This window comes from Penicillium digitatum, chromosome 5 (genome assembly GCF_016767815.1).
Source record: "Penicillium digitatum chromosome 5, complete sequence".
Lineage (NCBI taxonomy): Eukaryota > Fungi > Ascomycota > Eurotiomycetes > Eurotiales > Aspergillaceae > Penicillium > Penicillium digitatum.
The window spans coordinates 28,023-566,758 of record NC_089388.1 but is presented as its reverse complement, the minus strand read 5'-3'; the positions used below and the strand labels follow the sequence as shown (position 1 = coordinate 566,758).

Here is a 538,736-nt window from a genome sequence, read left to right as displayed (position 1 = left end):
GTTCCTGTCTTCGCTTTCGTGTTCTTGTCTCGTATTTCCTCCGTCCTTTGCCGCTCTCGCTCTCGTTCTCGCTCTCGACCCCAGACTTGGCCATCGATTTCTGCATCTAAAAGCCCGAGAAGTCAATGCACTTCTCCACAACGCAAAGCTATGACATTACACTCTCCTCTGGGCAAAATCAACCTAGGCACAGCTTTCTAGCTGTCCCAGCTAGATCCACAGTGGTCCCTGCAGATGATATCTGGTGGAGCCTGAGTCTTTTTCTCAACCTTGTCTGAGTTATTATTGACATCCATCCGAGTCTTATATCAACCTTTATCTTTCGATCTGGAATCCCTACTCCGGAGATTTCAGCTATATTAGATAACAATCCTACAAAACGCAGAAAATAATAACTGGTTTCTATTTGTCTAGGCAATTGCAAGACCCGAGTTCAAAACAAGGACCCTTGTATCGGATTTCCAAATTGCCGGTGAAGCTGTTGTAAAAGACTTGTTCCTCTCCTTGGAAAGTAGATTAATTTTTCCATCATTCAGAGCAAGAATCCCGATCTAAGAGATCACCAAAGCTCTTTCATTCAACATCATGAAGGTCACCAATCTTGCCCTCGCCGGTGTTGAGCCCCGGCGCTCAAGGGTAGGTCGCTCTCGTTGAAATCCCGAAACAATGAAAACTTCTCGACACTTCCTTGGCAGCTGCCGGCAGCATTTTCACCACAGAAGCTGGACACGGCGCCTACCTACGCGCCGCGCTCGGTGAAGTCCGCTTCACCCAGGCCTTCACAAACCCCCTCGAGTTAATCGAGATGAACACCGTCGCCTCTCCCTTCATTACACCATGTCCCTCCAACAACGGCGCGCTGCCAATTAAGGCACCGCCCTCCCTGTTGACGAGCTCAGTGGACGCTGTCAGGACAGGCTCGCATGTGCAGCTGATTCCTGGCAACGGCTTCAATACAAGCAACAGCGACATCAACGCCGCCTGTACTACCGTCAACGGTCCGGTCTAAGCTCCTCTCAAGTTCTTGGATGACGGACAGTTCACCGTCACAGTTCCCCAGAGTGTTGCTGGATCAAGCTAATTTGTCCTGACTCAGGGCAACAAGCAAGTGACGGATAAGAGTATTCTTGCCAGACCTGCTATAGCTGAGGTGAATCGGATTACTTTTGCTTTTGAGGTTTTTGTTCCGTGCTTCCTCGCCCCCTTTTTCGCAAGGTTGATGTTGCTTGTGTTTATAGATTGGAAAGATGACTGCTAAGCATTGTTGGTGTAGTTGTTGTTGGTCTATTTACTGCGGCTCTGATTGGAGATGGGTTGACTTGTTGGATTTCTGGTCAAATTTCCGGGGTGGGGATGTCGATACTGATTAAGGGTTTCCTTTTAATCACAATATTGGCCTTGGCAATGACATCTGATCTTTTAGGTGGATTACTTCTACCGTGAACATACACAGTCTACACCACAATGCTATGGCAACCTCTCGCTAATATAAACAAGAACGCCCTCAACACCATATAAGGCAACTGGACGCACACCCAGGTATACTTCCAAAATTGTTCTAGACCCGAGTCACATGATACGGAGGGACATGTCAATGTCTCAGATAATTTCTTCCTCGCAGTTATTCGCAGCCATCTTCATGATTGGTCTCCGCGGCATGTCAATTAACTTTGAACATGCCCCCCCTCCGCGCGCATAAAAAATCCCGCAACGGGTGCGATCAATGCAGAAGCAGGCGGGTCAAATGTGACGAGCAGGGTCCACCATGCTCGAACTGCACGACCCGCGAGTTAAAATGCACATATTTGAAAGTCGCCGCTGCCCGTCGCGCTACAGCACATCTTACCCCACCCAGCTCAGCATCCGATGTATCGCGTTCTCTAGATGGCCACGGCTCGCCCGTAGCAGCGACACCCGGTCTAGCCGTTGCCACAACAGTCCCAGTCTCGGCACCAGCCCAAGCAAACTCCTTCGGCATCGACAACCTAGAATTAATGCACAAGTTCTCAACAGACACGTACAAAAGTCTCTGTATCAGCGACTCAGAAATAATCATCTGGCAAATCACTGTCCCAACACTCGCCTTCAAACATGATTACCTGATGAGCGGGATCTTGGCGCTAGCCTCAATGCACGTCGCAACAACGTGCGAGCCATCAGAAGCAGCTCCCATGTACTACGAAACAGGACTACAGTACTACAACCGGAGCCTGACGCCATTCCGAAACGCGATTGACAGTATCTCGCCGCAGAACTGCGATGCGGTATTCGCGCACTCGATCGTCATGATCGCGATCAGTATCGCGTCACCCCGACTAACCGCCACAAAAGACGAGTGCTCCAGTATCACAGAGAATATTGTGATCCTGTTCGAGCTGCTGCAGGGCGTGAAGAAGATCCTGCAAGTCAGCAAGTCGTGGATTAAGCTGGAGTTATTCTCGCAGGGCGAGTTTTGGAAGAACACACCCACCGAACTTGACCCTGATACGGAGGCTGCGTTGACGCATCTGGCGGCGTTGAATGATCAGGTCATGATTGGGATCTACTTGGAGCAGCACCGCATTAATAAAATTGTCATTGCGCATTTGAGGCATTGTTATGCTAAGTTTGTGCGCTCGGCGGATCCGGCACCGGTTCTTGCTTGGCTTGCAGCTGTTGACAAGGATTTTGTTGATAGTCTCCGGTGCCGGCAGCCATTTTCGTTGCTGATTCTTATGTATTGGGGGGTGTTGTTGACGGAGCTTGATGGGCATCGGTGGTGGGCGCGGGGCTCGGGGAGAGCGCTGGTTTCAGAGTTATTTGAAGCTTTGAAGTCTGGGGATCCGAGGTGGGAGATTGCTCTTGCCTGGGCGCAGCGGAAGATGGGGCTCTGAGCATAGATATGGCTGGGACCAGTCGGGTCACTTGGAACTTATAGATTGTACATATAGCATTTTTGAAGCGATTTACACAAATACACCATTCCATTTTGTTGAGACTCAGAATTGCCGCCAAAAAACGTGGACATCCTTGTCAGGGGCCAATCTCGTCTAGGTGGCCAGTATGGTCTCACGGCAACAGGATCTCCACGCCGACTACACGACTAGACCGCAGGCCAATACATTCTCACCCGCATCTACGACCATATACGGGCTATCCGATCGCGGAACCAAGTACAACAAGAACCAACGAGAGTCACTATCAGGTGGATCCCCGCACACGTTGGGGTGAGCGGCAATGAATATGCCGACACTGAAGCAAAAGGTGCAGCGCTTCTTGGCGCATGGATAGGAACTACGATCGGGAGCGGCGATCCGGGAAAACCGACAATCCGCCTCGCCGCAGCAGCCAAGAGAGCAGTACGCCAACGAGTTAGAGAGCGGTGGGAGCGGGAGACAACTTCCGCGCCGACAAAGCGCTTAGTGCAAGCGCTGAACAAGAAGACACTTCGACTATACGAAGGGCTGTCGAAGCCGCAATGTGCCATTCTGATTCAGATGCGTACAATGCGGATCGGGCTCCGACATTTCTTGTTCAAAATCAAGGCCGCTGAGACAGACCGGTGTCTATGCGACGAGGGCTCGCAGACGCCAAAACATATCCTGATGCAGTGTCCCCGGTATACCATTCCGCGTACAAAGCTATGGAAGCAATTGCGGGATATTGGGATCAACGAGATGGATTACGACAAGATAGTTTCGAACCCGCAGGCCACCCGCTACGTGGTCAACTTTATGCACCAAACAGGTCTTCTCCAGCAATTCCGACACGCTAGAATCGAGGACGACGACGAACCGGTAGGCCTCACGGCAATGGATCTAGGTGTGGAAGACGATGGGTATTAGACAATGACGAGAATGAAGCTGAGACGCGAGAAACTCAGCTATGGATGCGAAATATGCCAAAGAATTGGCCACCAAGAACGTCACCATCAACCGAAACTGAGGCAGGGGAGGAAGCAGAGAGAAGCGAGGCATGGAGGTGAGAAGGGAGTGAGAGATTGAAGTAGAGGGTGCACTTTACGGCGTTCATCAAACGATTTCTTTTGTATGGGTTTGGGCATGGTTTTGCGGGTATGGGTTGAACGGGTTACGGGAATGGGCTGATTCTGCACTCCTCACTTCGGCATCATCTGTATACTCTGGGAGCGATCCCGCTCGGCGTTGGGTCTCGAGTTCTTGCTTCGGTTGGAGAAGCGCCTGCATAGTCATACGCAACTAGTTAGACTGCAACAGGTTAATTGAACTTTGATTGATTGATTGATTGATTGACGACTAGACCGCACGGTTGATGCACTGCAAGCAGACGGGTCCAGACTGCAGATGATCCCGCTCAACCAGTTAGACAACAGATGACACGGCACCATCGAAGATTCCACAACCTTCTTAGCTGGAATGTTACTTGATGGATGGCATTTACTGACGGTGCGTTCTACTTTGACACAACCAACAGCGTATTTCTGAGGAGCCGAAGGATCTACCTGGCAGGACGATCTGCAGGGCCGCCGGCCACGCGGCGGCTGCTAATCCAACACGACATGCAGGATGAACCGAAAAAGTCTCTTACGGGTAATGGCATGCGGCTAAAAGGACCTCTCAAGTTTAACCAACATGTATTCCCTCAGCTGCCATGTATTCTGCAGCGAAGATTCTTCTCTTGTTTAAGTAGCTATCGAATATTAAGACAATTTACGGCTCTTCTCCGCAATTATCTCTCCAACTTCTGCATCTGAGCCTCACTAGGTTTCACTAGATAGACGCCTTGTATTCTCTTTTTGTCTATTCTAGCGTATTCGAGTTCATCTTGGTGTTTATCAGTATGTTTAGACTCCGTTGCTATAAAAGCCAACCCCCGCAGCTGGAGTTTCCGCGGTTGATAGGGACATACGTATGTATGTAAACATTACCCCTCTCATGTTATTCAACTCTTCCATCCCATCCCTTCAGTCCATAACTTCCAATTTAGACAATAGAAGAAACCATATAATGGCTGAAAATCCAACCTGCGAAATCGAGGAGTTCATCCGCATCACATTCGACTATGTTATTTGCGGCGGCGGAACTGCAGGACTCGCGCTCGCAGCACGCCTCTCCGAAAATCCCGCTGTAACCGTTGGCGTCATTGAAGCCGGTAAGTATCGCATTGGAGATCCTCTGGTTGATACCCCTGCGGCGTTTCCACAGATGTTCGAGAATCCCGAGTATGATTGGTGTTTGTATACGGTGCCTCAGGTAGGTTTATTCTGCATGGCATCCATCTGCTTCCGATTCACTAACTTTATCTCCCGGGGTTACAGGAAGGCAATCGTGGCTTGCGTCAGCACATCCCGCGGGGAAAGCTCCTCGGAGGATCCAGCGGCATCAATTATATGATTTATGTGCGAGGATCGACGCTGGATTACGATGACTGGGCAGAATTGGTAGAGGACGATGGATGGTCTGGGGAGAGTATGCAGCAGTATATGCGAAAGCATCAAGTACGATCTCACGATCAAAAAATCCCCAATCCGGTTGCTCCCGGTCGACAACTGACAAAATGAACAGACCCTTGAGCCCATTGATCCAGCCATCACCGACCTCTCTACAATGCCATTGGTAGGCGAGTTTCATGGCGTAAATGGACCCATCCACACCGGGTTCAATGATTCAATCGTACAAGTGGAGAACGATATCATCAAAGCCTGCGAGGAGGTGACCGGCATTACAAACAAACCCAAAGACCCATGGAGCGGCGACCACATCGGCTTCTACCACACCCTCGGCGCAGTTCATCGAACCGGCCCAGATAAGGGCAAGCGTAGCTACGCCGCACGAGGATATTATGAAACGATCCGTGCTAATCGCCCAAACCTCAAAGTCATCTGTGAAGCCCTCGTTAACCGCGTCGTGTTGGACTGCAACAAAGCCACTGGCGTCAGTTTCACGCATGCTGGAGTCGAGTACCAAGTCTCCGCACAGCGTGAAGTAATTGTCAGCGGCGGGACAATCCAAAGCCCCCAGATTCTCGAGCTATCTGGAATCGGCGACCCGGAGGTCCTTCAAGCCGCCGGAGTCGAATGCAAGGTCGCCAATAGAGGCGTCGGTGCAAACGTCCAAGACCATACCCTCACCTTGACCGTAATGGAGGTCCAGCCAGGTGTCATCACACAAGACACCCTGAACCAAGTACCCGAGGCAATGCAAGCTGCCACCAAGCAATATGCCGAAGACAGCGGCGGGCCACTCAGCTCCATCAGTAGCCTGCAGGGGTTCTTCCCGGCAAGGAAAATTCTCTCTGAACCAGAGCTGGCGGAAATTATCCAGAGCATTCGCGATGTCAAACCAAACAGCACGTTCCACGCGAAGCAGCTCGCACAGACGATCGCAAACCTCGAGAGTGACCACTCTGCAAATATGCAGCTTGTTACCGTACCAGGCTCAATGAACCCCCATGGCATCTATCATCAGCGTAGAATCATTCAACCGCGCAAGCGTGGTGAGCCGGCTGGGTTGACCTTGGCGGCTTGTATTCAGTATCCCGTGTCTAGAGGGACCATCCATATTGAGAGTGCGGGTAAGCTTAGAACCAAACATCAATCCCTTCTATTTCCAATCTACATCCAAATGCTAATGTGTCCAGATCCAACCAAACCCCCTATCATCAGCCCCAACTACGGCGGCCACTCAGCAGACATCTCCCTTTTGGCAGCGTTCCTCCGCTGGACAGATAAAGTCACGAAATCAAAGCACGTGAAGTCTTCGTTCCTGCGGCGCGCATACCCGGAGCCCAAGATCAACTTGCAGAACATGGATGAAGCCCGAGAAGCAGTGCACGACCTCGTTGCGGGTGAGTACCATATCAGCGGGTCCGTTGCTATGGGCGATGCGTTGGACAGCAGATTAAGGGTGAAGGGTGTTGAGGCACTGCGTGTTGTGGATGCATCAATTTTCCCGAATAATGTTTCGGGCAATATTGTCAGTAGTGTTTACGCTGTTGCGGAGAAGGCCGCGGATATGATTCGTGAGGATTGGGATCTTAGGGCTCCGCAGACTATGATGTAAGCTTTTGGGGGTTCATTGAATGCACTTTTAATATGTAATACTTGAATGAGATTGGTTTTGTCGATCCTCGACCACAAGCAGAGTGACCCAATTTGAAGCACTACTACCGGTATGCCACACATTTTGCTCCATCCATAGCCACAGCTCCATGTGAGGACCAAGTGAACCCTGCACTTTCAGATCCTTCAATGTTCCCCTTCGTCGGCAAATCCGCAAGCGCACACCCCTCGAACAGAGTTACCGCCTCCTCGAAGCTCTCCTCCCGCGCCAAAGCAAGATCCCTTCGTTCAACGCCAACCCCGTTCTCAAGCAACAGCTTCAAATCCTCAAAAATGTCCAGCCTTCACCCCAATCCCTATGTCCCTTGTACTGTGGACAATCACAACTCACCAGAACAACGTCATACGTTAAATTCAGATTTACCCCTTTCTCTATCAATTCAGCCCTAAGCAACATCTCTATAATATCCGTCTGGTCTATCTAAATCGCGCACTCTAGAAAGCTGGGTCGCAATCGCATGCTTGGCCCAGACTTGTCAGAATAGTAGATAGGTGAGGGTTCCTATGTGTGGGTCGCTGGCTGCGAGGACGATGGCATTGCTACCAGTTCATTGGAGTCGTGGCATGGGGGCTTGGGGGATGCTGATTCTAGCGCCTGTGTCGTGCATGTTTTAGGTTAGGACTAGGTGGCACCCAGAGACGGGCGCTATCGCTATAGGTGGGTTTTGTCTAAGTAGGGTCGAAGAACTGTGCACGTTCTTTTTATGGTTTCGAGAAAGCCTTGGATCCTTGTTTTGTTTTGTTGTTTTTTTTGGTTTAAGAGTGATCCGATGATTGAGAGGAGAAGTTAGATTTGTACTGCGCTTGATTGGGACATGTTGCACCTGTGTCCAAGTTTTTTTAATGGGAGATTGACGGTTGATGCCCTTCGGGCTGAGCGCTGTTGGAGCTAGTGGCTTAGGTGTGGTTGATCATGCAATGGAGTTTGGAGATTTGGTGTATTTGAGACATCTGGGGTGGAACCATTTGAGAGATCTTGTAGAACGGGTTGGAAGGAGCCAATATCAGTCGTGAGTTGGAACTGATCACTCTCAATTATTTACCCTATGTTGTATCCTAGGACTACAATTTGACTACGGAGTACAAAGCACTGTGAAGATTAATGTAGATCTTTCATCTTTTAAGGGACTCTCCTCGGAAATTTCGTCCGGTTGCTCATTTCGGATAATGCTTATTGCTTCTTGTCTCACAGATATTGTAACTGCGATGTAGTCGGATAGTCTATTTACCACTTTATATCTCCGAATTCCACCTCGCAACTTACTGTCTGCGGTACTCTGTGAGGTTTCAGTACCAAGGAATAACCCCCGGATCATGAAGACCTCTAGAGGTTTTGTACGGTTATAAGGTCCATTGGTCTTGTAAAAAACCCACCATGCAGATTCACACAACTGCTCCGAATTTGTATATTACATATGAGCAGCGTAAATCCACCAATCCGTTTCTCAGAGGCCGTGACAGCTTCGATGCGCGTTCAAACTAAAAGTGGGCCTAGTACGGAGTTTTCTAGACCTTGAAACCGCGGGGGTCTAGTGGAAATCGGACGGGAATTCTTCGAGTTTAACCTTTCCGATCCGTTTTTCCGTCGCCCCGGGAAAGATATAAGACAGAAGCTTCTGGGGAGCGATGTTATGTTGATTTAGATGCTGTGTATTTTCTATGTCAAGTTTATTTCAATCGGAGGATCGTCGGATGATATTCAGATGAACTGACAACACTTGGTCTGTTAATAGTGATAGGTCGAAAGCTTGAAAAGCTGTGCCCCATTTTCCGGCGCATTGACCTTTGCCGTACAGAAGTGAGACATACGAGAGGCGAAATAATAAAAGTTCATCTCGAGGGTTTCTTTAGGAAAAATTTTTTTTTTTTTTGTTCAGGGTCCTCGGGCTTTTTTTCGGAGTCCGACGTTGTATGCACGTATCAATGAAGAGGATGATCCGTCATTCTTTCATTTTGGATCATTTCAGATGAAAGTACTCCGTAGGCTCCAAGGCGAACACTTCCGATCAAAATCTCCTAGGACCCGTGGACCAGGTACTTAGTCACCTGATCCTCTCATCAAATCGTGGGAGCACGTGCAACAGAGCTGTTTCCCGCTAGTCCCAGGACGGAAGACATTGGGGGGGGGGAGATCTTGACTCTTGAAGCCTTTCGCTTCTTTCAGTTGCTTTTCTCTTCGCCAGTCTCCGTAAATTGAGTTCGGATTTTTCTTCGGGTCCTTGTCTATTGCGATCTCTTCCAACAACCTTACCTCTTCACATTCAACAATGTCTAGCCAACCTCTTCTCCAAACCGCTCCTGGTAAGTGACACCACTCTCAGCAGCTCAATAGCTCAGCACGCGAGGCAATTCTACCTAGACATCTTCCCATCACCGTGGCGTTGATTGGTGCGCGATGATGCTAGCTTCCCTTGGGCTGTGGACACCGACTAGCATCGCGATCACCTCCACAACCCAAGAGAAGCAGATCGATCGCGCTCCTTCTCCCAACCTACGCCCATCGCACCAATCCTCCAATCCTCCAGTCTTTCCACCCCGAATTCAGCTAACATCCATCAGGCAAGCGAATCGCCCTCCCAACCCGAGTCGAGCCCAAAGTCTTCTTCGCAAACGAGCGCACCTTCCTCTCATGGCTGAATTTCACCGTCATCCTCGGCGGCTTAGCCGTCGGGCTCCTGAATTTCGGCGATCGCATCGGTCGCATCTCCGCAGCCCTCTTCACCGTCATCGCCATGGGCGCAATGATCTACGCTCTAGTGACATTCCACTGGCGAGCGCAGAGTATCCGCCGGCGCGGGCAGAGCGGCATCGATGATCGATTCGGTCCTACCATCCTCGCCATTGCCCTGCTCGCCGCCGTCGTTGTTAACTTTATCTTGCGGATCCGGGATGGCCAGATGAACTAGGATGAGCCTGGATAGTGGATACGATTGATTTTATTTTTTTTAAATGGCGATTTCGGATTGGAGATTCGATTTCTCCCGTTGGGCCCGTTGGGTCACCTGATGCTATACCATTGATTACGTGGGCCTGTTCTCGTTCGTTCTTTGTTGATATCTACAGCTGTGTCTGTTTTTGTGTATTTACTTGGCGTATGTTGGTCTGCTTTATGCTTACGAGGCCTGCCTTTCACGTTCACATGCTCGAGTCGAGCGTCTGTCTTGTCTTTTAATATTGCAACCGGCGTTTTTGTGGATTGTGCTTATCGAAGCAAAAAAAAAAGATTGAACGATTGAACACGAGTTGAATTGAATCGCGTCATCTGTCTATACACACTCCTTTGATCTCATGGGCAATGATCCTTAACAAGCTTCCCGTCAACATCTCCCTGGATGAACTCAACAAAGTTTCAAAACTCCCGCTAAACAGTTTACCAGCAAGGGCGGCATCGCTAGAGAGATGTGCTGTCCGGAACAGGATCTCTTGAGCGACTTGCTACCGAATCCTCTTGGGGCGCAAGCTCATTCGATATTATTACTAATCTCCTAGGGTCAATAGCTCGAAAAATCGGAGCCCTCCTATGCATCCCCCCTCGGCCCCCCTCGCATCGGCACAAATAATCGGGCATTCGTACTCTGAACTCCCGGGCTCAAACCCCCAATTACCTGGCCGAGTCGAAGTTGGTTTTTTATTTAGAAAGTTTTGGCTAGTATATCATGGCTTTATAAGTGCGTTAGTAAACATATTATTTCTAGGTTGGTTGATTAGGAATTTACAAGGCTGATGGTATCTGTCAAACCTCAAATACGGCCTCCCTAGGCCATAAACAGGAACCTTGGTTTTTGTTATGGTCCAGTGGAAAAGTACGCTGTATTTCGTTCAACAGTATCTTTTATCTGGTGGTGCGTAAGGCGCTAAGGAGTTGGCGTGGTAGTGACCTCTAGGAAGATAGTGCGCATTGAGCACTTTTCAGTCTTTGAGAGGAGAGATACTTAATGACAAGCGATTTGTTGCGGGGTCAGCAGATGCAGAGGATGCTCCTATGTTTTTCGGTACACCAATCCAGTTTCTCATCAAGTTTAAAGCTTGGATTTTGTATTCCCAAATGATCTCCACCAACTCCACTGAGCCTTACAGCTCATGAGACGACTCACCAACAGTCAGCGAGCCTTTCTTGATCATGATAGTGTGAGAACTTCATGTAATATAGCAGCAGCAGCCCTGTCGAATCGTCAGTATTTGTCTTGTATCTCATCCACTTTTAAAGAATCTTACATCGTCGACAACTCCACATGGGGATCATTAGCAGGTGCAACCTCAACGATATCCGCATCCATGAAGTTCAGCCCATCAAGGCCATGGATGATCGCCCGCAACTCGCGCGTGGACCAGCCACCAGTCTCTGGTGTGCCCGTAGCCGGCGTCTCAAGCCCGCAATACCCATCGTTGTCATAATCGGAAGAACCGGACAACTTTGTCCGAATACCAGCATGGATATTTGCATCATTCTTCAACAAGCCCTCCATAGCCGCATGGTAACAGTGTGTGCCGTGGTTGTTAGCAGGAACCTGACTAGGTGAACCACCAAAAGACCTTCGGCTTCCACGTGTCCCTATCAAATCAGTCCTGTCAAATGAGCGCTGAAGTAAATGAATTTCCTCACAAATGACCCTCGAAATGAATAACTGTCACAGGCCCACAAGCCTCAATTACACTCCGCAGTAGGGGCAGTGGGATAGTATGGTCACCACCTAGGGTAGTGACACGAGGAAGGGTCTTTCCAGCGCGCGAAAGACCCAATTTATCAGCGTCAGTGTATGGCCTACGCATCGGGACACTACTGTGTCCTTCTTCGATTTGTTCAATTTGGTGCGGGCCAGCGAGTTGAGACTGGCCATGATTTCCATGGTCTCTAACCAACCCAGAAAGGACTAGCAAGCCCGCAACGGAGGGGATTATTGTGATACTAGGCAGAAAGTTGAAAAGCTTTGGAGTGAATGTTATTTGTTGGATTAGAGCAATTCTAGGGGATATGTTCCAAGATCTAAGTGTGTCATTCATTCCAGTATACTCTCAACATTTTAATGTCATTTGGCATAACCAGTCAGCTTCCCATGCGATAGCGTCTGTTCCCTGAATTGCCCAGAAATAGAAACAAAGGATAATTTGGCAATCGCTTCTATCTGCGCCCACCATTTAAACAGCCGAGTCAATCTTGAGGGGGAAAAAAGGACAAGAAACTTGTAACACTTAGCGGCGTTTTCCCCTCTCTCTCCCAGTAACTTCCCTTTAAGGAACCGATGGCAGGATACTTCGAGTGAGGAACGTGATGTCGAGGCTTGACCACGGCACACACACATTATGCAAGTCAGAATCATTGCCAGGGTCTCAAAAAGGAAGGCCGGGGGAGGGGGATGTGAGACAAATGTTAAAGTTGGAGAAGGTACACATGTAGGATATCAATTTAGGGCTAATTTATGTATGTCGCTCCTTATCGGTCGCTCGCCATTGGGTTTTGTCGATCTACAAAATTTGTGTTGAGTGGTTTCCTTTCCGACAACGGAGAAATATAGGAATTTCGGTATAGTTCTCTCTTCCTGTTATTTTGTCCTGATGTATTGAACCGTTTTGATAATGATGGACCTACTGGAGAACGTGTCCGAGAATTGTTGGCCAGGTGGGTAGGTCTACTTGAATTGTAACGAGGGAGAGTGTGTAGAACAGGGCTAGAAAATCATAACTTACGACTATGAAATCCTTGTTCAATCTTTAAAGAGCGCCTTGCTAACTATTTGCATACACAGCACAAACTATGTACATATCCTAGCTAGAGTAGGCCCTTGCTCAAAGGAGATTCATATTCACGTCAACTCCACATCTCGATGAACTATGATGCTCTACTCTTAACAGAATAAATAAGTGGTAACCCTCAGGAATCGGTAGAAGTTTTATCATGTCATTAGAATAGAAAATTGTTGGATGCCTCAGGCATCACATGTAGGATAGACCAACTAGATAGTCTTCCTTCCACTCTCACCTTCTCTCTCTCCCCGTCCATCCAATTGAAAACTGTTTTACCTGCATACATACTATCATTGTATTTGCATCAAAAATCTAGAGAGATGATAATCTACTCTTCTTCCGCCCCGTCCTCCAAATCCTCATGTACATCCATACGTTGAAAGGCCTTGCGCACCTCAGTATCCCATTGACTGCGCGCAACGATGATCCACTCAAGCGCTCCGACTAAATATAACGCAGTGCACTGGCCAACCCACAATCCCTTAAGCCCCCTGCCATGGAATGCAAGCCAGATACCCAACGGCAACGCACCACAATAGTAACTCACCAAATTAACAAAAGCACCCACATGCTGCCGTCCCATTCCTCGTAGACTCCCTCCACAACTCCCATTAAGCCCATCGGCAATCTGAAAAAGTGCCACATAGGGCAACACCTCAGCCGTAAGATTCACAACACTAGCATCGTCATTAAAGATCTTCGCAAATTGTTCTCGCGTCCCCATGAGAACCGCCAGCACAACTCCACCGAAAACCACGCTGAGCAGGGCAGAGGTGTGTGCCGCCCGTGCAGCGCCAGTTTTATCCCTCTTCCCGAGACGATTGCCGACACGGCCGCATGTCGCGACCCCAATTCCGAAAGGAATCGTGTTGAGAACTTGGTCGGCAGTCATTACAACACTCTGAGCAGCCAACGGAACAGTGCCTAGGCGTCCAGCGGCTAAAGCGACAATCTCAAAAGCCCACCATTCCGTTCCAACGTGAACAACCCCCATAAGAGCGAGACGGGCGAATGTGCGTAGGTTTTGAAACGCCTCGCGGGACCATCCGCCCCAGCACTCTGAGCCGCGGATGAAGCGCGCGTAGAGAACAAGCAGGGCAAAGGAGAGCCAGTAACAGAGACCTGTTGCTAGAGGGGCACCTAGGAGACCGATTTCGAATGTGTAGCAGAATACATAGTTAAGAGCGGCGTTCAAGGGCGATGTAATCAACAGCACGTATGTTCCGGCCCGCATAATGCCTTTATCTCGGTAAGTCTCCATAGATCTGGAAAGACCTCCCACAGAAACTTACCTTGAGCCTGTAAGTACTTCTTCATAACCTCAAAATAAATATATCCCAAGCCCCCCGGAATCAAACAAGTCAAGAATCTCGCACTATCTTTTGAAAGTTGCTGATCCTGGCCAAGGAACAAGAAAACCGGCTCTGAACATGCCCATAAAATAGCGACGGGTATATAAAACCCACCCAGAATAAGGAAGCCTCGCTGTAGCAGAATCCCCAGATTCTGTTTGTTGGAGCTGCCTGTGAACGAGGAGGAGGCGAGCGTATCCATCGCCGTTGTACCTCCCAGTGCAATCATCCACGCAGTAACCATTGCGAACATCTGCGAGAATGCACTCGCTGCAAGGTTCTCTGGTGACGACCGACCGACTATGATCACAGATACGGTCTGCAGGCTATTTTGCAGGATGTAGGCAAGAATTACGGGGACCGAGTGTTTCAGCAAGAGCCAGAATTCGGCACAAATGAGACTCCGTGAGAATAGGCATTCCCCTTTGCTTTCGGGGTCGCTCCATGGTTCATTGTCGATGGGTTTGGAGAGGAGGGAGGTATGCTCGGTTGGTTGGTGGGTTGAACTTCCATGGCTGGGGCCTTCATGCATAGCGATTTATCTGAGACGAGATATAACAATCTCTTTTCGAGTCTATTTCCGGCTTCAACGTGTCGGTTTTGGAACTGAACTGCCCAACGTGATGTGGTCAGATTGCGGAAGCGGGGGCACAATTCGGTGTCAACTTGAGCAAGTTAGAAAAAGTAAAAAATGCTTCACACCCGAATCGTGCCTTTAATTTGGAAATCATGATTGAAGTGTATTATGACCGACCTGGAGTCTCCAAGGTCATATGGTCTTATCTTGAATCCTTGGTACTTGGTGACAGTAATTCCTCTGACTGCACACTCAACAACAAACATATATTCAATTCATTTGAGGTAATTGCAGCCTCCAAATCTTAAAATTCCTCAATTTAAAAGTCCACCGCTATGCCTATTAGTCGTGTATTTCAAACACAAGTCCGATCTCGGACGCACAGATACAGTGGCGGGTTAGCACGGCAGATATCAACTGAGAATGCTGGAGCCACGTTGCGGTGGCTTCGGTTTGGCTAGTGTGACTGTAAATAGATCCATCTAGCCTTGATCCCCAACTGATGTCTGGATATCTATGTCATGGATCTTATCCGTGATAGCGGGGAGATCAGCCCTGGCGTCCTCGCATCTCCCATTATGGAAATTGACTAGAGAGGCTTCTAATTATTATAGCGTGACCAATGTCAAATCGACTCCTTTATCTTTAACATTATCATGCCCTCTCACCGGTTGATTGATGTATTCAGACGGTCTCTTTTATACCCCTGTCACTCAAATGGCGGGAGGCCTTTTGCGGCAATGATGGTCCCAGCGCCGATGAAATGGGCATTATCAATGGTACATTCTCGTAGCAGATGGATTAAAAGTAAAGCATCTACAATCTACTTCATTGGTAAATTATATACATCGATCTGAGGATAGCATGACTTGTTAATTTATCAAAATCCGTGTCATGTGATGGATGTAATGGTACCTTAAATGAGTACATTGATGGTTGATAGCTTGAAGGGATGATGTGGAATGCACTCTTGAGAATCCCTACAAACCTATGCTCTTCAACTGGGACTTTGGACACGGCAGCATGGCCAATGGGCTACAATTGCTCACTTACACCACCTGCTACTGTTTACTTGCCTTTTCAGATCAACATTCCAGCATAGTTTTAAATCCCATGTTGATGAACTGAACAGAGCGTTTATTACAATCAAGATGATAGTCTAGCGCCAACATCGGTCTAGATTGAACACGCTGTTACAACTGAAAATTCTACACAATGGGGAATTCATCAAAAAAGCTTGATCGAATACGAGAGATGGTGGAACATGACACCAAAAATGAGCAAGGCACCCAAGTTCTGTACAGTGCAGCAGTCAACAAAAACGGGATCAGAACCCACCCACAGCCAACTACAGACTCTTTAGATCCATTGAACCGGCCAGCATTTCAAAATCAGGTCATACAATCCATTGCTATATTCAAGTAGGTACCATATCCACCTGCTTGTTCGCCAGATGGGTTTGCAGCTCGCATTCAGATCGGCAACACGGTAACTAGCAGCTACATCGTTGACTGCTATCCTCTGCAAATGACCAGCGTGATTACATTCTACGCCGTGTTTCTGAACTTGAGCACTTTCATCAATCCCGAATGTTCCCCGATTAATGGATCTACCTCAGGGGTGGCTAAACGGACTTCTGCTTGGGAAATAGTTCTTCCTTGCATCGTGGCAAGCATCTTCTGGTTGGACCTGGACGTTCACTGTCCAGGGACTTATTATACTTGCTGGCGAGTGTTTTGTCTTTGGCATCTGACATGAATTTGGGGCTTGAATGCGCGCCCAAGCGCCGCAGCCGTCATGGGTCAATTCGGAGTTTGACATAGAATTCGAGCTTCAAAATTGTTGAACTGAACAGTTTCGCAAGGGTTATCTTTGCCGCAAATCGACCTTCGAAGATCGATGCACCTTGCGAAATTGGAGGTGAGAAGGGGCCGTCCAAAGTGCCGTGGGCACGTACTCCTTCAGGCAAGGTTCAACGCCTCCGATTAGGTGATCAAACGCCTGATTCATCTGCGAGGCTGACTAACATGCCACGTGATTTGAACGGAGCAGACTGAAAGGTACTGAGTGACTCGGAGCGCCCTCATCAAAGCGGCAGCTCCGATCCAATGCATAGGCTGGAATTTGCATTCCTGTAATGCAGGGTGCAGGTGTGAGCGTACGAGATCCAAGTATTCCTAGTGCATCCAAGGTGGGTATATTTTGTACTCTTTGCTGAGGTTCTCTCGGCACTGTGGGGAGAGGGATGTGGTTGTTCGCGCTGTTGCCTGCATTAGGAATCCGGATCAATCTACGGAGCCATCTATCTAGGTATCAAACTACAACGTCATCCGCTTATGCAGACTCTCTATAATTTCGCGGTTGACGTTTCTTTTGTTACTCGGTCCCTTGGATTACGCGTAAAAGTATCCCCGCAGTAGTCAGGATAGCAATGATAGTCAGGGATGAGGGGAGTCAGTGTTCAGCGGTAACCGAAGCGAAAGGACCTATGAGTGAATCGAGATGGAAAAGATCCAGAGATGGTACAAAGTACTCAGGATTGCTGTGAGTCGGGTTCGACGTTGCCAAAAAGAAGGGTTGGCCCATCATTATCCTGGTGGGAAGTATGACCATGAGAAACAAGACCATTGCATACTGTAAAGAGCTACAACATAGAGGACGGCTATTAATAGGGGCACTCTACAGAGTGGCTACCGTTCCCGACGAACCTGGGGTAGAATTCCTCTCGGTTCGACCATGTTCCACAACTTTCCAATTTTCTTAGCCACGTCTCTTGGACTTGTTAACTTGTACTTTTGCGTTGTCCAACATGCAATTGAGGCGCAGTCGGAACCTGATTATACCCGGTTTGCCCCGCAGAATTTATAGAGAGAGAAACTTGATTTGTTGGGGGATCGGGGAGATCGTAGATACAACTGGCGTTAGGCAGAAACAGGGTAAGGCCCAGACTATTGTAGGCTTGGCACTAGAATCGGTCAGAGTTGGGTATCTTGGGTCTCAGTCATCTACCTCTGGGGATGAGTGAATATCCCTTGAAGAGTCCGTGAAGAGGGAAATCGAACTTGAATCGATAGGGAAATACAATACCTCGTATAATAGATTAATCTTCATTCTAGATCTACTCCAGGGACTCCGTAAATCGATCGAAAATCAAATTGATCAAAAAGGTAAATAATGTATGACGTGTCGTAGACAGTGACGGATCCAAAATAATCCAATTATCAGATGGTACCTACTCTGACCATATCATTTGTATGGCAACAACAAGTATCTTAGAACTCCACTCATTCTCTCTTAATTCTGTTCTTTCTCAATCCCCCTTTCTTCCCCTTTCCCTTTCTTTTTCCTAATCTTTTTTTTTCTTCTCTTCTCCTTCCCCCCCCCCCCCCCCCCCCCCCCCCCTCCTGTTATTATTTACGCCCAGTTTCCACCCTTTTCTCTTTTTTGTACTCTCTTCCCTCTTATTAATAGATTTTTTTTTTTTTTTTGCCTTCCGTAATCAACTTCCGGTCGCGCAGTCGACGTCCATTCCTTTTCCGTAATAAACTTGGAACGCATGGACCATCTGCCACCTAATCCAAAACCATCTCTATGCACTCACATGGCATGTTTCGCCTGCTTCCCTGGCCCTCTACTATAGGAGGGAATAAGGTGATGGAGGATGTCAAAATGCTGGCACCAAACTGCACAGGTATCAATACTCTGTCGTTGCCCCAGCTCAAGCGTAAACGTTCAGACTCCGACTCCGACGCGACCGATGCGCCCGCCCCGACGAAAGTCTGCGCGGATTCCATTTCTAAGCGCCCAACTCCGACCGTGATCACGGATTCGATCGCTCCCACCCCTTCGACTCCAAATACTTCATCAAAATCCCCGGTCGCGTCCGCGCGCTCGCCGGCGCAGGACGCCGTCGCCAGGCCAGGTGTGACCCGACTTCGGGAAACTATCACCGCCCAGCTGAGCTTGGAGGTGTTACTCAAGCATAATGAACTTCGTCTCATCGACCAGGAGATCGCCAAGTGTCAAGTAGCTCTGGAACAACTGCGACGCTGTGGTGAAATTCCTTATCCCGGATCTCGTGTCGCGGGTGTCTCGCCGGATGTGAGCTCGGGAACGGGCGCGTCAGTGCGGGCACCTGGAAATGGTCCGGCGCCGATGTCGCCTGCTCCATGGGGAGTAACAGAAGGCCCGTACGCCCGCCACTACGCCCGATGGTTGCTGCCCGACCCTCATTTTGACGGTGGGGAGGTTGAGTCTGGGATGCTGGCCCATTGCCTGGTTGAGGGTCGATCCACGCGTGGGAATCCCGGTGAGATGGGTATGCTGGCGGGCAAGTCTCGTCCCCAGCGAGGTGCAACTGCCACTAAGCATACCGCGCTGTCGACTGGCTACCCTGTGGTCAAGGAGAAGCCCGGGCCGATGCTCATTCGGCGCAAGTCGGATGGTGTCCTGGTCAAGCTGGTCTGTCTGGACTGCCGGCGCGATAACTTCTCCAGCACTCAGGGATTTATCAACCACTGTCGCATCGCACACAACCGCAACTTTGCCAGCCATGATGCCGCTGCCATGGCGTGCGGTCAATCCGTTCAGGTGGACGACGCCGGGATTGTGGTCGGTGGCTCTGCTGAGCCCACTACTAACCCAACAACCCCAGGTTATGTGCATCCTCTGATCCGCTCTGCCCATGTTGCCACGACCCCTTGGAAATCTCTTCACCCCCCCGCTAAGGATTTTGTCACCCCTCGTAAACCGACTGCGGGTATCACCCCGGCGGTTGCCACTCCTCCCTTGACAGCCGAACCTACCTACCGCCGATGCTCCGAGCCCGTCCGTCAGCCTCCAAACCCACAGTTCTTGGCTTCTCCTGCAACTCCTCACTTGTCCGCTCTCATGAAATCACGTGGTGCCGGTCTAGACATGGAGAAGTTGGTGGAAGAATCCCGGAAGCCTGTCGATCTCAGTGGTCTTTTCGGCGATGACTCGGAAACCGATGAGTCTCGAGGTCCGTCTGCGGGAGCCAGCCACACCTCGATTGGTGCTCGCCCGGGCCGTCAACCGATGCGTATGCCTGTCGGTCAAACTCCGGGGGAGTCTGAGAACCGGAAGGCTACCGACCGCGCACAGACTCCGCCCACTGAGCAAGCCACCCCATCGCGCCCACAGTCTTTTTTGGACTTTTCACTCGCCGGTCAATCCCAAACACTGCAGTCCCGAGAACCAGACAGCCTAGATCACCAAACACTCAGTCCTCACGCCATCGAATCCAACCAAGCCCCCAGCTTGGTCAGTGATGATGAAGACGATTACGAGGCAGCATCTGACTCAGATAGTCCTCCGTCGTCTGAAGCAGATGAGCAGGAGCAGGAGTTCCGCCACATCCATGTTGAGGACGACGAGCGCGCTGCCGCCCCGTCAGCTGGCGCCGAAGCTAAGCCGGGACCTTCTCTCGCCAGTCCTGCGCCGCAATCCGGGCCGCCTCTGTCCCAGCCAATGAAGCGTAGTCGCTCTAAAAAAATTTCGTCTATAGTTCCATTCGGTGACAACGACGACCAGCACGTGGGATACTCCTATTCCGCTTCCGCAGAAAATACCGCCAAGGCAAAGCGTGCTGCCGAGCGCAAGCCCAATCCGTCCAAGCGGTAATCGCTAAGCACTATCCATTTTATGACAAAACTCTTTTTTTCCAAAAAAACCCCCCGGCGTACAACACCCGGCTATCAATTTACGCGCCTTGATCCGATCTGTACTGCGATTGTTTTCTCAGTGCCATTTCCGTTCAGACCTTTCTCATCTCTTCCCGTTCTTCAATGGTAGACAATGCGTATTCTTCCGCCTCCTCCCTATCTCTCCACCATTCGTCATTACTCCTACTTCTCCACACCCCTCCCCGTCATGTCGAAACCCAATCTACTGCAAAAACAGGCCCTCTTGACGATGGCCAGTGATGCATGGATTGCATGATCCGACGATTTTTATTCCTGTGATGCATGCGTCTCTCTTGTATCTGATATCTGCTTTTAATCAAGACTTGATGGCCGTGAATTGCACATAGCGACAAGTTTGAAAGAAAAATGCGACTGGTTTGGCATAGAGGTGGTTCTAAAATCGTAGTCTTGAATGTACCTCGTAGTCAACATCATATTGAGCATAGCAAGAGGCATATCTCAGGTCATCTACAACGGTGTGTAGCTTTGATACTCAGTACAGGTACGTCTCTAAGTCGTCATGCTTGTGGATTGCATCTACAGTGTATTATTTGCATGTGGTGGCTCTCGCCTTGCCTGCTTCGGCTTCTGCTTCTCCTCATCCAACACGAATTGACGAAACAACTGCTTCTCCCTGCTACCTATTTCTCCGCCCCACTGAATATGAACGATGTCAATCCCCTCATCGATGCTCACAGACCATCACAACAGATCCTTTCATCTACCATAGGAGTGGGTATCTCACTCAACGTCTACTATCGCCTTTACTTTCCTGGTTATACTATTGGTATGCGGGTTCGAGGTCGAAAAACAAGAAACCTCCGTAGCCATAATGAATAGGCTTATCACCGATATACGTAGCTAATTGGTCAAGGATAAAATGACAAGCTTGAAGTCTACTAGAGCAACTCACGAGGGGAGGTCAAGCGTCAAGTAAGCTAATTTGTGTCTAGTGCAATGTGAGTTGAGGTTGTTGGAAAAGAAGACTGAACTAGGGAATCCGATGTTGTGGAAACTTGCAAAGCTTTTGAGATGGGAAAGATAATCAGAAGCAAAAGCAGCACGGTGGGGCAGGTAGCCTGGACAGTAACTGACACCGTGGAGAATATCAAAGCAACTGCATTTCCCTATTTCATGTTTCAACTTCCTGTCCACTTGTCGAGTTGCTCTTCCCTTCAGAAACATCCCTAGGTGATATGCCCAGAAAAGGTGAAGATTTGGTTTAAAGCGCACTCGAAAAAGAGGGGACTTGGGAACAATTCTTAACAATGAAAAGCTATCATCACATAGCTTCTTGCTTTATCCTCTTACTACGCCTTGTGCCAAGCTCATCAACTGCTTTCTTTGATTCCTTTGGAAGCTGGTTATCCACCACATCCTTCACAGTGTTTAAACGAGCCTCCGGTTCTTGACTGGCATAGTATTCCGAGACAGCGATATTGCGGAGCACATAAGCAGCCCTCTCAATATCAATAAATGACACAGGTCCATCCCTATAACTCTCTCCAACGCCATCGTTCAGCCGTGCCCGCAGCGCCTGTGCGGCATTCCAGAGGTCTCGATACTCGTTCAAATTGTACTTAGCAATCAACTCCCCATTGGGCTTCTTGTATTTAGAAGGCTTCTGCTTTTTGTAATCCGGACCTTCTGGAAAATCAGTCAAACATAGCCAAAGGTACACATCGTCGCTGTAAAAAGGAACTTGTTTCTTGGCATCACCGAAGACCGTGGCGATGGATAAAATCAAGGATGCAGTAGCCGGGCCAACGCCACGGATAGGGGCTGTAAGGGAGTCCAGACTAGCTCTGGGGAATGCATGATTTGGTGCAACTACAGGGTCCACATCCGGGAGGGCGGCGAAAGCTGTAGATGTAGACTTGGTGATTGTCGCGACTTGGTTAGTCTTCACCATTCCCATAAGCATGGGACGGGAGACTCCATGTTTTCTGAAATCAAGTTAGACAGAAGTTGAATCTGTGAGCATTGATATAGCAAATCGACACTCACGTCTTCCATTCCACGATGTCCACTAACTCCTCCTTGAGCAAATGCACTCCCTTCGGCGCAACTGCTTTCTGACCAACCCCATTCGCCCGCTCCGCGATAATCTTCGGCAGAACCTCGTACCGCCACCGGTCAAGCTGAAGAAACTTATCCGTCTCTTCGAGAATTTGTTTCTCGTCGGACGGGTCGAACTCTGCCTTCGTATCCGCCTTGCGCTTTGATCCCTTCCCTGCCTTCGACTGCAGCTTCAGTATCAGCTTGTCCCGGTGCACTCGCTCTACCGTTGAAGGGTAGTGGGATAGCAGCTTGTGGAAGGTCTCGAGTGTGATGTGGTGCGGGTGAAATGATGCATGATTGTTGTCATCCTCTCCATGATTTGAGCTGGCTTGACTTTTCTCAGGTTGGAGATGCGTTGCCCTTGTATTAGTTTCCCTCGCCATAGCGGGGGTTACTGAAACAAGCTAATTTGTTCTGGGGAGAGTTGGAAGGATGTTGAAGCTTGCATGGAGACAGTCCGTGTAAGCTGTTATCGAGGGCCGATAAGCAATAGTGAGGAGAGTGCTGTGTTTTGTAATTTTCAAAATGATAAATTACAGATTTACCAAAACTAGGTCTGGTCGACCTTTAGTTGCCTGTGGTTCTGCGTTAAGATTGTTTAGTTCTATTAAGACAAAAAAGATTCAACAGTGAGGCTTCACTGTTGGTCACCCATCCAACTACCAAGTCACCGGCGTGTGGCTTAAAACGCAGCCGCTAGTCGGGTGGGTGTCGCCCAGGTGAGAAATGGGTGAGCGCCGCTTTCACGGTCGCGCGACCGGGGGTGACGGGGGTGAATGCGTTGTAGATAGGGTCAAAATCAGGGTGATTCTCACCCAAGTTGTGCGGGCCCTTCCTTGACTCCTTAGCTGAACGACAGCAGAATACCATTGGATCGTACTGTTTCCCCCTGAAACGCTCGGCATCTTGGCATTTACACGCATCTACGGAGTACAACTAGAAGCGTTATGTACCCAGGCAATAAGAAAATTGACCGTGCAGTTCCAATTGGTTGATCTGCGTAGGAAGCCTTCTCAAGATCGATCGAGCACGTCTCCTCCGTCATCGTGCGGGATGTATTATGGCTTCCTACAACATACATTGATGCCTCAACCACCACGTTCTTTAATCACCATGGCTCACCAAATTATTCAATTTCCCAAATTTCCCTAACGTGAATATACCGGAATTAGATGAACTCAGGCTCAAGGAAGAATCTACACGGACTACCATTGTTGGGATAGGAAGTGATAATATGTTACAGCTACTATAGTGACTAGGCTGTTAGCCTGTTTTTTGGCTTCCTACCTGGTTACGTGCTTTTGACTGGGAACGATGTGAATCGAGATCGAAATTATGGGGAGATGTCTAGTGGAATCTATTCAGAACATTATGTCAATTTCGTTGTGAATATTCGCAATCTAAATTTGTATGTACCAATGTAATGTTCCGCACAGAAAGCACATATGAGCAACTTACGATCGGTCCTTTTGGTCCACTAATAACGAAAAAAAAAGCACGCTCCAAAGAAGTTAGTTTTGAGGTATCGGGTTATGCCGTCAGTTAAATTAAAGGAACGGTTGAGGCAGCTTGATTGCTGAACCATTTTTGAGCGATTGTATAGTTCATCTAACAGAATTTTATATGTTGTGATCGATCTAATATCTTCTAGCAAGGTAATGAATTGCCTCTTGACCTGTTTCCTAACTTCGAGTCTCCCATGCTAACCAAGATGTCTCATCAGAGCTCCCTGAGCGACGCGTAGTAATGATGCGGTAGAGAGCGGCATAAAAACTTAATGGCCCAGCAATATAAGCCTAGGATTCACGACCATTGCGCGGATTGTAGACGCAGTCGCATTTATCGGAAATGTATCTTGCGTAGGCTATCGTACCGAAGCACTATACCCTGCCACGACAGCCCGGCCGAGAAGGGACACTAATGTGTATGCACACACTTGCTTTTGCTTGCTAGTAATACCAGTACTAGAAGCTACCAGTCACCAATCACTAGTTTGCAGCTCAGAGCTTCTTCTGTAATAAATCAGTTGTATGACTTTGAAACTATACCATACACATTACATGTGGCGTGCATGCATTAGCGTCCCTTCTCGGCCGGGCTGTCGTAGCAGGGTACTGGGTGTGTTAGCAGCCCCGCTGTGTTTCGTGATGAGACTTCTGGCGTTGGTCCGCTTTTTTCTGGCATTCTGTGTAGGCAAGAGAAATGTTGTATCGCTGCTTGATTGACAAGCCCGACTCAGGAGGTTGGAAATTGGATGCCCTGCCCGTAGGCAGGAGCTTGCGCAGAGTCCTGTTCTTCGGCATTGAGATGATAGATCGTAAATGCGGCTTCGCCAAATTCCAAGGGAAAGAAAAATTCACCCACAACATTGTACAACATACGGGAGAGAAATGCCCAGTAAGACTATCAAGGATTCTAGAATCTCAGGGGCACTTTTCAGGGTTTAGCTTTAAATTTCTCTCCATTCCCGCAGTTCTTTGTTTGCTACACATGGAAAAAACCCAACAAGATGACTCAGTTTCGGGTTCCAAGCCGATATCTAACTGGAAGAGTGTGCTGCCGCCCCCTTCAAAATTGGCTGGATTTGAGGGATTTGGCTGCTTTGTTTAGATACCAATCATATTCATACACGCTTAGAGAGAGACCCATGAACATAGAGTTACACAGGGACATGTGTTATATTGAAAGTAAATCTATACTATCGACACTTGAACAAGTAAAAAGACAAAGGAGAATGATAGACTTACTAGCTAAAGTAAAGTAATTAAAGCACTCTTGCATGTTTTTTCTAAAACTAATTACTATCCTTCTAGGCATAGGTCTTGTATAGGTCTTTGTAGTTCTTGTTGATACTAGTCTGTAGTAATAGGAGGTATTTCTAACTCTATAAAGTGAAGAACTAAGGCTTACCTTAATCTAGGGTATATACACTCAGTAGAATTTAAGATATCTTTTACTCTACTATATCAATTAACTTTCTAATAACTATTAAAGATATTTTGTAAAACGTAAGCGCCTTAAAATTCTAGCTAAGTAAAAGTTAGTAGTTGCAACGGATAAAGAGTCCTTACATGTACACAGGGATCGACTGATCAATGACGCATTAGATTGACGACGGGATCGAACCGAGCGGGGCTCGTCACATGATCGGATAACCGAGAGTGCCGATCATTTTTCTTATAGTTTAGGATCCCCCTAGAGCTCTTGATGCAGACAAGAATTTCGGCATAGTCTTGGCACACATAAGACTATACATCTTCTCCTCTCTCGTTACCCGGTTGAAATGCTTTATTCCTGAAACCTGTATACTCTTACATATGTCCCCATGCCTATTCAGCACGTTCAGTGCCCTGCACGTATTCTGCCTCAAACCCTTCTAATAGGTCTGCGTCTTACATTATTTAAAATGCGCTCCGCTCTAAGCCTCAATGGACAAATAGCAAGGTATTATAGTAGCGCACATAGTTATCCGTGACAATTCTCCTGGGTTTACTAAGAGCACGTGTATAATTAATCATTAAAGATGGATGTTTTTAATAGAAAAATTCTAGGCTTATAACTGATAGATAAGTAGATAAAACCCTCTTAATCCTCTAACTAACTAAACTGATTAAATCCGCTCCTTTTCTAATCTAAATGGTTAAAGCTAACTAAACACAAGATGGAATTTGAATAGGCTACGCTATCATGGCGGTTCGTGGATTTTTCTAGGTATTCCACCTCACTTTGACTAGGCCTTGATAAGTGCTGTCTTGGCGCCAAGTGAGTGCCAAGCCGCCAATTTCAGTGCTGCCTCGGCATAACGACGCGAAGAAACTTCCTATCTAGGTTAAAATCTAGCCTACATAGGTATGGTTGCAGCACCACAGCACCGGAATTTATTCAGTGCTGCGGGGCCGGGACCAAAAACCGGCTGGCGCTGCAGGACTGCTCAAGCTCTACTTTCAACCATGTCTTGCACCCTTGGTTTCAACATAACATCCCCTTGTTTGGAATTAGGTAACTCTGCTCCGCTAGCATCACTCTGGTTTACCGGAGTTTACAGCTTCCGTACCAAAGGAAATGCCGGAACCACAAGGAAGATGGAGACCCACTGTGTGTTTTACACTTAGCACAAATTAGAGACAAAGTAAAAATCTCTCCTGCAAAGGTGGGTATTGGTGGGCTACACCTACCCACTTTTATACATCGGCATTTAGTTATTTCCGCCGATTTCTTCTTGTATCGTTACCCTTGAATTACAGGGGTAGAAAACCGAGGACTTGGTAAACTTACTTCCGTACTCCGTGGTTAGTAGTACCATCGTGCCAAGACCTTCAACTACCAGGTGTTAGTGGGCCCAGGGGATAACAATTTCTCATCGGATCACACGAGTGCAAAACTAACGTGCCATAAATTCGTCACTGCAAGTCTCTGAACCCTTGGACTAGATAGGAAATACATTGAACGGTGTATAGAGACAGATTGAAGCCTAAAATCACTTTGTATCGATCTGAGTAAGAATTTCTAAGTGTGTTTGGAACCATTTGAATAATGGTGCTTCTTTAAGATGTTCTTCACGCCTCCACGTGAAGATGTTTTTCGAACTAATTTCAGTAGTACGGAGTAGATCGATCAAAACTGATCCATCTAAGATCAGTCTCTATTTAATTTGGCCAAGCTCGTCTGAGACGTACAGTTCCAACTACCCTGCGAGCGGGTACTTTGTGTATGGAACCACCATATTAAAGATATTTAATGTTGCAGTGTATTATCCGGTGCTATCCGCTGGGGCCCACCGACCCCTGGGACCCAGTTGGTGGTGGGCTTGGCACGATTGCCCGAAGGAAATGTGACGTCGCCCATGTGAAATGCCGGATCCAATACGGAGCACGGGTGTTTGAATACAGTCACTACGCAAAAGGGTCAATATTCCAAATTCTGCCGGCCGAATATCTACCAATAAAAAGCTAAGGGAGAAAGGACGGTCTGTTAATTTAAAAGAGGCGGTATGATAAACCAGAGAGACGGTAGCAGAAGGGGTTAGACCTTTTGCGGAGTCACTGTATCTACTGACCGCTTTCAAAGTGGGTGGTTGAATCCCACCCACGTTGTACTCCATCCACACCTTGGAAGATGGGAAAAAAAAAAGTGGATTTAGGGGGTATGTGTAGTAACTCTCTTGTATTTAAAGTCCATGCTCCCACCCCCGGGATAAACCATAAAAAGTTCCTATCTCTCCATTGCAAGTCCAGCTTGCGAAGCAAAGCACGATGTATCTCTCAGCCTCATGTCTGAGCCTTCTCTTCTGCTTTTACGCCACCGCACGCTCAGCGGAAGTCTCTGCCTCTGAACTGTTGAATACAACTACCCCTAGCGCTGTAAGTCGTTGATGAGGCTCATCATGCCCTGGCAAGCAACCTTGGAACCCGACTACTAACCAACTGAGAAATACAGCTGCCTGTTTTCTATGATGCATCCGACATCGATCTAGTGGAAGCCAACCATGCCACGGACTCGTACTGGGTAGCTAACTACATCCGGACGACCAGCAACGAAAGCTTCTACGTCAGTGCACACATTATGGTCCGGAACGGCAGCGCGACGCAGCGCGCTGGGATTATGTCCTTGGACAAGCCCCTTGGATACTACAAGCAGAACTACCAGAACATTGGGCCCGTCAGAGAGAGCAATGGTACCCTCGAACCGTTCAACATTACTATGCCAGGTGGAAAATTTGGAATGGAGGCCATTCCACACAAAAATGCCGCGCGGGAAACTTTCTTGCCAATGAGGATTCACAGTCACCTCCCGGAAGTCACATTCGATATTGACCTGGACATGAAAGGCCCCGTGGTGTTGAATGCCGGCCTCGGCTCGTGGCTCTGGGCTGGTGGCCTTCAAAACCAAATCAGCTTGCCAGTCACCCGCCCCCGTGGTTCCCTTGTTGTGGATAATCGCAAGCTCACGATTGACTCTAAAAAGTCCTTCTCCTGGTATGACCGCCAGTGGGGGCCCACGTCCCCGGAGCGCTTCACTTGGCTCGGACTATACTTGAATGCGCCCAACAAAACGGAATCTTACCTCTCGATCTGGAATTGGGAAGACAGCGTGAACGGCAACAAGTCCTTTGCCACCCTCCAGAGCCGTGCCGGCACGAACACTGTTCTCTCCCTGACCCGCTTTGAAGCCTCAGACAAGCATGTCTTGAACTCCACGGTTACCGGCAACAAGTACTCACTGGAGTACAAAATCAAGCTGGCGGATGGAACTCAGCTTCGCGTCAAGAGTGCTCGGCCTAATCAGGAGTTCGTGATGGAGAACTCCACGGTCGGGTTCTACTCGGGTTATGTTGAGGTCTCGGGCGATTACACAGGCTATGGAGCTATGGACATCATGCCTCCCATCAAACTTTGATGATTCCCTGTTAGGTTGCCAATCAGGAATCAGGAAGAAGGTCTTGGCCATGTTCTTTGAATAGTCATTGTCCAGTCCTGTGTTTCTCGTTTGGCCTCGTTGAGTGATGTTCACTTCTGTTGTCTCCCAAGGGAGTTGAAGACCCATGTCATCTATTATGTGGAACAATGTCCCTTTTCCTGTACTTCGTGCCATATCGACTGCTTCTAGTCTTCGTTTCAAAATGCCTCTCTCTCTAGTATGCCGTAACCTTTGTTAAACAAACTTTCTGTCGCCAATAGCTTCATGTCCCATGGTAAGGAAGTTCAGTGCCTTGTCGATCAGTGTCTACGTGCCTAATTTCCTCAAACTCACCTCTTGCGCAATGAGAGGCCTTTTGTGCAATGGTAGACAGCTACTGGAAGCAGTTTTTTTTATTACTAGGAGCGTTTTGGGTGGATTCCCAGTATACATACGGGCGACTAAATGTGCCCCCAGGGGCATCACTCTCTCATTGAATACTGTCAAAACCAACAGTATAATAAATCCATGGTTGAGAATAGGATAGAATCCACAGAAAAATCAATGGATCGCTTCAATAGCACGGCCGATATAAATTGTCTCTTGTGATTTGTTGGCTTTGCGAAGGGGCAGAGCGGCCAAAGGTCAAATGCCTGATTTTTCAGGGTTGATTCCTGAAAACGTTTTGAATGCCTGAATTCTGCCTTAGTTTGTTAAGCCAAAAGATCATAAGGACAAACAGAACATCCTAGCGGTTAGCTGGTCTTAGTTAACTATGTAACCCATCAGGAGTAGCGGCCTGATTTGTGTTCGGGATTACAGGAGCAAACATGGAAGTTATGTGACTTTCAACATGTTTGAATCTACTTGCCATAGACCGTAGAATAAAAGAACACTTGTGGATATCCTTCATGATTTTCGGCCAGGTGAAAAGCTACTTGGGTAAACTGCTCAACCAGTCAACTTCCTTGTCCGCTCAACACCAACCGATACCATCATACCATCAACAACATAGCGCGTAACAAGACCAACAACAACAGGGGTTTAATTGTACTGCACCAGCCAGAAAAGCCTTCTGAAATCCAGAGTTCCTGGCCCTCTTTCCCATTTTGTATCCAACAAAACAACTCTCCAGCGAACCTTCACCTACCTCGCTATCGTGACCATCTGACGTACAGTATGGAGCCTAACACTTCGGAGAATGAGGACAAAACATCAAAGCTCGACGAAGGTCAGATTTGGGTCAAACCCTGTCACGCTGCTACTAGGAAGCTTATCGCTCTCCTCCTCTCTCGCAGCAACCAGAGAAAATTGCACATCACCATTGCTGAACTCGATTTATCCTCTAGTGAAACTCCAGAATATGGCCCACGCTTTGTGGAGCCATTTCCCCGTGATCAACTGAGAGAATATATAGTCCGGGAACGACCATGGGATGGATTTGATATCTGTGGTCCGAATATCGACGATACCCCGAAGCTACGTAGATACCGACGGTGGGTTAACGCGTCACAGATGAAAACGCTTTACATTCTTCACTGGACAATTTTTTGGGTATCGATACGCCGCATCATTTCCTTGATGAAGAGTAAGTTGCCGAGTTAGTTACTTTTACTCTCTACAATAGCTTTATTTCTAACCATTCTTACTGTGTAGCAACGAACTTGGTTCCGTATATGCGCCTCAATGGCAATGGAAGCTTATAAGCTGGACGACCACCAAGGATAAGGCGCAGCCCCATATCAACGCCTTCGTAGTTGATTCGCAGCCTCACCGTGTTGGTCGCCTCAACTCCGGGGAAGTATCTCTTGCCTATGGCTTGATCGCTAAACGCCGAATCGAAGATGAATCTAATGATCACCGATATATCCCTATCACCGTCATTTCTGCGTCAGATTTCCCAACTCCGTATCCTTCAGATCTGGCACGATAAGCAGAACCCCGATGCCCTCCAAATTCGCTTGTCACCGATCATGGAGGTTAAGGATGGATTGGAAAATAACTTGGACGACTGGGTCACCATTCTCTGTTGGGTAGTAGGAAAGCCAATCGGAGATAAAAAAAAAAGGAACTGAAGTCGTTCCAGTCATTGAGCATGATGCATAGTGCGTCGTGGGCACGGAACAGGGACATGGGCCACTGGCAACAAAACGGTTTGTTTTTTTTTTTTTGTTTTTTTTTTTCAACGATTACGCGTTTCGGGGCAAGTGTTTTCTTCTTTTCGTTTTAGTTTTTCCCGGTTCTTGCGTTGCTTGATCGAAAACAATGAAGTACATTATGTGTAGAGATGAAATGGTATGATGTTATTTTCCTGTGACGATCTTAATAAGGTATATAGATACTTGGAGTGTTATTAAAAAAAGATGAACCTTAACCCAACATCAGATTTGAAAAACAATCCCTACTACAAGTCCCAGAAACTCCAACCAACCTCCCATCCTCAAACCCGAAGCAGTCCCCTCTTCTAGACGGGGAATCAAATTGGCTTCCAACCCACTATATGACTTTGTCGGATGTCCCTCGAAATCAGAATCTACCTCGGAGTCGGGGATATAATTCCCGTCGTCAATATCAGCGGTGCCTGTAGCTGCTGCCCTAGTAGAGCTAACAGCAGATGTAGATGCCGGTAAGGATGCAGGTGCTTTGGCCTTAGCGCAGATTTGTTGGCGAGTGGACTCGGCGTCTTTTCTCGATGTGTCGTCGGGACAGTTGATGTAACACCTAGGTAGAATGAGTAACACTTTTTTGGATATATGGAGTATGGGGTAATTTTGGAATTAATCGAATGTCAGATGAGACTTACTCCACCAAATTCGTGCTACTAGTGCACTGACAGTTCCAGTCGTCAGGTGCGCAGCTCGCCAAGTTAGACTGCACTCGTTGGGTGCATTGCTGTAGGATGCTGTTGGGTTAAATAATTAAGATTTTGGCTTAGCTTGAAGTGAACATACACAAGGGGCCACGGATGTGTACACTTGGATAGGCTTGACTTACTTTTCTGAGTCACATATAGTATTCACCGGATTGTCTGCTAATGTTGTTGATGTTGTGTCTGCTGAGACGAGAGTAGCGGCTGCTAGGATAATTGTGATGGTGGACTTCAAGTACTGCATCCCGACGAAAGTTGTTGTGCTTGGGTTAGCAGAATCGAAGCGAGCAGGCTCCCACAGGATGGATGGATACACAGCTATAAACAAAATCTAGACCAACGCTACATTTCCATCAAAGACAATACATTCCGTTCCCTACAATCTTCGTCTTTCGGTGAAATTCTATCCGAATTCACACGAGGAGACTTCATGTGGCAATGGAATTCCCAGACCGGCTGTATCGATATAGAAAACCTTCCAAATTATATCCATCTACACCATAGTGCTATAATTGAAACAGGGAAGATCAATCCCATCACTGCAAGAGCAGGTTGGTCAATGCGTTGCTGTCTAGGGATGTGGCAGGGGCCCTTGGCACTTCAGACTTGCCTGACACCAACAAGGAGCTGGTAGGGGAAATAGAAAAACCTGCACGGAAAAAGTCAGGGCATGGTTTTACTACATTCTTGACTGCGGCTGGCGGTTCAACACCATCCCTACGAGTCTGGTGCAATCTTCGGCTGAGGGCTTGGGTCTAGGTAGACGCGCCAATAGGGAAGATTCGAGAATGTGGAGGATCGGCGGGTGCATATAGATTCATTTGCTTCTTTGGAGTAGTAGGGGAGGGAGGGGGTCTAGACGTCTAGACGGTGTATTGTTAGTAGGAGAGAAAAAGGAAAAGTGAACGGCAAGTTTGTTTTACAATGCAGATATTGCATCAGCCTATAAAGTGATGTACGTGATGTGTTAAAATCCTCCTGAACGAGGCAGCTTCTATAAATTGCAAAAATCTATGTCTGTAACTGATAGTTCATTGCAGGATTTTGGCCCCACAAAATCAACAGGTTTACTCTGCGTAAGTCTAAGTGATCCTATTTATATCGACGCTACCTGACCACCGCCTTTACAGACCCTTGGCCTGCTTGGCTTCAGCCAGAGCCTCCTTGAGCGCCGCCAGGGCTTTGTCAACATCGCCACGCTTGGGATCAGTAACACTGATACCCATGTGGCCGAAACGGATGTACCTAGTAGCAATCTCCTTGTGCAGACCAGCTGCAAAGATGACACCACGCTTAAGCAGACCAGGCAGGATATCGGCCGGGACCAGACCCTCAGGCAAGTACATGGCTGTCATACCGTGAGCTTGACATTCAGGGCGAGAAGCGAGCTGCTTGAGACCAAGTTCGGCAGCGGCAGCCTTAACCTTCTCTGAGACTTCAGTGTGGATAGCGAAGCGGCCGGGGACATCGGTGGTAATCTGGGTGAGGGTGGTGTGCAGAGCATGGACAAGCTGGGTGGGAGGGGTAGCGAAGTAAGAGGGCTTGTTGTTCTCGTAGTTCTGCATGATGGGAAGCCAGTTGGCGATAGAGGCGTAGTAAGCGCCGGGAGGGGTCTTGCGCGACTGAGCGGCGTGGATGGCGCGACCGGATGTCATCACGATGCTGAGACCGGGCGGGCAGCCAATAGCCTTCTGAGAAGCTGTGAGGACCGCATCGAGGTCCCACTCATCAAAGGCGATCTCCTCCGAGCCGACACTACACACGCCGTCCACGACCACGAGAGTGTCTGGGCTGACGCGGCGCACCAATTGTGCCACACCCTTGACGTCAGAGAGCACGCCGGTCGATGTGTCGACGTGTGTGAGGGTGATCAGTTTGTATGACTTCTCCTTTAGGGCTGCCTCCACTTCCTCGAGCGGAGTGCGATCGCCGATGGGAGCCTTGAGGTGTGTGACGTTGGCGCCGTACGTCTCGAGACATTGGCCGAAAGAGTCACCGAAGTAGCCGGTGTTGAGAACTAGGGCGTTCTCGCCGCGTTCGATCAGGTTGGCGGAGACAAGATCCCAGCCCAGTGTACCGCTCCCAGAGATGATGAAGGGCTGCGCGGTGGGGTTGGTGGATTGGAAGAGCTTGCGGACGAGAGTCAGGGTCTCGCCGAAGACCTTGACGAAGCCGGGAGCGACGTGGCTCTCGCTAGGGGAGTCAGCTAACCGTTTATCGTCGCATGATGTTTTGTGACCTGGACAACTTACGCAAAGTGGGACATAGACTGAAGGACGGCATCGTCGAATTCGATGGGTCCTGGGATCAGGAGAGTATTGTGAGGGGTTTGAGTAGACATAGTGGGAGTTGGTTCGGGGGGAGGGGTAGGCGGAATGGAGCGATCAATGGGTTTATATTCGACGTCGTCAGAGAAAAGTGAAGCTCTCTCGGTCGAGAACGGAGTGTTGAGTTCAGGTAGCGGAAGGCGCTGGTCCAGATGTCTGGAAATCAGGCTCAGGCGCTCCGTGGTCTTTTTAGACGCCAGTTTTCCGATTGCGGCGTACCGCGGGGTATTTCGCGTGAAAGGGGATTGGAGGAGTTCCCGAGGGTAACTGGTGACTTCGGGGATCGCCGCCAAGTGGATTGGCCGAGATACCGATTAGGATTCAATGATTTGTTGACTCGGATGATAGAACCGAGAAGCAATGTGAGACTGAGATTTAGAGGGTGATTTCGGATTTGAGTCACGCTCTTGTCTCCGATGGTGGCTTGTTTTCCTTGGGGGTTTGACGTCGGAGCAAAGGCCGGGCGGATCCTACCGATTGAGCCCAACAATTCACGTTCTCTGCTGTACTTCCTGATGAAGGATCTTGGTGGATATTAATATCTGGGGTAGTCTGCAGTTTTGGGGGGGGGGGGGGGGTCATTTTAAATCAATTCATTAGCAATTACCACATAAACAGGATAATACATGTAAGTTGCATTGTGTACAATACAGAGATGGTAGATAAGGGCATTCGAATGCTTTGTCGATCTGCTCATCAAGTTGAAAATGCGTGTAATAAATCCGTAACTCTTGTTTTTTTTTTTAATTTGTCTGTCAATCTCATTGCCGATGTGAGCCCGGCAATTGCTACTCCATTCGATCCTCAACCCCAATGTAGTTTGTCCCAGATTTCCTCATGATCATCTTCGCGAAGAGTTAGGGGACCTTGGAAGAAGCATGGGTTAGTAGATATACATTTGCCATCTCAAGCTGAAAAGGATTTGGACGAGAAGTTCGGCCTGATGAGCCAATGCGAAACAAACCAAAGATCGGGATGGCCCCTTGGAACAAAGAACGCTAGCTTTATTTAGACATTAAATAGGGCTTAGGGCACTGCTCAGTTGCTCTTCCCCGGAAGCTCCATCAGACCGAAGACAACAGGCATTGTTTCTGTCCGGCTTGCTCCAATTCTGAATCATCGTGGATGGACTATTTGATCTCTATTTGCCCCACACGCACCCTCCAGGATGACCGCCCGTTTGGTCTTGGTCATTGGTGACCTGTTCATCCCTGACCGAGCTCCTGTAAGCTGTCCTCAGCTCAGCTTCGCTATCTCCGCTAACACATCATCTAGGATCTTCCGGCCAAGGTCCGTCTGTCTTCTACGTCACGGCTCATTCTACCCTGCTGACGATGCTTGTCGATTTTAGTTCCGCAAACTCCTGACCCCCGGCAAGATCGGCCAGACCCTTTGTCTGGGTAACCTGACTGACCGCGAGACCTATGATTTCCTCCGCGAGGTAGCGCCGGACCTGCAGATGGTCAAGGGGGACTACGATGTCGACTCTCCCAATCTCCCTCTCTCCAAGATCGTGAACCATGGCAGCCTACGAATTGGGTTTACCCATGGCCACACCATCGTGCCACCTGCCGACGCTGACGCACTGCTTATCGCGGCTCGACAGATGGATGTCGATGTCCTGCTGTGGGGTGGTACCCACCGCTTCGAGGCATTTGAGATGGAGGGTCGGTTCTTTATCAACCCGGGAAGCGCTACGGGTGCTATGAGTTCGGGCTTCTGGCCAGATGGCGAGGAGCCTATACCGAGTTTCTGCCTGATGGACGTGAGTTGCCATGATGGCTTTGGATGATGGTATATCTGCTGACTATGGAATAGATCCAAGGTGATGTGCTTGTGCTGTATGTTTATCAGCTGAAGACCGACGCCAATGGAGTGGAAAATGTGGCTGTTGAGAAAGTCTCCTTCCGTAAAAACCACCCCCCGGCTTCGTGAGCCTCCTTCCTTCCTTATCCGTTTACTTAATTACCTTGGTGCTTACCTGATCATATGTTCTTCCCCTTTTAATCCGCTTTGGTGCAGATCCCATGTTTTTTTTCAATTTGATCCATGATACCTTGAATCGAGTCATTTCCTACAACATGATCTACGATATTGCTACTTATCACTACGGGCTGAAACGTCGGGACTCTTACTGTAGAAATGAATTTATCCCATTCATCTTGTGATCATCTTCTAATCATCTTGCGCCTTGCTTGTGCCTCTGTCCCAGTGCGTGGAGTTCATGGTCTATCTAGGAAATTTTCAACCCAAAAAAAAAGCATTTATGGGAGCCCGAAGTAACTCGTGTTGATTTCGCTCCAACATAGTTTGCAGCATTCCCTATGATAAATGGCTCCTATATGTATGGGACCTACATAATACGATAATAGGTCTACATCTGTAATAGGTGCTGAATGTTTCAATCAGTTTCATTTTCTGCATGCTTGAACAGCTTCAAAGTTGAGTTGGAAACATTTGATCCACCAAGGTTAATCCACAACATCCAATTGAGAGGAATGAGGATATCAACACAATACTTATGCAAATAATAATAGTCTATGACTATTGCTATGACTATTGCTTTGACTATTGTTATGCTTGGTTATTATTCAGGTTTAACATCCCAAATGAAAGGGTTCTCGTCCAACTACAGTGTGCATACTTGTAGTTTCCCCACCTATGTCGAGAGTAAAGACCCTTCAGTGTAGTTAAGCATCAGTACAATGTACTTCGATGTAGGTGTCCCATACCAAAGATACTCAAGATCTAGACTGACTGTTTCCAACTGCTTCGTGACACCAGTGACACCCGTGTGAACGCGGGTGAGGCTGGAAACATCCGGTACATACACCGCCCGGCAGTATACTGCCAATTCATCGCAGCCGGAAAAGGCGCTATTCCCAGAATAGAAAGCCTTTGGTTGCCAAATCCCAGAACTTCAATTCTCTGCCGCCTCGAGGTCTTGAACAGAGGGATCTATTGACTCGTATAAACCAGCTGAATATTTCCCAATTTCAAGCAACTGGAGATCGTCATTTTGCTTTCCCAAATCTGGCGCAAGACGATTGAACCAACCCTCGGAGAGCTCTGACTTGCTCCCCTCATCGGTACCCCCGACGCTTTCACCGACCCTTCGAATACCCCGAACCCCAATACCTTCCTTTTTCTGTCAACAAGATGGCTGCTGAAGGTCAGGCTATTCCAGAGGAGATCAAGGGGGAGCAGATTCCACACCAGGAAGATGGTGCAGATGATGAGGTAGGCGTGATCGGGGTCGTTCCGCCGCACTGAAAGCAATTCACTCTTTGTTCGAGATCCTGGAGTCATTTCTTTCATACCCACGTCGCATAATTTCCCTCATATAAAAGACCTACCCAGCTGACATGGTTGATCCACACAGGAAGAGATTGAGGCCATGAAGCGACGAGTGGCCGAGATGGAATCCGAGGCTGCGAAGCTGCGCGAGATGCAAGCCGACCTCGACCAACAGAGCGAGAGTCTTCAAGAGAACAAGGAAGATATTGATGCGCGTAGTATCTTCGTCGGCAATGTCGACTACGGTGCTTCGCCGGAGGAGATCCAGGCTCATTTCCAGAGCTGTGGTTCTATCAACCGAGTTACCATCTTGCTGGACAAGTTCTCTGGCCAGCCCAAAGGGTGAGACCTGAATAGGTGGAAGGAAAATAATAAGGATCCGTGCTGACAACGCGCTGCAGATATGCCTACGTTGAATTTGCGGAACCCAGCCTGGTCGCTCAGGCTCTGGTGTTGAACGAGAGTGTCTTCCGCGGGCGCAACTTGAAGGTCGGTCTACGATTGCCGGTACTATTCTCTCTACAACTGCTGATATCGAAATAACAGGTTGTTCCCAAGCGTACCAACCTGCCTGGCATGCACCGTGGTCGTGGCCGGGGTGGCTTCCGCGGTCGTGGTCGTGGCTTCCCTCGTGGTGGAGGATATCGTGGTGGTGCCCCCTACCGGGGCCGGGGACGTGGTTTTACACCCTACTAAGTGTGTTGTTTGCGGGTACTTCTCGAAATCCCGGGTCTGGTGTCTAAATTCAAGACCTGATCCGCTCCTTATTTTCTCTAGGTGTGGGTTTGGAGTTGTGGGAACTGTGCTGTACAATAATTTCCGGGCAAAGAATTAGCAAAAAAAAAAAAAAAAAAAATTCTGTGATAAGATTTGGTTATTGGCTTTGGGGTGTATTGTATAGTGGTTTGCTGATATATGGAAGAATGCGTATATTTGGTACAGGGAACATACTATGGGACTTGATGGTATACAAAAGAGCATCGAATTGAGATATGAATCTGGTTGCCTAAACAAAAGGTTAAAGGGTCAAAAGGTCACATTGGAACAACTGGAACAACGGGGATAGCTGGGATCTTTCCCATACCATCTCCTATTCATATCAAATTGCCACTTTGTACCCCGCCCACACCCGCTGAATGTACTCTATTACGTATGCTGAAGAAGGATACTTGGAGAAAAAAAAAAGATCTTCAAGGGCTATCTAGTTTAGTATAGTTAACGTAGTAAAATTAGTGCGAAATGATAATCTAACGTTATAATTCTCCTGTGCTCAGCCCCAGGAAGTCCTGACCGGGTATCCCGTACATAGTTAATACGTAGTCCAAGTACCTGCACCATACAAACCCGGGCGCACCTAACGCCTAACCCTTCCCTTTCTCTTCCTTCTCCTCTCTCAACACTTACCATCACCAAACCTGCGAATCTCCAACCTATCCACGCTTTCCAGGCTTTTACCCTGGGCGAACTCGGTTTGGTCCTTCTCCCCCTCGTGAATGTGCGCGCCCGCGCTGTTCTTTGGGCGTGATTGATCGGCGCTTGTAAAGCATTATGGCGTCAAATCTCCCAGCGTAAGTTGCACTCCTCTTTGGCACTCTTCCGATCGAGACTCGATTCTCAGATCATCCGCTAACATTAATTGTAGCCAGCCAAATCTCCGGGTCACGAGTAAGACTGTCATTCCGTCGAATCATCTTGGGACGCTGCGGGGTTCCGCATCCGTACACGACTAACAACTCTGGCTATGTAGTTATCGCGGCTGACGGCTTGTACAAACGCGATGTCTTCCGTATGTTGTCTCCTTCAGATCGGTTGATCGAGTGCTGCGGGGTTGAACTGACCACTTCTTTCTAGGATTCCCCGATCCATTCGCTGTGGCTACTGTTGGAGGAGAGCAAACACATACAACTTCTGTGATCAAGAAGACCCTCAATCCCTATTGGAATGAGCCGTTTGACTTGTACATGATACCCCGCCGCTGTCAGGGAAAAGGGTCAAACTTGCTAATCATGGATCTTTACAGGAGAGTCAATGAGGACAGCATTCTTGCAATCCAGATCTTCGACCAGAAGAAATTCAAGAAGAAGGACCAGGGCTTCCTAGGAGTCATCAATGTTCGCATCGGCGATGTCATTGACTTGTCCATGGGTGGTGATGGTACGTCTGAAAAACGCCGATCGCGAGTAGAAAACGTGGACTGAGCTGACGGCCATGTGACCCCCCACAGAAATGCTAACTCGAGATCTGAAAAAATCGAACGATAACCTCGTGGTCCACGGAAAATTGATCATCAACCTATCCTCAAATCTTACCACCCCGCATCCGAATCAGAATGGACTCCAACGTCAACAGGCCCAGACATCGACTTCCAGCGGCCTTGTGCCCCAGGTTGCAGCGCCAACACCCCAATCACAGGCTGCCCCCAGCACTATTGATACATCCCCTGCCGCAGTATCAAGTTCATCATTGGCCCAGCGCACTTCGACCACTGGTCCACCTGCCGGCGCTCCTCCCGCGTTGAATGGCGCCCCGAGCAACCCCCCTGGACCCGGCGCCCCCTCTCGTGCCAATCTCAGTTCTTTTGAGGACAGCCAGGGTCGACTTCCTGCCGGATATGAACGCCGCGAAGACAATCTAGGAAGGACATATTATGTGGACCACAACACGCGCACCACCACATGGTCACGACCAGCGGCCAACTACAATGAGCATACCCAGCGTTCGCAGCGCGAAGCCAATATGCAGCTTGAACGTCGTGCCCATCAGAGCCGAATGCTTCCCGAAGATCGAACCGGCGCCAATTCACCCAACCTGCCAGATGCCCAGCAGATACCTACACCACCTCCCGGGCCTACTGCAGGAACCTCACTCGCGACTGGAGCCCCAGCCGGGTCCAATGCCGCCGCAATCTCCATGATGGCGACGGGAGCCACCACTGCAGGCACAGGGGAGCTTCCACCAGGCTGGGAACGACGGGTGACACCCGAGGGACGGCCCTACTTTGTGGACCACAACACGCGCACGACGACGTGGGTCGATCCTCGTCGGCAGCAGTATATTCGCATGTATGGACAGGGACAGACCACCGGTGGAGCGAACAATACTACCATTCAACAGCAGCCTGTATCCCAATTGGGTCCTCTTCCCAGCGGCTGGGAGATGCGTCTTACCAACACTGCTCGAGTTTATTTCGTTGACCACAACACTAAGACGACTACTTGGGATGATCCGCGACTCCCCTCCTCTTTGGATCAGGGCGTACCCCAGTATAAGCGTGACTTCCGCCGCAAGCTGATTTACTTCCGGTCCCAACCCGCTTTGCGCATCATGTCTGGACAGTGCCACGTCAAAGTCCGTCGCAATAACATCTTTGAGGATTCGTATGCCGAGATCATGCGCCAGAGTGCATCCGATCTTAAGAAGCGCCTAATGATCAAGTTCGATGGAGAAGATGGCCTCGACTATGGTGGTCTTTCACGGTATGTTCCCGTTCTCCTACTATCTAGTCTTGATGAAAACCTGCTAAACCTCTCTCAGTGAATTCTTCTTCCTCCTTTCCCATGAAATGTTCAATCCTTTCTACTGTCTCTTCGAATACTCTGCCCACGATAATTATACCTTGCAGATTAATCCCCACTCGGGCGTCAACCCCGAGCATCTCAATTACTTCAAGTTCATCGGCCGAGTGGTTGGTCTGGCTATCTTCCACCGTCGTTTCTTGGATTCCTTCTTCATTGGAGCTTTCTATAAGATGATGTTGCGGAAGAAAGTCAGTCTTCAAGATATGGAAGGTGTGGATGAGGATCTGCACCGCAATTTGGCATGGACACTGTAAGTTCGATATGTTGTTTAATTTCGAGAAATAATCACACTAACTTCATGGCAGGGATAATGATATTGACGGAATTGTGGAACTCACATTTTCGGTCGACGATGAGAAGTTTGGCGAGCGTCGCACTATTGATTTGATACCCGGTGGCCGGGATATTCCCGTCACCAACGAGAACAAGCCACAGTACATTGAGTGAGTAGACCCAGCTCAGCCTCCAGCCTGATGAAACTCCACTAACCACATCGCAGGTTGGTAACGGAATGGAAGATCATGAAGCGAGTCGAGGAGCAGTTCGACGCCTTCATGTCCGGCTTCAACGAGCTTATTCCCCCTGATCTTGTCAACGTCTTTGATGAGCGCGAACTTGAGTTGCTCATTGGTGGTATTGCCGACATTGATGTCGAAGACTGGAAGAAGCACACCGACTACCGCGGCTACCAGGAGCAGGACGAGGTTATCCAGAACTTCTGGAAGATCGTCCGCACCTGGGATGCCGAGCAGAAGTCCCGTCTTCTTCAGTTCACCACTGGTACCTCGCGTATCCCTGTCAACGGCTTTAAGGATCTACAGGGATCGGATGGTCCCAGACGGTTTACCATTGAGAAGTCTGGCGATCCCTCTGCGCTGCCGAAGTCGCACACTTGGTATGTATCCAACGCTGGCTCTTGTATCTGGTGTATCAGCGCTGACGTTTTTCCCCAACACAGCTTCAACCGTCTTGATCTCCCTCCTTACAAGACGCACGAAGCCCTCGAGCACAAAATGTCTATCGCGGTGGAGGAAACGCTTGGCTTTGGACAGGAATAGAGAGTCTGTTGCTGTTACCTTTACTCTGCCTCTACTGTACCTGGATTTCTCTCCCTCTTTCCCTCTTGCAGCAGCGTGAAATGCAGGATTTATTCCCTCTCCTGTTCTGGATTTCTGGTGTTTGTTAAATGTAAACCCACTACCCACGACGCTCTCGTTTTTTTTAACAAGCCAACCAACCAACTTTCAATTTCCGATTCTCCGGATCACTCGATTAGGATAGTATATAGGACTTGAAGGTTAGGAATATGAAGTCCATTCTATACCCCTCGTCCTTTTTCTTGCTTTCCTTGACTTCCTTTTTTGGTGCACTGCGAAACTATCGCAACTCCTTTAATAGAGCTGCTCTTTTCGGTCATATGATGTGTGGCCTTGCCTTACTCCTATTTCGGTTGCTTTGTTGTGTGTTGTGTGTTGCCGATTTTGCGATTGATCTGCTAGTGATGTGTGGACCTGGGTTGTGAGGTTACTTGGTACTAGATGCAAAGAGCGAAAAACAACTCTTTTTGCCCAGATTCAATTTTTGTTCTATCTCGCCAACCAAGGGCCTACAGGCTCTCAAAATTAGTTCAAATTCTTTCTAACTTCCGGCTCTATCTTTTGATCCTATTTTATAGGAATTGAAGGATGGCTGTCGCCGGTGGTGGAAGAAAACCAAATTCGCCCCCTGAAACAGAGTTTTCAAAGGCACCCCCCAAGAAACCACGGAACCACTTTAGTACCATGGAGGAGCTCGCTCAGAGTGCTAGAGAGGTGCTGAACACAATGGAAAATGACGGAAGAGGTGAGATATATATTATCAACTTTGTGAAATCCGTCGAGCAATACGCACTGAACTCCCTGAAGGGGGACAAACCGCAGGTTCAGGTCATGGAAAAGGTGCAACAGGCACTCAACCGACTCGACCAGCGTATGGATAGCATCGAAAAAGCTACGACGGCGATCAAAGCAACAGCAACGACACCGTCCACACAAACAAGCAATTCGAACGACTCGGCAGCCTTCTGGGCACGGCTCCAGAAATGGGGACAAGGGACCGGCTCCGGCCCCCCCCCATCTCTCCCGACAAGCAATGGATCATCCTCGATCGGAGTTTCGCCAGCTGAGCTCCGCGAAGATCGAGAGATTATCGTCAAGATTCGTGACAGCGACACCCGCGAAACCCTCCGCCGGCGGACACCAAGGGAGATCGTCGAGCAGGCTGAGAGGACACGGGAGCAAGCCGCCCGGAGGAAAGCCAGTGCCCCCCTTGGTGGTGGCTGCCACTTCTTAGCGGCGAAGGTTCTCCCCTCTGGGGATGTGAAGATGACGGCGAATAGCGCTTCCGGTGCGGAGTTGCTACGAAAGCATGCTGACGGCTGGTTGAAATCATTCGGCCCAGCAGCACATGTTAGGAAGCCGACATGGGGGGTAGTAGCGCGCGGTATCGATACGAAGACGATGCTGTTGACACAGGAGTCGATGGCGGGGATGGCGAAGGAGCTGGTACGCCAAAACAGCCACTCATGGGGTGATACCCAGGTTGAAATCCTCCACCTTGGCTGGCTAGTAAAACCTGGCAAGCGTCGTGAAGGCTCTATCATCATTGAATTCACCGACCCGGTGGTTGCAAACCAGGCGATCACGCAGGGTACGCTCTGGCAGCACCAAGTGCACCAGACTACCCGCTTCTGCCGAGAAGGCCGTTCGAAATTATGCCTGAAATGTCAGAAACCAGGACATGTACACTCACAGTGTCTAAACGAATACCAGTGCGGCCACTGTGCGAAGCAACACCCGACCTGGGAGTGTGCTAAGCAAGGGGACGTCGAAGTGAAATGCGCCAATTGTGGCGGAGGCCATAGGCCAACGAGCGACGCATGCGAAGTAAGAACAGCAGCGAAAGAAGGGGCAAGACTAGCACTGGCTAACAGCCCTCTATTCCATCGTGTGCCACTCCACTTCCGGCAAAGGGAGACTACGAAGGGTAGTACCACTACCTCCCAGTCCCAACAGGGACTCGATACCCCAATCCACGCGCCGCAGCAAACTGCACAGCGCACGACGATATATCGGGCAGCACCTACATCGAATCGGACGGTGATCGCATCGCATCCGACAGAGAACGCACCTCATCCGACAGAGAACGCATCGCATCCGACAAAAGAAATTCGGAGGATGTATACAAAGGTTGGGGTGGAGAAGCCCCAACGAAGAAAGGAGCCCAGCCATGTGATGCGAACTAGATCGAGAACGTCGGAGGATGACGATCTACCTATCATACCAGAGGAGCTCGCTGAAACTGCCTCAGCAGTAAGCCAGTCGGCTCGCTCTTTGAGGTCACAGAACCAAGAGACTATGCAGTTCATGACAGATCCGGAGAAACAGCTCCAGACGTCATATAAGAAGAGGAGGATGACAGCACCAGCTGATGATATGGCGGAGGACTACGTTATGGATGAACAACCCCGAACGACTCGGCGATACCAACTGGTACGACACAAAGTTGCTGAAATCGACGAAGATGCGGAAGAGGAGTTCCATGATGCGTCGGAGCACAGTGATGATCCAGGAACAGACACCAACAACACCACCACATCTCAATGAATTACTTCCAAATAATTCAATACAATGCACACAACGCCCATCCAGTCATGGCCTCATTTCTGTCAGACAAAGCAGTCCAGAAAGCGGATGTGATTGCGGTTCAGGAACCCTGGATCAACTCTCAATCAACAACAACCCACTACCCAAACAAGGCCACCCACCAACTAGTCTTCCCGAAGGAGTTGGAAGGTGAACGAGCCAGGGTCTGTCTGTTCGTGTCGAAACGGATCGATCCAGGTTCCTGGTCATGCAAGACGGTGTCGAAAGGATACCAGCTGCTGAAACTGCGGAGGAACCATCTAGATGGGTGGACAGACCTCTTTATGCATAACATATATAACAACGACGATGGTGAAACGGTGGAAAAGCTCAATAGAGAGCTTGCCCAGAGACCATACGCAGAACATATCCTGATCGGGGACATGAACCTACACCACCCAACGTGGAGTGGAATAGGTTCCAAAGCGAAAGCGACCGCAGCAGCAGAGAGACTTTTAGATATCGCGGGGATTCATAATCTGTCACTGACGACAGAGACTGGATCACCGACATGGCGAAGAAACGAGCAGGCATCGGTCCTAGATCTCACCTTTGTCAGTAACACACTAGCAGAGAGGGTGGTTGAATGCCAGGTCGGTACCGATCATGGGTCGGATCACTACCCAGTAGTGACAACAATCGACATCGGTACCCCGCCATACGAACCACCAAAGAGGAGAAACTGGAAGGCCACAGACGACAAGAAGCTGATAGAATTCATCGAGCGACAACTCACCAACACCACCACCAACACGAATAATACCACCACCACCAATACCACCACCAACCCCCAAAACCTCACAACAGCCGACGATGTGGAGGCTGAGTGCCAAGCATTCATCCAAATCATCAACGACGCAGTCGATATCTCTACACCATGGGCGATCCCTTCGCAGTGGGCAAATCCCAGCTTCACACCAGAGTGTCAGGAAGCAGTCAAAGAAGTTCGACAGCTCCGCCGTCGACACGAACGGACAGGGGACCCTTACGACAAAGAGCTATACAAAGCAGCACGAAACCGGAAGACCCGGCTGATCAAGATCGCGCTCCGTCGATACCACCGCCGTAAGGTACAGGAGGTTATCGAGGAGGGTCCTGGCGGTATGTGGAGGATGAGCAAATGGGCAAGAAATCGGCAGGGGGCATATGACCAGGGGGTCACGCCGTCAATCAAGATACCAGGGGGACTAGCCGAGACAGTCGAAGAGAAAGCAGCTGCTTTCCAGCAAGCTTTCTTCCCAGTACCGCCACCGGCAGATCTCTCTGACATCGATTCGAAGGTGATCAACCATGATCCGACGGAGATCAATCGAGGGCCAATCCGCTTCCCAGAGATCACACACCAAGAGATCAAACAGGCAGTCAAAGCATCGCCACCAGACAAAGCGCCAGGAGAGGACGGCCTTCCGAACTCCCTATGGCATAAGCTTATTGAGATACCGACAGTACTCGACACCATCTCTCGAATTTACAACGCGTGCATACGGCTTGGTACCAACCCAACACACTTCCAGAAATCGATTACAGTGGTACTACGTAAGGCTGGTAAGCGTGACTACCAGCTTGCGAAGTCATACCGGCCAGTTGCGCTTCTTAATACACTCGGCAAGTTCCTCGAGGCAGTGGTTGCCCGACGAATTAGCTACGCAGTGGAAACATACAAATTGCTTCCGGATACCCATTTCGGCGGGAGGAAGGGAATCTCAGTCGACCATGCTATCCAGTCGATCATCGGCCGGATACGAAGAGCTTGGGGGAAAGGCAAGATAGCAAGCATGCTACTACTTGATGTATCCGGAGCGTACGATAACGTTTCTCACGAAAGGTTACTCTACAACCTCCGCAAAAGGGGACTCGGTCAGCTCGCACCTTGGGTGAAAGCATTCCTTACATCCCGAAGTACTAGAATCCGTATACCAGAAGGGGTGTCAGAGAGTATCCCAACACCAACTGGTATCCCACAGGGGTCACCTCTCTCTCCAATCCTTTACCTAATCTACAATGCAGATCTGGTAGAGGGCTGTGAGGGTGTGAAGACAAGTGGATGGGTAGACGACGTTGCCTTCATTGTCATCGGGAAGGATGAGCATGAAACCATCTCAAAGCTGCAAAAGGCATGCCAATATGCCGACGCCTGGGCAGCTAGGCATGCCTCGGTGTTCGATCCTAAGAAGTATGCCCTTATCCACTTCGTTAACCCGGAATCTGGGGGGGAAGAGCACACACCACTAGTACTGCAGGGCACCACAGTACAGGCCACCACAACAGCGGAGCGGTACCTCGGGGTCTGGCTAGACCCAGGGTTAACTTTCCAGCACCACCGGCAGCAAATGCTTGCTAAGGCCGGCGTCAGTTTACAAGCACTAAGAGGACTGACTGGCTCCACATGGGGAGCATCTCTCTCCGCTATGCGTGCTATCTACCAAGCAGTGATGATCCCACAGATGCTCTTCGGAGCAGCTGCCTGGCACTCACCGCTGACCAGCACACTAAGAGAACGAAGCTACGTGAAACAATTTGCAAACATCCAGTCAAGGGCAGCCTGTTTAATGAGCGGTGCCTTCAAAACAACTGCTAGGGAGGCACTGGATATTGAACTGCATTTGCTACCTATGCAGCAGCAGCTTGACCGGCTAGTCCAGTTGGCTGCTATTCGTATACGTACAGGCCCGGCATACGCAGTGCCGAAAACAATGCTAGTGGAGAGAGGACACATGCAAAAGCAAAGGGGGGGGTATACACCGATGGAGGCCCAAACCTGGAAGAAGGGTGGCTGCCTCACTACACCCTTGGGGCCATTGGCGAGTACTTGGGAGAGCAGGAAGGCATACATCCAGGCACCATGGACCAAGCCACCAAGGGTATACATTGAGGAGAGAGAGCGAGCAATAAACACACACAAGCGAACCACCGAACAACTCTATGCACCAGCAAGGCTCTATACCGATGGGAGCGGGTATCAAGGCGGCATTGGGGCCGCAGTGTACCCGGCATACCCATACAGGCGGAATGAAGCCAGGCTGTGTAATATGGGGACCGACGACGACGCCACTGTGTACGCTGCCGAGCTACGTGCTATCGAGATGGCATTGGAAGTCATCAAAGAAAGGTTCAATGATGACAACGAATGGCGGGACTGTCTGGCTAAGAGTGGAGTGGTCATCTTTACAGATAACCAGGCGACGCTCAGAGCCATCCAAAACCCACGAATGCCATCTGGCCAGGTATATCTTGAAGGATGTCTCCGGCTGTTGGAATGGTGCAATGATAAAATCCAGGTGGAACTACGCTGGGTCCCCGCACATGAAGGCATTCCGGGGAATGAGGCTGCAGACATGTATGCAAAAGAAGCAGCTACCACCACCGAGACCAACATTCATGATACCAATGCCAATGCCAACACCAATGCCAACACCAATGACAACACCAATGTCAACACCAATGTCAACCACAACCGATCTATCCGGCTTGCCGCCGCAGCGAGCAAGAGTGTGAAGCGAGAATCGACGATCGCGTGGGAGAAGGCATGGACAAAGGGAGGATCAAAGAGGACAGCGAGGAGGACGAGGAGGATGATCGAGGTGCCAAGCAAGTCAAATTTGACTTATTGGAAGGGCCTGCGGAAAGCGACAACATCAGTTTTGATCCAACTCCGCACAGGTATCATCGGACTTGCTGAATATCTGTCCAAAATCAAGCGAAGCGACTCACCGCGCTGTCAATGTGACCTGGGAAACCAGAGTGTGAAGCATGTCTTGCTGGAGTGCCCGCTTCTGAAGGAACTGCGGTCGGAGATGGTGGAGGAATTGTTTATGGAGGGGGTGTCGACAACGCTTGGAGAACAAGCAATGTTGACAGAAGTGAAGGCAGCGCCGATCGTGGCGAAGTTCATGATCGCATCGGGACTCTTGGGACAGTTTCAGTCAGTGGACTCGGTCGCCATGGGTAAGGAGCAGGGGGAGGAGGATTCAAAACCGAAACCAACCCAAGACACTGCGAATGTTGGAGAAACAGGGAACACATCACAGTGGCCGGGCGCCAGGTCCGCCGAGGTCACCTCACACCAACGCACATGGAGAACAACGCACGCTGCCGATGAAGACGAAGAAGCATGGCGCCATGACCCGAACCTATTCGTGTTCGACCTGCCGGAGTGATGCAGCAAGTAGACCTGGCAGTCCTGGGGATACAGGGACTCGGTGACTCGGGGAGCTGGATGAAGAAGTGGAGGTAGAGAAGTGAAGAAGTGGAAGGTGCATTGCAGAGAAAGAAGGGGACACTCTGCGCCCGCGGGGACTACGGGAAACCATCTACACCGGGCAGATGGATTGACTTTCTTTACATTTCTTTTGTCTTGTTTGCATTACGCCGGCCGGTTTGTGGCCTTACTTTTCAGGTGGCAGGACCTCGAGAAATCGAGTCCTGCTCACAGGGTGGATCTGCATACTGGGAATGCACCACCATTTATCGTCGGGAGCGGGCTCTGGGACGCAACCCCCGCATAGCAGCATGTATGTAAAGCGAGCTAAATCGGGTCAATGAATTCATCATCATCATCATCATCATAGATGCAAAGAGCCCGACATCGTGGCCACGATGGATGTAGTTATTGGAAGAACATTGAGCAAATTTCTCCCACAAATCTCAAGTGTCAATCCCAGTGGTTTATATGCCAGGTGACCAAATTCACCCTTTATGGCCGGTAAGTGTACTTTGGTACTTTTCCAATTCTGATCTTTTCAGTGTCTATCGGTTTCAAAAACTTGGAAATTTCTGGCCTGGCTAGGTCATATGGCTATATCGAACATGTATAGGCATGCACCGGAATGTGCATTAGTTGTATTAAACCAGTTAGGCTATAGAGGCAAACCCCCTAGTTAAGTGGTTGCTGCAGAGCAGATACGAAATTGGAGAAACTACCATGAAAGTAGCTTATGATGTCCTTGCAAAAGATTCAGTATATGAATCACCATTAGAAGAAAATCCTTCATGCAATGTTGGACGGGATGGGTCCTAGCGGTAGACTGCTATACAGTAGCATGCCGTTAGTGTAGAACACTCCCTGCAAGTAGTTGATAGAACTCAGGTACTATGCTAACCAGAACTCTTTAGCTACCTGTACTTAGTCTCGTCCTTAAACACATTCAGGGATCAAGCGATACTCATAGCTTTGGGGTAGAGTGAAGTTCTAATTAGCCTTTATAGGCAATTCAAATGCAGAACTTCCTACTGAAATCAGACAAGTTTCTCAAATTCGAATGGAGAACAACAAGAAAGTACGGAGCGAGATCATTTTGGTTTGAGACCCTTGTCTTGAGATAGCGACATTTACCCGCACACACACTCACACACACACACACCTAAATAGAGACAGCCTCACATCTCCTAGATTTTTGACAATCAAATATTCAGACCAGCAGCGACAAGTGACAATCCAACAAGCAGTGAAATTTGCACTCCAGTTGATCCGGCGCCACTTGTGTCATCTCCAGAACTTGTAGAGGCACTCGCGGAGGCACTTGTTGAAGCACTCGTAGAAGCACTGACGGAGGCGCTAGCCGTCTCGGCTGGTCCATCGCAGTGCCAGTGGTCACCATGCGGCTCGCAGCCAATGGACTCGGTAGGACTGGGCGCTGTAGGAGAAGCATCCGCAGTGGAGCTCACTTCGACCTCACTTGTCGTGGATGCACCTGAGACATCTGTTGATGCTGGACCATCACAGTGCCAGTGGTCGCCGTGCGGCTCACAACCAATAGACTCGGTAGGACTGGGAACTGCGGGAGAAGCATCTGCAGAGGTGGTGCTCACTTCAACCTCGCTTGTTGTTGATATAACTGAGGTGACCACTGCTGAGGCCGGGCCGTCACAGTGCCTGTATGAAAATTGTTACTAACCACCTTCGAGCAATAGACACATGATATGACGGGATGGAACAAACCAATGGTCTCCGTGTGGCTCGCAGCCGATTGAAGCGGTAGGAGATGGACCTGGGTCCTCAGTTGTGGCCGCGGATGAGACCGAAGTCAAGAGTGCAATGAAAAGTATGGATAGCCTCATTTTGGCGAGGTGATTTGACAGCTGGGCACAGTATAATCGCGATGGCATGTATTCCGAAATCAGAGATTTGCTGTACAGGGACCGGACCCTTTATACATGCCACTCCGCTGAGATAGTAGGGTTTGCAACGCCAAGAAAGAGGAAGTCTTGGTGCCCCAAAGGTTCTCACTGAGCCTTGGCGCCAGCGGGGGTTGTCTCGTTGTATCAAGACAATAATTGGCCTTCGGCTGGATGGTCGTATGGTGGACAAGAATGTTGTAATTAGCGAGCGCTGTGCGTTTCTTGGACATACCTTGGCTATCTTGGATTGGACCATGTGTAGGTTAGACCAGACAGTACCTGCTAATCCCAACTTGCCAATTGTCCGAGGGGCTAGACAAAACCCTGTTCATGCGAAGTCCGAGCCGAGATGGAAAAAATGAATTTCTTATCCATTGATTTTACTACAAACACTTAGCATGGTTAGCTGTCTTTGTCATGCGTCGATAATGTTGAGATACAGTCCCCGGAATCAGCGGAAAGTTGTGCCCGAGACGCTGATTGCGCTAGCTGATTAATGCAAGCTAGGGTAAAAGGGGCATCATTACATTGGCTGTGGGAAGAGAATTTCATCTTAGTGGCTACCTTAGGTGGGTATCATGCGACATATTATGTTGCTTCAGCAAAGACGCGTAGCCCTATCCCGTTTCATTTCCCAGTTCTTGAATCACCAAGCTGAATTCAGATGATTTTTTTAGCTATACACAGTCACTTTGCTGGAACTTCCAAGAGAAGGCAAAGTATCAAATAGATTTATTTCGCTTTCTAGCGCTTCACAGCCTCCCAATACTGCGCCTGATAAGCATTCTTATTTAACCCACGCCCATTTCGGCCATATGCCACCTCCAACCCTCGCACTGGCACGTTAGGCAGGGTGACATTTCCAATTGTGGCATCCGTCTCCTGGAACTCAAACCCCATGCTCTCGCTTAACGTCACAATCTCGTCCAGTGATAACTGCACAAATGGAGCAGTGCCATACAACAAAGGACCGAGGTTGACCCAACGACCACCAGGACGAAGTAGTCTGTGGATAGTCTCAAGGTATGTGACTAGGTTCCGCGCGGTATCGATAAAAAACAAGGTTACGATTATATCGTACTGGCCTGTGTGTTCTGCAAACACCGTGGTGAAGTCTCCCTCTACGAGCAAGACAGATGATGGTTCGATAACTTGGTTTGGAAACGTAACTGAGCGCTGGAGGTCATCGGTTTTGGCCTGGTGGGACCACCAGTCGATGTACGGGTGAAAGTGTACACTGTCGGGAACGGACACACTGGATACATAACGGTATGCCAGGTTCATGTATGTTGACCATTCATTCATAGTGACCTCAAAGCCTAGTATCTGATTAACCATTGAAAGATTCCTGGATAGGAAATTCGGTACTCACCTCCAAGCTTGTCAGCCTCATGTGCTAATCTTCCCAATCCAGACCCAGGTAACAGCACTCGCAAGGGTCTATCTTTCGTCCGTGGCATCTGAGCGAGCGATTTCAATATACACCCAAAGGATTGTTGGCGTTCTTCATTACCCTCATCTGCCCAGTCACGCACAAAATGCTTCATTCCCTGAGAGACGCTAGTCTTATCAGCGGACCGCTGCTGAGCCTCACTTTCTTTGATAAATTCGTCCAGCTCAGACTGACTGATATTATAGAACGAAAGACCATAGTCAACAATGGATCTGGCGAGCTCATTGTTTGTGTCGAGCAGGTGTTCCATTGTGTTGAGCTTACGCGTGTAGTGAATGGTTGATTCGAGCAACTATTCCAGTCAGCCAAACCTGCTCAACACCCGCCAAAAGAAAAGAAGAAAAATCCTACCGTTCGCTGCCGCTTGGGGACGTTTTTATAGAGATTCCTCCATCGATCCACCTCCGCTATGTTTTTGTCTTTGTAGCTGTCATAGCCATACAAGGCAGTTAACAGTCGATGTCGAGGGTGGGTAGAGTCCCATTTCCCACTAGATCGCTCAAGACTCTGCAATAGACGCGTGTGCTCTTCATTGTGTGTGGTAAATGGCACTGGGTATTGAGATGCAGTAGTAGTGTAAGCTTCAACTTTGTGGGAGATCTCCTACTGGATGTTAGTCCTGAGTATTTGGTATCAGTTTCAGGACAATAATCTGACCTTAATCCACGGCGAGAGATGAATGGCAAATCCCGCCCATGCCACGCATATGCAGATGAAGAATGCCTCACGCAGCATATTCTGAGAAATGGAGAATTGAAAAAGAACGATTGAAAGGAAAATATAGCGCCGCAGTAAACCCATATGTGAGTGACTGCCAAGCCTTGCCCAGGCCACCCTCTCAAGGTCCTCGGTGCCAAGAAGCCCGGAAATCTTGGCCGTGGGCGGATTTGCGGAACAGAAGACATGCAGGAGTTTGGATGGATAGTACGATGGGTTCTCGGGTGATAGAATAAGGCACCATCTGCTAGCCGGTTTCTTTTTGGATTCCTTGCGGTGGCAACAACATCGAATTGTGATATTGAAAGCCTTCTCGGTCATTTTAACCAGTGATTGGAAATTTCGAAAAATTTGACTACTGTACCGAGGTCCAATCGTACATCGTCGTGGTTAATGCGATACTTCGACGTTTCGTTCATATTGAAACGAAATGCAAAATGATCATGCCAAGCCCACCAACACCACCAGGATCAAGTATCTTTTGTATGGCAACCCAATATTGAAGGCAAATGAATACAACGCAGCTATACCCTCAATTTTCGCAGCCCTTGAATTAGTTAAAGGAGAATGTAGAAAGACAGATACGAAATCAATAGTGTAAAGAAAGGACTTAATTGCTTACTTTCAACCTTGGCAACAATTATCAAGTATGCTTGAAACAAGAGAATGGATAAATTCTGATACACAATATTGACACCTGCGCAAGCAGCTAGCCAACCCTCGTGTCTAGCCTCGTGCGAACAACAGCCGGGCACTTACAAGGAGCACCTATACGAAGTCTACTACTTACTATCACTGACCTTGAGTCACGTGTATCAATAGGAGCTGAGCGAGCAGGAAATAGCCAACTTGATCTCCTCTTCCTCAGCCAGGCAGTGACGGTGGAAATATATCACGCCAGTGTTGTTTACGAGTACATTGTTGCGGGCGCGCAGCTACTTGATTTTGCACGAGGGGCCTTTCCCACCAACTCAAGCAGTAACTAGTCCGTCTGCACAGATGTTTACTACTTGCATCTCTCATACAAACATGCAAACTGAAGAATTAGAAGTTGGATGTATCGATGAGTGACGTTATACAGAAACGAACTGAAAGGGCACTCTTCACTCAGATAGGATGCTTTCCATTTTTTTTCGTATTGATACAGGCCCATGTATGTACAGCAGTTGAACGTCCAAGAAACAAATATGGAACAGAACTACCAATTTGATAAATCACAAGCCAAAATAAGCAGCTCTCCCTGCACCAAGTTTTCTAGGCCGTTGTTGATAGTGCTGTTCATTCGGCGGTTCAGAGCATCCTCACCTCGCTTGGCTGTTCTGGCGCTTAACGGGGGGCTTGGGCTCTGGGAGATATTTTGTTGTAACCGATAAACCCGAGGCAAGTATGAACATGAGTATCCAGATGGCATGACCCCCAGCCAGCTGTGTCCTCGCTCCAAGGGCAAAAAGGCTGGTGAACAGAGCCGGGGTGAAGGCTCTCAGCGCGCCAATGCCAGTCATGGCTAGCGCATTCAGCGTGCCCAGTACCCTCGGCGAGGGCGCGACGTCGTTCAGGATGAGCTGAATAGCCGTGAAGCTCATGCTAACTCCACAGCCCATCACCAGCGTGATTGGCAGAATAATCCAAAAGGCCTTGACGGATTTGTCTGTGCCCATCCGCAAAAGGACATTGCCAAGAGGGCAGGATAAAAAGAAGAACGGATAAACAGAAGCGCACAGACGTATCACTCCATTCGATCCTATCCTCCTCTGCAATGGGGGAAACACCAGGAGGAGCCATGTGGCTTGTGCGGCACCATTCAGACCCATCATTAAAGAGATTTGCCGAGGGGTAAAGTCATACCCTCCGAGGCTCACGTGCGTGAACCAAAAGACGGGAATGATGGCGGTGTAAGCGAAGGCGAGAACCATGAGATGCCCGTACGTGTAAAGGACCATACCAACCCCTGGCGACTTGAGAAGCTGCCACGTGGATAGATCACCACTCTGGGTCGGCGCATTGGATGCCGCCTCCTCTCCATCATTGTCCACCACCGCCGGCTCCTTCTCCAACGTCTCTTCAACAAAGCAGGCGCTAGAAACGGCAGCGGTGGCTCCGATAAACGCGACCACCAAACTCGAGAGCGCGTAGGGAAATTTCTCGAAGAAGCCGACAGTGCCGAAAACACCAGGGTACTGTTTCCCTGGGTCAGCAAGTGCTCCACCCAATAAAGGGCCCAGGAAAAGACCCAAGTTCCCGCTGAAAGCAAACCAGCTGAACGCCCGGGCCTGGGTATTGGATGTGCTGTGCTCGGCCACCATAGTACGGATGGTGACGATTGTCCCAGAAAAGATGCCAGCAATACACCTGAATAAGATCATTTGTGGTATGGTCTTTGCCAGGCCAAAGAGGCCGGTCGCCACGGCCACGCCGAACAAGGAGGAAACCAGGACGGGCTTGCGGCCGAGGCGGTCGGCTGCTCGGCCCCAGAATATCATGACAACGGCCTGCGTTAGCGAGAACATTGACTCGATGAGTCCGCTGTAGAAGCCGATGTCCGAGTCTGCCACGCCCCCATTGTCCTGTACCATCTGGCTGACATAGGGGAAAATGGAGAAGAAGGCCAAGGGTTCGACGGCGCGTGCATAGCAGAGCAGCAGGATTTGGAACTTGGGTAAGGGTTTATTCTCCTCGTCGATGTCATCCGACCCTGACGAACTGTCCAGAGCGTCTTGTGCGGACACATCGGCATACCTGATCTTGCTGGACCCTAGGAGAGCTGTATTCTCATCTACAGGGTCGATTTCCACATGTGCAGTATCAGGCTGTCTGTCCCTCCCTGTGATTGCGACCATATCTAGACGTTGGAGCCGTGCAAAGAGGTGAGTTCGGAGTTGAAATGGCGAATCCATTCGGATCCACACCGCTTTCGCGCCACGTTTGACGGGGGAAAGTTGCAGATTGGATCTCGATGACCGACGTTGAGAGAAGTCATTCTGGTCTCATTCATCTTCTACAGTGTACATGTTCTTTTTTTAAAGGCGCATACAGCCCCTAGGCCCAAGTCATCATTACACGGTCCAGACCAAAACACCCTATCACTTACACAACAATGCCTCGGCACATGGAATTCGAACGTCCAATCAATCACTCGCAATTTCTCCTCTACTGTGATTACAACTCAACAGCCACAATTCCCCAATATGACTGTTCGGTATGGCTTTCCCGAGTCGGAAGGATTTAGATGACTCACTCTCAACCTTTGAGCTCTTTAAACAGTTCAATGTCGCATCAATACCACTATAGCTTGGCAGACAGAGATCAATCAAGATGAGTCAAGGCCATGTTGTCATCGTCGGGTAAGAAACAAGCCTACCCTCTTTTCTTGTTTTTCTCGTCAATTATAACAGTACTTCAACCAGAGCCGGTGTCATCGGTCTCAGTATCGCAGTCAAACTGTCCAGATACTTGAAAGTCACTGTCATTGCGAGAGAGTTGCCGGGAGACGTTGGCATTGACTACGCCTCTCCATGGGCAGGGGCACATTTCCGCCCCACCCCCGCAAAAACAGAAGACGAACGAAGAGAACAGGGCTGGATGCGAGAAACCTACCAAGAATTCGAGGAGATCGCGAAACATCACCCGGAAGCCGGCGTGGATTTTATTCCCGCGGTCGAATATTTCGACATGGCCGACGCAACCTCGTTCCTAGCAGAAGCAAATGGCTACACCGCATGGCCGGACTTTCGGATTCTTCACCCTACAGAATACCCCCCTCAACATCCGTCTATCCAGCTAGCCGTAACCTACCGCAGTTGGGTCCTGAACTCGCCCGTTTATTTGAAGTGGTTACAGACGCGTGCAGAGGCGCAAGGGGCTCGGTTCATTCGAGCTCATTTGACGGGCCTAGAGCAGGGGTTATCTGTCTATCGGGAGAACCAATCCCAGGATGAGAGCGGTCTTGTTTCGGCTGTCATCGATGCAAGTGGGAGGGGGTTTGGAGATCCCGCGTCGTTCCCCTCGCGGGGTCAATTCATCATCGTCTCGAATCACTGTGACAAAACTATCAGTCACCATTGGAGTGATGGTTCCTCTACGGTCATTATACCTCGACCTCTGGGTGGTGGGACTGTTATAGGTGGGACGAAGGAGCCTCATAACTGGTACGTTTTGAATTCATTTATTCCCCCCCTAGGGTGGAGTGATTCTAACGCTCATCAGGTCTGAGGACATTGATGATGCTTCAACTGACGCTGTTCTAAAGAGGGTGAGAGATCTATGCCCAGAAATGATTGACGAGCAGGTGGATGAACTGGCTTCGACGAATGGGTTTGATATAAAGCAAGTCTACGTTGCTCGGCGCCCAATGAGACGTGGTGGACTGCATTTTGTCACGGGGCAGTTAGTGGACCATACTAGGAACCCTCTTCCCCTGATCTCTTGTTACGGTGCGGGAGCAAATGGGTACAAAATCAGTTGGGGATTGGCAAGGGAAGCCGACGAGTTCTTTTCTGGTACTGAGTAGCATAGATGATGCGCATTTCTTATTCAATTGAAAAACGGTTGTTACGTTTGAAAATCAAAATTCAGCCTGTGGCGCGTACAAGCAAATCGATCTGCATTTAAGGCTAAGATTTCTAGTTCTGCGTAAATGGACGTGACCCCAGAAGCCCTAGCGATCTGAATGCTCCGAGAGTTAGTTCGCCCTTGGCCAATTTTGTGGGCTAAACTACAAAGGTGGCGAATATCGTAGATGTAGCAGAAGCCAAGGTCCTGCACAGAACAGAAACATTCAACAACCAAAGGTCGATGCCCTAGTTGGCTCCGTTCGCTGTCATGCTATTATCCTCAACACTCCCAATAATTTCATTTCTGTGGCTTCAGTGGTTGCAACGGAACGAATTGGGGATATAGGAACTGCTTATTGTACTAAAGGAATCTATCCATCTAGGTTTCATTTCTTAGGCACCGCAAAGGAAGAATCAACAATCAAATTCAATGAATTGCAGCTACCAGCCAGCTCTGGTAGAACCATTTGAGCAGAATTGCATAGTTGGGGACTACGAACCTCAAGGTCAAATTCACTGCATTTTCTGCGATGGTGATCTCACGTTGACTCTTCTTGCGAAGCTCCATTTCCGTCTGCAATCGTCTACTCAAATCTGTGGGACCGGACCGACAAAAAATTGGATTCATACCAGAGAGTTCATTTGGGATTCCTGGAGAGCAGAAAAATTCTCAGAGCTTTCTAGGTCTTTCACCTGCTGCCTTCTTCTATCCTCGGCTGTGCCATTGTCCATTTTCATCATTGGTTAGCCGGACTCCGAGATGCTTTATTTAAATTTGCGAATTGAGAGCTTACAAGTCTATCAGATCGACGGGACGTGAGACTATCTCCGTGTTTGGCTGGACTTGACCCTCTTCGTCAATCCTACACAAAACCCTCAACTGTATACTTCAACCTGAAGAGTTGGACAGCATCCTTTTTTGATATAGTATGCACAAACATTGTTGACCCCCTCAAAACTCTGCCAAGCCTATATTGTATAACGCGGGTAAAGATGGGACAAGCTATTCGACAGATAGGGAACTTGGGACCTCTTGGTTTTTAGATTCGATGATTTGTGTATGGACAGGGTAACCATATGGGATAATGTAATACTTCAAATCTTGTGATTTCTTCCTATAGTTCTTGTGTTAGGTAAATGATTAACACCCCTAATTCCCTACTCAGGGTCTAATCTGGTTCTTCACATTCAGCCCTGATGTTCGCTCTTAAAAGCCCTAAGATCTTTCTTCCAATGACCGCATTTGGTTCACACCTGTGGGACTGGGGCAGCGAGGTGGGGCCCAGGGGTCTCTGACGTCAGGGGTGGGAGAGTTCTCTTTTGAGACAGGGCTGTGTTTCATCTCTCGGGGTTTCGCAGGTCCAGACCATACTTCGTGTATGACCCCTGTCTCATTTCACTCTATGATCATGGTGGGATTCAGATGGTAAGTCAATGTGAACCCTCCTGGAAGACAGAGGCAAACCAGCTGCGATCGGGGGAATAAACACTTGCAGCTTGAAGTGAGCTAGGGGCGAGCGCTTAGAAAACACAACTACTCCTTACCGATTTGCTACTTTCTTCGCCGGCGCAGGCAGTCCTTGAGCTCTCATAATGCGACGACCATAGAGAACATCACCCGTTTTCCAAAACAATGATCCGCTCAGCGGCTGAGACACAAGGCACAAGACACATCTGCCACTGATGGCCATTCGGCCTCATATCAACACCAAGAGCGACCTCTTCGTCTCACAGCTTTCGTTCAATTTTGTTTTCTTTTTCTCTCGCAAAAAGCCCCAAGTTGAGGTGATCGGGCCTTACCAGCTATCTTCGAGGCAAGGGGAACTGTGTGACTCCACGGTTTTACACGCTCACAACATCCCCAGAAAGCGAATCATGACCAATCCCTTAATTCATGGGACTTGTTGCCCTACCCACTTCTATTGACAACACTGAATCATTTACCATAAATCAAACCCTAGATATCAGTCCAGAAAAAAGAAACATCCACAAATAGATGACACCCAAGTATTGAGGAGAAGGAGAAAGACCACCACTATGTTGCTCGATGAGCCTCTTCTCCGATAACCCATATCGATCTTGGCCGTATGTCGCATTGAGATGAACATCGCCTGAAATTAACCCATTTTCCATCCGAATCCAAGTCCGCACATCATCCCCAAGCGACCGCTGATCTAACAAAATCTGTCTTCCACCACGCGCCCATTCGCCGTACCCTCCATATCCCGTGTGCCGGCCGTAGCACATGTTCATCCCATTTCCCGTGACATTGAGACCAGGAAGTTTACTATCCCACTTGAAGCACCTATCAAAAAGAAAGGAGATTAGTCAACCACCATCTTTTGTGTTGTGACTTTGAGCCAAGGAGAGGATGTCTAGCGTAAAGGAATCCATACCAGTCATTATCGTGATCATGGCCACTGAAAGTCGCAGCCAGCCCCGTGGTATTCAGCAGAGCGCTTATTAGTGGGAAGTCTTGAGACTGATAGCCGGCATCGGCATCATAGCCTTGCTCCTGGACTCGTTCCCCATTGATTCCTGGTTCTCGGGTTGGGCTGACGCCAGATTCCTGAAATGCGCGCATTGGATGAACTGGGATATGGACGAAGGCGAGAGATGGGATAGTCTGCCCGTAGGTGAATGACAGGTTTGAATTGGCTTCTAGAAACCACTCAACAACCTGTCATAAGTCAGTCTATGAAAACCCAACTTAAAATCTCTGATCAAGTCCGAGAAGATGTCGGAGCCCTAGAGTTCCATCCAGGCTGTGATACCTACCGCATCATCTACCCAGTTCTGTCTCGGGACTGACTTGCGCTCTTCGTTCTCTGTCAAGGCAAAATGACCACCTTGGCTGTCGAAAAACCACAATATAAATACTGGAGTACTGTCTTCCGAGGCTTCATGTGAAAAGATTGGCAGGTAATAGTTCGTGATGCCGGCAGTAGACCCCCAAACCCTTCTCTGGGTTAAACTGTTCTGATATTTTGTCTCTTGACGAAATATCTCCTCGGGATCCAGATTAATCTCGCTGTCATGGTTCCCATAAGTCGATGCCCATGGTAAACCACGATCGACTAGTGGTGCAACAATCCGATCAACGTAGAGACTAGGGTTGGTGGAGCCTTGCGTTGCCTCACCCGAGATTAAATCCCCATTGAGTACCACGAGTTGCACTTCCTCTGACGAAAGAACGCTGTTCATGACCCGTGTGGAATTTTTATCCGCCTCATCATCTTTGAATATAGTTAGCGTCCCGAAACAGTAGTTCGAGTCTATCATCGTACCTTCAGCAAAATGTAAATCGCCAAAAACTGATATTTGGAAAGTGCCCTTCTCAGTAAATCGTAATTTTTCATGTCGGGCACGACGTTGATGCGCGGACGGCCTGCGGATTGACATTGTCGTTGTATACTCAATTCTAGACTATGCACGGTAGCGAAAGATCAATTGGAGAAATTGAAGACCTACGGCTCTCAAGATGTGTTGCCAGATTCCATACGATTTTCTAGCAGCTTGTCCAAAACGTAGCGGAATGTACCATAGAGATTGCTCGTCGTGGGGAGCATGACGTAACCTTACAGAAACGGCGCTGCTGCGGCCAGAGCAAGAGAGGAGAGCCGGGAAATCCTGTGCAGTCCATGGTACGCATACCAAGAACATACTCAGGAAAAAAACAGTTTGCTGATTGGCCCTTGGAACTATCATTAGGGCGAATGCAAAACCATTTGTGCCAAGAATGACAAAGGCAAAGGATGAATTATTTATCTCCGGCTCCTCCGTCGACAATGGTAATACCCGCGAATACTGGCACCTTAAGCGCCAAGCAGTCTCACTCTAATTGTCGGGGTTAATGGAACTATCATCACATTTTAGCACCTGGGCATCATGCAGGCTACTTACTGGACGTCATGGCCAAGAGGATACTTTTACCATCGAAGTGGGTCGACTTTGAACTTTTGTTGGCAACTCACTGGCTGACCAATCACATTTACACTTTGGGACCCACTCGGCTAGCACCCCGGACAAAGCATAAATTGAGACCTTAAATCCGAACGTAAGCAAGGAGACCCTGGATGGTATACCTGAGTGATAAAGGATTTGTTGCATCTGATGTGGTTGAAGATAGCCCTTGTAGATATCTACCCTTTTAAATTATCAATCTTTAAGAAAGGGAAATGTCCTATCAACCGCAGGCAGAAGCCAAGACAAAAGCCAAGAAAGAGGCCAAGAAAGAGGCCAAGAAAGAGGCCAAGAAAGAGGCCAAGAAAGAGGCCAAGAAAGAGGCCAAGAAAGAGGCCAAGAAAGAGGCCAAGAAAGAGGCCAAGAAAGAGGCCAAGAAAGAGGCCAAGAAAGAGGCCAAGACTTCAAAAACAGCCTGCCATGCTTGGACTTTAGCTCGGTGCCCAACGACGCTTCCTGCAACAGGAGCACGCATGGTGTAGATCCAGCAAGACAAAGGCAGAAACTTTTGAGCCATCTAGATCTTTAAAAAAAAAGATTCAGCACATGCAATAACAAGGTTCCACTTTCCAAATTAATCCAGGAATAAAATCAAAGACAATTTCCACCCCCAAAGATCTTTCTCTAGATATTATACTCACCCCTTGACATCCTGGAAGAGAAATTGGAATTTTTTTTTTGCGGTTGCTTATGGCTTTGTACCTAGGACCACAACCTGCTATCTTAATGCAGGCTGTAGTGTTAGTAGTGGTAAAATCGGGGCTCTATCTCGCTGCAACAGCAGTCTAGCCAAAGGTTGTATTACCAAGCACCTGGTCGGTACATGACCACCTGGGCACCTGGGCACAATGCAGCCAAGCGTATATTGTTAATCACCCTGTACTGTTGTAGTTACATCCATAAACACGCGGTTTTCAAGTAATCCTACTCATTCCGCTTCACAGCTTTACAAAAAGAACCCCGGCATGTCTGCTCTTTCTTACATGATGATGATTCCCCGGCACTTTTATGTTTCCCGGCGGTGCCCCACACCCTTCACAGATGGCTAATCCTTTAGGATGGGAAATTGACCTTTCAATCCCATCAGGTCCCAGCTCAGCCTATCTGGGACCGCCACTTCGATGATGCCGAAGACACAGATGGGATCACGGAACTATCCCTAGATATCTATACAGTCGTTGCAACCAATGCAGTCTATACGATTGATCTCAAAGGCCACGAAACTACACCTGAGTTAATTTTGATCGCGAAACCCCCCGCTGGCGATTTGAATGACATTGCTGCTCTAGATGACGGAAACGCAGTCGTCATAACTGACTCCCAACTCGGCCTTCTATGGCGTCTTGATATCCGCACCGGCAATTACAGTGTGATCCACCACGACGAGACAATGGCCGCGAATCATGACATGGGTTTGTTGCTCGGGGTCAACGGGTGGGAGATTATAGACGATTATTGGTACTACACCAACAGCCCGAAGCGGATTTTTGTCGGGTTTGAATTGATTTACACACCGGTCGTGCTTTGGGGCCTTGTGAAATTATCAGCGATGATACACGGGGCGATGACTTGCCTGCATGGAGTTGCATTTTTGGCGGATCTCGTTGATAGTATGGTTACTAGGGTCTTTCCAAATGGGTCTCATGAAATCATTGCGGGTTCAACGAACTCTGCGGATTTAATGACCGCTACGTTGGCGGCATTTGGGAGGACGAAGAAGGATCGCAATGTTCTTTACATCACCACTGGAGGGGAGACCAGACTTCCTGTTAACAACACGAGCACTAGAGGGGGAAAGGTTATGGCGCTTTCTGTAGAGTTGTAAGTCCTTATCTTATTATGTGCTGTGCTAGATTCATCAAGAGAAGTCAAGGTCATATGTACGGATTTCATTCCCTTGCTAGTAACCAGTCGAGACACTGAATGTGATTATGAATAGCTGTGCTTGCGTAATCGTGTCAACCTCCAATTCCATCCATTGCTCTGTGATATCTCTTTTTTTTTTCTTTTCATGTTGGAAGGTTGGACGTCACTTCTACAACACAACCGACATGCGCATTCATGAACACAAATGTGGATAACGATCATGACTCGATTTCACCGCGGCGAAGTGCCAAAAATGCCCGGACATCCGTGACATATTGTAGAGCTTCGAGCATAGGAATCAAGTGGAGCAGACCGTTGTCCGTGGGGTCGTTGATCCAGCCTTCGATGGGAATCGCATTATCTGGCAAAAGAAATTAGTTCGAGCGCACTAAGATGGACAAATGTGAATATTACCTTCGTGGAAGATGTAACTCATTGGGCTGTTGTCCAGAATCATCACCTTGCTCAGGTCTGGTTCCACAGAACTCAGGTCCTTGATGTATGCCCCGTTACGGAATGTGCAGTGCTGTCGGTATAAGCGTCCTTGAAAGTATTTCCGTTCCTGCTCGAGCCAGTCGATTACAGGGTCGGCATACTCTTGAACACTGGCCGTAAAGATGACGAGCTTGTACCACTTGCTGATTTTGCGCAGGAATTCATCGCAGTGTGGTCGCTTATGGACATAGTATAGAATGGGATGCTGAGGGCCCAGGGTCGTTTGCGGTCCGCCAGGGGAAAATGAAGTAGTCGTAGGTATCGAGAGCTTAACCTCGACCATGTGACCACTGGACATCCGGCCACCCTTGGCGAGCGAGTGGATTAGGGTCTCATCGAGATCCAGCACCAAGGTCTTCTGCGGGGGTCTAGCATTGCGGGGAGCTGCAGTATATGAAGGTACTCGTGACGGGAGGAGCGGACGCGGTGGGGTTGGAGAGTGTGGGTACTTCGTTATGCGGTGGATGTTTGGAGAGGTTGGGGATTTTAAGCTGTCTAGATGGACAGCCCCCTGGACTCGAGAGACACCCCCAGGCATCGGATGTCCTAAATTTGCACCCTGGGATTCTCCTAGTCTCTGCCGCTTGAGATATTCTTCATTATGGAGCTTGATTCGTATAGACCGACGAGGCGGGTGCTCAGGCTCTTCCCCTTCTGGGATTGGATCTGGATCGTGGCCTTTTGTCTTGGTGGGTCGGTGTCTACCGCTTGATAGATTTTTGTTTTTCCGTCGGTCTGTTTCGGACTCTGGCGTTGTTGACACAATAGATTCATGAGAGCCTTGAGGTCGGAGCTTCCGGGGGGAGCCACTGCGACGCCGACCTTCTACCCGGGTCGTCCCTTTAGCCGACCGGGTCGTTGGGTCTGCAGAGGAGCGCCGTAATTTATGAACAGGTGCAAGAAGCGAGTAGCGTCCATCATCAGCCTGAAAGCATTGAGCCAAATACACACCGGGTGCAGCAAACGTGGACAGAATGAACTTGATGGTTTCCGTGATCGCATCGAAAAACCGTTGAGTTATTAGTCGCCAAGTACTTCGAGCAGTGAGCGTGCCATTCTTGTGAGCTTCATGCAGTAACTGTGTCTTCTCATCTAAGTCATATGCGGTATCCTCCTCCCCATCTTCGTCCACGAGCGGTCCATCGTCGTAGCTCTTCTCGGTGGGGTCGAGGGACCGAAAGTTATCCTCACTATAAGACCGGAGTTTCGAGAGGTCTGACGGTAGAGGTACACGTTTGCTATCGCCTTGGGACTGCGATCTGTGGCGTGAAGAGCTAGAAGACTGGCCAATGACTCGCGAGGACAGGATGTTCAACGAGTTCATCTTCCCTCAAGGCGTCACGGGAGACAGGGGCGCAGCGATCTATTGACAAATGGATCGTGAGCAAATCACCAAAGCCACTTGAATCGGTCCATGAGACAAGTATGTAGGGATTTGATGGTAGTCAGAGGGAAAGAGGGGGATCGCAAGGAGGTGTGAGCTGTTCTAACCTCAATGCGCCAGTCACCCGTGCCTCGGAAGTTCTTCCGCAAGTCCAATCTGATTTATACCACAAGCTTTTCAAGGCCGATACAAAGCAATCTAAAACGAGAAAAGAAATACTAGAAATGCGAAAACTGGAAGAACACCAATAAGAAAGCCGAAGCCGAGACAATAGAGCGAGGATCAATGAATGTGGGGAAGCGGACAAGATCAAACGGCAGAAAATCATTCTTTGTCTCTCCCACTCTCGGGCTCTTCGTGCGAGAATCCGAGAATATCTTGATCACCTTTCGACTTACAACCTGCTCTGTGTGGCTCGGCTCTGAAATTTGGTATGTCAAATACTCAAAATTGCACACCACCATCCCTCAAACCCCCGCTGACAACGCGCAGATTTCCTCCCAACATCCCACCTCCTATGCCGTCTTCCTCGTTGGCCCTGACACCGGGCCTGGGGTCATTCCTCAAGTGCCTCAAGACAAACCCGATCGATACCTCTATTGAGACTCTGATTTCGTGCGTATCTCGAGGCTTCTAATCATGACGGCTACTCCCCACCGACGATCTTACTTGCTAACATTGCATGTTTCAACCAGACTGCTCAAGCGCCGTCAAATCCGCCATTCGCGATCATGTGCCACAGCTACCGCCTACTTGCTACGGAGCGTAATCTCAGCATGCCGCACAACAGATCCAGCAAAGCTTATTGAGCGGGTGCAGAGTGTAGGCAGGCGACTAATGGCTGCGCAACCGCGCGAGATGGTTGTGGGCAATATCGTGCGCCGTGTCCTAGGTCTTATTCGCGACGAAGCGGAAGATGATCGCGACGCTGAGTTCGCTCTTAGCGACATTGGGTCCGAGAGTCAGCCACAAACACCCCGGGCATATGACGGTGAGTGCCAAGTTCTGGTACCAAATCTACGCAGTGACTCATAGATTCATAGATCCATCTGTGCCCTTGGATCGCGACTCACCCTCCTTTCGGTCCGAGGAAAGGTCCTCTCGCCCTGTTCTGACCTCTATGTTCAGCCTTCTCTCCCATCCCGAACCCGAGAACTCACTTCCCAGCACCCCGGGCTCCTCCTCTCCAAGCGGACGCCTCCCTGCCCACGGTCCAAGCAAAGACGTACGAGCTGAAGTGCTTGAGGGTATTGGCGAGATCATTGATGAGCTCGGTCAGGTGGATGATCAGATCGCTGCCTACGCATTGGACCATATTCACTCCAACGAAATCATCCTTACCCACACATCCTCGACCACCGTCCAAAAATTCCTGCTCAAGGCCGCCGCAAAGCGAAAGTTTACCGTCATTCACGCAGAGTCGTATCCCAATAACCACGAAGCTACGCACGCCACCATCAGTGGTAGCGCTGTTGGCGACGATGACAATCTAGGCTTGGAAGCATTCCAGAAGCCGCTGATCGAGCACGGCATCACCGTGATCCTCATCCCAGACTCTGCCGTCTTTGCTCTCATGTCACGAGTCAACAAGGTCATCCTCGGCACACACTCCGTCCTCGCCAACGGTGGCCTCGTCGCCGCAGCTGGCACCCGTGTCATCGCCCGTGCCGCCAAGGTCCACCAGACCCCCGTCGTCGTCGTGAGCGGTGTTTATAAACTCAGCCCTGTCTATCCATTCGACTTCGACTCGCTCATTGAATACGGTGACCCGAGCAAGGTCCTCCCATACGAAGAAGGTGATCTCGTCGACCTGATCGATGTCCAAAACCCCATCTACGACTACGTTCCCGCAGAGCTCGTCGATCTTTACATCACTAACCTGTAAGTTTTAAGCACCCACCCCACTCATTGGTCTCATTTCTTCATAAAACTAACTTTGCTTCTTCTACTCCAGCGGCGGCCATGCCCCGTCATACCTTTACCGCATTGTGTCAGACCACTACCGCAAAGAAGATATCAGCTTCTAAGCTAGCTGTTGGCTTAGGTAATTGTGTCCAACAACATGAAAATCAACAAAAATATCTCTTGAGGGACATTTGCCCGAACGATACCCGAGGGATTACTTTGACGACTGATATGCAGAAGTAATGAATAAAAACAACTAAGCTTTGTCACTTCCGCCAATGCTTAGGAATAACCACTGCATTAGACTCTATATAATTAAGCTTCGCCTGGCATATAGATCACTAGTAGCATTATAGAACACCTCATCTACCAATCCTATTGTTGAACTGGATACAGAATCTTTGTGTGCCTTGAAAGGAACGAACGGTATATATATGTATATTGATGGACCTGCAGCAATACAAGTAACAACTATTTATCGTTATTCTGGGGGGGGGGGGGGGTTTCTTTCTACATGTCTCTCTCATCCCTTTAAACTTCTTAAACCCCTCTCTGCCAGGGAGACTCAAGGAGACAATACAACATAGACCTTCACATGTCGATCTGCTGGCACGTCTGTTGATATAGACTAACTGATTCGTGATAGAACAGGCACAACGTTTTGTAGCTTATTCAAGGTTAGTACCAAGGAAATCCTAGTGGCTGCAGCAAACCGTGTATGTGAGATACATACATGTATTCACGAGCAGCCTTGCAAAATTGGCATACATACACATACTGGCCACTGCAATGACTAGACGACTCCACATGTCCACGGGTAGATGACGTTTGGTAAAGGGGCATTGGACTTGAAGGCCCAGAGCAAGAAACATCTCTGTACGGCCAGAAGCCCCAGGCATACGCGACTCCGCATTAACAGAAAAGACCGGATAAAAGTACCCAAAAAAACTTGGGATATTCAGGTCACATGTCCGTGCATGCGGCACACGCACCAACATCATACCCTACGATTTACTTTGCGTCCACACCAGACGACTCTAGCAAGGATCAAGAAACCAAGTAGCAGCATACGGCAAGGTCAATAACCCGGGAAAACAGATAGAAAGTCATGGCGCCATAATCTTTTGGAGGTTGTATCAATCGTGTTTAATTCGCAAATAAGCGGATCCACCACATTCCGGACGAAAGCCCGCCGGGGAATCCCCAAAAAGAAAATATCTCATGAAATCAAGGCGCTGATGAGGCGGGCTTTCTGTCCGGCACCGTTCCCACACTCCAAGGCTCCCGGTCGCTGCATTTTTGATTTCGAACAGAACGAGTCGAGTTGTTTAAGAGCGGGGCTTCTCCTTCTTCTCCTTCCACAGAGCGGCGAGACCGACACCGGAGACCTTGACGACCTTGAAACGGACACCGGGAATATCACCCTTGGCCTTACCCTTGCGACCGAAACCGGCGAGCAGGACCTCGTCGTTCTCATCGATGAAGTTCAAGCAACCGTCATTGGGGACTGTAAGAGCATGCTAGTTAGCAGGTATTTGTGAAAGTTGTGTTGGCGGTTTCCATCTTGTCGCGACTCCAACCCGTATAGACCTTTCCAACACATCCTGAGTAATTTAAGGAGCTAGGTTACCCACCGAAAGCAGCGACCTTCTTGCCGTTCTTGATGAGCTGAACCTTGACACACTTGCGGATAGCGGAGTTGGGCTGCTTGGCCTCAACACCGACCTTCTCGAGAACGATACCCTTGGCGTGGGAAGCACCTCCGAAGGGGGAGGACTTGTAGGCGGTTCCAAGAAGACGCTTCTTGAAGTGGTCGTCAGCCCAGCGCTGATCCTTGCGGTGCGCCTGGAGCTTGCGGGCGGCGTTCAAACCACGGGGTTGTCCTTTACCCATGTTGGCGGATTATGTGTTCGACGGTCAACTGATCGAGAAAAAAAAAGTTAGCCTCGTGTCGAGTGCAACGGTGGTTTTGCTGGTTGTAGATATTTTCGAGGCGTGTTCGATGTTTGGAGAAGGACGATTTTTTGTGCGTGACGGATGCGATCGTTGACGAATCTCGCAGTGACACGAACGAAATATTTCCGAAAAGCACAAACAATGCAGGAGAAATAGTAGGATATCGAATACGTACCGACTGGGAGGGGTGTTGTCGGCCAAAGGGGCTGAGGGTCGATTGTCGAAAAGTCGAAGAGTTCCGGATTTCCCTTACCACACGCTTTGGATGCACCTCAGGTGACTTTGTGCGCTTAGCCCTAAGCGAGTCACGGGACAGTCGTAGCCCCCACCTCTGCTTATGTCATATGCTGATAACGATAAGATCATCAGCTGCATCACCAGCTCCATTCGATAGCTGCTGTTCACTTGAACAATTGTTTGAAGATGGCTTTGTCAAGAAACCCCACCAATCCAAATTCTCAGCGCCTGCCTCCCCCAGCTCTTTTCCAAGGTCCACCATCACACAATGGCTCTAATATCTCGTTACCCGTACCGCCCGCAGCCTCAACGTTGGCAACTGCTCCCGGCAGCCAACTTCCACCCCTGCATCGGAACCGGTCACCTCGTGGAGCCGAGGGCGAAAGTCTCGAGAAGGCGAGCTTTTTATCACCCTTTGAATCACGTCGTACGTCCAAAAATGATGTAGATGGGTCCGATGCCATCTGGCAGGAGATGCAGAGCGCCCTATCAGAAGTGGAACTTAGCGCTGTGACAAGCGAGAATGTCTTCGGCGCAAAACACTCTGAAGCATTGGAAGATCTACGCTTGAAACAGTTGAAGCTCGCACAAGCCTGGGCTCGTAGTGAGGCAGATGATGAAGTTGTGAACCCTGGCCACAGCGGTGCCGATGAAGCCAGCGGAAAAGCCAGCTCGGCGCGGCAAGGTGTTGAAGAATCGAAGACTCAATATGACACAGCAACGGAAACTAGCGCAGGTCGCGGCTCGGCATCGCATCGCACGTTGGATGACGAGACCGAAAAAGACATTCATCTTGCGCGAAAGCGCCGCGAGGCTAATGACCGGTACTTTGATCGGGTCAACCAGGGCGTTTTGGATGTCGTTGCTAAACTGGAGGAAGTGGCTCAGGCTATGCGCGCTGTCGAGCGGGAAAGTAAGGATATTTGGAGTGATTCAGAGAGTGTCACGACAACTGCGCCGTCATCGTCAACTCACACGACTTGAACTCCTGAGTCTTCCAGTTGATTTAGCCGCAGCCCCACCTTTGCTTCATTTCCCTCATTTTGTTTGTTTTTCAGCCGGCCAGTGCGAAAGTCTCAGGGTTGATCGGGTTATCACCGAGTCTTGCCGCACCGCATTGATATCTCTATCCCATTTGGGACTGCGCTGGGCGCATTTACATCATCCCTCGGGAAAATAATAATGAGGCATGTAAATTATGACTTAACCAAACCAAGGGTATCCAAACTCCAGTGCTCAAAACCAAACCCAACCAAGCAGACTTTACAATGCATCGAAGTATTCCTTCAAGCCAAGGCCTTTGCTCTAGTCCCAGAGATAATCCTTCATTCCCGTTTCACTAATCGTGCAGCAGCCTTCCAGCTATCCGCAGCAGCATCTCTCACGTCCTCCCATGTCGTCTCATGGGCCTTTCTCGTCAAGACCTCCACTTCCTTGTTCCACTTGTGCTTGAGTGTCTCCTTCATTGTCGGCTCGGGTTGATTATGCGCTTCCAATTCTTCACGTCGCCACCTTGGCACTTCTTCTGGTAGGAAGCGCCGATCATAGGCGCCAGCGGATGAGGTCAACCAGTCTATTTGCTCGACTTGCGCGTGGATGGCTTTGCGCTGTGATACGCGTGTTGAGCGATGAACTTGGACGGTAATGTAGAGAACGGATGAGGTGAAGGCAAAGCCGCTGAACTGTTCGATTGCGAACCGGAGTTAGTCATGTTTTCCTGGTAAAATTTTGAGAGTTAATCGTACAAAGCCCGTGAAGAAGCCCATATTTGATGTGGTGTTTGGTGTCGCCGAATTGCCTATTTGTTTGTGGGTGTTTGATGGGAATGGCAACAGATCGCAGGAATTTTTCGTGGTTATAGAGATTTTCTTTCCCCAAAATTAAAAAGCTGAGCTGAAATGTATTCGAAAAGCTCGGTGTTCTCGAACAAGCAGAGTGAACGCGGAAAACTGAAGTCGGACAGGCGGTGGAAGCCCTCCGATTGGCCGGGACAATTCTTCTGGGCCGAACATCCTCTCTCTCTCATCTTCATTTACTGTAACACCTTGGTTTGGCCATTATCCTCGCGATTCCCACTCTACTTTAAATAACTCGCTCAATTTTTACCTCTTCTACCCTCGCTTAATCACCCTCATCATGGCTGGCGGTGGAAGCAGATACCGCCACTTGAGCCGCGACTCCGCGCATCGACAAGCCCTGCTCCGAAACCTGGTGACCTCCCTCTTCAAGCACGAGTCAATCACCACTACATGGCCTAAAGCCAAAGAGGCTCAGCGCCTGGCTGAGAAGTTGATTACTCTGGGCAAGAAAAACACCGAAGCAAGCCGGCGACGGGCATTGGAGATTTTCTACGTATGTTCAATCCCGGGGAACAAGCCCAACCCAATTCAAATCAGCATGGGAGTCAGTTTAGTCACGAGAAACAATGGTTCTCAATTCCGTGATTAATCTCTGCAATTTCAAATCTATCATCCTTCAAAGAAAAAAAAAACCAACAACCCAATAACAACACTAACATTCCTCCAGACACCGCACGAAATGCTCCCCAAACTCTTCGGTCCCCTCCGCGAGCGCTACGCAGACCGCCCAGGTGGCTATACACGAGTCCTGCGCATAGAACCCCGCGAAAAGAACGAGTACTTCTCCGCCAAGAAGGGCGACAAGAACGCAATTCGAGAGCCCAAACCCCAGGCTAAGGCTCCCACTGCTATCCTCGAGCTGGTCGATGGGCCGAAGGACATTCGTTTCGCCATGACGGCACGCACAGTGGCGCGTGAGCGCGAGCAGGGCCGGGACCTCGTGCACTCGCTCACGAGATTGAATGTCAAGAAGGTTACACAGTTCCGGAAGGACGGTGTTGAGGTCTTGGAACGGGCGATTTCCAAGCTCAGCCTTGCTAAGAAGCAGAATGATAAGCTCGCTAAGAAGGAGACTGAGTCGAGGGATTAGATGTGGGAAGTGATAGCTCTCTTTTGTGGGGGTTCTGTTTCGGAATCCTCGGCCTGGGGGGATCTAAGGGGTCTGCCCGGGAGATGTTTCTCTTGGGCTTTGATAGGTGTGCTTGATGCTGGCACGGTCCCGCTTGATCTCCAGAGCTCACTTCGTTGTTCTTTACTTTTTTCTTACCAGGAGTTCTGTCTTCTTCCTGTTTATTATGGCATATCCGTCTTCGTTTGCACTCGCGCATGTGACATAGCCTCTGTATAAAAGATTTGATACCTCTTCGTTCTGACTTCATTGGCTAATAAGCTTCATGTAAAGGCATGTGTCGAACCATGATGCGGTAGGGACACCGTACTAGCATTTAATCCTGGGTCTATACATCATTCAAGAGCAACCACTCCCAAAAGACATCACCACCAAGGGTGTCATCAATGACGATCATACATAGCAGACAGACATTTAGAACCCGGCATCTTGCCAATTGTGGTGCCTGACGATCCCGGCCTCACAACATCAATCTTAGATCTTCACAAAAATGCAAGGACCTGCAATGTAAATCTAATAGAAGGCTTACCGCAAGAAATAACGGCCTTCATTGCATCGACTTTGACATTAGGGAGAACTATGGAGTTTGGTTGTTATGTTGCTAACACCAGTGGGAAATCAACGAACTATATATCAAAGACCACATAACCTTGTCATTCATAATTAAACCGACCTTCAGCGGTTGGACTTCAAATTGCCACATTCTGAGACTATCCATTATCGGACCTTTCCAGAAAGAGATGAAGTCTCTCTGTGGCCTCTCAAAGCCCATTTTCTGGGTCGGTTAATGAGATTTGATCTATCAGATGCCGCCTCGACGTAAGAGACTAGTGCCGTCCGCACACGGCAATTACAATCAAGGGACAACAATATTTAGTGCAGAACTATCAATAGATGAATTTTCCAGCATATGATTCAAGCGTATGATGTTATCATAGGCTAAGCCTATCTACCCAAGGGGGTCATTTACTAATCTAGCAAACTCCCGGGAGACAACCAAAACCTCAATTTCCCTCTTTTATAATATCCCAGTGCTCGACAGACCCTGTCCCCCGATCAGAAAACATATAGTGCTTGATTCTCTACTGTCTAGCATTAGATACCGATTTCTACTACACCGCAACCTTCTTGTATGCAGTGTACAACACCCGACATGCCCAACTACACTCTCCAGGCTTCAATGTTTGCTAATCTCCCACCAGAACAGAAAAAGCATAGTCAGAACAGTTACTCAAAATGGAAAATATGTCACTCGAAACACACAACCCGCTCCGGCAAAATGCTCCAACCCCCCCACGCGCCGACAGATATAAAGAAGTCTCAGTGCCATACCCAGGTCCCGCCATTGAATACAGCGCGAAGGAAGATTGCAGCCTGCAAGTCAATGACCAGGACTGCACACTGGAGTTCAGTGACCGAGACTGCAATCTGGAACTTAATCAATACGCCGATGAAAAACACACAGACAAGCAGGCTGAGGCCGGAGTCGAGGCCGCAGACGAAAACCAGACAGAGACTAGCAGACAACGGTCCGCAGCAGATGGGAAACTAGACCCGGAGTCACAGTCTGTGATAGGGTCGGTTTGGCGTCATAGGGCTCGTCGGCGAGAGTGGGTTATCGTTGGTTTGGTTCTTGGGGCTGTTGTTCTTCTTGTTCTTATTATTGTTCCCTCTGCGATCTTCGGAACTCGTCAGTCTCGGTCCCAGCATAAAGCCCTTCCAAATCCATATATTTTATGAAACGGTGAAGGCAAGGGGGTGATATCTGAGAAGACTAAGATGTCTAGATTGAGGGCTGGAGAATTTAATGTGAAATATAGAGGGTCCAAGTGCTATCTCTTTGTTTGACATCTTGTAGTTAGATCAAGATTGACCGCTCGGCGGCCTCGTCATTTCCTTTTAGTTTTCTTTTTCCAGATTCGTTCTATCCCTCCAGGCTTACAGTCAGACCACAGGAAGGTCTTTAAGTGCAGACTGCTCAATACATGTTGAGACGGTGTTTCTACCTTGAACGGATAGGACCTCGCTCCCCACCGTGTTTGATGTTCCAGTCTCAACCACCAGTTTTCTTTCCCTGCCATATATGTAATCTTGGGCTTGTCCATATGAGAAGTCAACGCCATATTGGGTATGCTTCCCTCGAGCAAGTGAGGTGCGATAATTACAAGTCACATGATGTTGGTAAACCCTACCAGCATGGTTATAGCGCTCCTAGTATCTTGGCTTTGTAAGACCTTTGCTGCACTACTTTGACATTTTCCATGGGCCCCTGAGTAAAAGCTTCCAAGCGCAGAAGTTTCCATCTCCAACATGCTGTATTCTCGACTCAGCGGCTCGTGTAAAACCAATCTCCCCTCTGACCCCAATCAATGTACCGAAGATCGAGAAAACAGCAACCACGGGGTCCTTAACAATCCCATAGATGCCAAAGGGTTCCTTCTCAGCTTTTACATTAAACATCACAATCTGGACAATGGTGGTCAGTCCTAATACTCTGATAGTTTTGCCCACCGTTGGGACCAACAACTGAGAACTCGTGAAGTTGATCATGGATTGCTTCTCCATCGCTGTAATCTTGTCTGCTGTGTCCGTAAATCTTTGCATATCCTGAAAAGCAAAACCAGATTAAAAGAGGAGCAAGCTGGATTCCAAAGCCTGTGAGATTTTTCACTGCCCTTGAGATAGTCTCTTTGAAGTCTGGGGTCATCATATGGTTTGGCTTAGGCTACCTGTGCCAGTATCGCTGACAGGCCTTCCGATTCTCCGCATTTTGAGGGTCAAAGATCTACATAAAAGTCTCCAAGCCACTCAAGATCAAACTCAAACTCAAAGATGCGCCATAGCCTTAAATTCTTATACAGAAATTCATACCAATGCACGAAGTACTTCCAACTTGTTTAATTAAGCCCCTCAAACAGTTACAAGTATGCATCATCAACCCACCACTCCAGCAGGCAAGAAAGAATGTTTGAATAACAATTGAAAACTGATGGAAAAAAAAACCAACCAAACCTAAAGAAATCCAGCCCCTGATAATAGGGCACCGCCAACAGGACAGCCGGAGAAGACCAACACCGACTTCCACCACTTACAACCGACACCTACAAAGAGGTCACAGCAATGCGACCAAACCTAATCGCGCGACAACGGCGACTGCGCAAGGTCAATGGCCGGGATTGCACTCTCAAATTTAAAAGACGGGTCGAGTGAACGAATAAGGAAGACATCTGTCACAACCAAGCAGAAGCAGATGAGAGCGCAAGTCCTGAGCTTATCCCGTGCAGCGCGAACGGGGACCTCATCTAAAACGGTTTTTTTGCGGTGATGTTAGTCTTTTGGTTCTTTTGATTGTCAGCACGATGCCCACGGTGATTGCTATGAAGCATTGAGTCGATGGGCTGGCTTCCTTGTTCGGACACCGTGATGGGGTTGGGCTGGTTGAACTAGGTATTGGAGACCTGATGTCTTGACTACGAGGGCCTGGGGTGATCAAGAGGAGGTTGTTTTACCACTAGAACTCATATAGAGCGGTTGCGATCATGTTTGAGACGCTGCTTTTTGTTTTTGACTAGCACTTTTAGCCGAAGTGTCCGTTTGAATTGTTCATTTTGGATTATAAGATCTACGATAGGCAAGCGAGGAAAAACACAAGTCAAACAGGTTCGCGACTAGCTAAGAGCGACTTGGCACATGCACAAGAACCAGGATCGCCAAATATTGTGCTGCTGCAGATGCAAACCTTGGGACACCGCTGCTGGTGAACAGATGAATATATCCCACATCCCATGGGACAATGGTTCATATCTCCACAACTTCCAAAGGACCAAGGATCACATCACAAACAGATACAACACAAATAGTGGCAGAAATGCGACTCAGACCATTAAGAGTTAGCTGGGTTTGGAGACAGTTGTACCTCCCGAAACCACGAGTGGCCCATTGCTGCTGTACGTTGGTGCTGGGGCTGAGGCCGGAACGGGTCGGTTTTTTAGGTCAAAGTCGGAGGGGACTTCGGATGGCGGGGGTTTGGGAGGAAGATGAGCTGGCGTGCCCCATTTTGCGATTGAGTCTCGAGGACCGGTGGGAACTCGGTTTGGAATCATAGCCGGGGTTGATTCCATGGACCGGTTAGGAACGGATTCTGGATACCCGTTCCATTGTTGTTGGACACCAGATTGCATGTTACCATAAGACTGCATTGTGTGTTGGCCTTTGTTAGGGTGACGCCCCGGAGGAGCACCGCCAGGGATGAATGAGCGTATCTGAGGGTTGAAGTGTGACCTGGCATATCCTGCTTGCATTGCTGCGTGGGGTCCAGCAGAATTTTGGAGAGCAGGATTCAGGTGTTGTCCAGAGTATTGAGCATAAGGAAATGGGCCCATATTGGATGGCATATTGGAGCTCATGTTAGGACCCATGTTAGAGCTCATGTTTGCGTTCATGTTAGGCGGCATGTTGGAACCCATGCTGGGTGGCATATTGGAGGCCATTGGCTGCGGAGGATAGTTGGGCCAGTGGACAGGTGGTCCATTTCGCTGATGCGGGGACAGCTGGAAATTCGCAGGGAAAGGAGGCGAGTTCCAGTTGGGCGTTTGTTGATACGGCGTCACGTTGGGCACGGCATAGTTGTTCATTGCCGGCGAGGATGCGTTTGAGGATGGCTGATTCATCATCCCATGCTGGTTCATCGAAGCATACCCAGAATATGGGGAGTGCTGCGGCATGTTTCCTCCTTGCCACGAGCCGTTGGAGGCCATCTGAGGCGACACTGCCACTGGGTACTGGGAGACACCATTCAAGTTCATGTTCTGCTGCCCAGGGTAAATGACACCATTCTGACCAGATGGCATGTAACCGCCAGAGGGTGGCGGCACCCCAGGTCCGAGCAAGTAAGGCACTTGGTTTGGGTACGAGCTATCATTTACAGGAGCATTGTACTGAGCAGCGCCATTTCCATATTGCATCCCTGGGTAGTAGGCATTGAACTGTGAGCGAACTTCGAAGCTGTCATCATGAGGAGTTCGTTGCCTCTGGTTCTTCTTGCGACCGTTCGCTGAGCTGGAACGTGACATGTTGAGATTCGAGTCACCGCTGGCCGGATCCGATTTGGCGATGTCTGGGAAATCACGGAAGATTCGTTCACGTACTTCATGATATTTTGCCTCCCGTTCCTCCCTCGTCAAAGCCATTCGATCTTTGGCGGGAGTAGCGCCGGATGAAGATCCGTGGCGATCTCCATCTGGTCCACTATCGCCATCCTCTGAGTTGGCCTTTGAAGGGTTTGAAGAACCTCCAACACTTCCTTCGAATTGCCCTCCATCGTTTCGGCGCATGATTTTCATTGCCGGGACAGCTGGAGGTGGAGTGCTATTGCAAGCAGCATGCACAGCAGATAGAGGAGTGGGTAGGCGGCAAAATGGTGTTCGATGAAGTCTAACCGATGTCACATTATTGTCGACAAAATGTGTCAAGTGATAGTAGTCCCCAAGCTTGTGTGCAAGAAGTCGCCCAAACGCGTTCGAGGGGGGTAACTCCAGGGATTGGTCATTGCAGTCCTTGATAAAGCATCGAATCTTTTCCTCCAGTTGCAGGATCAGGAGCCGATCTTTTGGCGATTTCATTGCCTCTAGGAGCTTTTCATCCGGCTCCAAGGGAAACCCATGTAAGATTTGGCCATCTTCAACACTACCGGAGGTGGCCGGAATCACAAAGTTATTCGCAAGCGAATCTAGAGGGATTGTACCATTCCCCGGCTGGGTGCCGTCAAACAGAGGAGACACGGGCAAAATTCCGCGTGGGCGTGTGGGAATGCCATCTCGATACTGATCCCGAAACGCTCGACTGCCAGCTTCGGAGCCTGCCACCGAGTTTGGAGCCCCAGTGGCAAGTCCGGAAAGCGACTCCTCTTCATCAATGGCTTGGACACTAGCACTGTCATCTGGACGTACTGAGTCCTTTTCATCCATCGCAAATGTAGTCACCGAGGCAAGACTTTTGGAATCGAAATTGGTCATTTTTGTGGACGAAGTAGAAAGGTGAGTGCGATCATCCTCAAAAGAGTTCTCCCGCTTGAGCAAGCCATTGTTTTGGCCACCAATGAAAGAGGCTGGGCCATCACTGTGCTTCTTCAAGGCGAGGCCAATATCTTGCACACCTCTGCCTAGATCATCAACAGCTAGATCAATGGAACTAGCCTCTGGCGTTTTGTCGGGATTATGCTGGCAGGGTAAGGCTGCGCCAGGGCCATTTGTATCTGAGCAAGGTGATTGTTTTGCTTGCTGGCATGTTTCGTTTTCGTCAGATACTGTGGAAGAATGTGGCTTGAGGGGCGCGGGCATGGCGGCAATCTTGTCACGGAATTAACGATAAGCACGAGGTAGTGGAGTAAACTCTTGGCTTACCTTTGCAAAGGAGAGAGGGCCGTCTCCACCTGGGGGACTTTTTGATGCCATGACAACACTCCGCGGGATGGTTGTTGAAACAGTTTAAATTTCACAAAAAAATTAAATCCGAGATCACGTCGAGCAGCAGCTGCACTCAGCACACCTCGGATTTGCAAATTCGAAGAAGGTTGAAGCTTGTTTGATTGAAAGTAATGTCGCTGCGTAATTTCGTTTCACACAAGCCCAAAACGAAAGACATATCTCTGGGGTAGGGCAATCGCCATGAAGAAAGCTGTGGGAAATGCGCATTAGCACCATGTAAGGTAGAAAATAAGGAGATCCAGAGCCTTAGTGAGAAGGAAGATCCAATTCAATGAAGCAAGGAAATCTGGGCAGATCAGGTAATAGTGCCTCACATGATATCAAAGCTGGCTCATAGTCAGAGGGATGAAGATCTCGTACTGAGTTTTGAAGGGATTCCAGATCCGTTGGGTATTTTTAAGAGCCTATCAGCTCTAGATCATCCGTTCGAGATGGATGACGTGAAGGTTGACAATGAACTCCGATATCAAGAAGGAGCGTTAGGAATCCGAATTCTGATTTCTTGATTGCCTGAAGATTCGTGGGCATTATGCCGCGCCCGACCGCCCTTGGCGCGCGCCTACAATTTCCCTTGAGCTTCAAATGTTATCAGCCGCTAATTTGCGCCGATCAGCCTTACATTTGATTTTGCCTGTGTTTCCCATCGTGGGCGTGTCAAAACCCCTATTTCAGACTGAAGGTACCTGCCAGTCTAAGATTTCACCCGAACTCACAATATCACGAGCTCCAATGAATCGATATCGAAATGCCCCGAAGCTTGGAGGCTCCAACTCCAACAGAGCCACCGCTACCACACTGTGCCAAAAATGCCTCGGACGAGATATGTAAACTCTTTCACTAGTTCTTCAGACGTTTGATTAACTCCGTTCTACGTCACTATAGCTTTGATTGCAAGGCATCCGCGCAAGAACGCCCATACATCCCGCGACCTTCAAGAACTCAGCAGCTACTGAACCCGGACTTGATGCCCAAACTTTCAAGCGAGAATCCAAATGAGTTGTTGCGGAAGTAGGTTCGCGTGAATTATTGTTATTTCCGCACATACTTCTCTGAGAATACTCGCTAACTTGTGTGAAGAGAGGGTGTAGCGGATGAACTACTTGCTACTCGGGGGAAAGAGCGTGGCCGGAAGAGAGACCTTGATGATATGACAGATCTTAACGCTCAATCTCCGAAGCGGGCTAGGTCTCTCTCAGTGGAAACGATATCCACGAATCGATCATACTCCTCATCTCCCCGCCATGACAAAATTGGCACAGCCGACAGGGGTCGCCGAGATGATTCATCGGCATCACCCGCAAAGTCTCGAAAGAGACGCTACAGTGGTTCTACAGAGGGTTCTTCCGGGTCATTCCACTCAGGACCAAAGAACCGCTCACCCTCCAGGGAGCGAACCGACGACCGAAACACCCGACGAAGGAGGCGAGAATCTAGCCCTGACGAACGAGGTCGTCACCGTGGAGCAGGGAGGCACAGCGAGCGAAGAGACCGCCGAAACAAGAGTGTGGATAAGGATCGAGTGAAAGAATCACGTGCCACAACCCAGGATGCTCCCCAAGACCGTTCATACCGTGATCGAGCAAGCCCACCACTCCAGTCTCAACCTGGACGGTCTAGGCCTGAACCAACAAGTCAGAAGAACCAGCCTCTTCGGGAACGAAGCTTGAGTCCTTTCAGTAAGCGCCTTGCTTTGACTCAAGCCATGAATGCTGAACGGTAAATTGAATTGAACAACTGCTCTGCAACATTAGAGCTTCTTACGGCGCAAAATATTCATGGGGGACACGGCGCAGAGTCGTGCTCCATCAGCATATGACCAAGTGTATTATTAGCATCTCTATTGCGGAGTTTGAAAGTATCTGTCAGTCGACAGCGGAACGCCCCAAAAAAATCCAATAATAATTTGTGAACGATACTTAGATAGACTTGCTTATTGTCAATCTTAAGTTGCAAACCTCACATCGCCTCATTTGTGTGCGCAGTATGCCCGTAGCATCAATAGGACGCATCGACCAAGACATCAGAAAAAAAGGAACAAGTTAAATGGACAAATTATAGACAATTACAGGTGGAGACAGACGACCTAGACAACGCTCACATTCCTGCAAAAAAGGGTATCACGTTCAAATCGTTTCTTCATCGCTCTTCTCTTCTTCTCGTTCGCGCATATGGATGCCCTCAATAAGCGTCTCGCCCTCCATGCCCACTTCCTCTCCCTGCTCATCTCCGTCAGATTTGACCCCACATGCTTTCGCAGCACGCTGCGCCTCCTCTATCCGCTGTCGCAAGAGACGGGCAATTGCATTGTCCGTCCGTACATCGAGAGTCTTGAGTTTTTCGTTCAGATCGCGCTTCAAGTCCCAGTTGGGTTTCTTAGGTTGTAGTTTGAACAGATCAATCGATTCATCGGCACCCGCATCCTTCTTGGCTTGTTCCGCTGTGGCCCTTGCAATTTCAGCTGCCTGTGCTTCAACTGTCACCTGGCCTTCTTGCGGGCCTTGCTCGAAGCCCAGTTTAGGCCCACGGGTCTCGGCGTCATAGTTACGGCCGGAGAGATATTTCTTTGTCACATCTGGCGCAGCATCGGCGTCAGGCAGCTTCTGGTCTTCTGCACCGGCCTCGTGTGTCTCTGGTTCAGGTTGCTTGCGCTTCAAAGCTGCGAGCTTGGCGAGCCGGGCTTTGCGGTCTGTGGATGCCGCATCAAGATTTGCATGGTTTGACGACATCTTTGCGAGTGATTGTTGACGTGATAACGGATAGGATTCCTTAACTTGAGGACTAGGAAGGAAAGTAATTGAAGTGACCGGAAGAAAATCCAAAGTTCCTCCACTGCTTGCAAGTTGAAGACGATAGAGCGATAAAAGTAGACATGGTGCGCCACGCACCAGCCACGGCAAAATCGGGCGGAATCCAACTTTCTGTCCGCCCTGATTCCGCGCGCCATACCCGACTTATTTTCTTTGTCTCGGTCTTACCCCCCAATGTCTGTGGATACAAGCTCCTGAATGTCATCGTGTCCGCAACAGCTCGTTCGGTCCCGTCTCAACGGGTTGCTGTCACCACAATGTCGGAGCCCAGGCCGATGGTATCGGCATTCGAGAACGATGAATGTCAGTCATAGAGTGCGCCTCTCCACATACAATACTCTAGCGATCTTAGAACCTGGCATGACACATGATTCTCCTGACCCTACATCATATCAAAGCAACCGCGATTCGACCGACAGTTTGTTTCCTCCAACATGTGAACAATCAGAGCAGGTCCCAATAAATCGGTATGGCCATGGGCAATCAAAACCCACGTCACAATTACGAAGGCTATCGCACACACCGATTATTACGAATGATAAAATGAAGAAGGTTGCCTATGTGCGAAAAGCTGATCCCAGATTTGTGGCCAAGGCAGCTGAGAGAGTCAACCGCGAAATCTTGAAGAAAGGTAAACACTTGACAGATCGAGGGTTGTATCTGGCGCTCGCAATGCGAATGAATTCGCTTTACTCGCGTGATCTGGGACTCCGTCAGTGGAAGGAGTCTTATGGAGCAATTCACAAGGCCAAGGCACATGGCCGTGAGGTCCTGCACAAATCTGCGTTGCCAGCGCTGAGGGAAGATGGCGAGCAACTGCTGGCCTTGCTTCTTGATGACTGTCAAGGCAAGTTTCAAGAGGCCTGGCTGGCAATGAGCCGTTCTACCAGGGCTTGGGCCTGGCAACGCCTGGCCCTTTGGCTGTTGCAAAATAACCCGGCAGTGGCCTTGGAGTTTTTGCTCGTCACAACTGAGCCACGAGAGAAACCAGACCTTACTATGGTTGTCGATTGCTTGGCCTACTTGGAAAGATTTCATTATGAAGAACTCCGGGATTGGACGAAGGGTGCCCACACATTCGAATCGGTTGTTGCAACTTCCCTGGATCCGAAGGACTGGCCAATTGTTTCCCCGCCGCAAAGGGGTATACGGTTCTATATTCGGCGGGCAAGCTTCTTGGGTGTCTACGAGAGCTTCCGTTTAATGAACGAACGAGGCACCACGATGGAAGCGCAAACAGCACTTTGCTATATGTACCGATTTACCGAACTGAAAGATGTGGAATATGCCCTCAGAGCCCTCGAATTCATTCCCAAAATCCAAGATCCTGAATTTTCTATGGACTCCGAAGGAGTCCTGCGGCACTGTTGCAAGCTCCTGACCCTGGACACTGTTGAGGATAATGCCGGAGGGCGCAATTTCCGAATCCTTCCACGGCTTCTCAAAATGGGTGTCCAGCCAGACCGAGACATGATGAATCTAGTGCTCGCCAACGCTTACAAGACTGGGGATCCTCAATTGGGGTCGGACATGCTTCAGTTCATGAAGAATCACCACCATGAATTCGATTCTTATACATACTTGACTCTCCTAACTGATGCGGTGTCTCGAGGTGACCGGGGTCGTGTGGACGAGTTGGTGCGGGAGGTTGAGATGCAAGAGGAACTACGAAACAACCCCTACATTTTCAGCAAAATCTTCCATGCCCATTTCACTTTTACTGCCAAGCAAATTGACCCCGATAGCGATCCCTCAGGAGTTTTCTACTCTATGCTCGATATGTACAACAAAATCCACGATATCACACCGCTCAAAGAACTCCTTTTACTTCCTCCCCAATATACACCTCCGCCAACTCAAGGACTTGAAGTCAAAACCCCACCTTCTCCGGTATCATTGTTCCTCATGATTGCAACATTCTTCCGTTGTAGGAATCGGATATCACAAGTTCATCACATGTACGACAGATTCCGCGAGCTCGTGCAGCAGGGCCACCCATCCATCGCTCCTCTGGTCGAAACTGACCATGTCTACAATGAATTTCTCATCGCCTTCCGCAAGAGCAGCCGTGGACTACGTTCAAGCATACGTCTCGTCGAAGATATGCTTGACGCATCTGCCATGCCGAAAGAGACTACGGCTGCCAAGCCTCTCAATCACATTATGCCCACCCCTCGCACTTGGACCATCCTCCTTAGTGCCTTTAACTACAGTCGCCAGCCTGACGCAGCCGAAAAAGTCAAGGAGATGATGGCCAAGCACGACGTGGAGTACAACCAAGTGACATGGAACACCATCATCAACGGATTCGCAAATGCACAGGACATCCCCGAGACTGCTAGTGCAATCAAGAAAATGGAAAAAGAAGGCTTTGCTATTGACCATTACACAATGAAGAGTTTGCGTTATCTCCGCGACCCCGAACGCCTCTGGGTGGCGATCGAGGAGATGGATGAGAGCCTTGATTCGGATGGGACCCATAGGCTTCTCACTCTCGAGCCCGCATATGATGAGTGCAGTGATCAGGAACACGATGAGCTCGTTGACAATGCCTTGGAGAAGTTGGAGTCAAAGATGAAGCCTAAAATGTAAGATGGGATACCCTTTTGTCTTTTAATGTCGCTTTCTCTCAACCTGGAAACATTTTGGACGTATTGATGTTGAAGAAGTAGCTTTCAACTTAATTTTGTAAATTAGACTATTATGTACCATACATTGCATCATCATGAACTTGTTGTTCGTCTGAATATCTCATTGCATCTGGAGACTGTCACATGGAGTGGGAATAGTAATCTCATTATCCTCACCCTAAGCTTACTTGAGGTTTGATTGTCACGAAGTTGGGGACTACCACAGCCCATTGATACTTCCATGGAAACTACCATTCAAGCACTTCAGTCACCCATTGAGATTTGATCAAGCTTAGCCTCCGAAAAAGATTGAGACCTGCATGTGACATTAGTATCTCTCTTCACACATTGGAACTTGTGGAAGAGGGAACTTACTGCCATCACGACACAACATATGCTGACATACGGGCTGAGTCTCTCTCCAACTCGAGCACACTTCCAAAAGATCCCAAAGATTCTACATCAAACAACCGTCAGTCTCCCCACTATCTTTTTGCATCTCTTGACCCGTGTCAATTGAGCACTTACCCGTTCTGGTTTCGGTCCATGATCCCCGGCATGATCGAGTGCGCATAACTGCTTGTGCAAATTATCAGGAGAATCACAAGAAGCAACGACTGAAAGTTAAAAAGAGCAGACTAGAGGAGTGCGACAGTTAGTACATTGTGATCATATTGCCATTGTGGTTCCGACGCAAACGCGGCGTCGCATTTGCTCCCCACCACAAAGCAGTCACTCTCATCTACCCTGCCATGTGCATGAGCTCACCATTTTGTGCAGCTGTGATATCTTCGCCCGTCACTTGGGCAAAGAAACAGAATTGCGACAGTAAGTTGCCAGATAGCTTGTATGTGTCAAGGTTGCTAACCAATCCCCAGTCTAGCATATTCTGCCCGCCATGTCCGCCAAACGCACGGACCATCCGCCCAAGCGGGTATCGTTTTCGCTGCCGGGCCAGAGCCCATGGGCAATTGCGCTACCTTCCACACCAACTCCACAACGTGTCTTGCCAGATTCATACACTGGATTGCATACACCAAACACATCAACTCCAACCCTAAACGCTCGCTTTCAGACTCCAACCACCGTCTCATCAACTCGAAACAGTCACCTACAAACTCCGAACACATCCTCTCCGACTCGAAACGCTCGTCTCCAGACTCCACACACATCAACTCCAACTTCAAACACTGCCTCACCAACTGCAAAACGTTACTTGCAATCCCCGAAGAGCTCCTCATCGACTCCAAAGACTGACCTGCCTAATTCGACTCGCAATCCGACGCGCCAGCCTACCTCCAAAAATCTCGTTTCCAAGCTTTCGCCAAATTGGTATTTCAACGAGCAAGACACAGCGCTAATCCGTGCCGGATACGAACCTCAGTGGACTCCCAATCCACCTGATACGACACCCATTCCCACTGGAAAGGGCAGGAAAGAGCCCGCAACCAAGCCCTCCATGGCTGAACCACGTGCACGTATGGCCCGACACAAGGGCCAAATGAATTTCCAGAATGAGCGTGAGTTCCCAGAGCACACGTGCATTCATAAATGAAAGCTCCCGAGACAAGCTCGATACTAAACATCTTCGCAGTCCGTCTACTCCTTCTCGCCTACGGCGATCCCAGCCCGCACCCAAGTTTCCCAAACGAACCACTTCCCGAGACAGTACGTGTATTAGATGAAATTGTCACCGACTTTGTGCTTGAACTCAGCCACGGTGCCGCGCAAGTCGCACACCATGCCCGCCGCCAGAAGATCAAAGTCGAGGACTTCCGCTTCGCATTGCGTCGTGACCCGAACAAGCTCGGCCGTGTCCAGGAGCTGCTGCGCATGGAACGTGAATTGAAAGAAGCCCGTAAGGCATTTGACCAGAATGATGATCAGGTTGCTAAGGAAGCTGGAAAGAAAGGTGCTGCCGCTGCGGCGGCGGCTGCTGGTGAGGATCCTGTGGCAGCTGAAGCTGCTGCTGCTACTGTTACCAAGAAGAACAAAGGCAAGGGGAAGAGAGGTGCTACGACCCGTCGTGGATCTGATGCTACTGAGGAGTCGGTTTCGAAGAAGCGCAAGACGATCGGCTGAAAATCTACTTAATAACCCCACCCACTCCTGTCCAGGTGTTATTGTGAGTGGGTCATGACGAACATGACTTAATACCCAACGTGAGGTTTCTTTTCTATCAAATGTACAATTTCTTTCTAGCCGACGGGAAATAACCAGAAAATGCAATTAGAATGGATGCTTGAATTGCAATCCTTACTTTATTTCCTACAAGAAACGTAGGACCAAGTCCAGTACTCGCACTTGCGGCCGTCCCACACGTTCGATTTTAGGCCCCCACTCGTCTAGTGTACATCGTTTCACCTTGAGCCTTTTCAAAGATATCATCGCAATCAAGCACTGGGACATCCAACACCTTGACGACGGCAATGTGAGCAAATACCAGACCAGATGACGCTTAAAACTGCGCTCATTCTATAGTGTAATTCATTAAAGCATGTTGCTCTAGAATCCATAGGCACCTAGCATGATGCCAACGGCCTGAATTGTCTCTACATTGTTCTTGTTCATAGTAAAAATAAAGTATTTAAGGTTCGGGCTCACCAGCCTCCTTCCCCACCTAGACACTGGCCTTAGAACCTTGGAACCTTGAAACCTTCCTTACGAAAAATGTCCACGTACCTACAATTATTGAAGCTGACTTGCATACCTGCCTTTCACTTCATTTCTCCTCTCCGTCCACTTATTCCTTAAATTCCCCATTCACTACTTCGACTACCCAAGCAGCGCATGATCCTAAAACTGATCTGGACCATCCTTCTTCTTGAGTCCATCGGGCATGGAGGCTTCTGACCACCAAGTTCTGAATCGCGACTGGGAATTTTCATGATACCCAACGGGTCATGATTATCCACTAAGAACCGGCATATCGAAGTAACAGGTATCAGGATTGCAACGTATGGCCCAGAGAGGATAGACAGGGAAACAGTTGCACTAGTTGGTTGAGTTTGAGATTCATGACCATGGTAGGAGAATGTAATACAATGCTCCCCGTCAAGTGCCAACACCAGAGCAGTACCAAGAATGTCAGAGCTACTTCGGTGAGCTTCCTCTTGATTCACCAAGTGGACTATTCTGGGGAATCTTTCTTAATGACTACATTATTGGAGGCACAGCTCCCAAAAGGGTTCTATGTCGTGTGCAGGAACCAAAGCCGTGACATGGTGCGCCAACTAGCACTTTCCTACGTACATTGCATGTACTCGGAAACATTCATGTGGGATTCTTGATAAACAGACACTTAGCCAACCAACACACATGGCTTTGGAATTTTTTTTTTTATTTTCATTGCCGACTTGAAGGCATCCTGTCGACCCCTGTGCCAGCTCACCACGCCAGCTCCCCAAACAGCGAAAGAGAGATTTGTCGGCGGAGGAACGGGGGAACCAGAACATCAAGACTCAAAATTTTAGTCACGAAGCCCGTGCAGTGTTTTCCAGGGACGATGGTCATCTATTATCGTTGCTTGAGTCTCAAGTGTCACAGGTACAGCATGTAGTTCGGCATTGACTCTAAAGGCTTGAGCCAGCCATCCTGAGCCAAAGGGCTATGCTAATTCTTGATTGGCGTTTGGTGAAATTATCCAAATGAACTTAGGCTGTATTGATATAAAACCCCAACACCAGAACCGGATGATGTTTTTGTGTAATTTAAATTCCATTTGCTTGGCTTTGAAATCGACCCACATGGGAGCAGAATAGGCTGATAGTTCGCTGGCGTTTTTTGCTGCCTCGGAGTTGAGGAGTCAATGGACCAACGTTTTCGGAGAAAAAAATGCATCACTCGAGATCCTTACGTTCTGGAATCTCCGTCAGCTACTTTGAGCACTGATGATCCACGCTCCCACCTTATCTTCGCTGCCACCCCCTGTCGCACTTCTTGATTTCCTCATAGCATCTCGGCTAAGGATCAAGAGAAATCCACATAATATGCTACTCCAGATTGTCAAAGCTGTAGCCGAGAGAGAGAGATAGGGATAGGACGGACAGACCTTCGGTGTCTGAGCAAACCAGGTCTATAAGGTCCCAAACAATAAACGAGGTCTGATCTCGAACTAAGAGGCTCGGGCACTTTAACACGGGGAATTAGTGCCCATGCTAGCAGAGTCATCTGTAATTTCAGTCACACCTACGCACCCGTTAGTTGGAAAGGGACCGATGATCAAATCTGTCATGTATGCTTCAACCGTATAGCTGCTCACTATATCAATGTGAATTTGGTCAAGTTGGGGGGTTCCACAGTGAGCCTGAATCAATTGGTTCGTGTTGGGATCAGAGTTGTGGCCTCCTTGCCTTGTTTACCAGGACTCCGATTGTATCAAAGGCAAAGGCGAATTTGTGCCGACTACCCAGGAGGTATGGCTGACCACCAGCCTCGCACCAATTACAGGCTTCGATCATAGACCACTGGATCAGTTGAGTAAGTATAACTGGTAATCATAGGGCCGGTCTACGTAGTGTGTGTATCTTGATGACCATGGCCGGAGTAGAAAATGATGGGATACACAATACGAAGAAGCTCTAGAACTTTTATGTCCATTTCATCGTAACTGAAAACGCCGCGCCTAGTAAGATGCGACCTCGTGAACCGGAGAGATCGGCTCTCAGCAGACCCATCTCTCATCTTCAACAGTCTAGACTCGTCCCCAAATTTTCTCTATCGTCAAACGGTAACGACATCGTCACCCCCATCGACCACCACACGTTATACCAGTCGTATTGATATTAAATCGGTCTCAATGCCACAAAACCACGCGCTGCAGACCGTTTTTCGACGTCGAGACAGACCAGGTCTGGAAGCTGTTGATGGGACGTGACCAGGTCGCAGTCCGTGAGCTCCGGAGAGAACATGCAAGCCTCGCGAGGTAAAAAAAAAGAGGAAGCCGGAAAAAGGAAAAAAAAGGAAGAAGCCGGTAGAGAGATAGTAAACAAAGAAGCGAAAGACCCAAAAGGAATAACGTCAGGGAGGGGTGAGATAGAAAGGGAAGAGAACGTTAGAGACATCGACGTTCACTTGAAGGGATATGTTCCTCTCGCAATTGGTCACATTATGCATCAGCGTTTGTTGCTGTCGGAAACTTCTCATGCGCGGGCTTCTTCATTGCGGTCCTGGCGGGGGCGGCCGCCTTGGTTGTTGCCCTTGCCGCCACGCTGGTTGCGCTGCTCGCCAGTAGCGGGGCCTTCACCACCACCGCCGCCGAGGGTGAGCTGGGCAGTTGCTAGCCGAGTGGAAAGCTCCATCTGTGTGCGTACGGTGTTGGCGAGGTAAGAAACGACCAGGACGTCCTGGATGTGGTTGTTGCTGTGGAAAGTTAGTGATAAGAGATACCGGAGAAAGGAATGCAGGCTCAACATACAAGTCACGCTCAATGTCGGCAGGCTCGACCTTGGGAGCGAGGGCGAGGGCGTTGAGCAGGAACTGGCCCATTGCAGTCGAAGCAGGGGTCTCCTCGTCGATCACGGACTCGACATAACGCGAGACGCGGTCAACCATGGACAGAACCTCCTCAATGGCGCGCTCCAGAGACTCAATGTCGGAAGTGACGGAAGTAGAACGATCCTCGGCATCCTTGGCGTTGGCGATGGACTCAAGGCCGCTCTTGTCGGCCTCGCCGTATCGGAGCTCGTAGGGAACGGGGATGAAAGCAGCGCTGTCGGCAGCACGCTCAGCGGTGACACCAACGGGGGCGGAAATGTAGGCGCGGGTCTCGAGATCCTTTCCAGCCTCAGTAGAGACAGTCAGGTGGACAGCGGGGTGAGGCCAGGTACCATCACCCTGGCCGCTGTAAAAGTTCTGGATCAAAGCGGAGAAAGTGTTGAGTTCGGAAGCAGTGGCGTACCAGCCAACCAAGACTTCGCGGGGGTTGGCCTTCAGGTGCAAAGCGAGCATCTGCTTGTGGTATTCCATATCGACTTCGACCTGGTCCTCAGCCTCGGAGTGGCCGACAGCGAAGGCGGATCGGACCTCGACCTCACTTCCATCCTCAGATCGTGTTCCAAGGAGTGTGCCAATGACTCGCTCCTGGTCGGCATTGCGACGAAGAGAGTGGTCGAGAATTGAGAAGATTGCCTTGGAAGAAATGAGCTTTACCCCTCAGATCATAGCACACATCGCAACATACCTGGGGTTGAATGACCACGTTCAGAGGGGCAGTGGTAGGAGCGGTCCCCACGCTAACGGGGCCGAGGGGGCGAGCGAGATGAAGGAAAGAATCTTCAGCCATGATTAATTTGGAGTTGGATGGAATGTCAAGTTTCAAGATCCAAACTTCCTTCGTTTCTCGGAGGTTCAATTTTTCCTTGGAAGTGGAGTGAGCCGCTCTGATTGTTCCGATTCTGTTGTGTGTGGGAAATTTCGCGCTAAGATAAGATAAGCCCCCAAAATTCTCATTTCGGCCAGAACAGCTTGATTGCACCTTTATACTTATACACACAACATGCCTGCTCCTCGTGGTGGCTCTTTTAGAGGAGCTCGAGGCCGTGGTGGCCGTGGTGGTCGTGGTCGTGGCCGCGGTGGTCGTGGTGGTCGTGGTGGTCGCAACTCCTTTGCAACTTCGCGATTGAACGAGTCCGAGTAAGTTCTCATTCTGAAAGTCTCTAATGACAGTCTCTAACTTGCACTAGATCGGGTGATTCTTCTGGTGGAGAAGATGATGCTAGCGAGCAATCCCAAGAGGAATTGGCTGATGACACCCTTATGGACGAGGGCGCTTCCAGCAGCGATGAAGAAGATGAGAATACCGAACGCCCCTACAACGAACTCCTTCAGCTACTTCAACCTAATGAGTCCAACGGACCGGCTCGGAAGAAGCGCAAGATCGCCGCCGACTCAAATACTGAGATTCAAATAGCCGAACCCGCAGAGGAACCAGAGCAGGGCGATGATGACTTGGAAGCCCAAGCGCCATCCGATGACGAAGAGGAGGAAGCAGATGAGGATGAGGACCCAACTGCCGCTTTTGAGAAGCACTTCGATCTCCGCGATAGTGCAGATTTGGTCAAGCAGATAGAGCCTATTCAATCGAACAAATGGGCCACCGTCAAGAAAGAGGTGGATGGGCTACGGCTGGTACACACTGTTCCTGACACGGGAGCAAACAGCGTATCGATCCTTCCACCACTGAAGAGCACAACCAATATTAAGGTATGCAGAGCATATATGCATTTTATGCTGGTTCCGATACTAACATGCAGTCGCGCAGCTCAAACAAAAATTGAAGTCTCGTGCGGCCGAGATCCTTCCCAAAATCACTGGTCAAGCCCAAATCATCGCACCATATGTGTTCGACTACCAAGATGTTCTATACGGTGCTCGTACCGCTTCCAATGCAAATGAGATGCGCGAGATTATGGCTTTGCACGCCGTCAACCACCTGTTGAAGACCCGAGACCAAGTGCTTAAAAACAACGCCCGTCTGTCCAAGGACCCGGACACCGACATCGAGTGCCGTGACCAGGGATTTACCCGACCTAAGGTGCTTTACATTCTGCCCACTCGACAGGCATGTGTTAAGGTTCTCGATGCGATCACTCGAATCTATCAACCCGAGCAGCAAGAAAACAAAAAGCGCTTCACCGACTCGTTCTCGGCGCCAAATGATGATTCCTGGGAGCACAAGACCGAAGATTTCCGGGAGCTTTTCGGTGGCAATGACGACGACATGTTCCGACTGGGTCTCAAATTCACACGCAAGACAGTTAAATATTTCGCGCAATTCTACAGTTCCGACATCATCCTAGCCAGTCCACTGGGTCTGCGTACGATCATGGACCAATCCGACGTTAAGAAGCGCGACCACGACTTCCTCTCCTCAATCGAGCTGGTGGTGGTTGACCATGCCGATGCTCTTCTCATGCAAAACTGGGACCACGTCGACTACATCTTCCAGCACCTGAACCTGCAACCAAAACAAGCGCACGGCTGCGACTTCGGCCGTGTCCGTAACTGGTACTTGGAGAACCAAGCCCGCCACGTCCGACAAACCATAGTGGTCTCATCCTGCATCACCCCCGAGATCAACGCCCTCTTCTCATCCCAGATGCAAAACGCCTCGGGTCGCCTCAAGGTGACCCCCACATACGCCGGCGCCATCACCGAGCTCCCGCTCGCAGTCCCCGTCAAGCAAACCTTCTCACGCATCGACAGCACGTCGCCCATTAAAGATCCCGACGCGCGCTTCAAGCACTTCACAACAACCATCCTGTCAACCCTGGTGAAGAACATCACGCATGGCCGCGGCAAGGGCGGCGCCGGGACCCTCATCTTCATCCCCTCCTACCTCGACTTCGTCCGCGTGCGTAACCACTTTGCTACCTCCACGCAGACAACTAATGTCTCCTTCGGTGCTATCTCTGAGTACACCGAGTCGAAGGAGGCTAATCGTGCTCGCAGTCATTTCGTGTCCGGCCGTCACTCTGTGCTCCTGTATACCGAGCGCGCACACCACTTCCGCCGCTACCAGGTCCGTGGTGTCAAGCGTGTAGTCATGTATGGGCTCCCGGGTAATGCGCTGTTCTACAGCGAGATTGTTGGGTTCTTGGGTCTTGATCCTGCGGCATTGATTGAGGCTGCTGAGGGTGGTGTGCGTGCGCTCTTCTCGAAGTGGGATGCGCTCAAGTTGGAGCGTGTTGTTGGCACGTCTAGGACAGGAAACATGTTGCGGGAGAAGGGTGGTGATACGTTTTCTTTTGTATGAATAGAGCTTGTATATGCTTTCCAAGTTAGATATCATCTCAGCTGTATTGCTTGTTTCTTACAGAACAATGTTCTTGCTGTTAGTTGTATTCAGCTGTCAGGAAAGTCCAAGTCTGGCAGTGCATGGACATCTGATTGTGATCAAGACTATGTACCTGTGTTTATGCGCAGAGTTATCAACATAGTCTGTTCACCCACAGGCTTGTTTATAACGTACATGGTATGAATGATGTCAAATGAGCAATCTCCCCTATTCCTGCAATCTTGAGAAAACCAAGAAAGCGACATTTGTTAACTTGCAGATACGTTCTCTCTTGATCCATTCACCCTGAACTCGAACCATCTGTTTGCTCTCCTCTTCCTCTTCTACTGAAACCCTACATATCAACTACTCCTCAACTTCTTGTTCCCCCTTTCCATTCATGCAGTCATCACAACAGAAACCAATATCGCTACGAGGAAGATCACCGAGAATTTATGGTTCAACCATGACATCCATGTGGCCAAAGGCACCAAGCTAATCTAAGTAATCTGGGTCATTATTCCAGGAGTGGAAACTATAGAAATGATAGTCAATGTAACTTCAAGCAAATCGGCCCCAGATTGCCAAACCATCTGCATATGGTGCGAAATTAACCAAGTGATCATGGATACGTCGTGAAGCGGGATGTTGAGATGCATGTGCGCTGCATGATGAGTCATTATGTCTTGCATATTCTTCGTTTTGGATACGAATACTCCGCAGGGCTGAATCCATTCCAAATACTTGATCTCAGCTCAAAGAACTACCGGCAGACACGAGATGTAAATTGATATCAAAGCTTTTCTCCCCATAGCAGCAAAGTCGGAGAATTTAGTGGTGTCATCATGGATGGATTGCTGTTTCAATACCCAATTCACATTCCGAACATCAGCGAACCTGTCGTGTTTGATTTAAATCACAAGTCGGTTTGTGTTCAGATCGATGTGGCTAGGAAAGATTGTTCTGTGCTATCAACCAGTTGCCATAGAATCACTGCCAATTCCTGAAGCGGTAGGCGGTACAATACTGCCAAAATGTGAGGTGAAAATGAACTATAGGAGTACACCTTTCGCCCTTCGGGGCATACGGTCAACTGAAAATATACAGAGAAGATTAGCATGGCCCCTGCACTAAGGATGACACGCTTAATCAAAGAGAAGCACACATTTTTGTTTCCTTCGACGTCCAATGTTGAGGATATATGGTGTGGGGCTTTTTGACAATACATGATTGACTATACCGGATTTAGAGATGTACACCGTCGACCAATAACATCGTGAGTTCGAGACCCGCGTTGCACAAGCGGGTCCTCCGTAACTGACCAACCACGGTTGAGTATTTTCCACTACCAAGCCTACATACATTATTTCTCAGCCAAAAAGTGAGGTGATAACCAGTTTGAGGAATAAGTGTTTTGCCCTTCCGGACGAATGCTCAACTGAAAATATACAGAGAAGATTAGCATGGCACTTGCACTAAGGGAGACGTATAATCATCAAAGGGAAGCACTCATTTTTTTTTTTTCCTTCGACGTTCCGAATCGACGACTTGAGGGGCATGCCTAAGTGGGTCTACCACACCTACTGTCTCGCTTTAGGTTAGACTGACATATTTTCGGACGAGTGGGTTGTAAGTTCGAAGTGACCTGGGTACGATTTTCTATTTCTTCTCTCTTGATTGGCTCGACCATAGGAGGTCCATGTGACATTCTTCCTGAAGAAGTTCTGCTTCTTCCTCGATCTTGAATTCACCATCGATGAGGCCCAAGCCATGATGTTGAATACTACGCTGTACATAATATATGTATTCGATGGTGATTTGACCTGTCACTCTCTAACAGAAGGGGTATTGTAACATGAAGCTCGGATTCTTTCTCTCTTCTCTGCCCCCTACAAAGATGGCAAAGCCACGATCATTATGGACCATAAGCCTGGCAAGGGACTCCACGGAGCATAGGACACAGATTTTCCAATCCAGACCACAGGTTTCATAGCTATGAACTTCCTCTCGTCCATGGTGTCTCTCTATTCGTCGAAATATCTCGCCGATGGTTACAACTGCCCTATAGCTGTTCTCGGTTGGGATTCTGATCTTCAGAACCCTATAAATGTATTCAGGTGCTTTTGATCTTGAATGATGCTTCGTTGGCCTGACTGCAAAATCCTACAATCATAGTCAGATGAGGGAGGATATACTCCGTAGTTGTGATTCATTCTTAAATTGCATCTAGATGCACTGCACGGACCACATGTTTTCGGCTCTGAGACATCACGGACCCGGGTGTTCTATGATATAGATAGCCCATCTTCGATCTCGCTTGATCTACCATGGAAGCATGATTAATGAGTTTATCAGCAATAGAACTACATTTGAGGTTCATTTCTGAGCAGCTCGACTTAAAACGGCTATTGGTACGCAATAATACCCCAGCTCTCTAGGGCTAAGGTCGAAATTGGGATTATTTCGAAGCGAAACATGACAGGAAGTACAGGAATGCGGATATTTATCCGCATTAGATGCATGTTTGGATGTAGCTAGTAGCTCGTAACGGTGGCCAGTACCTCAACACACCGCCGTATATGGTGCATAGGTGCGCCCTACGGAGTGGTCGATCCCCAATTTTCACCAGATACCTATTCTAATAAGGTGGCATCTTTTGTATGACTTGCCCATCTCAAGGATCCTCTGGTACCATGGGAATTTTTCTTAACCTCCAGACTATCTCGAGCAAGTGAAACGGTACAGATAGGTATTGTAGGTCTAGCTTAGTTGATTTGGTGCTAGCATTATTTCTCCATATCTAATGTCGAAGGAAACCATTTTTTTGTAAAAAAAAAAAGCTACTCTGTGTTGTAGAAACGTGCTAGTTGCTTTCTTTCCTTAAGTTCACCTTTTGCTCTTTGCTGTTTTTTTTTTTTGTCATGGAACAGACTTCCTTTAGGCTATATCTCTCTTCTTTTATCCGTACCTAGTCCGAGGTCTAAGGAAAAGACTTGTGGTGTCTGCGAGGTGCTCAAGGATCCGTTATATGGAAAAGTCATACACAAGATACCTCATACTTGGAGTGGATACCTGATGATGATGAAAATTGAGGATCGACTGGGGCGCACTACAACAGACACAGCGGTGTATTCCTGGCACGAAGTAGGTCTTATACCGCTAGTGCTTGCCTCCAATACAGCCAGGAGTTGGTCCACAGGTAATATGGCCAAATTCAATTGGAATCTGAGAGTCAAGTCAAATCGAAAAAAGTAGGAAATTCGTGACAGAGTCAAAAAAAAAAAAGAAACAAAAAGGCTGCGGTGGTCAACGGGGCTCCACTCCCGCCGTCATGCGCATTTTGAGCTGAAATCTCTTTAACCAGATCGGCAGCCCAGTGGAGATATAAGAATCCTTCCCCTTCGCTTGATTAGATCGGTTATCTGCACTTCTTATTCTCTTGGGGAGAAGTACACTCGGATTTGATAAAAGAGAAATTCGATCCCAAAAGAGAAAAGGCATCGCCCAGATACCTCCATCTCCATCCCCCACAAAAAATCCCCGCACCAACTACCCTCCCAACCAACGACCTCAGGATCATAAATCCCAGCATGGTTACCCCGAATATGGATTCGGCCTCAGAAGCTGGTCAATACCAGGATCATCCAGACGCACCCCTGCCGATCCGGGCGGACCAGTCAGGATCGGAGCAGAGATCACTTTCAACGCAAACAAAAACTCAAGCCGAGGATGAACATGACTACAACTGTGAAAGCGACAGTGAAGCCGACTTCCCACCAGTACTGGCTCAATCCGAGCCTCGTCCGATCGAGGACGATGACGACGACGCCTTTATTGCTGCAGCCGCGCGACCCCGCCATGCATGGCAGATATGGTGGTTGCGCAATAAGGGTATGGGGCTTGTCCTGCTGGCGCAGGCTTTCGCTGCCTCAATGAATGTTATGACTCAGGTTTTGGAGATCCACAGTTCTATGCATCCTTTCCAGGTAAGAGACCCGAAAATCGGAAGATGCGGTTGATACCATCTCAGTCCATCACATCCATCCAATCTTTCCTAAATTTGTCCCACCCCATTCTATCAAACCCCAACTAACATCCACCAGATTCTCTTCGCCCGAATGTCCGTAACAGCAATTGCAAGCTACCTATACATGTACTTCGCCTCGACACCCTCCCCACTCGGCACACGTCCAGTCCGCGGTCTTCTCCTCCTCCGTGCCCTCTTCGGCTTCATGGGCGTCTACGGCCTCTACTACTCTGTCCAATACCTCCCCCTCTCCGAGGCCACCGTGATCACATTCCTCTCCCCCATTATCTCCTGCTACGCCTGCTCGCAGCTCATCCCCGGCGAGACCTTTTCCCGGAAACAGCTCTGCGCCGGCCTGATTTCTCTCGGCGGTGTCGTACTCATCGCCCGTCCCTTCAGCAAACGTGACCCGAGCATCGCAATCGCAACCCCAACTGCCGCCGCCGCTTGGGCATTGGGTATTTCCGCTTCGACCGCTGAAAAACCTCCCTCCGAGACAGACTCCTACCACCACATCATGGCAACCATCGTCGCCTTGTTCGGTGTCCTCGGCGCTTCGGGCGCTTATACTTCTATCCGTATGATTGGTCGTCGTGCCCACCCTCTTGTCTCGGTGACGTATTTCTCGTCCGTTACTACGGTAATCTCGTTCGTTGCGATGGCCATCTTGCCGTCCGTACCGTTCCGCGTGCCTACTACGGCTGTAGAGTGGACGCTTCTGACGGGCTTGGGTGTCTGCGGGTTTCTGTTGCAGTTTTTGTTGACAGCGGGTTTGTCATATGTTCCGCCTGCGTCTGTGTCGGATGGAAAGCCGGTGGCACAGGGGGCGCGTGCTACGTCGATGCTCTATATGCAGATGCTCTTTGCGGTGTTTTATGATAAGGTCGTTTGGGGAAGTACGCTTAGTCCGATTAGCTGGGTTGGGTCTGCGATCATTTTGCTCTGTGCGATTTATGTGGCTTTCTCGCAGGAGAGTCCTGTTCAACGGAGTGGAAGTGGAGTGGAGGAGTATCGTGATGTGGAGGGATACAAAGACGTCACGGACGAGGAGAGAGTGGAAGGGTCAGTGCAAGGGAATTGAGCGGTTGGCTTGCGTTTTCGGGCTGTGTGTACATCGTTCTAGAGCTAGAGTACGAATGCCGTGACCTTTGTGCATACTCAAATTGGATTGGCCACTGGAGTAATCTGCTCCGGCCACTCAATTGGCATTGTGTTCTCTACGTACTTTTCGATGCAAGTGATGTTTTCAGCTATCTCTGGGGATCCTCAGTTATGACGAGTGTTGCATGTGTACCTAGAAAAGAACACGCGCATGAAAAAAAACACCTCTTCATCAATGACAGGAGCCACAAATGTTGGGTTCGGCACGCCTTTAACTAAACAGTTGCGAATGCTGTTGCTACCCGGATGTTCTCACGGCAGCAACCTGATCAAGTCTCGAGTATGAACGTCTTCTGTCTCATCTTTCTCATCTTTGGAAATTAAAAGAGCCATTATGCAGATTCTTCTAGCCTCCCAGATTTCCTCCATCGACCACTTCAAGATGGGTTGTTTTCTTGAATAGTCGCTGGAAGTACGTCGAGGCTCAGGACATAGAAAGGGAGTGGGTGCTCCACAGCGGTCTTATGGGTACGCTATCCCTAAACGGGGATGCTAAACCTAAACAAATACACTAAGCCTAAAATGGACACGCTAGTCCCAAATTGGCCCTAAATGAAAATCACGAAATCCGAAAATGTCCAACTCGACGTCATGGGGCTACGAGATTCCAATTCTACTTGATGCAGTCTATACCTTCACTGCAGTGGATTCTCCATAAAAGCCCCCTTGCTCCATTTCCCATTTCCCCAGATTTCTCTCCACTTTCTAATAGACACAAAAGAAAAAAAAAAAAGATCTCCCCATGCGCCACTTCGACACCTGGATCCTTCGTGATCCCTACTCCATCTGGCACTACTATCCAACCGGCCATCGCTGGCGTGATACCGTCCGCGATTTAATCCACTCGCGCGAAATCTGCTCTCCCAAGAACACTAGTCATCCACCTATAGATTGGAGGCATCCACCACCAACCCAATCCCAACCTCAACTATCCCCTCTCCTTCGCCTTCCCCCCGAACTCCGCCAGATGATCTGGTCCTACGTCCTCACCAACTTCCCAACCCCAAATCCCCAAATCCCTCAAACCATCCACTTAGTTCAACTCAAAAGCAAAATCCGTCATGTCCGCTGTCCAGTCCCAATCCATACCCCTCACCAACACTCCCATCAAAGTGTGTCCCATAAGAACCAATCAAATCACACAATTGAACCAAACCCCTCCTTAACTCAAAACCGCCACTGCTGCCCCACAACCCCCGCCCGCTGGCGCATCTACGACGGTCGAGTCCCAGGCCATAGCGACAGACTCCTCTATCCACACACTCACTCCCATCTCCCGTCAACTCTAAGTAATAGCAACGCCGCTCTGCTACGCGTTTGTCGGACGATTTACTTCGAAGCAGAGACCATCCTGTATAAAGGGTCGCACTTTGATGTCGACGATCTATACACGTTCATCACATTCGCGGCATCGCTGTCGCCTGCTGCCCGGAATGCTCTTTCACGATTGACCGTCCAGTGGATGCCGATCTGGGTGCCTATGGCTGGGTTGGATCATGAGGGGTCGATCTATGCGCATACGCATAGTGATGAGTTGTGGGTGCGGTTTTGGGACGTTGTAGCTTCGTTGGAGGGATTACGGGTGTTGGGGTTGAGTTTGGATCTGGGGAGGTTTACGAGTGTTGTTGGGATTACTGGGGAGGCGGTTGTTTCGGGTCAGAGGATTCCCTTTGGAATTGAGGAGAGGTGGGTGAGGCCTATTCTTAAGGTGAGGGGGTTGGATGGCTTTGATTTGGCGGTTACGGCTAGATGTGATCTGCTTGCTAAGGGGGTGGTTGAGGGGGAGCTGGTTAGGGATGTCGGGCTTTTGAGGGAGGAGTTGAGGGGGATCTTGTGTGGGCCGAGGGGGAGGAGTGGGCGTGGGGGAATGGTGACGGGGATGGATGTGGAGGAGAGGACGAGGAGGGGGATCAGGTTGGCTATTACTGCTACTTGATGCGTCTGGTTCCCTTTTTCTTATGTTGATACCCTCTTCTATCCACTCTTTTTGTTCGACTTGGATCGGGCCTTGGATCGAGGCCTAGCATCACCCTCGGCATTCACAAATAGCGCCTTGAAGAGAGCTGATGCCGACTAACGGTCCGTCTACATTTCCCTGCAATCAACGTACGACCTTGGCATACAGATCTCAATTGATATGAGAGGTAAGTGCTTTTCAAAAGGAACGATATTTACGGTCCTCGAAGCCTACGATGGACAAGAATCTCTAAAAGGTGCACTGGTTAATCATATCACATGTGCCCCTTTTTTATACTTGCTCCACAGATGGCTGTACCATCCACATGTGACAATTCCATTTGACCACAGATCGTCTTTTACCATACCGCCGATGGTTTGTTTATTTTTGCTCCTCCAATTTGTTTCCTTTGGCAGACTTCATGTGATCTTTTGTTGGGTAGAAAACACCCATCACATTCCCCTCATTCACCTGGCGATTATCAGCCCAAGTTGTCCTCTTGAATTCCACTACCCCGAGCCCTCAAAGATGGAGAGTTGATCTGGAATAAGCCCTCATCATCCAAGTCACAGTCCAGCTAACCTATTTTCTTGGTACGCCTAGTGAGACTGTTGATCAAACTGGATTCCGAGTTGATTTCCGGTATCATGGTTGTCCGCTGTGGCTCATATCGCCTATATTATAGCCACCATGGAGACGAGCACATGTCTCCATAGATCAGGGGCCTGATCACATGCAACTGTGGCCCCTAACGGATGTCAGGGCCTAGTAGATATTCCACTGCAATGACAAACAGACGTTCTGTTGGTCCTGATGATTTTTTTGGCCTAGCGGCTAAATGGTCTTGTGTAATCCATCAGGAGTAGCAGCCTGGTTTGTCTGCGGGATTACACAACTGCCGACACTTGGTCACAGGATCCAACACCATGTCGCTGTATTTCTCAACTCCAGCCCCTCACAAGCCCCTTTGTCTGCTTCCTTGCTGCTCTCTGAACAAGGCTACGATTTAACCTTCTTCTCACAATCCCAAGCTTGATTCTGCAGGATCGTCTTTCCTCTGATGATCATGAGCGTTGATCTGTGAGACACATGCCCAAAGAATCCAATCATACCTCCCCCGTGAGGGACAACGATGACCGGGTAAGTTCCTCAGCGTCGGCAGGAGGCAATCAACGATGTATGGAGAGACCGACTGCAACTTCTGAGGAAAGGTCAAACCGGGAAATCCCTTCGTTTTGACGTCGGTTGGGTCCAAGATCGTGCAAAGCCACGCTTAGCTTCGATTTCCTTGTCGAATTCGATCGGGTCGGAGACGATATGATCTTCGTTTTGGGATATTGCTCCTTTCAGAAGGTGTGATGCGTTGCAACGCGCTGCATATATGTTGCTGATATTTATCGCTAGTATAGAGTGTTATAGCATGACGGGAATGGGAAATGGTAGGCGATGACCCCGGATGGGGAGAGAGCGTTGACAGGTTGGACATCCCATGAGAAGGGGGTTGGCTTTCATTTTTATATCTGCTGGGTTGGAGGAAGGCCTGAGGCAAATGCAAATAAGCCAGCATTGCATCGCGGCTGAACCCTTTTATTGTGCCACCATTTGTACAGGTGATTGTAATCAGAACGAATACAAGTCAAGAGAAAGCGAGTTGAGCGAAAGTAACTTCAACCGTCTTTGAAGGCCACAGAGAAGCGGAGCTGAAGATAAATCCAAAGGCAGCAATGTGTTCTTTGTGAGGAGTTATCCACATTTCCCCCTCCACATGCTCTTTTTGACGTTGCGATGACTTCCAGGGTATCTAGCAATGATGTGACAAACTCCTTTTTGACACCGTCTATACATCTACCAAGCCAGGTGTATAATCAAAGGTCTTCTGGGGGAAGTAGCAACCTGTTTCGAGGGCTTGGGCAGAGACAACATCTCCGCTCCAAGTGGCATAGTCTCGGATTGAGCGACGCCAGAGAGTAGGGCTACCAACCTCACAGGTTTAGTCAGTTGCACCGGTATACTTGCTGAGTACTTTCTATAAAGATTTCATCTATAAAATCCAGCAATCGGCAGCTTCAATTGACCACGCAATTGGAAATCGAAACATCAAAACTCAATCTCTATGTGCAGTCGAGATCCGGAACACGATCAAGGCCAAGGTTGTGGACTTCGTCCGATCGGCTGTTCATGAATGCCAGCTTCGAAGAACCCCAAAAAAAGAAACAAAAGGGGAAGAGGGAATGGCCTTGGATAGACCAAGATCAAAGACCAAGATCGGATGAAAGGAGTTGGGTTGGATCAACCAATACCAATCAGCATCAAACCAAGGCCATATACAAAGAAACACAGGAAACACGTTCATTGAAGGAGTATTAAGGGGAAAGAGAAGCGTTGAAATCGCCAAATCACGACCAAGCAAAAAATCGAAACGAGGAAAGGATTCAAACGACCAAAGGCTTGTATCGAAGCCGAACCAGCCAAGTCCAGCATACAGCTCATTCAAAGAAGGGACAGGAAAAGACACCAAGCGCCCGAAATAAGAGAAACCGCCAGTTACGGGACAATTTGTAAAGTATAAGACATGAACCGAATGCCAAATGAAAACATGGGCACATATGCAAAGGAAGAGGGGGCAAGGGGTGATGGGGGAAGGGTACATTTCGGCTACAGCAAGAATGACAGGCCTATCTACCACCCTATTCGTAGCTTTGTTGGGACAATATCATCAAACGCAATAACCAAGTCATCTACTTCGTAGGGGCGTGACCAGCACGGCCACGCACCTCCTCCTCGTAGCCGTTGTTGTGTTCAGACTCGAGTTCTTCGTCGGTCGGACTGTGCATGCCGCTGGGGGGTTCCTGGAGTGATTGGCGACTGCGGGCCATCTGGGTGAAATATATAAGTACGAGGTACACTAGATAAGGCTGCGCTGCATATCTAGCGATTGTGGGATACGACTTACCCAGGCACGCACACCTCCGATCAATCCAAGACTGTAACCAGTAGCAAAATCCTCATTGCGGCGCGAGCCCATGGGACTATCTGCACGGTTCTGTTCCGCACCTATACGCGATAGGTGCGACTTGTTGCCACCTGTCGGGCTGGTGAGAGGCCCGCGCGTTCCCCAGTCCATGCTGTTGCGGGCACTGGGCGCGGGGCTGTTAGGGCGGCTGTTCTGCCAGATCTGGCGCAACTCACGGCCGAGCTCTTGGCCGGTCATGGTCCAGTTGTTGCGGATGTTGTTCCGAAGCTCGGCGACATGACGCTTGATCTCAAGCTCATTCTTCTTCAGCCAGGATACGTTTAGTTCTTGGCGGGAGGCGCCACGCTTGAATTGACGGGATATATATTGATCGTAGTCGCGGACAACCCTTAAAATCGATACGTTAGCTCAGGTCTGTTGGATTCAGTGTTGTGGAAAGTGAAACATACCGTGTGATGATACCAGTGGTGCTGACACCTTCGGTGCGCTGCGTTACCAGGAACTTGCCCTGCTCCTTGATAGGACCGTAGATGTCATCACCCTCAGCGGCCTCGTAGGGCAGATCGTCGTGAGCAACGTAGTCTATCTCGTGCTCAGACAGGAACTCCGGTGTCACAATCCACGGACAGCACGGAATAACCTCGTCGACCCACTTGCAGTGGCGGATAGTCTCCGCGCGCTCGGCGCCGCTGAGCACTGTCAGACCCTTGCGAAGGTGAGTCTCCTCGTCACCAGTAACACCAACAATCAGATAGGTATCGGGAAAAGCCTTCTTGGCCTGCTCTAGCTGTCTCATATGGCTACAAAGTGATAATCAGCAACCATTACCCAATTGAGCAAGCAGGAAGCCCGAAGAAAATTGGGAGCCGAAACTAGAGGCTCGATCCGTCCGTGTAATCACTTACCCAAGATGGAATAAGTCAAAGACACCGTCCGCGTACACACGTACTGGGCGGCCCGTTGGGGGAGGGTTGGTGTGATAACCAACGGGATCCTGCAAGCGGCCAAAGACCGGGAGCGCCATTTGATCCTCTGTAACAGGCTCATCATCTTTAGGTAGATCGATATGTAAACCGGGGCGTGTCCGAGGTCCCCCCTCAATATCACTACTGGCCACAGTTGTCTCGGATGGCTCGCCGGGGTCTTCCTTGTTGATGGCCGGCTTGACCGCGTTCACCTCGATATGGCTTGCGGCATCGGCGGCGGCAGCCTTACGGGCACGTTTTGAAGGGTGGCGGGTACCGTTGGCACTGTGTGAGGTGGCATTGGCGGGCCCTGTTGAGTCGTCACCGCCTTCTTCGCCGGACGCGTCGCGCGAGGATGGCTGGAGGTCAGCTGTGACGTTCTTGGGGACGGGCGTGGGAAGATGGGAGGCGCTGCGCTTGCGCTTGCCAGCGGGGGAGTTAGCTGGCGACATGATCTCGGGCCTGGAGAACAAGTGAAAGTTTTCTTCCGGAAGAAATGACGGAAAAGTTGGGGATGGAGGAGAATCAGGGAGAGAATCTATGCTGAACCCTGAATGACGGCAACCCGGTTTTAGGAACTGGTATTTTTCTGTTTGGGGAAAGAGTGGGGACACAACTCCGCTGTTCTAAGCCACAGTCCCATACGGGGCTGAATCTTACAATACTGAAAACTGCAAATACAAAATAATGATTGCAAATTTTAAGACTTGGCAATGGGTTACACTGACCACGTGTGGATTAGGCATGTACATATAGGGCACATAGTTAGTTGACATCGTGGACATCGTGGGCATCACTCTGTTGTCAACATTGGAATTGCATAGATTCCCAATGTTCACCTGGGCACCTGGATTTCTCTACGTCAGCAGACATGACTTTCTCCCAGAACTCCATTGATTAAAATAAAACCATGAAACGACACCTCTACCAAGGTACAAAGAAAACGCTCAATGCATCGATGTACGCCAAGGGGTATGTGAATGACCACTGCCATTGCCCATTGCTCACCCTGACGACATCTCAATCAATACCCAGCTCTACCAGCTTGCGCCCCTAGCAAGTACTCATTCTCGTTAGACCAGACCACAGATCAATGGCCGTCGGTAGTGAATAGACCGGGGATTAGGAGAAGAAAATAATCCAAAGGAGAAAAAAAAAGGGAAAGGAAGTGTAGGTAAATGGCTCGTCAATAGCGGGCATTTTCTGCGGTATTTCTGCGGTATCTCGTTGTGGTGATGGCATAAAGTAAGAAACGTGTTCATGAGGCCCGTTTGGCGCCCGGTGAAGGGCTCTCTTTCAACATCACCCCTCCATGAAAATCTCAAAGCTCTTGTCTTTCATCTCATTCAATTCCGTCTGGGTCTCTTTGCCGCATGTCCCATCTCTGACAAATATCCATTTCAAGTCGAAGGGGTTTAAAAAAAAAGTGTAAACAGGCTCGGTACCAGAGCCCGACGATAACTAATCGCAAAACAAAGAAAAGGGGGAGGGAAAACAGGGCATAGACTGTGGAATCAAGCGGAGGGGTCGTTGGCAGTGGGCAAGGAAAACAACACCAGATGGAAACCAAAACAGGGAACCAATCGATAGACTGTTCAAAAGTTCATAGTCTACGATGAGGACTTCTCTTTCTCGGCGTCAGTGGAGGCGGGGGATTCGGATATTTGCGCAGAAGTTCCGCCAACATTCTCCTGTTTCCCCTGAGGGCCCGGAGTGGCCTGGCGGTCGTTCCGAGTGCCGGATTCGTGCTGCACCTGGTTGGTAAGGTCCTCGTCCTCCTCAGTCTGGTCAAAAAGCTCCTCGTCATTCTGATCCGTGGTGACCTCAGTGCCATCACCCAGGAGGATGATGCGGCCTGAACGGACACTGAAACCACGGGAACGCTCCATCTCCAGGTCATATTCATCCGGAGTATCCTCGAACTGGTTCCGGATCCCGGGGCCGCGGAACTCGGCTGCACGAACTGGCCGTCAGCACGAAGAAGTGGGGATGCTTTCGGGTTCCTCGGGAGACTTGCCGTACTCGGGCGGAGCACAAGGTCCATCCCCGTTCGCAACCCGCTCTGCAATCTGGTTGTACCACTCCTCCTTAGTTTTGCCTTGTAGGAGTCCAATGACGGTCATAGTCATGTTGTCACATCCAACACCTCCCGTTTCACTGTTGGAAGCAAGGCAGTTGTCCATCATATTCTCGGAGATCTGGGCGAGGGGCTGCTTGGCAGCAATGCCTCTGCGGACAAACTCAACCACAGCCTGGGAAGACTGGCAATCCCAGATACCTGTAGATTGGTTAGCATCTAGGCTGGTAGAAGGGAGCAATAATAGGAGACATACCATCGCAGGCAATCACCAGGAACTCATCATCTTCCGTCAGCTCGTGCACAGTAACATCGGGGTATGCGGTGACGATCTGCTGTTCGGGAGAGAGCTCAGGGCTCTTCTTGAATTCAAAGTCACCGATAGCACGGGACAGGGCAAGATTGCCATTGACACGACCGAAGTCGACGAAGCCACCAGCGGCGGTGATGCGGGCCTTCTCGCCTGTTGTTACCACATGTCAGACCTGATCAGATGTTCGGGGAGGGACCTGTATGATTTTATGCACTTACCCTCGTTCTGGGGTTTGTGGTCGAATGAAAGGGGCTTGGCACGTCCCTTGACACCCAAGACGGATCGTGAATCTCCAGCGTTGGCCTATGACCCGTCAGTTTGAATTTCTCCAATCCGCTGTGGATTTTTTTTTCAAGGTCACAACGTACGACCCAGATCTTCTTCTGTGAGATGATGGCCGTGGAAGCAGTACAGCCAGACACCTCCTCCTCGTAACGGGGGTCTGGAGTTAAGTCAGCGATCCAGCATTAGGTACCTCGGTTACAACAACATCACACAAACCTTCCAAAATAGCCCTATCGGTCGCGAGGAATCCATCCTTCATGGCCTGTTCAATATCGCCCTTGGCGAAAGCCTCCTGTCGGGAAACGATCTTGTGCAGGTTCTCGCCGGTGAACAATGCCACCTTGTCTCCACCATGGCCATCGTACACACCAAAGAAGGCAAGGCGGTGTTCCGGATCTGTCGGTTTTTCATTGGTGCCGGTATACTTTGCCTGGAGGTCAAGAATTGTAGCGTGGGCGTCCTCCATGCTGATTCGCCAGCCCTGCATGGCCGACACACCATACACACAGCAGTCATCCCCGCCCTCGGACGATGTCTGTAAGCGAAAAGCAACATATTAGTTCAACTCGATACTTTTCCATACCATATACAAGGCGGCCAGGTAGGATTGCGATGCCAGTTCGTTGCTGGTCGAACCGCCCCCACTACCCAGCTGGACTACCAAGACCCCGCATGTCAACCCGAGGAAGATTCCTCCAAGCGACAGTGCGGACTATGTGTTCAACTGGAAGACTTGAGGAAGACTCAGTCCTTAACCCCCTTCCCCCTATTCTGGGGTATGATAAGAGCCAAGAAAGAGGGGTATGTTTAGAAGCCAAAGACATTGGAGGGTCACAATGGGCCAGTGTGGGGTGTGAATCGAAAAAGCGAAATATCGACTTACCTTTTCGACCACCGGTTCCGATAGGGTTTGACCCATATTGGCAAATATTGAAGAATTCGAGGGAGAAAGTGAGATCGAGGTTTCCGGATCAAAGTGTGGAAAATGCTGGAGGTGCTAGAGGTGCTGTAGGGAAAGGGTCAGATGAGGGCGCAGGGCTTTCAGCGCGTCTGGGTCCCGCGATAAGTGGGGAACGACGGATGACGATGGATTTCTTGCCTCTGTACTTGGTTTTAGAAAAAAAGGACTTTGTGAAGAGATGAAGGTTGAAAAGACAATTTCAAGGAAGCTAAAGAGAGAGAGTCCGAGTCCTGAGAAGACCTCGCAGAGATTTCCTGGCATTGCGTTTACCGCTTTTGTTACGCTGTGCTCTATAGAGTCACGTGAGGGGGTTCAGACTGGTTTCCGGGGAGTTTCAGAAGAAGTCTGGGATTTGAGAGAGTGTTTCTTGTAAAGAAATCGGCATTACACAGTGTATTGACTCTCCATATGTAGTACCTTGTGCCTTAGATCTCGTTGAGGCTGAAGGGAAAGCAAAGAGGGCATGCAGGCACAGCAATCCCATGTACAGTCACGCCATAATTCAAGATGTCTGACTTGCAAGCTTGAAGAATCTTCGTAATTCTAATTGTAGGAACTTGAACAACTTCCTTTCTCTGTCATCCTCTGGCCCGCGGGCTATAGTGGAAAAAACAACAGTGAAGGTGGAGATCCAAGACAAGAATTTTGAAAGACCCAGTGGTCGCTATGCAGACATGCTCTACGATACACCGAAGCAATCCAGATCTAGAGATATTATTATTTGCTCCAGAACTAGATCAACTGGTTTAAAAAGTATGCACCCATATACCAACCAATGAACCATAGAAAAGCCAATGGATATCATGCTCGCAATGCCCGAGTACTCCAGAAAGACACAATAGACAGAAAAGTAACAAAAGAAGGAACCTATAGATCTAGATATAAGGTGACGATAAAATGGCGAAGAAGGCAACAATCAAACAAATGCCAGCTCCCCGCTACTGGCTACAGGAAGACTCCGGCTATCGGCATTCTTCAGCGGCCGCGAGGTTTCAAGAGGCGACGACAGCCACCACTGATGATTGGCGCTCTTATTAGGGCTGACCTTGCGTGACAGATGCTCATCCAAATCCGAGACCATAGACGAGCTGTGCGGCATGGCGTTTTCATCATTCACTTTCTGAAGCTGAGAAATGCCCTGGCCCTCCAACTGACGAGCACTGCCCATACTGTTCTCGCTCCAAAACCGTGGCAGCGGGGAGATAGCACCCCGATATTCTTGTGCAAGACTCAACTGGCTCTGGCCATATACGCTGCCCTCAGCAAGGGGAAAAAGACCGGCCTGGTTCTGATATTGGGAAAAGCGATTGGTGTTGTTGTCGTCGCCATATTCCGAGGCCGAAATCGCAACTGACAACGGCCGTTCTTGAATTGATTGGCGGAATTCGTCGGTGAAGGTTGACACGGAGACGGTATCGGCGCGGCTGCGCATGCTGCGGTTTCGGCCGAGCGCACGCTTGCCTGACGAGGTGCGTCGGCTAATTTGAGCGGAGAAGAGAGGGTTGGAGGAGTTGCGGTGCTTGGCTCGGCTGTGGACAAAGGCTTCCAGGGAATCAGCTTCGGAGAGGATGGAGTCGTCAGGCTCGACAGTGCGTAGAGTCATGCGCTTGTAATTTTCCGGGATACTGGATGCCATGCTGTGGCGCATGCGTCCGGCTCCTGGTGGACGTGAGAACAAAGGTACCATATGTGTTAGGCTGGTCTCATCGCTCATCACTGAGGCTCGTGCGTTTTGCCATGATGTGTGCACCACCCCGTGGCCGGGAGGTCCAAAGCCGCCGGCGCCATGGCCGGCTCCGCTAAATCGTACGGGCAGTCCAGATGCAATAGAGGAGATACCACTCGAGCGCTTTGAGTATCTCCGTGATTTGGATGATTGAATGGATTCCCGCTTCATGGCGCGTGCCTGGATAGGCTTCAATGGTTCTCGTCGAGATCGGTTGGTGGTCCTACGACGCAAGGGGCTGTTCGTGTATGAGAGGCGATAATTTTGCTTCTTGGAAGGTGACACAGTTTCGACGGGGGTTTCCTCTTGGATGACGGGGTCACGCATTGGAACAAAGCCTCGGCGAGTGGGGGAGCTGCGAGCAGGAGAGCGAGGGGGAACGATGGGTTCAGGCATAGTGAAGTTGACTGGGTGCTCTCTTTTATCAAATGATGATACGTTCCACTCAGGCCCAAGTTCCAGTTTGGGAATCGACGACGGTGAGATAGGGCTCATCCAATCTTCGGATTTTTCATCGCGGGAAGGCCTTTCCGTCATTGATGGCTGGCAATTAGGGACATCTGGTCTGACGGGGCGTGGCGGAGTAAGCTTGCTGTCTGACAGGCCTTCCTCGACTGTGAGTGAGCTTTTTCGGCTACGCCAGCAGCAGAAGACAATCAGCAGACTCAGAATTACCACCGACGGGACTACGACTGAGATGGCGATGATGCCAGCCTTCTTATGGCCGGGGCTATCAGAGGCAGTGAACGGATCCGTGGGGTTTGAATGGGTGTCTGAGGCTTTGAGGACATCGAGAACGAAGTCCATTGTGTCTTCGGTCGAGCCTTGATGTGCAGTCAGAGGGATGGTGAACTTCTTGGGATCCATGTCATCCGGAACGTGTCCGTAGAGAGTCTTGTTGTCCGAAAAGTAGGTAAGCCACGTCAGGTCGCTGTCCAGATCGACCTCCAATCGTACAGAGTCGTCCGTGACGATAGACTGGTTAAACACGAACTTGAAGTCTTGGCCAATAGCTGCCTCACAGCCATCCACGGTATCGAGGAATAGTTTCAAAAACTCCAGGCGAACCATCAAGTGCGCTTGATCCTGGAAAGAATCTGTGACGGAAATAGTGATGTTTTGGTTAACTGCATTTTTGGGTGGCGTCCCGCTCAGCGACAAATTTTCCTCATCCAGCTTCAACCAGCTCGGCAATTTGGCATCGACTTTTGCTAGCTCCTTGGCAGAAGTTGGCGAGCCATCCATAGAAAGAAGACTAGTGAATTTGGGACTGTTGAACTCTTCTCCTCTCGTAAGGTTGAAGTCTTGGACGGTCTCGTTGAATGTCAGAATGTGGGGGCCGATGGCGAGTTCAAAAGTCACGTTTGCCGCACTGTACCCGGCTACATCAGATGCAATCAGCTGGAAAGTAAATGTTTGAGGCCCCGCGCCTGGAAAAGCAGGGCTATTTCCAGCAAATTTTAGGGCTGCCGGGTCGAAGTTGATCCAGGAAGGCAGTGGAGCGTTGTTCGGCGATGTTCCGTAGTAGATCGTTGAAGGATGCGTGTTGTCGAAGGTATGCTGGTCGAACTCGATCGAAAATGGACGGCCTGGGTGCATAAACAGCGTGGCAGGGTATGAGACCGGTCCCGATTTCTGTAGTTGAGGTACCAGCGGTTTGTTCACCGTCGGTCCCTGATCCGCTGTCACTATCAAAGTGACGTCCATGCTGTCTTTTTCCGATCCATTTGATGCCACAAGCTTGAAGACGATGGCGCCACTATCGCCTTCCTTTGGCGTCCCGGACAGGGTGAGACTGCTGCTTTCCACTTCGAGCCATGATGGTGCATTTGATAGCGAATATTTGGTGTCCGCGTCACTGTTAGAGAAAGTACTTTGGGCAAATTCAAATCGGAAAGGCTGTGAAACTCGCGCAACAGGTGGCAACTGCGCGTTGATGGGATAATTGGCAGACAAGGATGCTCCACTGGCGACTGACAGGAAAGCCAGCAGGATGGTGAGAAAGAACGCCATGGTCGATTGAGAGAACGCGAGCACACTGGAACTGTTTATAGCTGGAAGAGACACAGCTAGCTCACCGATCACCAATGATGATTCCAATCTCACGGCAAAAGATAGAGAAAGTAGTCAAGACTGAAAGAGAGAGATTCAAGACGAAGATGGAAGAGTATCACACATGATCTTCCAGAAAAGGGTTGTGGTCCCTCTCGAGCCAAAGGGACCAGGGAGACATTCAGGGCGTGCCCTTTCAAAAAAGCCATACCTGGATATGTTAGTTCCCACAGAAGTATGTAGCAGAATGACAGCGGAGAATGGACGCAGGCCCGATCGCCATAATCTCACGTTTCGAAGGTGCCCGTGTCCATGCAAGGGGCAGCCATAAGTGGCTCCTACGGCATCCAAGGAGCATAGACGCGCCTAAATACCATGACTTATTGCCCCTCGGATCTATTCAAAAGGGACCGATAAGGCAAGGAACATTTTTAGTGGGAGGAAAAAAAGGTCCGAAGGGTGCCATTGACGGCAGTGGCTCAACCATCACGCTTCTAAGTCTAGGACCATTTTGATGCCTGTTCGTCCAGGGGCATAGTAATCAGGGATAACCTCACGCTCCTCGAATCCAATGCGCAGATACAAGGCGCGTGCAGGCTCCCTGGCCTGGTCCACCCAGAGTTGAATATACTGGCAACCCTCCTTTCGTAGGCGCTGTTGAATGTAGGACAACAACTCCTGACCAACACCTTGACGGCGGTTAGGCTCTGTCACACAGACTTTGTGCAAGAGTGCAACGCCCTTCTGTCGGACATAGACCGCATAGGCAATCAGATCAGACTGCGATCCCTTGGCTCGAATCGCGTACAGAACTCGCGTGTTGGGCTTTTTTCGCCATAGGTCTTCGCCGAATGGGAACGCCTCATTGGTGGGGAAGGTTTTTTTCTCGACGCGTGAAATCTGTGCAAGAATTTCCAGTGCCTCGTTTCTCTTCAAGGAATGAATGTCCAAGATGATGAGGCCGGGCATTCCTCTCATTTCGCATTGAGACGCCATTGCAGATCACGGCTGAATTCTTTTTTTTAACACACGCCTAGTCCAGTCACTTGACACTGAAACTGTGTCAGTTAATGCCGTGTAAAAGTACAAAGTTCCTTCAATGTAGTGAAAACTTGAAGTGTTCTGGTCCCCACCGGGTGGGTTTTGGCCAATGAGAGTTGCCTTGATCTATAAACATGAAGTTGTTTACGTCTCAATCCATCTACGCTCCTATGCACGTGAATCTTGACACCGAATTTCTCATTTTCTGGTAAATCACATGTCGAGTCACGTTTAATTCTCGCAAAGCACCCAGGTACATCAATGACTCCTCAGTTCAAATCATATAACAACCGTGATCGGTGGGCGCTCAGGATCCCACAACCCCCCGTTAGTGCATGCATTCACAAGCACGGTCCTGGCTTTGGCATCGCGGCAAAAAAAGGACCTCGCAAACCCTTTGACTACGTTAAGAAGGTTGAAGAAACCCCCACCCGCAGCCTCAATGCGCTCCATAGCGCTCTGAAGAGCATCATAGTACAGAAGTTCAGTTCCATGATGCTCACGAGAGCACCCGAAAATATGCAGTCGAGGAGGACATCTCCATATCTGATTTAACAAATGCAAGCAGCCTCGGCACGAGTCAAGATGCGTGTATGGTGGGGTGTGAGTGATGAGAATATCGAGATTGGTGGGGATTCCAGTCCAGAAATTATCAGAGCGAAGGTATTGAAAGCCCGCAGCAGGAGTAGTCTTTGGTGAGTATGGACTTCCACAGACCTGTAGTTGGCGTCCACTTGGAGCTTTTACGATGATCTGCTGGTGCTCCAGATAGATGATGTCCCCCCAGTTCGCTCTCTGACGATGTCCATGTCTCCAGCGACGACTTCCCTTCTTCATCTTGTCAAGATATTTATCCCCTCGACCCGCCACCACAATTTTAGTGTGGTGAGGCTGGGCTTTGAGCCAGTCCAGTGTGTCTTGGAGGTCGACAAATGACCCCTCAGCAGCCAAATCGCCGGCATGGATCAGTATGTCGCCTGGCGGTATCTTTGGACGCTCATGGTAGGTGTTTGAGATGCAAACTACGGTTATTGGGTTCTCAGGCAGTTGGGGGATGTTGGCTGGTCGCCAGGCATCGAGCTTGCGGGCGAGGAAGAGACACGGTTCATCTCGGAACTTTTGCCAGGCCGATGGCTCTCTCGGTCGTATGAGGATAAATTTCGTGTCTTTGCTCAGCTTCCTTGGTTTCCAAGACATGATGAATGAAAATCAACCCAGTAGGGCGGTAGACATTGGTGGTGCTCGCAGGAAACGCGAGTAGAGTTGAAGTACGGTGTTTACAGCTTGCATTTATCTTTAAACACAGTTCTTCTTTCCTCTGATCACCTTTTGCCGTAATAATATAGGACCAATCACTGCTCACCTCGCGCAGATGTTGCCTTTTACTTATTCTATTTTTTTTTGGATCATTCTTCTCTAGGTGCAAGCCAGAGCTATACAGAATCGTTCTGATATCTGTATTTACTAGTGTTCCACCTTCTTTTTGGTACGAATTTATCAACTAAAGCTTGTTTTCTTCTCTTGTATACAACCCATCATACAACGGTCGTAGTGGTATATAGTAGCCTGAGGCCTCGTCCCCCTTTGTCAACTGCGCAGGTGCTTCCTCCCCATGTCCTAAGCTTGTAATCTCCTTGGATATATAAGCATAATTTCCGGTAATACCAGGGTCTTTTCAGGAGACGATGCCTTTTGAAGATTATCAGGGAATTAGCGGATAATCGACTCAATCGTTATGATAGCCATAGCAGAAGGAGCCCGGATCAGACAAAGGTCTTTCACGGAGGCATAAAAGTATGTAAATTTATTCATCAACTTCCAAACACTGAAATACAACGACCTGGATTCAAGTAGACTTTCTGGGGTAACCAAGATGGCCGTTTAGGGGTTAAAATTTGACTATCTCCTAGATCTTAGAATTCGTTAGAAATGATAGTTGTTGTATAATCTGGATCAAGAAACACAGAAGAAACATAGTTGTACGGACATAAAATTTAGAATCCGCCGCCCCTGTGGACTCTTCATTTAACACAGGCTACATTCCCTGTGAAAGCCTTCATAAACCAACTCGTTTACACATTCTCACAATTCGCTCAAATCTCAGTCAATGTTCCTTTTTTTTTTTTATATATAAATTCGTTCCTAAGATTATCATAGACAAGCACTGTACCTTAGACAATCCACCAGTAACAAGAGCAGTTATTCAAGTAGGAGATTCCTTTACTAGTAAAAAGGAAACAGAGAAAAATGTCCAAAGATCAAAAGATCATGTCGATGTACGGAGGATCACAAGAGAATGTAGATGCTTGCCTGGATCCGCCGAAAAGTTCCCCGACCCAACTCCAACCACTTCACCACTCCACCCCTCAATATCAAAATCAACAATGCCCCCCAAATCTCAAGACCAGGCTGATGATAAGCGCCAAGCTGCCAGAGAAGTTATTGATATTCTTCAGGAGATTTCCGACCTGCTGGTGCGTGCTCACCCCTCAGAACTAGACAGGATTCAGGAATTCAGTAATCCTGCAGGACTCCTAGTCCATGTTGTCATTCTCTCTTTGTTTACAGGAAAATCAAGCCATAACGCCAGGATAGCTGACCCATCGAATAGAATACCAACCTAGACCGGACAGAGCTGTCGCTCTGTGTCTCTCTCATTGAAAATGGGGTCAACCCCGATGCTTTGGCGGTACGCGTTTCCTCGAGATTGGGATCAATTCTCTACAATATTGCACCCCCTCCATGGATCACTGGGTGAGAATAGAACAGAGTAGCTGATTTAAATTTTGCTTTACAGACTGTCATCAAGGATCTGCGCAAGGAGACTGGTTCTTCAAAGCGCGTGGGTAATGCCCCCACCGTCGAGTAATCGCGTTGGGGAGTCAGCGTGGGTTTAGAGGAACGTTGAGTAACCTGTGGGTCACTTGTTGCCTATCGGTACATTGAACAAGGTCTGTTGGTCTGTTCTGGTTTTGGCGTTGAGGCCGTGTATTCGTTACTGTACAGGCCGGTCGGAGAGATACCCTTTTGTTTTGTTGCTTGTGTCCGATACAAATACAGATTCAATTTGGCTTTGTTTATGGAGACATTAGAAAGCTTGGATAACGTCTTGGGACACCTCTACTAGGTATCGTAAACTCGGGGTGGCTGGCGCGTAACAGGGTGAGTTGGCAAAGTAGAACGACACGGGGGGAAATAGATGTGATGGGGCTTGTGGAAAGGGAGCAAAGGAAGAAAAGGCACCAAGTGATTTGCACAGATGACAGTAGGGATACGGGGAGATTACAATTTCCATCACTCGCAATTATTTGGACTCGTCGGGCTTACTCACGCCCTTGGTCTCCTGGTTCTTAGAGGAGCCCACTGCGTCGGACACTGACTCGACAGTAGCGTGCTTGAGTTGATCGCCTTGCGAGCCAGTGGTTTGATCGTTAGTCTTAGTCTCCTTAATTTCCTTCTCATCATCGCTATCGCCCAGGCTGAAGGGGTCGTTCTCCGCGACGGGCGAAGGCTCGACAGCGGACAATGGCTGCCATTTGCTCGCCTTGCTGCCCGTTGAGCCGAGACGCTTGGATGGAGTGGAGGCATCGTAAATACTGTCTATCTCGGTAGGTGGTCCATCCTGGAAAGACACCTTGCGCCTGTCTGGCGAAGGAGACATGGAGGGTTTAAAGCTGGATTGGCCCGGACGAGGGCGAGCCGGAGGAGCTGTACACAGTTAGCAAAACCCATAGATGTTAAACGTGAGATCGTTGTTTACCATCACCATCCCTCAACTCGAGAGCAGAGAAATCATCGGTGAAAACTAGCGGATCTGCGTCGTAGCGCTCACGATCTCCACTGCGACGGCCCATTTCACCACTACGTCGGGGCCGGGCATGAGCGGAAGTCTCTCTATGATTCAGGGTGGGTTCCTCGTCCAAATCATCTCCATCAATCCTCTTCTTCAGGTTCGTTACCCACGAGTTAACCTTACTCTGTGTCTCCAGGAAGCCCTTACGGAGGTTTTCACGGATCAAGGGTAGATCGTCTATTAACACCCAATTAGTACGAACTCATTCGGCAAGCCAGCATAGCCCATACCATCAAAGAAGCTGTATTCTCTCTCTCTCTCATCAGAATCCTCGCTTCCTCTAGGTCGCTGGTATCGGGGGTCACTCTCCCAGCCCGGGGGCGGTGCGCGACGGCTTGTCGCATTGTAGTGCTCGGATAATTGACGTGCATACATTTCATCGGCTTCCAGTTGTCGCTGTGAAGCAGTGCTCTGTTGGGTTGGGCGCGGCGGCTTTGGCGGTGGTGTCATTTCTTCTTGAGCCTTGGGGTCAGTCATACCTGCAAGCAGAGGTCGGGTCAGCTCATTCTCCTTTCATTAATAGTAGATTCCTCACGAACCTAAGAGGGCATTGAATGCCCGCTCGACATTCCAATTGCTTGCGGTCAAGACCGCTTTGATTACACCAGGCTCGATGCTTGGGAATGCCTCCCTAAGGGTGGTTTCCGACTGTTCTCTTGGGTTCAGGGGTCGGGGCGGCTTTGGCGGGGCCACCTCGGCGGCAGCTGGCTGGGTAGCGACAGGGGAGGATGTTATAATTCCGCTCTCCTGGGGCTCGTCGTCAAAGTCCATCGGGCGCGCGGTAGTCGGCGACTCGGGTCGGGGGCTGTTAGGGGGATTAAAGGCAGCCAAGGGCTTGCTAGAAGTATTCTGTGCATGAACATGAGCCTCATGCGATGACAAGTCATATCCGGTCAGAAAGGAAACGTACCATCGTATAATCCTCTGACATCTTAAAGAATCTTCAAGGCCTAGCAGAGGATGGAACGTGACTGAAGGGAAATTCACAACAACAGTGTTGCCTGAGCATGCTCGAAGGCGTAACACATCGGGGAAGCTCCAAGTGACGTGGGGCGCACGTGATAGCGGGCGAGCTTTATACAGATCGCCCTGGATGTTTTTGCGACAACTCCAACTCCAACGACCTTCAAGGTGCCAATCTGCAAAGCGCTTAGATTTAAAGAATGGCCCAGATCCAATTTGGTTTCTTTTAACAACCGGACTCAAATTGAACAGAGTTCGTTCTCCGCTAAAATTTGGTTTAAAATGGCTTCAGAACAGGAGCTCTCAACCTCTTTCATCCCAGCATTGTACAAACCGGCTGCTTTGCTGCCTATCGCACGTCATAAGAAGAATCTGCTCTATCTGGTTGAAAAATATCCCGTCACTATTGTGGTGGGTCAAACAGGTAGTGGGAAAACAACTCAGCTTCCGCAGTATCTAGACCAGGGAGGATGGTGCGAGGGTGGGAAGACCATTGCTGTTACACAGGTGAGCAATGATCTCATTTTACTTCAACTTCAAATTGAGTAGTGACTAACCCTATTCCAGCCTCGACGGGTGGCTGCAACAACGGTTGCAACGCGAGTAGCCGAAGAGATGCGATGCAAAGTGGGTGAAGAAGTGGGCTATTCCATCCGATTCGAAGATTTGACATCTCCAGCAACAAGAATCAAATTCCTGACAGATGGAATGCTGCTCAGAGAAGCCCTGGTTGATCCTCTGCTTTCGCGGTATTCCGTGATCATGGTTGATGAGGCACATGAAAGGTCTCTCAGTACCGATGTGCTCCTTGGGACTTTGAAGAAGATCCGCAAGAAGCGCTCTGAACTTCGCATTATTGTTAGTAGTGCAACCCTCCAAGCAGAGGACTTTCTTCGTTTCTTCGCCGGTGAGGAGTACCAGCCTGAGGCAGAGCCGGCGGATTTGGGTGGAAGTGTTGGTCGGATCATCAGTCTGGAAGGTCGAATGTATCCAGTCGATATGCTGTTCCTGGAGTCTCCTGCAGAAGATTACATAGAGCGAGCAGTCAAGACCGTATTTGATATCCATAACCAAGAACCAGAAGGCGACGTACTTCTCTTCTTGACTGGCCGGGAAGAGATCGACTCTGCGATCCAGTTGATATCCGAAAGAGCAGCAACTCTCCATCCAAAGGCGCCCTCTCTGCTTCCGCTGCCACTTTACGCTGGACTCACCACGGAACAGCAAATGTATGTCTTCGAGCCGACTCCAGAAAACGCCCGAAAAGTTATTGTCTCGACCAACATTGCCGAGGCTTCGGTCACCATTGACGGGATTGTATATGTGATTGATTCTGGCTTCGCCAAGCTTAGAGCATACAACCCCAATACTGGCATCGATACATTGACTGCAGTGCCAATATCAAAGGCATCCGCCACCCAGCGAGCTGGCCGTGCTGGAAGAACAAAGCCAGGTAAATGTTTCCGGCTGTACACGCAACAAGCATTCGAGCAGATGCCGGAAGCAACCGTACCTGAAATCCAGCGTTCAAATCTCGCACCGGTAATTATGCAGCTTAAAGCACTGGGAATCGACAACATTGTCCGATTCGACTTCTTAACACCTCCGCCGGCAGAACTTGTTATTCGCGCACTTGAGCTCCTGTCATCTCTCGGTGCGGTGGATAACTATGCCAAACTCACAAAACCGCTTGGAGTGCGGATGGCGGAAATTGCTCTGGATCCTATGATGGCCAAAGTTCTTCTCGCCGCACCATCTTTCAATTGTTTGAGTGAAATTCTCACAATTGCAGCCATGTTAAACCTCCAAGGGACAGTGTGGGTTCAGCATGCCGGGGACAAAAGATCTGCCGAGAGCCACCGGCGAAAGTTCGCCGTTGAAGAGGGAGATCATTTAACGTACCTGAACGTGTATCAAGCTTTTGTCACCAAGGGGAAGAAAGACCCAAAATGGTGCCGCGATAATCTCTTGAATTACCGGGCACTGGTACGAGCAGTGAGCATCCGAGGTCAGTTAAAACGGTACCTAGAACGCTTTGGCATTCAAGTCGAGGAGACACTTTCATCCCGTCATGGTGCAGCCGATTTAAGCAACCAGCCGGAGCAGATTCGGCGGTGTCTCACAACGGGCTATTTTGCTCACGCGGCGAAGATGCAGCCGGATGGAACTTTCAAGACAGTCAGTGGTGGTCTGACTCTTCATGCTCACCCCACCTCGTTGATGTTTGTAAGTGCTCATGGATCATGCTTAGGAAAGTGCACGTTTGATGACTTGAATATAGAATCGAAAAGCCGACTGGGTCATCTTCCATGAGATCATGCAAACGGGCGAAAAAACATATGTCCGAGATGTCACCAAGATCGAGAAGAGCTATCTGCTGGAGTATGCTCCGGATTATTACCGAATCAGGCAATAACAATACCCGTTGTTCTGCTAGAGAGGATGAAAATATCCAACAATACCCAGGCGTTTAAGGAGGCTGTGGAATTGAGATATGGTGTGTTGCATTTTATAGATCAAGGGAAACTAAAGGCCATAAAAGCGACCAATTGAGAAACCTGAGCCACTGCACAGTGATACATTCAGATATATGTAGTGCCTACATACATTGTAATGTTGTATTATAACAAACGAATAAATCCATCATGATGCTGTAGGGCTACTAACTTCTTCGCATCACCTCAATTCTCCGGAGCAAAACGACGTCACTAGAGTGGAGAGCTTTCCCAAACACCTCTCGACTTCAAGCGTTTGACTCTCTAACCCCATCTTCATCTTAATATCCACATCTTGTGCAACTTTCCAATTTCCATCCATATCCTGAAATGTCAGGGCACCATCATGATCACGATGGCCACTGCCATGGCGAAGATCACGACCATACCAACGACATCACTCCAGCCATCCAATCCCTCCTCTACTCCCAGATCAATTTCGATCGGATCACAACTCTGAATGGTATGCATGCGCTTCCGTGACTACTAGGCTACTACCTCTGACAAGCCCTGATCTTCGACAGAGACAATTCCAAACTCTGGCGCATCCATCGTCCAAAAGGCCTGGGCCGAGCGACTAAACGACAAGCCCGAGGTCGAGAGCGATGCTGACGAACAGCTGCTTATGACCATCCCGTAAGTCTCATTTATTCTACCCATCTATCCTACAATTTCAAGTGGCTGTGAAACCCTGTCGCAACATGCCACCAAAAATCCCAAACAAACCCCCACCAATCTTACCCCTCACCGTCATCGCCATCCCCCAAACTGATCCGAACTTCTACACAGCTTCAACGGGCAAGTCAACGTCCACTGCCTCCTCCTGTACACAGCTCCCACAAACTCCGCTCCAAAAACAGTAAAGCTGTTCAAGAATCGCGATGATTTGGATTTCTCAACCGCGTCGGAGTTGCACCCGACTCAAATTATCGAGGTCCCGCAGCCTGTACCCGGCGCCGATGTCTTTGAATTGCCACTGAACCGTGCCCATTGGAACGCGACTACCTCCGTTACACTTTTCTTTGAGGATAACTGGAGTGATGGTGAGGAGGATGTTACGAAGGTTGGGTATGTAGGCTTCAAGGGGCAGTTTATGAAGTTGACCCGGGAACCGATTAATTTCCTCTACGAGGCTGCGGCAAACCCTCAGGATCATGTCTCTATTCCCGGTGTAAGTGGTGTGGGTGGCACGATTATGCCTGGCAAGTAGTTAGGGTTCTTGGCAGTTTTCTTTTGAGATTGACAGGTCAGTCACGATTAACGACAATACCATTCTAATACTATGCATGTCTACATGGATCTTATTGATCTGTTGTGTGGTTTCCATTCCTTTCAAGTGAGCTCTTATACAAAGTATCATTTGTAAAACTCGGACTGAGAATGTCATAATCTATAGACCATGGATTTACCACAAGCAAGAGAATCAACCACCAACGCCATGGAAATGAGTTCTACCAACAATGTAGGCAATGAAAACAAATAGGCCACAACGCCACAGAATGCTCTGGATCAATCGAATGCAATGCTTGGTGCTTTGCAACGAGGACCCAACAGATCTCCCCTACTGAGCAGGCAAAGCCGTCCGAGTCTCAGCCTTAGCCTTGGTTCCTTGAGTCAACTCCGGCACCGACTCTTCAACCGGCATTTCAGCAGTAGGCGGGCTTGGAAATACGACATCATCAGGCAGGATTTCAGGACCAGCAAGTTCACGCTGCAAAGCCTCCAGCTCATCCTCAACCTCATCCTCGTCTTGATTCGTCAAATGACCAGCCAGCATCTGACTCACCTCCTATTATAACTGTCAGCAAACCCGAATCCTGTATCGCACAACAACATGAGACAAAAACGAGGGACATACCTCTTGATAAGCTCTTGCCTCTTCGGTCTCCCCCATCAATCTCTCAACACCCTCAATACCCCCCATCTCCTTATTGATGGTCTGCAGCACCTTTGTGCCCTGCTGTAATCCAAACAGCACGTCCTTCTGCACAAGCGCAAACTCCACCTGCCCAGTCAACTGCTCCAGCTGCGCAAGTTGTCCATCTGTCTTCTCAAGGAGTGACTGTTGATATTTCTTGCGTCGGAGGGCAAGTAGTGCTCGCCGCCGATCATTGCGCGCGAGACATTCCTTGGCGATTTCCGTTTCGCGGTCTGTTAGGACGGTTATTCGTCGCTGGTATTGGTGCAGTCTATCGCGTTGGTTTTTGAGATCAAGAATTGCCCTTCAGATACCACGGATTGTTTGTTTTAGCTGGAATTCTACTACTGCATTCCTTGAATGGGTGTGCTGGGTGGGGATGAGGGGGTCCTCGTGAGGAGAACAATAGGATGCTCTGGCAGGCGAGATTGAGGATAGGTTGTGAACGTTATGTGTATTCAATATAAATCAGTCTGCACTCACCGATCCTGGGCAGAGATCTTCTGCGAACTATTCGAGTTTCCCATGTTGTTGAAGAGAAAATAGAAGCCTCCATGTAGATGGCCTAGACGTGAATGACGTTGTGTAACGGGCCCGTAATTACGTGTAATTTTCAGCCGATCTTTCATGTGTTCCCATCTCCGAAATTTCGGGCCCGCGGCCCTTTTTTTGCACAATCAAATCAAATTATGGCTGCTAGGAAGGGAGGCAGGCCGACCCTCAGTCAGGGTCTGGACCGTGAGGTGTGCATTCCAAGATCGAGTCTTGTTGGCTTCTGACTGACTCCCCAAAACAGGTCTACCAGATCGTGCGCAAGATTATTGATGACCAGCCCGAGACTGGGCGCATCCGACTATCGGTCCCTGCGATTTATGACACAATTAAGAAATCCAACTCGAGCTTGAACCGGAAACCGAAGAGACTTATCGAGGACAGCCTTGAGCGGGTGTTGGAGGTTGTCAAAGCTGATATGGGTGAAGATGATGAGGATTCCATGGAGGGGGACTTTGAAGGACTTGAGGAACCTGCCGTTGCGGTACGTTATGCACTGCGCATTTTCTGCTCGAAATGGGACGAAGGTCTAATTGGAATTGCGATATCAGGAACCCAATGGAATGAACCAGAGCGTCGTCGGCTCGTGGGCAACAACGAAGGCTAAAAAGATCGCCGAATCCACCGCTAGCACCCCGGCACCCACATCCTCCAAGAGAAGGACACATGGCGGAGAATCTGTGTCTAAGCGACGCAAGGCTGAGCCCGCGGATCGCTCACCACCAACACATGTCAGTCTCGCTGATTTGGGTGGACTGGACGATGTTGTTCAGGAACTTGGGGACTTGGTCATTCTACCCATGACCCGGCCGCAGGTCTATCTATCCTCGAACGTGCAGCCGCCGCGCGGAGTTTTGCTGCATGGCCCACCAGGCTGCGGCAAGACGTTGATTGCAAATGCTTTCGCAGCGGAGCTGGGTGTACCTTTCATCTCAATCTCTGCGCCTTCAGTTGTGTCAGGAATGTCGGGTGAATCCGAGAAAGCCCTGCGCGAGTACTTCGAAGAGGCCAAGCGTCTTGCACCCTGTCTCATCTTCATTGACGAGATCGATGCGATTACACCCAAGCGCGAGAGCGCGCAGAGGGAGATGGAAAAGCGAATTGTCGCCCAGCTTCTGACCTGCATGGACGAGATTGCCCTCGAAAAGACCGACGGCAAACCCGTTATCGTACTCGCGGCAACCAACCGCCCAGACAGTCTCGATGCTGCTCTGCGCCGTGGTGGTCGTTTCGATAAGGAAATTAACATGACCGTGCCCTCTGAGCCAGTCAGAGAACAGATCCTACGCGCACTCACCCGCAAAATGCGCCTGGCAGACGATATCGACCTCAAGACGCTAGCTAAACGAACCCCCGGCTTCGTGGGCGCCGATCTTAACGACCTTGTCTCAACCGCCGGCTCAGCCGCCATCAAGCGGTACCTCGCGATCCTCAAGTCGAACAGCGGCGAAGAAATGGAGATGGAAATCGAAGGCGAAGACGATAGCATCAGTCCGCGAGTTCGCGAACTCCGCCGTCTCATCAGCCACGCCAAGGAATCACCTATCGGCGATGAAACAGAAGTCGTCCTTGTCTCAAACGCAGACTTCTTCACAGCACTCCCCAAAATTCAACCTTCCTCCAAACGCGAGGGCTTCGCCACAATCCCCGACACAACCTGGGCCGACATTGGTGCCCTCGGCGGCATCCGCGACGAGCTCGTCACCGCCATCGTCGAACCAATCAAGAACCCCGATATCTACGCCAACGTTGGTATCACCGCGCCGACTGGTGTCCTCCTCTGGGGTCCGCCCGGTTGTGGTAAAACCCTCCTCGCAAAGGCCGTCGCCAATGAGTCCCGTGCAAACTTCATCAGCGTCAAGGGCCCAGAGCTGCTCAACAAGTTTGTCGGTGAGTCTGAGCGCGCTGTTCGCCAGGTCTTTGTCCGTGCTCGCTCCTCTGTGCCCTGTGTTATCTTCTTCGATGAGCTTGATGCCCTTGTTCCCCGCCGTGATGATACACTCTCCGAGGCCTCCGCCCGTGTTGTCAACACACTTCTCACGGAACTTGATGGTCTTGGCAGTAGTCGCCAAGGTATCTATGTCATCGCCGCTACTAACCGGCCTGATATTATTGATCCTGCTATGCTGCGTCCTGGTCGTCTTGAGACCCTTCTCTTTGTGAACTTGCCCACGCCGCTTGAGCGTGTCGAGATCTTGCAGACTCTGCTCCGAAACTTGGCTGTTGAGTTTAGTGAGGATTTGCGCAAACTCGCTGAAGAGTGTGAGGGCTTCAGTGGAGCTGATTTGGGCAGCTTATTGCGTCGTGCTGGTTACTCTGCTATCAAGCGTCGTGACAGCATCAAGTTCATTGATTTTGTTGCTGCTAAGTCGTTTATTCGGCCTAGTGTTACGGACCTAAGGAAGTATGAGAAGCTCAGGAGGGACTGGAGTGGTGGTGTGGTCTGAGTTTGAGGCTGGTTTGTATATGTACTTCTCCTGAGACACACGTCTATGCACATTTTAGATCTAGAGGTTTCTTTTATCTCCCTATTTTTCTTGCGTGGGATTGTGGATACAGATACCTTGAACATTTGCTATTTGATCGAGCATTAGATCGTCCATTCTACATCCCTTCGAGTGCGACTAAGCCACAATGATCCCAAGATCTATGATATGATACGGAGAGGAAAATTTTTTTTTTAAAAAAAACAACTTTTTTGTAAGTTAACTATACAAAAGGAAGATTATGCACAAAAAACAATAGAGGAAAACGCCCAGAAAAATGTCAGTCATCATGCAACGGCATCTCAAGATTACATCCACAAGCGACAAGTTCCATCGGCACCAGCACTGACAGCCCACGCCTCGCGCGGGTGCCAGTCGATATCCAAGACACCCAGCTCGCCAGTAATCTTGTGGCCCTTGAGAACCTTGAGCGGCACAATGGTAGCATTGCTGAGCATATCTCCAGTAACACTGCCGTGGAAGATCTGCAGGGATCCATCGTCGGAGGCATCTGCGAAGAGCGGGTAGCGACCGCCGGGGTGGAACTTGACGGCGCGAATAGCCTTGCGGTGGTAACGGAGGGTCTTATAGGGACGCTGGGAGAGGTCGAGATCGTGCCAGAGCAGACGACGATCGTACGAGCCAATGATGATGTTATCGCCGCCGGACGCGCTCGAAGAGGTCGGGTGGATGTCGAACGACGAGATCCAGCGTGCACCAGGCTGCAGGATCTTGACGAGGAGCTGGCGCGAGAGATCGTATGCGCGGATCGAGCGCTGGTTGGCGACGAACAGGATGGGTTTCGACGGGTGGAAGTGGGCGGTCTGGGGGGGACCACCGCCCTTGAGGCGGCGTCGGAAGGGGAATTGCGTCAGGTGCTTGCTGACTGTGTGGATGGAGATTGCGACGGAGGCGGGTGTCGAGGCGCCCGGGCACACTGTGACGAAGTAATCGCCGCGGCGGTGCCAGGAGATAGTCTTGGGCACGTAGCGGAGGGGAATGACGACGCACACACCGGCATCTACAAGGGCGGACGAGGGACGGATCCAAGTTGTGGGTGCGTTCTTCTTGCCTTCCTCTGAGACACTGGGGGCCGGTCGAGAGGCGGCGAAACCCCAGCCTGCGTCGAGGAGATCCAGACTGGCCTTCTCGGTTTCAGGGTCGACGATGGGAGGAACGGAGAGGAAAATATCGTCTCCTGCGGTGGCAGCGAGGATAACAGCATCCTTGCCGGGACGCCATCGGACAGTATTAACCGCCTCGTCATCGCTGAGCTTCACGCTCCACAGTTGACGACCTGTCAGGAGTTCCCAGACACGGACGGTACCGTCGTCACCACCAGTGGCCAGCCAGATTCCAGTCGGGTCCACGTTGACAGAGCGCACACGGCCCTTGTGTCCACGGAACACTGTGGCACAGGCAGTGGGGAAAGGCTTGAGCTCCTCAGGGCTGGGAAGCTTAGGCAAGAGGCTCTCGGGGTCGATGTTCAGCTTGCTACGACGCACACGCGGAGCAAGGTAGAGATCCAAGCAACGCTCGAACTTCTCCTGGACGAAGTTTTCGTATCCAGGAACTTTGCGCAAGGAGCCGAAGTCATTGGGCAGGTAATCCTTCTCACGGTCCTCGGGATCTGTCTGCTCCCATTCCTTGCGTTCCCTTTTATCGGGCAGGTACTCAGCAGGCGGGTGGTAACTCTCCTCGTAACCAGGGGGTGGGAGTTTGGGCGCCGGGATGTGCATGATGTGGTCAGGGCGCTCAACTTCGTCCGCCCACAGGTCATAGTTGATGAGTTCCTCCTCCTTGTCTTCCCTGTCCTCTGGAGCCTTGTAAGGAAGAATACGGCCCTCGCGGATGGCCTTCACAAGCTTCATCACACGCTTTTGCTCGTGCTTGGATGGCACGAAACGGCGCTTGGGCTCGGGTGCAGCACTCAATGGCATGATCTCCTTTTGACTGCTGAACCATTCCACCAAAGGCTCATATGGGTCATAACCTTCGGAGGGGACCTCGTTCATTTGTACCTTGCGAAGCAACTCTAATTCTTCCTGGCTGAGCTCCAGAGGCTTACCGGTCTTGGGGTCAGTCAGACCAGTCCAGCCCTTGGGGATTTCAATGCTGTCCAACAACGCATCCAGGGCCTCGCCCTTGGCGGGACGCATAATTTTCTTTCCATTGATATCGTAACCAATATGGGGATATTCGTCGTAGAACTTCAGCGGAATATCGCCAATAGTGTTGGCGTTTTCATCCACATCGGAGAGTTCAGAGTTGTCGTCTGGGTTAATTTCATCCCAGAGGTAGCGATCGTTTCCGTTGGCGTCCTTGACAATGCGGAAGTTGGGTTCACCAGCAGCTGGCTTAATTTCCTCCGTGTCAGAGGGAATCTCGTCGCTGTCCAATTCCTCTTCTTCATCTTCTGAGTCGCTGAAGTCGTCGACTAGCTCGACTTCCGAGTCGCTATCGTCGTCTTCACTGTCCGAAAGATCCTTGGAGTTGTCCGACAAGGCTCCATCGAGGTTGCCTTTGCTCAATTCGTCACCGGAAAAGACACCAGCTTCCTCCTCGACATCACGAGTGACAGCCTTGCGCTTTTTTGAAGCCGCCTTGGGGTTCATGATGCCGTTCAGCGGGTGTTGTCTTGTTGCGGTAGATCCATAGTTTTTTTTAGGATAATTTCTCGCGGCCCTCACCGCCCACATGACCGCCACCATCTTATCGGGCCTATCTATGACTTGCCAGGGTTCCAAGAAGTGCATTCTATTGAAGGGCTCTTTTGATCGAGTATCGATTTTCTGGATCATTCTAAAGCAATGACACTCCCACCTCAGTATGTGGGAGGGCTTCCTTTGCCTGTTACCAATGATCTGTCAGAGCCAAAAAGACATGCAGCATGCGACGAGTGTAGTAAGTCTCGCGGGCCGATGTAACGCAACCCTCACTCTGACTAGTCTACTATTTGACAGGAAAGCGAAAGCTCAAATGCTCCGGGGAACAAGCAGGTTGCTTGCGATGTACCAAACAGTCACTTTCTTGCAACTATTCCATACAAAAACAGATGGGCCGGCCGCCCAAGAAAAGGACGCGGACAGATGATGAGGGGGTCGACTTTCCAGCGCTATCTGGAGCTGAAATGTGGTCCATTCCAGAAGACTCGCAAAAATATTCGCTAGGGATGAGCCCATACACATTCAGTTTCCCAGATGTCGATCATCTTTGTCCACAAGTATTCTGGCGGCCTGGCACTGGCACGAACACGAATTCGCCACAGTCTCAACCCTCAGATCTATCGTCAGGTCCTGAAGAACACAACCAGACCCGGAGGCCAAACCGTGTGAAACAGCCAAATCTTCCTGTTCCAGCATCATCTTCCCCTTGGCCTGACTTCTCCGCTATCTCCAAAGCCACAGCCATGCCAATGCCATTCCCTAACCCTCCCACTTTCCCTTCCATGCACTCCCTCCCGCTTTCTCCTGCCACCTCCATTTCATCCGATTACACAGCGTCTGGGTGTCCGTGTTTATCTTACCTTTACTTATCCCTCAGCCACATGACATCAATCTCCTCCTTCCCCGTCAATTCCCACACGCTATGCTCGCTATATATCGCTGCGCGAACAGCACGAGACGTGATCCGCTGCCAAGTTTGTCCCAAAAATTTTCAAACCGGCCTTCAAAATATCATGTTCATAGGGACTTTATTAACCGTCGTCGCGGACTCGTGGCTGCGCGTCTCGCAAGCCGACGCTGTCGAACTGGGGATGCAGTCCGCGCCTCCACACTATGTGTCTGAAGTACTCCAAAGCCCTGACCCGGCAGAAGTTTGGAAATTATGGCTTCATCAGATTGTTCGTCGTGCTGTGATCGGTGGCTCCGCAGGGCCAGGTTGTACAATTCCTTGTTCTGAAAAGCCAGATTTGCTGTCCATGATCATTGAAATCGAGAATCGGCAACGCCGCTGGCACGAGCCCGGGCAATATCCATTTGGGAATTCAATGTCCATGTCGAACTCTGCTCACCACCAAGATCAGGATAAAGCCGGTGAAAAGGAGTTTTTGTGCCTCCGTGTGGTTGGAAGCGCCAGAGATGTGATCAAAATATTCAACTTTGATCCTTCAGAATATCCCGAGGGTGTTGAACCGGTCACTTCGACGAACATAACGCACACGTGAGCATCCGAGGCACAGAAATTTTGGTTACGTTGATGCTTGGGCTCGGTTGTCTGGTTTCTTGTGTCTGCACCTTGAATATGCTTGTGACTATGTGGTGTTACTGTTATTTACCATTCGGCATCAGATACGACATATATCAACATTGCCTCGCTGGTACGAAGCTAGATTGATGTCATTGACCATCTCATTAATTTTTGTTGTACAAGCATCAAGTCAGTGAAATGAGCCCATTGTCCCTTGAATGCCTGTCCATGTAGTTGACGCCGGACCGTGTGGATATGTAACAAGAAAACTGCATTGAAAGCGCGAAAAGAAAAGCAACCTGCGAGAGAAGTGAAACGCTACAGGTTCACTCGTCATCCTCGTCGTCTACCACGTAGCGGTTCTTCTTTCGGGCAGGAGGTGTACCAGCCCTGGCTTGAGGCTCTGGCTTGCCACGGGCAGCTTTCGCAGGTGCAGCCTCCACATCATCTTCACCTTCAGCGTCCATGTCTTCATCCTCCAGCTCCTCTTCTTCGTCCTCGGCTTCTTCCTCGAGCTCCTCATCGCTGCCAACCAAGAAGCCATCGTCCTCGTCGTACTCGTCTTCTCTGTTCCGAGCACCACGGGAGTAATCCTCTTCGTCGTCGGTGTAGATCTCGCCGCGGCGGTTTTGTCGGCGAGGCTTGGCACGAGGGCGAGTCGTAGTCAAACCACCATCTTCAAGACCACCAACACTAAGACCGGTAGGGCCAGTACGAGTAGCGCCATGGCGGCGACCGCGATCAGCCTCGCGATCAGCAAGCTGCTGGCGACGACGCTCGGCCTTGATGGCTTCCTTCTCCATCATTTCGGCACGTCTGCCAGCCAATTCGGGATCCTCTGTTATTTCATAGCGTGGCGCAGTGCCAGCTGCAGTCTGCTTGCTACCACGAGCAGCGGCAGCCAATTGTTCTTGCAATCGCTGAACGGCATCATCCGTCTCCAAGGTAGTCGGGAGAATAGTCAGACCCTGGGTGATATGTGAGGTCAACCGGAAAACTTGAGCTGTCTCCAGTCCAGCAGCGAGATAGACGTGAGAGTCCAGCTTGTGGTCATAGTCGCCGGACTTGGTGAGAGGTGCGAGGGGTTTGGATGCGATACGATATTGCTCAAGAGGAGCAGAGGCGAGCTGAAGAGTAATGGAGCCATCTTCCCATTTGATTATGCGGGCATTGGACTGCAAAAGAGAATCATCCGCAGGATCTTTGCGCCAGCATAGGGAGGTAGCGGCGGTCTGGTAAGGCGGTGGGACGTAAGTTTCGGGATTGAATTCTTCTCCTTCGATTGAGAGGAAATCAGGCACACGCATTGTGTAAACCTGTTGACGGAAGTTAGATCAAAACCAAAGACTTCAAGGTGGAAACTTCTCATACCTCTCCATCGTTGGTCAATGGCACTGGCGCCCGAGCAAGGTCTTGGTCAGCAACATTTACTTCCTGCTGCTCCTCGGCCACATCTTCCATTCGATCTTGACGCCGATCATAACGGTTCTCATCGTCACCTGAATCAAGTTGTTCATCATCTAGGTTGCGGTGGGGTCTGGCAATATATCAGCATCTAGCTCTTGTCGCTTTGGTGTGGTTTGCATACTCAATGTCATCGAGTCCGCCCTCTCCGTCCGAGCCGAAGAGATCATCACCTTCATCCATCTGGTCGGCACCATAATCATTGGCACTGCTGTGCGCAGGGCTCTCATTACCATTGCTGGGGCGTCGTACGCCCTCCTCATCGGAGGACATGGTGCATGGAATGTATTGTTGTTGCAAGGGCGTAGATGTGTGGAGGTGCGGGCGACAACAGAGAAAGGATTTAAGGTGTCCTTGATATAATACTAGGAGCAAGTGATCCGATGTTAGCGTCAACAATGTGTTGACAATTGTTCTGTCGGCCATTCACGACGGAGCCCCCATAATTCGATTGACGCGCGGGGCTATCAATCTTCCGGTCCCGGTCCAAAACAGGACTAGTGTCTCGATGGCCCAGACCAAAAGGGGATCCTCAACGTGTGGGCATCTCACCGTCTCGTCCTTCATCCCTGTTATTTTCTTGATTTGAAGCATTGCAGACCAATTTCAAGATGGCAACCTTCTTCCAGAGCGTGTAAGTGATGTTGCGCCATTGTGGACTTGTTGCATTTGGCAGTTCAATCTCCCTTCTACTTTTACCCCCTCATACTGCACGGCGCCACAAATGTAAAGGAGCATTCTATTCTTTGAAAGTCTAATATCCTCCCTGGCGCCTTTTGTCGTTGACATCTACTCTTACTTCTTCAACATATTCCCACGTCATTCTCAAACAACTATAACTCGCCACCATCGCCTGCTAACTCTATCTTTGAATACAGCCGCCAAGGATTTGGCCGGGGAGGAAACAACAAGAGCAACCCCCCCCCCAAAAGCCCATCACAGGCCTCTGCTCCCCAGCATCAAGCGACCATGTCGAATTCGCCCTCTATTTCCAGCAGCATGTCAGTGGAGACTCAAGCGAACGACCCCGAGGGACCCAAATACTTCTTCCAGGAGAAGTATGCCCCGCTGAATGTGAGGGGCAACTTCTTGACCCTCTGTGCTTGCCCGAAGAACGTGGAGCTTGGCGAGTGGCTGGCACACCAGAGTAAGCAATTTGGAAGCTTATCCTGAGAGCGCGGGGGGGGGGCTAACATGTTTCTGCTTTAGTTGTTGAACAATATCGTCTACTCCACGGAATGCTTCAAGTCATCCAGGAGGTGAACAGTGTGACCGGCCTACCTATTTGCAATGAGAACACTTGTCCAACAATGTCCGCTGGACGGTATGTGGAGTACGACGGGGTCGATTATGAACTGAACTAACGATTTCACAGGCTGACCTATACCTGGCTTGTTGACGGCCGCGCCGCCAAAATCTCAGCCCCGAAGTTCATCAACCGTGTCGAGAAATGGATCGTCAGCAAGATTCACGATCCAGTTATGTTTCCTACTGAAAAAGTCAACGGCATCCCCGAGACGTCTTCCATCAAAGAGGCCAATGGCGCATCAACAACCCCCTCTGACCCCGCTAACCCAGATGACTGGATCGGCAAGTCCAGTGGCTTCCCGCCTACCTTCTACAAGGATTGCCAGGGTATTATGAAGCAAATGTTCCGCTGCTACGCCCATCTGTATCACGCTCACTGGCTCAACCCCTTTTGGCACCTTAACAAGCATGATGTCCTCAACATGTGCTTCGTCCACTTCGTGACCGTTTCAAAGTACTACGGGCTTGTGACCGAAAAGGAGATGGAGCCCATGCAGCCCTTGATTGAGTTGTTCATTAAGCAGCAGCGGGTTCCCCCAGAGGCGCTCAACGGCGGCCACTGGGCTCAGCAGGCGGCCACTTAAGCTCCACCGGTCTGGAGTTGCACCCTTTTGTTTTTACATTGACGACCATGACATGTCCGCTAACCTGGCGTTGGGCCGCGCTGTCTTACTTTGTTAGTATTCTGCTTTCTCCGTCTGCCATTTCCAAACCATTTTTGGGGAATTTGCGATGATATTACACAGAGCCGGGGCTTCGATTGAGCATTTAGCATGCGCTGTGAAATATTCTACTTGATGATCTTGCATATCTTCATCCAGCATCTGCTGGTCATTCCATTGTTTTTTTTTTTAATTTAATTTACTCGTTGCAATACACTCATCTGATCATAATTCCATAAAGAGACTTGAGGCTGTTAATGATCTACTACACACTTTCCATTTTGTATAGACCGAGTGATTCGAGGAGTACCTAGAGCTGCAGAAGACATGAGCAGCCCCAATGCTTGGGGGCAGTCATTCATTGGGATGACAGTATCTTGGCCGCTGTAATCTAGGCTTGTGCATTGCACCGTGAAGCATGCATGCTGTGAAACATAGCCAATTGACAAATGTCGATCTTCGACCCACACGCAAATGCAGTAAAGCGCCCGTAAATAACGGTTGATCACGAGCCGCTGACGCACTGGTGAGGATGCTTTTGAAAATTTGAGCAGTCCAAGCGACCTTAGAGAAGCCGGCTGCGCGAAGACAAGCCACCGAATGGGTCACAGATAAACCCCATCCTCATCCTCCCCATTGTTAGACTCTTGCCTTGCAGTGGCCTCAGCCTCAGCCTCAGCTCCAGTCCCAGTCCCAGTTTCAGTCTGATTTCCATTCGTCACCAGCACATCTGCCAAAGCATTCTGTGCCTTGTCGACCTTAAGCTCATCAAGCTCAATCCATGGCTGTCCACGATTCTCCACCTCGGACTTTAGTAACAAAATCCGCTCGTTCATAGACACTGCCACACCCTCATTTTCAGCCATATACCCCTCCAGCTCCTTCCTGTCTTCTTCTGACTCATTGCTTTCTGTTAAGAATGCGCGGAGCTCGGCATTCGAGCGGTGCAGATGTGCGATGGAGTTTGTGAGCTCAGAGACTTTGCTGTAGAGAACTGCGATGGGGAGCTCTTTGATTGCTTCAGCAAAGGCTCCTGGGGTTATGGGGAGGGACTCGGTTGACATTTTAATCTTTGTTTGTGAGGGGTAGATGGTTAAGTTGTAATCAATGCGGGCGGATCTCCAAAACTGGTTGGGTTGTCGTTATCGCGTTATCATCACGTGGGGCTTTATAGATCAGATGGCGGAGATGTGGGAGATGTTGAAGGTTGGTATTGAGTGGTGATGAATTCGAGGTTGATAGCAATTTTGACACTGTTGTTATTGCTAAAGACAATTTTAAAGAACACAGTGTCATCAAATAGACTCCTATCACTTTTTCTCCATTTTCTTGTTTTGTATTCATAATCGCGGCGTCGGAACAACTCTGCCGCCGTGCGATTTATCAATGCCACCAAAAAAGATCCCCGAACAATCCACCACCCTACATTCCGTGGTCCTCTATGAGCCCTCGCTCTCCAGTCATAGGATATGAGCAATGCGGTCTGGGCCGCATGGCGGGCTCCATGCCCAGGGCTCTGCACCTCTGTGCTGCCAGTAACATTCCGGCCTGTTAGTCGCGATCTCCGCATTACACCATGGCGCATGTACAGCACATCGCGTCAACCCATGTTGCCAATTCCGAGCCTTCTATCCCAACCATCCTCTCGCCCATATCGACCAACTCCAACCCCGATATCCCCACAAAAATTCAACCCGGTCTCTACCCCCCGCCGCTTCAAACGTACATCCGCCACGTCTCCAACGCCAAAGCCTAAATCGGATCCCTCGGAGGTCTCCCCTCGCCAAAAGCCCTTCTCTGATGCCAATATCAAAGCCATCTTTGGCCCCGCCAAGTTCAACGCAAAACTAGGAAACCGTATCCTGGCCGTCCTGCACGGTCACCGTCTGAGCGGCACGCTCGATGCAGACTTGCCAATTGACATTGCCCGCGTTACCACCAAGCAGCACATTGACAATGCTTTGGAATGGCTCCGCGATGAGTACCCCATCGATGAGGATGCCGCTATCTTCGCCCGGATTGAGCGTGAGGAGCGCGCCGCGGAAGAGATGCTCGTGCGCCGCGCGGAGAAGCTAGGCTTGTATAAGCCGCAGAGCGGTTCTTATGATGCTGAGCTCGGTGAGGAGGGGTCTCCTTATGGCAAGAGTGTTTTGAAAGAGGCCCGCGAGAGGAATGAGAAGCGCTTGTTGGCTGAACAAGAACGGAAACGGCAGGAGTGGCTCGATGGTGAGAAAGAAGAACACGAACGGTTAAAGCGGGAATTTGGGAAGAACACTTCCCTGCAGCAGTACCAGGAGGCTGCGCTCACGGAGGGTATGTATATTAGGATTTGACATTGGGTGATTGGTATTGGTGCTGACATTTTTAGCTCGTCCCCGTGCGGATCCTATCGAGAGGCCGTATCTCGCTTGGGTCCAGAAGCATCATATTGCCGCTACCAATGAGAGTCCTGAGTCGATGAATATCACCAATGTAAGGATATTTCACTCTATGGAATTGTTTGGTTGTTAACCACATTTGAACTGGCAGTCTCAGCGTCTGCTCGCTCCGCTTCTGTTCTCGATCGTGGTTCTCGCCCTTTGCTATACTTTGGCTCAGAAATATGAGCTCCCAGCACGAAAGGACCGCATCATGCCGGATGTGCCCCCTGCTGTGGCTACTGTGGGCGTTATTGTGGCAGCTAACGTTGCAGTCACATTGCTATGGAAATACATCCCCCCCGCGTGGAAACTGCTCAACCGTTACTTCGTGATTGTGCCCTTCTATCCCAGCTCACTGGGTATGATTGGAAGCACATTCAGTCATCAGACATGGAGACATCTTGGGACTAATATGATGGTCCTGGGACTTATGGGAACCAGAGGTATGCATTGTAGCTAGTAGAAGCACCGGTGGTTTCTAATCTTTTTCTACTCTACAGTCCACGATGAAATTGGCCGTGGAAACTTTTTGGCCATCTACTTCGCGTCCGGTGTCATGGGATCTGTCTTCTCATTGACACGTAGTGTCATCTTCGGCCGCCTGGGCATGACCTCCCTTGGAGCCAGTGCTGCAACTAGTGGTATCGTCGCCGCATGGTGCATGTCTCACTTCAAGTTTGTCTCCCATCACATGCATAGCTGCTGTTCTATGTGGTACCTTTACTGACCGTCCCTAGTGACAAACTCACCTTGTGGATCCTTCCCCAGGGGCTCCAAGAGCAGATTTGGACATACGGCTGGGTCTTCCTTGCCTGCCTAGTTGGCACTGAGGTCTTCAGCTTGCTAGCTCCCGCGTTCTTATTCCGAGCTTGGCCCCTCTCTCGGCTGACCAAGATGGACCACGCTGCGCATCTAGGGGGGTATGTGACTGGTGCCGGATGTGGATACACCCTCCTACAGAAAAAGAAGGAGCGTGAGAGAAAGGCAAGACAGTCAAGGTGGATCTAAATTCTCATCAATGAAGAGTCGATCACCTATCTATCATTTCCAACTGTATCATACCGGCGTTACTGTGTCAAATTCTAGCCTTTCATCCTACTTATTCACCTGAGTTACCATGTTTTCAGACTCATTGTTCCATTCAAAACATGTGACAAATCAATCCTCCAAGCCCTCCGAGGGGAAGCAAAAAACAAAATCCCCCCCGCCATTTCCCTAAATCCCACCTCACTCCAATCCCCACGATCTACCGTAGCACAGTAACGGCAGACCACGGATTGAGAGTTGTGTACTCAGGCTTATCCCAATGCAAAGGCACATCCAACAACTGATCCTCGGGATCCGAGGGCGGCTGACGGGCCCGGAAAAGCATGTGCTTGTCAATGGAAGCAGTCTCCGCACGAATCAAACTTACCCACCACAGTGCAGCGCACTCAACCTGAAGCATTAAGTGTTTCAAGTCTTGCTCGGGTGTTTTCAACTTGATCGGAAACGAGACACAGTACCTTCCCCAGCCGTGCATCGCAGTATCACTCCAAGTAACCAAGCCCGCTGCGATGGTATCGCATAGATGCAATATGATCTCCTTATCACTGGTTCCAATGCCCATGGTATCAGGAAGAGTCACATTACCCCAGCGCCAACCTGGTTGACTGTTGTGGGGGTCCTTGAAGTGGAATCTGTGGCCGTGCTCGAGCTGGCTAGACTGGAACACACTCGCTTGGAAAAAGGGCATTGTGGCGGTTGAATGAACGGGGGCCTCGTTTGATAGTAGTACGGTGTGCTTTGGGGTAGTCTACTTTTTATATGTTAGCAAATGCTGTACGAGTTGATGGTGTTGAGATAGAGGCGAGGCGAGAACAGCAAAGATCTATATACTGAGTGGTCAGCCGTCGATTGTGGCATTGGATGAGAACAATGAGGGGTTCAAGTCCTTTCATTGCTATCTGGCTTTCCATGTTCTTTGAGAAAGGATGCCATTCTCTCTATACTCTTTGTTTCGCCCGATGTTCTATGTTGATCTGCTTCAAATCTTCTCTTTTTAGTCTTATTCCCTCTTCAAGTGTTGAATTTTCTCCCATTACAACAAGCTTTGCCCTTCTATCAATGACTTACAGTATGAATGGCTTTCGGTTAGAATAGGATTCTGAAAAAGACTCACACCAGCATCAGACTGAATGCAGTCAAAAGCTACCCTTGTATTGCCGGAATCCTGTGTTTGTAATCAACAGCCCTCTAATGAAATGAATTTCCTCGGACCTGGAATCTCTAGCTTCTATACCAATCTATCTATCTTGCAGGTCATGCATTTCAATGTCATTTCTTTCTTCCTGGTAGCTATGACGCGACTGAACTATCATACCACCTCTACTCTTACAAAGACCTTTTTGAAACCCCGGATATCGAAAGGAGATTGAACCGGTGCATTGATTTCTCTGGCATTTGAATAAACCTGAAATGTTTACATCCTTCGGAATCGACCTCGACACAATCTAAATACGCCAGGGATCCATCAGCGCAACTCCTACATCCAACATATCTTCCAATTTAACCACCTTATGACGAGTCTCCCCAAAAATCATCCGTTGATCTAGAGTAACCTTCCTGAACGCAATCTGATCCTTCCAATACCCCGCAAGATTTTCAGCGAGAAGAAGATCGGGATGTGTAGGATCAGGCATAAATGACATCGGCAGAGGGGTCTCCGGATCGCGCTTGATAGGGATCGAGAGACACTTTTTTCCGAAACCATGCATTGCCTGATTGTCTACAGTGAAATGGCCCTTTGTAATCATATTCCTGACATATAGCATGATCGCTGAATCTGGAATGCCACGGTGGTCGATATCCGGGGGAAAATGTACGGTGATCCAGTAGTAGTCATCTCGGTTGCCAGCAGGTTCAGCGAAATGTTTCCCGTCCGTGCTCTTATACACGCTTGGCTGAAACTTGCTTGGTATGTCGCTGGTAAGCGGATGTGAACTTGACTGGTGGGAACTTCTTGCTTTTGTAGGATGTTGCATCGTGGTTGTTGAGAACAGAAAGGTGCTTTTCTGGGTGAAGCCGGTGACATACAACTCGAAGCGAGTAGCACTGAGTTTTAAACTGTTGAAATGCAACCTGGACTATTGCATGGGAAGGACCAAAGATCTTTCATTTCTACAATGGCCTTGTTTCTTCTCCCAATGGCTTTAGGTCTTGATGGAAATGGTTACAGTCTTTGTACCAAGTATAGCTGTAGCCACGTTCTGCTTATAAGCCCCTGTCTCGACAAACATTCATCTTTTGAACCAACCCCCCCCCAATTTGAGCTAGACAGAAATCACTTCTTTTCATAGTCAACCTCTTCTCAAAGGCACCGAGAATTCCTTCAAGCTTTCACAAAAGATGGATGGTAGCATGCACACTCCTAATGTTCCTCTGCCCTTGTCGGAGCAATAAGGACGAAGCCTAGCCTTGCAGAAGTGTTGATAATATTCGTCAGAATGGATAAATTGACTTAGATGGTTACTTCTACGCTTTCTTCTCTCTTTTTTCGCCTTTTGTCCTTTTTCTCTTCTCCATGCTATCTTTGTCGGTCCTTGCTTGTGAGAATTCGAAAGTTGTATATACCAGCTAACATGGATGCTGAGGTAGCTAAGGGATTATTGGTGTTCATCTGTGAAAGTCGAAAGTCAATGGTTGTTAAATTGTTGTTTTAGTGATAACAACTATACTTGTTATACGGATCACAACGATGAGAATAAACATAAGAGGCACGACTCTTGACTGAGATGCCCTCAACTACTTCTCACAGGATAATAGACACGGAGAGCTATCCGCGGAAAGGAAAGCAAGTTGGCCGAAAACGCCCTGGAGTGCGATCTCGGTCGGAAGAACAAAGGGTGGATCAGAGAATATATTCATCTAGCAGGTAATCAATGAAAGCCGTAGAGAGATCTGGAAAACATAGGAATGGACGGCTATTAAATCAATACTAGTGTGCGGTAGGATCCGAACGAAGGACTAGGATTGCCGAGGTAGCGTGTACATGGGGAAGAGAGGGATTGCTACGATGACAGTGGGTTAAGACAATGGAGGAACTGTGCCAGCCCCAAAAGGAAGGCATATACTGGTAGCTGGTAATTGGGGTATTGTAGGGATCTTTAGATACATTGACATTGGCAATTTGGAAAATATAGACATGTTTGAACATGATCAGTACTTGGGATATATATGTTCACTGAGGTCACTGGCTACTACGATAAAAATTACAATCACATCGAACTCTTCGACTGAAACGAATTGATATTCTTACCTTGATTTGATTCTCAGATTCCATCTGACCATCTTCCTTTTCTCTAAGGCGCTACAACTAGACGGCCCACGGGTTACCGACGCCCAAAAACCACATCCCGGTCAAGGCTAACCATCCCATTACAAATGTGCTCAAGCCACTTGTTCCCATCGGCCTCGGCACGAGTTAAGATGTCAGCCATGTTAGAAGTGCTGAGTGGGACCGGAATGGAAATACAACTCACCCCCCTATTATGCAGTGCCACTTCGCCGATGATGGCTCGCCTGGTTCGGATGCGGTGAAGCGCATACCTCAGAATATCTTCGTCGCTATGGGTGTGTTCCATTTCTTCAGGAATTATCACGGTGATCCAGTCAGCATCCTCGTTGTCCGGATCCTCCGAGAACTGAGAGCCTATATTAACCCAGACTTCATCGTCAACCCCCTCCACATAATTGGAGTGGAGGACGAATACACTATCCTGTCCCATGGTTATTGAGATAGAATAGTGAATGGAATGGGACACGGCGTCTTGCATTTTGAACCTCCAGGTATACAAAGATCTGATCTTAAGTGCAATCAAAGACTACAGAATAGCCTTGTTCTATCTTTCAAGTTGCACGGTCCCAAGTCTATTTCGACATGAAACCCTTGATTCCTCGACAAAAGAGTCAAAGCCTGTCTCTGATTCTTTGTTACGATACAAAATCTGATGCAACCAGCGGGTGGAGCATTGATCTGACTGGGTTTGGAGACTCTTTGTTACTGAATCACTATGCTGGGATTGGAATTGAGTCTTTATAGACTTGACTCCTGTGTTTCATCGGAAGGCAACCCCTACAGCTCCTTTTTCTTCCTTTGATCCTCGGCCATAAACCAACAAGGACAATGCGGGTGAAATGCCGAGTCTAAGGAAATCGAATTCGTTACAACTACTCTTCACACAACAACTTTTGTTGGCGAATAGCCTTTGTTCTTTGCATCTTTTGTTGTGACGTCTCGATTTCTTTCGAGGCCTCCAGACCAACACCTTGAGAAGATCTTTGTGTTGTCAATCTCCTTCTTTTAAGAGGCCATGATTACTTGTGAGCCTTTTCTTCAAGGTACAAAAGGAAACCTCCGCTCCACGACTTGGGATAGAATTCCATACAACCGTTCCTTACAGCAATCTTAACACAGACCGGCAGACACAAGCACAAGCACAATTCAATTCGGCCATTTGAACCCACGCACAGCTTGGTTCATCAATACGTTGCACGTAAGCATCGTTCTATTTTGTAAGCTACTTCGTCTCTTGTATGGTCCAGGTGGTTCAGGCAGCCGTCGCTTTCGACCTATTTGAAATCCTTTGTTGCTTCACCTCCGAAGAGCTGCCCTTCGCCGAACTCTTCACCCATATCCTCTCCAGACGTCTAGAGCTTAAGAGCTTTATCCTACTCCTGTGCTTACTCTCTACCATTGATCATTACATCAAGGAGATTGCCTTCATCCTCCGTGAAAAGTGTCTCGCTCCTAACGCTACCACCATCTTAGACTGTCTCAACGATTGCGAGTCGTGCATCCAATTCTTCATCAACTCCTACGACCGAAGAGCAGACATCGCTCACGGAACCAGGCACTATCAAGACTTGCCTTTTTAACCGTCATGCAGTTCTCCCAGATCTCTGAGATGACCAGTGCTAATACCGGTAAATGGACGAAGCCTTCTAAATCTACTAACCATAACTCCTCCCAGGATCTCAGCCCCACAGATTCCCAATTTGCACCCAAGGAGTTATCGTTCGCTTCTCATGCGAATCGCCAAATGCGCCATCCCTGGGGCGTGCTTGACTACCACATGTACCTCTCACACATTGAAAGCGGCCGCGACAAGCTCCATCGCGAGAAAGAGTGCCACCTGATAGGGACCACCGGCTTCAGACAAGTCACCCTACACGATGAGCCAGTCCTTGACAACATCCCGTCCGGCAGAAACCCAACAGTCGTCTTCGTCGGCCTCCCCGTCCCTGACATGCAGAACGAATCTAGCAACGCTAGGTTGGTACTCGGCTTTGACTTGAAGTCCGACCGCTTGCAAGGGTATTTCCTCGATTCCAAATCTCCGATTAAGAATTACGAGGACCTTTGGGAGATCTGGAGCCATGGTGAGGCCGAGCTCGTAATTGACATCCCCCTCGAGCGTTTCCTGGCAGTCATTCGCCATACTATGCAGTATCAGATTGAGATCCTGGAGATCGGCGTCCTGCACCACTATGGTCTGACTACGCGCGGGTTCCAAGCTGGCTTGGACTTGGTTATTTCTGTACAGTTCTTGCAGTTCGTGGAGGATTTCGCCGACCTCCTATCCCGGGAGTCTGATGAGCTTCGTGACATTTCTATGCCTTTACAGGATGAACTCCGAAATTTGCTTGGGATTGGCTCCCGGGATTCTTGGTTTGGTGCTCGTGAGGGACTCAATCTCGAGCAGTATCGTCAGAAACAGTTGAAGAAGGTTATTGCTTCCGGCTTGTTCCATAAACAGAAGATGCTCGTACTCCGAGACGGGGCTAATGAAGCTATGCAACAGAATAAGACGTCTCGTCCCGTTGTATTTGTTCCAGGCCACTCAGGTCGGTGGTGGTCAAAGCTGCAGATTCAGTTCTTGGTGAGTGCTATGATTATTCTTAGTTTTTGTTCTGTCTTCCAGCGTGAGCGGGTCCTATGTGTGGGGATGTTTTGATCGATCGCATGCATCAGTAACATTTCAAATTTTTAAAATGAATCATTTTCGAGAGAATTGCTCCAATTTGCCATGCAGCACATGGGGTTTCCCCATGTAGACCATTCAATAACCAATATGCAAGGTTGTGATAGGCCACTCGTTGAGTGGGGTCAGAGAAATAGAAATTTAAAAGCCGCACCATTCCGTAGCCCATACGCTAAGTCGATGAGATGGACATGCATAAATGCCCAAAACATGAAAATCCACCCCGAAGCTAAAACAAAATGCACCGCCACCCGATCTGGCCCAATTCAGAATAGCCAGAAGCGAGTCATGTGGCGCTTGGCTAGACCGGTTAGTGGCTCCCGTCAGCTTCGCTCCCATTGGTTAGGTCATTATCGGAATGTCTTGGCAGCGTCAGAGCTGTGTGTTGGAGAGCTGTTACCTCCTTTATTGCCAAGGCAGCGGGCCCAAACGTACAGATCTGCTCCCAATCTCGCTTGTTTTCTGGGTTTTTTATTTCTGTCAGCCCTGTAGCCCTATCATATTTGAGTCTGCCTAATTCTGTGCTTTCGTCCCTGCCCCATTCTCGCTCTATTGTGTTCTAACAACCCGTGCGACTCGAGTCCACGGCACTTGCGTTTCTTCTTCAAACCTTGGTGATATCCCTGGATTGTGTCCTTATAATGGCCGAGGACAGTGCGCAGCCCGTTCACGGTAAGTCGAGGGACCCCGACCCTTGATCGGAGAAGTCGCGCAAACTAACAGAGCATGTTTGCAACTACAGGGATGCCTCAAAATGGAGAAACGGGACAGCAGATCACGCGCAGCTCGAACGATCGCTTTGAGCTCATTTCCGGTCCTCTGATCAACCTCAAGAATATGCACTACGAAGCTACAACCACCTGGCACGGCAGTGTTTTGATTGTCACAAAGCCAACCCAGGAGCAGCCCCAGCTGCGCCTGCGCCAGGTCGGCGCCGTGGATAGCGGAGCCCAGGACGGTGAGGGCAGGGTCCCCACAAGCCAAATAATCGAGGGTCTCAAGCTCTACGAGGATCCCCTGAAATCTTTCTGGCGATTCTCGCTCGCTGTGCCAGTGGCGGCATTCGAGGCGCGCTGGGCGTACGACATCCCTGGTCTGTACAACGAGTCCGGGGCCCACCTGGCACCGGGGGAATTTGTCGTTCCTGCAGAAGAGCAGTCTATGCGCATCATGTTCCACTCGTGTAATGGGTTTTCTGTCGGCACGGACATGAACGCCTGGGTGGGACCGAATCTGTGGAACGACGTGATGCGCATGCATGACAAGAGGCCATTCCATGTCATGGTAGGCGGCGGTGACCAGATCTACAACGATGGTATTCGTGTAGATGGCCCACTCAAGCCTTGGACGGCGATTTCGAACCCGCACAAGAGGCGCAACCATGACTTCAATAATAAGATGCGCGCTGATTGCGATGACTACTACTACGCCAACTATGTCCGCTGGTACAATACTGACCCATTCCGCACGGCCAATGGCCGCATCCCACAGGTCAATATCTGGGATGATCATGATATCATTGATGGGTTCGGCTCGTACACGGATCACTTCATGAAGTGTGCTGTCTTCCGCGGTATCGGCGGTGTTGCTTTCAAGTATTACTGCCTCTTCCAGCACCACATTGCTCCGCCCAAGTCGACTTTCACCACCGATTCCCCGCAGACGATGCACGCCGTCAATGGAACTTCCGGTGTTGATCCGCGTCAAGTGGAGAACACCTACGTGCTCGAGAACCAAGTCGAGGACGACAGCTGGATCATCGGTAAACGGCCCGGTCCGTACGTGGAAGAGCGTAGCCGGAGTATCTACATGCGTTTCGGCAAGCGCATTGCCTTTGTGGGTCTGGATGCTCGTACCGAGCGTACTCGCCACCAGGTCAACTATGAGGACACCTACGATCTGATCTTCGATCGATTGCAGCGCGAGATCGTCGATGCCAACGGCGACATCAAGCATCTGGTGGTATTACTGGGTGTGCCAATCGCATACCCACGTCTCGCATGGCTCGAGAACATCCTCACATCACCCGTAATTGCGCCGGTCCGGCTATTGAACAAACGCTTCGGCGTGGCAGGCGGCCTCTTCAACGAATTCGACGGCCAAGTCGATCTTCTGGACGACCTAGACGACCATTACACCGCGCGTCAGCACAAGCGCGAGCGCAAGATGCTAGTGCACCGCTTGCAAGAGTTCGCCCGCAGTCACAGCGTGCGCGTAACCATCCTCGGCGGCGACGTCCACCTCGCTGCCATCGGCCGCTTCTACTCGAACCCGAAACTCAATCTCGCAGGTGAAAACGACCATCGCTTTATCGTCAACGTCGTCAGCAGCGCGATCACCAATAAGCCCCCGCCCCAGGCCGTCGCCAACCTTCTAGCCCGCAGAAACAAAATCCACCACCTCGACCACGATTGCGACGAGACCCTCATGCCTTTCTTTGACAAGCAGCCCGGTGGCCAGGAGAAGAGCGCAGCCTGGAATAAGGTCACCATGCCTTCCCGCAACTACGCCATTCTCACCGAGGTCGTTTCCCCCAGCCCCAATAACCCCGGTGTGCTCGAAGCCAGTTCCGCGAAATTGGAGCGTCTTCCCAAGGACGGCCATGCACCACTGCACAAGGGTGAAGTCGATGCTGGAACGACGCACAGCGCCGCGGATGGGTTCACCTGTGAAAGCGGCATGTATGGCGGACTGGACGTTGCCATCCGTGTCGAGGTCGATCCCCAGAATCGTAGCGCTACTACTGAGGGGTATGGATTTAGTATCCCGCCCCTGTTTGCTACCGAGGGACCCCCTTCCGCCGGTCACCGGCTTAGTCTGCACTCGCGCAGGTCCCAGGGTCGGCCCTCGACGGCGCAGTGATTGTTTTTTTTTTTTTCTTCTTCTTCTTTTCTATTTTTAGGGGGGCTTCCTGCATATACCTAGGTACTCTATGCTACCGCTTGTAATGTTTGATGTTAATCGAGACTTCAGGGGTTCTCTCTTCACTTTTTGCAGATTTCTATGTGATACCTCATTGTACTTATTTTCTCACCTCAGAACCCCTATCTCTATATCTCTATATCTCTATATCTCTATATCTCTATATCTCTATATCTCTATCTGATCCAGCTATATCTCATCCGATCTATCAGAAAATCTCTCTCGATCCAAAGCGGAGCACTTTTCCCTTCGCATGGACTTGATTGCTTTTTAAGGGTTAGGCCTGGCGTCAACGTTTCACTTCTCTGTCGTTTCTGTTCGGACTGTTTCCATTCCTCTTGTCGAGATATCTTTGTGGCCTCATAGGTTATTGATCTTCCTCTGCCTTTTAGCCCTATGGACCACCTTTTGATCCTCGGATCTCCACTCCACCCCGGTTGATTTTTTACCCCATCCTTGCAGGATGCAAGACTTTTCCCCTTTCGAACTGCAGGGTTGACATATATATTTTGGTGGAGTCATATTCGATATGGAACCTATACTATTCGCTGCACCTCCATATACTAGTGGGTTAGGCATTAAACTGTGCTTTATAATTGGAGAGATCCTCCCTCTTTCCCATCCTCCCTCCCCGGTAGTGTAGAGAACCAACTCTTCATCTATCCAGTTGCAGACAACGTCTGCTTACACGATCCTTTACAAGTGAGCTACTACTGTCACCATGGGTCTTGAGAAGGAAATCACCTCTGTACCCCCTTCCCCTCCAGATTACAAGAAGGGCACAATCGAGAACCTCGAGCTAGACTGTCTAGGATACAAGCAAGAACTTCGCCGCAACCGTTCAGTCCTCACTCTCCTCTTTCAAACCCTCGCCATAGCGGCAATTCCCTACGGTGAAGGCTCAGCCCTCCTCTCCGCCATCTACGGTGGCGGTCCCCTCTCAATCTTCATAGGTTGGATATTCGTTTGTCTCCTCGACCAATGCATCGCCCTCTCCCTCGCTGAGCTCGCCTCGCGCTATCCAACCTCCGCAGGCCCCTACTACTGGACCTTTCAAATCTCCCACAGCAACAAAACAACTCTCTCCTTCGTCAACGCTTGGATCTGGCTTATCGGAAACTGGACCATTACGCTCTCTGTAAACTTTGGCTTCGCCTCCATGCTCGCGGCAACCATCTCAATCTACCATCCAACCTGGTCAGCATCCAACTGGCAACTCCTCCTAATCTTCTACGCAGTCTGCCTCACCTCGCTGGTAATCTGCATCTTCGCAAATGACCACCTCCCACTAGTCGACACCCTCTGCGCGTCATGGACCCTCCTCACTATACTAATCATCTTAATCGCTCTCTCCGTCACAGCAGACGCGGGCCGCCATTCACCATCATACACTTTATCCCACTACGACAAATCCTTCGCAGGCTGGGGAAACTTCACCTTCTTCATCGGCCTCCTCCCAGCGGCATACACCTTCTCCGGAATAGGAATGATCACCTCGATGGCGGAAGAATGTGCAGACCCAGAAGTGAAAGTGCCCCGTGCAATAGCCCTCTCCGTACCGGTAGGCGGGATGGCAGGTCTGTTCTTCATCATCCCAATCTGCGCAACCCTGCCCCCACTACAAGACATCATAACCGCCCCAGCAGGCCAAGCCCTCCCGTACATTCTGGCTCGCGTAATGGGCTCCCCTGCCGGCGGTCTCGGGCTCATCTCCCTCGTCCTGGTTATTACAGTCTTCTGCTCAATTAGCATCACGGTTGCTGCCTCGCGCGCTACATGGGCCGTGGCCCGCGACGACGCCGTTCCGCTGGCAAGACTGTGGGCGCGCATCGATGAGCGCTGGGGGGTACCCATCTGGGCATTAGGGTTGTTGACGGGGATTCAGATGTTGCTCGGTTTAATTAACCTCGGGAGTTCGAGTGCGTTCACCGCGTTTGTTTCGGTGGGTGTTATTGCGCTCGCGGCGGCTTATGCTATTCCCATATTTTTGAGTCTGTGGCATGGTCGTCAGGAGGTTACTAAGGCGCCGTGGAATTGTGGTGGGGTTGTGGGGAAGTTGGTGAACGTTGTGGCGTTGGCTTGGATTGCGTTCAAGTTGGTGCTGTTTAGTATGCCGACTGCTTTGCCGGTTACGGCTGTGTCGATGAATTATGCTTCGGTTGTTTTTCTTGGATTTCTGGGCATTTCGGCGGTTTGGTATGTGGTTTATGCGAAAAGATGTAAGACGTTTGGACCGGGCTGCTATGGAAAATGTTTATGCTGACATTTCATAGATTATAAAGGTCCGCCTGAGTCGGATGCTTTCGATTGAAGATAGACTTGGAGAATATATGATCTCTGTCATCCCTTGACAATCCGACATGTTGAGATCTAGCCCTTAATAACGCTTGGATATGCCCACTAACTACGGAGGGTTGTTTCAATGGCCCTGGTTCCCTTCTTTTGGTCGAGAAACAGCGATCATTGGCCCTGAAGCCCCTGAGAGTGCGGTTATGCATGAGTTCGGCCACAGCGAAAGCACCTTGTCACGCTATTCGAAACTCTTGACTTCTTTACAAAGATAAGCTGATCGATTTCGAGAGATTTTGGGAGATCGAGTCCCTCGAGTTATACGCTATTTGTCTTTACTCTTCTCCTGTCGAGCCCTGGCAGGCTGCTAATTGAAAGAATAGGCCCTCCCTCGAATGATCAAATGGTACTGGGAAGAACAGTAGCGATCCGCTCATTTGTATCTAGTAGTGGCATCATTGTTACATATGAAAGTGCCAGGTTCTCCCATTTGAGCAGCACTATTTGGCTTGCTCTTGCCATCCAACAGGGTCGTGCTACAAATGCGCATCTCCATCATTTCTATCCTGGTAGAACTGAAGATGACTGTTCCCGGAAATCAATTTACCCTTCAGACCTACCTAGGTGATCAGATCTCAAGCAGCGGTGCTGGTGGTGCCTCGTTATTCGGGACAGGGTCATTGCCCTGGGCATGCGATGACTGCTGCAGATACTCCCAACTCACTTAGACCCGGCATCACTAGATTCATTGGCGAGTCGATGACTTGTATAAAGAGATCTACTACTCGGACTCTGCGACCCCACGACCAAAATGATGCTCTACAAAATCGTGACTAGTCAATGTCAGCTTGTACTTGCCTTGACCGATCTAATCATAATACTTAGATCCACCAAAGCGAGTTGGATCGAAAAGATCGAATCTCCTATATAGCTTACGATAAATCTAGATGGCAATCTTGCACTCAATAACACACACTTCAAGAGGATGGTGTTACGAATGGCCACCGACTCATTCCAATTGGCCCGGTCGCAGTTGATACGCTATTGAGTGGCCTAGTTTTTTTTTTTTTTAGGAGAGCAGATTGCGAAGCTCAACTCCAGACGCTGATTCTTTCCTTCAGATATTCTCCTGTGGCTCGCTTCTTTGTTTTCCCATCTTGAAAGTTATCGTGGACGGCCCATAGATTGTTCCCTATACCGAGAAAAGTACCCTTGACAGGGAATTACAGTCCTACTATCGCACAACTATAGTCATGATCAGCACATGTCGTCACACACAACTTTACCGCTCCCTGCCGAAACATCTTGCGGGGTTTTTGCGGGGCTTTGCGGGGGGTCCCAGATCCCCACAGCCACAAAATTAAGCTTAAACGTTGTCCTATTGCCTGCGCCTTGTAGAAATATTCATGGATTTACTAAATCATCGTAGATGAGTTGAACGGCATCTGAATGGGAGACCCTCCAATCTTACAAGCCAGTCTAGGTTGGAATTACAGCATGTCCAACCGAGAGAAATGTCGCGAACAGGGATGAGAGGAGTTGGTGGTTTTCCTGCAAAAAGTCCGGCATCTATTCTTCCTCGACTTTTCTTATCCATAGGCATGATCTCCCAGCCGGTTGTTGGAAAAGAGACCGGAAACTTAGGAGACCTTCTGAAGAGGCTCTTCGGTCATTCCGACATAGATATCACGATCTGCCACTAGAGATAGGGTTAAAAAAAAAAAAGGAACGGCATGAGCAGGTCCTCTTACACCAAGATTCTCAACAAAGAAAGACACAGCCTAAAACCTCCAAGAGTTAGGGCTTTGATGACTAAGAATCCGACAGGACCCCCGAGGTATACTGGAAGGTAAGCAAAGCGCAACGCTCTGAGCAACTCCTCACCCTCCACCCCGGAAAAGAAATTAAGCTTTCTTCTATCAGGTACTCCCCTCCCTCGGCCCAACATCAGGAACCCATACGCCCCAAGACGGCTTTTCATCGGAACCTCTGTCGGTTCTTTTTAACCCTTCCCCCTTTCTGTATATAGATTGCATACATGTTTCACGGGAGTTCAACGGTTCCCCTCTTCAACTCTTATGCAACGCATTTGAAAGACTGGTGTCTAAAAATCCCCCAGTCCATGTCTGACTCTCAGAACTATCATATCAACTTTTCCGCCTTCTTTTCTTTTGCTTCTGTTTTTGGACTTTCGCTAATTAGAAAGGCTGGTCAAGGCATTGATCCATCTAAAATTATCTGCCACAACGTCATTGCAATGGCATTGTAACATGTTGCTGCCCTACCCGGGTCACAAAGTTGTGTCTCTATATTTGACCATGGATTCTCAGATTGACCGGGTGAATCATTTTATGAACTCGAGCGTTAGAGAGATTACTTTAGGGCATCTCAGCACTGATTTAAATCCCCTGGAGCTCATTTTTTATGTATGTAGATCTAAGCGTTGCGTTGTGTACGGATGATACAGCATCATTGGATTCTACTATTTTCGATATAAGGAGATCTTCGGCTAAAACAGAGATACCATACAAGTAACACTACCCTGAATTGGGGCAGTTTATTCCTAGACCGCATGTCGAATATCACCAACTCTCCTGTGTTGTCGCCTCTGCTTGCGGCCTGTACTAAAAGCAGACTGTACTACGATGGAAGTCGATTGAACATTTGTCACTAGGGGCCAGCAAGTGTTTAATCCGGAGGTAGCGCACAACACTCATAGGCTATAACGTAAACGAACTAGGAGAGGGTTGGTTTACTGCTGTCAACCAGTTTTTGGCCCCAGGCGGGGGGAGCAGAACAGGTCCCAAACATGGCCTCCTCTCTTTCTATCCCAAGGATTATGTCTCAAGGGATGTGTACAAAGGACTTTCGTATGCCACTTAATACTTATGAACTGTTTGTAGAGCCTTGGACCACTCGTAAGGGCTGAACTAACGTAAGCTGACCTTTACTTCGATTCGGTGTCTCGCGCAGATTCTAACCTGAGCACTAGGGCATGGAATAAGCCCATCCACCAATCTAGGCTCAACTCTGAAAAACAACAGGCTCATTCCAACCTTCAAATTTACTGCTGCTTCTGCCCAGAAAAGGAGGTGCCGTGTTTTTGGGACCGGGAAAGGCACGAGATGGTTTGAAGACAAGGAAGAGTAAGTTTTCTTAGAAGCGATGGTATGGAGGCTATTGATATTTCGATCCTTCGCAGTTTCAGCTATACTCGGAAACAGGTATCTAGATAAGTTAGATGTCGGGATAGACTAGACCAAAACCCCCGCGGATATGAGAATCTCCGGCAACAGTCCCTTTAAACTATCTTCTAAAAAGATATCAGAGTCTGTTGGTCCAAGATCTTACTCTAACAAGGGCCTATCATCATCGACGGGTTATTGACAGCCCCAAAAGCCTTTTGACAATGGCGACTCCACCGCTTGACAGCTCACAGCTGGAGATCCGAGAGATAGAGGCTTTCGAAGATATCAATGGTGGTTTCAGTTTGGCTGGCAAGTGACTCGTGTCTTGTGCATCGAATGAGCGTTCAATTGTATCAAGGAATGCTGAAAGCTGGTAATTCTCCTTCCACAATTGTCAATCGAATGGACCTTGTAGATATCATCCAAGCACTGTCCTCGGTCTCCAGTCCTTTAGATGCAATAGACTTGCGAGCATATGACCAATCCCCAAAAGACGCCTGGGAAATGACCCCGATTGAGCAGGTATGACCGGACTTCCAAAAGCCCTCAACTAGACGCAATTGCAGAATCGATCGTTGCTGAAGTCACAGGGTGCAACCGGTTGTTGCACCCCTCACATCCCAGTCTAGTCATTTGCCCCGGTTACCCGGTCTCCGTTGACAGAATTATAGATCTTTGCGTTGCAAGATACTCGCACACGTTGATGAAAAGAAGTGAATTCCGGTGCAGTTGATCCAGAGATAGGCGAAAAGCACACGGGTAATACGAAAATACTAGAGCAGGTTTGTAGCTGGTGTTGAGAGTGGTATTTGACAGTTTAGTCTTTGGGGTTGTTTCATAACGATATCAATTCTAGCAACATCCTGTTCGATAGTTCTGAGCTCGTAGTGGTTGATGTTGGCTCTGGTCGGCCTATTGGAGAGAGGATGGAGGGGTCTGAGGGGACAGACGATCTGACCAGTGTCGGTCGAGTCAAAAGGTCGGGCTCAATTGACACACGAACATTTGATTGGGACAGTTTCCCAGTCAAAACATCTACCAAGGACACCATCCATTGATCAGATGGAAATGTTCAAACAGGATGCGTTAGTGATGGCAACTCAGCATCACTCCCGGTCAGCCAGAATCCCCTCCTCATTCTCACTCCTGCCCCTTCTGCGTCTAGGAACACCCTCATTCATCGCATTGACCTGCTTCGGCACAGACACTGGAACCAAGGTATCACTCGGTCGACGCCGTCTAACAAGCTGATACCCCCTATCAAGCTCAATCTCAACCGCCTCCCGAACCTTCAGCGCACTGATCGCCGGCCAAACTCCTCTCTCCCCCTTAAGTGCCCACTCAGAGATGCGATCTGTCGTCGGACTCTGGAATAATTGCCTCAGATCCCAGGCACACAAGTCCGGCACAAGAGTTAGGTTCGGCCCAGGGATGGTCTCTTCGATGAGGAGTCTGCTCAGTGGGGCGGGCAGCACGCCTAGATAGTCAAGTTGGCGGAGCCGGTGGTGTAATTCAACGATGATGAGTCGCATGGCGGAGCGGGTGAGGTTGTTCCAGCCTGTTTGATATCGGTCTAGGAGGTTCAATTCGGACCGCAGGAATGGGACTAGGTATGGTCGAGCTTGGGAGACGATGAAGTGGTTTACATTGAAGAGCTCCGAGATTCGTGAGAGGGGGGATTCGCCTTCGTTGTATTGGACGTGTCGCCAGGGTCGGAAGACTGCATCTTGTGTGTGTGGCCATGGGATGATTGTGCCTGTTTCATCTTTGCAGTAAATGGTCACGGGTGAGTAGAGGCCTGAGGAAGAGGCGTTGGATGCTACAGCTGCGGACCAGATAAGCTAGAAATGGCGTGAGACGTCACCGGTACTGGCAAGGAGAAGGGAAGAAGTACATACCACATTCGGTGCAGTCAGGTAATTCAACAGATTTGGCGTCCCATTCTTCCCCGTCGTCGCAACGGTGATATTCAAGATGCGCTTTGACCTTGCATACGCCTCTTCAAATGTAAGATCCCCAACATTAGCCCGAATGCATTCCTCCAAAACACCAACATCGAACAAATACCCCTTCCTCAGCAACCTCCTCATCCTTCGATAAAACGTCCCAACCCAACTCGAATCAGAGTTGCCCCCATTCCCACCTTTAACCATCTTCTGCCTCTCAAAGGCCGAAAGATCGATCCCCTCCCCATCGAGCAACGGTAACAGCTCATCCTCAGAATGAATCCCGACAAGCGCAGCAATCAGTGCCCCAGTCGCAGTGCCTGTAATAATCCGCGGCAACAGACCCTGCAGATGCAGCGCCTTCACAACACCAAGATGACACAGCCCAAACGCAGAGCCGCCCTGTAGCAATAGCGTCGTCCGCCCAAATGCCTGCCGCGTATCGTGCAGTAGCTCCAACTTCGCTTGCGAGCTAAACCCGCTCGGGTGCCTCGGCGCTCCTGGCACGGATGTCACATACTGGATTGATAGCGCTACTTGCGTGATGTAGTCATCGATTAGAAGCTTGGTTCCTGCGTACGCGTGCGTGAATAGCTTCGTGCTAGTTATGTTGCCCAGGTTTCGTACTAGCCCGGACCGGAGCAGGTTTACTAGTGTCAGGATGTCTTCTGACTCACGCGCGCTCATCAGTGCTTCGAGTCGGCCGAGGATTAGTCGGTAGTCATAGTGTCGGCTGACAGGGTTTTGGCGCCTGCGTAGGCGGTTAGATGGTGGTCTGGTACACTGGGGTTTGAGTTGGATTCGGTTGGTTTGGTTTCATTTCATACCACAAATCTTTACTTAATAGCTCGTCGAGCTCAAATGCGGCTTCTTCCCACTCCTCATAGCTCTGCGCGTTGGCTAGCGTATGGAAGAGCCGATCTCGAGGGGATTTTGAACTCCACCAAGAGAACAGTTTCTAGGGGATGTTCATTAGTTCAAGATTAGACCGAAAACTATATCCAGAAATGTGTCTTTTCCGTCTTTTGTTTTTGCCATCTCTGGCTCCGAGCTCTCCCCGCAAGCACGACACCGAGGCTGGGATTGGGGCACAAAACTCACATCTCTCCAGAACTGAGCAACATCAAGCACCATATTCCAGATCGCACCAACGATCTTCCATAATCCGAGCCACCAGGACCTCATTTTTTACTCTCAAGGGATATGTCTGCGTCGCGGCTGGTGGAGGGAGAGGTGCACATGCGGGCCCGGGTTTTCGCTTTCACATGCTACAACGTCACGCACGTTACACCAACGAATTGGGAATTGAGATCGAAAGTGATGTTGAAAAAAAAACAGAGGATTGAGCGATCGAGAGCGATATGTATTCGAGAGTACCTGTGTTATGGAGAGGGATTGGACTCAATAACGAGGAAGAAATTGTGGAGTTTCAACCGATGGCGGTTGAAGAGTTGAAGCTACCAGATCGATCCAGATTCCCCCGGATCTTCTTCTTCCACTACAGCGGCCCCACGAGAAGAGTATGGATATCTCTCTACTCAGTACTTAATATACTTGATAGTATGAAAGTAATGAAGTAATGGAATTGCCGTGGGCGCACATTTCTACATGCCACATACAAAGACGTTATTCGCGTAAGGGAATCAGTGAATTTCAAAAGGGTCGTTTTGTTTTTGACATTTCGCTTTGCTTCCCTCTATGCAAGTCGGCGAAATTAAAGAAACCTCTCCCGGACACCCCATACATTCCCAAGCGGTACATTTACTCTTCGATGATGTTGCCCTTCTCCGACACGTAAAGACCGTCCAAGAACTGGGGATTGTTAGAATAGATTCAAAGATCCGGGTCCCTCCCAGTGCAAGGAATTTGGGTAGTATAACTAACCTTACGGATATCCTTGTTTCGGACACGGCAGATCTGCTGGATGTCGGCGGCGGACTGGGACACACCCTCGAGGGAGTTACCGGTGAGGATGAGCTCATCCTTGACGTTGGCGGAGGGAGCGATGTCGACATCGGGCTGGGCAGTGATGCGGCGGACGTACTTCTCACCGAGGAAGTTGCTAATGCCAGAACGTTAGCGCTGGTTCCGTCACACATGTTTTTCACGATGCAGTTTTGAATTTCATCTCGAAATAACCATAGGTTCCAGGGTTCCATACCGGATCTCCACAACAGAGCGGCCAGTCTCGGGGTTGGGCTCAATGTTGACGTTGATGGGGAAGTGAGCGTAGACGTAACGCATCTTGTACTTGAAGCCACGGGTAACACCGATCATCAGGTTGTTAATGATGGTACGGACGGTACGGAGGGTAGCAACACCCTTGCGGGCACCGTGGTGCAGCTCGATGGAGATGACGTTCTGCTCGGGGCGGCCGAAGGTGACGGCAATGTGGGAAAGATCCTTGACGAGCTTGCCGCGGGGACCCTCGACAGTCACGATACGGGAGCGAATCTGGACCTTCACTGTAGCACGAAAAAAAAAAGATTTAGGTTAGTTGATGGCATTTCTTTTGGTGTAATTCAATATTTCGAAAGATCAAAATCAAGAATTGTCCGGTACGAGTGCGAGTCGCCGATCCCACACAATATTCCCTTCTGCTTCCGCTGCATTGGTGCTGGATATTGATCGTGTGTCGTGCTAGGCTGGGTTGAATTTCGCGCCCTCAAAGTAGAAGTTGTATTGTGTGCGATCGGCCTCCTCCATCCTCAATAAAAAAAAACTGGAAATTCGCTCACCATTGTCCAGAATGGGCAGCCGTTCCTCGGAGTGAATGTACCGCATCTTGACGTGACTTTTGGTGGTTGCCGGGGGTGTAGATTGTCGATGTCGGGGAGGTTCAAAATTCGAATGGACTTGGTGGTGGAGCGAAATTGGATGTCACGGGGTTGTGCGTCGCTTAGAGCCATTTTGGGTCTAGCGCAGTTAGGGTTCCTTATCAGCTTATCGTCTTATCGCAGCTTGTACCAGTACTTGCTCCACCGGCGTTAGTTTAGTGATTTCTGAGTAGAGAGACATCTGGTTAATATTAAGCTGGAGCCTGGAGTTCCGGAGCAAGTTCACTGCTATGTACAGTGCAATGAGCTCCAACAACCATGTACCCCCCTAATCATATTTTCCAGGGCTCTGAGCTATGGCTATCAAAATTTTGAATCTTGTTTTACAAAACTAACCTCACAGTGATTTCTCATCTTCCCGGTGCGAGACATCCACGATCCATTTCCCGCCCATTTGTCGCAGCGTCGAAGCTAGCTCGTCACTCTGATCCAATGCCGCAATATCGTCCCCGCCACCTATGCTCTTCCCGCTCACGAGCACATTGGGCACAGTGCGACGCCCCGTACTCTGTGCGAGCAGGGCCTGTAGATACGGCCCAAGCGAATGCTTGTCCAATTCGACCACGAACGGTTTCGGCTCGATCGAGTAGTGTTCTAGCAAGATCAACTTGGCTTTCTTGCTGTAGGGGCAATAGGATTTGGAGAAAACAATGACTGGATGCGATTAGTCTTGGTGACGGGCAAGAGATGGAAAACGGAGGAAAGAAACATACCTGGAGCCCGCTTAAGGATCGCATTAAGCTCCGTTGTCGCCTCGGCCTCTTTCCTCTCTTTCTCCTCGAGCTCTCTCTGTGTTTTTTCCTCACGCTCCTTCTCCTCCTTGCTCTTAATTTCCGACTGAACCTCGGACGGCGTATCCTGATTTCCCTTCTTAGGAACAGTCATCTTTGTCCGTCCCGCAATTGGGATCTCCTCCGTATCTTCATTCTCCGTAGTAGGAGGAGCACCGGCCTTTTCAATCTCGGCGATGGGCACCTTGTCACCAGCAACCGCACTGGCTGCGCCAATCTGTCCGGGCGCATGCACAGGTTTCTGGATCTTCTCTTGGGTCTTAGCCTGCTTGGCCTGCTCTTTCGCTTTCATTGCGTCGAGGGTTGAGCGATAAAACTTCTGATTCTGGATTTTCGTTGCATCGCCCTGTGGATTTGATTGCATGTCAGATATCTGGAGAAACGGTGCGAGAAGGGGAAATCTGGTCACGTACAGTGTAGTAAAAGACCAAGAAAAGAATCGCGATGACCGCAACGACAATCAGTCGAAGCCGCCGTTGGGAAGAAGGCATGAAGAGTTACACTTATAGCCGTGTGGCTTGTAACTTGTATCAATTTAAAAAGCTGAATCCAAAATTCCAAGTCGTGAGGTTCGAGGTGGAACGTGACGTGTTCCAGAAGCCAAGAAATCTTCCGTTCCCGGCAAAGCTAACAGTTCAGGGTGTTGGGAGCATTTGAAATTTGACACTTGCGCATTTGAGCCCTGAATCTTCTAAAATTAAGAATCAAAAGATCAACATCTCCAGACAGGTCAGGAGAAGTGGGGTCAAGGGGCCAAAGGCATGCCATCCCTGATTTGCGGGTTTGCCCCGTCTGAGCGCTGATGCTTGGCGGGGCTATGATGTAGATACCATATGCTTGTTTTGTACATTTTCTTGCTTTCAGGTTTACTTTGCAAGTCAAGCTGAATTATCAATATTGATTAAAATATGGCATGACTGGGGTATTGTGCTAAATCAGACGGGTTCTTTGGTTCAAAGGCAAAACCCCATGTCGACAGTAAATCATAGAGAGGGCATAAACCTCGCACCAGTAGGTGTTTGTAGATGGGTAAGAAATGGTTAAGGACAAATGATAGGATATACAAGTTCCGGGGTGTAGGTCAGAAGCAGTAGGAACCGCAGACCAGCTGCGGCCTCGTCTGTGAAAACGAGAGCGATGATAATTAGGGAAAGACGAGCCACTAGGGCTGATAGTGTAGTGCATGTCAAAAAAAAAGTGAAGGGGAAAAGGCGGCAGATTGGGTAGATCAAGTTTGGATCGACAGCCCAGGCCGTGTAGCATGGTTTGCAGTGGCTCGGCGTTTGCCTTGGACAAGGATGGTCCAGTCCTCCCACTCCTTGGCAATCTCGGTCAAGACATTGCCCATGACACGAGCAGATGCCATGAGACCGTGGCCTTCACCTTCGAGGATCCGGACCTCACAGCGGTGCATCGTTTTTCCAAGCCACTGGACATTCTCAGCTGGAACGCGAGGGTCTTTGCTACCATGATGGATTACCACGGATCGTGTGATGTCCACATAGCGAAACCCAATTGTTTGGCGTCGCTCGAGGCAGATCAGCAAATCAACCGCCGGGTTGGCGTTGGTAGTGGCCAGCTCCCAGATCTTGTAGGTGAGACGAGTGTCATAGTCACGCTGCCGTTCGGCCTCGTCTTCTGGAGACTTTGCGCGAGACACGAGAGTCGTGTCGCTCTTTCTGCACGAAGTAGTGGTCGAAGCGGACTGTTTTATTTTTGGTATAATGTCCTCTCGCTGGGTCTGCGGGTCGTTTTCAACGGAACGTATAGGCGGGATCGGAGGGATGGCATTTGCATTGGCAGCAGTCTTGCGCTTGGTCCGTCGCGGGGACTTGGGTAGATTAGCAGTGAAGCTGGCACTAGTAGCATTCATAAAGCTCGAATTGGCCACTTTGAGAAGCGATGTGGGAAGAGCACGAAGAATTTTTTGAGAATAGGGGACGGCGTTGGTGGGCGCGGGATCCTTCTTAGAGCCGATGGTCAACAACTGAGATGGGGGGATCCATGGAGCTAAGAGATGAATGCGGCCACGAATATGCTGCGGAATTCGGAGAGCCGTCGCAAGAGCGTAAATTGCGCCGGCAGAATGGGCAAGGATGGAAAATTTGGTCACGTGGAGGTGGTTGCAAACGATTGCAACATCATCTATTGTTGATTAGCACAGGATCAAAATATCTCGGGGCAGTCTTGCTTACCGGGCCAGCTGAGAGGGGTGTTCGGCTCGTCTCCCCGGTGTGGACCGCTCTCACCAACGCCAGGGCGATCCAATGTGACCAGCCGTAGATTGAGCGTCCGAGCCAACTCATCATAAAATGCCATCAGATACCGAGTGAGACCCATGCCGACACAGCAAAGCACAACATGGCCCTTGGGATCACCGACTTCGGAGAAGGCGATGGAGCGGTGGCTGGTGGGGTGGGTTATTCTCTGGGTCAGCTTCGGCGAATAGATGTAGTCGTCAACAGCAAGGTCAATTGAATCTGCACTGGATGGTCGTTCAGTGCTGTAGGAGGGTCGCTCATTCGACACATGGGACAGATGACCGGATGGGGTGCTTGGCAGTATTGGCTCAAGGGACTGTCTGTATCTAGCTCTATCGGGATCCAGGTTTTCCGCGGATGGCTTGGGCAACTGGAGTGGTAGGTGGGTAGACTTTGATGCGAGTGGTGCTCCTAGTCGCATCCCAGTGCGACTTTTCCCTGTCATCACGTTTGGAGAAGGAGCACTCTCATCGAAAGGTGGCTGATTGAGGACTAGTCCGTTCCGCATAACCTCATTGACATCATAACCTAGAATGCGCGATGCCTTTGATATCTTGGCCTGCTTCACCGGGCTCGTCTCAGTCGAGTGTTCAGGGCTGTTTCCCAACTCCAACTCGTTCTTGATCTTCTGTTGCTGGTCTTTCAACTCTTGGATCCGGCGGGTCACCTGTTCTGCGTCATTATTCGTTCCCGGTGAACCATCGTCTGTGTTGAACTCTTTGCTGGTCGTGGAAGGGTATCGACTATGACGAGCAGACCGGTGCTTTGTGGAGCTCGACGACTGGCTATGCCGGTGTCGAAGAGAGGAGCCGCGAGTAGGAATGATTCTACCGCTCCCAATTCCGCCGGGATTGCAAGTATCTGGGGTACTGTATAACAATTGGGTATCTTTGAATGGTGGAGTGCTTGGGAGTTTCTCTTCGAATGACTCTTCCTTGACGTCCGCAGGACGAGCCTCCTCTGTAACTTCCGGCATAGAATGCAATGAGCGCAAACTTGCTCGGCTGCGCGGGATGTTGTGTCGTAGACTGTCGTTATAGCTGGTAGTCTTTCGCAGGCGCTCGACTTGAGGATCTTTTTCACCCATGAATTCTCGTGATGACATCTTCAATAGACTCAACTGTCCCTTTAGGCTTTTTGTCCTCCCTGCCGAACCATTCGAAGCAATGCTTGGGGTTGACAAACGAGGGCCAGGCTCTGTGCTGATCGTTCCAATTGAGGAAGTTTCTGGGGCGGCTATCACAGATGTATAGGATTCCCTCGAGGCTGGGCGAGTGGACGATGAGTCGGTCGTTCTGAAGGGCTTAGATCTCGGCGATCGCGGTGACTTTGGTGACGGGGCCCTGGCCATGCGAACGACGGGCGAAGAGGCAGCATCGTCGGGGTGCAGAAACGGTAGCGTGGGTGGCTCGACCGCTAGCTTGTAGGCACCGTAACTCATTCCAAACCCATATTGCTCGGACGGAGGAGGGGAGCGAATTGGTGCTGTGGGCGGTACTTCTGTTAATTCTGGAACTGATTCGGTATCGAACTTCGAGAAGGCATCGAAATGCGAATTAAGAGGCACGGAGATGGTAGAAAGGGACGAAATGAGGGATGAAATGACTTCAGGCGAGGTTGGATCAGTTCCATTGCGCGATTTACGACGGCGACGATTGAGCAGAGCTGACTCTGCTTGCACGGGGTTTTCGTTCGACATAGCTCAATGATCTAAGGGTATAACCCTTAGAATAGACAAACTTCAATGATTGGGTGCAAGATGAAATGGGTACACGCATGATCTACTGCACCCGAAAGATGTTTGATAAGGGTTTCTGGTTTCCTTGTAAACAACCCCCCTTTACGGTATTTGAAATATAGGACAATAGTGAAAAATTCTGGGAATGAGCGTAAGAAGATTAAAAAAAATTTGGGAATGAGTGTAATAAAATTTGAAAAAAAAAAAAAAGGTTCCTGGTCATACCGAGTATGAAAAGAAAGAAATGAGAAGATATAAAAGCGCAAATGTAGTTTTAAGGGAAACAAAAGGGAGCTCTCTTTCTCTTTTTTGAGATCTCCTTAGCGCTGACACCTTTTTCTCCACAAGGGGATCTTAATTTGCCGATAAAACCGGGTGTATAAAGTAGGGGATGGAGAAGGGAAGACACTACGGAGTATATAGACTAGGTCAATATCTGTAGATACTATAGAAAACTAAATTAGATCCCTAGCTATAAACCTGAGTATTTGAGATTTCACGTGGATTCCAAACTGCTCCTTCTGACCCCTTAATAGGCGCTCCATGGGCTTGATAGGGCCATACGGGGACGACACTAATAAACGCATATTACAGAATACAACAGAGTAAATAGGTATTCAGCTCGTGTAAATTAAACGCATATTCTCCAGGTCCAATGTATTTGAATCGAAAATGAGATCATATGAAGTAGCAAAGTAGTATCCCATACAGAGCTAACAGATTTAGATGGTGTATCTAGTTTTATATATCCCGTCATACTATTGCCATCACCTTGACACCAATGAAAAGTCTGAAACGGAGGATTTACCACACTATCTAATTTATATACATGTCAAATCCATTTTTACGCATCATTTCACAGATCTAACTGGGTCAGGATAACATCCACGGATGGTCTGATGGTCAACTTTCACTCCGGAGCTGATCTCAACATAGTTGACCGCCCGGCAATATGACAGTATCCTCCAGCCATTGCCTGTCTTATCCCAAAACATCATTGAAACTCCGAAGCAAATTTGGGCTTCGCTCTCATTTACAGCCTGAATATTCATATCTTGCCCCTTCAATCCCCAGGTCTTCGCCATCCTCTAGACATGTGGTGACCGCGCTGCGAAACAGCCATTGCCCGCAATGGACGCCTACCCCGAAGACTACGTCAATCACAACCTGCCTTTAGTCCTGCTCTCAGGACTCGAGGTAGATCCCGAAAATGGCTCTGAAACCTCTTCGAGCTACCCTCTGCTATCAGAGAAGGGGTCCCATATCTTCTCAGACTTCCCACCTCTGAGCGGGGCTGTTGCGGAGGAGCTCCGGAGTCTGCTTTTGAAAGAAGATAGCTCTCAGATGCCATGGAAGCCTAGAGTTACTGTATTTGGGAATAATACGACTGCAAACATTGGCTACCGCGTCAAAAGTTCTGGTCGCGTAAGTTGATGCTCTATGATTCCAATCCCGTTGGCTTCGCAACGTCGTACTGCGGGCTGGCTACTTACACCAACACAGTCATGCAGACTCCCTCCACGAAAAGCTGACCCCCCTATACCCTCACCACCAACCACTCCCAGCGATGACCAGGATAATGAACACTCGGAACATAGCGCACACTATGTCCTCCACTCGCCGATATCGCCTCTGTCACCTGGCTCCCCAACTTTCCCAGATGGCTTGCTCACGCCTCTATGGGTAACTAAGCACCAAGAACTTGTTCCAGCAGCAGTGATAAATTTCTTCCCATTCTCGCTGGACCCGAATATGAACTCGTTACGAGACAATCAGCTCAAGATTGAGATCAACAGCCTGAAAAAAGAATGGCAATCCTCCGGGTACAAAACACGATTTGTGGTTGTTTTGATATCAGAAGACGGAGAAGAAGGCGGCTACGAGGGCGAGATTGATGACCGAATTGCGGGCATTCGGCGGGCAACAAACCTTGACCCCAGGTCGATATTTGTAATTCCACCAGACGCAATCTTGTCAGAACTGCAAGACTTTGTGAAATCACTCTTTTCTCTACTGCAATCTTCGGTGGTTGAATACTATCGGGAATTGTCCAAGCATGCCAGGCGCAAACGAAATAGGGGCAGTATTCCTCCTCCGACTGCACCCCCAACCACTGGGACTTCCCAGACCCTATCATCTCAAGGCTGGAACGTCCGTTATGAATTCAAGCTCGGAATTTTTGCCGAGTTTCGCCAAGAAATGGATGCAGCTTGTCGGAACTATGAGAGTGCGTACGACACCCTATTTGGGCATGAAGTTTTCGAAAACATTGCGGGCTGGAATCCTCGATTTAACGATGCGCGCCTCTTGGCTGACGCCCTTGCCATTCGGATTATACGTTGCCTGTTATGGACAGGTCAAACCACCGCCGCAGCTCGGCTTTGGGTTGATCACAGAATCCGTGTAAAGGATATTGTCAACCGCAGAGGAAAGGGCAGTAAACACTACGGATGGGAGGCTTGGGAGGCGCGTTGGTCGATGGTGATGGCGCAGCTTATCCGCCGAGCGGAAATTCCGTCTCTCTCCAGCGATATATCTTCTGATCAACCTGGAGAGCTCTATAGTTTACCGGAGAAAATGATTCCAATTGGGGAAAGAGTCAGACCCTGGGAAAATCTCCACCACGAGGGTTATTGGCTCCACCGTTCAGCGAAACATACAATGATCCGACGTGCGCTTGCCCATAAAATTCCCATGGAAGATCGCATGTCCCCTGGTCAATCGCCTGCCTCACAATTGGCAAACAAATCCTACTTGTACGACACATATCTTGTTCCGGAAACTCATGCCGAAGCACCCCAAGAAGGACGAACTGGCTTCGACCACTCTGGTCTAATACTGAACACGCTTAAATCTGCTATCGAGGAATTCGCAAAGCGTCACCAAACAAGGAAAGTCGAGAGCTTGAGTCTCGAGGCGGCCGAGGAGTATATGCGCATTGGCTCATGGTCTGAAGCGCATAGCCTTCTTCAACCGCTGTGGTCTACTCTTAGCTGGCGCCGCTCAGGGTGGTGGCATCTGATGGTCAATTTCGGATGGGCACTCAGAGAATGCGCCCTCAGGGTGCAAGACAGCGAGACAGTGTTGCGAGTGGACTGGGAGCTTCTAAACAAGGGTGAGCTAATATCAATCATCTTCTGCGTATTGTCTTTTAGTATTAATATTCATTTCGGTAGCTTTCAAACCAAGACCTGCGTGGCATTATGACATCCACAGGAGTCTTGAGAATCTGCCTTCAGAAAAGCCCAAACCCTCTCTTGTCCTTCGCGCAGAGGATGTCATAACTAGTCGTAAGTTGGCAAGCCCGAGATAGAAAGATTGCACTGACCCCTGTTTTCAAAGTGGCCGCGTCATTAGTGTTCGAGAGATCCGATGGCAACGTTGGGGAACCTCTACAGGCCCAACTTTCCATCACCTCCTGTGCTCACAAATCCTCGGCTTCTATCCGACTTTCAGAGGTTAAATTGGTTTTCGAAGGATGTCTTCGCCCAGTAAAGATTCAATCTGACCAGAATCAGGATGCTGACACCACAACCCCATGCTGCGTCGCAACTCTTCCACTCCGCGAGCCGAGCAACTCTGATACCGCGATCCAATCTCCAACCGGTGGACTAACCGCACTGGTCGGTATAGCAGATCTTACTTTGGGGCCCTCCCAGACCAAGGTCTTCAACCTTACTTGCATTCCTCGCGAAGCTGGTGGAGCCAGGGTTGCTTCAATCACAATGCTGATCGAAGAAGAAAAGTTCGACTTGGGTTATGCGATTACTGAGCCAAATCAGCGTGAATCGTTCTGGTGGCAGCAGACGCAAAAGGGTGTGACCCGCAGAAGAGTGGGTAAGAACCGGGACACTAGTAGGTGCAAGGTTCTGCCTAAGCCTCCCAAGATTCGCCTCACAACTCCGAACCTGAAGGAGACTTATTATACCAACGAACGGGTGATGCTTCAGATTGGTATACACAATGAAGAAGACGAAGCTGCCGATGTATCTACTGAAATCAGAATCTTCGGCACTGAGTCCACAGCTCAAATACAGTGGCTCGACACCGATAGCGACCTTGATCTCCTCGAATCACGCGCGAGCACCCCGATTGAGGGGCCGTCTCATTACTTGAAACGAGCTGTGGGTGTTCTGGAGCGCTTTTCCAACAAAACTCTTACAATTGTGCTGGACGATACCCAGGAGACCACGGATTTTACGTTGGAAGTCTCGGCTGTGTATCATTTGGTGTCTGATATTCAGACCCCGATTATGAAGAATATCACCGTGGATCTATCGTTCATTCGGCCGTTTGAAGCAAACTATGAATTCTTGCCGGCAATTCACCCACAGCCATGGCCTAATTTCTTCGCAGTTGGTGATACCTTACCCGAGAACAGCTCCGCGCCGAGTCCTATAGGCCTGTTCCAGAGGTGGTACCTCAATTCCAAAGTGGTCTCATTTGCAGTGGAGCCGCTGGTAATTGACAAGATGTCCCTGATTCTCCTCGAAGCCAACGGGGGAGCCATTTGCGAGGTTCACTCGGAAGAGCTTGTCAGTCCAGAAACGCCTCATCTCGCACCAGAAGAACTGCGAGAATCCAACTTCTGCCTCGATGTCCAGAAGCTTGTTCTTGGAGACCGTCGACCAACTGCACTCACTTGCGCGTTGGAGGTCAATTGGCGTCGGCAGTCATCTGGATCTGCAGCTTATTCCGATGCAGATAACTCCATTACAACCACCGTCCTCGATATTCCCCGATTTGTCGTCCCCATGGGCGAGCCTCGAGTCCTTGCATCGGCTACCTCATCTAGCAACATGCCGGGGTTGATTCACATGGATTATGTACTGGAGAACTCCTCTACCCACTTCCTCACCTTCAACCTGGTCATGGAAGCGAGCGAGCACTTTGCCTTTAGTGGGCCGAAGACCACCGTTGTGCAGCTTGTTCCACTGAGTCGCCATACAGTGAATTTCAATCTGTTTGCGGCGAAGCGCGGCTTGTGGATCCAGCCACAGCTGGTGGTCATTGACACCTACTTCAACAAAACGCTCCGCGTCCTTCCAACGGGGGATGTGAAATCGGACAAGAAGGGGATTTTGGTGTGGGTTGATGCCGACGATTGAATGATATGACTAGGATCTAAGGTTCATACTGTAAATGAACTGGATTATCTCATAATAAGCAATTATTGTATAAAAAAAAATCATCACCAACTCCATGCACAGCATACAATGAGGGTATATCACGTGTTCAACCCTTATCACATAACCTGGATTTCCTAATCTGGCTAGCGGCGATCGGTCTTCCGCATGTCTTGCCGTCAATAGAGCTTCATCACAGTCACCCAAAGACATTACAGCTCACTTTTTTTGATTCTTGCAAAATATAAATATCAAATTGAGGTATCAGCATAAAAACACCCAGCCTCTCACTCTTCCTCTCATCGGGAACCCTCCCACGCCCCCCATTTAACCAAGGACCCCTCTCTAACGCGCAAACCGAAATATCTAACCTGATAATCTTGTTGTCGAGACCGTAACTATGACGGCGCAAGCGGCGTTGATCGCCGATACCATCATTGGAATGAAGCGGGCCTTGCGCAGAGAGCGTGAAGGTAAGTTATCGACCAAGCAGTCTGTCTTTCCAAGCATCATTATTCTCTGACATCTTTCTTCACCAGAAAATGGCCCAGACGACCCAATCATGGCACCGACAAATAGGGGAAACAAAATGCATGCTAACGCTAAGTATGTGAGCGAGGGCGCACTGGGTTACATCAACGCCGAGGATTACTATAAGCAGGTGTGTGATTTGCCGATCTTGGGACATGGACGCTATGGTGATAAAGATGAGACTAGGATTTTTTGGAAACTGACTTTTGAACGGTGATAAGAGAGTCGATCATGCTGGGTATACGCGCTATATTCTTCAGCCGAACCCGGTTCGCTACGATTCCGAGGGAGACGAGCTTGATGAGGATGATGAAGATTCCGAGGCTGATGCTGCAGCTGCTGAAGAGAACCCGTTCTCCGGTATTGCGCTTGAGAGTATGTTTCCCCCCTCCTTTTTCAGTTCTGTTTGTGGCTTCATGGCTAATGGTTTTTTCTTTTCAGCTCTTCTTTGTCCCTTGAAGCATCCTTCCGAACTCCCCACCCATCCTTCCATGTCCCAAGCATACACGTCGCAAGCCCTAGAGAAGATGACATTGACCGTCGAACACAAGCTCCGCCAGGAACGGGCTTTGCTCTGGCGCGCAAGGAACTTGCATAGGCAATTCCTCGGTGATAGCGGTTGGATGCCATGCGGTGCACTCGAGACGCCTAGTGATCACTTGATCTTCGACCCCAGGCTTGCCAGTAATGACCCGAGCGTATATGCCGGTCAGGGTGCAAGTGGAACTGGTACTCCGTCCATCACTAAGGATCTCAATGGCCAGCAGGATGTGGCACAAAACGTCCCTGCATCAATAGCTACCCAGGACCCCTCATCGGCAAAGAATGGGACAAAGCCCCAGCCTAGTTCAATGCAGAATGACGTGGAAATGGCCGAGGTTCCAGCAGAGGGTGAACTTGCCAAGAATGGCCTGCAGCTTAAATCAGAAGAGACCGATGCCACTGTCAAAGACCTCCCACCTCACCCTAACGCCTCGACTCTCGCTCAAGAGAGAAACAACAGCGATGCAGCTGGGGTGAGCACAAATCCACCATCCAACGGGAAACAAGACATGGAAATGTCGAAAGATGCCGATCCCGTCGACACAACCGAACTCAACGACGACACGGAACAAGACCTCGAAATGCACGATGGCTCCTCACCAGAACCGCCACGGAGAATGACAACGCGTGCGCAAGCCCACGCAGTCCCAAACGAAACTGAAAATAGCTCCCCACTCTCCTCCGACACAGCATTCCCACTCCCAACCCCGCACCCTCTATTCCTTGTCCCGGACAACATCCGCCCTGACCCGAACTTCGGCCTCCCTGCTGCCGAGGCCGAGGAAACCCGCCGACTACTTTGGTCGTATATCCAGAAGCAGGAAGAGACGGTGCGCGGGGTCGAGCACATGCTCGATTCGCTGAAAAGATCTTGCCGCATGAAAGCTGATGTTCTGGATTGGTGTAAGGCTGAGGGACATGTTGGGGAGATGAGTGATGGCGAGGACTGGTATGACCGTGAGAAGTGGGGCCTTGCTGAGGGCGAGGACTTGAAGAAGGGGACCGATGAGGATGAGGTTGAGACAGTTGATGAGAGTCGGACGCAGGTGAAGAGAGGGAGGGGACGGCGGCAGTGAGAGATGGGCTATTGCCAGTGCTACTTTTCTTTGTTTTTTTTTTTTTTTTTTGATACTGGGCCTTCTGGCATTTTTCATGTCTAGCACTCTTCCTGGCGATTATAAACTCTGCGTAATACCCCGTATCTGTCTCCTTGGGCTCTTTGATTCATGTGGCGTCGGAATATACCCTCATTTCTATAAACAAGCAAGACTTTTTGTTATTCGGCTGGGTTTAACAACAAACGCTTCATTCACAAAAGAATAACAACTGGAATGTCCATGGGCCATCCCAGTAGGGCACGCAAGTCCACTTGGTGAGCAGACCAAACGTGCATGGTGAGACCGTCGCCATGCTACTATTTTGCCTTTGCTCTCCTTCGCCTCATTGATGATATCGTTCTCGTCCTCGCCCTCGATCTCGGCACCATCCTTGGTTTTCTCCTTGGTCTGAGCCTCCTCCTGCGTGCATGTCAATCTTGAGGTCATAACCACCACGCCTCTACAGCTGCGGCTAATTTGGTATTTAAGCAACGACATGGGATTTTTACCTACTGTCACCATTCGGTATCTGCACTTCTTCCCCTGGCATAGCTGAACAATGTCCTCTACGGGAGGGCACGGGGTTTGGTTCAAGTTCAAGCTGTCGGATTGACGGTGAGATCGACGGTCAATTTCTGATTCTTTGTTTTTCGGCAACTCTGTTTTTCATATTCCAGGACTTCCATCTCAAGTCTTGGTGCGCAAGTTGTCACTGCCATGTCTGGGGATGGCAAGTCATGATTACCACAGTCTCATCCGATGGGGGTCTGTTTGTTCCAGTCTTGGGCTTCGATCTGCCTTCCATAGCCAGTGACTCACCGGTTCCTGGTGATATCAACGCGGTATTTGTCCAGGTCAAGTCTTCTCAGCATACCTAGGTATACGGTAACACCATGGACCTGGCGAATGTGTTTCAATTCGAGTTTCTTGAATTCGTCTGCTAGGGGAAATGGACCTTGAACATGCTGAATGGTCTGTAGTCAAGTCTTGGATGAGTTTCTGTTGTAGATATCTTCATCTCCCCGGTCATAGTTTCACTCTGCTCTGCTTCAGGTGGGGTTGTCCGATTTCAGCTTCCTCTCTTGTTCTGCCTCCTCAATCTGCCCTTTTTTCTTCCTTTGTTAGGGAACGTAGTAACACGAAACACCTCAGCCCAGTTGGATTGAGCCAGGGCACACATCTTTCGAAGGATCACCATGGACCTTGGAATTGGGTGTGCGGTGCTCGGTGCTCCCTGATTGCTTGTTGCTAACAACGCTGCCACTGAACTCCGATCCATTAAGCATGTTCTTCTGGCTTTGCAAGGTAAGTTCATCATGATTCTCACCAGTGATTCCCAACCTGGTTCATCCTAGCCAATGGCCAGAATATCGGCTAATGACTGAACCCAACACTGGTTCCAACCTACTGGCTTGGTTTTGATTCCTGGTTCACCAAGCCGATGTCATTGTGGTGTCATCATAGAAGAATGCACGGCGCATGGGAAACTCACCCCATTTGATTCTCGTAGTGCAGTTGTTACTTGCACCTGCTGGAAAGAAAAGGGTGGTGATAACTTCCAGCTGGGAAACCCCGGGAGTCTTTTCAATCGGACGAGGTCCCCTGGATTGAGGGAGTGTAGCGAACGTCGTGCTGGACCCATTAAGGGCGAATCAAACAAAAAGCAAACCACACAGCATGATCCTCGCCGTAAAGACCTTCCTCTCACCTGCGTAAAAAACAAGCGAGGAATGTCAACCATTCGAGCTTTATCACCTGGGTCTTTGTCTCTTGCTCTGGTTCATCCCAGTAGGCTGAAGAAGGTCAGGCATGCTTAGCGAATTTGACGTATTGAATCGCTTTTGACTTTCATTGATTCTCATTTGATCTTCACTTAAATCGTCACCCGAGAGTAATTGCCCATAGAAGTGAGCCAGCTATGCATTGGATGGTACATATGCAGTGGGGGTAAGCGCGCCGGAATAATGTTGGCGAAGAACCGGCAGTTGAAGTTGTACTGGCTCTTTACTTGGGCTTTATTCCGTCAGAGAGACTGGAATGATCTTGGTCGTCTATTAGCTGGGCCATTGTGTAGTCCGAGAGAATGAGTGTGAAATCAGGCGAGGAGACTTGGCTGTAGTATAACGCTCTGATAACTATGCTCATCACTAGGTCCTCTCAACAACGGGAAATTCCCTGGTGATTGATTGTGCTGACATCTGTAAAGCTCTTTGGCTCGGCCTAATACTTTGGTCTTAACAAGAGAGCATAGAGGAGAGAAAGGATTGATGCTGTACAGACAAAAGCTAGCTAAAGACTAGGTGGCAGCTAAACAAACCAGGCATCGAGACAGCTGGTCTATCTCAACAGACCGTCGCGAACATACTGGATCTTTCTCAATTGCTTGGGATGGTTGTTTGCATGGAAATAGGCCCAGAGAACAGAATTGGAGAATGTGGCATGTGGCATGTGCTAAATTTAAAGCCTTTTGTCTTGTCTGGAGCATTCGTTTTGTCTGCGGTAGATATCTCTCTCCCCTGGCCCCCAAACAGACAAACACTTCAAAGGCCCCTTGTACATCCTCAATCACAAGTAAGCAGATAAGGTCTACTGATTCACAGTTGTACTGCAGTTTTGGCGCGATGGGTTGATTGCATTAAAAGGTTTGTAGTCGCGTAAGGGAAATCACAGTAGGGCCTTGTCCTGTTCTACTCATCCTCAGTATCAAGGACAAGGTAAAGATCTATTGTCTACAGGTCCAGCGTCGTTGAAGATTCGGATGCATCCAAGTGCTGGAACGTTGTCATGGGCAAATCCCTGACTTTAGGGTGTCAAGTTGTCTGAACAACCTGGCCTCTCTTTTGGGGCGCGGATTGTGGATGTTGAATGTCCCGGCCAATCCTGGTATACATTAACAGCGCTTACTGCTTCTTGCCACCCTGCTTCTTGGCACGCTCACGCTCACGCTTGGCATAGATCTCAGCAGTGAAGGGGCTAGAGATGGTTAGTTTAGTTCTAGGAATGCTGCAAAAACAACTACTTACTCTTCCCAGCCAAGAGCGAACCAGTACAGGACAAAGACCTGGGCAGTCAAAAGAAGGCCAGCAACCTTGCCGTGGTACAGTGCAACGCCAAGGAAGTTCAAGGTGCTACCCCAGTACATCGGCGAGCCGGTCACGTTGAAAGGGAACCCGGTCACGGGAGCGTCCATGAGAATACCGAAGTAGTCGCCAAGGTAGGTACCGGTCACACCAAGAGCCCACATGCTGGAGAGAACCAAGACCGAACCGATGGTAAACAAGGCACCTCCAATGATCGGTTGGTGGACAGGAGCGTAGAAGGGTTGGTCAGCTAGAGCAAGTTGGTAGACATGGTCACGGAAAATTCCGAGGGAGAAAATGGTGATTGCAAGGAAGTAGCAACCATTGTAAGCGCCTCCAAAGAGGCGGGTCAAGAAGTGGTTGCGATACTCTGTTCACCGGTTAGCTTGGGCTGAATGCAACAGTCCTCGGGTGGAGTCAGCCAACCTGCGCGGGCAACAATGCTAGAAAGTTCAGGTTAGCTATTGCTCAAGGACAGAGTCATGGCTGGTATAGTTCTCTCAAACAATATGGACACTTACTTCCAGAAAATTGGGTTAAAAGCAATAGTCGCGGCGGACCCTGTTGGGGTTAGTCACATGCAAATTGTTGAGATCCTGTAAAGAGACCAACTCACATAGTAAAGGCTTAGAGGAAAAGTCGACGAAATCCGTAATAGAAGCCATGGCGCAGAAACCGTTCAACCAGTATGAGTAAAGAGAAGAGAGTGAGAATTAGAAAAGGAAGAAGAAGAGGGGAAAGACCAAGTTGAACGTTGGGTGCCGGGCCCCGGATTATCAGCTTAAGTAAACAAAATGACGTCCGGCGGGATCCTCCCGCACGGTCACGGGATCGTGTCTTTCTCGACTCGCTGCTTGGCTGTTCTTTTTGATATTGCCTTTATAGGTGAGATCCACGTCCTTACCTCTTCTTGCTCTTAGATATTTTGAATTACCAGATATCCGGCTTCATTCTTGGACGCCCAATACAAACGAGAGTTTCACCGCCTATCCGGCCCAGTTGACCGTGACCATAATACCATGCCGAGCTGTTCGCTCCCAAGTTCCCGGGAGTAATCGTTATGAGCCGTGGAGCTCTAACAATCGTGTGGGGAGAATGGCCCTTAGTCGTCGCGACCTAGTTCTGACGGGCGTCGGCGTATTCATCGCTTGGGGTCTTGTGGCTCGTTGGCTCCCGATCCTCCGGTATCTAGGATATGCTGTGACGCTGGGCGCCATCCTGGTTTCTGTGGGTCTTTTAGGACTTGTCACATTGACAATCCGGCACCGAAATGAAATAGTCAATAAGAAAGTTTCAGTGGCTTTCACAAAACCAAACCAATGGCGAAAGGAAGTGCTGAATGTCCACCGGAGCACGCGATACCGGCCTCGACCACTCTATCCTCAGTCCTTTGTCGTATCGGAAGGGATCGACGAAATTTTGTCTTTCATCACCCGAGATTTTATTTCCTCGTGGTACGGCGGCATCAGCCCGAACCCCATATTTGCCAATGAGATTGATCGAACGATTCGTGTCGCCCTTGAAAACCTCCGGGATAGGTTGATTACAGAGGAAATGGTCTCGCTGATCGTATCGCGCATCTTCCCAATCGTGACATCGCACCTCAAAGAATTTGACATTGCCGAGCGTTCTGTTCGGGGACGCAATCTCAATCGAAATGTGACCGAGTCTGGAGAGCTCGATTTGGCCATTGCAAAAAAATTCCGCGAAGGCCGCTTACATCCTGCGGTTGCAATCTCTGCGTCCGATCAAAAGTCTGTTCAACAGGAGTACCTGCGCAAGTTAGCGGTTGGCCTTTTACCCCAGCTATTCCCAGAGAGCGTACTAAATAGTCGAATTGTGTCGGTTCTGATTCGCGAAATCATCTCATGCGCTGTGCTTATTCCAATAGTTACTTCTTTGTCAGATCCAGACACATGGAACCAACTAATAGAAGCATATGGCCGCACAGCTTTGCAGGACCGGAAGACTGTGCGCAAACTGCGCGCCGCTTTGGACCAGCACGCCTCACCAAACCCCAAATCTAAGCGCGGGCAACCATTCCCAAGAATTTCTGCAACCGACTCAGAGCGAGCCTTTGAGCGCTTTGTGAGGGCAATCAGGAAATGTAATAACCTCTCCGATGCCCGTCGGTTCCGTGCCCTCGTTTCCAGTCAATTGAAACAAGAGAGTATGGTCGAGGGCCAGGATCAGGTCTATCTGAAACGGTTGGAAACAGGCAAACGTGTTCTCGATCAGAAAGTGGCGAATCTTGCGAAAACTGGCGAGAACCCCCATGTACCCCCCGCAATAGACGTTCGACCAGAGATTCCATCTAGAATGCATGGATCATCTCTGGTTGACGTGATGCACAGCGCATCTGGGCTTTCTTATTTTATGGAGTTTATGGACCGCCAAAAGTTGATGTCGCTTGTTCAATTCTGGGTTGTTGTAGATGGATTCCGCAACCCACTTGAAGATGACTTTGGAGACGAGGCAGCGCCCAATTCAATGGCATGGAAACCAGCTGACAGAAACGATCTAGCTCTCATCAGTGAAACCTACCTCTCAAAACCAGAACTGAAGGTCTCTGAAGAGTCTCGCCGAGCAGTTAAGACATTCCTCAGTGCAGGAAAGCGTGCCACTTCGGAACAATACCGAAAAGCGCGAATGGTTGTTTTGACAACCCAATCTGCCATTCTCGAGCATCTCCAGGATACTTATTATCCGAAGTTCAAGGAGTCCGATCTATATTGGAAGTATCTTGCGTCTGATGAAGCATCTCTTGCCCAGGCACCAGTTCGTCAATCCTCCCCCATAGCAGTCACTTTTGAAACTCTTGAGAGGCGACCTCTGCCCCCTCTACTGTCACGAACCACCTCACAGCCGGGATTGAGACCATCGAAAGACCTTCGACGAGCCGCTGTCTCTTCCAGTGATGTGCGGGGCATGGGGAAATTGTTTGATGGTGACGATTCATCACGACAATCAATAGATTCAGAGCGATCTAGTCATCTTTTTGATGACGACTACGACACAGACAACCTCGCCACGTCCACTCATAGTTTGGGCAAGGATTCCCAGAATGGCGAGAATGATGCTGGTCAGAGCCAAAGCCAAGTCCTTGAGACGATGGAGGCAGCACTTAATGACATCATCACCAACGAGCCGAAAAATGGAAGAATTGAAGACCTCAAAGGAGATGCCGCCGGTCTGTTCGGGCCGGAGCGTCCTGTTCTTTCGTCGCGCAGCTCGTCCGAAATTCCCCAGGTTGACACCCGGAATGAAAGAACCAAGAAAAGCATCGCATCGCTTGGTCTTGTGGATCATGCGTCGCGACTTGGTGTATTTGAAGACGACCTATTTCCAGATCAACAGAAATTCATCGAAGATGAATACGAAGAACCAGACGGCGTGGATGGGAAAGACTCAGCAGATGAAGTGCACGAAGCTGCACCGGGTGATTTGGGTCTTACGGAAGCGATTGAGGCGCTCTCGGTGGACATTGACAAGCTTGCGGCCCAGGACGCCGTGGTCCAAGCATTGACACGCAAAGCAGAACTGACAAACAACACCGCGGAGCTGAGAATTCTGCGCAAGTCCAAGGCCAGCATCCAGCGCGAAATGCACCGCAAGGAAATGCAGCGGCAACAGTACATTCTCCAGGAAAGGGATAACAGCTTGTTCGGGCGATCGACCGTTAGTCTCAAGTCTACCGTCGTGGGCAAAGAGGAGGACGATGGCCGTGAATTCGCAATGTGTAAGATAACCTCCTAACGTACCGTGTGTGTGTGTGTTTGTTCACGCTAACTGGTTATTTTAGACGTCGTGGAAGTTCGAAGAAATGCTGGCGAGCAAATGCCTGCTGCATCGTGGGTTGTTGCACGGCGATACAGCGAGTTCCACGATCTGCATCAAAAGCTACGCCAACGCTACCCCTCCGTCCGGCACTTGGAGTTCCCCCGGCGACGCGTCGTTATGAAGCTGCAGAAAGAGTTTCTTCATAAACGGCGACTAGCCCTCGAAGCCTATCTACAGAAGCTCCTCCTCCTGCCAGAGGTCTGTCGCAGCCACGATCTACGTGCATTCCTCTCTGAACGTGCCATCCTTCCCCGTAAGGAAAACGCTCGCGACAACGAAGGTGAGACCAAAGACCTTGTCACACGTATTTACAACTCTGTCGCGGACGGCATGGATGACTTCCTCGGCAACTTTGGTGTTCTGGACCAACTATCTACCGCAGGCCAGAATCTCATCTCAGCCGCCACTCAACAGGCCATCAGCACAACGGTTCCAGACGCCAGCCTCGCAACCCAAGACGCCGTCATAGCCGCCGAAGCCGAAGCGGAACTCAACGCCTTCGAAGACCGTGAACTCGAACCATTCATCAAGCCCATCTGCGATCTCTTCCTCGAAGCCTTCGAGCTGAACCGCGGTAACAACTGGCTGCGCGGCCGTGCCGTCGTTGTTGTGCTGCACCAACTCCTCGGCGGAACAATAGAGCGCAAGGTTCGCGACGGAGCGCGTGGCCTGGTCCAGGATGATTCGCTAATCAAATACCTTGTTCTCGCTCGCGATACCCTCTGGCCCGGCGGTGTACTCCGCAAATCCCCTTTTCGTTCGGCCGCAGACCGTCTCAATAGTCGTGCCGAGGCTACTGTAGTCTTGGCTACGCTCATCCCAGATCTGGCGGGCAATGTCGTCGGCAGAGCTAATGCGCAGGCTGCTGCCCGTCGCATCTTTGCTACGCTGAATAATCAGCATCTTAATACCCATCTTGTTTTTACGATTCTTGACGAGATCTTCTTGGTTCTCTTTGGGAGTTCGGGTCGTTCTAGATGAGAAGTGTATCATTATTCGTCCTCATTGCAACTGTGTATACTCAATTCTCAATTACATCCATCTCTACATTATTTCAATCATAGTCCATCTACCACATCCAAAATTCCAAATAGTCCCGGGAAAGTGAAATGACCATCACATGTAGAAGTGATGAGGCTCAATTGTACCCAACCTGGCACCATAGAGTCAGCCCCTAAAGCCCTCCCAGGCTGAGTTTCAATAGCTCATCTTCTTTTCTCTAGCCCTAATGGCCCCTCTCCTCTCACAGCCCAACCCCACGCCCTCTCCATCCTCGCAAAATAGGGTCTTATTCTCCTCAACTTGGACACTCACACCTGGTCCCTTTTCATCAACTTCTCCCCGCCCATCCAATGGGTCCTATTCTTCCGATCCCTCAACCATGCTGTGATTAAATCAAAGACTTAGAGCCTACTGCTAGCAGAAACGTCCCCGTCAATGTTTCACCAGCTCAGGTCTAGCAATGGAAGATGTACCACTTGTCAGAATGATGCCGATGCTGACACAACAAATCGACCCCCCCCCCCCCCCCCCCATCCTCTCCAAGCTCACATTCACCACTTTTGACATGAAGCCGAATTACTCGGAGGCTTTTTCGAGAGGGCGGAAGTCCTTGGGATTGACAAATTTTCATATCCTTCTATCGTCCCAATGAATCGATAGTTTACCCCATGTACACAATCAAGTTGTGGACGCCAGCCTGGTATAGCGTGGCTTGGGATGTCCACTTGGATTTCAATTGTCTCCTCGGATCGACGTTCTACATAATATCCCCCATACAACACCTATCGCTGAAAAAGACAGCCGGGAACTACTTGATTCGATCTCCACTAGGCGTCAGAAGGAGTGAACGGCATATACCGGTCCACCCTAGGTAGATACATAAAAGCCGGGCCAGGCAGAAACAACTGATAGTAATAAGATAGATAGAATCAAAGGACGGAATCTCCCTTGCGCCGTCCAATTTCTTGTTTCTACATTGGAAACGCAGTGAGCACAGAGTAGCCGAGCAAGACTATGAAAAAGCAGAAGATAAGAAAAAAGTCAAATCACATATTGCAGATTGCGGGGAGTCAATAGTCCCCGGCAAGAGCATCCATAATCTTGACTGGTAAGGGAAGGAAGAAAGGTTAGAAGAGATTGGAGAAGGCATCCGGGTACACTTGTCTGTGTTCGTGGTCATGTCACGAAATACCCGCGGTGGAGGGGCTCTTGCCAATCTATGCCTCGTCCTTGGACTTCTTCTTGGTCTTTTTGCTTGGCTGTGGTGCACCCTCCTTCTTTTGGTGCACGATCAACCGGGTCCAGCACTCTTCCTTGTCCCACTCGAAGCCAGCGAGATAGGGTTTGTCGAGTTCATCATCCGCCTAGCGGGGCCACGTCAGTCATAGAGTCTCTGTGGTCTGGAATTGTATACCCGCTAACTTTCTTCTTGAACTGCTTGTGGATGGCATCTAATGCGTCCTTGATTGTGACGCCCTTGGAGTTTCGAGCGGTGACCTCTAGGCCAAGGGGGAAGTGTAGGTCAATCTTCTTGACCGGGGGCGTGACGAGGAGCATTTTGAGGATCTCTTTGTCCTCGATGGTTGAAGGGGAGGTGTTGAGTTTCCTGAACAGAAGTCAGGAAGAATGATTGATGTGAACGGAACGGAGGTGAGATACTGACCATCCAGTCTTCTGTGTTTCGATTGGTAGGGTAATTTCTAGCTTTTGCTTTTCTAAATTGATATCAGTAATCAGTATAGCTGTCTCCATTGAGATTGAGGAGTGTACTACTTACCAAGATCCTTGATGTTCCAGATCCCTTCTACCGTTGAGGAGTGTCGCTTGTGGGTCTTGCCCTTGACCTCCTTCTCAATGGTCTCAGGTTTCTCATCGGATATAGACAAGCCAGCGATGGCCGAATCGACTTTGGTTAATGGAACAGACATTGTAGAATGATGAAGATGAAAATGGGAGGTGAAGAGAGGGATATAGATGAATTGGAAGATGAAAGATCAGGAGATGGAAGGAGAGGGGAAGGTTTAAGGCAGGTGACCAAGGTTGTGTGAGAGGTGTCATGGGATGTCTTGTGGTTTTACACGTTTGTCCATTCACCTCGGGGTCTCGATTTTGGCATTCGATTCCTCTCTCTCTCTCTCTCTCTCTCTCTCTCTCTCTCTCTCTCTCTGATGATCTAATATCGAAGATCTATTAGCGACGGTCCATTTGCCTACGATCGATGAACTATCACCTATACTACAGCATCCTCATATCACTGTAGATATTATACCAACCGGCCTCCCCCGGATCCAACTGACATCAACAGTGTCCATCTGAGCCAATCTTAGCGCTGCACCCCGCATTTGGGCTCCACTTTATGTAGCAGATCCTCCTTATTACGCTAACTAGAGGAGCTATCATGGGCTAGTTATTGATGTAGTTACATTACGTTATAGTACTTTATATTCCTCCATCGTATGACTGTCACCTGATCGTACTTCCAATCATACCACTCCTCGTTTCCCTTGGACGTCTCGATCTCATTCTCTACAGTCTAGGGAACGGACCACGGCCATTATTATCGCGAGACCAATCTCAATATTTCCGGTTCCTCGAAAGGTTCTTGCTCGGATTTCGTTTTTGGGAGCGTAACCATTATCTCATCACGATACCCATGCGAGGGGGGAATCTCTTATAAACTATACTTGCAACCGAATCAAAAGATCCAATTGGATGGTTAAATATGTATCTGTTCCAAAAAGAAAAGCAACAGACATTTTTACCACTAAGCCACATCATAAATCATCTTTCATGATGGCCTAGAGGGGGCTGTTTTTTGGACTGACACAGTACATATACTCGTCATCCAAGCGCAACAATATCTTTGGATAGAAAGGTTGAAACCCCTACTTAAACACTGGTGATGAACTTTATACTAAATTCATAGCCATAACTACTTGACTAGAGAGTCCCTCTAGAAAATAAGAGACCATCAAGATGTTGGGCCAACGGCCCACTTGTCACTTGGTACAAGGTTGTTGTAGACAAGTCGTATAGACTGGCATCGGATGCTCAGAAAGCGAAGGTCAAATGAAGTCTAATTTTTTGAGTCAAATCTCTCTGGACGCTTCAATCTGACCATTGAGTGAAACGTCCATGAAAATTATTCCTAAACGGATAACTGAAGTCCGACAATGCTGCCTTGGTCGTCGTGACTCATGGCATCGATAGAAAGCTAGGCTGGACTACTTCTCTGTCAACAAAAGAAACATAAAGATAGAGATCAAGGTATCCAGATTGAAACTAAAAATGCAAAGATTGAATGATACTCAGGCAGAGAGACTTGAAGTATAAAGTCCACAGGCATAAAGGCGGTGAGAATTATTTTCTGCCGGCATCGCGCATCGCTTTCTGTCGAGCTACAATTATCCTCGATTTCTCCATCTCGTCCTTTCTCCTTTGAGCTTGACTTTCTCTCTCCTTCGCATGACTCCTCGGTTGTGAATTCAGCTTTGCCTTTGTTTTCTGTTCATAACCTTTCATCTCCTCCCCCTCGATACCCTGTACCACATCACACCTCTCGCGCCCTTTCAAATGTCACTTTTCGGCGCCGGCGCGTCGTCGGCCTCGGCGGGCCAGACAAACACCACCGGCGACATTTCCAAGGACGTTGCTCTCAATACTCCTCCCGAGGATGGTATCTCGGATCTCTGCTTCTCGCCTACCAGCGAACACCTAGCCGTCGCCTCGTGGGATAAGAAAGTTCGCATCTACGAAATCAACGACCAGGGACAAAGTGAAGGAAAGGCTCTCTTCGAACATGAAGCACCAGTTCTGAACTGCTGTTGGTCTCCAGTACGCTTAGATCCTTTCTCACCACATCTCCATACTCGCCCCTCAACGACCCAAGTCTAGAAACTAACGTCATCTTTTTTTTCTCTCTCTCTCACAGGATGGAACCAAGGTCGTCGGTGCTGGTGCCGACAAGGCAGCCCGCATGATCGATCTCGGCTCAGGCACAACAACCCAAGTTGCCGCCCATGACGCCCCCATTCGAAGCTGCCATATGATCCCCAATCCATCCGTGGGCGGAACCCCACTCCTGATCACCGGCTCGTGGGACAAGACAGTTAAATACTGGGATTTGCGCCAGTCGACCGCAATTGCGTCCGTCGAGTGTCAGGAGCGTGTCTACACCATGGATGTCAAGAATAAACTGCTTGTCATCGGTACCGCAGACCGCTACATCAATATCATCAACCTCGACCAGCCAACAAAGTTCTACAAGACCATGCAATCACCCCTCAAGTGGCAGACGCGGGTAGTCAGCTGCTTTTCAGATGCTTCGGGCTTCGCTGTCGGCTCTGTCGAGGGCCGTTGTGCTATTCAGTACGTAGAGGAGAAGGATTCCGCCTCGAACTTCTCCTTCAAGTGCCACCGTGAAACCCCGCCTGCAAACCGCGATGTTTGCAATATCTACTCCGTTAACGCTATCTCCTTCCATCCCATTCATGGTACATTTAGTACTGCAGGTGCCGACGGCACTTTCCACTTCTGGGATAAGGATGCGAAGCACCGTCTCAAGGGTTACCCCGCTGTCGGGGGCCCTATCACTACCACCGCTTTCAACCGCACTGGAAACATCTTCGCTTACTCTGTCAGCTACGACTGGAGCAAGGGCTACTCCGTCAATACCCAACAGACTACCAACAAGGTCATGCTGCACCCTATCGGACCTGATGAGACAAAGCCCAGACCGAGCACGCGCAAGCGTTGATTTGAACCGGGGCTTTTTTTCTTCTTCTTTTTTGCGTGGGATGGAGGGATTTTTATTTTCGCCAATCGCTTTCGTGTCCCATCGCTACAACGAGCATGTAATGAAATTTTTACCACGTCGGCGTGTTTTGATCAAGTGCAAATGGGAAATTTTTTGCTAGCCTGGCTAAATTTTTTTAATGTCTTGGAAAGGTCTGCTAGGACCTTGGAGATGTAATTCTGGAATCCCGACCGTTCACTATAACTACAGATCATAGAGCTAAGCAGGGACAAGTAAACAGGACATCCAAAATCAAGATATCAAAGTCAAAACACCTTCACTGCATCCATGCGTATGATACCTATTAAAAGGAAGAATTCCCCAAGCCAGTTCAATATGCCCAGAAGATGATCACCGTCCATCACCCATGCACAACATCTCGCAAAGAGAATCATAAAAAAGAAAACCCCCACAACGCGCCTTGCATGTATTTTCTCATCTAGATCACCCCGTTAAAGACCTGACAATCTACGAGGTAGGCAGAGTAACCTGCGCCACCCCATCAGCAATCTTCTCAACAGCCTCATCGTTTGTGCCCTCGGTAGTAACAGAGATCTTCTCCGCACCACCCTTAGCAGACCCCTCCACACCTCCAGGAGCACCAGCACGGCCCTTCTCCTTCTTCTCCTTCTTCTTAGCCTTAGCAGCAGCCTTCTTCGCAGCCTGCTTGGCAGCCTCCTCCTCCTTCTTCTTCCGGTCGGCCTGCGACCCACCAAACATCTCACGCCATTCATCGGCCTTCTTGGGATCAATACGGGTGAACAGATAGGCGGCCTTGCCGATCTTGTGGCCCGCCTTCAACGAAGTAGGCTTCCAGCCGGACTGGAGCTCTTCCACACTGGGAATGTACTGGAAGGAGGCGTTCAGCTGTTCCAGAATCGACTTCGAGGTTGCAGGCATGTACGGCAAGAACACGCTGGACAGCAGGTGGATCAGGTTGAGCACTGTGCCGACGACGGCGGCGGCACGCTCGGGCTCGTTCGCAATCAGCGCATTGTCGAGTCGGTTCGCTTGGATCAGTCCGTTACCCGCCTCGGCGATGCGCATGGCTGTCTGCACACCGGCACGCAGATGCGCACCTTCCAGATCTTCATGGTACTGGCGCAAGTGTTCGGTGACTTCCGCTAGGAATGGGTTGAAGGTCTCCGGCACGGTGAATTCCGGAATGATGGAGCCGTAAGAGGCGGTGACAAGCTTGATGACGCGGTTGACGAGGTTGCCTAGCTTGGCGAGGAGCTCGCCGTTGTTGCTGTCCACGAAGGGACCCCACTCGAACTGAGTATCGCCAGTCTCTGGGCGGTTCTTCAGCAGGAAGTAACGCCACACGTCGGCGGACACACCGGTTTCACGGGCGTTCGTGCCAAACACACCCACGCCACGCGACTTGCTGAACTTGCCACCTTCGTAGTTGAGGTACTCGGTCGTGCTCAGATGGTGAAGCATGGTCCACTTATCCTTCGTGCCGATTTGTGTGCCAGGGAAGATCACACTGTGGAAGGGAACGTTGTCCTTGCCCAGGAACTGCCACAACTGCACATCCTCCGGGTTGCGCCACCACTTCTCCCAGTCGTCTGTGTAGTTGGCTGTGATCGAAGGGTAGCCGATGCAAGCCTCAAACCACACATAGAGAACCTTATTCTCGTATCCCTCTAGCGGGACGGGAACACCCCATTTCAAGTCTCGGGTGATGCCACGGCCCTTCAATCCCTCCTTCAACCAGGACTCGGTGATGATGCGGGAGTTCCTAGGCCAGTTACCCTTCTCAATAGCAGGGTGGACCCATTTCTCGATCTCCGGTTGGAGCTTGTCGAGCAGGATGTGGATGTGTTTCGTCTCGCGGCGGACCGGGGCAGCGCCATCGATCTTGCAGCGCGGGTTGATCAGATCAAAGGGATCGAGAAGATGACCACACTTGTCGCACTGGTCTCCGCGGGCGTCGTCGTAGTGGCAGCGGGGGCATTCACCCTCCACGAAGCGATCAGCCAGGAACGAGCCGTGCTGCTCGCAGAAGGGCTGTTCGGCGGTGCGCTCGGCGAGGAAGCCGTTCTCGTGCAGGCGCTTGAAGATCGACTGCGAGATCTCGGTGTGCTTCTGTGTGGGTGTCCGACCAAAGTGGTCGAAGCCGATATTGAACCATTCGTACACGTCTTGGTGGATCTTGTTATATTTGGCGCACAGATCCTGCGGCGACATCTTCTCCTCCAGCGCCTTGGTCTCGGTTGCCGTTCCATATTCATCTGTACCACAGATGTACAATGTGCGTCGGCCACAGGCCTTGTGGTATCTATTGGGAAGCTGTCAGCTTCATGGCGCAATGACATATTCTATACAGTGTTGACTCATACCTCGCAAATACATCGGCACTCAGCACAGAGCCCACAACGTTACCCAGATGGGGAACATTGTTCACGTAGGGCAGGGCGCTGGTCACGAGGATGTTGCGCTCGCCGGCCTTGGGCAATATGGGATCCGTCGTCATCTTGTAGTGTTGAAGGGAAGAGCGTCTTTGTTGGGGGGAGGCGAAGACGGGAAAATCAGAAAGTGGGCATCTCGTCACATGCCCCGCGCATATCAGAAAAAAAAAACGTTATCGATTGGATTCTTCAACTTTTGACTCATACCTATCTTTGTATCCACAATGGAGCACAATATTCTGGACAGTCTCCTCGATCTGGAGGAGCAATTTTACAATGAGGGATATGAACTGGGCACTGCGGATGGAGCCGCTACCGGATATACCGAAGGCAGCGTTTTTGCCGTTGAGAAAGGCTTCGAGAAGTTTGTCGAGATGGGACGCTTGTATGGCAAGGCATTAGTTTGGGCACAGAGACTAGATTTCAAAACTTCCGAAGGCGCCGCATTGCAGGCGGATGGCACAACGGATACTCTTTCTCTTGATCCATCTATCTGCAAAGACATGCTCAGTCTCCCACCACACAGCACTCGACTGGCCAGGAATCTTCAGACACTTCTTGAACTCGTCGATCCTGCGACGTTGGATATGAGTAATACGGAGGAAGCTGTCAACGACGTGGATGAGCGCCTCAAAGGCGCCGCAACGAAGGCGAAGCTCATCCAACGCGCACTGGGCGAGCGCGAGGATTCGGCCACTCAGGCTGAACCCAAGGATATGACGATTTCTGGAGATGGAAGTGGAAGCATTGAAGATATCAGTTCATTGAACATCCGTCACTAAGGGCTTGGTCATGCTTCACCAAATCGGTAGGCACAACAGACTCTCGACTCCCGGACTCTACCGATGCTCAGGATTAGAGCGCAAAGACTCACTCCTTCGTTAGTAACAGAGCACTCGCATCAGCCAGCACGTTGAAAAACGCTCCAACATTTGAAGCGCCATTCCACAAAGCCTGAGAAAAGTCATTCTGTCAGACTTGGTCCTAGACCCTCCAAATACCCAGGCTTCTCGCTCATTTGCCATGAGAAACAACACTTGGGCTCAAAAGGCAGTCCAATTTTCACGAACCAGATATATCAAGACTCGTCTACTATGTCTTGGACACTAAAGTAGAGAAGCCCTAAAGTCACCCCGGGCGTCCTACAGACGACAGAGATTTGTGGTGTGCGGTGATTTCATGCAAGACGAAATTGAATATTTATAATCATGTCTGAAGACCCAGAGTTGCAAAGGAAGAAAGGTCATGTCAAAAATAAATCTTGGATTTTCTTTGGATGTCATAATCTAGAAACATTTCATCAAAAAATGCAATTTCTTTCGGTCTTGAATTATCATCAAACCACCAAAACCCTATAACTCAAGGCTGCGCTCAGCCATGGCCATAGCACCCTCTCTCGTCTTGTGGCCACCGATGAATCCGCTGGCATGAACAAAGACCGCACCCTCGGGGATCTTGCTCTGGCTATTCTTCTCAGCCTCCGCAGCCATAACCCCATCAAGGTCCTGGTCACGGACACCGCGCCATGCCTCAGGCAGAGGCTTGCGAGACTCAAAGCTGCTCTCGGAGACGGAAACGCACTGCACGCGCCACTTGGCTCCTTCAGTAGCGTTTTCGGGGTACAGAACATAATACACCTGGAAGGCGGGGTCAACCTCCTTGGTTCCCGAAGCCTCGGCCTCGAAGTTGTAAAGGTGCTCCTTCCAGGGCACACCGCTCTGGGGGAGGACGATGATGCGGCCGGATGGGTGGGTATCCTTGCGCGAGGCGTAGGCGGAGCCGACAGTCGTGCGGGCAGGCATCCAGGATGTGCAGGCGTGGTGCATTTTGCGCGCAAACGCGTTACCGATAAGCGTGCTGGCACGTCCGAAGAGGCTGTCCTCGTCCTGGGGCTCGCCGGGAGGGCTGGTGGGATCTGGGTTGTTCATGTCGCCAACCATTGAGGCGAGCGTGATACCACCGTTCTTGAAACGCTTCTCGACTCCAGCGGCAGCAAGTGCAGCCTGATCGTAGGCAGAGATACCGTTGTCGTTGGCGTCAATCGCTTCGATAAAGTCCGTGTACAGCTTCTCGTACAGCAAGTCTACGTCGGCATGCTCCACTGGCAGGGAGAGTTTCTGGGCAAGGATCGCCTTTCCGAAGTGCATGTACACCAGGCCGGCGGAGGAGAGCTTGGTGGCGTGCTGCGGGAAGGTCGTTGAGAAGGTCCGCTGGTGGTGATCATACCGGTGGATGGCGGGGTCGTATACGCCGCCCACGTCGACAACGGTGTGGCATTTCTCCAACTCGGCGGGGTCACGCGTGCGAACTAGAGGGGAGGAGGCATATATAGGGAGCAGGCGGAGGAGGTAGACGGCCAGGGCCTCGTCGGCGTGGAAGTGGCCGCTGTTTTAGTCAGGATCCAAAGAGATTGAGCTAGATGCGTAGCAATTGTAGGAAGATTGCACTTACTTGTGTGTCCCGATCAAGGGGGGCGAGGTCTTGAGCTTTTTTGCTGCGTTTTCGGCCATTTTAAAGTAGTTATTGAATCTGAGCATTCAAAATGAAGGGGAATAGTCTCAAGGTCTTCGTATGTTAAATGCTGCGCTCTTATCTGCACTACCATATCAGGTTATTAGGGCCCTGGAATAGGGCTGAACACTGGCATGTGACCATGAGCTCTTGATGTGTGAGAAATCACCTACAACAACAAGATTCTCTTGGAGAGAACAACAACTAAGCGAGACAGAAAGCTTTGCATTTGATTGAACGAGTCAGAAAATATCCTTAAGATTCTTTGGGCCAACATAATCAGGTTTTAGATTACGTTGTCAAGAGCAGAGGCGGCACCGAGCTCATGTGACTATTTTTGTGTCCAACAAAGATCAATGGACTGAAACTGGAACACCTTTGACAAAGCAACCCTTGAGGAAACGGTGATGTGCCACCTGGCTACCAAAAGCTTTGGTAGACATGGAAGGTCGAAGGAAACAGCGGTTTTCCATAAGCCTACAACTGTCCTGCTCTACAACACTCAAATCAATTCTAGAAAAGGAAATCTTAGATCTAATAAACCCCCACCCCAGCGCCTGGCAAGAAGTACAAGAGAAGAAAGAACTAGGTATCCTATGTACAAGCAATGGCTTCATATCAAACCATTTGGACTGTGTGTGCGTGCGGGTGTGTGTAGACGGAGCAAGAGTCGGCTGAGGGAAGCGAAAAAGAACCAGAAAGCTGTGGATAGGAACATTGAGCGTAGACAGCAGAGGGTATAAGTGCCGAACTGGATGAACAGTGAAGATTCAGGGTGGATATGGAAGACAAAGAGGGAAAATAGGAGAAAAAGAAACAGGTTTTATCTGGTATCGTCGAATCGTGAAAAGGAGTGCAAGATATTGAACAGAGTGATGTTTGCCTTGAGACATCAGACAACCAAATACACCCATCTAGCAACCGAGAAGAGCATGCTTGGTGAGGAAGCAAGGAAGGACAGAGGCGGAGGCACGTGAAGCAAAGTCCAATCAAAAGGGAGTCCAGTGATGCATGGCGTCAGGGAGATGGAAACAACTCCGACGGACTCGCTCTACCATAACTGTAGCAAAGGTGGAAGGTCATTGGCGAAATTCCCAGACCAATCGTCGCCGAGTGGCGTTCTCAGATAAGCCAGTTGGTAGGCCTGTGACTGGTTTCATGCAGCAACGGCCTACAGCGAAGGAAGCAAGAAGGCCGATTCGATGGGACTTCGGATTCCTGCGACGCTGTTGCTGCAGCACTTATAAGAAGGAAAGCGTAGGCATTTTGGATTTAGCAGTCATTGATTCTGTCAAGTCGTCATTCAGTCGGTTTTCCAGTGGCCTGCCACTCCATTGTCGAGGTCGTTGGTTTCCCCAAGCCATAGCTCGACCGCATATAGGGATATAGTGCAAGCAAGATTAATCCATCGCCATGGGTTGCCACCACCATTGCCATGGCTGCTCCACCATTCACCGCTGCCACCCATGGCTTGTGATGTTGATGCGAAGTGCTGCATGAGAAGACTGGTGTAAACGGCAATGAGAATGCTCGGGGCGAAGTAGCTCAGGAATCCCAACACTTGGCCGGCTGCGTCGGTATCGTCAATGGAAGCCTCCTGGGAAAGGGCACGGGCGCCAGACTCGCGGACAGCTGGGATAATGCGCGTTGATGCATACAACACGAGCAGGCGATAGGCGAGCGAGATGAGGACGGAGGGTGTGACGGCGCTGAAAACGGTGGTGATAACGTTGAAGGCTGCATGAATAATGGACGGCAAAAGTGACACCGCGTGCATCAGGGTTGTGTAAGATGCCATAATAATGGGAGGCAGCGGAGGAAAGTCTCCAACCTGTGAGGGCGAGGGTATTTGTTCCACGGGGTGCGATGGCTGATAGTCCGTGAAGATCTGGTAGATGCAGAGCACGATGTAGGCGAAGAGAAGAGAGCTTTCGACTGGATTACCGCGACCACTGCCAATGCCCCAGGCACATAGAATGACGGCGCATGTGACAGAGACTCCGATCAAGGCGGCATCGACGTTGGAGATTTCAGGAAATTGCAGAACACGCCAGAGGAAGTACACTGAGCTGGAGATAATGGTAGCCGACAAAACCAAGAGGCCGATCTAGGACAAGGGTTAGTTTTGATCGCGATCTCCATGAGAGATTAAGAAAACATACCATCCAGCTATCACTGCGCCCACCTCGATTGACGAGCCAGCGGGTAATTTGGCCAGCGGCCTGGATCACAAGTAAACTGCAGAAGCCCTCTGTCAGTTGGAAGACCGGGGTAGACCATCTCAAAAGTCTATCCCAGTTGCCGAGGGTCACAGTTTCCACCAGGCCGTCGCGCCCAAAAAGCCATTCCTGAATGGAGGAATCCTGCGCCCTCTTGCCACTGAAAGTGCGCTCCATCCACCCCGTACCTGTGCTGTCGGCATCAACCGAGAATCGATTCAGCGACCAAATCAGAAGGACCAAGATGACGACCCATTGTGTAAAGTGGAGAACGACGATGATGGAGGAACGGAACCACGATCGATCAGGGGTGGTGACCTTCAACAGCGAGACCAGGAAATAAAAGGCCGCCAATGACAGTGAAAAGGCCAGGCCACATGTCTTGCCGCCCACATCGAAAGCTAGTGGGATAGACGAGACGATGATGGCGAGGAACAAGGCCGACGAAAAGACTCGAAAGAGCCACATCGGACTGCCGTGAGAAGTACGCGGTACGGGAGGGAATCCAGTAGATAGGGAAAGGATCTGAGGCAACTGTCGTGTTCAGAGCTGATTCGGAGCTGGGGTTGAGAGAGCAAGTAGGTCAAGGAGGGGGAGATACACACTGTTTTCTTTTTCTTTTTCTTTTTTTTTTTTTTTTCCTTTTGAGCTTATCACTTTTTCAAAACACTTCACGTGGGTCAAAGATCTAGAGAGAGAGATAGAAACCCCTTTCAAAAACAAAACAAAACAACTAAAAAAACAAAGATAAATCAGGCAGATCAGGTAGATCAGGTTGACCAGGTAAGTCAAATCGATCAAATAGAGAATAACAAAATGGATAGGAATTTCTTATCAAAAAAGATGTGGAAGTCTCTTTTTAATAAGAGCACAGCTAAAATTGGCGGTCGGAGCACCATTTTCTACCTAGGCTGTCCTAAACTGATTTAGGGCCTGGTAACCTTTGACACATTACTCCGTAGAAAAGAGGCTAAATAGCTACAACATAAAGAGACTATTACAATACATTTTTAGAGTCTAGTTCACTATGACTTGTGATTGTGTTCCTTTTAAGTGTTCATTAATATGTCCTTTAGATATGCTTCATATAGGTTCGTTGGTAGTTGAGATGTTGAATGTTGTTGTTGTTCAACGAAGAATGTGCACGGAGATACACTCAATTTATAGATGTAGCATGTTACAATAACCGCGCTGATATAGTCTCTACCCCTTAACAATATGACCGAATCAGCTCTGACTAGAAAAAATTTACAAGTTCACTCGTACGATTGCGGTCACGCCTACATAGTATTGGGGACATAGTCATCTGAAGGACGGACAACCCACTACCGGGGAGGAGAAATGGAGAGAGCAACCAACGACTTTGATGGAGTCAAGAGGCGATTGAAATGGTAAACCGACTTCTTCATGTGTGCAGATAACATGGATGGCCGAATAGGAATACAAACACAACGTAGACCAACTATCGTTCGCGAGAATAGAAACCGTAAGGGACACTAAAGGATCATAAACAAGGCCTTGTCGTATGAATTAGGTACGAGCCAGGAGAACAGAGGTCAAGAAACGAAGGAAAAACCGAATGCCACAGATTGCTGATAACTCGATGGTAAATGGTGGTAACTGGAGAAAAATAAAAAAAAAAGCCAAGACACTGAAGAGCGACGTAGTGCTCGATTGACTGGGCAGCGAATGTCCTCAAGAACAAAACATCTGCCATTTCAATGACACACAGTCCAAACACCAACCTCTGCTCCTACTCTGTCCCGCAGTGCATCTCCCTACTCTGCCCCTCCATTCACCAAAGTCGATTGAAGAAAAAAAAAAGAAAGAAAGAAACAAGAAGAAATTCCCATAGCGCCAGGCTTTTGAAAGTGAAATCACAGACCCCCTTCAAAAGATATGCATGCAACAATCGCCCTCCTCAGAACAGCCACAGCCACCCAGTGTAGTGCAAGACTGTATCATGGCCTACCGACGGATAGGAACACCCTCTCTCGCAGCGGGGGGACTGACACTAAGCTCCTTCTCACCAGAGGCCAGACCAGAGCTTGCCTCACCCTCACTGATACTGGTACCGCGGTGTAGGTAGCTACCTCCCTCCTTGATCGGGCTGCGGCTTTGAAACCCGATCGAACCAGGGTGCCCGCTGATGCTGCCGGGAACTTGCTGCCCACCTTGAGAGCTGATACTGCCATTGTTGGCAGAGTTGTTAGCACCTGGCGAGGTTGAGGTTAGGTGCGGGATGTTCTCCGGCACTGGGTGGCGTGAGCCGATGTTGGTGACGCCCAAGTCGGAGGCTTTGCCGGCTTTGCTGAGGGCGTAGTCACCCGAATCGAAGTATTTGCGTTCCTGTGGGAGACATGATGTTAGGGTGATGTGTAAGTGGGGGCTGGCTTGGTGTTAGGCTTGCCTTGAGCTTGTTCTGGAGGACGTCCTTCTTGGTGGGCATCTTGCCGTAGAGGCGCAGCAGACGTTGCTCCTCTGGGCTCAGGGACTAGGGAATTGTCAGTAATGGTAAGATAGGATAGTAGAAATACTTGCGTTGATGTCCACTTTATTCTGCTGGTGAGGATTCATGATGGATGGTTGAAGAAAGTTGATGTTGGAGGGGGAATTGACGCGGGAAAGATAAGGTGGGGAGAAGTTGAAGTGTGACCGGGAGGGTGAGAGGGGAGTTGGGATAGCAACTAATAGGAGAATAGAGGAATCGAGAGATAAAGAAATAGAGAAACAGATACAGGAAATAATAAATAATAGATAGAGGAACCGTAACCGTCTTTAAATAAATTCGAATCGAAGATGGCCACTATTGGCTGTGTACGAGGGAGATGACGTTCGGGGGATTCTAGGGATTCTAGGGATTCTACGTGGAGAACTGAGTGATCTGGTGTTTTAACAGATATATTTAGTCTGGTTGTATATTATTCTATATTATTCTATGATGCAAATCTACTCTCATTTTGGTCGATTCTTCTTAAAGTGTATATAGTATCTAATTACCGGACATATACACACCCCCCCCCCATGGAAAATCGCATATATCTCCCCCATAATATTTTTAAACAACCTTCTACAGCCATCCCAAGGCTCACCTCGTTATAATATAATTGGTACAACTGATCAATGATAACTTTGTCACCTGCCCACAGTGGAACCGAAACTTGAACTTCTTCGTTTCTTCAATTTTCCCGCTTCTGTGACGTCTCTTACACCCACCATGACTCGACCAACCTTCGTAGTCGAACATTTGGATCCCGAGTTGGGCCCATGGTCCACACTCGAATATGCCTGCATTGCGCGTGAATCCCACGACCGCGGGGCAAGATTTCTGCTCAGCTCTGTGCCCGCCGAGCTGCAGATGCCCGCCGAGCTGGCCGCCACCGAGGGCCTCGAGGTCGAGCTGCGTAGTGTCGAGGAGATCTTCGCCGACCGCAAGGATAAGGTCTGCTTGTTGGACCCTTCCGCTAAGACCGAGTTGAGTCCCGAGGATGGTGACAACTTTGAGGTCTTCTTGTTCGGTGGCATCCTCGGTACGGAATTTTTTTTTTTACCCCGCAACATGTACGGATTGAGTTCGAGCTGACCCTTTTATTGTTCACTGCGTATGCAGGCGACGACCCGCCTAGAGGTATGTACTTGTTTTTCTCTATGCCCTTCAGCGAAAGACTGACGAGTTTGTAGACCGCACCTCGGAATTGAGGAAAAAGGGATATGTCGGCCGCCGATTGGGGCCCAAGCAGATGACTACCGACACTGCTGTGCGAGTTACTCGCTTGGTTGTCCACGAAAAGAGTGAGCGTGAAAGGGTTTAGATGATACATGTGCTGTACGCTGATTCTACCCAGTTCCCCTCGAGGAGATTCAATATGTCGACTACCCAGAATTGCTCATCAATGAGCACGAGCGCACCGAGATGCCTTTCCGCTATGTCAAGAATGCCAATGGGCAGCCTATCATGCCCGATGTAAGACTCTTACAATCTAAATTGCCAGAAAGAAAACAAGAAGCTAACAGTCTAGGGGATGGTGGATCTTATTAAGAAGGATGCCGACAAGTCTATTGATTTCTTCTAAGTGATTGCAACAGTTCACTAGCTGAAGATCTCTAACATGAACCGATTATAAGGTCGGCAAGGTGGCTGAAGAAGGGCCTGGGGGTGTTTCGGTGATTTTGCTTTGGTAGGATTGGGGAAGTTCACCTTTTGATTCATCGCCAGGTGGATATCGAAATCATTGGGGTTCTCAATCAGAATATATTTGAATCAGTCTGCATAGTGCTTGTGTAGTAAAGCAATATACAAAAGAAGACACTTAAATACACCTGAATACAAATAAATACATGAAATACCTCTGTCAAGCCAGTAAGTGGCGGTGCATTTCATAAGGTCCACTTGTAAATTACCTGTAATCAAACTCAATACTCCACAGGCCTCCTTTGAACTCCGTCATCCTACTTGCATCTCCTTTCTTTGGGTCTTGCTGTGTCTTGTCACTTCAACTATCTCTCTCCTATTCTGAACATCCTTCCACTCGTGCCGTCCAAACTGCCCAATTTCTCTAACTCCGATGATCTGTTAATTTTCACCTACGAGTCCCTCCCGGGACATCTACTCGACTATTTACCTCAACCCTTATTTTGATGATACCCACACTAGGCTCCTGAAATGCTCTCAATACCATTCCTCCTTTCGTCCATAAAGGGAAGCCCCGCAGCGATGTTATTATCTGCAGTATTGCTGCTGAGTCCGCTGGTGTCGGCCAGTTCGGCTGCTGATTATTATGTGCACTCGTTACCCGGGGTGCCGGAAGGCCCTTTCTTAAAGATGCATGCTGGGTAAGTCCCGAGGATGTTGCATGTCTTCGAGTGCACGAGCCCTTTTTAACGCAACCACTCTAGACATATCGAGGTCGATCCCGACATCAATGGCAACCTGTTCTTCTGGCATTTCCAGAATCGTCATATCGCGAACCGACAACGCACTGTGATTTGGCTGAATGGTGGTCCAGGTTGTAGCTCCATGGATGGTGCATTGATGGAAATTGGGCCCTATAGACTCCAGGACGACCATACGTTGAAGTACAACGAGGGCAGGTGGGATGAGTTTGCCAACCTGCTCTTCGTCGATAATCCCATCGGCACCGGTTTTAGCTATGCGAACACCAATAGCTATCTTCATGAGCTGAATGAGATGGCCGCTCACTTCATCACCTTCTTGGAAAAGTTCTTTGAACTGTTTCCCGAGTATGCGAACGATGACGTATGTTTTCCCGGTCCTCTACTACATTGATTATGTCTCTGACTGCGTTGCAGCTATATCTCGCTGGTGAATCATACGCCGGCCAGCACATCCCATATATTGCAAAGGCCATTCAAGATCGTAACACGGGCGTTGCGGAGAATGGAGGCACACAGTGGCCTGTCAAGGGTTTGCTGATTGGTAACGGTTGGATCTCTCCTACAGACCAGTACCCTTCGTACCTCAAGTTCCTCGAGAGGGAAGGCCTCGCCAAACCAGGTACAGCTCTTCATGACAACTTAAACGCACTCAATGATGTCTGTCTCTCGAAGCTGGAGACCGCCGGCGCAAAGAACAAGCTGGATATAGGCGAGTGCGAGCTAATTTTACAACAATTCCTCGATCTCACCACCGAAAATCACCAGTGTTACAACATGTACGATGTCCGTCTCAAGGACGAGGCCAAATCATGTGGCATGAATTGGCCCCCCGACCTGAAAAACATTGAGCCATACCTCCAGCGACCGGACGTCGTCAAAGCCCTGAACATTAACCCTGCAAAGAAATCCGGCTGGACCGAATGCGCAGGTATGGTCCACCAGGCCTTCACCGCAAAGAACTCCATCCCCTCTGTCCACCTGCTCCCAGGCCTGATCGAATCGGGCATCAACGTTTTGCTCTTCAGCGGCGACAAAGACCTCATCTGCAACCACATCGGAACAGAGACTCTGATCCACAACATGAAATGGAAAGGTGGCACCGGCTTCGAAACCTCCCCCGGCGTCTGGGCCCCGCGGCATGACTGGACCTTCGAAAATGAACCCACTGGTATCTACCAATCCGCCCGCAACCTCACCTACGCGCTCTTCTACAACTCCAGCCACATGGTTCCATTTGACAACCCTCGCCAGAGCCGTGACATGCTCGACCGCTTCATGAAGGTCGATATCGCCAGCATCGGCGGCCAGCCTTCGGATTCACGTATCGACGGCGAGAAATTGCCTCAGACTGCTGTCGGCGGACAGTCTAACAGCACTGCTGCCGAACAGATTGAGAAGGAGAGGCTGAAGCAGACGGAGATGCACGCGTATGCCAAGTCCGGCGAGGTTGTCCTCGTGGTTGTTATTATCGGTGTTGTCGCCTGGAGCTTTTTCATCTGGCACAGTCGTCGTGATCACCGAGGCTACAAGGGCGTCTCGAATGATGATTTATCGGATAGTACAACCATTCTCAACAGATTCCAGAGCAAGCGTTCAGGTCCTGACGTCGAAGCTGGTGATTTCGATGAGTCCGAGCTTGACCAGCTTCATTCTCCTGGTGTTGAGCGAGGGGATTACGCTATGGGTGAAGCTAGTGATGGTGACCATGTCTCGCGTCCGGAAACTCGTGGAATCCGCCAGACTTCATAACAAGTGATTTTTGAAAGGGTTTCTAGGGGGGTTTTGAAGTTTTTGAAATCTTTTGGCATCTATATAAATTAGACGGTGTTATCTTGATCTCATTCCAAGAAAGATTCTCATTCTGATATCTCTTATAGTGTTGTAGTGTTCCCTGTCAGGTGGATGACGGATTACCGACGAAATTCAAGTCCCAACTCTCTACTCTACTCTCGACACTTGACTCTTTACTTCATGTTGCCAAATGCAAGTCAAACGTATGTACAAGGTCGTAAGCCCTGGTACAAGAATTTACGCAAACTTGCCCACTACAAATAACTCGAAATTCCAAATCAACTCCCTCATCTGAAGCCCCATGAGGCAACCCAGCAGGCCATCGTCTGGGATTAAACCCAGTCTACAGCTATCGACTTTAACCATTGCTCTCGCCATAATCCGGCTTGGTGGAGGGGTCTGAGGCTATTATAGTCTCTAGGTAGCTTGTGCCTATAGGCTTTTGTGTATTTCTGATCGTCGCAGTAGCTCTATCCTTTCTACTTGTCCAGGTGACATTGATTATATATTTTTCCTTTTGTCTAGCCTCCAAATACACCAAGCCGTTTGCCCATGAACCATTCAGATCCAACATATGTCAATCCCAAAGCATCACCTCGTCACAGTCCAAACCTTGACACTCCCATCATCAGCCGTTGAAACAAGTACCTCCTCCCCCCCAGACCCCCGATCCGCCCTCTTTGCCCAAGCAATATGATTAATCTCGTAAATCCCATGCGCTCCATCCTGAATGGCAACAAGCACCCAATCCGTCCGCAGCACACTACCAGGAGTGGCATTTGATGCATCGGAATCAGCCGGCTGATCCTGCTCCGATGTAACAAACCGCTCCTCATAAATTGCAATCCGTCCATCTGCACCAGTCGAAGCAACAAGCCCGGTCCGCTTACTCCATGCAACAGCATAAACCGGCAGTTCATGCGCATGCGGGAGCACAGCATCTTCCTCCCAAAACTCATCCGTCCCAGTAGGCCGGATGATGCTCGGGATACCCGTCGCCGCAGAAGACAGCGCTCCCATCTGCTGCGATTCCTTCGGCTGGCGCCGCCACACGCGCACTGTGCGGTCGTCCGAGCAGGAAAGGAGGCGCGGGCCGGAGAGGGCTCTCTGGGAACGCCACTGAGCTTGTAAAGGGCCCAGCTCAGACTCGGAAACGGATTCGAAAATTGGCCCGTTCCACTTCTCCTCTGTGTCTTCCCCCTCCCAATCCAAATACCAAACTGTCCCCCCATGCCCCTTGATACATGCCACCTGGCCCCAGTCATCCAGATCCTCCCGCCATAGCCGGATGGTATCGTCATAGCTCCCGCTAGCAAGACATTCCTCTGAAGGATGCCACGAAACACACTTCACATCGCCCCCGTGCTCCTGCATCACAGCAACAGTCTCGAAGTTGTTATCACCATCATCGAGATCCTCCCAGATCCAAATTGACTTGTCGCGTGAGCATGTTGCCAGCAGCATCCCCGAAGCAGACCATGATACCGACTTGACTTCGCTGTCGTGGCCGTCGAGCAGGACTGCAAACCGCCATTCTTCTTCGTCTTCTTCGCGGTCTGCGGTGTCGGCACCGTTGGGAGCTTCCGTCGAAGTATCGATTGGAGTCTGTTTATCGTCACTGCTCATCCCAAGCCCGACACCCTCTTCCTGACCGTAACTATCCCATCGCCGCCAGATGCCCACTGTTGCATCGAAACTGCCCGTCGCGAGGACGGACTCCCCGGCCATATGTGGCTTCCATGCTGCTGTACGGACGGAGCGCTTGTGGCCACCGGTGATAGTGGAAAGGAGAGTAAAATTTGTGAGGGAATAGACTCGGATGGTTTTATCTGAACTGCAGGTTGCGACTATGGGGAGAGTTGGGTGCGGAGCTGTGAGCCAGGTTCGTTCTTGGGAGGGGGGTAATAGGTCGGATAGGTGTACTATTGTGACCTTTGGAGACATTTTTTGTGTTTCTCGTTGGAGAGTGGAAGTGTTGAGGGTAAGATGGAGGGATAGGGAGGAAGATGGTGGTGAGGTTGGAAATTTGATGGTGTACAACAGTCTACCCTATAAAGATTCACCACCTCCACAGTGGCGTACTAGCGTATAAATTAGCATAGTATTTAATATGGTATTTTACAAATTGATACTACATTATTCTTTTAAAAAACAGAGTTCTCAACCTTTCAACTCTCCATTTCTCTCACACACAACATACAACAATTTCTCATATACAATGCCACTACTACATACAACACTTAGTACTTAGTAGCACCCCCCTGAGCATCAATAACCGCCTGGCACCGAGCAGGCATACTCTCAATCAGCCCATTCAAGAAATCCTCCGGTACAGCATCCCAAGCATCACGAACAACCCCTCGGAGTATAGTAGGCGTCATATACTGATCTCCATACTTCTCCTCTATCCAATCCTTCATCCAATTCCATACAGATTCAATAGGATTCAAATCCGGTGAAAATACAGGCCACGCCATTATACAAACACCAAGCTCCTCAAAGTATTCAATTGTTTCTTTGGCAGAATACCCAGGCGCATTATCTTGCATAACAATTGGGTTTCGATCCTTTCGAAGGCGAAAAAACCCCTCCATTAAAGGAGCAATATACGAGATATAGCCTTCGGTATCAATCCAGCCCCATTCCAAGCCCTAAAAGAGGGACGGGCCTTTTTCAAGGCCTAAAAACGAAGCCCAAAACATCCATCCTCCACATTTCCGGCGTCGAGGTCGAAGGCAGTCAGGGTGCCTTTCTTCATCAGCTCGCCGAGTCACTCGTACCTTTCGGTGGTATCCAGGGGTTACCCAGGTCTCATCAGTCCAGATTATTCGACACCAATCATCACGAGTCCAGTTAACGTGAGCTCGTGCCCAAGGGAGGCATCAAGGAGATTCTTCTCCTTTATATCAGGTCGACCAAGCGCAACACGGCGGTTATATCCCCTACTAGCCAAGGTTCGTCGAAGTGTATCAACAGAGATATTAAGAGATAGAATATTGATTAACTTCTCGTACGAAAGCCGGCGATTGATCTCATTTGTAGTGATAAAAGTAATAATATCATCCACTTCACTCCTTATCAATTTCGGGACTCGACCCGGGGGCTTACGAGGCGTAGGAGTACCTCGTGCAATCGCCCAGCGTACTTAGTTCCGGGTGATACCAAGATAATCCGCAATTCTTTATTTCGACCAGTCAATACTATCCAAAGTAAGCACTTGGATAGCAGTATCTCGCTCTAGCCAGTTCCAACGTTGTAATTTCCGGTCAAGATTACCCATCGGAAAGGGCTCACAAGGCATAGCAGAAGTAGCGGAATTGGTGGTGTCGGCGGTAAAGGACTCGATATCGGAATCCGGTGGTTGGGTTGGGGGGGGGGGGGGGGGGGGGCTTGGGGTACGAGGGACCTCTTCAATAGGGGCTCAGGGCATTCCATAGTGAATTGAATTGAATTGTATGGTAGAGAGGGTAGTTGAAGAAGGAAGAATTCAAGAGCAAAGCAATACATGGTGAATACAGAGTGCTAAATTTCATTAGGACTAAATTATGCAGGTCTCTACACCGCCACTGTGGAGGTGGTGAATCTTTATAGGGTAGACTGTTGTAGAGGTTGCTGATTAGATAGGGAGGATAGTGGTGAAATGTCCGGTCCGTGACTACAGCTCGGTTCATCGATGAACTCAGAGCTCAGGCCACCGAATGACTAAGAATATCATATGACTCTAGGGCTTAGCTCATGTGCTCCCGAGAGGATTGCAGGGTTGCATACTCTCGGCGCCTGAGGCCGCTACTCAGCGGCGCTCGGACCAAGCAATTGGTCACAGGAAAAAGGGGTTTCATGTTGGATAAGCGAGGGCTTGGCATGTTATGTAAGAACTCTACATTATAACTGGTGTTTAGCACTATCCAATAGAAACCATGCGATCCTTACAGAATCTCACTCACCGGCTACTATAACGTATTTCACTACCGAGCTGGCCAAACCCCCGAGCTGGCAACCTTAACCAACTTCTTAATTTAAAATGTATTTATCTCAACCAAACCACTATTATATTAAATACACTATAATGATCTATTCTTTGGACATACATTTCTTTTATGACCCTAATTTTTACATAGCCCGCATGTTGGTAATACTCTCGTTCGGGGCTATAAAGGTGGCGAAGGCCTTCTAGACTTCCGCAAAGCTTTGCGGAAGTCTAAGGCCTTCTCTGCCAGCGGGGGGGAGGGCGCTTTAACCGATTTAACCGGCTCAGTAATCAATTGAGAAGCTTCAAGAACTAAGAGGCCTTCTTTAGTAGGTATCTACCTCTAGGATCTAGTACGCTTTTGCTTCTACTTCTCGTTAGCGGCGCGTAAATCGCTTACTTCTTTCTCGAGAAATACGGCGGATTGTATACTAAGCTAGTATACCTTTATATACCTTTAAAACCTAGTTTATAGCGGAATTAAGAGGACTCGGAGGGCTCCTTGTGTTACGCACTGCCTAACTGGTCACAGTTATGTTAGAAGCTTCCCTGATTATACTTGCCTGTGCTGATCCTCCAACGTCAACGATCTGCCTCTCAACCGAGCTGTTGCTGCGCACAGTCTTATTCCAGCCTAAGTCCTTTTGAGGGTATCGAGGAACGATGCCAGGTAGAGCGCCGAGTAGATCTATACCGCAGTATTGGTCTGCTCGTAGGTGTTGTCAAGTGATAATATAGTAAGTGAGTCAACAAGGTCGTAAGGTAAACACAAGTAACAATGTATGATTGAAGACGAAGAACTAAACTAAGTACATGAGAGAGTGTCCTTATATATCCTTCGCTTCCTGGGGTCGCCAGTGCTCCTGGGGTATATCCTACACCCCGGGGTAGATCGACCCCTCTGAGTATATCCTACCCCGTGCAGGGATATACTCCTCCTGTGATCACGTGATTGCTTGATTGGCTCTCGGTGGCCCATCTGTGTACCCGGTGGGTCACCACTGATTGGTGACGGGTAGGTCCGTAACACCAAGGTCCGGGCTCGAAACCCGACCCGCAACGAGCTGGGGGTCGAACTTTTCAAGCTCGACCCGGACCCCGGCTCCCCCCCCCCCCCCTGGGGCTCGAAATTGCATAAAACATGGTCTTGGCGTTCATAAAATGGCTGAATCACCCAAATAAATGACCGTCTTTTATGTCACGGTGCGAACCGTGATGCTTAGTTAGAGGAAGATCACGGCACGTGATCTCCGAATTGTTTATCTGAACTTCAGTTCTAGATCCTGTTGTAGCTCTTCGAGCTACGTCTTGTATAATGGCCTGTCCCTGCCTGTACCTGTCAATGGGAATCTGATCTGTTATGACCTGTTCCTACCAGTCATCTCCTATCGTACCGTCCTGCCAGCCCGCACCCTGACATTTTTACCCATGTTTTGGTTTATACATGGAATTCTGCTCGATCATCATAACAAAGAAGGGGAAATATTTGGAAATTCTAGTGAATAGCTACATGTCTTTGATACATTAGCATTATAACTAACCTTTATGACTGTACATATCAGTTTGTTTGGAATGTTCTACGCTTATGAGGTATTACCTATAGAGATATATATTCTGTACTAAGACTATGTGTATCTTTATGGTCGAGTACTAATCAGTTAAAACATTTTGAGGAAAATCAAGTTCCAACGAGCTGGGAATGGGCCGGGTATTGTCACGGTGTGAACCGTAATGCTTAGTAAAAGGAAGATCACGGCACGTGATCTCCGACCTGTTTATCTTGAACTTCAGTTCTAGATCCTGTTGTAGCTCTTCGAGCTACGTCTTGTATATTAGCCTGCCCCTGCCTGTGCCTGTACCTGTCAATGAGAATCTGATCTGTTACGACCTGTCCCTGCCAGTCATCTCCTATCATACCGTCCTGCCAGCCCGCACCCTGACACTACGTAGCTCCTACCCCTAGGAGTTGACTGTCTGAAAATGTCTGAACCGCCCCGAAAGCCCCCGAACTGAACTCTGGTAGACCCGGTCCTGAGCAGACCGCTACCACCGAAGAACCGCCTGCTACCGCTGAAGAACCGCCTGCTACCACTGAAGAACCGCCTGCTACCACTGAAGAACCGCCTGCTACCGCTGAAGAACCGCCTGCTACCGCTGAAGAACCGCCTGCTACCACTGAAGAACCGCCTGCTACCTGTAAAGTCCCGTCCGAGGAACCTGCCTGCACGACCAACTGGTCTCGAGAAACGAGACATTGCAGCCGTATCGCTAGCTGCGTGTGCTGCGTATGCAAGAAAGAAATACAGCATGTTCGCAATTACAACCGCGGACATCGAGACTGCACTGAACCCCAAGACCGACACTGAACCTGACCCCGTGTCTGCACTGCCTGAAGAGTTTAGAGACTTCGCCGAAGTGTTCTCACCCAAGGAAGCCGAGCGCTTGCCACCCCACCGATCATACGACCACAAGATGGTCTTACAAGAGGACAAACCCTTACCTTTTGGGCCCCTCTATCCCATGTCCCGAAATGAGCTCGAGGTCCTGAAAGACTGGATCGAAGATAACCTGAGGAAAGGGTTCATTCGGCCCAGCTCCTCGCCCGCTGCCTCGCCTGTTCTGTTCGTGAAGAAACCCGGCGGAGGTCTCCGCTTCTGCGTGGATTACCGTGCACTGAACGCAATCACTGTTAAGGACCGTTACCCGTTGCCGCTGACCAAGGAAACCCTGAATAACCTGAAAGGGATGAAGTTCTTTACGAAGATTGATATCATCTCCGCCTTCAACAATCTGCGAATTGCGAAGGGACAAGAATACCTGACTGCCTTCCGTACGAGATTAGGACTGTTCGAATCATTGGTGATGCCATTTGGTTTAACTGGAGCCCCCGCATCCTTCCAACGATTTATCAACGACACGTTACGAGAGTACCTGGACTGTTTCTGTACTGCTTACCTGGACGATATCCTGATTTACAGCCGCACGCGTGCGGAACACATAGAACATGTACGAAAAGTCCTCCAGCGCCTCCGAGAGGCAGGCCTGTTCGCAAAACTATCGAAATGCGAATTCTGTGTGTCCGAGACGAAGTTCCTTGGTATTATCATCGGTGAAGATGGTATCCGTATGGACCCCGACAAGATCGAAACGATCGTGAACTGGAAAACACCGACCTGTCTGACTGATGTGCAAGCCTTTATTGGTTTCGGCAACTTCTACCGCCGCTTTATCAGAGACTTCTCGAAAGTCATCGCCCCGCTCGTGAGACTCACGAAGAAAGACGTCCGTTTCGAATGGACACCTGTCTGCCAGCTGAGCTTCGAAGCCTTGAAGAAGGCGTTTACATCTGCCCCGGTTCTGAAAGCGTTTGACTGGTCCAAGGAGATAGTCCTGGAAACAGACGCGTCTGATTTTGTCTCTGCCGGTGTACTGTCTCAGTACGATGACGCTGGAATACTGCACCCTATCGCATTTTTCTCGAAAAAACACTCCGCCGCCGAGTGTAACTATGAGATATACGATAAAGAACTGCTAGCCATAATCCGCTGCTTCGAAGAGTGGCGTCCCGAACTGGAGGGCACACCCTCGCCCGTGAAGGTCATAACTGACCACCGCAATCTGGAATATTTCACGACAACGAAACTCCTGAACCGCCGCCAAGCCCGATGGTCTGAATTCCTGTCCCGGTTTAACTTCAAGATCACGTACCGTCCCGGAAAACAAGGTGCAAAGCCCGACGCCCTGACCAGGAGGTCAGAGGATATCCCTAAAGAGGGGGATGAGCGCTTAGCGCATCAGAGCCAGACTGTTCTGAAGAAAGAAAACCTACAGATAAACGTCACAACACGACAGAGAAACGGAGTCACTACAACCACTCCACCTGAACTGCCAGACCTGCCCGAACCACCATCTACGATCAAGGATTTACTGCTGGAAGCCTACAACCAAGATAAAGTAGTACAATCTATCCTGGAAGCGTTAGACAAGAACGCTAGCCGTCACCCTGAGATTACACTTGCCGACTGCGAACGAAGAGGCAACTACCTCTACTACCGGAACCGCTTGTACGTCCCTGACAACGATGAACTGAAAGCTGAAATACTGCGCCTGTGTCATGACAAGCCCACCGTGGGACACCCTGGCCGGTCGAAGACCTATGAACTGCTGTCCCGAGAATACTACTGGCCTAGAGTATACCAGTACGTGAGCGACTGGACCAAGAACTGCCACACCTGCCGCCGTATCACCCCCGCCCGAGAAGTCCGTCAAGGGATCCTGAGACAACTGCCCGTACCTGAGAGAGCCTGGCAAGATATCAGCATGGACTTCATCACGCACCTGCCCCTGAGCTACGGTTACGACGCCATCCTAGTCGTGGTAGACCGTCTGACCAAGATGAAGCACTTCATACACTGCAAGGGAACCTGCAACGCTGAAGAAGTCGCCCGCCTGTACACCCGTCATGTCTGGAAACTGCACGGCCTGCCGAATACCGTTGTATCTGACCGAGGACCCCAGTTCGTGGCCCAATTCTGGAAACACCTGACAAAGCGCCTGCGAATCACCAACCTGCTGTCAACCGCTTATCACCCGGAAACTGATGGCCAGACTGAACGCGCGAACGCCGTACTGGAACAATACCTCCGAGCGTATGTGTCCTACTTACAGGACGACTGGTCTGAATGGCTCCTGCTGGCCGAATTCACTGCAAACTCTCATTACTCCGAGAGCACCCGAGTTTCTCCGTTCTACGCGAACTATGGGTTCCACCCCCGCATCGGGTTCGAACCATCCCAGCCTGCCAGTCACCCTGCGACCCGAGACGCGGAAAAGTTTGCTACACGAATGCAAGAACTGACTGAGTACGTCCGCGCCGAGATACTGTCCGCACAAGCCCGATACGAAGAACAAACGAACCGTCACCGTGCCCCTGCCCGCCGATACCGTCCTGGACAACTGGTCTGGCTGAACGCCAGGAATATCCGAACCCTCCGCCCGCAGAAGAAACTGGACTGGAAGAACCTAGGCCCCTTTAAGGTCCTAGAAGCTATAAGCGCACACGCTTACAAGCTCGAACTGCCTGCTAGTATGAAGATCCACCCTGTGTTTAACGTCAGCCTGCTACAGCCTGCCGCCACGAACCCGGTAAATGGACAAGTTACTGAACCCGCACCGCCTGTCGAAGTCGAAGGACTGGAAGAATGGGAAGTTGAAGACATCTTAGATTCCCGCTGGGAACGACGAGGCCGAGGAGGCCCGCGTCTGAAGTACACCGTCAAATGGATTGGTTACGACGAACCCACTGAAGAGCCTGTTGAATACCTGGACCACGCCCGCGAAATCATACGGAACTTCCACCGAAGATACCCGCACAAGCCTCGCCTCGACGGAGCTCGGCTCTAAGGGAGGGGGTACTGTCACGGTGTGAACCGTAATGCTTAGTAAAAGGAAGATCACGGCACGTGATCTCCGACCTGTTTATCTTGAACTTCAGTTCTAGATCCTGTTGTAGCTCTTCGAGCTACGTCTTGTATATTAGCCTGCCCCTGCCTGTGCCTGTACCTGTCAATGAGAATCTGATCTGTTACGACCTGTCCCTGCCAGTCATCTCCTATCATACCGTCCTGCCAGCCCGCACCCTGACAGGTATGGGCTATTCATGGCTTTTTACGGGCTATTAATGGGGGTTTCAAGCTTTCGTCGAGCTTTGTGGGGTTTTTTTCGAGCTTCAGGGGCTTTTTTCGAGCCGGCCCCACTTATTATATACAATTCAACTAATCATATACTACTATCATCGCCCTCTATTTTGATATATCGATTATCGATATAACTAGTTGAGTAACACTTCTAGGTGGTAGAGCTTCTTGTAATGTATCGACCCTCCTTTATGCATTCTCAAAAGCCCTTTCTGTTATAGGTTTTATTAACTCTACAATGTCCCAAAGTCAGCAGTCTGAGTTTGCATCATCACAATTCGGTGGTGACTACGACAACTTATCCTACCTTATACCCTCCAATTACCCAGCTACGCCATCGACAAGCCAACAGACTTTTGATGTATCTGTACCGGCTTTTCTTCGACCGGACGACCCTCCCTTACTCCCCCATCTTGAACGATTTGAACGTGTCGGACCCGATCGGAAAAGGTTATACTTCTTGTATGACAGAATGAATCACCAAGAGTGGGTAGAGTGGTGGTTACAACCCGATTATGGATCAAAGGGCAAGGTCGCATGGCACTCAAATCATCTTTCACATGTCTGGGACCACTTTACCCAGGTAGCCCATAGCAGCGATGGCAGCCCAAAGGTCATGTGTAAGCACTGCTCTGCGATCCTTGAGCATCCTTATGCTGCCAAAAAAGATGCGAACGGGAAGGATGCGCGTCATGGTACAACTACTATGACTAGGCATCTCAGGACGTCTGCCTGCAACAGGGCTGTAAGTGGTGGTCAGCAACGAGGGGGACTCGATAGGTTTATTCAGTCAACAGTATGGATATCCCTTTAGTACAATTCGTACCACTCATATTATTGAAATAGGATAATACTATCCGAGAGCCATTCTCCGAGGCAGCTTGGGAGGATAATCTATTACAGTTTATCACGATCAATCGACTTCCCTTTCACCTTATCGAACATCCAACGTTTCGACGGATAATATCACAAGCACACTCGGCCCCAAGCCTCCCATCTATCCCCTCTGCTGATACCGTTCGACGTCGACTATCTGCTCGTGTTAAAGAACGCCAACATTCTACACTCAAACTGCTTCCAGCAGATGCCAAAATCTCAATTGCATTGGATTGCTGGACTTCACCATTCGGACAGGCATTTATGACAATCACTGGCTATTTTATTGACATTGATTGGCCCTACCGGGAGGTGCTTCTTGGGTTTAAACCCCTTGAAGGTACTCACACTGGTGCTAATCTAAGTGGTGTTCTCTTAGAGATACTTGCTGATCATTACATCCAGGATCGTGTGTTTGGGATAACTACGGATAATGCATCGAACAATAAGACCCTTGTTGACTCGCTACAACAGGCCTTGTCGAGCGATATTCATGTTATCCGAATACCCTGTCTTGCACATGTTATCCAATTGAGTCTGAACCAACTTCTTGATCGCTTGAAAGCAGTCCCTCAGAATGATACAACTGAGACCAAATGGTCTGATCGCCAATCAATACTCGCGAAAGCAAATGCCCAAAGCGAAAACCGCAGTATATCTCATAACTTGAACAAGGTACGGTATCTTGCTGTTTATATCTGGGCTAGTCCCCAACGTCGCGAAGCATTCGTTAGTCTTCAGCCCTCAGAGCAGGCACTTATGCCACTTCAGGATGTGAAGACTAGGTGGAACTCAACGTTTCTTATGCTTCGCCGGGCAAAGAGACTCCGTGATTTCCTTGGTACATTCTGTACAGACTACAACTGCGAGGAGATGGCACTTAACAACGATGAATGGCGCCAGATCGATTACCTTCTTTGTCTCACAAAGCCATTCTATGAAGATACTCTTGCGCTTTCAAAGATTCGAGATGTGACTGCACATCTAGTATTCCAGATCTACAATATGTTGTTTGAGCACCTTGAGAAGTCTATCAAGCAGCTTCAACGAAAGCATGTCCCATGGAAACAACAGATGCTTTCATCCCTTGAGGCTGGTCGATTGAAGCTTGATGAGTACTATTCGCAGACAGATCATGATCGTAACATATTTACGCAACTAGTACTATGCTGGCGCCAGATAACAGGTTCCAATTCTTTCTCACCGATGACTGGACAAAGGAATGGCGTGATAAATATCGAGCCTCATTCCAAGATACTCTCTTACCTTACCAAGAGCGTCAAGCTATGACCATTAATGATCGGCCTGGCATATGTAGATCTGAGAAATCAGTACAAAATGATTGATTGGGGAGAATCCCAAATGACCATGGTTTGGTTTTGTTGACAGCAGCTATAGCTTCAGTGTTTTTGACGTTGGCTTCCAGGTATAATAGCTGTAATATCAGCGCGAATCCTTCGCCTACGTCCGGATTGATTAATATCAGACAATATTAATCTATCACGTTCATAAAAATATTGCTAAGATAACATTAAAGTTCGCTAATTTTACAGCGCGCTAATGTATGGAAGTGGTAACGGTCTACCCTTTGGTGCTGGGGTGCGGTGCTGGAGTGCAGGTATCTGGACTTCGGTGAAGCACAGGTGGCATTTGGACCTATATATTCTATGGGCTGGCCTATCAACTCGCAGCTGTTCTGCTTGCTACATCGCTTCGGTGGTATCTTTACCAGGCGTTAGGTTCCAACTTTCTTTGGCTGCTGTTTTTAGCATATTGCTCCTTATCTGGCTTTACAGATTAATAGAGGGAAAGATCGAGGCAGCCTGAGCACACGGTGACTAGCTGGCAAATCATGGACAAGATAGATTTAAATCAATTCAGGTGCTTCTTGACGCCGGAGACGGCAGCCGGAGGGGATTGAGTAGGCGAGTCGGAGCGGCTCTGTTCCACCAAGTCATCGCGATCCTGGCTGAAGCTGCCGGGATGGCGGAAGAAGCGATTCTGACCGAGAGGTGGATGAGTGGCCGCCACGGAAGCTGTGGGCGTCAGTCGACCGTCAACTACCAAGATATCACAAAATGAGTTGTCTGCAGATGGTCAAATAAATTGCTATGAACTATGCCGCCGAGGAAATGAGCAGCCAGAAATCCTCTCTCGTTTAGTGGCATCAACTCCCCAGATTCCATTATTCGCATTGACGCGGCATATATTAGAAGTCCCCGTAGGGCCCCAGCCGGCCTAGTCGGGCCCATTAATTATGATTTTCTGCCATCCGACATTCTAGATTTGGTTTTTAAGATGTCCATATCTGTTGATGCGTTCTTCACACCAGCATTCGGGACATTGATATGAGGATGACCTTTTGTCACTCCACGAGTCGACCACATATTCATAGCCTGCAAGGATTCCACAAAATAAGTCCTCTTCGTAGAGTTTCTCCACAAGTGTCCAATAGCCTCTCCTTTTCGGTCGGTACCGATAACAGACGCAGCAAGGAGCCCAACTTTTCTTGGGGTGTCCGCGAGCCCCTCGTGGCTGCAAGGCGCGTAGAAGTGCAAGCATTGCAGAGCAGTTGAGGGAATAAGCCCGATGCATAGGCGCACTAGGTATCGTGATGGTTGCCATGGCGGAAAGAGCAAGCATCCTCTTGCATGTAAGTGCTAGGGACAGTTGGTCGACTGAGTGGGCATTCGCGATGATTTGTAGTAGGAGTTCATTGGGCAGAGCCACAAGTCCTGATGACTGGGTGACTAGCGGCGTTTCGAGGAGCTGCAGATTTGGCTATCAGCAAAAGAGTAAGCAGAGCAAACAGGTCCAGCCTACAGTTTGTGGAATTTTAAAGGCACCCCATTGGGCAGGGGCATGGTCTCTTTGGCAGTCCTCGAGGTGATACAGCCATTGCGCGTACATAACAAATGGAGACCAGCGTGTCTGTGGGCCTTGCGGAACAACAAACCGCACATGCGCGTCGCGTCTATAGAAACTGTTAGAAGTCACATGACTTCTTTGTTTGTATTAGTAGTCACATGACTTCTTTGTTTGCTCCTAGTACTTAGTCTAGCCAAACCTGTAGATAGCTTCTCTCTTCTACAACGCATCCAGAGATCTCCAGTTTCATCTACAGCTTCATTTGTAGACTGAATATCATCTCTCTCAGAAACGCTATGTACAACAGTCTACCCTACAACATACAGTGAGTGACTAGACGGCCCCACCTAGTTCACAGCCAATACCGCCTTCCTAAAATGCGTAGTATCTATAGATGGAACCATCCTAAAATAGTACGCGAAGCTGCTTTTTCGCGAGCGAAAGGCTGCATTCTTCTCTCCTAGACCTCCAAAAATAATGCTTATATATAAGAGTGGTGTGACAGAGAGGTGCTAAGCGGGCTCGGATCTAGAGAAAGCTCAGAATGCTCTAATGGATTTAACATAATTAACCATTAACTTCAATCCCCGAAAGCAATGTGCAAACTAGACTGCGACAACGCCCACCAAAGTGGAGATACTTTTAGCGTCGCCAAGACATATGCGGGAACTCTTGGCAAAGGGGGTACTGCCAAGAACTAGTTATGTACATAAAATGGCCTAATAGGGTAATTTTTGCATTAATTTTGCATAACGGTGGGCGATGGGCGTAAATTTTCAAAAGGCCCACGGGCCGTGGACACTTCCTAGTGCCCATGGACGGGCGATGTCGCAGTCTAGTGCAAACTACAATACTGTACCACAATTATATATTTGCGTACATACAAGGTAGACTGTAATAGCTCCAGAACAAACTTAGAGACTTGTGGAGGCCTGCCTAGTTGCCCCTGTTACTATTAGACTGCCTCGTGGCGTGCAGTTTCAAAATCCAGCCCGCCTTCTACGTACGTTTTGACTCTTGAGACATTGGTGAATAGTGAAAGTATGATTGAATCCAGAGAGTTAATTGATGATCAGTCATTTGCTTCGTAGGAGATCTTACCGATCCGCCCATCATCGACAATATGAATGTCGGCCTGTTAAGAGTCTCGGTGCCAGTCAGCTGACTGAAACGCAAGATAAAAGCCACGTGATCTGTCATAACAGCATCCTACGGCGGTTACTCCAGCAACGGCCAATCCGTTAGGGGTTCCCAAAAACTCATCTTGTCCAAATATTGACCTACCGCGCGTCCTCCGACGAGAGAAATTAAAAATAATAAACTTTGGGGCATACCATGTTGCGTCAAATCCACCCTGATGTGTGATGGGAAAAACGTCGCGATATTGTCCTGGATGGAGGAAGTTGCGAGGAGCGTGCCCAAAACTCCGCCCAACACTGATCTGTTGGAGAAACTGGTGAGCAACCTAACGACGCCTCCTTCAACCCCAGTGATCCAGCATACACGCAGAAGGTCGTTATCTGGAGCCGAAAATTCGATGCCGCAGCCAGATCCTTCGAAGAGACCCTATCGAACTGGTTCCGAAACAGCATCCACCATTTCCGTCCGCCTACCTGACGACATCACCTCTCTGGCCCCATCAAGTTCCGCGGCTAGTCGAGGTGGGAGATCACGTTCGTCTAGTCCATCACGCGTGAAAGCAGAACTAGCTGCCGCCACCCCCCAGGTCGTCTACGTACATGAATCTACCGACCCGAAAAGCGTCGCTGCGAGTCAACTACTGGCAACTCTAACGCAGGGTTCTGAGTTCGACATAGATGAAGGTGTTGCTCGGAAGATCTCAAATGCGTCGTGTCAGTGTGCTACTGAACTGCGCAGTGAAGGTTCCTGGTTGAATAAGGTCGCACTGCCGCTGTTGGATGGGGCCATTGCGGAACTGCCGTTAGAGTGTTGGAGCATGTATGTCCTGTCCTATCCACGAAGACCCCGTGTGCCCTACTGCTCTGTTGCTAATATCTTGTAGTCAAACAGAGTCCGTTGACCCTCAGTACCAACCTCGCTACACAGCCCGCGATACATACAACCGCAAAGTGGACCTGGTCGTCGGTCTGCCTGTGGAGTCTTGGAAAGTAGACTATGAACAGGCGGGGCTCAATACACCAGGTAAATGTTTCAGCCATATGACCCATCCGCACACCGGGAAACGTATTATTGGCCCTGGTGTTGATATTAAAGCTGCGGACGGAAACTTAGTAGAAGCTCAAGTCCAGCTTGGGGTATGGATGACAGGACTACTGATGTGGGCTTTCGCACAACGCAAGAGTGTGAAAGACTTGCCTCCGCTTATTGGCTGTACTGCTGTTGGGGAGGATTGGAAATTCTATATTGCAATCGGGGTCGAAGGGCCTGGCGTTCTGGAACAAGTAGTAAGTTGGTACGCTTCAGTGACTGCTAACAATGGCTAAACCTTATTACTTCAGCGTATCTGGGGTCCTTTATCTGACTTGGACGGCCGCACCACGAGTGTTAAACATACCACGTCTCTTTTGAGAACACTTCGCCGAGTTATGGAGTACACAATCGGGCAGTACAGAGAAGAAATCTTCCGAGCGATTACTTCTGGAGCTTAAAGATGGCCCCCAGTCACGTAGAATTTCTTCATTTTGGCCTAGCCAGCCAGGGATAGAACTTGATGTACTCTGTCAAGCCATTAGGTTGCACAACCCAATCTTAGGTGGTCGTGACTCATTTACTACTGTAATTGAATATTGCCAGGAACACAAGTTAACCTAGAGTAATCAAAATACAACAACGGCATTTTCTGGCAGATTAATTCCAAAACCTTCATAGAGCACAAGTGGTGAATAGAGGAGTAGTCAACTGATAATGGGACCTGAAAATAATGGGTAAAATAGGGTTGAATCAGGAGGCTGAATGTTAAAATTTCTTGTCTGTTCAACAGCATGACGCTGAAAACGCGAAGAGATGTTGCTACCCAATACTGATGGGAGGAGATCAAACACTAGGATGTTCAAAATGAGGACAGTCAAGAGGAATATGTAACTTGACTTACGTTCACTTATTCTTCCATATTTACATGCTTAATACCGTCTTTCTAATCTAATACAGTCCTTGGTATGGGTAACCTGGAGATTTCTTACCGTTATGTAGAAAGGTTCACGCAATGAAGGATGAAGAATAATGATGACCCGCTGGCCAAAGGCGTTTGAACATCGATTTGACGCAGAGGAGGACTCATGGAGCTCAAGTAGTTGGACATCAAGTTTAGTTCTCACAAGTACCAGCCCGCTTGGCCTATACTATTGGCACATGCTTCAACGTATCGCTTCTCGCTGCTTAATGCATAGCTAGCTGCTAGCTTATAGACTCGAGCTAAAGAAAGTTATAGCTGGCGTTGTTCATTCGCTGACCTGCAACATATGAGGGGTAGATTGGCTTACAAGAAAAAGATGGCGGCTAAAAATTATCTTTCGCCTATATAGATTAATCACATAGAGCGCACCCTCCGGCTCATGAAGCCCCGTAAAACACCATGGAAGAGATTTCCGACATCGTTCGAGAGACCGGCCGGCAGCAGACCGAAAATTCATACTACCGTACCTGCTACAAACTTCTCAAGCAGCTACAAGACTTAGTGGCCCAGGCATCTGATGATCTGCTTTGTCTTCCGCAATACAAAACCCTATGTCGAGTAGGGGGGTCGTCAGGTTGTCAGGTTGTCAGGTGGTATTTTACTAGTCGCTCCTAGTAGTATTAGGGTTACTTCTAGTAGAAGGTAGATAGTACTAGTGGGAAGTAGTAAAAGTAAATTAGTTACACCCAAAACGGCTGTCAGGTTGTTAGGTGAGCCCTACTAGTAAGACTAAATCATTTACTAGCAAGCTGGTAGCGACTAGTAAAAATCACCTAACAACGCCTTACTCGTAATTTATCGCTCACCTAATGTCACGGTGCGAACCGTGACACTAAGGGCTCTTTACATATAGAGGAATAGTACGAAAATATTTAAACCCCTGAATTTCGTATTAAGCCTACACCTAATGGCTGGATCGAAGATAAAACAGCTTTTGAATAGCTTTATTCCTTTTATAAAGCTACGAAACCCCTAATTTAAAAGGGTCGGCCAAGGCTTCTTTTAATGGATAATCATAGATCCTACACAACTATCAATTTTAATAAATTTTATAACCAGCATTATACAGGTATAGGGCGGATTACGTAGGCGTAGTAGCTAAAAGGATGTATATTACTATAGCTAATAAAGTAAATATGAATTAAAAAAACTTAAAAGGACCGAAGTCTAGAGATTGACTATATGCACACCCCTTAGCGCCATTTTTTACTATCTGCACACCTTTAGTCCTTTTTAGGTATAGCCTTTCTTGGCCAACCATTTGTCATCATTTGTGTAATTTAATATGGTATCCGCATAGTAAATGACACCCTCATCACCTGACTCTTAGCCACATATAACCCTATACCAAAATGCTTATCGGAGATCATGTGCCTGCTCCACAATTCATATCGCACAGTAACAATTCCACCATACCATAATTAATTTTTGAAGCTATTCACAGATCTCATTATGGATCCTTACTATAATACTGCTCCCCTGCCTACCGAAGCATATGAACCATGGGAATACGTTGATAACTAACGTATTCGGTAAGCGAGCTGGCCACCCTAACCAACTTCTTAATTTAAAATGCATTTATCTCAACCAAAACGCCATTAAATTCAATATACAAAAATCATCTATCTAGCTAGGCATCTATTAATCTTATGTCCTATTTCTCCACAACCACTACACTTTGGGGGGGGGCGTATACGTGGTTGTAAAGCCGGCGAAAAGCTTCTTCGTGGAGGGAGAGGAGGTACTTCAATTGCTTCCACCGGCTCAGTAATCAATTGAGAAGCTTCTTGAACCGAGAGGCCTTCGTCAGCAGGTATCTACCTCCGGGATCTAGTACGCTTTTGCTTCTGCTTCTCGTTGGCGGCGCGTAAATCCTTGTTTTCTTTGGCGAGTAAGATAGCACCTTGCATTGTAAGACGGAAGCCTTTTACAAGCTGGTTTAATGCACAATCTGACGGGTTAGGTGGGCTTCGAGATCTTGTGCGAAGTAAAGCTTTGATTGATGAAGCTTGACGACGTAGTTCTTTCTCCGTAAAGGGGGTTTTTGGGGTAAAATTCCGGCTTGATTCACTCCCCCGGCTGGCTGGGGGGGGGGGGGGGGGTTCGAAGCCGAATATCAAGCTTTGAAATCACTCGGTCGGGTGCAAATGGTACTAAACTAGCTGCTCCGAAGCGCCAATCCTCTAGGAGGCTATTAAACCATGAATTAATAAAGACTTTGCCTTTGAAAATTATACACGGAGGAAGCACCTACCTAGAAGCATTCGTACATTCAACCACCGTCACCCATTCACGATTTCCAGGTTGTAAAACCGGCCTCCGACCGTATTATTCACTCCTCGTAATAACCTTCACGGTTGTAGTCAATCCCATTGCAAAACCGGTCTCATCAAAGTTATAGATATCATCAGGGTTAGACTTCCGCACGACCCAGTTTGGGTCGAAGGTCTCGACCCAGAACCCAACCCAGACCCAGTGACTGGGGCCCCAGAAAACCCAGTATAGCCCCAGTTCGACCCAGTTTCTGCATAAATTATGGCATAAATATTTAAATAACATACTGTCATTTTCCCCTGTTATGGTTTCTTCATCGAAATGCTACACTCTCTACCAACAAGGCAAAGGAAATTTTAAGAAATAACCTCGTTCTCCAAAGTAATATATCTGGTTCAAGATTAATTACTTCTTCAAATGCTTTATTTCATATGGAAAGGTGGTATGTGTTGGCTGCTGGTTTTCTCAGGCGTAGGATTGCATTCCATTTAAAATACAAAGTATACCCCAAGTTGCAGATATATATATTCAACACACATCAACATAATATATATTTTCATCTACAGAGTAAAATAATTTTTGAATTCATTTATTTCTCTTCTTCTGTTTAATTCTAGAGCTTATATAACTATGGATAGATATCTAGTAAACTTTTATATTCAAAACTACTTACTACCTCTTAATCTACTTGGTATATGCGACTTGAAGGGAGGGTAGGAAGAAATATTTTGAGAAGGATTAATGGAACTGGGGTGGGAATTGGGGTTTGACTGGGGTTTTACTGGGTTTACTGGGTTCTTACTGGGTTAAATGGGTTCTTACTGGGTTCTTACTGGGTTAAATGGGTTATGACTGGGTCTTGACTGGGTCTTGACTGGGTTATCTCAGGGGTATTTCTTTAGACCCATATAATTTTAGTATAATAGACCAATCAACAAGAGTAGGATGATTTACTATATTTGATATATCAATATTCCTAGACACTTCTACAACTTTAGTGCATTTCTACCTTTGTACGTTAAAGAATTTCTCCCCTTACATCCATTTGTATATATTATATGTCATTCTCATGTTATGTCTCAAAGCCAACTTTCCGACTTTGCATCGTCGCTCTATGGTGGTGATCTTGACGATCTCTCATATATTTCAACTGGACAAGTCACACCATCCGCAAGTCAACACACAATCGACTCAAACTTCCGAAGACCAGATGATCCCCTCCCAATCCCCCCTTTATTGAAACGCGTTGGACCCGACCGTAGGAAAGGGTTTATTCTATACGATACAATGTCACATAACGATTTTGTGGACTGGTGGTTAGAGACTGACTACGGGAGGAAAAGCAAGCTTAAATGGGATTCGAACCGCCATACAGAGATCTGGAATAGCTACCATCAGGTAGCTCAGGGTATTGATGGCGCACCAAAGGTTATGTGCAAGCGCTGTGGGAAGATCCTAGAGCATCCTTATACACTAAGCCCGAACAGCACAGGCAAAGCGCAGTATCATGGCACATCAACCATCCAGAAACATCGGAAAACGGCTGGTTGTTTACGGTCGGAAAAGGGGAAGAAAGCGGAGATTACAAACTTCCTACAACGAGAGGTATATTTTCTATCATAAAATCAAGTAACTATACTAATTTATTATTATTCTAGGGAGAAGTTTCAGCAAGCATACCCTTCTTACAAGAAGATTGGGAGGAGGATCTCCTCCAATTTCTTACTCTCAACCGGCTCCCATTCCATCTGATCGAGCATCCATCATTCAAACGCATCATCAATAAAGCTCGTTCCGCCCCATCCCCTCCAGTGATTCCATCTGCCGATACCATCCGTCGCCGATTGGGCAGTCTAGTCAAAGACCGGCAGCAGCGTATCCTTCGTACGCTGCCTTCTGGCTCAAAGATATCCATTGCGCTTGACTGCTGGACATCTCCATTCTCGCAGGCATTTATGGCTATTACTGGCTATTTCATTGACAGTGATTGGGTATATCGTGAGGTACTACTTGGGTTTAAGCCGCTTCATGGTACACATACCGGCTCTTACCTGAGTAGTGTTCTTATAGAAACCCTAGTGGAGCACAACATTGAAGATAAAGTATTCGGGTTGACAACAGATAATGCATCAAACAACAAGACATTAGCTACTGCTCTCCAACAGGCTTTGTCAGATGATACTATTATCACCCGAATACCATGTCTTGCCCACGTTATCCAGCTCAGCCTCAATCAGCTTCTTGCTCGGATCAAGGCAGTTCCATTAAATGAATCAGCCGAGACAAGGTGGACAGAGAAGCAGTCAAGGCTAGCCCAAGAAAATGCGAAGCAAAGTCAGATCTCCTCCACACTGAACAAAGTCCGTTATCTTGCGATTTACGTCAATGCAAGTCCCCAGCGCAGAGAGACCTTTTACAATCTTCAGACAACTAATATCAAGATCGTTCCAATCCAAGATGTAAAGACACGATGGAATTCTACGTTCCTCATGCTTCGCCGGGCAAAGAGGCTACGTGCTATCTTCTCTTTATTCTGTACAGAGTATGATTGTGAGGAGATGCTACTCAGCGAGCAAGAGTGGCGTCAGATCGACTATCTTCTTTGTATCACCGAGCCCTTCTTTGATTATACAACACAGCTATCAAAGACTCGAGATGTCACTGCCCACTATGTGTTTAAGATCTACAACAAACTGTTTGATCATCTTGAGCGATCACAGGCACAGCTACGCCGAAAGCGTGTCCCATGGAAAAAACAGATGCTAGAGGCCCTTGAAGCTGGTCGGTCTAAGCTTGATGAGTATTACTCCCAAGCTGATGATCTTCGAGGGAATATCTATGCAATCAGTACAATGCTTGCACCGGTGAACAAATTCAAATTCTTCCTCTCCAGTGATTGGGATCAGAAATGGCGAGATACCTATCGACTTGCTTTTGAACAAGCCCTTGTTCCATATCAAGCACAAGTTAGAATAAGCAGTCGTGATCTACAAAGCTCTCTAACGATAGCCCATCCAAGCTCAAGGCTAGAGGAGATGCTTGATGGAAGGGATATACAACCACGAGCCATTACTGATGAAATCAGTCAATATCTTGACAGCGGTAAGTAAATACAAAGAGTATGTGTGATAATAATACTAATATATATATAGATACTGTTTCTGTTAGGCCGCTTACTTTCTGGAAAGAGCACCAGGCTCGCTTTCCGGCCATTGCTGCCCTTGCGCGAGATACACTCTCATTTCCAGCAACTGGCGCAGGAGTTGAACGCCTCTTTAATACCGCTCGAGATATTTGTCACTATCGTCGTGGTAGAATGAAGAGTGAGACTGTCGAGGCATTAATGATGTTTCTTTGTACAACGAAATTTGATATGGAGGAGCAGGAAGCAACACTTCTTGAGAAAATTTTCTCCCAGGATGAGCTTGAGGCGGCAAAAGAGGAGAGGGAAGAGAAGCTCAGTGAGATTGAGGTTGATCCAATTAGTGATACAGAGGAGCAGGAGGATGAACTGGAAGATAAACCAGGGGATGCAATTGAGGTTGTAATTGAGGATAGACCAGAGGATATACCGGAGGAGAGGCCCTTACCTACAAGTGAATATGGTCGTCCTTGCTCGCCATCATTACCACCAACCTGTACACAGACACGAGCATCAGGGAGAAAACGTAAAAGCAGGGAAGATGATTTATTTGAATACCATTAGCTTGCTTGACAAAGAATCCTCAATTATACGCATCTCTTTTACCCTTTTTACAAATAAAATTAGATATAATCAAGTAAAGCAAATACTCAAAATTACCGCGAATAAATGCATAAGTTATACATTTAGAATCCTTAGCATGTTTGTTTAGTTTGTAACCCAGTTTGGGGCCCCAGACCCAGTACTGGGTCTGGGTCGGAGGGTTCGACCCAAAACCCAACCCAGACTGGGTTGGGTCTGGGTTGGGTCTGGGTTTTACTGGGTCGTGCGGAAGACTAATATTGAGTATGAGAAAGCCATTGACATTGACCCAGAGTGTTACCAGCCAGTTCTTTAAACAAAAGAGTGCATTTCAACGAGAATACTAAGTACAGAGAAAGAAGAAGAAAGAAAGAAGGAAAGAAACCTGCGAGACAGGAACCTTTTATGGGATCCTGTCACGATCCAACAATCAAACAATGCAAACCTCATCAAGACGGAAACTTCCGGCAGAAATCCTCCTAGATCGTCACACAGAGGAGGTCTCGGTCTTGGCTAGACCGGTGTTGTTGGGCATTGAGGCCGGAGTTTTTCCTCACGTAGGTAAGAACTCGTGGTCTCTCCGATTCGAAGGAGGTAGGGTCAGAGCTATCCCATTCGTCGGTCGGGGCGTAGCAGTCGTATGCCGGGTGTCCCGTTTTCTTTGTTGGAGCAGAGACGTAGGGCTCCTGGATGCAGACCACATCGCATGCGGATTCGTAAGCAAGTTGGAGGGCGGTTGTGTGACACGCCGTCTGTCTTCGGACGTTGGCCCAGAAGACTAGGACCTCCCGTGGGACCGAGGGTCGTACGCGCCGCGCGCGTCTGAGTCTATTAGGGTGTACTATCATTTAGACGAGGCGGATGTGCTGTTGTCGACGTCCATTTCTTGTGTCGGGATAGAGACTTGGGAGCTAGGTGGGGACTCGTTGTTTCCCCTAAGCGACGTCCACGCGAAGTCGCCTTTAAAGGCAGCTTTCCTGGACGGCCTAGTGACAGTTTGGAAACCGTCCTCCCCGACCCGGGGGACTTTCTTCTTGCTGGTGGGTGCCGTAGGGGAGGTGTCCTCGTTTTGTGGTGGAGTAGATGTAGAGTGGGCATCTCTATACCATCTGTCGCCGTATCGTCGGAATTTATCAACCTCAGCTCGGGAGGGGAAGCTAAGTGTTCCCTTCGCAGTGCGAGAAGGGCGGACTGGGCAGTCAGTGTGCCCTGAAGGTCGTGGGTGTCAGGGTGCGGGCTGGCAGGACGGTATGATAGGAGATGACTGGTAGGAACAGGTCATAACAGATCAGATTCCACTTGACAGGTACAGGCAGGGGCAGGCTATTATACAAGACGTAGCTCGAAGAGCTACAACAGGATCTAGAACTGAAGTTCAGATAAACAGGTCAGAGATCACGTGCCGTGATCTTCCTCTAACTAAGCATCACGGTTCGCACCGTGACAATTCCTATGGTTCATATGCTTCGGCAGGTAGGGGAGGAGTATTATAGTAAGGATCCATAATGTCACGGTGTGAACCGTAATGCTTAGTAAAAGGAAGATCACGACACGTGATCTCCGACCTGTTTATCTTGAACTTCAGTTCTAGATCCTGTTGTAGCTCTTCGAGCTACGTCTTGTATATTAGCCTGCCCCTGCCTGTACCTGCCTGTCAATGTGAATCTGATCTGTTACGACCTGTCCCTGCCAGTCATCTCCTATCATACCGTCCTGCCAGCCCGCACCCTGACACTACGTAGCTCCTACCCCTAGGAGTTGACTGTCTGAAGATGTCTGAACCAGCCCCGCAACCTCCGTTCCTGCCCAGCGACCTAGAACAATTCGCCGAACACGCGAGAGACCATCCTGACCAATGGTTCGAATACTGCCGCCGCGCGTACGACTACATTGAGAGCACCCAGTCCGAGGCGACCAACGCTCGCGAACGAGTGGACCAAGCCGAACTGCAGCTACAAGCCGCGAGGATCAAGATCACCCGCCTGTCAAGCGAACTGACCGCAGCTGAGCGTGATCACCTCCGAGATGTCGCGGTCCTGGAATACCAGAAGAAGCTTTATGACGAAGCGCAACAGAACATTGCCCGTATCGAGGCTGCACGAATGTGTGCAGCCGAACTCGCCATCCCGACGGGGAATACCGTACCTCCCCCTGTCCCTGAACCTGCCGCTGAGCCTGGTGTAGCTGCTGCTATGGGAACGCCTCCGTCGCTTACTCCCGAATCTTCCGGCTCCCACGTACGATCTGAACGCCTTCCCGACCCTGACAAGTTTGAAGGGGACCGGAAGGATCTCCGCCGATTCTCCTCCCAGATTAAGGAGAAGCTGAACATCAACCGCGACCGTTTTCCGACCCCGCAATCCCGAATGACCTATGTCACCAACCGTCTGAAGGGCATACCCTATGCCCAGATTCTGCCTTACATCCGCGATGGCATCTGCCAACTGAACGACTTCACCGATATCCTGGACATCCTGGAACGAGCCTTTGGAGACCCAAACCGTGCCCGAAATGCCCGAAACGAACTGTACCGCCTCCGACAAGGAAACAAGGAGTTCAGCCTGTTCTTTGCAGAATTCCAGCGTCTTGCCATGGAGGGCGAGATGCATAATGAAGCCCTACCCACGATGCTCGAACAAGCAATCAACCGAGAAATGAAAGGGATGTTACTGCATCATGAACCGCCTAAGGGAGACTACCTCGACCTAGCGAGGTTCCTCCAGAACCTGGAAAACCGCCGAGTCCAATACGACAGCGGTCCGTCGACCGCCCCACGGACCTACTCTGCTACCACTGAAGAACCGCCTGCTACCGCTGAAGAACCGCCTGCTACCACTGAAGAACCGCCTGCTACCGCTGAAGAACCGCCTGCTACCACTGAAGAACCGCCTGCTACCACTGAAGAACCGCCTGCTACCACCGAAGAACCGCCTGCTACCGCTGAAGAACCGCCTGCTACCACTGAAGATCCGCCTGCTACCACCGAAGAACCGCCTGCTACCGCTGAAGAACCGCCTGCTACCACTGAAGAACCGCCTGCTACCGCTGAAGAACCGCCTGCTACCTGTAAAGTCCCGTCTGAGGAACCTGCCTGCACGACCAACTGGTCTCGAGAAACGAGACATTGCAGCCGTATCGCTAGCTGCGTGTGCTGCGTATGCAAGAAAGAAATACAGCATGTTCGCAATTACAACCGCGGACATCGAGACTGCACTGAACCCCAAGACCGACACTGAACCTGACCCCGTGTCTGCACTGCCTGAAGAGTTTAGAGACTTCGCCGAAGTGTTCTCACCCAAGGAAGCCGAGCGCTTGCCACCCCACCGATCATACGACCACAAGATGGTCTTACAAGAGGACAAACCCTTACCTTTTGGGCCCCTCTATCCCATGTCCCGAAATGAGCTCGAGGTCCTGAAAGACTGGATCGAAGATAACCTGAGGAAAGGGTTCATTCGGCCCAGCTCCTCGCCCGCTGCCTCGCCTGTTCTGTTCGTGAAGAAACCCGGCGGAGGTCTCCGCTTCTGCGTGGATTACCGTGCACTGAACGCAATCACTGTTAAGGACCGTTACCCGTTGCCGCTGACCAAGGAAACCCTGAATAACCTGAAAGGGATGAAGTTCTTTACGAAGATTGATATCATCTCCGCCTTCAACAATCTGCGAATTGCGAAGGGACAAGAATACCTGACTGCCTTCCGTACGAGATTAGGACTGTTCGAATCATTGGTGATGCCATTTGGTTTAACTGGAGCCCCCGCATCCTTCCAACGATTTATCAACGACACGTTACGAGAGTACCTGGACTGTTTCTGTACTGCTTACCTGGACGATATCCTGATTTACAGCCGCACGCGTGCGGAACACATAGAACATGTACGAAAAGTCCTCCAGCGCCTCCGAGAGGCAGGCCTGTTCGCAAAACTATCGAAATGCGAATTCTGTGTGTCCGAGACGAAGTTCCTTGGTATTATCATCGGTGAAGATGGTATCCGTATGGACCCCGACAAGATCGAAACGATCGTGAACTGGAAAACACCGACCTGTCTGACTGATGTGCAAGCCTTTATTGGTTTCGGCAACTTCTACCGCCGCTTTATCAGAGACTTCTCGAAAGTCATCGCCCCGCTCGTGAGACTCACGAAGAAAGACGTCCGTTTCGAATGGACACCTGTCTGCCAGCTGAGCTTCGAAGCCTTGAAGAAGGCGTTTACATCTGCCCCGGTTCTGAAAGCGTTTGACTGGTCCAAGGAGATAGTCCTGGAAACAGACGCGTCTGATTTTGTCTCTGCCGGTGTACTGTCTCAGTACGATGACGCTGGAATACTGCACCCTATCGCATTTTTCTCGAAAAAACACTCCGCCGCCGAGTGTAACTATGAGATATACGATAAAGAACTGCTAGCCATAATCCGCTGCTTCGAAGAGTGGCGTCCCGAACTGGAGGGCACACCCTCGCCCGTGAAGGTCATAACTGACCACCGCAATCTGGAATATTTCACGACAACGAAACTCCTGAACCGCCGCCAAGCCCGATGGTCTGAATTCCTGTCCCGGTTTAACTTCAAGATCACGTACCGTCCCGGAAAACAAGGTGCAAAGCCCGACGCCCTGACCAGGAGGTCAGAGGATATCCCTAAAGAGGGGGATGAGCGCTTAGCGCATCAGAGCCAGACTGTTCTGAAGAAAGAAAACCTACAGATAAACGTCACAACACGACAGAGAAACGGAGTCACTACAACCACTCCACCTGAACTGCCAGACCTGCCAGAAGAACCGCCTATTATCACCGTTCCGCCCGACATTGCCGATCCGCCCATCACCGCTGCTCCTGAAAGAAGAGTCCGATACATCGAGAACAACCTGCCCGAACCACCATCTACGATCAAGGATTTACTGCTGGAAGCCTACAACCAAGATAAAGTAGTACAATCTATCCTGGAAGCGTTAGACAAGAACGCTAGCCGTCACCCTGAGATTACACTTGCCGACTGCGAACGAAGAGGCAACTACCTCTACTACCGGAACCGCTTGTACGTCCCTGACAACGATGAACTGAAAGCTGAAATACTGCGCCTGTGTCATGACAAGCCCACCGTGGGACACCCTGGCCGGTCGAAGACCTATGAACTGCTGTCCCGAGAATACTACTGGCCTAGAGTATACCAGTACGTGAGCGACTGGACCAAGAACTGCCATACCTGCCGCCGTATCACCCCCGCCCGAGAAGTCCGTCAAGGGATCCTGAGACAACTGCCCGTACCTGAGAGAGCCTGGCAAGATATCAGCATGGACTTCATCACGCACCTGCCCCTGAGCTACGGTTACGACGCCATCCTAGTCGTGGTAGACCGTCTGACCAAGATGAAGCACTTCATACACTGCAAGGGAACCTGCAACGCTGAAGAAGTCGCCCGCCTGTACACCCGTCATGTCTGGAAACTGCACGGCCTGCCGAATACCGTTGTATCTGACCGAGGACCCCAGTTCGTGGCCCAATTCTGGAAACACCTGACAAAGCGCCTGCGAATCACCAACCTGCTGTCAACCGCTTATCACCCGGAAACTGATGGCCAGACTGAACGCGCGAACGCCGTACTGGAACAATACCTCCGAGCGTATGTGTCCTACTTACAGGATGACTGGTCTGAATGGCTCCCGCTGGCCGAATTCACTGCAAACTCTCATTACTCCGAGAGCACCCGAGTTTCTCCGTTCTACGCGAACTATGGGTTCCACCCCCGCATCGGGTTCGAACCATCCCAGCCTGCCAGTCACCCTGCGACCCGAGACGCGGAAAAGTTCGCTACACGAATGCAAGAACTGACTGAGTACATCCGCGCCGAGATACTGTCCGCACAAGCCCGATACGAAGAACAAACGAACCGTCACCGCGCCCCTGCCCGCCGATACCGTCCTGGACAACTGGTCTGGCTGAACGCCAGGAATATCCGAACCCTCCGCCCGCAGAAGAAACTGGACTGGAAGAACCTAGGCCCCTTTAAGGTCCTAGAAGCTATAAGTGCACACGCTTACAAGCTCGAACTGCCTGCTAGTATGAAGATCCACCCTGTGTTTAACGTCAGCCTGCTACAGCCTGCCGCCACGAACCCGGTAAATGGACAAGTTACTGAACCCGCACCGCCTGTCGAAGTCGAAGGACTGGAAGAATGGGAAGTTGAAGACATCTTAGATTCCCGCTGGGAACGACGAGGCCGAGGAGGCCCGCGTCTGAAGTACACCGTCAAATGGATTGGTTACGACGAACCCACTGAAGAGCCTGTTGAATACCTGGACCACGCCCGCGAAACCATACGGAACTTCCACCGAAGATACCCGCACAAGCCTCGCCTCGACGGAGCTCGGCTCTAAGGGAGGGGGTACTGTCACGGTGTGAACCGTAATGTTTAGTAAAAGGAAGATCACGACACGTGATCTCCGACCTGTTTATCTTGAACTTCAGTTCTAGATCCTGTTGTAGCTCTTCGAGCTACGTCTTGTATATTAGCCTGCCCCTGCCTGTACCTGCCTGTCAATGTGAATCTGATCTGTTACGACCTGTCCCTGCCAGTCATCTCCTATCATACCGTCCTGCCAGCCCGCACCCTGACACATAATGAGATCTGTGAGTAGCTTCAAAAATTGAGCCTTCGAAGATGGAGCCTTCAAAGATGGGGACAAGATCTGGGAATAGCTTCAAAAAATTAATTATGGTATAGTGGAATTGTTACTGTGCGATATGAATTGTGGAGCAGGCACATGATCTCGGCTAAGTATTTTGGTGTAGGGTTATATGTGGCCAAGAGTCAGGTGATGAGGGTGTCATTTACTATGCGGATACCATATTAAATTACACAAATGATGACAAACGGTTATCCAAGAAAGGCTATACCTAAAAAGGACTAAAAATGTGCAGATAGCAAAAAATGACGCTAAGGGGTGTGCAAATAGTCAAACTCCTATAGGCACTAGCTAGATTGAAGTACTGGGAGCAAACGGGAAGTCACATGACTCACAACAAATTGCAACGTATAATTTGACAAATAACCAAAATTTGATAGTTATAGGAGCTAGTGAACCGACCTACGTTCTGAAAACAACAAATGGCCTTCACCGATCTCGATCTAATCTTATTTCTCAGAACGGGACATCCGGCAGACTCGGAGTGGCAAAGTGCGGGACCTGAAAGGTTTAGTTAACCAATCAGAGTAGCTGATATTCACCTTATTCACCCATGGACCTTATCTTCGGCCTCCCCAATTCCCTTCAATTTCACCTCTGCAATTTCCAAGGTTGATCCTTGTCTTTATCCCTCTCGCTCTCTTTTTTCAACATGTCTTTTTCAAATCTGGTGTCCGACATTGCCTTCCGTGATGCTCGTCTAGATGATGGCAGCTCCCAAATATCCCGCGCCCGATCTCACCTGTCTCACGCGACCGCTCGGTCTTATGCCAGCACCGCAGCCACAAGCGTCAGCATTTCTGGCGAAGTTTCCAGCCAGTTACATTCTGGATACAGCCATCCCCTGACTAGGGCATGGCAGGCCGACAGGCAATTGACAAAGGTCCGCTTTCAATGGTGTTGGGAGACTCAAAATTCTACTGGCAACTCATCGCTAATACATTGTCTCTCTAGGATATGCTCATCTATCCGTTATTCATCACAGACAATCCCGACGAGGAGACATTAATTCCTTCCTTGCCCAATCAATACCGTCGTGGAATCAATCGTCTGGTTCCCTTTGTTGCTCCTCTTGTTCGGAAGGGACTGCGATCGGTCATGTTGTTTGGTGTTCCGCTTCAGCCATCCGCCAAGGATGCATTGGGGACCGCCGCAGATGACCCCGATGGTCCTGTCATTCAGGCTATTCGTCTTCTCCGATCTCGTTTCCCTCAACTTTATATTACAACCGATGTTTGCCTCTGCGAGTACACATCGCACGGTCACTGTGGTATCTTACGAGAAGATGGAACTCTCGACAACGCGCAGTCCGTTGATCGGATTTCCGATGTAGCTATTGCCTACGCCGTGGCTGGAGCTCACTGCGTGGCCCCATCAGACATGAACGACGGAAGAATCCGGGCTATCAAGCTCAAGTTGATTGAAGCTGGTGTGGCACACCGTGTACTTTTGATGTCTTACAGTGCTAAATTCAGCGGCTGCTTATATGGACCGTTCCGTGATGCGGCCGGCTCCTGCCCCTCATTCGGGGATCGTCGGTGCTACCAGCTTCCTCCAGGCGGCCGCGGTCTTGCCCGACGGGCGATACAGAGGGACATGGCCGAAGGTGCAGACATTATCATGGTGAAGCCAGCCAGCAGCTACCTTGATATCATCCGGGATGCCAAGGATTTGGCACCGGATCTTCCGGTAGCCGCCTACCAGGTCAGTGGTGAATTTGCAATGATTCATGCTGCTGCTAAGGCCGGTGTCTTCAATCTCAAGGATATGGCCCTGGAAAGCACTGAAGGCATATTGAGAGCAGGTGCTGGGATTGTGATCAGTTACTTTGTCCCGGAATTTCTCGACTGGCTTTAGTTGTTCATTCAACTCGCCACTTTCTCCTTTACTACACTTTCTCCACTCCAAAAGTGCGATTTTCGGGCCTCTCATTTCTCGTGTGATCACTGATTGTATTTTACATCTGACTTCTACGTTGGGTCTGATGTGTTGAACGTAAAAAATGCGACTTGAAAACTGGATAGATTTCCCTTTATGTGACATGATGTTTTCCCTTTTATTTTACGATTACCCTCTTATTACAATTTTATTCATTTCTTCATCTCTTCTTCTGTCCAACTGACAGTGTAGCAGGTATTTGTTGGCAGGTTCAGATGGAAAAAAAACTTTGTAGCAGAATTGAGGTAAAAACGAGGTAAATAATGCAGAGGCAATGTGTATAGGCTGCATGATGACATCCGGTTCGCCGCATGGAACGCTAATAACATACAAGAGTGAAGATAACCATTCATCAGCGACGGTGGATATCGAAATCAAAATCAAGATCAGTAAAAAAAAAGTTCAAAGTCAAATGAAAAGAGAGGAACAAATCCACGAGTTATTATTTCGCTCGCTCATCTACAGGCGTTGTTGGTAGACCAGTAACGTAGCGGATGATTATTCGGCACATATACGACATCAATACACGTCACTTCGTTCACATAGCAAAGCTGGGTTTTGACCCCTGAAACATGTAACCTGCAATGTTGGTGTTGACAATCTCCCCTGGGGCTACATAAACGCCACGAGCAAGACGAACCCCTGGGTAGATGATGCAACCCGCGCCCACATAACAGTCTTCTTCGATAATGACTTGCCGACCTTGATATCGACTTTGCGAGCCTTTGCGCTCTTGCATGTTGGGATGAGCAGTTGAACTAATGATTTTGACGTTGGGGCCTATCCATGTGTGAGCACCGATGCGGATAACACAGTCATCCACAAACAGGCAATTCTCCGAAATCATGACGTCTTCCCCAATGTGGAGGTTGTAACCATAATGACAACTAAAAGGAGCCTCAACAACCGCCCCTTGGCCGATGGATCCGGCAGAGCGAGGCACGCCAGTTCCAGCTGGGGAGTTGACAACGGAAGATGCCGGAGGTACGATGATCTCCTTCAGAAGGCGGTTTTGCTCTTTCGAACTGATGCCGTTGAGAGGATTGCAGGCGTTATTAAATTTCCATAGTGCACCTCGGCAACGATCTCTTTCCTCCACGAGGTGAACGTCAAATGGTCGGTAGAGTTTGCCTCTGATCATCTTTTCCTTCTCTGTCTCGTCACTCGATAGGGTACGGCCAGAGAGCTGATGCTCGATACTAAGTGCCATCCGAGCCTGCGCCTGGGGACTATGGGTGTCCACAGCTGCTGCGGGCAGTGTCCGTGGCTCGGGCCCATTTTGGAATAAGGGCATGTTGGATTTAGGATGAGATGGATGACTGAGGTCCCGAAGTGAAGAGATGACCGGATAGTCAGGTTTGGGACGCCCTTCCCGCGATAGCTCATGGATAGGTGGAACTTCCCGATAATCGACAACTTTCGCCATGGGTTCGGAGGGATAAGGGGGATGACTAGTATTGGACCCAGTCCCCGGGCCAGCACCTGGCCAAGCTTGTTTTGACCACGCATGGTTGGATGGCGCAACTGTTGGGCTGGTATTGTATTGTTGAACGGGGCGGTCATTTTCCTCCACCACCATGGGCCTGATTTTCGTGGATTCGACATGCTCCACTAGGTTAGGTTGTCGGTCTTGGTGTCGATTTGTTTCTTGCACATACGGGCCATTGATGTCTGAATAGCCTTCTTTGGATTGCAAAGGGATCGGGGTTTTTGTACTAGACGGCTTCTGCCAGGTGCTTCGGGATGAATACCCTTCACACAGAAAGCCCCCACGAAGACAGTTGTTGCCTACAGTGCATCATTAATGTCGTTCCTTTAGTGAAATTTGAACAGGGAATAATTTTAGAAAAGAGAGAAAGAAACGGGGAAGCTAGAGCCATAAGGAGTGAACTTACACGCTGGATGTTGCTCGTCACATTTCTTTTTTCTGCGGCGGCAGGTCATACAGCCTGTCTTCGTTCGGTTACTAAATACCCGCTTCCTCTTTGGAGCCACCTGCGCGGCCCCATGTCGATCTGGCGCATAACTAGGAGAGGACGGCTGTTGCGTGCCGGGGGTTGACCGATTTGTCATGGACCTTTCTTGGCCTGTCTCGCGCTGAAGAGCGTCTGCTAGGTGGACATCCGATGCATCAATTTGCTGGGCCCGCTGTGCCTGGGTGATCAGCTGAGAATCATATTCTGACCAAGGACTATTGGCGGAGGTATGGCCCGCATCATTCCCCTCGGACCGGTGAGATGATGTTGCAGAATGATTGCCACGCTCTATCTCCGAGGCCGAACCTGGCAAGCCGTTTGGATTGGGTTGGTTGCTCTCGGGACGGTTTACCGGGCTCCTGGAGGCGTTCACAGAATCTTGTTCTCGAGACTCTGATCTTTTTCTCTTATTCCTGTTGTGAGAGCCGCTGGGCGAGGATGTTTGTGACCACTTCTCTTGATCTTTGGCAGTATCATCCCGATCATCCCGATCATCCCGACTGGGATCTAAATTGGTCTTTTCTTGGGCGGGTACACGTTCTCCATTGGGGACAGAACTGGGTGTTAGCCCATGACCATTCCCATTGCCATTTGCAGAGATCACGGGTTCTCTGCCATTAACTGCGGTAAATCGGGATGGGCTGTGTTCCGTCCCCGTTTCGGCCCCAGAGTCGTGACTACCATTCATGATAGGTGCAGCAGCAAGAGCCGTCATCATAGAAGCCAAGGAGCCAAATAAAAAGAAAAGAAAAGAAAAAGAAAAAAAAGAAAAGGAAAGGAAATCAGAGACCACAAATTATAGGGCTGGAGTTACACCGAGAGGTGTAAGAGACAATTCAAGTAGATGGGTATAGGCCAAAGTTTCCACTCAATTGCCAAGAAATAGCCCCCAAATGTGAGAGATAGTCTCCAAGAGAAGAGAATAGAAGCTTTGAAAGGGTTGGAAATACTTTCAATATCTTAGTCAACAGCTCTTTGTTGGCGTGGAATTGCAAGTTAAGTCACCTGGGTGGGGCAAGGAGATCGGGAGATTATCTCAGATAGTATACAAGATGTGTCGAAAGCAGAGCATCCAACAAAGTGGTGCGTCTTTTTAAACCCCCCAAAAAAGGGAGAAAACTGATAAAAATGCAAAAGAAGTCGCAAAAGGCTCAAATTTAAAGAAGATAGAAGGAGAAAGAGAGAGAGAGAGAGAGGGAGAAAGCCAAAGGAGGAAGGAAGAGACGGAAAATGGGGGAGAAGAGGGAGGGGGGGATGAGACTAATAAAAGAGAAGGGGGAAAACACCGAGCTAGGACCCTCCCTCTCTTTCTCTCTCTCTTTTTCAAGAAAAGTACATAATAAAATATAAATAAATAAAAAAGAGAGTAATCTCCAATAACTAGAAAGAAAAAAAAAAATTAGGGAAAGGGGAAGTTGGCGCGCGATCGGCAAAGACGGCGCCACAGGCAGCACCAATCGGAGAAGCGATCAGCCGTATCCTAGTGAGGCGCGGGTCTGAGACACGACCTATCCGCTTTGGACTTGTTTTCTGCGCGCGTTCCCAGTTCTTTCCCCCTCTTCTAATTTCCTTTTTGCCTACATTCGCCGTTGGCGCCCGTGTACGCGGTGTCCCGCGCATAATGGCGGTTATGCGCTTAAAGAGGACTCGACTTTTGTTGTTGTTTTGTGGTACATTTTTGAATAAAAAAACTTCAATCTAGTTCTTCTTTTCAAAATTGTTTTATCGTTTTCCATCCATTTCTTTTAAAAGCCTGAGTTTTCATGGATCTGGCGCTCATCTCGGGAGTTATTGATGACTGCAGCGTACCGCGGCGCTAGGGCCAAGGAACTAAAATCACTAGAGGAGTCGGCTGAGCACGGATGCCTCATGGGCGCTTTCAGTGAGTTTATACGATTTTTCTTTGTTTTACTCACGGAATACGGAATACTCCGTACTTCTTTCTGCATTATATCTATTCTTACGGAACAATCTATGCGTACGCCATGCTTGGTTATTGTATACAGAAATGTGTAGTATAGACTACTAAGTGTTGGCACCTGATTCAGCCCAACTCTCAGAATTCTATCACTATCACCATCACTATCACTTTTCTCCTACTATCATAGAAAATGAAAATACACCTGAGTTGATAACAATATAATACCTACAAAGTAGGTGTATCCATGAATATATGTATAGTTCTGTTGGTTGTACGGAGTACTGGATCCAAGGTTAGAAAGCCGGTGCTGACTAAGACCTCAACGAGACCCGGGAGAAGATCAAGTTCAAACATCCAACGCGCTCTCACCGCCAGAGTCTGCGATAGCTTCCTTTTTTTGACCCCAATCTCGTGTTGTTATTTTTTGCCTTCAGAGTCTGGTAAGCCTTGACCTGGACTGATCGCCTCCCCTGATTTCTCCATCCAATCATTTCTCGTCCTGACATCGTGCTGACCCCAACCCCTCTTAAGGATCTCTCTACCCCACCGGTCACACTTGCTTCTTGTTCCCCTCTATTATTTGATACTGCCCTGCAGCCGCCGTGGCACCCCCATAACTTATCAAGGCGGTTCTCATCAACGTCCACTCTTGACTCTCGTGTCTCAAACCTTATTCCTTCATCAGAGGCGAAATCGCCAGCCTGCGCCAGGATGTCGATTTCGGTACAAGAGCTGGACAACACGGTCCGAGCTCTGTTTGAAGGCAAAGGTGCCGTGGTAAGTCAAACCTATCTGTTCTACACTGCTTGTATTGTAGAATCCATGGATTTTCTCTCTTTCTCACTAAAGCTCTGGGGGCAATAACACTGATTTTAAAACCGCTTCCAGCAAAACCAAGCACAACAGACTTTGACAGAAGTAAGCGCGCAACTCTTCCCCAATCTCACATGAGCTGAAGGCTGATTGTTATGTACTCTGCAGTTCAAGCAAAACCCCGATGCCTGGGTTACCGTGGGCAATATCCTCCAAGAGGCCTCGTACCTTCAAACCAAATGTGTGTTTTGAGTCTTTGGAAATCTCCCTTATGCCTCCAAATGCTGGGGAAGTCTTGCTGACCTGAAATAGACATTGCTCTCCAAGTCTTGGACAATGTGATTATGACACGGTGGAAGGTCCTACCAAGAGAACAATGCCAGGGTAAGAACTGCACCTGGTTTTGTCTCCCGCCCCATACTAAGATTGCTCTTCATAGGTATCCGCAATTTCATTGTGAGATTCATTCTCGAGAACTCCGAATCTGAAGAGAAGATCCAAGCGGAGCGCCCTCTACTGAACAAGCTCAATCTCGTCCTCGTCTCCATTCTGAAGCAAGAATGGCCGCACAACTGGCCCACTTTTATCAACGAGATCATTTCTTCTTGCCATGCCAGCCTTTCGATCTGTGAAAACAACATGACAATTCTCCGTCTATTGTCGGAGGAAGTCTTTGATTTTTCGCAAGATCAAATGACCTCGGCGAAGGCACGGAACTTAAAGACCTCCATGACCTCGGAATTTGCCTCGATCTTCCAACTGTGCTCCGAGGTTCTCAACACTGCAAACCAGCCCAGTTTGGTGAAAGCGACCCTTGAAACTCTCCTTCGATTTTTGAACTGGATCCCGTTGGGCTACATTTTCGAAACGCCGATCATCAACACTCTCCTCACCCGATTCCTCGGAGAGCCCGAGTTCCGAAATGTGACTCTGAAGTGTCTGACTGAGATCGGTGGCTTGCAAATTGGCACCCCTTACAACTATGACGAACGATTGGTGCACATGTTCACCGAGACCCTCACTACCGTTTCCAATGTCATTCCTCTGTCCCTCGACCTAAAGCAGACATATGCCATGAGCAATGGAAGAGACCAAGAGTTTGTATCAAACTTGGCCTTGTTCCTTTCGAGCTTTTTCAGTGCCCACCTAGATGTATGCTCCTCCTTTTCTCCAACGCCTGGTTTGGGGGGGTTTTTGGGTTAACTTTTTACTGACTTCCTACTTTCTTTTCCAGCTCATCGAAAAGTTGCCTAACCAAGATTACCTCACGCACGCACATTTCTATCTGATTCGGGTCAGCCAGATCGATGATCGGGAGGTATTCAAGATTTGTTTGGACTACTGGACAAGGCTCGTGCAAGAACTTTACGAAGAGATGCAACAGCTCCCAATCACCGACATCAACCCGCTTGTATCCATGAGCGTTAGTGGGCTGGCGAATGGCGGTGCTCCTAATCCCACTACCCTTGCGAACTATCCTTTGCGCAAGCACAAGTATGAAACTGTGTTAACAAACCTTCGCACCGTGATGATCGAGAAGATGGTCCGTCCAGAAGAGGTCTTGGTTGTTGAAAACGACGAGGGCGAAATTGTGCGCGAGTTTGTCAAGGAAAGCGATACGATCCAACTTTACAAGACGATACGCGAGTGCTTGGTCTATTTGACCCATCTTGATGTGGTTGATACGGAAACCATCATGATTGATAAACTGGCTAAGCAAGTTGATGGAACTGAATGGTCGTGGGTGAACTGCAACACGTTGTGCTGGGCTATCGGTTCTATCTCTGGAGCCATGAATGAGGAGACCGAGAAACGCTTCCTGGTAACCGTGATCAAGGATCTGCTTGGTCTCACAGAGCAGAAGCGTGGAAAGGACAACAAGGCTGTGGTGGCGAGTAACATCATGTACATCGTGGGACAATATCCCCGGTTCTTGAAGGCTCACTGGAAGTTCCTGAAGACGGTAGTCAACAAGCTTTTCGAGTTCATGCACGAGACACACGAAGGTGTCCAGGACATGGCTTGCGATACGTTTATCAAGATTGCCAACAAGTGCAGACGCCATTTTGTGGCTCTCCAACCTGGTGAAAGTGAACCTTTTATCGAAGAAATTGTCCGAAACATGAGGAAGATCACCATGGACCTTTCTCCGCAACAGATTCATACTTTCTACGAAGCCTGTGGCTACATGATTTCGGCTCAAGGTCAAAAGGGTCTGCAGGACCGCTTGACCGAGAACTTGATGGCGCTTCCCAACACTGCCTGGGATCAGATTATCGCGGAGGCAAACCAAAATCCGGCGATTCTCCAAGATGCTAACACCATCAAGATTGTCGGAAACATCATGAAGACTAACGTTGCAGCTTGCTCCTCGATTGGTACCTACTTTTATTCTCAGATTGGCCGGATCTATCATGACATGTTGAATATGTACCGTGCTGCCAGTCAGCTAATTAATGATGCTGTTGCAAGTGATGGTATCTCTTCCAATCCGCTGTGTGGTGAACACTAGAACTTTTTGACTGACCCAAAAACAGGAGCCATCGCCCCGAAAACCCCCAAGGTCCGAGGACTTCGGACGATCAAGAAAGAAATCTTGAAGCTCATCGATACCTACGTGGATAAGTCTGATGACCTCGAGATGGTCAATTCTAGTATGGTACCGCCGCTCATGGAGGCTGTACTGATCGATTATGCCCGGAACGTCCCCGATGCACGCGAGGCTGAGGTCTTGAATGCCATGACTACGATTATCCACAAGCTTCACGTATGTTCATCCTCTCTGCTTGTGTCGCTTGATGGCCTGGCACCTCCTGTACTTGTACCTTGCTAACGAGTTAATTAGAATCTGATGGAGGATAAGATTCCCGCCATCATGGATAGTGTCTTCAACTGCACTCTTGAGATGATCAACAAGGACTTCCACGAATACCCTGAGCACCGGGTCGAGTTCTTCAAATTGCTACAAGCTGTCAATCTGTACTGCTTCCAAGCACTTCTGAAGCTCGATGCTGCGCAGTTCAAGTTTGTTATCGATTCATGCATGTGGGCATCAAAGCATGATAACCGCGAGGTGGAAAACACTGGTCTTACAATGTGTTTGGAGCTGATGAACAACATGGCCGAAACTGATCAGCAAACCTCGAGCATTTTCTTCCGCGAGTTCTACGTTGCTATTCTACAAGACGTCTTCTTTGTCCTCACGGATAGTGACCATAAGGCTGGTAAGTAAAGCCATCTCTCCTTGATATGAAGCAAGAAGCTCAAAACAAAATCTTTTAGGATTTAAATCCCAGGCCATGCTTTTGTCGCGCATGTTTTACTTTGTGGAATCTGGCAAAATCCAGGAGCCCATCTATTCCCCTGACCAAGCCCCAGCTGGAACTTCAAACAAGGACTTCTTGCAGGAGCACATCGCAAATCTGCTCAAGAATGCATTCAGTAATCTTCAGGAGTAAGCCAACCCCCCTCCCTCCCCTGACAATTAAAACCATGCAAGACCGTGCTGACTTTTCCCCACTAGAGCACAAATAAAACAGTTCGTTCTTGGACTGTTTGCGTACACTGATGACCTGAACAAATTCAAGACTCACCTTCGTGATTTCCTGATTTCCCTGAAAGAGTTCTCTGATGACAACGCGGAGCTGTATGCGGAAGAACGGGAACAGGCGGTGCGTGATGCCCAGGTCGCCGAGCGCGACCGAGCTATGAAGGTCGGTGGCCTGTTGAAGCCATCGGAGATGGATCAGGAAGATGAGCTATGACTGGACCAAGAACTGCGCACTGAGTTTGTTGCTGCCTCTACTGGTTCCCCTGGATTTGAGCAAGAATCAAGGTTGACCTCCCAGAATGACGGCCTTGACGGCTGGTCCTTTTACGAGCTTTAGATCACAGGTAGCCATGTATTGCTGCAACATAAGGAGGCTTTACTCTGGAAAAATTTTGTGTGAATTTATCCTTTTCATCTTTTCTTTTTTTCATCACCCCCCTTGGTTGGCTGAGAGGGTTCTTTGAGGTTGGCGCATCACAACTCTCTACAACGGATGTACCAATTTATCCTATGTGCACTTTGCCTATCGAAGGCGTGAGCTTGTTTGATAGCTTATAACGTCAAATGATCCAAAAAAAAAAAAAACTCCAATTCAAAGGCACTTAGGAAGTGAACAATCCGTAAAATTTTGTTCATCAACTTTTGCATCTCTTCAGCCATTCTCACTGCCTATATTGCTACAAAACCAGGAGGAAACATATAAAAATTAAACACCAAAACATAGATCTGAGAATTTGACCAGAAAGTCTTTAAAAAGGCGTCGCTTATATGGTCGACTATTGTGTATGTGGAGGGATTGGAAGGCGGTGAACCCTTATCAGTTGCATCACTAGACCCTCCCGCCTTCAGACTGATTCTTTGATTATTGACCTCACCTCACTCTGTTCCGTCCCAGTCGCAATGTCTCGAACACACCCAATGGCCTCAAGTTCATTCCAAACCACAACAGAGTCTTCCCAGGATATATCAACCCCACACATTCCAACCCTAAGATTACGAGCCGAGGAAGCACCAACTGACACCAGTGAAGCAACATCGTCTTCTCGGCGAATCAGATGGAGTGAAGATGTTGTTGACAACGAGGGCATGGGAAAAAAAAGCTCAAAGGGTACGGATCCAACTTATCCATTCTACCCGCAACCAGCAACATTCTAACCGCCACCAGTATGCTGCATCTACCACAAAGCCCGGCCAGTGGGAGAAAGTAGCTCAGAAGAGTCCTCATCTAGCTCCTCGGAGAGCGACAGCGAAAGTGAAGACGACCGTTGCACTTCCAGAGTCAACCGCGCTCGCCACACAAACTCACACAATGGAGGGCGGGAACCCCACGGCGAGCACGAGCACGAGCACGAACATGCGTCCCACGATGACGAAGGGTGTTGCTCCGAAGATCACAATCCTAAACCGAAGCGTTATCGCAGGAAGCCGAGTCCGAATGCATATGAGAAGATGCCCAAGTCATTGAAGAATCAGCATCAAAGTCATGCGAGGGGTACTTGATCTTGTTTTTTGGTGGTTTTGAGTGGCAGGATGATGAAACGAAACTGGGCAAAGCGTAATACTTACGATTTGGGGAGGTCTGATGCACGGCGAATCATCCCGGCTGGATCGCATATTCACGAAACTATTTCTATGCGCAGTGTGTATGACATTTGCACAACTCCGGGACAGACACCCCCCACCCGTGGGTGGCATGATCAAGGAGTCACGGGAAGGGCACATCAACCCTTTTTACGGTGCGCTGCGCTGCAAGCAATCCGGCGGTTAAATGGCCATGTTAAGAGCTACTTGCCCTAATTGAAACATGTAGAGAAAAGATAATGAAATTTGGATTGAGAAAATCGGGATCGCAGTGAGGGGTATATGAAACATAACTGCAGCCCGGTTGGGTCTATAATAATTGTACATTCTGCAAGCGCTAAAGCGGAATTCATACCATCATGCTCTTTCTCCTTGCAGCAACGCGCTGACCACGTCTGACACCACGATTTAAAGAACCGTTTGGCCCCGGTCCAAATGAATCTTCATCTTCTGGAGAGTCGCCGATTGGGGATTGAGGCTCACCCTGGTCCATGTCGTATTGTGCCATGTTCGCTGCTGTACTTTTGGGGTTTGACGAGTGACGCCGAGTCTGACGCGTCAAATTCGATGGCTTTTGGGATACTTGGGCGGAGATATCTGCAAGATTGTCCTCAATCTCTTTCTTGAGACCAGAGCTTGGAGTTCCCTCATCACTGTCGTCCTTCGGCGTCGATAAAACCTTGCGTTTCCTCTGGGAGACCATTGCTAGCAGCTGCTCCGAGGATCCATCTACGAATGACAGATCTGAGCTCTGCGCCGCAAGAGTGAAATCAGCAGGAAGAGTGCCACGAGGCTGAATGCCCCCTCCCCCGCTGTCCAAACTTTCCCGACCTACCTGGAAACTGGAGGACCTTCGCGATCCAAATGCAACAGCATCAATCATCTCCTTGGTAGGGCGGCGCATCTTGTCCCGTAGGTTAGGCTCTGCGTAGCTAACCACAGCACCACGACGTCGGGAAGGCCGACCTGCAGACTCTTCCTCCATGTTCAATGCATTCGGATGTGGTGACAGTGCTGGCAGGCATAAGGCTAACTCTTCCAGCTGGGGAGGGGCAGGGCGACCGGCGCGCTTTTCTTTGTTTGAAGGGGCAATTTTGGACACTCGTGGCTTTGGATTGGCAGTCTTGCCACCGACCTTCTCAACATCCTTGACTTTCTGTGGCGAGAAGTTATTCTCGTCACCTTTGGTGGACCTCTGCACAAGCGTAGAGTCCTGGTAGGAAGACGTGCGGGCCTTTTTGGGAGAGCCTAGATTGGAGTTTGCACTCTCTGTTCGGCTTTTTAGCTACACTCTTTGTGTGGTAGGGGCAGAATCAAAAGACAGCAGCACATACTTGGTTCAAGAACCTTCCGCATAGATAGGACAGGGGTTTGGGGTCCTCTTGTTCCTTCAACATGGCTTTTGGTAGGTAACTGGTCTCGCTGTTTATCTTCGCATGGGCTCGTTTGCTTTTTTGGGCTATGGCTGGGCCGGGTGAATTGGAATTCATCCTCGTCAACATCAAGGTTGGACGTGAATCTGTCATCGTCTTCGGGTATGTACTTGCGCTTCGTCGAAACCGATGTTGCTTGCTGCGTTGTATCAATGAGTAGACTTGGTTGCTGGTCTGTTGGCGTGGGGCTAACTTCAGGCGCAATAATCGAACTCGACTTCTTCTTATTCTTCTTGCGTGTCTCGAGAGTTGGAGGAAGTAATGGCTCGGGTTCCTCGGGTATATCATTGTTGATTTGGCTTATGAATGTTGTTTCAGGTGATGATGGACTGGAATGTCCAATGGGTGCATGTTCTTCCTCCAGCATAAAGCTGAACTGCGGCGGAGAATCTAGAATACTGTTATCGTCGTCAACTAGGCTGTCGAGCTCCTGGGGCCTAAAGAAGGTATTAGCAACTTGGAATGGCCCAGAAATCCCCAAATATCCTCACTCTAGAGTCCGCCGAGGGTAAAATTTGTCCTCGATAATGGCAGGAAGTCTTCCATCTTCTCCTTCCATCATTTCTTCTGTCCTAGGTCTCGACTCTGCCGTCTGCTTTGGCCTATCAAACTGTTCGTCGCAAAGCTTGCCCACCTTGCGGGGCAATGAGCCTAAGTCTGCCGCCAAACTGCTCAACTCGGCTAGTTTGGCATCCAGCTTAGATTTGATGTCGTATATTCCATTGTGCAGCATTTTCCCTGCTTCCAGTCTTTCGGCTTCTTGTGTAAGATTGATGACCTGTTTTCGAAGAGAAACATTTTCTGAAAGTAGATGCGATACTTCTGACTCTAGGCTGCGAATACGGAGAGATTGCAAGGAATTCACCCTCGCGATTTCACGGTTTTGTCGCACAAATCGTCGCTTCACTGAATGGAAACAAAGGAGGCCCCACGTCAACTGCTAGTTCAAATATAATGATGTAGTGGTATATTGCGCGAACTTACAGGCATCAATGGATTCGGCAGGAGCTGCATAGTCATTCAACCGAGCCATAATGTAGGCTGGAGGGCAGCGACCACTGCGTAATCAGATATAAAGACAATCCCAGTTTGCAGGTGGAATAAACTTGAATTGAATATCGAGTCCACGGATCACATACCACGAAGTGACTGTGTATGGTGGGGGTGGTTGCGTCTGGAGTATAGGGTACAAAGAGAGAGAGAGAAAGACAGAAGGTAAACAGCGTCGAATGCCAAGCCCTTGTTGATGTTTGTCCGCTTTTAGCTTAGCGTGCCCGTTCCGTGTTTGGATGACTCAGCGCCCCTCCCAGCTCTGGAGCTCCGAAGCCTGGGCAGCTTGGAGTCCAACAAGGCACCCGAGGACTTTGGGAGAGATCGCGTTCTTTGTACCTACTTTGTCGTCTCGCTACGGCTTTCCCACCATGGCATACTCCTCACGACCCACGTCAATGCTTCCAGGCGCTCCTGGTGGCTCGTCCATGCGCCAGCCCAATGGTTCGCAATCGCAGCAATCTTCGGCGCTGTCGGCCCGCATTGCAGCCAAAAAGGCGGAGCTAGAGAACTTGCGGCAACTACGCGATCTGAGTGGAACATTGGCGATTCAGATGCAAGTTTTGGACAATAAGATTTCCACGCTGAAAGATGGCACTGAAGGTTGGCCTACCAGTCCATTGATTTCGGCTGGTCGCTAACTGTACCTCAATTAGCTGTTGCATATGTGCTTTCCAACTGGGATAATGTTATTAGGGCCATCACCCTCGCCTCGAGTAAGCGCTACTTTCCAGCCTTGGGTATTCAGACTGATTTTTATCCTGTGATAGGCAAGGCAGGCGGACTCTACGAACCTACTGAGTCGGATGGTAAGAATGTGGAGAAGCCGCGCAACGACCCTCGCCTGCCATCAATGCTGGTTCGCATTCCAGCCGAGCCATGTGATAAGACTGGAGAGTGAATCAGTGCCATCTCTCTCCCCCTCCGACTCCAGCCCAGCTGAAACATACTAGATGATCTCATCTTTTGCGGCACACCTGAATCGTTCGTGGAAGTTTTGTAGGCACCCCATGCACTTGACCTTTCTCCCCGGGTTATCTCGCCCGTATGTCTATCGGGCTACAGAATTGGCGATTGCATTTGGAGAATGCACTCGGACCTATTTGGCCTATCTTAGTAAACCCAATAAGTGGCCCCCCAAAAAAGACGATCAAAAGAAGAGAAGAGTTCTTCAAGACCAAATCATAGGGCTTCCAGTCCTCTTTCGCAGAAAGCCCGATTCTACTTGAGCATCAACGAGACCAGCTGATTCCAATGCAGAGTGGTGCATGCAATACAGATGGCTATCTTGAAATGGCCGACATATCAGAACACAGGGATTGAGATCGTTTTTCTTTAATTTTTTTTCTGCCCTCTCAGTTTTAGTTCCCTTTAGAACTTGTGCACTACTGCACAGATAATCGTCGGTACAGGAATAGCTGCAGAGGAGGAATATGACTGGATGGCTCGGTGATATGATTGGTGCTTGATAAGGTGTATTGGCTCAATGTGTAGGTACTTGCATGTGTTAATAGTTACAGGTTAACAGACGAGTATGTTTAAAGAAATCATGCGATAGGAAGAACTGAATGGAGGAAAATTTCGATTTTCCAGTTCGAGGTGCCTGCATCCTTTTTTGTTTTTTTTTTAAGCAAAAACAAAGAACCGACTCTGCCTCTTTAGATGTCTGTGTATATATAAGTATGTTCAGATGGATGGATGTGGGGAGTTGACGACATCGTTACGTTCACATAAGATGATCTTTTACAGAAGCGCTGTTACTTCCCTATCAACTGTGCTATACATATACGCAGTTTACATATATATAAATTTTAATCTGACACCCTACAAGTAATTATAAGTACGTACAAGTGCCTTGATACTTCATCTTATCTCTTTTTTTTTTTTTAAGCGCCCCAAGCACAACAATTCCCCCTCTTTTTCTTCACAACGTGGACTTCGACATGCGCAATTATATTTCCCCGCAATAGCCGTGTAGATTCTTGTAATTTTTTGCTAATTGCTTTTTTTTTCGATCTCGAATTCTTCTAAAAGAGGACCCCGTTGCCCATTCCATTGCGTGGTATGGCATGATCGCTGTGTGACACTTCAATGTCAGTCCTATGAGGTGATCTTTAGGCTTCTTTCTTGACTTCACTTGGCTTTTGAGCTTGGATCTTTATCTTCTCTCTCGTCTCTCTCGTCTCTCTCGTCTCTCTCGTCTCTCTCGTCTCTTATACAATCCTCACTATCCTCATCGCTAAATCGCTAAATCTTACAATTGCAACCTGACAACCTTACCTGCCTCAATCTCATTGTTATCATCACCCTTGACCTGAGGCCACTGTTACTTTAATATACTATGTCAACTGAATGGTCTTTGGACTTCTGCCTAGTCTGTGACCGTCAGACCCTGGGCGCTCCATACTGCTCCCAAACGTGCCGTCTAGCGGAGCTGGATGAGATGTCCGATGGGATGTCACGAAGATCGAGTGCAGCGTCTACACATTGGTCTGAGATCAACCAGGCCCATGCTCAAGCCGAGGCCAATACCCCAGACACCCATCACCCCTCTCAAATTCTCACTGTCTGCTCATCTCAAACCTCACTCTCTTCACTAAAGAGCGACACATCCAATTCGTCCAATGTGGCCGACCGGCTGCAGGATGAATTGCGCGATTATGCATCTTGCTTCGACCAAGTCCGCGACCTGAAACGACGCATGACTACCACCTAATTTCCGTTCGAACTCCAAAGCGAAAACCTGTGCTTCTCGAGCTCGTCATCCCACATCTGGATGATGTCGAGGGTACCCAAATGCATGCAGCCCTCAAACTGCTTTTTGATAATTTGCATATACTGGATATAAGGCGTCATTGTCGGGAAAGATATACCATTTCCTTGCAGGCGGGTGGAGGGTTTTCTTTTCTTTCTGTTTTTCTTGTGGATCAACCCTGCCCTAGATGATCTTTTCTTACGAACCTATACCCCCCTCAATTGTTTATATCTATCATGACCATCGGAAGGAGTTGAATCCAGGCCAAGGTGCCTCACTTAATTAGTTATCTACTAGACTGCCTACAATCAGAATTGGAATTTTAGGTGATAGTTTTGAGAAAACCCCCCCAAAAAATAACGAACGAAAAAGAAAAGGAAACATCTTGATGTTCTCAGTAGATGATGAGCAACGCCCAAGCCTGAATTGGGTACGTTGAGTGTGCCATGTCAGTCTCCCACGTCAGTCAAGGGTGGGTTATCCGGAACATGTTCGCCGTTAGCCGTCCAATTAGGGACGCTGGATAAACTAGAACCACGACTCTCCGACTCATTGACGACATCAAAGCTGTATGGAGCCAGCAATCTGAGATTCAAGCGCATGCAGAAGCTCTAGCCCACGACCGCCATGTAACCATCGGCCATCCCTCGACCGGATTTGGCTCTGTGCCGAAGTGTCTTCCCGCCCAACTCGATGCTAAGGACCAAGTGGGCACCATTTACTGGACAAGAACCTGCGACAGAGCCTTTTCGTTCTTCGGTACAAATCGGACCTGATATTTTCGAGGAATGGCTACCAAACTTGTCGGATCTGAGTTTCCCCGGAGAGGGTGGTAGTCTGTTTTGTCATGAGGTTCGAGGCGGAAGCTGTTGAGGGTGCGGATGAAGACGAGATAGAGCTCACAGTTGGCTAGCAGCGAGCCGGCGCACATCCGATAGCCCATACCGTACGTAAAGAGAGGCGCATCGGGCTGCTTGAGCCAGCGCTCGGGACGGAACTCATCCGGGTCAGCCCACACGTCGGGATCTATGAACGGTTAGATGTATTTTGTGGATTTGTTACCCAGAATGTCAAGATTGATTCACCCATTTTGCATGCCCAGGCATTCAAAAAGAATATGGTACCCTTGGAAATGATGATTCCATCATAAGTGATGTCCTCGATCGAGGTACGAGGAAGTGCCAATCGAAGCACAGTGAAGAATCTAAAAGTATTGTAGTTAGCTCAACGTCCATTGAACGCTCGTGGAAGCGATGAGACTAAAACATACCGAAGACATTCCTTGACCAGAGCTGCAATGTACGCACACTTCCGATCATCATCCGAAGAGCACATGGGCTCATCTTCACCATACATTTCCCGAACCGCCACGGCCGCCCGATCCTGGATATCGGGACGCTGAGACAGCAAGCCCAAACTCCAGGCAACCAAAGTGGTGACCGTATCAAGTCCACCAGAAGGCATGGTCAACCTAATCGACGTCAACTCCTCACTATTCAGCTTAGCCTCCTTCTCCATAATAACGTTGGCCTGGATACAAGGCTTGTGTATCCCCTTTGCCATGCGATCATCCAAGTCACTATAAAGTGCCCCGAGATACTTATCGCGACGGGTTCTCATCTCCACAGCTCTCTTCAAGTTGGCGCTAAACGGATTTAACCGCAGAAGAGGGAGATAATCCTGCAGATTTCCGGTGGTGCTTCGGAACCGACTGATCTCTTCTTCCACCTCGGTGATCTCATCGAACAACTCCTTTTCCTGCGAGGCAATACGCACTCCCCAGTTCAGAGTCAATGCCAAACTCAAGCTCAGACGCTGGATCATGGGCATGGGGTTGATGGGTGTCTTCCCGTGGTTTCCATATCTGTACAGTTCTTCCACATAGGCTTTTGTCTCAACGTCCAGGTGTGACACGTACATATCAACGGAGGGGAGGTTGAGAGCCGATGCAGCGCCCTTTCTGCGTCTCTTTAAGGACTCACCGTAGGGCGAGGTGCCGATTGTCGTTCTGGCAGTATTCGAAACAATCTAGGTGTGTCGGTCATCAGTTCCAATCACAGAAAGCCAAAGCCAGCACGTGTCACAACTTCGATAAACGACCTTGTGGAAAGTATCAGTCTCCGGCCTGGAACTCAAGGCCTGCGCATTATGACCAAAAAGCACCTTTGCCGATGTAGCAGATCTAACCACGATGACGGGGATATTCCTGAGCTGGATCTGATAAACGGCGCTATGCTTTTTTGACCACAGGCGATACTGCTCGGCGGCGTCTGTGCGAATTTGCGCCAGGTTTCCAATCAACGGCAATCCCCACGGACCTGTCATCCCCTTGACACGGGTCGAATTACGAATGCACTCATTTAGAATGACATAGAGGATGGGGACGAGAAGGGAGGCGACTCGTAAGTGGTAGAGACACTCCATCACGCTGCCTTGTAACGATGTCAGGACAGCGGCAATTGCCATGGTGCTAGATCTTTATGGGAGTCTATCCAAAGATCCTCATGAACATTACACGAATCGAAACCTATCAGCTGGGGGTTATATAGGTATCGTAGGACCCTCATAAGCCTAGGCAGCATTTTGAATAGAACATTTCCGTACTGTCAAGGTGGTTCAAGCCAGGATCTTCTCTTGGTGTCTCTTACCCCACACTACCTTTGATCTTGCCGGGTCTTGCTGGGCCTTTGTAGGCATCTAGCGACGTGCTCAGCCGAGGTCGCTCGGCACTGCGGAAATCTTCCGCTCGACGGGTCTGGAGAGAGATGGACAATATATGGTTCTAGGTCTCAGTAGATGTTAGACCGAGGTTTTTGGTTGTCCTCACATCGGGAGCAGACGAGCATTTTGTGGTTTCAGATTATGCTTATCCCGAGTTCTTCTTTCATGTTAGATCTTGGAGCCCTTCAGATTTGGGTGGATTTTGATCTAACTGTCTTGGGAGATTGTGGTGTAAATGGCCCCCTTTCTGTTGTGTGGACTTGGTGGGATCTGGGATGCCCAGACCAATAACCAAGGTATGTTGTATTCATTTGGCCAAATGGGTTTCAAGGGGCATTTATCCCTGGAGGATTTCCCAGACACCCTTTCTCACGTTAGGTTTTGAATTGTACTTTATCTCGTTGTTTATGATATGATAGTTGACACCACGCTATTTGGTGAATAAGGGGACTAGTGAAGATCAGATCCACTCGTGCAAGGACTCCTCCCTCTCTTTTTCAAGACCTTTCTAGAAGAGCGTCCGTTGACAAATTATCCAGTCCAAAGGTTACAGTCAGATGAAGAGTTCATGGCCTTGTGGGTACTACAACACCTATGTCGAGAGAACCGATGACATCCTGTTCACCCAAATCAGAACCCAACCTCGAGGGATTGGCAAGGTGGGGCCTAATCAGCAGGAAAAGCAAAATAAGCAAGATACATGTACTCCGTACTCCGTACCCAGGGGGAATTGAACAATTCCAACCAGTGGAGTAGAGATCCAAACAAAGTGTTCATAACGGGCCCCCTGGGCTCCGTGGCCCGGATGGGGCTGTGACTGGCCAATGTTCATGGAGCTCTCAGTCAGGTGGCCACGAAGAGATTGATCGAGTCCAGACCCTTGGAGGTAGATCTGCGGCCCCGGAGATAAAAACGCGGGCCCTGGAACACGGAATTTCCCGACGTCAATACATTTCTACTCCTTGAAGCCCTGAATACGGACACATCCCCTAGAAGCCGAGAGTTGGGGAACTGGAGTGGAAAAAAGGGGATGTTTCTTCGCGTCATGTGTCGGAGTAGAGACCCGGGAGCATTAGCCAATTGAGAAGAATAAGAGGCGCATAGCCATCTCCACTGCCCAGCTGTTCCAATGAGCTTGCTCTCATGACGCAGACTCGTGACACCCCTGTGTTCGTAGTGGAAGGTGTAGCGATCAGGTATCTGGTTCGGAGTACTCTGTACCTTGAAGATTGTCGCAAATCTTGCCTTTCGTAGAGTGTTGTTGCGTTGATAAAGGGAATGAAGATATTCCCATCGGGGTTCCCGCCTTCCTCGTAACTCCTTCTCTTAACTTCTCTTCTCCCCTCCCCCATTTTCTCCAATTCTCCTTTCTCCTTATTTTGGCACCTATTCCTATGAAGGACGAAACCCGGCATATTTGATCAATTTTTATTTGAGTGTTGGGAAAACCCCCCCCCCCCCCCCCCCCCCCCCCAAAACAAACAAACACCATCACATCACATCACATCACCGTACATTCGGAACACCGCAGATAATGGCCGCTCGGCATTCGCGCAAGCTCTTAAGACCGCTCCTCTACACATCCGCCGCCGCCGCTGCCGGAGCAGGTGTTCTTTACATTTCTTACCGTCCACGAAATATTCCGGGTCTCGAAGCCCCTGCCGTTCCTCCGCCAGGTTACCGTGAAGGCAAATTGGTCCCGCCCAGTTTCCCTTCAATCAAGTCTCGCCTTGAGCAAATTCAGGATCTCAAGCGTAGTAACGACGAGGAGGAATATGATCTGCTCATCATTGGTGGCGGAGCCACCGGAGCTGGTATCGCACTAGATGCCGCCACCCGAGGCCTGAAGGTCGCGGTAGTGGAGAGAGATGATTTCAGTTCGGGTACCAGTAGTAAGAGTACTAAACTGGTACACGGTGGTGTCCGGTACCTTGAAAAGGCCGTGTGGGAGTTGGACTACAACCAGTGAGTGTCTTTCTCGTTCTTTTCTCTTTGACGCTATGTGGGGGGGGGGGGGGGGGGGGGGGGGGGGGGGGGAGGTCAAAAGAACCGCATACCAGAGCATCACTGCTAATAATCGTATAGATATGCGCTAGTCAAGGAGGCTCTCAGAGAGCGGAAGTATTTCTTGAACACAGCTCCCCATCTGTCATCTTGGCTGCCAATCATGGTGCCTGTTCAGAAATGGTGGCAGGCTCCCTATTTCTGGGTCGGCACCAAGGCCTATGACTTCTTGGCTGGTTCCGAGGGCATTGAGACTTCGTACTTCCTAACCAAGAGTAAGGCCATTGATGCATTTCCCATGTTGAAGCGTGACAGCATCGTTGGAGCAATGGTGTACTATGGTGAGTCGCGAACTTGGACTCTGCGAAGATGTGTTTTGGGCTAATTTCCGACAAGATGGTGCACACAACGACTCCCGCATGAACGTCTCGCTCGCCATGACTGCTGCGCTCTACGGTACCACAGTGGTCAACCACTTGGAGGTCACCGGACTGAACAAGGATGCATCCGGCAAGTTGTGCGGTGCGCGCGCCAAGGACATCGTCACAGAAAAGGATGGCCAGGTCGCCAAGGAGTTCAACATTCGTGCCAAGGGTATCATCAACGCCACTGGTCCCTTCTCTGATTCCATTCGCAAGATGGATGAGCCCAATGTCAAGGAGATTGTGGCCCCCAGTGCTGGTGTCCATATCATCCTGCCTGGTTACTTCAGCCCCTCAAACATGGGTCTGATTGACCCTTCCACCTCGGATGGACGTGTCATCTTCTTCCTGCCGTGGCAGGGTAACACCATCGCTGGTACTACTGACCAGCCCTGTGAGATTGAGGCCCAGCCCCAGCCCACTGAGAAGGACATCAACTGGATTCTTTCGGAGATTCGTGGCTACATCGCCTCAGATATCACCGTGGACCGAAGCGACGTCCTTGCTGCTTGGTCTGGTATTCGTCCCTTGGTGCGCGATCCTAAGGTGAAGAACTCGGAGGCTCTCGTCCGCAACCACCTGGTGACCGTCTCGCAGTCTGGACTATTGACTTGCGCCGGTGGTAAGTGGACTACTTACCGCCAGATGGCTGAGGAGGCTGTAGATGAGGCGGTCAAGGTATTCAAGCTTAAGCCCCGTCAGCTTACCACACTTCCCGACATCAGTGGTGTCGGCGGAAGTGGACTGGTTGCTGACGGTGCCGTTCTCGACGGTAGCTGCCAGACGCATCAGGTGCGCCTCATCGGTGCCCACGGTTTCTCCAAGACCCTCTTCATCAACCTTATTCAGCACTTCGGTCTTGAGACCGACGTGGCCAAGCACCTTACCGAGTCATACGGTGACCGCTCATGGCAGGTTGCTGCCTTGTCTTCCCCTACTAGCGAACGTTTCCCCGTGCGCGGCTGCCGGATCTCCCCAATGTACCCCTTCATTGATGGCGAGGTCCGCTACGCCGTCCGTCATGAGTATGCCCAGACCGCGGTCGATGTGATTGCCCGTCGCACCCGTCTGGCTTTCCTGAACGCCGAAGCCGCCCTTGAATCCCTCCCCACTGTGATTGATATGATGGCAGAGGAATTGAAATGGACCACCGCTCGCAAAGATCTCGAGTGGAAGGATTCCTTGACTTACCTTTCGTCCATGGGTCTGCCCAAGAGCTTCATGGGCCTTTCGCGTCATGATGTTCAGAACGGCCGTGTTACGCAGGTTGACGACGCCGAGCGTGCGACTTTCTCTCGTGATGGTATGTTTTAATTTTCAACCCAATTCAAAGAACCACGGTGCTGACCATCCCCAGAACCTCCTGCAGACATGATTGAGAGTGACGTGCGTGCTACCATTGCAGCTCCTGCAGCAACACCTTCGCTCAATTAGATGACTTGTGGTAAATGTAGACCGGGCTTGTATAAATAGAAGCGTTCTTTTTTTGGGTTCCAAATTTGATTGCTTGTCCTTGGCGCCCTTTAAAAGAGACGTTGGGAAAAGACCCCAAGACCCTGAAATGACGCTTTCCAAAGGACACCCATTCACATTCGGAAAGTGCCACACCCGAACTTGCTAGTAGTTTCAGCTTCTTCAACTTCTTCAACCTCCTTAGTCTCCTCAACCTCTTCAATTTCAGTGCATTGTATCAACATTCGCACATAATGAAGCCCAATCAGTCTGATGTTGACCTCCAATCGCTGAGCTTTGTGAAGCCCAAGTTGCATTTGGACAAAGAGTCTGTCTTACCAAAGCCAGAGTTGGCGGAACAGGATCCCTTTGGCGATGAAAGCCAAGCTGGCGTGAAGTACAAGACCATGGTCTGGTGGTGAGTGTTTCCTTTTTCGATAGACAGGGCAAAGCTCATCCTTTCAACAGGCAAGCCGGCATGAGTGAGTCTATGTCTTGCATACTGCTCAGCTTTCTCTAACGTACCTGGTCAGTTATGATCGCAGAAACTATCTCGCTTGGTATTCTCGCGCTGCCCAAAGCGCTTGCAGTACTAGGTCTTATTCCGTACATTCTCCTCCCCCGTTGACTGCAAAGGCTGAGCTAACCTGTTTGTTCAGCGGTGTCCTAGCCATCCTTGGGGCTGGGATAATCTCGACATATACTGCATATACCATTGGGCAATTCAAATGTCGCCATGTCCAAGTGCACAGCATGGCCGATGCTGGTGAACTTCTGATGGGAAGGACCGGACGGACTACATTGGATGTGGCCCAGCTCATCTTTTTCGTGTTGGTGATGGGGAGCCATGTCCTCACTTTTTCGATCATGATGAATGTCCTCACTGAACATTCCACTTGCACCATCATCTTTTCGGTTGTCGGTTTACTCGCATCGTTCTTGCTGACCCTTCCACGGCGACTTGAGAGACTTTCTCACATCTCCTCCTTGAGCTTTGTGAGTATCGTGGGAGCAGTACTCACTGGTATGATTGGGGTCACCCTTGTCAAACAAGGACCAGTGCATGTCCCGGCCTTTTCGCCTTCGCCCAAATTACATGATGCGTGCCTTGCTATTGCAAATATCATTTTTGCGTACGCAGGACATGTTGCATTTTTTACCCTTTTCTCTGAGCTCAAGGAGCTCCATGACTTTCCCAAAGCCCTGGCGCTTCTGCAGATGAGTGAAATGATCTTGTATACTGTGTCTGCCATTGTGATATATGCCTATGTTGGGCCGACTGTCAGCTCACCTGCTCTCAATTCTGCAGGACACCTGTTTCGTAAGATCTCTTACGCAATCGCAATACCAACGGTGCGTACCTTTTCCTCGTGGACCTCTTCAAATATGAGCTAATCACTGGATAGATTGTGATCGGGGGTGTGGTGAACGCCCACGTTGCCGTCAAATTCATTTACGTTCGTGTCTTCCGGGGAACCAATTCGATGCATAGCCAGTCATTCATGGCACGGTTGGCGTGGGCTGCAATAAGTGCGGCGCTTTGGATCTCATCTTGGATCATCACCGAGGGAATACCGGTTTTCAATGATGTACTAGGGCTTGCGGTGTGTACTACCTATCTGACTCTGGCCCTGACCCAACCTCGGAACGAGCACTGATTATTCATACTAGAGCTCCTTATTTGCCAGTTGGTTTTCATTTGGTCTACCTGGGCTATTTTGGCTCTATTTGAACCGGAATTGTTGGTTTTTGACCTGGCGTCAGAGGGTGTTATTTGGCTTCAATATCTTTCTGGTGTTTCTTGGATTTCTCATTGTGAGTTACATTCCTTTGTGATTGCCCAGATCGAGTTAACTTACGCCACCAGTGCATTGTCGGGTTGTATTCGTCCATTCGGTCGATCTTTCACAACCTTCGCGAAAGTGTTGGGGGAGGCAGCTTCTCATGTGCTGACAACTCCCTCTACTGAGGGAAACTCAGAGCCACCGAAGTTTTGATTTGGGGGGGGATGGTTACTTACCCTTGGGTGACAGCATTAGCACGGTTGCAGGTACGAGGAACATGAGACGCAGAGAACTATCCAGCTGCATTGTATGTGAATCAATTGAGTTCTCTTGCACAGTCTTCACGGATGTAGGCGACCACGTAAGTAGCCGAGACTCTGCAGCTGCTGTTCAAGGGCCGAGTGGACATGTGCCGGACATCACAAGGGATCCTTGTCCTGGAGCAAAGTGTACTTTCAGGAATTGCAGGGAAGACAAATTACACCTTTCTGAACAAGGTTGATTGGCGTGGAGAAATAATAGGATGAGACTTCCGCCTCATGCAATTGTCCTATTAGGAGGATCAGGTCATGCCCTGAAGTTAGGCGAGATAGTTGTGACCACGTCGGGTTCCTGTGTTACCTCGGGCAGTTGGCATCACGTGATTGAGTTTACATCATCTGGGTTCATGTTCCAACACTGAACTATATATATAAACTATAAATATAAAATACATGTATCTATGTATATGTACATACACATATGCGTATATACGGCGATTCTATCGACCGACACAAGTCCTCGTGGCCAGGTTAGATCGAGGCCATTTAAAGCTTTTTTTTATAGCAAAAAGCGAGCGTTGACGACTAAGATAGGGGAGGGGGAATAGTAAAGAAAGCCCAAAATTGCCAGACATTATTATGTATGTGGATAATGCTACATAATAAGACACTAACAGTACGTGGCTCATACCGGCGCACTAATGAATGACTCGCAGCCGGGTAAACCCCCTGGGCACTAGTGGCCTCGGGGAATTGGCTACAACTACTCCGTGTGCTCCGTATGAAGGTCATATACCCGTTAATAGCACCATATCGGACTAAATGAATATGCTAATATGGTATCTAGACTGGATGAATATCGAGAAGTGAAATACAAGAAAAAGAGAAGAAAAGAAAGAACGAAATCGAAACAGACACAGAAATAGACACAATAATTTAATCCCAAAAAAAGTCAAAGAAGCGGGGATATAAAGCAAACCCCGTGGTCCAAGTCCATCATGATAGCTACATATGTACTAGGAGCGATAAGTGAATTATAGCACCAATTCTGTGAATTCTCAAATTATATTGGGTTCCCCTCTTTTTTTGCGTAGAAGCCCGACGCATGTATTGTGTCCCAATCAAGACAGGGATCAAGGCCAGCCAACTCTTCTTCCCTGTACACCAAAAGCAAAAGGGTGTAGAGGAAAAGTGGAAATAACAGCAAGACATGCCGTCATCACACCGCTTTCTCTAGAACTGGAGAGAAGGGTGTGTAACCAGGAAAACCCAGTACTTGGATTTGTTGGATTTGCTGTGTATTCAAGCCACTTGGATTCCCAATCCCAATGACCTCCCCAAGGCAAATTCGGACCCCATCACTTTTTGCCTTGCACGGGACTGTAGAACAGCCGTGTTGATCTTTGCGCGGATTTCACATGGGAAGGAAATGGAGGATTTCCGGGTGGGATCTGACTCTAGTTTTGGCTCTGGTCTCTGATCGGTTCGAAGCTGGAGCGGTGTCATAGGATACTAGTATCAGCACCAAAACCAGCACCAGCATCAGAACTATGTGCAGGTAGAATAATATGGGAGGATATCAATGGGCCTCTTGATACTGGACACTGGGCACATTCGAATCTCCACCCGGTCCCTGGACCGCAAAAGTTCCAAAGACATCATGCGGGATCCCACCAGAAAAGAGAATGGAAGACCCTCTCGACTAGTGCAAACGTTGTGTACCGATAAGCAGACAATTCCAGCGTAGCTAGTTGGCTACACCATCGCAATTCGTGGTTCCTTGGTAATTGTTCCAGAAACGGGCCACGGCTCTCTGGGCCACGGGCGAGCCGCGGTAGCGCGTAGTGAGGAAGTAATTGAACAGAGCGAACTCGTCTGGCGTGAGCACATAGCTATCTGGTTGGGCCTGGATGCGATTCCAGAGTTCGGTAATAGCCGCCTCCAGGACGGCGGCGGATTGGGTATTCATGGGGCCATATTCGCATTCCCGAGCGTGTTCTAGGGCCTGTCGAATCTCCGGCCAGCTTCTAGATAGAGGAAGGTTGGGCATCTCGTTGAAGAGGGAGGATGCTTAGGTGTTCAGCTGTGATGGGTTGTGTTTGAGAGTTGTAAGAGAGTTTTCAAGATCGATCGTTTTTTTTTGGGAGGGGGGAGGAGGAGGGGGGGGGGAAACTTGGGGGAGAAAAGGGACGATGTGCGTCGCGAGGGCTCGACACAAGCGAAATGCGTTTCAGGCCAAGTAGAATGCGGAAGATGAGACTGCACAAGACCAAACTAGAAAATGCGAATCTTTTTTTTCTCAAAAAATTAAATGGGAACAGGTGTGGAGCAACGGGAGAGGGGGAGGGGGAAAAACCGGGCCAGTAGTTCCGAAATGCGATGTTCATAAGTGTGACATGCGATAGAAAGGCAAATGCAGAAGGAATTAGTTGACCTCAAGGCTGTGGGACGAGGTTCAGAAACACATCGGACTTCATTCCGAAATTGGAGTCAACAAATGAGTAGTCCCAAGGAAGTACTCCCGTATATCTCCCCTTTCTCCAAAAGAGACTTCAAATGGGACCATCGGCGAGACACCTGGAAAGACACATAATCCACAAGGCCACACAAGAGTGGGTATAGTTTGCATGGGCTCGGGATTGCGCCGCTCCCTTGGCGTAACGGTTTTCTCGGGCAATTTTAATGACATGCTCCAGCATCGACCCAAGCTAGGACCCAAATGAGACGGTGGAGACGGTGGAAACCGTTGCGAACGGTAAGATGATTCGTCAATGATTTATAGGGTTCAAGGGTCAGGGTCGCCTAAAGCCGTCGATTGTGAGGACCAATTGCGGTTGGTGGAAAAGGAGGACATTAGTGGCCCCAGAGCAATATCCGGTGCATCAGTGAAGTGGAACCCGGCCCTTGCGGTCCTTTTTGAGGCTCGTGGGACTTGGATCCGAATCTTTCCAATCATTGCCGATTTGGATATAAACACTGCGTTAGCGTGTTCCTTTCTAGCCGGATTTCCCACTTCTCAAATTAATCCAATTGGTGAGATGGTTTCGGCCGGTGATCTTGCTCTTCGGCCATATTTGGAGTGATGGATCGTGCCGAGACATCACCCAATCCTTCGCTTTCGGTCAGAAGAGTAACCTGATCCCCGTTGTTCGCCCGAAAAACGCTTGTCTCGCGAATCCCAAGATTGCCGTGTATCCTCTCCGATGCAGTTCCGTCACATTAATCACATCCTGTAGGGACCCCGAGGTCACATTCGATTCACTTTTAATTGCTTTTTTTTTGGGTGGGCGCAATTGTCTACCCCCTTTTCGACAGAGGCAACGTGGCGACATGAAATGATATATCTGGTGTATTCTGGCGCGTGAATGAGGCCCAATCCGATCCCATTTCCCCCGAATCTATCGAGTTTGCTGAAATCACGTAAGTAAGGAGATGGCTTAAGAAGGAATCTAGATGGGAAATGGATTGTTCAAAAGCCAATATTTGAGAGGATGCATTTCGAGTGTCCACTCTAGAATCCTTTTGCCAGGGGGAGAGAGAGAGAGAGAGAGAGAGAGAGAGAGAGAGAGAGAGGTGCAGAAGAGAAAGAGAAAAAAAATAAAAGGAAAAGCGGGATGTGCCCGCACAAAGCCCAACTTTTAAATGATGTCGTTTTTATCTCTCAACTTGATCAGTTTCCTTTCCTTTTCTCTTTGTTCTTAGATTGTCCCTACTAACTCGCAACTCTAGTGGCTCTAGCTCTTCTAGTGGTAATTTATGCGGCTTCTTATCAAAAGAACGACGAGATCTACCAAGGAGGGATGATATTTTCCCGACCTCGGCCGTATGCAAGTCTTATAAGGCTATCGTCTACAATACAAGTTGAAGTTGTTTTAGGGGGTAATCCTTTGACTATACTCAAAGTCCCGTTGGTCCCCGATCTGCGAGATTTAATGCGACCTTGGGTTAATTACGAAGAACCTCGCTACACACAACTATACATGTGCCACACACGATATCAAAACGTAGGCTGGAATTCTCTGTGAAGATTTCAAAGGGGTTAAACCTATCTATGATGGAAGAAGCCTCTCAAATTGTGGATACCCCATCGTCCGAGCTACCTTAGCCTGTACAATATAAGTACTCGGTGAAGATCTAGCAGAAACTTCTGTTAGCGATCACTGGGGAAATGATCGGGTCAGAGCAGCATCCCCCAACCTACCCGGGACGGAGAAAGATCTTCCGACCTCTGATATCATCGCCTTACCATCCTGACTATCTTGACCCTTTGAGTCTCTTCCGATATCAGCGTCTTTTCCTAGAATAGCTTTTGTTGAGGGAATGATGCTGATCTGATACGGAATGAGATTACTGATCAATTGTGCCAATTGCTTGTCGAATGGTAGCATTCACGATAGAAGTCAATATGGCAGTATCAGCTCAACGTCCGTCTTGGCTTTTGATTGTTATTGTCTGACTCTACAGATGAACAGCCCCCAGGCTACTTCTAACGTACTAAGCTCTGGATTCTTAAATCAAATATGAAAGCCTCGCTCGTTTTGATCGTTTTGCTCGTTGTGCTTCGTCTGTTCAGCCTACGGTTCTATTATCAAGTTGCGAAGTAGAAACGGAAGTGTAGGTTTTGCCTATCGAAGCCAGGTGAAGATTGTGAATTCAAGTCTTTTGGACTACACTAAAGCCGAGGCTTGTTTCAGAAGATCTGTAGGATTTCCGAAGAAAATTTGTAGAGTGTACTCAGTTTCTTGCTCTTGCTTTTGATACAACCTGTGACTACACCGGTAGTGCCCGGATGCAAGCTCTTTCTGATTGAAATTGGCACAAAAATCTCAGCTTAGGCGATTGGACCTAAAACTAGGAAGCAGAAAGTCCCACGTTTATTTTTTTGACATATCGAGGACGAAGAGGACGAGGTTCGAGACTATCTAGTGCTGACTAAGCCACAGATCGGGCCTGTGATGAAGACTCCCCAGCGCCATTTCAACTTCTGACCGGTGCCGAAATTGTTCGAACGCAATTTACCCGAACAAGGTCATTTGAAAGAAGACAGGTTAGGTATTACTACCATGGTTTTCTATTTCACATCGACTGTCGTCGACCCTTCCGCCTTTATCTATGTGGGCAAGGATAAATACGAGAGTATGCCACCCGACTTGGTCAATCTAGGGAAACAATCTCCTAACAATGGTGTCAGACGAGGATCTCATAAAATATGGATTGGACAATGATGTCTGGTATGTCTCCCGGTATATATTTGTAGATCATAGGGACTGATATTCTTGCGCAACAGGGTTGGTCTTTCCCCCTCTGACTTGCGACAGCGCCAAATGCCTTAATACCTCTATACACCCGCAGTTCCACGTCGACAATTTGTCAAGCGCACACGTTTACGTACGCCTTAGAGAAGGCGAGACGTGGGACAACATTGCCCAGCCGCTTTTAGAGGATTGCGCCCAGCTTACAAAAGCGAACTCCATTGAAGGTCGGTCCTCGACGAGGAATCCAAGCGTTTGGTACCGATGTGAAGATTAATATCTGGATAGGAAACAAAAAAGATAACATCACTGTTATCTACACACCATGGTCAAACCTAAAGAAAGACGGGTCAATGGCGGCCGGTCAAGTCACATTCCATAATCACAAGCTGGTCCGCAAGGTTTATGTTAAGCAGCGTGAGAACCCAATCGTCAACCGTTTGAATAAGACCCGAGTCGAGAAATATCCGGATCTCCGAGCTGAGAAGGAAGAGGACACAAAGAAGAAGCAGCGCGGTGACCGCAAGGCCCGAGATGAACAGCGTGCGAAGGAGAAAAAGAAACAGCAAGAGTACGAACAGCTCAAGTGGCAGAAAGATCATGCGTATGATGATATGTTCACGGACGAGAATTTGGAGGCTAGCAACAACCAGGACCGTGATGAGAATTTCCTCGACGACTTCATGTGATAGGGATTGGCGTCTTTTCTAATGGAAGATGATCCTTTACTGTGTGTTACTTTGAACAGCCAGCGAAGGAAAAACTATACCCTTTACATACTACTATATACCACATAACACTCACTACGGAGGACAATTGACGTGAGCATGACCAAAGAGTCCTGCTCTTCTCCTGAAACCTCTTTCAATCTACTTGGATCATACACGATGAGGTATGAGGAGATAGACAAAAGGGCTTCACCAACCCCCGACACCTTACATACTGTCAGAAAATTCGCAGGATTCTTCATTCAGGAACATGCACCAAAGGCGAAATGGATTCCCTGAGCATACTATGGGAACTACAGGCTCGCAGCGTACCCTATACATACATAACTACAGAATATTGAAAAGATCCAAGCATGGCAAGATACATACAGACTAAATAAACAAACCTAATTAAAAACAAAAATGGAATTAAAAGGACATCCCTGCGAATGGAGGTTTATATATTGATCATCCTGGCATAGGGCGGAAAGGGCGCTAGCCACGGGGCTGTGTTGACAGCTTACCCGGTAATCTTGAGAATTCACCATTTTCCTCCCTCTAAGGTCTTTTTAAACACCACACAGCATGAGTGAAGGAATTCCACCGTCTGCTAATCCAAGTAAGGACAACCCTTGTATGAATTGGAACCCACTGACCTCGCAAAGGCGCGAAGTCCAAGAAGAACAAGAAGAAGGCCGCAAAAGCAAAAGCCGACTCCAAGACCGACGAGCATCCAGAGGATGCGCAAGTCAATCACAATGTCCCTGATGTATGTAGTGAGCTCCTCCCTGATTGTCATTGCACCTTTGCTGAGACCTCACAAGGACGAGCCTCATGATTCCAACCAGGACCCCATGCAAGTGTCGGAATCCAACGGCGCCAACATCGACACGATAGAAGGCCGTCTACCAGATCGGTCTCTCAATAACCAGGAGCCCGTAGCTGCGAGCGATGCCCCCATAGGAACCGATATCCAGTCTGATCCCGCTTCCGATGGCACCGAGCCAAAGGACCGATTCGATGCACTTGTTCGAGATCGCGACTCGTTACGCGCGGAAGTAGCCGACATGCGAAAATCATTGGAGGAGATTCAGTCCAAGCACACCGCGGACATGGAAGCTCTGCAGGAGAAATTGAACGATGCGGAGAGCAAAAAGGAGCAGGCTGAAACGCAGTTCCAGATGCTCCTGGAACGAGTTAACACCATCAAATCGCAACTAGGGGAGCGGCTCAAGGAGGATGCTGTGCGTGCATCAAAATCTATTGCTCGGCTATTTGGCTAATCTTGCCCTACAGGAGGAATTATCCCTAGCGCGCTCACAAATCGAAGACCTCGAAGACGAGAACAATAACTTGAAACATGAGCTCGATTCAAAGTCCATCCAACTGTTAGAACTATCGGGCGACTCAGCAGAAAAAGAGAAGGAGTTGTCCATTCTTCGGGACCGGACAAACTTATCCCAACAAAATTGGTTGAAGGAGAAGGAAGAGTTGCTCGAGCAAGAGGCCTACCTCCAGTCAGAGTTTGAACAAGCGAAGGAGGCTATGCATAACTGGGAAATTCTTGCCATGGAGGAGAGATCTATCAGGGAGAACCTGAATGAGAAGGTCGGGGATCTGGAGGAGCAGCTCAGCAACCTAAGAGATGGTTATGAACGAGCCACCCATGAACGTGATACCCAACAGTCAACAGTTGACGGCCTCCAGCGGGCTTTACAGGAAATTCAAGTGGCGCGAAAGCAAGAGCTGCGGGAGCTTGTCGAGAGCTCTGATTCTCAACTCGAGGACCTCCGGCGCTCTCTGCGGGAAGCACAGAAGCAGGCCACTGACGCCGATGAGGGTCTCCAGAATGCCCAAGAAGAGATTGAGCGAGTCCGGCCGTTTGAGAAAGAGGTCAAAGAGAAGAACCTTCTCATTGGCAAGCTACGGCATGAGGCAGTTACGTTGAATGACCACCTGACGAAAGCCCTACGTTTCCTCAAGAAAGGGAAGCCGGAGGATAATGTTGATAGGTACGGTCTTCTTACCCCAAGCTACCTCAATTGTATGCTGACTTCATATAGACATATTGTCACCAACCATTTGTTGCACTTCCTTGCTTTGGACCGATCTGATCCGAAGAAATTCCAAATATTGCAACTAATTGCCGCACTCTTAGGCTGGAACGATGGTAAGTCCTGCAACTTGCAAACTGCAAACGCAGAGCTCGTCGAGCCTATCTGATTGTTGAAAATAGAGCAACGTGAACAGGCAGGTCTTGCCCGCCCAGGGACCTCGAGTATGCCCGGGAAGCTCCGAGTCCCTGGCACTCCCCTCCGCACCCCGAGCACACCAAACCTGGTGACGGAGTTCATGGACAATGGTACCTCCAGTAAAGAGTCGTTAGCTGAACTATGGTCTAATTTCCTGGAGCAAGAAGCCGAGGTGGGTAATATGAATCCATCGCGACGCGGAAGTCATCAAGGGCCTCCCAAATGATAGAATACAGAAACATATGTATAAAGCAGGAAAGTCATAGAACTTGGATATTGATACTTTGGTCTTTTTTGTACAATGTATTCATCGAGGTAACTATAGTTAACCATAGATGTATAGATAGATGTACCACATAAATAGCCTAAGGTGCCAAGACATTCGACGATTCCTTCCGCCCTATTAAGAGGCTAAGCTGGATTGGGACGGGACAAAGCCGTCTTCAGCTAAATAATTGCTTTCACATTTATTTCAATCCTTATATGCCTCTCTTGTCCTTTCGTACCTTCCTAGCGCTCTACAGACCATTCGTCCGTGCGACTCATTCTGCATCTACAATGGCCTCCACTGGTAAGTGAAGATGCAGCATGACAGAACATCACCCCACGGTGCGACGCAGACAAACTGACAAGACCTCTTTTACAAAAGCTTACCGCCCTATTGTGATTTCGGGCCCATCGGGGACCGGAAAGTCGACTCTGCTCAAGCGATTGTTCGCCGAGTATCCTGATGCCTTTGGTTTTTCTATCTCAGGTCAGTTCCAACAGCGACAAGGGAAGGGAACGAATTCGCGAACAGCTTTGCTCACACCCATCCTGGAACAGAAACCACTCGATCCCCGAGACCCGGCGAGCAAGATGGCCGTGAATATAATTTCGTTACAAAAGACGCATTCCTCGACCTAGTGGCCAAGAACGGGTTTATTGAACATGGTGGGTTACTCTGCTAGCTATAAGAAGAAGATGGGACCTCAATTAACCGGCCAAGCAGCTCAATTCGGCGGAAACTACTATGGGACGTCAGTCCAGGCCGTCAAGAATATCGCCGAGAAAAAGCGTATTTGTATATTGGACATTGAGATGGAAGGAGTCAAACAAGTGAAGCGGACGGATCTCAATGCGGTAGAGTGTCCTAGGATACCCGACTTTGGGACTTTGCTAATGATTACTAGCGTTTCTTGTTCCTTGCACCACCTTCTCTCGAGGTGCTGGAGCAGCGTCTTCGTGGCCGTGGCACTGAAACCGAAGAGTCTCTACAGAAAAGACTCACCCAAGCCCAGAACGAGCTTGAATATGCAAAGCAACCTGCGGCTCATGACAAGATCGTCGTTAATGATGATTTGGAAAAAGCATACTCTGAGCTGCGGGATTGGGTTGTTGACGGTGGTAAGTTCGGTGCTGCGCAATAGTACACACTACTTTACATTATAGTCGACCCCATGGCCAGCAAGGCGACGGCCCCGTTCAGTGTCTTTTTCCATCCAAGAATAGAAGTTTCTCTCGTCAAGTTAATTAAGAAAACTAAGTACATGGAAAGCACCAGAGATGGCACAAGCACTGGAGTGCCAATTCTCTTTTCCCCCGGCAATGGAAGCTCGATGGTTCTTCCCAGAAGACACAAGATGGGATGTAGGATACAAACGAAAACAAACGCAAAAGAAAGGAACAATGGGATATCTGCAAGGGCCTGCTGGCGTCAAAAGAGGACAGTAAGTTTTCGGAGAGGGCCGTCGTGCAACGGTCACAGCGCTCGCATCAGACATGAGAAAAGATCACAGAATTTAGTATCCGTTCATGGCTGCGCGCTGCGAGTTGCGGCTCAGCTCCCGGTCCGCGGAGGGGCTGATAGGTCGGCTGCCACCGGTGTGGCCACCGACAGCGCTGCTTTCCTTCAGGGCAAGCAGCTGCTTGGAACGGAAGGTCTCGTAGTGGATCTGGCTGGTAGTCTCGACCAGATCCTGAAGGTGGGTGCGGGTCAGGAAGTTGCGCAGGTAGATGAATTCACAGTGGTTCTCGTCCTCGACGTTGATGACACCCCAGCGGTTCTGGCGGCCGCGAACCTGCTTGCCATTGACAACAATGGTCTTCTCACTGCCGACAACCGAGAAAGGAATGATGTCCTAAAACCAGAGGTTAATATGAAGTTATAACAGCCCTGCCGGGGTCGAGCATACCTTGATCTGAGCGTTGATAGCACGCTCCTCATCATCGAGCTCATCATTATCGTAAGGGTACATCTTCAGGTTGTGGAAGGAAAATTCCTCCTTAATGCGCTCCTTGAACGCCTGACGCTCTTCGAGGGTGAGAGAGTCGGACTTGGCAATAACGGGAACAACGTTGACGACATCGGACAGTTTCTTCAGAACAACGATATCGATGGGCTTGAGACTATGCGGGGTCAATGCGTCAGTCCAAAAGGAGCTATAAGGAAGCCGAAGAATGGACGAAGCAAACTCACGCATGACCGGAGGGTTGGATGAAGAACAAGCAGCAGTGAACACGAGTATCTTGGATGTAACGCTCACGCTGAGCGGTAAGTTCCTTGCGGAGGTATGCCGAGTGCTGATCCTTGATATACTTGACAATGGGGTCCCAGCTGATTCTGATTAGCTTAGACCTAGTGATTCCAGCGTGGTGGGACTCAAATTACCATCGGTCATTGTTAACCTGGTCACCGTAACCAGGTGTGTCGACAATATTCAAGCGGAGACGGACGCCGTTCTCCTCAATAACTAGACACTCGTCAGCTACTCCACATCGAGAACATTTCCCCCATGATATACGTACTGTGCGACTCTGTCTTGATTTCGGTGGTGGATCGAACGGGCTCGGAGGGAGTCAGACGGCCCTTCGAGTCAATCAGGTGGGATGCGAAGATAGTATTGACCAAAGTCGATTTTCCGAGACCAGTTTGACCTATCGCGTAAGAGATTAGCCAAAGCTTTTTTAGCGAAGGTATTGCCCAACACATACCGACACACATGACATTGAACTGGAAACCACGCTTCAACAGCTTGCGCTCGATTTGCGAGGTAATGCTGTCAAAACCGACATGGCTATGGGGAAAAACAGTGGGCTGTTGAGCTGACGCTGCGGTAGTAGCGGCCATTATGAACTGAGAAAGAAATTAAATCTGGGAAACAGAATAAGAAGCCCGCAATTCCCAAAGAGACCCGAAGAGAAAGAGAAGTATGGAGTATGTAGATGAAGCAAGAGCACCCCTTATTATCGTCCTTCCGAACTCAGGGGTGGTCTATTCCTCATTGGGACTAGCGTATCTCCACGAGAAAACTACCAACTTTCGCTTTTGCTTCATTTGTGATCTGATGATAGCCCCTCTCACATACCAGCCGAGATTTAAGTCCACTATTTTTTTTCCCTTTCTTTTCGTACCTGAACCCCATTATTACAATGGCACTACGCCTCCTCCCTTTTGCTCCGGCAACCATGTCGCGCTCACTTCTTTCTGAGTCTCTCCAATTCCCCGGACTCGTTCGCTTCTTCCCGATCACACCCATCGCGACTAGCGGATTCCTACAACCGGTTTCGATCGCTCTCAATATCCCATCTCTCCTCTCAGATCTTTGGGATTCCGTCCTGCGCGCTGTTCCTAAGAAGAAGACCTCCCACATGAAGAAGCGTCATAGACAAATGGCCGGTAAGGCTCTCAAGGATGTGAAGAGTCTGAATAAATGCCCGGGTTGTGGCCAGATTAAGCGTGCCCACCTTCTATGCCCAACCTGTGTCAAAGGTAGGAATGGTGCCCAAATCTGGAGGCACGTATGTTAAGCCGTTACAGAAATGCTGACCATTCAACAGACATCAAGGAATCGTGGAGGACCCTGGATATGGCATGAGAGAGCACTATAGGAGATTAGGGCTTGCCTTGGAAGAATCAGGATCAACACTCTCGAGATCCCAATCTCAAGCCCTCCCAAAAAAGGAGATTGTATTTCTAGAATTGGTTGTGGATACATGCTGCATGGCAACTGGCGTCTGGTTTTTTTGCGGGGGAAATGTTTCGATATGAATTTTTTTTTTTTTACAAATTTGGATCTAGTAGGTCAAATTTGAACGCTGTCATCTTTCATTTAAAATCCGGAAGCCAAACTGCATTTGTAGATGTTTTGGCTTCGCCGATCCGGTTGGAAATTATCGGACATGTTCATGTAATTGCGACTTTAGTGCTCTGTAGATGAAAAAATGACCACCTCTACTTGCTTCACTGTTAGATTTGTAGCTTTGTAGCCATGTACATGTGTAGTCAAGACAGCAGTACCCTTGGAGGTCCTATGTTGTAGATGGTTGATAGTGCCAAGTACAGAGTGGCACTATATCAACCTCGATCAACTTTAGCGGTTTAGTTATTTCCCTTGCATTTCAATTGTATACAGACACCTAGGTCATTGGAGTAGATGTAGCATAGTACATGCATACATCTTTCAATGGTTCAATGTGGTCAACGTCCCCAGAAACGGAGAGAAAAACAGAGTCGTCAATAAAGGCGGAACGGGCCTTCGGGCCCCAACGTCATTGCTCCTCCGCAAGTCAAGTCTCGACACAGCTGTGAGAGAGCACGGCATCATCAGCATGGTAAGATTATTCCCCCCCCCCCCCCCCCAAAATGTATTTTCAATGCTTAGTGACATTTTTAGTCGAAACAATACCTCTCAAGAGGTTCTGTGGACAATGGTAGGCTCTCCGATGCTCATATATCCTGGGTGACAAGCGGGATTTGGCTAATAGTTGTTTTGCAGCGCACATTGTTGATATCTTCTCCCTGGCTATAACAGAAAAGCAAATTCTGTCTACTTCGGGTGCCTCATCTATCAAAGTCCATTCCACCACGGACGCTGACTTCCCCTTGGTGCAGTCCATTGATGGTGCCCACACCATTGGCTGCCATCACATCGTGACCAATGGGAATGGCTCCCGTGCAATCACCGCTGGGTTTGATGGCGAAATCAAGGCCTGGTCTTGTCAGGACGGCCATTGGGCTGCAGACACAAAACTGACTGGTACGCACTGCCCCTCCTTGAAAGCTCACAAGGTGTAACGGGGCTAACCACAGCACAGCCGACCTCACAGGTGCCGATGCCTGGGCCATAGCTCTCTCCGAAGACGGCCAGTATCTTGCTGGTGTCACGCAGGAGGGGCGTATTAATGTATGGGACTTGGCTGCCGATGGCACTCGGATCAGAGACCACGAAACCAAAGGCAGCTTTGGTACTTGTATCGACCTGGTGAGATCTCAAACCCTGCAGCCAGATAGTGGCCTCTGCTAACTTGGGCGTTTAGTCCCCCGATGGTCGGTTGATTGCTTCAGGCCATGAAGACGGCGCAGTCTACATCTTCACCACTGAAACGGGCCGCATGCCGTTCTCTGTGTCAGGTAAGTAAAGTTCGCTGAGCTGGGCAGAAACGCAATTTTTAATTTAGCCTAGGCTTGGTCAATCCCGTACGAGCTGTGGCTTTTTCGCCCAAAAGTAAGATTCTTGCAGCTGCTGGCGACTCTAAAGTCATTGTGCTGTACGATACTTCCTCTGGCGAACAAATTGCCAATCTCTCAGGACACTCTGCCTGGGTCTTGTCCCTTTCCTGGAGCGACACCGGCGAGTACCTTCTGAGCAGGTCAGTCCATATTCCCTGCAATTTTTTGATGAGAAGCTGACATTTCCAAGTTCGTTTGACGGTAAGGTCAAGGTTTGGTCCATGGAGACCAAGACCTGTGTCGCTACACACTCAGAAACAGACAAAGCCATTTGGAACGCAAAGTGGCTTCCCAAGATTGGCAAAACAGAGGGGTTTGCCACCGCTGGCGCAAACCGTAGCATTGCATTCTACCGCGAGGCTACTGGGTAACAGGAGTATCTGAAGATGGGGTATTACAGAAATATCCTTGCAACTGCGTTATGACGATTTCAATGGAACCGAGGAAACTTTACTGAACGATGCAAAAAAAAAAAACTATCTTGAAATTCGGATTGAAACAAAGATAATAAGCCAACTGCCTTGCAATTTTTTTTTAGTTCATCGCCTCAATAAACAACTTGCGCATCCGCTTCAAGAACGCCCCAAAGTCACGGTCATCATTGACGAGATCTACCACATGCTCCAAACCATTCCGGTCAACCTTGGGGCGCGTATGGAAAACCTCATAGTCGCGACTGACAGTGCCCAATTCAAACCAAGCCTCCGCCTCCCAGTCTTTCTCCAATAGATGGCTGTAGACAAATTTTAATCGGTCCTCACGACCGGCGCCTTCAATTCGAATACAAAGGTAATCCTGCCAAAACTCCAACTCTGGGAAATTGAGACGAGATTGCGCATCTAAATGTCGTGCGTGAGACTTTTGTGCCTCGACTTTTTGATTGATAGCCTTCTGAGTCTCGGCGATTTGCTGCTTTAGGCGGTCGCGTTTGGCGAGCCGGGAATCGCGTTCCAAAGTGATAGATGAGATAGCTGCGTGCATTTCAGCAGCCTCAGCAGCTTCCTTTTGGAGAGTTTGTTCGTGAGTTTGTGATTTGAGATTGAGAATTTCGATATCACGCTGTCGCATGCGCTCATCCTCTAGTAGGTTGTATTAAGCACAGTCGTGGGGTATGGTGGGGATATTGGGAGAGGGGGGGGGGGTTCAATAAATCAAGCCTTACCTTCATATTCAGCCAGATTAATGTGGAACTGGTTTCGTTCCTCCAAGACTCGTTTGCGACCGCGTTCAATAAATGCGTCGAACCTCACTGTGAATTGTGCCATGGTATTGCGCAGGTCCTCGAATCCAAAGTTGATATTGGGCAGTGAGTCTGCCATTGACGGCGCATCCGCCGAGGCGAGCGGTGGGCGCATGCCACTTGTCGAGAGCGACGGTTCGAATGAAGAAGTCATAGTATCCGAGATGTGAATCGTGAGTGGTAAGTGGTGAAGTTGAGGTCGATGCGGGGACAATGCCAGAGTTGTTTTGGGTTGCGGCGCAACAATTCCGAGTCTTATCGATAAGGACCAAAAAACTTCCCATGCAAGTCTCCAGGGCTCTCTTGCTTCATCCCCACATTCTGCGCATATGTCTGTGACTGAGTGGACTCTTAATGTTGCGCCAGTATCGACATGCTTTCGCTAAGTCCTGAACTGATCGCAAGAAGCAAAGAAAGATCCGATGGATGAACATCATCCAAGCAGTGCTCTCCACTATGGGCACGTCGGACGAGCTATCTACCTTCCTGATGAGCAAGACTGGATATTTACTCGCTCTTTTGCTAGGCGTAAGTAACTGAATCATCTCTTTACGAACCAGCTAACGTCTTTTCAAGCCCCATCTATCCAGTATACGGGAGTCACCAAGACAACAATCCCATCGCCTTTTCGCCCACCCAAGGCTCGACCTATACCCAGAGTGCCCGAGAAAAACCCCAGGAAAGTGATCACAAACGCGCATCCCGATTTGGCGGCATCATGGTCCTCTATTCGCGCCGAACCTTTGTCGAAAGCTGTTACGACTATCACCGAGAAATACGACCCGGAGATCTCTGAGCTGTTCGATATCGGTTATGCGGTGGACCAAAGGCGTCATGACAAAAGGCTGCGCTCAGTTCCAATTGCGGTCGCCGTTACCGGGGAATCTCGTAATGTAGTCTCCTTCCGCACACTGGAAGAAGAAATTTTGGAGTTGAGTTCTCCACAGAAGCTAGCATTTCGTGCTCCATCAATCAGTCACATCGAAATGTCTGAATGGTCCAATTGTGGGGCACCGGTACGTCAAGTACACTTTGCACGTCCCTTGGAGGAGAAGCCTTTGTTCATGGCCGCTCGTCTCGCCACGATGACCACAATATTCCGACCTCTTTACCACTGGGACCCTGTACCTATGCATTTCCCGGAAGATACTATGCTGGGATCTACCGCCCCTTTAAAAAACTCTCGACTAGATGCAAATCCCATCGCGCAGGTATTGGTGTCGCGAACAGGTGGCTTCTCACATGCCGATGTGACCTTCAACCCCTGGTACCAGAGACAATTCGCCATTGTGGATACCAGAGGCAAGTGGAGTGTCTGGGAAATCACCGGTAGGCAGCGGCTCCAGCAGTCTACCTGGGCCGTTGAGCTCGTCAAATCAGGCTCTTTGCCCTTGCGGGATTATAAAGGCAAACAAGGTTGCCCCCGGGTTGATGGCTGGGCATCTATCGAGTGGATCCATAATGTTGGATCGGTAGTTGTCTCCAATCGTCGCAGTGCCATAATCTATGCCTTCACAGACAACCAGATTCCGCCACGTACGGTTGAGCTTGGAATGGCAAAGCAGTCCGAGTGGGTTCTAGACGTTCAAAGAAACCCACGCAAGCCATCACAGTTCTGCGTCCTGACGACAACTCGAATATCGTGGTTTGACGTCGGAGCCCTACCAAGCGAAGATGATACAAGTCTTTCTTTATACCCTCAAGTGTCCTGGAGGCACTTTCGAGACCCCGAAGACACAACTTTGCGACTTAGTGACATAGTCGTATATCAAGGTATGTGCCGGTGCGACCGAACCCGGAATTCCAATGCTAAATCATTATCCAGATTTGTATCTCGTTCTATATTCGCAGATCACCCCGCTGGTGCAATTATTTCCAAGTCCCTTTATATCCAACGAATATACCGAATGTGTGTCTGTACCCGATCCCCTAGTGTTCGATGTATCCCTATTGGATGAGAGACTGCCAACTAAACCTGAGTCTGTTGTGCGATTCTCGAGATTCGTATTTAGAGAGATTGCCCACTCTGTTTCACCACTGGGCCGGAATTTCTACAACACCCACTTGCCATTGATCAAGCTTTTCTGGATGGATTCGGCTTTTGCTGTTCATGAATCCACTTTCAAGGGTCCACGAGGAGATCCAGACGAGCCGGACTTGTTTCGTGAAAATAGTGTCTTGCGATTAAGAAGGCGTTATGCTCCGACATCGTACATCAGACCCACTGATGATTTTCTGGTGAATGATTGGGACGAATCAGCCACAAAGAAAACGATTGTTCGTCGCTGCAAGCCTAAAATGAGCCGCTTTGATCCAAGGTCGGACTTGCAGTGGACATTAGATTTTTCTGGCGTCTACAGAATAGCGACGGGGAAGCTGGAAGTTCGTCGAAAAAGGCAAAAGAAGAGACTGAGGCCCAGACCAAGGACACTTGGTGGATTGATGGCACTTCTACAAAGCGAAATGGAGAATGGATCAAAGCGGCCTCCAGGCAGGACGATTGTTGAAATGACCGGCAAGAGGCTTTTGGCTGAGGGTCTTGATGAAAGTGCAGATGATGTGAAACGGCTCATTGCAGCGCTCGTGCCCGAGCACGCGGACCCCGACGCTCACTGCCGGTATATGCTTCTACCAGTCCCATCCTCAAATGGGAGTTATGGCATGCCGGCCAGACTGTCAGGCGAAGCAGACAGGGATCTTCTCAATACCTATGATCGAATGATCGATGATTGGATGTCCACCCTGCCTTGTACCATCTCCGTGCAGACACGACTTATGAAAGAGAAACTCATTCGGAGAGTTGCTGCCGATCTCATCCTTTCACGCTTAATCAAAATCTCTACCTCATTAGATAGCGTCATACTATCCAAGCCTGCAGATCCGGTCGAGGAACGAGCAATTCAGAAGGCAAATGAGAAGGCCGCGGCACAGAATAAATACCAATCGAGCTACTTCGCATTATTGTCATCACAGACTGCAAGCCAGGCCAAAAGCCGAACGTTTGGATCTAGACGGGACACTATGCCCGTCCAGCAATCCAAGTACACTGCTGTCCCAGTCCTGGGTGGTCTCTCAGCATTCATCACATTCAAGACCCCACGTCCAACACCACGGAAGGTGGCAAACCTCCTCTCCCATTGGCCGGTGGGAACTAACCCCCAAAATCATACATGGGACAGGATCGATGACGAGGAGAAGCGGAATTTGAAGCGCACATCCAAGAATGGACGGAAGAAGCGCTCACAGACTCGCGACCCAACCCTCCCTTCGACTCCGACAGTCCCCATGGTCCGAGCATGGGGCAGTCAGCCAGTTGCACCTCCCCGAGTGAATATCAATAGTAGTCAACTCGATGGTATGCCGATGACCCAGATGGAGCGGGGGGTTTTTGGAACTCGTACAGTCAAGAAGCCGAAAAAGAAGAAGAAGAGACAAGCTGGATTTTAGAAGTGACTTGTACATATCAATTATAACACATACTCCACTATAAATCACCTGGGTATAACGTTGGTCAACCAATGGCGAATATGGCTCACCAAGGGATGAAGTCTGACAAATACAGAATCCCGAGGAGAACTAGTAGAAAAGTACATAGTAAATAGAAAATAGTTCATATATAATCTTCCTTCTCTCCCTCCATCTCACTTTCAATTACTTCTCCGTTTTTTTGTCATTTGCCTGAAGTTCAAAAGTCCACTGTGATCCGCCAACCATCTTCTTCTCAACATCCCCGCACCAACCCAAATCAAATTCCCACCATGCCTGAACACCAGTACAAGTTCAATGTGACTATGACCTGCAGCGGATGCTCCGGTGCCGTAGAGCGTGTCCTCAAAAAGCTGGAGGGTAAGCGATATGCCTGTTTCCATCGCTTTTTGATCCTAACACGCTGGTCTTTAGGTGTCAAGACCTTCGATGTCAGTCTCGAGACCCAGACAGTTAATGTCACCACCGAGCCTACTCTTTCCTACGACAACGTGTTGGAGAAGATTAAGAAGACCGGCAAGACTGTGAATAGCGGAGAGGCGGATGGGGAGAGCAAGGAGGTTTAAATCTTTTCTATGCCCATGGTGTTTCCGGTCTTGTCAACCCTTTTGTTTGCGTGAGACCTGGAAGTCACTCCCAACGAGCTTGCCTAAGCTCGTAGAACTCAGGCCCAAGACTAGACTGGACTGCTAGGCAGTGCTAGGCAGTGCTAGGCAGAATATATCAACAGCGTGCGTTCCAACCTCTGGAAGGGTTCAAAGTTGCTCTGGAATTTCCCTGACTAAATGACCCTGATGAGAAGTGAAATAAATTCAGAATAGGGGAATTATAATTCCCGACTCAAATTGGTATTGAGACCCATGATGAAAGAGGTTCTAAGAATATGCACAAGGGTATCATGAACAACAATGCAATGTAGTGCGAATACAAAAACAAATCTCGCAACGAAAGGGGGATGTGATACAGAGTAGAATTAATTAATCAACAATGACAAAATGCCTTCCATTAAGGAGGGAATAGTAGGGTGAGTGTGGTTCAACTCTTTGAACGTAGACTGGGCGATCTTGCTCCATGGTCTGGGATGAGGGAGGGTTATTGTAGGATGGCCTATATCTACGTTAGTAGAGAATTCAAACGTTCGCACGGCAAAAGGGAAGTCATGTTGTTGAACTGATTGGTTTCCCCAATGAAGGCTTACCGCAAGGAGTTAAACCCGCCACTGGCTGGTCTTTCACGAGGGACATGAGGGGAAGACACGTGAGGCTGGATCTTTCCTATGACAGAGTCTGAAAAGGTGCGAAGTTGGTCATGGGAAGGAGCCATTCGCGGTCCTAGGGGCAATGGGCCACGTTGATCTGACGAAACCTGGGTCCGAGACAGATTCTTTGCGCCAAGGCAACCAAGGTTTCTAGTCCCACTGGACGGACAAGGGTCTCCAACAGGCTTGGCTTCGGATTCCGCACGCTTGGAGGCATATTCCAATACAGGGGGCTCGCGGTGATCAACATACCGGACAAAGTCCTCAGCATACAGGTTCCTGTCTGGGTAGACACTCTCCGGTAATGGGCGGCCACCGTCAATGCGGGTGTGGCGAATAGCCCGTGGGTTTTGCGGAACACGGTCCGAACGGAGACTACGATCACCACGGTAAGGATGCCACGGTCCAAAATTGGAAACGGCTGGAGCTGCTTTCAAGGTGCGATCTCCTTCTGAGGCACTGATACTGGTACTGGAAAGCCCAGCCTGAGGCTGAGGCTCGTATGGTCCGCTCATATGCTGTCGACCCAAGACTGACCTTGTTTCTAGGCCATGTTGTACGTTGACGTAAGAAATCGAGTTCAGGTTCCTTTCCCGCTGATGTCCTACAACAGGAGGTTTTTCCACTGGCAGATGATCCCGACGGAGTTGAAGCTGGTCCGAGGGTCGGTGGTCCGGGACAAGCTCAACGCGATCGTAAGAATGAGACCCGAGACCTTCGAACACAGGAAGTCTCATAGGCCTTGCACTCCACAGGTCTGGGCGGGAAACCCGAGAATCTTCAAGACATGCCAGGCGTCTTCTTTTGCTCGCTTGTTCGCTATCAGCTTCCATCTCGACAGCATCGGACTGATGCATCACCTCTCCTTGACGACGCCCTGGCGTGACCGACCGAAGGGATATTTTGTTGGTCACATGTACCAAAGGATACGCACCGTCAGTCTGCCGATTTTCTGGTGGCCGGAAGTTTTCAATAGAGGGCAAGACAGAATCCTGTGCGTTTGAACCTGGTCTGAAAAGTGGGGAACCGACGGAGTCAAGACGGCGTCCCACTGAGGTCAGTTTCTGACGATTATTTTTTGGTCCGCTCACGAAAAAAGGTGCGTTGGTCCTGTCCGACCGAGGAGGCAATTTTTCTTGTCGAACTCTGGGCTCCATCCTAGAGGGAGGATCATCGTGCAAGTGGGTCATGATCACATTTCTAGGTACAGAGAGTTCTTCTATGATTTGCAGCTCGGGTGATTCCTGGTCAGTTAGTCCAGTTGGCCTGGCGTTCATTTCATGGGCTGAGTATTTTTGTTGGGCGTCCGAGTGAAGGTAGTTCTCCTGGACATCTACACGTCTCTTGGTCAACTGTCGGTTCATTAGTGGGATAGCGAGCACCCGATGTGCTTGGTAATCATTGCTTGCTGAGCCTGGAGCGACTCGCCGATGAACCTCGGCGCACCGAGGAATTGTATCCTGGCGCCTAGCAGCAGATATTTCCTGAGCAGCAATGCGCCGCTCGGCATACCGTGGGCTCTGCTTTTCAGCTGAGTGTCCAGAAAACCTAGGTTGTTCAGTGCCCCGTATACCCTCTCTATACTCCTTGACAGCACGGGTCCATGCTTTGTACCTGTTAAATCCTCGACGGTTGATGGTGTCTGTGGCTGGTGCTCTTGTGACAAATCGGAATCCAGGTGGCGCTTCCTCGGATAGCTCTCGTAGAAGATCCCGACCAAGAGGTTTCGCGTTGTTGATAGGCTGACACTGGATCTCGTGGGCCCGGGTATCGCTTGGAAGAATTTCCACACTGGTGTTCTGGTGACCTGCTGAAGCAGCGGTATCTTCGTCTGATTCACTGTCTTCGTCGTCCGAGATTACTATAACCTCGCGGAAAACATCTTCCAGAACTGTCTGGCCATTCTCATCGTCCCCTCGCCACTCGATAACTTTGGCTAGAGTTGTGTGTTCGACAACCCCTCTTGCTTCGTGGAATGAAGTAGTTTTCAGGAGGCGATCGTAATCAGTGTAGACATGCCTAATGTGAGCAACCACAGCGAGTTGAGCTCTACGAGCCAAAGGCAATTCTGTGGCCGTCCCAACTTTTTTCTGACCCTTATTTTGGATATCAGGTTTTCTACATCCTCATTTCCCAGGTCAAGATTGGGGACATACGTACCTTTTGAAAAGCGGTCTTGATAATTTGATTCAAGTCTTTGTCTGGTATATTCGGAAAGAGATCCTTCAAGGCATCCCGTGCTTCTGTGTCGAGTGTTTTTTGAGAAATTTCAGAATCAGTCTGCCTGGGATTCTCGATCCTGTTTGCGGGAAATGTACTAAGCACTGTTTTACCAGTGCTTGTCAGGTAGAAGCCCAATTCTGAGCAAACGGCTGCCACCACAGTGCTAGGGAAATGATATCCTATCCGATGAACGTGCTGTGACAGGTTGTGATGGCGATGGTGCGGGGTAGTCTAGAAAAAAATTGAGCAGTGTTGGTCATTGGCGATCAGATAGGGTTCTCACCGATACTGCGTGGATTTGGAGACCTTCGTCTCGACACCGCTCCTTGCACGTTGTAGTGAGTTGCGGATTTCCTGCAGGAATGAAGGTGTAACCACTTGGTGCTTGCGCTTCAAAACAGATCTGCGTGTTGTTAATCATTTGGCCAAGCTGAAGTAGACAATGTACATACGACACTCCGAAGCTTTTTCTTTTCTTGGGTTACTGATTCCATTATGACTTTGTGTGTCCTCGCTCTTCTTTGGACAGCCTGGCCGGGGCCATGCCTGAACGAGGCTGAGGCAGCCCTTCTTATGATACGGGCCATACCTCTGGTTCAGCTTATCGCAGAACCTCACGAAGATAAAGATTTTAGCACATCATTCACAAAGTATCACACGTGTGATATGAAATTTCAGATGATACGTGTCTTCTTGTATGGATTAAAGCGAAGGACGTGTAGTCCAGTCAAGACAAAGACACGTCTAATGCACAACAGCAATGCAAAGAACACCAGGCAAGGCACCCCGCGGTTGCCCAGAACAGAAATGAGGCACTTGGTGTGAGCTCTTTGAGTCAACCTTGAGCAAGATGAAAGAGCAAGTAGCAAGGTGCAAATGGAAGAGAAAGAACGATAATACCAGCAGGAGAAAAGGTGGAGAGGGAAAACAGAGAGAGAGAGAGAGAGAGAGACAGAGAGAGAGAGAAAGAGAGAGATAGAGTGGGAGGGAGGATTGATAAGATTGCTATTGCGGCCCAAGTCACCTCTCCCGATCGGGCTAGTCCTGCCTGAGGCTTTAACCTTTCCCCAACTTTGACCGTCTTGCACTCTTCCTTTCCTCCAATGCTAAACCCACAACGCCCAGATCTCCGTTGATTCCGCCTAATTCTGTCTGATTGTACATCTGCTGCAAGTTTAGTGGCTCGGACTTGTCCAATAGATCGGACATGAACGCTTCAATCCGGGCCATGAAGGTGGATCAACGAGCTGTGGTTCACGCATACCGTCATCTCTATCGACAGGGGCTGAAAGCGATTCAGTATTCGACGCCGAGTCGCCATATACTTCTAAAATCCTTGCGACAATCCTATCGTTCTTCTCCTTCCGAAGATTTTGATCTTGTCAAAATCAACAACACCCTCCGTTTTCTCGAACGAGCTACCGAGGTTGCGGGCATGGAACACAAGATCCTGAAAAATCTTCTGCTAGCTAGATATTGGGAACAAGGTCACCTTGTGAGAGACTCTCGCGTGTGAGTGGCCACCAACAGAAGTGGAGAAGGAAATCCGCTGACTTGGCCTCAGTCCACGGTCCCTGGGCCTCGGTCATGTAGAGAATCAATTGCGGACGAGCGTCTTTGACCATTACAATTTGACACTTGACCGTTTGAATGAGAGTTTAGGCACATGTCTCAGATGATTCAAACTCAGCAGTTCTCAACTTTTCCCTCGGTGCTGATCTGAGCCGCTGCGCCAGATCGTGTGTCCGTTAGGCCTAAGCGCTTCCTTTGGGCATGAATCCACATCGACACTGAGGCAGCTCGCTCAAAAGGGGGTTTGTATCTACCGGGTATTGCCGTGATCAGAACACCGGTACATATCTCAATCGCATCAGGATTCCGTAAGACACGATGGATGGCCCGGTCTGCCGCCGGCTCAGCACCGTGCGTTGTATTTCCGGACAATCTCATGGCATGGAACACATTGTGTCAATGGCACTCTACATGCCTTGGCATTCAAATACAAAATAGTAGAGCCAATCCTTATCTGCAGACTTGAGACTCATTGGTAGACAGCATTGGCCGCTGAGCGTAATGGCTCTGCATGGAAGACAACATTGACGAGAGACTACATGGTAGAATTCTCTAAGTAAATTCTAAACCAAAAATGACAGTCTGTCCATTCTCTTTGCCAGCATTCGCTGATTTTCGAGTCCAACTTGGTCCAACTAAAATCGTGCAAATCAGCTCAGGCTCCAGCTCCAGACCATGTGACGATGATTCAGCACCGGAGGCGGTGCCCGTGGACGTCACATGTTACGATGTCTGCTGTTTCAGCTCCAAGCTTTGGGGTTTGATCTTGCTTGGTTTCAAGCATCTAAAGTGATTTTATGGGATGCCGGTTTACAGCACTTCATGAGTGGTTTCATTTCCTCGTTTCTGATCCAAATTGGAATAAGACCCCCCTTACCACCCCAGTCAAGCAGCCAGCCAAATGACGATCAACCTAAATTCCATCTGAACGAATCAACAAACCCCTCGAGTGATAGTGAAGAGCAAAACCTTGTCTCTCAGCAGAGCCAAGATCACGAACAGAAATCGAACTGCGGAGATGCGGGTGCGGGGTCCCTGCAGAGCCCTCCTTTATTCACAACCCTACCTAAAGAGATGGATGGCCGAAACTTGCAACCGGAGGACACTCAACCAGTGACCCACAACACACCCGCATCTATTCAAAACATAGCTGCGACCATAGACGGCTCATTTGATCCCACCCATGAAATCGACATCATCGTGCAGCCGGACAACTCATCGAATTTACAAGCTTCAAACCCCAGCGAGGCGCTGAACTCAAGTAATGAGCCACAATATATAACTTCAGCTATGTTCATCAGCGAGCCTCGGCGATCTTTGGATAATGCCTTTGATCCGGAGGAACTGACTCATTCTTCGCTTCCGGCGGATGATGGGATGGGAGTTCTAAGAAGCAAGATCATTGCAATCAGGGAATTGCGGCTCACCAATGCTGAAAAGGCGCGAATGGTTCATGGTCTAATGACCGAAGGTTACAATTCGGCTCGTGAGCTTCCAAGCACCACTGGCGTGGTGGTATTCTCAACTCCATCGAGCCTACCGAGCTTAGGGCTGCCAACAAACCCACAGACTCTCAGGGCCTCAGAGATCAATACTTCTAGACCGAGCTCACCATACTCCGAATCAGTTCCTCTATATGAAAGGACCTTGACTCTCACACCTGAAGATTTGCAGCCCACTTTCGTGCCCAAGGCAGAAACAGAATCACCAGAACTTGAAACTGGGGACGAAGACCGTGACATAGAAGAACAAGAAGAGACTACTCTAGGATGTGCGCATTATCAGCGCAATGTGAAACTCGAGTGCTACAGTTGCAAAAAATGGTATACCTGCCGCTTTTGCCATGACGCAGTGGAAAGCCACCCTCTCGTTCGTCGAGACACCGAACACATGCTTTGTATGCTATGTGGGCATGCACAGCCTGCAGCGCAGAACTGCAGACAGTGCAACGAGCAAACTGCACAGTATTATTGCGAGATTTGCAAGCTCTGGGATAACGACAGCAAAAAGAGCATCTATCATTGCAACGATTGTGGTATCTGTCGAATTGGGCAGGGACTAGGAAAGGATTTTTTCCATTGCCAGGTAATGGCTCCGACATGGGTTAGACGATGCTGATACTGACAGCAATATAGACATGCTCTGTTTGTCTTCCTATCAGTATTGAGAACACCCATCGCTGCATTGAACGCTCCACCCAGTGTGACTGTCCCATATGTGGCGACTACATGTTCACTTCTCCAGACACTGTCGTCGTCATGCGATGTGGCCACAGCATACACCACAAATGTCTCTCAGAGTACTCCAAAAGTTCCTACCGTTGTCCACTTTGCAGCAAGACCATCACCAACATGGAATCGACTTTCCGAAACCTGGATCGTACCATCAACAGCCAGCCTATGCCCGACGAGTTTAAGGACACCAAAGGCCTTATTTACTGCAATGATTGCGGTTCAAAATCAGTTGTCAAATATCATTGGCTCGGCTTAAGATGTGATTTGTAGGTACTTTTGAAGAGAAAAAAATGATCAACACCCACTGATGGAATGTAGATGTGAGTCGTACAATACAGCCCAACTTCGCATTTTGCATGGAGACATGTCTTCTCGGCCCGAGGAAGACGCCGAGGAAGGAGGTCTTCCTTGGCCTCGGTCATCTTCACTCATTGAAAACGATGACTCGGTGTCATCTTCCGTGGCAGCATTAAATGTCAATAACACATCGGTTCCTCATTCACGGCTCAGTGTCCCTATGCCCCCCGAACCCGTTAGACAATTCTCATCCTATAACATTACAAGAGGCCGTGCTGTCTCGCCCGTCGTCAGCAACTACTTTGGACTGCCAGCTGAGCGTGAATCAGAAAAATCTTCATCTATCCCCTTCTTTGGAGGTCCATCTCGTGGCGACAATGAGGACTATGGGGCATTGAATTTCTTGAGCAAGAAGCTTACAGACCGATATGGACTGTTTGGTGGTGAAGCTAAGTCAACTAAAAACGTATTGGAAGCTGAGACTGAAGAAGAAGACGTTGAGTCTTCTGACTCGGCTGAATCGGATGGTTCTCATGGCACAGATGACGAAGAGGAAGAGGAAGATCAAGATCACATTCAAATATTCGGCCATCAATGAGACCGATGCAGAATTTTACGCATAAACCCAGGTGGCTGATGGTATATTGATTTATCGTCCTGGAATTTTGACCCAAGATCTATCTTTGCCCTCGTCAATTAGCCCCGGTCAAACCATACACTGAGCAATGAACACTGCTCAGCCCTTGGTCACAATCCCACCCATCCTGGTCCATGGGGTTCGATCTCAAAAACGCCTAAGCCGGTGCCTATCCCTGACTGGGTTGCACCAGGTGACAGTACTTCTTACACATGTGGTAACTCCAAAGGTGCCTTTGTTTCGCACTCAACCAAGCAAAGGCCAACTCAACGCATCTCAGGGGTGTTGATTTTGCATGCATCAAGCAGCTGGCTTCGCTGCAGCATAGCGTTCACCTCTTTTTTCTCTGGTTTCAAAGCACACTGTTATCATGACAATGATAGCAATTTTAATAAAACTTTCTATCTTACCTGGCTTCCACTAAATTTCTTCGTCGGCCATCTATAGTCTCAATGCCCAGTTTAATCTACCAACCCGATTGAATCAAACAGACGATCTTTCCGGTCCCTGAGAAGAGCGGTTTTGAGCAGCACGCTCCCACATGAGCAACTGGGATCTTTTCTCCTTTGTTCATGATGGTCATCGCTTCGCGTTCTCAGAAGTTCCTTCAGATTCCGCAGCAGTTACGTTATCCGGACCCTTCAAGATCTTGTCCATTTGCTCTAAACTGATGCCTTTGATTTCGGGGAGATTGAAGTAAACAGATGCGTGAATGGTCGTTGGTCAGTGTTTAAAAGAGTTTGTATAGGACTGCTCTTGGACCTACCCCAGCAGCTACATTCAAACCAAACAGCAGCCAACAACTGTTACCCTCAACCATTTTTTTGAAGGATGGCCAAGGTAGCGTGAGTATAATAAGCCAGCACTTCTATTCAAGTATCGACAGACTAAAGCCCTTAATGAATGCTATCAGCGGTTTCTTCCATGGGTGATTAATTTCGCCCCAACCCGCCTTATCTCTAACATGCTGAGAGAAGATCTCTGTCGTTACCGTCAGAGCAATAGGGCCATTTGACCGGCAGTGCGTTGATCCAACAATGAATAGCATTGCAACCTCCACGATAGCAGCTGCCTTGTTCCCGATTGCCGGGTAAGCAGTTGCAAGACAAGACATGATCAATAGTGCCAGCGACTGAATTACAAACCCAGCAAGTAGCAGGCCCTGTCTACCAAGCCTGTCAACTGTGAAATCTGTTACGTTTATACAAGGTCACAGGAGGGATGGAAAGACGGCAATACTATGATGTTCAATCAGAAGCAAGAGGCGAGAATGAGCATACGTTGCCTGTGCACGTTCTTGCCACCAGGAGTTGTTGGTAAACTACAACAGCTTTATTTCATTCATTCATTTCTGTGGTGAGGGTACTTACCAAGGTTCTAGGTACCGGCCCATATGCCAATTGCCAAAAAAACAACCAAGGAATACTCCAAGGTACAAATCTTCTCACGGCGGTCGCGGGCTTGGTTCGAATATCCCAGCCCGACAGCAAAGTGGGAACAACTCTCTTGCCCGTAGTCAACCAGTGCTGAGCAAAAATGTCAGAGAAAAGGATCTATATCACAGGTGGCACTAGATTTAACAGTGGGAAGGCTTTGGTATCGACTACTTCCTGTCTCAGGAAACTGATGAAGGGGACTACTATGTAAAGACCTGTGCCAGAACTAGTGATGCTGACCGAACAGCAACTATAAGAAGATTTCTGATTCTTTTCGCATGTCTCCAAATGTTATGGCCACTTACACAATGCCTTTAAGTTTGAGCGTAATGGCAATTATGCTAATATCACGGAGCTTTGTCTTTACAATGCCGTGTTGACAAGCATCTGGATGGCAAGCAGTTCACGTATTTGAATCAACCAGCCTCCTCGGACAAGGATCTCTCCCAGTACCATGAGTGAGTTTAAAGTGCTTTCTGTTAGCCCGATGTCACACGTACGTTGGGCTTTCTCCGTGGAGATGTCTGAGGTTGCAGCGCAAACGAGAAAAAGGCCGTCAATTTGCATCTACACACTACGACCACTTTGCGTTTGCAAGTCTCAGAATCGATGATTGAAAGCACTCAAAGGATAGACTGGCCATGGAACGGGGAAATCGATTTCACCATCCATACCGAAGGACCTCTTGTTTTGCGACTAAGGATTCCCAGGTGGGCCGAGTCATAGCAGCTGACTCTGAGTCCCAAGGAGATAAGTCGCGAAAGATATCTCAACAACATAAGTGCTGAGTGGCCGCAACGAAATAGGTTTCAATTTTCGTGCCCTATGCAACCACCTGTGGCTAAGCCGCATCCCTATCAAGATGCAGCCTGTGGCACACGTCACGCGCGGACTAGTTGTGCATTGTGCTTCGTGCCATACCATACAATAAGCGGGCAAATCGAGATCAAGGGTAGATCAGAGTGATACACCGTGTTAAATAGAGGTAAATCTTGTATGCAGATGAACATCAGCGAAAAAAAAAAAACACATACCAAGTCCTCAACGTTGAAGCTATCAATACCGAAGATCGGGTTTGTCGCGCTTACCTCAGCTTCTGCTTGCAGCCACGAAATTCCATTTCGGATCCACGTTGGATTAGTTTCACCATGTCATGCTTTTGAAATTAGTGGTTTAGCTATTAAGCTATTGAGCTATTGAGCTGATTTGTCTGATCCAACTGATCCAACGGATCCATCCGATCTCCTTTTTTCTACGGAATTTTTCCCATTCTGAAACGAGTCAATCCCTCAACACCCCCCCAGCCGAGTGATGTGCATGTCTTTGACTCCTTGGTTTCAACCCATCTCGATTGATCCTTTTTCCTTAAATACTTGAACTCACTCGACTGGGATCCCAGAATCTGTTCATGTGAAGATCCCTGCGAACAACGGCCTATTCCAATCTCTTATCAGTACTGCCCCGCCGATTCTCCCCTTCGCTCTATCAGCTCCGCGTCGCACCCGCGTCACCGCCCCCATACTATGATCCGTCGCAACTCCGATATCGAGATCCAGCCGGACACTGGTTCAACACCTCTTTCACCCGAATCTGTGAGCGATCTCGACGTTGATATGCTCTCTGAGGAGCTGGCACTTCCCTTGAGTCTCCCACCACACATCGCAGCCCGTTTCTACCGGAAAAGCAGCAAAGCCCGCCGTTCCTCTGCCTCATCTCGACGAAGCTCAGTGTCCTCCTTGAACTCCCACACTTCGAACGGGCCCTCAAATGGCTCACCCAGTGTGGACCATATTGCTCAACATCTCCGTCGCACGTCCATTTTGGAAAGCCGAAAGGCACGACTCGCTGATCGTGCATTGCATGCGGAGAAAGTGAGGCTGCGAGCCGCTCTGGCTAAAGCAGTTACTAGGAATCTACAATACGAAGAGAGGGCGTTGGCTGCCCAGCAGGCCCGGGAGCGTCTACTCGCCGATATAACTGCCAAGTGCGAGGATCAGGTCAAACGGGCCAAGAAGAAGGCCGAGGATCAACGGGAGAAGAAAGCGGCCGAACAAGCTCGCTTACGTCTGGAAATAGCGGAGAAGTTTGCAGAGGCAGAGAAACGGCGCACACTATATCGACAAACTCACCGCCGCCAGCGTACTAGCAGCTTGCCAGCCACTGAGGAAAAGAAGATGGCACTAAAGGTCACTAAGTCGGTCACGCAGGATGTGGCTGCACGGAAGATCCAGCGCGTATGGAGAACTCATAAAGCGAAGATGGTTATGCAGCAGTTCCAGTCGTTGAACCTGTCGGTGGACCGAGTTCGTGACATGACCTTTGAAGAAGTTGGTGCTCTCCTTTCTAACGGCAAGTTGCTCGATGCGATGACGAACGTCCTCCGACTCTGTGGTCTGCAGGATATGGAAGGCGGAGCGCTGGGTGAGAGGGGTGCTGTACGCACATTCCTTAGCAGCTATCTCATTGTCACTCACCCAAAGGAAGTTCTGAGCAGCAACGGAGACCAGGAGCAAGATCTAATTGCCAAGGCTCGGGAGCTACTGGTAGCCTTTCACCAGGTCATGGCGCTGCTATCGTCAGGCTGTTGCTCTCCATCTGTGATCACGGCCGATCTCCAGACCTTGTGTGAATCACACAATGTTTTTTTCTCTGCTTTCCATGCTTGGAAGTCCCACGACTCCAGTGTACTGATTGAGATCATGGTTGCACAGTTTGTCGAATTGGAGTTGATTTGGCAGACGGTCAAGAATGACAAAGCTGGCGGTGCTGCGGAGGACTACAGACTGGGTATCCGACAGAACCAAGTCCTTTTGCTCGCCCGTCTGAAGAGACTTGCGGGGCCCGACCGACATATGGAACTGATCCGAGATTCACTGAAGAAGGCCAAGCGGGAGAAGAAGAGGGCTGCCCCCAAACAAGCTATTCCCCGGTCTGCTGAGACTGCTCCTCCAACAACGGACATTACGCAGAGTGTTACATCGCCTCTTACCGAGTCATTCAACAACATCGATACCGCTGTGTTCCAACAGCTGGACATGCAGCGGACATCTCCCCACGAGAGATTCACCAAAATCCTAACCCCTCTTCCTGAAAATCGGGAGCTGGTGCATGAACTTCTTATCAACAAAGAGTTCAAAATTGAGGAAGCACCGTACACTGAACCACGCAGACAGATCATGAAGCAGATGTGCGACACAATGAGAAAAGGGGTGGAAGCCGGAAACGGCACCAACTGGACTGTCGCCATGGCCACAGTGATCCAAGATCGCTTGCTGCGCTCACTTCGACGAGGCAATTCCCTTTACGTGGTAATTAGTGAAGTCTTGGACCCCAAACTGGTTCAGGGACAGTGTGAAGCTGGCACATTCTCCTATGATAACTTCTTTGAGTTCATGAACAACATCTTACCACGCCTATGCGCCCCTTACCGAGATCCTATGGTCAAGGCATACATTGATGATAAATCAGGGGATGCCATCGACCGGCTAGCTCGATTGATGAGCATCATTGATCTGCTATCACTTGACCAGACAAATTTTTTGATTCAGCTTGCTGCACCCCAGCTCATCGAAGAAGCCCCGGGTTATGAGCAGCGGGCATTCGACCGAGATGTCACAGACGGGACAATTAGCCTGGGCAAGACCCGAAGATTTTGGCGCACTCATCGCAAGATCATCGTTGATGAAATGAAGAAGCGAGACCCGGAAGGCGTCCAAGGAGAACCACACCCACCATCAACGCGAGTCTACGCCCAAGGCCTTGCCGACATCGTTCTAAGCAATGGGGTCGTGTCCGAGGATCTAGTTCCAGATACTCTGAGCCTCGATCGCCAACGACTTGAACGGTTGCATGCCAGGGCATTCCAAATTGTAGCGACTGCCTCCATCCTGTTGACAGCAAAGAACTTGCTCAAGCGAGACGCAAGGTCTCAATGGAAACCCGAAGCAGACCGGATCCTGTCTCTAGACTTCAACGAAATCGGCCCAGAGCGAGTACAGTCTATCCTGGAGTCGACGCACCCGATGCCACCCGCTGCGAGCGCTCAGCTCGCGGCTACGATCAGACGAGTCCTCGGACCCGTCGCCACGGCATGTCTCACCGCCGCATCTCATCTTGCAGTGGTGACTTCAGAAACCCCTGCCTCAGATGCATCCGTCTTCTCGACAGACTCGAATGGAAGCATAACTTCCGCGCCTAGCTTCTCGGACCCGGTGGCGAAACTCATCCTCTCCCGTCTTCGCAGCCATGTCCTGTCGCGTCTTAGTGCATCGAGTGCCTCTGAACGGGTACGGGCCACCACCACAGCCAGTCAAAATCTAGCTGGAGCGGGCATGCCAGAGTTTGTTAATGAGGTTGGGAAGTTGGTGGAGGAATTAGAGAAGGTCCGGGAAGTGGATTGGCTTTGCCATAGGGCAATTTACGAGGGTTTATATGAAGAAGGCGTTCAAGCACAGTGAGGGCGTTTTAGAGGGGCGTAAATGACGCTGTCGTTTCGTTTCGTTTTGTTTTGTTTTGGGAACTTTGTCGTGTTGATATTTCATTTTTGGAGGTTGGAGATGGGACTTTGAACTGGGCAGATTGGCAGGGTATACAACTAGTTTCTAGGGCTTTGCATGGAGTAATGACACCTTTTTAACTGCTATCCTTTGTCTACGTTATGTCCATACCATGTCCTAAACCTATAGAAAATCTGAAACCTCCAATAACCGTGCCAAGCGCCCAACTACCCAGGATGGGTAGTTGGGCGCTTGGCACGGTTACAAGGCAGGTGACTACAGCTCAGTTCACTTAACATCACATGACTTGAGCTGTCACGTGATGTTTACGAACTGAGCTTGAGATTCTGCAAGGATCGCATGGTTTCTATTGGATAGTGCTAATCACTAGCTATTTATATAGGGTTAGTTAACGTATTCGGTAAGCGAGCTGGCCACCCCAACCAAAACGCGTCCATGAATTAGATCTTAGTTAGTTCAAACACCCACCATGCCACCAATTCGTACTCAATCCTCTCGAAATTCAATAGAGCAGGAGGGTAGAATCTTACTAGCTATCTAAGCTTTTAAGAATCAAGAAACCTCTTCAATTCGTGAAGTGGTGCGCCGTTTTAACGTCCCAAGATCCACCCTCTCTACCCGCCTGAATGGTATACAACAGCGCGCGATTTCTCGCGCCAACTCTCATAAATTGACCGATACTGAAGAGGAATCTCTTCAGAAATGGATCCTCTCTATGGATTCTCGTGGATCAGCCCCCCGGTCCTCTATAGTACAAGAAATGGCAGATCTTCTTCTTTAAAAGCGTGGAACTACCCCGGTTCTTTCGGTCGGCGAGAAATGGGTATATAACTTCGTGAAACGGCATCCTCTCCTATCCTCCCGATTCTCGAAACGATACAACTACGAGCGTGCGAAATGCGAAGATCCTAAAATCATTGGGAAGTGGTTTGATTTGGTTCAAAAGACAATCCTTCAATTTGGAATCGACCCTGATTAGTCTTCCGCACGACCCAGTAAAACCCAGACCCAACCCAGACCCAACCCAGTCTGGGTTGGGTTTTGGGTCGAACCCTCCGACCCAGACCCAGTACTGGGTCTGGGGCCCCAAACTGGGTTACAAACTAAACAAACATGCTAAGGATTCTAAATGTATAACTTATGCATTTATTCGCGGTAATTTTGAGTATTTGCTTTACTTGATTATATCTAATTTTATTTGTAAAAAGGGTAAAAGAGATGCGTATAATTGAGGATTCTTTGTCAAGCAAGCTAATGGTATTCAAATAAATCATCTTCCCTGCTTTTACGTTTTCTCCCTGATGCTCGTGTCTGTGTACAGGTTGGTGGTAATGATGGCGAGCAAGGACGACCATATTCACTTGTAGGTAAGGGCCTCTCCTCCGGTATATCCTCTGGTCTATCCTCAATTACAACCTCAATTGCATCCCCTGGTTTATCTTCCAGTTCATCCTCCTGCTCCTCTGTATCACTAATTGGATCAACCTCAATCTCACTGAGCTTCTCTTCCCTCTCCTCTTTTGCCGCCTCAAGCTCATCCTGGGAGAAAATTTTCTCAAGAAGTGTTGCTTCCTGCTCCTCCATATCAAATTTCGTTGTACAAAGAAACATCATTAATGCCTCGACAGTCTCACTCTTCATTCTACCACGACGATAGTGACAAATATCTCGAGCGGTATTAAAGAGGCGTTCAACTCCTGCGCCAGTTGCTGGAAATGAGAGTGTATCTCGCGCAAGGGCAGCAATGGCCGGAAAGCGAGCCTGGTGCTCTTTCCAGAAAGTAAGCGGCCTAACAGAAACAGTATCTATATATATATTAGTATTATTATCACACATACTCTTTGTATTTACTTACCGCTGTCAAGATATTGACTGATTTCATCAGTAATGGCTCGTGGTTGTATATCCCTTCCATCAAGCATCTCCTCTAGCCTTGAGCTTGGATGGGCTATCGTTAGAGAGCTTTGTAGATCACGACTGCTTATTCTAACTTGTGCTTGATATGGAACAAGGGCTTGTTCAAAAGCAAGTCGATAGGTATCTCGCCATTTCTGATCCCAATCACTGGAGAGGAAGAATTTGAATTTGTTCACCGGTGCAAGCATTGTACTGATTGCATAGATATTCCCTCGAAGATCATCAGCTTGGGAGTAATACTCATCAAGCTTAGACCGACCAGCTTCAAGGGCCTCTAGCATCTGTTTTTTCCATGGGACACGCTTTCGGCGTAGCTGTGCCTGTGATCGCTCAAGATGATCAAACAGTTTGTTGTAGATCTTAAAACACATAGTGGGCAGTGACATCTCGAGTCTTTGATAGCTGTGTTGTATAATCAAAGAAGGGCTCGGTGATACAAAGAAGATAGTCGATCTGACGCCACTCTTGCTCGCTGAGTAGCATCTCCTCACAATCATACTCTGTACAGAATAAAGAGAAGATAGCACGTAGCCTCTTTGCCCGGCGAAGCATGAGGAACGTAGAATTCCATCGTGTCTTTACATCTTGGATTGGAACGATCTTGATATTAGTTGTCTGAAGATTGTAAAAGGTCTCTCTGCGCTGGGGACTTGCATTGACGTAAATCGCAAGATAACGGACTTTGTTCAGTGTGGAGGAGATCTGACTTTGCTTCGCATTTTCTTGGGCTAGCCTTGACTGCTTCTCTGTCCACCTTGTCTCGGCTGATTCATTTAATGGAACTGCCTTGATCCGAGCAAGAAGCTGATTGAGGCTGAGCTGGATAACGTGGGCAAGACATGGTATTCGGGTGATAATAGTATCATCTGACAAAGCCTGTTGGAGAGCAGTAGCTAATGTCTTGTTGTTTGATGCATTATCTGTTGTCAACCCGAATACTTTATCTTCAATGTTGTGCTCCACTAGGGTTTCTATAAGAACACTACTCAGGTAAGAGCCGGTATGTGTACCATGAAGCGGCTTAAACCCAAGTAGTACCTCACGATATACCCAATCACTGTCAATGAAATAGCCAGTAATAGCCATAAATGCCTGCGAGAATGGAGATGTCCAGCAGTCAAGCGCAATGGATATCTTTGAGCCAGAAGGCAGCGTACGAAGGATACGCTGCTGCCGGTCTTTGACTAGACTGCCCAATCGGCGACGGATGGTATCGGCAGATGGAATCACTGGAGGGGATGGGGCGGAACGAGCTTTATTGATGATGCGTTTGAATGATGGATGCTCGATCAGATGGAATGGGAGCCGGTTGAGAGTAAGAAATTGGAGGAGATCCTCCTCCCAATCTTCTTGTAAGAAGGGTATGCTTGCTGAAACTTCTCCCTAGAATAATAATAAATTAGTATAGTTACTTGATTTTATGATAGAAAATATACCTCTCGTTGTAGGAAGTTTGTAATCTCCGCTTTCTTCCCCTTTTCCGACCGTAAACAACCAGCCGTTTTCCGATGTTTCTGGATGGTTGATGTGCCATGATACTGCGCTTTGCCTGTGCTGTTCGGGCTTAGTGTATAAGGATGCTCTAGGATCTTCCCACAGCGCTTGCACATAACCTTTGGTGCGCCATCAATACCCTGAGCTACCTGATGGTAGCTATTCCAGATCTCTGTATGGCGGTTCGAATCCCATTTAAGCTTGCTTTTCCTCCCGTAGTCAGTCTCTAACCACCAGTCCACAAAATCGTTATGTGACATTGTATCGTATAGAATAAACCCTTTCCTACGGTCGGGTCCAACGCGTTTCAATAAAGGGGGGATTGGGAGGGGATCATCTGGTCTTCGGAAGTTTGAGTCGATTGTGTGTTGACTTGCGGATGGTGTGACTTGTCCAGTTGAAATATATGAGAGATCGTCAAGATCACCACCATAGAGCGACGATGCAAAGTCGGAAAGTTGGCTTTGAGACATAACATGAGAATGACATATAATATATACAAATGGATGTAAGGGGAGAAATTCTTTAACGTACAAAGGTAGAAATGCACTAAAGTTGTAGAAGTGTCTAGGAATATTGATATATCAAATATAGTAAATCATCCTACTCTTGTTGATTGGTCTATTATACTAAAATTATATGGGTCTAAAGAAATACCCCTGAGATAACCCAGTCAAGACCCAGTCAAGACCCAGTCATAACCCATTTAACCCAGTAAGAACCCAGTAAGAACCCATTTAACCCAGTAAGAACCCAGTAAACCCAGTAAAACCCCAGTCAAACCCCAATTCCCACCCCAGTTCCATTAATCCTTCTCAAAATATTTCTTCCTACCCTCCCTTCAAGTCGCATATACCAAGTAGATTAAGGGGTAGTAAGTAGTTTTGAATATAAAAGTTTACTAGATATCTATCCATAGTTATATAAGCTCTAGAATTAAACAGAAGAAGAGAAATAAATGAATTCAAAAATTATTTTACTCTGTAGATGAAAATATATATTATGTTGATGTGTGTTGAATATATATATCTGCAACTTGGGGTATACTTTGTATTTTAAATGGAATGCAATCCTACGCCTGAGAAAACCAGCAGCCAACACATACCACCTTTCCATATGAAATAAAGCATTTGAAGAAGTAATTAATCTTGAACCAGATATATTACTTTGGAGAACGAGGTTATTTCTTAAAATTTCCTTTGCATTGTTGGTAGAGAGTGTAGCATTTCGATGAAGAAACCATAACAGGGGAAAATGACAGTATGTTATTTAAATATTTATGCCATAATTTATGCAGAAACTGGGTCGAACTGGGGCTATACTGGGTTTTCTGGGGCCCCAGTCACTGGGTCTGGGTTGGGTTCTGGGTCGAGACCTTCGACCCAAACTGGGTCGTGCGGAAGTCTATTCTCGACACAGGACATAGCTTGTTCCCAACTGTTAGGTTCAAAGCCTATGTCTTTAGGCGTCAGTTTGGATACAGCGTACTGCTCATTCGAGGTAGCATTTGCGAAAAGACTGATTAGGATCTCTGGCTGTTCAGTGAGCAACCGAAGAACATTGGAATCAAAGAATGACTTGCTAGCCAGGCTTTCAATGTAAGCTCTGCTAGGTTTCTTGATCCTTGTTGATCGTCGTAACTGGCCAGTTTTTGGATGAATGGGCTGAATGGGTTGAACATAGCTTTGATCTCGACTCCTGACATCCGGTACCGGATCTAGGCGAGAGAAATCATGTTCAAAAGTTACTTGATCATGCTGTAATGGTGATTGATCATGATACTCGTCATCGTGCAGAGGATCTTCCTGAGATAGATCAATGGTTGTTTCCAGGGGAATGTCCATATTAACAACCTGTCGGGAAACAGGCTGTGGTTCGACGAGAACCCCTCGCCCACCTGCTTCAAAGTGGGCACCAGTATCCACCCTTTGTTCCACCACACACCTGCCAAAACTACCCGCCATTTCATCATTTGACCACGCAAGATCTTCTTCAAAGAGCGCGGGATTCGACGGGTCGAGAGCATTCGGAGCCCTCGTTTGATCCTCGGGATCATCTTCGACCGTAGGAGAGGGTGGGGAGGTAGGTCGTATGTTAAACGGATTCTCGAGGTGAGGCCGTAGGAAATCGATTGGTATATGACGATCCTGCGAATCATGTTCATGTTCTTGGTTCATGCCTGTAATATTAAGATCATAGACAGAGTCAGGCAGACTTGCCGGAGAAGGATTCTCATTGAATATGACGTTCCGTGAACGTTCAATCTTCTTGCTACGGACGTTGTAGACCACATAGTTGTCTCCTTCGTCGTAAGCGAGCAGCCTTGCCTCCTCCATGTGAGGATCTAGCTTTGTATTTCGCTTCTCTTTTGGGATGAGAAACCAGCATTGACAACCGAGAGCACGAAGGTTTGAGAGATTTGGCTTCTTGCCGAACAAGGCTTCGTAAGGAGACATGCCAATCTTCGACGCTTAGAGTCGATTCATGGTGTAATTGATTCCACCAAGACGAAGTCCCCAAAGATATTTTGGAAGCTGATACTCGGCCATAACAGCGACTAACGGCTCAACAAGATGGCGATTTTTGATCTCGGCGACACCATTCAGTTGCTTGGTGTAGGGAGGAGTTGGATCCCATACCGTTCCCTTACTATCAAGGTAAGCAGCAAGTGGTTTATGCTCTGGAGCATCATCGCCGTGGACCTTCTTGATGACGTAGTTAAACTGAGTCTTCAAATAGGTCTCCAATTGTATGTAGACCTCGGTGACTTGAGATCGCGATTTTAGTAGAAACAGCCATGTAAATCGGGTCGCATCATCCGTAAATGTCACGAAATAATGCTCACCTCCGTGAGACGCGATAGAGATCGGTCCCCAGACGTCTAGATGAATGAACTCGCCAGGCTTTGATCTAATAGATCGTTCTTTGCCAAAAGGTAATGCGTGGCCCTTACCCTTAATGCAAGGAGCACAAGGAAAGGTGACGCCGGCGCCTTTCTTTAGCTTGACGCCGTCAGCAAATATCTCCATCTTTCGTACACGCTCCTCGCCGGCGTGACAAGCTCGACGATGTGCCAGATCGATGGAGATAGGTATGATCTCTCTCTATGTAGCAAAGACAGAGTTTGGAGAGCCAGTAACAAGATTACAGTCAATCATATGATCAACCTTGTCAATGCCAGCGCAGTTCAACCAGTTATGTTCTCCTTCACAGGTAGCAAAACCAATGGTAGACTCTGGGCCATAGAAATCTTGATGTTTGAATGTCATCATGCCATTCTTTGTCCATGCGCCAATGTCTGCCTTGTCGAGAGCAGACATGGAGATCAAGCTGGAGCGAAGATCTGGCGCAAGCCACACTTTCTGGAGAGTGAGAGGGGCCATTTGTCCTGATGAATCTTGATCTAGCAGGTGTAGGATTGTATCTCCATATCCCTCAGTGTAGAAGACATCCCCAGTTGCTGTCGAAACAGGCAATACACACCGTCTAAAGTTGACAAAGACAGATCTGTGAGGAGTCATATGTGTGCTAGTACCGGAATCGATCATCCAGCGGGTAACATCATTGTTGTCGTTAGCCAATAGGCCTTCCTTCGACACAATATGGGAACCATGAACTGCATTTGCCTGGATACCGGCAAAAGAGCGCATTCGTAAAGAGATTGTTATACCGCGCTAGGGGATCCCCCGATGGAGGGCCTTTTTGCGGTACGGTGGGGTACGATGCTGGCACAAAGATTGCATTCGCTCCCTGGCGAGGCTGTTGTTGCGGCAGAGAAAGGATCCGAACTTGGTTGTCAACCTGGCCTATGATTTGGCCTGGTTGAGGGACTGTAACCCGTTGAAAAGGAGGTTGCTGCTGAGGTTGTTGAATGGTAGTGGCGTTTGCCGAATTCTTCAGCAAGAGACACTTGTTGGAGTAATGATTTCCAAGAGTCCCATGATGTCTGCAAAGGATGACGTTCTCTTCTCTGACGAAGTCGGTCTTCTTCTTCGAGGGTTTGTCCTTGTTGTTATTATTATTCGATGAGTTGTTCGAATTGGATTGCTTGTCATTGCCTCCTTTCTTCGTGTCTTTCTTCTTGTCATTGTGCGACGACGACGAGGTTTGAACAGTCGTCGAGTTTGCATTGTAGGAAGGGTTCATAGACCGGTTATGGATGTCTACCTCGAGGAATTCGGCGTAGACTTGATCCATGAGATTGACATCCTTCTCATCAACCCTAAGGTTCTGGAGAAAGGCATAACACTTGGGGTTTTCATTGATGGCTTTCTTGAACTTTGCGTACAAAATCGCTTGCTGAACCATTTTTGAAGCGGAGATCAATCCACCTGGTGTAGCGAGCAAATGAATGTTGATGAGATTTAACAGCGTACATCGAGTAAAGCTTTTTGAATGTTTCTCGGACATCTGTGTACTGAGATACGTGAGAAAAAGGCTCTGGACCGAGAGTTCCCTTAAGTAGTATGATAGCCCTCGAATTGCACGATTCCCAGTTCGTGCACTTCATATTGTGGGCTTTTCGGAGTGCATTATTGGATTCGACAACTTCCTTGATACGAGCACGAAGTTGAGCAGGTGTAATGACAATTGTCGTGGTATCGTCACCAGAAAATTGTTGTGCTTCTTCAATAAGTAATTGTCGAACTACTTCAGGATCGGTATCTTGAAAATCCGGTGATTCAGGCTTAGACTTCCGAAAAGATCGAAACCCGACCCTTTTGAGAGTCGAGTCGGGTCGGGTTTCGAGCTTTTCGAGCTTTTCGAGCTTTGCGGAAGTCTATTGAATCAGGCTGTGGAATACCCTTAGCAATCATATGCGAATAATACCGGTTGTTGGCAGTGAGGGCAAGGTAAAGAGCAGTTTGCCAGTCACTGAAGTTTGATTGTCCCTTCAGTTTTGGGACAGAGGCCGAGATATCAATCTCGTTTGGACTGAGAACAAAGTCCTCGATCTCGTAGGTTTGTTCCATCGGCATCGTGACGACAGCGAGGGAGAGATCGGCGACGTGAGGTTGGTTCGGCGACAACAAGGTTGGACCCACCGTTCGATAGATGGTATCCTGGGGTTTCGTCGACGTAACTGGACAGCGACGACAATGTTGGACCCACCGTTCGATAGATGGTATCCAGGAAGGTTAGACAAGGTGTTGATCTTGTCTAAAAAGGGTTGGCGAGGTGTTAGTCTCGTCAAATGGGATTTGGTGAAAATTCAGATTTGTGGGGTCAAAAATCTCCACCGTGGTGCGACGCAGGCACCAAAAAAAGGGTTAACCAGGGTTTCGAGGGTTGCATTACACAATAGCCTCGAAGGCAACGGCTCTCATAACCTGAGAGAGATGATATTCAGTCTCCAAACGAAGCTGTAGATGAAACTGGAGATCTCTGGATGCGTTGTGAGAGAGAGAAACTATCTACATGCTAAGACTGAGACTAAGTACTGGGAGCAAACAGTGGTGGTCACGTGACCTTCCAACACCTCTATAGTGTCTATCCTCCTTTCTAGCGTTGAGTTTTACTCCTTTCTCGGAGCATTGTTTTTGGTGTTATATAGGCTAGGCCTATACGTATTCGAATAGTAGTTAGCTAGGCTAGCCGGTTAAGCTACTACTAGATAGGCAGTAGATAAAGTTCAATATCTAATGCCTCCCTAGCAGTTATTTTAAAAGCACCGCTCATTAGATATACTGCTCTCGCCTATATGCTTATAAACTGTTTCACATAGCTTCTCTCTCTTAGTGTTATAGTCAATGGTGAATGCCAAGCCGCCGCTCCGAATAGTATCTACGGGATTATCACCGCCTAATAGATCGTACGTATTAAAGAGAGAGATACTCCCTACATAGAGCCAGTTAGACCCCGCAGCGCTTATAAGCTAATACCGGCCTTAGCAAGCATTTACTACCTATAGTGCCGGAACGTTAAACCGGGATCTAGCTAAACCCTAAGATACCGCTCCGCTGTGGTGGTAGCCTATATAGTAAGTAGTACTCGGTAGCACCAATAGTGTATACTCCTCCTCCCTAGATCCCGGGTTCACGAAGTGTATAAGTGCGTACTTCTTAGGATCGAACACCGAGGCGTGCCTAGCTACCTAGGCATCGGTATACTGGTATACTTTTTGTAGCTTCGAGAAATTTTTATACTTGTCCTTCCCGATGATAATAAAGGTAACGTCGTCCACCCACCCACTTATCTTCACCCCCTCGTAGCCCTCTACTAGATCTATATTATAAATTAGGTATAGGATTAGAGAGAGAGGTGATCCCTATAGGATACTAGTTGGTATTAGGATACTCGCCGATACCCCCTCTAGTGTATAATCGTGCCGAGAATGACTATTTGCACACCCCTTAGCGTCATTTTTTACTATCTGCACACCTTTAGTCCTTTTTAGGTATAGCCTTGCTAACCGTTTGTCATCATTTGTGTAATTTAATACGGTATCCGCATAGTAAATGACACCATCATCACCTGACTCTTGGCCACATATAACTGTCAGGGTGCGGGCTGGCAGGACGGTATGATAGGAGATGACTGGTAGGAACCGGTCGTAACAGATCAGATTCCCATTGACAGGTACAGGCAGGGGCAGGCTATTATACAAGACGTAGCTCCCAGAGCTACAACAGGATCTAGAACTGAAGTTCAGATAAACAGGTCGGAGATCACGTGCCGTGATCTTCCTCTTACTAAGCATCACGGTTCGCACCGTGACACCGGTGCTCTATCTTAGCGGCCTTAAGTTTAAATAAGGAATATCGTAGCCCGATCTACATTATATATATCTAATTTAGAATAGCATATTACGGCTTCGATAGCCCTTCGTATAGTCGAAGTGTCTTCTTATTTAGCGCTTACACTAAGCGCTTTATCGGCGCGGAAGTCGTTTCCCGCTCCTACTACCGCTCCTACCGCTCTCTAACTTATTAGCGTACTACTATCTTAGTAGCTACAGCGAGGCGGATTATCGGTTTCCCCGGATCGCCGCTCCTAGTTATAGCTCCTATCCCCACACTAAGAAGCGCTATACCTTTCGCTTTAGTTTCGGTATATTTATTACCGCTTACCCCAATATGAGAATGACTATATGCACACCTTTAGTCCTTGTTAGGAATGGCCTTTCTTGGCTAACCGCTTGTCATCATTTGTGTAATTTAATATGGTATCCGCATAGTAAATGACACCCTCATCACCTGACTCTTGGCCACATATAACCCTACACCAAAATACTTAGCCGAGATCATGTGCCTTCTCCACAATTCATATCGCACAGTAACAATTCCACTATACCATAATTAATTTTTTGAAGCTATTCCCAGATCTCATTATGGATCCTTACTATAATACTCCTCCCCTACCTGCCGAAGCATATGAACCATAGGAATCGCCTCCCCCGATCGACCGATTTGCCACCCCAGAAGAGGCCTTACCGAGCTCAACAAGTGGGCAGCTACCCTGGGGTTCTCGGGGGGGGGGGGGGTGTTCTCGGGGAGCGAGGCAGTCAAACCAGGCCAGGAACATGTAAATTAAGTGATCAATAGGAGTATACAAAATGAGATCTGTGAATAGCTTCAAAAATTAATTATGGTATAGTGGAATTGTTACTGTGCGATATGAATTGTGGAGCAGGCACATGATCTCGGCTAAGTATTTTGGTGTAGGGTTATATGTGGCCAAGAGTCAGGTGATGAGGGTGTCATTTACTATGCGGATACCATATTAAATTACACAAATGATGACAAGCGGTTAGCCAAGAAAGGCCATTCCTAAAAAGGACTAAAGGTGTGAAGATTGTGACGATCTGGGAGGATTTCTGCCGGAAGTTTCCGTCTTGACGAGGTTTGCATTGTTTGATTGTTGGATCGAGACAGGTCCCCACAAAGGATCCTGTCTCGCAGGTTTTTTTCTCTCTCTTCTTCTTTCTCTCCTTATACTTAGTATTCTCGTTGAAATGCACTCTTTTGTTTAAAGAACTGGCTGGTAACATAATACTAAGTACCACTTTCATTTCCAACAAAGTAGTACGACTGTACAGACCATCATTGTGATTGGTCTCGGTCTAGCTTTACCCCACTTTCGTTCCTTGGCATCGTACAAGCCAAGACCCGAACCCGAACCCGAACCCGAACTTGACATCTGACCAATCAAAATGGTCGGATCGAAGCGAAACCCACCTGCTAGCCGCGGTAAGTAGCCTGTTGTTTTATGCCTGAAGAAGAAGATAGTAATGAGCAAGAGATAGTTGCTTAGGACCCGAACACCCCGACCCCCGAACCGCAGAGACTAGTTGATACTGGTGAACATGATGAAGAAGATCACGCTGGAGAAGGTTCCTCTATGCATGCACGATTGCAGAAGAATCCGACTCGTAAACGGTTTCACGAGCTCGCCCGCGAGTACCAGAACTTGAAGAAAGTCCAGGAATTAGAGGACGAAGTGACAGTCCTATATTCCGATAAGATTGAAACCGAGATTGTTATCGAGTCGCTCACACAGGAGCGAGATAAGGCGATTGCTTATCGAGACCTTGCAGTTCGTGAGAGGGGTGGGTGATCTTGTATTCCGTCTCGTGAATTTATAGAACCAAGCTAGCGCACCAATTGTGGAGGCCACCGCGACCCGAAAGACTGCAAAGATACCGGACGCTCCGATGTTTAGCGACGGTAAAGAAGTCCGATTTGAAACCTAGGAGACTGTGATACGATAGAAGCTCGAAGCAAATGCTGATCACTACCCGTTGCCTATATATCGTATGCTCTATGTGTAGAGTCGTTGCGAAGGTAAGGCTTAGTTAACTAAGTATATTGTACCCCGAATAAGTTCTAAGTCGAGAAACCCCTATATAGATACTAAGGATATGATTGTCTACCTAGACTATCTTCGCGAATCCGAATCGACGTGCCGAAGCCTACACCGTGTACTTTAAATTGATAATAAAGCCGAAGGATAGCTTCACTGACTTTCTCTCGCTGAGTTTATGTAGCTTGCTGAAGAGGCTGACGTGATTCAAGAAAACCGTAAGCGTGATCTATACTCGAAGCTACTATACCTACTCTAGAGCTAGGTAGACCTTCCGCAAAGCCCAACTTTGGGCCCAAGGTCCCCCCCCCCCCCCCCCCCCCCCCCCCCCCTGGGCTCGAAATTGGATAAAACATGGTCTTGGCGTTCATAAAATGGCTGAATCACCCAAATAAATGACCGTCTTTTACCCATGTTTTGGTTTATACATGTAATTCTACTCGATTATCCTAACAAGTAAGGGGAAATATTTGGAAATTCTAGTGAATAGATACATGTCTTTGATACATTAGCATTATAACTAAGCTTTATGACTGTACATATCAGTTTGTTTGGAATGTTCTACGCTTATGAGGTATTACCTATAGAGATATATATTCTGTACTAGGAACTATGTGTATCTTTATGGTGGAGTATCAATATCAGACCAATATCAATTACAAGTGGCTTAACTTGTTCGAATTTCGTATTAAAAGAAAGTCTACACATTTATCATTTCCAAGAGCCTTTTATATTACTAGTCCTAATAGTTTTGGATGAGCTACCTATATTTAAAACTTTCTCATGGCTAATCAGTTGAAACATTTTGAGGAAAATCAAGTTCCAACGAGCTGGGAATGGGCCGGGAATGGGCTATTCATGGGCTATTAATGGGTTTTACGAGCTTTGGTCGAGCTCTATGGGTTTTTTTTTCGAGCTCCAGGGGCTTTTTTCGAGCCGGCCCCACGTACTATAAACAATTCAACTAATCATATACTACTATCATCACACTCTATCTTGATCTTTTGATTATTGATATAACTAGTTAAGTAACACTTCTAGGTGGTAGAGCTTCTTGTAATGTATCGACCCTCCTTTATGCATTCTCAAAAGCCCTTTCTGTTGTAGGTTTTATTAACTCTACAATGTCCCAAAGTCAGCAGTCTGAGTTTACATCATCACAATTCGGTGGTGACTACGATAACTTATCCTACCTTATACCCTCCAATTACCCAGCTACGCCATCGACAAGCCAACAGACTTTTGATGTATCTGTACCGGCTTTTCTTCGACCGGACGACCCTCCCTTACTCCCCCATCTTGAACGATTTGAACGTGTCGGACCCGATCGGAAAAGGTTATACTTCTTGTATGACAGAATGAATCACCAAGAGTGGGTAGAGTGGTGGTTACAACCCGATCATGGATCAAAGGGCAAGGTCGCATGGCACTCAAATCATCTTTCACATGTCTGGGACCACTTTACCCAGGTAGCCCATAGCAGCGATGGAAGCCCAAAGGTCATGTGTAAGCACTGCTCTGCGATCCTTGAGCATCCTTATGCTGCCAAAAAAGATGCGAACGGGGAAGGATGCGCGTCATGGTACAACTACTATGACTAGGCATCTCAGGACGTCTGCCTGCAACAGGGCTGTAAGTGGTGGTCAGCAACGAGGGGGGCTCGATAGGTTTATTCAGTCAACAGTATGGATATCCCTTTAGTACAATTCGTACCACTCATATTATTGAAATAGGATAATACTCTCCGAGAGCCATTCTCCGAGGCAGCTTGGGAGGATAATCTATTACAGTTTATCACGATCAATCGACTTCCCTTTCACCTTATCGAACATCCAACGTTTCGACGGATAATATCACAAGCACACTCGGCCCCAAGCCTCCCATCTATCCCCTCTGCTGATACCGTTCGACGTCGACTATCTGCTCGTGTTAAAGAACGCCAACATTCTACACTCAAACTGCTTCTAGCAGATGCCAAAATCTCAATTGCATTGGATTGCTGGACTTCACCATTCGGACAGGCATTTATGGCAATCACTGGCTATTTTATTGACATTGATTGGCCCTACCGGGAGGTGCTTCTTGGGTTTAAACCCCTTGAAGGTACTCACACTGGTGCTAATCTAAGTGGTGTTCTCTTAGAGATACTTGCTGATCATAACATCCAGGATCGTGTGTTTGGGATAACTACGGATGATGCATCGAACAATAAGACCCTTGTTGACTCGCTACAACAGGCCTTGTCGAGCGATATTCATGTTATCCGAATACCCTGTCTTGCACATGTTATCCAATTGAGTCTGAACCAACTTCTTGATCGCTTGAAAGCAGTCCCTCAGAATGATACAACTGAGACCAAATGGTCTGATCGCCAATCAATACTCGCGAAAGCAAATGCCCAAAGCGAAAACCGCAGTATATCTCATACCTTGAACAAGGTACGGTATCTTGCTGTTTATATCCGGGCTAGTCCCCAACGCCGCGAGGCATTCGTTAGTCTTCAGCCCTCAGAGCAGGCACTTATGCCACTTCAGGATGTGAAGACTAGGTGGAACTCAACGTTTCTTATGCTTCGCCGGGCAAAGAGACTCCGTGATTTCCTTGGTACATTCTGTACAGACTACAACTGCGAGGAGATGGCACTTGACAACGATGAATGGCGCCAGATCAATTACCTTCTTTGTCTCACAAAGCCATTCTATGAATATACTCTTGCGCTTTCAAAGACTCGAGATGTGACTGCACATCTAGTATTCCAGATCTACAATATGTTGTTTGAGCACCCTGAGAAGTCTATCAAGCAGCTTCAACGAAAGCATGTCCCATGGAAACAACAGATGCTTTCATCCCTTGAGGCTGGTCGATTGAAGCTTGACGAGTACCATTCGCAGACAGATCATGATCGTGATCATATTTACGCAATTAGTACTATGCTGGCGCCAGATAACAGGTTCCAATTCTTTTTCACCGATGACTGGACAAAGGAATGGCGTGATAAATATCGAGCCTCATTCCAAGATACTCTTTTACCTTACCAAGAGCGTCAAGCTACTAGTCAAGGCCTAACAGTCTCTTCTCCCGGATCAAGGGCAAGCACAGCTCTTCATAATCTACTTTGCCCAAAGAAACCCAAAGCGAAGCCGGTTGGCGAATAGATGTCGTTGATTCCGAGCCGCTACCCTTTTGGCGAGAGAACATAGCCGTTTTCCTGCGATTGCTTCGCTTGCGCAGGATATTCTTACAGTTCCAGCAACTGGTGCAGGTGTGGAACGATTGTTTAACACTGCTCGCGATATTTGCCATTATCGCCGCGGTCGTATGAAGGCTGAGACTATTGAAGAGTTAATGCTATTCCTTTGTACATCAAGATGTGACCTTGAATTACATGAGGCAAAGGAGCTTGAACGATTCTTCTCTGAATGAGATCGAATCACTGAGAGAGGAAAAGGACGATAAGCTTGATGATGTTGAATTTGAACAGATCAGTGATACAGAAGAACAGCCTGAGATTTCTAGGGGTTTGATTGATGTTGATGATGATAATACTGGTGATAATGATGCTGGCGATCCTCCATTGCCAACTTATAGTACTCAGCCACGTATGTCAGGGAGGAAAAGGAAGCATGTAGAGGATGATATGTATCAGTCTCATTAGTTTACACTGAAATTAATCACAATACTTTAATATATGCTTGAACAAATCAATAATTTATTGAATTTGAAGTGAACGATGTAATCGAAATACTCAAAATTACTGGGAATTCCTGCATTATTTGTGCAGTCACGAGAAATTGGCATGTTCGCATTGTTTAGTCGAAGGGGGGGGCTCGGGGGCCCCCCCCCTCCGAGCTGTGGCCCAAACCAAAAGCCCGAAGCCCGCTGCGAGCTTTGGGGATAGGCCCGAAACCCGACCCTTTTGAGGGTCGAGTCGGGTCGGGTTTCGGGCTTTTCGAGCTTTGCGGAAGTCTAGAGCTAGGTAATATGGGCGGTTAACCAGGACATCGTGACGTTCGACTCTTTCTCTAAGACCTACCGGAGTACATCTCACGAGATAACCTCTAGTAAGAGGCGAAGACTACTTCCCGTATACGATCCACTGCTACTCCTAGCGGTAGTACGGGAGTAGGAATAGCTATAAAGTCAATATTTATTTCCCGTGTGAAACGTGAAGAAAGCTCTGACCCCGCAAGACTCTTAAACTCCGAGCGTGATACTCTGATAAAAGAAGGTCGATGCTTTAACTGTAAAGAGCAAGGATATATAACTCGTGACTATCCGAAGAAGAGACCAGCTAGCACCGTTGCTATAGCCCACCCTTCTCCCCGTATCATTGCACTCGACAATAAAGAAGACAACGATTAGGAAAAAGTCGATGCCTAGGTTAAGTCTCCTACCTAGGTGGATAGAAGGTATCACGATACTCGCTGGATCTATATAAGTTGATTAGAGGTCCTAGGGATAGTTTAGTTTTTAATACTAGACTGATATACTATAGACGCTCTTTTTCTATCTTAGCGCTTGGTGATACTAGAGTAGATAGATACGTGTTTTTGAACCGACAATTAAGTGTGCTTCTCGGTAAGCGATTTGGATTGAAAATAGAAAGCATAGGATGGGAATTTCCTATTCGAGGATTTGATAGAAAGCTTAGTAAACCGATAATATTTATCGGTAAACACTGTTGGCACAGCCCGAATCACTACTGGCACAGTCAGCTGTTTTAGGTAAATGCTGCCTTGGCACTCATTTTCGGTCTAAGTGTCATTTACTATGGTATCGCCACAGTAAAAAAAAACACTGGCCCCTAACCACCCAGCCACATAGTACTTCTCTGCTCGGCCCCATATTAATTATTAATGCCTTCACAATTATGCTTCAACTTGATGCCTCCATTAAACTCACATGACCTGCATAGGGTCCCACACAGTGAAAACTCTGAATATCAATTATCGTCAATTAATTTTGATCTCCTATGGCAAAAGCTTAATTTTTGTATGTCATTTTAATTCAATTTCAAAGCGGGGACGGGGACGGGGACGGGGACACTGAGATCTGTATTAATTTCTGGTTTACATGGTAAAAAATGCATGTTGAATTTGACGTTTTCGTTGGACTAAAATTGGCAAGTAAAAATGGCATAATTAATATGGGTGCAGAGCAGATCAATGTGGCTAATGTGGTTGGGGGCAGTGTTTTTTACTGTGGCGATACCATATAAAATTGCACTCGTATTGAAAATGGACTGCCAAGGGGGTTGAAAACTACTACGGTTAGAGGACTGTGCCAGTTGTGATAAGGGCTGTGCCAACAGTGTTTACCTATATCACTTTCCTTATAGTATATGTGAATAGGAGAATGTAGTAGTAAGTTCCGATGTTGATCGCTGATCTCGGAAAATACGATATGATTCTCGGAAGAAAATGGTTTGTAGAAAATGATATCCTACTAGACTATCGTCGATACCGAATGATCTAGCTAGACGAAAAGACACTTTTTGACGAAGTGTTAAGTAAATTGGTAGTACCGATACCTACTGCTATTCTTAACAAACCGAAGCCGAATCCTGATTATTAAGCTGATGCTAACCTACGAGAGTGTCTTTTTGCTAAGGAGGAATCAAAGACAAAGAATCGGCATAAGCATACACGTGAATAGCAGTACGGACATTGGGAAGTCGAGGAATAGCGAAAGATAACCCGCAATTTTAATAACGAAACGAGGATAATAACTCCGAAGATCAAGAATCGAAACGAGGAGACCTTGTCAATGGATACTAGTGCTATCAGAGGCGTTAGCTTCAACAATAGACTCCACGAGAAAGGAAGGGTGAACAAGGAGGTTGAAACCTTTACAACTTTACTCTATGAGATCGACCATATTATCGATAGAAAGAGTATGTAAATTTAGGACCTAGAGATTAACGAGATCCTAATGACTCTTCCGAAGGAGTATCACGACCTAGTACAAGTCTTTTTAAAGAAGAAATCCGACGAGCTACCCCCCTATAGACCTGGTGTGGATCATGATATCATTCTCGAAGCAGAAGCATAACCTAGATACTGCCCTCTCTACAAGCTATCACTCGAAGAATTGAAAGTAGTAAAGTAATATATTCTTCACAATCTTGAAAAAGGATTTATTGTTCTAAGTTCAGCTCTATACGTATCCCCGACTCTAAAAGTGAAAAAACCCAATAGAGGACTTCGATTATATGTTAACTTCCGGAGACTGAACGTAATCACAAAGAAAGACTGTTACCCCCTGCCGTTGATTAACAAGGTATTACAACGAATAAGCAAGCCGAAGATCTATACAAAGCTTGATATCCAGTAAGGCTTCCACCGGATTCGTTTGACACTAGGAGCAGAGGATCTTGCTACATTTTGCATAAGATACAGATCTTTTAAGTACAAGGTAACACACCATTTGGTTTAACGAACGGACCGGCGACTTTCTAGAGATTTATGAATGATGTTCTTCGAGAATACTTAGACGAGTAAAAAGTCGCCTTCGTGGATGATATCTTAATCTACAGTGAGAACGTCGAAGATCACCAGCGATAGGTTAGAGAAGTACTCCGTCGTCTATAGAAAGCAGGGTGATAAGTGGCCCTATCAAAAGCCGAATTTTCAGTGAAGAAGACTAGGTTCCTTGGATTTATTGTGAGCACCGATAGTATAGCCGTGGATCTAGAGAAGATTCGTGTGGTCCAATCATGGACGATACCGACCACAGTGAAAGGAGTATAGTTATTCTTGGGATTCTATAACTTCTACCGACGATTTATTTAGGGATACAGGGCTATTTCGAAACCATTACATCGACTAGTAAGATAAGATATTCCGTTCAAGTGGTTAGAGAATTGTGAGAAGGTATTCCAAACTCTAAAGAAGAAGCTAGTTAGTGCACCGATCCTCCGGCACTACGATCTAGTTCGACGAACCCGAGTTAAGATAGATAGACACATCTAATGGAGTTCTAGGAGCGGTGCTCTCCTAGTACTATTACTATAATAATAAGGAAGATTTCTAGCACCCGGTGGCCTTCTACTCGAAAACAATACAATCAGCTGAGCTAAATTATGAAGTTCGCGACAAAGAGCTTCTTACAATTATGGTAAACACTGTTGGCACAGCCCGAATCACTACTGGCATAGTCTTCTAACTGTATTAGGTTTAAACCCCCTTGGTAGTCCATTTTAAATACGAGTGCAATTTTATATGGTATCGCCACAGTAAAAAACACTGCCCCCAACCACATTAGCCACATTGATCTGCTCTGCACCCATATTAATTATGCCATTTTTACTTGCCAATTTTAATCCAACGAAAACGTCAAATTCAACATGCATTTTTTACCATGTAAACCAGAAATTAATACAGATCTCAGTGTCCCCGTCCCCGTCCCCGTCCCCGCTTTGAAATTGAATTAAAATGACATACAAAAATTAAGCTTTTGCCATAGGAGATCAAAATTAATTGACGATAATTGGTATTCAGAGTTTTCACTGTGTGGGACCCTATGCAGGTCATGTGAGTTTAATGAAGGCATGAAATTGAAGCATAATTATAGATACATTAATCATCAATATGGGTACAGAGCAGATTTATGTTGCTAATATGGTTAGGGGCAGTGATTTTTATTGTGGCGATACCATATAAAATTGCACTCGTATTGAAAATGGACTACCAAGGGGGTTTAAACCTAATACAGTTAGAAGACTATGCCAGTAGTGATTCGGGCTGTGCCAACAGTGTTTACCCTAATTTTTTGAAGCTATTCCTAGATCTTGTCCCCATCTTTGAAGGCTCAATTTTTGAAGCTATTCATAGATCTCATTATGGATCCTTACTATAGTACTCCTCCCCTGCCTACCGAAGCATATGAACCATGGGAATCGCCTCCCCCGATCGACCGATTTGCCACCCCAGAAGAGGCCCTTACCGAGCTCAACAAGTGGGCAGCTACCCTGGGGTTCTCGGGGGGGGTTATCGGGGAGCGAGGCAGTCAAACCAGGCCAGGAACATGTAAATTAAGTGATCAATAGCAGGATACAAAATGAGATCTGTGAATAGCTTCAAAAATTAATTATGGAATGGTGGAATTGTTACTGTGCGATATGAATTGTGGAGTAGGCACATGATCTCCGATAAGCATTTTGGTATAGGGTAATATGTGGCCAAGTCAGGTGATGAGGGTGTCGTTTACTATGCGGATACCATATTAAATTACGCAAATGATGACAAACGGTTAGCCAAGAAAGGCTATACCTAAAAGGACTAAAGGTGTGCAGATAGCAAAAAATGGCGCTAAGGGGTGTGCATCGATAATAGTCATTCTCATTATATTATTCGAATCATAGGAGTTCTAGAGATAATTGTCTCCGATCGTGGAGGTCAGTTTTATCTCCGAATTCTATAGGATCCTTAGAATCAAATAGACTTCCGCAAAGTTCGAAAAGCCCGAAACCCGACCCTTTTGAGAGTCGAGTCGGGTCGGGTTTCGGGCTTTTGGAGCTTTTCGAACTTTTCGAGCTTTGCGGAAGTCTAGAATCAAAAGGAAATTATTAACTATACATCACCCTTAGATAGATAGATAGAGTGAGATCGTAAATCAGTATAAAGCCTAGAGGTTACGGCTGTATATCGAATAGAATCAGGATAATTAGTTAGAAATCCTATCAATGGTTGATTTCGCGGCCTCGATTCTTCCCTAGGACATAACAAAGAAATCACGTTCGTAGAAAGGGGATATAAACCTTCAAAGATATTCGATTGAAAGGACCGAGGGATAGTTACTCCCAACGAGCAAGACGCGGTATAAATGCTCTCGGAGTCACAAGATATCTAGACTTAAACTAACGAAGTCACAATAGCTATAGACTCGACAAGCAAACAAGAACCAACGGGAAGAGGATTTTAGGGTTAGTGACTTAGTGTTCGTTACAACAAAGGACTAGCTTTAGGATCGGCTAAGCAGAAAGCTTTTACACCTAGCCAGTGGACCATACAGGATCATCGAAAAAGTAGGCAATTCATATAAGATTGATCTACCGGAAGCGATTCGAGTACACCCTATCTTTTATCCAAGTAAGTTGCGAAAGGCAGCTATAACGGAGCCCTTAGAAGGACAGTATGTGGATCCGCCTCCACCGGTATAGGTTAGAGAGACAGACGAACAGGAGGTCGAGAAGATTTTAGATAATAGGACACATGACCGGAAGCTACAGTACTGAGTGCAGTGGTTAGGACATGACCTCGATCTGAAGTGGTATCCTGCCTATGATATGAAACATACACCGAGAAAAGTACAGGAGTTCTATACGCAGTATCCTACAAAGCCCGGTCCCCCTATGCGTTTATAGGAATGATTAGATGCGGATAAAGAAGATCGAGTTCTCGAGGACTATGTTGATAATGACAAGCCAGCATTCAGGGACTAAATGCAGTTTTAGTCGGGGGTTGTGTGACGATCTAGACTAGACTGTCTTCTTTCTGCCAGAGGTCTCCGCCTTGTTTAAAATTTGCACTGTTTGTCTGACGTGGCAGAACCCAACAAAGGTTCCTATCTCTGGTTTCTTTCCTTTCTTTTTCTTTCCCCCTTTGTACCTAGTGTTTTCGTTGAAATGCACTCTTTTGTTTAAAGAACTGGCTGGTAACATATTTGCTTCGTCCGGTCGGTAAGGGACATCAAAGCCACTAATCTTATCGAACATTCTATTGATCTAGTACCTAGAGCGAAACCTATTAAAGCGAAAATAAATCGATACTTACAACAGGAAAGAGAGTTCGCTACTAAAGCCTTTCCGGATATAGAAGAAGCAGGAATACTATAACCGTGCCAAGCGCCCAACCACCCATCCTGGGTAGTTGGTGCGCCCCACCAAACGCAAAACTTCCAATTTATTATCACTTTTGAACCTATTTTACACCACACCACGACGTCAGACCGAACAAAAATAATGGAAATCCAAATCTAGCTTGCAGTCAAAGCCTTCCTAGGCTAACAAGCCTAACATCGCCCAACTAGCGTGGGAATTTGACGTACCATACCATCGGCTTAGGGCTAGGATTCATGGCCGTCAGTCCCTATACCGACCGTGCCACAATAACCAGATCCCTAAATTCAATTCAAGAAAAGGCGCTCACTAGCTGGGTTCAATCCCTAGATAGTGCGTACACATTACCTACCGCAGAGATTGTTGAAGGTGCTGCAAATGCCATTCTAAAGAAGGCTCGTGAAGATCGGGTTGACGGCCACAATTGGGCCTATCGCTTTATCACAAGATTACCCCCTGGATTCAACTATATATATCACCCAACATCCAAAGGAGAAATCGAGGGTTGATAGTGAGGATTACGGTGCCTTGCTTCATTGGTTTAATAACCTTACCCAGGTTATGAAGCATCACCAATTTCTTCCACACGAGATCTTCAATTGGGATGAAACCGGCTACCGAATTGGCGAAGGTAAAGCACGTAAGGTTATTACCTCGCGTACAACCAGTTATATTGCTACCGGAGGCCAGTCGGAATCATTTACTGGTATTGAATGTATCTCTGCCGATGGCTGGTTGATGCTACCATGGTTTTTACCTAAGGGTAATACCTATATGGAGGAGTGGTATGAGAATATCACTACTACCGATTTTCGAATTAAGCCTACTACTAATGGCTGGATTGACGATGAAACCGCCCTTCAATGGCTATTCTCCTTTCATGAAGCTACTATTAAGTTAGTAAAGAAGGGTAGTCCAAGGCTTCTTTTAATGGATAACCATGGCTCCCATCTTACATTCGAATTTATCGACTTTTGCACACAAAAAACCATCATCCCACATTTCTTTCTACCCCATACAACACATCTCTGTCAACCGCTTGATGGCCCAGCATTCCAAAGCCTAAAACATCATTTTCGTACGATGAATAATGAGATTGTTATGTGAGGTGGAAGTGCAAGCAAAAAACGGGATTTTTTCCGGATCATTCAATCGGCTAGAGATGAAGCTTTTACCCAAAGAACAATAAGATCATCTTTTAAATCTAGGGGTATCTGGCCCCTAGATCCAGAGGTTATTCTTAAACCTCTACGCCAAAGAGATCTTGAAGCTGAAGGGCCCCCCTTAGGATTCTTACGCCATCCCCCCCCCGATTTTACAAGCTCAGCCACCAATTCACCACCAGATACAATTGAGCGGGTTAAAAAGCTTAATCCTAAGCTTCTCAATGATCTAAAGAAGACTGAGCATCTATCTCAAAGCGTTCAGAGGCATATTTGACGGAGTGCAGATGCAAATACGCTTTTGTCCCAAGAGGTTGAATTGTGAAAGGCCTCTTTGAAGAAGGCTCAGTTCCACAAATCAACTGCAAATACACCCAAAAAATGGGAAATGGCCTCTCAGGACAAAAGGCAGTGTTCTATCACCTATGTGTGCAAATAGGATGATGGTAAAAAGACAGGATGCCGATGCTAAGAAGCTAAAGCAGCTACAGGCAAAACAGGCCAAAGAATTGGAAGCCCAACAACGGGCCCAGGAAGCAAGGGATTTATTAGAAGCTGAGCATGAAGCTTCAATGGTGGCAAGAGATAGTCACAGTGGAAATTGGTATTTAGATAGTCATGGTGGTTACATGTAAATAGTATTTTTATTGAATGAGAAATTGGAAATTCCGCGTTTGGTGGGAATTTTGCGTTTGGTGGGGCGCACCAACTACCCAGGATGGGTGGTTGGGCGCTTGGCACGGTTATAGGATAGCGTCGCAGTGGGGTATATAAACGAAATTCGTCCTAAAAAAGAATCTAGGGGATCTCCGAATTGTGTATAATTTAATCCTAATCAATAAATGGTCGATCGGGTATTCGTGTCCAGTTTATAGTCTAGATAAAGTAGTTAATATAGTTTCAAGGGATATATTGTTAGTACAGCAGTTTTTCTACTGGCACAGCAGTCTAACCTAATTAGGTGAAGACTACCTTAGCACCAATTTTTCAGTCTAAGTGTCATTTATTATGGTATCGCCACTGTTACCAGCCAGTTCTTTAAACAGAAGAGTGCATTTCTGCCTCGATCCCCAATAACCCCCCCCCCCCCCCCCCCCCCCCCCCCCTCCCCGAGAACCCCAGGGTAGCTGCCCACTTATTGAGCTCGGTAAAGGCCTCTTCTAGGGTGGCAAATCGGTCGATCGGGGGAGGCGATTCTGGTTTATATGCTTCGGTAGGTAGGGGAGGAGTATTATAGTAAGGATCCATAATCAGATCTGAATAGCTGCAAAATTGAGCCTTCAAAGATGGGGACAAGATCTAGGAATAGCTTCAAAAAATTAGGGTAAACACTGTTGGCACAGCCCGAATCACTACTGGCACAGTCCTCTAGCTGTTTTAGGTAAAGGCTGCCTTGGCACTCATTTTCGGCCTAAGTGTCATTTACTATGGTATCGCCACAGTAAAAAAACACTGGCCCCTAACCATCCCAGCCATATGGTACTTCTCTGCTCGGCCCTATATTAATTATCAATGCCACCATAATTATGCTTCAATTCATGCCTCCATTAAAATCACATGACCTGCATAGGGTCCTTGAAAACTCTGAATACCAATTATCGTCAATTAATTTTGATCTCCTATGGCAAAAGCTTCATTTTTGTGTGCCATTTTTACATGCCAATTTTAATCCAATGAAAACATCAAATTCAACTCGCATTTTTTACCATGTAAACCAGAAATTAATACATGTCTCAGTGTCCCCGTCCCCGTCCTCGTCCCCGCTTTAAAATTGAATTAAAATGACATACAAAAATGAAGCTTTTGCCATAGGAGATCAAAATTAATTGACGATAATTGGTATTCAGAGTTTTCAAGGACCCTATGCAGGTCATGTGATTTTAATGGAGGCATGAATTGAAGCATAATTATGGTGGCATTGATAATTAATATAGGGCCGAGCAGAGAAGTACCATATGGCTGGGATGGTTAGGGGCCAGTGTTTTTTTACTGTGGCGATACCATAGTAAATGACACTTAGGCCGAAAATGAGTGCCAAGGCAGCCTTTACCTAAAACAGCTAGAGGACTGTGCCAGTAGTGATTCGGGCTGTGCCAACAGTGTTTACCTAGACAATTATTATCCACCGAGTTATCCTTTGTGAAGTCGAACGGATCTTTTATAAATAAACCCATAGGTGATTAAATCCTAACTATCCTTTTCCTAGACTAGTGTATCTTCCGTCCTATAGACTCTAAGGAAGATTATAAAATGTGAATAGTAGGATCCTCTAAGTTCGGTTCTCCGATCTGATTAACTAGATGTTCCGGCAAACTTTCCTCACTAACCGATAATAAACGGGTTCCGCGAACCTTTCTTTTACGTCGTCCAGTAGTCTAATGGCCTAGTGGGTCTTCTTTAATCGAACGACGTGATCCTATTGGTTATAGTTCTAAATCAGATCCTTTTATTGTCTCTTTCGTCGCTATCCGATCTTATCCTATCGTAAGTTATAGTGGTCGCGGGTTCTATACTAGGTAGGCTCTATATCTAATATCGATGCCATCCTCGCCTTCGTTCTAGTCCTCCGCCGAAGTACATTAATTGGATAGAACCCAGTCGATATTGTGTGATCTAGTTTTCTTTTTTTGTTTTCCTTTTTTCGGTTGGTAACCGTGAAGTGGATAAGATTACTAAGATTATCGTTAGTATTAAGGCTGCTATTAATAACAATGAAAGTATTAGAATAATTAAAAAATAAGAAGGGAGGTCGATATAGCTGAAACTAGAGAATATAAGAGAGGAAAAAAAATTAGAGGAATGAGAAAGAGGAAGTGAAAACAATGAGGGTAAGAGGGGGTATTTATCTTCTATGTACACCTCACTCTCGTATCTACACGTCTTTGTTACGCACTGCCTAACTGGTCACAGTTATGTTGGAGCTTCCCTGATTATACTTGCCTGTGCTGATCCTCCAACGTCAACGATCTGCCTCTCAACCGAGCTGTTGCTGCGCACAGTCTTATTCCAGCCTAAGTCCTTTTGAGGGTATCGAGGAACGATGCCAGGTAGAGCGCCGAGTAGATCTATACCGCAGTATTGGTCTGCTCGTAGGTGTTGTCAAGTGATAATATAGTTAATGAGTCAACGTGGTTCCAAAGGTAAACACAAGTAACAATGTATGATTGAAGACAAGGAACTAAACTAAGTACATGGAAGGGTGTCCTTATATATCTGTCGAGATGTGTGGTGCCACCATGAGATAGGTACAATGCCTCAATGGTGCCACCTCTGAAACACCAAACGTTTCAGAGTTCTTCGCTTCCTACTCCCTGGGTGACTCTACTCCCTGGGTGACTCCCCTGGAGTCACTGCTGGGGCCACGGTCACGTGATGTCCTTGTTGTCCCAAAGGGTGTTGCTGATGTATCGAGGTACATACACACCAGACTTTAGTCCAACTCAGGGTGGATCATGCTCTTGCTCAGTGAGCATGATCGGGACTTCCTTTTCCTTCGATACCTGTGAACGCCAGTGTATACAGTGTTGCACGTGATCTGCTGACAGATAGATCTATTGGCTCTTGGTGGCCCATCTGTGTACCCGGTGGGGCACCACTGATTGGTGACGGGTAGGTCCGTAACAGTCTTCCTAATTAGGGAATGACTTGTAGATTTCTTTGTCTGCTGGTTTCTTTACCCCTTTCTCGCTAACGATCCCTTCCTTTTCTCCCCCCTTTTTTTTTAATTTGTCCTATAATTCGCATCTTGTTATCTATAGCACTAGACTTTTGCCTACCCATTCGCTGACTAGGACTATCTTCTTATTCTCTCTTTTTTTTCTTTTAGCGAACCTATACCCTTCACCCCCTTTAGGAATAATATTTTAGGCCTAACGGAGGTTGAACGACCGTTTTCCTACGAGTAGCGCCATCGATATCGCTATCCTCTCCACTCGGAACGGTGGTATTACCTTCGGTGGTAAGTCTAGTGGATAATTAAAGTGGATATTCTTATTTTCTCGGCGATTATAAAGACGAAGATTATCTAGATAGTACATAGTAGTCTTATCGCTATATAGCCGACCCACCATAGCAGTGAGTCGACCGGGATTGATCTTGACTAGTTTTCTCGGTCTAAACCACTTAGGCTTTATCTTGTCTTTGCTAACCTTATCACTTCTTAGATCCCGGACAATGACCAGATTACCTTCTTAGAAGGCTTCCCTCCGTGAACTTGACTTTCTTCGCTCTTTTTTTTCTACTAAAGCATTCGTTAATACAATTACTTCTATACCCTCCTACCTTCGTTCTCCGCGATGTATATCGAATAGTTAGATAAGATAATAAGGGACTAGATACGTTATTTACTAGTGTTCTAAGGTTACGAGGTAAGCCATTCCTAGATTATCCTATTTCGATATTAGATTAAACCTAAGAAGGAGCTCTGCCGGCGTGTATCTATAAACTCGAACTAGTCGGGTATTAATTAATATAATTCCCTCTCGTAGAAATTTACTCTATTGTTTTAACCTATCCCAATTACATATTATATCCTTTCTTTAGGATTGATATAACTAGCTAAACTAATCTCTCAGCTATCCCAACTAAGCTCGGATAGTACACCGGTGACATATAACAATATACCCCGTATCGCGATTATATCCCTAGGATATTATCAGCAATAAAGTGAGGCCTATTATCACTAAGAACATTGATAAACTAACTAAATATAGGTAAGAACACTCGTTCGAAGAAGTATTCCATATTCCACTTCATTCCCCCCAGCACCCTTAGTCGCCTATCCCTATATAAATCGGGAGAGATAATCAACCACCACTAGAATATATCTCGCCCCTAGCTTATATTATAGTTTTATTAGTCCGAGAAAGTCTATCCCGATCATATTAAGGGGTTCTAACTCTTAGATCCGATAGGTAGGTCCTACCGTCGGTTTACAGGCGAAGAATTAATAAGCGTCACATATTCGGATCTAGTTTACGATATCTATAGCTCGGTTTAGCTAATATACTTATCCAATCATTCTATCCACTATAAGCGCTATAGATTAATATCCTTAGTTATTATAAAAGGCTCGGAGAAGTATCTCGAATCTCTAGTTCTAGAAGACAAGGAGTCTACATTCCGTTTTTCTCCCGAGTTTGACTATTTGCACACCCCTTAGCGTCATTTTTTGCCATCTGCACAACTTTAGTCCTTTTAGGTATAGCCTTTCTTGGCTAACCGTTTGTCATCATTTGCGTAATTTAATATGGTATCCGCATAGTAAATGACACCCTCATCACCTGACTTGGCCACATATTACCCTATACCAAAATGCTTATCGGAGATCATGTGCCTACTCCACAATTCATATCGCACAGTAACAATTCCACCATACCATAATTAATTTTTGAAGCTATTCACAGATCTCATTACGGATCCTTACTATAATACTCCTCCCCTGCCTACCGAAGCATATGAACCATGGGAATCGCCTCCCCCGATCGACCGATTTGCCACCCCAGAAGAGGCCCTTACCGAGCTCAACAAGTGGGCAGCTACCCTAGGGTTCTCGCGGGGGGGGGGGTTATCGGGGAGCGAGGCAGTCAAACCACGCCAGGAATGTGTAAATTAAGTGATCAATAGCAGTATACAAAACGAGATCTGTGAATAGCTTCAAAAATTAATTATGGAATGGTGGAATTGTTACTGTGCGATATGAATTGTGGAGTAGGCACATGATCTCCGATAAGCATTTTGGTATAGGGTAATATGTGGCCAAGTCAGGTGATGAGGGTGTCATTTACTATGCGGATACCATATTAAATTACGCAAATGATGACAAACGGTTAGCCAAGAAAGGCTATACCTAAAAGGACTAAAGGTGTGCAGATGGCAAAAAATGACGCTAAGGGGTGTGCATACAGTCATTCTCATCCAAAGAAGAGACTAGCTAGCACCGTTGCTATAGCCCACCCTTCTCCTCGTATCAAAAAACTCGACAATAAAGAAGACAACGATCAGGGAAAAGCCGATGCCTAGGTCAAGTCTCCTACCTAGGTGGATAGAAAGTATCACTGTGCTCGCTGGATTTATATAAGTTGATTAGAGGTCCTAGGGATAGTTTAGTTTTTAACACTAGACTAATGCACCATGGACGCTCTTTTTCTATCTCAGCGCTTGGTGATACTGGAGCAGATGGATACGTGTTTTTGAACCGAGAATTAAGTGTACTTCTCGGTAAACGATTTGGATTGAAAGCAGAGAGCATAGGACAGGAATGTCCTGTTCGAGGATTTGACGGGAAGCCTAGTAAGGCGATAACACATGTCACCTTTCTTACAATGTGTGTGGACGGAAGGATACAGCAGCAAGTTCCGATGTTGATTGCCGATCTCGGAAAATACGATATGATTCTCGGAAGAAAATGGTTTGCAGAAAATGATGTCCTATTGGACTGCCGTCGATACCGAATGATCCAGCCGGACGAGAAGACACTTTTCGACGATGTAGTAAGCGAAATAGTAGTGCTAACACATACTGCTATTCTCTAGAAACCGAAGCCGAATCCTAACCCTTAAGCCGATGCTAATCGACGAGACCGTCTTCTTAATCGAGAGGTATCGAACATACATAGGGACGACATAAGACAATGATCCCGAAGATTCAACGACAAGAGACATTTCCGTCAATCGATATTAGTGCAATTGGAGGCGTTAGCTTCAATAGACTCCACGAGAAAGGAAGGGTGAAGAAGGAGATTGAAACCTTTGCAACTTCACTTTATGAGATCGACCATATCATCGATATAAAGAGCATAGACTCAGGATCCTAAAATTAACGAGATCTTAAGGACTCTCCCGAAAGATTACCACGATCTAGCGGAAGTCTTTTCGAAAAAGAAATCCGACGAACTACCACCCCATAGACCTAGTGTAGATCATGACATCATTCTTAAAGTAGAAGCAAAACCTGGATATTGGCCTCTCTATAAGCTATCACTTAAAGAACTGAAAGCAGTAAAGAAATGTATTCTTAACAACCTTGAAAAAGGAGATTCATTGTTCCAAGTTCAGCTCCATACGCATCCCCGATTCTGATAGCGAAAAAACCTAATGGAGGACTTCGATTCTATGTTGACTTCCGGAGACTGAACGCAATCACCAATAAAGACTATTACCCCCTACCGTTGATTGACGAGGTATTACAACGAACAAGCAAGGCGAAGATCTACCCGAAGCTTGATATCCAGCAAGGCTTCCGCCGGATTCATTTAACACCAGGAGCGGAGGACCTTACTACATTTCGTACGAGATAAGGATCCTTTAAGTACAAGACACTATTTGGTTTAACGAACGGACCGGCGACCTTCCAGAGATTCTTCGAGAATGTTTAGACGAGTATGCAGTCGCCTTCGTGGATGATATCTTGATCTATAGTGAAAACGTCGAAGATCACCAGCGATAGGTCAAAGAAGTACTCCGTCGTCTACAGAAAGCAGGGTTATAAGTGGCCTTATTAAAATCCGAATTTTCAGTGAAGAAGACTAGGTTCCTTAGATTGAGCACCGATGGTATAGCCGTGGATCTAGAGAAAATTCGTGTGGTCCAATCATAGACGATACCGACTATAGTGAAAGGAATGCAGTCATTCTTAGGATTCTGCAACTTCTACCGACGATTTATTTAGAGATCGAGTGGTCAGAGAATTGTGAAAAGGCATTCTAAACTCTAAAGAAGAAGCTAGTTAGTGCACTGATCCTCCGGCACTACGATCTAGTTCGATAAACCCGAGTTAAGATAGACAGACACATCTAATAGAGTTCTAGGAGCGGTGCTCTCCCAGTACAATAGGAAGATTTCTAGCACCCGGTGGCCTTCTATTCGAAAACAATGCAATTTGCGGAGCTAAATTATGAAGTTCGCGATAAAGAGCTTCTTGCAATTGTTCGTGCTTTACAGGAGTAGAGACCTAAACTTAATGGTCTATCCCAGAAGGATCGTTTCGAGATCCTCACTGACCATCAGTCACTTGAGCACTTTATGATAACCCGATAAATGAACCAACGATAGGCGAGATAGAATGAGTTCCTATCTTAGTTTCGTTTCGTGATTAAATACTGTCCCGGGAAGAAGAATATTATTACCGATGTCCTATCACGAAAAGAATCTCCTTGTGTAGACAATGGACGATAGTTTGTGATGCTTCCGAAAGACTATCTTGAAGAGGGAGTCTACCTAACTTATCTAGCTCCTATTCACTTAGAAGAAACAGAGACGATTGGGATCGTTCAACGGATAAAGGAAGCCAACCGCTAGAGCTTAGAGTTAGACGAGTTCCGTTAGATAGTGCGAGATGGAAGTAGTTCCCGATGGACATTGTTAGATGGGCTGCTCCTTTACGAAGGACGACTTGAGGTTCCTAATGAAGGAGATCTTCGTGTCCGTCTACTTGATGAAGTACACCGTTAACCGTTAACTATATATCCTAGTGTCGAGAATCTAAAGAAACTGGTATCTACAAGATATCACTAGTATGGATGGGTAACTAACGTGAAGCGATACGTTGATCTGTAAACGTACGAAGACCTAGAGAGATCGAATACCTAGACTGTTACAGCTCGAGAAGATAGGGAACTCCTACAAGATAGATCTCCCGGAAGCGATTCGGGTACACTCACACCCTATCTTCCATCCAAGCAAGCTACGAAAGGCAGCGACGACAGAGCCCCTAGAAGGACAACACATAGACCTATCTCCACCAAAACAGGTCGGAGAGACAGACGAATGGGAAGTCGAGAAGATTCTGGACGTCAGATTGCACTACAGGAAGTTACAGTACAGAGTACAATGGGTGGGACATGACCTCGATTTACAATGGTATCCCGCCGGTGACATGAAACATGCACCAAGGAAAATACAGGAGTTCCATGCGCAGTATCCTGAAAAGCCCGGTGGTCCCCCTATGCGTTTACAGGAATGGTTAGATGCGGATGAAGAAGATCGAGTTCTCGAGGACCATCTTGATGATGACAAGCCAGCATTCAGGGACTGAATGTCAGGGTGCGGGCTGGCAGGACGGTATGATAGGAGATGGCTAGTAGGGACAGGTCATAACAGATCAGATTCCAATTGACAGGTACAGGTAGACTGCGGCACGATCCGCAATATCCGCAAAGTGCGGATTTGGATATTTTTTGATATCCAATATCCGCAGCCTTGAGGATTTGGATATGGACCTCATATCCATTGGATATCTGCGGATATCCAATGGATATCAAACAATACAAACATGCCTAGACTCGTGACCTCAAGGGGTATGCATTATTATTATACATTCCTATGTATTTTTCGTGTAATACTTGGTACTCGAGGTTGTTGAATATCACCAGGTAAGTATAATTTCTGACCTCGGTCAGAAATTATGGGTGGAAGGTCAAGCACTGCTCTACTTATAGTAGTATACAATTGGAAATTCTGACCGAGGTCAGAAATTATGGGTAGACGGTTAAGCACTGCTCTACTTATAGTAGTATACAATTGGAATCTCTGACCACGGTCGCAAATCTAGTCTTTGACCACGGTCAGAAATTCAGTCTATGCTTTTTTGGGGGGTTTTATGAATTTGAATCTTCTAGGACCTATTTGCTATTTACAGATCTAACTGGAAGCCATCTGGTAACCTTGGCTGTTTTCGAATCCGCCCTGAACCACTTGGAATACTCCCATCGACCAGCATCTCTGGAAGCTCATCATCCTCTTCAACAGCCTCGCATGGTCGTTTTTGAGGTTGTTTTCCTTTTGCCCGTCTACATCGCTCAGCCCTATCATCATCCGAGTCATTATCACCGCTCTCAGTGTGCTGGGTAGCCTCGAGTCCAGTCTCTTGATCCTCCTCCTCGTTATCACTGATAGGCTCTAAGACCTCAAGCTGTGGTAATGATCTCCGAGTTTGATCTAGCAAAGCAGCTTCACTTTGAGATAGATGCTCTTTGATAATCTCCAGCTCCTCTTGCCGAAGATCAAAGTTGGTAGCAAACTGATGCAGCATCAGGCCACGGATTGTACTCGGCTTCAATTGACCACGACGGTAATGACAGATATCACGAGCACAATTGAATAGTCGTTCAACACCAGCACCACTAGCAGGGATAGATAGAATGTCCCTTGCTATCCTAGCTAGGGTCGGGAAGCTCTTCTCATATTCCTTCCAGAAAAGTCGAGGTTTCTGTCGCTCAATTCCACGAGCAAGATATCGTGCAATCTCGTCGTCATCTGGTTTTGTAAGCTCTTCCAATGGCTGGTTCTGGGATGCACAAGCAGCATCAAGATCACAGTCATCATTCTCATCGATGGCTACTCCAGAAGTCTCCAGTACCGCTGGGTCATTAGTATCATGCGTAAGCATCTTCCTATATCGATCGAACTCTCGGCTCAGGACCTCTTGATAACGATTCGCATAATCAATATCGCCCTGCCAATCAGTCGAGGAAAAGTACCGGAGCTTCTTTGATGGAGAGAAGATTGTTGCTAGAGCGTAGATGTCACCATAAGGCTCGTATTCGGTGGCAGTGTAGTACTTGGAGAGCTTTTTCTTTGCTGTTTGGAGTGCCCATAACATCCGTTTCTTCCAGATCACACCTTTATTCTTAAGCTTCGCCTCGGCTGCATCGAGATGAGAGAAAAGCTTATTGTAGATACTGTAGATATTGTGTGCGGTAATATCCTTTGTCTTTGATAGCATCATTGTGAAATCAAAGAAGGGCTTTGTCAGAAGAAGAAGATACTCGACTTGACGCCACTCTTCTTGATCGAGCTTGAAATAAAGATATTGATGATCAGTACAATACTGATCATAGAATGGCTGGAGCTTCTTGGCACGGTTGAGCATCAGAAATGTTGAATTCCATCGTGTCCGAACATCTTGGATTGGAATCAATGCAGGCTCCGGCTGAAGGGCTATAAATGCCTCCCGACGTTGTGGGCTTGCATTAATAAAGACTGCTAGTCCTCGGATCTTCCATACTTTTATTAGTCTAGCCATTATAAGGATCTAGGGGTAGAAGATATACCTTTTTCAATGTATATGTGATCTGGATACTGCCGGAGGTATTGCGCTTATTCTGGAAAGAGTGGGTTTTTTCCTCGGACCACTCTAACTCGATCTCCTTATTGCTTGGCACTGCCTTAAGCTTCCCAAGAAGCTCATTCAGACTCAGCTGGATCACATGCGCGATGCATGGAACGCGGAAGATTGAGAGATCTGATGAATGCTGAGACTGAAGGTGGTCCTGGACACTCTGCATCAAAGTATTGTTGTTGGTTGCGTTGTCTGTAGTCACTGATAGGACACGATCCGAGATACCATGCTCTGTTAGGATCTGGGTCACGGTTTTACTGAGATTTTCACCAGTATGGGAGCCATGAAGAGGCTCAAAGCCTAGAAGAATCTCACAATAATCCCAGTTATGATCGATAAAGTAACCAGTGATAGCCATAAAGGCCTGCTGGAAAGGAGAAGTCCAGCAATCCAAGGCTATTGATAGCCGACACCCCTCTGGAAGCCTCTGTAGAATCCCCTTCTGGCTATTCTGGATTGTTATATCGAGATGACGTCGAATGGTTCGTGCTGATGGAATTGTAAGTTTAGTGGATGATTGTTGAGCAACCTCTAACATGCGGTGGAATTGGGGGTGTTCGATCACTCGAAAGGGTAGATTTGCAGTCGAAATGAATCTCAGAATAGCATCGGAGAGACGGTCTTGGGTAAATGATATACTAGTGGTACCTGGCTAGATTAAAGCACTCAATGTTAGCTGCTAAATTGTAAAGAACTTAACCACTGTAGTAACGCCAGTTAAGTACCCTGGTTGACATACCATTCTTTTGATAAGCTGGTCGATTCTTAGGCCACTTTTTTTTGAACATGCGCCAGTTTTGAGGTGCGCTGTCATAGGCGAAGAACCAGCACGCCGGAATCTTGGATGGCCAATTGTACAGAGACATGCCTTGCACATAACCTTCGGCTTTCCATTTTTGTCATTCGCAACCTGGTAGAAGCTGTCCCAGATATCCGATTTACTTTTTGATTCCCATCGAATTGTATTCTTAATATCAGACTGAGATCCATACTCAGTTGTAAGCCACCAACTAACGAATTTATTGCGTACGTCCTCCATGTCATCACATATAGAATCAGATGGATATAAAACCCAGTGCTTTTGAAGGGGAGGTCCAACACGAGTAAGGGATAAGGGCGCAAAAGTTGAACGAGTTAAACGAGTCGGCGATATCGATGGGACCGGTGTTTGGATACCCAAAAAATCAGAGAAGTTGTCAGGATAAATCTGATCAGAAGCTAAATCCACATCCGAATTGGTGAATGAGAACTGTGATTGAGACATTGAGAAGTTAACAATTATAATATATAGTGTAGTAGGGTGCTTAAAAGAACAGAGAAGCTTACATCTAAACTAGTAGAGGTTTTCAGGGCCCCTGAATCAGGGGTAAAGTAAACGTACTAGGATATTCTGACTTAGACTTACTTTCGATATGGTTTACCTAAATGATTGGCTGTATTATATTAGTGCGGATAATTGGAGGATATCCTGCGGATCTTAAGGATATCTTGCGGATATCTTGTGGATATCTTGTGGATATTTTGTGGATATCGATATCCGCAAGACATCGAAACTCGCAAAGTCCGCATTTTGAGAACTTTTATCTCGGGTTTCTCAAGTTCTAGTAGTCAAAACGGATTAAGAAAATAATCATAGACAGCTGGGACTCTTAGCTTTTATTTGAGCCTAAAATCGAACGAACTTATCCAATAATAAAGGTTTTGATTTTCCATGTTCTATCTCCTACGAAGTTTATCATAGTTAACAGTAGTTAAATATATATTTCTACATGTAATTTACCACAAAATCGTTAATCTACGGCCACCTTTACATGAAAACGTTGGACTAAGAAAACTACGACACCACCTACAAATACTGTATAAGGAGACCTTCGATACATGTCTATTTCCTAAAATTTCAAAGGGCCGACTGTCGATTGAAGGGGTTGGTTCTGTCAGGACCAAACATGCGTTTATTTCAGTGGTAAGGAAATATTGGTAAGCTGCATTAAGATCATGTGACAGGCTATAAGGGGGAAAGTAAGCGAGAGTTATGCTAGTGCGGATATCCAAGGATATCCGCAGTGCGGATGTGGATATCAACTCATATCCAATATCCGCAAATTGCGGATATAAGGATCGATCTGATATCCATTGGAGCGGATATGCCGCAGTCTAGGTACAGGCAGGAGCAGGCTATTATACAAGACGTAGCTCGAAGAGCTACAACAGGATCTAGAGCTGAAGTTCAGATAAACAGGTCGGAGATCACGTGCCGCAATCTTCCTCTTACTAAGCATCACGGTTCGCACCGTGACACTGAATGCAGTTTTAGTCGGGGTTATGTGACGATCTGGGAGGATTTCTGCCGGAAGTTTCCGTCTTGTAAAAGTTTGCACTGTTTGTCTGACGTGGCAGGACCTCACAAAGGTTCCTGTCTCGCAGGTTTCTTCCTTTCTTTCTTTCTTCTTCTTTCTCTGTACTTAGTATTCTCGTTGAAATGCACTCTTTTGTTTAAATAACTGGCTGGTGACAGTTATTGCATAAAGAATTAGCTACGCGGTGGAAACCTATGAATTACTCCCTAATACATTATATATCTTAATAGAAGAAAAGTGATCTTAGTTAATTATACTATTTAGCAAATTATCGGCTAGGTGCGGAGAGTATATGGTAATAGTAAGATAGCCAGTATACTACTACTTAATGTCTCCGGAGCGTACAACAACGTCTCTCACGAAAGGTTAACTTATAACCTTTGAGTTTGACTATTTGCACACCCCTTAGCGTCATTTTTTGCTATCTGCACACCTTTAGTCCTTTTTAGGTATAGCCTTTCGTGGCCAACCATCTGTCATCATTTGTGTAATTTAATATGGTATCCGCATAGTAAATGACACCCTCATCACCTGACTCTTGGCCACATATAACCCTACACCAAAATACTTAGCCGAGATCATGTGCCTGCTCCACAATTCATATCGCACAGTAACAATTCCACCATACCATAATTAATTTTTGAAGTTATTCACAGATCTCATTTTGTATACTGCTATTGTTCACATAATTTACATGTTCCTGGCCTGGTTTGACTGCCTCGCTCCCCGAGAACCCCCCCCCCCCCCCCCGGAGAACCCCAGGGTAGCTGCCCACTTGTTGAGCTCGGTAAGGCCTCTTCTGGGGTGGCAAATCGGTCGATCGGGGGAGGCGATTCCTATGGTTCATATGCTTCGGCAGGTAGGGGAGGAGTATTATAGTAAGGATCCATAATGAGATCTGTGAGTAGCTTCAAAAATTGAGCCTTCGAAGATGGAGCCTTCAAAGATGGGGACAAGATCTGGGAATAGCTTCAAAAAATTAATTATGGTATAGTGGAATTGTTACTGTGCGATATGAATTGTGGAGCAGGCACATGATCTCGGCTAAGTATTTTGGTGTAGGGTTATATGTGGCCAAGAGTCAGGTGATGAGGGTGTCATTTACTATGTGGATACCATATTAAATTACACAAATGATGACAAGCGGTTAGCCAAGAAAGGCCATTCCTAACAAGGACTAAAGGTGTGCATATAGTCATTCTCATATTGGGGTAAGCGGTAATAAATATACCGAAACTAAAGCGAAAGGTATAGCGCTTCTTAGTGTGGGGATAGGAGCTATAACTAGGAGCGGCGATCCGGGGAAACCGATAATCCGCCTCGCTGTAGCTACTAAGATAGTAGTACGCTAATAAGTTAGAGAGCGGTAGGAGCGGTAGTAGGAGCGGGAAACGACTTCCGCGCCGATAAAGCGCTTAGTGTAAGCGCTAAATAAGAAGACACTTCGACTATACGAAGGGCTATCGAAGCCGTAATATGCTATTCTAAATTAGATATATATAATGTAGATCGGGCTACGATATTCCTTATTTAAACTTAAGGCCGCTAAGATAGAGCACCGGTGTCACGGTGCGAACCGTGATGCTTAGTAAGAGGAAGATCACGGCACGTGATCTCCGACCTGTTTATCTGAACTTCAGTTCTAGATCCTGTTGTAGCTCTGGGAGCTACGTCTTGTATAATAGCCTGCCCCTGCCTGTACCTGTCAATGGGAATCTGATCTGTTACGACCGGTTCCTACCAGTCATCTCCTATCATACCGTCCTGCCAGCCCGCACCCTGACAACCGGTGTCTATACGACAAGGGCTCGTAGACGCTTAAATATATCCTAATATAGTGTCCCCGGCATAATATTCCGCTTATAAAGCTTTAGAAGTAATTATAGGATATTGGGATCAACGAGATAGATTACGATAAGATCGTCTCGAACCCGTAGGCCACCCGCTACGTGGTTAACTTTATAAACTGAATAGGTCTTCTCTAGTAATTCCGACACGTTAGAATCGAGGACGACGACGAACCGATAGGCCTTACGGCAATAGACCTAGGTATAACGTATTCGGTAAGCGAGCTGGCCACCCCAACCAAAACGCGTCCATGAATTAGATCTTAGTTAGTTCAACCACCCACCATGCCACCAATTCGTACTCAATCCTCTTGAAATTCAATAGAGCAGGAGGGTAGAATCTTAATAGCTACCCAGGCTTTTAAGAATCAAGAAACCTCTTCAATTCGTGAAGTGGCGCGCCTTTTTAACGTCCCAAGATCCACCCTTTCTACCTGCCTGAATGACATACAACACCGCGCGATTTCTCGCGCCAACTCTTATAAATTGACCGATACTGAAGAGTAATCTCTTCAGAAATGGATCCTCTCTATGGATTTTCGTGGATTAGCCCCCCGGCCCTCTATGGTACGAGAAATGGCAGATCTTCTTCTTCAAAAGCGTGGAACTACCCCGGTTCTTTCGGTCGGCGAGAAATGGGTATATAACTTCGTGAAACGGCATCCTCTCCTATCTTCCCGATTCTCGAAACGATATAAGTACAAGCGTGCGAAATGCGAAGATCCTAAAATCATTGGGGAGTGGTTTGATTTGGTTCAAAAGACAATCCTTCAATTTGGAATCGACCCTGATGATATCTATAACCTTGATGAGACTGGTTTTGTAATAGGATTGACTACAACTGCGAAGGTTATTACAAGGAGTGAATACTACGGTCGGAGGCCGGTTTTATTACCTGGAAATCGTGAATGGGTGACGGTGGTTGAATGTACGAATGCTTCTAGGTAGGTGCTCCCTCCGTGTACAATTTTTAAAGGCAAAGTCTTTATTAATTCATGGTTTAACAGCCTCCTAGAGGATTGGCGCTTCGGAGCAGCTAGTTTAGTACCATTTGCACCCGACCGAGTGATTTCAAAGCTTGATATTCGGCTTCGAACCCCCCCCCCCCCCCCCCCCCCCCCCCCCCCCAGCCAGCCGGGGGAGTGAATCAAGCCGGAATTTTACCCCAAAAACCCCCTTTACGGAGAAAGAACTACGTCGTCAAGCTTCATCAATCAAAGCTTTACTTCGTACAAGATCTCGAAGCCCGCCTAGCCCGTCAGATCGTGCATTAAACCAGCTTGTAAAAGGCTTCCGTCTTACAATGCAAGGTGCCATCTTACTCGCCAAAGAAAACAAGGATTTACGCGCCGCCAACGAGAAGCAGAAGCAAAAGCGTACTAGATCCCGGAGGCAGATACCTGCTGAAGAAGGCCTCTCAGTTCAAGAAGCTTCTCAATTGATTACTGAGCCGGTGGAAGCAATTGAAGTACCTCCTCTTCCTCCACGAAGAAGCCCTTCGCCGGCTTTACAACCACGTATACGGGCCCCCCCCCCCCCCCCCCCAAAGTGTAGTGGTTGTGGAGAAATAGGGCATATGATTAATAGATGCCTAGCTAGATAGATGATTTTAGTATATTTAATTTAATGGCGTTTTGGTTGACATATTTATATTTAAAATTGGTAGGTTGGGTTGGGTGGCCCACTGGCTTACATGGCCCACTCGCTTACCGAATACGTTAGAAGACGATAGGTATTAGCTAATAACGAAAATGAAGCTACAACGCGAGAAACTTAGCTAGGGATGTTAAATATACTAAAGAACTAGCCACTAAGAACGTCACTATTAACTAAAACTAAGGTAGGGGGAGGAAGCAGAGAGAAGCGAGGTATAGAAGTAAGAGGGGAGTGAGAGATAGAAGTGGAGGGTGCACTCCATTACGTTCATTAAATAATTTCTTATGTATAGGTTTAGGCATGGTTTTACGTTTGTGGGTTGAACGGGTTACGGGAATGGGCTGATTCCGCACTCTTTACTTCGGCATCATCTGTATACTTTGGGAGCGATCCCGCTCGGCGTTGGGTCTCGAGTTCTTGCTTCGGTTGGAGAAGCGCCTGTATAGTCATACGCAACTAGTTAGACTGCAACAGGTTAATTGAACTTTGATTGATTGATTGATTGAAAGGTCGCCCCGTTGCCATTCAAAGTATAAACAAGGACATTTGGCGATAGCCGGGAATAACTATAAGAAGTTGCCCTTTGTGAAACGCGTGTTGTAATCCGCAGCCTTCTTTACCATCTCCCGGCGCTGCGCGCTGGATATTTTTGACGCAACTGCCATATCCTTCTCTCGATCAAATGCGCGCGCACTTGGATCATCATCTTCTTTCCCAGCCTGATTTGCGGTTTCTAGGCTAGTGTTTTTCCCAGTCATGTCCTACAACAAGATCACCCAAGTTAGAGCAAAATAATGGAACACGGAGAAAATCAAGTAAGAAGCGCGTTTAGGAGGAAAGGATATGCCAAAAATTACCTTGTATCTCTTGATTTGATCCTCCATCAGCTTTGCGTTGGAAGCACGTTTGTGGTCCTCAGGCTGATTTGTTGAAGCAGCCACGCCCATAACTGCATCCTGTAGTCGCCTCATTCGCTCCTCTGGGGTCTCCACCCACGAGGAATCCATGCTTTTAGGTGCCGTGGCTGATTTGCCTGAATTGAATTTGCGATTTCGTAATTGTGTTGGGTCGATCCTGGAAGACCAGTCGGAATGGGAAGGAGGTTGTAGCATCCACTGGTCTCGCCGACTTTCCCTCTGCACCGGTTTATTTATATCAAAAGTAGTAGGCTCTTGCTGCACACAGGTTTTCAGTGGGCCAGAGGGAGGAAGGCTTGGACCGAAATCATCATCATCATCATCATCATCATCATCATCATCATCATTGCTAATTTCATTGTTTGCGGCGTCGGCCTCCTGAGGTGGAGGAAGAGAAGGTCCGATTACCTTCCGCTGCTTCAAGACTCCGGGTTGGAGATCATCTGTCTCGAATTTCCGCTTGTCTTTCGAATGCATTGCTGAACTTGGACATGTGTATAGAAGAAGAGTCGAGCAGAGAGTCGAGAATGGGAAGAAATGACCTTATCTTATCGGATTCCTTATCACCGTAACAGGGCTGATGTCATCAGAAAAAAGGGGCTTGGAGACTTGCCTTGTAGTCCACAGGTTACAGCTTCAGATTAAATTAGCGTACAGATTCATTTTGTACCTTGTACCTTGTGATATCATTTCAACTTTCGTTTTTTTTTTTCGATTTGTGGCTGATGTATTACATCAGGAGACACCCCCTTTTTCTCTACTAGTCACATCGAGACCGCTTTTTCGACCCCGCATGCTCTCTCCCAAACACACCGATAAGACCCAACGTACCATAAATCAACTGAATCTCCCAATGTTTTTTCTTTACCGTGTTGATATTCAATAGCATGATTCAGAGCTGTCATATATTACGACAATTAGACAATGGGCCATCCCTCAGAGGTATACGGGAAACCGAACATGCCCACGGACGGAAGAGAGGTGCGCCAACCTACAGACAGCCTTCACGATCTGACAACTCTTCACGAGTGTCAGCCAACCTTTCCGGATAATCAATATCAGCCACTCGGATCTGTACCTCCACAAAGTCAAGGATCACCTAGGGTCCCTCGGAGATTCCTGGTCCAGCCAATCGAAACCGTGTCGCGAAGCTCAAACACCCAACGGCCAGTTTCGAGCGAAGCAAATCAACCTACTCTACCAAAACAAACTATACATTCAAAAGAGCCCAGTGAATATCGACCGGTCAGAAGATTCCTACCTGAACCAATCGAAACAAGCAAAGCTAGCAATAGACGGTCTCGTTCGACTTCCGAGGTACAGGAGAGAAATTCTTCGTCACATAGCAAGACATCAGCGGCTCCGAGAAGATTCAAACCCGACCTGATAGAAACCGACACCCACTCAGTTCGAAAAGGGGTGCCTGTCCGGTTTCTCCAACGGCACGATGCCGTGGGGTCTTCATCATCCCATACAATCATTGGTCCAGACACGACATCATGGCTAGATCCAAACCCTCATGCCCACACTTATCTACCGTCCGATTCTCAATTTTCGTATTCCAATCTTCTGCGCCGACAACAAGCCCGAAGACACTCGTTTCGAGTTCCGGATCTCCCTTCGATCCCCTCTAACAGCAGCGAAGACTCGGATAACTCCAGATCGCATTCGGCGTGCACTTCGCCGCCTGGGCCTTTCAATCAAGTAATACAAGATTTAGATACAAGCAAGGTACCCCGTGAAATCTGCGATGGAGAGATCTCGGAATTCTTGCTCTCTCTTGCCGCTCAATCGGCACAGATCCAGTTGAAGGAGCAAGCGTTGGCTGCTTTTCCCAACGAGCAAGTGTACGAGCCTGTTGATCATTTTGCCATCGACGAAGATGATCGAGACTCAGACGATGATCATGTGTTAATGAAGTATCATTATATCAAGTCTCGACGACAATCTTCGGCTGATTTGTCCTGGGAACTTGAGTACATGCGCCACCACAAGGAGGAGGCTGAAATGAGGATACGGGCTATGGGTGCATCTGGACAACCAATGTCTGCACCAGAGCACAATGAGAATGGCAAGAGCCCGCCCATGCTTGGCAATGACATCGTCCTTCCTCGAAGCACCTCACCCGAGGGAACAATATGTGAGCATATTAGCACCGATATAGGCTCTCGTGGCGTACATGCTCCTTGTACTGGCTGTGGTGACTTGTGGTGCGCAGCGCCTCCCCGAGGTAGCAGAAAGGGTGCTGGTCTTTGGATGGGCACTTGTTGCAAGGGCACGGATCAAGGGCGGGAATTGCACGGTCTCCTGCCTGGCATTGTGACCCCCATGCCTCGTGTTGACGAGGCTGGCATTAGCATGGGACTCAGTCCATCTCCTTCCCATACACATCTGGATCGTCTCGCAGCCTCGCCTGGAAACCGTAGTTCCCGGAAACCGGCAAGCCCTAATCTCCAGAAGGCCATCGACTCCGAATTCCATGATGGATTTGTGACCCAAATTTACAACTACTTGTCTCTGGGTTACCCATGCCTTGCCCGTTATTATGACTACGAGCTTAGCCGAATTTCGGGTATCTCCATCGAGGACCTTCGCCGGGATGACTTGCAAACCGATGATAGAGGCTATGTTGTAGCCCCAGGGACGGACGACCTCGCGAATGCCTGTACACGATGGAAAGCTCTCCGTCTATATATCCAGGAATGGGCGAGACAAGAGCCTGGCATGGCGGAAGAAGATACCAACCTTGAAGGCTGGGGACTGCCAGAACGAAGAGGTAGCTGGGCCATTTGAAGTACTTGGAACACTTAATTTGCATGTTATGATTGAGAAGCGTGCACTCGTGTATGATAAACGGGTGCATATAGAACCCACACAACTGTGGCTATTTCGTCGGGCGTTGAATTTTTAAATAGAGCTCGGGATTGTACATGTACCGCATGCCCCATGGTACTCTACTACGAGGACATTATTATTGTATCGGAGATGGCCACTTTAATTTTTTCAACTCGATCGAGATAGTGAGCCAATTTCCATTTTAGATTGTTACAAAATTGCTCCAGTGAGTTGCTTTCTCCCACTAGTCTGTGAGATGTGTCCAGTGAACCCGCCCACGTGTGGTTCTATTGTACGTTTCCCTTTCGAGCTCTCTCATGAACAATGCCTGGGAAAATCTTCTGCTCTGGCAGACCTTCTGCTCCCCCAACTCCTGCTCCGAGGGCAAGGTTGCCGCCGGGAGACGAGAACTCACCCGTCCCGAGGCGAGGTGATCGAGCTAAGTATGTCGATGGAGTCGATGGGGAGGTAGCCATCTGGGTTGTACCATGGACCTCACTGGGAGAGACATCTACAGTGTCGGCTGCACTTGAACCTGGCTCAGATTGTGACTCGAGGTCACGTGTATGCAGATCTAAAAGAAGGCGATTTGAAAGTTAGTCTGCTGCAGGGATTCCACACCATTTCCCCCGGATAGATTTACCACGATTCGAGGGCACCGCTTCCCCTGGTGGACCTGGACCTAAGCTCTTCTGCTCTCCGGTCCCACTGCCCTCGGAATATCGCTCGATCCTGATACGCAGTTAGCCCCATTTCCCTCAACGCCAAAGACATCATGGGTGAACTTACAAGGACAATTCTCCAAGCAAAGTTTCATATCGGAATGCCTCACGAATATCTGGTACATTGCTCTTTGCAACATTGTTGCCAGCGGTTCCAGGTACGGAGCAATTCGAGCCGAGCCATCTTTCTTTGAGGGAGAGCTCAAATCCACTTTGGTCGACTGAATGTTTGGCCAGTTCACACATATCGACTGCGCTGAATTTGTAGATCTGCGCCGCGACTGAGTATTCCTCGATGAGAGGCTCCTTTGTGAATGCAAACTGCAATGGATCATCGGTGGACAAGGACACATTCAGTCCTCGTTTGAAGAAGGTAGCGCAGGGGTTCTTATCGTATGTGAGGAACAAAGCGTTGTTGCTGAGCGGTGACATGGCAATGCCGATCTGATTGAGATAGTAAAGGTATTGCAAGAGAGGTACCTTGCGCAGCAGAATACCATGACTGATGCTGTGGCAGCAGAGGAAGCCGACAGCCAGATGATCCGGATCGCCTGCCTCTCCACAATGAGGGCGTAGAACAAACGTGTTGAATCCGCGGCGTTTCCGCCAATTGTTGAGGGAAGCCATGTTGGCGAACATGAAATATAACCAGTAAGTGTAAGGCGGATTCTGTTTGGTATTCCACTCTCGTGGGATGGGGTACTTTCTGTAAAGCCGGCGCTCAGGCTTGCTTTCGTCATCCACACTGTCGAATCCAACAACTCGCTGGAGGAAGATGTGAAGTTTGGGGTGACTAGAAGGATCTTTGGTCACTTCAAACAACGGCTGGAAAACATTGGTGATGACTTGTTCATAGTTTTCCATCATGCCGCTTGCTTTGTAGACATCATAGAGACGAGGCACTTGAATGAGCCAGCGAACATTAGGCGAGAACAACTTGTTGTCCACCACCCAGGCCGCAAGCTTGTCCCATTCCTGGAGTGAACGACCGTAGATCGAGATTCGCCATTCTACCATTTGATATTTGCTAGATTCCAAGTCTGAGATCACTTCCTTGGTTATCTCTGCGAGATAGCGGCCCTTGATGTAATTGTCTGTTTTGAGGAAAATTTCACGCAGTCGGGATTCTCCAACTGGATTATACTTCAAATTGAATTTGTCAAATCGGTGGAACGAGTCGGTGTGTGCCTACGAAGTCAGAGTCAGTGATAGTTATACCTGTGGATCGAGAGTGAGCGTAGGAGGGACTGATGTATCCAGACTTGCATCTTCCTTTATCATCCATAGATTTCGCAGAATCAAAGACAAGGGATGTGATCGGGAACTTACGTGCATATCCAACGTATCAATGCTTAGGTCATAAGCAGTCAAGTTGATACTCTCAAAGACCTCTCTCAAGGTTAGATGTTTCCCGTCTCGGAAAAGGACAACTTCGTCTGGGGACTTTCTCATCTTGCTTTTAATGAAGCGAAGAAGATGTTTCTGGTTCATGCAAGCCGAATGATGAACGTGGGTATCCACTTTGCGCACATTGTAGAAGTCCCTATGAGGAACTTTCTTGCTGTCAGCCATCTCCTGGTATTCGTTGAGCAGCGTGTACAATTGAAATTTGCCCTCCAAGTACGACAGCCGCTTAAATGCAAAGCTCTTAGCAGGTCCATCGGTCGACACGTCCACAACGGCGTCCAAATCCATATAGAAATCGCGCAACGAGGGAATCTGGACAATTGGTGTCTGCTGGTCAGCAGCAGCCTCGGAGTCAAAGACCTGGTATACGCTATTGCCATCTAGTCTGTACGTCCACGGTGATTCTTTCGGTAGAGGCATCAATTCCTCCATGTCAAAATCCGCCCCAATGTCTTGTCCCATTTTCCTCTTCTTTCCCCCAAGGTCAGATGGGCCACCGATGTTGCCGGGTTGATATTCTTTGCCATCATCCCAGGCTGGCTCTGGGGGCGGGGGATAGATATCCCAGTCCGGTTGATCTTTGGGATCATCGCCGGGTCCCTGCAAAGAGAGCTCAATGTATTGCGTTCGCCGATCAAGTAGTTTCTTGATTTTGCAGTAGATGGCACTCAGCTCGGATGTCACAGCATCACTGCTAGACGCAAATCCACTAGCAACCTGAGGGCCTCCGATCCCCACACCGGCGGTCTGCAGACCTTCCGGTGCCGCCGAGTAGGGTCCCTGTCCATGAGCAGCACCTAGAAGCACCGCCTGGTTTCGGGCAGAGTCATTCGCCTCATCTTGGTCGTCTTCGAGGTAGTGAGATGCAGAGGGATCGGGTTCACCAGTGGACTTCAGGCGCAGTGTTGAGGGTTCGGATTCAAAGACCATAGATCCCTCGCGAGAAATCTGGCCTTGAGTTTTCATCGGATCCGGAAGGTTCGCTAGTGGCTCTTCGGGGTGTGATTCGACCGCTGAGTGGGCTGGGGCCACTGGACTCAAAGGCAGGGTGGTGTCGTTCCGCGCGGCTAGCTGATGTTGTTGATAGAAGAGTCTTGCCTCGGCGTGACTCATGGACTTCTCATAGGCATAGTCATAGGTCGCTGTTTTCTGCTGTTGATCTCTGGGCAAAACGTCCTCTGCAGGCCGATCTAGCACATTGGGGCTTTCATGGAGAGGAGAGTCCACGGGACTCTTGAGACCCGGGGATGAAGTGGCTGATTCATTGTTAGAGGGATCAGCAGACGCGTTGGCATCCCGACTGGAACTGAGATCGGGTTGAGAAGATCCCATGACTGCTCCCCCTTTCTTAAATCTTGTGTGTACCTAGTCCAGAATTGTATAACTGAGAAAAGCTGTGATGCAGATTATTGCACAACTTGGGGGTTTCACAGCTAGATCAATGTGATTTAGAAAGCGACGAAATTGTCGAATTGAATTAAAAAGAATTAGCAAGTAGATATTCCGATTTAAAAGAAGAGAAAGAAAGAAAGAAGAAAAAAAAAAAAACTTCACTCAAAAGCTCTAAGCTCCCCCACCTCTGTCGGTGAGAATTGGGGGGAGAAGAGAAAAAGTCCAGGCCCGGAGGATCTGTAAAATACATACTCAAATATACACATAGTACACTTCTCCAACTATATATTGTATAGCGATTGGACTATTAAAGGCTTTGGCTTAGATACACAACTCTCAAATCTTTTTTTTTGAAAGGCTATGAAGTTTTGTTTGAATTGAAGTCAACTCCTTATCATCTTTAGATTGTTCTAAAACTACAAGCAATATAACCTGATTATCTGAAGATGATTCCTAACGATGGGATGTAAATGACTGTATTGGCTATACGAGGTATGGTATTACCACGCCTTTCCCCTTAACCTCTCTCCTCTCTCTCTCTCTTTCATCACCTTAAGGCTTCATCGTTTTACTTGACCGTCCTCAATATTTCTCTTGATTCTGTACTTATCGTTGGTTTGTAGCGATATCCTCATCTTGGAAGCAACTATTCCCCGTTGCTTCTATCCATTTTCTCGGTCAGTGTTTAAAAAAGTCCGCCTACGTCAACTCCCCAACTCCCTCTCATCCCCTATCTATCCAACCCCTCAAGTTAGTTCACATCACCACAAAAGCTTTTTATACTTTTATGCTGATACCGCATGAGCTATAGATATTGTAACAAAGAAAAAGCAAACACACTTCTCCCGAGTGGACACATCCAAATCTTGACAAGCTTTCCCTTCCCTCTCCCCGCCTATCCACCGGAAGTCATGGCTTCTCTCAATCTCTCGTCCAATGGCCCCTCGATATCGAAAAGCTATCAGACAGTGGTGAACGCACCACCACCTTCTGGGAATGGAGGGTCTCCTACTTATGGCCAATGGGCTGTTTACTCAGTTTCTACCCCGCTTGTCAGTGCCTTCCAACAAGATGGAGGTAAGGAGAGTGTCCTTAAGGTTCAAAGCACCGGAGGTTAGTGATACCGTTTCTTTTTACCAAACCCATTAACCCAAATTGACAAATCGTATTATCAGAGGGTGAGTTGGCCGATCTCATCGAGGAATTTTCCGAAGGACGAGTGCAATTCGCCTATGTGAAGGTGGTAGATTCCAATACCGGTCTTCCCAAGAATGTCCTCATTGGCTGGTGTGGAGAAGGTGTACCGGAACGAACAAAAGGGTACTTTACCAGCCACCTGGCTACAGTTGCCAAGTTCCTTCACGTGAGGAGTTTCCTTTCTACGACGCAACTTCCGCGGCGAGACTGACTTAGCTGGATAGGGATACCATGTGCAGATCACAGCCCGAACGGATGGGGATCTAACCCCGGAGGGAATCGTCCAGCGGGTGGCAGATTCCTCCGGAGCCAAGTATTCAGCAGGCGAAGCTTCTGCCCCAGCCCCAGCCCCGCGGCCTGCCGTGGCTAGCAAGCCTGCTTTCACACCGACTCGATCCGGGGGCATCAATCCCAGCCCAGCTGCCCGCGTACAGCCCAACCCTTCAAGAGCCGACCTGAATGATGATGGATGGGGTGCAGATGCCCCTCCCGTGACTCGCACCCAATTGGAAAAGGTACAATCGGCTTACCAGCCCACTAGAGTGAATCTGCAAGAACTCAAGGCAAACCCAACAGCGAGTCGCCAATCTGCCAGTACTACATCGGATGATTCTAGGGATGTGGTCAGGGGCGGTTACCAGCCAGTGGGCAAAGTCGACATTGCTGCAATTCGGAAGCAAGCTGCTGCATCCGGCCAGCTGAAGGATGAGCGCCCGGCAATTATTAAAGGCTCGTATGAACCCGTCGGCAAAGTTGACATCGCTGCCATTCGAGCTAGAGCACAGAAGCCGGAAGGCACCAATGACAACATTCTACCGAGCACCGCAGTCAACCAACAGCCAACCGCCTTGCCCGAGCGACCTATACCCTCTAATTCCTCAGAGCGCTTGACCACCCTACCTAAACCAAGGGTTGCCAGCAAGTTCGGCTCTAGTCCCTCGCTCCCAGGAACAAAGCCACCCCTCCCAATCGGCATTGAGCCTAAGCCGAGCTCGAGCGCACAGATTGGAGTTGCTAGCCGAACTTTTGCCGACGAGGGAGGCAAGACACCAGCTCAAATTTGGGCAGAGCGCAAGGCCAAGGAGCGTGGAGTGGCTTCATCATCTGGAAGCACTGAGCCTGCCTCTATCCTTGCCCCGATCAAAAACCAAACTAGTGGCCAGGGTGAGTGGAAGAGCTCCTATGCAGGCAAGTCCTGGGCTCCCGTTCAAACCGCACAGGAGAAATCGTATATTCCTGAGCAGCCCATTGATGCAAAGGCCAATGATCAACAAGAGGATGAACCACAACCTCATGTAAGTGCTATTCGTGACAAATTCGTTCATGACACGCCTGCACCTGCACCTGCGCCTGTTCCACTCGCTCCTCCTGCTCCGCCCGTTCCGCAGGCCAGTCGCCCTGTTCCTGTACCGGGGCTGTCTTCTGAGCCCGTCGAGTCTGAGCCCGAGCATGATGCCCAGCAGGCTCTTCCAACTCCCCCGCCGCAGCCTCCTCGCTCCCCGACACCCCCCACTCCTCCGGTGCGTGCGAGCTCGCCGATCCAAATTGCCATGCCGGTTGGACACAGCGCTGCCGAAAGCGTTACGAATGTCCACGAGGAACAGCATTCTCCTCCCCCCGCTATGCCTGTTCGGAGCCTTCAAGAGGTTGTTCCAGACGAAAGAGATCTTGAGGATGATTCTCACGACCTGGGCCGTGCTGCGGCCGAAGCAACTGCTCCCGGTCAGCCTGAGCAGCCCCAAAGTGGACCACGAGCCCAGATCCAGTACGACTACGAGAAGGCCGAGGATAATGAGATTGAATTGCGAGAGGGAGAGTTTGTGACCGATATCGAAATGGTGGACCAGGATTGGTGGGTAGGTGTCAATGCTCAAGGTGAGCGTGGTCTCTTCCCGGCCAACTATGTGGAGATTGTGGAAGACAACGAACCAGTGTCGCACGCAACAGCCGGCTCCCACCACTATGAAGCAGAATCAGAGCTAGAACCTGCTACTGCCCCCGTCTTGGCCGCACCCACCCCTGTCGCCGCCGCTGCACCGTCGGCGGCTACTCCAAGCTCCAAAGGGGTCACAGCCACGGCTTTGTACGACTATGAAGCTGCCGAGGATAACGAGATCGGTTTCCCTGAAGGCGTGAAGATTTCCAATGTGGTCAGTGGAACAACCCCTATCTTTCTCGGCCTTTGTGCCATCGCTATCTACAGCGCTAACTTGGTTGTAGGAATTCCCGGATGATGACTGGTGGCTTGGTGAGTACAATGGCAAACAGGGTCTGTTCCCTGCCAACTATGTTCGCCTGGACGAGTGATTGGATCACACATAGATGCCAAGGGTTGAGCCACGCGACATGGGGAAATGCAAACTCAGGTGATTCGCCAAACTAGGTCTGACTGAGTATCCTTGGTTCATTGAGTTTTACAATACCCAGTCCACTACCAATATCAATTTAAGTCGAGTCTATCAAAGCTCGTTCGAATGACCATTCGTCCTGTAGATAGATATCTGTCTTTTCTTATTCTCTTCTAGTTCAAATACTCCATCCATCTCATACATTCTCGTGTCGTTGTAGTTCGCATGTGCATCAAGCCAAGTCACCGACGTCATGACCGTAGCGCATGCTTATGTCAGCATCACGTGTGCCGAAAAAGTGGCATAAACAATGTTCCCAAGGTTTCGAAGAGAGTTGCTTAGGCCTACAGGGATCCCGGTGATTTGCACGCGACCTCGCTTTGCGTACCTTTTCCAGTTTTCCCTCCTTCCTTAACTCCGAGCCCTAGCTCTTACCTGTGCGTCTCAAGGTGCCTGCCTTCATTTCAACATCATGACATCGCTGGGCGAGGATCTGCTCGTGACAGTGAACAAGCTTCAGGATCTGGTCTTCAATACCATTGGGAATGATTCCTTGGATTTGCCCCAAATTGTGAGTCTGGTCCGGCAGAGAGATCTCGGGGTTTCGAGAAGGAGTTGTTTTTTGAAGTCTGGCCAACCGCAAGACTAATCCCCACCTCTCTCTATTAGGTTGTTGTTGGTTCCCAGTCATCCGGAAAGTCTTCGGTCCTAGAGAATATAGTCGGGAGGGACTTTCTCCCAAGAGGTAGCGGAATTGTTACCCGGCGGCCCTTGATCCTGCAACTTATCAACGTGCCCAGTGAACGTGATGATAAGCCGGAAACCGATGAGGTTCATATCCCTCACACGGCTGCTAGTGTTGCCGGTCAACACGAATGGGCCGAATTCCACCACCAGCCGGGGCGCAAGTTTGATGACTTTGGGCAAGTGAAGCAAGAGATCGAAGCGGAGACGGCAAGGATCGCAGGAAGCAACAAGGGTATCAATAGACAACCGATCAATCTTAAGATTTTCTCGCCCCATGTGCTCAACCTCACCCTCGTGGATCTGCCTGGACTTACGAAGGTGCCCATTGGTGATCAACCGTCCGACATTGAAAAACAAACACGGACCCTGATTCTGGAATATATCGCCAAACCGAACAGCATTATCCTTGCCGTCTCTCCGGCCAATGTCGACCTGGTCAATTCCGAGGCGCTGAAGCTTGCCCGTCAGGTGGATGCCATGGGCCGGAGGACGATTGGTGTTCTGTCAAAGCTGGATCTTATGGACCATGGCACCAATGCGATGGACATCTTATCTGGACGTGTGTATCCTCTGAAGCTTGGATTCATTGGCGTTGTCAACCGGTCTCAGCAGGATATCCAGTCGGGAAAATCGCTTTCCGATGCATTGCGTTCAGAGTCTGAGTTCTTCCGGCATCACCCAGCCTACAGGAATATGGCCAATCGTTGCGGTACGCACTTTTTGGCCAAGACCCTGAACACAACCCTGATGTCTCACATTCGAGACCGGCTCCCGGATATTAAGGCTCGGCTGAACACCCTGATGGGCCAGACTCAACAAGAGTTGGCCAGCTATGGAAACAAACAATTCAGTGGCGAAGAACATCGGGGGTCATTGATTCTTCAGCAGATGACCAGATTCGCCGCCTCATTTATCTCATCTATCGATGGAACATCATCGGAGATCTCTACCAAAGAGCTATGCGGTGGCGCTAGAATTTACTACATTTTTAACTCTGTTTTCGGAAACTCACTGGAAACAATTGATCCTACCCATAACCTGACTGTCTCCGACATTCGAACGGCCATCCGAAACTCGACAGGTCCTCGTCCCAGCCTGTTTGTCCCGGAACTGGCCTTTGATTTGCTGGTCAAACCACAGATTAAACTCCTTGAATCACCCAGTCAGCGATGTGTGGAGCTGGTCTATGAGGAGCTTATCAAGATCTGTCACACTTGTGGCAATCAAGAACTTCTGCGTTTCCCTCGTCTCCAAGGAAAGCTGATTGAGGTCGTATCTGATCTTCTTCGTGAGCGCCTTGGCCCCTGCTCGACTTATGTAGAATCTTTGATCTCAATCCAAAGAGCTTACATCAACACCAACCATCCGAACTTCCTCGGCGCCGCAGCTGCCATGTCTTCAATCATGCAGAACAAACAGGATGAAGAAAGAAAGGCGGTGCTAGCAGAGGAAAAAAGAAAGCGTGAGAAGCGACGTCAAAAGGAACTGGGAGCTCCTAATGGCAATACAGGAGGCCCCGACGAAGAAGAACATGCTGACAAGCAAAACCTTCCCACTCGAAGCCACTCCTCCAAGGGGTCGCGGAGCATGTCCCCACACGTTGGTCGCACAGGCGAGAATGGCATTGCTGCTACTCTGAACGGCGCCCAATCTAACTATGCTGCGTTCGGTGGCGGTGCCTCGAACACTGCCCGGGACTCGTTCCTGAACTACTTTTTCGGCAAGGAGGGTACTCACAACATGGCCATGTCGCCAGCGGGCATGAACACCAACCGGCAAGGTCCACATGTTGGTGAGCCCAGCATTAGCCAGAGCATTCGGCGTGCTGAGGTTCGGGCTCCCATCATGCCGACTGAGGAGTACATTGCACCACCGGAGTATGGCGGTGACATGTCTGTCTTTGTAAGTACCATTGCGCAGGCGTCATTATGCTTTACATGCATCTGACTGACTTCAACTGTTGTAGCCCCATGAGGACACCGAGCCTGCATTCACGGACCGTGAGATGCTCGAAACCGAGCTCATTCGCCGACTCATATCATCATACTTCAATATTGTTCGAGAGACCATTGCAGATCAAGTTCCCAAGGCTGTCATGCACCTCCTTGTCAACCACTGTAAGGATGTCGTACAGAACAGACTTGTGAGCGAGCTTTATAAAGAAGATCTTTTCGGCGAGCTTCTCTACGAGGATGACGGCATCAAGGCCGAGAGAGAGAAGTGTGAGCGGCTCTTAGAAACATACAAGGAAGCGGCCAAGATTGTGGGCGAGGTGTTGTAGATGGTTCTCTATTTTTATTATCATTGTTTGGCTCGGGCGGTAGTCTAGGTGATCATGATTCTGCGTCATGCTTGATGTCTTTTCCACTCCAATGGGGTGGAAGAAGCTGCTGCTTCTATCTCAATTTCATGTACAACTATTGCGGCCTGCACATGATATCGATATATCGTTCCCATCCGTGGCAACGGGAGCTCTTGGAAATGCAACCAACTGTAAGATGAAACCCGACATGTGACTGTTTTAAACAGTAGGTCAAGGCGTCCATCTAATGTACAATGTCACTGAGCCTTTTTGGCAACGCTTCGTAAACGTGCACCCTCAAAGCCATATAAACCGCCCCCGACAAACACCAGAGCCGCGCCGCCCAAGACACCCCTAGCCAAATGATTCCCAAAGAGATAGATCGACAGGAGCAGCGAAACCAACTTGCGGACATTCAGGAAAATAGTAACAGTCAACGACGACGACCTGGCCGACAAAAGATGAACTCCGCGGATACACAGGTACTGCGTTAGTGCATTCATCGCCAGAAATGCCACCTGAACTGGCAGATGCGCCAGCAAAGCCTCCACGGCCTCAACCTGGCAGATCCACCCCAGCATCGAGAAAACAGTGCTCCTAACCGCACTCTTCGACACCCACAAGTCCGAATCCAAATGCGACAGCAAAGAAGGCGACGAAGCCACCACGCGCCACTGACCCAGCAACTGCGGACAACTCGTCAAGAAAAGCGGCAGAGAAAGCGCGTGCGAGTAGAAAAGCGCCTCTTTCCAATGACCCCTGCCGTAAGTCGCGTATAGACGATCGGCGTATATTCCCTGGAACGCAGAGAGGACCATCGCAAGCGCGAGGATCGTGAAGCCCATCACGGTCGTCATTGTGTCCGCCGCATCAGAGTTGACGTGGATAGATACACCTTTGGATTGCGCGTCAGCCATGGCGGCTGCCGCCACGCCCACCGTCAGCAAACCTACCGAAGCGATCTGGCCACGGGAGTAAAGCTTGCCGTTGTATACGTAGCCGATTACCATTGAGGCGACGGGGCCTGCGGACCGGAGGATGATGTGGAGTGGGACGGAGATCTTGTATGCGAAGGCCCAGTTGTTGAGGAGGTTGACGCTCACGAAGTAGGCGGTATATATCACCCATGAGCGTAGTGGAATACCGCGTGGGTTCAGGAATAGGGCTTGTGGTCCGGCTGAGGGGGATAGGAAGCTTGGGATAGTGAATAAGGCGCAGATGGCGAATTGAGCGAAGGTTATTAAGGGACCTGAGCGAGGAACGGTGTTTGTTAGAATATTTGATGTGGTTGTTTTCATTGGTTTTGGTTGTCGTGCTTACCCGCAGTGGGCTGTTCTCTGAAGATGTGAGATTAGCGTTGTGTGTAGATTGACCTGGCATGTTGACTCACTTGATAATCGCCTCTAGCGCAAAGACCTATATACAAGATCAGTCCTGTATTACCCCTATAGCAGCATTGGATGTTCTCTTGACACCCACATTGGCACAGCAGCCTCCGAATATAAGAGAGACCATGAGAATCATGCTTGTCCAACTAGGCACCGCCGCTTGGGCGACGGCAGCAACGAGGACTGGGACATCTTTCTCTAATTGGATATAGTCAAGCCTGTCCTCAGATATTTGAGATCGAGAAGTGGGGGTCGAAGCGAGGTTCGCGTTTTCCTTTGTGCTCACAGCCGAGACTCGAGAGCGATTGATCAGGTAGGAGTTATCGTGTCCTCGTTTCGAGGACTCGTAATCATTGAGCATTCTATTTGAGTATGAGTGGACCTAGAAAAGAATTATGAAGATGAAATGACTTACCTTTAGAAATTTCCAAGGGCTATGAAGTGGCAAGGTGGTTAAAAGAAAGAAAGCTGGGGCTGTAGATAAGAAAGTGGATTACGAGATATCTACGAGCATATTGTATGTCTTTATATCAAATAGTTTATTTACTATGGCATATATGAGAGGTAGCAATATCACATTCAATCAACAATGTCATCGTCACTAAGAATCAATTTCTCTTCCTCTTCGGGCAGTTGAGATTTAGAAGCATTTCTGCTGGGTTGTTTCATCCACGACTGTGCCGGAGACTCCTCCATGTCATCCATTTCATCATTACGAAGATTCTCGTTGGCCTGAATGCTGGTGATCTTATCCAACTGCCAACAATCCGGGTCCTGACGCCGGATTGCAGCCAAATAGGGTAATTGATGAAGCAGTAGATCATGCCGGGGCATCATCGTGATCACACTCGGAGCGGTGTCTTTCTTCCCTGAGTTGGCTGATGCCGACCTTCCCACCTGGAGACTTTTCCAGGAACTGACGCCCTTGAGGTCAGAGCCATTTCGAGAAAGATGCTGGTGTCGAAAAGGATCGAGTGATCGGTTCATCCATGAATCGATCAGTCCATCGATTTCCTCGGCCTCTCTCCACAATCGTAAGGATGCCGGGTAGAACATCTTGTAGGCATCACCCGCGCGGCTTCGTCCAGTTCCAGGGCCAACCCGTCTCTTGACCGGGTGTGGAAGGGCAAAAAGAAGACCACGCGCCGCAACTTGGAAACTCATTTCCTCTTGCCGGAGCACATCGACGCCGCTGCCAATTGATGCGATTCCAGTTCCTATTCCGGCCCGTCCCCCTTGCCCTGATCGGCGGTCGGCGCTGAGGATATCGCCATCCGAAAGTGCGTCTATGCAGTCGTTGAGGCAGTCGGTGAAATTATCCCCATCACATGATGGGATGTAGTTCTCATGGAGAGCACTGATGAACGTTGATATGTCGGTGCCGGTCTCATCGACCAAATCATTGACCAATACCTGCGAAGCTTTTGGTCGGGCATAATGGCGCAGATATTCCGGTGGCGGCGGAAGGATCTCGGCATCGCCCTCGATCAGACTCGGGTCCATGCGTTTATTGTAAACGATCTTTCCAACGGCGTGGAACATGCCCAGACTCGCTTCTCTCTGAGTTATCATCTTGAGAGACTCTTTCTCCATCGCTGTCAAGCGAACCTCGCCTCTACCCTTCTTTGTTTTGGCCACGCTACCTCCCCATCTCCCCGTGTCGTCCCCCTTGAGACAAATGAACTCGAGAGAGGAGATAGCGCTGCGGATATCGCCAATGTCAGAGATGCTGTCTATAACACCTGGCCCAGGGATATGAACACGCCTGGAGTTCTGTGCCTCTCTGTCCAAAATGGATCGTAATGCCTTGTGCATAAAAGTGGGCGCAATGCTATTGAAATCTAATATCGTTGTCCCGGGGTGATTGTAGATCGTGGGCCCCAGCAACCGGTGAACTGTCAGGTTATCTGAAATCGAGGATGCAGATCCCAACAACGTCTCCGACACGATTATCACGACCGGCGGGTGATGCATTCCATAACTGCCCCGGGCATGATCATTCGCGGAGGCAGCCAAATATCGCTGCAGAGACGCCCGAAACGCCGTGAGGGTGGAAGATGCCCGGCCAATCACAGTTGGAAACTCTTCTATGAGAAGTATCCGGTGGTCCCGAGGTTTCTTATCTTGCTGGGGATCGAACTCGCTGGCATTTTCGAGGTCAAGCCCTCCAAATTTATCACCCCGCCCAAGAAACTCTTCAAAGTGTGCACTCATGGGTTGATAATCGTGAGCTCCAAATTGTGAAGCAGGGGGGTTCTTCCACTCAACAATGTCGTAACCCATTGACTCGGAGAGCAGGGACACAGTGGTCGTTTTCCCACTACCTGCCGGACCCCGTAGGACGAGTAGCCTCTGCATGTCGTCAGAATCATAATCAACCTCAACCCCTAACTATCCTCGGCTGATCAAAACTCACCTCAAAGCGCCTCCCAGCAAAAGCATCTTCCAGCCAATGCTGTACATCCGAGACTTTTTTCTTATGAACGGCTAATTCGCTCAGGTTGGCCGGAGCGAACCGTTGGGCCCATGGTCGACAGTCCGATTCACCAACAGTTTGTGCAGCCAATGGCCCCTTCGTTATGCTATTTTTAGGGTCTGTAGATAGAAGGAATCGTTTTGTCGTCTTCCGCGGGGGTTTAGCTGAGGCCATTGGCCTTAGTTTTGGCGCGGGCTGACACATCTGGCTGGTGCTCACGGCCGTCGGATGGGTTGCCACTCGCTCATTAGCTAGATGCAGTGTGAAGATTTCATCGTAGGAGTCGTAATCGTCCTCAATTAGGTCCGCGTCGACGGTTTCCCTGACCGGCGGGAGGGATTGCTTCTCCGTCTTTTGTGGTGGTGCCCATCGCTGTCCCTCTGTTGCGGGTTGGAAGAAGCTGTGCAGGGACTCGGATTTTGAGTCTAGATTTGGGGAGAATTTCGTCTTTTTATTTGGAGAAGGTGAGGACGGTGGGAGCCGGGCTGGCGGTGTTGTGCCTCGCGAGGAGGAAGGTTTTGGACGTGAGGAGAGGGCGAAGGGTTCAGTTTGTTCAATGGGACTGGAGCTATCTGAGATGATGACCGGGGTGATTTTTCGAGTTGATTTAGTTCTTGGCTCTTGCTTTGAATCGTTAGATTTGCAGTGTCGTTTAGGAGGACGACCGTCCATGATGAGCGTGGTCAAAAACCCGGAGAAAGGTGAGATACGCGTCCGATAAGCCTATGACGCCAAGCGGTGGGCCATTTGCCAGATTTGTACCAATGTGTAGATATCAGATGAAGAAATATAGATGTGATTGCTCATTAGATTTTATATATTAGAACATTGACATTCATAAGACAAATCGCACACCGGGTATATTGACCAGAATCTGAGTCGGCAGAGCTTGAAGAAACCAAAATCCCCTCCCTTTCCTCCCAAAATAACCAAAACAGAAAAGAGAAAAGAGAAAAGAGAAAAGAGAAAAGAGAAAAGAAAGCTGTAGGGAGTTCCTATGCGCCTCCAAACACATCATAGTAATAATCGTCATCCAAGCCATCTCTCGCAGGGACCTGGGGAGCCTCACCGGCGAAAGTGGCATCGTCAAACCGTACATTAAGCAGTCGAATTTTCAACCCATAATTACTGACCAGGTCAATCAACTTGCTTGTCTCTGCGGTGATGGGCTGCTGATTGAGGAGCATCAGCAGACCATCTAGCCATTCGGACGCAATGCTGTGCGAGGACGGCCGCAGCGTAAGTAGGACTACCTCTTTTTGGGTGGTCCTGCTGCCGGACCGAGTGTGGCTGTGGGTTTTCCCGTGTCCGGTAGCTGTGGAGGTCGCGTATCCGTGGATGGTGATCTTGGTTGCGGGTTGACGGGGTGTAGTCTTCATGGTGGATGTGGAGGATTGATCTGGGTTGGTGGAGACGTTGGAGACGACGGACGAGACGATTGAGAGATCGACTGTTGATGGCACGGCCCAGTGTTAGCAGCAAATACAAGAAGATCATAGATGTGGTTCCAGGTGAGCACTTGATGACACTCACTTTTCTCTGGGAGAGTGTCCAACTCCGGAGCTCGGTCGCCCATAAGGTTAAATTGGCCGAAATGCAGATATCGTCGATTATGAGAGAGCTGGACATATTGATATGTGGCAGTAGACTTCTGTACTGCCCCCAAATCCGATTTGGAGTGAGAGTCTAGAGCGAACCAGCTGCCTTGAAGCAAGGATCGAATCCGTTGCTCCTTGACAAACTGAAGAGCTTCATGGTGAAGTTCCTCGCGCACCTGTCGCAAATGCTGGCCCCATGCATCCTCATACGTCAGTTCAAGGAGTTCCATCTGTAGACTGCGCAATCGGTGGTATTCGAAATCGGCCAGCTCCTCTTCGACATCCTGGACATCCTTGATCCGAGCAGCTCCGCCAACCACTGACTCAATGAGGATGCGCACGAGCTCAATGATCTTATCCAAGTCCTCTTCCTCGGCGGCAGTCACTTTCCACAGGCGGAAGAAGGCCTGTAAGCCGGCAACATGTAGTCGGGTCCAATGCAACAGCAACGGCTGGAACAAATTATCAAAGCCTGTGCGAGATTCTGAAATGAGATATGTTTTATTGTCATCCATGTCGGACTTTTCGACCTCGAAATGCTCGTATAAGATGGATGTGACGGCCAAAGATGCCCGAGCAATCGGACACCGTTGTCGTGATGGCTTTGTAGATTGCTCCAAGAGCATGTTTTGAAACTCGTCCCCATGACTGCGAACATAATCCGCCAGATCCATCATACCCAGGAAACCGACCTCGTAGAATTCCCCTACCGGACTCTCCGATTCAAACCCAAGCCGCCTCCACTTTTCTGAATGGTGTCGTCTGGAGCGCCGTGTATCCTCGCTATTCTCGGTAGCCTCTTCGGTGTTCTTCTCCGGATTGCTAGCGAGATTAATCCCTTTTAGCGCGCGGCGATGCTCAGGCTTCTCTTGGTTGACGGGGACATCTCTCCACTTGCGGAGTAGAACCTTGGTGAGAGTTTGGAACTCCAGCAGCGGATGCGCCAGGTCTTGAAGGGCGGAGTCCTGCATTAGCACGTAAACCGCTCTGATAACGCCCAGGTCCTGTAACTTCTGAATGAACTTGGGCCACTCCGGCTCGGGGTCGTGGGTGATAGAGTCGCGCATGAGTGAGTTGATCAATTGGAGCGCATTGGCACACAAAGCATGGTCCGCAGAGGACAATCGACTGACGAGCATCTCCAGGAACTGGGGGTATATGGCAATTGCGGGCTTCAGGGCGCGGAAACCAAAGTTATTGACCTGGGACGCGCGATTCCTCATGTGCGGGTGGGAAACAATAGAGACGAGAATGGACATGGCGCCGCGGAGGATATTGACTAGGGGATGGGTGACAATTAGCTCGACAATCTAAACAGAACAGTCGCGTTAGCATCTGACATGGCCGCGGAAAGGGGACAGGAACACGGATAGAGAGCACTGCAATGGTTTCCAGGATAACTCACGCGCTCAACCAATTCCTGGTCAACACATTCCCACCCCTTGTCGACATCGAGCAGCCTTGAGAAACTGGTTAAACTGTATGCCAGGGTATTCCCGCTGGCGTGAAGGGTTAGGTAGCGTAAACGAACCAGGCCGCCCTCTGCGATGAAGATGTCGGCGAAAGACGGGTCTCCGATGTTGCTCTGGAGCTTGAAGACGGCCATTTTGCGCACGGCATCTTCATCGCTACCTAGGCGCTCGACCAATTCGGCGATGTTGACGGTTTCCATGTCTTGGAAGACAGTCAGAAAGACGGGGGAATTTCAAGAAAAAGAGATCAGGGGGGCGCTGTGGGGCAATTGGAATTCAAACGGTGATCTCTCGGTGATCTCGATCCTTGTACGGAGTAATTCAAGCATGAGTAGATTAAATAGTTCAATGTTCCCATGCAGAAGTTGAGGATTGTAGGGAGACAAGAACTGCTGGGACTGTCAATAGTTGGATTTGTATCGAGGTCAACCCCCTACATTTTATACACCACCCTCCGTAATTTCCCTTGCGGATCTACGCTCTATATCAGGGGCTATATTTTACTTTGTATACAGTTAGTTAGCTGGAATTCCAATGTGATTGTTTCAATGCATTTTAGGGGTTTTTTTGAATGCAATATATTCGTTACATGACCTCAACAAGTAGTCCTGGGTGAATTTCTACAAAAAAAAAAAAAAAGACTACGCCGAATCCAATCCAACACCATCATTCCCAAAACGCCACCGTCTGTAACCTGTTTTCTTCTTTTGCCCCATTATTTACGACGGGCTACCCGTCCTCATCAGTCGTAAAGATTGCAGCGATTAAGATCAACGGCGCCAGCCGACATTCCAAATCACATGGGCGATGTCTCGGGCTGTGTTAACAGTGTCCACAACCCGGTCCAAGATACTACTGCTGGGGATCTCGGTCTCGCCTTCCGGCATGATCATGCCCGAAGCAGTCAATCGGATCGGGCGACCTGAGGCTGGATCATCTTCGAGGAACCATGCGCGATCGCGATCGGGGTAATTGCCGGTGAAATCCAGGCTGGGATCTTCACATTCATCCAAAAGGAAGTTGGCCGAGGGCTCCGATGGCCCTGGCGGGCGTAGGGTTTCCACCGAGGGAGTTGGTGATACCATCCGGGTGGGGGGTGTGGACCACCGGTCAAGGATCGTCTGAACGTGGGGCTCGGGAGGATCCCCACGATACTTGAGCGTGGTTGAGGGGAGAGGGGCGATGGTTTTGCCATCACCGCTGAAGCTGTTGCGTGGGGTACTGCGGTTACTTAGGGGGGACCGGCTGGGGGTTTGTCGCATCAAGACTATACCGTCGTCGGAAGATGACTCTTCAAAGGTGGTCGGCCAATCGTCCTCGTGGCCCTTGGCTTCGACCGCGATGAATTGTACGACTTCATTGTTGAAGTGGATATGACGCCGTTCGCTTGGAGATGTCATTCCGGACGATGATGAGGTAGTGAGAGTGCCACCAAGAGAGTAGGTTGAGCTTCCAGTCCAGTGATGCAATTGGTCCAGGTCTGTGTTCGACCTTGGGAATGGGGGTCGAGCCCAGCTGTTCTCGGCTTCTTGAGCTTTGAGAATGGCCCCGGCATGTTGGAGTAACGTGTGTTGAGATAGTGACCGCCGGAGGATAGCCTCGGACGCCGTCTTCTTCTTCAGGATTGGCTTTCGGTCTAGATAAGAGTTTGGTGTCCCCAAGCGACTTGGAGGAGGAGATGGAGAGGTGGCACGTTCGACGGAACTTTTCAATGGGCCGTAGAGCCAGGTGACATCGCAGTCCTTCAGCCTGGTCAAAAGTTAGTGGGGTGAACAAAGGACGAAGGGATCAATAGGATCCATAGCCTACCAATTGAGGCTTTCCGGCGATATCGTCCTCAGGTTGTATTTGGCCTTGGCCCATGTCCTCCAGGAGGCGTTCTCCAACCTGACACCATTACTATAATCATTCCTCCGACTCGTCACGTAACGCCAGGAGGACCAGATATCCTCCTCCTTCCAGTCATGTGAGAGGTAGTCCACATGCCTAGATGGCTCATCCTCAAGTAAGGTGTCATCTGCCGATGGGGCCTGTAATGTCCATGGAGGAGGGTGTAATTCTGTCGATGCATCGCTCACGTCCTCCAGTTTTTTAACACTGTGAATGGATTCCGTGTCGTAGGAAGGTAGGATGAGTTCATTTTCCGGTGCCAGGCTGTTTAGAGTGGGCGTGTAGGCAGGTTCATTGGGGATAGAATTGAAGCATGGAGAAGGGATCACAGAGGGTAGATTTGCGACTGGGGAAGAGTCCCTCGCGTGACGGTCATCTTGCATCGGTGATTTTCTGGTGATGGTGTGATCTTCTAAAAAATATCGTTGCGCGGTGGGACCAGTGGGACACCGTAAAGGATCCGGGAAGGGCGAATGATTTTCGCGAGGAGTCAACAACGTCGTCATTTCCCTTTCCTTTTTTTGGGTTGTAATTGATGAGGGAGTACGGTGGAGGCAATGGCCATTCAAAGATATAGCATATCTAGGTGATTGCTCACGGGGAGGGGAAATAAGATAAGGATGGAGGAGAAGCGGAGATGATAGGATGAGGAAAAGAAAAAGAAAAAGAAAGAGGAAGAGGAAGAGGAAGAGGAAGAGGAAGAGGAAGAGGAAGAGGATGAATGGAGAGTGGAGAGTGGAGAGTGGAGAGTGGAGAGACGAGAGACGTACAGATAGGAAACCAGAATCTGGAGATATGACACCGTTCCCGGCTTTCTGGGGGTTGTAGGAGAAAAGCAAGTTTAGATTTCAGATGGAATTCTATGATGAGATCTACCTTCTCTTGATTATATGTCATTTCTATTAAAACAAAAGATACAATCGATGTACAGAACTCCGAAGAAATTGCCACCATCGAATCTAATACGATCTAGTCCTGGAATTAGCCGTCCTAGTCTCCGGGGTACTAAGTCGAGCTATTATCATCTGAGAAAAGGATGATAATAGACTTAGAATACAGTCTAATCCCTCCTATAGTCCGATAAACCGTCTCCACCAGATATGCATGGTTTTTTTTTTTTTTTTTTAAATGCACGGCACTGTGCGTCTTTGTCTAAGTCGATCCTGTGGAGCATATGTATTCTAAGAGTACAGGATCACCAAGTGTACGGAGTGCCGAGGATCATGATAGACAATGATACAATGATACAAAGTATTTGCTCCTCGTTTCAACATGGCTATCGGAGTATAACGGAGCCATTCGGCCTACAGTCTGTAGCCCCCCGATACATCCGGCCTGAGCACGTTACTTTGACTTTCCAAGAGAATCGGACCCGATCCACATAAGATTTGGAAAACTTCCAATGGAATCTCAGTAACCAGGGGGAGGGGGAGGGAGAAGGGGAGGGTTAAATGCTTTCTAGAATGTTGTGTAGTACTCCGTTGGTACAACACAGAGAAGTAGAGAGGCACTCAAATCAAGGAAAGATTGGCCATGATCGTCCGGAGATACGAGCCGAAAAGCACCAATACCAGAGGGTCGTTGAAAGGGGTAGAAGATAAGCCCAGTGGTGAATCTTTTTTAGCTTCAGCCATTGACATCTTCGACTTTTCCATATTCTTTCCGTTTCCAAATTCCAATTCTCAATTCTCAATCCCCATCCAAGTCCTCGTACACACGGACAGCTTGAGAATATGCAACATTGAAATATTACACAAAGAAAAGGGAAAAAAAAAGAGAAGTGAAAGGTGTCGTACACAGAAGTGCTTTTTGTCTGTGTGCTTGCACCAACAGCATCTGGGCAACCACTCACCGAGGACTGTCATGATTGGCGGGCCACAACCCTCGACGTTGACACTTGGGAAGCGCAAATATTGAGATCGCAAGCCAGTGATATGACCGCCTATTACTGCAAGCTACCATAAAGGATTCGCAGTCAGGCCCTCTAAACCTGAAGATGGGAAATCAGAAATACTCTCTAGATCGCCTATTCATAGATCATTGCAAGTCCCTCCTGTTCTAGCCCATCGTTAACACCTTCCCCCCCCCCCCCCCCCCCGGCGGAGGCTTGATCGGTAGCGCTAGTGCGATGTTATACCCCGGTCTCTTCCCCACGGACCTCCTGACGTTTGTCATCTTCGACGCCGATGATTGGCCCCAGACCGTATCTGTCAAACAAGTCTTTTCTGCACTGCTTTGACGTATGTTGCCAACATTCATATCTACAGGGGCAAACAATTCTCGATTTCCCTGACTAGCTTCGCATCTAAGGCTCCTGATCATGCAGCCAGTTGATGGAGACCGGTTTTGACACCTGCCTGTATGAGCGATCCGAGACCAGAAAGAGATTGCAAGGTTGAAAGATGATGCAATTGACTATCTGATCAGTCACTTCCGGATCTATCGTCACCCGGGGCACCAATGGGCGGACCTGGCTCCCTATCATGATGGTGACCACAGCTGCATGTTGAACAGGCTCTTACCGAGGGATTTTTCCGCATCCGACTTTCCAGTTTCAGTCAACCAAGGGGGGTAAGATGTGGAATGTGCCCCTCCATCTGGGGGAGATTGGACCCATCACACTGCTGTCCAAGAAGGGATTTGCAAAGATCTGCAATGTCGTGCTGATGAGTGACGTTTATCTAATCCGAGCTTGGGAGGATAAAATTCTAGGTGAGCAGGTCATATGGTCCGAATAATGAGCAATTTAGCACCACCCCATACCATTTGTGGCTCAGTCTGCTACGTTAGTAGCAGGGCATATTCGGTACGGAGGACTCCTTAGAGGGTAGACATTTAGTGACCGTCATTGCACGTGATATTCCCAGTTCGGCTTAGCTGGCAGAACTGCCCCTCCGCCCCCGCTGTTGATTCTGGCAGAGAAGAACAAGTCTAGACCGGTAGCTACCATTTACCAAGGTACTATTATCATACACGATGGCTGAGGTCGAAACAGCCCCGGTTGTGCAGGCAAGACATGTTGTCTACTGTGGAGGTGAGGACCCCCGTGGCACAAACCACAACCCTAATCCAGTTGAGGAACATAGCGCTGATAGAATTTCGATAGTTTGCACGTTGCCCCCCGAGGTATGACTTTCAAGTCTCTCTCCCCCCCCCCCCCCCCAAATCCCCAGTTCTCAGTCCCCCGGAAATGAAGGCCCAGCCCTTTCCTTTTCTCCGCTTAATGCCCCCGCTTCTTAGCTCTTATCATCCGGGCTCCGGCTTTGTCGTGCGTGGCATGCCTCTGAGCCACTGAAAAGCGCCCCAGAGCCTGCACAAATTGCGATTTGAGTTACACTTGCATTGAAGATCCCTAAAGTTGCTGACATTCGGGATTATTTTCTAGTACTGCGAGTTTGGAGGTACCGCGAAGAAATGTGAAGAATGGCTTAAGGATAATGAGTCGGATCTGTGGGACACACTATACTCTGAGGGTACGAAGCTTCCATGCTACTTGGCTGGTTAGCCATTACCTGCATCTAGCGATCCCACAAGCTCGGAAATGGGAAAAACTGACAATCTAACACTTCTGCCAGATGCCCTGAACGCCAATCTCTCCGCCCTCTCTGTCTCAGCGCAAGAACGCGCCGCTAAGGATGCCGCTAAGAAGGAGGCTAAAGCTGCTGCTAACGAGGCACGCGACAGCGAGCGCAAGGCCGCCTCCAAGATTCAGATCAAGCGCGTTGAGCGGAACAAGCGCAAGTACGTGACGGTTGTGATCGGGCTGGAGGTCTTCGGATTGGAGAACAAGAAGATTGCAAAGGACCTGGGCAAGAAATTTGCTACGGGGTCGTCGGTGACCCGTTCGCCTGCAGGCATCGAGGAGATCACCGTCCAGGGTGATGTTAGCGATGACCTGCGCGAATGGCTCCTCGAGATTCACGGCAAGAAGATCCCCGCGTCTAATATCGAATTGATTGAAGACAAGAAGAAGAAAAAGAGCGAGGGCCCGATGGTATAATGGCTAACACGAATCCTTTGCGGACTGGGTATCATGACAAAAACTCTTAAAATAAAAGTACAAATTCAAGACAATTCATGCACAAGCCAGAGACCCGAGGAAGCACATGCTAGGTCGGATCGGTCTAGGTCAAGGATCCAGGAACACACAAAAGAAAATATTTCATAATTCATCCAGCACACTCAAAGCATTGTGTTCCGCAGGTGATACATCATGCCCTGACCGAGTTGTAGAAGTCGGACCAGCCTTGTCCAGGTTCTCACGGCGACCTGCAAGGTTAGATGGATACCGAACAGGCCCTGCATCAGACCCTAAAACTTCCCCCCCGAGACTGAGAACTTTATCCCACACTTCAGACTGAGGTGGTACAGAGGGCAAAGAGTGGTTCGACGTTGCCAAACGTGAGGTCCCAGCGTGGGAAGACCAGTACTCTCGCCAGTTCTGAAGGACTAGAGCGAGTACAAGCACTAAAAGCGCACTTGTGACAATACCCCAGAAGATGCGTAGTCGCCGACTGGTCCGGGTTTGCCATTCTGTTTCCCGCTGTTCCCAGCTATCGATCTCGTGTCGTACAGTCTCAAGTCGCTTGCCTAGTTCTTCGACACGCTGTCGGCCTGCTTTCATGCGTTGCTCTAAGGCATCGGCCTTTTGGATCTGAGGCTCGAAGCCTTTCAAGTCACTGAGTTGTCTGCGAATATCCTGATCTAACCCGGCCGTTTCGCGTTCGAAGTCGTTGAGAAGTGTTGACGCCGAGTCAGAGAGTTCCTGGAACGACGAGATAGTCGAGTTGAGCGCAGTGGTTTTCTCAAGCAGATTGTAATAGGTGTAATCCAGCCGACGGGTGACGTCTGTCGCCAACGTCCCAATCGAAGTCAATGCAGACCGTAGATACCTTGAAACGGCCGTTAGTCAATCTGCTGTACGCAAAGAAGCCACCAAAAAAACCCCCATACTCCTCGCCTAGCTTCCTCCGCTTCTTTATCTTTTCTAGGTCATCCATAGACAGAATCTCGTGTCGGCGGATAGGCGCCAATTGCTCATGCTGCCCAGGCGTATCAAGCAGATTTCCATTCCGACCATCTGATAGACCAGTCGTCGACTCAGACCCCCAGCGACTCCGGGTCGTCTCCTTTGTTACCGGCCTCAACAATCCATCATCGCCCTCGCGGTCTTTATCCTTCCCCCCCGACCACGTAGGGAGCAATCCTCTCGCGCTCGCCGAGGAAGCCAGATGGCTCATGGGATTAGGGAAGCGCAGTTCTCGTGACTTGCTATATTTGCGGCGATGGGACCTCGTGCCATCGAAGAGAGATGGCTCTTGCGACTGGGGGGATGGGGATGGGCGAGTTCGATGCTCTCCTTTTGGGGAGATTTGACGGTCATCGGAGCCATGGCGGTGCGAGCGACGGGACTTTCTTCGGTCTGTTCGGCGGCTTTCTTGGCTACCAAATCTAGAAAGATCCTCAGATTTGGATTGGGGGTCGCTAGCTTGCTGGTTTTGGTTCGGGCTCCGGGTGGAGGTTTGGGTGGGTTGGGATGTGGTGGAGGTTGATCGGGATGTTGAGAATGGTGCAAATTTATGTGGAGGTTCCATGGTGGTACATTCTGAGAAGAAAGTTTGGGAAGGCTTGGAAGCTTGGTGTTGGTGTTTGAGTGTGGAGTTGGCTCGAGGGGAGGGGGGATCGATGACGCCAAGCCTGAAGACCGATCAGCGACTCTGCAACTGACATAGTCCCCCCTACTACCTATAGATCGTACTGGTTAATATGATTACGCTAAAGAGTAAATTGTGATTATAGAAAACATTTGTCTTGCTTGCTAGTGGTGACCAATGACATAACCTCAGAAAAAAACGCCTGTAATCGAACAGCCCACGCCGGAATGAGTGTCCAGTCTTTCCCGCTAGGGACAAGGAAGAAGGAAGAAGCCTCAACAAGCCGATGTATATGCACACAATGCAGTCCTGGAGGAGATGGATAGATGGTATTGCCGGAGATATAGAGAAGACCGTGAACAGCATCAAGAGCTAAGCAGCTTGTTGCGCTTCTCTCTGCGCTTGAGACGGTCGAGTCTCTTGTGGTGCATCTTCTCGGCCATCTTCTCATAACGCAGCTTTTCTTCCTTGGCTTCCCGGCGGTCCTTGATGCGCTGGATACGGGCCTGGAGGGGTTCATTGGTCAGTGATGCCATCTCAGGAAGTCGTGTGTTGTCGGTGAAAATATCATAACTATGGAGACAGGCTGACAAGAGATGGATACCAGACAAAGACACGAAAGGATAAGAAAAGCGAGACAAATCAACAGAGAGACGATATTAGATCGACATACCTTCCGTTCAGCCTCGGCCTCTTCCTTCATCTCACGTTCAAGTTCCTTGACAGCGTCGCTGTGCTTCTTGAGCTCTTGACGCTTAGCGTATGAGGTCAAACCTGCAGTAGGGCGGAAAGCCTTCTTGGTGCCATGCCAGTTTTTACCTGAAGGTCCGATAGGGTTAGCCGGGGAGATGAGGAACATTACGGAAGTGGGGACAGGGTAATCATTTTTTTCTCACTTACCATTTTTCCGCATGCCGGTGGTCGGAGGCGCGACTGGTGTCGTAGCTGTTGAAGTAGACATGGTAGGATATGTGGCTTGAAAAAAAAAAGCGCGATTTCAAATGGAAGATTCAAGAAAGTGGATTGAAGGGAAGTAAACGTGAAGCAAAAGAGACGGAGACCGAGTTTTTTCATTGATTATCTCGATCTGATAAAATGTCTTGGCGTCCGCTAAAGAGCGAAAATGCCTTCGGCCCAAATTTCCTGACTCCACCTTCTTCCCATTTCCCACTTGACTTCCTCCGACAGGCTGTTTTACATCGTTAGGTGCCCATATTCTTACTAGTTTGGGGCCTGGCCTCGTTTCCTTTCTCCTCATTAGCTTCTGCACTGTGGCTCGGCACCTTGTAGGCCCATCAAATCCCTCGTTACACCGCCCCTCCCCCACCAGCTTACTTCCCTCACTACTTATACCTCCGGTTCCCCGTCTTACCATGATCCCTCGATAACACTATCTTCCCTTGTCATTTTTCCCGATCTTACTTGATGGCGGCGACAGAGCATGCGATCCCCATCAGTGAGCCCATGGAGCTGCCGTCGCTCCCGCCCAATCAGGGCCTTGAGGCGATAAAGGACATCGCATTTGGATCGGTAAGGAAGTCCTTGGCATATGCGTGTGGGAGTCCTGGACTAACACTCTCCAAGTCGGCGGGAATGGCAGGCAAACTCATTGAATACCCCTTTGACACTGTCAAGGTCCGACTACAGTCACAACCCGAACACCTCCCTCTCCGATATACAGGACCACTGGATTGTTTCCGCCAGTCTTTCCGAGCTGATGGCTTCCGGGGACTATACAGAGGGATCAGTGCACCCATGGCCGGAGCTGCGGTGGAGACCAGCTGTCTCTTTTTCAGTTATCGTCTCATCCAGGATGCCCTGCGCGCAACGGTCTACCCAGGCGTTGAGCACCTACCGTTTTTGGCTCTCATTGCTAGTGGAGCTCTATCTGGCTCAGCGACCTCGCTGGTACTCACGCCTATTGAACTGGTGAAATGCAGGATGCAGGTCCCCGCGGAGTCAGCAGGCCTCAAACCCGCTGGCCCAATGGCTATCATCGCAAGCACTTTCCGGCATGAAGGGCTGGCAGGATTCTGGCGGGGCCAGGTGGGAACCTTGATCCGGGAAACTGGCGGAAGTGCAGCGTGGTTCGGTGGATACGAGGGCGTATCATCACTATTCCGCCAGTCCAACAAGTTGAATTCGCAGTTGACCTCCGACTCGCTCCCCATTTACCAACAAATGATCGCAGGAGCAACGGCTGGAATCAGCTACAACTTCTTGTTCTACCCAGCTGATACAATCAAGTCTCGCATGCAGACTGTAGATGTCTCACGTCTGCCGGCCCATGCTCAAAAACAGACCTTCTGGGGCGAGACCAGGGCTCTATGGAGGCAGCAAGGGCTTAAGGGCATGTATCGCGGGTGTGGGATTACTTGCGCACGCTCGGCACCCAGCTCAGCTTTCATTTTCACAGTTTATGAAGGATTACGGCAATATTTTGGTTGAAATAAAGAGAGAAGCCACTACTACTCCCCTGCAGACAGAAATCTGTCATCATTTTATCGGTCCAACCGAGGTTGGACGATGACCATCTTGGCCCCCATTTTCCTTTTGAATTTCTCATTCCTTGACTCTTTGGATTTTTGCATCGTGCGCTATACCCTGGATACATCCAAACACGATTCTTGATTCTTCTACACTTTCTCTCGTTTTTCTTTCGATTTGTGACGCATCGAATCGGGCCAGAAGAGGGGTTTGCTGGCTTTATGTACGCAAGGCCAAGCCTCTCCAGTCCAGCCGTGGCACTCACCGGTGGATCCTTTGTGCTCTAATTGTTGATTTCTTTTGTATAGAATGGAATTTTATGATTTGCAAACAAAGTTTCATCCCAATGTCTAACACTTCTCCAGGTGCCATTATCAAACAAGTCTAAAGATGCCAAAAGCCAGCCTGAAGCGAAAATGACTGGAAGATGAGGTGCTCTGGTGGAGGCTGGAGTTTACGTAAGACCATGACCTCCAAGGTTGGACACCACACCCCCTGACCTTATCTCCACGTGCCAACAGCCTGTGAACATGTCCGATGTCAAGCACAATTTGACATCCTCTTCGTCTGGTCTCCAATTGAAGAAAAGCAGCTGCTTGCGCTACCAAGGTGCGGTGCGGTGCGGTGCGATAAAGTATATCCCTGCAGTATGTGTGAAAACTGAAGTGCAGTGCACCTTTCCAAGCCCCCAAAAAAGAGCACGGCGGACATTGAACAGACCACCGGTCAGTGAGTCACTCGCTTGCTTAAATCTTCTTGAAGAAGGGGTAGAGCAAGTCCGTTCAACGCGCCACAACCCCGGACACCGACCATACACCGGATCTGAATGATCATCCGGATCGGCAAATGACAGCCAAAAAGACAGAACTACCAGTTTTCAAAGAAGAGAAGAGTCGGTATGTCTGTGATGAGGCTTCTGTTGCACTGGGACAAAAGGTGGGATAGTGGGGTGCTACTGGGATTGTACAGGTCTCAACTAATTTGCAATGCAGATCCCTGAACCCCGTGATATTATTGAAAGCTCTTCGGATGAAGAATTATAGTCCCCTGATGTTAAAAATAGTCCCATTACCCTGCCAAAGGGCAGTATTCTTGGAAATCATGGCTCTATCTATGACAGATCTACATATTATTTTCAGGAGACCAAGGGATCGATACTCAGATTGATCTGAAACGTTCAACGCACAGTTTCCGAGTAATGTTGACGATGATGAAATTGCCTTGCTTATGATAGATCAACCACTACCCAAAACCGGTTTCACCAATACTACCATCTGCATCATGAACTCCCAGATCTTGACCGAAATTCTCTGGCTGCGTCAGGCCGGATAGTTGGATATGTCCACGCACGACCGTAAGAATCTTGTCACACCTTTAGGGACGAGCCTACATGGACAGAATATCGATCAATTCAACCCGAATATTCCAATCCATTGGGTGATCGCAACTATCGTACGACTGCAACTCTCCAAGGCTTGGTTGGCGACTCGTTTCCAGTCTGAAAAATCGAATGTGAACCTCTTCCGCTACGACGACCGTGTCTTCGAGACCGCTTTCAAGCTTGTGCAGTTCTCCTATCTCTTGCAAACCAATGAAGGAACCTCATAGTGGAGCTGGCTATGTAAATTCCATACAAGAAATGGTATGTGATCGCTTTCAAACTTTCCGAGCTATGTTTGCGTCGATTTAGTCCTGAACCTGACCATGCTTGGGATGTCGTGATCAAAAAGTACGGGTTACGGTAGCAGGATATGCTGTGTCCTGATGACATGCTTTAGAAGCCCTTGGATCGGCTCATGACACGCACGGCCTCGTCGCGAGCGAGTTAACAAGGGCAGGATGGCCAGACATCATTCAATGGAGAGGCCGATGTGTCTGTCTTTCGGGTTGGGGTAACACCAATTCTGATTCACTGTTCTCTGGTCTGAACTGGCTTTCGCAGCCCCTTGTTTTAGCCCATTGCTCCTTCTACCTAGCCAACCCCCATATCAACACATTAATTCCACAGTGACTAGCACTCTACAATTCAAATAACCTTCACCCTTCAACCCCTATCGTGTCTCGAACTGGCTATCCTCCTTCAACCATTCCCCAAAGTTCTTCGAGCCAGGATTCAGCTTTTTCAAAGCCGGAATATCCGCACCATATCCCTCATCATGAAACCATTTGAACATGATACCCAGCTCTTTGACAGCAACCATCATCAGCCAAACCGGAATCCTGAAAGTGGTCGGCACATTCTTGCCAGTCGATTTCTTGAAAATCGTCGACATTTCATCAAACGTTAACTCATCGCCAGCAAGCGAGGAAGCATGATTCTTCGATGCCTCGGGATTTAAGAATGCCGCGGCAGCAAAGAACCCAATGTCGCTTGTGGCAATAAGCTGTAGAGGCTTCCCCTTCAGAGTCATCTGCCATGCAGTCATAAATACCTTCCCGACGTAGTCCGGTGTGAAATTCTCAAAAAAGGCAACGGGGCGGAGAATCGTCCATTCCATATCGGTCCCTTTTGCTTTCTCCTTGAGATGCCTCTCAATCTCGTGTTTGAAAATGAAATGAGGGACTTGGGTTGGGTTTTGGTCTGATCTCTCGCCGCCGCGGTCGACGGAGCTGTATACGAAATACTTGACACCTTGTTTAATGGACTCGTCTACCAGAGCGAATCCTTGGCGTCTTTCGTTGTCATGTCTGGGATTAGCGGTCTGTTTTATTGGTCAATCGAGGTCTGTATTTGGGATGCTGCCTTTTTGGGGACTTACTTGAACACTAAACACGCCCCAAACTGGGGTTGAGGTTTGACGCTTTACATTCTCGAAGATGGCAGCTGGGTTGTCAAGATTGCCTTGGATCAATGTGATATTAGGAGACTTCTGGGCAAGGTTCTTCGCTGAAGTAGATTTGATGTCACGTGTCACGGCGAGGAGATTAAAAGGGGCATTTTTGGCCAGAAGGTTGCTAATTACGGAGCCTCCTTGTCTGCCTGTGGCTCCGGTGACGAGAATTGTGGTCATTGCAGGATAGTCTTGAGGGTACTATAGACGAGAAAGGGGTCCATCCGATCAGTGCAAGGTAGCAAGTCCTTTCAAATAGTCCGTTCCAAGGGAATCGTATGTAAGTTGATTTCTATAATTTTGTAAGATCTCGAGTGCCTCTGCGTCCCAACCCCGGATTCGAGATGGATGACGTCATACAGTCGACGCCCAGGAAGTCACGTGGTATTATTCACGGCAATGATGCTCATTCCGCGATGAACTTCCGTATCAGCAGCATTTAAAAACTCCCTTACCGTCATATCCAACCCTTCTTCTCCCAACAAGTCCCCTTCCAATTCACCTCGCAATAATGGACCATTCATGCCTCCATTCAACTCCCAAACCTTTCCATCTTTCTTAACAAAAGCAATAAAATGAAACCCACATTCCTCCTGCGGCAAAGGCACGATTGAGCACCCTTCCGATGCCGCATCCATATGCGCCTCTTCCAAAAACCTCGAATCGTACAAAAGTCGCGCTCTCTCCACCGGCCCCAATCCAACCGCGCTCTTCACAATCTTCTCCAATTCCGATCCCGCCAGGACATATCTTCCATTCTCCAAATTGACCACCACATGTAGCAATGCCATGAGCCCACACGCATGTCCGATCGTCTGCTTCATCCACAACACAGGCTCGTCCGCCCCGCTGCCGAGATACTCGGGTATGCTGTGTTCGACGCGAGACCGCGCGGCGAGGTAGATGGGTCTATCGCAGAGGAGGATGAGGGCGTTTACGGGTCGTGGGATCCAGGAGAGCATTTCTGGGGTGGTGGAGAGAATATCATGGAAGGTGAGACTCGGGGATACTCCAAGGTTCTTACATAGATGTTTGTGGACCTTTGGGTTGTTCTCTGTTGCACTTGGTGAGAATGGTGGTTCTTAGTCTGGGGTCTATCTGGATGATGCACTTACCTAGTGGTATAAAGGTCTTTTGGCCGTTGATAACCTGCACGCCTAGGTTAAACATGTTTGGAGAACTGTTTTCTCTATTATTTACAGGCCACGGGTTGAAGCATCGTATGTTGTTTTGGTTATGAGGGGGGGGGGGGGGGGGGAAACCCGTGCTTAGTCATGACCCTCTCTCGAGCTGCCTATTTGGGCATCCAAACGTCCATTGATTCTCGATTTTTGTGAAATCTCTCGGTGGAATATGGGTGGACCCGGAGATGGTCTATATCTAGTAGGCTAGATCAAGGGGTATTTAATATAGTTCGAGATCAGAAGAGGAAGTTGTTCCCTCAACTTGTTGGTGTCGCACATACAACGGACCTTTGTTAGGGTTAGCTGTTCTAATATCAGAACAGCAGGGATGAACTTACCAAAATTGAGAGTTCTTGAATATCTCCCAAATCGAAGATCGTATCTACCAATTACCCCCTAATTCATATCTTATAATCAAACACCCCATATCTCGTCTCATTTCACGCATAAATTCAGCCTATAGCCTATCGCCTATCAGCGGATAAAAAACTTCCCCTCACCTCCCCTCATCTTCCTACATCTCTCTATCTCACATCCTAGAATGGCTACCCTCACAGCTCAGGAGCTGACCGCTCTCTCCGCCAAGGCAATTGACGCTAAGGCGACTGCTTACTGTATGACCCATCTCCCCCATTTTCTTTCAACCACAAACACCAGATATCCCAGTTTCAACTACAAAAGAGCAACATCGGACTAACACTCCCCTCCCCCCCCTCCCCCCACCAGGCCCATATTCTAAATTCCGCGTTGGAGCATGCATCCTCACGACCTCAGGCGAGCTCATCTCCGGCGCTAACGTCGAAAATGCCGCCTATCCAGTCGGAACCTGCGCTGAACGCGTCGCTATTGGCACTGCCGTTGTATGTTCTATCTTTTCTTTCCCTGGTCGACTTTTGATTGGTTTCTGTACATAAGAACCACCTAACATCTTTGTTCTTGTTTGTCTGAACCAACTTGGCTAACCTCCAAAGGTTGCCGGACACAAAAATTTCAAGGCTCTAGCTGTTGCGACGGATATCAAGCCTGCTGCATCACCTTGTGGGATGTGTAGACAATTGTGGGTTATCTTCTTTCTTTGTTTCTTTTTGTAGTTGACTAATTGAGATACAGTATTCGCGAGTTCACCTCGCCTTCCTTCCCGGTGTACATGTACGACGGCGAGGGAAAGTACAAAGTTATGACTATGGAGGAGGTTTGTTTCTTTTCTTTTCTTTTCTTTTTTGGACGATCTCTCCTTTTATATCTCATCGATTCTGTACTGATCAACGCAGTTGCTGCCTGATTCTTTCGGACCTGAACATCTAAAATAGGGACGGAGAGATAGGTGCTATATCAGAGAAAGAAAGGTGGGTGGGAGTCTTGGAAATGCATTGGAGTCTGATATCCCGGGGAAGTGAATACATGTTCGAGAAAAAAACAACAGATTTTAAAAGCTGGACCTTGCCTTGTTCAGTGAGTGATGTACAGCCCTAGAGCCTCTACATATAACCACAACGTACACAAACAGAAATCAAAACCAGCAATAGGAAAGAAGAAAAAAGCAAAACGCAAAAAAACCCCATGGCACGCTCATAGTATTGCAATGTCAAACCCCAAAAAGATCATCTCCAACTGCAAATCACAAAAAACCAGCTATATTAAAATTCCATGCTAAAAGAAAATATAGCCCTGATCCCCAAGCCCAAGCCCCAAGCCTAAGCCAGCTCCTCCTCCTCATCAAACTCATCAGCCCCAAGCAACTCATCCTCATCATCAACAACGGATGAATAATCCCCCCTCCTCGCCGCAAAAGAGCCACGCGTAGCGTAAGGTCTCTGCGCGCCCCGTCTCCCAAACAACCCAGACGAACTCCGCGCCAAACTCTTAACAAGTAAAGGTAGAGACTGCGCAACCGCAACAACGCCTGCAATAATCGTCACAGGCACCGCGACCAGTACCGAGTCCCTGGATAGCCAACTTTGTGACACTCCGCCGCCATCGCCCAGCCGGATCTGTCCGAATTTCCCGTCCCAGTGCGTGTACACGTACCAGCCGACGGCGAGGGCGACGGCGATGGGTGTCATGATCGCGAAGAACAGAGCTGTTCCGCTGATGCCGTGCTTCTTTTTGTATTCTTTCTCTTTGTTTGGGCATGGTTTTGAAATGTCTTGGTCTAGCAGCAGGCCGCCTTGACAGGTTGTTTGCGGGATTCGGCGGTAGCCGGTGGGTTCCCAGTACTCGACCTTTTCGGGATCTTGGCTACATTGTGCGATGTGGTCTTGGGGTTGGAGACCTGGGACTAGACCGCAGCTGCCATCGGTTTGGATTTCATAGTTGTAGTCACTAGTTTGTGTTAGTTGGTAATTCGGATTATGATTGATATGGTTGCGGTGTGAGCTTACCATTCGAAATCAGCTCGGGTGCAAGTGCAGTTCCGGCCGATGCTGTGGATGTGTGGCTCACGCCAGGCATTCCAACACTCAGCGGTGGGTTTCTTGCGGTGGTACTCCTCGACATGGCCAAAAAGACAATTCTCTTCCTGGAAGGGATGACTAGGGGACCAGTTATAATAGTCGTTCCCATCGTCTTTACAGTCGCGGCTCCAGATCCCGCTGAAGTCAAGTGTGATGGTGACGCGCTTGCCGCCGTCCGTGCCCCAGAGCAGGAAGTTCTTGGATGTGTCTGATGGAACGGTAGAAATATCATCGATGACCATTTCCACTTCCGTGAACTGGAACTCGTGCCAACTCATGCCCTCGTCGAGTGTGTAGTGTACGAATTTAGTTGCTTTCCGGTCGCTGACGAGCACAATCACCGAGCCTGCGGCGCCAAATTCCCACATGTACTGTCCCTTCTTGACTTGCGTCCAGGTGATGCCGCCGTCCCTAGTGAGGTATGTGTCGGCTTCGGCTGCGCTGGTGAGATGCTCACCGACGTTGCCGAGTGCAAGCATCAGGCCGATGGCGGAGCCCGAATAGAGGGTGTCGCGGTAATCGCGGCGTTCGGTGTACCCATGGAAATGGAGAGCGCATTCCTCAGTGCCCCTCCTCTCCGTAACAGAGCAGCCGAACTTCTTGCCATCGACATCTTGACTCGGGGGAGCCAGAAGCATCCACTGACCACCGTCGTTGTGGGTAATCATAGTCCGTAGCTTCTTGGCTGCGCCCTTGTTTAGGACCTCTTCTCGATTCGAAACCACGTTGGCAATAGCCACGCCTTCGAGGCCTTGCAATTCATCGTAGTCCGTGTAGCCGCGGTCGTTTACGTTGAGTCCCTCGAGACTCTGGACAAAGTAGGTGCCGTTGCTGTTACTCTTTACCAGCGAGCCGAAGCTGCGTTCATTTCCCCCGTTCACCATCACTAGGAGGAACAATGCGTGTGGGGAGCTGGGTAGGACGGTATACTGAGGAACCTTGATGTTGAAAGGGAAGTGCGCATCAGCATAAGTGCGGCCGTCGACGCTAACGCTGGCATTCAGGTATTCCTTCTGGTCTCCTTCATACCAGGCAACGACGACAAACCCATTCTTAGTAGCGGAACGGGCGATGTTCTCAAACTTGACGTCCATGGTAGAGAAGTGATCATCACTGGTAACCAGCTGCCGCTTGTTGTTCTTTTCCTCGTCTTTATACTGCTCACAAATCACCAGTTGTTCACTGTTGTTGCGGCCCTCGTGATATCCGAAGTTACAACCGCCACCGGCAACTCCAATAAGCATTGGGTCCCAACTAGCACCTCGCTTGTCGGTGACGTACGCCTGCGAGCGACAGCTCTTCCCCTCGCAGTCCTTATGACCAATCCAGATAAGGGAGTCCTGGAACTTCTCGTGGAAAGCGAGCGCGCGGATGTCCTCCTTGGTCGGCACACTGGGAGCGTCAAAGAAGTGGAAAGAATCACCGTGATTGATAGTGTAGTAAACCCTCTTGCTGTCAGTGAGGAAGAAAGCCGCATCGCTGAAGTAAGGGTGCTGAACCATTTCCTTAAACCTCTCATCTGGGTGGATTTGCTTCCAACTTCGACCATGGTCGCGCGAGAGATGCAGCTCGTACTTGTCCGTGAGCATCATGATAGTCTCATCAACGCCGTTGTTGCTGGCCTGTCGTTCAAGATAGAAGTAGTTTGTATTCTTAGCAGAAATGATTTGTGGCTTTTCTGCACGAGGTTTGCCATCGGTGATGGGAGGAGGCCCCGTAATATTCGAGCAGGAGCGCTCAATCTGGCGCTCGAGGTCTTCGCCGCCTTCACGGATGCATGCATTGCCGGGGATGAGTCGCCACCCAGAGGGACCTGTGTACTTGTCGCTAGCCTCCTTGCACTTGCCAGCTGGGGGTATCAGCGGGACAGCCGGTAGACACTCCTTCCGGTCCTCGCTGCGAACAAAGTTGTAATCGCATTCAAAGTCTTCGGCGGAACATTTGCAAGGTTTAAACTCAGGGCCGCTGATGGCAAACTCCTTCTTGATGAAGCAATCCGCGTTTGCCTTGCGGCGCTGGAAGAACTGTTTCTGACCCATCAGACAATCCGGCTCGCCCTTTTCATTTAAACGGGCAGTCCACTGTTCAAGGTCGTCAGGGCCGCATTGGCGTTCGTGTAGGCCATCGAAGTCAATAAAGAACATGAGGACTTTGGTCTCATCGCTAGAAATACCAACGAGCAGGAACTTGAGGCTGGTCGAATCCGGCGTCGAGATTAGGTACAGAGGCCTGATCGTCTGCTTCAGATCAATCGACTCCCACTCCTTCCCGTGGTCGATAGAGAATTGAACATTGTCCGTCTGGCTACTATCCAAAACAGCCATGATTACACCTCCCTGGTCGCCAAACTCGTACCGGTGCGGGCCTTTCAGCGCCCGCCGCCACGTAAGACCAGCGTTATCCGAAACATAGAGATCGCCCTTGGAGTAGTCCTCGAGGTGACCCCCAGTGTTACCAACGCCCATGACCAAGCCAGGAGCCGGGCTTGAAAACATCCGGTGATCTGGCATGGGCATCTCACGTAGCTCAGCGTAGGAAGTCATCGAATGAAGGTGTAACTCGTCTTTATCGGCCTTGAGAGGTTGGAAGGTCCTCCCATCGTCAAAACTGATACTACTGACAAGCTTCTTTTTGCTCGAATCAGACTTCTCAGCTTCCTCCCAGTTCTTGACCGTGTTGACGATCGTGATACCATGGATGCCGGTAACTTTCTCAAAATCAACCAAGCCATTCAGGTCCTCATTCGTATGTTCGATGTTTTGTGTAAAGTATGTGCCATTGGAGTTGGATGAGAACAGAGTTCCCATCCGGTTATCATGCCATGTAGTTTGCACGTCGATCTGGATACTGTAGTTGGTGCTTTCTAAGATTGTATAGGCATCTTCTTCGATGCGGTGCTTGCCAAACTCCGCACGGTGCCACACATTCGAGTCATCGCTGACGTACAAAGCCTGCTCCTGCGTACCGCGCGATTGAAGGCGCGCCACGATATACTTGGAGACAGAGCGGATCTGAAGACTGATACCGCTCAGCGGTTTTCCATGATCCAATTTCGCTTCGGTGCCCTCCACATCATCTTTGAAAAATTTGTCGGAATATATCAGCCGCTCTGTACGGGTATTCTCAAACGGCCCCTTTAACCCAGGAACCACACAGAGGATGCGGTCTCTTGTCGACTTCGGCATGTCCATGTCCAACGCGAACTGTGGTCGACTCGCGGCCCACATACATTGAAGCGTCATCTCGCGCAATGGCTGAACATTTTCGAAGTCGTCGATGGTGTAATACGCCTGGGGCATGCAGCCAAGGATGGTGCAGTCCAGACCCATGAAGATGACTTTCTTCGGATCCCAGCCATTGAACTCCAATGGGAACGAGCGCATTGACGCGAACGGCATTGCGTCCACCTGAAAAGGTTTCCACGACTTGGCCTGGTCAGTCGTAATCCAGTGCTTGCCATTCTCGCCGAGGATGTACGCGCGGTTGACGTCGAACGGATGTCTCCATATCAAATCGACGGTACCTTCTATGGTTCCATCCTTACCCTTGACGGTCTCCCATTTCTCGCCGCCATCGAAGGAGACATGCGCGGTGAGGGAGTTCTTGTCACGGTAGAGGATGGTGTTGGTGCCGCGGAAGTAGAACAAATCTGAAGGCGGAGCGATGAGTTCATGGGTTACGATGTTCGGCTCGTTTCCCTTTGCCGCTGCTGGATGTGACATCCATACCAGCAGCAGGCTCAGTGTGAGCAGCAGCCACCGTGGGATCATGGCCGGTGCTGTGTAGGCATCTGATGGGGTGTGCGGGCGGGAGCTTGAGCGGACCGGACCGGAAATCACGGGGTCAATCGATTGATGGAGGGAACGTGAAATCGCCGGGAATTAAAAAAATGATGGTTAGAGGCCAGCAAAGAATGAACAGGCAGATAGAAATGTCGTTAGTTAAGATAGTGATGCTGATGACGGAGCGGCGTGGCCTCTCTCTGCCTTCGGATGAAGCTCCCTGTCACGTGAATAACTATCGGGCCTATCGACTGCGCCATGGTTTGTACACGAGTCTACTGGCGGTCAACCACGGATGAATACACTCAGTTGGGACTAGTTTGTTGGTCTTGAAACACATCAGTGAAAGTGGAAAACGCAGTCTGATGAAGTGACAGGCAGCAGCTGGTTATATATGTACAGAACACTGCTAAATAGATACATGAAAATGTTAAGGACCCCGTGTAGAAAAAGAAAACGAGACATTGCTCAGAAATCAAGGATTGGATATCCTAAGAAGATGTTCAGAATAGTGTAGAACAAAACTGAGTTCGCTCCAAACGAACAAGAAATAATACCTCAGGGTTGGCAGGAAGACGAGAAATATTTAAATTAAAACGAAGGGAAGTCGATCGAAGTCGATCAGAACATTTAATCAAACTCGGCATCGGAGCTTGCGCCACATCTTCCTCACCATACCTTGGTCGTCCAAGTCGGAGTCCCAAATTGACTGGCTACGATCCGCGGGTGGAAGTTCAGCCAATCGCAAGGGATCTTCTTTTCCTTTGGAAGAAGCAGAAGGAGTGGGGGAGTTGGTGCGGAGGTCAGGTCGAGTGAGTGTCATTTTGAGAGTCATCTCACGGTTTCCCGGAAGCCGTTGTGGGACTCCCTTGGCCCCAGGCATCCAGGATTGGGGTCGTTGCAAAAGAGTTGACGATTCTGTAAAGGGTCGGAACGCGTCCCGGTGTGTGAGCACGGACGAAGGAATCGGTTCACTTTCTACCGATCCCCCCGGGCTCCCCACCATGGTACCATCGTCATCCTCAAAGAATGTGCCAAAGTCCGAGTTCACCAGGGTAAATTTTGGGGAGGCGGGTTGCGGTGTAATTGGCTCTGGGCCGAAACTCTCCTTATTGTTATGGTCCAGCGACGGAAACCCGAATTCGATGGCTTCGTCGAACTTTTGTGGCGATGCCAGGTACACGCGCAATTTCAAACGAGCATCGGGGTCTTGGTAGTATTGCGCACAGGGGTCGATGCTCGAGGCGAGTGATTTGGGAGCATGTTGAAATCGGTGATTGGATGATGGGCGTGATTCGGGGGTTCGATTGGGGAGAGGTGTGGGAGGCTGAGACTGGCTAACGCGCGGCAGTCCCCACGCTGAAGCGGGTGTGATCTCTAATGTTTTGCGAAGGTGGTTGGAAAAAGATAAGGAGCGGCGGAAAGAAGAGCGGGGTTGCTTTTTCGTGGCAGCATCTGACACATGAGCGTGGTACTCATCGAGAGACAAGTCGAGATCGCCATCCTCGTCGATCCACCGAAAACTGTCATGGAAGGTTTGATCCATGTTTGGGTCTTCTTCGTCTGATTCGGAGTCTGGATAGAAGATGGTCGAGGGCTGAACAAAAGCTACAGTTGTCTGAGAGGGGGGAGCAACAAAGGGAGAGCGAGAGTTCCCAAAATCTCGGCCGGAATCTCGACAGTAAGCTTCGTCGGCCGCGTCGTAGATAAGACTTTGTCGATATGTGTTCCTCAGACGTCTACGTTCCTCGGGAGAGAAAAGCTTTTGTTGGATCTTAGCGGGGAGAGTGTGGAAGCATTGAGAGTCCGCCTGGGCGGCCAGGTAGGCCAATTGAAGAGAGCCGGGTTTGCGTAATTTCGTGGAAGGAGAAGAACGTTTCTCGAGCCCTCGCTTCCTAGATCCGTTCCGTAACCCGAGCGAGTGATAGTCCGACCCAAGACGAGGGGCTTGATAGACCCGATTATCGGTCTGGTAGCTTGACGTCGAGCAAGAAGGGGAACTGTGATCGCTCTGAGCTAGCCGAATACGCAACCGCTCGACATTCGAGAAGAACTGTTGGAGTTAGCTCACATTGAATGGCAGTGAAAATGCAATACCGGGGGAATGAAGTGGAGCACACAATATCACATGCGCTAACATTGACCAATGTAGTGGGACAACGAGTAGCGCCACGGACGATAGCGCGGGTTTTTCTCCACCGAGGGGCTCAGGGGTAAATCACAGTCAATCAAGGGCAGACAAAGAAAAATAAAAAAAATGGAGCAAACGAGCAAATCAGTCTTTGATTGGGTCAAGATGATCTTCTGTGGAGGAAGCTATTGGGGAGGGAAATGAGAAGTCCGAGCGTGTGACGGTGAGGAGTGGAGGAAAATGAGTGAGCCCTTACTTTTCTTCGGACTGCTGGAGGTAGTGACTCGAATTCCTCGGTCGACATTGTATATGAATGTAAAAGAGATGGAAAGATTCGATAAGATAGAGTGGAATAGGATTAATAGTAGCGATAATAAGAATCCAAGGACAAGTATATATGCAATGGTTCAATCGGACATCCAACTTCGCAAGTCGAAAGAAGGAGATCGACTCGGATTATATACCAATTGATTGAAAACTCTTTTAAACTCTTTGATCTATGACAAGATGTACATTAGCGCCCCTGCGATAGTGATCTATTTCCAGATCTTACTTTCTATTTAGCTTCTATACCTACAATACGGAGTACCCCTCTATATGATCCATCACGAACCCCTCTGTTGCCTGCGAGCTTGTCTAATTCAAACGAACTACTCCGTACTGATCGTCCAAACCATGTCAACATCATCCCCATCTTCATCCACCGTTGCCAAGTTAAGTCATCTACGCGCCGCGCTTTGACGTGGCCCCAGTAAGGGGATCAACCTCAGCTCCACTTCGATCGCTGATTTCGGTCTGAAACATATCCTTTACGGAGTAGATCGGGAGTGAAATTTGATAAATTTCAGAACTGGAACGAAGCCTTTGTGCTCTTCCCTGTTCCCTGTTGATTCTAAATACTGGGTACCATCGGATCGCGGAGTCAGTGGGATATAGACGATACGAGAATGACATGGGTAAAAGCTGATGTATCAAATTTTTGAATTGTCCAATTATATCAACCCTAACTGGGGGATCCACTTGAACAAAGGGCAATACTCCGTAGTTGGCACCCGATATCAACTACTCCATTTTCTACGGAGTACGAAGTACGGAGTACTGGAACTAAACGAGATTAAAGTAACATAAACCAAATCAACCAGATCAACTCAAGAAGAAACCCAAACTATCCAAACTGTGACACTTAACTGGATAGCTCATATGTTGTACTGTTGTAAACTAGCATGATCTATAGCAAACTCAGCTTAATGAAATTGTCTTCGTCGAAACTGTAATCCGGAGATTACTAGGAGCCAATGACTTGCCTGGGCTGGATTGAGGTGGCTTTGAAAATACAATCATACATCGTGTAGTATGTATGGAGTACATCTCATCGGCGATTGTTCCGATAGCGCTTGCATAAAAACGATCTGCTCCACACTCCTTTTGTGCCCTAATATTGATTCGAATTTAATTAACAACAGGTAAAAGGCATCTATGTCGATGACAAGATCTCTAGAATGGACAGTGGGAATACTTCGGCTCAAGGTTCCTAGCAATGACTTCAAAAAAGTCCCCGATCATTCCTCTAGAACAATCCAAATTCCCAATCCCCTTGCATTGGGCTAATGCAGAAAACTTTAATTGCATGAAATAAAACGAGGCCCTTCATTTGGACTCGTGGCACGTCGAGGCGTGCAAACTCGGGCTTTTAGGTATGATCTATCATCTGCAAGTGCCATTTTTTTCTACATGTGGAAGAAATTACCTGGGATGTTCACCGCTGACACTGTAGGAAGTACAATCTCCAGTGAGCTTCAAGGAGGATACAAGGGATTTGATGCAAGTCCCCGTGATGCAGTCCACAGTAGCCATACTATCTACTTCTGTCCCGGTCAGAAGGATTATGCCAATCGCAGTATGACGTACGGCGTAGGCAATAATATACCGATTCAGCTAGATTGAAACAGATAAGATCACGGAAGACTCGTGTGATCTCTCGTTCCGGTTATGATGCCAATCTAGCAAAGAACAGTCGAGAGATCGTCATCGCATAACGTGAGACAACACTATTCCCTATCAAATAAGGGCTTCTAATGAGTACATGAAGTATGGACAAGAAAACTGCGCAAAATGAAGTGTCACATCGAAATTCTTTGGTACGGAAGTGCATATAGACGTGTAATTATCTGCATGTACAGTCGATGTTATATAACCACATCCACATCTAGTTACTTGGTATGTTCAACCTCACCCACCCTTCCCATCTTCCGCCCCCCCGTCATCTTGTTCTTCCCAGCCTGAACACTCGTAATTGTCAGCTTCCTCCCAATGACCCTGCCTAGCATACCTCCTTCAAGTGGAATAACATCTTCCCCAACTGACGTCCTCAAGTTTGAATCCTTTTCGAAACTAAGTAACCTTTCAACTGCATCTCGGTCCCCAGTCGGCTTTGGATGACGCTGCGCATAGGATCGCGCAAACTGGTACAGTGACGAAGTAGAGGATGCACATTGCAATTTGAAACGCAGAGCACTATTCCACAGACTGAAGGGCGGGCTATGAATGAGATTGGGAGGGATGAAAAGAGCTTAGAGGTGGACGAGGGTTTATAGACCTGCTCCGGTTCGCATTTGTAGTGTTGACCTTGATCTCAACATCGACAAATGCACATGTTTCAACTGCCGAAGATGATGAATGTGCAGGTCATGCCTCTTGAAAAACGAATTTAGTTTGGACAAAGTACTACGGTCATCAGCAATGACCTTTCCACAGTGGCATGTCGACGAGGACAAAGTGGACGAAGTGGACGAAGAAAACGAGGAACAGTCCAAACTATCGATTTCAGAACCATGGAAGGCGTCACCGGTAGAGTTTCGGTCCGTCTTTGGTTGTTCAGCCACAAACCTTGGAAGAGGTGGATCTTTAAATGGGAGAATCGTTGGAGTAGTTTCAACAGTTAAATTGTTTACAGTGTGTTCCTAGTCTTGGTCTTGGTAGGATTTTAAAGACGTAACTTGACTCCACAAGAGCGAAGTTCTAGCCCTTTTATCCAGTACAGGGATTATTGAGACATATAAGATCTTAGACACCTAAAAATAAGACGCAGAGTTATCTGCTACTATACATTCTATATTTAACCCAACATAGAATCTCTCTTCTATAAGCGTGCAAAATTGAACATGGATTCTACCGAAGAAAAGATAGGTTTGACATTGGTGAGAAGGCCACAAAAAGCATGGTCAAAAACGGACGGAAAAGAAGGAAAAAGAAGAGGAAACATAGAGAAAATGCAGATAGAGAGAGCTGAGCTCGATGGAAATACCGAAAATAAGAGGTTTTGGTTTGATCAGGGTCGAAGGCTTGTTAGAAACCAGGACACCGGACGGCCCATCAATGATGAGCGAGCCTAGTTCTCAGATGGTTCTCAAATTCCACCACCTGCTTGTGGATAAACCAAGCGAAGGCTGTGAGGTAATGGCACAAGCAGACACGCAGGACCAGCGATATATGAAATTGCTTCTCTCGGTGCAGAGCAACAAGTAAGAACATGCCTAAAATGAAAGCTAGTTCATTGGGATCTGAGTTAAAAGGCTGAATTCTCATGGTATTTTCTCTCTGTCAGATCAAACATTGTAAAGCTGAGAGACAGATACTAGAGATCTACTGTGTAGCAATAGAGAGCCCTGGAAAATCTGTAGTTGCGTGAAGAAGAGAGGAACCTATCTACTGATGCTAGACGAGAAAAAAGGGAGTAAAGAGGGAAGTCAATTAATTTCCAACAACAACCACTCTAGCAGTATGGTTCATAAGAGAAAAATGCTTTCCTGATTACCTGCTTCATGCCCCTGCTCATTGCATGTCTAAATCTCTTGGTATCCCTTGAGGGATACTCCTAGAAAGAACACGACTTGAGCTTAACGTGGTGTATTCCAGGTGCAATTGAATACCACTGCTGGCGGCGGTGCAACCTTAGTATGAAGGCTCGACAAAACTGAGCCTATATGTTCAAGTCTCTGCACATAGTTGGAGAGAATGAAACCGACAATGGAGAGAGAATCCATGGCTTTTAGAGAGAACGGTCCGCTATGACCAACACGATGGAGATGAACCAGCCACGAGAGGATGTCACTGGGAGAAGCCCGAGTAGACCATCCAAGATGCGCCATTTCGAACAGCATGTTGTAAATCAAGGAAGTGGATCTCGGTGCTTTGAGAGCAGGCTGCTTCCATCCCTCTCAATCCGCTCTTGCATCTGATGTCTCGGAGTCATTTTCAACAAGGCCTGTTCTGTGCCTCCAAGCATAAGAGTTGGGGTCCTCACTTGCTGGTCATTGTAAAGTAGTCAATAATTCTCATTCCTGCAAGCATTCTGGCTTAGCCGAGGCCATGAAGACTGTTCTTCGCCGTTTTGGTATTTCCCTGAAAGTGAAATCTCGATGAGCGGTAATTGATGCCTCCTTTTGCTCCCAACATCGCTAGCAGTTCCCATCCTGGGAGTCTCCCGGATGAAATTAAACTTAACACGGCGAGTCATCCATTTCGAATGGCTGGTCTAGTAAAATGAGATCCTCGATTTCATTGCATTGTTTGCGGCTTCAAATTGCCCCTATATATTAGGCCCTAACATCCGTTAGGAACCACATCTTGGCAGTGTCGAGTTCACGTGATTTGAGATTTCATACACCCACCGAGGAGGCTGCAAGATAGCCGGTGTCCTGGTCGCTAGGGCAGATGGAGCATTCATTTCGGCCCGGTCCACGAGAAGCTATCAAATACCCCATGCCGCGAGAGCCCGCTCATGAGAAAGTAGTTGGCATACACCAAGCTAAGAACGAAGATTTTCATGCCTAGAGACGGCAAATTTACCTCAACGACCGTCCAGTCCCGATCGAGGCTGGTTTCATTGAGCCATGATCGACGTTACGCGAAGGTGAGGCATGGCCGGTTTAAGGATATATTTACTGCGTCACTGGTCAGCGGGTTTATAATAATTTAGGGATAGAGGGGGGAGACCAACCGTAGTGAGGCGTCATGTGTATGAATAGATATAGATGCAGGTAGGAAGTGACGAACTGGTATTCAGGAACAGTGCTCCTTCCAGGAAGACCAACAATTCTCATGGATGTGCTGATGAGCATCAAGAGATAAAGCATCATATCTTAGGTATTCTTCGAGATTTCTTCAAAAGTGCCCGCATTGAACCCTTTGGAATATCGCCTAACTGAAGACGATTTATGAAGCTCTCCGCGAAACAAGCATGGATACGGGCAAAGTGGCCAACTTGAAGATCCCGAAATTTCGACCGATTTCATTGCTTGAGCTTTGTTGCATGCATATACATATCGGCGTTGAGCACGCGAGGTTGAATGGAGGAGGTTTCGATGACGACTCAACCAAACATAGAATTTGTCCACGTCGCTGGGTGATATGGCCAGCCTTGGACAAGGCCGTCTTTTGGAGTCTTGATTGATCACCAAGATGATGTAGCGGCATGGTGGGCATGGTAGGATCATGGTCATCAATGACGAAATGCCCAAGATGGCTTTTTATTCACACTAGACCGAGGTGGATGTTGGGAATCACGGAATCAATGCTGCCTGCCATAAAGATTTCCAGCCAAGAGACTCTGAATCCCTTCATGAATCTATATAGGAAATGTCATACCTTTAACCAGATGCGACGTCGTGGAAAGATCCAGCCCTAACTGAGGAAGGACCCAACAACTGCTTTGAGCCGTGGAACGAGACTCGCTTTTTCCCCCTGCGATGAAAAAGAGTTAGCAACCAAAGAACATGGAACAAATAAAGACGTTACATGCTTCGAAGATGCCCAGAGATGGCCTTGGCCCTTCTCTGCGCTCTTGGTGTCTTTCTGACAGCTCAAGACTAGACGTACTTAAGCAAAGCTTGGAGATGACCGTTGACCACAAAGATGTTCAACTTCGTCGAACTCGTTCGGCTGTCCGGACCATTCTCACGAAAGGACTCGTGAAACCAACGAGCTTTGGTTCAGCAAGTACCACTTTATCATGATACCACTAACTAGCAAAACCCTTTTGAGTTGCGGGCTAGTTGATATCAGAATGCCATGTCAACACCCGGCTTTTGCGTTACAGGGTGGGACAGCTCAATTTGATTCGGCCCTGCTAGGCTGTTGCAGATAAAAAATAACCATGCAGATAACCAGTAGTGGAGCATGTTGAACCGTGCGCTGACATCCGCCAACAGGGTTCCGCGTAAAGGAGTTGCATCAAGATATCACCACCCAGATTGCCAACACCGGGCTTGTGTAGCCGAATATCATAGAATAGACTGGGACAGAGGAGCGTTAGCAGGGAAGTTTTAGAAGGAGAGGAAGGAAGATGATAGCTTCTGGAGGAGGGGGATTTAATGTGAAGGCCCTTCCGGAAGACACCATCCAGCGCGCGTTAAAGTCCGTCGCATCGGCGCCTGGATGGCGCCTATATGATCTACAAACCGATTTCGGTACCTTTGATCTTCACGTTGTTCAAGGTAATCATAGAAAAACACTAGAAAATGCATCATCATTACACCAGTTTATGTATTCCCCAGTAGAAACAATCCGCTTTTACCAAATCAAAAACGACAGGGTATAAACATCCCAGACCAAGATCTTCCGCTTACAATGCGTTGAGAACCTGCTGCATAGCAAAAGTATTGGAGTCCTCGCGACGCGAGATATAAGCCCGCACCTCTTGCACACTTAACTTACCCTCCTGGTTAGTATTGCGTCCTGAGCCCCCAGGTCCACCGGTCGTGCCACTGGCAGCACCACCACGGATTCGTTCGCGAAGAGCCTCCGGTCCAATCACAAATAGACTGCCGACTTCCAGTAGCACGTCCAGCGCACCACCGGGGCCTTTGGTCTCATTGTCGATGTCCCAAGATCTGAAGAGTTCTGCATATTGTGTCATGTCTTTGGTTACCATTAAACCACCAGGTCCGCTGACGGAGAACCGTTTGAAGTGTTCGAGAAGGAGGCTGCGGATTCCGAGGGCTATCTCGGTCAGCAGTTGGCGCACATTAGAGCCGGTGGACGGGAGGGAGGTGCGCGCGACGTTGTGGAGACGGGTTAAGAATGAGGTGATTGATGCGCAGGTCTGTTGGGATTAGTAGGCTTCTTGGTGGGGGTGGATGTTGGATGGAACGTACTGGGGTCTGTAGCATCTCTAACCATGTGGTGTTATCGCTCTCCTTGGGCCGGAAGTCGTTCTTCTTCTGGCCAGATAGCAATTTGCTAACCCAGGCGAATGTAGCGTCAATGGTTTTCTGCTCGATAGTGTTGAATTTGTCCTCGATGCGCGCGGTGGTTTGGTTGATGCGCTTCTCCATATCCCTGCGGGTGGTGATGCTCGCGGCTGACAGAGGGAGAAGGACCGCATGGATGCACATCACCACCAATGTGGTAATACTGATCGTAGTGCGAGCCGAGAAGAGATAGGAAAAGTCGGGCTCGGCCTTGCCGGATTCTTGCGACGTAGCCGCTTCCAGAGCGGTGTCTAGACAGACATCAACGTATCCCTCTCCCATCGTGAGGAGAAGGAGGTTGAGCAAGGCGGAGACATCTTTGGGGGTATCGCTGTTGACACTGAGCTCGAGTCCTCGGCCCACGGCTTCGGCCAGCCACTTCAGCATCCGCTTAGCGTCGCTAAGATTAGGTTGTCCATCTTCTTCTGTGAGCTTGATTTCGGTCAATCGAGTTGTCTCCAGCGTATCGCCTATTTTGGCTACGCTGAGCAGGACTGTTCGCAGGACGGGTGAGACCTCCGGTGAGTCCAACCGGCTGATAAATGAATCTCGTATAGTTGAAAGGAGTTCCGACCCAGCCCGGGATAGCGAGGCCATAAAAGTCGTTGCTGCCTTCTTGCGACGGGCATGGTAGGAGGTAAATCTGAATAGAACCGCATTGAAAAGTTCTTCTAGTGTCCGCTTCTCGCGTTCAAGGTAAGATGATCCAATGAAATAAGGCACAAAAAGCTCCTCCAGCTGCTGATCTAGCAACACAGCTGTCTGAGAAGAAACGGGGTCCGGATGCTCGGTCAACCCGTGCGACTTTAAATCTTCGATCAAAGCACTGATGTAGCCCCGGGAGCTTTGTAGACAGCGGAGGAACGCTAGTGACGACACTCCAGCCGCTTTCTCCAGCACCATTTCCAGTCGTTGCTGGATAGATTGCTGGAAGACCCGCTGTAAGAACTTACCCAGGACTTGCTCGTAATAGGGGAATGCCCGCCTGATAATAGCAGACTCCTCCTGGACCACAACCTTGACTTCATCGATCAACGACTGAAGGCTGGATTCAACACCAGGAAGCTCCGCGTCCGGATCCGCCAGTTTCTCCCACGACTCCGGATCGCCACCGATCTCTTCTGTCACCAGCTGGCTGCGTTCAATAAAGAACTGATGCTGGTTGACGAACAAGGCAATTACACTAGCACCGCCATTGAAATCCTGCAACACAGTTGCGCAATCCCTCATACCGTCAAAGTTAGCCTTGCGGTAGAAATCGTCAAACTGCTTCAGCAAATCCTTCTCTAGCGTCTCGGAGAACTTCTCAATGATCTCTCGCGTATTCCGCCGCGGCGTGTTGCTCTCGCTGAGATCTTCAGATGAAGAGCCATTCCCGTACCCACCGTTCGAGCGAGCTCGGTGTTCCTGCCAGCTCTGCGGGTCCAGGCGTTGACTAATGCGCAGCAGTTGGCGCGCAATATGTGCGGAGCGCACCTTGGCCTCGCCTGTACCAGATCGCCGCAGGCCCTCTAATAGCGAGATCTCGCCCCGATTGCATACTCCGTCCCAGCATTGGATGAGGAAATGGGCGTCCAAAGCTCGTCGCCGCTGTCGGTCTAGCTCCTCTAGACGCTTTCCTGTCTCGACTGCCATGTTCCCAGTCCCTGCGGGATTTTCACGGCCGGGGGCATTCAGAGACGTGTCAAGCTGCTGAAAGTTTTCGATGGTGTGGCGTAGCTTATGGCCGAGGGTGTTGAGGTTCTGGCCATGTTGCGCTTCTGCACGTCGGACAGCTGCTGAGAGTTCATTCTCGCGAAGCTCGAGATCTCCAGAGAGCTCGCTCAAACGACGTTGGGCGCTTTCGAAGGTGCGGATGAGGGGTTTAGGGTCGAAGGGTTGATTGGCAGCGCCGGCGGTACCGACTAATGAGCGGCGACTGGAGATGGCAGTGTCGGATAGGGCTTCAATAAACTCCTTGACGATGAAATCCCGGCCGGAGAAGTCTTCGAGGGTGAAACTGGGCCCTTGGGGGAAGACGGTGCGGGCGGAGCTCGTGTTGATGGATGCATTGTCCATCATGATTGATAGTGGACAGACATGAGCTGCCTGCAGAGCTGGACAATGGTGTCTCTTCCTCAGACGGTTGTGGGAGTAATTGAAGTAATGGATGGAAGGAATCCGGGGAAAGCTGAGGGACACGGATTTGGTTCGAGGAGATTTACTGCCACGCACATGCTCTGTTTCTATACATGTACGTATACCACCATCCATTACTAGGCAGTGAGATATATGGTCGAAATTGATCTCGACATATTAAAAATGAAATGAATAGAACCACCTTCCAAAGCTTTGAATAGCTTGGAAAATAGCCATAGTTATAACGTTTACTCATTTAGTATATCTGTTCACCAACTCCTCCAAAACACCCACTCCTCCTCTTCCCTTCTTCACCCACCACAACAATGGTCTCCCAACGAGACCGTGAGATCCTACGCGACGATCTACGCGCCCGCGGCACAAAACTCAGCGTAGAAGAGCGCGAAACCCTCCTTAAGAGCTATCTTCCCGACCCTACCGAGCTACGACAAAAACCAGCACCCAAAGCGATAACCAGCGAGCGCCGCAAGACGCGCAAAACACCGGTCCGCACATTCGTCAAGTCGCAAATCTATTACTTCGCCTATGCCATCACACACATCATCTTCGGCATCGTCGTGCGTCTCCTGCAGGCGTACCACGCCGTCGTTGACCGCATTTTCGCAATCGTCTATTACCACCACCGCACCCCCGAGCTGATTCGGAAAGATGTGAAGAATCTAAAGCGCTTGCCGCAGCATCTGAGTACAATTCTCAGGCTGCGGAAGGAAGATGATGCTCTTGCGGTGTTGATGGATGAGGTTGCTGAATTGGCGGCGTGGAGTTCGTGCTCGGGCATTTCCCAGCTCAGTGTATACGAAAAATCCGGTATGAACATCTCCTCCCTATCGTCCACTATCCCAATGTACAGGATAATGTACACAGCAATACTAACCCACTATCTAGGCATCCTAAAATCCTGCATCCCAGCCCTTCACCAAATTATAACTACCAAACTCGCCTCCTACTACGGCACCCCGAGCCATCAACCCATTCTGCAAATCTACGCCCCTCACCACCCAGTGCACCGTAGTGCACCCATTAAAAAAACCCCCGACACCACAAGCCAACCTCAAACTCTGACCATCCTCCTCCTCTCCTCAACGGACGGCCGCGAGACCCTTGTCGACCTTACCAAAACCCTGGCGGAGATGAGCCAGAACGGCAAGCTTTCCCCGGAAGATATCACCCCGGAGTTGGTCGACGCTGAGATCAGCGAGATCACTACGCAGCCACTGACTATGGACCCTACGCTATCGGATACGGTGCTGAAACCCGAGCCGGATCTGTTGCTTGTTTTTGGTCCGTTCCTTAAGCTCGATGGGTATCCACCGTGGCAGTTGAGGTTGACAGAGATGTATTGCACTGGCGGGCGTAGTCATGGACTGAGTGGGGACGGAGAGGCGGTGGAGTATCAAGGGTATATGCGTGGTCTTTGGCACTTTGCTGGGGCCCAGATGAGGTTTGGCAGGTAGGGGTAGCTGGAGGGATTGGGGATTGAGATTGAGAGTGGGAAGAAATGAATTTGCATGTGGACGAGTATGGGGTTTTCATTTTGGCAATACCCTCGCCATTTTCATGTTGTGTTCTATGGGTCTACATTTCTAGCATGGCTTTAATGCATTTAATCTATGTTTCTATACATCCGTTCTAACATCAGCCTCCAGTATATGGTGTCACTAGGGCAATAACCCGACAAAACAAAGAACTACATGAACACTCTGTCTCAAAGGAATTTCATTTGACTGCTCACGGCTAACTGGATTACCAGGAAGCTCCCTGGCGTGCACATGTAATACACATAGGGCTTTTTTGCTTTGTTTCGTCCAGATGAGAACAAGACTGAGGGCTTACCCGCTCAGTCTTGGTCCCACCAGGACAGCATCTATAGGCGTTGTTCTTTTTTTACCTATGGGACAATTCCAATCCTTTGTTGGTATATGCGTTGTGTCTTTACTCTTACTCTCACCGTAGTCTGGTTTCGTTTGGTCCTTACCTTTTGATATAAATAGAGACCAGTCTAGTCTATATGCACATCGACTTGGACGATGGAGTATATAAGATGATATCATTATGCTATATGCTATTATATCAAAGTAAAAAAAGATCGTTAATTCGCCATGCTACAAGTCCAATATAAAATGCCAATAAGATCCCACCATCCCACTTCAATCCCAGCCAGTGCCCCCAGTCCAGTCCAGTCCCAACATCAAACTCCGAAAAAAAAAGAGCTCCCCCAAAGGAGCAGCAAAAACAACCTTGAGGTCGTGCTGAATGTTATACCGTAGTTTCATATGTGTCATACTGTCGTGTCCATCTTCAAATCTTCCACAAAGGCGAGTAAATCAACCCCGTAAGATAACCTTACCCGGTCATGTCCTCATGCCGCATGTCATCCAAAGCCCAGTCAGACGGAATAGCCGCTGAAGCCCACGAGCCCGTACCACGCACACAGTCAACACAACGCACAATCTCCGCCCCAGTCTCGGTAATTTCCTCCACAGCACAGCTGGAGCAGATTTTCCTCCTCGGCGCCTCGCTAGTATCATAGCTGCCGTCGTCATTTGAGCTCATGTGCACGTGCATATGCACTTCTGGCAGACCGAAAGTCCCGCCACAGGATGCGCTATCGCATTGCCGGAGACAGATGAAGCATGCCCGTTCGTGGCAGAGATCACAATCTGCGTAGGCGTCGAGGACTTGCCGGGTTGTTGGCCGGCGATGGCAGATGTGGCAAGGGCGGAGCGCGGAGGGGGAGGCGGATTGTTGCGATGGGTAGGGCAATGGGACGAGAGTTTTAGGGGAGACCGGGGGTGAGTATGGGTCTTGGTTTGGGGCGCCGTAAACGTTTGGGGAAAGGTGGGTTGGAGATTGTTGGAGCTGGAGCTGTTGTTGATGCTGGTGCTGGTGGGATGGCAGTGTAAGATAAGGGCCTTGGACGTGTCGGCGCTTTCGAGGGAGGCAGCGTGGTCGAAAGGAGATGTCTGTTCCGTCAGGGTGTCGTGACAGAGGCAACGAGCAGCCACCATCGTATTCAGGCCGATCCACTCGGCAGGATGAGACATATGTTGTTCTGGTTATCATATCAGTCTATCTATTCACCCTGATAGAAGCATTGTCAGACTTACGGGCGTGTTAGACTTCTAGGCTCCTCATGGTCCCACTTGCGTTTCTTCCATGTTGCCGTTATCGAGTCGGTCTGCATTGGCGAAAATCCTGGCATTGGTGGTTGTATACCGTGTTCAAGCCAATCTGAATATATTTTAGGTGGCTATTTCACACCGAGGGGGCCTTTAGGGGGAAGGGGAGGGGGGGGGGTCTTTGAGTGAAGTGAAGCTGACGAGGAGACCTAAACAAAAGAACCTTGGACAGCCCATGTGTTGGGCGGTGTGACGATAGGAGAGTGTTATCGGGCGTTCACGTGGCGATTAATCTTGGGAGAGCTCGAGTCTCGTCTTGGTATAAACTGTGTGAGACTGTTTCATAGATACAAAACCGACCCAAAAAGTCAGGAAAAAACGACCAGAACCATATCAAAAAGAAATTCCCTCTACTCCTTTTCCCGAGTCACCGGAGACCCAACGCCATCCAAACGAGCCTGAATAGCTTTCTCGTCGAAACGCCCACTGTCACCCACATAATTATGTAAAACCTCGTAGGTCATAAGCCGCCGAGGCGCTTTGCGGCCTGTCATTAACTCAAATTGAGCAATGCCCTGTTCAGTAACATTCTCCAATCCGTCAGACAAGACCCAAGGCCGCCCAGTCTCGCTCCGGACTCGGCGCATTTGTCGCAAAAGTGGTGTATCGAGGGGTTTATAAGCCAACTAAATCCAATCAGTACGTGTGACAAGAAATAAACTCTTCCCGAAGGAAGGAAAAGGTTCACCTCGAGTATCACACCCCCCGTAGGACTCCCAAGCCACTGCACCGGCATCTCAAAGTTCGCCGGTGGTTCATCTCGGTCTGGATCAGCCGGTACACAAGAGGCAACTAGACTAGGCTGAGCAGCATCCACAGGCCAGTCTTGCCGAAGCGAGTGCAAGACACAAACCACCTCGGCCGAGTCCGCCTGCGACGACGCCCAGGAGTTGAAATGCCCCGCAACTTCCTCGGCACGCGACTGTGTGCGATTGTAGATGAAGATCTTCCGACACCCAAGTCGGAGCATGGCGTAGATGGCGGCCCGCGCCATGCCGCCCGCGCCAATGACTAGGCCTGTTGTTTTTGCGCTGATTGCGTTGCGCGGCGAGAGATGGCGCCTGATGCACGTCATGATCCCGACCCAATCGGTGTTCTCACCGTACCAGCCCAGCACGCACCCGGCTTGGTTGCGTCGGCTAGCTTGTTCTTGGAGTGGGAACATCGTTCCGTTTGCGTATCCGCGGAGCGGCATGATTGTGTTGATTGCCCCGATGGCTTCGGCGTGTCGGCTTTTCGAGGCGAGCTTTTGGTATACCTGTACACGCCATGGCTGCACAACACTGGAACCCCCAAAATGCGGATCTCGACCCAGTCGGTCTAAGACTGCGAGAGAGGGTGAATCCGGGATACTATAGGTGTGGCCCATACCGCAGTGTCGGTGTGCCGCATTGTGCATTGCCGGAGATAGACTGTAGGCGACGTTCTCCCCGTAGATGTAGAACTTGAGAGGGTCAAGCACGTAACTTTCGAAGAGTGCGCGGACGGCATCGCGAGAGGTTATCTGCGGGTCGTGTTTATTCTCTGCGGACTGGGTGATCGCTGGATGTGTTACTGCAGTAAGGATCGAGTTAAAAATTTGCGAGGTGCGGCCCAGAGTGCCGATATTGTAGGCAATGAGCGGTGGGTGATCTCCTGGAAGTGATCTGATTTTATTGGAGAACTCAATCACAGCGGCATTATCCTCTCGCTTTGTTGCAACTCGAAGGAGGCGGACGAGCTGACAGCCGAGCTTTTCAGCTTCGTTGTATATGGTGACGCAGCCCGTGCTGTCCCATGTGGTGGGAAAAGATGGTTCAAAGACCTGCTGGCCAATGATTTTGGTATTCCCACGACCTTTGATAGCCCTAACCAGCCGGGATCGGTTTTGAGTCAGGTCTACGACAAGATATTCCACACCCAGGCGTAGAGCATGCTCGATTATTTCAAAATAAGGACGAGAAGAAGAGGTGGCTGGCTCCAGGGAGTCGATACCGGTAGAGGAAGTGTCAACAGAGATAATTACAGGCGTCCGCGCATTTCGACGCAGGACCGAGACCTGTTTACTGACAGTGGCTGCCATATCTGGGCTCCAGCGATCGACACACAGCTCGATAGCATCTCCACCAGACTCCAGCTCAGTCAGGTTGACATTGTCGGCGATCAAATCTGAAGATCGCACAAAGATAGCATGGGTGAAAGAGCGCAGCTCTGGTGGTGTCTCCAGCAGAACGAACGGCGAGTCATAGCTCGAGAAGTTCACATCGAGTCCAGTAATGAACTGTACAAACCGCGTGAAATCCTCTTTCACCTCTTGCAACTTGAAAGAATAATCCGCAGACCGGCAGTCTGGGCTCCCATTGTCCAACGCACGAGTCTGATCCTCAAGATTGTAGAATTCAAAATTTGAACACTTCCGATGCATCGGGTCCCCTTCCCGGAACAATCGTACCGCCTGATCCTCTAAACCGAGCAATTGCTGAATGCGATCGATATCGCGCAGCAAATGGACCACGGGGTTGGACCGGGCATACTGACGCAGGTGATCCTGTACAGGTCGCGTCAGACTAGCCAGCCCACACTCCATGACGCAGCCCGTGCGGTGGTTATCCAGCATCATCTTTAGGACTTCGATATCCCGGCGCTGGAATTCCTGGCTACCATACCGCTTGAGGTATTCCTGCCGCGTGACGCCCGTGACTTCTCGAAAGTAGTGGTCTTCGGTGATGAATCGTCGCTTCAGCGCGGTCGCGGCGACGAAGCCTAGCGAGCGCTTGCCACATCCGCGGATGCCGATCAGGACGAGGGATGCATTGGGAGCAAAGATGCGAGGGGCGGATTCCGGGCGGAACATGGTGGGATCAGCTTCCTTGGTAGCACATGCGGGGATGTCGGACTTGGCGTCCATCGGAGGGGGAATGAAAGGGTTGGAATCGAGCATGGTGAGAGGCGATGAATCAGTTGGGGTCTATGTCGAGTGCACGAACGCCATGATCAAATGCACTCGAGGCATAGAATCGCATCTAGAGATCGAATGCGGGATGTTGAGAAGGGATGGCTGTTCATGTGGACAATCGATAGGGCAATGGATGGAGAAATCTAAGTCTGTTAGTAGAACAATACCCCAGATAATGTGCCAAAGTTTGTGAATGTTCCCCGGAATGAGGAACTGGGAAGTTGCCGGCCAGTTTGTTCCCGGCAAAAGGCTTTTCCACTAGATCTCGTATACCTCTCTCGGCAGTGAATTGGACTGCATATCATCTCAAGTTCTACAGATATTGGAAGTTGGTCCGAAGGTCAACGTGCGGATCAACAGACTCTTCATAGATACCTCTACCCCATATCTGCAAGGAGATAGATAATCGATCGTGGCTTGGATAGCGGTGTCTTGGGTAAAAATGAGATAGTCAGCCTGATTGACTAGTCATAACCATGCACAAATTATTTACAGTAGAATCAGAAGGGCTGGAAAATTCGCTCGGTCCAAAAAAATACCCAAACGTTACGGTGAAGTTGGTCTTTTCACGACTCTGTGTTCCATTTTCCTCTAACTTGTCACTCTATCAGTTTATACACAGACAAACTTGGACCACATGGGGTCCCAGTCAGCGTAAAATGATCAAAGGGCCATGTCACATGCCGGAGCTAGAAGCCTTGAGATACGTCGCTGAGCACACATCAATTCCCTCAAGTCTTTAACGCCTCATTAATATTGGTGATAGGCTCTATATCGAAATGGAGTTCGTCTGTGGAATGAGCCTTGAGAAAGCATGGCACTGGGGCTGCCTATCGCAAGATTAAAAGCAGCACATCCTAAACCAGGTCGCGGGCTACATAGGCCAGCTTCGGGAACTAGAACCTCCACAAGAAGGAAGAGCTGTATCAGCGACTTTCGATAACGCCTTCGATCACCGAGTCGGATGTTGGACGTTCGGGCCCTTTATGCGCCATGAAAGATTTCACTCATACCTCCGAGCGGATATCCCTAGGTCCAGAAGCCACCGAATGTCACTCCCGTCGTTACCGAAGCTGCTTGACCCCTTGACTTTGGGGCTAGAAAAGCGGGTTGTTACTTTGACAGACAACCACAGAAAACCCATCAAGGTATCACTTCACTATATTATCTTTCGTGGAGCTTGCGTGATGCCCGCAAAATGCCGGAGTGTTCCTGACTGCTCACGCGAGAAGAGCGAACCAGCGTAAAATGTCGAACACCATGTTGCAACACGTAGTTAAAAACAGGGTATCAAAGCGTATAGGCACATATCAATTAGGATTGGGATTCTTGCAAAAAGCACCTCCGTATAGTTAGGGGCTACAAATATGATTGTTGTGAGGTGAGATCCAATCCACCCCCGGACCTTCTGCAGTCCCTATCATGTAATGAGTCTATAATAAAACGCATTCTCACCTAAACCGATGAGTTCGGTGTTCCAAGCATAGGGTTTAATCCTAAAGCAAGATCCAGTGGTGGTTCAGGAAATTTGATATACTGTTTGCTGATTTCGCGGCGTCCTGGATAGTATCGATCGACGGAATGGAGCATAGATCAACGGCACTGCTTTCCCCTCATGCAGTCACCTACCTCAGATCACACTGGCATAAGTAAGTGACTGACTCCTTGAACTTGCTGACTTGTAATTGTTGAAAAAAAAAAGATACAGCGACTATGCCATATATCTTTCAAGTGGGACCTTGCAAGGAGTATACGGCGTACTAGAGATGGAATTTGAAAAGCCTCATTTCTTCAACCCTGGGAATTGGGCCTGGATTTCAATCTTAACTTTTCACTTTTCTGATCCACTAAACTACTCGTAGAAGCGTTTTTCGGAAAAAAAGATAAGAAAGGTGTCTTGAAATTCGCAGTGTTAGTGCTACTCTATAGGGAAGTTATTCATGCGGGATGATGGGGATATCAAGAAAATAGCATAGAAAAAGCAAAGCTGCATCGGAAGTACTTGGGTGATTGGCGTCTCTCGGCCATACCGAGTCCATTGTGATTGAGCGACTCAAGGAATAAGTCCAGTCTCATAGTATACCTACAGACTTTTCATATCAGCATGCTCACTCTACGACCTTCCGAGGTCGTTATAAGCGTCGTCGGTTTTTGTCAAGTGTGTGACGGCAGGCTTCATAAAAGGGAGGTCCTCCTGATGCCTCAGTAGAGTGCTGTTGTCAATCCTAGGGGATCTACATTCACAAAAATTCTACATGTCCCTTCGTTGACTTGGTCAATATGTAGCGGCTTTTGATAATTGTTTATCGTTCATACTATGTCAATGCTCTATCTATGCTATATAGCATTCATCATACCCAAAAGAACTGGATGATCTAGCCTTTTTTTTTTACCTGTATCTATCTTCGTTATTTACTTCCAAATTTGCCTCAATTTCCTTGGAATCGGCATATAGCAAGGACCACCCGCACTGCCGCCATTTACGCTGAGTTTTGACCCTTATTTTGACGAGCGAAAGAGTTTTAATCCATAGGTGGTCCAACGTAACTCGCTGTGGAATATGATAGTGGATCAAATAGGAAACTCGATCAACAATCGTCGTTTTTGGAACGACTCAAATGTAATGACAGAGTCCAAGTCTGCGCAACCGTGGCTTGGCTTGGCGATAGTTGTATCAAGCATAGGCTAATTGAAGTCGAGTAAGAGTGGATATTTGACGGGGCCGCTCTGTGAGGGCAGTTGTTTAATGGCAAGGAATTGGTCTACTGGACTGCACTGGTGGATCATTTTGGCGAATACTAATGCCTCGACAGACTTTGAGTCAATCGAGGCACGGAACCCATTTTCTTGAATGTGTCACTCGGGAGATGACTCTGTGTGTACCTCACCAACAATTTAGAAGCAGATTATGGATTCAAAGATCTTCGCTTTTGTTTTGGACCACCATGGACCATCACTGCACCTTTTGGATGATGGGGTCTTTGATATAGACTCAAGAAAACTAGACAGATAGCAGCCATACGAGACCTTATCTTGCTTGAATACGTACTAGATACTGCGTTCAAGGTTTTATAGTCCGAATCCGGTTAAGCCTCGTCGGCTTTGGTCGGCTATGCATCGGGAATGTCTGCCATGATGCCTTGATGCCTTAGGTACTCAAATGCCTTGGTACCTCATCAGTTGCTAGGTCATCAGCGTAAAAAGATCTCTATTTCTAGAGCCTTCTGTACAGAATAGTCCGATGCCTAAATCTAACGCAGCTTCAAAGTCACAGTAAGTCCCTACGGACATGTGGGATAACTGTGGGGAGGTGGAGATCCCCCGATAATTCCGAGTGCCTTCACATCCCGAACTTCGCGTCCGAGGTCCTCCCTCGGCCTGCCTAATTGTAACCTTTGCCGTGCAGGCTACATGGTATTTTGAGTTAGACTCTGATCCTCCGATTTTCGAATTGCGGCCTTGCTCTTTTTCGACCTCATTCCGAGTTTCGGCTTGTTTTGCATACGGCCCGCCCTGGCAGTGCTCTCAACTATCGTGAACTTTCAATAAAAAGCTGCTGGTCCCCTTATCTTCTCTACATGGCGCGTTATCCCTGCCAATAAATCCCTCTTCATGGATGAGGGATCAGGTAAGGCCCCTCGGCGCAAGAGGGTCTCCCGAGCTTGCGATCGTTGTCGCAGTAAGAAAGTGAGTCTCGTCCGGCCAAGTTTTTTACTCATATATCTTATTTTCCCAATCTGACCCCTCGTGTATTATAGGATAAATGCGACGGCATTCGTCCCACTTGTTCCGCATGTCAGACATCGGGCCAGTCCTGCTCCTACGACCCGCATGCGAAGAAACGCGGTCTCCCTGAGGGCTATGTCCGTGGCTTGGAAAAGTTGTGGGCGCTGTCGATCTGCAACATTGACGGTTTCGAGGACACCATGCTGGCCATGTTAGGAAATACCGCCGAGTCCGCCGGCCGTCGCGAGAAACTGATATCCGTGTGGGCGGACGATGGTGCATCGGAAAGTTTGCACGAATGTTGGAAAACGAGTCGGCTATTTGGTGCGCTGGAGAAATTGCTGTCTAATTCCGATACGCCGGGACTGGCGACTGGGAAGCGATCGCGGAACCCGCAAGATGATGACCCCGACAGTCAATGGGGGTTCCGAGTAGCTCGCACTTCTCCGCTCGGTCCAGGTGCTCCGCGTGTAGTTGAGCCCTTTGCCGCATCGCCGGGTGTAAAGCGGGCTCGATTATCAAAAGAGACAGATGGTCGGTGTATCCCTGGACCTAGTCCCCATATGCTGCAGTTGCCGCCTCAGACGTCGCAGCTACTCGATATCTACTTTGCAATCACCCATTCGTGGTTCCCTGTGGTCGTGAAGCATAATATTCTTCGCGCTTCTTACCTTTATGCCAACGCTCCTTTCTCTATTGCCGCAGCTTCACCTGGGTCCGGTGATCACGCCGCTCTGTGGGCAATTTTGAGTTACACTATCACTCAATCGCGAACAATTCCACGGGCCGGTCCCGCTGGAACCGTCGCTCTGGCGAAGGAATTCTATGCCGTCTCGCGAAACCTCATCCCCACGGAGAAAGAACGCTATGAACCCGGTCACATTCAGGCATTGCTGCTGCTGGCCTTGGTGAATATGGGTCTTGAAGATTGGACCGCAGCTTGGCTATTGAGCGGCCAAGCAGTGCGTATGGCGGTTTCCGTGGGTCTTGGAACTGTGTCCGACAATCGGCGGTCTGATGAACTCAGACAAGGTAAAGCGGTCTTTTTGGGATGCTTTGTAGTCGATTCATTGCTCTCTTTCCGTCTTTCACGGAGTCCAGCAATGCCTTCAAATGACCTTACTGCGGTGGGCCTGTTGGAAGAGGATGGATTGGAAGAGTGGAATTCCTGGGTGGACGTTTTACCACCAACGGGTGCTCCACAGGGCAGCAAGAACACACCGCGCCGAGGACCACTCTTGGCCCTGAGCTGCTTCAACCGCTTGGTTGAGCTGGCGAGCGTCCTCAATAAGATTTCCCGTCACATGTCTTCGGGATACAACATGGCCACTTTTGCGCAGCAATTGGTCATGGAGCTCAAGCAGTGGGATGGCTGCCTACCTCTGGGATGCCGACTGATTGGACCGGAAAGCATCTATCCAGAACGGCACTCGGCCTTGCTTCCGCATCAGAGTTACCTAGGGTTAACCTATGTGGCCACCCTGCTTCGGCTCTATCTGCAATTGATCTCGGGTGAGCAGGGCTTGCACCGTTCACAGCGCCCAGCCACAGAGGGTGCCAAGAAGCTCCTCTATCGAGGGCTCTCTATGCTCACCCAACACTTGGAAAACTTTTCCATGTGCGGTTTTCCACCGCTTTTCGAGCTAAGTCTACGCACAATTGCGGAGCAAGCGTTCAGACTTCGGACTATTGCCGACTCATCAGACACCTTCCCCTTTGCCAGATGGGCAGACGAGCTTCAACATAAAACGACAACTTTTACCTCCACATGGCCGGCCTATGGATCTTTGGTTTCTACCATGGAGAGGTGGCAGCACTCCAACGAGGTCGTTGGAGGACCATCCATTTTCCCGATGGCAGTCGGGGTTTCATTCTCGGGTGCACCCATGGCACGCCCCATGCACCCCCCAGGCGGAGCTCGCAATTTATCCCAAAACGGTGAAGGAGATTTTACCTCTTCTATTCTTGGCATCAGTATGCCAGTCGATGGGCAATCCTTGACCCCAAAGGACACTGTTATGGAAAACACAGACATAGGCGTGACGGACGTGGCACCACACCACCCAAGGGAACAGTCAGGCCTACCAGACAAGATCACTCCGCGCAGCAGAGCAGATTCCATGTACGGCACATCCAGCGCACAATATCAACTGCCACAACCCCAAACACCTGACTCGACGACCTCGACCCCTATGATGCCTGGAAATGTCGCTTCCGTTGGTGATGTCGACGCCATCTTCAATGACCTCGCATACCTGGATACCACTGAATGGTCTACGAATCGTGAGGCTGGCCTGAAGGATTTCGGCTTCTTGGATGATAGCACATTCCAGGCGTTCTGCCATGACCCGGATCGCTTGGGTGGATCACAGCCACTAGTTCATCCGCCTTCCATAGCAGATATCTGGCCGCCACCTGGATTTTTCCCAGAGACGTTCCAGGAAGCCGCCGAAGAATCTATGGGCGGCTGAGAAAATCTAGGTAGGATCTCACTAGCAAGCTTCTAGAGACCATCTTACAGTGATTTAATCCATCTTCCTTGAGAGGTCATCGCCTGTTTGTGGCATCTCACCGGCCTCCTTGGCTGTCTACGGGCTTCCCTGTGCTTCCAGGCACAGTCTTTGTCTAGATGGGACATGGGGATTGGCCTGGCCATAAAATAGCCACCATCACAACCTAAGCCCAATGCTTAGGATCAAATCACCCCGTGGGAGATTCATATCGGCGGCTTACACTCCAACCCTCACATCCTCAGTATGTGGAGAAAACACTTGTTCGTCCCGCCTCACGAGAGACTAAATGCCATCAAACAATGTACATATACCCGCGCCATAGGATTGTTTGAAATCCAGCGCATCTACACAAGTGTAGTAGCTGAAGCCACGCTACAAATGAAGGATTCTGTCAAAAATATCACAAGGTGCTTTAATCGTAAAATAGACATTTTCAAAACAACTCTTGACACTTGCGTATTACTCTGGGAGGTGGTGGGGATTTGTTAGAGTTTGGATAGGAGGGATATATGGGGTGGTGAGTGTGCTTACAAGCCGAAGATGGGGCTGAAGTTGAAAGAGGTCAGTGAGAAAGCGTCGACCACGTAGTTGGCTGTCATGACATCGAGTCTATTGACAAGCCTACGTAGCTGTTCCAGGAGTCAGTGTCAGGTGACACTCCCAGACAGAAGAGGAAGGCACGACCCAGCCATGGAGGGACCCTTCCCAATTAGGAAGGGACTCGTCGCCTACCCCAGTTTCCCCAGGTCCTTAAGCCACTACCAGGGTATAAATACCCCCATCCTCCCATTTCTCTCTTCCTTTCTTTCCTTCTTTCTTTCTTCCTTCTACGTATCTCTTCTTCATGTGACTTTGTTTGTCTGGACTTTGACTTCTATGTCTTCGACACTCCACCATGACCTACCTGCCTGCATATGTTCTTCCATGATGACAACCATCCTTCATGACAACCATCCTTCATGACAACCATCCTTCATGACAACCATCCTTCATGACAACCATCCTTCATGACAACCATCCTTCATGACAACCATCCTTCATGACAACCATCCTTCATGACAACCATCCTTCATGACAACCCTCTACTATGAAAATATCTTGTTGTATCCATTTATCCATTCCGCAAAGATGGATTTGCTGACTCGTTTCTAGTATCACTCATACCCACCTACCACATATCACTCCCTATTCCCCTCCCCTCGCCTCACTTCACCTCACAATTCAACAGCCAGAAACCATTCTGGTCGACAGGCTTGCAGTGGAAGCACTCCGGCCGGTAGTTTAAATGCTACCCACTGCAAGTTGCCGCGGGCAAATCAATAACTGGGCGTGGCCTCGCAAAGCGACTCAGTCGACAAGCTTATGGTGAAAGCACTCCGGCCGGTAGTTTAAATGCCACTCACCATAAGTTGCCTCGGGGCAGACCAACAACCGGGCGTGGCCTCGCAAAGCGACCCGGCCGACAGCGTTTCGACAGCTGTCGCGAACGAACAAATCTCGACTCATGCCTCAATACCTTCCCATTCCCCAACTTCCACCTCACTTTTTCAAACTTTGAACTCTATGCTCAAACATTTCCCCCACAAGCTGGCATCAACAAAAGTCCCTGCATTAACTACGAAAACCAAGACTCGCAACCTGGATTGGTCCTTCAAATGGTCTTGATTGGCCAACTCTCCACTTTCAATATCAATCCTTGCGGTCTCACAGCCACACGGCCACACATCTCTCCACTACCAATTGTCATGGTCATGGTCACACAAACCTGGATAGAGTAGTTTCGCAAAGTTGAGAAACAAAGCCAAATGCAAACAACAGCTGGCTTCATTGACCTTTTCTGGTCACCATTCATCAATACAACTGTCCACCCACATCTACCACAGCCTCTCAATTCATCATATTGACGCTTCAATCAAGGTGACCAAGATATTTCTATCTTCGCAGTGGGCCACACCGTGGGGGAATTAGATAGCATTTGAGCATTGTTTTCCATGTACTTGATATCCATATCTCAGTCTCTGTTCCATTCTTTCTCAACGGTCTTGACTTTGTAATTGTAGATCCGTAGGCCCAGCTAGGTCAGTCCCGAGCAATGAATGATAGAAGGCTAAAAAAAAAAGCTTGAACGAACGACCTTGTGTTCTGTGAACAAGGCCTGGCTTGCTTGTTGGAATTTACGCAACTGCTGCACGCAGTGCCATTTAATACACTCCTCATCTCAGTGGCTTTGGCCCCGATGTTCTTCAACTGAGATCGAAGAGAGATAGGGCAAAGATATCATGTGACTAGTCCGCGCTTGAGGTGTGCTCCCGAGAGGATTGCAGGGTTGCATACTCTCGGCGCCTGAGGCCGCTACTCAGGCGGCGCTCGGACCAAGCAGTTGGTCACAGGAAAAAGGGGTTTCATGTTGGATAGGCGAGGGCTTGGCATGTTATGTAATAACTCTACATTATAACTGGTGTTTAGCACTATCCAATAGAAACCATGCGATCCTTACAGAATCTCAGAGGCCCCTAACGGATGTTAGGGCCTAGTAGATATGCCGCTGCAAAGACAAACAAACGTTCTGTTTGTCCTGATGATCTTGTGGCCTAACTAACTAGTTAGTTAACTAGTTGGTTAACTAGTTAGCGGTTAAATGATCTTATGTAATCTAGAAGGAGTAGCGGCCTGATTTCCCTACGGGATCACAGAGGCAGGTACGATGCGATGCAGACAGGGACACATTTCTTGGATATTCGTAGAATTCTCAATCTTCCCTTCCTTCTCCTCCCGAATCTTTAAAGCGAATTATCCCAGGCTTTCCGATCGACCCTGCCCATCGCGCTTTGGCATCTCCTAACCATTTTTAACGCGGGATCAGGCAAAAACATCAGCCAAGACCTAGCTGATGTGGATTTTCTCATCGTGGCTCGTGTGATTTCTGTGGACAGCATGAATATGGAATCTGCAAAAATTTGGCTCGCCAAGTGACGATGGTTGGTTCATTTCAGGTTTGCGCTTCGAGGCTCTTTCTTAAAAATCTTTCGCATGATCAGTCGTTCTGGTCCCATATTCTTTACTTTTCAGTAACCAAATTCAATAGTTCCCATCATTTCACAGCCCTTGGTTAATCATGCGAAATCATGCGAAATCCCTACGTTAAGTGCACAACTGCCATAGTAACCCAAAGGGAGACAGGAGGGGTATAGAGACACGAGCGAGAGGATTGCCGGGGTACTGAAAGTTACATTCAAGTGGCTATAGATACCCACTCATTTTTCTCCCAGGTGGCAGTGAGACTAAAACTTGAGCTGCCAGATGGCTATTTCATGGCGAGAGGCTGGGAAGCAACTTGGAATCAAACACGCAAGCCAGCCGACGGATATGATTTTGCTCTCAAAGGGAGCATTCACGATGAAACCGTGAAGAGAATCAGTTTCCACGCTGTCCACACCCTTACTGTCATTTGATCTTATGTGGTGCTGGATCCTGGGCTTAATGTTCAATTCACGAGGTTTTCGGCAGACAGACCTTGTGTTTGCCGAACCTAGTAGGTTGAATTGCAGTGATATTCTACGCATCTGACATCTAACAAGCATTAGTAGGTTAAACCCCCCAGTGTGAATCAGTTGATCGTGAAGAGAATTCTAGAAAACTGATGCAGCTTTACCTCTCTCTTGGTTATTCGCGTGTCTCTATGAAATTGTCAGCTTTAGGCAATGGATGTTTTTTGGGCCCTCCACGAGCTTGTTTGGATTCCAGTTCCGAGCCACTGGTCTTCACATTTGACTTTCACTCTTCCTCTTTTTGAGCGTTTTTCCATACTGACCGCTAAGAGATCACTGTTTCCATCGCAACGGCCATTAGGGCCTGGCATACGGAAGGCCCTGTGTGCCAATGCGGATAGGGACAAGGAACATTGCGCTAACTATCTCGAGGTTACGAATCTATACACGCGCAATGTATATTGAGCAACGAATAGCCGTACACCAATCTTCTGTGCCACAATAAGATCATCCCGACAGGGACGGCAGATTTGTCCTACGAGCAGAAGTGCTGCCGTCCAATAGCCTCGTTTTTCTGATCATCTCTCGCAACGAATGTCAGGGTCAAAGATCTGCCAGATGGCCAGGTGCCTTTAAGACTGGCAATAAACCCCCCGAACGTTAGCGAAAGGATGGTCTAGCGCTGGGGGTAACCTCAGAGTGTACCTTATTTTCGCAGTCTTCAGTGGCTGAATTATGGCCGATACTACGCTACAACACTAGGTGTGGTTTCTGGACAAAGAAAACCAAAAGACTTGCTTGCACAGAGGCTATCATTCGGGAGAAATTGTTGGGCCTATGTGAGCGCCCAATCGCGCCATTTAAACGGCTCAGATCCATGTATGTCGTGTGCGTTAACATATCCCCAGACATCATACGGTGGATAAGAGTTTCATGCAAATGACATACATCCCCAAAGCACCTGTAAATGAAAGTTTCCAGATTAAATTAGTGAAACATAGGTATCGCTAGGAATTATCAGCCTATGTAATAAGAACAAGACAAGAAAATGAGAAAGGTCCAGGGATGAGTCTTCGTCTGCCCGGCAGACGATACCACAGCGCCACTGCAAAACGCCTCGCTAAGGACTCCCTTGAAAACATGGAATCGCCTTGCCCTCCAGTGCGAGAATGGATGCAAGATCAAGGAAGGGGGGGGGGGGGGGGGGGGGGGGGGGGGGATACAAGAGAGTCGATAGATTTTATATACAAGAAAGGCCCAGGGGGAAAGAAGACTGCCGAGGAGCGATAGAAGAATCAATCGAAGATATACTGCACCTCATGACATGAAGACTGGAATGCCTTGAGAAGCTTGTTCACACGAGTTGTAATCCAACCAGACTGCGTGCCATTGGTAGCAACACCCGCAAAGGTAGTAGACGCATGCTTGCATACACCCTCGATACGATTAAACGAATACTGCAAACAATCGTCGTTGTGCGCGCACACCTCCGCACAAACATCAAGCGTAGGAATCGTGCCAGCCGGAAAATCTATCTGGACTCCAGAGAGGTTATCCCAATCGTCGCGAGCCGAGAAAGTCCCATCGTAGACCAGCTTCTGGTAAACGTCGGCATGTAGCATGAGTGCGTTCTTCCCGCTGGCGAAGAATGCCCGATCAAACTCCCACATCTCCTCAATATCCCTCGGCGCCATGTGGTGATATGAAATGACAGGGTAACACCACGGCTGTCGCCCGTATCCCTCGGAGAAATGGTCGATTTCCCATGGTCGTGACGTCGTCATCATCGGCCACGCCCAGATCAGATCGACGTTTAAGTCGTGCAGCGCTCGCGCCAGCGCGCAGTCGCCTGCCCATTCCTGTGCGGTCATCGCTTCGAGATCTTCCTTTGCCCCTATCCGGTGCTCGTGCAGGAGGTTCATCGTCCAGCTGGAAAGGACAATCCCCGCCCCGCCGTAGCCGAAGAGAGTTTCGCCGATTTGCATCGGGCTACCCAGGTAGTAGTTTCGGTCTGGGTTGAGGTGTGCCAGCCAGTTGATCAGGTTCGGCCACACCATATAGGTGTCGGCTTCAAGGAAGACGTACCACTTGGCGTTGGGCATGACTTCTAGTGCTTCGTCAATCATTGGGAGGAATTTCCATTTGTCAAGCTTCCAGCCTGGGTTGTTGACCTTTCCTAATGGGCCATTTGTGTCGTCACCCCATTCTTCTTTTGTTAAACCCTCGCGTCCGACTTCTTGTAAACGGCGATAGATTTCGAATTCGGGCTCTTTTTTCATTGTTGACTCGCTAATGTTGCGGAGGACATCATAGGTGTGGACACCGTTGATGGTTTCTTCGTAGTCGGAGAAGATGGCGAAGTGTGGGACACATTCTAGCGTGGTTCGGAGGTGGATGGGGACTTTTTCAAGGGATTCGGTCGCGCCAGTTTTGATTACGACCATGACATCGTCGAGTTTGTGTAGTAAGTGGCCGCATTTATCCTCTAAAATCTCCTCTTTGGACGGAGGAGGCGAAGGAGGACTTGTCTGCTTCTCCTCTCCTACCACAATTTTTTCCCCACCATCTTGAAGAACTTGTTCGGGATTATTCAAGGCTTTCGTGTTGGATTCAGGCAGTCGATTGATATAGTATATGAAGCAAAATGTAAGGATCGGAAAAAAGATGAAGAGCCATCGTCGCGGAGAACTAGACATAGTCGAGTTGGCGCTTATGGACAATCAAAAGGTTAAACAGAAATCGATGCCATTCAGCTAATGAGAGTAAGGGGGTGAGGAAATAATGAACAGATTGAAACAAATGCTTCATAGCACGGAAGGGGAAAAAAAAAAAATTAAAAATAAATGAAAAAAAGGGTCAATGATCGCTGTCCCTGAGCCAAACCAGTTCGACACTGCCTCAGCTTTGACAGGACAATTCATAGTCCGGGAGAAAGGATTCAGTCAAACCTCTGAACGGAGTAAACGGGGAGGGGGGGCTTTGATAGGCCAAGCGACAGGTTCTTTAAGGACTGATCAGCAACCACACGGCACTTAAGTCAATTAGACCGTGGCGTCTTTTCAGACCGCTGCCCCACGGAAAGCGTCTTCACTTGCGGCACTTTGCATGCGAGGCAATGATCGACTGCGTACTCCGTAGAATGTTTAACATTCTTAATAGAGGGAGGATTCAGGAGGTGAAGATCAGGGGCAAGTCTCAAGTTTGAAGTAGAGTCAATTAATCTGCACAAAATAGAACGGAGTGCAGAATTCAGCCACGGCGTTGGATAAATTAAGCTTGAAACAAGGACGGCGGACACGGACCCGGATTGTGGCCTTGTGGCCTGAATCCGTAGGCATCGATCACGTGTGGTCCTGTGTGGACCGACGTGGGACAAGGGTCCTGATCTACTTAACATTGTCTGAGTACAACATACATACAAAGATCCAATACATTCCAATCCCCCGTTTCTAGTTTGTATACACGAACTCAGGCGCCAGTATCGGCATTAGCCTCGGCTTTGAACTGTCTGTTCCGCTCCCACAAGAACGCAGGAGTGATTGTCAAAGCAACGGCCACACACAGAATAGCCGCCTGAATACCGAAAACCAGTCCCAGTCCATTGCGCTGAATCCATGCAGGCTGGAAGTATCCCACTGCGAACCCACCACAGGTACGCCACATGTTCAGAATGGCTGAGACACAGGTCGCCTGCTGCGGGTATTTCTCCAACGCATAGGCTGAGATGGCACTGTGCAAATGATCTTAGACACACGACAGTACCCAACCGATTGAACTTAGAACTTACACAATCGTCGCTACCAAGCCGATGTTCACCATGATCCATCCAATAGCTATTCCAACCCAATGCTTGCCGAAGCGTAGGGTTAGTCCGTAAGTGAGGAGACCACTGGCCATGCTCCCTATCGGGAACCACACGCCGTGAAGGCGGAGTTCGGATCGCCAAGTTGAGCGATGGCGCTTGAAGATCCAGCCGTTGAAGAAGTGACCAACTGCCCAACCTATGAAAATTGTGAGAATCTAGAGAGATAGGGGGATTGTGAGGATGCCTACCACATAAAGCTCCAACCACTCCGGCGAATCGCATTGACGATGCCCCAATTGTGCCAAACAAGTAGGGGGGACTGTGCAGGAAGGGATCGATGGTGGTTGTGATTCCTGGAGAGTCAGCGCGTGAAAGAACCGCGTGATGATGGTGACCTACCAATTGGCCAGGTAAATGTGACCAAGATAGCGATGCCTATCAACAAAACTCCCGGTCAGCGAATGTCATTGTCAGCTAGCTAGACCATACCCACCAGTCATCAACAAGGGGAATTTGAACACATAGACCACAACCGTTCGACTCCAGTAGCTCAACGTCGATCTCTTGGGAAGCAAAGTATTCCCAATGCCAAAATAAGACGCGAGGCGCGACTGCTTGGTCGTTCGTTCAGGCTCATAGTACGTCTCATAGCCGAAGAGGATCACCATAGCCGTGGACATGCCATAGATGGCGGTCAGGACCGCGAAGGAGATGCGCCAGTCTGACCCGGTGCTGATGTATCCTGCTATCGCGGGACCGAGAAATGGTCCGACAAGGAAGGTGGTCCCCCTATTCTCGGTCAGTGCTACTCTGGTAAGACTCGAGTGGCAAGTCTCCTACCAAATATTGATCATCCGCGGCCATTCTGTTGTCACCTCAGCATCACGTCCTCGATCCAATCCCAAAGAAACGGACTTACCAGCCGACGTATACATGTCATGAATTATCGGAAGCCCAATTACCTGAGGCACTGTCCCAAACAGACCCTGTAATGACCGGAACGTTGTGAAGGTAGACCAATCGTTGGAGAAGGTAGCACCCATCACCATGAACATGGTGATCACCTGAGGCCACAGCCAGATAGGCAAACTAGGCACAACTATCAGTGGGGACAGTCAATGCAGGCGACAAAAAGAATCAAACTCACCGACCATATGCTTCAATGAGTGGAACAGCAAAAATTCCCCCAAGCCCCTGCAGCAGAATACCATAATTCATACTTGTCGCCGAATGAGTGATGCTCGTATCCCAAGCTACTGCCTGCTCCGTGACCAGCGTTCCACCCCAGACCATAGCTCTGCAAAAGATTCAGTTAGAAAAATCAAGTTGACGCATACATATCTGAGCTGGCAGCTGCGATGGGGTTCTCGATCGGCCATACATACCCATCTGCCAACAACGAGCTCGTCATCAGCGACACAAAGAGCATTGTCTTCCGCTTCGAGGACCAGTTCCTCGGTTTCAAGGCATCCCTGGCCTCGATATTTGAATTGGAGTGGCATTCTTTCAACTCCTGCGTCTCAAGCGACGACGACGCACTGGCTGTCATCTCGTGCGTGAAGTAGATCGGGGAGAGTTTCTCCATGGTAGACCTGCTCACCCTTTTGGGGGCCTGTATTCTGGATATGGGGAGTCGACCCTGAAACAAGGATCTGGTTCAGGCAAGGAGTTGAATGAAGATCTTTTTCTTTTCTGCGATGAGCCCCTGTAGGTTTTCTCCACGGCCAGTCGAACACACATGGAGCTTCTCGCGTGGCTTTTGTTGTACATGAAGATTCTATACAACATAGAGTCGTTCTTTGGGAATCAGGAGAGATCTTGGATCTGTTCAAAAAGTCTCCGGAATGTACGTATGTTGTGGAGTGGACAGTAGATATATCACAAAGGTAGACCGGGGCTAGTAGGTCCTTCGTTTTTCGGGTAAGGCGCTATTGGGCTCTTCTATGTGCTGGTTTGTTTCTTTAGGCGTTACTTCTTTTTTTTCGCCGTGGCAGTGCCGTGTCTTGTCATGGTGTGTTATCCCTTGCGCATACCGTTCTGTTGGACCAATGGTCTTCCATTGAGCACAATGGTTTCATACTGATTATGGGTCTGGGATGACGGCTGGGATTGTAATCTCCAAGTATTCCAGGCCGGATTTATCTATATCGTCGTCTCACATTAGCACCGGAACTCCTGCCGGATCCCATCGCATGTTGTACGTATAGAGATTTAGGGAGTATGACTACGGAGTAATGCAGACTATACTTCCCTGGCATCCTTATCCCTGGAGCTCTTCTCAGAGACCTTCCACCTCTAATCCCAATGTCTTTTCTATCCCGCCTAGCCAGCCTCCTGGGCCTATCATTCCCAGCCCCCGTCGCACCCCCAGGTGCCGCCCTTGCAGCAACTGTCACAGTAGTGAGTATGACGGACTGGTCAGGTAGCTCTATGACCTAACTCAGTCACAGCCTGCATCGTTAGGGTTTGTCCCGGTCGCGATTCACTTTGATCTCTTCGATATCCTCGTGAGTCATGGCGGACGCGTGACAGTCGACGAAGTCTCGGCGATCTGTAATGGGCGTCTCAAAGCCCGAGGAGGGAATGAGCCTGAGCTGGGTATGTGTTTTGAGCTTTATGGTTGGCTGTTAAACTGACAATGAGTGTAGGGACCAGATTAGCCTGTAAGCACATCCGAGTCACTACAACCATGCTCGAACAGGGACAAGCATTATACCAATACTAACCCCTTTCCTCAGCGGACACACTCTACATCATGGCCGGGCTCGGCCTAGTTGAGCGAGTGGCCGAGGACTGCTTCATGGCAAATGCCATCACAAACCACATGGTTGCCATGCCGTCCTCTCAGCATGGCGCGCTGCACTTGTTAGTTCCCCTCGTTCATACTCGTTTTCTGTTGTAGAAACTGCATAATCTTTCAGGCCCGCACTGACCCTACCCAGTACTACGGAGGGTCTAATGGCCAGCGCATTCTTGATGAAAAAGCTCCAGGACACTCGCTTTGCATACCCCTTTGCCGAAGCAGACGGCCCCTTGCAATATGCCTATCAGCTAATGGGTCAGTCCAAGCTAGCGGAGCAACATACATATTCGATCATGGAGACCCAGGGTCGCATGGACAGCTTCAACCATTTCATGGTCGGCAAGTTCCTGAAATTTGGAACGTTCCCAGAGCGCGCCAGGGCAATGGGCTATGATTTAGATGTCGCATTGACGGGTGACATTACCACTGGTACTGGCACTGGGTCCGCTACTATGGTCGATATCGGCGGTGGTCGTGGCGAGCTCCTCCTCGAGGTCCAGGCTGCGTACCCATATCTCGGTGCGGAAGATCTAATCTTACAGGAGTTCAATGCCGATATTGGTATCGTGCCTGGTGTGCGGCGTATGGAATGGAACTACAAGGAGGAGGCTGAACAGCCCGTTCGTGGGGCCTGCGTTTACGCGCTGCAGCATATCTTGCATAATTTGCCTGATTTGGATGCCGTGGCGTTGCTGCAGAAGATTTCTCATGCCATGGCGCCTGGTTCCCGGGTTTTGATTATTGAGTATGCCAAGAATTTCACTTACACTTCGCTTCATGCGAGTATGATTGCGTTATACGGGGGCCGTGAGAGGAATTCGGTGGAGTGGAAGCAAATGGCGGGTTTGTGTGGGCTTGAGGTGACTTTTGAGGTTTATGTTAGGGCTGGAGAGTCACTGGTGGAGATGAGGAGGACAGATCAATAGTTCATGAGAGGTAGCGTTAATGAACAATTGCAACGAGTCAGTTGATGGAGTACTAACAGTTGTGAATGTGATGTATCGAATGTATACAGATCACACACCCCTTTCGGTAGCCTCGCCTACCCGAAGCTTGTAGCTTTTTCATCTCTTCGAACTCCTACAGCACAGGATCTTTGCAGATCCGATCTACGACTGCATTGAACCCATCCCACATGGATACATACATGATGTATGTACTTTTGCTCATCCCTTGTCACATCCCTTGCTGCTGGCCACTGTATGGTTTCCATTCCCCTTTCCACCAGGAATATCGCTTCCTCTCACTCCACCTGGTCTGAAAATGAGAATCTGTCAATTGCCACGATCAAACGATTGCATTGCTTTGCCCCCGGATTGGCCACGCGAGCTTGACTCCTGTCAGAACTTGATGTACGGAGTGCTCCGTACGTGGTCCCGTATCCAGGGTTTCATGCTCCACCATATCATTCAACGCATCGGCAACTCGCTTCTCTTGACCCTAATAGCTTTTCCTGTGTAAAGCCTCCGGTTTACACTGTATCCCTTGTTTCCTTTCAATCATATGGGTCTTTCCACTCTATATTGGAATCTCTGAAGGTTATGACCTATAACTCGGTTCACGCCAGATTTTTGACGTGATCTTCATTTCTGAAAACTTTCTAGGGTCACCTTGAAACCTTTTCTCTGCTAGTCCTTGGCCTTGGATTCTGGTTTATTGCTTCTGGTCCCTCTGATCAAACCCCGCGCATCGATCTCGTCTCGCATCCATGCCAATGAGGATTTGGATAGGCTTTCCGCTCTAAATTCCAGAATCTGGTAATTGCTGGCTGCTCTACACATCTGGCCCTTGATCTCATTTTCATTATGGATATTCCGAAACCTGGTGATGGCGATCTCAATATCGGTATGTTGACCTCCGGACAAAAGCGAAGCGAGTGGGTCAGGAATAATAACACGGATGTTGAACAGGGACTGGCACGTTCCACGCTTGCTGGGTATGTTATTCCCCGCTTAATATTGCCTCCGCATATGTGTATATTAATCCTCGGGCAGGTCCTCACGGCCATGGTCGGCGTGGCATTGTTGTTCCGCTATGCCACCAAGGTCTGGGTGCGCTGGGCTTTGCCGCAGGTCACTGCACCCGGCCGAATCTGGGGTACAGAGGACTTGTTCTTCCTCATAGCTTGGGGTTTTGATATAACACATATGATCTTTGTTCAAATGAGGTGGGATGAACTGTTCTCGTTACTTTCGTGTCAGCTACTAACTCTGTCTAGTGCCAAATGGGGCCTTGGAAGGCATTTTTTTTACTTGACCAGTGAAGAGCGTCATAATGCTATGAAATGGGATTTCCTTTCACAGCCGCTGGCTGTCACTTCGGCGATGGTCTCACGCGCAGGCATGATGTGGTTCCTTTTGACTTGCTTTGCGGCGAGCGACAAGAAGATTCGCCTATCTATTACTGTCTGTGCTATTGTTCAGGTTGTCGTCAATATGGTCACCATCATCCAAATAATTGTCCAGTGCGGACCGAACCCATATCAGACGGTCAGCATCCCCCTTCTTAGTGCACGACCCATACTAATCTCATCACAGACTGATCGAGTACAGTACTTCCACTACATGTGGACACCACTACCGGAAGATGGATCCGTCAAGTGCCAATCACCGAATGTCCAGACGACTATTGGTTTTGTACAAGGAGGTATGTGGAATGATCACACTTCAGCTCAATGCAAAGCTAATGGCACTTCCCACAGGATCCAACGCCGTGATCGATTACTTTCTTGCCGTGCTCGCTGCCGTCGAACTCTGGCAGTTTTTCCTGAGAACCCTCCGCCGTGATCCACACACCTCATTCTGGTCCCACTTCTGTAGAATCAGTGGCACCGTCCGTTCCCGCCGGATCTGGCAGACTATTACTCTCAGCGGACCACTGCTCCTCTCCGGCTGTGCTTCTATTATTAAAACTTGTGTGGGTACACTATCTTTCCCCGATTTGTGCAGCAACGCTAATACCGCATTCACCAGAAACTCAAATCCCTCGGTGATAGACAGGACTTCACCTATAACATCGTGAGCTTCATTCTCTGGGTGAAGTAAGCATAACCACCATCTCCCAACGCCAATATCAATAATTAACAAGCCCAGGATCGAAAACTACAGCATTCTCCTTGCCTCATGTGCCCCGGTAGCCCGCTTGTTCCTCCGCTCCTTCGTTGACCACAGACACGAAGGCCGCAGTCACGGCTACTGGTCTCACTCCCGGTCGACAGAACACGAAGATTCTGATACAGAGCTGAAACGCCGCGCCCAGGCTCAGGACCGGTGGCTGGATTCGGCTACTGTGACTCATCCGACGAATACTTCTATCAGGGATGAGGAGGATCAGTGGAATGGGCATAAGCATCAGCGCTTGAGTAGTCGGATTTCAACGGCGGATAGTCCCGAATATTTTGATGATGGACGTGTTACTGTCAAGACAGATATCGTTGTTCAGGTCCATGATGGAAGGTCGAATGTTTCGGGTGGGACGAGGTTGTCACCGGAGGGGGGTCGGTCTCATTCCGCAGGGTTTCAATGATTGACAATACATCGCTCCTTTATGAAATTTTGAGGACTTGGATTATCCTGGTTGTCTTGCTGTCCTGTACTATCCACCAGCACATTACATGTTTATTGCGTTCTCTCATCGCCCGTTAGTTCGGCCCAGGATCTAGGTAAGCCTACGAGGTGACCCTCGACATTCCCATGGGCATCTGAATCCAACATCCAGATTGAACTGAATCTGGTAGGCTCTAGTTGACTGCCAAAAGTGCGAGCCTGTCAATTCTCCACCTCCTTCTTGCAGGTGGTGCTGGTCCGGCCGAATACCATCCCAGGGAAAACGGGCTGCCGTGATGTGTTGCATTAAAGAATGCACCTGTTGAATTGGTAAAGCCACTGATGGGGTGTATTTCTAGTATCTATGGATCGTCCATAAACAACGAATAAACAACGAAATGCACTGCCTCTTTTAATTTCGGTGGTCTAGACTGGGTTTGTTCTAATGGTTGAATTTCTTCTCTTGGATGGGGGAATATATGGAGTGTCTGTATTATTTGATTTCGTTTAGTGAAGGGGGGGGGGGGGGGGGGGATCACAGCCAAATTGGAGAATGAGTTCCCCGTCGCAGGTGCTTCTTGCAATATATATATCTATCGAGTGTGGACCACCGGTTAAGCTAACTAGGCAACCAACATACGGAGTAGTGTATACCATGGTCTCGAAAGTAACCAAGTCTAGTGGAATAAATCTACACGTACAGTTTTAAAAAGGAATTGAAATACAACCTTTTAATCAACATGGATTTGGAGAATAAATAAAACAGGTCAAAAGGTTGCTTCGGTGGAATGTAAAATGGTTAACGGCCATGCTATTCATCAATTGGCCCTAGTGGTTGAGCAGTTTCCTGGTCTAACGGTTATGATTTTCCGTTAACAAATGCGATTAGCAGATGTTCCGGAAAGGTTCTGGGTTCGATTCCCAGGGAAACTATTTTTGGGTCTTCCTTTTTTTTTGCTGTTGAAATGGTTGTGGAGTGCGAAAGGTGACTACTACCCACCAGGGGGGCCCCTGCCTAACACCTCACGTTTGTATGATGTCTTAGGCCTCCGCTAAGAACTCATGTGTGCCTTGCGTTTTTTGAATCACCTTGCCACCTTCCTAGAAACTACCCAAACTACCTTTCTTACTTCTATGACCACTAACTACTATATAACCACCGGCGTCCTAGTGAGGTATTCTCTAGAAGTATCACCATCTGAAAATAAGATAAGGGCCTAGAAAGGATAGAAATAAGCCTAAGTTGAGATCAAACCTATAGTGACTTACCTATAGGCGATGTGATAGCAGATAAAGAGTCCTTATTTATATATCCTCCGTACAGGGATCAACTGATCAATGACGCATAACATTGAAGATAGGATCGAAACGAGCGGTATCCGAGAGTGCCGATCACTTTCCTTGTAGTCGAGGACCCCCTAAATCCCTCTTAACTCTGACCAGTATTAGTCTTGGCACACATAAGACAATACAGTGACTTGTCCTCCCTCGATATTGTATCTTACCCGGTTAACAGGCTTTACACCTAAAAACCGTATAGTCTTGCAGCCGCACCGGGTAGAAGCTACTATAGAGAGCTATGGGTGGTACACACCTTACTAGGTTCCATAGTGTGGATTCATCAAGGGTTTATGCCGGCAGAAATTAATCAAATTAAAGGGGTGCCAATAACAGCACTGGCCAAGAGCACAATTATCAAGATTATTGAAAGTGACAGACAGGGCAATGGCGATGGAAAAAAAAAATAGTTTCCCTGGGAATCGAACCCAGAACCTTTCCGGAACATCTGCTAATCGCATTTGTTAACGGAAAATCATAACCGCTAGACCAGGAAACTGTTGTATGTTTCAACAACTCAAAAAGGGATTGACATACTCCTCGACCTAGGGCCAGAGCAGAAATCATTCCATGTTGTAGGATCTGCCTCTCATCTCGCTTTTAGACCCATGGTCAATGCTCACGTGGGCACCCCCCGTTTTGCCACACAGGAATGTGGTTCTTAAGATGTATGGTACAGTCACTCCGCAAAAGTGTCAGCACCCCAAATTCTGTCTACTTAATATCTACCAATCAAAAGCCAAGAGAGAAAGGACGATCTGTTAATTTAAAAGAGGCGGTATGATAAACCAGGAAGGCGGTAGTAGAAGGGGTGTCAACACTTTTGTGGAGTCACTGTCGGTGTTTCAATTACCTGTTCAAAATAAGGCATCACGTTGAAACCAATGGCACAATAGATGATTGAAAACAGGATACGGGGACGGAGTAGAAGACCCGGAAAAACATTCGGAACGCCCTGATGGCGCAGTCCGTACAAACTGTAGGGCAGGATTAGTCAGCTTTATTTGCACAGATTGGAAAAAGAGCGGACTTGGTCACTTCACAACATACAACGCAGTTAGAGAATCTAGAGTCCTTTTTACGCCTATCTATTGCTCGTCCCAGACAGTGTTGAAACCATAGATTTCTGTCACAAAATCCCGGCATTCACGCTAACAATCAGGCATCCGGCCTTTGGCGTGCACCTTTGCACCACCGTTGCCCAATCTTGAAGAGAGGTGGACCCTCCCCACAACTTGATACAATCGCAACCCTGTAAAGATGTTTCAGTCTTCAAACGTGAGCTTCCCCGTCTAGCATTCTAAAAGTGGATTGGTCCCACCAATGATATAGCAATCACGTGCATCTATCCAAATCCCCACCAGCATGGTCAATAGCTTCACCGTTTAACAATGCCACCCAAAAAACCCACCTTCCCCTACCGACGGGGCTCCAATGCCTCGGAAGATGACTTCTTCGATCTCCCCGACGAGTCGTGTCTATCCATAGCCAAACGCCAGCTACGACATGTCCGAACATGGGCCGTAGTCGCCCTTATCGTCCTATTTATCCTGTGGCAACGTCGGGAACGTCCCCCGCCCCTGCCCCTACCACATATCCACTACGACGAAGTTGATTGGTCGCGCTTTGCCTATACCCAGTATGCAACCAACGAGGTGTACATGTGTAACTGCCTGATGGTCTTCGAGGCTCTGCACAGACTCGGCAGCAAGGCGGACCGCGTGCTATTCTACCCGGAGGAATGGGACCTCGTTGTCGAGAATGAGTTTGATCGCGTCAGCCAGTTGCTACTTGAGGCGAAGCACAAGTACCAAGTGATGTTGATCCCGATTAAGATCGAGGGGGTCCAGGACCCATCGGGTGAGTTGGGCTGCCGTTATTGGAACTGACCTACCCTCTTGAACCCATTAACTAACATGTCAACCTCTTTCATAGTATCCGGCTCCAGAGCTTCGTGGGATACTAGCACCGCCAAGCTCATGGCCTTTGGCGAGCATGAATACGATCGTGTCATCCACCTCGACTCGGACGTTATTCTCCTTCAGACAATGGACGAGCTCTTCTTCCTCCCGCCTGCCACTGTCGCCATGCCACGTGCCTATTGGCTTCTCCCCGACAAACTGCTCTCGTCCCTCTTGGTCGTCATTGAGCCCTCCCTCCGGGAATACCTTGCCTTGACCGACGTTACTACCCTCGCCCAGAACGGCCAAGTCGATATGAACGTGACGGACCATCGGTATGATATGGAGTTGTTGAACAGACGGTATGGGGATTCTGCGATGGTTCTTCCGCATCGGCAATATGGTCTACTGACTGGCGAGTTCCGGACGAAGGATCATCGGAAGTTCCTGGGGAATGATGATGAGGTCTGGGATCCTGACCAGGTCCTGGCGCAGGCTAAGTTTGTACACTTTTCGGATTGGCCGCTGCCAAAGCCGTGGATCATGTGGCCGCAGGACATGTTGGTGGCGGAGCAGCCGAAATGTGACCAAAACCCTGGCACGCCGCAGGAGAGTGGATGTCGGGATCGGGAGATTTGGAAGATGATCTATGATAAATATCGGAGACAACGAAAGGTACGTCTGGTGGATCGGGATGAGTAGGCTGGCTGCTGACTTGGGGTAGGATGTTTGCAAGCTACTCAGTTATCCGGCGCCGTATTGAGTGGAAACTCGCACACGCTCGATGATGGTCTGGAGATGGAACATAGGTAGATTCTGGCGTTTGGGATGTTAGCTGTGTACAGGGAATGCATGAATCCAGGACAAACTACTGCATCGGAAATCGAATTCGATGGGGGATCCTAGAAAAGAGTACCCAAAAATATCCACAACGCTCTACAAATGCTCCTTCATTCCTATGAAGACATCAAGTATACCCCATCCCCCTCCTCCACCAAGTCCAAACCCTCCTCTTCGCCATCAAGCTTCCAAACTCCTTGACAGTATTCACCTCGTTTAATCCCACTGCGAAGCCCATCTCTTTCTCATCTTTCCCCTCCCCATTCCCATTCCCGTCACCAGTCCCCTGTTTTCCACATGCACCCTCCTCCTCCACAAGTCCGGGCCTTGTGACCAACTGAAACTCTTTATATCGCAGCCGACGTACAACATCCACCCAGCTTTCCACTGGATCCTTCCCGCCCTCCACGTACATGATCCCCGGACACCCACCGGAACGCAAGAGTACGGCACATTGGTGTGCGTCTGCGGCACGTTTGAGGGCAGCTACTTTCTTGCGCGAGGTTATGTGGTGGGTGCGGATTAGCGCATTGTAAAGGGTTTGCATTTTGGAGTCGGGAGGAGGGGAGAGGGAAGGGAGGTGAGCTTGGGAGCTTGGAAGCTTTGGGCGCTAGACTAGATTGGGCAATCAGAGGGAAATCTGATTATGGGGATGAGAGAGGCTGGAATGGGTATGAGTTACTTTATTCAGTTGGGGCTCGACTTTTCTTTGATTTCGGATATCCTTTCTTTTGTATCCTCTGTGTACCACATGAGGGTATAATCACCTCAATCACTGATACGGGGGGTGTTGTCATGTTCAATTAGACACCTGAGGCATGTGTTGCGTGGAAGTGGATTAGTAATCCCCGTGAGAAACTCTCCGGTGTCAAAGGTGTCCCAAGTCCCAAAGTGACACACTGGTGCATGACACTGAACGGAGGACATTGGACGTAGGTCGGACCCTAACCTGTATATGAAAATGCAGATATCTTGGGACATCGTATGACAGATCTATCACCTCGTAGAACAGACTGCCCTGTTCAAAGAGGACTAGAATCCAGAGACTCGTTCGGGATTCCTGTCTCTAGACCTAACTAGGTTAGTACACACATCCACCGAGATCCTATACCGAGTCAGCTATGATCCTCTTATGTTCCCATATGTCTCTACAACTTGGAATGGGTTGATGGATCCTTTTTTCTCGTCTTGGCTTCCTTGTTCTGCAAAACTATCGCGATGGCCGCGGACTCCGCTGAACTCTGTTCTTTTAAATCTCAAGCCTCAAAATTGTCAAACTTGGTGAAGATGAGGAAAGTCACGACAGTGATGGAAAAGAAAAAAAAAGTTGACTAAATACTCTGATGCACATCCACTGGCAGGAGGCCAGTGGCCAGACGAGATGGTCAGGAACCTCTTGTGTCTTCATCCGGAGTGGTCATCTCCACGTTCATCATAGTGAGCCTTGGCTTCCCTTTTGGGGAGCCATCTAGGTATATCTGTTTATTTCATTTCATTTCATATTTTTACTCGTTCCAAAGATGAATCAAGACTATTTCTGCAGATCGAGTACATTGAGGTCGGGGATTGTCTTGAACGATTCAAAGGCTCCCAAGGTCAAATATGCCCGCTCCTCTTAAACCCCGAGTTTAGTACGATTTAGCACTATTCTTCCCCGCATTGATCAACTGAGACATCCCTTCAATCCATAGTACTGACTCAATGATCGCCGCCACCCTCATGCCATTCTTCATCATCATGTGCGAGCTCTTCAACGGTATCCTCCGTCCGCAATCCCAGATGCCTGCCTTCTGGAAGTACACCATGTACTATGTTACACCGTTTACGTATTGGATTGGTGAGGTGCTCACCTCCGTCCTTCGTGGTACCCCTGTTGTTTACTCCCAGTCTGAATTGGCTATCTTTGAGAGTCCACCCAATACTACTTGCAGCGAATACGCGAATGCGTGGCTTGATGCGAAGGCCGTTGGGTATCTCTCGAACCCGGATGGGATGAGTAAGTGTGGACATTGTGATTGTAGCCTTGGTGATGATGTGAGTTTTGTTCCCTGGAACTTGTTTTGTTGTATCTGGAATTGATGCTAAACTGTGTTGGTAGTACTTGGCTGGAATCGGTCTGGACTCTTCGAAGATCTGGCCATATCTCGGTATCTTCCTTGCTTTTACAGTTGCGAACTACTTGCTGGTTTACATGCGGTTTGTTATGACGTTGTTTTGGCAGTCGATGTAGCTTTTTCTTTGATTTGAATGTAGTCTCGGCGTAGTGTTGCGGATATATCGAAAGAGAAGTTTGTCATTTGACCTTGAACTCATTTTTCAACCTTGGCTTTTTCTTACAGAATGAAATATTGCGGAGAGCTTTCTCCAGCTGAGCATGTCTGGTAGAAAGGGGAAAGCCAAGTGCCAAGCCGACCTTAAATATTCATTGGATGCCTGATTTTACAGGTGGGAGACAAGATCACGTGACATCAAGTGCGGCTAGCATTCCCCCGCGTTATTTTTGGATCTTACCTGTCCTCCATGCTCCATACTCCATACTCCATGTATTATGTACAGGCGATTTATCTTGTTCTAATATTCAATTAATATCTATGGACGGCATCCAGCCAGAATACGCAATGAGTCACTCAAGCAAAGCTTGACTCGTTATTTCAGAGCATCTCTCGGGGATAAGTCCACTATCACCAGAAATGGTAACTCCGAGGCTAGACATTCTCCATCGAGCAGCTTTCAAGGTCGAGACCTACATTCAAGTCAACCTGTCAACCGAGCCCTTGACAGTTTCCAAGGCCATCGGTCAGTGACTATCACATATTGTCCACGTGTGTAGCCAGGTAATCCAGAAAAGTGCCCCTCATCTCCTACTAGCGACGTCTCACCCATGTCTAGCGTCGCAAGGACTTCCTGCGACGAACAAAGAAAATCCAATCTGAACTCAGAATCACTCAACATCCCTCAAGATGGAAAATCATCATGACCAGCTCTCCTTAGATCATGAAGAGATAGAAAATCAATTTCGCACTCCGCAGCGTCGCCGTCGCCCGCCCCTGTCTTGTACAGTCTGTCGCAAGCGCAAATTAAAATGTGACCGCTCTCTGCCCTGCGGGCAATGCGTGCGCTCAAAAACAACAACCCAATGCGTCTTTGTTGGAGTTCAACCTGGAAATGGTATTGTATCTGATTCTTCTCAGCGACGTATGTCGCCCCCGCAATTACCGTATGGCGTGGAAGAACAGTCCGACCGGAAAAGTGGAATGTTCGTCTTTGACTCGAAATTGGGGCCAAATTCGATGTCGAATCGCGTCTCGAAACGTGGCCATTTTGATGAGCTGCATGAGCTCCGGAGTCGGTTGCGAGCTCTGGAGAATTCACTCGGCAAGTCGTCTCATCTTCAGACTCCTGAGACCTCGGTTTCCGATGTCTTTTCTGAAGTCGGTACCGCTAGTAGTTCTGAAAATGTGGGTGTGGACGACCGCGTGCGATTCTTGCCAGATTGGAATTTCCGCGGGAAAAAGAACAAGACTCGTTATTTCGGTCGCAGTCATTATACCACTACTATTTCTTTTGTGAGTATCCTTCTTTTTATTCGGGGATTGATTTGCTGATGAAGATGTAGTTCAAAGATATTTGTACATTTATGCACCGTGGTCATTGCCGCGGGGAGGGGAAAGATAAAGAGTACACTGATATGAAAAAGTTCAAGACGGAGCTCTGGTCACGCGAGACACAGGATCATCAGCGCGAGTTTCGCGAGCAAGCTTATAAGCTCGAGGAGATAGTGCCCCAGCGGAATGTTGCTGATCATCTGCTTCGGTTGTATCTCGACACTTTCGAGATGACATATCGAATCTTGCACACGCCGACATTCTTGAGACAGTATGCTGATTACTGGGCCAACACCCAGCCAGTTGACATGGCTTTCGTCGCTCAGTTACTCGCCGTGATGGCTGCTGGAAGTTGTTTCTATGTCCCACCTCCAGGTCAAGATGACCGAGACGTATTCCAGAAATCGGCCATGAAATGGATCATGGCTGTCCAGTCATACGTCTCGTGCACATTTGTGAGCCCGGAGATCGACTTCCGAATGCTCCAGACCCAAACCCTTCTTCTGGTAGCTCGTCTTGGAGTCGCCAGCGACGGGGATGTAGCCTGGGCCTCAGCCGGGTCGCTGATTCGGTCTGCGACGACAATGGGTCTGCATCGTGATCCGACTCGCTTCCGCAAGGCTCGACCATTTTATTCTGAACTGCGCCGTCGCCTTTGGGCTACTATCGTCGAACTGGATCTCAAGATCTCTCTCGACCGCGGCGTTCCGCCCTCAGTTGACCTAGACGAATGCGACTGCGACCCACCGTCCAATTGGGACGATGCGGACTTGATACCAGACATGGAGAATAATCCTGCCCTACTCAGTACTGCCCTTAATACCCAAAACTTCTACCAATCTCTCCTTACGAAAACCCTCCCACTGCGCTATCGAATCGCCAAGAAAATCAACAGTCTCCGATTTAATCTACCTTACGACGACGCCCTGCTAATGGGTGATGAACTTTCCCGCTCCATGCAGTGTGCATCCTCCCTATTTGACGATATTGCCCCGAGTATCGCTCCGGGAGAATCTGGTCGTCACCGGTTCGCCCAATCCCTACATCTCTTCATCATGCGCAAATTCCTCCTTGCCCTCCACCGCCCCTTCTCCCTCAGTGTTGCTCGTCTACCCAAATGCTCCTACTCCCGCAAAATCTGCCTCGAAGAATCCCTCGGCATTCTCTCCCAGATGGAACTCCCCTCCCCGACAGACGACATCATCTACCCGCACATCACTCAGCTGAGTAACGGTATGTTCCGCGATGAAACCTTCCACGCTGCAATCACTGCCTGCGTGGAACTGTCCCTCCAAGCCAATGAAATGAGTACGTCCGCTACATCCGGGATTGATGGTGTCAACTCCAGCGTGCTCATGAGCATGATCCAGTCCCAGCAAGGCGTGATGATGCAGGCTGTCGAACGTACCGCTGACAACTTCGGGAGACGCATTGGTCCCGGTGGAAAGGGGGGCAAGCCTTTCCTGTTTTTGAATATCATCCTCGCTTCGGTCAAATCGCGCATTAAGGGCGAGGATCCTTTGTGCAATGTTGACATGGCCTCCAAAAGGTCCGTTCGCATCGGCAGGGCGATCTTGAATGGTCTTACATATCAGGAAGCCAAAGACAGTGTTGATAACCGCCCCGTTCAGGTTGGTATATTCGCTTATAGCTGTGTGTATATTATCCCCTAACGTTCCTGTTCAGACTTCCATTCCTTCAGAGACAACTCCGGCTGCGGCTACACCGAGAGAAATTGATCCTGCGTCGCTTCTGTCGACTGACTTTAGTGGTTTGATGGTAAGTTACTGTTCCTCGGGATTTCGGGGCTACGCTGACCTTTCGCAGCCAATGGAGCTAGGAGGTTGGTTTGACGGACTGGATTACACTGGCCCAGAGTTGTGGGATTGGGATGCTAACTTGGCTGGTAACCTTCCGACATTCCCTTGACATTCCCTTGAACCACCTATCCCCCTAATTTATAATGACAGTGCGTGCTGCCCTGTGATACTGTCTCTGCTCCTCTCCATGTCCAACTCCACTCTCATGACTTGATCGATAATTCTTGTGTCAGAATGAATCTTCAGAGCAAGAATACAGCCTTCTCCGGACAAAAGTAGAATTTCAATCAGTATGATTAGTGTCTCCCTTCGTGACCTATCGTGCTTCTTCCTACAATTACAGATCTCAAGCATTTCAACGCATCTAGAGATAAATTAAAAAACCCAGTAAACAACTGCAAGCTGTCTCACTCTACAGAAAATAAACCGCCAATCCAAACCCTCAAACCCCTTCTATCTCTTTGCCCACTTCCTGACTGACTATCCGAGAAGAAGTCCACTTCTTCTTCGAAATCGAAACATAACTCTGAACCAATCTATGCCATAACACCGATTAGCAGAACTTCCTGGGTCACAGCTCCAAAGAAGTATAACTCACGCCTGATACCGTTGGATATTCCGAATCTCCATGCCCGCCAAATCCGCTAGGGCATCTCGCACATCCCGCACCAGACTCACACACCGTCCCATACTGAAATCGGTCCTGACAACAGCCCTCATCATCCCCATCTCTTCACAATCAGCCGCCATAGTGTAAGCAGGCACGATCCACCCCCTCTCGCGCAGTTTCCGTGCAAGTGCCCACTCGTCGAAGATGACATTCTGCGTTGGACTCAGTCGGAACGCCACGACTGGCAGACCCTTACCGGCCCCTTCACTCATAATGATGAAGCCCAGTTCTTGCAGCTGACTGGTGAGGTAGTCGGCTGTCTTCGTGAGGTTTCTCATAATGCTGGTGTACCCGCTTCGACCGAGTCGGATGAGCTGGTAGTACTGGGCTACGATGTGCGAAGCTGGTTTGGAGAAGTTCATGGTGAAGTTCAGTTGCTCGGCGCCTAGATAGTCGATGTTAAAGACTAGGTCTTCGGGGAGGTACTCCGATGACCGCCAGAGGGCCCAGCCGATTCCGGGGTAGACCTGGGGAGATTAGTATCTTGGGCCTGTATCGAAGCTGGCGGTGATGCGTGAGTGAATTTACCAGGCCATATTTATGCCCTGAGACATTGATCGAGACGACGTTGGGCAACTTGAAATCCCACACGAGATCCGGGTTCACGAACGGAGCCACGAATCCCCCGCTGGCGGCATCTACATGGATGGGAGTGTCCAGACCTTTTGCAAGGAGGATCTCACTGATGGCTTGTACGTCTTCGTACTGACCCGTGTATGTGGTGCCGAGGATGGCACAGATACCAATGGTGTTCTCGTCGACCATGTCGACGGCTTGAATTGGGTCAATCACGTACCGCGTCTCAGTGCATGGGACAAGCTTCTCGGCGATGTCGAAGTATTTGGCTGCCTTTTCCCAGCAGACTTGTACACCACTACTCATGATGATGTTCGGATTAGAGAAGTCTTTCCCCTGGGCTTTGCGGTTGATGATCCAACGCTTCTTCATGGCCAGGGTTGCGAGCATGATGGCTTCGGAAGATCCAATACATGATGTGCCAAAGGCAGTTGGATTTCCGTTAGCGACTGGAGAGTGGAATAGGTCGGCGAGGATATTCAGGCAGCGGTGCTCGATCTCGACGGATTTGGGATACTCTTCGTGGTCGATGATGTTCTTGTTTGATGATTCGACGAGTAGTTTCAGGGCTTCCTCTTCCTGCTGCAGTGTGAGCGCCGGTCAAGCACAAGGTGAACAGTTGATATACCATGTACGTGGTCACAAAACTGGCGAGGCTAGATGGTCCAAGATGTCAGTCTCGTTTTGGGATCCTTGAGAGAGCTCTACTCACTTCAAGATGGGCTGACCATCCAGGGCCAGGTCATCCTTGATCATCTGGTACGCCACTTCCTTTGGCATCCCTCCATCTGGAAGTTGATGCGATGGCAAAGCCCTGGTGGCGAACCGAGTGCCATAGACATAGGAGCAGTCGCTCGTCTGGTCCGAAAGTTGCTGGGATAATCCTTCTATCGAACCCATGATGCAATGCAATAGATGAGACTGTGTAGATTCAAACTGTAATACTGATTAACTAGCCAGACTGTTGTGCCCTTTTTATATTCCTTCCCCGGCCAGTTGTTGCCGGCACAATATCTCGTATCTACATCGCGTGATAGAGCCATGAGGCATTTTACACAGAACATCATGATTCGCGCTTTGATTTTTTTTTTAAAAACTAAGTAAAAACCAAAAAAAACCCCCCCCAAAAAAGGGGACCCTTCCACGCTGTTTCATGTTGGGCACATGCGTGTCTTTTCTTTCGAGGTATCTAGATGACAACGCGATGAACAGCACACTGATCTCATGCTCTCCTCGATGCTATCTCTATCTGATGAATGTGTGGAGCCTCGATGCTCCACTTAGGATAAGCTAAGACCTTCTAGAAAATTCAGGCGTAGCGAGATATTACATCCAGTTGGACTATTTGTTATAAATGCGATCCCCTCTAGATTTGAAAACGACCCTTGCTTATCATCCCTTCGACAACTGGAGCATGTTGGTCCTGGAATGCAGGGTCGATGGTCATAGATGCTCTGCACACACCCGGTGCCCCATGCACTGAACAGGAGATTTATTCCTCTGCCATATTGAAAAACGAGGCGTACAATTTCGAAGCCGGTTTTCCTTCTGTGGTCAATGAGCCCCTGACTCGAGAAAGTTGTCAACCTCCCGGTCCGAAGGGGAAATGGGGGGTGGCGCAGCACAAGGTACTTTTGTAGTTGATCAAATGCTTTTTACATGTCAGGCAGCGAGATATGGTAGTGGCAAAAAAACAAAACCAAAACGAGATCAAGGCTCCAGTGTCTGGTATACACTTCAGTGTCCTGTTTCAATGGAGGTCTATGTTGTAAGGGACACGCAGATTGATCTTCGATGTTCTGTTCGAACCGGGTTAGAAGAATGAAAATTACCTCATTTCTTCGATTGGTTCGATTGAGGCGAGTGTAAAAGGTCCCCGAGCGAAAGCAATGACTATATGTTCCCTATATGGACAGAACGCGTCCATAGAGCATCCCTTGCTCCGGCATGTATGCAAGCTGCGGAGGAGGCCAGCAAGATTGGAGACCTCGAATAGCAACCTCAGACACGAAAAAGGGATCATTTTGCAAGAACAGCATCATGTCGGCAGTCGCGCGATTTACAAAAGCCTGCATCACTATTCCAGATTCTATTCTTCACATCAGTTCGTCGCTTGCGGGGCCAGGATGCTGCACCCAATTCTGGAAATTAGTAGTGTGAATGTTGTGCTTTCATTATCAGGTAAGACCGAACGTGCCACATCTAAAACCTTCCTCTGATTCATAGTTGTAGGATTATACGTCTTGTTTATTGGGTTGATTGCGGTGAACGTCAAGCAAAGATGGTATTTCGGCGAAGCTTGTAGGTTGTCCCTCAATCCCATCGAATGCCGGTCGCTGAGAATCTTCAGTACCGGCTTTCATAGTCGGGGCTGTTATAGGGCCCTTCGGTGCGAAGTTGATCAACGTCAGTCAGTGGGGAGGAGACACCGACGGCGAGGCTGAGATTGGGGATATCACCTATGTAAGACTCTTCGCTGCAACCGGAAAGCATCAAGCTAATTATTCCAGGGACTAACGCGAATGGTGATTGGCATCGCAATGGTCAAAGTCGGTTATGAGCTACCGAAACGATACATTCGGCTTCATTTGGTCGAACTCACCATCTGTTTGCTGCCATTGATGACGATCCAGTGGCTCATGACGTCGGCGTGTATCAAATTAATGATCCCGAAGTTATCATTCGTACGCTGTGCCTTCTCAGATATGACAATTCCCCCCCCCCCCCTCAACGGGGCTAACCTTCACGCAGTTGACTTCCCTCATTATCGGATCGTGTGTCATATGCATTGACCCGGTTCTTTCACAGGCTATCGCCAAGGGCCCTTTTGCAGATCAATATGTCCGACGGCATCTTCGAGAGTTTATCTCAGCCGAGGCAGGTGGGAATGATGGCCTCGGGTTTCCATTCTTGCTTCTCTCTATTGCCATTCTTCGTTATGCCGATGCTCCGAGTAGGGAGATCGTAAAACCCAGTTTTGGAAAACCGACTCGAGATTGGATCGGTGAGCCTAGTACAGGTCGATTTGGTGGAGACGTTGGTCGAGCTCTGGCACACTGGGCTGTCGAGGGAGTGCTATATATGCTGGTCATGGGTGCTGGGTATGGTGTATTAATTGGGTTCCTGAGCCGGAAAGCCTTGAACGGGGCCTCAACAAGGTGGGTAGAGATCTGCCGTCTCAATTGAGGTTACGGGCTGATGAGATATGCAGGCTTTGGATTGACAAGGAGAGCTTCTTCTCATATCCTGTTGCGATGGGTGTAAGTTATCAGTTATTCTGATCAGACACAGTGCAGCATATGCTGAGATACCTTGCAGTTGTTTATCGTCGGTACCTGCGGCTGCTTTGGCTCCGACGAGACTCTCGCCTGCTTTGTTGCCGGCTGTGCATTGAACTGGGATGGGTCTTACCACTTCGAAGTCGAAAAGAGACATGACTCCTTCAATTCCACGATCGAAAATCTCTTGAACAGTGGAACCTTCATCTTCCTCGGTGCAATCATGCCATGGGACCAACTTCACCTGCCTACTCGGAATGGCATCACGATTGCTCGGCTGGTGGGGCTCGGATTTCTGATTTTGATCTTCCGTCGCATCCCGGCGATCCTCATGGGATATCGATTCATGCCCAAGGTCTGCGAAAATTGGAAAGAGGCCTTGTTCATGGGATACTTTGCCCCAATTGGTATGTGCTCAAGACGAACTGAAGATTTTTTGGGTGGTTAATTGCAGTGCTTACTAGCTTTAGGAGTTGGTGCTATCTCATATGTCGAGTATGCGCGACGATTGCTACCGAATCCTGGAGAGAGTGATCCGGAGATCAACAACTTGACTGCTGCCATGATACCTGGTATGTCGTCCGTCTACTGAGGACGAATCGACCCTGACCTTTGACTTTTTTTTCTTTTATTTTTAGTGGTTTATTGGCTTGTCTTCTTCTCCATCGTGATCCACGGGCTGTCTATACCGGTCCTGAACTGCTTCTACAAGTGGCTCCAAGTCCCTACTGTTCGAGATCACCCGGTAGAGATCATTCTTCTGTCAGAAAATGAGCCTGTGCCTAATAACAGCGTGGTGAATCGCCGTGACCACTCGGTCATCCTCAATAACCGGTTTTCCTGTGCTTCGAACCAGCGCCCCTATTCTGATCCCGAGGATCAGGACTGTCGGGGAACAGACATGATGATGCCACGCAGTGGGGAAACTAGCTCCAGAGGCTCACTGGACCGGGCATCAACGAAAGGTTCGTCGCGCGAACTGGAGCAGACTGTATCTACTAGCAATGTAGTCTGAGTGGAGGATAACGGGATTTGTAAATGGAGCAACTCTGGGGCAATTTGATTTCTAGATACCTTGGACCGATTTAGAAACTAGGTGGTGCTAGAAGCAACCTCCCCCTTCGCCTCAGAGTGTCCAAGTAACATACAGCTAGTCGACCATTCTTTCGGGCCTGGTTCATGACGTTCCAACCAGCCCGTGGAATCATCTATGCCAACTTCTGCTACCGTAGACTCATCATTCGTAGTACGATCATCTGGATCATCACGGAGTATTCACTCCCAGATAGTCTTTGAAGCTCCTTTCCATTTCAGCCCCTCGGAAGTTATCTGGCCACCCAGACTACTTTTGTAAAATTTCTTTGACCTTGGGATGGTAGGTCCAGATTGCAATTTCCCCACACGAGACGACCATGAACGGAATAACTGAACCCAGGTGTAGAGCCGATGATTGACCACACGAGATGTGAATCTTGGTTGTCCATCAATCAGACAGACATGTTGAAGATCAGATCAGATCATGGAGATATTTTCGACATTCATGGAATGTACTGTCAGATGCTGTAATATACAACCTTTGTATGTAAAATGCACGCACTCCCTGATTACATGCACGTGTTGTATTTTACAGTAATTACATCACCTTTAAATCCACAGTAGTTGGCCCTCCTGGGCCTCAAAAGGGTGGACTCTCTGGTCCATGGAAGATATGTCGAAAGCTGCCAACATTCTCAAATTCCGCTATCCAACCCTTCAACCCGCATCCCCCCTACTGCACTCGCCATGTCAACCAACTGTTAACTCTGTCATTGTGCCTTCCGGTAACCTATGCTTCGCCAACTGTCCCCACGGCCGCCGCGCACCCGCCACTCTGGTTCACACCATCTCTATAACGTATTCGGTAAGCGAGCTGGCCACCCTACCCAAGCTACTAATTTCAAATACATACAACTCAACCAAAACTCCATTAAATTAAATACACTAAAATGATCTATTCTCTGGACATGCATTTCTTTTATGACCCTGATTTTTACATAGCCCGCATGTTGGTAATGCTCTCGTTCGGGGCTGTAAAGGTGGCGAAGGCCTTCTCTGCCGGCCGGGGGGGAGGCGCTTCAACCGCTTCAACCGGCTCGGTAATCAATTGAGAAGCTTCAAGAACTGAGAGGCCTTCTTCAGTAGGTATCTGCCTCCGGGATCTAGTACGCTTCTGCTTCTGCTTCTCGTTGGCGGCGCGTAAATCCTTGTTTTCTTTGGCGAGTAAGATGGCACCTTGCATTGTAAGACGGAAGCCTTTTACAAGCTGGTTTAATGCACGATCTGACGGGCTAGGCGGGCTTCGAGATCTTGTACGAAGTAAAGCTTTGATTGATGAAGCTTGACGACGTAGTTCTTTCTCCGTAAAGGGGGTTGGGGTTCGAAGCCGAATATCAAGCTTTGAAATCACTCGGTCGGGTGCAAATGGTACTAAACCAGCTGCTCCGAAGCTATTTTTAATAGTCTCCGATTTAAAAGCCTCAATTCGTGCGAGAGGGTATGCTTCGAGGAAGTCAAGTTTGTCAATATGGTTGATCCCGTTCCGCATCTTAGTTTCAACCATCCGACCGTACGCACGTTTTAACACCGCAAAACAACCAATATCCAAAGGTTGTAAAAGATGAGATAAATGCGCTGGCATACAGATTGGTATCACCTTATTTTGCTCGCAAATTTCGTCAAATTTCGGTGTTAACTGACTTCCGTGGCCGTCAAGTATCAAAAGCCGGTATACCCCCCTTCGTACACGAAGTACTAGGAAGAAAGACCTTCTCTAGCCAGCGAAGTCCAATTTCATCAGAAGTCCAGCCGTTAGGACTAACTTCGAAGCGCCAATCCTCCGGGAGGCCGCCAAACCATGAATTAATAAAGACTTTGCCTTTAAAAAATTATACACGGAGGAAGCACCTACCTAGAAGCATTCGTACATTCAACCACCGTCACCCATTCACGATTTCCAGGTTGTAAAACCGGCCTCCGACGGTAGTATTCACTCCTCGTAATAACCTTCGCAGTTACAGTCAATCCCATAGCGAAACCAGTCTCATCAAAGTTATAAATATCGTCGGGGTCAATTCCAAATTGAAGGATCGTCTTTTGAACCAAATCAAACCACTCCCCAATGATTTTAGGATCTTCGCATTTCGCACGCTCGTAGTTATATCGTTTCGAGAATCGGGGGGAGAGGAGAGGATGCCGTTTCACGAAGTTATATACCCATTTCTCGCCGACCGAAAGAACCGGGGTAGTTCCACGCTTAAGAAGAAGATGATCTGCCATTTCTCGTACCATAGAGGGCTGGGGGGCTGATCCACGAGAATCCATAGGGAGGATCCATTTCTGAAGAGATTCCTCTTCAGAACCGGTCAATTTGTGAGAGTTGGCGCGAGAAATCGCGCGGTGTTGTATACCATTCAGGCGGGTAGAAAGGGTAGATCTTGGGACGTTAAAACGGCGCGCCACTTCACGAATTGAAGAGATTTCTTGATTCTTAAAAGCCTGGATAGCTAGTCAGATCCTACCCTCCTACTCTATTGAATTTCGAGAGGATTGAGTACGAATTGGTGGCATGGTGGGTGGTTGAACTAACTAAGATCTAATTCATGGACGTGTTTTGGTTGGGGTGGCCAGCTCGCTTGGGAATTACGTTACGTCACGTTACGAACTGTGGATGACCTAATACATTAGGCACTCTTTGAAATGATTGGTCACTCTGGTCCACTCTGATCCGGTGGGCTACATCCGGTGGGCTTGAACATACTTGTCCATGTTCCCACGGTTTCTTACTTCAACTCTCTAATGATAGACTATGTTCCGGTTTAAATGTCAAATCCCGGGCTGTACCTCGACCTACCGTCGTAAAGAACATCTCCGACGTCACGAAGCGCAACACCGTGGAAGTCATCTTCGCACCTGTTCAACCTGTGGCCGTGTCTTTTCCCGCAGGTATAGTGATCTGTGAAGTCTCGTCAGGTGTTTCATTTGATGATAAATGGCTATGCAGTGATAGTCTTCGACGTCATTTTCGCCGCGATCATGAAGACCCCGGGAGGTCTCTCGCTCGTGCCACACAGGCCTGCACAAGATGTCGCACGGCCAAAGCACGGTGCCAGGGAGGCTCGCCATGTACAAAGTGTTCCTCAAAGGGACACTTGTGTATCTTTCATGAACCGGTCCATCTCGAGCCTGCTCAAGAGGATCTAGAAGAAGAACGTTGGGAGCATGGTAGTGGAGATAATGGCATGAATGCTTCAGATCAGATCAAACCCTCAATCGGCAATGTCGCCCAGGTGAACCATTACGTACATCTTTACTTCACACATTTCCATCAACACTGGCCAATTCTGCATCGACATACCTTCAGCATTGCTGACGAGCCTCAACTGCTGCTTCACGCAGTGATAATGATCGGTCTCTGGGTCAGTGGGAGCCCGGCGGCGCAAGAAGGTGCTCGGAGTTTACATTCCAAACTAAAAATGGCGATTTCCGCACAGCAGGTAGGTCATTCAGTTGCACCATTTTTCCACTTGATTGACCACCGATCTTTAGGACAATTGGGCACGACCGCCAGTGGAAGGAGAACACGATGATGAAGGATTAGACAGCCCGATCTCACGATGGCCGATTGCAACCTACCAGGGTATCCTTCTCTGTATTATCTTTTCACTACTATCGACCCCGGTTAGTCTCGAACTTAACCTCGGCCTAGGTTTGAATCTGTCCGACCGTCAAATCCTCTCTGCTCTGGTCGCAACCTGTCTGCGCAACAACATCTTCTACTATCCGAACATGCTTACGAGATACCGAAATGTTGAGTCCATTACCTGCATGTGGGTGGGCGTTGAAGAAATCAAAAGGTTTGGCTTGGCCTTGTACAAAGTCTCTCGGCTTTGTACGAGGGGGGATTGTTTAGGAGAGTCTGACGAGACTGAGAGTCAAGTTTTGCACCTCTCCGCTCTACAGTTCCCCATGCCGGACGAGAGGAATCTCTGGAATGCTAGCTCGAACCCAGAGTTGGCTCGACGTCTTTTGATCCATTCTAGAAGAGATAGATCGGATGACCCGAGCAGTACCGATTGGATTTCGAAAACGGGAATGTTATTGGAAAACGACGAGAATTGGTGGAACTGAGTCAATGGAGAAATCGTGACCCGAAGAAAGGCATGCTGTGTCCTACATTCTGTTCAAAAACCCGCTTTTGGTCCCTGCACAGCTGTTTCAAAAACTCCATTGCTGGAGACCCCAGCACCAAAACGGATGAGGGGGGAAAGCCGAAGGAGATAAAAGGTCAATGATTTCAGAACTAAATACCACGCACCATAGCCTATATTATACTCTTTCGATCACGATGATAGACATATTCTACTGTCTCCTACACCCACGGCAGCTTCTCCGGCGAATCAACTCATACCTTGCACTTCTCACCGGGATACTCTGTCTCATTTGAACTAGACTAGCTAACTCACTACAGAATGATGGAATCGGTTCAATGTATACCGGATGATTGAGTTATGTAAGCTTTAGATGCAACCGACTGATCTCTAGTGGATTTCACTTTCAGACACAATGGTGGCAAAGCCATCGCCCAACTCACTGAGAACCACAGAGACCACAGTTTCCGCATCCACTCCAGGAATGTTGCGATCGCCTATAGCGTCACGCACAACAAGTACATCATATCCAAGCTCACTGCCAGTACGTGCCGTGGTAGAAACGCAAACATGCGACATGTAGCCGACCAGTACAATCTTCTGGCCTACTTTTCCTAGTCCCTGCAAGTAATCATGTAGATCGGTCCGAGCAAACGAGCTCGGGAAATTCTTCCTAATCACTTTTTCGTTTGGCTTCGGCGTGAGCTCCTCGAATTCCTGTGCGAGAGCAGTGCCAGGAGTGAAGACCGGGGCACTGGCAGGCACTTCGTGCACGACGTGAACAATGTTCTTGCCGTTGCCCTGTCGATATTTGTCAAGCAGCTTAGCAATAACCTTGCGAGAATCGGCGACTTTCTCAACTGCGAGGAGGCCGGTGGCGTATTCGTTTTGAGCGTCGATGATGATCAGAGTTGAATCACTAGTGGAGGCGGAGGAAGGGGAGATGCCGAGGAGTTGGCGGAATGATTTGACGGAAGACATGATGGGAGAGAGAGAGAGAGAGATTGGGTTGGGATTGGTCTGTGATTGGAAAGGATCAAGAATAGAAGTCTTGCTAGGTGATATATAAGGAGGGGGAGCTTTGTGGGGCCGGTGGGCTTTCCCCGGTGTTTTGCAGCCCACCGGGACCTTTTTTAGTCAGACATCCTCAAGATTGTATTCCACACAAGAGAGATTGCTCACAAGAAATTGGCCCAGGTGAAAAAGAGGTACATCGGAGGTAATTGATGCATTAGAGATTTGATGACTGCTATGAAAAGGCCTTTTGATAGATGTCGTCTCGATTGAATAGATATCCTCCTTAAAATTAACCACGATCAGACTCGTGAGGTAACGTATAGACTAGAATTGCACCAGACACTACCAGGTATCAAGTTCCGAATTTTGTCTTAATCGTTCAGGCGCAGCACTCTGATTTTTGGGGCTGGGGACCTTCTGTTCCCTCGGAATTAGAAAGACGACAGAAACATGATGCAGCGATGGGAACATCTGCAGAGGCCAAAGCGAGTTCTTTCTGGGTGCCGATAACTTTGGCTTCTCCAATTTTCCCCGTCTGGGTCAAGCATTCATGGAGACCATGAAGTCCCCAAACGTTGTTCAATCTTGCTTTGCGCCTGGGTAGACTGTCGCTCAGTCCAAGATCCTCTCGGTATACTAATTCCGCTTCCTCGAGATGGCCTTGTTCCAAGAGCAAGGCACCCAACGCATGTCGGGTTGGCTGCATCCATGGCGGGGGGTCCGAGTAAGGGAGGTGATCTTCCAGAGCAACAGCCTCTCGCAAGCTGCGAAAAGCAGCGTCGAACTTTCTCTCTCGATACTGGATTTCGCCTTGTAGCATAGCCGATGCAACTTTCAGTACATCGACCTCCCGAGCCGGCAGGCTACTAAGACGGGTTCTCGGCACAAGGGCTCTCGCCGTTTCAAACTTGGCTTGTGCGAGCTTTGCTTCATCAACGCGACCAAGTACCGCAAGTGCGATACCTCGGCCGTAATAGATCATACTTGTTGTGGAACAATACAACTGCTTGTCCTCTGGTATCGGAAGATTCTGAAGAATTTCCTCCCAGCGACCAAAGCGGACTAAAACATGGACAATTCCACCGAGAAAGCTTTCGACCCAATCTGCCATCGGAGGGCTAGAGATAGAAAGCACCTCGGTAGTGAGTATTCCAGGCAGACGATTTGCCGCAGAGAGCGCTTCTTTGAAGCGGCCAGACATCAAGGCACTATACAATTTTACGTAGATGTTGTGCGCCCGATATAACTTGTAGAGAGTGGTTCCTTCTGTGCGAGCAAAGAATTTATCATCGACAAGCATAGCTTGGTGATTTGAGTCCATGGCTCTGCGATAATCACCACAAGCGAGATCGATGTGTGTCGGCATGTGCAGCAGATGGGATGCATCGGGCATTAGAAAGCGTAGCCGATCGGCTGCTGGCAATGCGATTTCGGGGTAAGGGGACATTTCCATCAAATGAATATAGAGATGGCACAACGCGGGATGTTCTGCGCCCCCGGGAAGAGTCATCGCCCTCTCAATTATCTCCCGAGCCAGGACAGTATGCTGACCAGTAGGCTTTCCGGTATCGAGGTTCCACAGACCACGCGGAGTGAAACACATGAAGGCTTCTGCCGTGAGAGCGGCGATATCCAAGTCATCTGGAAACTTCTCATACACCGGACGCATAGCCTCTCCATAGCTTCGATCGAGAGAGCCAAGATCGTCGGGGAACACGTCCGATCGTGGAAATCGAGCCTTCAGTGCCTCTATTAGAGCACATTCCATCATTGTTGCTTGGGTAGTGTACGTTTGGGCTTTTTGAAGAAGGTGCCGGGCTTCTGTGGTCGTTTCAAGCAAATCGGAGGGATCAAATCGAATCCAAGCCTTGTTGTAGTTAGGTCCTAAGGCATAAGACAGGCCCCAATATGCCATGGCACAAGTTTCGTCATGTGCAATAGCCTTCCTGAAGCAACGGGCGGCTTCTCCATGATTGAAGCCCTGGGCCCAACGATATCCACGATCAAACCAGCCCTGACATTCTGGAGAGGTTGTCTTCACGAGCAGCTGATAAGAACCGAGATCATAGTATGGATCCTCCGACATGTTGTTGGTGACTATAACCGAGGACATTCCAGAGAGCCAAGGTGGGGTCGTTTAGTGGGAGGTGCGGAGAATCTACGCAGAGTATGTACTCCGTCCTCCGTAATGCAACTCAAATTTCTACATATAAACTCGTTTCACACATGCATAACCCCAGACGGGGATGCCCCTTTGGGTCCATACATTGCCATGGCCAGCTCGCACCGTTGAGCTCCCCGTTATCCAAATTGTAAAAGTGCATGAAAAGGGAAGAAGTGACGATCAAATTGGAACGAAGCTCTCCACAACGGGGCTAAGGTCCCTCTCGCACAGTGGCCCGGCATGCCCAAGTCCTGACTAAGCGGCACCACGTGAACTACCAGACGGTATCTTTGCAATACACACAAATACACAAATCCACAAATCCATAGTTCATGTGACCAATAGATCGTTTGATGGTGACTTGGAGCGTTGTATCACCCTGTATAAGCCGGTGACTCGTACGGAAAGCCAGACCTGCCAAAGCGCCATGTCTCAAATCATCACGCTAACAGTGAAACAGTCGTGGATCAGGCACTGACGCGGAGACGCAACACGTACCATCATCCTCTCACCGATGGAGCGTTCCCAGCGTATCCAATTGAAATCGCCCCTTACCTGGGTGAAGCTGTAGGTAAATCCAAGCGAAACTAGGGTCCAAAATCGGACCGAGAACCTGTGGATGCAGCTGGCGCACTAACGAACAGTTAAAAAGTGGAAAACGAATGTGGAATTGTCCGAGTGGACCCTTGACAAGCCCGGACGTGCGAGATCGGCTGAGGATGGTCTCCTGCCTCGGCCCTTCTGAGAACCCCATCTTATAAAAAAAAAGGATTCGCCAGGGGGTGACAGCTGAAAATCCACAAACCTCTCAGCAAGAATGTCGTGAGTGCTCACATACACCTCCAAAGGAAAACAAAAAGGCACACCACATTAACACGAACAGTGCCCTTTTAACAACTCTCGGTCTTCGCGCCGCCCCGGACCAAGTACCCGCGAACCACGCATCAGCCTTGCTGGTAGCGAACTGGGTTTTCGCGTACATTTTGACCAGTCCTCGCGGCACCAAGATACGGCTGGGCCTCGATCACAATGTCAATCCGCGGGAGGACTTGACCACGTACGGCGAGGCAGCCGTACAGTCGGGAAAGATTACCCGCCAAACCCTTGACAAGCTCAAGCGACAGGCCTCGGCGCATGCCAATGCGCAGGAGGGGTTTACTTTGTTTGTGGCGGCGAGTATGTGGGAAGCCTCTTTCCATTTTCGAGATTTTCTGGGGAACTTGCGTCTCATGAAATTGATGTACTATGCTGACTTTGTAATCTAGTCCTCACCTCCTTGTACGCTGGTCTCCCCAATGAGTCTATTAATACTGTCGGTATTTGGTACTTATTGTCCCGTGTTGCGTACCACCTGTTCTATTGCAACATCGAAACTCGCTCTTGGAGCTTTTTGCGCTCAGCGGCTTGGTGGTCCGGGAACATCAGCTGTCTTTATGCGCTGGTGCAGGCCAGCAAGAAGTTGTAACATCGATAGAGGTGCTCTTTGATGGCTCTGTAATCTTCGACAATAGGTGGGCCGAACAATACAATTTAATTGCATGATACTATCCGGGCACTGGGTCAAAGATGACGAGATAAAGTCTTGGATGTCCAGGTGGCGTGGCGAGGCATTGAAGGGTCTACCATGACTGACCGGAAGAGGAACATGCCGAGACTACCACGGAGAGGACGGTAACGATATGAAGGGAATTGCGCATCGAAGTCTTCCATTTAACGAGGAGTAGGCCGCATCGTCACGGGGCAACTCCATCCAGGACTCGGTGTCAGCTATTTTCATAAAACACAGTATCCAACGCCAAAAAAAAAACGTCGACAGGAAACAGGAAAACTCACAACATCCACCATGAGCATGCTGCACGATGATCTGTTCCGCTGATTGGTGGAAGAACTCAACCTGTGAGGCCCAGATCAGTCGCAGACGGGGGAAATGAATCCCAGCCACAGCGATGAATCCTACAGTTTCGATCGACAACAATCCAACAACATCCGAGCTTGTTCAGGCCCGTCCCAGTAGTCTCTCCACATCCCCACTTGTTAATCATCTTAGCGAAATGCGGGGAAACGACTCCATTTGCCTTCTATACATTCTATAGACAAACACCCGCTGACTCGCTCTGTTGCTGCATGACACAGACATAACACAGTGCCGATCCCCTGGCCTGTCATGGGATTGCTTTTTTACAGGCGGAGAAATCCCTTTCCTCTGTCCGTGCCGTTTCCGGACAATGCAGATTTGGGGAAAGGTGTAACCGAGATTCTGGGGTATTCTTTTAAAATCAGTCTTGTCTGCTGGACTGTCCTACGGATCAAGTGATAGCAGCATCCATTTGTTTCATTGATCGCGCTAGCATGAAGTTCCTCGCTATCGGTGCACTCCTGCTCAGCACAGTTGGTGCTCTTGCGACGGAGCATATTCTCAACGGCGCCCAAATTATCCCAGCCAACGATAAGGTAGCACTGGAAAAGGCCGGTGCTCGGGGAAACTACAAGCGTCATGACCGTCGAACAGTGACGATCCGGTCGTCGAAGAGTGACACCGACGATGTGTCCGATGATTTTCTTTGGGGTATTAAGGCTGCCAATCACGGTGGCAGACTTCTTTTGCAAAAGGGGAAGACGTATGTCATTGGCAAAAAGCTTGACCTCAGCTTCTTAGATGATATCGAAGTGCAGCTGGAGGGTGAAGTGAAGGTCCGGAGGCCCCGAGATAGTGAGATTGAGCCGCTCTAACATGAACAGTTCACCGATGACATTGCTTACTGGCAAGCAAACCACTTCTTTTATTCTTTCCAGAAGTCGATTACTTTCTGGGTCTGGGGTGGTCAGGACATCAAGATTTTTGGAAAGGGAACTCTCAATGGGAATGGTCAGGAGTGGTACAATGCCTTTGCAGGCCTGGAAATTCTGGTGAGCATGATTCCACAAAGGGCTGGATATGATCCCTGTTAATGGATAATTCAGGACCCGGACAACACTTTTTACCGCCCCATTCTCTTCATGACTGACAACGCTACCCGTGTGTCTGTCGAGGGTATCACCCAACTCAACTCCCCCTGCTGGACCAACTTCCTCGTTCGTACCAAGGATATCTCTTTCGATGATGTCTTTATCAACGCCTTTTCCACCAACGCATCTGTAAGCCCTGCATCTGGTAACATTACCAATTAAATCTGATCACCTCTTCGCAGGCTTTGCCCAAGAACACCGACGGATTTGATTCCCTCAACGTGGATGGTCTTAGTGTGACCAATACCCGCGTCGATATCGGCGATGACTGTTTCTCGCCCAAGCCCAACACAACCAACGTTTTCGTGCAGAACCTGTGGTGCAACAATACGCACGGGGTTAGCATGGGGAGTATTGGACAGTACTCCGGAGTCGAGGACATTATTGAGAATGCCTGGATTGAGAACGTGACGCTGTTGAATGGTCAGGTAAGATAATCTCCCTAAAATTGATCTTTGAGTGATCCTCATCGGAATTCAAGAACGGCGTCCGTCTCAAGGCTTGGGCTGGACCAGACATTGGCTTTGGTCGCATCAACAACATCACATACAAAGACATTCAAATCGAAAACACCGATGTTCCTATTGTGATGGATCAGTGCTACTTCGACGTCAACGCTACCACGTGTGCCAGGTACCCGTCCCCTGTCAACTTCACCAACATTCACTTCGAGAATATCCAGGGCACTTCGTCGGGCAAGAACGGTAAAGTTGTCGGCGATTTGACTTGCTCGCCCAATGCTGTGTGCTCGGGTATTAAGCTCTCTGATATTGATATTACTAGCCCGGCTGGCGGTCCCCCCGTCGTGATCTGTGATGGAATTGATGGAGATATTGGCGTGGAGTGCCAGTCGAGCTCAATTTAGTTGGTGCAGAACATGAGGGCGAGGGAAGACCTTGAAAGTAGACATCGATCCAAAGCCCGAATTATGGCCGAAGACATAGCAACCAAGATTCACCGAGGACGTGTTGTTCGACAGGGGCGTTAGGTCGGTAGTCATCTCCGAGATCACATCCAACCAGGTGGCAAGTGAAAGTGTCGCACATGTGGAGATCTGCACTCCCGTTGGAGTGACCAATGCACTCCCTCGGCTCTGTGTACTGCTATGATTCGGATCTGCCCGTTGGTGTTTTCTAGTCCAGGGTGTAGATTTTCGAGATGCATGTGTCCTATATAGTTCATCCGATGAGCTCGTTTACGCTGGGGATATTCGAACTATTCAACTGTTTCAAGGGAAGACACCACAACTGTCTTTCCTCGATCCCTATCGGGAGGTTGCTCTCACATTGATATACTTAGGGAATAGCTAATGGAAGGCGTACTAACACAGGCTGTATCCAATGCTGCAAATCGTTATGGAATGGACGGTGATTTTCACCCCAGAAGGTGCCATTGATGGCTACTAGGCTGGTAATCTCTAACACTCCAGCCCTGTCTTCACTAGGTACTCAATCCGGGGATGCACAGGATATACAGCGTTGCTGTACACAATCACACCATCCACTCGGCCAAGAAAACCTCAATTTTCTTGCCCTGCTCGGTCTTCGTAACATCCCCCAACTCCAAATGATAAATCGGCGCAACGTGACATTCACGATGTCCAACAAACAACTCCACATTCTCAACGCCCTCCTTAAACTTCGCCGCCAAGTCTTGAATCAGAGGCAACATAATCTCATTCCCGCCTGCGGTAATCAACACCGCGTTCACCGGGAATGTCGCCAACCAATCCGCCGGCGCAGTCGATAGGTCAGTGTAATAGTCCCGCTGGCCAGCACCAATGTAAGCTGTCACCCACGGTCTCGCAACTGCCTCCGTGATGATATCGCCGCCATCATAGATCTGTGCGCCCAAAAACTCTTTTTCCAGAAGTGTCCACGGACCGATCATCACTGCGCCACCGAGGTTTCTGTTCAATGGCAGGGGATCGATCTCTGGGTGTGAGTGGGCCAGGTGAGAGAGCACTCCACCCACCAGATTCCCGCCTGCAGAGTCACCGCCTAGGAAAACCGTGGACGGGTTACGGTTTGGCTGTGAGACGATATATCGGAGACAATTCACGGCCTGTCGGAGTTGAGTCGGATAGACTGCGATTGGTGCCAAGGTGTAGGTCAGGCTGAAGACAGCCACGCTTTTGCCCGATGCCGTGAGGTCCCGCAGGAGCTGCGTGTAAAAGTTGAAATAGCTAATGTTCGCGGGGAGGCCGAAACCACCCCCTGAATGATTATGAGTTGCCTGGTCTCTCGTTCTTGTTGTCGGTTGCGTACATACCATGGAACCAGACGATTATATTGTCGGCATTTCGATCACCTACCCAGTGGCCCAACGCCCCATCACCCAATTCCACGGACTCGGGCAATCTGCCGTTCTTCTTGGAGTGTTGTTCATAGATCTCTTGAGATGGGGGTAGAATGTACTGCATCTGACTCGTAGTCAGCCGTGAGCTCGTTTGACGAAATAGTGCATATCCTAAATGCAGGGACAAAGACTTGGCTTGGCGTTCAGTGCGCCAAAGGCCAGTCAGGAAGGCATAGATGTAGGCAAACACTATAGATGCCACAGCTGGAAAGAAGTCCAGTTTCTCTGCTAGGGAGAGGTTCATTTTGGTGGATGTAGTGAAAGACATGATTGGACTTTGGACCCCTGTTCAGGAGGCCGTCCGTTGGTGAACGTGGGCTGTGTCAATCCTTCGCAAATTTGTCCCGTTTAGGAAGGTGCCGAGGTTGGGGAAATTCCTCGGTCATTTAAGGATGAGCGATATCTTCAGGTTTCCATCTACGGAGTTCTATAATCTCGATATCTAGGTCGGGCTCTATGGATCCCTGTACCTCTAGATACATGGCTATAGAGCTGTCCGTTGTAGGTTTATATCTATCTCTCTATAGATCTCATGCTCCTCCCACCGGAGCCGTCGGAAAACGATCTGTATAACTCCCAAGGCCAGTTTGATGTACGACTTTTTTTTTTTTTTTGAATCAAGACATCCTACACAGATACTCGTACCAATCCCAATCTTCTGCATCTCCACCTCCCCGTGCAGAAGTTGAAGGTTCGACGTGCTGTTTACCCCATATCGACTTGGCCAACCACAAGAGGACCGAAGTAGGTGAACTTTGCTTTTTCAATAACCTCGACGTTTCTCACTGTTCACTGGGAATTACTCTATTGATCGATTTCCCTTCATCGTGAAAGAAATCAATGAAGAGACAGACATTAAACACTATGATGTCATCATCGTCGGTGGAGGTATCTCGGGCATCAATGCCGCCTATCGCGTCCAAGACCAACTCCCCGATTACAGCTACACCATCCTGGAAGCTCGCACCGATCTAGGTGGCACCTGGGATCTCTTCAAGTATCCTGGTATCCGTTCCGACTCTGACCTTTCCACCTTCGGCTTCCAATTCAACCCCTGGTCCCGCGAAAACCCCATCGCCGAGGGCTCTGCCATCAAGGAATACATACGCGACACAGCGACTAAATACGGTATCGACAAACATATCCTCTACAGCCACCATCTATTATCCGCAGACTGGTCCTCCGATGAAAACACCTGGTCGCTCGCCGTCGACTACAAGAACTCCCAACACACCTACACCGCCCGCTACGTGATCTTCGGCACGGGTTACTACAACTAGCAGGATCCCCTGAAAGCCGACATCCCTGGCCTGGATGCCTTCCAGGGCCAGGTCGTTCACCCGCAATTCTGGACCGAGGACTTCCAGTTCCAGGACAAGAAGATCGTGATCATCGGTTCTGGTGCGACCGCCATCACTCTCCTCCCCAATCTCGCCGACCATGCCGCCCGTGTCACAATGCTCCAGCGCAGCCCAACCTACATCCTTTCCGTCCCAAACCGCTCAAGTCGCCGCTGGCTCTCCTACGTCCTCCCCAATGCCTTTTATCGCAAGTCGCAGCGTGTGAATTCTATCTACACCACACGAATCTTCTTCCTTTTCTGCCAGCGCTTCCCGAATTTCGCGCGATGGCTGCTCAAGTTGAATGTGTGCAAGCAACTGCCCAGCCACATCCCATACGACCTGCATTTCAAGCCTAAATACAATCCCTGGGAACAGCGGTTGTGTGTTTGTCCCGACGGGGATCTGTTCCGCAGTCTCCGGCAGGGTAAGGCGGATGTCAAGACGGATACTATTCGCAAGGTTACAAAGAATGGAATTCTCTTAAATTCGGAGGAGCAGCTCGAGGCAGATATTATCATTGCTGCTACTGGCCTGCGATTGCAGATTGCAGGTGGCTCAGCGCTGTCTGTGGACGGGAAGAAGATCGATGTGGGTGAGAAGTATCTATGGAATGGAATCATGCTCCAGCATCTGCCCAATGCGGCTTTCGTTATTGGGTATACTAATGCATCGTGGAGCCTTGGTTCGGACGCTACGGCTCAGTTTGTCTGCCGCTTGCTCAAGGAACTGGAGTCGCGGAAGTTTGTCGCAGCTATTCCCCGCTTGAAGGAACAGGAGGCTGCTACGCTTGAAGATCGTCCCCTTTTGAACCTCACGTCAACCTATGTGTCACTTGCTGAACGTGTGTTGCCCAAAACGGCTGACCGTGGTCCGTGGCAGCCGCGTGATCATTATTGGGAGGACTTGAAATTTGCTCTGCGTGGTGATATGGACACCGGACTGGAATTTGTGCAAGGGCCATATCTGCGCCTGCGCCCTAAGATGTCGTGATTGATGCATGTTGATGATACAACACCGCTCAAACTCTGATTTGAGGTTGTCTGGTTCGGTGTAAGTATGGCGTATCAGGAGGCCCGGCCATGCTCTACAATATGCTCATTCCTATTTTTCAGCTGTGCAATATCCATCAATTTCCCTTGAAGCCCGTGCATGCTGCTAGCGAGGTCAATAGCAGCAAGATTCCTGGCACGGCCTCACCCTTATCCGCGAATGCTAATCATGATGATGCATCCGATGGACTCGCACATCTGCTCAAATTCCCAAAATACCAACCATGATTCGGATTCGGCCACCGCAAATCCCGATCTGAACCAGCATTCCCCGCCTTGCTATTGATCCCTTCAATGTACTCCACCCCATCCGGGGTGACCTGGACCCCAGTCTTCTGAGTGATCCAGTATTCAGGAGAAGGCTGGCTCCAATCCAAGAACGGCAGATTGAGCGGCACTTTCGGGATGGGGTCTGTAGCATGCGTGGCTCTGTAGATGCTGTTTGGCAATTGTTGGTTAGTGATGAACTCGGCCAGCTTCATGTTTCCTGGTTTCGGGCCTCCGAATGTCCACTGAGGATTTTGATACGTTAGCTCGTACATTAACTGGTGGGTGTAGCTTTACTCACAATGTCCAAAATGAACCCCTGTGTTCGAAGAACTGTCCCCGCTAGCGCCGCAATGCCACCCCCGAGGCTGTGTCCTACAACATTTAGCTTATAGCCCGGATACGCGGTGGTTGCATTGCGAAGCTGGATCGACGCCTGACTTGCGACATCGCTCCAATAAACCCAGAATCCAAGATGGGCTTTACACCCGGTGCACACGTCGTCAATTGGGGTGAGAACGATATCGAGATCTGTGTTGCCGTCGCTCTCCGATACCGTTCCGCGAAATGTTAGGACGATCAGTTGCTGTGTGTGGTCTAGCGCGATGTAGCCAGTCGGGCCGTGATTGCTGTGGAATGTGTTGATCACCGTCGTGTTGTCAGCTTCTACGAGTTCACAGGTGCCGTAGTCGCAAGTCAGACTTTGACCCGTGTGGTTGATGTTTTGGTCACAGGCTGATAGGCTGGCGAATTGGGAAAACAGGGTGAATCTCTCTAGGAGCTCGCTTGAGATTGCTGGTACATCTACATCGTTAGATTGGACATGGCACTTTGTTGTACGTGAAACTTACCACGGCGAGCCAGTTGGGCAGGAGATGCAATGGCTATCGAGCTGACTGATAGCATTGCTAGCACGCGACATGTCATTGACCAAACCATGTTTGATGTATACCGTGTCGAATGTGCGGATGGAAGATCTGTCCAGCAGGTATTGGAGTGGGAAATTTTGCAAAATGTGGAAGCGTCTAATCCCTTCATCTCTGCAAGAGGTCGCTACATTTATAGGCTTCCTTTCCCACCCTTGCTAATAGCTTTGGAATGTTAACACCGAGCGAACTGGGATAATGGCCGTAGAGTCGAGTCCCCCGATACACCGTGATGACTGACTGTGTGATCGCTAGCTAAGTATATCGGCAGCGCTGACCTTGCCTCCGGAGGATAACTTGATTTTAGGAGCGAAACAAATCAAAGAGTGTTTTTGAAACGGCTCCTGTTCTATCAGATCATACATTCCACCCATACTCCTCATTAAACCGAAATCTCCGCTGACAGCGGGAGAAGTTTCACTGCATCGTCGTCAGATAATGCCTAACCCTAAGAAACCCTTAACTGTCCGATTTAGTGCTCACCTCTCACTAATCTTTGCACACTTATCATCATGTCTTTCTGCTGAAATGCACGATTTGAAGAGTGTTCCTCAGCCGGCATGTTGCATATTTGTTGCCACCAATAGCACTGCACAGATGGGTGCCAAGTGGGTACTTTCTCGAGGCTGAGCCCTTGGTAAGGTAATATGCTCCGATGAGTTAAGATTTACATACAAGACTCTCAGCACGATTGTAGATCATCGCAAGGCCGAGATTCCATGTCTCACCGTGGTACGGCCCGCAGATTGTTCACTTATGCGTCCACCACGGATCGATCGTCGGTAATCATTTCACCCGAGCCTTCAGTACGGAGTATAGATCTAATTAACTACGTACGTTGTGTATCCAAGAGTACATGGGTGTTAGCCAGATGCACTCGCGCACAATGCAAGTTCGACCCACCCGGATGGTCTCCGGCATGATTTAGGTAAAATCCTTTCCGTGCGTAGATCACTGGGGCATTTAAGACAAGGAACTACCTCTTCGAGGGCCTCAAATGATGTATAGTTGGTATGCATCTATCCTAGTGGAGCGAGCCTGTTGTTTATTCAATAATTTATGGATTCCCAACCATACTACGGAGTAGTTGATGTGATCTTCTCCCGCTCGTCCATACCCCCGCCGTAAATGCGTCAATTAGACACTGGAACCCCGAGAAGAGGAAGAATGTTGAGCTACGTACTGGCATTGATGCGTTGTGTTTGGAAGGGAAAACGCTGGATGACGCTCTCATTAACAGGGGCTCCAAGCGATTGAAGGCTTTCCAAGGAACATCAAAAGGGAAAAATTAAACACAAGCCTGTGGTTGTCTTCCAAGGGTGCTGCAAACCTATTAAGCTGTCATCTATCACCTTGATTCTCTTAATTCTCATCGTTCATTCCATAATTAATTCCATTATTAATTCCATCACCAAAATGGTTTTTTTGGAACTAAGATATAAAAGGGATGGTAGTTCAGGCAAGCCAAGCTGTAGCAGAAAAAGTCTGCTAGTGGTATAGCATCTGTATGCATCATGCACGCCTTGGCAGTTGTAATGGAGGTACTGTGGTATATTTATGTCAACTAGAATTGAGCTAACAGAAGCAACCTCGCTCAATGGTTTGTTGCCCTACATGTCAGATTTGACATTGACTCGGAAAATGAATAGCCATGTTGCTCCGCAGATTCTAAGAAAAGCTCAATGTAAACTAGAAGGACTTTTTTACCCTCATAGTACCAGCTACCCTGGTCAAGGACCCCTTGCATTTCAATGTCGTACACCCTTGATCTAGCTGAGCAATGATAGCACGTTGTGGCACACAGCATATGAGACTACTATGATGTAGATCGCTTGATATAACCGTGCCTAGCGCCCAACCACCCATCCTGGGTAGTTGGTGCGCCCCACTAAACGCAAAATTCCCACCAAACGCAAAATTTTCAATTTATCATCACTTCTGTACCTATTTTACACCACACCACGATATCGGACCGAACTAAATAAATGGAAACCTAAATCTAGCTTGCAGTCAAACTTCTCCCAGGCTAACAAGCCTAAAATCGCCCAACTAGCGCGGGAATTTAACGTACCATACCATCGGCTTAGGGCTAGGATTCATAGCCGTTAGTCCTATACCGACCGTGCCACAATAACTAGATCCCTAAATTTAATTCAAGAAAAGGCGCTCACTAGCTAGGTTCAATCCCTAGATAGTGCGTATACATCACCTACCGCAGAGATAGTTAAAGGTGCTACAAATGCCATTCTAAAGAAGGCTGGTGAAGATCGGGTTATCGACCAGCGCGGCCCAAAACCTGGTAAAATTTAACTTTCCGGAAATAAATAAGGTTAAACCACAGTGAGGACATAAAAGTTTCGTCAACCCAACCAGGGCCCAGCATGTACCGGGATGATGTAACTCGATGACACCACTTGATATGTCATGACCCGAGCAGCCAAAAGGTGCTACTTGGCCAGTTCTTGTCTCAAGTTTCATCATACCACTGTGCACCGCTAAAATATCTCTTTACCGTGTTGATGCCACCCAAGGAAAAATACAGCGACCCCGAACTCCGCGATGAAATCAAAAAAGAAATCCATAACAGCGACAAGGGCGGGAAACCTGGCCAATGGTCTGCACGAAAGGTGCTCAGCATAACCCCCCCTTCAAATCCCTATATCTCACCCAACATTGCTTCTGACACTCGTATAGGCTCAAATGATGGCATCTGAATACAAAAGGCGCGGAGGCAGCTACAACACTGCAAAGGAAGAAGGTCAGACGGAATCTCAGAAACACCTTGATAACTGGACGAAAGAGGAATGGCAAACGAAGGAGGGGTCTGGTACAGCACGAAAAGATGATGAATCGCGGAAAAGGTACCTTCCCAAGAAGGCCTGGGAGAAGTTGAGTGAAAAGGAAAAGGAGGAGACGGAAGAGAAGAAGGTAGAGGAGTCACAAGGGGGGAAGCAGTTTGTTGGCAATACCACAGAGGCAAAAGAAGCGAGGCGGAAGGCTAGTTCAGGTATCGGGGATGAGGGTCAGAAGGTTGAGAGAGATTCAGAGAAAATTCGACGGAATGGGAAGGCTGGTAAAAAAGGGACGAAAACGAACGAAGAGAAGAATAAGGACAACCAGAAAAATGGTGACGAGAAAGACGACGAGCAAGACGACGAGCAAGACGACGAGCAAGACGACGAGCAAGACGACGAGCAAGACGACGAGCAAGACGACGAAAAGAAAGGAAGAACAGGAATGAAACGCAGTGCAAAGCAGGATGAAGCACCAAAAAAGAAACAAAAAGACAGCGCTAGGATGCAAAGCCTACGGAAGAGAAAGTAATTTGGATTTTTTGGGGTTATAGAGACTAGTAAATGTCTACATTACCTACAACAAGAAGCATGAGATGATTCAAAACAACAAACTACGAACATGATGGAGAAGTCACCAAATAAGAATTAACCAGGGCTGCCCTTGGTACGGTCTTAAAAGAGGCAACAAACCACCCACGACGGCAAAGAACAAAGTCCACGAAAGAACGAAATGGATTAAATGAAATATCAGTCTTACGGGCATTCATGGTCTTGAAACTATATTTATTTATGTTCAGTACCCAACCATGCCAGGATCGAACCATTCATGTATACCATTACTTCATCCTGACACAAGATGTCTCATCTAACGCAAGTGAAAATCCTTTGTTTACTTCCGCTCCTCATCCAAAACCGCCTGGGGAGAGTATGCACTGTCTGGGAGCATATTCATGGCGTCTTCCTGTGCGTCTAACTTGTAATTGGTGACCCAGAATCCAATACCACCAAGGAAGGCGAGGATTGCAACCACAGTGTAGTTCCAGGTCAAGAGAGGATCATCAGCAAGACCAACAAAAGCTTGACCAATGGCAGATGAGAAAGCGTTCATCAGTAGCGAGACAGCCTGCACGAGGGACCGCATGTTCTTCGGGGCCTTAGTGTAGGCATATTCCAGAGAAGTGATGGATGCAAGGATCTCTGAAATACCACCCATAATGTATGTTAGGGCCTGAACCCAAACCGAGATGTTGGTGTGCTCGTGCTTAACTTCCAGACAGTAGTTTGCTTGGTTACCGCAAGGACCCAACTTGTAGATGTAGTGTTGGGTGACCGCGGCAACAACCATACTGAGGGCAGCCACGATGAAACCGGCCGTGATACGCTTCAAGGGGGTGAAGTGGAAACCCATCTTGCGAATACCAGGGTAAACGATGTGATCAAAGATGGGGATGAAGATGATCAGTGCAATGGGATTAAGGTTGTTGATGATATCGTTGGGGACACCACCAAGTTTCATGGTGGCCGCTTGAGATGTCAGGTTGTTCAACATCTGGTTGTAGGCGAGCCCTGGAGATGATCAGTATGTGCGCATGTAGCAGGAAGGATCTTTTCACGTACAGTAAAGGGGGTACCACAAAAATACTCTGCAGGCAAGCAGTCCTCGGCGAACTTCATCAACCCACGCATCATCAAAGTCCATCCACACGGGCTTGTTGACTCCGAGCTGACTGGGCTTGACAGCAGCCCAGATATCGGTACTGGAACTCTTGAACCTACACATGAAAGTCAGCAGGTGTAACACTCAGCATTAGCAGGATGTAGCCTACCATCGCACGGGGTTCAGTGTCCAGTGGCCCTTCATCGCCAACATCGACACTTTGAAAGCTTTGGGGTAAATTGATCCACTAGGAGGAGTGAGGATGTAATGTTTCCTGCAAAGGAGCAACACAGCAGGACATAAGCAAAACATGGCTGTGGGGAGCAGGTACGAGAGCCAGAAACCAACATATCGCTCGGCGTAGACCATGGCGACCTGACCTACAAAAGAACCAATATTGACCATCATGTAGAAGTACATGTAGATACGGGAAACGGTGGCAGAGGGGTCAACAATGACACGTTCACCGCTAGCAAGTGTCTTGACATAAGGCTTGTCCTCGCGATATTGTTCTGCGATCAGGGGGGAGATATTGGCTTTGAAACCACCAGTTCCTATACCCATGATAATAAGGCCAATAGAAAAGCATGCAATCGCTCCGTTGGGGCTATCGATAACTTTGGGAATGGCAGAAATGACGAGAATAGTGTGTCCAATGAGTGCGCAGGCAATCGCGGACATGATGGTGCGGTACCGACCCCACCATTGATCAGCAACCATGGCACCAAAGAGAGGCATGATGTAGGACCAGAAAGAGTTGACTGTGAAAAAATAAGGTACATCAGCATGGAACTTGACGATCAATACCACTTTCACTCACACAACGTCAATCCGGTAGAGGCCTGTTGGCCCATACCCAGAGCTCCGGGGGAATCATTACTCCAGTCGGAAACACCTGGAACTAGGGCACCGGTGGAGGATCCAGCAGGCAAAGGTCGCTGAAGGAAATTGACGACTAATTCAGGTTAGCCATTATTCCTCTCTCAAGGATTGACAGTCCGTACAAACAGCAGTGGTGCCATAGTACGAGAAACGCTCGCACAGTTCCACAAAGGCAACGCTATATGATGCCACGGGTAGATCGCCAGCAACACGGCGTAAAGTGGCAAGTTCTTCCGCGGTAGGAGCGCTCTTATCCACAGAATCACCTTCGATTGACACTTCTCGCAGGGGAGGGGCATTGTCGATGGTCAACTCGTCAACCACTGGGACCTTCTCATTGACACTGATATCGTGTGAGATTGCCTTGGATTTGACAACCTCAACCACATCCATAGGATCGCTGTCATTCATATTGGCGGTTCTGGGATCTACTACAGATATGGGGGGTGAAACAGAAGGAAGAAAGAAAGAAAGAAAGACAGAGACCCTATCGGGGTGATATGCCGAATCAATTATATGGCCCATGGCGTGATTAGCAGAACCGTTTAGCTATGGTTTCACTACTCATTTCCCCCGTTCTCTTATTCTAGAATCCGGGTCAATGTCTGCATTGGGACGCGGCGGATAGCGGATGGCGGACAAGGCAAAATCCATCCATAACCGGAAGAGACCTTGCGTCTTCCAGATTGAGCCTGTTGGAATCTAAATCTCCAATGGGGAGCTTCGGCTTCACCCGGGCTTGACCACTTTTCCTGTACGAGATAAGCAAAGTTCCAGCTGTTCAAAAGCAAAAAAGATCCCGGAAGGCTAATGGGCCAACGAGACTTGGATCGTCCAATCAAACAGCTGATGTGGGCTTAGGCCCCTAACTTGGTATCCACTCTGTATTACTTGGCGTAACCTTAGTGTGGCTTGGCATATGTCTTGGCACGGTTTGGCCGAGTATCTCCCCGCGCCATGCCACTTGGCTGGTAGGGTACATTGTAACCCTGTCTGCTTGGCCACCCTGCCAACCCAATTATAGTAAAGAAAGGCTGAAAATTGAGTGCGATAACTGATATCTTTGATATCCCGCACATGGGCCCAGACCAATCACAGAACTCTTTATCTCAATGGCAACAATGCGGGGGCCTCAACTGATTAGACTCAGAATCAAAGTGCCACTACTCTTTCTCCCCCCCCGGAGAGCTGAGACTATGGTGTGATTAGGCCAGGTATGCCATCTATTACTTGACTCTTTTACAAACTGCATTCGCGCATTGGCAACTTCTTGTACCGTCGGTGTATTGGATTCTTATAACCTCACAAATATCGAGCTGAATACCTGAATACTTATTGGACGCTGCTGATTCCCCTCCTGAGTCTCATGAGATTAGGCATCCTGAGTTAGCTTCCTAATTCCTTCTAGACCATCCAGTATATGCTCAGATATTCCAACGATTATCACATCGCATGTCTGTCTCACTACTGTATGCTGATAATATCCGCACCGAACAGTCGCTACCATCTTGCAAATTTCAAGCTTGGCAACCATCAGAGCCTTGGTGTTTAATATGAATGGCTATCACCCGGCCGACCGCTATGTCTAAAGTGTTCATGGGTGCGATACCAAGAACTCGCGAGGTGCCGTGACACCCACACTCGAAATCCACGGCCGAATCCTCGATCATTGGGAATTTTATCAATTTCGCTGACTCATCGCTCACTTTGGTACATCTGCCGCGTCACAAAGGTCCCATGCAACCAAATTGCAGACATCCTTGCCCGTTTACTCTGCATTGACCATCGGGTCTTTGCGCATTCCAATCAACTCTCTTTTGATTGGACGATAATATCATGGCAGGTTGACTTAGATTACCTGTTTTCTTGAGAGGATATGCGTCCGATCGCGTGACCACGCAGACCAGCATTATTGCATTGTCAGAGTATGATTGGGATTATGCAGGCTTGGTCGCCTTGAAGGGAACGACAAGATCATATGCGCTCCCTGTAAAGTATCTGGCAAATTTCGGGATTTGACCGACAGTCCTGACACCAGGCCCAGATTACCCCATTATTTGATTTCAACTCAGATCGCCGAGATGACTACCTTAATCTTACCCCGTTCGTGCCGACGCACACATGCACTTCTTAGAAGAAAGTCTAATTGACTGCACCGATAGGATCGTGTCGATGAATCTGGTCAGGCAGGTCCCATGCTCGATCTAAATCCGAAAGAACGATTTTCTGTCATCCGATGAAGAGTCGTAATGCAAGGAAAGGACAGTGTCCACGGCCGGACTGTATACCACACAAAGCAACGTGTTAGTTTCTTAAATATCAACCATCATGATAAAAATCCAATCATTGAACCCGTTTTCAGTCGCTCCTTGTCGGTTGACTTTTTTTTCCCGAGTAAATGCTTTTTTCCCGCTTGTGCAGTTCACCATGTTAAGTGGCTAATGCATGGGGAATAAACTACACCTTATACGTTGCCGATGGGGCGAATCCCTGTTTTCATAGTGCCCATATCAAATTTGTCTATCTTGGCTTCGAGAATGGGAAAAGCTTCAAGCAACTCAACGGGTGTCGTTTGCCGCACAAGTTCTGATTGCATCAGCCTGTCAATGAAATCACGGGTGGTATGTTTGCTGAAACTAAGAACGTGATCAACACACCTAAGCCGCGAGAATCACTTCAAACGTTGTGGCAGGGGAAATGAGGGTCGAGAATCGAGCCGGGATTCAATGAATTGCAGGGCAAGTAGATTGTGACTGCCACCAAGGAACGGTACACTTTGCTAATCGATACCGTCGGCTGGCATCATGGTAAATGTCTTCATCTGGAAAAACAACGGCTTGCCTAACAAGCTGGATTGTTGCCAAGTCCCTGTGACGAATTTCCAGTCTTGAAAATGGCAGATTTGACTTTGACTGATATATCTCCATCGCCATGGCCCATTGTGCAAGGGCGTGTCATCCAGTGCTCGACAGTCCGCTCTTGGTCAGGTTATGGCAAGGAAAATGGCCCATCTCCCCTAGATGTTGGACGGTTTCCCCACGACTTCAAACGTGTTCTCACGGAATATTGTACGCAGAAGGGGATATCGTTGCATGAACCAATTCCTAGATCATTCGGATAGTTTCGTAGTTGGAGACAAACAAGTCGAGTTCTTGAGTTTATCACGAGAGAGGAGCCAATATAAACACCTGAAGCATGTGTTATATGTGATAGTATCCAAGTTGAATTTAAGTGAGATGCCACTTTCTTCATGATTTGCCGCTACTCTGGCTGTGTCTCCGGAATGACTGCAGTGCAGTATATAGCGCATGTGAAGCTCACGATTAGACCTCCGCAAAGCCTATGAATGGGCCCGGGAGCCGGGCCCAAAGTCCAACCCTCAGTAGGCTATAGGCCCAACCCTCGAAGCCCAACCCAACCAACAGCCCATCAATGGGGACCCATAAGACCCCCATTAAAGCCCATGATTACGCATGACTAGGTCTTAGCATACATAAAATAGCTGAATAATGACTGTTTTTTACGTATGTTCCGGCCTGTACTCGATATATGCCACTAGCCTATAGACAATACTAGGGATCTCGGTGGCCTAAGTCCGTAAAAGAAGATAAACGTAGTAAACAATCATATCCCATACAACATTGTTTTTCTCTTATCTTCTTATGTTACTTCTATGATCCTACACTATACTATTACCTTACGCTCTTATTGAGGTAAACCGCTAGGGTGGTAGTTCTTGGGATCTAATAGAAATTGATAACGATAGTCTTGAAGACAACAATCACATATTATTAAGCTTAGTTTATCCTTAGTCAACTATGACTTGATTATATACTGTGATATAAGCGATCTTAGCGGCCTAGTGGGCTTTTATCCTAGGCCTTTGGCCCATCGGTGGGTCTGAAGGTAGGGCCCAAAGCCCAGCCCAAAATGGGGCTGGGTTGGGCTTTGGGCTTTTTGGGCTTTGCGGAGGTCTACTCACGATATCCAGAGTTGGCAGAGCATGTGAAAAAAGCCCTATTTTCCCTTATGAATCTCCAAGCCTTTCTTTCCGACTGCGAAGTCGTTTTCCCCTCGCAGCCATCGTATCTTCCGACAGTGAGAGAGCGACTAAGACAGATGTGAGGGCTTTCCCAGGCAACACGACCACTTCACAGTTGCCCTCACCTCAAGCAGACTTGCTGATATAGAAGCAACCTAAGAGGTCAAAATCAAGCCACTGAGTTCACTCGGTGAGATTTCCCAACTTCTCAACACTTTAGCCTAGAAAGGCACACTTGTTCTTTTGAAAGAGCAACCTTGGCTTAGGTCATTGTGGGAATTGGCTAAATCTCCGACGTGCACCCCTTGCATCAATCCAGTGAGGTTGACCAGAGCATTCTTTGTCCGACGTGCATTCCTCTCGGCCACTTGCAACCCTCCTTGTAAATATCCAAGCACAGTGGTTGCATCTTTGTGACCATGCCCTTTACCCCTTCACGATGCCCTGAATGGAAGATATAAGAAAGAGCTCTACACTACACTACATTATCACCGGATCAGTGCAACTGTTGATCTACCGCTTTGAATTACAGCAATGCCTTCTCCACACAATCATCGGCAGGACATACCGAGTGCCAGACGGAAAGTGGAATTCAACTTGAGAGACATTCTCCTGTGCTTCGAGTTATGAAATTGTGAAACATGTCCATCCAGATTTTTGTGGACAAGCAAATTGTGGGAAAACTGACATTTTATCTATATACCCTTCGCTGCCCACTCGACACGAGGATTGCGGGCCACCGGGGAAATACAATTACCGATACGTTGAATCCTCTTCTATCGAAAGTTGAGAATCACCAAAATGACTTGCATTTTGAAACTGATCTTGTTGTCTGTTTTGCCTCTGGTTTGCGCCGTGCCTGCGCAAAAGAAAGCAGCCACAGCTAACCCAACCGTTGTCATTCCCAAGGCCAAGGCCACTGTTGTTGGCTTCACTGGTCTCAACAAGATTGATAAGTTCAATGGCATCCCGTTCGCACTGCCACCAACTGGCCCTCTTCGGTTGAAACCACCTCAACCTATTCAAACTTCCCTTGGGACCATCAAGGCTACGTCTGCTGCAAAGTCCTGCCCGCAATTCCTGTTCAGCACCGACAAAAGAGACATTCCTAGCTCGATAATCGCGAAGCTCACTAATGTTCCAATCTTCCAGGAGATTGCCAATTTTGGCGAGGACTGTTTGACTCTGGATGTGCGTCGTCCGTCTGGAACCAAGTCAAACGCAAAGCTACCGGTGCTGGTCTGGATCTTTGGTGGTGGCTTTGAACAAGGTTCCACCGCAATCTATGATGGATCGAACTTTGTGACAGCTTCTGTAAAGCTGGGGATGCCCGTCATCTTTGTCGCCATGAACTACCGTCTTGGAGGGTTCGGGTTTTTGCCCGGCGCAGAGATCCAGAAAGATCGGTCCGCCAATCTAGGACTTCTGGATCAGCGTCTTGCTTTACAATGGGTCGCAGACAACATTGCCGCATTTGGGGGAGATCCATCCAAGGTCACCATTTGGGGTGAATCTGCTGGCGCCATCTCCGTGTTTGACCAGATGGCCATGTATGATGGCGATCATACGTACAACGGTGCACCACTTTTCCGCGGTGCCATCATGAACTCTGGCAGCATGGTACCTGCAAATCCGGTCAATGGCACGAAAGGCCAAGCTGTGTATGATACTGTCGTTAAGAACGCTGGCTGCCGCGGCGCCAATGATACGCTCGAATGTTTACGCGAACTGGATTATACCAAATTTCTCAACGCTGCCAACTCGGTCCCGGGCATCTTGGGTTATAATTCGGTCGCTGAGTCGTATTTACCTCGCCCAGATGGCACGGTCTTGACTGAATCACCGGACCAACTAGTCCTCCAGGGCAAATATGCCCCGGTGCCATTCATTGTCGGCGACCAAGAAGATGAGGGGACTATCTTTGCTCTATTTCAAAGCAACTTGACAACAACCGATCAAGTCGTGGATTATCTACAGAACCTATTCTTTTTTGATGCCTCGCGACAACAGCTTACAGATCTCGTTGCCACCTATCACGATTTCAAAGAGGACGGCTCACCCTTCCGCACGGGATCCCTTTATAACTGGTACCCACAATATAAACGACTGGCAGCCATCCTGGGCGATCTAACCTTTACCCTCACCCGCCGGGGTTTCTTAAGCTACACCCAGAAAGCGAAACCAGATGTTCCCTCTTGGTCCTACCTGTCATCTTACGACCGTGGCATTCCCTTCCTGGGAACCTTCCACGGATCCGATGTTGTCCAGGTGTTATATGGGATCCTGCCAAACTACGGATCTAAATCTTTGCATTCATACTTCCTGTCGTTTGCGTATGAACAGGACCCAAATGCAAATGCTGGAGATTATATGGAGTGGCCACCATGGGGTAACAATCAGTCGCTGATGAATTTCTTCATTGATCATGGTGCCCTCTTGCCGGATACCTTTCGTCAGGATAGCTATGAGCAGATTATGGCGGATCCTGCTGCCTTCCACATTTGAATGGGAATGCAAATGTGTCTGATCCCAATTTTGATGAAGTATGATTATATGAATTGAACGATACGTGGGCTAGCTAGAACAATTTTTGTGGGGGGGGGGGGGGGATTTAGACTTGTTCTGCAGGGGTGCGCTTTTTAAAAGATGGGTAACCGGCCCTTACATTTTTTTACAAAAATTACAACATACAAACCCTCGCAAGCGATATTTTTTTGAAAAAAAAATTTCAGGGGCCGGTTATTTGCAATACATCACCTAAATGCAAGTTTTTTTTTTTTCACATTTTTCTCTTTTACTTTGATCGTCAACCACACCACCAAGAATGCCTAAAACCAATAAAGACATAGAGAAACAGCTTCAGCTTGCTCTCGATTCTCTATCTGAGCAGACAAAGCCCAATATCACGAAAACTGCGCGAGAATTCGCGGTTCCTATGCACCGACTACGCCGGCGATGGAAAGGTGGAAAATCCCTTTTTCAACGAGCACCTAATGGTAGGAAGCTCAATCCTGAACAAGAGCAGGCTTTATGTGATTATATTGATTACTTTGACACGGTCGGAGCATCGATAAACCGACGCCAAATTGCTATTGCTGCCGATTCAATTCTTGAGAATGACCATACCGATCCCACTACGCCTGCTCCACAAATTGGTGCCCACTGGCTACCACGTTTCCTGAAAAGACACCCTGAGTACTATGTACGACGCCGGCGAGCTCTTGATATCGAAAGAGCTACTGCACTTGATAAATCAGTGGTTGAAAGGTGGTTTGAAGACTACAAGCAAGTTATCACTGAGCATGGGATTTGCCAACAAGACATCTACAATTTCGACGAAACCGGCTTTCAAATTGGTGTTGGACGAGACCAATTTATCATTACAAGGCACCCAAAAAAGAAGCCATGTAACGGCTCAGTTACCAATCGAGAGTCTGTTACAGTTTTGGAGGCTGTTTCAGCAGATGGTTTTGTCTGCCCGCCGCTTATAGTTCTAAGCGCTAGGCAGGTATTACTACCCTGGTTTGACGCCATTGATAGCGATGAGCATCTAGCTGTAACCGATACCGGTTATATCAATGATACTTTAGCATATCAATGGATTCAGCTATTCCATAAGTGGACAATTGGCCGTACAATTGGTACAAAAAGGCTTGTTTTATGTGACCGTTTTGGATCACATTTAACACGCCAATTTATACAATTTTGTGAGAAGAACAACATCATATTGTTCTTCTTACTCTCGCATACTAGCCATATACTACAACCTCTCGATGTCGGCGTGTTAAGCGTGTATAAGCACTGGCATAGTGAGGCTGTTGAAGCGGCTACAATGACTGGATGCCGCACTTTTTCGAAGGATGAATTCCTATACGCAATTGGCGAAATTAGGCGTAAAACCTTCCGGCCACATACTATTAAGCTTGGGTTTAAATTAACTGGCCTTTGGCCTATTAATTCCAAGCTGATTACCGATGAATTAGAGTCATACGATCCATTCGATGACAATTCACCCCAGTCAAATACACCTTCAATTGCCTCCCAAAATACCGAGTTTAGTACGCCAAAAACCGCTGAAAGGATTCGAAGGATTAGCTACCGGCTAAACCAATACGATCCTACCACACAGCGCTTTAAAGAAGGGCTTGCAAAGCTTGCAAAGCTTGCAAAGGGGACTGAAGCGCAGGTTATACTAGCTCTCCAGCTACAGCGGGAGTTCGACCAAACACAAGCTATTATGGGGGCACGCCATGCTAGGTATGACACTTCTCGCCGTCATATACCGATCACCGGTATCATCAATTCCACCCAAGTCAAAGAAATGAAGTATAAAGAATACAAATTGAGTGAAAAAGCCCATCAAGACAAAACGAGGCGGAAGTGGAAGAAGGTGTTGATCGAAATCAGGAAGCACGGACGAGCCAAGAAACGCCGGGGAGATTGAATTGAATTTGTATTCTAGTATTAAATTGGTCAGTGAATTTGTTTCTTATTTTTAATTAATTTAATTACTATGTTGTAGGGTGGTAAATGGCGGTTAAAAAAAAAGGAAAAAAAAAACTTGCATTTAGGTGGTGTATTGCAAATAGGTGGCAGACCCTCGCTTGCGATGGTCCGTATTTTTTGAAAAAAAATTTCAGGGGCCGGTTAGTTGTCAGTGAGAGTTACAAATTTTGAGGCGTGAATTTATCTCCAAGCAAAGTCTATCCTCAGCATCACTTTTCAGGTTTTTATTTCCAGCTCGCTGTCACAGTGGCCGTAGTTCCAGAACACCCAGTTGGCACCGTATACGACCGGTTGGGATCGCTTTCCCACATCACAGTTGAAGATCTGATCGTCTTCTTAAGGAATTTATACTGGAATGTTGTTCCGACGGGCAGGATGATAGTCGCTTCCCACAAGGGATTGAAAGAAGTGTAGCTGCTTGCAGACAGTGCGATGGCTTTGCTCGTGTCCCAGGTGCCAAGTGGGCGGATTGACCCGGAGATGTAGATCTCCTGGCCATAAGAAGTAGTCACAACCTCTTTGAATAGAACCGGCAGGGCAGTGGCTTGGATGCACCTCGCCCCCGTAGTGGTTGTCGTCGTAGCAATGGTCTGAGTTGTGGTGGTAGCTGTAGCACTGGGGATGGATACGCCGCATAGCCCGTTATTGCTCATGGAGGATGCAAAAATAAGAACCCGTGGTAGTCCGCATGCCATTGACACGGCGATTTTACCGCTGGAATCCACCGTTATAAACGTGCAGGTGTACAACTCTATCAGCTTCGCACCTGATGAATACCCGCTGCCACTTAAAGACAATGTGTAGGAGGGTCCGGATGACCCGGCATTGGAAAGAATCGTTATGACTGGCGAGCTGTCCGATCCCTTCTTCATGGCGAGTGTATGGTTGTCTTGATAGAAGGGCACATTCTTAGAATGTGTCAGCGTGCCTCACCAGAATAGCTTTAAAATAATCCGTACCTTGGTCGTAAGATAGCTGGGGTCTGCTGCAACCGCCGCTTTGCGGATGTCATTCGTGATTGCGATATATTGATATAACTCTGCGGTAGTGGAGTATCCCGACAGCCAGATAGCTTCGCGGTTTTCTGGGTCATTTGCACCACTATAGTGTTGTTCCTGGCCGGAGTATACAATGGGAATGCCGTCTGAAAAAAAGATGAACGAGATTACATTCTTGGCCTGTGAGTAGTCGCTAGTGTAGCTATGAGAGAATGTAGTTAGTGTCATGTATTTCGGAGAAGATAGAATATCTCACCTTGGAAAACGTGGGTTATCGTGATTCTCGATGAAATTACCCAGCAGGGTTGGATCTGCACATTTAGATGCTACAATACCAATCATGTTGTATAAATCGCTAATGCTACCGCTAGAAGATTGGAATGCACGTAGAAGTGGATAATAGCTAGATGGTTAGTTTCTCTCTATGAAGCCGGATGGCAGTCATCTCACATGGGATAGTTCAAGATACCGTCAATGTACTTCTGGTAGTCGCAGGTGTAAGCTGGATCTCCATCGAAGACCTCTCCGACAGCATAGATGCCTGCAGCAGCATTGAATCCAGGCCAGAAAGACTTCTGGATATGCTTCACGGTATCGACGCGTAATCCATCAACTGACAATGTTAGGCCGGATTTTTGACATGAATTATTAGACTTACTGGAGTAAACTGACACTAAATCCCCAATCCAATTGTTCAAGAGTGTCTGCACTGAGCTCTGGAGTGTGTCGAGATCGGGGAGCGATACAGTGGTATCGCCAAGCCAACAATTCTCGACGTCGGATTGATTGTTATAGTTACTGATCAAGCAGTAAGGATGGAAGTAAGACGAAGAACTGAAGGGAGTGAAGACACTGTAATCCACAGTGTTTCCAGCTCCAGCGTATCCCTATTGGCTTATTAGAAAGATTCCACCTAATTGTTCAAGATAATGTACCATATGGTTTGCCACAACGTCAACCATGAGATACATGCCTCGCTCGTGCAGTGCCTCTGAGAGTGCCAAGAGATCATCAGACGTGCCATGGTTTGGATTGACATTGTATCTAGTTAAGACAATGAGCAAAACTCTCGGAATCAACCGTTTAATACCCGTACATATCTTGCTGCCAGTACCCATGATAGGACATACCATCGCCGGTGTTTTGCGGGAGCTGTTTTGTTACTGGAGTGATCCAAATGGCTGTAAAGCCCATTCCCTGGATATAATCCAACTGGTAGTCAAGTCAGTATAGGCAGTTTGTACGGAGGATTTGACGCATACTTGGTTGATAATACCCTGCCAACTGCCACCGCAATAAATCTAGTACGCGTTATGAGTGCATCGATCGAAAATCCACGCCAAAAAATGTGCATACTCTGTCATAAACGTTGCAACTAGCAGTTAATGAATTGTCGCTGCGTCCGAAGCGATCAGTCAACAGGAAATAGATTGATTGACTGCGCCATTCCGTGGGGGTCAGGCCCATAGCCGTCTGCCATAGTAGTGTGGTTGCTATGAATGTGAGGCTCTTCAGGTTTGCAGCCATGAGCAAAGCAGGACTGATTGTGTTATCGAGGATGTGGTTCTTGGATAAACCAACCGGGGGAGCAGTCAGACCTGATTTATGTTGTATAGCTTCTACTTGCATGCTGCACATGACCGCCATATCATCCGGATCAGCAAAAGATGGACCTTTGTTTGGAAATCCGAAATCGAAAAAGCCATTCATAGTTCCAATCCAATCGGTTAGACGCACCAGACGTAAAAATTTCAAATTCCTTGAAGTCTACTCCGGTGGACCGAGATATCAAGTCAATGCACCGAGGGAAAAGCTGATAATTCTCCGGCAAAAGAGGCAGCTCCGAAGCTGCAGGATACTTGTCACACTAGGTCCTGCACCAGTCTTAAAGAGGTCCATCTCTCCGGAGCTTTGCCCATCTGCGGGATTGGGTACAGTCCCACATCTCCAGAACAACCTGGAAGACAAGAAAGCAAGCAAGGTCGTATCAATCTCACAAGTCACTCATTTCTCGCCGAAAAGAACGTTTCAAGTCAGGCCTAGCGTGTTGACGGAGATAATTCAACGGGCTGATTGGTCGCCATCAGCCAGCCCCCCCCCCGGACTCCGCGGTCAAGGATGACCGGGGGTAGAGATTCAACGGGGTCAAATGCCAGAGATAAAGACTGGGAATCTTCTTGAGGGTAACTAACGTGCGAATCTGAGCGATTGAGGTGGAGATCAATAATCGGAAAATAAGACCTCACATGTGTCTCGGGAGATGTTCGACCCGCCTGCTGAAGAGAGACACGACCTTGAAACTTGCAGAATCCAGAATGAAGCTCTTCAATAGCGCTATAATCAGATCCCAAGCTAACGGTGAAGCAGGGAAATGCCGATGTTCTTTTCTAACAGCATTTCTCCGAGACTCCCGGAGCCCATTTCTTCTGCAATAGTGTAGTATCATGCAGTATCATGCAATATCATGCACGCTCCATGCAAGTTCCACGCAAGTGCATCAATCCATTTAGGAGTTGCGACCGAGTGCATTTTCAGTAGCTCAAGTCCTCTGCATTACCTGCCCGCCCCTATAAAAAGCACGTTTGACCTCCACGATGATACCAAACCAACTTACCTCCTAACCCCATCATGGTTCGATTTTTTTGGGCTGCGCTTTGGGCGCTTACTCTTGGCCAGGTCGTCATGGCCGTGCAACAGATATTGGCCCCTCGTGCGACAGGAAGTTTGGATATCTGGTTGGCGACTGAACGCGTGGTGGCAAGGCAGGGTATTCTGAATAACATCGGATCGGCTGGTGCCTATGCTGCGAATGCAAAGCCAGGCATTGTAGTCGCCAGCCCGAGTACCTCTAACCCTAATTGTAAGCTATCACGCAGCTGTTAGTCAAACTGAAAACTAACTGAGTCTATAGATTATTATACTTGGACTCGAGACTCGGCCCTGGTGTTCAAAACTTTGATCGATCTGTTCAAGAACGGCGACAGCGCTTTGCTAGATGTGATTGAAGAATACATCAATGCGCAGGCCTACATACAGACGGTGTCAAATCCCTCTGGAGATCTTTCGGGTGGCGGTGGATTGGGCGAGCCCAAGTTCAATACCGATGAGACAGCTTTCACAGGCTCTTGGGGTCGCCCCCAGCGTGATGGACCAGCCTTGCGAGCCACTGCATTGATTTCGTTTGGCCAATGGCTTATGGTATGAATTTTGAATCATTTCGCGTTACCACGGCTTGACTCATCCACTTAGGATAATGGATACACCACCTATGCGACCAACATTGTCTGGCCCATTGTACGCAACGATCTCTCCTATGTTGCCCAGTACTGGAATCAGACCGGATTTGGTAAGTGTACCTTGGATTGTAGTGATGCACATTGCTGACCCCCTAGAGATCTCTGGGAGGAAGTTTCCGGCTCGTCATTCTTTACCATCGCGGCTCAGCACCGCGCCTTGGTGGAGGGAAGCACGTTCGCAAGGCAAGTCGGGGTTTCATGTTCGTCCTGTGACTCTCAGGCTCCGCAGGTCTTATGCTTCTTACAATCCTTCTGGACTGGATCCTACATTCTGGCCAACTTTGGTGGTGGCCGCTCTGGCAAAGACGCCAACACCCTGCTTGGCAGTATTCAAACCTTTGACCCGGAGGCAGGATGTGATGACACCACGTTCCAGCCTTGCTCAGCTCGTGCACTCGCGAACCACAAAGTTGTGACTGATTCATTCCGGTCGGTCTACTCTCTCAACTCTGGTATCGCTGCGGGCAAGGCTGTGTCTGTTGGTCGATACCCAGAGGACTCCTACTACAATGGTAATCCTTGGTACCTGTGCACTTTGGCTGCAGCCGAGCAGTTGTATGATGCTATATACACGTGGAACCAGATCGGTTCTTTGACAATCACATCTGTCTCTTTGAGCTTCTTCAAGGATCTGTACAGCTCCGCTGCGCCTGGTACCTACTCCTCTTCTAGTGATACGTACGCCTCGATCGTGAGTGCTGTCAAGACATATGCAGATGGATACGTTCGTGTTGTGGTATGGTGCGAAACACTATCTCTTGTGGGCTACCCCGACTGACATATATCCCAGGAAACATACGCTCCCTCCAGTGGCTCCTTGTCCGAGCAATTCTCCAGGTCCGATGGCTCGCAACTCTCAGCCCGTGACCTGACCTGGTCCTACGCAGCCCTACTTACCGCCAACGAACGTCGGAATGCCATCGTTCCTGCACCATGGGGTGAAACTTCTGCCAGCAGCGTTCCTGGACAATGTCAATATACGTCGGCTGTTGGTACTTTCAGCAGTGCCACCAACACTGCCTGGCCCAGCACTTTGACGAGTGGGTCAGGCAGCGGAACTACGACCGGATCAGGCGGTGCAACTACCACCAAGACGACTCCTGCCACGAAGACTACCTCAACGATAACATCTTGCACCACGCCAACTGCTGTTGCAGTGACCTTCAACGTGATTGCCACTACTTTATATGGCCAAAACATCAAGCTTGCTGGATCTATCTCTGAGCTTGGCTCTTGGTCCCCAAGCAGTGCTATTGCGCTGAGCGCTTCTTCATACACTACCAGCAACCATCTATGGTTCGTGACTGTGACTCTTCCAGCGGGCATTAGCTTCACCTATAAGTTTATTCGGGTAGTGAGTGATGGAACGATTACGTGGGAGAGTGACCCGAACCTGTCGTATACTGTTCCCGCCACCTGTGGTGCCACAGCTGTGACGGTTAACAATACCTGGAGGTGACAACGCCCATTGAATGGATCCAAGATAGTGGGAACGAGAAGTTTCGCCCTCTTACCTTCTCCCTGCTATGGTAGGCTTTGAGCTTAGACTCCTCTGCTGCCGATCGTGGTTGGGTCGTTCTATCGGACTAGAATAGTAGCATGACAGTAATTATTTATTGAAGCATTACCTCGACCATAACTAAGGCAGGCATGAACTGTAAGCAATCGGTTCTTGCATAGAGTAGGAGATTTGATGAGATGCTTACCCGTTGGTCATTGCATGCCTATGTGCCATGATATTCAAAGGGAGATCTACCCTAGCAGGTAGTCTCTTCATGTTGGCAAAATACAGTTCCGAAATCCTATACACCAAGTGCATTGGGTGCGCAGTTTAGACCTGGGACATATGTGAAACAGATGACAGGCCAGAAGAACCGCGAGGGAAAAATGGCGGTTAACGTGATCCTTTTTGATTATTGCTCTCTCTTGTTATGCATTCTCTGACTATATTTGATCTGTTTATAACCACACCGAAGATGGTCCGATGTTATAGTGAAGTCTAGATTTGATGGCGCACAATAAAAAGCCCAGTGAATGACGCCAAAAGCGAACAACCAAGGGAAAAAACTGCAGCATGTTAGTGGAAAATGCCCAATTTAAGAAAATTAGCCAACTCACGATACGTATGCTTGAGTCCCGAAATATAGCAAGCCACCACAATCTCTCGTAGCTGGCCACTTAGTTGCGCGATATAATTGGTATCCGCCATCGCACGTTGAATAACCTAAAAACATTAGCACAAAGGCGTGAAAGTCCTTAACAAGAAAGGACTCACCTTCTCAGACCCAGGCCCGTGAACATTGAGCCTTAGCTGCCGCTGGAACTCCATCCCCAGAACAGAATTGGATGTAGTCACACCAGCCGTCATGGAGAATCCTGCAACAAGCATATATCCCGCCGTCGCCATGGCGATATCCTCCGCCGGTAGCATTGCAGACATGGCAATAAATGAGGACGCTCCTGCGATACCTGTCCCAAATCCGCCGGGGAAAATAAATAGTGACTCCCAGAAGCCGCTGTGTCCATCCCAGCGGAGGTAGAGGAGGACATAGGAAATGCCGGCAACCAGGCCCGCGAGGACGAGGAGGATTTTGAACTGTCCTGTGCGCCGGATCAAAGTTCCTGCAAGTAGTCCGCCAAGAGTGTTTCCCACCACTGCTGGAATGAGATGCACGCCCGCCGCCGTCATTGATGCGCGCTGGGTGACTTGGAAATAGAGGGGGACGGAGAACATTAATCCCAGTTGCGCGGTTACCTGGAGTGCGCCGATGATGTATGCCATGGCGACGTTTGTGCGTCGCAGAATGCGAAGGTTGAATATCGGTTCGCGAGCAACGTAAGCTTCCACAAGCACAAAGGCGATTAGGAGTGAGACTCCGCCGCTGGCTAAAAGGAGTGTCCACCATGATCTCCATGGAAAGGATTTCCCGCCTTGGTCGAGCAGTGTGGTCATGGCGACAATAGACGAGCCTATTAGTGCCGTTCCGAGGAAATCAACTTTGGCAAGTTTGTTTTCCTTGGAGGTGGCTTGTGGCTTCTCACCGACATGCAGTTTCATGATCACAAGAACGGCAGCCAAAGCGAGGAACGGAGCTTGAAGGATGAACAACCTAGAGAGTTTAGATTCGATAGTAGATGCAGCTGTCAGATCAGTCTCGACTCACCATCTCCATCCGATTGTATCGCTCAGCCAACCGCCCCATGGACCCCCGAGACTGCGTCCAAATGTCATAGCGATATTCACATATGATCTCCAAGCAGCGACCTCGCGTTTGGGCACGATGTCTGTGATGATGATGGAGCTGATCGTCATGATTCCTGCACCGCCCATTCCGCTGATCGTGCGACCACAAACCACCACCCACATCTTGGTTCCGAGGCCACTATGTGTGATCAGAATTGTTGTTCTGGCCGCTAGATAAGGACTTTCCCTACCTCATTAAACAGCCAACTGCAAATAACAGATATGAGAGCAGCAACATAGGCTTGCGGCCGTAGATATCACTCAATTTTCCGTACTAAACGACAGTGAGACCTTGGGACATCTCCGATGCGGTGTTGATGCTGACTCACCATTGGTTGTGCAGCACAAACACCCAGTGTATATCCCGTCGAGAGCCAACTAGCGTCGCGTAGACGGTTGAACTCGGAGGAGATGCGGCCCGCCGCGGCCATGACCAGTGTCGCATCGGCATTGGAAACAAATTCACCTACATTCGATTAGATCTTCCGTCATCGTGTATGACGATATCTCTTACCGAGCAGAAGCACCGCGATAATCGTTCCAACACCGGCCACCGCCTTGAGCTCAGTCTCCGTGTCAGGTCGCGGGAGTAATGGACTCTCTTCGTCTTGAGTATGGCTATCCGGATCATTGCCCTGGGACACAATGGTACCTGGGGGTACCGACTCCACCGTGTCGCTTTCTATCGCCATCTTCTCAAAACGAAATAAAAAGAGATCGATGTGGAGTGGACGTGAGAGGCATAATTAATTGCCTCTTTGAAGCCCAGGTGTGCTCATTGGAGTTGTAAAGCACGCCATCAGATAGGGATCCACTTTCATCGACATTTGGAAACAGAAATCGATCTCGAATCTCCGTGTCTTGGGCTCTTCGTTCTTTGCAGATTTTCGCTGTGACGTCTGAAACCAGTAAGGCCTAGTAGATGAGATGAGAAGAGAAGGACCTGGGCTTGAAGATGGGATTACATAAGACGCCTTGCTTATCTAAGGTCTTTGACTCTCCTCGAATGTCTCCCCAGGGAGATTTCCATCGTCTGTACCCTGTCCCTTGACCGTTGACCGTTGACCCGATCATTTGATAGAGAACCAACTCAGAACTTCTGCTTTCAGACATCACCTTGTGTAGAGATGTCCTTGCAGAATCCAGTGGTCGTGACGTATGGAAACAGGGGAACTATATGGCACTTTGATAGAAGTGCTGAAAAGCCATTCACTTTTTGAGACTCTCATCCACGATCAGACTACTCCGTACAACATAGAGAGATGCATCGAACCCCAGGAAGCAACCCGATGGACAAGAGAAAGAGTTGTTCAAATTCACCTGAAGACCGGAAGCTCCCCGGGAGATCGGCCCCACTGGATCGCCATTGAAGCCATCGATGGCATCATCGTCTCCATGGAGAGCTTTGGATTCGTTTGGGACTTTTGCATCAACTCAGCTTCATCTTTCTCGTTGGGAAAAATGAGATTACTCACTGCCCTTGCCGGCCTCATCGCGGGGGTCACTGCTCTCACTCCCCAATCCAACTTGCCATCAGCCCAATCTATCCTGAAAGACAGTCAAGCACAATCGCGCAAACCAAATATCCTCTTGGTGATCACCGACGACCAAGACCTCCAACTGGATTCCATATCCTATACCCCCCTGATCTCAAAACACATTCGCGACCAGGGCACTTTTTTCCGCAACCATTTTGTCACCACAGCCCTGTGCTGTCCGTCGCGCGTGAGTCTGTGGACCGGTCGCCAGGCACACAACACCAATGTAACCGATGTTAATCCGCCCTACGGTGGATATCCCAAATTTGTCGAGCGCGGGTTCAATGATGATTTCCTCCCGCTCTGGCTGCAAGGGGCGGGCTATGATACGTATTACACTGGCAAAATGTTCAACGCACATACCGTAGACAACTACCATAGCCCGCACATCAATGGGTTCAATGGATCGGATTTCCTTCTCGATCCTTATACGTATTCGTACCTTAATTCGACTTATCAGCGAAACCACGAACCACCGGTCAGCCATGAGGGTGAACATACCATCGACGTGATCACGGGAAAAGCACTGGGCTTCCTCGATGATGCCTTGGCCGGGGAGAGGCCCTTCTTCCTGGCGGTGTCGCCCGTCGCGCCGCACTCAAATATTGACCCCGGCAATGTCGCTTCAGGGAAGACCTACATGTCTGCACCCATCCCCCTCCAACGACACACGCATTTATTCCAGGATGTCACGGTGCCTCGCACGGCAAATTTCAATCCGGACCAGGTAAGTGCAGCCTTGATTGAAAGGAACGTGGCTCGGAGGGTTCATTCCGACTGATCTTGTCTTGCGCAGCCAAGTGGAGTCAGCTGGGTTCATGATCTGCCTCTGCAGAATCAATCGGTGGTCGACTACCACGATCACTTTTATCGTTCCCGTCTGCGCGCCCTTCAAGGTGTGGATGAATTAGTGGATGGGCTTGTCACTCGCCTTGAAAAGAGTGGTCAGCTGGATCATACGTATATCATCTATACCTCGGATAATGGGTTCCACATTGGCCAGCACAGACTGCCACCCGGGAAGACTTGCGGGTTTGAGGAGGATATTCGGGTCCCCTTGTTCATTCGGGGCCCTGGAGTTGCCAAGGGAGATGTACAGGATGCGGTGACTACTCATGTGGACTTGGCACCGACCTTGTTCCATCTTGCGGGTATTCCGACCAGGGATGATTTCGATGGTACAGCCATTCCTGTGATGCCCGGGTTTGGTGGTGAGCGGCATGAACATGTGACCGTGGAATATTGGGGTTCTGCGGTGGTCGAAGGTGCTTATAGTGGTCTTGGTCAGTCCCGGGCAACCTTGTGGTCCGGAATACGTGATGCTAATTCCAAGGCAGGCCCCGGAGGCTCGACCCTCATCCCGAACAACACCTACAAATCCGTGCGCTTGCTTGGAGAAGGCTACAATCTGTACTACTCGGTCTGGTGCAACAATGAACACGAACTGTACGATCTCTCGGTGAGTAAATGATACCTTGGGTTTGGATCATCGCAAGGACTAATCCATTTGCAAGACCGATCCGTACCAGCTGAACAATCTGTACCCGACGACATTCCAGGGGGACTGTGAGGCTCCCCACATTCTCGGTCGCACCTTATCCCAGACTCTCAGTCGACTCGACGCTCTTTTGATGGTCCTCAAGTCGTGTCAGGGTATGACTTGCATCGAGCCTTGGGATGTTCTCCAACCGGTAGACCCAGTGAGTACGCTCAAAGATGCTTTACATCCACAATATGATGGCTTCTATGGCGCACAGCCTCGGGTCTCCTTTGACTGGTGTGATGCGGGATACATCGTGGACGCCGAAGGTCCCCAAGTGCCGTTAACTAGTCGATATGGCGTGTCTTGGGATGTATGGGTATAAGAAGCTGGATGTTTGAGATTGTAAAACGGGGAGCCACGATCGTATCCACTTCGTTCCTTTGAACGAAATGTCCATGATAGGCGCTATAGACGCGGAAAGGTCAGCCGGCAACGTGGCTCTAGACTTTTGAAATAACAGCCATAACAGCCATCGTTAAAGTCAAAGAAAGAGCCCCTCAAAAAGAAAGACAGAACCAATCTCCGTCTCCATCGTAAAACGAATCCCCAAACCTGAACCCTCGGCGAATCCCGTCAGAGACATCGTGATTGCGCCATATCTCCCCGTGTCGCGACATCCTCAAAAAAAAAATACCCACATGCATTGTCATTTCGAGCTGTTCAGTAGAAGGTCTTGGTGTCTCCCGATTTTTCTTTCTATAAGAGTGGTCCATCATCCGTATTCCTGTAAATTCACCTATCGATCATACTTCCTGTTTGAGATCTCTTTGAGATTTTTCCAGGTCTGAAGCACAAGATGGCAGATCAAGATTTCTTCGATGAGAAACACAAAATAGGCGAGCAGATCATTACTTCACCTAGTGAGTCTGTTCATGGTATCGTCAAAGACTGGGATACCGAAGAATCGGCCGTTCGACGGAAGTACGTATAGTTCTGAGCACGATAAACATCTCACTCACACAATCCCCTTAGAATCGACTTCATCCTCCTTCCTATTCTCGCAGGCGCCTTCTTCGCCTTGCAAATGGATCGCGGCAATATCAGTGCCGTTTTGACGTCGACAATCACCAAAGATCTCCATATCACAACAAACCAAATAAATATCGGATCACAACTGCTCTCCGCGGGGATTGTTCTTTCAGAGATCCCCTCGAATATCATCCTGCAGCGAATAGGACCTCGTGTCTGGTTGTCAGGTCAATTGTTCGCTTGGGGGTTGGTGGCAACCTTCCAGGCCTTTGTAAAGTCGTTCCCCGCGTACCTGGTTACGAGAATTTTGTTGGGATTCTGTGAGGGTGGCTTTATTCCTGGTATGGATATCGATGGAGATCTGTTGTGCTAGATCATCGGACTAACGCTCTGCAGGCGCTCTATACTATCTCTCCACTTGGTACAAAAAGGATGAGACCAGTCTTCGTACCAGTCTTTTCTTCTATGGGCAGATGTTCGCATCGGCTACATCGAGCTTGATATCTGCCGGTCTGCTTCAGCTGAATGGCACCCATGGGATGGAGGGATGGAGATGGATCTTTCTTGGTAAGTCCGGATCAGAGCATACAGTCTACCAGCCGAGCTCGTCTAACAAACATTCCAGTCGAGGGCTTGATCACCCTGTTTATCGCAATCGTCTTCACTCTCCTTGTGCCCCCAGCTGCCGGAGACGGACGTCCATTAATCTCCTTCGGTCGCTGGAGCTACTTCACGGAGCGCGAGTCACATATCATTCGCAACCGCGTTCTGCTAGATGACCCCCTCAAAGCCAAGGGCCACATCCAGATTTCGGGATCGGATATCTGGCAGACCGTCAAGCAGCCGCGCATCTTGCAACATGTGTTTGTAACTTTGGTCTCGATGACTGGCTTCAATGGGTTGACCCAATACACACCCAGCATGATCAAAGGGCTCGGATTCGGGGCCGTCCGGGCGAACGCCTTGGCTTCGGTTCCGGTCTACTGTAGCATGATCTGGCTGATTGTCTTGTCTTTGGCGGCGTGAGTCTTTGCGATGACCATTTGGACAGGTGAAACAGATTCTAACTACTCCCAGTGACAAAACGAGACACCGGGGTCCCTTTGTGCTCTTGGCGATCACTTGGAATGTGATTTCCTACGCTTGTCTTCGGACAAGTAGCCCCCACGCTTCGAGGTGGCACCGGTATGGTGTGATTGCCGTTGCGAACATCTCTTATTGCAGCATGCAGTACGTTCCTCTCCTCCCGTATCCATATCTCGCTCTGACCCAGAATACTAGTATCCTCAATGTCGGCTGGCTGTCATTCTACTGCCGCACACCCCAGGAACGTAGCGTTGCCCTGGCGTTGGTCATCATGGCTGCTAACTGTGCCGGTATCGCTGGCTCGCAGATTTTTCGCACTTCCGACGCCCCGAGGTATTTGCATGGTCTCACTGCCATCTGCTCTATTGCGGGTGCCTCATGGGTTCTTGCTTTAGTGCTTTGTGTTCAGTATTATTTCCGCCGGCAAAAAGCGGGTTCTTCGGGTCATGGAGGGGAGGCGAAAGCTTGATGACAGTGGCGATCAATGAATAATTGTGAATTATTATGAATTATTATGACGATTCCCCACTAGTATAAAACATGTCCTCGAATCACAATCCGTTCCGTTCTCTTCTGAAACATCCTTTCCAAAAAAAATCACCCTAACCAGATATACGCACGATGCCGGGCATAAGCCGGCATAATAAACCAGGGGCTTTGCGTTTTTAAGTCCGATCTCAGGGGATGTGAGAAAGCGTTTTACATCCCCGGGGAAATCAAATCGCTTAAAAATGGAGATTCGACGGAGTACATCTGACAGGATCTGATTCTCAACCTTCCTCCTCCAGCGGTTCCTGGGCTTGTTCGCCTCCAGTGGAAATTTCGTCGCCGGAAATAACGTAGGTTAAGGCCGTGATTACCGCCCACTCCAGGACAATCCAAGATTGTCCACTCGGGCCAAGTGGACCTTCTCTTCACCTCACTGACCACGTCGCCACAAATTGAAATTTGCAAAACCCTCCGAGGCGGAGCCGAATCTCTCCGCGTGAATGGTTTAAAAGAAATCGAGGACCCTGCAGGAATAAAATTGTAGATCATCTCCATTGAATCCAGGGAATCCCCATCTTAATACCCATTTTATACCTTATCATCCGATTATGTCTTCCACCGATTACAAGTTCGAAGGCTGGGTAGGCCTCAGCCCCGAAGCCGCCCAGGGGAAGATGGTCTGGCAGGAATTCGAGCCTAAGCCCTGGGAGGAAACCGACATCGATATCAAGGTCACTCACTGTGGTGTCTGTGGCTCGGATTTGCACACTCTGCGCAGTGGTTGGGTAGGTCGCAACCCCCTTGAACATGATCGGGGTGGAATGACGTTGCTAACGCCGGGCTCCGTTCCCCTAGGGACCCACCAACTACCCTTGCTGCGTCGGCCACGAGGTTGTCGGCATTGCCGTCCGCGTCGGATCCCAGGCCGTGGGAGATATTAAGATCGGTGACCGTGTCGGTGTTGGCGCGCAGAGCGGCTCGTGTCAGAACAAGGATGGAGACTGTGAATCCTGCGCCGCGGGTCTCGAACAACACTGCAGCAAGATGGTCGGCACGTATAACGGGATTTACCCCAACGGTGGCAAGTCGTACGGTGGTTACTCCACATACAACCGCTCTCCTTCGCACTTCGTGATCAAGATCCCGGATGCCATCTCCTCTGCCGACGCGGCCCCTATGCTCTGCGGTGGAATCACTACCTACTCGCCCCTCAAGCGGAACGGCTGTGGCCCCGGAAAGACCGTTGGAGTCGTTGGCATTGGCGGTCTGGGTCACTTTGCTATTTTGTTCGCCAAGGCTCTCGGTGCTGACCGCGTCGTCGCTATCTCCCGCAAGTCTGATAAGAAGGAGGATGCGCTCAAGCTGGGTGCGGATGAGTTCATCGCTACCGGTGAGGAGGAGGACTGGGCCACCCACCACGCTAGCTCTCTCGACTTGATCATCTCCACTGCCTCCTCTTCCAAGATGCCTATTGTTCAGTACTGTGGACTTCTGCGCCTCCACGGTACCTTCATCCAGCTCGGTGTCCCCGAGGATGGTGCTCTGGAGATCCCGGCTTTCGTGCTTATTGCTAAGGCTCTCAAGATCGGTGGCTCATTGATCGGAAGCCCAGGTGAGATCCGGGAAATGTTGGAGTTGGCTGCTGCCCAGGGCGTCAAGCCTTGGATTCAGGAGTGTCCCATGAAGGATGCCAACCAGGCCATCGTTAAAATGGAAAACGGCGATGCTCGTTACCGCTACGTTCTCACAAACGAGCAATAAATGCGATCCACAATGAATGACTGATGAAGCTGGGGAGTTGTGTCCACGTGATGAGCGTTCAATGTATAGAAGCAGTTAGATTTGGAGCGAAATTCAACAAAAGACGTATCTTCATCCTTGCAGGATGTCCAGACAGGAGTCTATTAAAGGAGATGTAGAAATGTAACCCGATGGGAATTTGATCCTGTTTGCCGCCAGGGTCCTCGTTCGGCAAGTCATCGGGCCTTGTCCATGTCGTCGCTTACTAATCGATTGGAATTCTCCCGAGGTCTCCCCACAGGGCGAGTCTCTCTTGGAGAGGATGTGTCTCGATGCCTTCATTCGAAACGAGAACAAGGATCGCCATTCCACTCTCTGCAGGAACTTTTAGTCAATCCTTTTTCGGTGATACTCCTCTCTCTTGAGACAGAGAGATCTACATCAGAATGGCACTGTGCTTGCCGCGGTGCGGATCTATGTTGTCATTCAGGGTCATCTGGACAGACATAAATCCGACTGCGATCACATGAGACAGATAAATTGTTATTCACCATCTCCAGCCGACCTCTGCCTGTTCTTCCTATTTCCTAACCTTTTGGCTGTTTACCATAAAGGTCCCCTGCCAGAGGGTATTAGGAATCCTGTCAACTAGAACAGCGTTGAATTGGATTACTGGTAGATTTTCTATGATGCATTTCAAACGGGAAAAATGGATGGAAGGCTGTTCATGTCTTTAAACCACGAATCTGGGTCCCTAAGTGATACCATCCAGTTAGTGATTCTTGAAGCGCATCATCAGAACAACTCGGTGGAAAACGATTACATTCCTTTTGATGCAAATACAATGATAGTATGTATGCAGGTAAAACAGTATTCAATTGGATGGACGGGGAGAGAGAGAAGGTGAGAGTGGAAGGAAGACTGTTTAGTTGGTCTATCCTACATGTGATGCCTGAGGCATCCAACACCTTTCCTACGATTCAAGATGAATGCTGTGGTCGGTGCCAAATTATGGCTCCTTCAACGATGACGCTAAGATACAACGACCCTTGCTGTGCTATACTTGAACTTCCATATGATTGCGACCATCTAAATCGTGTGAGTATGCTCCAAGGGTGACACTCTCTTTGGCGGAGAGCGATGCCTGTAAGGGCCTGGGGTATGACTAAGGATATTACTAAGCAGAGTAGTCATCTGACGTAGCTATGCCATCACAACATGATCATCTTTACTACCACGAGCTTATTCCGTAACAATGCCTGACGAAAGGGGTGAAGATGATCTGGATCCAGTGGGGGTGGTTTTGGAGAGACCACTGATCACTCTTTACCAAGTTCAATTGCAGGGTTCTCAATACTGGACTCTCTAAATTGGGTCCTCTAGGTAGACTGCAGATATGCAATCGTCACAAGGAACAACATGCCCGCGAGGTCCAATAGCAGGGTGGAAGTAGATAAGACAAACTGTGGCAGGTGACATGAAGTCACAAACAAGAACGAGATGCTGACAACCATATGGCCCTGCAAGAGTCACTGGACCTTCCTCACCTCAAAACCCCCGATGATGCTACCAGCGAGTGGCATCCCGCTCGACAAGGAGGGTTGACTGGACCGGGGCCGGCGAAAAAGCCGGTTGCTAAAATACCAAAAAGGGCACCCGTGTCGACCACCTCAGCGGCCTGGAGGCGAAGAGGGTGTCATCCAAAAGGGCATGACCGGCAAGAAAGACTGCCCCCACCGATGGGCTCGCGTTTGACCACGTCATCGGTAATGAGAAGCGATGCAGCTTCCATCGAGATAGCCCCATGGGGACCCGCTGGTGGACAGTCAGCACCAGCCAGATGTTGGGGAATGACTTGATTCGATGATTGCCATGTTGCAATCCCAGCTGTGGGACATCCATGTGAACATCAAGCACTTGCAGGAAAAAATTGGCCCCATTGAAGATCCCATCAAGGGATTCGAAACCACCCGGGTTGGGGGCTTGGAGGTAACCCTATTTACATCTGCAAGTATCCTCTAGCTACGGGGAAACTTGCGTGTCAGCAATGGAAATCGCAATCTAAGTATCCTTTTAAGATGAGTTCTGGAATCGGGTGATTCGCCAGAACTCCAAATTATCCCCATGAGCCGAGCAGCTGCGAGTCTCAGCCAAGCCGAGCGTTCCCTCATGAAGATACAAAGGTTCTCGTTCTGCCGAGTATACTCCGTACAGCCCCTAGATCCAAGGTCCCAGCGCTCATGCAGGCGTCAGAAGCATCATGTACAATTGTACTGCGGATTGGCTACGGCCATTGGCTCCTGGCCTTGAGATTTGCTTTTGGGAGGACGTGTCGCCACTAGCAGAAGCTCCTGTCTTCAGTTCTCTACATGGCGATCCTTTATCTCGCGCATGACCCCGACCGGGAATTTCAAATTGAATCATTCTGTTCGATCATCCATTTCCTCTCGTAATTGACGTACATGCCACCGTTCCACCACTCCCTTATGTTAAGCCGCGGCAGATACAGGTCTTCCCTGGGGACGGGGAAACCATTGGATCTATGCACATCTCCCTTTTTTTTTTTTTTTTCAATGATAGCCTATTCATGTTGGAATTCACTCGAAGTAAGTACTATATACTATAAACCCTATCATCACGATGACTACTATGCGCAGGCCATGAAGACATGGATAGCCTCGAAGGTTTTCTATTATGGATGTGAAGAATACAGCTCTTTTGTTTTTAATATCTCTTGCTCATTTGATCCTGATTTTCTGTTTCTGTTAAACCACTTGGACTCAAATATTAGCACTTGGGAATGATTGGTGAGAAAACTCCCAGGTCATCCAATGGGGCTACATCGATCATCTCTGCAACAAACTAAGATGATTCCAATATAAAGCCATCACCCCCCTCCCACGAGGACGCTACCAATTATCTCCCCGTTGGAACGATGTCCTTATCCGAACGCCGCCAGATCAAGAAACCCCGATTATCGCTCAGCTGCATCGTCTGTCGACGACGCAAGGTTCGCTGCGGTCGCGAACAGCCAGAATGTGCCAACTGTGTGCGCATGAAAGAGAATTGTGTCTACAGGGCCATGATCCGTGATGAGTCCACCGGCCGTGTACGACAAGTGTCGCCGCAAGACAGAGATTCCAGAGATTCCAGAGATACTACAGACACGACAGACACTACAGACACGACAGATGCCCGCCCAGAGCTGCCGTGGCCCCATTGGGGCCGAGAGGCCCATGCGCCACATCCCCATCAACATTCTAGACCTCGTCCTCAGTTCTCCTCCAATCCTAGTCCGTCCCCACATCGACAAGAGCCATATCCAACAGTCCCTTCATGGGAAGAGGCGATTCAACTCCCCAGGTGTCGCGATGCGAAGGTTCCGCAAATTGGTAGCTCCGCAACCCGGGATCCTTCCCCTGTGCCATCAACAAATGATTTCTCGACCCTGGATCCTATCTGCCGCGATCATTTGAGTATACGACGAGGTGGCCGTGTGAGATATATTGGTTGGAATTTCTGGGGGTTCGTGGCTGGAAAGGTGAGTCTGACTTCAAAACAGAAGCAACGGCAAGCTGGGACCGAATATGTCCCTTGGAAAGAAGATGGCTGACCGCAGTTGATCTTCCTGTAGGAGAAGCTGACCGATGATTTCTTTGACGAAAACCAGCACGCCCAACCGGATCTTCCCCTTCCCCATATTTCCTCTGTGGGCATGTTTAATCTCCTACGGTCGCTACCCACCAAGCCCGTGAGCGATGCCCTGCTGGAGGCATTCTTTCTTGCCGTGTGGCCGCTTGTTCCACTGGTACACCCGCCTTCCCTACAGACAGATTATGATGTGTTCTGGGATTGGTGTCGGAACAGCGAGAGCGCTTTACCCTCCGCTGAACTTCGTGATGATCCTACCTTTATCTGCCTTCTCTTCGCAGTCCTCTATTGTGGCGCATCTGCCGCGCCCGCTGCCAGCTGGACAGATACCAACCTGCAGGGTCTACAGAAGGAGACTACAGTGAGCCACCTTAAGTCGGCATATATGACGAGTCTTTCCCTATGTCAGCATATGGAACATCCAACATCAAATACGCTAGTTGCAAATTTGCTGACTACACCGTTCATGGACCGGCCTTTCGAGCCCATGCTGAGGATGATTCACGTGAGCACGACGGTGCGCATTGCCCAAACAATGGGCTTACATCGGGAGGGAACATGGTCTGCGCTGAGTGATGTCGATAAAGAAATCCGACGTCGGATTTGGTGGCACATTGTTTGGCTCGATGTGCAGTCGAGTATCTCCACAGGGCTGACCCCCTGTTGCGAGAGCGAGGCCTGGGAGGCCGTGAGCATGGTTGATTCTCACTGCGAAGGGTCCAGCGATATCCCTACCAGGCTTTCCCCGCGCACAGACTCTGTAACCAATCGACCATCGGTGGCCATTCTTTACGCGATCGGACGTTATCAGACTGCTCGATTACAAGCGAGGATTTTGGCGCACCTGCAGAGTGCGCAGGCCCCAATTCTGGCGGGTTTTGGTGAGCTGGTCACAGATGCCAAGGAGCTTCTGCGGAAGATCGACGCACTTATCGCGCGCATTCCTACGCAGGGAATCCCGGAAAGGGGGTACATCCCATCCCGTTTGGCTAATGCATCGCCATCCACACATCCCTCGTTATACAAGGATGATGCAAGCCAGCCAACCGTGTTTGCGGCATGGACTCGAATTATGCTAACATTGCTGAAATCGGAAACAGCCATTTTGCTGCAGAAACCATTTCTGCCACCCCCAGATAGTTCCGATGCGCAATCACGCAAGTCTTGGACCAGGTATGCTCCGTTTCGCTCGATCTCTCCTCCCTCTCACGCATAATCCATTGCATCTTCCGCTGTATATCCGCTTCATCCAGCAAATTCTGTCTAAATTGAGTTATGATGGATTCATATTCATCCACAACCACTGGAGTGTTATTACAGACTTGTTGACACGCGATTTGACCCTCCAGCATGGCGCAGCTCTGCGTGAATTACTTGCGTATCTACCTGCAGCTGTATCAAGCACCTGCGTTCTCCCCATACGTGTGGTTCTGCTCCAGCCACTATGGGCCTCTTCAATGCGTCTTTATCGCCCTAATTTATCTGCATTCCTTCCAGAAGTCTGGAGAGACTGTGCTGGCGCGATACTGCGTTGATGAGCTTATACATCACAGCGTAGCCCAATTTTCAGCTCCAGATTCCTCCTTGACGAAGACTAGCTCTAACGATACCGATTCCAATCCGAGCAAGACGCGGATGCCATTGGCTATCCAGGTTCTCGTTGACCTGCACAAACACCTCGACTCCTCCCTCGGGGCTGAAGACCGGCTCCCGCTGTCATTGGACATGATTGAGTGTCAGGCCCGCTGTCCTGCGTTGCCCCGTACCAAGGCGTCAGAGTTCCGCGCGACTCCCCACCAGCCCTCTTCCGGTGCATCATCTTCCACGAATCGCACCAACAATTGTGAAACCCCATCCATGACCACAGGACCTCCTCCAGTGGTTGCTGGTCACACACCAGGCCCGCCGAACAACGGTTTAATCGACGGGAGTGACTCGGGCTTAGACATGGACTTCCTTGCTACGATTTCCGATCTCGACGCCTGGTCTTCGTCATTGATTCTGGAACCCGACAATCTTCTCGCACTTCCTGATAATATGACGCCTGATCATGCTGTAATCACCGGGTTACGCCCACACAGTCCAACATCTGGTCGCCGTGGCCCGCATGAAGGCCTCGATTTCCCAGTGCAATAGCGCTGTTATGATGCGTGGTCTTCTTTTTGTTTTACCTTTTCTTGTCGTAGGAAAAAACAAAACAAAATTATTTTTAAAAACTTGTTGATTCTATGAGCAAAATTGGTAGACCTGCTTCGTCCAGTTACATGATTTGACCTGATTCCACAAGATCCGGACCCTACGCGATCCAGCAGGATTCATCATTCATCCTTTACAGATTGGGCTACTGCACAACAAGGCACAAATTTTGCGAGATGGCACATGCATACAGGCGCATCCAAACACCCTAAAACGGCCATTTCCTTCACACCTGCAGCCTTCCAATCAGATTCCACGAATCAAATCCGCTCAAAACTCCGTGTGACGTGCTCGCCATCACCTTCACGGTCCTCACACTACGTGAGCCAAAGCATAGTGTATACCCCGCCATCGGCCGAACCATCTGCAGTCAGCCTTGTTCCAGCAGTGCCTGGATCTTCGCGCTTGGCGTTGCCGCTTAGGGGGTGGCATACTGACAAAGGATCTCCGACTCGACCTGCGCAAACTCACGAAGAATAGTCTCGGTCCTCGCAGCGGACCGAGGAGAAATTCTACACTTGAATGCCCGCGGACAAACCAGAAATCCCTCAGTGTACCCCGTACTCGGGTCGGTGTCGATGGCGATTGCCTCCCCCGACTCATTGAGCTCCGGCTGGAACTGAAATCCCCATAGCAGCTTCGCCGCTCCCAGGAACATGCTGCGCTCCGATAGGTGGATCCCTGGGCAGAGCCGTCGTCCAGCCCCGTAGATGAAGTGATCCCGCTGCATGTAGTCCGGCGAGGCGGCATAGTCCGACGCCAGGCGATGTCGCCCTTCATAATGACTAGGATCGAAGCGATCAGGATTGGGGAAGACACATTCGTCGTGGTGGAGGCCCCACACGTTCAGAAACACCGTTGATCCCTTTGGTAGGAGATACCCATTGACCCAGTCATCTTGACTGAGGGCATGCGGGAATGAGAGTGGCGTCACCGGCCGCCAACGCATCGTCTCTTTGACAATCATGGTGATGTACGATAAATGGCCGAAATCTGCCCATGTCGGGGATCGGTCTTCACCACAGACAGTGTCGATCTCGATGCGTGCCCGCTCTTGTACTTCGGGATGCTGCACCAGTGCCTGAATCATTACCAGGAGCATTGTGGACCCGGTATCGGATCCACCCTCCATCATAACGCCACCGAGGAAGTCGACCTGGTTGTCAGTGAGGTTTTCCTTCTCCTGCAGGTCGAGTACGTGGTCGATGAACGTGCGGGCTCGGCTTTGCGAGCCCTGGTCGGCCTTTCGTCGTGCCTCGACCGCCCGTCGTCGGAAGGACCCGTACAACGCTTTCATGCCGCTGCCCACCTCTACCGACCGATCAACCCAGTTGCCCAGCCACCGCTGAGGGACCCATTTGAGCCCCGGGAAGATATCAACCGGTGGCGTCGCTCCAGTCTCCATCACCTTGGACCATCGCTCCATGATCTCGTAGAGTTCCTGCATATGTGGTGTATCCCACGACGGGGTCCGAATCCCATACAACAGACTCATGATGATACTGTTGGTGGTACGTTTGGTATGCATCATATGTTTCTCTGGATACAGGAGGAAGTCACGCATCATCTGTGTGTGCTCTGCTTCGAGGAGCTTGACATGCTCATTTTCGCACATGCTCGCCTTGAAGTGCTGATGCACTGTCTTCCGAAATAGCCGCCAGGTTTCCTTGTTGTCCATAACGAGGAGATGGTCACCGCCAGTGATGAGGTTCTGTCCGACATAACAGGTTGGTCGGGAGCTGTATAGGGCACTGCGTTTGTCAAGCAGTTCCTTGACCAGACCTCGATCGGTGATCACGACGGCAGTGGCTGGGCCAATACGGAAGCTGTAGAGACCCCCATAGATTTTGGCCCATTCGGTGAATCTTTCAATTTTAGAAGGGAGCATAGTTCATTCGGTAGAGGAAGAACCAACTTTTGATGTGCACGCACACGCGGGATCTGGTGGATGTTGCCGATAAGAGGGAGGCCCGGGGGTCCTACACTTCATCAGTTTGGAATGTTCTTCCTTGATGAAAATCGAAAGATCAATGGGACAAGTACCCGGTGGGACCTTGCGCTGTGTTCTCCAACTGTTCAGAATAGATTGGACAAGGAGCAGTGCTAGACCTAGCGCAGTCAGAGTAGCTATACAAAAACCCGCCATGATGGTTGATCAACCATTTCAATCCAACCCACGGAGTTCTATTTTAAATAAAGACGGTGCGAAGGCCCTAAAGGGATCTTAGTGTGTAGAATGGCAGGGATATGATCATCACAGGTAGTCAAGTCGGCCGACCAAGTATGTTTGGATGTTTGCATGAGAGACTGTCTTGACCGAGATGACACAACTTGAGGCTATTTATGTCTCGCAAGAGGTTTTGATTCGACAGGTCTTGTCAGACTTTGTGGCTTTTCTCTTGGAGATCCAAGTAGCCCTAACACTGATCTCACGCACATCCTTCCATGTCTACAAGCCTTGAATAACGACCCATCTCTCTCTCTCTCTCTCTCTCTCGCGACCCAGGTAGCTATCTATCTATTGCCTAGCTTTGCAAAGTATCTCGTTATTCCCCTCAATCCGGAAATGTGGAAATCACTCTACTTCAGCACATGTCCGGTCTTTGCAAACCTGTTCTTGCAGACCTATAACTCCAAGTTCCCCTCGTTTCCAGGAAGCGCGAGATCACGATAAAAGTCCCTAGCCTGCTCCAGGAAGGTCTCAGGGGATAGTTTGATTAGTCCCGTATCGTAGAGTATAATTGCAGCCCGAGTAGCGCGAATAGGCTGTGTTCCGCCTACGTGAGACAGAAGAATCTTCACATCGGAGTTCTTGGAGATAGTCCCTGAGAGAATCAGATCGACGGCTGTTCGGCCTGTCTCGCGCGGATAAGCAACGATAGGCTGGGGTAGCTTAGAATTGGCCATTCCAGGCTTGCTCCGAGCATCCGGGGTGGTGTTTGTTGGATGGATGAAGACTACTGGCCTTTCGGTGGTTCAGTTCTTCTCAAAGCAACGCAAAAGCCGGATGACCGAGGTACCCCGTTCCACTATACTGAGCGTACAATGTGATATCCCGCCAGCAGGGAGTGTGTCTATAGCATAGGCGAGTTCCTCAATGGTCAAAGGGATGATTTCAGTTGTCAGATGCGGGAGGCTGGCGAAGAAACCGAACTGATTCGGATTTTTTCTTGGGGAAAGTTGCCTTGGACACTTATTTCTCGGGCAAGAGTAGCCGAATCTACTGGAGAATCGGATAGGATAGAGGTGCCCGGTGTGTTCAGAGTAGATGGATCTAGTGTATATCGGAATACTTATGTAGAAGATTGAATAGGAATTAGTTGTAACATACATGTCGATAACAAGTTTGTATTGCTTTAAACCCAACGATTCATCTGTACGGCCGAGTAAGAACGAGATCGATTAAGCTCGGCCGAAGGACATGTAGGCAGAGTAAGACCTGGAAGTTTGGAGCTAAATACCAGTTCAGTCAATGTGACGATCACCTAAGACCCTGGAGCTCAATGGCACACTTGTCCAGTCTTGTGCTCCGTCCTCTAACGCAGCTCCATCCTGAGATTTGCCACGGAAACATCATATACGTGTACCACAAAGAGCTCCAACAAAGACACACCGGTCAAATACAAGCCCAGCTTGATATTCGACTTGAAAACACGGCCGCCTGAGTGTCGATCTTTTAGGTCCAATGACGAGATGTGCCACGGCACACTCACCATCCATACACCAAGTCCCAGCACCCAAAAGATGAGCGACATATCCGCCCACAGTGCGGTGATAGCAAAAAGCAATACCTGTAGAATCCCTAGAGCGGCCAGAAGGATCTGAACATTCTTTCCCATCAAGACTGCGAGTGACTTTACGCCGATCTTCTCGTCGTCCGGACGATCCTGCGTCGCATAGAAGAGATCAAAGTAAACAACCCACGAGGCTGTAGCTAAGAATAAAGGAAGTGCCTCATCCAGGTTCTCCAGATCTCCAGTAATTCCCACCCATCCGGGGAACACAGCGCCGCCAATTATCGCTCCCAGGATCACTTGCGGGAATGGCATGATGCGCTTCATGAACGGGTAGATGGTGCTCAGCACCCATACGGGAATGAAGCCCGCTGTGACGACCGGGCCCAATGTGCTCCAAGTAACAGCGAGTGTGATCGGCAACCAGCAGATGAAAGCTAAAATGCCCTCAGAGGTGGTGATCATCCCAGCTGGCAGAGGGCGGACCTTGCATCGCTCGACATGTTTATCGAGTTTTTGGTCGCAGAGATCGCTAACACACTTGTCAGTAGGAGAAAGACACGCCGTGAGTTTTTGTTCATACATACTTGAAGGTACAAAATGCGCAATGTGTAGATGTCACGCTAGCCCAAATTCCGAAGATTAAACGGAGGAATGGCGCCAGTTCCAGCGAGGTATTTCGCATACCGGCGGCCACACATGCCCCCCAGATGGCGGGATACCAACATAGCCAGGCTTCACGGGTGTGTAGCCGGGCCAGCTCCCATATACCGCGAGGCATATTGCGCTGGGAATTTGGGGTAATAGAGTCATTCATAGTGATGATCGTGTTCGGAAGACCGCCTCAATGAATGAAGTTATGCACATTAAACGATCCTTATAGAAGACAAAAGACTTCATACTCGCTGTCGTCAAAGATGAATTTCAAAGCACTGTCTCTGCATTAGCCGGGGCGCTCGGAGTCGGTCTCATTTGGCCGAATCGCTCAGACATCGTGTAGGGACAGGAGGAATATCCCACCTCGGCCGATAGCTGACCACTCAAGTTCATTTTTATGTCGCCAGAGAGTCACACCGGCCGATCGTGATCCAGTGAATCAGATCAAGGACTGTGAGAAGTTCTAATAGGTGTCAGACGAAGCATAGAAGTATAAACAGGGCAATGCCGAGGAATCTTCGCATTGATATACAGAGAGAGCTTTACGTAGTTGTATTCACTGCGAGGAGGATTGAGATCTTCAGATCAACTTATTTCACCGTATATCATCAGTGTCAACAACACACAGCACAATGATTGCTTCAACCAGCAGCACAGAGGGCCTCACCATAGCCGAGGGTTCCAATGATAGCAAAGGCACAACGACTCCGGTGACTAGCGCTGAGGACGCTGAAATGCAAGATGATCTCCGCCAGAATGACAGGCATGACGATATTGCTATAATAGGCATGGCGTGTCGGGTCCCAGGAGACGTGAAGTCCCCCTCCGCATTGTGGCAGTTCCTTCTCGAGAAAAGTGATGCTTCAGGCGACATACCCTCCTGGCGCTGGGATCCCTATCGACAACGTCATCCTCGAAACGCGGCGATATTAGCGCAAACAACAGCTAAGGGCTACTTCCTCAACGACATTGACCAGTTTGATGCTGCCTTCTTCGCAATCTCCCCGCGCGAGGCGGAGCAGATGGATCCCCAGCAACGAATTGCCCTCGAGGTTGCCTGGGAGGCCTTGGAGGATGCAGGCATCTCTCCATCCCGCCTCGCGGGTTCAAATACATCCGTCTACATGGGTGTCAACTCCGATGATTATGCCAAGCTGGTCTTGGAAGACCTTCCCGATGTCGGGGCTCATATGGGCGTTGGCACGGCCTACTGTGGCATTCCTAGTCGTATATCCTATCTGCTGGATCTGATGGGTCCTAGCGTTGCACTGGATGCGGCCTGTGCATCATCACTGGTCGCCGTACACCATGCTCGACAGGCTATCCGCGCGGGCGAGACCGATCTAGCCATCGCAGGTGGTGTCAACGCGCTACTGGGACCCGGGTTAACCCGTGTGCTGGATGAAGCGGGAGCTATCTCCACGGATGGAAAGTGTCGGTCCTTCGACGAATCCGCTAGCGGGTACGGCCGAGGCGAAGGAGCGGGTGTGGTCATCCTAAAGCGTCTGGATAAAGCCCTGACGGATGGCGATCAGGTATTGGCCGTGCTCAAGGGCAGTGCGGTGGCCTCAGATGGCAAAACGCTTGGAATCATGGCCCCTAACGCCCGAGCACAGCTTCTCGTCGCCCAAAAGGCGCTCAATGAGGCGAAGGTGACGCCTGACTCCATCAACTATATTGAGGCCCATGCCACTTCTACATCACTGGGCGACCCAACAGAAATTAGTGCTCTAGCCGAGGTATACGGAGTGCAATCTGGACGGCATCCATGCGAGCCGTGTTATATCGGTTCCATCAAGCCCAACATTGGCCATTTGGAAGCTGGTGCTGGTGTCATGGGTCTCATCAAGGCCGTGCTTGTGCTCCGCCATGGCCAAGTGCCCCCGCAGGCTAATCTGCAGACGTTGAACGGTAAAATCGCATGGAAGGAGAGCTTCCTATGCCCGGCCCGCGAACTGGTGACATTATCCAATGGCCACCCATCACGGCCGTTGCGGGCGGCCGTAGCATCCTACGGATACAGCGGCACGGTATCCCATGCGATTATCGAAGCCTTTGAAGGGAGATCCCTGTTTGCCGAGCGACTAAGCCTGATCCCGGACAAAGATGCTACGCCGGTCCTCCTTCTCTTATCCGTGCCGCAAGCAAACCGAATCTGTACAACAGCCGGGGGCCTTAGCCAATGGTTGCGCGACACTGATGGAGCGGTATCCCTGGCGACAGTCGCGTCCACGCTGTCGCAGCGCCGCGCGCATCATCGCTTTCGCCATGCCATCGTCGCTGATTCTGTCGCAAACGCCATCGCTACACTCGATGATCTGGCCAAGGATGTGCCGAATCGATGGGTGATCAACAACCGTATTGGAACCGAGGCAGCCAAGGGCTCAGTCTGGGTGTTCTCGGGCCATGGTGCGCAGTGGCCAGACATGGGTCGCGAATTATACCACTCTAGCCCGGTATTTGAGGAAGTCGTGCGCAACCTGGAGCCGATTATTCAAGCCGAGTTAGGGTTCTCCGCGATTGAAAGCCTACACGTCGGCTATCCAGAGCGCACTGATTTTATCCAGGCGATTACATTCCTCATGCATCTAGGAATTGCCGCCGTCCTCGAAGCAGAGTCCGGTCCTCCTACCGCTGTCGTGGGTCATTCCCTGGGCGAGGCCGCCGCGGCAGTCATCTCTGGGGCTCTGACCTGGCAAGAAGGAGCTGTCGTGGTATGTCGGCGAGCGCGTCTTTACCGCGAGCTCATGGGACAAGGTGCCATGGCCCTGGTTCGCCTGCCGGCATCTGACGCTCGTGCTCGTATGGCCACGCACCAAGGCGCGTCCGTCGCAATCGAGGCGTCCCCAACCGCATGCGTGGTGTCCGGCACCGTTGACGCAGTCCACAAGTTGTCCGAACAATGGTGTGAAGAAGGCATTGAGGTGCGTGCTGTCGCCACAGATGTGCCCTTTCATACATCGCTGCTGGAAAAGCTGGCAGGTCCCCTCCGCGACGCGTTGAAGGACGAGCTCCACCCTCAGGTGCCGCATCGGACGCTGTATTCGACTTCGCTCTTGGATCCACGCTCAGAGGTACCTCGCGATGCGGAATACTGGGTGATGAATATGGTCCAACCTGTCCTACTACAGTCGACAGTGGCGGCGCTGGTGGACGATGGATTCCGCGCATTTGTGGAGGTGGCGAGTCATCCCATCATAACGCATTCGATCATTGAGACCATCAGCGAGCAAACGCCGGACCGGTTTATCGCGACACCCACAATGGTGCGTAACCAGCAGGCACGAAAGAGCATCTTGGCCGCCGTGGGCCGTTTGCATTGCTTCGGCTGCGCGGTAAAACCCATAGATCTTGACCCGACTGCGCAATGGAGTTCTTCAGTACCCGGTACTATTTGGCATCATCAGCCATTCTATCGCGCTGTGAGCAGGATGACAGCTGCACAACTGGTGCCGACTCACAAGCCAGCCGCCAATGACTTACTGGGGACTCGCACCGCGCTGTGGGGAACGGACGAGGTACTTTATCAAACCCGCCTCGAGGAAGACAATCGGCCATTTCCTGGACGTCACCCACTCCACGGGTCAGAGATCGTCCCTGCCGCTGTGCTTTTGCGCACATTCCTGCGCGCTCTGTCCCCCAGGAGTGTAGAGAAAGTGTCGCTTCAGGTGCCTGTAGTTGTGTCTCCGGCTCGCCAGATCCAGATCCGGCATGATACGCACAACATTACTATAACTTCTCGCCTAGAGGAGTCGACAAGCAATGAAGATGGGTCATGGCTTGTCAATACCACCGCGACCGTGGGCGCGGCTGATGCTGCACCCTCAGTCAGCCATATCAACATAGTGGAGATCGGGAAAAGACTGCCACAGAAACTGACAAATAGCTTTTCGATAGACTACCTCGCCTCTGTAGGCGTTTCTGCCATGGGATTCCCATGGCGGGTAGCGCACCACGTGGCCAGCGACAACGAGATGCTGGCCAGGGTAGACGCCAATTTGGACAGCCTGCCCGGCATGGATGATCTTTTGACATCCGTCATGGATGCAGCAACCTCCATCGCGTCCACCCTTTGGCGCCGTGAGCCTCGACTTCGTATGCCCACAACAGTCCGTCGTGTCGTCGCCGTTGACGTGTCCACCCCCCGTGTCGTGTACATCTACTGCACCAAGGCACAATCCTCCGTCGACGCAGCTGACGTGATTATCAGCGCTGAGGATGGGAGCGTGCTAGTGGAGATTCAGGGTATGGCCTTTGCCGGTGTCGAGGGCGAGTCGTTATCGCGAAAAAGTACCTCTGGTCTGGTGCACCAAATCAGCTGGCCGCCAGCCGCGCTGGTTGAGGAGCCGCTGAAATTCTCCCACATCGCATTCCTGACACCAGATGCCACCAACACCCACGTGGGAATTTACCAGGGACAGCTTGAGAGCAGCGGTCTATCTACCTCTATTCATCAGCATGCCTCCGACTTGCCCTTGACAACTCATTCGTCTCTGGCGGTTGTCTACCTTCCTCAAGTCACCGATCAAATCTTCGAGACTGCTATCAACACCTGCAACGACCTCGTTTCAGCAGCGCAGATAATTCTATCCCTCTCAAATAGAACCCCCGTACGTCTCTTTGCCCTAACCTGCGAAGCCAACATAGGCCACAGCGCCCTCACTGGCCTCGGTCGGATTCTGCACACCGAACACCCCGAGATCTGGGGCAGCCTCATCGATCTTGACGATCCTTTGGTCTTCCCGCTCATGGCAATGCGTTACGTGCGTAACGCCGATGTCATCAAGATCCAGGATGGGGTCCCACGCACCGCTCGCCTCCGCCCGCTCCGCCCCACCCCGCCCCACCCTACCGCCGGACCCGCGGCTCTCACATTCTCCCCGGCATCCACATATCTAATTACCGGCGGACTTGGCTGTCTCGGCCTCTCCGTAGCCCATTGGATGGTCAGTAAAGGTGCGAGACGTATCCTGCTGTTATCTCGTCGCTCTCTACCGCCGCGCTCCACCTGGACCGCCTCGCACAACCCCGAAGTCCAGTCCATTGTCCAAAGAATCCTCTCTCTTGAACGCCTCGGTGCTACAATCCATTCCCTAGCCATCGACCTTTCCCATCCGTGTGCGGTTTCCAGCCTTCGTTCGGCTCTCGCCATTCTCAACCTTCCACCCGTTGCCGGCGTCGTTCACGCCGCTGGTATCCTCCACGACCAGCTCATCGAGCAAATCACCCCCGAAGCATTCGAAGCTGTCCTCGCGCCAAAAATCGCAGGTGCTTTGGCGCTGCACGCCGTCTTCCCTCCCAGCTCCCCCGGGCTGAACTTCTTCGTCCTCTTCTCTTCTTGTGGCCAACTCCTGGGATTCCCGGGTCAGGCGTCATATGCAAGTGGAAATTCATTCTTGGACGCTTTGGCACGATTACGCAGAAGGGAGGGTGATAATTCCATCTCTCTTCTTTGGACATCTTGGCGGGGCATGGGTATGGGAGCTAGTTCCAATGGAGCCCTTGAGGCGGAACTGCATGCCCGTGGTATCACGGATGTGACTCCTGACGAGGCGTTCCGGGCTTGGAGTTTGATCTCGGCCAGTGAGGGTGCCGACCATGGAGTGGTTCTTCGTGCTCGACCGCTTGAATCCGGGGAGCCTCTGCCACATGTGATTCTGAGAGATATTGTAACGAGGAAAGAACAGGTTGCCGATGGGGTAACTGGGGAGGTAGTCCAACAGAGGAAGAAGTTGACTGGTACCGAATTGGCTGAGTATTTGCGTTACGCTGTGAAAAAGTGCGTGTCGACAACATTGTCGATCCCGGAGGATGAGGTAGATGAGACAGTCGCGTTGCCGGAAATGGGCATGGATTCTGTTTTGACGGTCAATTTCCGGATGAGCTTGCAGCAGACACTGACGGTGGGTGTTGGACCAACGTTGGTGTGGAAGTATCCTACGGTGCATCATCTGGTAGAATATTTCTGCCGAGTTTTTGAGGAAATGTAGTTCCAAGATTGTTTTGTCAAGTGAATGGATATGCTGTCTTTTACTTAGATGAACCTTGCAAAACAGATCTAGAAGTGTGATCACCGACTATGTACATGTAGACATGCGGTCTCATACAGACATATCAATCGGGTCTACACATAGAAAACATAGATCATCGACAATGAAAACAAATCAGGGATAGCTTCATCTACAACTAGTCCTCTCGCCGCTTTGTAAATGCCAGAAACTCTCCATGAAACTGTGGCACGACCATATCATCCCATTTCATATCTTCCACGGTTGTTCCCACCAAGTCCAAATCAAACCGTCGCACAATGTACGCGATAGCCATGTACATCTCCATATATGCAAGGCTTCATCACGTATTCGTTAGTCACGTTCCTTTTTTGGAGCAAGAAAGGCACGTACTTGATTCCCAGGCAAGACCGACTCCCTCGTGAAAAAGGCACCAGGAATTTAGCTCTCTCCGTTGTCACCTCCGATCCCTGCAGCCACCGCTCTGGATCAAAGACACGGGGATTTTCAAAGAGAGTCTCGTTGTAGTGAATATGATAAATGGCCATTCCAACCCGGGTTCCCGCGGGGATGAATCGGCCGTCCGGAAGACGAACGCCGCCTGGAGGAACGAGACGAGGAGTGCGGGAGGCTGCGGGAGAAGAGTATCGGAGACCTTCTTTTATCACTGCGGTCTATTTTGTGTCCTATCAGCGTTACTGGGAATGGGTGACTGGATGTGCTCCCTTCGGAGCGAGAAAGGGGAGAGAAAAACGAACAAGATATGGCAGCGCCTCAAGCTGAAGGTATGAGACATGGGTATCAGGCGTCGGCATGACTGTTTTTAGCTCCGCTAGGAGATGGTCATGGACGTCACGGTTATTAAAGATATTGAATATGGTAACTGTGTTGGCAATTCCGGTAGTGTCGTCCCCAGCGGAGATCATGGTAAGAAGCTCATCACGGAGACCCTGTTTGTCAGGGACTGCATAGCCCTTCTCGGGAATTGGAATGAGCAAACGCTCCATGAGAGTGGGGAAGGTTGGAGTTTTTCCCTTTGCCGCCGCAGCAAGATACTCATCAATGCGACGAGCGGCGAACTGGACAGAATGAATCAGCACCGATGGATTTGCTGGGGGAATTAATAGTTAGAGCTCACCCGTTCCAACTCGTGGCCCATCTCAACAGAATGTGAGATGCGTTTTACGATCCAAAGTGGCAGCAGGTTGAGCAGTCGCACAAAGGGAAAAGCCTTGATGACATGTAGACTAGGGAGGTATTGCTGGAAGACTCGCACCTGGAGTGACTTGAACTCTGGATCAGAGAGGGCGTCGAGGGATTGACCGAAGGCAAACTGAGACACCATGTCTAGGCCATTCGATTAGATCAAAGATGTGATATGATTAGGATATGAAGAGGATGCATACCCATTGCCAACGACTTTAAAGCCCATTCCATCGAGACAGGCTTTCCCTGAGAAAAAAGCTCATCAAATCGCTTGGAGCAGTAATCAACATGGTCCATGAGCATTGGTTCTAGACTGAGGATGTTCTTCTTGGAGAACAGGGGCTCTAGTGGTGCTCTTCGCTGCTTGTGCCGCACCGGGTCACTCTCGGCCAGCGTGCTCGACGGCGCTCCCAGGACCTTATGCATCGATGGATCTTTGTAGTACCGACTACCTGGTCGATACAACTCGTGGTAGAAGGCTGGATCGTAGATATGGATCTCATTTGGACCCATGCGCAATGCAGGCCCCAGGCGCTTATGCATCTCTTCGAGCTTGAACAACGTCTGGCCTTTGTTGCCGGGTTTGAGGCCGATATTCCAGTAGGCTTCCCAACTGCAGTATATGATCAGCAAAATGGCCTCGGATATAAGAGCGAGTACGCACTATTCCCCCACAGCTGCCCATGGTGAGCCTGGAAACCCGGACAAAGGACTAAAGAAGATCAGATAGACAGCACGGATGATTTGGTAAAGAGCAAAGATGCTCGCGGCAATGAGCCAGAGGTTCACAGGAAGCACAGAAACCAAAGCCATTGCTGTGTGGAATTGGCCATAAATGATACAGACCTCTTGTTATCCAAATATTGGTTTATCGATCGAGTTCTATTTAACGAAACTTGCGCGTTGCTTCTTTCCCGATCGGCCGAATACTGTGCAGCCCCGATGGCCAACAGCACCGAGGACAGAACAGCCACATAAACATCGGCCAGGGGGGTTAAATTCTCCAACTTCTCTAAAATCCGTCTCAAGTTGGTCAAAATCACTGTGTCCCGGATGTCCATGGCGTTGGAAAAAACTCAGTCATTTTCTCTCGACAGCGGACACTATACAGCCCTGGCCTTCGTCCTCGCCGTCTGCATCCCACAGGTCCCCCATGGGACTGCAATCCGCTATGGAGTATTCCTTCTCCAGATCACTTGCGCAGCACTGGCATTTCTTGCTCCCCCACCTCCAGTTATAGACCGGGCCTTCCTCTACTCGTCGGGTGTGCTCATGGGCAACCTGCTGTTTCGCTACTTTGACCGACTTTACACGACCGTCCCCGAGAAGACATTCCACCGTGTCATCAAGCATCAAATCCCCGAAGACGCAGCCAGGCTTTCAGTATCTGAGCGTCTTGTCTGGGCGCTGGAACTTTTCAGCGTTACCCGTGGGATCGGCTGGAATTGGCGCGTCGGCGGCATTCCCAAGTCTCCAACGCCAACAACCAGGGGTCAATTCGCCGCATCCCAACTCATCAGATGGATTGCCATGTACACGGGTCTGCACCTCGTCAACGTGAGCTGTCAGCTCGTCTTGTCAAACCAGAAACCCACCACCTCATTCGCCGAACATTTGCAAACATACGCCCTCATAGTAGGTGGCTGCGTCATCACAATATACAGCCATTTCGCTATTGTCATACTTCCGCTCTCAGCTCTCTGTGTCGGTCTCCAAATTGGTCCTCACTCCTGGCAGGATGCTTCCTCATGGCCACCTAACTTCGCTGATATTCGCGAAGCATACAGCATTCGCCGCTTCTGGGGATACACCTGGCACCAGCAACTGCGACGACAGGCAGGTGCGCCCGGTGCATATATCCTCGGCTTGCTGCCAGATAGTGTAAGGATGTCTAAACGGACTTCGATTCGACTGGGGAGACGGTACTGGCTTCTCTTGATGAGCTTCGTCGTTTCGGGATTGATTCATGGGTGTGGGACCTACCAAGTGACACGAGCATTTGGCCTGCCATTCTCTGATGGTGGGGAACTACAATATTTTATGTTACAGGGAGTGGCCATCATGGCTGAGGATTTGTGTTGTTGGGGTTTGGGTATTGATGATCGGGGAGCAAAGCCTAGGTGGATGCGGCGGTGGGTAGGATATGCGACCACGTTGTCTTGGTATGTTTGGAGTCGCGTGTACTTGAAGGGCGTACCGGTGGCGCTGGCGATGGGTATTCACCATGAGGCAGGGGACTTATTCGCTGCGTTGGAACTGGTTCAACAGTCTGCTGCAGCGGTGCCGGGGAATTTCGTGGCGAGGGCATGGGAGTTGATACGGTGATTGGTTAGTATGAAGTTACTACTAGAAGTACAGGAGACAGGGGACAAGACATCTGATCGGAACATAACGAAAGAGTTGCTAGAATAGATTCGTGCTAGATACTGACGCCATAAAAGGGCTTACACTTCGATCAGGTAGACATTGATCAAAGAACCTGTCAAGCGCATAAAGAATACTCCCTGAATAGTCTACTTGAACTCAGCAGGAAGGGTCGTCAATCTGCCCATCTCGGCAATTGTCTCCTCCCACAGTTTCTTCTGAATCTCCTGGCCCACCGGTGACTGGATGAACGCCGTTTTGCTATTGGGAGGATGCATCAGCTAATTTGCAATAAACACCGTTGTTGGGAAAAGGGGAAGAGACGACATACTCAGAGATGGTTTTGTCGCCTAAGAACTTGCCATGAGACTCGGGGCCTACCACCAGCGCACTGTGCAGGATAATCCAGACGCCCACCTCAACAGGTCTGGCGCGAATCGACTTGACAACATTGATGATTAAACGCAAATGCAGGGGGAGAACATCACTCATGCCTGTGTTCACCATGCCTGGACACATCATGTTGAGGATGACTTTCTTGGGATCCAGCCGCGGCGCCAGACTGTACATGAACAACGCACAAAGTAGCTTCGAGTCCCCATAGCGCTGGAACGGGACAAAGAACTCTTCCTTGTCCATGTGCGCAAGTACACTTTCACCGGACTGGATGGGAACTTTCTTCTCGAGGCTTGAGGACTCGTGCGCACGACTGCCGACCCAGCTAATGCGTGCAGGAGAGCCAGTCTTCTCCGCACCCGCCTCGAGATACGGCAGGAGCTCGGCGATCAACAAGACGTTGGAGTAGTAATTGACTTGGGTGGTTCGGTCATGGCCGCTCGGGCTGCGTTCCAGCTTCAGCAGACCGATACCTGCATTCAGAATGAGGACATGAACCACCGGAATCTCTTCGCGGAGCTGCTTGGTGAAACGTTGTACACTCTCGTAATCATCCACGTCAAGTGCCATGACTTTGATGGTCGGGTTAGAATTGTGGGCTTGAATGCGACGGTCCTGGCGGAGGACAGTTGCGCAGGCCTCCCCCTTGGCGACATTGCGGACGGCCAAAATCACAGTCGAGGCGCGCAGTCGTAGTAGCTGTTTGGTCGTTTCCAGACCCATTCCAGCGCTAGCACCAGTAACAACGACGGTTTTATCCGTCAGGTCAATGCCGGTAGGCAAGGGGTCGATTTTCGACTGCAGGATGTTGACCATGATGGGGAGCTGAATCAGGAGGGAAGATAGGAGAATCGCCGTGAAGAGCAGAATAGATTGAAGGGAAGTAGGGATATGTAGGCAGTCATGCTCAGACCGCTTTCTCTTTCACCAGCTACCCTATGTTCATCCCTGAAGGTACTATCTTTGTTGGATTGTTCAGCACATCCCAAGTTGAGCTGACAAACAGCTTAACTGGGTGACTCAGCATTCGGCCGACAACCCTAAAAGGGAAGTTCAAAGGGGACGACACAACCTCGCCCGAATGAACACGACCGAATGTCATTCTCGTCTGATATCCAGTCAAGAAGTGAATCCTTCATGGGTTTCCTCGGGAATGCCTAGGGGATGACAAGGAATCACGAAGATGTAAAGTGAATAGATTATCCATTTTGGGCTTCTCTCCTCTCTCAGAACTACTTCCCTTTCAAGCTGGAAATGGCACCCTGCAAACCTCGGACCTTTACAGCCGGTCAGGATCCGCTCACCAAATTTGATGGAGCCATTTCAGTCCGTAATCTGCCCCGCCCCCCGGACCGTTTGTTTCTTTTTCACGGTGTCATGAGGCCAAATCATGGCATATATGCCAAGCTGATCGCCACTGGCCAAAAGCCCCCCACGCATTTCCACCCCTCGCAGTGGGAGTTCTTCCGCATTCTCCGTGGGAATCTTACCATCGAATTTAATGGGCGCGCCATTCACCGGACCTCCAGGCATGGCGAGCTAGCAGTACCTCCCTATACCCATCATGTCATTTATGGAACCCCGGGAACGGATATGAATGAGGTAGAGTTCGTCGTGAGTGCCAGTGATCCTGTTGCGGAAGAGGCGGGTGCCACTGTGATGGATCAGCCGTTCTTTGAGAATTGGTATGGGTACCAGGAGGATGTTTTTCAACGGGGAGAGAAATTGGATCTCGTGCAGGTGCTTTCGGTGCGCAAAATTGTTTCCACCAGCAACGATTCAGAAACTCACAGGGCATAGATGTTTGATGCTGGAGGCACGTATCTATCGCCACCGTGGTGGGTGCCCTTCCGCTCGTGGATCGGGCTATTTCTCGGCATCGTTGTGGGCCGGTGGATTGGTGGGCTGCTGGGTTATGCGCCCTTTTATCCCGAGTGGACGACCGACTGGGAGGCAGCCTGTAAGGTGATGCAACAGAGCCGGTTTCAACGTCGATTTGCGGATCCACAGGCACAGCTACGAGCACGAGAAAGGTTTCGTGGGCAGTTAGAAGAAGAGGCATCTGCCAGGGGGAAGAAGTCGGAGTAGCAACGTGGATGATGTTGTCACATATCGAGATAGACAGATACACCTCCACACATCTACTGGAATCTATGCACTGGAAGATGCAGCTAATCTGACAGATTGAGATCTACAGACTGGTACTTTAAATCGATTGTTGGACGTGATTGTTTTCACCATCACAACCAGGTGCAAATGATACATTATACGCCGTATCAGCGACTCTTTTTCGCCTCAATCTTCACTCGAGTGTCCAGTGGGTTCGCGAATCTATGAACATAGATGTAGACAACAGCATACACCACATCAGATCCGATACTACCCAGCAGCAAAAACTGCCCGTAAGGGGTCCACGCATATCCAAATCGCTCCGGCCAGTAATACACGCGCCAGAAAAAGCAACATGCAGCTGCAATAGTGCCCAACATTCTGGTCCACCTTCTCATGCTGTCAGTGCCGTATTTCAGTTGACTACACGGGGGATCCATCAACTGACCAAATTCCCCAAGAGTGACCGAGAGTATTTCCACGCGACAGGAGCTGTGCTATCGAGCTGAGATTTATAAGGACCTGCATGGGCCACGCAGTCATGAAAACGACCCTTCGACCGATGCTCGGGATGAACGTGGCAGCGATCGCCAGGTGCAGCCATAGACAGACCACACATCCAACCACGATTATACCGGCGAGATGCTGCGCCACCAGCGGTGACTGCTTCCAGGCGGATGGAGCCGATCGAACAATTGCGTAGAATAGGATGACGTCGACAATCATCCATTGTGCGAAGACAACCTGATTTAGCAGTCCTGGGCCGTAGATAAACCCGTAAACCGCTTCCCAGGTGATGTTCAAGCAGAGACAATGAAGAGGCATCGCGTAGGATCGATCCTTGAAGGCCTTTTTGGCCATCAGGATATACGAGATTGACCAGAGGATTCCTGAGATGGCCGTGAAGCCATCGGGTACAGACTTCGCATGCCAGTAGGGCGCTGGGGTGTTGTCGTAGTCGCGATTGGCGGCTGCCCATTCCTCGAGTGCGAAGAAGCCCATTTTGTTCAAATATCAAAGGTGACGAAGAAGTGAGAAGGGATGAGGATTTGGTTCTGTGTTTTTTGAATCGCTACATGCCATTGACAGCACATCGAGCGAAAGCTATGCCGGTCCGTCGGCCGAGCCAGGTCGGTAATCCGAGAGGCAAATCGCAAGCCAGGCACGAGAATCGATCGGTCCATCTTCGAATTTGGGCATGAGAAACATCGAGAAATGGAAGACCCGTCGGCCTTGCCTTCCATTTGTAATCGTGCGATGCATCCCAAGTCCCACCCGACATCGCAGTTCGCAGGTCCATAAAGGGCTGCGAACACGCATGAACTACAACCAGCCAACTCGCGGGTAGTAAAAATGGCCAAGATGTCCTCAGTAATAGGTGTCCTTATGGGGGCATTGGCTACCGCCATGGCAACCTTCATCCCATCTCGATTCTCAATTGGTGCTGCTCTCTCCTCGCTGGGCATCTCTCTCCCCGCTGGAGACGTTCTTCTCGGAAATGCCGATTACACCTGTAGCCTCTTGAATCGTGTCTTTTCCAAGAACGAGACCTTCACTATGACCTCGCCTTACTATAGTGTTTTTATCGACGAAGCCTGGTCACAGAACTGTCGGTTAAATGCATCCTGCGTTGTGACGCCAAAATCCGCTCAAGAGGTCTCACGTCTATTACAGATCCTCGGCATTCTAGAGACGAAGTTCGCTATTCGCTCTGGTGGGCACAACATCAACCCAGGATTTAGTTCGATCGGTCGCCATGGAGTGTTGGTCGCTCTGGAGAAATTGAACACTATTTTCCTAAGCGCCGATCGCGGAACTGTGACTGTGGGGCCTGGGAATAGATGGGGTGCTGTATATAAGTACCTCCAGCCGTATAATGTCACCGTCTTGGGTGGTCGTGAAGTGGATGTAGGCGTTGGCGGGTACATTCTCGGTGGTGAGTGAAGAAATCCTCGTCGGAAGTCTCAATGAACCAAGACATTGATAGCATCAGGGGGCCTCAGCACCTTCTACAATACCCACGGATTGGCTCTTGACAGCGTCACCCGATTCCAGGTGGTGCTTCCCAATGGAAAAATTGTCGACGCCACCCAAACTGAGTATGCCGATCTATACAAAGGACTGAAGGGAGGTCTGAACAACTTCGGTGAGACTGATCTTGTGTGTTAACGTTCAAACTATCTAACTGGACCAGGCATCGTGACTGAGTATGATCTCACCACCAACACCGGCATCGATGTCTACTATGAGTTAAGCACCTACACCGTTGCCAACACCCCCGCCGTACTTGAGGCCTATGCAAAATATCTTTTGGATGGCGATATCAACAGCAATGTGGAGATCCAGATCAATCCCACCTACACTTTGGTTTTTTACGGGTATCTTGGCCATGTAACTACACCCGCAACCTTTGATCCATTCTCTGGCATCCCTGTGGCCTCGGCATTATACCCACCAACAAACGGCTCGCTCAGTGAGCTTCTCCTCATGATTGGCTCTACCGGGCTGACTTCCAAGGGCGTATCCTACGGCGGTACATTCACGTTTAAGGTAACAGGGCCGAAATTCCTGCAAGATACCTTTTCGGCCTATCTCGAGGCCGCTGCCTCTCTGCCCCCCGGTGCGGGACTTTCTTACGTACCTCAAGGTATCATGCCAAATCTAGTAACTCGAGGCAATCTGCAGAACGGAGGTAATCTGCTCGGTCTCGAGGCGACGACGCAAATGTGTATGTCTCCTTTTCTACTCACATCGCCCTCCAGGAAACATCTCTGACCAAAAACCTCGCACAGGGGTGAACATGTTCGCTCAATTTCCAGACGAACTCAGCCAATCGGTGATAATGGGTACCGTAGACTCAGTGTTGGCCAATCTCACCTCCAGCGCCAAGTCGCAGGGTCTTTTCCTCCCCTACATCTTCGTCAACGATGGGGGTCCCAACCAGAAGCCGCTGACGTCTTTTGGGGAGAAGAATATCAAGGATATCGACGCAGTGGCGAAAAAGTATGACCCCAAAGGTATCATGCAGAAATTGCAGAATCTGGCATATCTTGTTGCGAAGGAGTTGTAAAAACACGACTCCAGTATTGTCCATACATCTTTAATTGTGAGCACTGCGTCGCTCTTGTCGGCCCACTGGCGTAGAACATGGACAATTTTGGGGACTATCCTCTCCTTCCATGATCTCTGCTAGCTTAGCCCTCATATATCCTATCTCATAATAAAATCAAGAAATCAGTTGATCCTCACCAGCAACGAAGAAGCCACAGGCATCGCCACATCCGCCAAGCCACACTAGCCCGAGTAGTGCAGCGAGAACAGTCCAACTCCACAGCTCCGCTCATGCTTGTGGCAAAGACGATATAGATCATGCATCGGCGTGCTGCCAGGACTTCGTTCTTCTTTGTTCCGAGAGACAGACTGACAAGAGGTACAAGTACACCACCTTGCCGATTCCATCATCTTTCCGGCACTCTCCGCATGAAACAACCCAAGATCCAGATCCCCAGCTGCGGCAGACGGAAGATCGTCACGCTCCCCAATAAATCACATCACGTCATTCAGGAGCCTGACAGGAAAAGGGAAGCAACCTTCAATCAAAAGGTGTTCGATTTATCTCTTTCTTTGTCCCAAAGCCGCATTAATGATGCGACAGAGTTGCGCTGCATAGTCCTGGGTCTCGATGGCTCTATCAAGGAATCTGAAACTCGAGGAACTAGGGATGATCTTGCTAAAGAATGGGGATTAGATGGTCGCGATCTGCGTAACGTGGATCTTGTCTCGGAGGGGATCCCTCATCTGTTGGTCCGTCCGTCTGTCATCTTTATCAGCATGTTCACTTTACGGCTCCTGGTCCGCGCACATGGAGTCCTTCTTTTCCTTCTCCCACTTGAGGACTGCCACGTGAAGGTGCAGGATGTTTTTATGACAGACCTCCAGAGAAGGCTCCGACCTGGTCCGGGCTCTGGTATCATAGCGAAGCTCCCATATGAGCTACGTGTAGTGGATGCCGCACTTGCTTCTGTGATTGCCACTCTTGAAGCTGAACACATTCTCATCCGGCGAGAAGTCGAAGATAGCTTGCGGGATTCAACAAGAGAAGATGTAGTTTACTCTGTTCTCCGTGGGTTACAGGATCACCGGACAAGGCTCGTGGCTATTCAGCAGCGTGCCCGTCAGTTCCGCTCGGCATTACGAGAAATTCTTGAAAATGATGACGATATGGCGACCATGTTCTTGACAGATCGACAGGCAGGTCAACCGCATGCGGTAGAGGATCACCGTGAAGTGGAATATCTTCTCGGGGCGTATTACAAAAATACAGACGCGATCGCGGAGTCGGCAACTGCTCTACTGGGAGATTTGGAGCGCACAACTGAAACCATTCAGTCGATCTTGGATGTGCGACGAAATCAGATCCTGGTGTTCGAGGCTCAACTGGAGATCTGTATGTTGGGATTCGCCGTTTCAACTTTTGTGGCTGGTCTGTTTGGAATGAATGTGGCGAACTTCTTTGAAGAGAGTACTTCGGCCTTTATCATCCTTGTTCTAGCGTGTGTGATGGGAACGGTAACTATCGCGAAGTATGGCCTGTGGAAGCTTAACAAATTCCGGAAATTGCGATTCTAGAACCTGTTCACAGAGTTGACCATTCGGAAACAAAAAATCCAGCAATCCAACAACAAAAAACATCCATTCCCGGCAGAAACCAAACGGCACTCCAGTTGAGGGCAGGTGATGATCCAAAGTGGCAGTGCGCTATATGTTGCCAACGACAACTCGACAATAAGCTTGCCCCTTCATATTGATTCATACTGGACAATCCCTTTTCTCGGATAGATGGGAAGTAGAAGTAGAAGACATAGGTGTGTCTTCTTCCAATCCTTGACAACTGGATATGGGATCCGAGGATAGAAAAACGCAAAAGGGTATAAAAAGGTCCTACGTTTAGTTAGCATTGGACGACTTTTCCAGCATTGCATCAATCGTCTAATCTTCGAACAATAACCAGACCATTTTTACCCGGTACCAAGAAGGATATCTCGTGGTGTGGAACTTGACCATCGACTTGCTCAATCAAGACTAATCACTTTGATGATGGTTCCTCTTTGCAAGCCTTTTCCAAACCTTTAGGAATCCTACCATCAGCACCTCAATTCCTTCTCGAGTCCCTACACCCCGAAGCACCGATCACTGAAAAGAAGGGGTTAGAAGGGTTTGAGGGTGTTCAGTTACTATGCATTATTCCATCAAAATTTTGGTCTCATTACCGATCATGAAACGATTGGGATATACCCAGGTGGATATCACATCTAATCCAAATTATGAAAAAAATCCCAATACAGCTGCGCGTTGAAAGATCATGCTCTGGTCCGGTTTGAGCATCTCTTTTGTGTGGTTCAAGGCCGAGACATCGATAGCTCCACTTTTAAAGAAGACTTTCTCTAAGTGGGCTGATTTTTTTGGATCGTTGCCAGGTTCCGCCAGGTCGCCTAGTTCTTCGACCCTCTTCGTCAGGGTCAACTAGGTAGTCGAGGCTGTAGGGTTTCTGAGCTTTAGCTTTCTCGCGTGATATTCCCATACATAGTGGCCGTTCTTTTCACATTCGTAGGTCTTACCCCTCGGGGGTTCGCTATCTCTAATCCCCTAGTGGGGTAGTAGATCCCACTAGTCCTACTGGGGTAGATTCTAGTCTTTATAAGCGTATTAATTAGTAGGCCTCTCGCTAGCTGAAGTTACCAATTATAAAATAATGCCCATTATGCACATAGCTGCGAATCACGAGACGCTTTAAACAATAGCTCGATCCACTTATATAGACCTCGGTGATTTAATTAGGGGACGCTTAGAATTTTTTTTCCACTGGCCGGTCCATCAGAGACGATTTTTAGCATTGATTCATATACGCACCTTTTTCCAATGCCCTAGTTCTCTAGCATATCCCTTACTGCCTTTTGATACTCGACTAGTTACGTTGTGTGTTTATCCACCTAAACCGATTCCATCCGTCGGTTCTACTACATGAGGAGAGAAACGCCAAAGGCTAAGCCATCTTGTATACGGGTCGATTTAGCACTCGCAATTTAGCGTCGTACCAATCAAGGCATTCAAACAACACCCGGGCGACCGCCCAAGACGTGAATTTAAAGAGGTACAGGGGGGAGGGGGGTGTATATCAATGGAGAAAGATCTGGTACCTGGGTACTTGTAACCTCTGTACATCCAGTGGGACATGATTAAGCTGCCATAATAAAGAGAGGACAGGCAAGGAAGGCTGAAAGTGAGGACCTGGTCCCATCTCAGGTTCCCAGTATGACCTGCCAAAAAGAGGTTAGGTTTCTGCTTGTTCTATCGAGTAAGGGGCTATTCTGTCGGGTCAATTCTGTTGTGTTCTTTTGTGCAGAGGATTTCTTCAGCAACAGCGCTAAATTGATTAAAAAAGAAAGCATCGAAGAACGCCTGAAACTTGCATCAAATTTTCTAAGGTCTCCAGTTTAAAACAAGCGTAATTGCCCCTGAACCCCTGTATCCCTCTGTGCAAAGAATGAACAGAGCCCTGGTTTAAGATCCACCAAAGGACCTCACATTTGCGGTGTAGGATTATTAGCGTGAATACTAATATACGAAGTGATTCCTGAAAACGCCATTGTTGTACACATTAGGTATAGGAACCGTCGCTCAATTGTGGATAGAGATGAATCCTGACACTTGAAAGTGGATCTTCTCCTAACCAGTCTGCTATGTGCGCTTGGAGGGGCGAGAGAAATCAATTCCATTTAAACGCCCCATTGCAGTTCTATCGAGCTTCAAAAGATGTTTTGATTACCTATTTTGTAGGTCAAAACACGATGACCACAACCAATGTCCAGGATGACTACCGAGGCTCATCTCGCGCTGGGACGATCGCGATGGCTGTCCTGGGCGTCATGTTTGTGATTTTACGGTTTTTGGCAAGATGGAAGAAGTCCCTGAAGCCAGGACTGGACGATTTTACTATCCTGGGCGCGTTAGTTCCTTTCTTAGCTCTCGTTGGATTGATGCTAGCCTGTATGTCACACTTCTCTTGGGGGTTCTTGATTCGGTGGCTAATCGTCAATAGTAAATGATTTTGGTATGGGGTCCCATTCGGAGAAATTGGCGATGGAAAATATTATCATGATCGCAAAGGTTCGATTCACAATATAGACGATGTTGACTTCTCCACTGATACTCATCTACATAGCTTCTAGTGACATTCGAGTGCATGTTCGTCACAACGATCGCGGTCACCAGAGTTTCTATCCTACTCATGTACTGCCGCATCTTTCCTACGAGAGAAATGCGCATTACCTCGATGATCCTGGGTGGGATATCAATCTTGTGGTGCGTGGCTGTGATCCTCGTGGACATCTTCCAATGCACTCCGATTGTGCGAGCCTGGGACAAGCGCATTCCCGGTCACTGTATCAACCTCGAAGCCTCGTTTATCGCAAACGCAGTGCCCAACATCGGCATCGAAATTCTCATTCTGTCTCTACCGGTGCGGGTGGTATGGGGACTGCACGCAAGTCTCACGCACCGTCTGTCCGTAATTGCAATGTTTATGTTGGGTAGTTTGTCCGTATACCCCTTTCTTGCAATATCGCGACTGGTTTGTGATACTAAACTGACGAGACTCTTTCTGCATAGCGTTGTCTTCACCAGTATCTATCGCATCACTACCCTTTTTGAATACGACCCGGCAGATGTTGCCTGGACGCTCGGAAAGTCTTGCACCTGGTGTATCATTGAATCCTCGACGGGGATTATCTCCGCCTGCATGCCGACCCTGCGTCCGTTGTTCTTGATGTTCTCATCCAAATTTTCCAGCCAGTCCGGTACTCACAGAACACGGACCGAAGCCGAGCATTCTAAAGGATTTGAGTTGCACAACTCTGCCCTACGACCGTCAGATGAGCCGCGTAATAAAACTAGAGTCCAACTAGGTGTCTCCCATCCCGATGATGGGTCTGATGATGAGGTCCCGTTAAATGCCATCCGAGTTCAACAGGATATGATTTGGCAGGAATCCAGGGGTGATTCCTCTCTAGGATATTCATGAGTACTTCAGCGAAGAATTTAAAGAATCTTGAAATCGTTTTTTTAACTCTGAACTAGTGTTGAGGCTGGATGTCCTCTTTGGCAGGTCAAAACAAAACAGACGTCCAAGTTCGAAAAAAAACCCCCCGTGAGCACCTTAAATACATTCCCATTGCTCTCTGATTCGTTGACGTGCCGCTCTCGTAGCTGCGGCGAGGCGGATTATCGGTTTACCCGTTCCGCCCCCGGTTCCAACTCCTCTCCCCGCACCACGAAGCGCTGCACGTTTCGCTTCTTCATCGGCAAATTCTTTACCGTCCACATCAACGTGTGGGGTCTTGCCAAGGGATCGTCCTTGCGACGTTTTCAACTAGAGACGCTTTGCAACGTATGCTCTGCACTCTTTATTAATACATCCACTAACTGCCTAACCAGGTAGGCGGAAAGTTGGTTAGGATCCACAGCACTCCACTCTATGTAATGCCATTGCCATTTACTTGCATTTACTCCTGAGTATTGTCAGTCGGGTGTAAATCCGTCGGTATGATACCGGATTAGGCATAGCTGATACAACCGCTCACAGTGGGAAACAGCGCCTTGACCGATGAGTAAGCAAGGAGGAGAAGGAGCCCTATACCCTACCTGCCTCATTGGATTTCTGCCAGGCAGAACTGAAGAATTAACCTGTTCGTATATAATCGACGTAGCACAACGTCTCTGTTGATTTGTTTCACTCTGCATACCCCCATCAGGTGACCGACAATCTCCCACAAATTGGAGGTGTAGATGTCTGTGGATGAGGAGTGATAGACTGGAATGATAGATGAAAGGCAGATGAAAGGTCAAATGCCCAATTCTCAGTCGGTGAGGGGATGGACCGAGACGTCCTGCAACCTCGTGAAAGAATGATCTCGGGTTGTGATAGTTGCAGTGGTTGAACTGAAGCTCACCCTAGCCTTGCACATCACAACATCTATACGTTGGGTTGCTGTGCAACGAGGTTGGGGTGGAAATGGATGATGAAGGGAACCAGGGAAATTGCCAAAAAAAAAAGAAAGATCACGAGATGGGGTACAAATCAAATTCGATGTTGACAATTTGCGCGATGCAATACCCCGAACATCAATCAAGCGAAGATGCACCTAGGGCTATCTACTAGCTAGGTCGGCCACCACCTCACTCCGAGGCTCCTCTTCAAAGGTATCGCAACAGAAAGGGAAAACAGACACGCAGGCCAAGTACGAAGAATAGACTAAGGTCAATTACAGAGCGATCATTCCAACACCTGCCAGGAGTGCGGTCGCAATGGAGGCAACCACCTGGAAAGAGCCGAAGGAAGAGCTGGAATGCACGCTGATAGCGCCGCTACTAGTCTTGGTCGACGAGCCCGTCGACGAGCCCGTCGAGGAAGCAGAGCGAGAGCGACCAGTGCCAGTGTTCTGCGTCGTGATAGTTGCGGTCCCAGCGATACCGGCCTCCATCATCTGTGTAGAGCAAGTGCCCGTAGCACTGGTAACGGCCTTGATGGATGCAGATCCGTCAAAGTCGCAAGCACCAGCAGCACGGTTCTGCTCAATGTAGTACTTGTTCAAAGCAAAGGTAAGCTGCTGCTTGGTCGAACACATGCTGTAAGCACCGTATTCGCCGGTCGTAGCATTGGCTGCCAGTCCGCTGCAGTCGGTGTTACCGCAGACGGTGCCGAACAGCTTGGCGTACTTCGTCGAGTCCAGAGAATCAGCGACCGCGCAGGCGGAGGCATCGTACATGCAGTCGCACAGGTCGATATCCGCAATAGGGGGCAGAGGGGAGGATTCGGCTTCCCAGTTGGGCCCGACGGTAGGGCAACTTCGCAGAGCGGTGTTGGTGGGAGTGTAGGAGGCCTTGTTGACACCAGTGGGATTGGCGCTGGCGATCTCGTTGGAATAGTAACTGAAGTCGCTCATTGTGCGGACACTGGTGCTATCGACAACGGAAACGAGGCCTGCAACTCTCATCAGTTACCTTGGCATCTATGGAAGGAAAGCAATGATTTTTCTTACCGAAGTCGTTGGCCTCCTGGAAGTACATGTACACAATGCCACCGGACCAGACACTAGCCATAGTCTCGCCATACAGGGCCTTCACCTCGGTGAATTCGCGGGGCTGGACCTGGTTGCAACCGTACTCGGCGAAGAAGACAGGGACGGAGTAGTTGGCAAACTCCTCTGTGCGATCCTGGTATTTAGATTCCACGTAGTTGGAATCCCCGCACCACGAGTAAATATTGTATCCCCAGAAGTCAATCGTGTCGTCGATGTCTCCGCAGTTGAAGTAGTCGGCCATGTCCGCCCGGATGTCGGACACATCGGCGGTAGCATATCCCACCCCCATAGGGCGATAGCCCTTCTTCTTGATGTACTTCTTGGTATCGCGAACAGCAGCCTTGACGAAAGCGCTGGCGTCGGAAGTAGCGATGGTGTTAGAAACCTCATTTCCCGCGAAGAAGCCAATAGTATTGTTATACTTGGCAAGTTCATCGACAACACTGGTGTATCGGGCAAAGAGATCCGTTTTCCACGAAGGATCGTTTCGATCGATCGATAGATTGGGATCGGATAGATCGGAGATGACGTAAATCCCAGCGTCCGACAAGAGCTTCATACAAGCCGAGTGGTCAGCAGTGGCGTTGATGGCATAGGTCCGGATAACGTTGGTGCGCAGCTCCTTCATGATAGGCACGTCACGCTCACAAGCGGTGACATCGGCGAGAGGGTCAGCGTAGCCACTGCTACTCGTACTCTCCCCTGCGAAAGGTTAGTCGAGATTTTGAATTGATGACATGAACGGCCTACTTTGATAGGCAACTCCACGCATAAAGCTATTCTTGTCAGGTCCCCGAATTCAAGAGGCATCAACAGTATCGGGACTTACAACTGAGTGTTGTTGCTGGAATAGAAGAACTTGGAGCCCTAATGACAGTCTTAGCACTGAGCACACCACGGTTTGGACATCTGTTTGAAGATTGTACCTTGATGACGATGGGATCCAAATCGGCAACAGTAACCCCAGCCAGGGTTAACAGTGCCACCAAGGAGAACTTCATGGTGAAGAGCAGTGATGCGGATTATGATCCCGCAACGATTTATAGCGAGTGTATGTAGTTGGGATAATATAATTGAATCCAAAAAGACTCGTTGAGAAAAGAATTAAAAGTCAAACGAGCGAAATGGGGGGGGGGGGGGGGGGGGAATTAAGTCAACTACAACATATGGGGGGGGGGGGGGGGGGGGCATCCATGGCTTCAAATCCATTAATAGTAGGATAAATAGTGTCAGATGGTCCAATTCTATTCGCTTCACTGAAATTACCAAAAGGACGCGTATAGCCGAGCTAACAAGCCCAATATGGTCAAGTGCTTGGAAACCATTATTCGATAGGTTTAGCCACTGGCGCCATATCAAATTAGGAGACCAGTCTCATCGGGGAAGGGGAAGAAAAGCATTCCCAGGGCTACAAAAAGAAGCGGTTCATATAATCCGAGCGAATAATGATAGAGAGATGAACGGGACTCCACGCACTTACCTGGACTTGGCTTTGATATGGTCTTGCAGGCCTTGTCGATCTACAAAAATAGGATATCTGATTTGCAGTTCCTCATCAAAATCAACAGCCCTCTAAATGATTAGTATTCGAAGGTCATCAGCGTAAATTCCCAACCTGGTTGCAAAAAAATTTTTTTTTAAAATGAAAACATCCGGCTCACGCGGTGCGTGGTGGGGCTTAGGATGGCGCCGGCACTTGGTGGCTTTTTTTTTTCACCTTCGCGCACTTTTTCTTTTCTGTGAAAATTTCTAAAAATTTCTAATTATATTTGGCGCTAGGCCACTTGAAGTTGTAGTCTATCTGCGGCATTGCTTGGTACTGCAAAATAGGAGAAGATAATTAAACCCCACTCAAAGGCCTAGTCATGTTGTTTTTCTGTTTTTTTTTTTTTTTTCAATAATTTGCACAAGTGACTGTCGCAAAGGCTTTAAATTGTCTCTGTTGTATGTTGTTTGAACGTGGGAATACCAGAGGTAAATCAGAATTTGCAATCGACGATGCTCGCATATGGATAGTCTATCTCTTCAGGATTCACGATATAGTTCAGGCCACTGTACGGAGTAGTCAAGAAAAGATCTACATGTCGATCAGGTCGGCCTTTCTCCGACTCGTCGTTCCTTTGTATCTGCAGTTTAGGCCGCCTTCCGAACATTGACTCCGTTCTATATACAGATATTTGTTGTACAGACATAAATATCTCAATCAATTAACGATCAATTCACCAGTTGCAGTCTAACTAATTGCGCAGGACTGTGCAAGCGCTTCTTCCATCCGAAGCAAGAACTCGAAGCCAAACGCTAAGCTGGGACCACATAGTGCATCCCCATAGTGTACACAGATGCTGATCGTAAAGAGTGTGGAATCAGTCCATTCCTGTACCCCACAACCCATGCGTATAAAAAAAAAGAGATTACCAATAACCATTATGGAGTACACCCTCCACCTTTCCCCCATATCACCCTCTCTCTCTCTTTCTCGCTGCACCCTTCCCTGCCTCGGGTTCGGTTGATGGTATGGTGGACGACTGTAGTGGCATGGGATGAATAAGCCCATTACTAAGCAGCAGGAAGGTGGCTAACGTATTCGGTAAGCGAGTGGGCCATGTAAGCGAGCTGGCCACCCCAAGTTAGTTAACTATGTACAACATAGGGGTTATTACATAGCATGCCAAGCCCTCGCTTATCCAACATGAAGCCCCGTTTCCTGTGCCCGAGTGCTTGGCCCAAGCGCCGCTGAGCAGCGGCCTCAGGCAGCAAGAGTATGCAAACCCTGCAATCCTCTCGGGAGCACATCCCTCCCCACCAGATCTGGCTTACCGCCCCGGAAGCCAGGTATGTGAGGCCATTCAGACTTCCAGAAGAGGGAATTGGCGTGGTCAATGTAGGGTGGTTAGTTTGCTTGTCCCCAACCTTTTCCTCTTTGTTAGGGGAGCAAGCAAACAACTGCCCTGTACATAAACACCTCTCGCTTCTTCCCCAGTTCTGGTGTCGCTCCCCCTCTATGCCCACTGCACTTCTCCCACTCCATCTTCCACTTCCTTGCCGGACCAAGTGCTTCACTTGGTATGTGATCCGGCCTTCTTTCCCGGAGCGCCAAGGACTGACGCCAAGTTCTCGAGGTAGTGCACATGTCGTTTCCCTCTGTGAACCGGCTCGCTGTCCCCTCGCCTGACCCTGTCGACGTCCTAGTTGCAGGTTCAGAGGGTAACACGATGGTCGTCGTGGCCAGTCGTGCTTCTTCTCCACTGTCCGTGCTTACGGAGCCACAGGATAGTGTGATGGTCTCGCCAACGGGTTCGCCGTTGTCCAGTAAGTGGTTCCACTCCTCCCTCCTGCTTGGCTGGTTCGCTTGCTGACTGGTTTGTGCCCTTCCTAGGCGCCCCTAAGGACTCCGGTCCTCTGTTTGTCAATCTGGACGCCGAGGGTATCCCCGGCTTGCCGGCTGGGGTGGCTGATGACTATCAGCCCATGATAGAGGGGGACACCCCAGGGATCCTAGGTAGACTGCTTGCAGTGTACCAGTCGTTAGGTGGGGAGCTCGATTGGCAGGTAGTGAATGGGGTGTACCAGTTGCGGAACATCACGTCCAACAACCACCAAGTCGCTGCCCTTGGGCAGTGTTTAGGCGTAACTGCCCCCTCTGGGGGGGAGTGTGCTCGGTGTATTCGGGGGGCCGGTGTCTTTGCTTCCTGTCGCGTCGCTTCCTTTGTCGACGGGGCTAGCAAGGGTGTGGTACTCTCTCTCGGCGCGTGCATGTGTTGTCACTTCGCCGGGGTCTCCCACAAGTGTTCCCTACGCTCTGCCTACCCTGCCTGGGTCCTTGCTGCGTTGCGTGTCCATGCCCCCGACTTCCCCGGTCAGGTCCCCTCCCCTGTTGTCCCCCAAGCTGTCCCTTCTCCTATAACTCCTCCCCGAGCCGCCCCTCCTCGGGCGACCCGTTCTTCCTCCGGCCGTTCTTCCCGCTTCGTCGGTCGGCTCTCCCGTCGTCTCGTTCCTCCCCCTTCCCCTTCCCCGCTTGCTTCCGTTGGAGATGGCGGGACGGAGGATGAGGAGGGAAGTGGGGTCTCAAGCGGCGTGGGCGTGGGCCGATACTCGTCCGTCCTGACCCGGGATTTGTTCGACGCTGGTGCGGGCGCCCGGCTTGCGGTGGAGCTTCGGCTTCGTCGTGAGCTGGCGCAGCTGCAGTTAAACGTCCAGCTCGTCCAGCAGGACTTGAGCGGGCTCGAGTCTCTCCGTCGTCGGGAGGAAGTCGCCTCGGCTCTTCCTGGCGGCGAGATCGACCCCTGCTGGGCTGACTTTGTCGCCGACGTTTAGCTTGCTCCGCCTGAGATTCCTTTGTTCTTTTGTTTGGTGATGTCACTTGTCTCTCTCTCTTCGTTGACACCTAGTTGTTAGCAGATTCAATACAGGACCGTTTTCTATCGATTGCTTCTTCGTAGATTGCCTATTGTGGTATTTCCACGCCTTCGCTCGCCCGCGTGCTTGCTGCGGCGGCGGATCCCAACTCATTATGAGTTCATCGCGTAGCGACGTGGCTTGCGGAAGAGGTATGGAGATGTTTGATGTGCTGGTGGAGTGTCCTCCATTTGCTGATCTCCTTGGCCACCCTCTTCAGGTTCGCCGACGTCATCTAGATCCATGTCATGAATCTCTTCTACCCTTCCTTGGGTAGGCTCGTCCGGCTATTGCTGTTGGCAGAAGTTCTCTTCCTGAGTCTTCTCTTCCGCTTCGTGGGCGGGGTTCCAATCCCTTGGCCGGGATTCTTCCACTCGTTCCGTGGGGGTGAAGCCCGTGCGTGGTTGATGGCTATAATCTTGTTGTCCAATTCCGCAGGGCTTCGGATAGATGTCACCAGTTCCGTGTCTCCTGGCAAGCGTGGGTGGGTGCCGTACACCAAGTAGGATGGGCTCTTGCCGGACGTTGCATGTTCCCTGACTCTTGTGGCGAACAAGGCTTGGGCCAGGTATAGGTCCCACACCCGAGTGGGTTTCCCCATGTAAGTACTTGGTGAGCATCCGTCCTAGCAGACCGTTGAAGTTCTCCACCTTGCCGTTCGTCCGCGGGTGGTACGGCGTCGTTGTCCTATGCTTGGTGTTGATCGGCTTGATGAAGTATTGCACTGAGGTGGCAAGTAGGTTGGCGCCATTGTCATTTAGAAATTCCGCTGGCGCTCCGTATACCGTGAAGATATCTTCGTGGAGGAATTCGGCGATGGCTTCCTCTATGGCATCTGGCAAGGCCTTTGCGAGTGGCCAGCCTGTGGCGTAGTCGATCGCCGTTATGATCCAGCGGTTTCCACTTGGCGTCGTGGGTAGCAAGCCGATGAGGTCGATTCCCCATCGTTCGAAAGGCTTGATACCGGTGCTGGCCAAGTATTGCGCTGCTTCTCTCTCGAAACATTCGTTTCTCCCCTTCGACACTTGGCAGTTCGGGCATAGACGGACTGTCTCTTCCGTGTCCTGCCGTATCCCTAGCCACCAAGCGCGGGTCCGTAACACCCCGCGGAGACCTGGGTGTCCGAGGTGTCCGTACTCGTCGTGCATTCTCTTCAGGAAGTCCTTCCTGAAAGGGGGTTCCAAGTATGGGGCGGATGACCCGTCCCCATGTAGGAAGCGCAGCCTTGTGTTCTCCCCCTGCGTGGCGGCCGCTGGCAAGGGGGATTCGTGTATTGCTAGCCTGCTAGCCCAGCGCGTCACTTCCTTCCGGAGCATCTTGTCGCTTGGTAGGCTGCCAGCCGACAGATACTGAATGGTGACCGCGTAACACTCTGCTTCGTCAAACCCGCCTACCTTGGTCATCAGGTTCAGCTTTCCCCGAGTGGGTGTTCCTTGAGCCATATTAGCTGGTCCTTCTCCGATAAAGTCAGGGCGTCGGCTGATAGCATCAGGTACGACTGCTTCTTCTCCCTTCCTATATCTCAGTTCGAGGTTATCCTTGGAACTCGTCGATCCAACGCGCGAGGCGTTTGCTGTAGGCCCGGATTGTCGCTAGGTACTGGAGACCCTCATGGTCGGTGATGATGGTGGTCTTTGTTCCGTTCTCCAAGTACCTGTCCCAGGTGCGCAGTGCTTCCTTGATCGCCAGAAGCTCTTTCTCATGCACCGGGTAGTTTAACTCTGCCCCTCTTAGTTTGCGACCGTCAAAAGCGACTGGGTGCATCTTCCCGTCCTGGCCTTCTTGGCCAAGCAAGAATCCAATCGCCCACTCGGACGCGTCGGTTTCGATTGTGAAGGGCTTTGTTCGGTTGGGCTGGACAAGAACAGGGGCGCTAACAAGCGCTTCCTTCAAACGCACAAAGGCCACCTCGCACTGTTCGGTCCAGGTGATAGGACGGAATTTCTGCTTGCGCAGCTCTTCGTCGGCCTCCTTCGTCAAGTTGTGTAACGCCACCGCTATTTTTGCGAAGTCCTTGACGAAGCGTCGGTAGTACGTGGCCAGTCCTAGGAAGCGGCGCACTTCGTTGACGTTTGTGGGTCGGGGCCAGTCCTTAATCACCTCCAGCTTCATCGCGACCGCTTTCACCTTGCCGTCCCCGATGATGTGGCCGCAAAATTCCAGTTCCTTGGTGACAGATACGCATTTCTTCGGCTTGGCGTAGAGTTTCTGTGTCCGCAAGCGCTGGAGCACTTCTTCTAAGTGCGTATAGTGCTCGTCGAGTGTTTGGGAGTATACCAGTATGTCGTCCAGGTATACAACCACCGACTTACCAAGGTATGGCCGAAGGGTCTCATTCATCAGTGTTTGGAAGGTTGCTGGTGCCCCCTTTATCCTTCCAGTCACAATTGAAGAGCTCGCTCGAGGGTTTGACAGACCTCCCACAAGAACAAGCACGAGTGAGCGACTATATCCCAACACTGAGCATACCATCCGGGATGCAGGACATAAGGCCCGAGTCACACATCACCATATCAAGGGAGGATTTACGTCAGCTGCTCGACGAAGCTTTCACTCGTGCTCGCTTATGCGAGGTTGACGATACACGAGCATTAGTGGACGAGATCATTACAACCAGACGTGATGAGATACGGGGATTACCAGGACAAGATGGTCAAGACGCCCCTCAGAGCGGAGGCCACTGGAAAACAGACGACGTCGGCTACTTTACGCCAGATCCCACGTCAGATGCACTCGTCCACACTGTCAGAGGAACAACATAATACATGAATGTCTATGCCTTTGTCAATCAGCTGAAGGCATTAGTGCCCCTAAAATCTGAGGAAGTAGTTCATGCGAACCTTCCATCCTGCCTACGAGAGGCAGCCGCATGTTGGTATAGTGCAGAACTATCCGACGAAGATAGGCAGGACCTGAGTGTTCGTTCGTTACAACTTGGCTGGTACTCCACTCTCGAAAAACGATTTAAGCCACGAGCCACGTAGGCTATCATCAAGGTGATGGCCCCGTCTTCTGTCTATTCCTGGCGAGATATCCGTGCAGGACGCAGTGTCACGGAATGGGCACAGAACATCCTGCGGGATGCCCAAGCAGCTGAGATAACAGGTACGACGGCAGTGCTCCGTCTAGTGTGGACGCGCATTAAGCCAACACTTCAACGCGATATATGTGAGCCGACGGCAGCCACAACGATCTCCTAATTTATGACAGACCTAGACTTACGTTATGGACAATGGTACGAGATGTCGAAGCGCACTCTGCCACAGCAACGTCCGACACAACCCCAGCCAATGCGCTACCAAGGTCAGCAGCGCTATCCCCATCCCTATGGTCGTACCATTCAGACCCAAGGATATCAACTGCCCTTTCGATCCCGAGACATAGGAACTGACACGCCCCAGCTTACGTGGAGTCTGAACCGTGACCTGCAACGGCAACGAAGAAACACCTACCCACATCCACCAAGCCTACCACAAGGTCAACTCCAGCGGAAATCATACGCACCACCCCAGCTGCAACAACCGTCCCGTCAGCAGCAGTCAGCGCACAACCAATCTCGCACCAACCAGGAAGGTCAGCTATTACTTTCCGACAAACCTTCAAACCAAGCAGCCTCCATTCCAGCACAGGCTATGCAGCACGCCAACCACGCCCTCGACCAACAGCAGCGAACCAAGCAGAACCACAGGAGACCACCCAAATGGCCGGAAAGCCAGCGTCTTTCGAAGCTAATCTTTACCACCACCGATAAGGCTGGTACGTCTCATCCTATCGACGGGCAGCGTAATGGGAAGAGACCAGGTCCGTCCTCCGGTGGAAAAATCAATATGGATAGAGTCTCTGCATGGATGGTGTTTCATTTCTCTATTCACAATTACTGGGATCTTGTGAAGCAAGAGGCTTGTCTCGCTCTGTCCTATGTTAGATTGACTGACGAAGGGATCTTCTACTGCCTATGCACTATGACACCATACCAGCTTAGCTCCCGTTTCCAGGCCGACTTTGACCAACATGGTGACGTTCGCACATCACGTATTCCCTTAGACCCCCCTATGATCATCTGGGCCAATGGTCTGCCTTGGTTCCCTGTCTACAAGGCGTTCTACGTCCTATGTGGAAGCTGGAACCCCGCATCGCACCTGGTCGGAAGAAAGTATCGCTCCAGTACCTCTGAGTTCTTTATCGGTGTCGCCCTGGCCCCAGCAGACGCAGTCCGCGCGGCACTCGAGGATTCCTTGCCACAATTAACCCTACGTGCTTTCGACTCCCTGACATACCCGAGCCCTGACCGCACGAACGGACCAATAGACCTAATCCACGTCGGCACTATCAGCCGCGGCCAAAATAAGATCGCGTGCCGTTTCATCATGAACAAAGACCCGACTTTCTACGTACTAGTGTACAAGACAATAGCAAAGAAAGATCTCACCTACACCCGCCTACATGATTTGAACGGCTTCCACGAGGATATCTGTGACTCAGCCCTCAATTTCTCGCCTAGGTCTTACATTGACGATGACTCGTACGAGGCTTCTTGGCAAAATATCCCTGAGTCAGACTTCCATGAACCTCCTTTCGCTTGTGGAAAACCCTTCCCTGCTAGGGAGAGCCCCACACAAGACGCAGCGAAGCTGAAGCCGATACCATGGAAGGATATGTACGCTATCATCGACTCTTTCGGCAATGAGGCATCCCGTCGTCGAAAGCGCGCCCAGCGAGAGAAGAATAGGCAACAGAATGTCACCTCGGGTTCGCATATCCCCCTCCTGGGGCCGCGTTGCTATCGCACAACCTCTATCCGGCCACTTGCAGAATACAGACCTACGCTTCCGCATTAGCCAGATTAGCGGAGCTCCCGATATTGTAGGTGTGTTGGATCATGAGAACATGATCCGTATGGATCACGTGACCAGTATCGAACTGAACATGTGATCATGATCACATGTTCAGCGTCCCGTTTCTGAGAGACAGACTCTCCTTTTCTCAACAGATAGTTTCCTTTCTTCTTTATGGATATTAGACAGATTATTACAACAATCAATCTCCACATTCTACAGTGATAGGATCTCCATCCAGTAGATGTGCCTTCATCTATTGTAACCGTCAACAGTAAGCCCTGCAGGTAGTAATACATCATCTTTACAACCTTGAATGGATGACTCCATAACATCGACTCTGGCTGAGTTCTCGTTTCATAGCATCATTTATCGTTATGAGCTATTATTCATTGTCTTTCACCCTTAGATCCATTGCCGCGAGGCAGATATAAGTTGACGGGGTCGAACTGGGACCGATGGTTGGACAACTATCCTTTGCGAATAGGCATGTGTGAAAACTGCTAGAAACATGGTCGGGATTCTCCAACAGCATGCTACAGATTGCACACGGGGTCCTCCGTGCACCATACATGGTAACCGACCACGAGTTTGGTGGGAACCTCATGACACTCACGGCTTGACATGCTTCGCAAACTACGTAGCCTTTTGAGACTCACCCAAAGGGTGGTTGAAATATTGCACGAGAGAACATGATCGACCCAAATGCCTCTACCTACAATTATCGTGGTAGTGTTTAGCAATTCTATCTCGCATCATGTGCTGGTTCAATGGAAATGGCGATATATGCCAGAGGCAGAAGATCTACCACTTTTGCTCGTCTTCAACCAAAAAAAAAAAAACTGCGACACTCCCTGATTGGAGACGAAACGGTCGAAAAATACAATGGCACCGGATTCTGAGATCTCCATGACTTCACTATACAAACAAGAATTATACATCAACACCTCGTGGTCGAATTGAGATTGGCATTAAAAAGCGTTCATTCGTTTCGTTCCGGTGTGACCGTCTGGTCTTGATCCCTCGTTCACATCCGTTGCTGTTTGCGATGTGCATCGATGGCTGCATCGAACGATCGGATGGTGTCAAGCGGGCGCTCGAGTCGACTGCGTGTTGGGTTGGAGAGATCGGGATCGGCTATCACTAGGTTAGAATGCAGCTCCCATCAAAGACCATCGTGCCCAGCGACTGACTGATGAGCTTTCCATCCCGGTCCTTATGCTGGATGCTTCGGAGGGAGAAGGTATCCCGAGATCCAGGTTGGAGGTTCACAGCCGCTACTTGCTGTCAGTGAGTGTGGTCGACCAAAACAGATCATCTTTGCGGAGATACACACTAGGCTCTTGTTCATGTAGGGCCATGTTGGGGTCGGCCTTGCTTTGGAGAGAAGTCTTGGGGCCATGGTGCGATTTGACCGAGTCAGAGCGCTCGCTAGAGGCCAATGAGGAAGGCATTATTGGCAACGTATGGAGCAAGTATTGGTTGAAATTGATTTAAAAAGGTGTATGTTAGAGAAAGTATCTTAAAGTAGTGGGGGGAGCCTAGTTGATGTCATGGCCAACAATGTAGCAACTGGAAACAAATTTGATCTTAAGTACTCCGTGGATCTCACCCCCCCGGTAGTTTTTTTGGGGTCACGTTCAGACTTTGGTGGACTAAGAATAGACGGCCTGTCTCGAAACATCAAAAATCGAGAGCACGCAAGCCGTCGCAACACCTGTGGATCAGTTGGGGGGATGATGGGACCGATTCTGATCGGCCACTGCAGCTCGTCGCTATAATCTAATTTCGCATGACGTTGATGGCCCATCCGGAGCACTCCCAATGGCCAACCAAGCTTCTCTTTTTGTCCCGCAGAATGCTTCGCATTCTTTGTAGCCAATCAATCCGAATGAACGAGCACTCCGGGGGTCATGCAAACACGGGTGGATAGAATCTTGGGCCGCTCCAGGCACCGGCAAGGATTCCCAGGTACCCGTGTTCTGTTGCGCTTTCAAGCAATCCTACGGAGTACTTGAGGACGACGTGCGTTGCCAAGGTAGCGTTGTACATCAAACTCATGTACGGAGTATGTTGTACTCCATATATCGCGCATATGGATGGAGTAGATACCCCATTGTATGACGACTTGCCTTCTAGGTGGGGATGATCGCCGGTTTCGAAAATGCGACGGGAGCGCCCCAGCATTCTTCCTCCAGGAACAATCGACCACACCCTGCGAGTCATCGGGGCGATGTGGATTCCGCATGGTTTTCCCGGGCCGTGTCAGCTAACAGCTTGTCTGCAAAGCATGTGTCAGGGCTGTATGCTCCTTTTGAGGTAACTTGCACAACACGAAGGGCCTGGAATGAATAATTCAATATGCTTCCTCTAGTTTACGTTAAATACGGAGTATTGCATGGGGTGATAGCGCTCAGACCGTGATCGAGAATGTAAGACATGGCCTCGGAAGGCTGGAGACCGTGAAGACCAGGCAACGCAATTAATCGGATTGGAGAACAGAATCCGACTCAGAGTGGAGCAATGGAGCCAAGAAAAAGATGCACCAAATGTACGAAGTCCAACTTACAGAGGAGAGAGTGCGGAGTACTCCGTCCTCCGTACTCGCAATGCATGACTTCACTGCGATGTCACAGCCCTCTCCAATTCCGGGGATCGCCGCATCTGAAACAGCAACTCCATCGAACATTCTTTTCTTCTCTGCTCGCGGATTTATTTTGGCAAAAGTGGACCGCAAAAGTGGACCCCCAACCCTGGCCGTGATCATGGACTTGTCACATGACTGCATCATTTCTCACGGGTCGCTTTTGTTCGACCTTCCAAGACAAATTTGACCGTTTGCGAGCCATTTGCACCAAATGTCAACAGATGCGGCCCTTTTTTTTTTGTTAAAAGAAAACCTCGGAATGCTACGTTACCACTACTTGGGCCTAGGGGCCATTGACGATTCCACTGCAGTGGACGAAACAAACACCGACTACGGCTTATAGACGCAGATTTCCAGCTCGAATCAAACCCAGGTAGATAGTCCTGAGCGTGGGATTGTATCCACCCATTAATTTGGCATCCCCATTGGGAAGGCTATCCGGTCACACTAGACATTCAGACTGTCCTGTTGCTATGGGACCAATTGGGTACCGTCAAGCATCTTCTTGGACCTGGGCAATTTTACTGATGGTTTTTGATGACCTTCTACTCATATTGATGTGGACCGAGTTTCAACCACGGAATTGCTGCTTTTGGTCGGTCTTGACAGCAATACAACCGACAACTGTTGGAGGAGTGCGATCGCTGTAGGAACACCCTCGAGTGCAAGTTTGACCGGGGCGTTCCTGGTAGAACGAGGAGTTCTTTCAACGAAAGCCTGACACTCGTTCGTACTCCCTCATGATTAGCCGTAAAGCCGGCCATACTGTGAGATTCCAGATCACCAAGGACCTTTCGGCTACGGTTGATTGCAGCCATTAAATCGATTCTCTCGCCAATGGGTAGTTCGCGGGGAGGTGACTAGGGCTTTGGTCTTGGCAAGAACCCCCGCACACTGAGATATCTCGTCAAATGCGTAGTCCATGAGCTAACCCAGACAACAGCTTTCGCCACGCCGTTCAAGGTCTTCCAGGGTCTCAGGAAGAGCTCCGTTCTTTTTCAATCTAGGAATCATGTTTGCCCCTGATTGAAGGGCTCGTAAACTCTAAGAATCCTCGAAAGGATAAAAGCAGGGTACGGCCATTCCCACTCGTATGACTCTTCGGGCCCCCCTAGACGGAATAGATGAGATATTCCACAGGAGTGCAGCAGCCATGGGCTCCCCTCTATTGCATTCATTAATTCATAAATGCCGAGCTGGGTTGCAGCTGCAAGAGTGTCATTCGTGCTAACTGTAGCAGGATTCTGGACAGCCGAAGCAAGACAGTACAGGCCCCGGCCGTACCCAGAGACCTCGAACTAAGAGACCTCGAACCAAGAGACCTCGAACCAAGGAAGTTCCACGCGATTGCTGTGGGTGTAATATATGGTTAGAGATACAGCGTCCACAAAATCCCAAAGGGCCCTTTCTGCATGATCGGTCTAGCGCATTGGGAACCAATCCCAGCACACGGTCCTCACCCATAGACGCACGGGGAATCGTGGGGTAATGCTGTGCGTTTTTGTACGGTGACCAGTATCATACTTGATGTTGATAATTGCATTGTGAGGGATGTGGTTAGCTGTCAGATGGAGCCATCGTCCTCTTTTGAAATTTGACCTCGTCACTCTTTGTCTGCTCGTTAATACTCAAGGATTGATTTTGACCAAATTTCAGTTCCAGTCACCTCTGGGGCCTCATATCGGCATCTCTCATCCGGTTTTTGTCCCATTGTGATTTCACTGCAGTACATACAACCCATATGAAGCATTCCAGCTAGGAAAATGGCTTCCCTGGTCTTGGGGATCTGAGCTAGCATTTCTTTTGGGAAGCGCGACTCCCGGCCAACTAACCGTTGCCGGAGGATTGGTCGAGCTTCATTGTCCAACTTGAATCGACCAGATAGACGCTGACTGCATACCATTTCCTGCACTGAAGATAAAACTGACAGTAAATTCCATTATCCCAACATCTGAGAACACCATGCATAACCTAGTCGGTTGGACCATTCCAATCACGCAAGGAACGTTGACTGCTGCTGGTGTGCCGGATATTCCAGAAGGTCCCATGCGCTCGCTTTCCTGAAAGTCTGCGGCTTCCAGACCAGTGACTCGGCAGTCTTTGTCGCACATTCGAGATGGCAGCCCCAAAGCTGCCGATTGTTGTGTATCGCGAACCTGATAGAAGAGGAATGTTAGGGCCTTCTAGGCAAAGATTAGGTAGCGGGAAGCGTAGATACAAAGCTCGTCAGATTCGTTTCCAAAGCTTTTAGTCTTTGGCAATGAGGAAGCACAGTTGTGACCTATGCCGGTCAGTGCATATTTAGACACCAGTTAAATCAGATACACGCGCCGTACATGGCCTGCATGTCCTTTTTCAGGGCAAGACTGATAGCACCTCCAGGCCAGAATTGAACATCCCGCTCTCGGTTGAGCTTCAACGCCAAAAGTTCAGGAAAATCAAGGACCGAAACTTTGTAACCTTGTCGGTCTCCCATCCTGAATCAGAACCACCTTTGCTCGTTAGTAAAATATCTCCTTGGCTTGAAACCGATACTTAAAACCCGTGGTATTCTAACGTGTATCCGAGCACCGTCTCACACGAAGAGCATTGACTGGAAGAGCAAAGGTGACAATATGGCATCTTGACAATCACTTTGGAGGTCTACCGGATCAAGAATTGGTGAGCATGGGTGGAGCCAATTAAAAGAAGCGTGACGTGACGCATCGCAGACAACAGGTGACAGGAATACAAGTGCCCCTTCACGGATTAGGGATCAGCCTACGGCTGGGACACAGTGAGCCTTAACCATTTTGAGTGTGTCACTAATCCCAGAAACCGAGTATTGAAGTTGGCCTTTATGGATACTGCTTGCATTCCCCTTGTCTGGAGATCTTCGCCCTTCATCCAAAACGTATTCATCCAAAACGTAGGTGAGAGGACTTGAAACCTTCGAGGTACATGGTTTTATGGATCGCATCGTCCGAAGTTGCAGGACAACCCAGCGGGTACTGAAAGCTCTGTCCGGCTAAGGGAAATTGTTCCTGAATGATTTGGGAATCCGACAGATTTGCCGCGATGTTCAGCGGAGTGGATGTATGAGCCGATCCCTTTTTCTCTCGGCGTTGACATCTGCTTCAAATAAGCATGAACCCGAGCAATTTTCATGATACGCCAAATTTACACGGCGTGAAACCCTTGCGTCATAAGTGAAATTCTATGACACGCAGTTTTGGCAGTCCGGCATTTTGGAACACACCGCACCGCACAAGACTCGAGTTGCTTGACAGGCAAGTCTTCTTTACCCGCATGCGTAGCCGATCTGGACTCTCGGTCACCGTGGATAAACGCTGAATCGTCTTTTTCGATTCAAATTCAAACCGAAGATCCAAAAGCCTCGGGGAATCTTTTGCCCTGAAAAGGCGGAGCTCGGCTTCTTTGGTTATATGGCCCCGGCGTTTTGCTGACGAGACTCTGCCATCGACGTGGATTGATGCTACCTGTGAAGGATTGCTGCAAGGTTTTTTCATAGGCACAGCTCGAGGTCCTATTGTCGGGGTCTCGAAAGTGATAAAAAAAAGTTGCTGTAGTGGCGTTGTGATGGCTCTTAATGTTATCAGCATGGAGCAAGAACCCACTTCCATGTTTTTTTCACCCATTCCGGTTGTCGAAGATGCGCACACAGCTTTCAGGGTCCGCCTGTGCCAGTTTTGGACAGAAAACATCGGTCGAAAATAATGGACGGGGTACTAGGTGGTCAAGTTTATGCCCAAGATCTTCGATGGGCATTCTAGACCACTGAGATGTCACCTGGGCAATATCGGGGGCACAACGGGGGTCATGTGTAATACCTGGCCACGGTAGTTAACTAACGTAATTTCACTACCGAGCTGGCCAAACCCCCGAGCTGGCCACCTCAACCAACTTCTTAATTTAAAATGTATTTATCTCAACCAAACCACCATTAAATTACACTAAAATGATCTATTCTCTAGACATGCATTTCGTTTATGACCCTGATTTTTACATAGCCCGCATGTTGGTAATGCTCTCGTTCGGGGCTATGACGGTGGCGAAGGCCTTCTCTGCCAGTGGGGGGGGAGGCGCTTCAACCGATTCAACCGGCTCAGTAATCAATTGAGAAGCTTCAAGAACTGAGAGGCCTTCTTTAGCAGGTATCTGCTTCCGGGATCTAGTACGCTTTTACTTCTACTTCTCGTTGGCGGCGCGTAAATCCTTGTTTTCTTTGGCGAGTAAGATAGCACCTTGCATTGTAAGACGGAAGCCTTTTACAAGCTGGTTTAATGCAAGATCTGACGGGCTAGGCGGGCTTCGAGATCTTGTACGAAGTAAAGCTTTGATTGATGAAGCTTGACGACGTAGTTCTTTCTCCGTAAAGGGGGGTTTTGGGGTAAAATTCCGGTTTGATTCACTCCCCCGGCTGGCTACGAATTGGTGGTATGGTGGGTGGTTGAACTAACTAAGATCTAACTCATGGACGCGTTTTGGTTGGGGTGGCCAGCTCGGGGGTTTGGCCAGCTCGGTAGTGAAATACGTTAGTTAGTTAGCTAACCTCTCCCAAGTACGAAGTTTTGGTGGCTGACGGAGGTTACCGTGGCCACTTTGATTGTTATATAACCAAGCGCTTTTCTACATTATGGCACACCTTTTGTAGTCTCAAGCCTGCCATACTAAATTGCATCTAATATCTCCAATCTCCATATTCACCAAAGCTACCAATGTATCTTTTACTGACTTCTCTATAGTCAACACAGCAGCCGTTCTTGGTAGGTTCCACAGATGTATGTGGTGAGGAACAGGGTATTCTGCGAAGTTATCTAGTAACTCCAATTGATAGCCCTTTAAGGACAGTGGCAAAGGAGTTAATTATACTGTGGTGACAAAGAGATCGGGGCCAGAAACGTAAATCAAACTTTAAAAGATAACACGACATGTCAAATCCATGGTACAGTGCGTGGCTGAAAACCGGCTGGAATCCCCGGAAAAATAATAAGACGGACCGCCACGATGGCGCAGCCCATCCAAATTGGATGGCATGTTTAGTCAGCTTTGTTCGCACAGATTGGAAAAGGAGCGGATTTTGTCAGTTGGAGAATTCAGAGGATTTTTTGCCTATAGATTGGTCGTCCCACACATTGTAGAAACCATAGATTTCCGTCATGACTAACTACAACATGAAGAAAGAAAAATATACGGAGAATATATACTCCGTAATTGAAAAAAATTACATAATCAGGGTGGCCACGGTAACCTCTCCCAAGGACTCCGTACGGAGTTTGGGTAGTTGACGGAGGGTACCGTGGCCAGGGGTTACCGTGGCCAGGTTCAGTGTGGGTACCGTGGCCAAGTGTTGCACAAGCCGTCAACTGAAACCCGCAAGATCAGGGAATGGATGATTAGAAATCGTAAATTGCTATTTTTGCAAGAATTGACAGACGAAAAGGGCATCGGGACAATCAACACCCCGATACTCATGTATATTGCAAATCAAGTGATGAAGTACTCCGCACAGTCAGTGGAGATAAGTCTATGATGCATAACCCCTAACCCCCCACTGAACTGACCGCCACTTTGAGAAATGGACCGCCTGCCTAAAATGGAACGCATGCGCCATGCTAAATTTGAACTCAGAGGGGATTTTGACCGGCAGTATATTATATAATCAATGAGGCATGGGGCCAGGGGTATAGAAACTGATGTCCAGTCTGTACTTCGTACTCCGTACTCCGTATGCATAGGAACGAAACATCTCGAAAGCATCCGAGCGTCTTTCAACTTTCCCGTTGGCAAAATGATTGATTGCAATTATCTCATAAAGTGGATCAAGACCGGATTTCATTCCCTCGACAGACTTTAGGCCGAAAAGACTACTGATCTACGGTGGAACTGGGTGGGCCTGGATTAATGGCGGTTGGAGCTTTCGAATATAAAAGCAGCCAAGTGCAGCCACTCGATACAGTTCATCTTCCAAATTGCACATATCACTACTACAGACATACGACCTTCTTTCATCATGTCTCCCAGGTTTCCGAGCGACAATGTCGATGTGTCATCTCTTGGGGCACCCTTGCAATTTGAATTCAGTCAGCGCAAAGCTCCAAATCGCTTTCTGAAGGCTGCTCTGTCGGAACGAATGGCGTCGTGGTCTCCGACTGATCTTTCGGCTCGAGGAATTCCCAGCCCAAATCTCATCAATCTTTATCGTCGGTGGGGAGAAGGTCAGTATGGACTGATCCTCACCGGTAACATTATGATTGCGTACGACCAACTCGAGGCACCGGGAAATATGATCATCGATCTTGAGAATCCATTCGCGGGTCAACGATTCGAAGCATTTAAGCAATTGGCCACGGCTGCCAAGAAGCATGGAAGTTTGATCGTTGGTCAGGTCGGCCATCCTGGTCGTCAGACATATGAGCGGCTGCAATCAAATCCAGTTTCGGCTAGCGATATCCAGCTCGTCATGGAGAATTTTGGTACCTTCGGAAAACCCCACGCAGCTACCGAGGAGGAGATTCAGGATATTATCCGCCGTTTTGTCCATGTAGCCGTGTACCTGCAAAAGGCTGGGTACGATGGCATTCAGCTGCACTCCGCCCATGGCTATCTCCTCGCGCAGTTCTTGTCTCAGACAACGAACAAGAGAACGGATAAATACGGTGGGAGCTTGGCCAATCGCGCACGGATCATTGTGGAAATCGCCCAGGCGATTCGTCAAGCACTCCCAGGTCCCAACTTCATCATTGGAATCAAGATTAACTCGGTGGAATTCCAAGCCCATGGATTTACCCCCGAGGAGTCAAAGGAACTGTGTGAGATTCTCGACCGCACGAGCTTTGACTTTGTTGAATTGTCTGGTGGAACTTATGAAGCTGGCGCCTTCCAGCACAAACGGGAGTCTTCGCAGAAACGAGAATCCTTTTTCTTGGAATTTGCAGACCTCATCACTCCTGCCCTCAAGCGCACCCGCAGCTATGTGACCGGAGGATTTCGTACAGCGTCTGGAATGGTCCAGGCACTGCAAACAGTTGATGGCGTTGGTCTGGGCCGTTCCATTACCCAGGAGCCTCTCTTGCCAAAGGAGCTGCTCGCTGGCACTGTTCAGGGTGCAATCCAGCAGAAGATTGATCTCCAGGACTTTTTCAAGACAAGCCGTGCCGCTGGCGCACAAATGCTGCAGATCGGTCAAGATGAACAACCAATTGACCTGAGCAACGATGCCAACCTAGAAGTTTTCATGAATGGCCTTGGGGAATGGGCTGAGCAAATGCAGAAAGACGGGGCTGCAATGAACATGTACGGTTATGCCCAGCTTCCCAAGGGTAAGCCATTCCAAAGTCAATTGTGAAAACGATGTCAAGTGAAGTAAATCATCTGGAGAGTCACGAATATACAGCAATTGTTCTCTTGCATTTGACGTTTGGTTATCTACGTACTTTTGCCACCATAGGGTATATCAGATTTTAATCCAATCTCCACTGGGCAAGAACATGAAGAATGTCCTTGTCTATCTACACCTGATTCTCGTTGTTGATCGATACATCCGAGCAATGCGTGGCTATTAGGGAATGTAGGGGTAAGCTCCGGCAACATCCACACAACTGTGCCGAGAAATGCTGATGTGTTCCCACATTGTTGGGGAAATTAATTAACAGGTGAATCTTTCCGAGCATTTGAAAAATCTTGGCCTACTGGCGCTGATGTTGTGGCAGCATATAATTAATCAGGATATCCCTCACGGTTGTTCTTCTCAACACCCGATCATTATCGACAACATGCACTTCCGGACCACAATGCTCGGTAGTCTAGCTATTCTTCCAGTGGCTATGGCTTCCCGGCATTTCTTCGATGCCACACCAGAGATATCGGCAACCGCCTACCGCAATGAGCAACCGAAAGTGATAGTCGAGACTCTCTTTCAATTTCCCACCATTGGCTCATGGATCGACAATATGGCTGTTCGTTCGGACGGCAACCTTCTTCTCACGCGTCTGGACACTCCTGAAGTTTGGCTTTTCAATATTACAAGCGGAAACGCGACCCTGGCCTACTCGTTTCCCAACGTCACGAGCTGCTTCGGAATCAGTGAAATCGACAACGATATCTTCGCAGTTGTTGTGGGTAATTTTTCTCCCAAAACCTTCCAGCCAGGTGCAGGCTCGTTCTCGGTCCATAAGTTGGACTTCACCAAGATCGATGCTGAGGAGAACGAGCGCGCGCTGGAATCGCCAAAGGCCTCGGAGATCGTCACCATGCCAGATGCTGAGGCTTTGAATGGAATGACTACATTCTCGCGTGGTTCAAATTTGGTTCTCATCGCCGATAGCCCCAAGGGAATAATATGGAAAGTGGATACCAAAATAGGAAATTATTCTGTTGCCCTGAATGACACGACAATGGCACCGGCAGAGGGCCAGGCTCTTCCCCTGGGTGTCAATGCATTGACAGTTTTTGGTGACTATGTGTACTATACCGGCACGACCCGAATGGTTTATTGCAGGGTTAAGGTGGACAAGGACGCGAATCCAATCGGAGATTTCGAGATTATTGCCAGTGGATTCCTGCCGGATAATATCGAGATGGCCGACGACGGCACTGCGTATTTTCCGACAGCTCCCCAGAATTCACTTGTGCGCCTCACACCTTCTGGGCAGATCTCCCTCGTTGCAGGTGGCCAAGTATCTACAGGACTGGCAGGTGCAAGCTCAGTTCGAATGAGCAATGACCGACAGATACTCTACGTTGGCACCAACGGTGGTCAAATTGCGCCCGTTTTTGGCACATTCATCGAGCCTGCCAAGATCGTCAAAATTGTACTCGAGGAATAAGATGACAGGTTTGAGAACGTGTTGATAGAATCACTGTGAACATTCGAAGACGACGAGGCACAAGAGTTTATGGGAACCTTGGAATACTTGTATGTTTTTGGATAGCCCATCAGACAATTTGACCTATAAAGCACTTTGATGCTGAACGTAAATACTTCTCTCCATGATGACTGAACATTTCAGTCGCTATAATTCATGCCTCAGGGTCAACTTGAAGGTTGGTGAAACTTGGCGGATTGGCAAACTGCACCAAATAGGGGTATGTCGTGGGAGATGAAATATAGCAGGCGACGATGGAGTTCAGAAAACTAGAATTTGCCATCTTGGGGTCTGACTCCAGGAACACGTTTTGTACCTCACCCGGTTGAAACCTCACCAAGCTCTCTCACCCCAATCAGTGCCCCTTGACACCTGAGGCAGCCATGGAGAAGAACAACAATTAGGTAAGCAGATTGGTCATTGACGTCACAGAGCTGATGTCCCTCCCGCGCACTTAGCAGTGGAATGATGCATTGCGGGACAAGTGTCGGTCACACTCTCAAATTTTCAACATCAAAATGCCTGGATACTTTGGCCAAAAGGTACTCAAGACCTTGGGTCTGAACGATCACGTTCATCAACAGAACTCTTCGGCCGTTTGGCTCCCAGGCAGACTAGCCGTGAACAACGATGAACGCGGATTGTCTTCACCTCCCAACAATGGCACATACCCTCGTCTCTGCAGGCTCTCAGATGGCACCATTCTCTCGTCCTTTACCCGATTCCCCGATGGACAACGCTCACTTCGTGTCGCAAGAAGTACCGACAATGGCCTCACGTTTGAGGACTTCTCCGAGGTAACTCGCGCTGCCGGTGACGTGGATAACATGTTTTTGTGTGAAGTGGCTCCGGGAACGATACTGGCGGCTTTCCGCAATCATGACAATGGTACAAATGGCCCCACGCACTTCCGCATCACTGTCTGCCGATCTACGGATGGAGGTAGGACATGGCAGTTCGCTTCACAGGCCACTGAAAAGCGCCCTCCTTTGGGGATCTGGGAACCGTTCATGCGCGTAGGGCGCCAGGGTGAAGTGCAACTTTATTTCTCGCAGGAATTCGCACACGATAACCAATGCACCATGCTGGTCGTCTCGCGGGATCAAGGAAGTACCTGGACTCAACCGATCTGTCTGCATGGTGACCAGGATCCGCTACGCGATGGAATGTGTGGCATTGCACGAACTTTTGATAACGGTCGTGAGGCTCTTCTCATGGTATTTGAGACCACCAGGTATGGACCGTTTAGTGTTGAAGCGCTTCTCTCTTATGATGACGGGGCCACATGGGGTTGGCGCCATGAAGTTTTCCGCCCACGGCAAGGTCATAATGCAGGCTCTCCTCAAATTGCCTCTTTTGCGGATGGGTCGATGGCTACGATATTCATGACAGACGAAGACTCTCATCACGTGGAATGGGTAAAGAATGCCTCTATCAAGGTCGTATTTGCTAGCCAGCCAGTTGAAGGCCGTGTTCAATGGAGCGCGCCAACCCTTGTCTCCCCGGCCTCCAGCTTCTGGCCTGGAATCATGGCTTTGGATCACCACAACGTGCTGGCCACTTATGATCGTGGTGGACCCCTTGCGAAGACCATCACCTGGCACCCCGCGTAAACATCTGATCTCGGAGAACTTTCAATCCTGCGAGAGTCTGAGATTGGTTTCAGGAAGTCCGTCCGCCACATTGTCTGTTGCTCAAGTGGGTAGATTTTTCTTCACACGATGCTTCGCTAGGCGACTTTCGTCTTCTTTGTAAACATTTTTTCGAGGCAACGTTTCGGGATGTGAATAATTGAATGCACAACATGCCAATTATGCCCTTTCTTGGTCAGAATTATAGGGCTCATCGTCCATTCCACAGCTACATACTCTTGCTTAACTGTATTCTCTCTTTTTGGTCAAATCTACTTCAGGAACCCGGCAGTCATCCGAGATCGCCTTCAACTTGTGCCTCATCCTCAGTAGTCCCACATAATTGACGTGCTTCAGATCGGATGCCGAGACTTGGAGGTGGCTTTCGGGTTTCGGCGGAAATAAACTACTCCGGCGGCTCGGAATTAGCCGAATGGGGAAATGACCTCGGAGTTAATCTGATAATCTGATCAGATTAAATAAGGGCCAGGACCATTTATAAAGGTTCTTCGGGGTAACGTTGGAACTTCCTTGAAAGACTTCATCTTTTCAAATGTCAACCTCACTACGGAATATTGTTGTGATTGGTGGCTCGTTCGTCGGACGTGTGAGTTCATTCTGCTGCCCAAGAGAGTGTTACTGCTAATGTCCATACAGACCACAGCTCAGGAGCTCGCACGCATCGTGCCTTCAACACATCGGGTCAGTTAACACCGAGGGACTACCTCAGACAACGGCTTATCTTCTTGTGTAGGTCCTCTTAACTGAGCCTCATAGCCACTTCCACCATCTTTTCACCTTTGTAAGTTGATTTCAAACCCAGTGCACGTTCATTCCAACAAATCTCCGGAGCTAATTTGGCCTAAAGCCTCGGTTTGCAATTGTTCCCGGACATGAGCACAAATCGTTTGTGCCTTACAGTGAGATCTTCAATGCGTCGCCTAACTCCTCCTCCCATGGCGTGATCCAAGCTCGCGTTTTGTCGGTCAAGCCCACCCATATTGAGTTGGACCGTGAATGGCAGGGCTTGAAAGAGATTTCATTCGATTACGTAGTTCTTGCGACTGGAACGCGTCTCTCCAAGCCTGCAGCCATGGACGAGGATGACAAGGCATCATCAATCGAGTATCTGCAGAAGCATCAAGCTGGAGTTGAGGCATCCCAGTCGATCTTGATTGTCGGTGGTGGTGCTGTTGGTGTTCAAATGGCGACCGATCTGAAAGAGTATTATCCAGAGAAAGAGGTGACCCTGGTTCAATCGAGGCCGCAGGTGATGCCGGGCTTCCACTCAGCCCTCCATGACCTTATTACGAGGCGATTTGATGAGCTGGGAATCCGTCTCATCACTGGGTCTCGAGTCATTGTTCCGCCGAGTGGATTCCCCAACGATGGCAGCACCTTTGATATTCAGCTCACAAACGGTACCACCGAGTCTACTCAATTCGTCATCTTAGCTACCGGACAAACCCCAAATAACCAACTAGTGGCTGACCTGGAGTCTTCCGACCCGGACGGCGGGTCGGTCCTCAATCCGGAAAATGGATTTATTCGCGTTAGACCCACGATGCAGTTCTTGGATGAGAAATATTCGAACCTCTTTGCCGTAGGTGATATTGCAGATACAGGGGCCCAAAAGGCCGCTCGTCCAGGCTCGGTACAGGCAGCAGTTGTTGCGAGAAACATCCAGGCTTTAATTGAAGGCCGCGCTGCTGGGGATACATATGTGAAGGGATCTGCGGCCATTCACTTGACACTCGGCATGGTAGGTCAACCAGGCCGTTGGGCCTTGACGAGATTTGACCGGGCTAAATGTCTCCCAGAAACACAACATGATATTCCGCAATCCCAATTCTGCAGAAGGTCAGACAGAACCTTGGATCAACTCAAAGGATGAGTCAGTTCGTTGCTTTCTTGCATCACCCCGGGAGACGCTAACATCTTCACCAGTGGCCGGGAGGATATGAATGTGGAAGCAATGTGGGAGAGGCTGGGTATTTCGGTTGAAAATCCTCGTCAATACTATTTGTAACGCTTTCAAACATGAGGAAAAGAGATTAAACACAACGATGCCACCTTCAATTTACATTCTTTGATATTATCAAGCAATCAATGAAAGCTCAATTTACTTGCTGCACTCTAAATAGTTGCGCATGCTATGAGGAGGCAATATGTCATCTTATAATTGCCTTCAAATAGCTAGCATGTAATAAGAACAATAAACCTATCTCTACCTACTGCAATTGCCTCTTTAGCCAAATATAACCTCTCTAATGCCTTATATACTCCTCTCACAGAAGATGTAAGGCTGATCTAATATAACTTCCCTACACAATATTATAACTAACCTACTATCAGGCTATCATACATAATCTGCGAAATTGCTAACAAATAATTTATCTCGGTTTCTCGGGACTTCTACCTATCAAAGGGCTTTATGTATAGGCTATTAATCATGGAGACTAGTATAATTCCAAAGTGTAGAGGACCATAATACATGTACCACTGCAACCAAGTCAATTCCATGACTGATGGGTAACTGCTTGGAGTAGTGGCAGGCGGATCTCACTACTTTAATCTTAAACAAGAAATATCGAAGCCCAATCCTTGATAAGTATATCTAGATTATGATTATCTATAGTGGCTTCATTCGTCTTTCGTATGACCAGACGGTCGCTGTGGGATTTGAACTACCTGGATGACTCAAGGCACGAACGTACTGAAGATGGACGTAGGTACGCAAGTGTCCTATGAGTTTAAGAAACGAGAGGTGATTAGAAGTAATGGTAACTGAGTTTATGGCAACGACTGCTATGAAAATCTCGTAATAGATTCATAGCGGCAGAAGGGACAAAGCAACAACGGCATAAAGGCCACAATGTGGCAAAGAGAGGCCTGTCAACCCGAATGCGAGCAGGCAAACCCTCAATGCAGATATGCATTTTGTACAAAAGGCAATAACCAAGAATATCCAAGAGCGCGCAAACATCAGAGGACAAAAAATCAAGATTCAACGCTTAGGCTTGAAGCCACAGACTTATTTACTTCAGATGCAGTCGACGCTTCCACTTGGTTTTACTCTTGGTCATGGCGCGCTGGGTGCGCTCGAGCGGGTAGTTGATAGGGGACTCACCACCAGTAAAGATGAAGAAGTCATACAGGAAAGCGCCAATGAACCCACCACTGAGAGCCCCAGCCCAAGGTCCATAGAACCAGTATGGGTTGGTGAACAGGGTGTTGGGAAACCCCACCGCCAGCAGTGCAAGCCGAGGACCAAAGTCGCGACTCGGGTTAAATGCCGCTCCAGTTTGGTAGCCAAAGCACATACACAGACAAGAAATGACCAACCCAATGATGAGCGAGTTCATTCCAGCGCCGGGTGGGGCGTTCTGGTCGTCACCAAGAGCCAGGACTGTCACGATCAAAAAGGCGGCACCGAGAAACTCGTTGAAGAACGCCGTCGCAGGACCAATCCATACTTCACGTGAATTGGTCACGAAGCTATTGATGATACCGGTGTCGGGGTTGAGGTGGAGGTAGTTCTGAATGGATTGGTAGTAGATACCATACGCAGCCAGACCAGCGAAGAAGGCACCTAAGAACTGAGCAGCGAAGTACTCGGGCATCTTGCGTTTAGGGAAACCACGGAAGAACCACAGTACCATCGTCACAATTGGATTCAGGTGGGCACCGGAAACACCACCACAAATGTAGATGCCCATCATGGTCGCCAAGCCCCAGCCCCAGGAGGTGGTATTAGGGTTTCCCTGATTGGCGACAGTGACCGACAAGTCGACACAGAAGCCCAAGGTGAGCTGAACAAATACACCAAGCGCCTCGGCGAAAGCCTCCCGGTGGTGGGTACGGATCACAGACCAGACGGTGTGGTTGTTGTGTACTTCATCCTCGATCAAATCCTGCACGAGCGGGTGCATATCGTCCGGGTAACCGGACTTTTCTAGTTCCTGGGCACTCAAGAGTTGATCCAGCTTCGCACCTAGGTCTTGATCTCCTAGTTCGTCACCGACCCCCGACCGCTCCCCTGGTTCGTCATCGAGTTGGGAATCTCCTTCCGGGACAGTCGACAGTTGATCTAGAGGCATTTCCCCCACCGTAGGGCGTCTTCGCCGCACCGACGAGCTACGCGACATGCGCGAGGGCTGTCTGACAGAGGTCCCATCCCCGGCGAGTATCTTGTTCATAAAATTGGTCTCTCGCTGCAAACGAGCATCGTCGACCTGTGCATTCATCTTCCGCGGGTCGGCAGTCTTATCAATGCGCCCCTGCTCGACGTCATTTGCGTCGACGTCGAGATTGAGTCTGTCCGAGTTCTCCGTGGGACGCTGGGCGTTTGCTAGGTTCTGCAAGAGCTCTTGCTTGGTCGGCACCATTCCCGGCCGCACCACACGGGGCAGCGGCTTGGCCAGTGACCAGACCGGTCTGGCATTGGATGGCTGTTCATAAGAGGGATTCAAATCCGCATAGCCCGGTTGGACAAAGGGCTCCTGAGCCGAGCGCAGCTGGAGCGTTTCCTCCGGTCCCGCTAGGGTGAACCTGCCCTGCGTGCGCTGCGCGAGAGTGGTGAGCGGAGCCAAGCTGGGCACTCTGCTCTCACTACTGCGTCTTGAGGCAAACGAGCCTCGTCGCCGGGCACCACTGTCCTCAACAGCACCGTTGGTTCTCGTGGGTGAGATGTAGTCCGTGTCACTGGCATCTCGGTTCTGGCCCGGTGACTGTGGGGGCTGCGCATCAGACTACACTCCAAGAGACGGTTAGATCTTCACTTCTTTCCGTGAGCAGGCTTCAACTCACTGTCGTCCTTGCACGACCACTCTCCCCATCCATCTTGAATTACTCTTCTTTGACCGAATCTACCGGGATGATTGGCCAAGTTGTAGGGATTCCGGCAAAGAGACGGGCAGCGAAATGAAAAGAAACAGAGACAGGGAAGGACCAACAGGAAAGCGTTTCACCAGGGGAGGACTGTGGACCCATTCACTACCCACACCCACACGAGAGAGAAAAAACTCCTTCTCAAGTGGAACCGCCCCCGGTGAACTCCTCACTCAGCGTGCACGATGGTGGCCGGTGGAGGAGGTAACTGGGCGACGGCACTTGGTGGTTCCTGTCCTGGTCCACCGAGTGGGCTCCACAAAAGCTTCTGTTTCCTTGAAGTGTTTTCGACGCTCTCGAGCATCTGTGCCGTCATAACCGCTTTCCTTGCCTAGCATTTCTTGGTGCACCAGGTGGACCTGTCCGTGGGCAAATCGTGCGGTGTGCAATCTGATCTGTCAGCGGAGAAGGGCACGTCAGGTCAAAACGGTCGCACTCTGTGAGAGACCCGTCCAATTCGGGGTCACTCCGTCTCCATGCGCCGAATGAAGAAGGTCTGCCCGTGTAGTGACAGACCGGGCTGAACGTCTACGATATAGCTTCATTGCGAAAGCCCTTGAGCCAGATCCGTGGGCGATGTTCCCCGGTTGCAGTATTCTCACACAACCATCCACGGGGTTCCTGTGTGTTGTATGACCGGCATTCGCCCAATGAACGAATTGCTACATCCAGAACTAGTTTCTCGGTATTCCCCCGATGTCGATGGAAAACTCATCAATCCGCCACAGATGAGCCAATGTAGGGAACTCCACCTGGATTCAAATCTCGAACTATGGCGCACAGTTGGGTCTACCACTTTTTGCCACGCAAGTTTCACATCAAGCTTCTGGGCTAATTAAAATGTGGCTGCATCTCAGTTTCGGCATTTTCGTCTATGGACTCTAGATGATTGGTGGGACCCACCGGTGTGTCCACCGAAGGGGCGTCAGTGCCCTTGATATGATGACAGAACTGCCGATCCCACGAAGGGCATTTTGATCAATCAAAATCAAATGGTGAAACTGGTTTCACGACCTGGAAGTCAGGAAAAGGGTTGTTGGGTGAAAAAAAAAGGGGGGAGAGTTCATTTCGGGGAAATTCGGGGGCCTTGGACGGACACTTCTTTGACCACTGGGGATGCATTTACAAGGCTCGAGATCAAATGAGGCCAATTGACGATTATGAGAAATAGACCATCTTGGGTACTTTTCACAGAGAGAGGTCAGTTGACATCCAACATAGAGAGCCATCCCATATCTCTATAACCTGTTGACTGTTAAGACACCCCCGACGTGGCCTTCCAGGTCGATGACACCTTTTTGATTTCCACTCGATCTTTTGTTTTTCTCTTTTGCTAAATTCCATCACAAAATGGCAAAATGGCAAAGTTGCCTCTGAGCGAGACTGGTCACAAAGGCTGAGCACACGTTCGACACTAGGGTCATTTCCACTTGAGGGTAGCACGATCTGTCTCTATCATCCTGTTTGACCTTGAGGGTCGCATGATCGGATTCGGAGTTGTTTTAAGCTGAGTTTCTCGCGTCACAGCTTCATTTTCGTCTTTGGCTAATACCCATCGTCTTCGATTCTAACGTGTCGATTCTAACGTGTCGGAATTGCTGGAGAAGACCTGTTTGGTGCATAAAGTTGACCACGTAGCGGGTGGCCTGCGGGTTCGAAACGATCTTATCGTAATCCATATCGTTGATCCCAATATCCCATAATTGCTTCTAAAGCTTTATACGCGGAATGGTATACCGGGGACACTGCATCAGGATATATTTTGGCGTCTGCGAGCCCTCGTCGCATAGACACCGGTCTGTCTTAGCGGCCTTACTTTTGAACACGAAATGTCGCTGCCCGATCCGCATTGTGCGTATCTGAATCAGAATAGCGCATTGCGGCTTCGACAGCCCTTCGTATAGTCGAAGCGTCTTCTTGTTCGGCGCGGAAGTCGTTTCCCGCTCCCACTGCCGCTCCCACCGCTCTCTAACTCGTTGGCGTACTGCTCTCTTGGCTGCTGCGGCGAGGCGGATTATCGATTTTCCCGGATCGCCGCTCCCGGTCGTAGCTCCTATCCCTGCGCCAAGAAGCGCTGTGTCAGGCCGATACCTGACCCACCCTCAGCGAGTCAGCTTCCCCTCCAGAGATCCTTGCCTGATGCCTTCCAGATGGACCACTTTACTGATTTCCGACAGAAGGGAAAATCCAAAGGACTTAAAGCAAACTGATGGGTGAAAGAGATAAACTGAACTCCTAGGATGGATTCTTCTCTTGGGAAACTAATAAAACAAGAAGGGTAGGAACATATACAGTGACTATTCATACAGTCACTACGCAAAAGTTTCAACGCCCCTTTGGCCCCACCCATATACCGCCTGCCTTTATCGCCTATACCGCCTATATAAGATGAACTGGTAGACCTCATATCTCTCGAGTTCAAGTCACACTCCTTGATATTTTGATACATTTCCCCAGTATGATGCCTAGCTTTGTGTAGACAATCATTAAAAGCCAGAGATATTAATGTACAACGATATTGCAGGAAATATTTTGACCGGCAGTATTTATTATATAATCAAGATGGTGTGGGGCCGGGGTGTTAAAACTTATGAACAGTCACTGTAGTCCTGGCCCGACGGCAATACTGACCGCCTCCGGGAGGCGGTCATTTAACTCCGTCCTAATTGCTATTCCAACACATGATGATAAGGACTATTCCCCCTAAAAAAAAAATCTTTCCTTCCGACACGCTGCACCTTTTGCTTCAGTGTCGGCATATTCATTGCCGCTCACCCCAACGTGTGCGGGGATCCACCTGATAGTGACTATCGTTGGTTCTTGTTGGACTTGGTTCCGCGACAGGATAGCCCGTATATGGTCGTAGATGCGGGTGAGAATGTATTGGCCGGATGGTCGCTTTGGGTTTTGTACCGCTTGGATAGCGGCTTGGCTATCAGAGAAGATGATCACTTCTCGTGCCTGTTCCTTTTTTGCTTTGGCGAGAGCCATCTCGATCCTCACCGGCCCGCAGTGGGCGTGCCCACAAACCGCCAAAGAAACAAGGAAACCCACGCAAAGGAGACTCGGTGGATGGGCGCCGACCGAGGCAATTGCACAAAAGAAGCCTTTTCGACTATTTCCGGGAGAAAAATGGGAAGAAAAGCAAGCTTTTGTGCTGGCACCGTGGGAGACACCAATCCCATGCTTCATTGAGAACCAAGAAGCCGCACTCAAAACTCACAACGCACTATACGAGGATACCCGCTGTGACCAACAGGACCAAGCTTCAATGCTCTTTATAGACGGAAGTGGATTCGCAGGACACATTGGCGCATCAATGGTCAGTCTCCAACAAGGAGTCAGTTCGCAGAGACGATACCTTGGGACAGACTCCCAATCCACAGTATACGCTGCCGAGCTTAGCGGAATCGAGATGGCTCTCGCCAAAGCAAAAAAGGAACAGGCACGAGAAGTGATCATCTTCTCTGATAGCCAAGCCGCTATCCAAGCGGTACAAAACCCAAAGCGACCATCCGGCCAATACATTCTCACCCGCATCTACGACCACCTACGGGCTATCCGATCGCGGAACCAAGTCCAACAAGAACCAACGATAGTCACTATCAGGTGGATCCCCGCACACGTTGGGGTGAGCGGCAATGAATATGCCGACACTGAAGCAAAAGGTGCAGCGCTTCTTGGCGCAGGGATAGGAGCTACGACCGGGAGCGGCGATCCGGGAAGACCGACAATCCGCCTCGCCGCAGCAGCCAAGAGAGCAGTACGCCAACGAGTTAGAGAGCGGTGGGAGCGGCAGTGGGAGCGGGAGACAACTTCCGCGCCGACAAAGCGCTTAGTGCAAGCGCCGAACAAGAAGACACTTCGACTATACGTAGGGCTTTCGAAACCGCAGGCCACCCGCTACGTGGTCAACTTTATGCACCAAACAGGTCTTCTCCAGCAATTCCGACACGCTAGAATCGAGGACGACGACGAACCGGTAGGCCTCACGGCAATGGATCTAGGTGTGGAAGACGATGGGTATTAGACATTGACGAGAATGAAGCTGAGACGCGAGAAACTCAGCTAGGGATACGAAATATGCCAAAGAACTGGCCACCAAGAACGTCACCATCAACTGAAACTGAGGCAGGAGAGGAAGCAGAGAGAAGCGAGGTATGGAGGTGAGAAGGGAATGAGAGATTGAAGTGGAGGGTGCACTCCACTGCGTTCATCGAATGATTTCTTATGTATGGGTTTGGGCATGGTTTTGCGGGTAACCGTGCCAAGCGCCCAACCACCCATCCTGGGTAGTTGGTGCGCCCCACCAAACGCAAAATTCCCACCAAACGCAAAAATTTCCAATTTCTCATTCAATAAAAATACTATTTACATGTAACCACCATGACTATCTATAAACCAATTTCCACTGTGACTATCTCTTGCCGCCATTGAAGCTTCATGCTCAGCTTCTAATAAATCCCTTGCTTCCTGGGCCCGTTGTTGGGCTTCCAATTCTTTGGCCTGTTTTGCCTGTAGCCGCTTTAGCTTCTTAGCATCGGCATCCTGTCTTTTTACCATCATCCTATTTGCACATATAAGTGATAGGACACTGCCTTTAGTCCTAAGAGGCGATTTCCCATTTTTTGGTGTATTTGCAGTTGATTTGTGGAACTGAGCCTTCTTCAAAGAGGCCTTTTACAATTCAACCTCTTGGGACAAAAGCGTATTTGCATCTGCACTCCGTCGAATATGCCTCTGAACGCTTTGAGATAGAGGCTCAATCTTCTTTAGATCATTGAGAAGCTTAGTATTAAGCTTTTTAACCCGCTCAGTTGTATCTGGTGGTGAATTGGTGGCTGAGCTTGTAAAATCGGGGGGGGGGGGGGGGGGGGATGGCGTAAGAATCCTAAGGGGGGACCCTTCAGATTCAAGATCTCTTTGGCGTAGAGGTTTAAGAATAACCTCTGGATCTAGGGGCCAGATACCCCTAGATTTAAAAGATGATCTAATTGTTCTTTGGGTAAAAGCTTCATCTCTAGCCGATTGAATGATCCGGAAAAAATCCCGTTTTTTGCTTGCACTTCCACCCCACATAACAATCTCATTATTCATCGTACGAAAATGATGTTTTAGGCTTTGGAATGCTGGGCCATCGAGCGGTTGACAGAGATGTGTTGTATGGGGTAAAAAGAAATGTGGGATGATGTTTTTTTGTGTGCAAAAGTCGATAAATTCGAATGTAAGATGGGAGCCATGGTTATCCATTAAAAGAAGCCTTGGCCTACCCTTCTTTACTAACTTAATAGTAGCTTCATGAAAGGAGAATAGCCATTGAAGGGCGGTTTCATCGTCAATCCAGCCATTGGTAGTAGGCTTAATTCGAAAATCGGTAGTAGTGATATTCTCGTACCACTCCTCCATGTGGGTATTACCCTTAGGTAAAAACCATGGTAGCATCAACCAGCCATCGGCAGAGATACATTCAATACCAGTAATTGATTCCGACTGGCCTCCGGTAGCAATATAACTGGTTGTACGCGAGGTAATAACCTTACGTGCTTTACCTTTGCCAATTCGGTAGCCGGTTTCATCCCAATTGAAGATCTCGTGTGGAAGAAATTGGTGATGCTTCATAACCTGGGTAAGGTTATTAAACCAAAGAAGCAAGGCGCCGTAATCCTCACTATCAACCCTCGATTTCTCCTTTGGATATTGGGTGATATAGTTGAATCCAGGGGGTAGTCTTGTGATGAAGTGATAGGCCCAATTGTGGCCGACAACCCGATCTTCACCAGCCTTCTTTAGAATGGCATTTGCAGCACCTTCAACCATCTCTGCGGTAGGTGATGTATACGCACTATCTAGGGATTGAACCCAGCTAGTGAGCGCCTTTTCTTGAATTGAATTTAGGGATCTGGTTATTGTGGCACGGTCGGTATAGGACTGACGGCCATGAATCCTAGCCCTAAGCCGATGGTATGGTACGTCAAATTCCCGCCCTAGCTGGGCGATGTTAGGCTTGTTAGCCTGGGAGAAGGCTTTGACTGCAAGCTGGATTTGGGTTTCCATTTTTTTAGTTCGGTCTGACATCGTGGTGTGGTGTAAAATAGGTACAAAAGTGATAGTAAATTGGAAATTTTGCGTTTGGTGGGGCGCACCAACTACCCAGGATGGGTGGTTGGGCGCTTGGCACGGTTATGGGTTGGACGGGTTACGGGAATGGGCTGATTCTGCACTCCTCACTTCGGCATCATCTGTATACTCTGGGAGCGATCCCGCTCGGCGTTGGGTCTCGAGTTCTTGCTCCGGTTGGAGAAGCGCCTGCATAGTCATACGCAACTAGTTAGACTGCAACAGGTTAATTGAACTTTGATTGATTGATTGCTTGATTGAAGCGAGCCAGAACCAGAACCGGAGGACACAGTGATGCTCGGCTTCAACATGGTGGAAGACGAGACAGGTGCAATCGTAGAATCGATCCGCCAATCGGCACAGAAACAAAGGGGACTCGGTCAGTCGGTACATGCGCCAGCAGGAACACGTTCCGAGCCACCAAGGCGCAGAGCACCCAGCCAGGCGACGACATCATCACCAGCAATCACAAGAAGCAAGGGCCGGATCAGACTCGTCCCTGACGCGAATATAGGCGCCGCGCAGAAGCGTGCAAGAGATGAGGCGTACACCTATGACGATCAAGAAGTGACTCTCCTAGATTCGCCATCGCTATCGGCACCGGCGGCGTCAGCAAGCGAATACCCGAGCGCTCTCGGTAAGGAGAACACTATCTTCAAAGGGAATGCACCGAGATACAACACAGTGCGCACGCCAGGCCCCAGAGGCAAGAATAAGCGCACGCTTGACGACCAAGTCAGCTTCACGAAGTCGGCTTCGTCAGTTAGGTTCACTAGCAGAGCAGACCTCCAGGAAGAAAGGAGGACCCGCCAATTCACCAAGAAAATCATGGCAACACCGACTGCCAATGAATAATACACCACTCACCATTATCCAATACAACACGCACCGATCGAGAGATGTCGTTATGGCGGACTTCCTGGCGAAACCGGAGGTCGCTAAGGCGGATATCATTGCGGTACAAGAACCATGGGAAAACCCATACAACGACACCACATACCATCCACTGAAACGGACACATGAACTACTCTTTCCGTCCAGTGTGGAGACCGGAGGGGGGAGAACGAGAGTATGCGCATATATCTCTATGAAACTGGGTGTCAGGGTGCGGGCTGGCAGGACGGTATGATAGGAGATGACTGGTAGGAACAGTGTTGTTGATGATGATGATGAATTCATTGACCCGATTTAGCTCGCTTTACATACATGCTGCTATGCGGGGGTTGCGTCCCAGAGCCCGCTCCTGACGACAAATGGTGGTGCATTTCCAGTATGCAAATCCACCCTGTAGACAGGACTCGATCTCTCGAGGTCCTGCCACCTGAAAAGTAAGGCCACAAACCGGCCGGCGTGATGCAAACAAGACAAAAGAAACATTGTAAAGAAAGTCAATCTGTCTGCTCAATGCAAACAAGACAAAAGAAATAAATGTAACGAAAGCAGCCATCTGCCCTGTACAGATGGTTTCCCGCCCCCGCGGGCGCAGAGTGTCCCCTTCTTCTCTGCAATGCACCTTTCACTCCCTCACTTCTTCATCTCTCCCCTTTCTCCATTTGGCTCCCCGAGTCACCGAGTCCCTGTATCACCAGGACTGCCAGGTTTGCTTGCTGCATCACTCCGGCAGATCGTACACGAACAGGTTCGGATCGTGGCGCCATGCCTCGTCGTCTTCGTCGGCAGCGTACGTTGTTCTCCATGTGCGTTGGTGTGAGGTGACCTCGGCGGACCTGGCGCCCGGCCACTGTGTTGTGCTTCCTGTGTCTCCGACACTCGCAGTGTTTTGGTTTTGTTGTGTTGTTGGACCGTGATGGTCTTTGATCGGATCATGATGGTCCTTGATCGAATCATGATCCTCGTCCCCTAACCCCTTCTCCCTACCCGTGGCGACCGAGTCCACTGACTGAAACTGTCCCAGGAGTCCCGATGCGATTATGAACTTTGCCACGATCGGCGCCGCTTTCGCTTCTGTCAACATTGCTTGCTCGCCAAGCGTTGTCGACACCCCTGCTTCGAACAATTCCTCCACTATCTCCGACCGCAGTTCCTCCAGAAGCGGACACTCCAGCAAGACATGCTTCACACTCTGGTTTCCCAGGTCACATTGACAGCGCGGTGAGTCGCTTCGCTTGATTTTGGACAGATATTCAGCAAGTCCGATGATACCTGTGCGGAGTTGGATCAAAACTGATGTTGTCGCTTTCCGCAGGCCCTTCCAATAAGTCAAATTTGACTTGCTTGGCACCTCGATCATCCTCCTCGTCCTCCTCGCTGTCCTCTTTGATCCTCCCTTTGTCCATGCCTTCTCCCACGCGATCGTCGATTCTCGCTTCACACTCTTGCTCGCTGCGGCGGCAAGCCGGATAGATCGGTTATGGTTGACATTGGTGTTGTCATTGGTGTTGGCATTGGTGTTGGCATTGGCATTGGTATCATGAATGTTCCGAACAACTCTATGCACCAGCAAGGCTCTATACCGATGGGAGCGGGTATCAAGGCGGCATTGGGGTCGCAGTGTACCCGGCATACCCATACAGGCGGAATGAAGCCAGGCTGTGTAATATGGGAACCGACGACGATGCCACTGTGTACGCTGCCGAGCTACGTGCTATCGAGATGGCATTGGAAGTCATCAAAGAAAGGTTCAATGATGACAACGAATGGCGGGATTGTCTGGCTGAGAGTGGAGCGGTCATCTTTACAGATAACCAGGCGACGCTCAGAGCCATCCAAAACCCACGAATGCCATCCGGCCAGGTATATCTCGAAGGATGTCTCCGGCTGTTAGAATGGTGCAATGATAAGATCCAGGTGGAACTACGCTGGGTCCCCGCACATGAAGGCATTCCGGGGAATGAGGCTGCCGACATGTATGCAAAAGAAGCAGCTACCACCACCGAGACCAACATTCATGATACCAATGCCAATGCCAACACCAATGCCAACACCAATGACAACACCAATGACAACACCAATGACAACACCAATGACAACACCAATGTCAACACCAATGTCAACCATAACCGATCTATCCGGCTTGCCGCCGTAGCGAGCAAGAGTGTGAAGCGAGAATCGACGATCGCGTGGGAGAAGGCATGGACAAAGGGAGGATCAAAGAGGACAGCGAGGAGGACGAGGAGGATGATCGAGGTGCCAAGCAAGTCAAATTTGACTTATTGGAAGGGCCTGCGGAAAGCGACAACATCAGTTTTGATCCAACTCCGCACAGGTATCATCGGACTTGCTGAATATCTGTCCAAAATCAAGCGAAGCGACTCACCGCGCTGTCAATGTGACCTGGGAAACCAGAGTGTGAAGCATGTCTTGCTGGAGTGTCCGCTTCTGAAGGAACTGCGGTCGGAGATAGTGGAGGAATTGTTTATGGAGGGGGTGTCGACAACGCTTGGAGAACAAGCAATGTTGACAGAAGTGAAGGCAGCGCCGATCGTGGCGAAGTTCATGATCGCATCGGGACTCTTGGGACAGTTTCAGTCAGTGGACTCGGTCGCCATGGGTAAGGAGCAGGGGGAGGAGGATTCAAAACCGAAACCAACCCAAGACACTGCGAATGTTGGAGAAACAGGGAACACATCACAGTGGCCGGGCGCCAGGTCCGCCGAGGTCACCTCACACCAACGCACATGGAGAACAACGTACGCTGCCGACGAAGACGACGAGGCATGGCGCCATGACCCGAACCTATTCGTGTTCGACCTGCCGGAGTGATGCAGCAAGTAGACCTGGCAGTCCTGGTGATACAGGGACTCGGTGACTCGGGGAGCTGGATGAAGAAGTGGAGGTAGAGAAGTGAAGAAGTGGAAGGTGCATTGCAGAGAAAGAAGGGGACACTCTGCGCCCGCGGGGACTACGGGAAACCATCTACACCGGGCAGATGGATTGACTTTCTTTACATTATTTCTTTTGTCTTGTTTGCATTAGTTACGCCGGCCGGTTTGTGGCCTTACTTTTCAGGTGGCAGAACCTCGAGAAATCGAGTCCTGCTCACAGGGTGGATCTGCATACTGGGAATGCACCACCATTTATCGTCGGGAGCGGGCTCTGGGACGCAACCCCCGCATAGCAGCATGTATGTAATAGCGAGCTAAATCGGGTCAATGAATTCATCAATCAATCAATCAATCAATCAAAGTTCAATTAACCTGTTGCAGTCTAACTAGTTGCGTATGACTATGCAGGCGCTTCTCCAACCGAAGCAAGAACTCGAGACCCAACGCCGAGCGGGATCGCTCCCAGAGTATACAGATGATGCCGAAGTGAGGAGTGCAGAATCAGCCCATTCCCGTAACCCGTTCAACCCATACCCCGCAAAACCATGCCCAAACCCATACAAAAGAAATCGTTTGATGAACGCCGTGGAGTGCACCCTCTACTTCAATCTCTCACTCCCTTCTCACCTCCATGCCTCGCTTCTCTCTGCTTCCTCCCCTGCCTCAGTTTCGGTTGATGGTGACGTTCTTGGTGGCCAATTCTTTGGCATATTTCGCATCCATAGCTGAGTTTCTCGCGTCTCAGCTTCATTCTCGTCATTGTCTAATACCCATCGTCTTCCACACCTAGATCCATTGCCGTGAGGCCTACCGGTTCGTCGTCGTCCTCGATTCTAGCGTGTCGGAATTGCTGGAGAAGACCTGTTTGGTGCATAAAGTTGACCACGTAGCGGGTGGCCTGCGGGTTCGAAACTATCTTGTCGTAATCCATCTCGTTGATCCCAATATCCCGCAATTGCTTCCATAGCTTTGTACGCGGAATGGTATACCGGGGACACTGCATCAGGATATGTTTTGGCGTCTGCGAGCCCTCGTCGCATAGACACCGGTCTGTCTCAGCGGCCTTGATTTTGAACAAGAAATGTCGGAGCCCGATCCGCATTGTACGCATCTGAATCAGAATGGCACATTGCGGCTTCGACAGCCCTTCGTATAGTCGGAGTGTCTTCTTGTTCGGCGCTTGCACTAAGCGCTTTGTCGGCGCGGAAGTTGTCTCCCGCTCCCACTGCCGCTCCCACCGCTCCCTAACTCGTTGGCGTACTGCTCTCTTGGCTGCTGCGGCGAGGCGGATTGTCGGTCTTCCCGGATCGCCGCTCCCGGTCGTAGTTCCTATCCCTGCGCCAAGAAGCGCTGCACCTTTTGCTTCAGTGTCGGCATATTCATTGCCGCTCACCCCAACGTGTGCGGGGATCCACCTGATAGTGACTATCGTTGGTTCTTGTTGGACTTGGTTCCGCGATCGGATAGCCCGTAGGTGGTCGTAGATGCGGGTGAGAATGTATTGGCCGGATGGTCGCTTTGGGTTTTGTACCGCTTGGATAGCGGCTTGGCTATCAGAGAAGATGATCACTTCTCGTGCCTGTTCCTTTTTTGCTTTGGCGAGAGCCATCTCGATTCCGCTAAGCTCGGCAGCGTATACTGTGGATTGGGAGTCAGTCCCAAGGTATCGTCTCTGCGAACTGACACCTTGTTGGAGACTGACCATTGATGCGCCAATGTGTCCTGCGAATCCACTTCCGTCTGTAAAGAGCATTGAAGCTCGATCCTGTTGGTCACAGAGGGTATCCTCGTATAGTGCGTTGTGAGTTTTGAGTGCGGCTTCTTGGTTCTCAATGAAGCATGGGATTGGTGTCTCCCACGGTGCCAGCACAAAAGCTTGCTTTTCCTCCCATTTTTCTCCCAGAAGTAGTCGGAAAGGCTTCTTTTGTGCAATAGCCTCGGTCGGCGCCCATCCACCGAGTCTCCTTTGCGTGGGTTTCCTTGTTTCTTTGGCGGTTTGTGGGCACGCCCACTGCGGGCCGGTGAGGATCCGGATAGCGGTTTCCTCAACGGTTTGTTGTAGTCGTAATTTAATCGGAAGGAGATATAGTTCAGTATCAAGCGCCGCTCCGGCCGTCCCGCGGAACGCTCCGCTGATCAGGATTGCTGCGCGTTTTTGTATCTTGATCAGTTCGTTGGTGAGCTTATCAAGATCCCCTCTTGGCATTGACCTAGCAGCCGGACAGTACCACGCAGATAGACCCCATAGCATCTGTGGAATAATGACTGCCTGGTATACTCTCCGCATTGCGACTAGTGATGATCCCCAAGTGGAACCTGAGATCCCACGGAGCGCCTCTAGGCTGCTGGCTCCCTTCGCAAGTATCTTCCTCCGGTGTGTTGAGAAATCGAGGTATTTATCGAGCCATACACCCAGGTACTTAGCAGTACTAGTCGGTGCTAGTGTCGTTGTTGGTTCGCCAGGTATTGTCACCGGCATACCGTCGTGACCCGACGGGTCATCTGGCACTTCCCAAATGTCTGTGTCTCGAGGAGGAGTGGTTTCAGCTCGAGTTAATCGCATCTGGTTGTCGTTCTGTCGCATCGGGTCGGGTCTGTTCGTGCCTGTATCGCATCGCATCATGGTTTTTGGGTTCGTGAAGTGTATCAGTTCGAATTTATCAGGTGCGAATTTTGCGGCATGTTTCTTGGCCCATATACTCGCCCTTTGTAGTGCTTTCTCTAGTACCTTGATGTTTTCTTCGTAGCTGTTTGAAACCGCTAGAATACATACATCGTCGACCCACCCGTATGCCTCGCTCTCTCCGTAGTGCAAACCACGCAGTGTACAGGCGCGTACCAATGGCGCGTTAAAGAGTAGGAACAGGATTGGTGAGATTGGTGAGCCCTGTGGTATACCGGTTGGTGTAGGAAATGCTTCACTGAGGTAGCCGTTTGGTAGCTTGATCCGGGTAGTCCTACCAGTGAGAAATGACTGTACCCAGGCAGCAAGCGCACCGAGTCCCATTTGTCGCATATTGTAGAGAAGTCTCTCATGCGACACCATATCGTACGCACCGGCGACATCTAGGAGCAGCATACTTGCTATCTTACCTTCTCCCCATGCTTGGTGTTAGACTGCGGCATATCCGCTCCAATGGATATCAGATCGATCCTTATATCCGCAATTTGCGGATATTGGATATGAGTTGATATCCACATCCGCACTAGCATAACTCTCGCTTACTTTCCCCCTTATAGCCTGTCACATGATCTTAATGCAGCTTACCAATATTTCCTTACCACTGAAATAAACGCATGTTTGGTCCTGACAGAACCAACCCCTTCAATCGACAGTCGGCCCTTTGAAATTTTAGGAAATAGACATGTATCAAAGGTCTCCTTATACAGTATTTGTAGGTGGTGTCGTAGTTTTCTTAGTCCAACGTTTTCATGTAAAGGTGGCCGTAGATTAACGATTTTGTGGTAAATTACATGTAGAAATATATATTTAACTACTGTTAACTATGATAAACTTCGTAGGAGATAGAACATGGAAAATCAAAACCTTTATTATTGGATAAGTTCGTTCGATTTTAGGCTCAAATAAAAGCTAAGAGTCCCAGCTGTCTACTGATTATTTTCTTAATCCGTTTTGACTACTAGAACTTGAGAAACCCGAGATAAAAGTTCTCAAAATGCGGACTTTGCGAGTTTCGATGTCTTGCGGATATCTTGTGGATATCCACAAAATATCCACAAAATATCCGCAAGATATCCTCAAGATATCCTCAAGATATCCTTAAGATCCGCAGGATATCCTCCAATTATCCGCACTAATATACAATACAGCCAATCATTTAGGTAAACCATATCGAAAGTAAGTCTAAGTCAGAATATCCTAGTACGTTTACTTTACCCCTGATTCAGGGGCCCTGAAAACCTCTACTAGTTTAGATGTAAGCTTCTCTGTTCTTTTAAGCACCCTACTACAATATATATTATAATTGTTAACTTCTCAATGTCTCAATCACAGTTCTCATTCACCAATTCGGATGTGGATTTAGCTTCTGATCAGATTTATCCTGACAACTTCTCTGATTTTTTGGGTATCCAAACACCGGTCCCATCGATATCGCCGACTCGTTTAACTCGTTCAACTTTTGCGCCCTTATCCCTTACTCGTGTTGGACCTCCCCTTCAAAAGCACTGGGTTTTATATCCATCTGATTCTATATGTGATGACATGGAGGACGTACGCAATAAATTCGTTAGTTGGTGGCTTACAACTGAGTATGGATCTCAGTCTGATATTAAGAATACAATTCGATGGGAATCAAAAAGCAAATCGGATATCTGGGACAGCTTCTACCAGGTTGCGAATGACAAAAATGGAAAGCCGAAGGTTATGTGCAAGGCATGTCTCTGTACAATTGGCCATCCAAGATTCCGGCGTGCTGGTTCTTCGCCTATGACAGCGCACCTCAAAACTGGCGCATGTTCAAAAAAAAGTGGCCTAAGAATCGACCAGCTTATCAAAAGAATGGTATGTCAACCAGGGTACTTAACTGGCGTTACTACAGTGGTTAAGTTCTTTACAATTTAGCAGCTAACATTGAGTACTTTAATCTAGCCAGGTACCACTAGTATATCATTTACCCAAGACCGTCTCTCCGATGCTATTCTGAGATTCATTTCGACTGCACATCTACCCCTTCGAGTGATCGAACACCCCCAATTCCACCGCATGTTAGAGGTTGCTCAACAATCATCCACTAAACTTACAATTCCATCAGCACGAACCATTCGACGTCATCTCGATATAACAATCCAGAATAACCAGAAGGGGATTCTACAGAGGCTTCCAGAGGGGTGTCGGCTATCAATAGCCTTGGATTGCTGGACTTCTCCTTTCCAGCAGGCCTTTATGGCTATCACTGGTTACTTTATCGATCATAACTGGGATTATTGTGAGATTCTTCTAGGCTTTGAGCCTCTTCATGGCTCCCATACTGGTGAAAATCTCAGTAAAACCGTGACCCAGATCCTAACAGAGCATGGTATCTCGGATCGTGTCCTATCAGTGACTACAGACAACGCAACCAACAACAATACTTTGATGCAGAGTGTCCAGGACCACCTTCAGTCTCAGCATTCATCAGATCTCTCAATCTTCCGCGTCCCATGCATCGCGCATGTGATCCAGCTGAGTCTGAATGAGCTTCTTGGGAAGCTTAAGGCAGTGCCAAGCAATAAGGAGATCGAGTTAGAGTGGTCCGAGGAAAAAACCCACTCTTTCCAGAATAAGCGCAATACCTCCGGCAGTATCCAGATCACATATACATTGAAAAAGGTATATCTTCTACCCCTAGATCCTTATAATGGCTAGACTAATAAAAGTATGGAAGATCCGAGGACTAGCAGTCTTTATTAATGCAAGCCCACAACGTCGGGAGGCATTTATAGCCCTTCAGCCGGAGCCTGCATTGATTCCAATCCAAGATGTTCGGACACGATGGAATTCAACATTTCTGATGCTCAACCGTGCCAAGAAGCTCCAGCCATTCTATGATCAGTATTGTACTGATCATCAATATCTTTATTTCAAGCTCGATCAAGAAGAGTGGCGTCAAGTCGAGTATCTTCTTCTTCTGACAAAGCCCTTCTTTGATTTCACAATGATGCTATCAAAGACAAAGGATATTACCGCACACAATATCTACAGTATCTACAATAAGCTTTTCTCTCATCTCGATGCAGCCGAGGCGAAGCTTAAGAATAAAGGTGTGATCTGGAAGAAACGGATGTTATGGGCACTCCAAACAGCAAAGAAAAAGCTCTCCAAGTACTACACTGCCACCGAATACGAGCCTTATGGTGACATCTACGCTCTAGCAACAATCTTCTCTCCATCAAAGAAGCTCCGGTACTTTTCCTCGACTGATTGGCAGGGCGATATTGATTATGCGAATCGTTATCAAGAGGTCCTGAGCCGAGAGTTCGATCGATATAGGAAGATGCTTACGCATGATACTAATGACCCAGCGGTACTGGAGACTTCTGGAGTAGCCATCGATGAGAATGATGACTGTGATCTTGATGCTGCTTGTGCATCCCAGAACCAGCCATTGGAAGAGCTTACAAAACCAGATGACGACGAGATTGCACGATATCTTGCTCGTGGAATTGAGCGACAGAAACCTCGACTTTTCTGGAAGGAATATGAGAAGAGCTTCCCGACCCTAGCTAGGATAGCAAGGGACATTCTATCTATCCCTGCTAGTGGTGCTGGTGTTGAACGACTATTCAATTGTGCTCGTGATATCTGTCATTACCGTCGTGGTCAATTGAAGCCGAGTACAATCCGTGGCCTGATGCTGCATCAGTTTGCTACCAACTTTGATCTTCGGCAAGAGGAGCTGGAGATTATCAAAGAGCATCTATCTCAAAGTGAAGCTGCTTTGCTAGATCATTACCACAGCTTGAGGTCTTAGAGCCTATCAGTGATAACGAGGAGGAGGATCAAGAGACTGGACTCGAGGCTACCCAGCACACTGAGAGCGGTGATAATGACTCGGATGATGATAGGGCTGAGCGATGTAGACGGGCAAAAGGAAAACAACCTCAAAAACGACCATGCGAGGCTGTTGAAGAGGATGATGAGCTTCCAGAGATGCTGGTCGATGGGAGTATTCCAAGTCGTTCAGGGCGGATTCGAAAACAGCCAAGGTTACCAGATGGCTTCCAGTTAGATCTGTAAATAGCAAATAGGTCCTAGAAGATTCAAATTCATAAAACCCCCCAAAAAAGCATAGACTGAATTTCTGACCGTGGTCAAAGACTAGATTTGCGACCGTGGTCAGAGATTCCAATTGTATACTACTATAAGTAGAGCAGTGCTTAACCGTCTACCCATAATTTCTGACCTCGGTCAGAATTTCCAATTGTATACTACTATAAGTAGAGCAGTGCTTGACCTTCCACCCATAATTTCTGACCGAGGTCAGAAATTATACTTACCTGGTGATATTCAACAACCTCGAGTACCAAGTATTACACGAAAAATACATAGGAATGTATAATAATAATGCATACCCCTTGAGGTCACGAGTCTAGGCATGTTTGTATTGTTTGATATCCATTGGATATCCGCAGATATCCAATGGATATGAGGTCCATATCCAAATCCTCAAGGCTGCGGATATTGGATATCAAAAAATGATGCAAATACAATGATAGTATGTATGCAGGTAAAACAGTATTCAATTGGATGGACGGGGAGAGAGAGAAGGTGAGAGTGGAAGGAAGACTATCTAGTTGGTCTATCCTACATGTGATGCCTGAGGCATCCAACAAAAAATATCCAAATCCGCACTTTGCGGATATGGATTGTAGTCTTCCGCACGACCCAGTAAAACCCAGACCCAACCCAGACCCAACCCAGTCTGGGTTGGGTTTTGGGTCGAACCCTTCGACCCAGTAATGGGTCTGGGTCGGAGGGTTCGACCCAGTACTGGGTCTGGGGCCCCAAACTGGGTTACAAACTAAACAAACATGCTAAGGATTCTAAATGTATAACTTATGCATTTATTCGCGGTAATTTTGAGTATTTGCTTTACTTGATTATATCTAATTTTATTTGTAAAAAGGGTAAAAGAGATGCGTATAATTGAGGATTCTTTGTCAAGCAAGCTAATGGTATTCAAATAAATCATCTTCCCTGCTTTTACGTTTTCTCCCTGATGCTCGTGTCTGTGTACAGGTTGGTGGTAATGATGGCGAGCAAGGACGACCATATTCACTTGTAGGTAAGGGCCTCTCCTCCGGTATATCCTCTGGTCTATCCTCAATTACAACCTCAATTGCATCCCCTGGTTTATCTTCCAGTTCATCCTCCTGCTCCTCTGTATCACTAATTGGATCAACCTCAATCTCACTGAGCTTCTCTTCCCTCTCCTCTTTTGCCGCCTCAAGCTCATCCTGGGAGAAAAATTTCTCAAGAAGTGTTGCTTCCTGCTCCTCCATATCAAATTTCGTTGTACAAAGAAACATCATTAATGCCTCGACAGTCTCACTCTTCATTCTACCACGACGATAGTGACAAATATCTCGAGCGGTATTAAAGAGGCGTTCAACTCCTGCGCCAGTTGCTGGAAATGAGAGTGTATCTCGCGCAAGGGCAGCAATGGCCGGAAAGCGAGCCTGGTGCTCTTTCCAGAAAGTAAGCGGCCTAACAGAAACAGTATCTATATATATATTAGTATTATTATCACACATACTCTTTGTATTTACTTACCGCTGTCAAGATATTGACTGATTTCATCAGTAATGGCTCGTGGTTGTATATCCCTTCCATCAAGCATCTCCTCTAGCCTTGAGCTTGGATGGGCTATCGTTAGAGAGCTTTGTAGATCACGACTGCTTATTCTAACTTGTGCTTGATATGGAACAAGGGCTTGTTCAAAAGCAAGTCGATAGGTATCTCGCCATTTCTGATCCCAATCACTGGAGAGGAAGAATTTGAATTTGTTCACCGGTGCAAGCATTGTACTGATTGCATAGATATTCCCTCGAAGATCATCAGCTTGGGAGTAATACTCATCAAGCTTAGACCGACCAGCTTCAAGGGCCTCTAGCATCTGTTTTTTCCATGGGACACGCTTTCGGCGTAGCTGTGCCTGTGATCGCTCAAGATGATCAAACAGTTTGTTGTAGATCTTAAACACATAGTGGGCAGTGACATCTCGAGTCTTTGATAGCTGTGTTGTATAATCAAAGAAGGGCTCGGTGATACAAAGAAGATAGTCGATCTGACGCCACTCTTGCTCGCTGAGTAGCATCTCCTCACAATCATACTCTGTACAGAATAAAGAGAAGATAGCACGTAGCCTCTTTGCCCGGCGAAGCATGAGGAACGTAGAATTCCATCGTGTCTTTACATCTTGGATTGGAACGATCTTGATATTAGTTGTCTGAAGATTGTAAAAGGTCTCTCTGCGCTGGGGACTTGCATTGACGTAAATCGCA

General features: G+C 49.1%; 190 protein-coding genes and 2 non-coding genes across 192 annotated transcripts; 106 read left to right on the top strand and 86 right to left on the bottom strand.

Moving 5' to 3' along the window:
- Window positions 1-585: 585 nt before the first annotated feature.
- On the top strand, window positions 586-1,009 carry Pdw03_1429 (Ferritin/ribonucleotide reductase-like; the record flags this gene model as incomplete). The annotated part of the gene is made up of 2 exons (XM_014679593.1): window positions 586-640; window positions 696-1,009. 2 exons carry the CDS (start codon window positions 586-588, stop codon window positions 1,007-1,009), a joined length of 369 nt encoding a protein of 122 aa, XP_014535079.1.
- A 667-nt stretch (window positions 1,010-1,676) lies between these two features.
- Pdw03_1428 (C6 transcription factor, putative) lies at window positions 1,677-2,873 on the top strand (the record flags this gene model as incomplete). Its single annotated transcript, XM_014679594.1, has 1 exon — window positions 1,677-2,873. One exon carries the CDS (start codon window positions 1,677-1,679, stop codon window positions 2,871-2,873), a length of 1,197 nt encoding a protein of 398 aa, XP_014535080.1.
- A 2,091-nt stretch (window positions 2,874-4,964) lies between these two features.
- On the top strand, window positions 4,965-7,019 carry Pdw03_1427 (Glucose-methanol-choline oxidoreductase; the record flags this gene model as incomplete). The annotated part of the gene is made up of 4 exons (XM_014679595.1): window positions 4,965-5,210; window positions 5,276-5,455; window positions 5,523-6,531; window positions 6,598-7,019. 4 exons carry the CDS (start codon window positions 4,965-4,967, stop codon window positions 7,017-7,019), a joined length of 1,857 nt encoding a protein of 618 aa, XP_014535081.1.
- Window positions 7,020-9,345: 2,326 nt separating this feature from the next.
- On the top strand, window positions 9,346-9,984 carry Pdw03_1426 (Vacuolar transporter chaperone 1; the record flags this gene model as incomplete). The annotated part of the gene is made up of 2 exons (XM_014679596.1): window positions 9,346-9,379; window positions 9,638-9,984. 2 exons carry the CDS (start codon window positions 9,346-9,348, stop codon window positions 9,982-9,984), a joined length of 381 nt encoding a protein of 126 aa, XP_014535082.1.
- Window positions 9,985-11,196: 1,212 nt separating this feature from the next.
- On the bottom strand, window positions 11,197-11,848 carry Pdw03_1425 (Ureohydrolase; the record flags this gene model as incomplete). Its single annotated transcript, XM_014679597.2, has 3 exons — window positions 11,197-11,239; window positions 11,294-11,630; window positions 11,689-11,848. The coding sequence occupies 3 exons, from the start codon at window positions 11,846-11,848 to the stop codon at window positions 11,197-11,199; spliced, it is 540 nt and encodes a 179-aa protein (XP_014535083.2).
- A 1,300-nt stretch (window positions 11,849-13,148) lies between these two features.
- On the bottom strand, window positions 13,149-14,704 carry Pdw03_1424 (Multi antimicrobial extrusion protein; the record flags this gene model as incomplete). Its single annotated transcript, XM_014679598.2, has 2 exons — window positions 13,149-14,059; window positions 14,113-14,704. 2 exons carry the CDS (start codon window positions 14,702-14,704, stop codon window positions 13,149-13,151), a joined length of 1,503 nt encoding a protein of 500 aa, XP_014535084.2.
- A 3,636-nt stretch (window positions 14,705-18,340) lies between these two features.
- Window positions 18,341-20,392, top strand: Pdw03_1423 (protein AHC1; the record flags this gene model as incomplete). The annotated part of the gene is made up of 1 exon (XM_014679599.2): window positions 18,341-20,392. The coding sequence occupies one exon, from the start codon at window positions 18,341-18,343 to the stop codon at window positions 20,390-20,392; it is 2,052 nt and encodes a 683-aa protein (XP_014535085.2).
- Window positions 20,393-21,736: 1,344 nt separating this feature from the next.
- Pdw03_1422 (ASST-domain-containing protein) lies at window positions 21,737-22,898 on the bottom strand (the record flags this gene model as incomplete). Its single annotated transcript, XM_014679600.1, has 2 exons — window positions 21,737-22,400; window positions 22,462-22,898. 2 exons carry the CDS (start codon window positions 22,896-22,898, stop codon window positions 21,737-21,739), a joined length of 1,101 nt encoding a protein of 366 aa, XP_014535086.1.
- Window positions 22,899-27,767: 4,869 nt separating this feature from the next.
- Pdw03_1421 (short-chain dehydrogenase, putative) lies at window positions 27,768-28,911 on the top strand (the record flags this gene model as incomplete). The annotated part of the gene is made up of 2 exons (XM_014679601.1): window positions 27,768-27,875; window positions 27,952-28,911. The coding sequence occupies 2 exons, from the start codon at window positions 27,768-27,770 to the stop codon at window positions 28,909-28,911; spliced, it is 1,068 nt and encodes a 355-aa protein (XP_014535087.1).
- Window positions 28,912-30,090: 1,179 nt separating this feature from the next.
- Pdw03_1420 (uncharacterized protein) lies at window positions 30,091-30,844 on the top strand (the record flags this gene model as incomplete). The annotated part of the gene is made up of 3 exons (XM_066099897.1): window positions 30,091-30,364; window positions 30,427-30,499; window positions 30,568-30,844. 3 exons carry the CDS (start codon window positions 30,091-30,093, stop codon window positions 30,842-30,844), a joined length of 624 nt encoding a protein of 207 aa, XP_065957624.1.
- Window positions 30,845-31,292: 448 nt separating this feature from the next.
- Window positions 31,293-32,024, bottom strand: Pdw03_1419 (GPI anchored serine-threonine rich protein; the record flags this gene model as incomplete). The annotated part of the gene is made up of 3 exons (XM_014679603.1): window positions 31,293-31,632; window positions 31,715-31,813; window positions 31,906-32,024. The coding sequence occupies 3 exons, from the start codon at window positions 32,022-32,024 to the stop codon at window positions 31,293-31,295; spliced, it is 558 nt and encodes a 185-aa protein (XP_014535089.1).
- Window positions 32,025-32,904: 880 nt separating this feature from the next.
- Pdw03_1418 (Aminotransferase, class V, putative) lies at window positions 32,905-34,121 on the bottom strand (the record flags this gene model as incomplete). The annotated part of the gene is made up of 2 exons (XM_014679604.1): window positions 32,905-33,973; window positions 34,033-34,121. 2 exons carry the CDS (start codon window positions 34,119-34,121, stop codon window positions 32,905-32,907), a joined length of 1,158 nt encoding a protein of 385 aa, XP_014535090.1.
- Window positions 34,122-35,275: 1,154 nt separating this feature from the next.
- On the top strand, window positions 35,276-36,042 carry Pdw03_1417 (Vacuolar protein sorting 29, putative; the record flags this gene model as incomplete). Its single annotated transcript, XM_014679605.1, has 4 exons — window positions 35,276-35,332; window positions 35,383-35,397; window positions 35,459-35,872; window positions 35,926-36,042. The coding sequence occupies 4 exons, from the start codon at window positions 35,276-35,278 to the stop codon at window positions 36,040-36,042; spliced, it is 603 nt and encodes a 200-aa protein (XP_014535091.1).
- A 1,224-nt stretch (window positions 36,043-37,266) lies between these two features.
- Pdw03_1416 (Nucleotide-binding, alpha-beta plait) lies at window positions 37,267-38,100 on the top strand (the record flags this gene model as incomplete). Its single annotated transcript, XM_014679606.1, has 4 exons — window positions 37,267-37,347; window positions 37,490-37,746; window positions 37,806-37,893; window positions 37,951-38,100. 4 exons carry the CDS (start codon window positions 37,267-37,269, stop codon window positions 38,098-38,100), a joined length of 576 nt encoding a protein of 191 aa, XP_014535092.1.
- An 852-nt stretch (window positions 38,101-38,952) lies between these two features.
- Pdw03_1415 (E3 ubiquitin--protein ligase pub1) lies at window positions 38,953-42,040 on the top strand (the record flags this gene model as incomplete). The annotated part of the gene is made up of 10 exons (XM_014679607.1): window positions 38,953-38,972; window positions 39,047-39,069; window positions 39,152-39,190; window positions 39,256-39,361; window positions 39,425-39,558; window positions 39,629-40,880; window positions 40,939-41,232; window positions 41,288-41,425; window positions 41,482-41,877; window positions 41,941-42,040. 10 exons carry the CDS (start codon window positions 38,953-38,955, stop codon window positions 42,038-42,040), a joined length of 2,502 nt encoding a protein of 833 aa, XP_014535093.1.
- Window positions 42,041-42,667: 627 nt separating this feature from the next.
- Window positions 42,668-44,626, top strand: Pdw03_1414 (Reverse transcriptase, putative; the record flags this gene model as incomplete). The annotated part of the gene is made up of 1 exon (XM_066099896.1): window positions 42,668-44,626. One exon carries the CDS (start codon window positions 42,668-42,670, stop codon window positions 44,624-44,626), a length of 1,959 nt encoding a protein of 652 aa, XP_065957623.1.
- Window positions 44,627-46,995: 2,369 nt separating this feature from the next.
- Pdw03_1413 (Reverse transcriptase, putative) lies at window positions 46,996-48,822 on the top strand (the record flags this gene model as incomplete). Its single annotated transcript, XM_066099895.1, has 1 exon — window positions 46,996-48,822. One exon carries the CDS (start codon window positions 46,996-46,998, stop codon window positions 48,820-48,822), a length of 1,827 nt encoding a protein of 608 aa, XP_065957622.1.
- Window positions 48,823-50,065: 1,243 nt separating this feature from the next.
- Pdw03_1412 (Fatty acid hydroxylase superfamily protein) lies at window positions 50,066-50,722 on the bottom strand (the record flags this gene model as incomplete). The annotated part of the gene is made up of 2 exons (XM_014679608.1): window positions 50,066-50,537; window positions 50,604-50,722. The coding sequence occupies 2 exons, from the start codon at window positions 50,720-50,722 to the stop codon at window positions 50,066-50,068; spliced, it is 591 nt and encodes a 196-aa protein (XP_014535094.1).
- An 804-nt stretch (window positions 50,723-51,526) lies between these two features.
- On the bottom strand, window positions 51,527-52,970 carry Pdw03_1411 (N2227-like protein; the record flags this gene model as incomplete). The annotated part of the gene is made up of 4 exons (XM_014679610.2): window positions 51,527-52,101; window positions 52,155-52,527; window positions 52,587-52,838; window positions 52,893-52,970. 4 exons carry the CDS (start codon window positions 52,968-52,970, stop codon window positions 51,527-51,529), a joined length of 1,278 nt encoding a protein of 425 aa, XP_014535096.2.
- Window positions 52,971-54,253: 1,283 nt separating this feature from the next.
- On the bottom strand, window positions 54,254-55,789 carry Pdw03_1410 (Tetracycline resistance protein, TetA/multidrug resistance protein MdtG; the record flags this gene model as incomplete). The annotated part of the gene is made up of 1 exon (XM_014679611.1): window positions 54,254-55,789. The coding sequence occupies one exon, from the start codon at window positions 55,787-55,789 to the stop codon at window positions 54,254-54,256; it is 1,536 nt and encodes a 511-aa protein (XP_014535097.1).
- A 475-nt stretch (window positions 55,790-56,264) lies between these two features.
- Pdw03_1409 (D-amino-acid oxidase) lies at window positions 56,265-57,459 on the top strand (the record flags this gene model as incomplete). The annotated part of the gene is made up of 3 exons (XM_014679612.1): window positions 56,265-56,293; window positions 56,357-57,097; window positions 57,156-57,459. The coding sequence occupies 3 exons, from the start codon at window positions 56,265-56,267 to the stop codon at window positions 57,457-57,459; spliced, it is 1,074 nt and encodes a 357-aa protein (XP_014535098.1).
- Window positions 57,460-59,452: 1,993 nt separating this feature from the next.
- Window positions 59,453-60,904, bottom strand: Pdw03_1408 (Metallophosphoesterase; the record flags this gene model as incomplete). Its single annotated transcript, XM_066099894.1, has 4 exons — window positions 59,453-59,807; window positions 59,899-60,182; window positions 60,281-60,738; window positions 60,790-60,904. 4 exons carry the CDS (start codon window positions 60,902-60,904, stop codon window positions 59,453-59,455), a joined length of 1,212 nt encoding a protein of 403 aa, XP_065957621.1.
- Window positions 60,905-61,680: 776 nt separating this feature from the next.
- On the top strand, window positions 61,681-61,947 carry Pdw03_1407 (Divalent cation-transporting ATPase (P-type); the record flags this gene model as incomplete). The annotated part of the gene is made up of 1 exon (XM_014679614.2): window positions 61,681-61,947. The coding sequence occupies one exon, from the start codon at window positions 61,681-61,683 to the stop codon at window positions 61,945-61,947; it is 267 nt and encodes an 88-aa protein (XP_014535100.2).
- Window positions 61,948-62,313: 366 nt separating this feature from the next.
- Window positions 62,314-63,290, top strand: Pdw03_1406 (Six-bladed beta-propeller TolB-like protein; the record flags this gene model as incomplete). Its single annotated transcript, XM_066099893.1, has 2 exons — window positions 62,314-62,325; window positions 62,553-63,290. 2 exons carry the CDS (start codon window positions 62,314-62,316, stop codon window positions 63,288-63,290), a joined length of 750 nt encoding a protein of 249 aa, XP_065957620.1.
- A 259-nt stretch (window positions 63,291-63,549) lies between these two features.
- Window positions 63,550-65,674, bottom strand: Pdw03_1405 (NLI interacting factor; the record flags this gene model as incomplete). Its single annotated transcript, XM_014679615.2, has 5 exons — window positions 63,550-63,692; window positions 63,746-65,108; window positions 65,169-65,189; window positions 65,318-65,366; window positions 65,445-65,674. The coding sequence occupies 5 exons, from the start codon at window positions 65,672-65,674 to the stop codon at window positions 63,550-63,552; spliced, it is 1,806 nt and encodes a 601-aa protein (XP_014535101.2).
- A 53-nt stretch (window positions 65,675-65,727) lies between these two features.
- Window positions 65,728-67,237, top strand: Pdw03_1404 (Translation regulator GCD7; the record flags this gene model as incomplete). Its single annotated transcript, XM_014679616.1, has 4 exons — window positions 65,728-65,825; window positions 65,906-66,201; window positions 66,254-67,091; window positions 67,165-67,237. 4 exons carry the CDS (start codon window positions 65,728-65,730, stop codon window positions 67,235-67,237), a joined length of 1,305 nt encoding a protein of 434 aa, XP_014535102.1.
- Window positions 67,238-68,443: 1,206 nt separating this feature from the next.
- Pdw03_1403 (40S ribosomal protein uS12) lies at window positions 68,444-69,008 on the bottom strand (the record flags this gene model as incomplete). Its single annotated transcript, XM_014679617.1, has 2 exons — window positions 68,444-68,622; window positions 68,750-69,008. The coding sequence occupies 2 exons, from the start codon at window positions 69,006-69,008 to the stop codon at window positions 68,444-68,446; spliced, it is 438 nt and encodes a 145-aa protein (XP_014535103.1).
- A 486-nt stretch (window positions 69,009-69,494) lies between these two features.
- On the top strand, window positions 69,495-70,292 carry Pdw03_1402 (cwf18 pre-mRNA splicing factor family protein; the record flags this gene model as incomplete). Its single annotated transcript, XM_014679618.1, has 1 exon — window positions 69,495-70,292. The coding sequence occupies one exon, from the start codon at window positions 69,495-69,497 to the stop codon at window positions 70,290-70,292; it is 798 nt and encodes a 265-aa protein (XP_014535104.1).
- A 341-nt stretch (window positions 70,293-70,633) lies between these two features.
- On the bottom strand, window positions 70,634-71,074 carry Pdw03_1401 (DNA polymerase epsilon subunit B; the record flags this gene model as incomplete). The annotated part of the gene is made up of 2 exons (XM_014679619.1): window positions 70,634-70,990; window positions 71,054-71,074. The coding sequence occupies 2 exons, from the start codon at window positions 71,072-71,074 to the stop codon at window positions 70,634-70,636; spliced, it is 378 nt and encodes a 125-aa protein (XP_014535105.1).
- Window positions 71,075-71,444: 370 nt separating this feature from the next.
- Pdw03_1400 (mitochondrial 54S ribosomal protein bL17m) lies at window positions 71,445-72,257 on the top strand (the record flags this gene model as incomplete). The annotated part of the gene is made up of 2 exons (XM_014679620.1): window positions 71,445-71,660; window positions 71,835-72,257. 2 exons carry the CDS (start codon window positions 71,445-71,447, stop codon window positions 72,255-72,257), a joined length of 639 nt encoding a protein of 212 aa, XP_014535106.1.
- Window positions 72,258-73,532: 1,275 nt separating this feature from the next.
- Window positions 73,533-74,036, top strand: Pdw03_1399 (uncharacterized protein; the record flags this gene model as incomplete). The annotated part of the gene is made up of 1 exon (XM_014679621.2): window positions 73,533-74,036. The coding sequence occupies one exon, from the start codon at window positions 73,533-73,535 to the stop codon at window positions 74,034-74,036; it is 504 nt and encodes a 167-aa protein (XP_014535107.2).
- A 2,150-nt stretch (window positions 74,037-76,186) lies between these two features.
- Window positions 76,187-78,748, bottom strand: Pdw03_1398 (Single-stranded nucleic acid binding R3H; the record flags this gene model as incomplete). Its single annotated transcript, XM_014679622.2, has 2 exons — window positions 76,187-78,643; window positions 78,698-78,748. The coding sequence occupies 2 exons, from the start codon at window positions 78,746-78,748 to the stop codon at window positions 76,187-76,189; spliced, it is 2,508 nt and encodes an 835-aa protein (XP_014535108.2).
- Window positions 78,749-79,510: 762 nt separating this feature from the next.
- On the top strand, window positions 79,511-80,501 carry Pdw03_1397 (zinc knuckle-domain-containing protein; the record flags this gene model as incomplete). Its single annotated transcript, XM_066099892.1, has 3 exons — window positions 79,511-79,605; window positions 79,664-79,789; window positions 79,859-80,501. 3 exons carry the CDS (start codon window positions 79,511-79,513, stop codon window positions 80,499-80,501), a joined length of 864 nt encoding a protein of 287 aa, XP_065957619.1.
- A 403-nt stretch (window positions 80,502-80,904) lies between these two features.
- Pdw03_1396 (mRNA splicing factor, Cwf18) lies at window positions 80,905-81,507 on the bottom strand (the record flags this gene model as incomplete). The annotated part of the gene is made up of 1 exon (XM_014679624.1): window positions 80,905-81,507. One exon carries the CDS (start codon window positions 81,505-81,507, stop codon window positions 80,905-80,907), a length of 603 nt encoding a protein of 200 aa, XP_014535110.1.
- Window positions 81,508-82,131: 624 nt separating this feature from the next.
- Pdw03_1395 (Pentatricopeptide repeat protein) lies at window positions 82,132-84,180 on the top strand (the record flags this gene model as incomplete). Its single annotated transcript, XM_014679625.1, has 1 exon — window positions 82,132-84,180. One exon carries the CDS (start codon window positions 82,132-82,134, stop codon window positions 84,178-84,180), a length of 2,049 nt encoding a protein of 682 aa, XP_014535111.1.
- Window positions 84,181-84,510: 330 nt separating this feature from the next.
- On the bottom strand, window positions 84,511-84,989 carry Pdw03_1394 (Protein kish-A; the record flags this gene model as incomplete). Its single annotated transcript, XM_066099891.1, has 4 exons — window positions 84,511-84,534; window positions 84,594-84,675; window positions 84,747-84,856; window positions 84,987-84,989. The coding sequence occupies 4 exons, from the start codon at window positions 84,987-84,989 to the stop codon at window positions 84,511-84,513; spliced, it is 219 nt and encodes a 72-aa protein (XP_065957618.1).
- Window positions 84,990-85,116: 127 nt separating this feature from the next.
- Window positions 85,117-86,300, top strand: Pdw03_1393 (Transcription initiation factor TFIID subunit 13; the record flags this gene model as incomplete). Its single annotated transcript, XM_014679626.1, has 2 exons — window positions 85,117-85,738; window positions 85,813-86,300. 2 exons carry the CDS (start codon window positions 85,117-85,119, stop codon window positions 86,298-86,300), a joined length of 1,110 nt encoding a protein of 369 aa, XP_014535112.1.
- A 3,059-nt stretch (window positions 86,301-89,359) lies between these two features.
- On the bottom strand, window positions 89,360-90,501 carry Pdw03_1392 (Eukaryotic translation initiation factor 3 subunit EifCf, putative; the record flags this gene model as incomplete). Its single annotated transcript, XM_014679627.1, has 3 exons — window positions 89,360-89,579; window positions 89,635-90,347; window positions 90,400-90,501. The coding sequence occupies 3 exons, from the start codon at window positions 90,499-90,501 to the stop codon at window positions 89,360-89,362; spliced, it is 1,035 nt and encodes a 344-aa protein (XP_014535113.1).
- A 213-nt stretch (window positions 90,502-90,714) lies between these two features.
- Window positions 90,715-92,973, top strand: Pdw03_1391 (U3 small nucleolar RNA-associated protein 25; the record flags this gene model as incomplete). Its single annotated transcript, XM_014679628.1, has 3 exons — window positions 90,715-90,851; window positions 90,902-91,421; window positions 91,480-92,973. 3 exons carry the CDS (start codon window positions 90,715-90,717, stop codon window positions 92,971-92,973), a joined length of 2,151 nt encoding a protein of 716 aa, XP_014535114.1.
- A 3,611-nt stretch (window positions 92,974-96,584) lies between these two features.
- Window positions 96,585-98,102, top strand: Pdw03_1390 (Drug/metabolite transporter; the record flags this gene model as incomplete). The annotated part of the gene is made up of 2 exons (XM_014679630.1): window positions 96,585-96,980; window positions 97,098-98,102. 2 exons carry the CDS (start codon window positions 96,585-96,587, stop codon window positions 98,100-98,102), a joined length of 1,401 nt encoding a protein of 466 aa, XP_014535116.1.
- Window positions 98,103-98,924: 822 nt separating this feature from the next.
- On the top strand, window positions 98,925-100,855 carry Pdw03_1389 (uncharacterized protein; the record flags this gene model as incomplete). The annotated part of the gene is made up of 3 exons (XM_014679631.2): window positions 98,925-99,872; window positions 100,308-100,326; window positions 100,743-100,855. The coding sequence occupies 3 exons, from the start codon at window positions 98,925-98,927 to the stop codon at window positions 100,853-100,855; spliced, it is 1,080 nt and encodes a 359-aa protein (XP_014535117.2).
- Window positions 100,856-102,877: 2,022 nt separating this feature from the next.
- On the bottom strand, window positions 102,878-104,530 carry Pdw03_1388 (Cholinephosphate cytidylyltransferase; the record flags this gene model as incomplete). The annotated part of the gene is made up of 4 exons (XM_014679632.1): window positions 102,878-103,015; window positions 103,093-103,501; window positions 103,563-103,913; window positions 104,019-104,530. The coding sequence occupies 4 exons, from the start codon at window positions 104,528-104,530 to the stop codon at window positions 102,878-102,880; spliced, it is 1,410 nt and encodes a 469-aa protein (XP_014535118.1).
- A 1,158-nt stretch (window positions 104,531-105,688) lies between these two features.
- On the bottom strand, window positions 105,689-107,672 carry Pdw03_1387 (Protein phosphatase 2C, putative; the record flags this gene model as incomplete). Its single annotated transcript, XM_066099890.1, has 7 exons — window positions 105,689-106,032; window positions 106,096-106,356; window positions 106,412-106,618; window positions 106,687-106,771; window positions 106,837-106,910; window positions 106,970-107,288; window positions 107,637-107,672. 7 exons carry the CDS (start codon window positions 107,670-107,672, stop codon window positions 105,689-105,691), a joined length of 1,326 nt encoding a protein of 441 aa, XP_065957617.1.
- A 958-nt stretch (window positions 107,673-108,630) lies between these two features.
- Window positions 108,631-111,453, bottom strand: Pdw03_1386 (Transmembrane glycoprotein, putative; the record flags this gene model as incomplete). The annotated part of the gene is made up of 1 exon (XM_014679634.1): window positions 108,631-111,453. One exon carries the CDS (start codon window positions 111,451-111,453, stop codon window positions 108,631-108,633), a length of 2,823 nt encoding a protein of 940 aa, XP_014535120.1.
- A 525-nt stretch (window positions 111,454-111,978) lies between these two features.
- Pdw03_1385 (Acetyltransferase, GNAT family) lies at window positions 111,979-112,470 on the bottom strand (the record flags this gene model as incomplete). Its single annotated transcript, XM_014679635.2, has 1 exon — window positions 111,979-112,470. One exon carries the CDS (start codon window positions 112,468-112,470, stop codon window positions 111,979-111,981), a length of 492 nt encoding a protein of 163 aa, XP_014535121.2.
- A 342-nt stretch (window positions 112,471-112,812) lies between these two features.
- Pdw03_1384 (Metallo-dependent phosphatase-like protein) lies at window positions 112,813-113,730 on the bottom strand (the record flags this gene model as incomplete). The annotated part of the gene is made up of 1 exon (XM_014679636.1): window positions 112,813-113,730. One exon carries the CDS (start codon window positions 113,728-113,730, stop codon window positions 112,813-112,815), a length of 918 nt encoding a protein of 305 aa, XP_014535122.1.
- A 1,187-nt stretch (window positions 113,731-114,917) lies between these two features.
- On the top strand, window positions 114,918-115,402 carry Pdw03_1383 (Mitotic-spindle organizing protein 1; the record flags this gene model as incomplete). Its single annotated transcript, XM_014679637.1, has 3 exons — window positions 114,918-115,007; window positions 115,145-115,222; window positions 115,331-115,402. The coding sequence occupies 3 exons, from the start codon at window positions 114,918-114,920 to the stop codon at window positions 115,400-115,402; spliced, it is 240 nt and encodes a 79-aa protein (XP_014535123.1).
- A 435-nt stretch (window positions 115,403-115,837) lies between these two features.
- On the bottom strand, window positions 115,838-117,317 carry Pdw03_1382 (Ubiquitin system component Cue; the record flags this gene model as incomplete). The annotated part of the gene is made up of 5 exons (XM_014679638.2): window positions 115,838-116,241; window positions 116,294-116,563; window positions 116,617-116,865; window positions 116,926-117,235; window positions 117,297-117,317. 5 exons carry the CDS (start codon window positions 117,315-117,317, stop codon window positions 115,838-115,840), a joined length of 1,254 nt encoding a protein of 417 aa, XP_014535124.2.
- Window positions 117,318-117,631: 314 nt separating this feature from the next.
- Pdw03_1381 (ATP dependent RNA helicase, putative) lies at window positions 117,632-119,823 on the top strand (the record flags this gene model as incomplete). Its single annotated transcript, XM_014679639.2, has 4 exons — window positions 117,632-117,856; window positions 117,917-119,575; window positions 119,631-119,731; window positions 119,787-119,823. The coding sequence occupies 4 exons, from the start codon at window positions 117,632-117,634 to the stop codon at window positions 119,821-119,823; spliced, it is 2,022 nt and encodes a 673-aa protein (XP_014535125.2).
- Window positions 119,824-120,174: 351 nt separating this feature from the next.
- Window positions 120,175-121,054, top strand: Pdw03_1380 (Galactose-binding domain-like; the record flags this gene model as incomplete). Its single annotated transcript, XM_014679640.1, has 3 exons — window positions 120,175-120,307; window positions 120,369-120,480; window positions 120,634-121,054. 3 exons carry the CDS (start codon window positions 120,175-120,177, stop codon window positions 121,052-121,054), a joined length of 666 nt encoding a protein of 221 aa, XP_014535126.1.
- A 351-nt stretch (window positions 121,055-121,405) lies between these two features.
- Window positions 121,406-122,289, bottom strand: Pdw03_1379 (SNF7 family protein; the record flags this gene model as incomplete). Its single annotated transcript, XM_066099889.1, has 3 exons — window positions 121,406-121,633; window positions 121,703-122,066; window positions 122,246-122,289. 3 exons carry the CDS (start codon window positions 122,287-122,289, stop codon window positions 121,406-121,408), a joined length of 636 nt encoding a protein of 211 aa, XP_065957616.1.
- A 162-nt stretch (window positions 122,290-122,451) lies between these two features.
- Window positions 122,452-124,761, top strand: Pdw03_1378 (AAA family ATPase/60S ribosome export protein Rix7, putative; the record flags this gene model as incomplete). Its single annotated transcript, XM_014679642.1, has 3 exons — window positions 122,452-122,505; window positions 122,559-122,798; window positions 122,866-124,761. The coding sequence occupies 3 exons, from the start codon at window positions 122,452-122,454 to the stop codon at window positions 124,759-124,761; spliced, it is 2,190 nt and encodes a 729-aa protein (XP_014535128.1).
- Window positions 124,762-125,108: 347 nt separating this feature from the next.
- Window positions 125,109-127,415, bottom strand: Pdw03_1377 (Ribosome biogenesis protein Erb1, putative; the record flags this gene model as incomplete). Its single annotated transcript, XM_014679643.1, has 1 exon — window positions 125,109-127,415. One exon carries the CDS (start codon window positions 127,413-127,415, stop codon window positions 125,109-125,111), a length of 2,307 nt encoding a protein of 768 aa, XP_014535129.1.
- A 195-nt stretch (window positions 127,416-127,610) lies between these two features.
- On the top strand, window positions 127,611-128,968 carry Pdw03_1376 (Zn(2)-C6 fungal-type DNA-binding domain; the record flags this gene model as incomplete). Its single annotated transcript, XM_014679644.1, has 2 exons — window positions 127,611-127,704; window positions 127,764-128,968. 2 exons carry the CDS (start codon window positions 127,611-127,613, stop codon window positions 128,966-128,968), a joined length of 1,299 nt encoding a protein of 432 aa, XP_014535130.1.
- A 349-nt stretch (window positions 128,969-129,317) lies between these two features.
- Pdw03_1375 (Leo1-like protein) lies at window positions 129,318-130,728 on the bottom strand (the record flags this gene model as incomplete). Its single annotated transcript, XM_014679645.1, has 3 exons — window positions 129,318-130,307; window positions 130,363-130,528; window positions 130,580-130,728. 3 exons carry the CDS (start codon window positions 130,726-130,728, stop codon window positions 129,318-129,320), a joined length of 1,305 nt encoding a protein of 434 aa, XP_014535131.1.
- A 338-nt stretch (window positions 130,729-131,066) lies between these two features.
- Pdw03_1374 (Protein kinase activator (Mob2), putative) lies at window positions 131,067-132,347 on the top strand (the record flags this gene model as incomplete). Its single annotated transcript, XM_014679646.1, has 4 exons — window positions 131,067-131,089; window positions 131,334-131,602; window positions 131,665-131,779; window positions 131,831-132,347. The coding sequence occupies 4 exons, from the start codon at window positions 131,067-131,069 to the stop codon at window positions 132,345-132,347; spliced, it is 924 nt and encodes a 307-aa protein (XP_014535132.1).
- A 683-nt stretch (window positions 132,348-133,030) lies between these two features.
- Window positions 133,031-133,489, bottom strand: Pdw03_1373 (Amino acid permease family protein; the record flags this gene model as incomplete). Its single annotated transcript, XM_014679647.1, has 1 exon — window positions 133,031-133,489. One exon carries the CDS (start codon window positions 133,487-133,489, stop codon window positions 133,031-133,033), a length of 459 nt encoding a protein of 152 aa, XP_014535133.1.
- Window positions 133,490-133,894: 405 nt separating this feature from the next.
- On the top strand, window positions 133,895-135,853 carry Pdw03_1372 (Peptidase S54, rhomboid; the record flags this gene model as incomplete). Its single annotated transcript, XM_014679648.2, has 5 exons — window positions 133,895-134,738; window positions 134,794-134,897; window positions 134,955-135,288; window positions 135,346-135,520; window positions 135,583-135,853. The coding sequence occupies 5 exons, from the start codon at window positions 133,895-133,897 to the stop codon at window positions 135,851-135,853; spliced, it is 1,728 nt and encodes a 575-aa protein (XP_014535134.2).
- A 238-nt stretch (window positions 135,854-136,091) lies between these two features.
- Pdw03_1371 (uncharacterized protein) lies at window positions 136,092-136,580 on the bottom strand (the record flags this gene model as incomplete). The annotated part of the gene is made up of 1 exon (XM_014679649.1): window positions 136,092-136,580. One exon carries the CDS (start codon window positions 136,578-136,580, stop codon window positions 136,092-136,094), a length of 489 nt encoding a protein of 162 aa, XP_014535135.1.
- A 2,635-nt stretch (window positions 136,581-139,215) lies between these two features.
- Window positions 139,216-139,611, bottom strand: Pdw03_1370 (Cwf15/Cwc15 cell cycle control protein; the record flags this gene model as incomplete). Its single annotated transcript, XM_014679651.1, has 1 exon — window positions 139,216-139,611. One exon carries the CDS (start codon window positions 139,609-139,611, stop codon window positions 139,216-139,218), a length of 396 nt encoding a protein of 131 aa, XP_014535137.1.
- A 1,155-nt stretch (window positions 139,612-140,766) lies between these two features.
- On the top strand, window positions 140,767-141,840 carry Pdw03_1369 (uncharacterized protein; the record flags this gene model as incomplete). Its single annotated transcript, XM_014679652.2, has 1 exon — window positions 140,767-141,840. The coding sequence occupies one exon, from the start codon at window positions 140,767-140,769 to the stop codon at window positions 141,838-141,840; it is 1,074 nt and encodes a 357-aa protein (XP_014535138.2).
- Window positions 141,841-142,508: 668 nt separating this feature from the next.
- Window positions 142,509-144,729, top strand: Pdw03_1368 (Alkaline phosphatase D-like protein; the record flags this gene model as incomplete). Its single annotated transcript, XM_014679653.2, has 2 exons — window positions 142,509-142,539; window positions 142,610-144,729. 2 exons carry the CDS (start codon window positions 142,509-142,511, stop codon window positions 144,727-144,729), a joined length of 2,151 nt encoding a protein of 716 aa, XP_014535139.2.
- A 781-nt stretch (window positions 144,730-145,510) lies between these two features.
- On the top strand, window positions 145,511-147,100 carry Pdw03_1367 (Polyamine transporter TPO5; the record flags this gene model as incomplete). Its single annotated transcript, XM_014679654.1, has 2 exons — window positions 145,511-147,008; window positions 147,063-147,100. 2 exons carry the CDS (start codon window positions 145,511-145,513, stop codon window positions 147,098-147,100), a joined length of 1,536 nt encoding a protein of 511 aa, XP_014535140.1.
- Window positions 147,101-151,372: 4,272 nt separating this feature from the next.
- Window positions 151,373-153,397, bottom strand: Pdw03_1366 (Patatin-like serine hydrolase, putative; the record flags this gene model as incomplete). The annotated part of the gene is made up of 4 exons (XM_014679655.1): window positions 151,373-152,107; window positions 152,165-152,963; window positions 153,040-153,170; window positions 153,314-153,397. The coding sequence occupies 4 exons, from the start codon at window positions 153,395-153,397 to the stop codon at window positions 151,373-151,375; spliced, it is 1,749 nt and encodes a 582-aa protein (XP_014535141.1).
- Window positions 153,398-153,973: 576 nt separating this feature from the next.
- On the bottom strand, window positions 153,974-154,996 carry Pdw03_1365 (60S ribosomal protein uL6; the record flags this gene model as incomplete). The annotated part of the gene is made up of 4 exons (XM_014679656.1): window positions 153,974-154,024; window positions 154,097-154,274; window positions 154,374-154,677; window positions 154,951-154,996. 4 exons carry the CDS (start codon window positions 154,994-154,996, stop codon window positions 153,974-153,976), a joined length of 579 nt encoding a protein of 192 aa, XP_014535142.1.
- Window positions 154,997-155,386: 390 nt separating this feature from the next.
- On the bottom strand, window positions 155,387-156,331 carry Pdw03_1364 (Glutaredoxin, eukaryotic/virial; the record flags this gene model as incomplete). The annotated part of the gene is made up of 3 exons (XM_014679657.1): window positions 155,387-155,703; window positions 155,763-156,186; window positions 156,254-156,331. 3 exons carry the CDS (start codon window positions 156,329-156,331, stop codon window positions 155,387-155,389), a joined length of 819 nt encoding a protein of 272 aa, XP_014535143.1.
- Window positions 156,332-157,068: 737 nt separating this feature from the next.
- Window positions 157,069-159,800, bottom strand: Pdw03_1363 (Hydrolase, alpha/beta fold family protein; the record flags this gene model as incomplete). The annotated part of the gene is made up of 2 exons (XM_014679658.1): window positions 157,069-157,985; window positions 158,036-159,800. 2 exons carry the CDS (start codon window positions 159,798-159,800, stop codon window positions 157,069-157,071), a joined length of 2,682 nt encoding a protein of 893 aa, XP_014535144.1.
- A 1,170-nt stretch (window positions 159,801-160,970) lies between these two features.
- Window positions 160,971-164,947, top strand: Pdw03_1362 (Foie gras liver health family 1; the record flags this gene model as incomplete). The annotated part of the gene is made up of 4 exons (XM_014679659.1): window positions 160,971-161,264; window positions 161,343-162,954; window positions 163,016-163,129; window positions 163,182-164,947. 4 exons carry the CDS (start codon window positions 160,971-160,973, stop codon window positions 164,945-164,947), a joined length of 3,786 nt encoding a protein of 1,261 aa, XP_014535145.1.
- Window positions 164,948-165,365: 418 nt separating this feature from the next.
- Pdw03_1361 (Transcriptional regulatory protein RXT2, N-terminal) lies at window positions 165,366-167,115 on the top strand (the record flags this gene model as incomplete). The annotated part of the gene is made up of 4 exons (XM_066099888.1): window positions 165,366-165,438; window positions 165,505-165,626; window positions 165,718-165,871; window positions 165,938-167,115. The coding sequence occupies 4 exons, from the start codon at window positions 165,366-165,368 to the stop codon at window positions 167,113-167,115; spliced, it is 1,527 nt and encodes a 508-aa protein (XP_065957615.1).
- Window positions 167,116-170,036: 2,921 nt separating this feature from the next.
- Pdw03_1360 (Phospholipid methyltransferase) lies at window positions 170,037-170,881 on the bottom strand (the record flags this gene model as incomplete). The annotated part of the gene is made up of 5 exons (XM_014679662.1): window positions 170,037-170,109; window positions 170,160-170,586; window positions 170,643-170,659; window positions 170,738-170,777; window positions 170,833-170,881. 5 exons carry the CDS (start codon window positions 170,879-170,881, stop codon window positions 170,037-170,039), a joined length of 606 nt encoding a protein of 201 aa, XP_014535148.1.
- Window positions 170,882-171,010: 129 nt separating this feature from the next.
- Window positions 171,011-175,037, top strand: Pdw03_1359 (Intermediate filament protein (Mdm1), putative; the record flags this gene model as incomplete). Its single annotated transcript, XM_014679663.2, has 3 exons — window positions 171,011-171,101; window positions 171,154-173,955; window positions 174,019-175,037. The coding sequence occupies 3 exons, from the start codon at window positions 171,011-171,013 to the stop codon at window positions 175,035-175,037; spliced, it is 3,912 nt and encodes a 1,303-aa protein (XP_014535149.2).
- A 1,238-nt stretch (window positions 175,038-176,275) lies between these two features.
- On the bottom strand, window positions 176,276-176,986 carry Pdw03_1358 (uncharacterized protein; the record flags this gene model as incomplete). Its single annotated transcript, XM_014679664.1, has 4 exons — window positions 176,276-176,422; window positions 176,481-176,664; window positions 176,722-176,773; window positions 176,836-176,986. 4 exons carry the CDS (start codon window positions 176,984-176,986, stop codon window positions 176,276-176,278), a joined length of 534 nt encoding a protein of 177 aa, XP_014535150.1.
- A 1,645-nt stretch (window positions 176,987-178,631) lies between these two features.
- Window positions 178,632-179,814, top strand: Pdw03_1357 (Nuclear pore complex protein (SonA), putative; the record flags this gene model as incomplete). Its single annotated transcript, XM_014679665.1, has 2 exons — window positions 178,632-178,892; window positions 178,990-179,814. The coding sequence occupies 2 exons, from the start codon at window positions 178,632-178,634 to the stop codon at window positions 179,812-179,814; spliced, it is 1,086 nt and encodes a 361-aa protein (XP_014535151.1).
- A 507-nt stretch (window positions 179,815-180,321) lies between these two features.
- On the bottom strand, window positions 180,322-182,332 carry Pdw03_1356 (Methionyl-tRNA synthetase; the record flags this gene model as incomplete). Its single annotated transcript, XM_014679666.1, has 2 exons — window positions 180,322-182,137; window positions 182,199-182,332. The coding sequence occupies 2 exons, from the start codon at window positions 182,330-182,332 to the stop codon at window positions 180,322-180,324; spliced, it is 1,950 nt and encodes a 649-aa protein (XP_014535152.1).
- A 159-nt stretch (window positions 182,333-182,491) lies between these two features.
- On the top strand, window positions 182,492-183,225 carry Pdw03_1355 (Essential protein Yae1, N-terminal; the record flags this gene model as incomplete). Its single annotated transcript, XM_014679667.2, has 3 exons — window positions 182,492-183,005; window positions 183,051-183,075; window positions 183,153-183,225. The coding sequence occupies 3 exons, from the start codon at window positions 182,492-182,494 to the stop codon at window positions 183,223-183,225; spliced, it is 612 nt and encodes a 203-aa protein (XP_014535153.2).
- A 394-nt stretch (window positions 183,226-183,619) lies between these two features.
- On the bottom strand, window positions 183,620-184,777 carry Pdw03_1354 (Metal-dependent protein hydrolase; the record flags this gene model as incomplete). Its single annotated transcript, XM_014679668.1, has 2 exons — window positions 183,620-184,652; window positions 184,719-184,777. 2 exons carry the CDS (start codon window positions 184,775-184,777, stop codon window positions 183,620-183,622), a joined length of 1,092 nt encoding a protein of 363 aa, XP_014535154.1.
- Window positions 184,778-186,081: 1,304 nt separating this feature from the next.
- Pdw03_1353 (ICE2) lies at window positions 186,082-187,465 on the bottom strand (the record flags this gene model as incomplete). Its single annotated transcript, XM_014679669.1, has 2 exons — window positions 186,082-186,885; window positions 186,941-187,465. The coding sequence occupies 2 exons, from the start codon at window positions 187,463-187,465 to the stop codon at window positions 186,082-186,084; spliced, it is 1,329 nt and encodes a 442-aa protein (XP_014535155.1).
- Window positions 187,466-188,965: 1,500 nt separating this feature from the next.
- Window positions 188,966-189,574, bottom strand: Pdw03_1352 (Endosulphine; the record flags this gene model as incomplete). Its single annotated transcript, XM_066099887.1, has 3 exons — window positions 188,966-189,346; window positions 189,408-189,491; window positions 189,539-189,574. 3 exons carry the CDS (start codon window positions 189,572-189,574, stop codon window positions 188,966-188,968), a joined length of 501 nt encoding a protein of 166 aa, XP_065957614.1.
- A 640-nt stretch (window positions 189,575-190,214) lies between these two features.
- Window positions 190,215-191,070, top strand: Pdw03_1351 (SAM-dependent RNA methyltransferase, predicted; the record flags this gene model as incomplete). Its single annotated transcript, XM_014679671.2, has 5 exons — window positions 190,215-190,527; window positions 190,608-190,625; window positions 190,679-190,789; window positions 190,843-190,961; window positions 191,017-191,070. 5 exons carry the CDS (start codon window positions 190,215-190,217, stop codon window positions 191,068-191,070), a joined length of 615 nt encoding a protein of 204 aa, XP_014535157.2.
- Window positions 191,071-191,711: 641 nt separating this feature from the next.
- On the top strand, window positions 191,712-193,642 carry Pdw03_1350 (Pheromone processing carboxypeptidase KexA; the record flags this gene model as incomplete). Its single annotated transcript, XM_014679672.2, has 3 exons — window positions 191,712-191,830; window positions 191,894-192,254; window positions 192,308-193,642. The coding sequence occupies 3 exons, from the start codon at window positions 191,712-191,714 to the stop codon at window positions 193,640-193,642; spliced, it is 1,815 nt and encodes a 604-aa protein (XP_014535158.2).
- Window positions 193,643-194,275: 633 nt separating this feature from the next.
- Window positions 194,276-195,628, bottom strand: Pdw03_1349 (WD repeat protein; the record flags this gene model as incomplete). Its single annotated transcript, XM_014679673.2, has 1 exon — window positions 194,276-195,628. One exon carries the CDS (start codon window positions 195,626-195,628, stop codon window positions 194,276-194,278), a length of 1,353 nt encoding a protein of 450 aa, XP_014535159.2.
- A 3,722-nt stretch (window positions 195,629-199,350) lies between these two features.
- Window positions 199,351-200,017, top strand: Pdw03_1348 (Allantoate permease; the record flags this gene model as incomplete). Its single annotated transcript, XM_066099886.1, has 2 exons — window positions 199,351-199,370; window positions 199,675-200,017. The coding sequence occupies 2 exons, from the start codon at window positions 199,351-199,353 to the stop codon at window positions 200,015-200,017; spliced, it is 363 nt and encodes a 120-aa protein (XP_065957613.1).
- A 6,078-nt stretch (window positions 200,018-206,095) lies between these two features.
- On the bottom strand, window positions 206,096-207,133 carry Pdw03_1347 (F-box domain containing protein; the record flags this gene model as incomplete). The annotated part of the gene is made up of 3 exons (XM_066099885.1): window positions 206,096-206,259; window positions 206,551-206,992; window positions 207,047-207,133. 3 exons carry the CDS (start codon window positions 207,131-207,133, stop codon window positions 206,096-206,098), a joined length of 693 nt encoding a protein of 230 aa, XP_065957612.1.
- Window positions 207,134-208,448: 1,315 nt separating this feature from the next.
- Pdw03_1346 (O-methyltransferase) lies at window positions 208,449-209,721 on the top strand (the record flags this gene model as incomplete). Its single annotated transcript, XM_014679674.1, has 3 exons — window positions 208,449-209,050; window positions 209,115-209,517; window positions 209,572-209,721. 3 exons carry the CDS (start codon window positions 208,449-208,451, stop codon window positions 209,719-209,721), a joined length of 1,155 nt encoding a protein of 384 aa, XP_014535160.1.
- Window positions 209,722-213,806: 4,085 nt separating this feature from the next.
- Window positions 213,807-214,698, top strand: Pdw03_1345 (Zinc finger, BED-type predicted; the record flags this gene model as incomplete). The annotated part of the gene is made up of 3 exons (XM_066099884.1): window positions 213,807-214,124; window positions 214,178-214,403; window positions 214,685-214,698. The coding sequence occupies 3 exons, from the start codon at window positions 213,807-213,809 to the stop codon at window positions 214,696-214,698; spliced, it is 558 nt and encodes a 185-aa protein (XP_065957611.1).
- Window positions 214,699-216,722: 2,024 nt separating this feature from the next.
- On the bottom strand, window positions 216,723-217,091 carry Pdw03_1344 (putative RNA-directed DNA polymerase from transposon X-element; the record flags this gene model as incomplete). The annotated part of the gene is made up of 1 exon (XM_066099883.1): window positions 216,723-217,091. The coding sequence occupies one exon, from the start codon at window positions 217,089-217,091 to the stop codon at window positions 216,723-216,725; it is 369 nt and encodes a 122-aa protein (XP_065957610.1).
- A 924-nt stretch (window positions 217,092-218,015) lies between these two features.
- Window positions 218,016-219,479, top strand: Pdw03_1343 (cell cycle control protein 50A-like; the record flags this gene model as incomplete). Its single annotated transcript, XM_066099882.1, has 2 exons — window positions 218,016-218,480; window positions 218,826-219,479. The coding sequence occupies 2 exons, from the start codon at window positions 218,016-218,018 to the stop codon at window positions 219,477-219,479; spliced, it is 1,119 nt and encodes a 372-aa protein (XP_065957609.1).
- Window positions 219,480-223,576: 4,097 nt separating this feature from the next.
- Pdw03_1342 (Delta-aminolevulinic acid dehydratase) lies at window positions 223,577-224,781 on the top strand (the record flags this gene model as incomplete). The annotated part of the gene is made up of 2 exons (XM_014679677.1): window positions 223,577-223,807; window positions 223,879-224,781. The coding sequence occupies 2 exons, from the start codon at window positions 223,577-223,579 to the stop codon at window positions 224,779-224,781; spliced, it is 1,134 nt and encodes a 377-aa protein (XP_014535163.1).
- Window positions 224,782-225,400: 619 nt separating this feature from the next.
- On the bottom strand, window positions 225,401-227,526 carry Pdw03_1341 (Fungal transcriptional regulatory protein, N-terminal; the record flags this gene model as incomplete). Its single annotated transcript, XM_014679678.2, has 2 exons — window positions 225,401-226,650; window positions 226,758-227,526. The coding sequence occupies 2 exons, from the start codon at window positions 227,524-227,526 to the stop codon at window positions 225,401-225,403; spliced, it is 2,019 nt and encodes a 672-aa protein (XP_014535164.2).
- A 1,477-nt stretch (window positions 227,527-229,003) lies between these two features.
- Window positions 229,004-233,336, top strand: Pdw03_1340 (Exportin KapK; the record flags this gene model as incomplete). The annotated part of the gene is made up of 12 exons (XM_014679680.2): window positions 229,004-229,051; window positions 229,194-229,199; window positions 229,291-229,536; window positions 229,648-229,677; window positions 229,741-229,813; window positions 229,885-229,956; window positions 230,012-230,724; window positions 230,807-232,049; window positions 232,110-232,339; window positions 232,418-232,796; window positions 232,855-233,026; window positions 233,096-233,336. 12 exons carry the CDS (start codon window positions 229,004-229,006, stop codon window positions 233,334-233,336), a joined length of 3,453 nt encoding a protein of 1,150 aa, XP_014535166.2.
- Window positions 233,337-234,022: 686 nt separating this feature from the next.
- Window positions 234,023-234,622, top strand: Pdw03_1339 (Type 1 phosphatases regulator ypi1; the record flags this gene model as incomplete). The annotated part of the gene is made up of 2 exons (XM_014679681.1): window positions 234,023-234,230; window positions 234,288-234,622. 2 exons carry the CDS (start codon window positions 234,023-234,025, stop codon window positions 234,620-234,622), a joined length of 543 nt encoding a protein of 180 aa, XP_014535167.1.
- Window positions 234,623-235,052: 430 nt separating this feature from the next.
- Pdw03_1338 (Shugoshin family protein) lies at window positions 235,053-237,169 on the bottom strand (the record flags this gene model as incomplete). The annotated part of the gene is made up of 4 exons (XM_014679682.2): window positions 235,053-235,972; window positions 236,038-236,573; window positions 236,628-237,042; window positions 237,121-237,169. 4 exons carry the CDS (start codon window positions 237,167-237,169, stop codon window positions 235,053-235,055), a joined length of 1,920 nt encoding a protein of 639 aa, XP_014535168.2.
- Window positions 237,170-237,557: 388 nt separating this feature from the next.
- Pdw03_1337 (DASH complex subunit) lies at window positions 237,558-238,087 on the top strand (the record flags this gene model as incomplete). The annotated part of the gene is made up of 3 exons (XM_014679683.2): window positions 237,558-237,789; window positions 237,843-237,902; window positions 237,957-238,087. The coding sequence occupies 3 exons, from the start codon at window positions 237,558-237,560 to the stop codon at window positions 238,085-238,087; spliced, it is 423 nt and encodes a 140-aa protein (XP_014535169.2).
- A 1,440-nt stretch (window positions 238,088-239,527) lies between these two features.
- On the top strand, window positions 239,528-239,902 carry Pdw03_1336 (Life-span regulatory factor; the record flags this gene model as incomplete). Its single annotated transcript, XM_014679684.1, has 1 exon — window positions 239,528-239,902. The coding sequence occupies one exon, from the start codon at window positions 239,528-239,530 to the stop codon at window positions 239,900-239,902; it is 375 nt and encodes a 124-aa protein (XP_014535170.1).
- Window positions 239,903-240,659: 757 nt separating this feature from the next.
- Pdw03_1335 (Cytochrome P450) lies at window positions 240,660-243,232 on the bottom strand (the record flags this gene model as incomplete). The annotated part of the gene is made up of 9 exons (XM_066099881.1): window positions 240,660-240,967; window positions 241,027-241,145; window positions 241,212-241,805; window positions 241,860-241,969; window positions 242,042-242,417; window positions 242,590-242,723; window positions 242,786-242,819; window positions 242,875-242,932; window positions 243,214-243,232. 9 exons carry the CDS (start codon window positions 243,230-243,232, stop codon window positions 240,660-240,662), a joined length of 1,752 nt encoding a protein of 583 aa, XP_065957608.1.
- A 964-nt stretch (window positions 243,233-244,196) lies between these two features.
- Window positions 244,197-246,522, top strand: Pdw03_1334 (Glycerol-3-phosphate dehydrogenase, mitochondrial; the record flags this gene model as incomplete). The annotated part of the gene is made up of 4 exons (XM_066099880.1): window positions 244,197-244,627; window positions 244,748-245,007; window positions 245,063-246,391; window positions 246,446-246,522. The coding sequence occupies 4 exons, from the start codon at window positions 244,197-244,199 to the stop codon at window positions 246,520-246,522; spliced, it is 2,097 nt and encodes a 698-aa protein (XP_065957607.1).
- A 272-nt stretch (window positions 246,523-246,794) lies between these two features.
- Pdw03_1333 (Glycerol-3-phosphate dehydrogenase, mitochondrial) lies at window positions 246,795-248,509 on the top strand (the record flags this gene model as incomplete). Its single annotated transcript, XM_014679687.2, has 7 exons — window positions 246,795-246,958; window positions 247,009-247,022; window positions 247,074-247,146; window positions 247,200-247,893; window positions 247,947-248,144; window positions 248,212-248,355; window positions 248,408-248,509. The coding sequence occupies 7 exons, from the start codon at window positions 246,795-246,797 to the stop codon at window positions 248,507-248,509; spliced, it is 1,389 nt and encodes a 462-aa protein (XP_014535173.2).
- A 1,822-nt stretch (window positions 248,510-250,331) lies between these two features.
- On the bottom strand, window positions 250,332-250,634 carry Pdw03_1332 (Coiled-coil domain-containing protein 25; the record flags this gene model as incomplete). The annotated part of the gene is made up of 1 exon (XM_014679688.1): window positions 250,332-250,634. One exon carries the CDS (start codon window positions 250,632-250,634, stop codon window positions 250,332-250,334), a length of 303 nt encoding a protein of 100 aa, XP_014535174.1.
- A 3,013-nt stretch (window positions 250,635-253,647) lies between these two features.
- On the top strand, window positions 253,648-254,525 carry Pdw03_1331 (Coiled-coil domain-containing protein 25; the record flags this gene model as incomplete). Its single annotated transcript, XM_066099879.1, has 5 exons — window positions 253,648-253,720; window positions 253,776-253,815; window positions 253,872-253,876; window positions 253,989-254,063; window positions 254,125-254,525. The coding sequence occupies 5 exons, from the start codon at window positions 253,648-253,650 to the stop codon at window positions 254,523-254,525; spliced, it is 594 nt and encodes a 197-aa protein (XP_065957606.1).
- A 603-nt stretch (window positions 254,526-255,128) lies between these two features.
- Pdw03_1330 (Golgi matrix protein, putative) lies at window positions 255,129-257,021 on the top strand (the record flags this gene model as incomplete). Its single annotated transcript, XM_014679690.1, has 6 exons — window positions 255,129-255,162; window positions 255,209-255,312; window positions 255,368-255,787; window positions 255,840-256,555; window positions 256,607-256,713; window positions 256,780-257,021. The coding sequence occupies 6 exons, from the start codon at window positions 255,129-255,131 to the stop codon at window positions 257,019-257,021; spliced, it is 1,623 nt and encodes a 540-aa protein (XP_014535176.1).
- Window positions 257,022-257,353: 332 nt separating this feature from the next.
- Pdw03_1329 (Guanylate kinase) lies at window positions 257,354-258,204 on the top strand (the record flags this gene model as incomplete). The annotated part of the gene is made up of 5 exons (XM_014679691.1): window positions 257,354-257,366; window positions 257,445-257,549; window positions 257,621-257,728; window positions 257,787-257,917; window positions 257,968-258,204. 5 exons carry the CDS (start codon window positions 257,354-257,356, stop codon window positions 258,202-258,204), a joined length of 594 nt encoding a protein of 197 aa, XP_014535177.1.
- A 372-nt stretch (window positions 258,205-258,576) lies between these two features.
- Window positions 258,577-259,904, bottom strand: Pdw03_1328 (Septin; the record flags this gene model as incomplete). The annotated part of the gene is made up of 6 exons (XM_014679692.1): window positions 258,577-258,915; window positions 258,970-259,183; window positions 259,254-259,391; window positions 259,446-259,527; window positions 259,583-259,711; window positions 259,769-259,904. 6 exons carry the CDS (start codon window positions 259,902-259,904, stop codon window positions 258,577-258,579), a joined length of 1,038 nt encoding a protein of 345 aa, XP_014535178.1.
- Window positions 259,905-260,206: 302 nt separating this feature from the next.
- Pdw03_1327 (mitochondrial 54S ribosomal protein bL32m) lies at window positions 260,207-260,652 on the top strand (the record flags this gene model as incomplete). The annotated part of the gene is made up of 2 exons (XM_014679693.2): window positions 260,207-260,546; window positions 260,615-260,652. 2 exons carry the CDS (start codon window positions 260,207-260,209, stop codon window positions 260,650-260,652), a joined length of 378 nt encoding a protein of 125 aa, XP_014535179.2.
- A 733-nt stretch (window positions 260,653-261,385) lies between these two features.
- On the top strand, window positions 261,386-262,657 carry Pdw03_1326 (Meiotic recombination protein Ski8/Rec14, putative; the record flags this gene model as incomplete). The annotated part of the gene is made up of 7 exons (XM_014679694.1): window positions 261,386-261,388; window positions 261,451-261,487; window positions 261,553-261,813; window positions 261,872-262,038; window positions 262,094-262,187; window positions 262,240-262,426; window positions 262,477-262,657. 7 exons carry the CDS (start codon window positions 261,386-261,388, stop codon window positions 262,655-262,657), a joined length of 930 nt encoding a protein of 309 aa, XP_014535180.1.
- A 163-nt stretch (window positions 262,658-262,820) lies between these two features.
- Pdw03_1325 (putative kinetochore protein spc25) lies at window positions 262,821-263,680 on the bottom strand (the record flags this gene model as incomplete). The annotated part of the gene is made up of 2 exons (XM_014679695.1): window positions 262,821-263,365; window positions 263,449-263,680. The coding sequence occupies 2 exons, from the start codon at window positions 263,678-263,680 to the stop codon at window positions 262,821-262,823; spliced, it is 777 nt and encodes a 258-aa protein (XP_014535181.1).
- Window positions 263,681-263,948: 268 nt separating this feature from the next.
- Pdw03_1324 (RNA polymerase I-specific transcription initiation factor RRN6-like) lies at window positions 263,949-266,973 on the top strand (the record flags this gene model as incomplete). Its single annotated transcript, XM_014679696.1, has 3 exons — window positions 263,949-264,054; window positions 264,103-265,299; window positions 265,352-266,973. The coding sequence occupies 3 exons, from the start codon at window positions 263,949-263,951 to the stop codon at window positions 266,971-266,973; spliced, it is 2,925 nt and encodes a 974-aa protein (XP_014535182.1).
- A 311-nt stretch (window positions 266,974-267,284) lies between these two features.
- On the top strand, window positions 267,285-267,578 carry Pdw03_1323 (Heavy metal-associated domain, HMA; the record flags this gene model as incomplete). Its single annotated transcript, XM_014679697.1, has 2 exons — window positions 267,285-267,372; window positions 267,427-267,578. 2 exons carry the CDS (start codon window positions 267,285-267,287, stop codon window positions 267,576-267,578), a joined length of 240 nt encoding a protein of 79 aa, XP_014535183.1.
- Window positions 267,579-267,989: 411 nt separating this feature from the next.
- On the bottom strand, window positions 267,990-270,987 carry Pdw03_1322 (uncharacterized protein; the record flags this gene model as incomplete). Its single annotated transcript, XM_066099878.1, has 6 exons — window positions 267,990-268,119; window positions 268,211-269,818; window positions 269,885-270,366; window positions 270,431-270,724; window positions 270,777-270,896; window positions 270,946-270,987. The coding sequence occupies 6 exons, from the start codon at window positions 270,985-270,987 to the stop codon at window positions 267,990-267,992; spliced, it is 2,676 nt and encodes an 891-aa protein (XP_065957605.1).
- A 734-nt stretch (window positions 270,988-271,721) lies between these two features.
- Pdw03_1321 (Complex 1 LYR protein) lies at window positions 271,722-272,172 on the top strand (the record flags this gene model as incomplete). The annotated part of the gene is made up of 2 exons (XM_014679699.2): window positions 271,722-272,005; window positions 272,058-272,172. The coding sequence occupies 2 exons, from the start codon at window positions 271,722-271,724 to the stop codon at window positions 272,170-272,172; spliced, it is 399 nt and encodes a 132-aa protein (XP_014535185.2).
- Window positions 272,173-273,139: 967 nt separating this feature from the next.
- Pdw03_1320 (Zinc finger, CHY-type) lies at window positions 273,140-275,194 on the top strand (the record flags this gene model as incomplete). The annotated part of the gene is made up of 3 exons (XM_014679701.2): window positions 273,140-274,150; window positions 274,201-274,565; window positions 274,618-275,194. The coding sequence occupies 3 exons, from the start codon at window positions 273,140-273,142 to the stop codon at window positions 275,192-275,194; spliced, it is 1,953 nt and encodes a 650-aa protein (XP_014535187.2).
- A 2,998-nt stretch (window positions 275,195-278,192) lies between these two features.
- On the top strand, window positions 278,193-281,126 carry Pdw03_1319 (T-complex 11; the record flags this gene model as incomplete). The annotated part of the gene is made up of 1 exon (XM_014679702.1): window positions 278,193-281,126. One exon carries the CDS (start codon window positions 278,193-278,195, stop codon window positions 281,124-281,126), a length of 2,934 nt encoding a protein of 977 aa, XP_014535188.1.
- A 2,839-nt stretch (window positions 281,127-283,965) lies between these two features.
- Window positions 283,966-284,857, bottom strand: Pdw03_1318 (Zinc finger, BED-type predicted; the record flags this gene model as incomplete). The annotated part of the gene is made up of 3 exons (XM_066099877.1): window positions 283,966-283,979; window positions 284,261-284,486; window positions 284,540-284,857. 3 exons carry the CDS (start codon window positions 284,855-284,857, stop codon window positions 283,966-283,968), a joined length of 558 nt encoding a protein of 185 aa, XP_065957604.1.
- Window positions 284,858-285,913: 1,056 nt separating this feature from the next.
- Window positions 285,914-289,576, bottom strand: Pdw03_1317 (uncharacterized protein; the record flags this gene model as incomplete). The annotated part of the gene is made up of 7 exons (XM_066099876.1): window positions 285,914-286,962; window positions 287,248-287,364; window positions 287,443-287,701; window positions 287,765-288,104; window positions 288,268-288,827; window positions 288,886-289,262; window positions 289,315-289,576. 7 exons carry the CDS (start codon window positions 289,574-289,576, stop codon window positions 285,914-285,916), a joined length of 2,964 nt encoding a protein of 987 aa, XP_065957603.1.
- Window positions 289,577-292,749: 3,173 nt separating this feature from the next.
- On the top strand, window positions 292,750-293,153 carry Pdw03_1316 (Zinc finger, CCHC-type; the record flags this gene model as incomplete). The annotated part of the gene is made up of 2 exons (XM_066099875.1): window positions 292,750-292,786; window positions 292,888-293,153. The coding sequence occupies 2 exons, from the start codon at window positions 292,750-292,752 to the stop codon at window positions 293,151-293,153; spliced, it is 303 nt and encodes a 100-aa protein (XP_065957602.1).
- A 28,791-nt stretch (window positions 293,154-321,944) lies between these two features.
- On the bottom strand, window positions 321,945-322,772 carry Pdw03_1315 (nopp 140 functions as a transcriptional activator; the record flags this gene model as incomplete). Its single annotated transcript, XM_014679707.1, has 2 exons — window positions 321,945-322,139; window positions 322,236-322,772. The coding sequence occupies 2 exons, from the start codon at window positions 322,770-322,772 to the stop codon at window positions 321,945-321,947; spliced, it is 732 nt and encodes a 243-aa protein (XP_014535193.1).
- A 1,042-nt stretch (window positions 322,773-323,814) lies between these two features.
- On the top strand, window positions 323,815-325,088 carry Pdw03_1314 (AMP deaminase; the record flags this gene model as incomplete). The annotated part of the gene is made up of 2 exons (XM_014679708.1): window positions 323,815-323,968; window positions 324,016-325,088. 2 exons carry the CDS (start codon window positions 323,815-323,817, stop codon window positions 325,086-325,088), a joined length of 1,227 nt encoding a protein of 408 aa, XP_014535194.1.
- A 329-nt stretch (window positions 325,089-325,417) lies between these two features.
- Pdw03_1313 (AMP deaminase Amd1, putative) lies at window positions 325,418-328,591 on the bottom strand (the record flags this gene model as incomplete). The annotated part of the gene is made up of 4 exons (XM_014679709.1): window positions 325,418-325,704; window positions 325,774-325,862; window positions 325,920-327,040; window positions 327,182-328,591. 4 exons carry the CDS (start codon window positions 328,589-328,591, stop codon window positions 325,418-325,420), a joined length of 2,907 nt encoding a protein of 968 aa, XP_014535195.1.
- Window positions 328,592-329,097: 506 nt separating this feature from the next.
- On the top strand, window positions 329,098-332,155 carry Pdw03_1312 (Actin binding protein, putative; the record flags this gene model as incomplete). The annotated part of the gene is made up of 7 exons (XM_066099874.1): window positions 329,098-329,117; window positions 329,275-329,328; window positions 329,463-329,764; window positions 329,827-330,014; window positions 330,073-331,723; window positions 331,796-331,998; window positions 332,069-332,155. 7 exons carry the CDS (start codon window positions 329,098-329,100, stop codon window positions 332,153-332,155), a joined length of 2,505 nt encoding a protein of 834 aa, XP_065957601.1.
- A 513-nt stretch (window positions 332,156-332,668) lies between these two features.
- Window positions 332,669-335,224, top strand: Pdw03_1311 (Dynamin-like GTPase Dnm1, putative; the record flags this gene model as incomplete). The annotated part of the gene is made up of 4 exons (XM_066099873.1): window positions 332,669-332,767; window positions 332,866-333,652; window positions 333,707-334,845; window positions 334,910-335,224. The coding sequence occupies 4 exons, from the start codon at window positions 332,669-332,671 to the stop codon at window positions 335,222-335,224; spliced, it is 2,340 nt and encodes a 779-aa protein (XP_065957600.1).
- Window positions 335,225-335,502: 278 nt separating this feature from the next.
- Pdw03_1310 (UPD-GlcNAc transporter (Mnn2-2), putative) lies at window positions 335,503-336,769 on the bottom strand (the record flags this gene model as incomplete). Its single annotated transcript, XM_066099872.1, has 5 exons — window positions 335,503-336,167; window positions 336,231-336,494; window positions 336,566-336,582; window positions 336,636-336,661; window positions 336,725-336,769. The coding sequence occupies 5 exons, from the start codon at window positions 336,767-336,769 to the stop codon at window positions 335,503-335,505; spliced, it is 1,017 nt and encodes a 338-aa protein (XP_065957599.1).
- A 173-nt stretch (window positions 336,770-336,942) lies between these two features.
- Window positions 336,943-339,781, bottom strand: Pdw03_1309 (Cell cycle checkpoint protein Rad17, putative; the record flags this gene model as incomplete). The annotated part of the gene is made up of 4 exons (XM_014679713.2): window positions 336,943-336,995; window positions 337,049-337,067; window positions 337,222-338,985; window positions 339,050-339,781. The coding sequence occupies 4 exons, from the start codon at window positions 339,779-339,781 to the stop codon at window positions 336,943-336,945; spliced, it is 2,568 nt and encodes an 855-aa protein (XP_014535199.2).
- A 323-nt stretch (window positions 339,782-340,104) lies between these two features.
- On the bottom strand, window positions 340,105-342,379 carry Pdw03_1308 (ELMO/CED-12 family protein; the record flags this gene model as incomplete). The annotated part of the gene is made up of 3 exons (XM_014679714.1): window positions 340,105-340,559; window positions 340,643-342,017; window positions 342,113-342,379. 3 exons carry the CDS (start codon window positions 342,377-342,379, stop codon window positions 340,105-340,107), a joined length of 2,097 nt encoding a protein of 698 aa, XP_014535200.1.
- Window positions 342,380-342,949: 570 nt separating this feature from the next.
- Window positions 342,950-344,966, bottom strand: Pdw03_1307 (Protein phosphatase type 1 complex subunit Hex2/Reg1, putative; the record flags this gene model as incomplete). The annotated part of the gene is made up of 4 exons (XM_014679715.2): window positions 342,950-343,928; window positions 343,989-344,651; window positions 344,840-344,856; window positions 344,946-344,966. 4 exons carry the CDS (start codon window positions 344,964-344,966, stop codon window positions 342,950-342,952), a joined length of 1,680 nt encoding a protein of 559 aa, XP_014535201.2.
- A 1,436-nt stretch (window positions 344,967-346,402) lies between these two features.
- Window positions 346,403-348,069, top strand: Pdw03_1306 (Translation initiation factor SUI1; the record flags this gene model as incomplete). Its single annotated transcript, XM_014679716.2, has 8 exons — window positions 346,403-346,428; window positions 346,497-346,640; window positions 346,863-346,875; window positions 347,005-347,008; window positions 347,065-347,103; window positions 347,176-347,195; window positions 347,455-347,542; window positions 347,645-348,069. The coding sequence occupies 8 exons, from the start codon at window positions 346,403-346,405 to the stop codon at window positions 348,067-348,069; spliced, it is 759 nt and encodes a 252-aa protein (XP_014535202.2).
- Window positions 348,070-348,231: 162 nt separating this feature from the next.
- On the bottom strand, window positions 348,232-349,663 carry Pdw03_1305 (Cgr1; the record flags this gene model as incomplete). The annotated part of the gene is made up of 2 exons (XM_014679717.1): window positions 348,232-348,961; window positions 349,023-349,663. The coding sequence occupies 2 exons, from the start codon at window positions 349,661-349,663 to the stop codon at window positions 348,232-348,234; spliced, it is 1,371 nt and encodes a 456-aa protein (XP_014535203.1).
- Window positions 349,664-350,088: 425 nt separating this feature from the next.
- On the bottom strand, window positions 350,089-350,684 carry Pdw03_1304 (rRNA-processing protein cgrA; the record flags this gene model as incomplete). The annotated part of the gene is made up of 3 exons (XM_014679718.1): window positions 350,089-350,229; window positions 350,397-350,542; window positions 350,624-350,684. 3 exons carry the CDS (start codon window positions 350,682-350,684, stop codon window positions 350,089-350,091), a joined length of 348 nt encoding a protein of 115 aa, XP_014535204.1.
- Window positions 350,685-351,148: 464 nt separating this feature from the next.
- Pdw03_1303 (Mitochondrial ornithine carrier protein AmcA/Ort1, putative) lies at window positions 351,149-352,171 on the top strand (the record flags this gene model as incomplete). The annotated part of the gene is made up of 2 exons (XM_014679719.1): window positions 351,149-351,253; window positions 351,308-352,171. 2 exons carry the CDS (start codon window positions 351,149-351,151, stop codon window positions 352,169-352,171), a joined length of 969 nt encoding a protein of 322 aa, XP_014535205.1.
- Window positions 352,172-352,637: 466 nt separating this feature from the next.
- Window positions 352,638-353,253, top strand: Pdw03_1302 (Fungal transcriptional regulatory protein, N-terminal; the record flags this gene model as incomplete). Its single annotated transcript, XM_066099871.1, has 5 exons — window positions 352,638-352,668; window positions 352,732-352,819; window positions 352,896-352,935; window positions 352,982-353,146; window positions 353,203-353,253. The coding sequence occupies 5 exons, from the start codon at window positions 352,638-352,640 to the stop codon at window positions 353,251-353,253; spliced, it is 375 nt and encodes a 124-aa protein (XP_065957598.1).
- A 1,008-nt stretch (window positions 353,254-354,261) lies between these two features.
- On the bottom strand, window positions 354,262-356,211 carry Pdw03_1301 (Peptidase C12, ubiquitin carboxyl-terminal hydrolase 1; the record flags this gene model as incomplete). Its single annotated transcript, XM_014679721.2, has 4 exons — window positions 354,262-354,912; window positions 354,970-355,242; window positions 355,497-356,095; window positions 356,157-356,211. 4 exons carry the CDS (start codon window positions 356,209-356,211, stop codon window positions 354,262-354,264), a joined length of 1,578 nt encoding a protein of 525 aa, XP_014535207.2.
- A 555-nt stretch (window positions 356,212-356,766) lies between these two features.
- On the top strand, window positions 356,767-357,535 carry Pdw03_1300 (APOBEC/CMP deaminase, zinc-binding; the record flags this gene model as incomplete). Its single annotated transcript, XM_014679723.2, has 5 exons — window positions 356,767-356,839; window positions 356,952-357,085; window positions 357,197-357,282; window positions 357,336-357,417; window positions 357,497-357,535. The coding sequence occupies 5 exons, from the start codon at window positions 356,767-356,769 to the stop codon at window positions 357,533-357,535; spliced, it is 414 nt and encodes a 137-aa protein (XP_014535209.2).
- Window positions 357,536-357,919: 384 nt separating this feature from the next.
- Window positions 357,920-362,448, bottom strand: Pdw03_1299 (Vacuolar protein sorting/targeting protein 10; the record flags this gene model as incomplete). Its single annotated transcript, XM_014679724.1, has 2 exons — window positions 357,920-358,547; window positions 358,607-362,448. The coding sequence occupies 2 exons, from the start codon at window positions 362,446-362,448 to the stop codon at window positions 357,920-357,922; spliced, it is 4,470 nt and encodes a 1,489-aa protein (XP_014535210.1).
- Window positions 362,449-363,094: 646 nt separating this feature from the next.
- Pdw03_1298 (putative vacuolar protein sorting protein) lies at window positions 363,095-364,895 on the bottom strand (the record flags this gene model as incomplete). The annotated part of the gene is made up of 2 exons (XM_014679725.1): window positions 363,095-364,513; window positions 364,848-364,895. 2 exons carry the CDS (start codon window positions 364,893-364,895, stop codon window positions 363,095-363,097), a joined length of 1,467 nt encoding a protein of 488 aa, XP_014535211.1.
- A 6,318-nt stretch (window positions 364,896-371,213) lies between these two features.
- On the bottom strand, window positions 371,214-373,902 carry Pdw03_1297 (Exocyst complex component Sec10, putative; the record flags this gene model as incomplete). The annotated part of the gene is made up of 2 exons (XM_014679726.1): window positions 371,214-371,693; window positions 371,746-373,902. The coding sequence occupies 2 exons, from the start codon at window positions 373,900-373,902 to the stop codon at window positions 371,214-371,216; spliced, it is 2,637 nt and encodes an 878-aa protein (XP_014535212.1).
- Window positions 373,903-374,285: 383 nt separating this feature from the next.
- Pdw03_1296 (Di-trans-poly-cis-decaprenylcistransferase-like) lies at window positions 374,286-375,434 on the top strand (the record flags this gene model as incomplete). The annotated part of the gene is made up of 2 exons (XM_066099870.1): window positions 374,286-374,787; window positions 374,866-375,434. The coding sequence occupies 2 exons, from the start codon at window positions 374,286-374,288 to the stop codon at window positions 375,432-375,434; spliced, it is 1,071 nt and encodes a 356-aa protein (XP_065957597.1).
- Window positions 375,435-376,323: 889 nt separating this feature from the next.
- Pdw03_1295 (cytochrome c1 heme precursor protein) lies at window positions 376,324-377,164 on the bottom strand (the record flags this gene model as incomplete). Its single annotated transcript, XM_014679728.1, has 2 exons — window positions 376,324-377,032; window positions 377,088-377,164. The coding sequence occupies 2 exons, from the start codon at window positions 377,162-377,164 to the stop codon at window positions 376,324-376,326; spliced, it is 786 nt and encodes a 261-aa protein (XP_014535214.1).
- A 345-nt stretch (window positions 377,165-377,509) lies between these two features.
- On the bottom strand, window positions 377,510-380,079 carry Pdw03_1294 (Repressor protein; the record flags this gene model as incomplete). Its single annotated transcript, XM_014679729.1, has 2 exons — window positions 377,510-377,785; window positions 377,848-380,079. The coding sequence occupies 2 exons, from the start codon at window positions 380,077-380,079 to the stop codon at window positions 377,510-377,512; spliced, it is 2,508 nt and encodes an 835-aa protein (XP_014535215.1).
- Window positions 380,080-383,706: 3,627 nt separating this feature from the next.
- Window positions 383,707-386,291, top strand: Pdw03_1293 (C6 transcription factor, putative; the record flags this gene model as incomplete). The annotated part of the gene is made up of 2 exons (XM_014679730.2): window positions 383,707-383,781; window positions 383,853-386,291. 2 exons carry the CDS (start codon window positions 383,707-383,709, stop codon window positions 386,289-386,291), a joined length of 2,514 nt encoding a protein of 837 aa, XP_014535216.2.
- Window positions 386,292-391,116: 4,825 nt separating this feature from the next.
- Window positions 391,117-392,517, bottom strand: Pdw03_1292 (PAN-1 domain; the record flags this gene model as incomplete). Its single annotated transcript, XM_014679731.1, has 1 exon — window positions 391,117-392,517. One exon carries the CDS (start codon window positions 392,515-392,517, stop codon window positions 391,117-391,119), a length of 1,401 nt encoding a protein of 466 aa, XP_014535217.1.
- Window positions 392,518-393,289: 772 nt separating this feature from the next.
- Pdw03_1291 (MFS transporter, putative) lies at window positions 393,290-395,211 on the bottom strand (the record flags this gene model as incomplete). Its single annotated transcript, XM_066099869.1, has 9 exons — window positions 393,290-393,551; window positions 393,609-393,822; window positions 393,875-393,979; window positions 394,026-394,061; window positions 394,120-394,415; window positions 394,467-394,491; window positions 394,546-394,715; window positions 394,774-394,923; window positions 395,012-395,211. The coding sequence occupies 9 exons, from the start codon at window positions 395,209-395,211 to the stop codon at window positions 393,290-393,292; spliced, it is 1,458 nt and encodes a 485-aa protein (XP_065957596.1).
- A 719-nt stretch (window positions 395,212-395,930) lies between these two features.
- Window positions 395,931-397,355, top strand: Pdw03_1290 (O-methyltransferase, putative; the record flags this gene model as incomplete). The annotated part of the gene is made up of 5 exons (XM_066099868.1): window positions 395,931-396,026; window positions 396,077-396,224; window positions 396,275-396,289; window positions 396,365-396,491; window positions 396,569-397,355. 5 exons carry the CDS (start codon window positions 395,931-395,933, stop codon window positions 397,353-397,355), a joined length of 1,173 nt encoding a protein of 390 aa, XP_065957595.1.
- An 879-nt stretch (window positions 397,356-398,234) lies between these two features.
- On the top strand, window positions 398,235-399,954 carry Pdw03_1289 (peptidase C19 ubiquitin carboxyl-terminal hydrolase 2; the record flags this gene model as incomplete). The annotated part of the gene is made up of 8 exons (XM_014679734.1): window positions 398,235-398,274; window positions 398,340-398,365; window positions 398,424-398,596; window positions 398,648-398,918; window positions 398,967-399,075; window positions 399,131-399,345; window positions 399,402-399,469; window positions 399,522-399,954. 8 exons carry the CDS (start codon window positions 398,235-398,237, stop codon window positions 399,952-399,954), a joined length of 1,335 nt encoding a protein of 444 aa, XP_014535220.1.
- Window positions 399,955-400,815: 861 nt separating this feature from the next.
- Window positions 400,816-400,907, top strand: Pdw03_tRNA176. Its single transcript has one exon. It is a non-coding gene; the product is annotated as a tRNA-Val (tRNA).
- An 812-nt stretch (window positions 400,908-401,719) lies between these two features.
- Pdw03_tRNA155 lies at window positions 401,720-401,811 on the bottom strand. The gene has a single exon. It is a non-coding gene; the product is annotated as a tRNA-Val (tRNA).
- An 892-nt stretch (window positions 401,812-402,703) lies between these two features.
- On the top strand, window positions 402,704-403,976 carry Pdw03_1288 (Glucose N-acetyltransferase 1; the record flags this gene model as incomplete). Its single annotated transcript, XM_014679735.1, has 3 exons — window positions 402,704-403,172; window positions 403,248-403,888; window positions 403,938-403,976. The coding sequence occupies 3 exons, from the start codon at window positions 402,704-402,706 to the stop codon at window positions 403,974-403,976; spliced, it is 1,149 nt and encodes a 382-aa protein (XP_014535221.1).
- Window positions 403,977-405,754: 1,778 nt separating this feature from the next.
- On the top strand, window positions 405,755-406,283 carry Pdw03_1287 (CDR ABC transporter; the record flags this gene model as incomplete). Its single annotated transcript, XM_014679737.1, has 3 exons — window positions 405,755-406,023; window positions 406,075-406,087; window positions 406,152-406,283. 3 exons carry the CDS (start codon window positions 405,755-405,757, stop codon window positions 406,281-406,283), a joined length of 414 nt encoding a protein of 137 aa, XP_014535223.1.
- Window positions 406,284-407,013: 730 nt separating this feature from the next.
- Pdw03_1286 (C6 transcription factor, putative) lies at window positions 407,014-409,587 on the top strand (the record flags this gene model as incomplete). The annotated part of the gene is made up of 4 exons (XM_014679738.2): window positions 407,014-407,619; window positions 407,670-409,289; window positions 409,345-409,437; window positions 409,486-409,587. 4 exons carry the CDS (start codon window positions 407,014-407,016, stop codon window positions 409,585-409,587), a joined length of 2,421 nt encoding a protein of 806 aa, XP_014535224.2.
- A 333-nt stretch (window positions 409,588-409,920) lies between these two features.
- Window positions 409,921-411,624, bottom strand: Pdw03_1285 (Pyridoxal phosphate-dependent transferase, major region, subdomain 1; the record flags this gene model as incomplete). Its single annotated transcript, XM_066099867.1, has 5 exons — window positions 409,921-410,014; window positions 410,077-410,615; window positions 410,677-411,303; window positions 411,353-411,380; window positions 411,437-411,624. 5 exons carry the CDS (start codon window positions 411,622-411,624, stop codon window positions 409,921-409,923), a joined length of 1,476 nt encoding a protein of 491 aa, XP_065957594.1.
- Window positions 411,625-412,850: 1,226 nt separating this feature from the next.
- Pdw03_1284 (Cation/H+ exchanger) lies at window positions 412,851-415,017 on the top strand (the record flags this gene model as incomplete). Its single annotated transcript, XM_066099866.1, has 9 exons — window positions 412,851-412,905; window positions 412,957-413,025; window positions 413,075-413,187; window positions 413,235-413,408; window positions 413,476-413,882; window positions 413,936-413,984; window positions 414,043-414,409; window positions 414,473-414,574; window positions 414,641-415,017. 9 exons carry the CDS (start codon window positions 412,851-412,853, stop codon window positions 415,015-415,017), a joined length of 1,713 nt encoding a protein of 570 aa, XP_065957593.1.
- Window positions 415,018-417,846: 2,829 nt separating this feature from the next.
- Window positions 417,847-419,038, top strand: Pdw03_1283 (Fungal transcriptional regulatory protein, N-terminal; the record flags this gene model as incomplete). The annotated part of the gene is made up of 5 exons (XM_066099865.1): window positions 417,847-417,983; window positions 418,042-418,534; window positions 418,587-418,677; window positions 418,747-418,894; window positions 418,978-419,038. The coding sequence occupies 5 exons, from the start codon at window positions 417,847-417,849 to the stop codon at window positions 419,036-419,038; spliced, it is 930 nt and encodes a 309-aa protein (XP_065957592.1).
- Window positions 419,039-419,578: 540 nt separating this feature from the next.
- On the bottom strand, window positions 419,579-420,169 carry Pdw03_1282 (Isochorismatase-like; the record flags this gene model as incomplete). Its single annotated transcript, XM_014679743.1, has 1 exon — window positions 419,579-420,169. The coding sequence occupies one exon, from the start codon at window positions 420,167-420,169 to the stop codon at window positions 419,579-419,581; it is 591 nt and encodes a 196-aa protein (XP_014535229.1).
- Window positions 420,170-420,584: 415 nt separating this feature from the next.
- On the bottom strand, window positions 420,585-422,291 carry Pdw03_1281 (Tetratricopeptide-like helical; the record flags this gene model as incomplete). Its single annotated transcript, XM_014679744.1, has 1 exon — window positions 420,585-422,291. One exon carries the CDS (start codon window positions 422,289-422,291, stop codon window positions 420,585-420,587), a length of 1,707 nt encoding a protein of 568 aa, XP_014535230.1.
- Window positions 422,292-422,722: 431 nt separating this feature from the next.
- On the top strand, window positions 422,723-423,114 carry Pdw03_1280 (uncharacterized protein; the record flags this gene model as incomplete). The annotated part of the gene is made up of 3 exons (XM_066099864.1): window positions 422,723-422,750; window positions 422,830-422,936; window positions 423,022-423,114. 3 exons carry the CDS (start codon window positions 422,723-422,725, stop codon window positions 423,112-423,114), a joined length of 228 nt encoding a protein of 75 aa, XP_065957591.1.
- A 72-nt stretch (window positions 423,115-423,186) lies between these two features.
- Pdw03_1279 (Membrane-associated, eicosanoid/glutathione metabolism (MAPEG) protein) lies at window positions 423,187-423,834 on the top strand (the record flags this gene model as incomplete). Its single annotated transcript, XM_014679745.1, has 3 exons — window positions 423,187-423,191; window positions 423,253-423,545; window positions 423,635-423,834. The coding sequence occupies 3 exons, from the start codon at window positions 423,187-423,189 to the stop codon at window positions 423,832-423,834; spliced, it is 498 nt and encodes a 165-aa protein (XP_014535231.1).
- Window positions 423,835-424,718: 884 nt separating this feature from the next.
- Pdw03_1278 (Glycoside hydrolase, family 28) lies at window positions 424,719-426,240 on the top strand (the record flags this gene model as incomplete). The annotated part of the gene is made up of 5 exons (XM_014679746.1): window positions 424,719-425,060; window positions 425,109-425,276; window positions 425,331-425,504; window positions 425,558-425,803; window positions 425,857-426,240. 5 exons carry the CDS (start codon window positions 424,719-424,721, stop codon window positions 426,238-426,240), a joined length of 1,314 nt encoding a protein of 437 aa, XP_014535232.1.
- Window positions 426,241-426,866: 626 nt separating this feature from the next.
- Pdw03_1277 (Lipase/thioesterase family protein) lies at window positions 426,867-427,977 on the bottom strand (the record flags this gene model as incomplete). Its single annotated transcript, XM_014679747.1, has 2 exons — window positions 426,867-427,591; window positions 427,647-427,977. The coding sequence occupies 2 exons, from the start codon at window positions 427,975-427,977 to the stop codon at window positions 426,867-426,869; spliced, it is 1,056 nt and encodes a 351-aa protein (XP_014535233.1).
- Window positions 427,978-428,597: 620 nt separating this feature from the next.
- On the top strand, window positions 428,598-430,216 carry Pdw03_1276 (Flavin-binding monooxygenase, putative; the record flags this gene model as incomplete). Its single annotated transcript, XM_066099863.1, has 5 exons — window positions 428,598-428,611; window positions 428,677-428,941; window positions 429,014-430,062; window positions 430,112-430,126; window positions 430,189-430,216. The coding sequence occupies 5 exons, from the start codon at window positions 428,598-428,600 to the stop codon at window positions 430,214-430,216; spliced, it is 1,371 nt and encodes a 456-aa protein (XP_065957590.1).
- A 651-nt stretch (window positions 430,217-430,867) lies between these two features.
- Pdw03_1275 (uncharacterized protein) lies at window positions 430,868-431,457 on the top strand (the record flags this gene model as incomplete). Its single annotated transcript, XM_066099862.1, has 5 exons — window positions 430,868-430,933; window positions 430,994-431,119; window positions 431,209-431,228; window positions 431,305-431,380; window positions 431,440-431,457. The coding sequence occupies 5 exons, from the start codon at window positions 430,868-430,870 to the stop codon at window positions 431,455-431,457; spliced, it is 306 nt and encodes a 101-aa protein (XP_065957589.1).
- Window positions 431,458-433,837: 2,380 nt separating this feature from the next.
- On the top strand, window positions 433,838-434,642 carry Pdw03_1274 (Midasin; the record flags this gene model as incomplete). Its single annotated transcript, XM_014679750.2, has 2 exons — window positions 433,838-433,945; window positions 434,013-434,642. 2 exons carry the CDS (start codon window positions 433,838-433,840, stop codon window positions 434,640-434,642), a joined length of 738 nt encoding a protein of 245 aa, XP_014535236.2.
- Window positions 434,643-435,002: 360 nt separating this feature from the next.
- Pdw03_1273 (MFS peptide transporter, putative) lies at window positions 435,003-437,063 on the bottom strand (the record flags this gene model as incomplete). The annotated part of the gene is made up of 5 exons (XM_014679751.1): window positions 435,003-435,679; window positions 435,731-435,885; window positions 435,940-436,531; window positions 436,591-436,725; window positions 436,775-437,063. 5 exons carry the CDS (start codon window positions 437,061-437,063, stop codon window positions 435,003-435,005), a joined length of 1,848 nt encoding a protein of 615 aa, XP_014535237.1.
- Window positions 437,064-441,495: 4,432 nt separating this feature from the next.
- On the top strand, window positions 441,496-443,199 carry Pdw03_1272 (Extracellular lipase, putative; the record flags this gene model as incomplete). Its single annotated transcript, XM_014679752.1, has 1 exon — window positions 441,496-443,199. The coding sequence occupies one exon, from the start codon at window positions 441,496-441,498 to the stop codon at window positions 443,197-443,199; it is 1,704 nt and encodes a 567-aa protein (XP_014535238.1).
- Window positions 443,200-445,424: 2,225 nt separating this feature from the next.
- Window positions 445,425-447,827, bottom strand: Pdw03_1271 (Rutin-alpha-L-rhamnosidase; the record flags this gene model as incomplete). Its single annotated transcript, XM_066099861.1, has 8 exons — window positions 445,425-446,108; window positions 446,160-446,400; window positions 446,649-446,811; window positions 446,857-447,085; window positions 447,134-447,242; window positions 447,295-447,410; window positions 447,461-447,499; window positions 447,555-447,827. The coding sequence occupies 8 exons, from the start codon at window positions 447,825-447,827 to the stop codon at window positions 445,425-445,427; spliced, it is 1,854 nt and encodes a 617-aa protein (XP_065957588.1).
- Window positions 447,828-448,826: 999 nt separating this feature from the next.
- Pdw03_1270 (Six-hairpin glycosidase) lies at window positions 448,827-450,953 on the top strand (the record flags this gene model as incomplete). Its single annotated transcript, XM_014679755.1, has 5 exons — window positions 448,827-449,058; window positions 449,110-449,396; window positions 449,448-449,544; window positions 449,593-450,230; window positions 450,285-450,953. The coding sequence occupies 5 exons, from the start codon at window positions 448,827-448,829 to the stop codon at window positions 450,951-450,953; spliced, it is 1,923 nt and encodes a 640-aa protein (XP_014535241.1).
- A 540-nt stretch (window positions 450,954-451,493) lies between these two features.
- On the bottom strand, window positions 451,494-453,430 carry Pdw03_1269 (Major facilitator superfamily domain, general substrate transporter; the record flags this gene model as incomplete). The annotated part of the gene is made up of 7 exons (XM_014679756.2): window positions 451,494-451,561; window positions 451,613-451,718; window positions 451,770-452,604; window positions 452,659-452,877; window positions 452,930-453,012; window positions 453,068-453,204; window positions 453,253-453,430. 7 exons carry the CDS (start codon window positions 453,428-453,430, stop codon window positions 451,494-451,496), a joined length of 1,626 nt encoding a protein of 541 aa, XP_014535242.2.
- Window positions 453,431-453,947: 517 nt separating this feature from the next.
- Pdw03_1268 (uncharacterized protein) lies at window positions 453,948-454,780 on the bottom strand (the record flags this gene model as incomplete). The annotated part of the gene is made up of 4 exons (XM_066099860.1): window positions 453,948-454,159; window positions 454,214-454,264; window positions 454,640-454,718; window positions 454,778-454,780. The coding sequence occupies 4 exons, from the start codon at window positions 454,778-454,780 to the stop codon at window positions 453,948-453,950; spliced, it is 345 nt and encodes a 114-aa protein (XP_065957587.1).
- A 136-nt stretch (window positions 454,781-454,916) lies between these two features.
- Pdw03_1267 (Alkaline phosphatase-like, alpha/beta/alpha) lies at window positions 454,917-456,141 on the top strand (the record flags this gene model as incomplete). The annotated part of the gene is made up of 4 exons (XM_014679757.2): window positions 454,917-455,003; window positions 455,073-455,559; window positions 455,614-455,735; window positions 455,791-456,141. 4 exons carry the CDS (start codon window positions 454,917-454,919, stop codon window positions 456,139-456,141), a joined length of 1,047 nt encoding a protein of 348 aa, XP_014535243.2.
- Window positions 456,142-456,615: 474 nt separating this feature from the next.
- Pdw03_1266 (Major facilitator superfamily domain, general substrate transporter) lies at window positions 456,616-458,343 on the top strand (the record flags this gene model as incomplete). The annotated part of the gene is made up of 6 exons (XM_066099859.1): window positions 456,616-456,740; window positions 456,792-457,129; window positions 457,185-457,355; window positions 457,414-457,810; window positions 457,866-458,018; window positions 458,070-458,343. The coding sequence occupies 6 exons, from the start codon at window positions 456,616-456,618 to the stop codon at window positions 458,341-458,343; spliced, it is 1,458 nt and encodes a 485-aa protein (XP_065957586.1).
- Window positions 458,344-458,971: 628 nt separating this feature from the next.
- Window positions 458,972-460,124, top strand: Pdw03_1265 (Zinc-binding alcohol dehydrogenase, putative; the record flags this gene model as incomplete). Its single annotated transcript, XM_014679759.1, has 2 exons — window positions 458,972-459,148; window positions 459,219-460,124. 2 exons carry the CDS (start codon window positions 458,972-458,974, stop codon window positions 460,122-460,124), a joined length of 1,083 nt encoding a protein of 360 aa, XP_014535245.1.
- A 2,914-nt stretch (window positions 460,125-463,038) lies between these two features.
- On the top strand, window positions 463,039-465,890 carry Pdw03_1264 (MacR; the record flags this gene model as incomplete). Its single annotated transcript, XM_066099858.1, has 3 exons — window positions 463,039-463,644; window positions 463,738-464,927; window positions 465,104-465,890. 3 exons carry the CDS (start codon window positions 463,039-463,041, stop codon window positions 465,888-465,890), a joined length of 2,583 nt encoding a protein of 860 aa, XP_065957585.1.
- A 478-nt stretch (window positions 465,891-466,368) lies between these two features.
- Window positions 466,369-467,838, bottom strand: Pdw03_1263 (Cytochrome P450; the record flags this gene model as incomplete). The annotated part of the gene is made up of 1 exon (XM_014679761.1): window positions 466,369-467,838. One exon carries the CDS (start codon window positions 467,836-467,838, stop codon window positions 466,369-466,371), a length of 1,470 nt encoding a protein of 489 aa, XP_014535247.1.
- A 1,648-nt stretch (window positions 467,839-469,486) lies between these two features.
- Pdw03_1262 (UbiA-like prenyltransferase, putative) lies at window positions 469,487-470,501 on the bottom strand (the record flags this gene model as incomplete). The annotated part of the gene is made up of 2 exons (XM_014679764.2): window positions 469,487-470,216; window positions 470,272-470,501. The coding sequence occupies 2 exons, from the start codon at window positions 470,499-470,501 to the stop codon at window positions 469,487-469,489; spliced, it is 960 nt and encodes a 319-aa protein (XP_014535250.2).
- Window positions 470,502-470,973: 472 nt separating this feature from the next.
- Window positions 470,974-476,331, top strand: Pdw03_1261 (Nonribosomal peptide synthetase 7; the record flags this gene model as incomplete). The annotated part of the gene is made up of 1 exon (XM_014679765.1): window positions 470,974-476,331. One exon carries the CDS (start codon window positions 470,974-470,976, stop codon window positions 476,329-476,331), a length of 5,358 nt encoding a protein of 1,785 aa, XP_014535251.1.
- A 196-nt stretch (window positions 476,332-476,527) lies between these two features.
- Pdw03_1260 (Cytochrome P450, E-class, group I) lies at window positions 476,528-478,368 on the bottom strand (the record flags this gene model as incomplete). Its single annotated transcript, XM_014679766.1, has 6 exons — window positions 476,528-476,687; window positions 476,743-477,023; window positions 477,108-477,428; window positions 477,488-477,696; window positions 477,756-478,168; window positions 478,220-478,368. 6 exons carry the CDS (start codon window positions 478,366-478,368, stop codon window positions 476,528-476,530), a joined length of 1,533 nt encoding a protein of 510 aa, XP_014535252.1.
- Window positions 478,369-478,608: 240 nt separating this feature from the next.
- Window positions 478,609-479,880, top strand: Pdw03_1259 (MacI; the record flags this gene model as incomplete). The annotated part of the gene is made up of 1 exon (XM_014679767.1): window positions 478,609-479,880. One exon carries the CDS (start codon window positions 478,609-478,611, stop codon window positions 479,878-479,880), a length of 1,272 nt encoding a protein of 423 aa, XP_014535253.1.
- Window positions 479,881-480,068: 188 nt separating this feature from the next.
- Pdw03_1258 (Short-chain dehydrogenase/reductase SDR) lies at window positions 480,069-481,131 on the bottom strand (the record flags this gene model as incomplete). The annotated part of the gene is made up of 2 exons (XM_014679768.1): window positions 480,069-480,180; window positions 480,251-481,131. 2 exons carry the CDS (start codon window positions 481,129-481,131, stop codon window positions 480,069-480,071), a joined length of 993 nt encoding a protein of 330 aa, XP_014535254.1.
- Window positions 481,132-481,569: 438 nt separating this feature from the next.
- On the top strand, window positions 481,570-482,403 carry Pdw03_1257 (MacE; the record flags this gene model as incomplete). The annotated part of the gene is made up of 2 exons (XM_014679769.1): window positions 481,570-482,064; window positions 482,116-482,403. 2 exons carry the CDS (start codon window positions 481,570-481,572, stop codon window positions 482,401-482,403), a joined length of 783 nt encoding a protein of 260 aa, XP_014535255.1.
- A 444-nt stretch (window positions 482,404-482,847) lies between these two features.
- On the bottom strand, window positions 482,848-483,426 carry Pdw03_1256 (MacJ; the record flags this gene model as incomplete). Its single annotated transcript, XM_014679770.1, has 1 exon — window positions 482,848-483,426. The coding sequence occupies one exon, from the start codon at window positions 483,424-483,426 to the stop codon at window positions 482,848-482,850; it is 579 nt and encodes a 192-aa protein (XP_014535256.1).
- Window positions 483,427-483,831: 405 nt separating this feature from the next.
- On the top strand, window positions 483,832-485,494 carry Pdw03_1255 (Magnesium transporter MRS2/LPE10; the record flags this gene model as incomplete). Its single annotated transcript, XM_014679771.1, has 4 exons — window positions 483,832-484,360; window positions 484,418-484,570; window positions 484,619-485,152; window positions 485,217-485,494. 4 exons carry the CDS (start codon window positions 483,832-483,834, stop codon window positions 485,492-485,494), a joined length of 1,494 nt encoding a protein of 497 aa, XP_014535257.1.
- A 410-nt stretch (window positions 485,495-485,904) lies between these two features.
- Window positions 485,905-487,053, top strand: Pdw03_1254 (Magnesium transporter MRS2/LPE10; the record flags this gene model as incomplete). Its single annotated transcript, XM_014679772.1, has 1 exon — window positions 485,905-487,053. One exon carries the CDS (start codon window positions 485,905-485,907, stop codon window positions 487,051-487,053), a length of 1,149 nt encoding a protein of 382 aa, XP_014535258.1.
- Window positions 487,054-489,272: 2,219 nt separating this feature from the next.
- Window positions 489,273-490,504, top strand: Pdw03_1253 (putative integral membrane protein; the record flags this gene model as incomplete). Its single annotated transcript, XM_066099857.1, has 4 exons — window positions 489,273-489,471; window positions 489,524-489,591; window positions 489,647-490,020; window positions 490,093-490,504. The coding sequence occupies 4 exons, from the start codon at window positions 489,273-489,275 to the stop codon at window positions 490,502-490,504; spliced, it is 1,053 nt and encodes a 350-aa protein (XP_065957584.1).
- A 1,240-nt stretch (window positions 490,505-491,744) lies between these two features.
- On the bottom strand, window positions 491,745-493,564 carry Pdw03_1252 (Epd1; the record flags this gene model as incomplete). The annotated part of the gene is made up of 5 exons (XM_014679774.1): window positions 491,745-492,463; window positions 492,522-493,265; window positions 493,314-493,339; window positions 493,393-493,430; window positions 493,490-493,564. The coding sequence occupies 5 exons, from the start codon at window positions 493,562-493,564 to the stop codon at window positions 491,745-491,747; spliced, it is 1,602 nt and encodes a 533-aa protein (XP_014535260.1).
- A 1,760-nt stretch (window positions 493,565-495,324) lies between these two features.
- Pdw03_1251 (uncharacterized protein) lies at window positions 495,325-496,877 on the top strand (the record flags this gene model as incomplete). The annotated part of the gene is made up of 4 exons (XM_014679775.2): window positions 495,325-495,395; window positions 495,544-495,626; window positions 495,687-495,872; window positions 495,940-496,877. The coding sequence occupies 4 exons, from the start codon at window positions 495,325-495,327 to the stop codon at window positions 496,875-496,877; spliced, it is 1,278 nt and encodes a 425-aa protein (XP_014535261.2).
- Window positions 496,878-499,435: 2,558 nt separating this feature from the next.
- Window positions 499,436-501,796, top strand: Pdw03_1250 (uncharacterized protein; the record flags this gene model as incomplete). Its single annotated transcript, XM_014679778.2, has 4 exons — window positions 499,436-499,702; window positions 499,751-499,876; window positions 499,943-500,126; window positions 500,175-501,796. 4 exons carry the CDS (start codon window positions 499,436-499,438, stop codon window positions 501,794-501,796), a joined length of 2,199 nt encoding a protein of 732 aa, XP_014535264.2.
- A 1,024-nt stretch (window positions 501,797-502,820) lies between these two features.
- On the bottom strand, window positions 502,821-503,247 carry Pdw03_1249 (DUF2406 domain protein; the record flags this gene model as incomplete). Its single annotated transcript, XM_014679779.1, has 3 exons — window positions 502,821-502,930; window positions 502,987-503,070; window positions 503,130-503,247. 3 exons carry the CDS (start codon window positions 503,245-503,247, stop codon window positions 502,821-502,823), a joined length of 312 nt encoding a protein of 103 aa, XP_014535265.1.
- Window positions 503,248-506,296: 3,049 nt separating this feature from the next.
- On the bottom strand, window positions 506,297-506,916 carry Pdw03_1248 (Cutinase transcription factor 1 alpha; the record flags this gene model as incomplete). Its single annotated transcript, XM_066099856.1, has 4 exons — window positions 506,297-506,596; window positions 506,659-506,662; window positions 506,713-506,721; window positions 506,777-506,916. The coding sequence occupies 4 exons, from the start codon at window positions 506,914-506,916 to the stop codon at window positions 506,297-506,299; spliced, it is 453 nt and encodes a 150-aa protein (XP_065957583.1).
- A 421-nt stretch (window positions 506,917-507,337) lies between these two features.
- On the bottom strand, window positions 507,338-507,626 carry Pdw03_1247 (Fungal transcriptional regulatory protein, N-terminal; the record flags this gene model as incomplete). The annotated part of the gene is made up of 2 exons (XM_066099855.1): window positions 507,338-507,551; window positions 507,604-507,626. 2 exons carry the CDS (start codon window positions 507,624-507,626, stop codon window positions 507,338-507,340), a joined length of 237 nt encoding a protein of 78 aa, XP_065957582.1.
- Window positions 507,627-510,453: 2,827 nt separating this feature from the next.
- Pdw03_1246 (Aldolase-type TIM barrel) lies at window positions 510,454-513,268 on the top strand (the record flags this gene model as incomplete). The annotated part of the gene is made up of 3 exons (XM_014679780.2): window positions 510,454-511,762; window positions 512,006-512,016; window positions 512,096-513,268. 3 exons carry the CDS (start codon window positions 510,454-510,456, stop codon window positions 513,266-513,268), a joined length of 2,493 nt encoding a protein of 830 aa, XP_014535266.2.
- A 557-nt stretch (window positions 513,269-513,825) lies between these two features.
- Pdw03_1245 (Neuraminidase) lies at window positions 513,826-514,920 on the top strand (the record flags this gene model as incomplete). Its single annotated transcript, XM_014679782.1, has 1 exon — window positions 513,826-514,920. The coding sequence occupies one exon, from the start codon at window positions 513,826-513,828 to the stop codon at window positions 514,918-514,920; it is 1,095 nt and encodes a 364-aa protein (XP_014535268.1).
- A 571-nt stretch (window positions 514,921-515,491) lies between these two features.
- Pdw03_1244 (Amid-like NADH oxidoreductase, putative) lies at window positions 515,492-516,967 on the top strand (the record flags this gene model as incomplete). Its single annotated transcript, XM_014679783.1, has 6 exons — window positions 515,492-515,545; window positions 515,596-515,640; window positions 515,693-515,740; window positions 515,807-516,700; window positions 516,759-516,832; window positions 516,886-516,967. The coding sequence occupies 6 exons, from the start codon at window positions 515,492-515,494 to the stop codon at window positions 516,965-516,967; spliced, it is 1,197 nt and encodes a 398-aa protein (XP_014535269.1).
- A 1,009-nt stretch (window positions 516,968-517,976) lies between these two features.
- On the bottom strand, window positions 517,977-519,780 carry Pdw03_1243 (Major intrinsic protein; the record flags this gene model as incomplete). The annotated part of the gene is made up of 2 exons (XM_014679784.1): window positions 517,977-519,689; window positions 519,748-519,780. The coding sequence occupies 2 exons, from the start codon at window positions 519,778-519,780 to the stop codon at window positions 517,977-517,979; spliced, it is 1,746 nt and encodes a 581-aa protein (XP_014535270.1).
- A 6,459-nt stretch (window positions 519,781-526,239) lies between these two features.
- On the top strand, window positions 526,240-526,800 carry Pdw03_1242 (uncharacterized protein; the record flags this gene model as incomplete). The annotated part of the gene is made up of 1 exon (XM_066099854.1): window positions 526,240-526,800. One exon carries the CDS (start codon window positions 526,240-526,242, stop codon window positions 526,798-526,800), a length of 561 nt encoding a protein of 186 aa, XP_065957581.1.
- A 757-nt stretch (window positions 526,801-527,557) lies between these two features.
- Window positions 527,558-528,196, bottom strand: Pdw03_1241 (Aldehyde dehydrogenase (AldH12), putative; the record flags this gene model as incomplete). The annotated part of the gene is made up of 1 exon (XM_066099853.1): window positions 527,558-528,196. One exon carries the CDS (start codon window positions 528,194-528,196, stop codon window positions 527,558-527,560), a length of 639 nt encoding a protein of 212 aa, XP_065957580.1.
- A 308-nt stretch (window positions 528,197-528,504) lies between these two features.
- Pdw03_1240 (Reverse transcriptase, putative) lies at window positions 528,505-529,668 on the top strand (the record flags this gene model as incomplete). The annotated part of the gene is made up of 1 exon (XM_066099852.1): window positions 528,505-529,668. One exon carries the CDS (start codon window positions 528,505-528,507, stop codon window positions 529,666-529,668), a length of 1,164 nt encoding a protein of 387 aa, XP_065957579.1.
- Between the last annotated feature and the right edge of the window lie 9,068 nt (window positions 529,669-538,736).